The 576,716-nt window shown below is 41.2% G+C and overlaps 1 protein-coding gene across 5 annotated transcripts; it reads right to left on the bottom strand.

The window, feature by feature from the left end:
• Positions 1–96,372: 96,372 nt before the first annotated feature.
• nedd4l (NEDD4 like E3 ubiquitin protein ligase) lies at positions 96,373–560,702 on the bottom strand. Of its 5 annotated transcripts, none has more exons than XM_060852432.1 (31): positions 560,364–560,702; positions 436,491–436,564; positions 369,032–369,113; positions 359,670–359,708; positions 347,204–347,257; positions 232,081–232,131; positions 203,162–203,223; positions 199,737–199,836; positions 197,397–197,557; positions 193,327–193,450; positions 177,984–178,163; positions 173,586–173,657; positions 169,639–169,707; positions 161,950–162,081; positions 160,231–160,347; positions 158,144–158,341; positions 152,189–152,266; positions 151,497–151,551; positions 148,315–148,373; positions 140,060–140,125; positions 135,693–135,922; positions 133,784–133,905; positions 130,626–130,696; positions 129,378–129,473; positions 128,004–128,077; positions 127,266–127,326; positions 124,053–124,112; positions 119,151–119,258; positions 98,770–98,866; positions 98,333–98,405; positions 96,373–96,931 (listed from the first exon to the last, which is right to left on the bottom strand). In XM_060852432.1, exons 1-31 carry the CDS (start codon positions 560,406–560,408, stop codon positions 96,829–96,831), a joined length of 2,913 nt encoding a protein of 970 aa, XP_060708415.1. In that variant the 5' UTR covers positions 560,409–560,702; the 3' UTR covers positions 96,373–96,828. The 5 variants fall into 5 exon arrangements, with proteins under 5 accessions (XP_060708415.1, XP_060708487.1, XP_060708565.1 ...); XM_060852504.1 differs by having other exon boundaries at positions 169,639–169,704; XM_060852582.1 differs by lacking the exon at positions 436,491–436,564.
• Between the last annotated feature and the right edge of the window lie 16,014 nt (positions 560,703–576,716).

Below are 576,716 nucleotides of genomic sequence, written 5' to 3'. Positions count from 1 at the left end.
GTGTGGCCTTTTTATCAGGAGTTCTAATTTTTTTTACAGACTCAGAATTTTGAAATCAAGCGAAGAGGGTTTTTAAAGCCTTTACATCCTCCCCATCCTTAAGAGGCAAAAATTGCACAGCTTTGTCATTGCCAATATTCTTACAGCCTTTAGGTTTTTTTTTCTTGCAGCCACTGCCTTAGTCTTAAACAAACACATGATTGAAACTGGTGTTGCTCATCTGCAAGGGCTTAACTGAAAGCTCTTAGTATGAAATGGGATAATGGTGAGTATTTCAGTAGATGAGTAGATCAAAACTTAAAAGCTTTGTATGAAGCATTCAAAACAAAATTAATGAGTTAATGGTGCAAATAGAAACAAAAGGGTAAGATTTGATAGCGATTACTGAGACATGGTTGCAAGGAGTCCAGATCTGGGAATTGAATATCCAAGGGTACTTAGCATTTCAGAAAGATGGACTGAAAAGAAAAGAAGGTGGTGAGGCCTTACTGGTGAAGGAAGGGATCAGTGTTGTATTGAGAAATTACATAAGCACGGGCGATCAAGATGTGGAATAAGTCTGGGTAGAAATAGCAAAGGGAAGAAGTACTTCTTAAGAGTAACCTATAGGTCTACAAACAGTGGTTCTGCAGTGGGGCACAGTATAAACCAGAAAATATTAAAGGTTTGCAAGAAAGGTACAGCAATAATTGTGGGTGATTTTAACATGGAATTGGAAGAATCAAATTGGCAAAGGTAACCTGGAGGCAGAGTTCATTGAATGTATTAGAGATTGTTTCTTGGAGCAGTATGTTGTGGAATCAACCAGGGAGCATGCTGCTCTAGATTTGAGGAGAGATTTTGATGACATCATATTAAGGATCCTCTAGGAAGTAGTGACCATAGTATGATAGAATTCAAAATTCAGGTGGGGGGGGGGGTGAAAAAGTGGAATCCCACACTAGTGTTCTGGAATTAAACAAAGGAAATTATCTAGGCATGAGGACAAATTTGGCACAAGTAGATTGGGCAAGAAGGCAAAAAGGTTAGTCAACGGACGACGAATGGCAGTTTTTTAAGAAGCGACTCAATTCCTCACAACTAAAATATATCCCAGTGAGAAGGAAAGTTGTTTGGGGTGGGGGGGGGGGAGAGCGGGGAATGTGTAAAAACCTCCATAGCTAAAAAGGAGGTCAAGGACTATGTAAACTAAAAAATTGAGGTGTACCATATTACATAGGCCAGTGGAAAGCTGGAAGATTGGGAAGCGTTCAAACATAAACAAAGGGATACTTAAAAATTAACAAAAAGAGCTAAGGTAAATTACGAAATAAAAGTGGTATAAAATATCAAAAAGGGTAGCAAAAGCTTCTATCGATATATAAAGGAAGAGAGTCACTAAGGTAAATGTTGGTCCCTTGGAAGATGAAGCCGGAGAGTTAATAGTGGGGAACACTGAGATGGCCGAGATGCTGAATCAATACTTTGCCTCAGTTATCATGGTGGAGGACAATAGTGCCATTCCTACTGGAACAGGCAAGTCAGAGGTTATAGAAGGGTTAGAACTTAGAACTATCAACATCGATAGGGAAAAGGTACTCAGCAAACTATTATGATTGAGGGCAGACAAATGCCTCAGGCCTGATGGCCTACATCCTAGGGTATTTAAAAAAGTGGCAGCAGATTTAGTGGATCCATTGGTTACAATATTTCAAAATTCCCTCGACATGGGAAAGATCCCCATGAATTGGAAAAGGCTAATGTAATGCACTTGTACAAAAAGGGGAGGAGGAATTATGTGGGAAATTACAAACCAGTTACTTTAACATCTGTTGTTGGAAAACTGATTCAATTAGTTATCAAGAGAGCAATATCAGGAAACTGGGAAAATCAAAATGCTATCCATCAGCATGGTTTTATGAAGAGCAAATCAAGTTTAACTAACTTGCCAGAGTTCTTCAAAGATGTAACAAGCAAAGTGGATAATGGGGGTCCTGTAGATGTAATATATCTGGGACTCCGGGAGGCATTTGATAAGGTGCCACACAAAAGGTGAATTCCACAAGGTTGGATCATATGGGATTAGGGGTAATTTATTAGTTTGGATAGATGGCAGGTTGATGGACAGAAGATGGAGAGTTGTGATAACTAGTAACTAGTGGGGTGCCACAGGGTTTGATCCTTGGGCCCCAGCTATTTACAATCTAAATTAGTGACTTGGACACAGGGATAGAAGGCTTTATAGCCAAATTTGCAAATGACACAAAAATAAGTAGAATGGTAAATTGTAGTGAGAAAATAAGAACCTTAAACATGGATAAAGATGGGTTAGAAGAGTGAGCCAAAATGTGGTGGATTGATTTTAATGTTGATAAGTGTGAGGTCATATATTTTGATCAAAAGGAAAGGAAAGCGACCTATCATTTAAACAGGGAGAGACTTCAGGGTGCTGCAGGATCTGGGTGTCCTCGTTCATGAGTCACAGAAAACTAGCATGCAGGTGCAGCAGCTAATAAAGAAATCAAATGAAATATTGGTTTTTATACCAAAAGGAATACAATATAAGGGTAAGGAAGTATTGTTGCAACTATACAAGGCATTGGTGAGACTGCACCTGGAGTATGTGCATAGTTTTGGTCCCCTTATTTGAGGAACGATGTAACGGCATTGGAGGCAGTTCAAAAGAGACTGATTCGATAGATGAGGGGTTTGTCATATGAAGAGTGATTGAACAGTTTAGGCCTTTACTCTCTGGAATTTAGAAGAATGAGTGTAGATCAAATTGAGGTATTCAAGATGATAAAAGATATGGATAAGATCGATGTGGAGCAAATGTTTCCTCTTGAGGGGCATTCTAGGATGAGAGGTCATAGTCTTAGGATAAGGGGTGCAAATTTAAAACAAAGCCAAGCAGAAACTGCCTCTCCCAAAGCATTGTGAATCTGTGGAATTTGCTACCCCAAAACATGGCGGATGTTGGGACAGAGAGTAAATTTAAAGAGGAGTTAGACAGATTTTTAATTGATAATGTGTTGAAGGGTTAGAGGGAGAAGACAGATAAATAGTGGTGAGAAGCATATCAGCCATAATTGAATGATGGAACAAACAGATGGGCTGACTGGCCTAATTCTGCTCCTATATTTTCTGGAACATCTGAGCTAGTATATCTTAAATAAGCAAAGGTCAAACTGTTGGTAGTCATGATAAGTATTGTAACAGTTCATCAGTGTCCATTTTTAAATATGAAGACATTTTCAGAAGTTTCTACATGAACATGGATTATGGTATGTTTTCACTGGGCGTGACACATATGTCTCAATTTTAATCCAACACACTGGGTAGATTTGGGTGCGTTGAAGTTTTTGCAGCTTAACTCCCTCTCCCTATGCCCCACATTATGCTCTATTGACATTAAGTGTTATAAGATCCGACAGATTTAAGTCTATGTGGATGTTTATTAGCTGCAGTTAGAGGTGCAAGATTGACTTTGCCGTATAGTAACTATATTAACATTTTGGAGAAAGTACAACACAGCTGAAATCTAAGATTTAGATCAGAGTAAAGGAGAAACTTTCTCAGTCAGAGTTTTGAGGCTGTGGAATATATTTCCAAGATTATTAGTTGAGGCAGAATCAATGTCAATACGCAAAATCAGATTGGATAGGTACATGAAAGAAAAGAGGGTTAAAGTTCATGCAAGTGCAGAATAGGGTGAGTGACTATGATTAGAAGTATTTTACTCGTGGGCAGGATAAACAACAGTATGGACTAATTGAGTTGAATGACCTTTTCCTGTGTTGTAATCTATGTACAAAGTTTCATGTGGTTATGCTGTTTTATTTTCTATTGATATTTGTTTATTTGGTCACGGGGTGTAGGCACCCCTGGCTTGGGCAACATTTACTGTCCAAATCCTAATTGCCCTTCTGATAGCAGTGTTCAGCTGCCTTCTCAAACCATGACAGTCCATGGTGGGTAGGAAGAGAGTTCTAAGACTCTGACCCAGTGACATGATGGTGAGTGGCCTTGGAGGGAAATTTGGAGGTGGTAGTGTTCCCATGCAGCTGCTGCCCTTGTCTTTCTGGGTACTAGAGTTGGCACATTTGGAAGGTACCATCAAAGGATTGATTAAGTATCAGAGGTAGGAATGATTACTGTAACTAGAGCACAAGGATGATAAATATCTGTTTTTATTACAGTAGACTAAAACAACCTTATTGTTCATTTTTAGGAATGCCATGTACAGAATGCTGCTAGGCAATATGGCAACATGTTTTCTGCAGAGGGGACATTATTGGAAGGCTTTGGGGAGGCTCCTGAGTGAGTACATGTGTTTTTTTTAACTGGCTAGATTTTCACTTGACTGTGATATAAAGCTAAATATTTATTAGTGTTAATGTTAATTCTAAAAACTGAAGTGAGCATTGTAATGAGAATAATCATAATAAATCCTGTTGCTGCCAACAATATGCTGCTGTGCAAGTGCATCTTATAAGTTGCATTCCTTTGGTGGAATCTAATATAGGGACCTGAACAATTGTGGGCTATCGGCAACAAATACAGCAGGATCATGCCAATGTCTGACAAGGCCTATCTCAACAGGGGGAGTAATTCCCTGTATTTTTTAACTAAGTTCTGGATGTTGCAGTGGAATTCTTGCTAGTTAGTGGTGACTTGCCTATTAAGGAGAATTATCGCTTCTTAACCACCTTATTAATGGCACATAGAATCTTGGAATTTTACAGTACAGGAAGAGGTCATTTGACCCATCGTATCCTTACTGGCTACCCAGCTAGTCCTACTGTCCAGCCCTACCACTGCAGCCTCTAAATTTATCCCTGACAAATATATATCCATTTCTGTTTTGAAACCTCCTGTGGAATCCACCTCCTCCACTCTCCCACGTAGCACATTCCAAATCCTACAACTCTTTGAGTGAAGAAGTTTCTCCTCATCTCATTCCTAGCCCTTTTGCTGAAAATCTTGAAATTGTGACCCCTACTTACTGACATACCAACTAGTGGAAACAGAATACCCTTCCCTACCCTTTCACAATTGTGCATAATTTTGAACACCTCAACAAGGTCACCTTCAATCTTCTCTGCTCCAAGGAGAATAAGCCCAATCTCTCTAATCTTTCCTTGTATCTAAAATGTTTCATTGCTGGCATCATCCAAGTAAATCTTCCTTGAACTCTCTCCAGGGCTTTAGCATATTTCCTTAAATAAGGTGCCCATATTCTAACCTTGCCTCATTTTTTTAACTTACCATCTACAATGGGCAAATCAGCTGGCAAGAATTCATGACCCGGTAGTCAAAATGAGTATTTCAGCCCATGTCTGGCCAAGATGAGCTTCCATCTTGGGTCAGTAAGCAACAGCATCTCAACATGCCAGTCATGTACACAGACATTGGCTTTAGGCATGTTGCAGTCTCTAAGAACCCTCTGCCACTTCTCCAATCCACTTTGAGTATTTTTTTGTACTTCAGTACTGTAGCTCGGGCTGCAGCAGCAACTATCATTGTAATGCTGCAGCAAGGACACTTGGTGCTTGTGGTAAAAAATGAGGTCTGCAGATGCTGGAGATCACAGTTGAAAATGTGTTGCTGGTTAAAGCACAGCAGGTTAGGCAGCATCCAAGGAATAGGAAATTCGACGTTTCGGGCATAAGCCCTTCATCAGGAATGAAGAGAGTGTGCCAAGCAGGCTAAGATAAAAGGTAGGGAGGAGGGACTTGGGGGAGGGGCGATGGAGATGTGATAGGTGGAAGGAGGTCAAGGTGAGGGTGATAGGCCGGAGTGGGGTGGGGGCGGAGAGGTTAGGAAGAAGATTGCAGGTTAGGAGGGCGGTGCTGAGTTGAGGGAACCGACTGAGACAAGGTGGGAGGAGGGGAAATGAGGAAACTGGAGAAATCTGAGTTCAGATTTCCCCTCCCCCCACCTTGTCTCAGTCGGTTCCCTCAACTCAGCACCGCCCTCCTAACCTGCAATCTTCTTCCTAACCTCTCCGCCCCCACCCCACTCCGGCCTATCACCCTCACCTTGACCTCCTTCCACCTATCACATCTCCATCGCCCCTCACCCAAGTCCCTCCTCCCTACCTTTTATCTTAGCCTGCTTGGCACACTCTCTTCATTCCTGATGAAGGGCTTATGCCCGAAACGTCGAATTTCCTATTCCTTGGATGCTGCCTAACCTGCTGTGCTTTAACCAGCAACACATTTTCAACACTTGGTGCTTGTGGACATGCACCAGCTCATGGATTAGGTCAGGCTGTATCTCTAAGCTGTTTGTTTGGTTTGTTAGTGTTCACTCATTTTGAGCCTAGCTGGATACTCACAGCATCACTGCTTTGTCTTACCTTTTTTCACCTTGCTCCTCAGCTAGAGATACCAGGCTCACAATACTGCCATACCATTTAGCACAGACACAAAGCCAGGAAGCTTGCGATGGTTTCCAGCAGTCCTCTGTCAAGTCAAGGGTGATAACCTTCAGTCAATAGGTCCCAGCACACTCTGTCTGAGACAGCATCTGATATCAGTCCAAGGGTTCGAAAACACTTATTTAGCCCTCAGGGTCAATTAAAGTCAGGATCCTCTCTACATAAAGGTTGAGGAACTGAATTACGGACAACCTGTCACCTACGTTTACTCTTTCTGCCTTATTGTAGGCTAATTTCGTCCTGGAAAGGTAAAGAAGCTGCTTCTAATGTAAGTTGGTGGCACAGTTATTACGCTTGGTGCAGGTGGCTGAGCCAACATTTATTGCCCATCCCAAGTTGCCCTTGAGAAGTTTTTGGTGAGCTTCAGTCAACGTACTATAGGTACACCCACAATAAGGTTGAGGTGGGAAGTCTGAGGTTTTGACCCAGTGATACTGAAGGAACAGTAATATATTTCCAAGTCAGTAGGCTTGGAGGGGAACTTGCAGGTGGTGGTGTTCACATTTATGTTGTCCCTCTAGGTGGTAGTGCTTGAATGTTTGGAAGGTGCTGGCTAAGGAACCTTGGTGAATTCCTGCAGTACATCATGTAAAGAGTACACGCTGCTGCTACTGAATGTTCATAGTGGAGGGAATGGTAGTTGTGGAGGCAGTGCCAATCTAACAGGCTGCTTTGTGCTGGATGGCTTTAAGCTGTGTGAATATTGTTGGAACTGCATTCATCCAAGCATGTGGGGAGTATTCCATCACACTCCTGACTTGTACCTTCTAGATGGTGGGCAGGTTTTGGGAAGTCAGGAAGTGAGTTACTTGATGCAAGATTCTTCTATCAAAACTTGATAGATTAGATCTGGAGAATGGAACACATTCCTATTTCAGGAATACTGAGGCCAATAATACACATGCTGCCAATTTTTACAGATGTCTTCATGAAGCCTGGAACTGAACATGGGAACTTCTCACCTGCATGATTCAGTTACACATTTCTGAATAATTCATTTAATAATCATGCTGATTTCTGATCTTCTAGTTCATGTTCTTTTAACTTTTGCAATTAAATAATAATTTTTTTTTACCCAGTGACAAGAGTTACACATCCAATACAGATGTTACACAGTCATGTTTCTTTTCTAGAGTTATTCCAATTTATCTAATTCATCGTCCAGCAAACAATATCCCTTATGCAACAGTCGAAGAAGAACTGATTGGGGAGTTTGTTAAGTATTCGGTGAAGGATGGCAGAGAGCTAAACTGTGGTAGGAAAGAATCTGAGGTTGGTCTGAAATGCTGCACATTTCAACATTGGGTCTATCAATGGACAGAAGGAAACCTCCTTGTCACAGATATGCAAGGTAAATAAATATACTGTTTTGAAACCACTTATAAGAGTATTTGTGTGTGTGTATGCGTACGGACACACTTGTTCAGAGATGTGCAAGCTGGTCAGTTTAGGCGTACTGACGGTCCCAATATAAGACTACAAGGGATTGTCATGGAATCATGCAGCAGTCAGTCCATCATTCCACTTTTAAGGAAATCACCCAATTAGTGCTTCTCATAACTCTAGATTTATTTTTATCTTTCATGTATGAATCTAGTCAAAATGCAAGTATTCAAATTTGGTCTCTCAATCTGTGCTGCATTTACTATTATAGCACATTACCATCATCGCACGCTACACTGTATATTTCCTACACACAGCTACTTATTAATTCCGTATTTACTGAAATAAAATTGGACTAGCATAAGGGCACAGTCAGTACCCTTTTCATTTGCTCACTTTACAACCCTTTCACTTTAACCTTTTTTTTCTTTTCTGCTAACTTACATTGCCACCATTTTAGATGTCATGTATTCACAAATTTTCATTTTGTATCCATTTATGGAAAAGCTTTTGTCTGAATATTTACAGCATTTGTAAAAAAAAACTCTTTCCAATTGTTTTTCTGTAGGTGTCGGAATGAAATTAACTGACATTGGAATAGCAACCAGCCGAAAAGGGTAAGTGAAGAAAATGATGGGCTGTACTTTTACAATAGTCCATTCTCAGTATCTCAATTAATGATGCTGCAACAGCATTTTGACTGTTTCTAGGTGGATGCCATGTGTCTGTAGGAATATCACTGTAAATTATTTGTGAAGGCTTCAACCAGAAATAGTAACACTCTGCTATAAGTGTGGGGTTGAAATCCCATCAAGAATATTATCAATAGAATGGAAGTTTAAATTTTGATTTCCTCTCATGCTTAACTCTCACTTTTTGTGAATACTTGGGGCTAAGATTCAATATTCTTGATGTCAATGGGCATAAGATCATGTTTGAAAATACTTTTCAGTCTTTCTTTGAAGCTGCAAACTGTAAAAGAGGACTAAATAGGTGTGACATAATTGGGTTTACAAAAAGCAGTCAGAAAGGTGGCATGTGAAATTTATTTACTAACATAAGTATTCATGGAGCTGAGGATTGACAGAGAATTAGTTTCAGGAGAAAGAGCAGGGAATGGAGCATTTTTAAACTGTTCTCCTGCCTATCCCAACCTCTCTAGAATGTTACATGGGACAGGCCAGGCCAAAGATGAACCCTTAAGTTGCTAATTGTAAAGTAATTAAAAGGGCATTTCCCATCCGGCCTCAATTTCGATGCATGTGTGGAGACTTCAGGTAGTGGGTAAACCCAGAATGTCATCCTCCTTGGATTTCGGGAGGAAGAAGGGACACATCCCTCAAGTTTCCCCATTCCACATCAAATGTGCTACCCCACGCCATGCGACTCTTCCCCCACTGTCTTTTGGTCACACTTTCCCTTTTCACTGGACTCCATGACTTAGAGGTAAAAACAATGACTGCAGATGCTGGAAACCAGATTCTGGATTAGTCGTGCTGGAAGAGCACAGCAGTTCAGGCAGCATCCAAAGTGCAGCGAAATCGACGTTTCAGGCAAAAGCCCTTCATCAGGAATTCATTATTCCTGATGAAGGGCTTTTGCCCGAAATGTCGATTTCGCTGCACTTTGGATGCTGCCTGAGCTGCTGTGCTCTTCCAGCACCACTAATCCAGAATCCATGACTTAGACTCTGGTGACTGCTTGTAGTTCCAGACTTGGCCACTGCTACCACTGGCACTGCTGGGAATACAGAGCGGGTGGCCATTCTGATTGATCACCAACTCTCTGGGGCAAGACGTTTACCTGACTGAAGGGTAGTAATCCCGTCTCCAACCAATCAGTTTCCTGTGTAGCATTAATTGGCTATGCCACTGCTGTTATGGTCAAGGATGCATTCCCTGTCCACTCTTCAAGTGGTGAGGTGGGAAGTCCCACCTACTGAAATGTTATGCTCCTGAAGGGATTTAGTAGGTTGTTCCTCTAATGTGGGCATCTAGAATGAAGAGGTACTCCCTCAAGATAACATTTTGATTAGTTAGGGCTCAGACAAGAAGACATTCTTCACTCAGGGCTTTTGAATCTTTTCTTCTTCAGATACTCATGAATATTTCATCATTTGGATACTCAAGGCTGATCAAAGAATATCTTAAGGAATTAATGGACATAGAACAATACAGCACAGAAAGGCCCTTCGACCCACGATGATGTGCCGAACATTTGTCCCAGCTTAAGCACCTATCCATGTACCTATCCAATTGCCGCTTAAAGGTCACCAATGATTCTAACTCTACCACTCCCACAGGCAGCATATTCCACAGCCCCCACCACTCTCTGGGTAAAGAATCTACCCCTGACATCCCCCCTACACCTTCCACCCTTCATCTTAAATTTATGTCCCCTTGTAACACTCTGTTGTACCTGGGGAAAAAGTCTCTGACTGTCTACTCTATCTATTCCCCTGATCATCTTACAAACCTCTATCAAGTCACCCCTCATCTTTCTCCGTTCCAATGAGAAAAGGCCTAGCACTCTCAACCTATCCTCGTACGATCTATTCTCCATTCCAGGCAACATCCTGGTAAATCTCCTCTGCACCTTCTCCAAAGCTTCCACATCTTTCCTAAAATGAGGCGAACAAAACTGCGCACAGTACTCCAAATGTGGCCTTACCAAGGTTCTATACAGCTGCAATATCATCTCACGACTCTTGAATTCAATCCCTCTGCTAACGAACGCTAATACACCACCAATCTTCGTATCATCTGCAAATTTACTGACCCACCCTTCGACTCCCTCTTCCAAGTCATTAATAAAAATTACAAACAGCAGAGGACCCACGACTGATCCCTGCAGAACCCCACTTGTAACTGGGCTCCATCTAATATTTACCATCTAACACCACTCTCTGACTTCGACCGGTTAGCCAGTTCTCTATCCAACTGGCCAAACTTCCCACTATCCCATGCCTCCTGACTTTCTGCGTAAGCCTACTATGGGGAACCTTCTCAAATGCCTTACTAAAATCCATGTACACTACATCCACTGCTCTACCCTCATCCACATGCTTGGTCACCTCCTCAAAGAATTCAATAAGACTTGTAAGGCAAGACGTACTCCTCACAAATCCGTGCTGGCTGTCCCTAATCAAGCAGTGTCTTTCCAGATACTCATAAATCCTATCCCCCAGTACCCTTTCCATTACTTTGCCTACCACCGAAGTAAGACTAACTGGCCTGTAATTCCCGGGGTTATCCCTATTCCCTTTTTTGAACAGGGTCACAACATTTGCCACTCTTCAGTCCCCTGGCACCACCCCCATTGACAGTGAAGACGAAAAGGTCATTGCCAATGGTTCTGCAATTTCCTCTCTTGCTTCCCACATAATCCTAGGATATATCCCGTCAGGCCCGGGGGACTTGTCTATCCTCAAGTTTTTCAAAATGCCCAACACATCTTCATTTCTAACAAGTATCTCCTCGAGCTTACCATTCTGTTTCATACTCTCCTCTTCAACAATACGGTCCTTCTCATTTGTAAATACTGAAGAAAAGTACACATTCAAGACCTCTCCTATCTCTTCTGACTCAATACACAGTCTCCTACTACTGTCCTTGATTGGACCTACCCTCGTTCTCGTCATTCTCATGTTTCTCACATACGCATAAAAGGCCTTGAGGTAATCCTTGATCCTACCCGCCAAAGATTTTTCATGCCCTCTCTTAGCTCTCCTAATCCCTTTCTTTAGCTCCCTCCTGGCTATCCTGTATCCCTCCAACGCTCTGTATGAACCTTGTTTCCTCAACCTTATGTAAGCCTCCTTCTTCCTCCTTACAAGACATTCAACCTCCCTTGTCAACCAAGCTTCCCTCACATGACCATCTCTTTCCTGCCTGACAGGTACATACATATCAAGGACACGTCGTATCTGTTCCTTGAAAAGTTCCACATTTCAACGCCATCCTTCCGTGACAGCCTATGCTCCAAATTTATGCTCCTCAGATCCTGTTTTGCAGCATTGTATTTACCCTTCCCCTAATTGTAAAACCTGCCCTGTTGCACGCACCTATCTCTCTCCATAACCAAGGTGAAAGTCACAGAAATGTGGTCACCATCACCAGAATGCTCACCCACTAACAAGCCAATCACTTGTCCCAGTTCGTTACCAAGTACCAAATCCAATATGGCCTCCCCTCTGGTTGGACAATCTACATACTGAGTTAGAAAAACTTCCTGGACACACTGCACAAACACCGCCCCATCCAATCTACTTGATCTAAAGAGCTTCCAATCAATGTTTGGGAAGTTGAAATCGCCCATGACTACTACCCTGTGGCTTCTGCACCTTTCCAAAATCTGTTTTCCAATCTGTTTCTCCACATCTCTGCTGCTATTGGGGAGCCTATATTAAACACCCAACAAGTGACTGCTCCTTTCCTATTTCTGACTTCAGCCCACACTACCTCCAAAGGCAGATCCCCCTCGAACTGCCTTTCTGCAGCAGTTATACCATTTCTAATTCGCAACGCCACCCCACCTCCTTCTTTACCACCCCCCAATCTTACTGAAACCTCTGTAACCAGGAACCTCCAACAACCATTCCTGTCCCTCTGCTATCCACATTTCCGTGATGGCCACAACATCGTAGTTTAAATCCCCCCGTAGAGGGGGTGGCAAGGATGCATGCCCTTACCCAAATGGAGGGGATGGTGATCACTGTCACTTGAATGGCCATCAATGAGGCTGTGGCCAGGAACAGGAATGCATTATGCCCAAGGGGGTAGAGGATTGTTGCAGGGCAGAGAAGGTTGGAAGTATATCCAAGTGTCTGTGCTGGGTCTTGAGGTTTGATTTGTGGACTGTTCAAATCAGGAGGGGTGGAGTGTCAGTATCCATGGGAATCATTAGTAAATTGTGGTGTAATTCTACAGGTAACCAGCAGTTAGAGTAGATTTTATATCCTCTGACCTTTCTTGGCCTAACTAGAAAAGTAAGTCAGTCCTCTGATTCGAAGATAGAGTCAGAGATATTTTTGGAGGGATCCAGTTGCCTATCGGAAGTTTCAACTTCCAGGGCAATTCCTGCAGAGTAAGTTGTTCAGTGCATCTGCATGTTCCCAAGTGCAACTCAAGTCTATGCTGCAACTGTGACTGTCTTCCCATTGGATAGGATCGCTGCTGAGATAACAAGGATGAGATCAAAGCCTACCAATGATAGTTATGAAATTGGCTTCAATGCATCTGACACCAAAAAGATAAGGACCTGCATCCTGAATTGGGTAAAAAGGCACTGATACAGAAATATCCTCCAGAGAAGGAAATCTCCCATCTTTGCCTAACCTGATTACACATGGCTCCACTCTAGTAATACTCTCAGAAGTGACTAGCAAATTGTTCAGTTGTAAAATCAACTGTTTGCAAATAGCAATAAGCAATAGATACCCATTTCCAGTTTTGTCTGCATCCTGAGGAAACATTAAATAATATTGAGTTTATTTAAGAAATATGAATTACACAAATGAAAGATCAATGATTCTGTGCATTTTCGTTCAATTTTATACCAGAGAACAAGCCATAGAACATTTTCAGTTATATCCAAGAATCATTAAGCTGGTGCAGTTGTCAGCAACCTACAACACAGGAGAAACTCAATTCCAATGAGGACAAAGCAGCTCATTTGATCAGCACCCCATCCACTACCTTATACATTCACTCCCTCCATCACCAGTATGGAGTCCAATGGTGTGTACCATCCATAGATGCATTTGCTAAAGCACATGTGATACCTACGCCACATGAAGTGCCGAAATTTGAGAAGGTATCACCATTTCAAGGACAATTGCAAATGGATAATATATGTTATCCTTGGCAACTGCATGTAAATTCCATGAACAAATAGTTAAAGACTTTTTTTTTCATTTCTCCCTCCTATATTCTGAGGATTCTACAAACGATAACTCTGAAGTTTTAACCATGAGTTTTTTTTTAACCAAAGAGTTGTGAATATGAAGTTGACAGTGATTAACCCTTATACCTGAGCACATTAAGCTTTCAAGAAGATATTCAGTTGCACATGAAATATATGTCCCAAAACATTCAGCACATTCAGGTGATCAAACTACCTTTGGTTCATAATATCAAACACATCACTGATAACAACAGCCAAATTTATTTCAAAGAAGTGGGATGATGGCAATTCTTGTTTGGTGTAGAGTCACACATCTGCGAAATAATGGCAGGTGCTCAGTCCATACAACGGTAACCAGTATGTGATTTCTTTCCTACATCAGACAGTCACAGACAACTCAGCATCACCCAGTGCTGATAGAAAATGGCAGCTCCCATTAAAACAAATGAGGCTGCTCTGGGATGTGCGCACTTATCTTCTTTATCGTGTAATACCAAGTGATAGAGAAGAAAAACACAGAAAAACAACACAATAAGTTACCATAGCTGTAAAACAACATAAATAACAAAAATGTGTATCAGTAATTATGTATTGCCATGTCTTTCTTTTGTTAAAAAAATTAAGAGGCACATATGTTTTATTGATATTTCCTATTGTTATGATCTCTATAGAGGCCAATAACTATTAAAATGAATCAAATTCCTAGTTAGTAGCTGAAAAATGTACATCAAGATTTCACATTTAATAGCTTTAATTGTATCAAATGACTAAAAACACAACTGATTAAGCACTACTTTCTTTTTTAGCAATTAAGTTATAGATATAAAAAGTTCCTTGTTATTCATGACATATCATACACTCTATTAAATTTCATTTCTTCTAGAAACCTGTTTACAGCTATTCCCAGCTTCCAAAGGGAATAGGAGTAGGCCATGCAGCCCATTGAACCTGCCCCACCATCCTAGACCATGACTGATTAACTCTCCTCAATTTAATTTTTCGGTACTATATATTTTAATGTACTATATCCTTTAATGCCATCAGTTTCAAGAATCCAATCAAATTCTATCTCAACGATTGAGTTTCCACTGCCCTCTGGGGTAGAGAATTATAAAGCTTCACCTCTCCAAGTAAATAAATTCCTCCTCATCTCCACCTTAAATTACCTGTCCCTTATCTTAAGATTGTGCGCCCAATTCTCGAGTCAACTACTAGGGGAAATATCATATTTAAATCTAGAAGTCACATGACACCACAACTTCACCTGATGAAAGAGCAGCACTCTACAAGTTTGCGATTTCAAATAGACCTGTTGCACTATAATCTGGTTGTCATGTGACCTCTGATTTTGTCCAGATTCTAGATTAGAGTTGTGCTGAAAAAGCACAGCAGGTCAGGCAGCATCCAAGGAGCAGGAAAATTGAAATTTCGGGCAAAAGCCCTTCATCAGGAATAGATTTTGTCCACCCCACTCCAACACTGGCACCTCCACAACATAGTTAAATCCACCCTATCATGTTCTGTAGGAAATTTCTGAGTTTCAGATTGCCTCTCATTCCTAAAAACTCTCGCAAGTACAGACCCAGTTTCCTCAATTTCTCTTCACAAATTAACCTCAGGATTGATATGAAGACCAAAAGTGTACACAGTATTGCAAGTGAGATCATATCAAGGCTCTGGGAACTACTTCAAGACATTTCTACTTCTGTACTAAATCCACTTGAAATGAATGCCACCATACCATTTGCAAATTACTCAATGACAGAGTCTCCCAGATCCTTTGGGACACCAACACTTGTCGTACCATTTAAGAAATATCCATTGTATTTTTCTACCAAAGAGAATAGATTCACAGACTTTTATTTTATGTTCCATGTGCCATTTTCCAGTCCATTCACTTAGCCTGTCCAAATCTTCTTGAAGCCTCCACGTACCCTCCTCAGACTTGGTGTGGTTTGATATTAGCAGCAAATTTGGAAATATTACAACCGGTCCCCATATCCAAATTACTTGTATAGATTATGAACATCTGTTGAGCCAGTGCTGACCTTTACAGTGCCTGACCGGTTTCAGTTTGCCACTCCTGAAAATGATCCATTTTTTCCTACACTCTTGCTTTCTGTCTATTAACTGATTCCTAGCCTATGGGAGTATATTCCCCAAATCTCATGAATTCTAATTTCATTTACTAATCTGTGTGGGATCTTATCAAAGCCTTCTGAAAATCCAAAAATACTACATCTACTAGTTTTCCTTTGTCTATGCTGCAAGTGGTATCCTCAAAAAACTCAAACCTGTTTGTCAAACATGATTTCCTTCTTGTAAATCAATGTTCACAATGCTCAATTCTGGGATTCTTTTTCAATGCTCAGGTATCACATGCTTTATACTACATTCTAATATTTGTCCTGCAATGAACATCAAGCTACGGATCTGTAATTCTCTATTCTCCCTCTTCCTCCCTTCTTAAAAAGTGGGGTTACTTCTGCAACCTTCCAGTCAACAGAAACTTTGTTTCAAGAATCTATCAGTGCATCCACTATCTCCACTATTCCTTTCACCATGCTGATATGTAGCTCATTTGGTTCAAGGGATTTATCAGCATTCAATCCATCTGATTTTTCAAGTACCACCTCTTTTCCAATCCTAACATATATTAGTTTTTCAGTTACACAGCCTTTGGTCACTTTGTATTTCTCAGAGATTTTCTGTATCTTCTGCTGTGAACATGTTGTGGAGGTGCCAGTTTGGACTGGGGTGGACAAGTTAAAAACACCACGTTATAGTCTAAAAGGTTTATCTTGAAGCACTAGCTTTCAGAGCGCCACTCCTTCATCAGGTCATTGTGGAGCAGGGGTCACAAGACACAGAACTTATTACAAAAGATCACAATGTCATGCAACTGAAGTGATATATTGAACAAACCTAGATTGCTGTTAGGTTGTTCATCTTTTAGAATGGGTTGCAGGTTTTGGTTCATTATTATTTAATTCCCAGAACTTCTTTCCAGTCACATTCTCAAGATAACTTAAGGTTTTATTTAAAAACGTGACATCTCAGCTCAGACAATGCATTAAAGGTGTGAGGTTAGAGTCTGTCTGTATCCTAATCTTGAGCTAGACTGGTTCAATTTCCCAAGTAGGAATTTATAAAATGTTACATGGATTGACGGCTTGCATTGATGGCCTGCAGATTGTGTTGCTGAAAAAGCACAGCAGACCAGGCAGCATCCGAGGAGCAGGAGATTTGACATTTCAGGCATAAGACCTTCATCAGGAATGAGGCATGCAGGCTCGGGGTGGGGGGGCGGTGGGGGGGGCGGTGGGGCAGTGAGAGATAAACAGGAGGGGGATGGGGCTAGGGGGAAGGTAGCTGGGAATATGATAGGGAATGGGGGATCCACTTATCACAGTCCCAGCAATATTTCCCTACAGCCTCATCCCCCCTCCCATTTATCTCTCAGCGCCCCCCAGCCCACATGCCTCATTCCTGATGAGGGGTTTATGCCCAAAACATCGATTTTCCTGTTCCTTGGATGCTGCCTGACCTGCTGTACTTTTCCAGCACCACACTCTCGACTCTGATCTCCAGCATCTGCAGTCCTCATTTTCTCCTGTCTGCAGATTGTGTGCTTTTTGAACAAAATAGAATATATCTGCAATTACAATTCTGCAAATGCAAATTCCCCCAGTAGACTTATATATGTGTGTGCATGCATGTGAGGGAAAGACAGAGAGTGTGTTCAATATATTGTTTCAGTTGCATGACTCTGTGATCAATGGAGAAACCTATCAACCATGATGGAAGGCAGAACAGACTTGATGGTCTGAATGGCCCAATTCTGCTGCAATATCTTAAGTCTTAGTTTCTCCCCCATTTATCTGTTTTCCATTACAAGTTTTCCTGTACCCATCTGTAATGGGCCCACATTTATCCTTTCTAATCTTTTTCCTTTCATATATCAAAAGAAGTTTTTACAGATCAGCTTTATACTCCTTGCTCTCTTTCATTCATATTCTCTTTCTGTTTTCCTTATTAGTTTCTTGGTCCTCCTTTGTTGCGTCCTAAATTGCTCCCAATTCTCCACTGTTTCCTCAAACTTGTAGTGCATTCTCAAAATGGCTTCCTCGACACTCTTTCCTATGGCAATGAAACACATTAACTATGTATCTAAGTAGAAATATTAATGTTAAATTTGAACTCAACACCTTTTCATCTTAGTAATGAGATAGTTTACAACACGATTTTATATTTTAATATTTATATATCTTCCTGGGACTTTGGGAACGTCAAGGTTTATTCATTGTAGGCAGCTGTTACTGTCCCTATGAATACCCACACCTCTCTCTCAATAAAACAATCCAAACTTAACACCTTACAGATGTACTTTAACATTATACAAAATACTAGATTAGGTAATTATTTGGCCCCTTGAGCCAAATCTTCTATTCAATGAGAATGTGGCTTCTCTGAATTGTGGCTTTAATCACCTCAAAAAAATGCATGGCTACCTTGTTAATCAAAAATCTTTCTGCCCACAGTTTAAAATTCCAGTTGGCTGGATCAGATCAGGAAGCAAGTATCAAAACCTCTGTTGCTTCATTTATGTTTGTCTCCCTGCCCCCACTCCATTTGTTTTCCACAGGAGATTATTGTTAGAGTATGTAGTTCTACCACATGCCATAGATTGTAGGTTTCCTCACATAGTTTTTGAACTGCCATCATTTCCAGTATTTTGAAAACGTTATGAAATACACCACTGTAATGCAAATTACTTACATTGTCATCAAACAAATCAATTGTTATATGGAAGGAGCGGAGCATGCAATAAATTGTAAATACTTTGACCTCTGTCTCAGAAAGGATTTTTACAATTTTCATTCTTTATGCTGTTTTTAATGAGGATTTGTCAGGTTAAGGAGAAACAGAAGATGACAAACATTTCCACTGAGAGTGGGCTATTTTGTGGAACAAGGTAAAAACAATGACTGCAGATGCTGGAAACCAGATCCTGGATCAGTGGTGCTGGAAAAGCACAGCAGTTCAGGCAGCATCCAAAGTGCAGCGAAATCAACATGTTAACACATTTCCCAGAATTCCTGTTTACAGAAGCAGCCTGAAGTTGTATGCTTTCTTAGACTCAGGAACAAACGTTGTTACAATCATTATTTAAGAATAGAAATATTCAGAATTTTTTTTTAAATTAGTCCTGCTGTTCTCGATCACAAATGTTTGGAAATGATCAAAGAAATTGCAGCAATTATTTTCCTAGATAATGCAAAGTGAAGAATCCCTTAAAGATCCTGAACTTACCAGGAATGTGCAGATTTTGTTTTGTCAGGGCAGGGCAAGATGCAGTTGAAGAAAATGATTGAGTCTCTTTGTGCTGAGAAAAATATCAAATGGTACAAATAGGTTTTGCTGGGACATTTAAGGCAAGTTCATTTAAACTGACCAAACCAAAAAGTGACAAAGTGCAACAGTGCAGTTTAGTGGAATATGTGCAGTACTACATGACCAAAATCCCCAGGGATTGCTCCTTATAAAGCTACATGAAAGTAGTTTGAATGAAGTTCACTTCTGACCCATTTTGATAAAAGCAAAATCTTTGTGAAACTGTACTGTAATGGATGAAGCCGTTATCATTGATGGAGTTATGCAGCTAGCTTTTCCAAAGAAAAACAGAAGATGTAGCATTTCAGATGTTGAATTATTGAGTAAGAATTATCTACACTGATGAAGGGCTTGTGCCCGAAACGTCGAATTTCCTGTTCCTTGGATGCTGCCTGACCTGCTGCGCTTTAACCAGCAACACATTTTCAGCTCTGATCTCCAGCATCTGCAGACCTCACTTTTTACTCTAAGAATTATCTACTCCTTGAGTTCAATATAGGGTGAGTACACAGGAGCTGCTGCACTAACACATAGACCTGTTGGTGGCTGCAGAAGAAAGTGGACCATAAACAAGACAGGTCAATGGTGTATCTCACTTCTTGTTTATTCTCTTTCAGGTATAAAGGATTTAAAGGGAACTGTTCTATTTCCTTTATTGACCAGTTCAAAGCTCTCCATCAATGTAATGTATACTGTAAAATGATGGGTCTGAAATCTCTGAATCAACAGAAATTCAAGAGGATTTCCCCAATGAAGACCCAAGTATCACAACCAATTCCATGGTCAACAAAGAAAATGCTGCAGAGTCCACAGAGCACAAACAGAATCTTTGTAAAGAGTACATTTGGAGACAAAACTTCACACAGACATTTATAAATGCCAGAAGCAATCATTTCTGCTGCTGCATGAGCCATGTATCTCATTTGTGATGATTATATCGCATCACATTGCCTGTCATGAAGATTTTTGTCAAACTTATCAATGCAAGTGAAAAAAATTCAAGAGTAAAATCATCAATCCCAGACATTCAGGAGGGAATTATTTTGAAGAAAATACACTAACCTACACCAGTGTCGATACATTTATGAAGGTACTGTAATCTGAATAGAATCTTGATGATCTGCTACCTGGAGAGTATTAAGTCTCCAAACTCGTTCACTTCGTTGCTACCTATTCCGCAGAATTTTATGGCTTCTACTGTGGTTACTGCTCTGCTGAATTTTATTCTTTCATCAAGCTCCAGATCCATCAAACGACACACTTTATCCACACTCAAAATCCTCCTTGCAGTGAGGTAAACGTTTATTGTGCCATCCCATGATATTTTCCCTCAGACTGCTGTAACTTCTCCTTCCCTTAACCTTCCTGCCCTATTATGAATTTAAAAATATCAAACTTGGTTCCATCCAATTACTATTTCTTGATTTAGTTGCTCTGTTACTTTTATTCAGCTTTTCTGTGCGATGTACCGTGCAATGTTTCTGTTCACTTAGATTTCTTAAAACAAAGAGAAGCAAAGCCATCCCAATCTGTGATTTAGTTTTAAAGAATGTAACCCTATTGTAAGGCTCTCAAACTATTTAAATTGTTGCATCCTCCAGTAGTTTATGTAAGATGAAAACAGCCTTAGATTATAATAAAGATATGGCACAAATGTTGTATGTGCTAGGGCTAGTGTTTTCATTTGTTTTAGTATTAGTTTTATTTTGATGGGAGAATCTCATGTTAAAATCCCAGGCAGAGAGTCAGTCTAGAATACAGAGTGATGCTGTGCTTTAGTCATATACATGAATCAATTATCACATGGAAACCAATTATTTCCAGGTCTATTTCATTAAAATATTTCCAAACTGCTTGACATCAATCTTGAATGTGCCATTTTAACATAAGGAAGACTGAAGCCACTGTTTACAAAACCCCATCATAAACCTCACTCGCTTGGCAATTATATCTTCAGGCTAGAACAGAGTTAACACAGCCTTGGCATCCTGCTATTCCTGAACTGTCTTTAAAACTCAGATGTTTTTCCATTAGCAAGACTATTTACCTTGCATGTTTGCAATATTGTCCATCTCTTCCCTTACCTTAGCAACTCTGCCATTCAAAAACTTACACATTCCATTGTCATCCAAACTTCACATATGTAATGCTTTCCTCATTGAGCTTCCATTCTTCATCATCTATAACTGCAACATGTCCAAAACCCTACTGGCATTGGAGTTGAACAGAAATACTTTTACATTGAAAGTGACAGATAGAAATTTTATCTTTTTACTCCTGCACAGCACATAGAGAATTAGGAAAAAGTGAAGACTGCAGATGCTGAAGATCAGTGTCGAAAGGTGTGGCCCTGGAAAAGCGCAGTAGGTCAGGCAGCATCCGAGAAGCAGGAGAGTCAACGTTTTGGGCATAAACTCTCCATCAGGAATGTTGGGAGGGAAGGGGCCCAAGAGGGCTGAGAGATAAATGGGGGGGAGGGGAGGTAACAGCTGGGGTGGAAGGTAGCTAGGAAGGTAGGGGGTAGAATGGATAGGTGGGAAGAAAGATGGGCAGGTAGGACAGTTCAAGAGGTTAGTGCCGAGTTGAAGGGTTGGATCAGGGATAAGGTGGGGTAAGGGAGATGAGGAACTGGTGAAATTGACATTGATTCTGTGTGGTTGGAGGATGCCAAGATATTCTTCCTCCAGACGTCAGGTGGCTAGGCTTTGGTAGTCGATGAGGCCAAGGACTTGCATGTGTGAGGAGGATTTGAAGTAGTCAGCCACAGGGCAGTTTAGTGCATGTTCTCTGAAACCTTCTGCAAGTTGGCATTATGCCTCCCCAATGTAGAGGATACACACCAAGAGCAATGGACACAGGAGATGAGGTATTTGGACATGCAGGAAAATGTCTGCCAGATGTGGAAGGATCCTTTTGGGCCTTGGATGGAGTTGAGAGGGGAGGTGTAGGCACAGATTTTTCACCTCTTGCGGTAGCAGATTAGCCAAGTGAAAATATTATTACAAAAATCACTGAAGATAGTAATTTAGAAATTTCTCATTTACTGAGCATTTATGCTGACGATTTTCATAGCATGGATTTCTGAATATTAATAAAATGTGGACTTTCTTAACTTAGATTAACCAATAGTTATAAATTCTACTTCCATGCTATATAGTCCAATTGCTTTGTGACAACAACAGTCAGTAGTAAGAAGGTTATTTTATTTTGCATATTGGATAATTCAGTTCTAACGGGAAAATCCAAACTCAAATGATCTTTACTTTGATTAAGAGAAAAATGTGCCAAGCTTTAGTTTGTCTTGAGGACAGATGGATGAGACACCTTCTGGAACTGGTAGAGTTGGTGTGGTCAAAGTACTCCTGCATTTTTGCTTGGGGGCATTCTGGGATTTTGACCCAGCATAGCCCCCTGGTTATAGATGTTTTTGCCAGCAACATACTGTGTGAGAGAGACACTGTCGTTCCCTCTCAGGATCTCATTTCAATGAAATCACATCTCTTCTAAACTCCAGGTGTATAGCTATGCTTATTCACTCTCAGTCTATATGTCAATAGGGGACATTGATTAGCTTAGATAGCAGGCTGGTAATGCAGGGTGATTCCAATCGCATGGGTTCAATTCCCTCATGAGCTAAAGTTACTGTGAAAGATTCTCCTACTTCTATCTCTCTCTTTACCAGAGGTGTGACTGTCAGGTAAAACCACCACCAGTCACCAATGAGAGAGCAGCCCAATCGTGTCTCGTCCCAGGAATCAGTCTGTTAAATCTTTGTCCCAAATCTTCTAGGGCAAGTTCTTTCTTCAGTACCGAGAATCAAAACTGTACATATCCAGCTGGGAGCAGGTGCTCACAAAAGTCCTGTAAAACTCCAAGAGGACTCCATAACTTGAGCTAGACCTAACCACAAGGTTACAGATTGTAATCAAAAAATATTCTGCTGATGCTGATGGCTTCCAGCACCTTATGGTGGCCCTGTTTTAAGGTGTTAGAGTTTTCCTGAATTTATTCTGCTCAACACGGTGGTAGTGTCACACATATTGGAGGGTGTCCTCACTGTGAAAATAAATCTTTATGACCACAGGGATTGTGCTTAGTCACTCCTTCAAATACTGCTATACTTGGAGGCGTCTGTGATGAGTAGATCGGTGAGGATGAAGAGGAGTTTTCCTCACCCAGGTTCTCTGAGGTTCTACTGAAGCTCAAAAGAAGGGTCACTGGATCTGAAACATTAACTCTGATTTCCTCTCCCAGCTACTGCCAGACCTGCTAAGCTTTTCTAGCAATTTCTGTCCTTCAACTTAACTAATCAATGTTGGTGCTCATGCTCTACATAAATATCCTCCAGGCCCATTTCAGCTAAACTGAAACTGTATATCTTTCCATTCTGAACTCCTTCAAATAGCTTGCCCATAAATGCATTTGTGCACTTGTCCTACCTGCTCCTGGTAATGTGATTCATATTCTTACCACTCACAGGATAAAGAGATTGATTCTGGAGTTCCTATGGAATTTATTGGTTATTAAATTTTTTATATGTTTATATTTGCTTTGTACTTCCTCACAAGTCAATATTTCCTTTTGTCTATCCTGGCCCTTGTCCTACTATATCTTTAAGTAAGCTGGAGCCAACATCTGTTTGATAATGCTACTGCAAACATTATTTTGGATTTTTAAGCTATTTGAAGTGTTTTTTTTGTCATCTCGTTTGCAAATTAGCTACTTTAATAACCACATTACAAAACAGTTACATTTAAAAGCAGTTTAATAATATGACATGCTCTGCAGATTTTCTGAACTTTGATAGATCCTAAATAAATAAAAAATGAAAACATGCTGCAATAGGTTTAGTTTTATTTTGACAGACTTCTGTTAACTGTACCCAGCTAAGATACAGATCAATTGTGATAGTCTGAACAGCAGAATAGACTCAATACACTCAATGATATACTCCTGTTCATATGAGCGACAGTGTTCTCTTTTTCAAGAGGGTCCAAGTAGATGAACATCTATTAGATTTACGCCTGAATTCTTGAGGCAGCTACTGGCATGTTTGTTAGAATCAAATTGAACTCTGCAAGTCCCACCCTTTGAAAAAGAGTCATAGTTAGAATGTCATCGGACAGGTAATCCAGAACCTGAAGCCAATGCTCTGGGGAAATAGGTTTGAATCCCACTGTGGTAAATGGTGAATTTTTAATTCAATCAAAATATTGAATAAAATAACTAGCCAATAGTGAACATGTAAGCCAAATGATTTGGAGATGCCGGTGTTGGACTAGGGTGTACAAAGTTAAAAATCACAGAACACCAAGTTATAGTCCAACAGGTTTAATTGGAAGCACACTAGCTTTCGGAGCGTCGCTCCTTCATCACCTGATGAAGGAGCGACACTCCAAAAGCTACTGTGCTTCCAATTAAACCTGTTGGACTATAACCTGGTGTTGTGTGATTTTTAACCATGTAAGCCAATGTGATTGTCATAAAAACCCATCTGTTTCATTGATGTATCTAAGGGAATGAACTATGCCATCTCTACCTGATCTGGCCTACATGTGACTCCAGATCTGCAATAATGTAGTTGACTCTTAAACTGTCCTCTGGGCAATTAGGAAGTGGGTAATATATGCTGGCTCAGTCAGTGATGCCTACCTCCTGTTAAATGAATAAAGGAAACCTTTCCATTTTTAATTCATACTTTTTCTCCAATCCAAAGTTACAAATGGTGAGTTGCACCAGATGCACAGCACTAAAGTTAAATCAAAATACTGTGGATGCTGAAGATGTGAAATAAAAATCAGAAAGTGTTGAAGAAATGCAGCAGGTCTGGCAGCAACTGTGGAAAAAGAAGCTGAGGTAACATTTCAAGTCCAATATGACTTTTCTTCAGAACCTTTAGTTCAAAAGGTGGTAACTTTGCTTCATTCTCCATAGATAATGCCAGATTTGCTGAGCTTCCTCAGCACTTCCTGTTTTTATTATCGGTGGTAAACATTTGGTTACCTCACTAAGTCAGTTGAATAGAATTTATTTGAAATCATAAACAGTATAGTGATAATAATATAGAGCCCATGGGGAAGAAATGAAAAAATTGAAACCAATTGGGCATCCTGCACTTTATCTTAAATGAATCAACTGATTTTGAATATATAGCAGTACATTAATAAAATAACATTGTGAAACTCTGTTAAATGTCATACTGCACAAGTAGAAAGGTTAATGCCAATTTCAGCTATTCATAACTTATTATTGTGACAGAGTACAGGTATTAACATTGTTGTTAGTTCAATCACAGAGCAGAGAACATCACATTCATATGACAACTCAATTGCCACACTCAAATGTCAGTTATTATCTACACAATTTACAAAGTCCGGAGGTCACCACTGGAGGGAGATTATTAATAATTAGATGGCTAAAATGTATTAGCTCCCATGCTGAAATTGTGTTCTAGTTATTCAATAGTTGTAGAAATATCTGGGGTACAAGCTAGATAATTTAATGGTCCAACAACAACTTGCATTTACAACATTTCAAAGAGTAGTAATGAGACAAAATGACTGGCACCAAGTTAGTGAAGGAGATATCATGAGAGGTAAACAAAACTTGATGAGACAAGCTGGTTTTAGAGAGCACCTTGAAGGGGGAAGAGGGAGAACTGGGGTGAGGCAGAGATGTTTGAAGAGGAAGGTTTGGGTTAAGACGCATGCACATGCATCAATGTTAGTGTAAAAACAAATCAATGATGCAGAAGAAACCAGACAGAGGTGAGGTTTGGGAAGGGTGTTCTTGGGAGTGGCTAGAGGAGGAGGAAACATAGAAAATAATAACGTTAGTTGGGCATTCTATAAAACCTGTGCCATTCAGTATGGCTATGGCTGACCTGTTCCTGAATACCATATTCCTGCTCTGTCCAAATACTGCTCAATATATTTAGTGTTTAGAAATCAGTTTCTTTCTCAAATATATTCAGTGACATGGTCTCCGCAGCCATATGTGGTAGAGGTTCCACTGGCTTACCACTCTCTCAATGAAGAGTTCTCTCTCCTCATCCCACTCCTACATGGAATAGCCTGTATTCTAAGTCTGTCAGCACTTGCTCTAGAACCATCCACCCCCCCAGCCCTCCCAAAAGCAGGAAAGGCATCATTCTGGCATCCTGTTTGTTCAGCTCTCTCAACAAGTGATTTGTTTCAATGAGATCACCTGTCATTACCATGGAAGCTAGAGGGACTCAAAGTGATAAATAGAGATGTTTTGAAGAGTCCACACTATAGTAGAGGTGGAGGTGTTAAAACACATACAATCTCCGAGATCTGATCAAGTGTATCTTCGGGCATCGTGAGAACTAGGGAAGAAAATATGCTGCCTGGCCTGCTGTGCTTTGACCAGCAACACATTTGCAGCTGTGATCTCCAGCATCTGCAGACCTCATTTTTTACTCAAAGAAAATATGGGGACACTAGTAGAGATATTTCATAAATACTTGTAGTGTGGAAACAGGCCATTCAACCCAATAAGTCCAAACCAACTCCATTCAGATTCACCTCCCTACCCTATGCCTGTAACCCTGCATTTCCCATGGCTAATCCACCTAACCTACACAGCCCTGGACACTATGGGCAAGTTAGCATAGCCTATCCACCTAACCTGCACACCTTTGGACTGTGGTAGGAAAACTCAGCACCTGGAGGAAACCCACACAGACATGGGGAGAATATGCAAACTCCACATAGCCAGTTGCTCGAGGTTAGAACTAAACCTGGGTCCCTGGCAATGTGAGGCAGCAGTGCTAATCACTGAACCACCACTTTGTATCATCAATAGCCATGAGTAAGGTGCTGGAAGACCAGAGAGTGGCTAATGTGCCATTATTTAGGGAAGATTGCAAAGAAAGGTCGAGGGAGCTGTAGAGCAGTGACCCTAACATCACTGGCGGATACGTTACTCGAGTGGATTTCAGGAGAAAAGATCTATATGAATTTGAAAAGGTAAGCACTGATTAAGGAGAGACGTCATGGCCTTGTGCATGGGACATGGTGTCACACTGACTTGATTGCATTTTTTGAAGACATGACCAAGGAGATAGATGAATATCGAAAGGTAGACATTGCCTACATGGACTTTAGCAAGGCCTTTGTTGAGGTTCTGCATGGTAGACTGGTTAGTAAGATTAGATCATATCATATGGGAATCAGGGAGACCTGGCCAATTGGATATAAAATTAACTTGACAGTTGGAGACAGAGTGGGAGTAGATGGTTGTTGACTGGGGGCCTGTGATCAGTGATCTGTCACAAGGATCAGTGCTGGGCCCATTGTTCTTTGTGATTTATATAAATGATCTGGATGAGAATGAGAGGTGTGGTTTATAAGTTTGGGGATGACATCGAAATTGGTGAAATATTGGACAGTGAAGAAAGTTGTCAAAGAGTACAATGCTATCTTGATCAACTGAGCCAATGGGCCAAAGAAATAGTGCATGGAGTTTAATTCAGATAAATTGGAGGTGTTGCATTTTGGTAAGATTAAGCAGGGCAGGACTTACACAGTTAATGGTAGGGCCCTGGAGACGGTCATTGACCAGAGAAACTTAGGGGTGCAGATACACTATTCTTTGAAAAAGTGGCGGCACAGTTAGACAGGGTGGTGAAGAAGATGTTTGGCACACTTGCCTTCATTGGTCAGAACATTAAGAACAAGAGTTGGGATGTTATGTTACAGCAGTACAAGATATTGGTAAGGTCACATTTGGAGTACTACATACACTCGTTGCCCTGTTATAGGAAGGATGTTATTAAGCTGGAATGGGTGCAAAAAAAACGATTTCCAGGGATGTTCCTGAGACTGGATGATTTGAGTTATAAGGAGAGTCTGGGACATTTTTCCCCTGGAGCTTTGGAATCTGAGGTGTTGACCTTATAGGGGTATATAAAATCATGAGGAGCATTGAAAGGTGAATAGCCAAGATCTTTTCCCCAGGGTAGAGGAGTCCAAGATTAGAGGGCATAGAGTTAAGATGAGAGGGGAAAGATTTAAAAAGGGACCTGACAGGAAACATTGTTTTTTTTTACAGTGGGTGGTCTATGTCTGGAACAAGCAGCCAGAGGAAGTGATAGAGGTGGGTACAACATTTAAAAGATATCTAGATAGGTACATGGATGTGAAATGTTTAGAGGAATATGGGCCAAATGTAGGCAAATGGGACTAGTTCAGTTTAGGAAACCCGGTTGGCATGGATGTGTTGAGCTAAAGGGCCTGTTTCTGTGCTGGATGACTCTATAACTCATTCTTGAAACTCTAGTAAATATAAGCTTAGCTGACCCAATCTCTCCTCATACAAATGATCCTCCAACCCAGACATCAGTCTGCTAAGTGAATGCTACACTCTCACTATGGCAGGTCTATCCTTTCTTAGCTAAGGAAATCAAAACTGCACACAATATTTCAAGTGTGGTTTTGCCAAGACCCTGTAGAGTGACAGAAAGATATCTTGTTCCTTTACTCAAATCTTCTTAAAAAGGCCAAATTACTACTTACTGAATCTGCATTCAATGACTAGCACAAGGATATGCAAGTTCCTTTGTACATCATCATTTCCAAATATATTGCCATTTAAACAATACTCTGCCATTGTGTTTTCCTAATGAAATAGATAACTTCAATTATCCACATTATAATGCATCTGCTGTATCTTTGCCCAACTGGTTTATAATATCTTGAGGCTTGTTTATATCCTCTTTGCCAGTTGCACTCACACCTAGATTTTTGTGTTGTTAGCAAACTCAGAAATATTACACTGATTCTTCATGTTTCTTGAAGGTGTGAATAAATGTTGCCCAAGAATGATCCCTATGATACTTTGTTCGTCATTGTCTTCCATTCTGAAGACCAATTTATTCCTACTTTGTTTCTTGTCAGCTAAGCAGTTCTCAATCCATGTCAGTGTATTACCACACTCCCTTGTGTTTAATTTTGCATAATTACTTACATGAAATTTCAAAACATCCAAATACACAATATCCATTGATTTTTTTTCCTATCTGATCTACTAGTTACTTTTGCAAAAATCTTAACAGGTTTATCAAACACAATTTCCCTTTTATAAATCCATGTTGATTTTGTCCAATCCTGTTGATATTTTATAGCAGATTCTAGTTTTTTTTCTGCTACAGATGTTAAATTAGATTAGATTACTTACAGTGTGGAAACAGGCCCTTTGGCCCAACAAGTCCACACCGACCCACCGAAGCGCAACCCACCCATACCCCTACATTTACCCCTTACCTAACACTATGGGCAATTTAGCTTGGCCAATTCACCTGACCCGCACATCTTTGGACTGTGAGAGGAAACCGGAGCACCGGGAGGAAACCCACGCAGACACGGGGAGAACATGCAAACTCCACACAGTCAGTCACCTGAGTCGGGAATTGAACCCGGGTCACGGGCCCTGTGAGGCAGCAGTGCTAACCACTGTGCCACCATGGGCGTAACAGTCCAAAATTCTCCATTTGCTCCCTCACACCTTTTTAAATACATATACCACCTTCGATTTTACTGGACAGAATCTACAGTTTTTTCCAAATATGGCAACCAATAGATGCACTATTTTCATGGCCACTTCCTTTCATACCCTGGGATGTAGATTACCAAGCCCTCAAGATTTTATCAGCTTTCATCCTATTAATCACTCCAGCATGACAGTATTCATTAAAAAAAAACTAAGTTCCTTCAATTTCTCTTTTGGCTTCCTAGCATTTCTGTGATGTTTTATGCATTTCTCTGTGAAGACAGAAGTAGTTGTTTAATTGCTCTGTCATTTCCTCGTTCTCCACTGTGAATTCTCATATCTCAAACTAAGTAGCTTCCATTTGTCTTCACTAATTTTTCTTTATATATACACACACTTACAAAGGTTTGTACAGTTCACTTTTATGTCCCTCATGGTTTTACTCTCAAACATTATTTCGCCTTTTTTTAAAATTAATGTTTGCTGAATTCTAAACTGTTTCCGATGCTCATACTTGATACTCTAGAGCAATGACCTAATACATCTTAATTTATTTTGTTAGTCATCGTTAGGTCACTATTAACGTTGTGTTGTTGCATCAGAAAGGCATGTACATTTGTTATAATGTATGCACTTGACCCTAAAATATCAACCATTACCAATGTACCACCACCGCTTTGATTTAAATTACCCAGTCTGTTACAGCCAACTCACTCTTCATAGGTTCCTTTGTTTAGAATTAGGACCCTCGTTGTGGAACCTACTACTTTACTTTTCATCCCAATGAAGAATTTTACTGGGGTCACTCTTTCCGAGAGAACCCTGCACAAGAAGATTATTAACTAACCTTTTCTCATTGCGCAATACCAAATCTAGGATAGATTTGTTCTCCATTTGGTTTCTCAATATACTAACCTAAAAAATCTCTCCAGAAATTAATCCACCAAAATATTTTACTAATGTGGTTTGCCCAGTCTATAAGTAGAATCAAGTCACCCACAATTACTGTAATCACCTTAGTTACATGCTGCTCTCATTTTCTGTTTAAAATCATCCCTCATCTTACCATTGCTGTGTGGAACCCTATCGACACCTCTCACCAATGTTTCCTACCACTTGCTGCTTCTTGGCTTCACACAGATGCTGTATACCTGTATTTTCTAAGCCAAATTCCTCTCACGATTGCAATGATTTCATACTATACTGACAATGCTACCCACTGTCTTTTTCCTTTTGCCTGCTGTTCCTAAACATTGAATATGTAAAAGGTACTGTATTCAGTTCCTAGTCTTGGTCACCTTGCAACTGACTTCTCCATAAAACAGAATCATACCATACTTGTATACAAGTAATTGTGCTGTTCATTCATCTACCTTATTTTGAATGCCCCATGTCTTCAGATGTAGCCACATTTAAAATGTTAAATGTAAAAGGTCCTTTTTTTCATTAAGGCCCTATTTGCTGCTCTTGTTACCTCTGCCTTCCACTTATCATTTCTATCTTTGCTTCCCTATTTTGGAGTCTCCCTTCTCATGTTCCTATTCCCCTGCCATTCAAGTTTAAGCCCTTCTTTACCATACTAGGCAGTTGTAGAGAATAGTTGGGATGGGGGTGGAGGGAAGTCCAGTGAGACAACCCTTAAACTTTGAAATTTGAGTTCAATCCCAAGCCAGGAATAAAGTACAAATCTGGACCAATACTTCAAGAAAAGTACAGAAGATGTGTTGCATTGTCAGCTATGCATTCTATCAGATGAGGCATGAAATTAAAAACTGTCCAACTATGGACCTGAATGTAAAAGATTCCCTCCCTTACTCTAACCTCTCACCCTCACAACGCGCAGCCCTCTAATCCCTCTGCTCCAATCCCAACCTCACCATTAAGCAAGCGGATGAAGGGGGCGCAATGGTAGTCTAGCGCACTGACCTCTACGCCGCTGAAGCTAAACACCAACGAGGACACCTCTTCCTACTGCCTCCTCGACCATGACCCCACCCCCCCATCACCAAACCATCATCTCCCAGACCATTCAGAACCTCATCACCTCAGGAGATCTCCCACCCACAGCTTCCAACCTCATAGTCCGGGAACCCCGCACTGCCCAGTTCTACCTCCTTCCCAAGATCCACAAGCCTGACCACCCTGGCCGTCCCATTGTCTCAGCATGCTTCTGCCTCACTGAACTCATCTCTACCTACCTCAACACTGTGCTATCCCCCCTAGTCCAGGAACTCCCCACATACATTTGAGACACCACCCACGCCCTTCACCTCCTCCAAGACTTCCATTTCCCCAGCCCCCAATGCCTCATCTTCACCATGGATATCCAATCCCTCTACACCTCCATCCGCCATGACCAGGGCCTCCAAGCCCTCCGTTTTTTCCTCTCCAGACATCCCCAACAATACCCTTCCACTGACACTCTCATTCGTTTGGCCGAACTGGTCCTCACCCTCAATGGTTTCTCCTTTGAATCCTCTCACTTCCTCCAGACCAAAGGGGTAGCCATGGGCACATGTATGGGCCCCAGCTATGCCTGTCTCTTTGTTGGCTACGTAGAACAGTTGATCTTCCGTAATTACACCGGCACCACTCCCCACCTCTTCCTCCGCTACATTGATGACTGCATTGGCGCCACCTCATGCTCCCATGAGGAGGTTGAGCAATTCATCAACTTCAACAACACATTTCACCCTGACCTTAAATTTACCTGGACCATCTCTGAAATCTCCCTCCCCTTCCTGGACCTCTCCATCTCCATTAATGACAACCGACTTGACACTGACATTTTTTACAAACCTACCAACTCCCACAGCTACCTGGATTACACCTCTTCCCATCCTATCTCTTTCAAAAATGCCATCCCGTATTCCCAATTCCTCTCAGGAAGACCAGTTCCACCATAGAACACACCAGATGGCCTCCTTCTTTAGAGACCGCAATTTCCCTTCCCACATGGTTAAAGATGCCCTCCAACGCATCTGGTCCACATCCCGCACCTCCGCCCTCAGACCACACCCCTCCAACCGTAACAAGGACAGAACGCCCCGGTGCTCACCTTCCACCCTACCAACCTTCACATAAACCAAATCGTCCGCCGACATTTCCGCCACCTCCAAAAAGACCCCACCACCAGGGATATATTTCCCTCCCCACCCCTTTCCGCCTTCCGCAAAGACCGTTCCCTCTGTGACTACCTGGTCAGGTCCATGCCCCCCTACAACCCACCCTCCCATCCTGGCACTTTCCTCTGCCACCACAGGAACTGTAAAACCTGTGCCCACACCTCCTCCCTCACCTCTATCCAAGGCCCTAAAGGAGCCTTCCACATCCAAAGTTTTACCTGCACATCCACTAATATCATTTATTGTATCCGTTGCTCCCGATGCTGTCTCCTCTACATTGGGGAGACTGGGCACCTCCTAGCAGAGCGCTTTAGGGAACATCTCTGGGACATCGCACCAATCAACCACACCGCCCCGTGGCCCAACATTTCAACTCCCCCTCCCACTCTGCCGAGGACATGGAGGTCCTGGGCCTCCTTCACTGCCGTTCCCTCACCACCAGCTGCCTGGAAGAAGAACGCCTCATCTTCCGCCTGGGAACACTTCAACCCCAGGGCATCAATGTGGACTTCAACAGCTTCCTCATTTCCCCTTCCCCCACATCATCCTAGTTTCAAACTTCCAGTTCAGCACTATCCCCATGACTTGTCCGACCTGCCTAGCTCTTTTTCCACCTATCCACTCCACCCTCTCCTCCCTGACCTATCACCTTCATCTCCTCCCCCACTCACCCATTGTACTCTATGCTACTCTCTCCCCACCCCCACCTTCCTCTAGCTTATCTCTCCATGCTTCCAGCTCACTGCCTTTATTCATGAAGGGCTTTTGCCCGAAACGTTGATTTCGCTGCTCGTTGGATGCTGCCTGAACTGCTGTGCTCTTCCAGCACCACTGATCCAGAATACATTAATTTGAATTAGTGCAGTTGAGCTGCACTAGTGTCCTGACCAATATTTAATCCTCAACAAGCAATGGTTAAAAAGGATTACCTGATTATTAATGTGGCTGCTTGTAAAACACATTTGCTAACTGGCTACTGCATTTCCTAATTAACAACGATGAGTGTGCTTAAGTCACTTCAGTGGAATGCTCTGAAGCCAGTGAAGATGTTATTAAACTGAAAGACTCTTCCTTTCAGTGATCTTTCTATTCAGACACAAGGATACGAATTTTAAATTTAGATGATTGAGGGAAGGTGGCTGAGTTGTACTCAGTGCATTTCAGTTTGTAACAAACTGAGTTTTAGATTAGGTCAATTTTGTGGAGGGTAGAAGAGAGGGCAATCAGGAGAACATCGATTAGTTGCCTCAGCAAGTTAAAACAAAATTGGTTGAGGGTTTTAGACAGAGATAGGTGATGTTACTGAAGCAAGCAGTCTTGTTGATAGACAGGACAATGGATCAGGAAACAAATACAGAATACTGGAAAAACTCAAGCAGGTCGAACAGCAGCTGAGGAGAGAGAGAAAAAAAACATGTTTGGAATCCAGCATGGTCCTTCAAAACAAAGTTCAATCCACTGTCCAATAGGATGTCAAGTTGAGTGCAGCCTAATTCCCTAGGCAGAGTACTGGAAGCAATGGCTACAGCAAGGAGTTTTGACATGGGATGAAAACAATAGCTACAGATTGCCCAAAGTTCAATCAAGAGACATGACAGTTCTGCTTCTCCAGCATTACACATTGGACAAACAGTTGAGTGTTCCTAGTGTACATATTGAACCTGACATTTCTTTCACCTGATATCAATATGCTACTCCTTGCTAATGAGAAATAGGAGAGAATAAGGAGTAGAGTAGTGGGGAATTCCAGACATTATATATAATGGAGAGAAGCAATTACATGAGTTTTCTGGCTAGGATTGGTTAGTGTGCATGAATTGGCAAGGGAAGTTCCATTCAGCTGCTTAAGGTTTGGAGGAGAATGGTGTAGTTAACTTCAATAAATGCTTCAGGTAAGTTGAGAAAGAAAGAGGGATCGAGGCTATGGGGTGCAGGATTACACTCCATTTGTGGACTGTTTCGGATCACATCTATGCTGTAAGCAGGAGCAGAAACTGGTTGTTAGATGATCTTCAGGCATGAAGTCAAGGGAGTAATAGACACACTTTGGGAGGTAATATGTTCAAGGAGATAGGAAAGGAAATGAAGTTGGAGGATGGTTCGTGGTGTGAAAAGCAAAGGTGCCTTTGGTTGTTTCTTTTTCAGCAGAGGGATTAGGATAGAGGATTTCAAAAAGGAAAATGAGACACTGAAGAGAGGCAACCATCGACAGAAGCAGTTAACATGGCGACCAACAAAGCACATTAGAAAGTCAGCAGTTTGATAAATTGGAGCTGGAGGGGAATCTCAAACCAGATAAGCAGGTCATACCAGAGAGAAACATCAGAGCGGAGGACAAGCACAAGCAGAATCTTGGAACTCAGATTGGAGAGATATGGCACAAAGTAATTAAATTGACTTCTTAAATCTTAGACAAAGAAATCCATTGCACACTTAGGAGTTGGGCTGTCAGAGGGTGGGGGAGCCATGAGGGAGATGTGCATTTTTGACAACACTAGATTAGATCAGGAGCAATCCATTGATGATAAAATTGACATGGGACCTTTCATGGCTATCAAACTGCTAGGCCAGATACCAGAGTCTGTATACACATACAGAGATGGCCATCAGCACTTATCTTTACATTCTATCCATGGTGTCTTCCATTTTCTTCATAATGCTGACTCCCAGGCGACAGTGTCACAGTTACAGATTTCCTCCACCATATTGCTATGAGCCAAACCTCTTGGCCAGTCTATTATGGGTCATTTGTGGTCAAGCTATTCCTGTCAGCAGTGGGTATTCTTACACACACTTTTCTCATCATCCACATTCTGACCAAATGCAATCCCTACCAAGGTGGAGATAAACTAGTTTAGCATCTAGAGGCCTTCCTGGTATTCCACACAAACCTTGTTAATTGGATGGGCTTAATGCCTTTTCAAATGGCATCTTCTGCAACATTTTTTTTCCCCTCTAGAGCGTAGGATGTTGAGGGATGAGCTTAGAGGTTTATAACATCATGAGGGGCATAGATAACATGAATAGTAAAAAGGTCATTTCCTCAGTGTGGAGTTCAGAACTAAATGGCCTACGTTTAAGGCGATAAGATATTTAAAGGGATGAGGGGGCTTTTCTCCACATACAAAACCACCCTGTGTAATGTACTACCAGAGGAAGTGGTAGATGCAGTTAGAAATACAACATTAAAAAAAGACACTTGGACAGGTACATGAATAGGAAAGGTTTAGGAGGGATATGGGCCAAATGAAACTAGTTTAGTTTGGGTTGGCATGGAAGAGTTGGGTTGAGGGGTCTGTTTCCATGCTGTATGATGATATGCATATGGGTTGTTGCTGGGTAATCCAATCTTGAGTCTGCCACTTTACCCAACCTGCTGGGCATGGATATTGAAAAGATACTTTAGCCAATACGGATAGTTTTGCTTGTACTAGAGAACAAACGTCATTAGACAATGGCAAGAAATTCATTTGGCTTTACCGATTTTCTGTACTTACATGCATTTATTTCTCGCTTATATAGATTGAAGCAGAAACACTGAAGGCTAACTGTAGTCTTAGAACTACTTACAAGTAAACGTGTAATAACGGAGGGATTGACTTAAATACACAACTAAAATCATATTAGTATCCAGAGTGTAATTGCCGAGCTGAATTTCATGTCTGAAAAAAAGTTAACATTTCTGCGTTGGATGAAAGTGACCGAATAACTGGGATTCGGAAGAGTTTGTGCAGAATAGGCCTTTGTGCAGCGGATTCCCACCCGAGCTATTTAGTGTGATAATGGCGTTTGATTTCACTCTACACAAACACCATTGTCACACTCCAGAGCTAGCGGCAGAATTGAAGGTCAGGCCAACGGCACCAGGTCCACGATTTTTCCTCTTCAATCCTTTAGGAAAGTCCCTGATGAAATTAAGCAAAAAAAGTTGTCAGAGGTAAAAGTGACACCGTTTGTTTATCTTTTCTTCTGTAGAATATATGGATCATTACTTTGAAACAGCTGGAGAGTTCAACAAGCAAATCACATCAAAGAGTTTATTAAATTTTACTTTTTTTCGATTAAAAAGTAAGGAAATGGAAACAGTTGAATTGTTTGCAATGCAATTTTTCGTTGAATACCAAAATGAGGAATGTGCAGCAATTTTTAGTTGTAAATATATTCACTAGGAATCGCTCCATTTGTCAAGGGTGTGTTAGGTTTAGAAAAAGTCAAACTTTACACTTTCATCACTACATAGAGGGATAAATCGTTCATTTCCGAAACTAGTTCTCTTCATTACATATTTTCCTTGCTCCGACCAGAATTTATTATAACTTTTAGATTTCTGTATTATTCAGAAAACTCACCTGTGCAAAGGAGCACTTAACTCTGGTTGCAACCTCTCCTTAATCTTTAAAGTTGTCCTATTATGGGTATGTAGTTATTCCCATTCTGTATTAGAAAAGGCAGTTGCTCTGTGCAATCAGCACTGAGAACCTGGTATTTAAATCGGTTTGCGCCAGTTTGCAGACTCAGCTCCGTCTCCCTCTCTTCACGTGGCTGGTTGCTTTAAACGGGTTGTTTCCCTCACTGGTGCGTCACGTTGGACTATTGATCAATTTGTCATGTTTGGTACTGAGTTACTTTTAATCAAACAATCCTGAACTGGGACTGAACGCTGCTAACTTGGTGTAGAAGTTATTCTTGTTTTTGCAAAATTGTGAAACGTCTGAAATTTTTTTCCCCCCAGATCATTAGCTTAGCCTCAATTCCTCCCCATTTTCAATGTTAGCATTTCTATTGTATCTGCGAGCTGTGTTTCTGACTTTTTTTTTGCAAGAACTAACATGATTTTACAAAGCTGTAGTTTTATCCTCAAATTGAGTTGGCCCAACCGAGAAGTGGATGGGAACTTAGCGGTTACCCAATTAAAACATGTATCTTTTTATAAAATACTACAACTAAAATTGACACTTTTTATTCATTCGGCGCTCCCAGAAAATCAACCGTGTGAATACATTTCGCTGTCTTTATGAATGAATCCTTACATTAACGTTAAAGTGTTGATGGGGTGCAAACATTGCAAGGATCGATTATGTAAAGCTGTACAATGACAGCCACAACTTTCTCTAATCGCATCTGTATCAGTTAAATTACACGAAGCTATTGTTTCCCGTGTCAATCAGAACTAATTGGCGCTGTAAATGATCCCGTTTGCTTTAAATGGCCAAGGAGGACGCAAAAGTCAACTTCCAATGCTGTTCAGTTTTTGTTGCAATCTGTGCACAAGACAGTAGTTGGTGTGTGACTGAATGGCATTACACTTAATAATTAATGACACCACAGTATTTTCAGGTTCTTTGTGGAGAATGCTTCCATTATCTGCAAATATTTGTCAGACTAATTGCACACATCATGTTTATGTTGATAAAATAGAGCTTCAGAAGGATTTTGACAAATTGTTGGGGTGGGTAGGTAGGAGGCAGATGAAGTTCAATGTGGAAGAGTGTGAAGTGATACTATGTGGTTAAAAGACCTCAAACAATACAAAGTAAAGGGCACAATTCTTAAAGGTGTGCACAGAACCACAGAGATCTGAATGTATATGTGCATAAGCCATTAAAGGTGGTAGGTAAGTTATAGTGAATAGTTAATAAAGCATACAGTGTTGTAAATGTCATTATTGGACGCATAGCATATAAGAGAAAGGAGATGATGCTGAACATGTTGAAGATTCCAAACAAAAACAGAACTTACTGGAAAAGCTCAGCACGTCTGCCAGCACCTGTGAAGAAAAATCAAAGTTAATGTTTGGGTCCGGTGACCCTTCCTCAGAACTGATGGTAACTAGGAAAATGTTGGTTAATATGCAGAAGATGAGTAGGGAACAAGCAGTAAATGACAGGGAGAGTTCAAAGGGAGAACAGTTGGACAGGCAAAGAAGTTGATAAGTAGTCTGGCTGGGAGAGTGAATAGCTGCTAATGGAGACTGTTAGTGGCTAACCATAAGTAATCTGTAATGGCACACTGTGATAACAAGGCCTGGTGTATGTGGTAGGGGGCTAGGACATTGGGGAGTTCAAGCCCTAAAATCATTGAACTTAATATTGAGTCTGGAGGGATGCAGGGTCCCCAAGTGGAGAATGAGATATCGTTTTTCCAGTTTGCGCTGACCTTCACCGGAACACTGCAGTAAGCCTGAGACAAATGTTGGCCAGGGTCCAGGGTGATGTGTTAAAGTAGCAGGCGATTGGAAGCTCGGGGGTCAATTTTGCGGGCAGAATGTAGATGTACTGCAAAGTGGTCACTCAGTCTACACTTTGTTTCCCCCATGAAGAGGAGGCCACATTGTGAGCAGCGAATGCAGTAGACTAGATTGTGAGAAGTGCAGGTGAAGTGTTGCTTCACCTGAAAGGTATGTTTGGGCCCTTGGATACTGAGGAGGGAGGAGATAAATGGGCAGGTGTTACACCTTCTGCAGTTGCATGGGAAGGTGCCATGGGGCTGTGATAGGGGGGTTGGTGTTGGGGGTGATGGAAGAGTGGGTACCTTGGAGCGAAAGATCACTGCAGCAGGCAGACAAGAGAAGGGAGAGGAATATGTGTCTTGAAGTGGCAGAAATGGTGTCTGCTGATCTTCTGGATGTGAATGCTGGTGGGATAGTAGGTGAGGACAAGGAGAACCCTATCTCTGATATGGGAGGGAAGCAAGGAGATAAGGGCAGAAGTGTAGGAGATGGGTCAGACCCAGCTGAGGGCCCTGTTGACAATGGTACTGGGGAATCCTTATGAGGAAGAAGGTGGACATTTTGAAGGCTCCCTTGTCAAAGTTGGCCTCATTGGAACACATGCGACTGAGACAAAGGAACTGGGAAGATGGAATGGAGTCTTTATAGAATGCATTTCTGCCACCACCAGTAACATACTCCCTGTATTCCTGATGAAGGACTTTTGCCCGAAACATCGATTTTACTGCTCCTCGGATGCTGCCTGAACTGCTGTTCTTTTCCAGTAACACTCTAATCTAGACTCTGGTTTCCAGCATCTGCAGTCAATGTTTTTACCTAGTAACATACTCCCCTCTTGTGTCGCCTTCCGCAGGGACCGTCTCTCCAGGACACCCTGGTCTATCCTTTCACTCCCAACACATCCCCATGGCATCTTCAACTGCAACCACTGCAGACGTAACACCTGCCCATTTACCACCTCCCTCCTCAGTCTCCAAGGGCCCAAACATACCTTCCAGGTGAAGCAGTACTTTACCTGCACTTCTCACAATCTAGTCGACTGCATTTGCTGCTCACAATGTGGTGTCCTCAACACTGGGGAAAGCATAGACTGTGTGACCACTTTGCAGAACATCTACCTTCTGCCTGCAAAAAAAAAAGAGCCCAAGCTTGCCTGCCACTTTAACACACCAGCCTGGTCCCTGGCCAATATCTGCCTCCGGATTGCTGCAGTGATGCAATGAAACTCAGCACAAGCTGGAAGAACAATATCTCATTTTCCGCCTGGGGAAACTGCAGCTCTCTGGACTCAATATCAAGTTCGATGATTTTAGGGCCTGAATTCCCCCATGTCCTAGTCCCCTACCACACATACTAGGCCTTGTTATCACAGTCTGCCATTACACACTACCTATTGTTAGCCACCAATAGTCTCCATGAGCAGCGAATCATACTCCCAGTAGATTGTTGTCGATTATTTGTCTGTCCAACTGTTCTTCTCTCTCTTTGGGCCATATCCTACCTATCATTTACTCCATGCTCCCCCCCCCCCGTACCCTATCTTCCACATATAAGCCAGCATTTTCTTAGCTACCATAAGTTCTGAGGAAGCGTCATCGGACCTGAAATGTTAACTTTGATTTCTCTTCACAGATGCTTTCAGATCTGCTGAGGTTTTTCTAGCAACTTCTGTTTTTTGTTTCTGATTCAGAGCATCTGGCGTTCTTTCAGTTTTTATTGAAGATTCCAGTTATGCATCGGCTGGAGTATAGTGAGAGTTTTATGCAATACACTTTAGAAAGCATGTGATGGGTGGAGAGAATGCAAACAAGGTTTATGAAAACAGTTTTATGGGAGAGAAACTTCAAAAATGATAGATAAGAGAAATTGAGCCTTTTTTTTCCTTGAGGGAAGCTCAGAGGAAATCTGACAGAAGTTTTCAGCTTCATGTAGGGTCTGGCTGAAGTGGATAGGGTGAAACTGTTCTCACGTAAAAGAATAGAGAAGCAAAGAGTATAGTTTTAAAATGTTTTGCCAAAAAAGCAACTGCAAGGTGAGAACAAAAACTGTCACACAGTGATTTGTAGAGTCTGGAAGTGGTGAGGAGGCAGGTTCAACTGAGGCATTCAAGAGAGCATTGGATGAATATGTAAATCAATACAAGAGGAAGAGGAAGGCTTATGGGAGGATGAGGCATGAAGGCTCAGTTAAAGCTGTAAGTTAGCCAGAAAAGATCTAAAGAGAGGGCTAAGAAGAGCCAGGAGGGGACATGAGAAGTTGTTGAGTGGATGGGATCAAGGAAAACTCTAAGGCCTTCTATAGGTGTATTAGGAATAAAAGAATGACTAGAATAAGAATAGGGTCAATCAAAGATAGTAGTGGAAAGTTGTGTGTGGAACCTGAGGATGTAGGGGAAGCACTTAATGAATACTTTTTGTCAGTATTCATATTGGAAAAGGGCAATGTTAATGAGAATATGGAGATACAGGCTACAAAAATGGATGGGATTGAGGTTGACAAAGAGGAGGTTTTAGCAATTTTGGAAGATCTGAAAATAGATAAGACCCTTGGGCTGGGTGGGATTAATCCTCTGAATCCCTGGGAAGCCAGGGAAGAGATTGCCGAGCCTTTTGGCTTCGATCTTTATGTCGTCATTGTTGACAGGAGTAATGTCAGAAGACTGGCATGGGACAAGCAAATGTTGTCCCCTTGTTTAAGAAGGGGAGTCGAGGAACCCCTGGTAATTTATAAGCCAGTGAATCTTTGGTTATGTGTAAGGTGTTGGAAAAGGAGAGAGGATTTATAACCATCTGGAAAGGAATAATTTGATTAGGGATAGTCAACACCATTTTGTGGTCGTGCCTCACTAACCTTACTGAGTTTTTCAAGAAGATGACAAAACAGGTGAGTGAAGGTAAGGCAGTTGATGTGATGTATATGGACTTCAGTAAGACATTTGATAAGGTTCCACACGGTAGGCTATTGCGAAAAAAAAGGGACTTTTGGGATTGAAGGTAATTTAATAATTTGGATCAGAAATTGGCTGGCTGAAAGAAGATAGAGGATGGTGGTTGATAGGAAATGTTCATCCTGGAGCTCAGTTACCAGTGGTGTGCCGCAAGGATCTGTTTTGGGTCACTGCTGTTTGTCATTTTTATAAATGATCTGCAGGTGGGCGTAGAAGGATGGGTTAGTAGATGTCACTAAGGTAGGCAGAGTTATGGATAAAGCTGAAAGATGTTGTGGCTTACAGAGGGACACAGACATGATGCAGAGCTGGGCTGAGAAGTGGCAAATGGAGTTTAATGTGGAAAAGTGTGAGGTAGTTCTCTTCAGAAGAAGTAACAGGAATGCAGAGTACTGAGCTAATGGTAAAACTCTTGGCAGTGTAGATGAATAGAGAGATCTGTGTCCAGGTGCATAAATCCCTGAAAGTTGCAACCCAGGTTGATAGGGTTGTTAAGAAGCCTTATGGTGTGTTGGTGTTTATTGGTAGGGGGATTGAGTTTTGGAGCCACGAGTCATGTATCAGCTGTACAAGACACTGATAAGACCGCACCTGGAGTATTGTGAACAGTTCTGGTCACTGCATTATAGGAAGGATGTGGAAGCTTTGGAAAGGGATCAGAGGAGACTTGCTAGGATGTTGCCTGGTATGGAAGGAAGGCCTTACAAGGAAAGGCTGAGGGAACTGAGGAGAGAAGAACATTGAGAGGCAACTTAATTGAGACATATAAGAAAATCAGAGGGTTTAGATAGTGGACAGTGAGAGCCTATTTCCTCAGATGGTCAAGGCCAACGTGAGGGGACATAGCTTTAAATTGAGGGGTGATAGATTTAGGACAGATATCAGGCGTAGTTTCTTTACTCAGAGTAGTAGGGGTGTGGAACGGCCTGCCTACAACAGAAGTAGTCTCGCCTACGTTAAGGGTATTTAACTGGGCATTGGACAGACATACAAATAATAATGGAATAGTGTAGGTTAGATGGGCATCAGATTAATTTCACAGGTTGGCGCAACAATGAGGGCCTGTACTGCGCTATAACATTCTATGTTCTAAAACAATATGCAGTGTCTGGGGAAAAGCAGGAGATTGGCACCAAGATGTTCAGAGTGCTCGGTAACCTTTGTTCTGCACCCTAACTATCTTGCGATCCTGTGAAAGTGCTGGTTTCATGAACGTGCTGTATCAACCTAGAAGAGGGAAACTCTGTCCAAAACGCCAGCTCACACCTGCTTCAGTTCCCATTGATGTGATATAAAACTAGCCTTGGAACAACTGAACCAAACTACTATACATGTTACAAATCTGAATAGTGGGAACTCCATCCACATACCTAAGGCATGTTTATCATTGTAAGGAAATGGAGTTAACATGTAATGTTAATAGGATAACTTTGCTCATTTGGAGAGCTTCCATAGGCATGATGGGCTGGATGGCTTTGTCTTGATGAAGATAATTCATTCATTGACCTGTGCCAATGAACTGACTAGTTAAAAACATCATTTGTTAAGTGGTCTCACAGAGAATGTTCGGGACTTCCAGGATGAGGGAAACAACAGTCACTGCTTTTATTGAAGGCTGCAAAATGGTGGCTGCATGAGTCTCAGCATCCAGGTTTATTTCCACTTGAATTGGAAAACAGGAGATCACTAGTTAAAATTTTAAGGGGACAGTTTCAGTTAATTTGTAATCAGAGCGAGTTAACACTTCTGGTGCTTTGTGCAAGGCGATGTGTGTTGAAAGAAACCTTAGAGGAACCTATATAAGTTCTCATGGCAGATCAAAGAAGAATAGAAGATTCTCACCAGTATTTCTCTCGTCAACATTTATTTCTTAACTAACATAATTAAAGTAATGATCTGATAATTATATCATTTCCATTCTTGGAATACAATGTGCGAAAGTGAGCAGTTAGTCTCTGCCTCTACTCTTCCAAGCCTATTTTCTCAATGGGGAAAGGCTTCAGAAATCTGAAGTACTAAGGGACTTAAGAGACTTGGTTCAGGATTCTCTTAAAGTTTACATGCAAGGTCAGTTGGCAGTTAGGAATGTTAACATTCATTAAAGAGGGCTTAAATACAAGAGAGAGTGAGGCCAAGGTGAACATAATCTTTTCCAAGAATGAGGCTGAGAAATAATAATGTGGAACCAGGGAATGGCAGAGTTAAATCAATTAGGTTCAATATTCTATATCAGTCTCCATGATAGGGGGCATTAATAGCATTTCATAAATACTATATAATCAAAGGGCTAAAGTGGGGGAGGAAAAAAAACATCACAACAATCACATGAAAAAGTACTTGGGAAATCAATGAGGCTAAAGGCCAGTAAGTTGCCTGAACCGGAAAGGGTTACATCTTAGGATTTTAAAGGAAGTAGCTATGGAGGAGGTGGATGCACAGGTAGTAATCTTTCAAGAATTGTCAGAATCTGGAAAAATCCCAGAGGTTTCGAAAACTACCAATGTAATGTATTTATGTAAGAAAAAGAGGGCGACAAAAACACGGGTCATAGAGATGTACAGCACGGAAACAGACCCTCCAGTCCAACTTGTCCACGCCGTTCAGATATCCCAATCGACTCTAGTCCCACTTGCCAGCACTTGGCCCATATCCCTCTCAACCCTTCCTATTCATATACCCATCCAGAAGCCTTTTAAATGTTGGAAATGTACCAGCCTCCACCACTTCCTCTGGCAGCTCATTCCATACACGTACCACCCTCTGTGTGAAAAAGTTGCCTTTTAGGTCCTTTTTATATCTTCCCCTCTCACCCAAACCCTGTGCCTTCTAGTCTGGACTCATTCACCCCAGGGAAAATACTTGGTCTATTTATCTTATCCATGCCCCTCATGATTTTATAAACCTCTATAAGGTCATCACTCAGCCTCTGACACTCCAGGGAAAGTAGCCCTAGCCTATTCAACCTCTACCTATAGCTCAAATCCTCCAACCCTGGCAACATCCTTGTAATTTTTTCTGAACCCCTTCAAGTTTTATAACATGTTTCCTAGAGCAGGGAGACCAGAATTGCATGCAATATTCCAACAGTGGCCTGACCAATGTTCTGTACAGCTGCAACATGACCTCCCAACTCCTGTACTCAATACTCTGACCAATAAAGGAAAGCATACCAAACACCTTCTTCACTATCCTACCTACCTGCGACTCCACTTTCAAGGAGCTATGAGCCTGCACTCCAAGGTCTCTTTGTTTAGCAACACTCCATAGGACCTTACCATTAAGTACATATGTCCTGCTGAGCTTTACTTTCCCGAAATGCAGCACCTCGCATTTATCTAAACTAAACTCCATCTGCCACTTCTCAGCCCCTTGGCCCATCTGGTCAAGATCCTGTTGTAATCTGGGGTAACTTTCTTCACTGTACACTCCCAATTTTGGTGTCATTTGCAAACTTCCTAACTATACATCTTATGTTCACATCCAAATCATTTATAAAGTAGAGGACCCAGCACCGATTCTTGTGGCACTCCACTGGTCACGGGCTTCCAGTCTGAAAAATAACCCTCCACCACCACCCTCTTTCTTCTACTTTTGAGCCAGTTCTGTATCCAAATGGTGAGTTCTCCCTGTATTCCATGTGATCTAACCTTGCTAACCAGTCTCCCATGGGGAACCTTGTTGAACGCCTTATTGAAATACATCTATATCATGTCCACCACTCTGCCCTCATCAATCCTCTTTGTTACTTCTTTAAAAACCTCAGTCAAATTTGTGAGACATGACTATCCCCACACAAAGCCATGTTGACTATCCCTAATCAGTCCTTGCCTTTCCAAATATATATACATCCTGTCCCTCAGGATTCCCTCCACCAACTTGCCCATTACAGACATCCGGCTCACCAGCCTGTAGTTCTCTGGTTTACCTTTACCACCTTTCTTAAACAGTGGTACCATGTCAGTCAACCTCCAGTGTTTTGACACCTCATCTGTGACTGTCGATGGTACAAATATCTCAGCAAGGGGCCCAGCAATCATCTCCCTAGCATTCCACAGAGTTCTTGGGTACACCTGTTCAGGTCCTGGGGATTTATCCACTTTTATACAATTCAAGACATCCAGCACCACCTCCTGTGTAATATGGACATTTTTCAAGATGTCACATTTATTTCCCCACATTCTATACCTTCCATATCCTTTTCCATAGTAAACACTGATGCAAATACTCATTTAGTATCTCCCCCCATCTCCTGCAGCTCCACACAAAGGCCACCTTGCTGATCTTTCAAGGGCCCTATTCTTTCCCTAGTTATCCTTTTGTCCTTAATGTATTTGTAAAAACCCTTTGGATTCTCCTTAACACTATTTGCCAAAACTATCTCATGTCCCGTTTTTGCCCTCCTGATATCCCTCTTCAGTATACTGCTACTGCGTTTATACTCGAAGGATTCACTCGATCTCTCCTGTCTATACCTGACACATGCTTCCTTCTTTTTCTTAAACAAACCCTCAACTTCTCTAGTCATCCAGCATTCTCTATAGCTACCAGCCTTCCCTTTCACCCTGACAGGAATATACTGTCTCTGGAGTCTAGTTATGAAGGCTTCCCATTTTCCAGCCATCCCTTCACCTGTGAATAACTGCCTCCAATTAGCTTTTGCAAGTTCTTGCCTATTATCATCAAAATTAGCCTTCCTCCTATTTAGAAATTCAACTTTTAGATCTGGTCTATCCTTTTCCATCACTATTTTAAAACTAATAGAGTTATGATCACTGTCCTCAAATTGCTCCCCCACTGACACCTCGGTCACCTGCCCTGCCTTATTTCCCAAGAGTAGGTCAAGTTTTGCACCTTCTCTAGTAGGTACATCCTGTGTGTCAGTTAGCATGCCCCATGTCATTAGGAAATTGTTAGAATCAATTACTAAAAATGTAATAGTGAAGCATTTCAAAACACAAGAGTTTAGCAGAGTCAGCATGGCTTTGTGAGGGAGAATTTATCCATAACAAAGCTATTTGAAGAGAGAACAAACAGGATAGATAAAGGAGAACTTGTCGACATAGATCTTTGGATTTTCAAAAGGTAATTGATAAGATACCACACACTGGCATTTACCAGCACTGAGCAAGATTTCCCAGGTATTCCCTGTCCTCAAAACATCAGAACAAACCAAACTTGCCCATGACTGTCCTATCAGTCCGCTCCATCATTAGTGAAGTGATGGAAAGGGGCCATTGACAGTTTTCTCAGGAAGTAAGGAGTAACTTGCTCACTAATGCCCAGTGCCTTAAATACAACCCAAAGTCTATTGAAAAAATGATCTGTTGAAATCATGCGATCAGTAAGCTTCACACAGTCAGGAAGGAGAGATCACATCCAGAGCTTTGGTTGCTTGCAGCTCAGAGATGATGAGTTGGAGTCTAAGCTTTGAATACCCTCACATGTTAGGGAGGGGGAGAATTATCTGGATGCTGTTTTTCAGGAGAGACTCACATCTCTTAACTACTTCCAATTCAGTCAGTGGTCAGGGACAGGTTGGTATGACTATCAGAGAGGCAGACAGAGGGATACAGGAGCTAGTGCAAAAGGACCCTGAGTTTTTTAGTTTGTCTAACAAGTTTGAGGTTCTTGCTCCCAGTGTGGATGAAAGTTGGGACTGTAGAAAGAATGAGCAAACTGACCATAGTACTGTGTTACAAGGAGCCATTCAAGGGGGGAAGAAGGGAAGTAGTAAAGAGAAATGTAGTAGTAATCCAGGATAGTATAGTCAGGGATAGAGACACTGTTCTCTTTGGTCAGGTTTGAGAGTCCTGAAGGCTGTGTTGCCTGCCTGGTGCTCAGATTCAAGATACCTCATCTGGGCAACGGAGGTTATGAGAGTGGCAGGGGAAACATCCAGTTGTCGGATTTCACTAAATTAAAAAGCAAAATCAAAAAGGTGGTAATCTCTAGATTACAACCTGAGCCACAAATTGGCACAGGTCCACAAGATCAAAGAGGCAAATGAGTAAGTCAAAACTTGATGTGGGAGAAAGAGGTTTGAATTCATGAGACATGGGCACCGGCATGGAGGGGCCAGTTCTGAAGTTCCATCTAAATCATGCTGAGACCAGAGGCCTGGCAAATTGCATAAAGAAGGCTGTGGATAGGACTTTAACCTAAGTAGTTGGGTTGAGTTGCAAGGACAGTTATGGAAAAAGTTCAGTGGGGTGAGGGTGCTCAGCAGAATTTCCAAAAGCACGGAATAGGACAGCAAGTATCAAAAGGGTCAAGAATCTAACTTCAGGTACAGCAGATAAGGGGACAACTTTGAGAAGGAGGGTGGTCAATACAGGGTGTTGTACCTAATTCACGTAGCATATGAAACAAGATAAATGAGCTTGGTAAATGTGATTGAAATTGGCAGGTATGTTGTAGTGTTTATCACAAATACATGACTACAAGGGAATCAGGGCTGGGAATTAAATATTCAAGGATACTTGGCCTATTGAAATAACAGGCAGATTGGCAGAGGGAAATCGGTTGCAATGTTTGTAAGAAATAAAATGAAATTAAGAGCAGGAAGCGAAAGAGTTGGAAGGCTAGCATCTGTGGGGATAGAGTTGAGGAACCGCAAGGAAAAACAGAATCCTGATGAGAGTTGTGTACTAGCAGTTGTCAGGAATTGGGGTAGAAAATAAATCAGGAGATTGAAAAGGCACGAAAGAAAGGCATTGTTACAATAATCATGGGATCTTCAATGTGCAGGTGGACTCAGAAAATCAGGTTGGTAGTGGATCTCAGGAAAAGGAATTCAGGGAATGTCCACAAGATTTTGTTTTGGAGCAGTTTGTGGTAGAATTTACTAGGGAACAAGCAGTTCTGGATCTGGTGATGTGTAATAATACAAGTTTGAATGAGAGCAGATTTGGACCCCATATCAAAGAAATGAAATGCTGGAGTTGGAAGAGGTCCAGAGAAGGTTTACAAGAATGATCCCTAGAATGAATTGTTTGTCATCTGAGGAGCAATTGAGGACTCTGGCTCTATACTCAATGGGAGTTTCGAGAAATGAGGGGGAACCCATTAAAACTTGCAGAATACAGAGAGGCCTAGATGGGATGTGGAGGAGACGTTTTCACTAGTGGGAGAGACTAAGACCCAAGGGCTTCCTTGGAGTGATGGGCCAGCTCTTTAGAACTGAAATGAGGAGGAATTTTTTCAATCAGAGTAAGGTTTATCTGTGGAACACATTGCCGCAAAGTGCTGCAGAGGCACTTGAGTGTATTTAAGTCAGATGTGGATAGGTTCTTGGTTAGGAAGGGGATCAAGAATTATAGGAAAAAGGCAGGAGAATGGAGTTGAGAAACATATAACCATGATGGAATGGTGGAGCAGTCTCGATAGGATGAATGGCCTAATTCTGCTGCTATATCTCATGGCCTTATTGTAACTCAACTCCTGATGTCATTACAGCCTTGACCCAAACATGGATATAATAGATCAACATGAGAGGTGAGATCCTAGGATTCCTTGGTTTCTGGAAAAATCCCATAGGATTTTTTTCTTATCCTTCCAATACAAATGTTATTTTAAAAGGAAACAAGATTTTATAAAATAACCACAGGCTAGTTAGGTTAATGTCTGTTATTTGAAAAATGTTTGAGTTTATTATAAAGAATGTAATAACAAAGCATTTTGAAATGCTTGATAAGATCAATCAGAATCTGCACGGGGTCATGAAGAGAAAATCATGTCTGACAGATTTACTACAATAGGTAACAAACAGCATAGATAAATAGGAAGTTTTGTATTATATTTGGATTTTCAGAAGATGTTTGATGAGAAGCCACATATTAGGCTGCATAAAATGATAAGGGCTAGTAAGGTGTTGGAGGTAGTATTTAGCATTGATGGAGGTTTGGCTAACTAATAGAAGACAAAACTGGGATAAGGAGACACTTCCAGGAATATACCCTGTAACGAGTCAGATAGTAAAATAGGGATCAGTGCTGAGGCCACAAGTATTGAAATATGCAACAATGACTTGGATGACAGAAGTGAATATACTGCAATCAGTACGTAAGGTAAGTAGTAAGATGAAACAAAGAATTTACAGAAGGATATAGACATTCTAACTGAGTGGGAAAAAATGTCCTAATGGAGTATAATGTGGGAAATGTGAAGTCATGCTTGAATATTATTTTAATGGCAAAAGACTGCAGAGAGTTCCAGAACAGAAGGACTTCGGAGTCTTTATCCATGAATCCTAAAAAGTTGGCATGCGTGTTCAGCAGGTAATAAGGAAGCAAACGGAATGATGTCCTTTTTTTTAAAAGGGAATCGAAAATAAAAATAGGGAAGTTTTGCTAAAAGTGTACAATTGGAGATTGTTGAGTAGGTTGAATTTGTACTTGTTGCAGTTTAGAAGAATGAGAGTAGACCTTTACTAAAATATATAACATTCTCAGGTGGATCTGACAGTCTAGATGCTTGGGACACTCTCTGAACAGAATTAATGAACTCAGAAGAAAAGGTTGTCCATTTTCAACAGGGAAGAGGGTTTCTTTTTCATTTTGTGCAGTAGACTATCTGTAGAACTCTACCACAATAGGTTGTTAATTATGTACAAAGCTGAATTAAGAGTTATGGGGAAAATGCAGGAAACTGGGGTCGAGGATTATCAGGTGACCGTGACCTCATTGATTGGTAGAGAAGACTTGATGGGATGAATGGCCTACTTCTATGTCTCATGGGTCTATAGTCTCCTGCAACTGACCTGTCATCAAAATGTAACACACAAGACAGGGGGTGATGGATTAAACCCCACCTATCTGGAAATGTGCAGCTTCAACAATACTCCAGAATCTTGATGCCATTCAGGACAAAGCAGCCCACTTGATTGGCACCATATTCACAAACATCCACTCCCTCCACCATTGATCCTCAATAGTAGCAGTGTATGCGATCAATAAATGCATGACAGAAATTCACCAAACATCATTAGATAGCACCTTCCAAATCCACAACCACTTCATTCTAGAAGGACAAAGGCATCAAATACATGGGAACACCAGCACCTTCAAATTTCCTTGCAAGCCTCTCACCATCTTGATTTGGAAATACATCACCATTCCTTCACTGTCACTGGGTCAACATTCCTGAAATTCCCTCCCTAACGGCATTGGGGGATCTACCTACAGCAAATGGTCTGCAGTGGTTCAAAAAGGCAGCACTTCACCACCTTCTTAAGGACAACTTGAAATGAGCAGTAAACACTAGCCAGGCAGCAACATGCACATCCCTGGAGAGAATGGAAGTAAGTACAATACATACAAATGTACAAGTTTGGAACAGGATGAGGCTCTTCTACCCCTTGACCAAGCATCACCATTCATTAAAATTATGGCTGATCTGATTACTAGACCTACTCCACATGTCCCTTTATAAAATTTCAACCCCTTACCTATCCAGAATTTATCTACTTCTGTTTTATAGATATTCAAAGAATTTCCACAACTATCTTTTGTAAAAGAGAGTTCTGAAGACTCCCACTCCTCTGTGAGAAAAATTTCTCATATCTGCCTTATCCGGGTGTCTCGTGGTTTTCAAATTGTGACCTCCTAGTTTCAGATTCTCCCACAAATGGAAACATCCTTTCTAGATTCACCTTAACAAGACTGTTTTGTATCTTCAATGTTTCAACAAAGTTGCTTCTTACATTGCTAATTTACCATCGGTTACCTGCCTAACCACTGTCATTCATCATAAGACAACCTGCCCATTTCAGATATCAATCTAAAAAAACCTTCTTTAAATTATTTCCAATGCATTTACATCCTTCCTTCTAGAAGTACAGCAGTGCTACACACACATCTCCACCAATGGAATGGGCAAGTGACGTCTAACCTCTCAAGCTTTGTATTCAGTTCCCCTCCCAATAAATGCTAACATTTGATTAGCTTTCCTAATTGCTTACTGTTCTGGTATACGACTAGAGGACGTTGCTGTAAGTGAGGCAAGTCAGCAGACCCAGTGAACAGGAGTATCGGCTTCTGCAATTGTCTATCAGATTTGAGGTTCTCTCAGCTTGTTTGGATGAGAATGCAGGCTGTGAAATGGATGACTATAGCACCATGGTACAGGAAGCCATTCAACCAGAGAGCCAAAAGAAATGTAGTGGTAGGAGGGGACAGCGTAATCAGGAGGCTTGCACTGTTCATTGTAGCAAGGTTTAAGAGTGCAGAAAGCTGGATTGTCAGCCTGGTTCTAGGGTTTGTGCTGTTGAATTGGAGCTGGGGAAGAACTTGTAGTGGAAGGGGTAGGATCCAATTGTCATGGTCCATGTAGGCACCAATGAACTAGGCTAGAACAAGGAAAGAGGTTCAGATAACCAGTACGAGGAGCCAAATTAAGAAGCAGAACCTCAAAGCAATAATCTCTCGATTAATACTGAGCCACGTGCATTTTGGCACAGGATAATCGAGGTGGGAAAGATGAATGCATGGTGTGGGAGAAGTGGGTTCTGGTTCATGGGATATTGGCATCAACACTGAACAATATGGGAGCTCTACCATTGGACAGTCTACACCTGAACCGTACTGGGACTGCTGGTCTTGTAAACCATCTAACCAGGGAAGCAGAGTAGGTTTGAAACTAAAAGAGAAAATGTTGGAGAATCTCAGCAAGTCTGGCAGCATCTGTAAGGAGAGAAAAGAGATGACTAGCTTTGACAAAGAGTCAGTTAGACTCGAAATGTCAGCTTTTTTCTCTCCTTACAGATGCTGCCAGACTTGCTGAGATTTTCCAGCATTTTCTCTTTTGGTTTCAGATTCTAGCATCCGCAGTAATTTGCTTTTATTAGGTTTGAAACTAAATTTGGGAAGATGTAGTGATCCATAGAGTGGAGGTAATGCACTTGAGGAAAGAATCAATGTGGGAAATGACAGGGCAGGACAGAGAATACAGGTCTAAAAGCAGATCAGCAGAATATACTTTAGGTTACAAAAATAATAAAAAGGACAAAACTCAAGGCACCATGTGGCATTCAAAACTAAAAGGTGAGCAGGAGTACAAAATGAAATAAATAAGTACAATCTATGGCTATTACTAAGACATGGCTGCAGAGTGACCCAGATTGTGATCTGAATTGAAGGGTACGTGACAGTTCAGAAAGACAGGAATTTAGAAAAGGGAGAGGAGTAGTTCTGTTAGAGATAATATTTGCACAACAGAGAGGGCTGACCCAATATTCAGGAAACCAGGATATAGAAGCAGTCTGGGTAGAGTCAAGGAATAATAAAGGCAAGAAGTCACTTGTGGGAGTTGTGCAAAGGCCCCCTAACAGTAACCACATGATAGGACAGGGTCACATGGGTGTCCAGGAGATGAATCACAAAATGTTTGAATGTAGGTACAGCAAGCAATCAAAACTGTTGTAATTGATTTCAAGTGGTGAGTTGGTGGCATAATGCTTCATTTATACAGGGCTTTGGTGTAATATGCCCTGGGTAGGTTACACTTAAACACTTTTCAAAAACTAGTTTGTCATCAAAATGTAACTATAATATTTTAAATAGAGCTTTACATTTTTCCAAGCAGTCCTTCTAAAAGGCACCACATAGCAGCAAGTTAAATGACACAGTTAGGAACATTGGCTACCACTTGGTTCATCAGTCTCTGAAAAGCTGCTGAAGTATTTTTGTAGCTTGAATGGTTGCATGTGATATTGGAAAGATTATCTGATATGACAAAGGTTTGTATTGTTTCAGCAAAAGTCATGAAATAAATCTGCTATTTTCACTTTAGGAAATTTATTTTGGTAACAAATCTGACACTTTCATCCTTGAGTAAAGGGACCAAAATTGCATAGAGTATTGGAGATGTGATCTCACCAATGCTCTGCATAAATGAACCACAACATATAAACAAAGATAAACCTAGAAAATCCTTACTTTTCTGTTTATTTTTTCTCGTAATAATGGAATAGCATCCATTCTTCGTTACCTGCATACTGACCCTTTGACTCATAATAGAATGTCTATATCCCTCTGCACCTGAGAATTCTGCATTCATTCTCTGTTTATGTAACATCTCTGTTTTATCATTATTCCTGCCAAAGCTGACAGCAGGTAATATGGGAGACAAATGAAATTTTGGCATTTATTGCAAAAGGAATAAATTTTAAAAATATTGCTGCAACTGTTAAGACAATGTGAGACCATACCCAGAGTATTGTGTGTAATTTTGGACCCTTTGCTTAAAGAGGTAGATAATTGTTTTGGAGGCAGTTCAGAGGAGATTCACTAGATCGATTCCAGAGAAGAGGGGTTTACCTTGTGAAGAGAGATTGAGGAGTTTATAAGATTGAAAACAGTTCTAATTGAGGTATAAAAGGTGCAAAAGAGGATTGACAAATTAGATTTAGAGATGATGTTTCTTTGTGTGGGGCAATCTAGAATAAGAGATCATAGTTTTAGGATAGTAAGGGATAGTGGATTTAAAATTACTTCTCTCAAAGACTCATGATCTGGGGGATTCACTATCCAGCATGCCAAAGATGGTGGGATGTTGAATTACGTTGAGGAGGAGATAGACAGACAGATTTTTAATTAGTAAAGTTATGGAGAGCAGGCCAGAAAGTGGAGTTGAGGCCAAAATATATAAGCCATGACCATATCAAATGGTGGGGCAGGCTGCAGGCGCTGAATAGCCTACATTGTCTGAATTGTTCCTATATCTTGTTTGCTTATGTTTGTAGTGCATTCCAGACCAAATCTGCTCACTGTGCGCAAAATGTTTTTCCTCACCTCTCATTTAGTTCTTCTAAAAATCGCTTCAAAACTGTGCCATCTGGTTCTTGAACTTCTTAGAAATGAGACCATTTTTACCTGTCTCTTTCTGCCAAATCCCTCATGATATGGAAAACTTCTCAGTTCTCCACTTTAAAATCAGATGTCAAAGGAAAACCATCCCAACTTCTCAACCTATCTTCACAACTAAAGTTTCTCACCCTGAAGCTATTCTTGTAAGACCCTCTATACTCTCTCCAATACATTCCCCCTTTTCCTTAAGTGTGGCACCCAGAACTGCACACAGTACTCCTGTGGTGATCAAACTAATGCCACACACACATCCAGCATAACCTCTTCACTGTTGTACCCAATTACCCTATGATATGCTTTATTAACTGATCTTTCCACCATGGCCTTACACATTCAATAACTTGTGCACATACACGGTCAGGTGTCTGCTCCTGCACAGCCTTTAGAGAAGCAATGTCTTGAAATGTTGATTCTCCTGTTCCTTGGTTGCTGCCTGACTGGCTATGCTTTTCCAGCACCACACTCTTCAACTCTGATCTCAAGCATCTGCTATGCTCACTTTCTCCCTGTAAATTTTATATTGTCCCTCCACAGTCTTACAAGTATATTAACCTACACTTCATCTGCCACTTGTCAATGTCCTTTTGAAGTGCTCCACTCTCCTTTACATTGCTACCAGTTCGATATCATCTGCAGTTTTTTGAAACTGTCCTCTATATACCAAGATCTAGATCATTCCTATGTATCAGGAAAAGTATTACTATCTCCTGGAGAGCTCCACTTTAAAACTTCCTCTCACCCTTTCAAAAAAAAATAATTTTCTGCCTTATCAATCACCTATATATTTCCTCAGAAGTCTGTTGGCTAGTGTTGTATTTTTGAAACCTTTTTGAAATCCATGTACATTAGCAGAACTAAACTGATCATTGCTGTCAGAAAGAAAGGAAGAGAACATGCCTCCATCCACAGAAACAGCGGAGATGGAGAGGGTGGAGAACAATAACTGACAACCTGTCCTGCACCTCACATGTAGATATGATGTTAAGAAGGCTCAACAATGCCTCTTCTTCCTTAGGTGGCTCTGGAAGTTTGGCATATCCATACGGACCCTCACCAACTTTTAGAGATGCACCATTGAAAGCATACTGTCTGTGTGCCTAACGGCCTGGTGTGGCAACTGATCTACCGTAAAACAAAACTACAGAAGGTGGTGTGCGCAGACCAGACCATCATAGAAGCCAAACTCCCATTCATGGTCTCCAGTTACACAGCTCACTGCCAGAGAAAGGATGCCAGCATCATCAAAGACCCTGGTAATGATCTCCTACAACCTCTTCTGTCAGGTAGAAAATGCAAAAGCTTAAATTCGTGCACCAGCAGGTTCAGGAACAGCTTCTTCCTGGCCGTTATTAGATTGCTGATCGAACTCTAAATTCAAATAATGCTGAACTTGCTAATGCTGATCTTGCCTAGGGCACACCCTGTATAATGTAACCTGCATGCCTCTGTCTAAGGTTTCTTTCACCCTATGATCTGTATGTCCTTGCTTAGTTTGATCTGCCTGTACGGTTTGTAAACAAAGCTTTTGACTGTACTTAGGTACACGTGATAATAAATAAATCAAATCAACAAATTACCCAAATCAACCCTCTCTATCATCTTTTCAAGTCAGTCTAGCAGGTTGGTTAAACACAATATTTCCTTAAAGCCATACTGAGTCTCTTTGTTTAATTCCTATTTGTCAATGTGAATATTAACTTTGACCCAAATCATTGTTTCTAGCAGTTTATCCCCTGCCAAAGTTAAACTGAATGGTTTGTAATTGTTGGGCTTATCCTTGCAGCCTTTGTTGAACAAAAGACCACAATGTTTATAATGTCCCCTTAGCCCACCCTTGAGTCTAAGGAAGACTGAAAAACTATGGACACTGCATCTGTATTTCCAATTTTCACTTCCTTCTATCCTTGAAAACATCTCATCCAGTCCCAGTGATTTACCAACCATAAGTAAAGGCAGCCTATCCAATAATTCATCCTTGCCTAGGTAGTTCCTTTGTCCTCAGTAAATACATAGGCAAAGTATTTATTTAAGACCAGGTCCATGTGCCTTGATTCCATGTATAAATTCCCCTTTCGTCAGCCCTAATTGATCCTAGTCCCCCTCTTTCTTTTTGAATGCCTATAGAAGACCCTGAGCTGTAGAAGTGCCTGTCTTCTCCTGTAACTAGTAAATCTCCTGTTATTACTGTTCTTCCACTTTTTCTTCTCCACTGTACAGCTGAGTCACCTATAATGCAGCTCCTGCTGCAGCCTTTGGAGCAAGTATTGCCTGCATTAGGATCCTGAAAATGGATTAACATGCAAAATCATCTCCAGTTTATGCTACACTGTATGCCTGCTTCTTTTGAACCCATTGTGCATCTGCCAGCATGCCCCTATCTTGGTCTATGACCACTTCCCTTAACTTGTTTCAAAACTCAGAGTTCACATTTCTACAGACAGGAACCATTCTTGATATCAGATATAAAAGAGAGTTAGGGAGAAATTATTTCTTTCAAATGGCTGTGAATCTGTGGAATTCATTACCTCAGAGTGCTGGTGCATTGAAACATTTAAGGAAAAGATAGACTAATATTTAATTCGCAATGGGTGAAAGCATTATGTGGTGCAGTAGGAAAGTGAAGATGAGAACAAGATGGGATTAGCCATGATCATGTTGAATGACAGAGCAGGCTTATGGTGCTGAATTGCCTACGCCTGCTTCTCATTCTTATGCTACTGCCCATGTGCTTGTTTAGGTTATGTGCAGTATCCACAGTTTATATGTGCCAGAAGATGGTCATTCCACAGAGTGAGCTGTCCCGCCATACTTAAACTTGCTTTCGGACTATACACATTCAATAGTTATTTGGTAGTACAGCACTTGTCTATTGCTGAAAAAGGCACATTTTGTTGAGCCTTTGAGTATGACTGAATATAAATTGGAGATTCTGGAGTAAAAAGTAGAATCAGCTCTTTCTCCTGTAACTCCGAATTGGATTTGTTTATAACAGTATGATTGAATTCCTACAGAGTGAGACATTCAATAAAAAGCAAAAGAGCATCTCTTTCCCCTCCTGACCTAACTTCCTCAAGTCACCAAACTCCAAAGCACTATGCACTCAAGATATTTTCTAATCAATGTTTAACCTAAGACTGACTTCCATTCTCAAGGGCATCCCATCCAAGAGAGCTGTCAGCCAATCAGCTCTGTAGTTAACTACTCTGCATTTCCAACACCATCAGCTTGGAGTTCTGTTGACTGCTGAGACTACAGGCAGTTCTACCAAGGCTGTATGCCAAGGAGACCAGGTCAGTCTGGAGGTCTTAAAGCATGAAGGCAGAGAAATCTCTGGCAACCGATCAAGTGTATTGCAGAACTTTGTGGGAAATTATGGACAAAATCAGAGATTCTTAGCAAAGATGTTTGTATCATCTGCAGACAAAGGCAATATGCCAGAAGAGTGGAGGGTGGCTAATATTCTGCCTTTATTGAAGGACAGTTGAAAGGAGAAGTCTGGGGACTATAAACCAGTGAGTCTGATGTCAGTGGTGGGTAAGTCATTGGATAGGATTCTGACAGACTGGATTTACATGCATTTGGAGAGGCAAAGCCTGATTAGGGCTAGTCAGCATGATTTTGTGCATGGGAAATCATGTCTCACAAACTTGACTGAAAGTTTTGAGAATCTGCCCAAGAAGATAGATGAGAGCAGATTGGTAGGTGTTGTCCATTAGCAAAACCTTTGACAAGGATCCACATGGTTAGGAAATTAGATCGCATGGGATTCAGGGAGAGTGTACCAATTGGATACAAAATTGGTTTGATGGTAGGAGACAGTGGGTGGTGGAGGAGGGTTTTTTTTGGGCTGGAGGCCTGTGACCAGCAGTGTTCCGCAGGGTTTGGTGCTGGATCTACATTTTTTAATCATTTATTTAAACAATTTGTATGATAATATAGGAAGCATGGTTAGTAAGTTTGCGGATGACAACAGAACTAGTGGTATAGTAGACAGTGAGAAAGGTTGTCTAAGATTACAAAGGGATCTTGATCAATTGGGCCAATAAGCTGAGAACTGGCAGATGGCGTTTAATTTAAATAAATGTGGAGTGTTGCATTTTGGTAAGATGAACAAGAACAGGAGTTACACAGCAAATGGTAAGCGCTGGGTAGTGTTGTCAAACAGACCTAGGAGTTCAGGCGCAAAATTCCTTAAAAGTGGTGTCACAGCTAGACAGGGTGGTGAACAAAGAATTTGACACACTTGCCTTCATTGCTCAGAACATTGAGTATAAGAGTTTGGAAGTCATGTTTCGAATATTGGAAAGGCCACTTTTGAAGAGCTGGTCAACCTGCTGTAGGAAAGATATGATTAAACTGGAGAGGGTGCAGAAAAAAATGTACAAGTATATAACGGGACTGGAGGATTTGAGTTATAAGGAAAGGTTGGATAGGCTGGGACTTTTTTTTTAACTTGACTGTAGGAGGTTGAAGGGTGACATTATAGAGGGTTATAAAATCATGAGGGTCATAGATAAGGTAAATAGCAGACTTTTCCCTTAGGGCATAATTTTAAGGTGAGAGGCAACAGATTTAAAAGGGACCTGAGGGGCAACCTTTTCACATGGAGTGTGATTTGTATGTGGAATGAACTACCATGGGAGTGGTCGAGGTGGGTTTAATTACAACTTTTAAAAGGCATTTGGACAGGTACATGAGTAGGAAAGCAGGTCAGGCAGAATCCAATGGGCAGGAAAATTGAAGTTTTGGGAAAAAGCCCTTCATCAGGAATAGAAGGGCTATTCCTGATGAAAGACTTTTGCCCGAAACGTTGATTTTCCTGCTCCTCGGATGCTGCCTGACCTGTGCTTTTCCAGCACCACTCTGATCTAAACTCTGGTTTCCAGCATCTATTTTCCTTACTTTTGCCAACATAAGTAGGAAAGGTTTAGAGGGATATGGGCCAAACACAGGCAAATGGGACTAGTTTAGTTTGGGAAACTTGTTCGGATTGGATGAGTTGGACCAAAGGGTCTGTTTCCATGCTGTATGACTCTAGGTGGGAGGAAGAGGTGGCAGACTAGGTTCAAGACGTTGCTCCTCGGATGCTGCCTGAACTGCTGTGCTCTTCCAGCACCACTAATCCAGAATCTGGTTTCCAGTATCTGCAGTCATTGTTTTTATCAAGACGTTGGAGGTAGAGTTAAAGTGGGTAGATAAATTTGTGAGGTAAGTGTCTTTGGTTGGCTCTGGGAATTAGGAAACTTCCTTTGCTAAGTCTTCCCACCTCCACACTTGAACACCAGGTCATGCAGTTAAAGTTTCCCCTCATCTTGTATGGTGTGGACATGTCACAGGTGGTTGCCTGAGGTCCTTTTGTGGCCATTAATTGGCCACTTAATGGTCTTAGGCCCAAGGACTTCATGGCATTCAACACCTCGGACATATCAAAGGTGAGTTGTCAGGATGTGGAAATGATAATATTCATAACATATTTATTCAAAAAGAGGTAGTGAAAGATGCTGAGATGACAGTACTGCTTGGAGGGTGTAGCATTAGAAATGGAGAATGCCCTTGAGCGATCAGGAGAATTATACAATTCCTACATTGTAGAACGAGGCCATTTGTACCATCAAGTCTGCATCAACCCTCCAAACAGCATCCACACCACCCCTGTAATCCCATATGGGGTTTTTACAATGGCTAATTCACCTAACTTGCACACCCCTGGAAACTACAAGGCAATTTTTAGCACAGCCAATCCACCTAACCGACATATCTTTGGACTGAGAAACCCATGCAGACATGGGAGAATGTGCAACTCCACACACAGTCCCCAAGGTTGGAATTGAACCCAGATCTCTGGCACTGTGAGATGCAGTGCTAACCATGAGCCATCATGCCACCTGAAGAGAGAATTTTTTTGTTAAAAGTTGAATCAACATGTGTGAGATTGGGCTACTTGGGATATTATACAGATCTCTGATTTTGAAAGATTTTAGATGGGCTTCAGATTGGTTCCACAGGTTGGCACAACATTGAGGGCTGAAGGGCCTGTATTGAGCTGTAATGTTCTATGTTTTAACACTTTTGTCATATAAAGAAGAAAATGCTGGCCACCTCTACCTCTACTAATGTGACTGACTTTTAACTGTTCTCTGAAAAATGAACATACAAACATTCAATTTAGGAGCAGGAAGAGGCCACGTGGCCCCCCTGACCCTGTTCTGCCATTTAAAAATATCATAGTTGATCTGATTACTTCACATTCTCGCCTATCCCCAATAACCTTTCTTCCCCGTGCTGATCAAAAAATAACCTAGAAAACCAGTCAGTTGAATTAGGGATGGGCAATAACTGACGGGTCAGTAATACCCACATCCCACGAAAGATTAAAAGAAAGATTCTATGAGAACCTCGCTCTGCTATCCTGCCCAATTTTTGTTTCTCAGTAAAAATCAGAAAATAGATTGCCTTCTTAATATTTGTGGGACCTTGCTGTGCACAACATTTTAATGGCAGCTACTATTCCAAAAAGTTGGAGAGCATTCACGTGTCAATGTTATGGAGGTATATAAATGTGTAAAGTCATGCAGGGCATAAACTTAACATGCTTGTGTTAGCCTGTTTTTGCATGGTAACATTCTTTGTCAGTCTGTCAGTATTTAAATCCTTCAATAAACATCTCCAAATCCAATAAACATGCTTTAAAAATTGCTTATGTGTAGGAATATGCTTTTCATCTGAGAAAATGCCATATCAAGGAAAATAAACTGATAAATTAGAACTTGTTTACCGAATATCAAATAATATTAAAGATGTATTTTCCATATTTTTTACTCTTTTTTTGTGACAGCAGTGTGATTCAAGCTGTGCTGTCATATTTATTCTTGCATGCTGGGATAGAAAGCAATCTGTCCAAATTTGGTAATGACACCAATAGAGCTGATATTGTAAGTAATGAAGATTGAAACATAAAATTACAAAGAGATGTCAACAGATTAAGCAAATAGACAAAACTGCAACAAATAGATTTCAATGTAAACAAATTTGGAGCCATCCAATTTGGACCTATGAAAATGCATCAGGATAATTTTGAAACAAAAACCTGGAAACAGTGGAGGCTCAATGAAACTTGGGGTGATGGGTCCATTTACACTGATCATTAAATAAGTTATTCAGACCAAATATTCAAAAATTAATTCTAGCATTTATTGATAAATTCCATCTGCCATTCTGATCATTTAATCTGGACAAGTGAGAGTTGATGCATTTTGGGAGGTCAAGTGCAAGAGGAAAGTATACGGTAAATGGCAGGGCCCTCGGGAGCATTGATATTGATATTTCTCCTCATACGTCAGTCCGGCCATCCCAGGAATCAATTTGGTAAATAATCACTGCACTCCCACTATGACAAGAACATCCTTTCTCAGATAAGGAGAGCAAAACAGCACTCACTGGTGTGTCCTCACACTGGTGTGTCCTCACCAGTGCCCTGTCTAACTGTAGCAAGGCATATTTGTTCTTCTATTCAAGTCTTCTCACGATGAAGGCCAATACACAGTTTGCCTTCTGTACTGCTTGCTGCATCCGTGTGCTTACTTTCAGTGACTGCACAAGGACACTCATGTCTTGATAACTATACCTACTCTCAATTTACAGCCATTCAAATAATAATTTTCCTTCCTACTTTTGTTACCAAAGTGGATAACCTCACATTTATCCACACTATACTAGATCTACCATGCCTTTTCCTGTTCACTCAGCCTATCCAAATCACATTACAACATCTCTGATTCCACTTTATTGCTCACCCTTCCACCAACTTTGTCTCATCTTCAAATTTTAACATTTTTAAATTTTCCTTCATCGAAACCATTAACATATATTGTGAATAACTGGAGTCCTGGTACCGATCCCTGTGGTACCCCAATAGTCATCGTCTGACACTTAGAAAATGTGTTTCCTGTCTGCTAACTAATTTTCTATCCATCTCAATATACTACCCCAGCTCCATAAACTTTAATTTTACACATTAATCTTTTATGTGGGACTTTGTCAAAAGCCTTTTGACAGTTCAAATAAATGACATCCTCCAGCTCCCCCAATCAACTCTACACATTACATCCCCAAAGAACAGTACAGTGCAAGAACATGCCCTTCAGCCTATCAAGTCTGCATTGACACATGATGTCTTTCTAAACGAAAAGCCTTTTGCCTCGGTGCAGTCTGTATCCCTTTATTCTTTCCCTATTCATATATCTGTCAAAATGCCTTTTAAATGTTGCCTCTTAAAAAGTATGCACCTCCACCCACTCATCTGACAACACACTTCAGGCACTTTACCATCTCCTGTATATAAAACAAAGTACCTCTCACATCTCCTTTAAACTCACCCCCTTTTACCTTAAACCTACGTTCCCTAGTAATCGACATTTCTACCCTGTGAAAAAGGCTCCAACTATCCATTCTATCCATGCCACTCAGAAATTTACAAAATTATATCTAAAAATTCCAGTAGATTTGTCAAGTAAGGTTTACCTTTTGTAATCCAATCTGACTATGTCTGAAACTATTACTGTTTTTTAAGTGCTCTGCTATAAAATTCATGATAATGGACCTTGACATCTCCCCACTCCTGATATCAGACTCAATGATCTATAAATCCCTGCTTTCTTTCTATCTCCCTTTTTAAATAGTAGGGTTACATTCGCAACCTCCAATCTTTTGGAATCATTCCAAAATTGAAAGAATCTTGAAAAATGACCACCAATGCATCCATTATTACTTGGACCACTTTATTAAGCACTCTGCACTGTAGATTATCAGGCTCTGGGGACTTATCAGTCTTCAACCCCATTGATTTCTCCAACTCCATTTCTCTACTAATCCATTTGCTTCAGTTCCTCTGTCTCACTAAACCCTGTGTTCCCATCATTTCTGTTGCATTATTTGTGTCCTGCTTTGTGAAGCCAGAAGCAAACTATGAATTTAGTTCATCAGCCATTTCTTTGTTCCCTATTGTCACAGTCATGCTTGGGCTAATAAGTGGAAAGCAACACTTGTGCCAAACAATTGCCAATAATGACCATCTCCAACAAAAAACTCACTTGATGTTCAATGAGATTGTGATTGCTGAATATCCCACTATCATCATCCTGCAGGTTACCATTGATCAGAAAAATAACTGTGCCAAGTGTTGGCTCCAAGAACAGGTCTGTGTTTGTGAATTCTGACTTCCTGAAGCTGATCTATCATCTAAAAGGCACAAATCAGGATGTTTCTCCATTTGCCTGAGTGAATGCAACTCCACTAAGCCTCAAAAACCTCAATATTGTCAACAACAAAGATACCTCCTTGTTTAGTATCCTAACTACTTCCTTAAACATTCACCCCCTCCATCATTAGTGCACAGTGCCAGCAGAGTGCAATATGTACATTGAGATGGACTGCAGCAACTCATCAAATCCTCTTTGACAGCACCTTTCAAATACACAACCTCTATAACCTAGAAGGACAAGCACAGCAGATGTATGGGAACACCATCAAATCATTCACCAGTTTGACTTAAAACTATACTATTGCTTCTTCACTGTGGCTGGGTCAAAAATTCTGCAACTCTCTTTCTAACAGCCCTCTGGGTTGACCTTTGCAACATGAAGTTCAGTGGTTCAAGAAGGCAGCTCACCACCACGTTCTCAAGGGAAAATAAGGATGGATGATAACTAGCAATTAACCCATTCCATGAATGAATACAAAAAGCTCTCAAATGCACTTTGCAATGAGAGCATGGGCTATTAATCAGAAAAGGGAATCCTGACTAAATATTTCCTCTAGATGCACTGATGACAAAATATACCCTAGCCCATCTGGCTGTGACCACCTTTACTAATCCATCAAAGGGAGTTAGAAAGGGTATGATTTTGAGATAAAACAATGATTGCCACACGGGTTTTCCACACTCTATACTCTACATTTACACAGGTGTTTCAAAACATTTTCATTACCAACCAACAATTGTAACTTTGGTTGCATAGTGTCAGAAGTGCAACAGCTACTTTGTGGGGTAAAATGTAGATGCCATGTTTCAACTTTCTGTCACTCAATAAACATAACTTTCTCCGCTCACATTCAAGTTTCTCAATGCTGTCAAATCCTGCTGATTCTTTGTTTGTTTAATAATGAGGAAAGTTCTCTGTTTGCATTGATTCTAATCCGCCATTTCAATTGCGCATCAAGGTCATATCAGCATGGCTAACAAGAAACCTAACCATGAGGTCACAGACTCCATCACAGAACAAATGCCCTGCCACTTATCTCCCAAAGCAAACTATTTAAACAGATGCCTCCCCTTTTAGATAAAAGATAGAACATACTTTGGCGTACACACATAAGTTATCATTGCCAAAATGAACAAAGTGTATTAAACTGATAACTTACCATATTACCTCAGCACATTTAGCTCAATATATGTAGAAAATGGAAAGCAATTTGTATCCCAAAAATCTCCTCTCACATTGGTGTCATCAGAAACATACTCTTGCACTTTAAACGGCTTCGTCAATGAGCAGTTACGTAATGAGTGGGCCAATGTTATACGGATAACCACAAGGCTGTTGTCCTAGCAACCTAAAACAATATTGATAAAGTCTTGGACCAGTGGCAGGCCACTAATCTTTTTACATGCTGCAAAAGTAGCAATGATGATCAATCAATTACAGGCATCCTCTGCCTATGAACCTTTGCCTTGATGTCACAATATTACAAAATACAATGAAGAGTTGTAAAGAAAGTTATCTGGAAAAGTAAATATGAACCCCAAACCTTCCTCTGTAGCTTATTTGCTCATTCTAAATGCTGATAACTATCATGCTTGTTATCTGAATGTACTAAGTTTCTTTCACCAGGAACTACAAAGTATTTTTTTTAATGACCCTTCCCTTAATTTTGAAAACCACATTCAGATCTAAAACACCATGAGAATTTATGTCAGATTAGCAGCTCAAGCTAACCTTTAATTTGCAGTCTATAATCAAAACATACATGGAAGTGTTCAAGAATTTAAAATTACATTCATTTACTCATTTGGTCTTGATTTGATATAATTTGACAATAGGTTATATTTTTCAAAATTTAAAAAATCTGACTTGCTTTAGTACCAGTAACTGTGGCTGAAAGTTTGGACTGGCTGTAAGATCTGTTATTTTTTAACTCCAAACTAAGGTTCAAAGTCCTTTTTTTATTTGATGTATGTCCTTGTACTAGTCAACATCACATACGGGAACCAACAGAGACAAGTTTTTAGTAAGTCAGTCAGGTTTTAGGCTCTTGATGCATATAATAGCCAAATGTGTATATTTTTATATTTCCCTCTTGCTTTCTTTCTTTTCAATTTACCCATGAATTGGTCAACAGCAGCTATGACCAACACATATCCAAGTGTCTTTTGGGATATGATATTCAGGTGGTAGCACTCTCACCTCTGGTTCAGGCGAATGGCCATTTTAAAACTGGCATCAGAATCTGAGTACCTACCCTCACGGACAACCAAAGAGAAGTGAAGGAGTACGCAGTGTTATTGGTCCTTCAGATGAGAAATTGAGCAAGATTTTGCTGTCAAGAAGATAAGAAGATAAACCAAATTCTAACCCGAAAGGTCCTTATCATTATTTATGCAACAATGATACAGCAACTTAGGCAAGAGACTGACACCAAATGTTTTCCCTCTTAGTTATGCTGCTTCTGTTTGCTACATGAAAAAGACATCTCACTAACAATTAAAATGTATCAATAGGTTGCAGCGTGTGTGCAATTATTTGAACTAAACATGCCACAGAAAATTAAATCATCATTTCACATCCAACTACTCTTTAATATCATCAATGTTACTTGCTGCCAACAAACTTCCTGGAGATTAATGGTCATAAATGTGCAGTCTCATTCCTTGAAACTTTAATCATCATTTGAGGTTAAAAATAATAGTATTTTAAATTCTGTTTATGGTTTTTCTTTGTCTTGATTTGTCCCTTTTATTTTGATTTTACCTCTCCTAATTTCTGTTGCAGCTCCTGATGTAATGTGGAGTTCACCCCATCTATTTTACACTTCCTTCACAATCCTTGCACTGTTCACAATCCCACAATTTGATAAGGAGATAAACAATTAGATATCCCGCTCACTAAGTTACCATATACAGAATTAATTACTGTGAAGTCATTAGCTTGCACTTTCAGCAACTCACCAGAAAAGAAGTCTAATTTTAAAACGTGCAAATGCTAGTCTAATGGGTTATATTCACATTGTTTAAATTTCTATAATCAACATTTTGTCTGCTTCTTCCACTGGATGCACAAAGCTTAGCACTATATAAAGAAAATGTCATGATCTATTATTTTCTCTCAAGTAAAATCAAATACCCCAATTTCCGTTGTATCTGGATGTTGCTGTCTGCTTTAGTTGCCTGTTTAATCTTTTTTTCACCTGAGTATGTAGAAACCTATCACATTTAAAAGTTTTTAACCAAGTTATTAGAGAAAACCATAGTTAGATTTTCTGTTTAGCGGAGATACTTTCTCTCCCCATAGTTCACACTATTTAATTAATGTCAGAGAGCCTTGTTCAGTTTGACACTATGTTAGTGATTCTAATTGTATGCAGAAAGACTTCTGCTGTTCAGGCTCAATTGGGGCAGCTTACTATCATTCAAAACATATAAGCTCATCAAGCAAGCATCACTTCATCTGTAGGGCATTGGTTTATTAGATTACTTGAAGCTGAATGAGGAGAATCCAAGAGGATTTTCATTAATGTAGAGATCCGATTGGATAATCTTCAAAAACATCATAGAACCTGTGTACCTTTGGTACTGGATTAGTAAGTCTGGTACATAGAACATTATAGAACATAGAAAATTGCAGTGCAGTACAGTCCCTTCGGCCCTCGATGTTGCGCCGACCTGTCATACCAATCTGAAGCCCATCTAACCTACACTATTCCATGTACATCCATATGCTTGTCCAATGATGACTTAAATGCACTTAAAGTTGGCAAATCTACTACTGTTGCGGCAAAGCATTCCATACCCTTACTACTCTCTGAGTGAAGAAACTACCTCTGACATCTGTCCTATATCTATCACCCCTCAATTTAAAGCTATGCCCCCTCGTGCTCGCCGTCACCATACTTGGAAAAAGGCTCTCTCTGTCCACCCTATCTAACCCTCTGATTATCTTATATGTCTCTATTATGTCACCTCTCAACCTTCTTTTCTCTAATGAAAACAGCCTCAAGTTCCTCAGCCTTTCCTAGTAAATCCCCTCTGCACCCTTTCCAAAGCTTTTGTACACCTGCAGCATAACCTCATGGTTCTGGAACTCGATCCCCTATTAATAAAGGCTAAAATACTGTATGCCTTCTCAACAACCCTGTCAACCTGGGTGGCAACTTTCAAGGATCTGTGTACCTGGACACCGAGATCTCTCTGCTCACCTACACTACCAAGAATCTTACCATTAGTCCAGTACTTTGCATTCCGATTACTTTGAACAAAGTGAATCAACTCTCAATTGTCCGCATTAAACTCCATTTGCCATCTCTCAGCCCAGCTCTGCAGCTTATCTATGTCTCTCTATAACATACAACATCCTTTGTTACTATCCACAACTCCACCAACCTTAGTGTCGTCTGTAAATTTACTAACCAACCTTCTACACCCTAATCCAGGTCATTTATAAAAATGACAAACAGCAGTGGACCCAACACCGACCCTTGCGGTACACCGCTGGTAAATGGACTCTAACTGAGCCTTCACATCTCATCCTAAGATAAGCCTTTTTCTTCCTCTTGACTAGAGATTCCACATCCTTTGTAAACCACAGCTCCCACGCTTTAAAGCTTCCTCCCTGCCTGACAGGTACATACTTATCTAGGTTCAACAGGAGCTTTTCCTTGAATAAGCTCCACATTTCTAATGTGCCCATCCCCTGCAGTTTCCTTCCCCATCATATGCTTCCTAAATCTTGCCTAATCGCATCGTAATTGCCTTTTCCCCAGCTGTAACTCTTGCCCAGTGGTATCACTACTATCCCTTTCTATCACTAAAGTAAACATAACAGAATTGTGATTGCTATCACCAAAGTGCTCACCTACTTCCAAGTCTAACACCTGGCCAGGTTCATTACCCAGTACCAAATTGAATGGGGCTTCACCCCTTGTTGGCCTGTCTACATACTGTGTCAGGAAGCCCTCCTGCACACACTGGACAAAAACTGACCCATCTATAGTACTCGTACTATAGTATTCCCAGTCAATATTTGGAAAGTTGAAGTCCCCCATGACAACTACCCTGTCTCTCTCACTCCTATCAAGAATCATCTTTGCTATCCTTTCCTCTATATCTCTGGAACTATTTGGAAGCCCATGGAAAACTCCCAACAGGGTGACCTCTCCTTTCCTGTTTTTAACCTCAGCCCATACTACTTCAGTTGATGAGTCCCCAAACATCCTTTCTGCAACTATAATATTGTCCTTGACCAACATGCCACCCTCTACCTCCCCCCCACCCCACCCACCTTTTACCATCTTCTCTGTTCTTACTGAAACATCTAAATCCTGGAACCTGCAACAACCATTCCTGTCTCTGCTCTATCCATGTCTCCAAAATGGCCACAACATCGAAGTCCCAGGCACCAACCCATGCTGCAAGTTCACCCACCTTTTCCCAGATGCTCCTGTCGTTGAAGTAGACACACTTCAAACCAACTTCTTGGCTGCCAGTGCCATCTTGCATTCCTGAAGCCTCCCTACTTGAACTATAATTTTGGTTCCCATCCCCCTGCTGGATTAGTTTAAACCCACCCCAATAGCCTTAGCGAATTCCACCCCCCCCCAGGATATTGGTACCCCTCTGGTTCAGATGAAGACCATCCTGCTTGTAGAGGTCCCACCTACCCCAGAAAGAGCCCCAATTATTCAAGAATCTAAAACCCTCCCTCCTGCACCATCCCTGTAGCCACGTGTTCAACTCCCCTCTCTCCCTATTCCTCACCTCATTAGCGCATGGCACGGGCAACAAACCAGAGACAACAATTCTGTTTGTCTTAGCTCTAAACTTCCATCCTAATTCCCTGAATTTCTGCCTTAAATCCCCATCTCTCTTCCTACCTATGTCGTTGTTGCCTATGTGGACCATGACTTGGTACAGATGGTTATTTTGCTTTTAAACTTCAATTGGCCAGTTATGGAATTATCTTAACTGAAAATAAAATGCTTAGGTACCTCCCCCAAGAAAAGTGTTAAAAATGTGCCCAATAGTCAGGCAACACGGCGGCTCAGTGTTTAGCATTGCTACCTCACAACGCCAAGGATCTAGGTTTGATTCCACTCTTGAGCAGTTGTCTGTATGGAGTTTGCACATTTTCTCCAAGTCTGTGTCGATTTCCTCTGGGTGCTGCAGTTTCTTCCCACAGTCCAATGATGTGCAGATTAGGTGGATTAGCAATGGGAAATGCAGGTAGAGGATGGTGGGATGTTCTTTGTTGAGGGTCAGTTTGGACTCAATGGGCTGAATAGCTGCTTACACACTGGAGGGATTCTATGAATCAGTTCTGCTTTTTATGTTCTGATGCAGATTTATTGTAGGTGTGACTGGAAGTTTCAGCCACAGAAGGTATGAATTGCAATGTCCACCACCAAGAATGGCCTGGCAGCAGCACAACTGATCAAGCTGGTCTGGTTCTAAAGGGCATAGCTGCTAAACAGAGGAGACACAGAGTCATAGTGTGCTTGACTAGGTTGAAGTGGTCAAGGGACTTGAAAACAGTAATGACAATGATGATTATCATAGTGAATGCCACTAATGATTTTTGTGAGGACAGTTTTGATACTGAGGGAGGGGACAGGGATATAACTGAAAAGATTGGACAGCTAAAAAGGTGGGCATAGAATTGGAAAGTAACAATATGCCACTTGATAGCATTGTCAATGATCCCTTCAGTCAACTTGCCGATGATACTCTATCATTAAAGTGGCGGGTTAATTCTATATTAACGAAATGGACAAATGAACTGAGGGCATTGTTACTACATTTGTAGATAACACAAAGATAGGTGCAGAGACGGGTAGTGTTCAGGAAGTGGAGAGGCTGAGGAAAGACTTGGACAGGCCAAGAGAGCGGGCAAAGAAGTGGCAGATGGACTACAATGTGGGAACGTGTGAGGTTACGAACTTTGGTCAGAAGATTAGAGGCATAGCATATTTTCTAATCAGGGAAAGCCTTCAGAAATCTGAAGCACAAAGGGATTTAGGAGTCTTATTTCAGCATTCTCTTAAGGTTAACCTGCAGATTCAGTCAGCATCAAGGAAAGCAAATGCAATGTTAGCATTCATTTCAAGAGGAGCATCGGAGGCTGAGGGGTGACCTTATAGAGGTTTACGAAATTATGAGGGGATAATTACACAAAGATTTTTCCCTGGGGTTGGGGAGTCCAGAACTAAAGGGCAAAGGTTTAGAGTGAGAGGGGAAAGATATAAAAGAAACCTACGGGGCAACATTTTCATGCAGAGGGTGGTACGTGTATGGAATGAGCTGCCAGAGAATGTGGTGGAGGCTGGTACAATTGCAACATTTAAAAGGCATTTGGATGGGTATATGAATAGGAAGGGTTTGGAGGGATATGGGCCGGCTGCTGGCAGGTGGGACTAGATTGGGTTGGGATATCTGGTCGGCATGGACAGGTTGGACCGAAGGTCTGTTTCCATGCTGTACGTTTCTAAGACTCTAAGTGTTACAGTCAGGAGGAGATAATTTATTCCATTGTGTCTGCTCTGGCATAAGCCACTAGGTGTTCAGAAGGAGGACTTTATATGGTTGACATGGTGAGGTTTATGCTTGTAATTTCCAGTGTCTATATCAAATGGTCTATCCAGTTTTAGTCCTTTTCTGAGACACTGGATTGGCTTGCTACAACTAAGTGGTTTGCTTGGCTTTTTTTGACCTTTTGAGGAACATTTGAGGAACCAGATGAGTTTTTACAATAATGAACAATGATTCGTGATTACTATTAGGTTATCTTTTAAAACCAGCTTCATTAACTAATTCCAGATTTGATGGGATTTCATTCCACATCTCCAAATCATTAGCACTGCCTCTGGATTACCACAGTTTCACTGCCTCCCCTCTGTAGTTAAATTACTGAAATCTATCATCACAGATTGAGCGACTGGCCATATAGACAATACAAACTTAGAGATAAATGAAGGACAGATCATTTCTGACAACGCTACTGGTAGTATTTGTTTTCAAGCATTCACTACCATGATGGATGGTGTAGTGTCTAATGATGCCATCTCTATTGATGCGCAAAGGAATTGCACATTTTTCTGCTGAAAAGATTATGAGCAAAAACCAATGCAGACCAATTTGAAGGTAAAAACAGAAAGTGCTGGAGAAACCCTGCAGATCTGGCAACATTGGTGAAGAGAGAAAGCAGGGTTAACATCTTGAGTCCAATGACTCTTTGATTTGAAGGTAACCTTCTCATGTGGATCAGTAATTGGTTGGGAGGTAGAGATAATGTGTAGTTAAAGATTTTATTTCTTGATTTGAAGATATGGATCTCTACAGGATCAACAGAAGAATGTTAAATGATTAAACCTCTTGTGACAAAGGCAAATAATCGCAAATGGGATGAAGTGAACTAGGTTCATTGAATCCCTACAGTCAGGAAGCAGGCCATTTGGCCCATCAAATTCATACAGACCCTCTGAAGAGCATCCCACCCAAACCTGGGTCCCTGGAGCTATGAGGCAGCATAATCAACCAAGTTGATACAATCTGCTTTGTTATTTAATAGCCTTAACTCCTGGTCTCTTTCTGATGAATCTGCACTAGTCCCCTTCCATGGCTAATATGTTGTTAAGGAGGTTTGATCCCTAAGATTAAGCACAGCATTTCAAATAGAATCTGATCAAAGCTCTGTCCAACTATTACATCTTTCATTCCTTTTCAAACCCTTGAGGTAAAAGTGAATAATTACACTGTGTAATAAAACTCTCGAGATGTGGAGCTAATTCAGGTAAATAGAATTGAAGTACCATCATGACTGAAATGAATGATGAAGCAATCGAGGTACTCTGGAGCAGCAGTACAAAATCAGTAAAAACCAAGTCAAGAACAATATGGTAATAGTTAACATCACACAGCACCAGGTTATAGTCCAACAGGTTAATTTGGAAGCACTAGCTTTCAGAGCACTGCCAATTCATCAAGTAGCTGTGAAGCAGAATCATAAGACACAGAATTTATAGCAAAACATTCAACTGAAATGATATATTGAACAAACCAAGATTGCTGTTAAGTCTTTCAGCTTTTAGAGTGGGTTGCAGGAAATCCCAGAACTTGTTTTAAGTTACATTCTCGAGATAACTAAAGTTTTATTTAAAAAATTACATCTCAGCTCAGACAACGCATTAAAGGTGTGAAGTTAGAATCTGTCTGTATCCCAATCTTGAGTTAGATTGGTTCTATTTTCAAAGTGGAATTTATAAAATATTACATGGATTGACCACATGCAGATTGTGTGCTTTTTGAGCAAAATAGAATGTATCTGCAAATATAATTCTGCAAATACAAAATCACCCCGTTGCCTTATATGCGTGTGCATGCATGCAAGAGTGGAAAAGTGTGAGTGTGTGTGTGTGTGTGAGCATGCGTACTCTGGCTCCTTCATCATATGATGATATTCATCTTCCCTCATGAGGTCTGACAGATGGGACTGTTTTACTATTTTACTGAGGGCAGAGGTTGGGATAAGAAAGAAAACCAAAACTTTTTTTTTACACTCGAACATTTAACTGCCTTCTGAATTTTTACAAGACAATAATTTAAAGAGTTACTCAGAAATTACAGCGCGTCCTTTTGATCCAATCAAGTGGTGTTGTTCCTTATGCTTTACATGAGATGTAGTCCTAAATCTACATGGCAATGTTTTTGTATTTTTTTTGTTCCCTTTTTCCTCAATGACCTAAATCATTCTTAAATAAAGGAGCATGGTCTCTGCTTCCATAATGTACTCTGGTTCCACTGTCTCTCAACCCTCTGTTCAATAAAAGTGCTTCTGCTGTCTCCTGAATTATATTGCTCCAGCCATTTCTTCTAAAACTCCTCATTCACTGGAAAGTGTGATTTCCATATAAAACCTATGGAGTTGGTGCAAATTTGAAACTACAATAGCTGGGAAATATATCATGGTCCTTCACTATTACTGGGTCAAAATCCTGGAATTCCCTCCCTAACTGCAATGTGGATTTACCTGCAGCAGGTGGACTGTAGCAGTTCAAGGCAGCAACTCACCACAAACCTTCCCAAGGGCACCCCAGAATGGGCAATAAATTACAAAATCTTGTCAAAGGTCATTGCCAACCAGGTCAGGTCTGCTCTGGGATTGGTGATTCACCCGGACCAAACCTGTGCTGTACCGAGCAGGAAGATCGCTGAGAGTCTCTCACTCCTCAGGGATACAGTCACCTATGTACAGGACAGGGGGTTGGACACCTGCCTCTTCAGCCTGGTCCAGGAGAAAGTCTTTGACAAGATATCACATACGTATATGAGAGAAGTTCTCTCCAAAATGGACTTTGGGGAGGGAATCTGCAATTGGGAATCAGACTGCTCTACACCAACATTGCCAGTGCAGTCTCAATCAATGGGTGGGAATCAGATAGCTTCCCAGTCAGATCTGGAGTCAGGCAGGGCTGCCCTCTCTCTCCTGCCTTGTTTGTGTGTTGCATAGAGCCATTTGCTGAGTCCATCAGGAAGGATGCGAGCCTGAGAGGGGTGACTATTCCTGGCAATGGGGGCCTACAGGTTAAGGCCTCACTGTACATGGATAACGTCGCCGTTTTCTGCAAAGGGTATTTGAGGTAAGGAGATGGGGATTTTTTGCTTTTGAGTGCCACCTTTGACAAAATTCATTATATGCTGAAGCTTTGTGTTCAGATTCCCTCGAGTAAAAAATGAGGTCTGCAGATGCTGGAGATCACAGCTGCAAATGTGTTGCTGGTCAAAGCACAGCAGGTTAGGCAGCATCTCAGGAATAGAGAATTCGACGTTTCGAGCATAAGCCCTTCATCAGGAATGGCTTCCTGATGAAGGGCTTATGCTCGAAACGTCGAATTCTCTATTCCTGAGATGCTGCCTAACCTGCTGTGCTTTGACCAGCAACACATTTGCAGTTCAGATTCCCTCCTTCAGGTTGACTGCCCTCTTAGCTCATCTTGCAACTCACTAATGCAATGACTACATATATATAGTACCTTAAAATACCAGAAGAGATTTTTTAAAAATCTGCATTTGCAAACCACCTTTTACAACTTTGACAAAGGGTCAGTTAGACTCAAAACATCAGCTCTTTCCTCTCCTTATAGATGCTGCCAGACCTGCTGAGATTTTCCAGCATTTTCCCTTTTGGTTTCAGATTCCACCTTTTACAACTGCCTGACATCCCAAAGTAGTCAGTCAATTGAATATTTTGCAAGTGGAGTCACTACCGTAATGTAGGAAATCAGCAGTCAATTTACTCACAGTATGTTTCTACAAACATCACTGTGATCATGATTAGATAACAACCTGTCCATTGTGATGTTAACTGAGGGATAAATATTGTCCAGGAGAACAGCGATAATTCCCTTTTTGCCCTTTGAAATAGTGCCACAATCTTTCCGCTGTCATGATTTATTTATTGTCATGTGTACTGAAGTACAATGAAAAATTTTGTTTATGTTCAGTACAGGCAGATCATAGTGAGCAAGGATGGATGGATCAAAAAGACTTAGACAAAGGCATACATGTTATGTTGCTTACTGAGACTAGAAAGTCCATTCATTACTCTACTAACAGCCAGGAAGAAACTGCTCCTGAATCTGCTGGTGCATGCATTCAAACTTCTGTATTTTTTGCCTGATGGAACAGGTTATAGGAGATCATTATTGGGGTGTGATGGGTCTTTGGTAATGTTGGCAGCCTTTCTGCGGCAGTGATCCATATAAATGGAGTCCATGGATCAAAGATTGACTTCCGTGATGGTCACAACCTTCTGTAGTTTCTTACAGTCCTGGGCAAAGCAGTTGCCATACCAGGCCATTATACACCTGGACGGTATGCTCTGACTGGTGCATCTGTAGAAGTTGGTGAAGGTTCTTATGGACATGAAAAAGGGACTTGGGGGAGAGGCATTAGAAATGGTGGAAAGAGGTTAAGGCGAGGGTGATAAGCCGGAGTGGGGGTGGGGATGGGGGTGGAGAGGTCAGGAAGAAGATTGCAGGTTAGGAAGGTGGTGCTGAGTTCGTGGGTTGGGATTGAGACAAGGTGGGGGGAGGGGAAATGAGGAAACTTGAGAAATCTGAGTTCATCCCTTGTGACTGGAGGATTCCTAGGCAGAAGATGAGGCACTCTTCCTCCAGCCATCGTGTTGTGTGGGCACAAGTTTTGCATTTCTTGCAGTTGCAGGGGAAGGTGCCGGGAGTGGAGGTTGGGTTGGTGGGTTGTGTGGACCTGACGAGGGAGTCACGGAGGCAGTGGTCTTTTCGGAATGCTGACAGGGGAGGGGGGGGTAAATATATCTCTGGTGGTGGGGTCCGTTTGGAGGTGGCAGAAATGACGACGGATGATACGATGTATATGGAGGTTGGTGGGGTGGTAGGTGAGGACCAGTGGGGTTCTGCCCTGGTGGCGATTGGAGGAGCGGGAAGTGGAGGAGATGCAGTTGAGAGCATTGTCGACCATGTCTGGAGGGAAATTGTGGTCTTTGAAGAAAGAGGCCATCTGGGTTGTTCGGTATTGGGACTGGTCCTCCTGGGAGCAGATGCGGCGGAGACAAAGGAATTAGGAATATGGGATGGCAGTTTTACAGGGGGAAGGGAAGGGTGGGAGGAGGTGTAGTCTAGGTAGCTGTGGGAGTCGGTCAGTTTATAGTAAATGTCCGTGTTGATTCGGTCACATACGCCCGAAATGCAAAACTTGCGCCCACACCTCCCCCCTCACATCCCTACAAGGCCCCAAGGGATCCTTCCATATCTGCCACAAATTCACCTGCACCTCCACACACACCATTTACTGCATCCGCTGCACCCGATGTGGCCTGCTCTATATTGGGGAGACAGGCCGCCTACTTGCAGAACGAATCACAGAACACCTCTGGGACACCCGGACCAACCAACCCAACCACCCCGTGGCTCAGCACTTCAACTCACCTCCCACTCCACCAAGGACATGCAGATCCTTGGACTCCTCCATCGCCAGGCCATAGCAACATGACAGCTGGAGGAAGAGCGCCCCATCTTCCGCCGAGGAATCCTCCAACCAGAAGGGATGAACTCAAGATTTCTCCAGTTTCCTCATTTCCCTCCCCCCACCTTGTCTCAGTCCCAACCCTCGAACTGAGCACCTTCCTAACCTGTAATCTTCTTCCTGACCTCTCTGTCCCCACCCCCACTCCAGCCTATCACCCTCACCTTAACCTCTTTCCACCTATCGCATTTCCAACGCCTCTCCCCCAAGTCCCTCCTCTCTACCTTTTATCTTAGCCTGCTTGGTACACTTTCCTCATTCCTGAAGAAGGGCTTATGCCCGAAACATCAATTTTCCTGTTCCTTGGATGCTGCCTGACCTGCTGCGCTTTTCCAGCAACACATTTTCAGCAACATTTTTCAGGCAGTTGGTGGTGCGTGTATGAAATGAGCCGTCAGGGGGAAGTGGTGGAGGTTGGTACAATTGCAACATTTAAAAGGCATATGGATGAGCATATCAATAGGAAGGGTTGAGAGGAATATGGGCCAAATTCTGGCAAATTGAACTAGATTTATTTAAAATATCTATTCAGTATGGAGAAGGTGGACCAAAGGATTTGTTTCTGTGCTGTACATCTCTATGACTCTATAACATGATGTCTCAACTCCTATACTCAAAGGTCTGAGCAATGAAGACAAACGTCTGAAATGGCTTCTTCACCACCTTGTCTACACGTGACACAACCTTCAAAGAATTATGTATCTGAGCCCCTACATCTCTGTTCCATAAGGCCCTACTTTTAAGTGTATAAGGCCTGCCCTTGTTTGTTTTACTGAAATATGCCTTACCAAAATGCAGCACCTCACATTTATCCAAACATTGACCCAATTGATCAAGATCTCTTGGTAATCTTAGATGACCTTCTTCACGGTCCACTTTCCCTCTAATTTTGGTGTCATCCTGATAATTGCTGATCATCGAGATTGGATTAATGGTCATCATTGGACTCTTAATTCCAGATTTTTAACGAATTCAAATTCCACCACCTGTTAAGGCAAGATTTCAACCCACGTTCTCAGAACATTATCTCGGTCTCCAGATTATACATCTAATGATAATATCACGAGACCATTAATTATGTAGAGATTATGTAGTGGGAGGTAACGTTTACCCAAAACCCCAGTATATTCTGAGGAACAGACTTGAAGCTTATCAATGTTGATGTTTGATTAACAGTTCCCAATTTTCTCTTTCCTCTTCCTTAAAGAGCAAGTTTGTTTGCTAGCATCTAATTCTTGGGAGTTGTTCTAGAATATAAGGAATCTTGGAACAAAATTGATTTATGATCTCTGTGATTAACTCTTATTACTCTAGGATTTGTTTAATTAGTTCATGGGATTTGGGCATTATTGGGCATTTATTGCCCATCTCTAAATGCCCTTGAAAATGTAATGGTGAGCTATCTTCCTCAACCACTGTCGTCCTTGGATTGTGGGGTGATCTGCAGTGCCTTAAAAGGGAATATCACAATTTTGTCCCATGAAGCAAAAGTGATGTAGTTCCAAATCAGGAACTTGAAAAGAAGGGCTCTTCTCAGAGCCATTATGGTTACTTTTCAATTTTTGTTTAAAAAGTGGCTTGTTTAATATAACTAATCTCCCACAACATGCACACACATGCAAGCTGCTTTGGCTCCTTCCTCAAACAACTAAATCTGAATACATTTGGTCGAGGAGGTAGTAATGACTGCAGATGCTGGAAGTCAGAGTCGATAAAATGTGGAGCTGAAAAGGCTGTCTGACTTGCTGTACCTTTCCAGTGACGCACTGATTTAGTCTTAGTTATAAATGTCTTAGCCTGAAGTTTCCAATATCTCACATTATCAAACAATTGGCTGGATTGCTGTACAACCTCTAATGTTAAAGGATCACAATTGTAAGCAATGCACCTATTTTCTGATGAGCCGCCCAAAGACACTAGTGGAGCAAATCATTGCAAGTCTCCATCCATTCGATACTGTGCTGAATTTTAAACAGGATAGCCAGCAAGTCACGTCTAAACAAAATATTTTTATTACAAGTAAACTGCAGCACAGATGGAGTGCTATTTCCCTTATATTGTTGTGGTCTGGAGCCAGTCCAGGTAAGGATGACAGTTTCCTTCTGTAGAACATTAGTGAACCAGATGGGTTATTTTCCTGATAAACAGCAACACACAATTATTATTAGATTCATAATTCCAGATTTTTACTGAGTTAACAAAATACACTATCTGTCATGGCAATGTTTGACCCAGGTCCCGAGAAGGGGTCCTTGCAGAAAGGTGATGGTAAAATGAAAATTATGGTTTAGGAGACAAAATTCAAAATCTAATCAGAAGCAACTCTTGAAATGAATTCTATCTCAAACCTCCAAATATTACCAACAGTTCATGGATCTGCTTAATGTATGCTATCACGAATGGTGAAATCAGATATCTGGGTTGAGAACGTTTTTGAAAGCAGTCAAATCAGGACACCCCCTCCCTTTTGTTCAATATGATTATTGGAAGTTCTCCATCAGCAGTCTAACACAGTCATCTTTTAATAATGTGAAAAAGGAAACTATTGTCATACATGCAAATGTATTTATTTCTCTGATATAAAGTGTGTAGAATAATTACAGTAGCTGTGACACTATTGAAGAGAATGAAGGTCAGAGCACAAAGAGAATCTTCATTCAGCGCCACTGAAATCTTATGCAAATGGATTGTGAAAAGTGGAAACATTCCAAATATTCCGACATTCGAGATATTTGTGATTAATTGAATAAATTAACAGTTTTTTCCTTAAGATTAATGATGAAAATAGAGTCATTTTCATTGCTAAAGCTAGTGGCATTTCTTAAGCTAAATGCAATGAACCATATCAATTAACCAGCGTTAAAAATCAACATGCAGTAAACAAAGAAAGCTAATGGATTAATTAAAATGTACATCAGTTATAATTATACAGAAATTTATACACAGTACCAAAATATCGTAGCCAGTGAAAGAGCAGGCAAGGTCTGCAATACAGACATCACATATCTGGAGACTAGATATAGTGCAACTGTGACAATGGTGAGTAATAAATTCAAACTTTTGAGATTTGATTATGATAATAAACCTAGAGATACATTTTAAATGCTAGATGTACAGATTCAATTAGTTTCATTAGTTAAACATAAAATTATTACATAACACACAGAATATATTTAACAAATTGGAAATGTGGAGGTTGTCGATCCTAAAAAATTTAAAATTAGTCATTGAACAAGGAGACAATATGGTGACCAGCACCACTTTATTCAGGTTTCATCCATTACAGGTTAAATTCAGTTCATATTTTTCCCCCAAACAGGTGGTAAGATTCAATTAAATCCACCATTCATGGTATTCTGACTCTGTGTAACAATGTTCAGCTAAGTTGAAGAAAAGTAAATTCCCTGTGCATCTTTTGAGACAGTCTCTGGAAACTGTTTGAGATTGATCGGCAAAATGGGAAAGAGTCCTATTGGAATGACACCTGTGCTGCAACTTGAAACTGGTAAAACATCCATGTGAAAGGAAATTGGGGAATACATTGTTTCAATTAGATTCCCTTCAGGGAGAAAACATTAATGGAACCCAGTTAGGAATTTCAGAAACAATAAAATGCAACATGTTGCCATTAAACTTTTATATCCATTGAAACCCCCTTATTCCAGTACAACCCAGGTCTTTACTTCCAGAGTGGCCAAATGTTATTGTACTGCTTACATGAAATAATGACTTGTTATTTAATACATTTCATTATTCTTAAATATAAAACTGAAATTCATATGATTAAGTGCATCAATTTTACATGATTACTTTCAAAATATGTTATTAATTTAACAGTGCACATATAGAAATGAAAAAGTAAAAGGTGAAAATTATATACAATGGCCCAGATTTTTGCAATGGCTAGCAATTGAATGGCATTTGTGATATTTATAGCTCCCAGAAGTTTAGGGTGCTTTTGCATGGCAATTTACAGTGGTTGGGGGTCATCTCAGTCTAGGATCCTCTAGGTCTCAGTTTGAAGAATCCTTACAAAGCATAAAGTTTTAAATCACAAAGTATTAGCTATTCAATTCAGATTAAAAATCATACATAAAGAGAAAAAAAAATTTAAAAAGTATTTTCAATTTTCTTTTAAATATTTAAAAATGATAAAGGCTAATGAAATGAAACTTCATACTTAAGCAAATTTTCAATGCCAGAGAGTTTGTTTGGAAGTAATAAAGAGTGGATAGCTAATTTAGAAATACAATGTTATGTCCTTCATATATTTTAATGCTGAATCAACTGCCAAAGTGTGCTGATGCTTATGGAGAAGAGCATTAAGGGCTGTATTTTCCTGATCTGAGCATACAACTGTGTATCTGAAGATACAGTTAGAAGTCACACTGTACCAGGTTATACATTAATGCAGACAGTAAAGTGTTGACAGCTGAATTGCCAATGTAGGGATGACCTATGAACTGATTAATTAAGGCAGAGAGATGGTTACAAATAATCAAAAGATTGTGCTAGATGCAAACCAGTTGGCTGGAATAACATGTAGGTTTGTCTCTAACACATGTTACTTTTGATTATTTGTATATATCTCTCATAGGTCATCCCTTCAATGATTATTCAGCTGTCAACACCTCACTCACACTGTTTGTGTTAATTTGTTGACACTCTTGATTTTCTGCAAAGACTTGTTATTCAGCCTTTCTAGTCTCTACTTACACTGTTTATACATTCATAATTATCTGGAATTATCATGCCGTTATCTTCCACCGATCTATTCTGTGCTTGTGCACCTTTCTCTGCTCCACTTGACAAAGGAGCAGCGCTCCAAAAGTTTGTGATTTCAAATAAACCTGTTGGACATAACCTGGTGTCATGAGACTTTCCACCCCAGTCCAACACTGGCATCTCCACATCTGAAGTTATATGAAGTGCTTGAAAGATCGACTCAACTGTAATTATTAGTGCTGATAGCCTGTTATTGATCCTGTAAAATCAGGGTAAATGTCAACAGTGACTCAATTGCCTTTTCCCTAGCATGTTGTCATGAGCAGTCTTTTAGAATGAGAATAATTTATCTTGGTTCAAACGTGTATGGCTGGAGAAACTAAGCAGGTCGACCTAGCATTTGGAGAGAGATAAACGGACCTTCACAGAAAAGTCATATTGGAATATTATTCATTTTCTTTCGATCTCTACAAATACTGACAGATATTATTTTTTTAGCAATTTATTTTTGTTTCCAAAGACCAGCATCTGCACTATTTTGCCTTTATGATGCACTAATTGGTTATTGTATTGCAGAGCTACAAACAACATAAGCTATAGCAGAGGTTATATGGAGATAGGATCTACTATATTTGGTGTTAACACACTGGGATGTTGGATATTTAGACAATTAGTACACAACCAAGATTACAGAACGATTACAGATTAATACTAGATTTAGGGGATTGAAAGTCTATCATGCCATGATACACAGCATACAAAAACTGTACAGAGCCTTGAGTGTGACCACACCTGGAGTATTGTGAGCAATTTTTGTCTCATTATCTGAAGAGGTCTTTCTAGTTTGAGACGGAGTGCAACAAAAGGTTAACCAGACTGGTGTGTCTGACATTTGAAGAGAGACTTGAATTGGGTAGGACTATATTCACTGGAGTTAAGAAGAATGAAAGGGATTTCCTTGAAAACTATAAAGTTCTAACAGAACTAGACAGGTAAACATTGGGAGAATGTTCCTGATGACCAGGGAGTCCAGAACCAGGGCTTACAATTTAAGAATATAGGGTAGGCTGTTCAGGACAGTGATAAGGAGAAATTTCTTCTGGAAGAAGGATGTAGATATAATTCTTAAGGCTGAAGAAATCAAAGAGTATGGGCAGGAAGTAGGAACAGGTACAGAATTGGATGATGAACCATGATCATATTGAATGGCGGAGCAGGCTTGAAGGGAAAAAAAATGGTATTTTCCTGTTTCTATTGGCTATGCTTATTTCTGGGATAAAAGGGATATTTTATGTGGAAAGGTCTGTAGGTTAGACCAGCATCCATTGGCGTTTGGAAGAATAAGTGTTATTGAAGTGTACAGAAATACTGAGAAAATTGGGCAAGGAGGATTTTTCGAGTAAAAAGTGAGGTCTGCAGATGCTGGAGATCAGAGCTGAAAATGTGTTGCTGGTTAAAGCACAGCAGATTAGGCAGCATCCAAGGAACAGGAAATTTGACGTTTCGGGCCAGAGCCCTTCATTCCTGATGAAGGGCTCTGGCCCGAAACGTCGAATTTCCTGTTCCTTGGATGCTGCCTAACCTGCTGTGCTTTAACCAGCGACACATTTTCAGCAAGGAGGATTTTTCCCCTTGTAGAACTAGATTATCATTTTAAAAATAAGGGGTTGCCCATGTAAGACATAGACGTTAAGGATTTATTTTCCTGCAGACTGTTAGATTTTGGACTTCTCCCCAGAGAGAGTGAAAATATTCAAGACGAAGTAAGACAGATTTTTGAGCTAGAGGGGAGTCAAGGTATCTGGGGAGACAGAGTGGTTAAAACCATGATCAGGTCAGCAATGATCTTATTGGATGGATGGGCATGGGCAAAAGACTGAATGGCTGCTACTTGCTCCCATTTTGGATCTTATAAATTGCTTGATGTATGAAAACTAAACACAGCACCTTCTTGCAGAACTGAAGTCTACTGGTTAATTAGCAAGTCAAAAGCCATCAACTGCATGTGACAGCAGTTATAGCTTTGATTTAGATTAATATGAAGACAGGAAATGGAAAGAGAAAACTAAATTATAAAGAGAAAGACAATGAAGAATTACTAACTGGTTTAGTAGAGATAATATTAGAAAATGTCTGACCATAAAGAAATGGAGACTAGAAGAGTAGGGACACACTACTGAGGCAGTATAAAGCTCTGGGCAAGCTGAATTTGGAATGGTGGGAGCAGTTTTGGGCCCAGCATCTGAGCAAGGATGTGCTGGCTTTGCAGGGAGTCCACAGCAGATTTACAAGATTGAGCCCAGGGATGACCAGCGTATAGGAGGAGTGATTGAGGTCCCTGGTTCTGTATTCAATGGAGTTTAGAAGAATGGGGTGGGGGTGTGAGTGATCAGATTGAAACTTATAGAAGCCAGGATAGAGTGAGCAGACTATATCCCTCGGCCACAGGCTCGGAGTGAAGGGATGACCCTTTCAAACTAAGATTGAAGATATTTCTTCATTCAGAATGTGGTTAATTTGTGGAAATTATTGCCTGTGGAGACCATGTCACTCTAGGTTCTTGTTAGCAAAGTGATCAAAGGTTATGAGAAGCTAGGAGAATGGGGTTGATAAAAATATCAGCCATGATCAAATGGCTTAATTCTGCTCCTATATCTTAGTCTTCTATGGTAATACTGAAAACTAGATTTAATATTTTAACTGCTCCATACATGTGGTTCCATTTCAATAAAGAAGGAGCACTTTAAAACAGCAAAATGCTTTCAGACTACACTGTTGATTTGGCAAAAACTCCCAAAAATGACCATTGGAAAAATGCATTGCTTGGTGTTGCACTGAACAATAAAGAGCAGAAAGTGTCTAGTATGATTCACAATTAATGATTGCAACATTTAAAAAGGATCTGGTTGAGTACATTAATAGGAAGGGTTTGGAGGTAAATGGGCATAATGCTGACAAGTGGGACTAGATTACTGGCGGATATCTGGCCTGCATGAATGAGTTGGACTAAAGGGTCTGTTTCTGTGCTGTATATCTCTATGAATCAGCATGATATAATTAACCTGAATGTACTGGTGCTACGCCACATAAATAAGTCGACATCTTTACTCCTGGTCTGGCCCTGGAGACTTGGATTGAAAAATACTCTTATTCAAATGAGAACAGGAATTAATTTGATGTTCTCCATGGTAGGCAGCTTCCCAATAAACTCTTTTGTGGTAGTTTCGCTGAGGTACATTTGGTGTCTATACAACAATCGCCCAGCAGAGATGTCCTGCAGGAGAGTAGGGATATACTTGACTGTGATGAATATAATTTATTCAGGAGATCGCTGCAAGGATACAAATTAGTGATGCTACTAGAAATTTGCTGCCTATATGCTACATGGCTTTATGATGCAGCAGTCGTGAAAGGACAATATGAGCAAATTTAAAAGTGGTGTGCATTCCACCACTTTTGTTCAAAGCACTATCAGTATCACAAACCTTTAACCACATGTGTAACAAATTCCTGTGCAAAAGTGCTGTGTAATCCATTAATGATTACATCTTAACTGAATGCAATACCCTTTTCTATTTTTCTTTAACTCTTCATTTAGAAGCTGAAGCAGAACAATGTTATAATAATCAAGGAAACTAAACTGTGCTTATAAAACCACTGAAATAGCTCCCAATATCACAAACATCCACTTTGCAATACTTCCTGGAGCTATAGTGAAAAAGGAAACCAAATAGCGTCAACCGTCTAACAAAGTTTTTAACAGCGATTCATTCTCTGACACAAACTTTTTTAAAAATCCGGAGGAAAATTTTGAAAGTCCACCACATGGTACAGAACTAAGTTATTTTGAAATCAGGATATTTCCTGGTTTAGTCTGAATTAAGAAATTTTAGCCGGGATAGCTGCAGGCACAGTAACAGCCTCAGCATCAGCAACCTAAAGAGGGAAGGTAGGGTTGGGGTGGAATCTGCCAAGCTCACTTTGCAATTAACATCCGCCAAGCCACAGTCCAACTTTAAATTTCTGATATAGTTGAACTCATCCAATGATCAAGTAGTTGAACAATGAGAGAAAACCAAAAACTAAAATGTACTAAAGTGTAGGTTAAAAGCTACAAATCTAGCTGTGGGGAATTGAGGCCAATCACTTTGTAGCCCTTTGGAAACTTCCAGGCAATTTTAAAACTTTGCTTCTCAGCATGAAAACTAAAAACTTTACTTCTAAAACTGCTTAAAAAGGTAAATTATTTCTTCCATTCCTAATGATTTGAAAACTTAGATTAAAAATAATGGGCAGAACAACCAACAAGTGGTACAAAATTATAAGCAATCAGATATAAGAATAGGAAGATATAAAAATTAGAGAGTCAGAGGGCAAATGCTGGTAAATGGGACTATATTAATTTAGGATGTCTGGTCGGCATGGACGAGTTAGACCGAAAGGTCTGTATTTGTGCCGTATACCTCTTTGACTCAATAAGATGGGGTGAGGTTGGAGTGGGGATGAGTTAATGGTAACTGTCAGCATTCAACATAATTCACCCTGAAAAGGTTTCCAGCATCAGGATCACAGCATGAGCAGATCAGAATGAAACTCCTAACATTGCAGTCTGTCACCCTGGACTCGAACAGAGGCTGTAGCTCCACCTAGAGGCAGTAAACACTGAAATCAAAGAATTTATTAAAATGTTCAACACTCCCACATCACCATTTGTGAACCTTTAAAAAGTTACACTTCAGTAAATTGAGCGATTAGGTTTTAGCAATAATGCCATTAATAGAAGTTGATGAGCAGAAATTGACCTGAAAATATAACCGTTCATTTCCATGGAGCTCTCATAAATAATTATTTAAGATTTTGCAAATTTTAAAATAGTATTTTGCAGAATACTTTGGCTTCAGCTTTATCTTATGTGTGTGCCCCATTCATCAATTTGTTCTATTAAACGTATTTTAAGTGATTCAATTTTTATTGATTTTAGTTACCTCATAGGAACCTCTGAAAATGGTTCAAATCTGACTGATCAACCTAACATCACTACTGATGGTCTCGTCTCTGCAATGGATCCTTAGTTAAGAATGTAGCAGTGAGCTGCTGTATTGTTAGCAGGGCTGAAATCTTCAGATTTTAGTGGAGCAAACCTAAATTTCTGCAGTTGCTGGAAACCTGAAGTAAAAGCAGAAAATGCTGGAAATGCTCAGAACAAGAAACAGTTGTCTGCAGACAGAAACACAGTTAATGTGCAGGAGTTTTTTTTCAAATCGCAGGGCTCCAACAAACAAAAAGATGCACTTAGTTGAGTGCTAATAGTTGGAATAGAATCCTTCAATACAAAATCAAGAAATCAGAAAGAAAACAAAATGAGTGAGTGAAAGAAGAAGAAAAAATACAAAACAAAGTGATGGCCCATGTCATGATCTCAGAATTGATGAAATCAATGTTGAATCCAGTGTTGGAAGCATACTTGCTTCATTGCTGATGACAGATGAAGTGGCCAAGCATTGCACTAGAACATGAAAAATAATTTTACAAGTACAGATGAGTGGCCATAGTTATATGGCCTGTTTTACACCCACAAAGTATAAAGTTCTGGCTGGAAAGAAAAAGATGAATCAACTGGGATTTAACTGATGACTGACTCAACATTGCCCACTTTACTTCATCTTCAAAATCAAAAGCACCACCTAGTTATTTACCAATTTAACACTTTTTAGAATTGAACTAAATACAACAGCATTAAAGGAGGTGTAGTTTCTGTATATGCAATTGAACATACAACATTCCAGCATAGGAACAGGCCCTTTGACCCACAATGTCCATACTGACCATGATGCCATTCTAAACTACTCCCATCTTCCAGCTCATGGTCCACATCCTCTATTCCCTTCCTTTGTATTCCTGTCCAAATGCCTCAAACTTTAATATCTTATCTGCTTCTATTATCTCCCCTGGTAGTGCATTACAGGCACCTATCACCCTGTCTTTAAAAAACACTTTCCTCGTACATCTGGAGACTAAATTTTCCAAGATCAGAACATAATAGCGAGTTTTGAGAAGATTTGTAGCTCAGGTCGAGGTTCTGGATGTAGGTTTGCTCGCTGAGCTGGAAGGTTCATTTTCAAACATTTCATCACCATACTAGGTAACATCATCAGTGAGCTTTTGGATGAAACGCTGGTGGCATGGTCCACTGTCTTATGAGTGTTTAGGTTGCCTTGGGTTGGTGAGGTCAGTTCCTGTTCCTTTTCTCAGGGGGTGGTAAATAGGATTCAAGTCAATGTGTTTTTTGATAGAGTTCGGTTGGAATGCCATGCTTCTAGGAATTCTCCCGCATGTCTCTGTTTGGCTTGTTCTAGGATTGATGTGTTATCCCACAATAATGTTCTAATGTAGCTTTGTTTGTGGGTGTTGGAATGATTGTTTCTGTAGTTCAGTATTTGGTCAGTATGTGTTGCTTTCCTGTAGATGCTGGCTTGAAGTTTCCCATTGGCTGTTAGCTCGACTGTGACATCTAGGAATGGCAGTTTGTTATGGTTTTCCTCTTTAGTGAATTTTATGCCAGTATGGGTATTATTAATGGTCTTGAATGGTTCGTCTAATTTGTTTCGTTTAGAGATGACGAAGGTGTCATCCATGGACCGAACCCAAAGTTTGGGTTGGGATGGTTGGCAGAGCGGTTTGTTCGAGTCTCTGTATTAGAACATTATTTCAACGAGCCAACACACACTGCAGCACAGAGGAAAATCACCTATACAGTATATTCAAAAAGAATGGGTACCCAATGAACACAGTTCGAATTTTCAGCAACAAACCCCAATAAACAGACAAAACACGTCCAGAAACTCTAGCCACTCTCCCCACATCAAAGACAGCTCGGAAATGACTGCCAGACTACTCAGACCCTTTGGCATCATGGTAGCTCACATATCTACCAACACACTAAAACAACAGATAATGATCTTGAAAGACCCTATACAGGCAACAGGAAAAACTATGTCATTTACAAAATACCTTGCAAGGACTGTAACAAACACTACATTGGACAAACAGGCAGAAAAAACTTACCACCGGGATACATGAACTACCCACAAAAAGACATGTCCCACTCTCACTAGTATCCTTACGTACAGATAGTGATGAAGGACACCACTTCAACTGGGACAACACATCCATCCTAGGACAGGCCAAACAGAAACATGCACGAGAATTCCTAGAAGCATGACATTCCAACTGGAACTCCATCAACAAACAAATTGACTTGGATTCCATTTACTATCCCCTGAGAAAAAGAACAGGAAATGACGTCATCAACCCAAGGTAACCTAAACACATAAATAGAAAATGGGCCATACTACCAGCGCTTCATCTGGAGGCTCACTGATGATGTTACCTAGTATGGTGATGAAACATCTGAAAACAAACCTTCCAGCTCAGCTAGCAAACCTACATCCATCAGAACATAATCGTGTAATTATAGATTTTCTGAATTACTGAAAAGTTGTATTTTATTTACATAAAGTAGAAATGGAAGATCATATGACCAAGTTTTCATCCTGCTATAGTCAGATAAAGCTCAATTTGCATCTATAACCCTTCATTCATGGATTGCCAAATGTTATTGTAACATTAAGATTCACAAATAGGTAGCTAGTCTGCTGGGTATGTAACAACAGTATAAAGATTAATAATAAAGTTTACAAATTTCCAAAGTGCTGCCACATTTGTATTTTATATTATTTTAAGTTGTATTATAATTGGCAATGAAGCAAATAGATTGGAAGTACCCACTCAATTTCAATTATCTCATGACATTTGCTAAGATACAAAGCTTTCATTCATAGCTACACCATTACAATCAGGCAAAGCCTAAATTAGTTTCCCATCAATGCCCTGGGTGAAATGATGAGGTAATAACTTTGATCACTACTACAAGTCAACAGTTCCCAGCAATTTAACACCGGCTATATAATCTATATCATGATTAATGCACAATTGCTGTAGTCAACACCATGAACAATTTTATGGATCTTTATGTAAATTGAATGCAGAAGCATGCTGCAATCCATTCAAATATTTTAACTTTTTGGGAGTAAAAACTGAGATACCAAGGAAGCACCATAATTAATGTGTAAGATACAGGGTGAATCACTTTACAAGATTAACAATGGATTACAAAAATTAAAAATGAGAAAACACATTTGGATGAGGAGAGGAAAATGTAAAATACTGAAATAAAAGAAACCTTTTAATTTTAGCTCAATAAAATTTCAGGAAAATTCTGCGGGGCAATGTCTGGTTACAATCTACTGTATGAAATGCAGTAGTTCAGAAAAATAGAAGCTGAATTTGTGCAAAAAATTAGCAACACTAAAATAAATATTTAATTTGGTGAGCATAATCATGGGATACTTGAATAAATAGAGTAAATGCTGGATATACCCAGGTCAGATAGTATTTGAAGGGGGAAACAGTTAATATTCTAGTCAGTGACTCAAGAGAAGAATTGTTCTGAATGGTCAACAGCATAGAAATACTGACAGGCTCACGCCAATACTTAAGCTCCATGACAGTCTAGATGCATCTTTCTTTATTTAATCCCATCAATATGTGTTTATTCCTCTCACTCTCATGCTCATCTACATTAATATATGGTTATTTAAATTATATATGGTTATTTAAATATAACCACATATAATTAAGTCCAGTTATTTGTCTTGTCTATTCTCTGGGTAAAGACATTGTGCCTTTATTTGCTATTAGATTTATTAAGGCCCATCTTGTATTTCTGGCCCTTGTTCAGGTATAGTGGAAACATCCACATGTCTACCTGTCCAAATCTTTTTCATTGTTGCAAATGTCTGTACACGTTCTTTATAATTGAGTGCTGCTAATTGATCCACCCAGTATTATAAACAAGCTTGAAATAACTTCTGTCTTCAAATTATTTCCCTCTTTCAATGCAATAAATTATTTCAACACCTGTTTTATTGATGTTTGTATTGACCAATAGAACCCTCTAATCTTTTACCCTATTTAGACACAAGGGAAGACTTACTTAGCCCTCGTAGAGATAGGAGGGTGGAAAAATTGTGTACCATTCTTGCATGTTCTTACAAAATTCAATTATTTTACCCTCAAATATTGCTGAAAAGAGACATGAAGCTTTTTGGCTTAAACACATCAGGACAAATGCAATCATGTCATTTTTTAAAAATTACAACTTACACTACAGTGGAAACAGGTGCTGAATAGTTCACAAGTCAACGTTTGATTTGTTGAGCAGTCACCACAAGAAAGCAAATGTATTACTGAATGCTCCCCACACTCCTGGGAATTCAAAATGTGCAATGCTTGTACTATTACTTATCTTTATAAAGAATTGGTCCTGCATACGAAAGCATGTTGATCTTAGCAAGGTTACATCAGCCATGTTATGTGCTGGACTGATTATCTTAAAAATTGTTTGGTGGTACAGTTACTAATACTTAGAATTGTTTAGCAAGTGCTGTCCTATTACAGAATCAGAACTAACTGCAGACATTTTATTTTGGGCTTTGCAAGCATGGACTGATTGAAAATGAGCTGTACTCTGAGTATTTTGAACAATCAAAGGATTAGGCTGTTTGATGCAATCAATCAGTCAATTGTCAGGACATATGGCCTACCTGTGGACTGGACATTGTACCTATACTGAAATCGATACACAAGGTCGCTCAACTTTAGAATAGGAAAATATTCATCTGGTACTGCTAGTAGCATTCTGGTATTGGAAAGTACCACTTGTGTAGCCTTCATGGAAGCAGCACAAAATAGCTTACTTTACCACTCTTCAAGCGTTTTGAGTTATTATGTCTTTCCAGAGGAATTAGTTAGACTGGGCGTTTTACAGATTTGAAAGTGACTTTTACTTGTGAGAGTATGCTATTTACAGTGAACCATAATTTGATCAATAGATATTGTCCTGATAGATTCTATTTCTGCATCAAGCTTGCAAAGTGAGCAAATGGCTAGAGCACTATTTACATGATTACTAATGAGACTAATCTTAGAGCACATGAACTTGTAGAGTCCCAATATGTATATTGATAAAGTAACAGTAGATGTTTGGTAGACAGTAAGGAGAAATTGTAAGTAGATTTCCCAACTTCCATTTAAGAAAGGAAGTATATGAGTATCTGAGTGCAGGATGGAGTTATACATCATACATGTTCCAATGATTATTGATTAAAAGACCATGAACTCATCATCTACATTTAGGAAATATGCATGTGACAGGAGGTTAGGGTTCATTCTGTCAAAACATTGGCTGTTGTAAAACCAAAGAAAATGTAAATGAGTGCTGGACTTGGAAGGGATCCCTTGGCTATATGATCTACTTGGACAAACATGATGGCATTAAAATTCAATGAATACAGTTTTAGAAAATGATGTACGTTGTTGTGATATCGTGACTCAGCACATATCATTAGCATACCTTCAGTAGCATAGTCATTAATAAGCCTACAAATTTGAACAAGAATTTAGAATTAGAATTCCTACAGTGTGGAAACAGGCCCTTTGGCTCAATATATCCACACCATCCCTTTGAAGAGTATCGCACCCAGACCCATTACCCTACATTTCCCCTGACTAATACACCTAATCTACACAGCCTGAACACTATGGGCAATTCACCTAACCAGCACATCTTTGTACTGTGGGAAGAAACTGGAGCACCTGGAGAAAACACACATAGACACAAGGAGAATGTTCAAATTCCACACAGTCGCTTGAGGCTGCCATTGAACCCAGGTCTCTGGCACGGAGAGGCAGCAGTGCTAACCACAAAGCCACCGTGCCGCCCTGACATATAGAAAAGGGATTGCTCTCAGAATATTACAATTGCAACATTCAAAAAAGCAATGGGATGAGGATAGGATTAGGAAAGGTTTAGAGGGATGGGGCCAATTGCTGGCAAATGGGACTAGATTTATTTAGGATATTTGGTCAGGGGCATGAACGAGTTGGACCAAAGAGTCTGTTTCCATGCTGCACATCTCTATGACCATGAATACTCACTTTATTTAACCAATTGAAATTGAAAACTCAAATTAAAAAAAAAACATCGAGCGTTAGATGGAATTTTATAATTGGAAAACACTAGCAGAACAGTCCTAAGTGAGTTAATAAATGCACTAACAGCCAATTAAAGAAAAAGGCATTGAGTTCCAACCTAGAACACGGCTCATTCACGCATGCTAAAATTGGCACACTGTCATACATGAGTACTTGTCCTCTGCAAATAAAAGGAATGTATTTGAGCCTTACACCTTTTTGAATTAGTTGGGATGGATTGAGGAGTTCCTTCAGTTTCTTGTTGCTACTCCTATGGCAACACCTCAGCAAGAGTTGATTTGCCAACCCAGCAGTACCTTTTATCTCCAGTATATATCATTGTGATTGTTTGAAATTTAACATTCTTTCAAATGTCCAGATGAGTGCAAGACAAAACTTTTCAGCAATATCCAAGCCTTGTGCCTCCAAGAGACTGATTTAACTATGTTGACCTATTCCACCATTTTAAAAAATAATTCAATACCTTTGTCATAGAATAGTCTGCCTTTTAAAGTATAACTATCCGTACTAATTTATGCTTTTAAATGCTTTTCTATTCCTTTTTCAGTAACTATACAATTATGCCTCCCGCAACTGAAGTTAAGACAGTGGTATTTAATTCCTTCAGCTTATTCCAGCATTTCTTTTACAGAAAGGAATTCTATTGGCTGTCAATCTGTACGTTGACAATTTCTTGTTACTTATCTTAATACAAATATTTAGTATCTTGAAGTTTTTTGACAGTTATCAGTTCCCCTACATTAGTGAAGACATACTTTAGTGATGACAAATGAAATGACATGTGAAACAGAAATAAGTTCTTATTGTTCGAACAAAGCTGGTAGCCTTTTGTTAGCACTCTGTGCTGAGCAAGTCTTCAACATCATCTACCCAGATTATGTATTCCATTACTGCCTTTGGACTTACCAATGACAACAGATACCTCAAATTGATTGCAAATAATCAACAGGGTGCTACACATGAAAAGTATCAAAATCTAGTTACAAAAAGTAGCTTTCACAAAAAGATGTCTGCCTTTCTTGTCGTACATCGGTCTTGTGTCACACCTGTCATTGAAATGGTGGTAGATTCAAATCCCACTCAAAGACTTCAGCACATGAACTTTGCTAACAGTCCAGTGTCGTAATGAAACATTTTGAATCTGACATTAAACCGAGACCTATTTTCCCTTTCTGGTGGCTATAAACAATCCTTTGGCAGAATTCTAAGAAGAGAGAGTGTTCACCTGTGGGAGATATCTCAGCCAACATCTATTCTCAAGTAACATTATTAAAACAGGTTAATGGTCATTTATCCCATTGCTATTCACAGAACCTTCTCCATTTTATCAAAGTGCTTATACTTCAAATGCACTCATTCGAAAATACGTTTTTGGTCTATCTGAGGATGTTAAATTTGAATTATTTATTTTAAAATAGTAATTTCATTAATGGCACTTTGATTAAGTGGCTAATTCTGAAGAGTGCCTTCAGTATTACTGTTGATTTTGAAACTGAAGCACTTGGGAGTCATAAGCATCAAATCAGTTGCAGTTTAGACTTTCAAGGCTGCAGCATCATAAGGAGTCACATACTGCTGTTCATTTTCTAACCAGTACAGTACATAAATTTGCTAAAATAGTCAGTTTGCCATTTTATAAGCATTTATCAGCTAATCACAAAGTAGCTTCAACAGTGGTTATCAAATTATTAACCACTTCGAACATCCGTCTTTCTGGGTATTAAATAGATGATCGACAGAAATGTATTCTTTCCTGTGAAAATAAACTGGGAGAACAAAACTCGATTAGAGGTCAACCCATCTCTTAACATGTCTGTAAAATCAGCACGAAGACTTTTGATAAAGTCAGAGAGATGTTTTTTCAAACACACATTCTGTAATAGGAGATTTGTTGGACTTCATCATCATTCTAAATTAGATAATCATCTTCATCTCATTAATGTATATGCATAAAATTAAAATGACAAAACTTGCAACATTAATAAGGAAAGTTTATTCTTTTGGGAATTTAATAGGGAAAGAAGGATTTCAAGACATGTTTTCTACAACATATTTGAGATGAGTTTTAAATCATATGGCAGGCTTTTAAAGGGAAGAAAAAAGCACATTGGTGAAAATGGTAAAGAGGGAAATTTGTTTAGTTGAGGTCTACATTGGTTTTATTGTGCCAATAAGTGAAATTTAGGTTGGTGTCCACAACATTCATATTGCAGTGGATACTGAACTCTGTATTAAAAATGTACACATTTAAAAATAATTAACAGCCATGTATAAAGTGCCCTTAGATTTCTTGGTGTTACAACAGAACACATTTTTACAAATTAGCATAGCCCTACTGATAATGGAACAAATACATTACTTGTTCATAACTTGATTGGTAGTGGTTAGCTTTCATCATGAAGGTTTGAGATATAAATTATCGGAGTGGAAAGGAGGTTATCACAGAAGATACGCATTTATCAGAGTCCCCTTCAAACTTGTTGCATTGTTCTATGCTGTCCATCTGGTCATTGACATCATTTTCTATTTGCTTAGTTAAAATCAGCTCAAAAGAACCAATTTTAAGCTAATTGAATGGATTTAAAGAAAAAAGAAATTCTCCTGACCTTAGAATGGGTGCTGGGAGGAAGGAAGTGGAATTCACTGGGTAAATTATAAAAAGAAGAAAGGTGATCAAGAAATAAAGTCTGTACAAAAGTCTAAGATAAAAACAAAATAGGCAGATTAGGTCATTAAAGAAACAGAAGCAAAGGCTAGTGGTTATTTAAAGAGTAATCAAGTCTTTTTGTTTGGCTTGTCTATAGTGTTAATTATTTTAAGTTAGTCGGCATTACATCTTGAAATTAGTAAATAATACAATAAAATGACTCATGAAATTCATGTAGCTTAATCACTGTGTACTATTTTACCTCTTGCAATGAGTAAGATTAAAGTTCAAGATCCAGCCTGCACTCAAATCCTGGACCCACCGGCAGTCTAAGGATTTAAACAGGCATGCTAGATATGTCACAGGCATGTTACTGTAATTTGCTTTACCATATCAGATAACAGTCACCTTACTCCAAAAAGGGAGGAAAATTCAGGTAACATTTTAACAGAATATCTCAAGTTGTTTTGACAGTCTTCATAATGCAAATGTTATTTCATTGAATGCTCAATGGATAACCAGGTTTAGATTACTTAGCAAAATGGAACTGATCATTAAAAATAAAATTGACACCAGTTACTGTAATTTGCATTTGAGATCCCATTTATGCTCATTTGTAACAATTCTGTTAAAGAAAAATAACACTACCTCTGTTTTCATATTCTAGCAAGGCATTAATCTACATCATCAATAATTTAAAAAGTGCTTTTGACCATGATTGATGGGTAAAGGAGGCACAAACATTTCACAGTGAAAATATCAATACACTACAATATAAGCATATTTGAGAGAAAAATGTGAATTAAATATTTAATCGCTTAACAGATTGTGCCTTTTAACTGAGTTAATTAGAGGGATCTGTATATAACTGGTTAGTTTGCAATCCATTGAGTAAACAAAGTGATAATACTATACCTGTGAAAGTGATAGTTCCGATTCACTTTCATTACAAAGTTGGTAAAATGTTGGATTCTTTAAAGAACAATTTTAATACACAGTTAAATTCTATTGAAATGCACTTTTCATCCATACATTATCCACTTTCCTTCTTTTATTATTGTTGGCTGGAGAGTCAGTTTTGAATTTTTCAGCCTTCCAGAAACTTGAAATAGGAATTAACATAGAAGAATTTGTTCCATGTACCAATGTCACTGTGCAATTATATTGATACCACTGGTAAAGTGTTCCTATCTCTAAAAAAATTATAAGCAGCATTCTGTTGACCACAACTGCAGTCAATTAATCTACTCCTTCAAATCCTTCAGCATTTTCCACTGCCATTAGAAGTTTTTCTCGTAAATCTTCAAAAGATTCATAAGGTGGCAAATCAAGGCGGTTAAAGCTGTGAACAGGAGAATAAATGTTTGTCATTAAAAATCTATTAGGCAACAACACAAAGGTGATGGGTGTGTGTTTGTTAATCAAAAAGATTTTAAAAATGGCAAGTTTTGCTGTTGCATCACTTGCAAATAACCAGGCAACTTGAACAGGTAGTTTTCTAGTGAGCTACAAGTCAAAAGTATAATCTTAATTTTAATTTGTTTTACAAAATGAAGACTCTGACAATAACAATTTTCATTTTTTGGAATGGAAATGACTTACTACAGCAGCTTTTTCTTTCATTTCTCCTCTGATACACCTAAAGAAAAGCCCAGTTAAGTAATTTTTAAGCCATTTAGCTCAAAGGCCATGAATACTTCTCTGGGGTTAAGGCCCCTGCAAATACAAAAACCTGCTCTCTTTTCTAACTTTTATTTTATTTTAAAAGGTTGTAAAATAATAAATCCAGCAATGGGAAAGTCTGATGACCTTTGAGAATGCAAGGTCCCCTCATTAGAACTCCTTTGCACCCACCAAGTAATATTAACTTCATTGACTTTTCTTGAAGAGAAAACAAAAAGGTGGATGAGGTTAGTAGTTTATTTTTTAATTCACTCTAGAGCACAGGAATTGCTAGCGATACCAGCATTTATTGCTCATCACTAATTCCCTGAAAAGGTGGTAGCGTACCACCTTCTTGAACTGAAGCAGCCTGTGTGGTAAGGAATGCCCTAAAAGGCTATCCTTTAGAACAGCAGTTTGGCTCAAATGAGCAAGTCGTTAGGCTATTTCAGAGTTAAGAATGTGGTTGCAGGGAGTCACATGTAGGTCAGACCAGGTGAAGACAGCAGATTTCCTTCCCTCAAACGGATTAATGAGCTATATGGGCTCTTGTGGCAATGTAGTCACCACTAACCCTTTATTCCAGCTGGAATTAATGAACTGAATTTAAAACCATCAGTTGCTATAGTCAAAACATTCTAGGCCTCACAATTACTAGTGACATAGATGTCATATTATCGTATATTTGAACGTGGGACTTTAAAAAGATGTTGATAAAGTGCATGGATATGACGTGGTAACTGGAAATGAGAGATGTTATGAATGGCTATTTTTCAGGCAGGAAGGTGAAATGGCATTCAATATTTATTACTCAATCCACCAGTGATTTTTCATATGTAGTAATGGTGTGAACCTTTGGGTACAGCATTTTCAATTGACATAGAACTTGTAAGTCTACTAACATGGAGAAAGGTAGTTATAGATTTCAAGAAGATGTAAATACCTAATGAAGTGGTTAGACACAGAGCAGGTAACAGTCAAGGCAGAAAAGTGTAGAGTGATCTATTTTGGTAAGAACACAGAGAGGCAATATATATAATTTTGACACAATCAATGCATTTAATAACATTACCGATCTTACCATGTGTGAGCCCTTGGTAATTTGTCTGGCGTTCCCCACTGCTCTATTGTAAACAGCTGAGGACCATTGGAACCTATATGGAAATATCAGTTAGTATAGTACAAGTTTTTTAAGAACAAGTTTCCCTATCATCTTAGAACCATATATAAAAACAAACTGAGCGAATACCCCCCACATTCTGATGGGCAGCTAGAATGACCAAAAGAGAGCAGTCTTTGCTGCAGAATACATATCACTAAATTAATTTTCTTTAAAAAAGTACAAATTTGGCTAAATAAATCATATTTTCTTACAAAAGTACAATTACTATACTATAGTCTACAAATATAAATTTTATGGGTTGATGCATGGAATGTTCTATCCACACATACAGTAAAATTTATTAATTAAAACCTGAGGACTAAAGTTCCATATATAGCAAGAACAAAATCACATACCATACAATTCAGCAAACCCATTCATAGGCACTCTTGAAGTTCCAGTAACAAACTGTAGTAGTCGGATACGTTTCTCAGCATCCATCAGTAACACAGCCTAGAGATATTAGAGATTGGGAGAAATAAACAAACAAACAAACAAACAAACAAACAATCAAGAAAGTAGGAAGCAGAATTAATAAAAGTCAGCAGTTAATAAAAAATTCTGGCCATTATCAAATCATCAACTACTTCAACATACAGGTACTTCACCCAATAACAGCAGTGACAATTTATATTTATATATAGTCTTTAATGTAATGAGGCCTGGATGGTCTCCCACATTCTACATCCACCACGAACTGAAACCCTTTCCTGAACCTCTTAAACTTGAAGACATTGAAAATTTTGCTATGTCTGAATTTGTAGCAAGTCCTGTTTCCCTATCACGCCTATGCTTATTGACTAGTTCCATGAAAGTGGAGTTGCAGGTGGATAGGTTAGTGAAAAAGGTTTATAAACCTCTATAAGGTCAGCCCTCAGCCTCCAATGCTCCAGGGAAAACAGCCCCAGCCTATTCAAAGAGATAGGTTCTAAGGATTATTTAAAAGAAGCAAAGTGAATCATAGTGTACAGAGGTGTAGGGAGATTTTTCTAGATCTTGGAGTGAGGCAATTGAAGGCATAGTTACCAATGGTGAAATAATTCAAATTAAGGATGCACAACAGACAACATTTAGAAAAGCACACTTAATTTGGAAAAGCTGTGGGCCAGTAAGAGGTTAACAAAGAAAGGGAGGGTAAAGCCATGAAGAAATTTGAGAACAATGATAATTTTTGAATTGAGATGTTTCTTGACAGCAGTCACAGAGATGTACATTACGGAAACAGACCCTTTAGTCCAAGTCAACCATGCTGACCAGATACCCTAAACTAATCAAGTCCCATTTGCCAGCACCTGGCCTATATCCCTCTAAACCCTTCCTATTCATATACCCATTCAAATGACTTTTAAATGTTGCAATTATACCAGCCTCCACCATTTCCTTGGGCAGCTCATTCCATATATGCATCACCCGCTGCATGAAAAAGTTGCCCGTTAGGTCCCTTTTAAATCTTTCCTTGCTAACCCCAATTCTATGCCCTTTTGTTCTGGATTTCCCCACCGCAGGGAAAAGACTTGGTCTATTTTACCATATCCATGCTTCTCATTATTTTATAAAACTGTATAAGGTCAGCCCTCAGCCTCCAATGCTCCAAGGAAAACAACCCCAGCCTATTCAGGCTCTCCCTATAGCTCAAACCGTCCAACCCTGGCAACATCCTTGTAAACCTTTTCTGAACCCTTTCAAGTTTCACAACATCTTTCCTATAGCAGGGAAACCAGAATTGCACACAATATTCCAGAAATGTCCTCTAAAGCAGCAACATGACCTCCCAGCCCCGATACTCAATGCTCTGACCAATAAAGGCAAACATAACAAATGCCTGCTTCACTATCCTTATCTATCTGCAACTCCACTTTCAAGGAACTAGGGGTCAATAAGCATAGTGGTGATAGGGAAACAGGACTTGCTGCAAGTTCAGGCATAGGCAGCAACATTTTCAATGTCCTCAAGTTTACCAGCCCCGATACTCAATGCTCTGACCAATAAAGGCAAACATAACAAATGCCTGCTTCACTATCCTATCTATCTGCAACTCCACTTTCAAGGAACTAGGGGTCAATAAGCATAGTGGTGATAGGGAAACAGGACTTGCTGCAAGTTCAGGCATAGGCAGCAACATTTTCAATGTCCTCAAGTTTAAGGAGGTATGGGAAAGGGTTTCAGTTCATGGTGGATGTAGAATGTGGGAGACCATTCAGGAGTGCCGCTGTAATGATTCCTCATATGATGAAATTATTTTTATTACTGGAAAGCAATTAAGTCAGCATATTTCAACAAACATTTGATTATCATCAGGTTACCATGATTCAAATTCAAAAGCAACACTATTCAGTGACCCAAGATATCGGTCTCCTAACACTAAAAGTTCTCATTAGTGGATATTCAGAACAATTTACACGATTACAGGAACACACCAGAAAGTGCTACACACCAGCTGTCTTGCTGATGAAGAGAGATAATCATAGGTAAATTGAAACTTCTTATTTCTCTACATTTTGTTTGTGGACTGAAATGGGACAAGAACTGTTTTAAAAAACCAAGATCTGTTGAAGCATTGCTGCACTGCTTTTAAAAATTAAAAGTAACTTGACACTCTTTGGAAGGACTGCTAACGAAGCTTCTTTGTCAAGCACTGGTGGAAGTCTTGTTATTGACAAGTTGGAGACCAGGCGCTTATACAATTGAACTTTAGCTGGCAACCAGCAGCTGATTGCTAGCTAGTCGCTAGTCTACAGACCAATGACAAAGGCTTTCTGTCCACCATTATGTGATTGGCTCCCAGGTAACTGAATAACTTGAGTTTATGAATATTTTGGCAGAAGCCATCGGATCTCCGCACAGATCAGAGTAATCTCTACTCCGTGGTGAAAAGCATCTCAAACCTGAAAATAGACAGTTTCCCCTTTCCAGTTCTAGTCAACTGTTACCTTTATTTGTTCAAAAACTTTTATAAGTGGAAACCTGTCATTTCAGTGCCGCCTGCAAACCAGTCAAACTATCAGAGAAGGAAGATTGAGAAGCAGCGTTCTGATCAACACAAAATTCAACACAGCAAACCCTGTGAACACAGCCCCGTGAATTGTTTTCCCAATCTTTCCCTCTGCCCATAACATTAATGTTTCTTTCCCCCCCACCAAGTGTTTGTGTATGTAAAGAGGAAGTTAGAGTTTTAATTAGGATTGTGTGTTGACAGTGGATATCCTTACTTACGGTCTTATTTGCAATAAATAATAATTGCAAAGTACAGAAACCTGATCCATGCTTTCTGTCAACCAGGGTCTAAGAAATAAATAAATTGGGTATTTTGCATAGTTTTCAAAATAATTAACTTTTGTGGTGACTCCGGTAATGGTGGGTGAAACATAACAATCACTGCACAATGGAACAAAGTAAATGCAATGTTGTAGGCAGGAGAATATCGCTCAGTGAACAGCACAGAAATTGCAACAGCAAATATGATGTATCTTGTTTGTGAAGTAGATTGTGGCTTATCACTGCTGATGGATTTTTTGTGAACTTGACACTTGCATCTCCTCTGCCCAGAAGCTCTTCAGCCACGCTTACCTCCTTCCACCTAGCGCATTTCCAATGCCCCGCCCCCAAGTCCCTCCTCCCTACCTTTCATCTTAGCCTGCTTGGCACACTTTCCTCATTCCTGAAGAAGGGCTCATGCCCGAAACGTCGATTCTCCTGCTCCTTGGATGCTGCCTGACCTGCTGCACTTTTCCAGCAACACATTTTCAGCTCTGATCTCCATCATCTGCAGTCCTCACTTTCTCCTAGAAGACTTATGTCACTCAAAGCAATCACAATAAACTGCACTGGTCTTCACTATTCATAGCAGAGATGAAAAGTGACATTCAAAAATCAGAATCCTAAATCTGTATCCTACGCCCTCATCTCGCCAATAATATCTAATCAGAAGAAAATATTTTTTGCTAAAAACACATTATGCTTCAACAAAATTGTCTCATCTTCCACATTAAAAATCAATAAATTCAAATATATTAGTGAAAAAAATTGCAAACCTACAACAGCAAAATGTTGCCAAAGCTATTGTTTATACTAAACTCTGTTAAAGTTAAGGGAGGTGTCTTTAAATAATTACAAACAGTAGTTAGAACGAACTTTTGAATGTCAAGTTCCAATAACAATTTAATCAAAGCTCCCAATATCCCTAATGTCTTGATTAGCAGAAGTCCAGCAACTTGAGTTTTAAATTTAAATAACTAGGACCAACAGCCAGAGAATAGCATTCCAAACTTTTACTGTCCTTTGCACAAAACTGTGTTTCCCAGTTTCAAGTCTGGTTCCAATTTGTTACATACATGCCCAGGAATTCCAGACAAGCACAAATAGTTTCTCTCCATCGGACCTCTCTGTTCTCCTGAATATGTCGACTATTTCAATCAAATCACCTTTAACATTCTAATTTCTGGGAAATGTAATGATGGTTTGCATTCTGCTCTTCATAATATGAAGTCAAAGTATCATTCTATTCGAAGTGCACTGCAACCCATCCATTTAGAATACAGCCTTCCAAAGATTTACTGACTGTAACTTTTCAAAATTCTCTGTGTGGTCTGGCCACGTTTTTAAATAGCTGAAGCATGTCTTTGGCCACTTGTATTTTAATTCTCTAACGGAAAGATGAGCATTTTTTAGGCTTTTTAATTATATTCTGTACTCATTTATGACATTACCGTGTCTCACCCCCTTTCCCTGACACCCTTCCCACCTTGCCAAATCTCTCTGGACTAGGAGAAAGTGAGGACAACAGATGCTGGAGATCAGAGCTGAAAAATGTGCTGCTGGAAAAGTGCAGCAGGTCAGGCAGCATCCAAGGAGTAGGAGAATCGACGTTTCAGGCATAAGCCTGAAGAAGGGCTTATGCCCGAAATGTCGATTCTCCTGCTCCTTGGATGCTGCCTGACCTGCTGCGCTTTTCCAGCAAATCCCTCTGGAGGTCCATAAGACTAAGACATAGGTGCAGAAATTAGGCCATTCAGCCCATTGACGCTGGTAAGTTTCTCAATCCCATTCTCCCGCTTTCTCCCTGGAACCCTTGAGCCCCTGGACAATCAAGAGCCTATCTTAGTCTTAAACATTCAATGACCTGTTCTCCACAGCCTTCTGTGGCAATGAATTCCATAGATTCATCACTCTCTCTGGATAAGGAGAAGCTTCTCCTTATCTCCGTTCTAAATGGTTTTCTCTTCACACTATGGCTATGCCTTCAGGTCCTAGTCTCTCCTGTAATGGAACCACCTTCCCAATGTCTACTCTGTCCAGTCCTTTCAGTATTCTGTATGTTTCAATTAGATCCCCCTCATCCTTCTAAACTCCAAGTATAGACCCAGAGTCCTCAAACGTTCCCCATATGCTAACATCTTTATTCCTGGGACCGTTCTCGTGAACATCCTCTGAATACGCCTCCAGGGCCAGTACATTCTTCCTAAGATATGGCGCTCAAAACTGCACACAATACTCTAAATGTGGTCTGACTAGAGCCTTATGGAGCCTCAGAAGTACTTCCCTACTTTTATATTCAAGTCTTCTCAAAATAAATGCTATCACTGCATTTGCCTTCCTAACTACTGACTCAACCTGCAAGTTTACCTTGAGAGAATTCTGGACTAGAACTCGCGAGTCTCTTTGCACTTCAAATTTCTGAATTTTCTCCAAACTTAAAACAAGTTGGCTAGCTGAAAAGCTAGAAACATTCAGAAAGTACTCTTGACATAACAATTTTAGGATTCAAAATGGGTGACCTCATCTTTGTTCATATTGAAATGTGTTTGTTAGCTTTTTCCATTCACTTATCCATCAGTATTTGTGATGCTCCACTTCCATCTATATGGTTACTATATCACCTATCTTTATGTCATTAGAATATTTGTAAATGCATCTATCGTGACATCATTAATAAACAGGGAATAATCAAGATCCCATCATAGATCAGTCATATTCGGTCCATTAAGAGTAGCTGTTCATTATTCTGTTTCCTACTGTTCAGCAAATTTCATAATTAGGTCAAATATTTTGGTGCAATTCCTTGAGCTTCAACTAGCTTACCCAAGGATAGATTTAAGGTCATTTACAAAGGAACCAGTGGTGAAATGAGAAAATTGTTGGATGCACTGAGTGACTATGGCCTGAAATGCAAAGTGCGAAGGATTGTTGATGCAGATTTATGAGTTGGATAAATACATCTTTCCATCATTTAACACTCCTAATGTTCCCTAAAAAAATGGTATGCAAAACGAAACATTGTGGGCGGCACGGTGGCATAGTGGTTAGCACTGCTGCCTCACAGCGCCTGTAGACCCGGGTTCAATTCCCGACTCAGGCAACTGACTGTGTGGAGTTTGCACGTTCTCCCTGTGTCTGCGTGGGTTTCCTCCGGGTGCTCCGGTTTCCTCCCACAGTCCAAAGATGTGCGGGTCAGGTGAATTGGCCAAGCTAAATTGCCCGTAGTGTTAGGTAAGGGGTAAATGTAGGGGTATGGGTGGGTTGCGCTTCGGCGGGTCGGTGTGGACTTGTTGGGCCGAAGGGCCTGTTTCCACACTGTAAGTCTAATCTAATCTAATCAAACAAAAAGCACTATCCCACAAGAAAATACATGGTGATGCATAACAAACAAATCAGTGATCCTAAGATAAAGAAAATATGGGATGATTTAAACCAGTTGTGGTTTTTACTTATTGTCATCACCTTTGATATAACGCAATGTCATCATTTGTTTCATTGGTGTCACTGGCAATGCCAGAATGTATTGCCCATCCCTAATTGCCCAGGGTGTCATTAAAAGTCAACCACAGCCAGAACAGGTAAGGAGGACTTTAATGAACCAGATGGGTTTTTAATAACAATTCAAAATAGTTTCATGGCTATCATTAGACTTCTGATTCCAGTTTTTTACTGAATTCATACTCCACATATGCCATAGTGGAATTTGAACTCAGGTCCCCAGAACAATTACTTGGGTCTGTAAACAAATAGTCTAATGATAATATCATTTGGCCCTCACCTCCCCTATAACCTATGCTCTTAAAAAAAGCCATTAATTGTCAATTCAAAGAAATTTCACTGAACACTGAATGTACTTGGGATTTTATCACAAAATGTCAATCTGATCTTTAACTGACTTGAGGATCTGCCTAATTTCTGTGAGTCAGGTATATTTAAAGGGATAATTTGCCATTCAACTTGCACTTAGGTAGGGATGAGGAGATAGGCGAAAACAGATTTGCAGACACTGGACAAACTTAGGAGTTATCAACTAAATAGCTGGTGGTAAAGCTTCAGCTGATCCTATATTATGTTTTGGGGGTGGTGACTGAGTTTTGCTAATTCCTGATTGTGATTGGTTCAACAAGTACATTCATATCAAAAAGTAAAGAAAACGATACATTGAGAAGGAATCTTTTGTTAACTAGGGTTAGTAACTGCACCTCAAATGACTTTACAAGGGAATATCCAATTTGTTCTTTCAGTCAATAAACTCCTCTTATAAAAGGTTAGTTTCGGTCAGCCACGTCATTAATAACTGTATTAAGAAAAATTGCCCAACTTGGGTCAGTAAACTCTGAATTTAAATAAATACTGTGGTCCATTCAAATACCTATGATCCTGGTAGGATCATTTCCAAATTGCTTATGCAGGACATAATATTTTGTAACATTTGTCAAAATAAAAGTCAAACCAATAAAAATCTGGAATTAAAAGTCTAACAATGACCATGAATTCACTAGTGTCCTTTAGAGAAGAAAACTGCCAGTCTTACCTGGTCTGGTTCACATGTGACTCCAGACCCCACAGCAATATGGTTGACTCTTAATTGCCATCTGGCCAGCCAGTGATTACCTCACCAATAGGAATGAATTAAGAGAAAATTCATTTCCATTGAAATTATATAAAGTCATTTTTTAAAAGTTTTGTTTTTACAAGCCGAAAAATCAAACTCAGGTTACAGCTGTTTGCAACACAGAACTTGGCAAATGTGATCATATAGGTTTCGTGAAATACTTCCAAACCTCTCTTAGAAAACAATAGAATTCCTGTGTGGAAACAAGCCATTTGGTCCAATGAGTCCAGAATGATCCTCTGAAAAGCGTCCTACCATGACCCACCTTCCGCAAGTAACTCTGCCTTTCCCATGGCTAACGCACTAACCTACACATCCCTGAACACTATGGATAATTTAGCAAGACCAATCCACCTAACCTGCACATCTTTGGAGTAATGTGAGGAAACCGAAGCACCCAGCAGAAACTCATTCAGACACGGAGAGCATGCAAACTCCCTGTAGACTGTCACCTGAAGGTTGGAATCAAACCTGAGTTCCTGGTGCCGAGAGGCAGCAGTGCTACCCACTGAGCCATTGTGCCGCTCTGTTGTTTGACAATCAAGTGAAAACAAAATTATGGACAGAATGTAGCACTGATAAGAGGGACAGATTTGATTGATAACAATTTTGAAAACAGCAGACGCTGCAAGGGATTTATTTTGGCACAAGTCATTCAATTGCGTCTCTTTCCAAAGTTTGCATAATTAAACAAGTTAACTCACAGGAGTTTTGCAAAAATTATCAGCAAAAAGAATGATCAATTTTAAAAGAATTCTGCTGTTTTCCCCTTCCTTTAAAATCACCCTCAATTATGGTCATGGCAAAGCTCAACACATGATTTAGATGCATAACTTACATCACCTCACAGCAGCACTCACTGAAAGAGCACTTTCAGGTTGTGCTGACTGAGCCTCAGCTCGAGGTTTTCTAACAGGTTTGAGATTCTTGCTCCCTGTGTGGATGGAGGCAGAGGATATAGGGAAGATGAGCAAACTGACCATAGCACTATGGTACAGCAATCCATTCAAGAGCAGGGAGAAAAGAGAAATAGTATATCCTGTGGCCAGGATTGAGAGTCATGAAGAATGTGTTGCTTGCCTGGTATTCAGATTCAGGATACCTCATGTGGCCGCAGAAGTACTTGGAGTGGGAGGAGAAGATCCCATTGTTGTGGTCCATGTAGGTACTAACAAAATAGGTACAAACAGGAAAGAGGTTCTGCTAAGGGAATATGAGCAGTTAGGAGAAAAATTAAAAAGGTAAAAACAATGACTGCAGATGCTGGAAACCAGATTCTGGATCAGTGGTGCTGGAAGAGCACAGCAGTTCAGGCAGCATCCAAAGTGCAGCGAAATCGACGTTTTCGCTGCACTTTGGATGCAAAATTAAAAAGCAGAACCGAAAAGCTGATAATATCTGGATTACTACCAGAACCATTAGCATACAGTCAACAAGATCAAAGAGGTAAATACATGGGTCAAAAATTGGTGCTAGAGAAACAGGTTCAAATCTGTGGGATATTGGCACCAGTACTGAGGAAGGAGGAAGCTGTTCCCATGGAATTGGCTCCACTAAGATCATGCTGGGACCAGAAGCCTGTTGAGTCACATAATTAGGGCTGTGGATAGGGATTTAAATGAGAGGGTGGGTTCAACTGCATGAAATATTATGAATATAGTAAAAAAAAAGGTGTGAGAGGACTCAGCAGAGATTATTCCAGTTTCCAGAACAAGTAATGGGACAGGCAGTTTGAAAAGTCTCAGGAATCGAATTACAGGCACAGCAGATAGGGGACAACTATGAGAAGGGGGCAATCAATACAGGATGAAGGTGTGATACTTAAATGCACACAGTATACCACCAAAAAAGACAAATGAGCTTGTGGCACAGATTGAAACTGGCAGGGATAATGTTGTGGGTATCATATAGATATGGTTGTAAGAGATCAGGGCTGGGAAATAAACATCTATGGATTCACACTATTGAAATGGCAGGCAGATGGGCAGAGGAGGTGGGTTTGCCTTCTTGTTAGCAAGAAATGAAATTAAAACAAAAGCGAGAAGTGATTATAGAGTTGGAAGGTGTGGAATCTGTGTGGGTAGAGTTGAGGAACTACAAAGGAAAGAAAGACCCTGATGGTGGTTACGTATACGCTTCCTAACAGCCGTCAGGATGTGACAAAGGAAATAAATCAGGAGATAGAAAAGGTTTGAGCTATAGGGAGAGGCTGAATAGGCTGGAGCTGTTTTCAGTTGAAGGTGAATAGCCAAGGTCTTTTCCCCAAGGTCGGACAGTCCAGAACTAGAGGGCATAGGTTAAAAGGTGAGAGGGGAAAGATTTTCATGTCGAGGGTTGTGTGTGTATGAAACGAGTTGTCAGAGGTGGTGGAGGAGACTGGTACAGTTGCAACATTTAAAAGGCATCTGGATGGGTTTATGAATAGAAAGGATTGAGGGGGTTATGGGCCAAATGTTGACAAATGGGACTAGATTAAAGATATCTGTTCTGCATGGATGCTTGGACTGAAGGGTCTGTTTCCGTTCTGTACATTTCTAAAACTCTATGGCTCTAAAATGCATTAGGTAAGGACTATTACTGTAATCGTGGGGGACTTCAAGATGTAAATGGACTGGGAAAATCAGGTTGGTAGCAGATCTCAAGGAAAGATTTGTGGAATGTCTATGAGATGGTTTCGTTTGGATCAGTATGTGGTAGAGCCCCACTAGAGAGCAGGCAATTCTGGATTTGGCAGATTTGATTAGAGAGCTGAAGGTGAAAGATTCTTTAGGGGTCAGTGAGCATAATATGACAGAATTCAATCTGCAATTTGAGGGGGAAAAACTGGAACCAGATGTACAAAGAACAAAGAGAACCAAGAAAATTTACAGCCCAGGAACAGGCCCTTCAAGTCTGAGCCGATCCAAATGTACTGTCTAAACCTGTCGGTCAATTCCTAAGCATTTGTATCCCTCTGCTCCCCACTTACCCATTGATCTGTCCAGGGGCACCTTAAATTAATCAACCATGCCTACCTCTACCACCTCTGCTGGCAATGCGTTCCAAATGCCCACCACCCTCTCTGTGAAGTACTTGTCATGTGTATCCCCCTTAAACTTGCCACCTTTCACGTTGAAAGCATGACCTCTCGTTATTGAATCCTTCATCAGGGGAAAATGCTTGTCTTTATCCACTCTGTCTATACCCTTCATGATTTTGTAAACCTCAAATCAGGTCCCCCCTCAATCTCCTATTTTCTAGTGAAAATAAACCTAACCTATTCAACCTCTCTTCATAGCCAGCACCTTCCATACCAGGAAACATCCTCTTAAACCTTCTCTGCACCCTGGTAATGTGGCAACTAGAATTGTACACAATATTCTAAATGCGGCTGAATCAATGTCTTGTACAATTTTAACATGACTTGCCAGCTCTTTACTCAATACCCTGTCCAATGAAGGCAAGCATATTATATGCTTTGTTGACCACTCTATCCACCTGTGCAGCAACCTTCAGGGTACAATGAACCCGCACTCCCAGATCTCTCTGCCCATCAACTGTTCCCAAGGCTCTTCCATTCATTGTATAATTTGCTCAACTGAGTAAAGATAACTGAAAAAAAAATGAGGAAAGAGCTGATCAGGATTGATTGACGGGGAGCTTAGCAAGGAGGGCCTCCATTTTGCCAGAGCGGCGAGGAGAGAAGGAGAGGTGAAGCGAGGGCTGCCAGGAAGTGTGAGTTTTCCCACATTAAAAGGGACTTAGCTCGGGAGTCGGGCCTCCATTTTGCCAGAGCAGTGAGGGAGGAGCGAAGGACTTCTGGGAAGACATATTTGTGTGGTTGCGTTACTCAAAACACTACTTGGGTAGTGTCTCCCACCCATCCTCCTCCTCTAACCAAAAAAAAAGTACCTGTGCGTCACATTGGTAACGTAATGAGTTTTTTTTTATTCCTTATTTTTTCATCTGACTCTTTGGGAATTTAGAATAGTGGGAATGGAGGTTAGGGCAGTTGAATGTTCCTCCTGCAGAGGGAGGTAAGGGTCACACTAGTGTCCCTGCTGACTACATCTGTGGGAAATGCACCCAACTCCAGCTCCTCAAAAACGGTGCTAGGGAACTGGAGCTGGAGGAACTTCGGATCATTCGGGAGGCAGAGGGGGTTATTGAGAGGAGTTACAGGGAGGTAGCCACTCCTAAGGCACAAGAAAAAGGCAAATGGGTTACACTCAGGGGACGGAAAGGGAACCGGCAGGCAGTGCAGGAATCCCCTGTGGCCATTCCCCTCAACAATAAGTATACTGTTTTGGATACTGTTGAGGGGGATGACTTACCAGGGGAAAGCAGTGGGGTACAGGGCTCTGGCACAGAGTCTGTCCCTGCTGCTCAGGGAAAGGGGAAGAGGAGCAGAGCAGTAGTCATTAGGGACTCCATAGTTAGGGGGACAGATAGGAGGTTCTGTGGGGACGAGAGAGATTCACGGTTGGTGTGTTGCCTCCCAGGTGCCAGGGTTCTTGATGTCTCTGATCATGTTTTCAGGATCCTTAAGGGGGACGGGGAGCAGCCCCAAGTCGTGGTCCACATAGGCACCAACGACATAGGAAGGAAGAGATATGGGGATTTAAGGCAGAAATTCAGGGAGCTAGGATGGAAACAGAGCTAGGGCGAATAGAGTTTTGTCTCTGGTTTGTTGCCTGTGCCACGTGCTAGTGAGGCAAGGAATAGGGAGAGAGGGGAGTTGAACACGTGGCTACAAGGATGGTGCAGGAAGGAGGGTCTTGGATTCTTGGATAATTGGGGCTTTATCTAGGGTAGGTAGGACCTCTACAAGCAGGATGGTCTTCATCTGAACCAGAGGGGTACCAACATCCTGGCGGGGAAATTCGCTAAGGCTTATGGAGTGGGTTTAAACTAATCCAGCAGGGGGATGGGAACCAAAATTATACTTCAAGTATAGAAAAAGTTGAGAGTAGGGAGGTCCAAAATCAAGTTTCAGGGACGCAAGATGGCACCGGCAACCAAGAAGTTGGTTTGAAGTGTGCCTACTTCAATGCCAGGAGCATCCGGAATAAGGTGGGTGAACTTGCAGCATGGGTTGATACCTGGGACTTCAATAGAACATAGAAAAATACAGCGCAGTACAGGCCCTTTGGCCCTTGATGTTGCACCGATCGAAGCCCACCTAACCTACACTAGCCCACTTTCCTCCATATGCCAATGTCCATTTAAATGCCCATAAAGAGGGAGAGTCCACCACTGTTACTGGCAGGGCATTCCATGAACTCACGACTCGCTGAGTAAAGAATCTACCCCTAACATCTGTCCTATACCTACCACCCCTTAATTTAAAGCTGTGCCCCCTTGTAATATCTGACTCCATACGTGGAAAAAGGTTCTCATTGTCAACCCTATCTAAACCCCTAATCATCTTGTACACCTTTATCAAGTCACCCCTAAACCTTCTTTTCTCCAATGAAAACAGCCCCAAGTGTCTCAGCCTTTCCTCATATGATCTTCCTACCATACCAGGCAACATCCTGGTAAACCTCCTTTGCACCCGTTCCAGTGCCTCCACATCCTTCCTATAGTATGGCACACAATACTCCAGATGTGGCCACACCAGAGTCTTATACAACTGCAACATGACCTCAGGACTCCGGAACTCAATTCCTCTACCAATAAAAGCCTTCTTCACAGCACTATTTACCTGGGTGGCAACTTTTGGAGATCTGTGTACATGGACACCAAGATCCCTCTGCTCACCCACACTACCAAGTATCCGACCATTAGCCCAGTACTCCATCTTCTTGTTACTCTTACCAAAGTGAATCACTTCACACTTACCTACATTGAACTCCATTTGCCACCTTTCTGCCCAGCTCTGCAGCTTATCTAGATTAGATTAGATTACTTACAGTGTGGAAACAGGCCCTTCGGCCCAACAAGTCCACACCGACCCGCCGAAGCGCAACCCACCCATACCCCTACATTATCCCTTACCCCTTGCCACTATGGGCAATTTAGAATGGCCAATTCACCTGACCCGCACATCTTTGGACTGTGGGAGGAAACCGGAGCACCCGGAGGAAACCCACGCAGACACGGGGAGAACGTGCAAACTCCACACAGTCAGTCGCCTGAGTCGGGAAATGAACCCGGGTCTCCAGGCGCTGTGAGGCAGCAGTGCTAACCACTTTGCCACTGTGCCGCCCACATCCGCTGGAACCTGCCACATCCTTCCACAATGTTGTGGCCATTTCAGAGACATGGTTAGAGGAGGGACAGGAATGGTTGTTGCAGGTTCCAGGATTTAGATGTTTCAGTAAGAACAGAGAAGATGGTAAAAGAGGGGATAGTGTGGCATTGTTGGTCAAGGACAGTAAGAAAGAATGTTTGGGGACTCGTCAACTGAGGTAGTATGGGCTGAAGTTAGAAACAGGAAGGAGGTCACCCTGTTGGGAATTTTCTATAGGCCTCCGAATAGTTCCAGAGACGTAGAGGAAAGGATAGCAAAGATGATTCTCGATAGGAGTGAGAGAGACAGGGTAGTTGTCATGGGGGGCTTTAACTTTCCAAATATTGACTGGGAACACTATAGTATGAGTATTATAGATGGGTCAGTTTTTGTCCAGTGTGTGCAGGAGGGCTCCCTGACAGTATGTACACAGGCCAACAAGGGGCAAAGCCACATTAGATTTGGTACTGGGTAATGAGCCCGTCCAGGTGTTAGATTTGGAAGTAGGTGAGCACTTTGGTGATAGCGATCACAATTCTGTTATGTTTACTTTAGTGATAGAAAGGGATAGATGTATACCACTGGGCAAGAGTTACAGCTGGGGAAAAGGCAATTATGATGCGATTAGGCAAGATTTAGGAAGCATAGGATGGGCACATTAGAAATGTGAAGCTTATTCAAGGAAAAGCTCCTATGTGTCCTAGATAAGTATGTACCTGTCAGGCAGGGAGGAAGCTGTAGAGCGCGGGAGCCGTGGTTTACGAAGAAAGTGGAATCTCTGGTCAAGAGGAAGAGGAAGGCTTATGTTAGGATGAGATGTGATGGCTCAGTTAGGGTGCTTGGGGGTTACAAAATGGCCAGGAAAGACCTAAAGAGAGAGAGTTCAGAAGAGCCAGAAGGTGACATGAGAAGTTGCTGGCAGATAGGATCAGGGTAAACGCTAAGGCTTTCTATAGGTATTTAAGGAATAAAAGAATGACGAGAGTAAGATTAGGGCCAATCAAGGATAGTAATGGGAAGTTGTGTGTGGAGTCAGAGGAGATAGGGGAAGCACTAAATGAATACTCTTCAACAGTATTCACTCTAGAAAACGACAACGTTGTTGAGGAGATTTCTGAGATACAGGCTACTAGACTAGGTGGGATTGAGGTTCACAAGGAGGAGGTATTAGAAATCCTGCAGTGTGTAAAAATAGATAAGTCCCCTGGGCCGAATGGGATTTATCCAAGGATTCTCTGGGAAGCCAGGGAGGAGATTACCGAGCCTTTGGCATTGATCTTTAAATCGTCATTGTCTACAGGAATAGTGTCAGAAGACTGGAGGGTAGCAAATGTGGTTCCCCTGTTCAAGAAGAGGAGTAGAGACAACCCTGGTATTTATAGACCAATGAGCCTTACTTCAGTTGTTGGTAAAGTGTTGGAAAAGGTTATAAGAGATAGGATTTATAATCATCTAGAAAAGAATAATTTGATAAGGGACAGTCAGCACAGTTTTGTGAAGGGTGGTCGTGCCTCACAAACCTTATTGAGTTCTTTGAGGTGACTAAACAGGGAGATGAGAGTAAACTGGTTGATGTGGTATATATGGATTTCAGCAAGGCATGTGAAAAGGTTCACCACAGTAGGCAATTGTACAAAATGCAGAGGAATGGGATTGTGGGAGATATAGCAGTTTGGATCAGTAATTGGCTTGCTGAAAGAAGACAGAGGGTGGTGGTTGATGGAAAATGTTCATCCTGGAGTCCAGTTACCAGTGGAGTACTGCAAGGATCGGTGTTGGGACCCCTGCTGTTCATCATTTTTATAAACGACCTGGATGAGGGTGTAGAAGGGTGGGTTAGTAAATTTGCAGACGACGCTAAGGTTGGTGGAGTTGTGGATAGTGATGAAGGATGTAGTAGGTTACAGGGAGACATAGATAAGCTGCTGAGCTGGGCTGAGAGGTGGTAAATGGAGTTTAATGTGGACAAGTGTGAGGTGATTCACTTTGGTCGGAGTAACCGGAATACAAAGTATTGGGCTAATGGTAAGATTCTTAGTAGTGTAGATAAGCAGAGAGATCTCAGGTCCAGGTACACAGATCCTTGAAAGTTGACAGGGTTGTTAAGAAGGCATACAGTGTTTTAGCTTTTATTAATAGAGGGATCGAGTTCCGGAGCCATGAGGTTATGCTACAGCTGTACAAAACTAGGTGTGGCCGCACTTGGAGTACCATGTACAGTTCTGGTCACCGCATTATAAGGAGGATGTGGAAGCTTTGGAAAGGGTGCAGAGGAGATGTACTAGGATGTTGCCTGGTATGGAGGGAAGGTCTTATGAGGAAAGGCTGAGGGACTTGCGGCTGTCTTCGTTAGAGAGAAGAAGGTTGAGAGGTGACTTAATAGAGACATATAAGAAAATCAGAGGGTTAGATCAGGTAGACAGGGAGAGCCATTTTCCAAGAATGGTGACGGTGAGCACGAGGGGGCATAGCTTTAAATTGAGGGGTGATAGATATAGGACAGATGTCAGAGGTAGTTTCTTTACCCAGAAAGTAGTAAGGGTATGGAATGCTTTGCCTGCAATGGTAGTAGATACGCCAACTTTAAGTACATTTAAGTCGTCATTGGACAAGCATATTGACGTACATGGAATAGTGTATGTTAGATGGGCTTCAGATTGGTATAACAGGTCGGCGCAACATCGAGGGCTGAAGGGCCTGTACTGCGCTGTAATGTTCTATATTCTATATTCTACGATGGTACAGCAGTAAAGGCAGGAGGTTCTGGGAGTAATTCAGGAGGAACTGCAGAAATCCATCCCAAGGAAGAAGAAACATGGCCACATATGCTTGTCATATGAGGTACTATTGCCTCACAGTGCCAGAGACCCGGGTTCAATTCCCGCCTCAGGCGACTGACTGTGTGGAAATAGCACATTCTCCCCGTGTCTGCGTGGGTTTCCTCTGGGTGCTCCGGTTTCCTCCCACAGTCCAAAAATGTGCAGATTAGGTGAATTGGCCATGCTAAATTGCCCGTAGTGTTAGGGGCAGGAGTAAATGTAGGGAAATGGGTCTGGGTGGGTTGCGCTTCGGCGGGTCGTTGTGGACTTGTTGGGCCAAAGGGCCTGAATCCACATTAAGTAATCTAATCTAAAGCATATTAAGGGGAGGATGAAGCAACTATGGCTGACGAGGGAAGTCAGGGACATCATAGAAACAAAAGAAAAAACATACAATATAGTCAAGATTTGTAGGATGCCAGAGGATTGGGAAGCCTTTAAAAACCAGAAGATAACTTAAAAAAAAGGTGGAGATGAAATTTGACAGTAAGCTAGCTAGAAATGTAAAAGATGACTGTAGGAGTTTTTTTGTATATCTAAAAGGTGAGAGAGATGCAAAAGTGGACATTGGATTGCTGAAAACTGAGGCTGGAGAAGTAGTAATGAGGAACAAAGAAACGTCAGAGGAATTGAATAGGTACTTTGCGTCAGTTTTTACGAGCAGCATACTTGAATTTCAAGAGAATCAGCATCGATAGATTAGTGCAATGGCCATCAAGAAGGAACAGTTGCTGGGGAAGCTGAAAGGTTCTGAAGGTGGATAAATCACCCAGACCAGATGGACTACATCCCAGAATTCTAAAGGAGATTGCTACGGCAATTGCAAAGGCATTTCTGGTAATCTTTCAGGAATCACTGGAGTCAGGGAGGGTCCCAGAGGACTGAAAAATGGCTCATACAACACCCCTATTTAAAAAGGGAGGGAGGTACAAGACAGGAAACCACAGGCGAGTTAGCCTGACCTCAGTTGTCGGAAAGATTTTAAAGTACATCATTAAGGTTGAGAGTGTGGAGTACTTTGGAAGTACATACTAAAATAGTTAAAAATCACACAACACCAGGTTACAGTCCAACAGGTTTAATTGGAAGCACACTAGCTTTCGGAGCGTTGCTCCTTCATCAGGCGATAGTCCCCTCCACTATCACCTGATGGAGTGTCGCTCTGAAAGCTATGTGCTTCCAATTAAACCTGTTGGTCTATAACCTGGTGTTGTGTGATATTTAACTTTGTACACCCCAGTCCAACACCGGCATCTCCAAATCATGAATACTGAAATACTGCGTCAGAGTGGCTTTCATGGGGGTGTGTGTGTGTGCGCGTGTGTGTGCGCGTGTGTGTGTGCGCGTGTGCGCGTGTGTGTGTGTGTGTGTGTGTGTGTGTGTGTGTGTGTGTGTGTGTGTGTGTGTGTGTGTGTGTGTGTGTGTGTGTGTGTGTGTGTCTGTGTGTGTCTGTGTGTGTGTAGGGGGGGGGGGGGGGGGGGGGGGGGGGGGTAAGAATCATGCCTGACAAATCTGTTAGAATTCTTTGAGGAAATGATGAGTAAGTTAAAGAAAAGGAAGCCAGTGGACATAATGTATTTGGATTTCCAGTAGTACTGGCATGGATAGAGGACTGGCTGACTGGCAGAAAGCAGAGAATGGGGATAAAGGGATCTTTTTTAGGATGGCAGCCAATGACTAGAGGACTTCTACAGGGGTCAGTGTTGGGACCACAACTAGTCAGGTAATACATTAACAATCTGGCTGAAGGAAATGACGGCATTGTTGAAAAGTTTGCAAATGACACAGATCGGTGGAGGGACAGCTAGTGTTGAGGACACAGGGAGGCTGTAGAAGGATTTGGACAGGCTAGGAGAGTGGGCAAAGTAGTGGCAGATGGAATCTAATGTGGTAAAGTGTGAGGTCATGCACTTTGGTAGGAAGAATAGAAGCATATATTATTTTCTAAATGGGGAAAGGCTTTGGAAATGTGAAGCACAAAGGGACTTGGGAGTCCTCGTTCAGAATTCTCTTAAGTTAACATGCAGGTTCAGTTGGCAGTTAAGAAGGCAAATGTAATCCTAGCATTCATTTTGAGAGGGCGAGAATACAAGAGCAGGGACGTACTGCTGAGGCTGTGTAAAGCTCTGTTCAGATGGCACTTTGAATATTGAGAGTTTTTGGCCCCATATCTAAGGAACGACGTGTTACTATGGGACAGAGTCCCGAGGAGGTTTATATGAATGATACTGGAATGAAGTGCTTGTCATATGAGGTACGACTGAGGACTCTGGTCTGTACTCAATAGTATTTAGGAGGAGGAGCAATTGTGTTAAAATTCGCAGAGTACTGAGAGGCCTGGATATAGAGTGGATGTGAGAAGATGTTTGAGATGAGGAGGAATTTCTTCAGCCAGAGGTTGGTCAATGTGCTAAACTCATTGCTATGGAAGGCTGTGGGAGCCAAGTCATGGATTGTATTTGAGATAGATAGGTTCTTAATTAGTAAGGGGATCAAGGGTTGTGGGAAAAAGGCAAGAGAACGGAGTTGAGAAACATATTAGCCTTGATTACATGGCAGAGCAGAATCAATGGGCGAGAAGGCCCATTCCTTTCTGCTCCTTTCTTTTATGGTATTTTGAAGAGAAGCCATAGGAGCCAAATCTCTAGAATTTCAAATGTAAATATAGATTAATAATTTTAGAAATACCAGAACACATTTTCAAGGTTCAATTTCCACATCATCTTCAAAAATATTGCCAGATGGGCTGGCTGCCACATGTGTAAAACTGATTGGACTTGAACATTTGAAAGTTCGACTTAGTAGAAGTCACGTTAACCTGATGCTTTATTGACCCAGAAATCACTTCACTCTAACTGGATACAATGACCTACTAATAGCACTGTCCAAAATATTAACCTTTCAATGTATGGGGCTAAAAAGGAATCCAGAAAGTAAAGTAGACAAGGCCCTGAGCTGCACAATTTCAATATTTATAGCACAGGCATAACAAGATGGAAAACAGGGTGTATAAGTGTTTTAATTCCTTGGTTACTCATTCATGGTGGATTATATTTTAAAAATGTCACAACTGGCATTTACCTGCGATATATTAAGATGTTTTCTAGTAAAAATAATTGAGTTGCCTTTGCCACACTTGTGGATAGCAGCAATTTCAACTTGACAATAATGTCCAAAAGCCTTGCTATTGTTGCTATAATTTAACAAGATGTAAGGTCAATAGCCTTACAATTCTGGAATCTAAATCCATAAAAGTGTTCAGGGTCTGGAAAACTTTCAGGTCCATATGTTGGTGATAAATGGGAGGCTATACTTTCCAAAGATAAAAAAGTGACAGAAGAAAAGCAACAATTATCATCCAACTCACTGTTTTATCTGTAAAAAGAAAACGTTATACTAATACAACACTTGCAGTGTAATGTCCGAGATCTCCATCAAGATTGGGTTATCAGTTAATTAAGTGTCAGAATGCAGACATTTGCTACCTGCACTTTTTGTTAGCGTCACTCTTCATTGAGAATGATGTTTACTGCTTCATGTGAAGAACAGCTTCTCCAACTAAATTTAGTCAACAGAATTCAGGAATGCAGAACCTTCTATCCAAGATAATACTTAATATCAGCACTCCAATAAATTCATATGTGCCTACTAAGGAAACATTTGTTTTAAAAAAAAACACAAAAAATTAAAATACAGAAACTAAGGGATGCAAAACTTATTTTAAGAGTAACTTTACAGTGATGTGAATATTTATGTACAGCAGAGGAACAGTTTCAACAAAGACTGAAGACTGCTCACTGTTGTACCAGGATTAAATGTTTAATCACACGTTACCTTCCAGAACCATTGAATGACTGGGTGGTTTGTGCAGTAGTTGTTCTTATAAACAGTGTGTTGCCGCCAGTCATTGACATCCACATCTCCAAGACCACACATTAGCAACTAGAAAAAAAATCACAAATTACACAAAGATTTAGGTAATTTACTGAACAAAAGGATATGTACTTGCAAAAGCATAACTTGTAAATTATCCACTAGCTTTAAGTGACTGATTTGGAATGCAGATGAGGCTATCTGCATTTCTGATTAGTAAATGAAAATGGGAAGGGTCAATATGACAAGACACTTTCTTGCCCCCGTCCATGAATTTGATTAGTACAAATTGCAAAATTCACCACAATTTAAATATGTGAAGCTTTACCTTCCTATATAATCATATAAAGCTGAATTTTATAGACTATGCACAGATGGGAAAGCTGATGGTTGGATCTATAAATGAAGGAAGCATATCCACTGACTTCCTTGCCCACCTCAATCACTGATCCCAAGTTACTTTGAGCAGTGGGGAAGCTGTTGGGCTGGCCACCCTCCAGAAGCTCAATTAATGGCATCAAATTGGGAATTAATATTCTATTAGGAGATTCATTCCACTGCCACACTGAATTAATGGGCAGCCTGAAAAGCCAGTGCTCAACACCCAGCCTGACAAATTTAAGTCTCCGTGTCACTCACCAGTCAGAGGGTGGGAATGTGGTAGCTGTTTCTGGACCTCTGGTGCCACTCCCTCCCACTGTTCTACCTCCCTACATACTCACTCCTTCTCAACTGCCCTGCTCTATATGTCTCCCCACTCTCACATCCCTTTCGATCTCAGATTTTTGCATCAGTTGCTCAGCATAACCTCCTCGGCCTACTTGCAGCACCAGAAGAGACCACGATTCATGTTTGGTGCTGCAGGCCTCCAAGTAGATGGCACTTTTGAGATACAGGATTTCTTTCTGGAAACTGATGGAAGCCTCAGACTAATTAAAGAACAGTTACCTGAATAATTAAAGCAGGGCAGGCGTGATCTGGAGGTGGGCTCTCCTGCAACATGCATGTTATGATGCAGTGTACTCACCGACAATGTATAACCCAGCACAGTTAATCTGAAAAGTTATTACCAGACACTTCAACACTAAGATAAAGCCTTCAGCATTCCAATATTCTCAAATGCTACAGTTTTTCCACATCTGGTCACACGTGATAGTGGACAATCAAACAACTTAGTGAAGGACCACACTCTGTGAAAATCTCCATCCACAATGAGAGGGAGGTTGGGCGGAGAATAAGGACGAGTACGTGAATATGAAAGTCAAGGCTGAAACTTTTGCAAATATTTTCAGCCAGAAATGCCAAATAAATTATTCATCTTGGCCTCTTCATTGGATCCCCAACAACATAGAAACCAAACTTCATTTAATTCAATTCATCCCATGTGATATCTGCAATGATATTGCTTGTATGCATTGACATTTGCTGTTGAGCTTACAATGGTGATCTAGTTCCGACCCTGGTGATTAATTTGAAGCCACAGACTTGAGATGCTTTTTCTGTTCTTGAATATAAATTACGCTGAGTCCACAGTGCAAAACCTGACCATCAAGCACAACCGATCCAGACTTGCCTTAATATTGCACAAGAGCCTCTTATTACTTCTCTCTTTCACTTCTGATCCTGTTACTGCAAAGGCTCCGGGCATCGACAACACTGTGGCTGCAGTACTGAACTGTTGCCCCCTACAACCAATCGTGGTCCAAGCCAAGCAGTTCCAGTATGGCTGCAACTCCAGTATCTAGCTGATAAAGTGGACAATAACTAACCAATCAACTTATCAAGTATCAAATCATCAGATGAATGATAGAAATGGACTTCAATGTTTCTATCAAATGGTCCTTATTCACCAGCACCCTGCTCAGTTTGGGTTTTAAAGAGACCATTTGGCTCCAGATCTCAGTCCAATCTTCATTCAGGTACGTATACAACAGAGCTAAATTCCAGAAATGAGGCAAGATTGACTGTCTGACATTAAGGCAGAATTTGGTCAGATTTGTCATTAAAAAGAGACCTGGTAAACTGATGCTGATAGAAATTGGAGAAGGTTTAGGAGTCGGTGGGCAGACTGGTTCAGAGGGGCGGGGGGAGCACCTCCAGCTGGAGTTATAATCAGCATAGAGTCATAGAGATGTACAGCATGGAAACAGACCCTTTGGTCTAACCCCGTCCATGCCGACCAGATATCCCAACCCAATCTAGTCCCACCTGCCAGTGCCCGGCCCATATCCCTCCAAACCCTTCCTATTCATATACCCATCCAAATGCCTCTTAAATGTTGCAATTGTACCAGCCTCCACCACATCCTCTGGCAGCTCATTCTATACATGTACCACCCTCTGCATGAAAAAGTTGCCCCTTAGGTCTCTTTTATATCTTTTCCCTCTCACCCTAAACCTATGCCCTCTAGTTCTGGACTCCCCGACCCTAGAGAAAAGATTTTGTCTATTTCTCCTATCCATGCCCCTCATAATTTTGTAAACCTCTAACGTCACCCCTCAGCCTCTGATGCTCCAGAGAAAACAGCCCCAGCCTGTTCAGCCTCTCCCTGAAGCTCAGATCCTCCAACCCTGGCAACATCCTCGTAAATCTTTTCTGAACCCTTTCAAGTTTCACAACACCTTTCCGATAGGAAGGAGACCAGAATTGTGCGCAATATTCCAACAGTGGCCTAACCAATGTCCTGTACAGCCGCAACATGACCTCCCAACTCCTGTACTTAATAAGGTAAAAACAATGACTGCAGATGCTGGAAACCAGATTCTGGATTAGTGGTGCTGGAAGAGCACAGCAGTTCAGGCAGCATTCAAGGAGCAGCGAAATCGACGTTTCGGGCAAAAGCCCTTCATCAGGAATAAAGGCAGTGTGCCTGAAGTGTGGAGAGATAATCTAGAGGAGGGTGGGGGTGGGGAGAAAATAGCATTGAGTACAATGGGTGAGTGGGGGAGGGGATGAAGGTGATGGATCAGGGAGGAGAGTGTGGAGTGGATAGGGGGAAAAGGAGATAGGCAGGTAGGACAAGTCCGGACAAGTCATGGGGACAATGCGGAGCTGGGTGTTTGGAACTAGGGTGAGGTGGGGGAAGGGGAAATGAGGAAACTGTTGAAGTCCACATTGCTGTCCTGTGGTTAAAGTGTTCCGAGGCGGAAGATGAGGCGTTCTTCCTCCAGGCGGCTGGTGGTGAGGAAGCGGCGGCGAAGGAGGCCCATGTCCTCGGCAGAGCGGGAGGGGGAGTTGAAATGTTGGGCCACAGGGCGGTGTGGTTGATTGGTGCGGGTGTCCCAGAGATGTTCCCTAAAGCGCTCTGCTAGGAGGCGTCCAGTCTCCCCAATGTAGAGGAGACTGCATCGGGAGCAACGGATACAATAAGTGATATTAGTAAATGTGCAGGTAAAACATTGATGGATGTGGAAGGCTCCTTTAGGGTCTTGGATACAGGTGAGGGAGGTGGTGTGGGCGCAGGTTTTACAGTTCCTGCGGTGGCAGGGGAAAGTGCCGGGATAGGAGGGTGGGTCGTAGGGGTGGCGTGGACCTGACCAGGTAGTCACAGAGGGAACAGTCTTTGCGGAAGGCAGAAAGGGGTGGGGAGGGAAATATATCCCTGGTGGTGGGGTCTTTTTGGAGGTGGTGGAAATGTCGGCGGATGATTTGGTTTATGCGAAGGTTGGTAGGGTGGAAGGTGAGCACCAGGGGCGTTCTGTCCTTGTTATGGTTGGAGGGGTGGGATCTGAGGGCGGAGGTGCAGGATGTGGACGAAATGCGTTGAAGGGCATCTTTAACCACGTGGGAAGGGAAATTGCGGTCTCTAAAGGAGGCGGCCATCTGGTGTGTACTGTGATGGAACTGGTCCTCCTGGGAGCAGATACAGCAGAGGCGGAGTAATTGGGAATACGGGATGGCATTTTTGCAAGAGGTAGGGTGGGAAGAATACTCTGATCAATAAAGGAAAACTATCCAAACTCCTTCTTCACTATCCTATCTATCTGCGATTCCACTTTCAAGGAGCTATGAACCTGCACTCCAAGGTCTCTTTGTTCAGCAACACTCCCTAGGACCTTACCATTAAGTGTATAAGTCCTGCTAAGATTTGCTTTCCCAAAATGCAGCATCTCGCATTTATATTATCTCAGTACAAGGGACACACAAGCCTTAGGTAAAGATGCAAGTTATTTAATTCTATAGTTAGTCAACCACTTTTGATCAGCGTTAGATATAATCAATAAGAAAATAATAGCACAACTGTATTGATCTCCCAATGCTTTGGCTACATGGGTGAAATGTCTAGAAGATGCTTATACTTGTGGAAAAATGTTTTTACCCAATGATAGTAAGAATGAGAAACCCACCATCATAAGAATTAGTTGAGATAAACTGCACAAGGGAGAATGAAATGGAAGGATTTGATGACAGGATCAGAAGTGAAAGAGAGTAGTAGTAAGAGGCTCTTGTGAAATATTAAGGCAAGAAAAAGCATCTCAAGTCTGTGGTTTCAAATTAACCACCAGGGTTGGAACTAGATCACCATTGTAAGCTCAACAGCAAATGTCAATGCACACAAGCACAAAAACATATTTACTTTTTAAAAAAAACTGATACAAATATGGACTAGATCTGGCTACAATCTAGTTTAAAAGTGGATTTGATTAATTTGTACAATCTTGTTGATTCAAATTGGAAACTGTGAAAAGATAATTGCTGTGCTTCAGTTGAACCACTGGGTAATTCTGATCCTTTACAACCAGCCAACATTACCAATGGAGTTTTGTTTTAAGCTTCCCACGGGTGTTGGGCAAGTCAAAGTTGGAGAAGAAGTTAAAGATTATAACTGAAGACAGAAAAAAAAGAGACAGAACAAAAACAAACCTCAAGTTCATTTTCATCAAATATTTTAATCAAGTCGATTGGGATGAGTTCCGTGAAGCCCTGCAAATGGATTTGTGAAAGAAAAGACTGGTCACTGTTGTGTGGAAAACATGAACACTACAACAAATAATCATATTTCAAATAAATATCCATATGTTACCACTTCTTTTAGTTAAGAATTAAATTAGCCAAGTACTACTCTAATAATCTAAATTAAAAAGATACTGGATATCTGACATAAAAACAGAAAAAAATGCTGGATAAACTCAACAGGTCAGGAAGCATCTGTGGAAAAAAATATTTAATTTTTCAGGTCGTGACCATTCATCAGAACCATCTTTTCACTAGTTTAACAGTTCTGATGAATTTGAAACATAAAGAACATGAGAAATAGGAGCAGGAGTAGACCATCTGACCCATTGAGCCTGCTCTGGTGTTCAATAAGATCATGGCTGATCTTTTCGTGGACTCAGCTCCATTTACTCACCCACTCCCCTTAACTATTAATTCCTGCACTGTTCAAAAATCTATCCTTCCTCAAAAACATTCAATAAGTTAGCCTCAACTGCTTCACTGGGCAGGGAATTCCACAGGTTCACAACCCTTTGGGTGAACAAGTTCATTCTCAACTTAGTCCTCTCTCTTTACACACCCCCCGCCCCTCCCAACCCATAAGCCTCATTCCTGATGAAGGGCTTTTGCTTGAAACGTTGATTCTCCTGCTCCTCAGATTCTGCCTGACCCACTATGCTTTTCGAGCACCACATTCTCAACTCTGATCTCCAGTATGTGCAGTCCTCAATCTGCTCCTGCCAGTAGAAACAACCTCCCTGTTTCTTTCTTATCTATTCCCTTCATAATTTTATATATTTCTGTACGATCCCTCCTCATTCTTCTAAATTCCAATGTGCATCGTCCTAATCTACTCAATCTTTCCTATGAGCCAATCCTCCCATCTCCAGAATCAACCCAGTGAAGCTCTTTGCGTCCCGTCCAATACCAGTACATCCTTGCTCAAACTTAGGATGTCAGATGACACCAGGTTATAGTCCAACAGCTTTATTTGAAATCACACACTTTTGGAGTACTGCCACTTTGTCCGATGAAGTCGCATGATTTCAAATAAACCTGTTGGACTATAATCCGGTGTTGTGTGACTTCTGACATTGTCCACCCCAGTCTAACATCAGCACTACCTGATCATGTCTTCTCAAGTAAGGAGACCAAAACTGTACACAATACTGCAGGTGTAGCCTCACTGACACCCTATATAGCCGTAGCGTAACTGGTCTGTTTTTAAATTCCATCTCTCTGACAATGAAGAACAATATTCCATTTGCTTTCTTAATTACCTGTTGCACCTGTAAACCAACTTTTTGTGATCCATGCACAAGGACACCCAGGTCCTTCTGCACAGCAGCATGCTGGAATTTTTAACCATTTAAATATTAGTCCATTTTGTTGCTATTCCTACCAAAATGGATGACATCACATTTACCAACATTGTACTCTATCTGCCAGACCCTTGCCCACTCATGTAACCTAACTATAGCCCTTTGCAGACTTTCAGTGTCCACTGCACACTTTGTTCTACCATGTGTTAATGTTAACTCTGTCTTTCTTCATAGAGACTACCTGACCTGCTGTATATTTACCAGCATTTTTCAATCTTTGTACCAAGAAAAAAGAAGTTTGAAAAATCTTTGTCTTTTTCTTTGTTATCCTTACGTAGTTTAACAATCCAAGTGACTGAGGAAGCTGCCAATCTGGTATATAAAAGTTAAAAATCACACAACACCAGGTTATAGTCCAACAGCTTTAATTGGAAGCACTAGCTTTCGGAGCGACGCTCCTTCATCAGGTGGTTCACCAGGACATCAGGTGCTTCATCAGCACAACCACCTGAAGGAGCAGCGCTCCGAAAGCTAGTGTGCTTCCAATTAAACCTGTTGGACTATAACCTGGTGTTGTGTGATTTTTAAACTTTGTACACTCCAATCCAACACCGGCATCTCCAAATCAATCTGGTACATAATTAAGAATTACAACTCCACAGAAACAGTAACATTTTGCTTTAATTCCTAGTGAGAAAGGGCTTGGCTGCTGCTTAGTATCCTGCAGCAACAGGATTTGAAGCTGAACTTCTTCTCTATTGCTCCATGGCTAAATTTCATGGACTCTTCAATGAGTTACAACACTTGGCTGCATAAAAGGTTTTTTTTATAAACTGATAAATGCTATTGCCCACACATTATTGTAGTCACTGTTTAATACTATGTTGTCCAAATATATGTTTATTTACTTTATTTCACAGAGGCAAAACTGAAGATCTAACACACTGAGCGACACAAGAAATCAAAATCATTCTAAGAAAACTACTATATCTCAGTTATTCTTAAATTTACATCAATGCTACGTTGCGCTGCCTGCATGACATGAGGTAAAGTGTGCTGAGCACCACCTTGTGGTATCTCTAAAGCACTGCATGAATGTTTTGCTCCAATATTACATGAGCTGCTAGCACAAATCATTCAAACAAAACAGATGTCTGGATAAAAGATGCTACAGAAAACAAATTTCACAGGATATGCAAAATGTTTCATTTTGAGATCACAGAACTTCATCCTGCATTTACTCTTGTGGACAGCAAGGTAAAATGTTAAAGTTGCTACTGTCCTATCAAATAGGAGAAAGTGAGGACTGCAGATGCTGGAGATCATAGCTGAAAATGTGTTGTTAGAAAAGCGCAGCAGGTCAGGCAGCATCCAAGGAGCAGGAGAATCGACGTTTCGGACATTCCTGAAGAAGGGCTCATGCCTGAAACGTCGATTCTCCTGCTCCTTGGATGCTGCCTGACCTGCTGTGCTTTTCCAGCAACACATTTTCAGCACTGTCCTATCAAACCATGGGTCTGTCCTCTCATTTGAGTGAGAGGCACAAACTGGTGGTAGTTTAACCTGAGAGTTCCCACGTTTCAAGCAAGTAGGTATGTTGAAAAGGAGAGTCCTTATTTTAGATGGTGTTGGAATGTAACCCACACTGTTGGCATCACTCTGCATTTAGAATTCAAAAGATATACAAATAGAAACCCTGCTACACACACTCCTTTCTGCAATTAACATCTTACAAGTCATGATTAAATTAACATTGTTGGCATATGAAACAGACAGTTCAACATGAATGTTGAATTCTACTTTACAAACCAGTCATTACCTCCATGAAGGCATTCATCTGTTTCTGCACCCGATTTACAAATCTCCACTGGATGACTAAACTAGAGGTGGAGAAACAAAGTAAAAATCAGACTCAGAAGCCAGCCAAAAGACTCAATCTTATCTTCAGCTTTGTAAATACTGTAGCTAATTATTGGAATAGGCAGCCCAATTTTTTAAACAGGAGACAGAATTTGCAATCTATCCTACCATGATTTAAAAATTACCAAATGCATTTACAAAATTGACTTGCTTTCTCTAATTACAGCACAAAATCTGTACTAACCGACCTGCTGTATATTTCACTAGCATTTTTCAACCTTAGTACCAAGAAAAAAATGTTTAAAAAAAAAATTGTCTTTTTATTTGATATCCTTACACAGTTTAACATTTCAAGTGACTAGGGAGGCTGCCAATCTGATATATAATTGGAAATGCTCCAAGGAAACAGCAGCATTTTGCCTTAATTTGAGACTGCACTGTACGAAAAAGCACAAAGCTCATCAGATCTTCTGGTTCCGACAGGGATGTGCAGAAAATCTGGTATCAATCAAAAATACATACAGATCTTTTATTTCAATTTGTTTAGTGATCATAACATTTGAGAGAGCAATTTACAAAAGCCCAGAAGAAAATCCATTACAATACGAGAGAATATTTAACATGCATCATTGAGGGAAGAGTTCAAAGAAGATATTGAAAAGTGAAAGACAGTTAAATAAAATGAATATTCACTTACTCAATATATTCTCTTTTGTTCTCATTAGTAACCACCATGTCTGAACCATTGGGTTTCAGATCCACTTGATAGGTCTACAAAGGACATGATAATTATTGAAGGTGCACAACGGACAGGATGTGAAAAAAGATGATACTCAAACAAAAACAGATTAATCTGTGACATTGGGAAGAAGTGAGGACTGCAGATGCCGGAGATCAGAGTCAAGAGTGTGGTGCTGGAAAAGTACAGCAGGTCAGGCAGCATCCGAGGAGCAGGAGAATCGACATTTCGGTCGTAATCATCGACATTTTGGGTTTCCCCATTCGTGATGAAGGGCTTATACCCGATTTTCCTGCTCCTCAGATGCCTGACCGGCTGTTCTTTTCCAGCACCACAGTCTTGACTCTGATCTCCAGCATCTGCAGTCCTCACTTTCTCCTACCATGATTTTAAAATTACCAAATGCATTTACAAAATTGACTTGCTTTCTCTAATTACAGCACAAAATCTGTACGAACTGACCTGCTGTATATTTCACTAGCATTTTTCAATCTTAGTACCAAGTTGATTTCAACCCGACTGTGATGCCTCTTCCAAGGATGCCTACCTTGAAGAGGTTCTCCTCCTCTCTCTCTCTCTCTATACAAGGGTCTCAGTGAATGTCTCTTTCACTGCACACCCTACACCCATCCTCTGCCCTGAAGTTCTTCGCTACCACAGCCACATCTCCTTCCTCAGTGCCTGCCTAAGGAACCGACTAATCCAGATTCCTGATGAAGGGCTTATACCCAAAATGTCAATTCTCCTGCTCCTCTAACCTGTGATATTGATCCATTTGAATTATTTCTTCACTAACGCTGGGTCAATATCCTGGAATTCCCTCGCTAAGGATATTTTGGGTCAACTTAAAATGGACTGCATCAGTTCTAGAAGGCAGCCTACTAACACCTTCTCAAGGGCAACTTGGGGCTGGCAATAACTGCTGGCCAAGTTCTGGATTAGTGGTGCTGGAAGAGCACAGCAGTTCAGGCAGCATCCAAAGTGCAACGAAATCAACGTTTTGGGCAAAAGCCCTTCATCAGGAATAAAGGCAGTGAGCCTGAAGTGTGGAGAGATAAGCTGGAGGAGGGTGGGGGTGGGGACTGCTGGCCAGCCAACAATACTCATGTCCCAAGATTAATTTTAAGAAAAAAGGTAATTGTGATAATCGATTTAAAATTGAGAGGTAAAGATCTATTGAACCACAAACGATTACTTGGTTCAGCTTGGGTAAATGGCTTTTAACAGGTGTTTTTAAAGGTTCAATTTCATGCTTCATTTATAAAAATCAATGTGATTAACTTGAAATATTGCAATATTGAAATCTGTTCAGGAGGTTAGTAATCTACATACCTGCCCAAAATTTTCTTCGTCTATACAAAACCGGAGGTCGAGCTCAGTTGGGTCATTTTCAAGAATCCATTTCAAAGAATTGAAATATTCGCCATCCTGAAAAAGAGCAACCCAAGTTTCAGGAGCTTATGAAATGTTTATAGGAGAAAAACAAATTTGCAGTGACCATCTGATTCAGGAGCACTTCTTTGTGTCTTTCATCACCATTTCTTTTGTCATTTCATCTCTTTTGCTTTCCACCGGAACAGACCTCTGCATCTGCTTGTTCTTTGATACACTTTCCAGCCCACCTTAAAAAGTGTGACATCTCCAAGCACAGCCAGTACTTATCTTCAATAATAGATGCAAAACGAGAAGTAATGCATGCAATTAAAACTATTACAAGAAATAGACTATAAAAAGTATCTGAACAACCAAAAAAGTGTGAGTTGTAGTTTATTAAAAATGGTCAGTGAATATGGAATCAATGATTGAATTTGTACAAGCAAAACAGTGCATTTATTTTCAGTAGCGTACCACTCATTGTTGGTGGCATTACCACTATCACTAGATACAGTTTGTAAAATTCTTTCTTCTTCCTGTCATGCCACGTTAAGCTTTCCAACAAAATGTTCATGTTATGTTGATAGCAGTTCAGCAGAAAAAAAAACTTATGACAACACAACTGAAAAAACAGTCATTCACTCAAAACGGTAACTAAGATATACAGAATGATCACACATGGATGCGTATAAACTAATAACACTGGCTGATTTTAAAGAATGTCATTAAAACCCCTTTTAGTTTACACCATCCACTTAGCATACTTCATTACCAAGTGCCTGCTGTGATGTTTTGTACATATAGGAGCTGAGAAAATGTTCAGTTATATCTCATTCAAACCTATTCAGTTTTTTTGAAAATACTTTTATAAATATTCCTTAAGGTAACCCAAATTTCACACAAGTAGTTGCATTCATAAAAATGGCAAAAAATACAATCTTGCCCCGCACAAATTGAATATCTAAATTCAAATATATCGCAGTCTTTAGAATGTGTTGCTAGTTTAGGTAATGCAATGGGACAACACATTGCAACAATCCTGTGTAGTCCCAAGGAAGACAATGGAAAGCCAGAGGTAATGTCACTCCAATGATATTGCAACTAATTTCAGAGTCAATAAGAGAGAGAGAGATAAATGAGTGTATGACTGACTTATGATTGTCTAATGATTATTGGCAGGAACTGAAAAGTTTCTTTAGTACTCACCACTGATTCCATATCTTTCAGCGTAATGGGTTTTCCTAACATCATCTTGTAAAATGGTCTTATAAAGAAGCCTACAATCAAAGGAAAATGAATAAGCACAAAAGCTTAGCAAATTAAAATATTAGTCAAGTATTAACAGGAGTTATTTCATGGCATTATACTATAGAACAATCGCAATCAGCTAATGGTTGAGATGGTGTGCTGCCACCAATCCTCCTCTCTACTCTTTAAAACAAAACATTGATCAATTAGACACTGCAACATCATCATCAAAGTTATAGAAATGGAATGGAAACTTATCAAAATATCATTATCCACAGAGATGAAAATATTCACGCAACCTGCAATCTGTTAATAACATACCGAAGAGAGACCGTATCAATTTGGTCACATGACCACCATGTAAACTATCATTCATGGGAGAAACAGCTGTCCATTTGGCATAGGTAGACTCACCATGCTGTTGGGGCGGGAGTTCCAGGATTGTAACATTGAAAGAATTGTGATGGACTTCCAAAATCAAGATACAAAATGGCTTCAAGAGGAATTTGTACGCATGCATCTGTCCCACTTTTTAGAAACAGAAAATAGCAACATGCGTAGGCGATTTGAGCCTGCTGTGCCATTCATTATGATCTTCGCTGATTATTCAATTTAATAACTTGTTCCTGGTTTATCCCCATATCTTTTGATTGCTTTAGCCCCAAGTACTATATGCAACTCCTCCTTGAAGTTGCACAAGGTGTTAGCCTCAATTGCTTCTCAGCGGTTAAAATTTCCACAGGCTCATTACTCTGAAGAAATTTCCTGTCCTCCCAGGCCTAAATGGTTTACCCCTTATCCTCAGACTGTGACACCTGGTTCTGGACTCCCCATGATCAGCAACACTCCTCCTGCATCTATCCTGCCTGATCCTGTTAAAATTTTATAGGCCTTCTAACAAAATCAGGCCTCATTCTTCTAAACCCCAGTGAATGTAATCCTAGCCAATTCACTGTCTTCATACATCAATCCCCCCATTACCGTGCACTTGAATTTTGGAAACTAGTTCTTGTGTGGGACTTCTGTTGAAAGCCTTTTGCAAGTCCAAGTAAAAAATATCTATTTGCTCCATTTCTTCAACTCCATCGAACATCCTCCAATCCAGAATTCCAGTAGACTGGTCAAGCATGATTTCCCTTTTGTAAATCCATGTTGATTCTATTCAATCCTGCCACTGTATTCCAAAGGCACAACTCTTAATTCCATTATAACAGACACAGCATTTTCCCCACTACCACCATCAGCTGACTAGTCTTAGTTTCCTAGTTTTTGCCCTTCCTCCTTTCTTAAATAGAAGGGTTCCATTAGCTACCCTCCAATTTGTAGACAGTTCTTCTAGATTGTTGCCATTGGGGCAGGAAAGTGCTTGTTCATTTATCTATTTGCACTTGTTCTAGGCAAAACATCACTATTTATTGATAGCATTACTAGATTATTGATAGAGTCATGGAACTGTACAGCAGAGAAACAGACCCTTCAGTTCAACTCATTCATGCCAACCAGATATCCTAAATTAATCTAGTCCCGTTTGCCAGCATTTGGCCCATACCCCTCTAAACCCCTTCTATTTGTATACCCATCCAGATGCCTTTTAAATGTTGGAGTTGTACCAGCCTCTACCACTTCCTCTAGCAGCTCTTTCCATAAATGAATCACCATCTGCCTGAAAAAGTTGCCCCAAAGGTCCCTTTTAAATCTTTCCTCTCTCAGCTTAAACCTATCCCCTCTATTTTTTTTTGGAGCTCCCCACCCCAGGGAAAAGACTTTGTCTATTTATCCTATCCATGCCCCTCATGATTTTATGAAATCTCTATAAAGGTCACCCCTCAGCCTCTGACCCTCCAGGGAAAATAGCCCCAGCCTACTCAGCCTCTCCCTATATCTCAAATCCGCCAACCCTGGCAACATCCTTGTAAATCTTTTCTGAACCCTTTCAAGTTTCACAACATCCTTCCTAAATCATGCAGACCAGAATTGCACACAGTATCCAAAAGTGGTCAACCCAATGTCCTTTACAGCCACAACATGATTTCCCAACTCCTATACACAATGCACCAACTAAGAAGCAGCACTCCAAAAGCTTGTACTTCCACATAAAACTTTTGGACTGGTTTTGAGTTTTAACTATGCCCAATAAAGGAAAACATACCAAATGCCTTCTTCATTATCCTATCTATCTGCGACTCCATTTTCAAGGAGCTATGAACCTGCATGCCAAGGTTCTTTGTTCAGTTACAGTCCCCAGGACCTTATCATTTAGGTGTATAAGTCCTGCCCTGATTTGCCTTTCCAACATGTAGCACCTCACATTTATCTAAATTAAACTCTGACACTCTCCAGCCCACTGGCCCATTTCATCAAAATCCTGTTTCATTCAGATTCATCTTGTTTAAAAAATGCATTTGGTTTTGATATAAGAATGATATAATACGTAAACCATTCAAGGAGAATAACAACTTAACTGTACAGTTCTACAGTTCAATGCTTTCCTTGCTTGCAATTTTAATGTTCAGAATTAAAAATACATTAATTCTTTAAGGCTCCTTTAAGTCGGCTCAGTGATGTCTTGTAGGGACACCCCGTTAGCCTTCAGTACATTCAATGAATGAGCAGTCACAGCTCTTGGCATTGGAAAAGTTCAAAGAATAAGCAGGCCATCGAATGAACAAAATTTTTCCTTATCTTAGTACTTAAAGGCTGATTTCTCATTCTGACAGTATGTCCCTGAGTTCCGGATTCGATACAAAATGCTTTTGAAAAGCCTTTTCAATGGCAATCATGCTTCATAAACAATCGCCTGTTCCAAGCAAAGAAAATGCAGTGTGGTTGTCTATTGCATGAAAGGCTCAGTGCTTTAACTTTGAAAACAAACTGAATAATGGTGGAAGAGGAATGACTCATATCACAATCAGGAGACAAAAGGAATTTTTTCTACAACCAAATTCTAATAGATATACAGTGCTGGCCACCTGGTTTTATGATTCATTGCCCTTTTGTGATTCATACCAACATTTCCTTAAATGTCTCCGTTTGTCAAACTGCGTAATGATTTAACAATTCTGGTTAACATATGCTCACTTGTAAGCACCACTTCATAAACAAACCATTCAGCTTACCATCCAGTAGCTTTCCATGGTGCACGGCCATTCCAGCCACACGCCCAATAAACTTGAAGTAAGAAAGATGGTCTTCATTGCACAAGCCAGAATTCGGGTTGATCTGAAGTGTGTAGTTATCCCTGTTTGAGATGTATATTAAAAAGAAGCTCTAAATACTGAAGAAACTAATTAGGCACTGTTCAATATGGGTGAGTTAAGCAAATGTAAAAATCAATCTCTTGAGACATCCTGTGCTTCAGTGCATCATGATCAAGCAAGTTTCAAGTGATTTGAATTTCAAGCATCATTTCAGCCTAGGCCGAAGAATGGTTTGTGTATTGATATCTTCAACATACATATTCACATAGATATTGGAATAAATAAAAACCCAGCTGTGCACTTCCAAATCAAGAGAATCTCAAACAAAATCAATGCAGAAATGATTAAGTTAATTCACGTATTGTTGCCAGCAGTCAACAATTTTAAATGTTCAGCTAGCAAAAACAGCTGAAGGAAATCTACAGATATAAAGCCTCTGACTATTGCAAAATAGAATTCTTCGAGGGGCAGACATAATGGTGAAAGGCTCATTTTCTGGCTGGAAAATCCAGCAATTTAAGATCATAATCTCAAAACAATAGATTAAACATGTCGGAAATGAGAGTAAGAGAAATTTATTCATTCAGAAGGTTGGAGGTCTTTGGAATTCTTTGCCCAGTGACCCAGGGTACTTGGCTGTTGGCTCTATTCAAGAGGGGGATCAATAGCTTTTAGGCCCTAGGGGAAATGAAAGGAAATTGAAAGAAGTGGGAAAGTTGAATTGATATAACATAATAGCTATTATCTTACTGCACAGTAAGCAGACTAGAATAATGCTAATTGTTTTCCTATTCCCTATGTTCTTATGTCATCAGATTGACTCAGTGACTACCTTTCTATTGCAGTCAATCTTGTATTTTGTACATATCTGATACTCAACCAACACAATGTGCTCAGAAACAATAAGTGAATACACAGTATGGTTTTAGGTGACACTCAAAAAGTGAAAAATACTTGTCAGGACATCACAAGATTTCAATAATCTTTTTCAAATGGTATTCAAGAGTTTCAATGTCCATTGGAAAAGTCAGATTCTCACTTTAATTTTAAAATGTCATTTCTAATAATACAAAAAAAATCTCTTCACACTGTGTTGAGATATTATTCTAGATTATATGATTACGACTGTGTAGCATTTGAATTTTGAAACTTCTGACTGGAAGTAATGTGGAACCCAACTGACAGAAGTTGATGGAGCTCCCCAAAATCGGTATGGATGCAAGTGTGACATTGACTTAACTTTTTATTTGCTACTGTTCAACAGTTCTTCATTTCTGTTGAGATTTTCATCTTTAATATCACAAAATAGATGATCTGTTAGTTTATTACATGCAACAGATTAGGCTTCTAACTTTAATTCATTTGTATGATCAAAGTTGCATGAATTCCTCCTGAATGGATGTTTTAAGAGAGTTAACAGAATAGATAGAGAAACTATGTCCTCTAGTATGAGAGTCTAATGCAAAGAGGCAGAACCTCAAAGTTAGAGATAGCGTGTTCAGAATAGTCAGAAAGCACCTCTTCACACATGAAGCTATAGAAATCTATTGTTCTCACCCCAAAACATTGCTCAACCTAGACAATTCAACATTTCAGAACTAAGATTGATGTATACTTGTTAGTGAAGTGTAGTAAATAAGTTGGAAAAAGGCTGCACTTGAAAAAGGTACAGATTATCCTTGATTACAACAAATGGTGCAAGTGATCAAATAGACATTTTGGCCTGCCGACATGAATTTCAAGGTGTTTGCTAATTAAAGAAATTGTTGTTACAGTATTTCTATGTAGGAGGGCAAGTTATTGTAGATGAAAGGTATTACATACGTACGTGGCTGAATATTCAAAAAGCCCATAGTAAGGATTGAACATTTCTTTAGACAAAAGGAAGAACCACTCTCTTGCGACACCTCCGTAATCAAGTCCTTTCTCCGACTCAAATTCGATCCAAAGTCTGGCTTTTAGTACGTCTGGTCGTTTTAATGACATAATACGTCGGTAAGACTCCTCCAGAATGTTACCTCTATGTAGCTTCATTTCAAATCTATTGGGTATGTCAGCCTGGAACAAAAAGAAACCATAAATAGTCTGGGTGAAAGAACTGAAAGCATCGTGTCATCTGGAAAATTAGCAACAAAGATAGGTGAAGAAACAGGTAGTGTTGTGGAGACTGAGAGACTGAAGAAAGACTTATACAGGGTAGGATAGTGGGCAGTCAAAAAGTGTGGCTCTGGAAAAGCACAGGCCAGGCAGCATCCACAGAGCAGGACAAGTAAAACGTTATAGTCTGTAGTTATATGGGCACTATTCCCACCTTTTCCTTTGCTACATCGATGACTGTATCAGCGCCACCTCATGCTCCCACGAAGAGGTTGAACAGTTCATCAACTTCACGTATCTTCCACATTGACCTTAAATTCACCTGGACCATCTCAGACATCTCCCTCCCTTTCCTGGATCTCTAAGTCCCCATTTCCGGTGACTAATTCAACACGGACATCTTCGACAAACTCACTGACTCCCACAGCTACCTGGACTACACCTCCTCCCACACCCCCTCCTGTAAAAATGCTATCCCTTACTCCAAATTCCTCCGCCTCCACTGTATCTGTGCCCAGGAGGGGCAATTCCATTCCAGAACATCACAGATGGCTTCTGACTTCAAAGACCTCAATTTCCCCTCCCACAAGGACAACCATGTCCTCCAGTGCATCTCCTCCACTTTCCACACCTCCACCCTTGAACCGCATTCCTCCAACTGTAACAAGTATGATGGGTGGCATGGTGGCACCGTGGTTAGCATTGCTGCCTCACACCACCAGAGACCTGGGTTCAATTCCTGCCTCAGGCAACTGTCTGTGTGGAGTTGGCACATTCTCCCAGTGTCTGCGTGGGTTTCCTCCGGGTGCTCCGGTTTCCTCCTACAATCCGAAAATGTGCAGGTTAGGTGAATTGGCCATTCTTAATTGCCTGTAGTGTTAGATGAAGGGATAAATGTAAGGGTTGCTCTTCAGAGGGTCAGTATGGATTTGTTGGGCTGTTTCCACACTGTAAGTAATCTAATCTAAACCCTCTTGGTCCTCACCTTCCACCCCACCAATCTCCAAATACAACACATCATCCTCCACCATTTCCACTACCGACAGTCAGATCCCAGCACTAGGGATGTATTTCCAACCCCGTCAGCATTCTGCAGAGACCATTCCCTCTGCAACTCCCTCATTAGGATCATGCCCCAATCAACCCACCCTCCCTTGCCACCTGCATCCACACCTCCCCCCTCACCTCCATCCAAGGTCCCAAAGGATCCTTCCACATCTGGCAGAGATTTCCCTGCACATCCAAGTACCTCATCTACTGTGTCCATTGTTCTCAACGTGGTCACCTCTACATTGGGAATACAGGACACCAACTCGCAGAACGTTACAGAGAACATCTCCGGGACACGCACCAAACAACCCCACTGCCCTGTGGCTGACCACTTCAACTCCCCCTTCCACTCTGCCAAGGACATGAGCCACTTCCTCCGCCAAATCCGAGAAGCCTGGAGGAAGAAAGCCTCATCTTCCTCCAAAGACATGGCATCAATGTCAATTTCATCAGTTTTCTCATCTCCCCTCTTCCCACCTTATCCTCCAACTTGGCACTGCCATCTTGTAGTTCTCCCACCTGTCCATCTTCCTTCTCACCTATCCACTCCACCCTTTGCTCTGGACAATCACCATCACCACCCACCCCCCAACCCATCATCTACCAGTCGCCTTCCTAGCTACACTCCCTCCCCAGCCCACACCTCTCATATTTATCTCTCAGCCCTCCAGGCCCCCCACATTCCTGATGAAGTGTTTATGCCCGAAATGTCAATTCTCCTGCTCCTCAGATGCTGTCTGACCTGCTGTGCTTTTCCAGCACCACACTCTTCGACTCTGAACTCCAGCATCTGCATTCCTCACTTTCTCCTAGGAGAGTGGGCAATCAAGTGGCAGCTGGAATAGTTCTTGGGGAAGTGTGAAGTTATGTACTTTGGTAGGAAGAATAGATTATCTTCTAAATGGTGAAAGGCTCCAGAAATCTGAAGTACAACGGAATTTGGGAGTCCTTGTTCAGGATTCTCTTCAGGTTAACATGCAGGTTCAGCTGGCAGTAAGGAAGGCAAATGCATTGTTAGCACTCATTTCAAGACGGCAGAGAGTACAAGAGCAGAAATGTACTGCTGTGGCTGTAGAGGCCATAGTCAGATGAAATTTGGAATATTGCGAGCAATTTTGGGCCCCATATCGAAGAAATGATTTCCTTGCGTGGGATGGGTGGGTCCAGGGGATGTTTACAAGATAGGAAGGATGTTGTTAAACCTCAGATAGTGCAGACAAAATTTGCAATGATGTTGCTGGGATTGGAGATTTTTGAGCTTTAGAAAGAGGCTTAAAAGGCTGGTGATATTTTTTAGTGGAGGGTGAGGGGCTGAGGGGTGATCTTATAGAGGTTTATAAAATCATGAAGGACATGGAGGGAATGAAGAGTCAAGGTCGTTTTCATAGGGTGGGGCAGTGCAAAGCTAAGTTGAGAAGGGAAAGATTTAAGAAGGACCTGAGGGGTAACTTTTTCATGCAGAGGATGGTGTGTGTACAAAGTGAGCAGTCAGGGAAAGTGGCAGATTACAACATTTAAAAGGCATCTGGATGGGTACATGTATAGAAAGGGTTTAGAGGGACACAGGGAAAATGCTGGCAAATAGGACAAGGTCAGATTGGAATGTCTGGTCAGCACGAACAAGTTGGACCGAAGGGTCTGTTTCTGTGCAGTATGACTCTATGACTATCCAATGGAGTTTAGAAGGATGAAAAGAGCTTTCATTTAAGAATCACAGAATAGGGAAATGCGTGATGTCAGCCGACGTGGAGAAGATGTTTCCATTATTAGGAGAGACTAGGACCTGAGTGAAGGGATGACTGTTTAGATCGAGATAAGGAAGAATTTCTTCATTCAGAGGATGGTGAATCTGTGGAACTCATTACTGCAGAGGACTATGGAGGCCAAATCATTGAGTGTATTTAAGATAGAAATAGATGGATTCTTGATGAATAATGGGATCAAGGCTTACAGGGAGAAGGCAGGAGAATGGTAGTTGAGAAACAAATCAGCCATGATGGGATGACAGAGCAAACTTGATGGGCTGAATGGCCCAATTCGGCTCCTGTAACTTATGGTCTTATAACTGATTGCAGCTACTCAGTCCCTCCAAATGTCATATTTCACTACCATCAGAAATGGCATATTCATTCAGGGTAGTTAAGAAAAATTGAAAACTTGTAATCTTATTGACACAAAACTAAATTATAGAAACATGAATTGGCGATATGTGCGGTAAAGCACTCATTAAATAATAACAAAGTATAACCTGATATCTTTGATCCCAATTTTCTTTTAATTTGCAAGTTGCAGATGTCATTTTGAACCTCAAACCAAGTAGCACCAGAAAAGCAAAGACTACTTATACATCCAAATATAGTTCTGAATTAAATAATAAAGCAAAACCATCAGGAAAAAGATGAATGTTCTGCAATTTCTTTTTATGTACTTGTATTTTGATATCTGCCGCAAAAGCTAAACAAAAATACAATACAGTATCGGACGTATTCTGGATTATGGAAACGTTAACATTGAAGACAGACAATTTCAAGATATTGATATCGACTGTAACAGTGCTAAACCCAGGTATTAAATGGACTCAACTGGAGACTTATTTGAAGTACATCTGGATAGGTGTCGCTTGACAATTTCACTTTTCCAAAGCTATTTCCTGCTTTGAGCCATGTATTTCCACTACTGTTTGATCAAGAAAGTACATGAGGGCATAGTTTTAAGGTGAGAGTGGAAGGATATAAAAGAGACCTAAGGGGAAACGTTTTCACACAGAGGGTGGTACGTGTATGGAATGAGCTGCCAGAGGATGTGGTGGAGGCTGGTACAATTGCAACATTTAAGAGGCATTTGGATGGGTATATGACGAGGAAGGGTTTAGAGCGATATGGGCCGGGTGCTGGCAGGTGGGATTAGATTGGGTTGGGATATCTGGTCGGCATGGATGGGTTGGACCGAAGGGTCTGTTTCCATGCTGTACATCTCTAAGACTCTGTCTTGCACTCTGCAATATATCAGTCTGAAATCTATTCTTGAGACAACATATTGCATACTTACAGGCTTCTTTAGCTTCTTCCGGAAGTAGTCGTACTTCTGTTTGAATTCCCTGGAATATGGCACAGCCTACAAGAAAGCAGACTTATTTTGTCAAAAAAATGACTAAAATACCACCAGTCTTTATAATTTAATTACTGGAAACTCGCTGTAATTGACCGCGATTGTTCTTAATCATTCGAAATGTAATGGCATACTCCTTGGGCTGACAACAGCAGTTAATTTTCTTTTAGCTTTTTAAAAAATATATTTTTATTGAAAAATTGATTTTTTTAATATTACAAATACAAAACAATACAGTTCAAAACAATACACAGAAAGAACACCAATAAAATAAAAAAAACAAACTGCTCTCACGTACAAATGTATAAATATGTATAGAAAAATATTTAGATATAAAACTCCAACTAACTACTTAACTAAATAAATAATAATAAATAAACAAATAAATAATAATAATACAGCTCAGCCAAACAAAAAAACACACTCTCGAATATCGAGAACATTTGTTTTCACATATTCATATGATCACAGATCCCTCTGTCTGGATATGGGACTCGTAAAACACAATCGTTACAGCTATATAAAAGCCCTTATTAGTGTGGCAGATAAAATCTGTGTTCAGGTATCCAAAAGAGGGCCACCACGTCTTGTAGAAATCCTCAGTTTTGTTCTGAGAAAATCCAAGGGGGATATGCTCCATAACAATCTTCTGCCAACCTGACAGGCCCTGGGGTGGGGCGGTTTCCAATACCCAACCGAACAAGATATTCTTTCTTGCGCAGAAAGTGACGATGTTGAAATTTTGTTTTCCTATGCGCATTTACAGGAACACACTGGGCAGACCAAGAGGAGGAGAGATCGGGTCCTTCTCCACCCTTACACCCAAAATCCCCTCCAATACACCTACCACATTGCTCCAGTATGTTTGAAGCCAACCACAGGACCAGAGACAATGAGTAAGAGTGCCCAGGCCAACCGTGCACTTGGGACATGTTGAAGATAACCCTGATTTAAACTGGGAACAAACAGTCCGGAGGCTGGCTAACGTGGTGCCACTGTGGTAAAGACAAGCCAGGGAACTGTAGACTAGTGAGCCCGACGTCAGTGATGGGCAAGCTGTTGAAGGGAATCCTCAGCGACAGGATGTACATGTATTTGAAAAGGCAAGGACTGATTAGGGATAGTCAACATGGCTTTGTGCATGGGAAATCATACCTCACAAACATGATTGAGTTTTTTGAGGAAGTAACGAAGAGGAATGTTGAGGGTAGAGTGGTAGATGTGATCTATATGGACTTCAGTAAGGCGTTAGACAAGGTTCCCCATGGGAGACCGGTTAGCAAGGTTAGATCTCAGGGAATACAGGGAGAATTCACCATTTGGATAGAGAACTGGCTCAAAGGTAGAAGACAGAGAGTGATGGTGGAGAGTTGCTTTTCAGACAGGAGGCTTGTGACCAGTGGAGTGCCACAAGGATCGGTGCTGGGTCCTCTACTTTTTGTCATTTACATAAATGATTTGGATGCGAGCATAAGAGGTACAGTTAGTAAGTTTGCAGATGACACCAAAATTGGAGGTGTAGTGGACAGTGAAGGGGGTTACCTCAGATTACAACAGGGTCTTGATCAGATGGGCCAATGGGCCAAGTAGCAGATGGAATTTAATTCAGATAAATGTGAGGTGCTACATTTTGGGAAAGCAAATCTTAGCAGGACATTTACACTTAATGGTGAGGTCCTAGGGTGCGTTGCTCCTAGAAAGTGGAGTCGCAGGTAGATAGGTTAGTGAAGATGGTGGTTGGTATGCTTTCCTTTGTTGATCAGAGTATTGAGTACAGGAGTTGGAAGGTTATGTTGCGGCTGTACAGGACATTGGTTAGGCCACTGTTGGAATATTGCGTGCAATTCTGGTCTCCTTCCTATCGGAAAGATGTTGTGAAACTTGAAAGGGTTCAGAAAAGATTCACAAGGATGTTGCCAGGGTTGGAGGATTTGAGCTATAGGTACAGGCTGAACAGGCTGGGGCTGTTTTCCCTGGAGCATTGGAGGCTGAGGGGTGACCTTATGGAGGTTTAAAAAATTATGAGGGGCATGGATAGGATAAATAGACAAAGTCTTTTCCCTGGGATCGGGAACTCCAGAACTAGAGGGTATAGGTTTAGGGTGAGAGGGGAAAAATATAAAAGAGACCTCAGGGCAACTTTTTCCACAGAGAATGGTACGTATATGGAATGAGCTGCCAGAGGAGATGGTGGAGGCTGGTACAATTGCAACATTTAAAAGGCATTTAGATGGGTATATGAATGAGAAGGGTTTGGAAGGATATGGGCTGGGTGCTGGCAGGTGGGACTAAATTGGGTTAGGATATCTGGTCGGCACGGACGGGTTGGACCGAAGGGTTTGTTTCCATGCTGTACATTTCTATGACTCTAAGTAGGCCATGTGGAGAATTTTCAACTGGAAAGCCTGGGTCCAATTGCAAACTGATATCTTCCTTGCATTTTCCCAAATATCTGCCCATGCCTCTGAAGAGTCCCCAACGCTAGCGCTCTCTCCCCCATACCCTACAGAAACTATAAAACTCATCTGAGGGATTGACCCCGGAGATGATGATATAAAGTGTACTCTGAGCACCCTCCTCCCTATGTCAGATTTTGTAAGGATCAGTCAGAACAAAGAACAAAGAAAATTTACAGCACAGGAACAGGCCCTTCGGCCCTTCAAGCCTGAGCCGGTCCAAATCTACTGTCTAAATCTGTCACCCAATTCCTAGGCATCTGTATCCCTCCGCTCCCCACCTACTCATGCATCTGTCCAGCCGCATCTTAAAGAATCTACCATGCCTGCCTCTATCACCTCTGCTGGAAACGCATTCTAGGCACCTATCACCCTCTGTGCAAAGTACTTGCCATGTGTATCCCCCCTAAACCATATCGAACCATATTGAAAAAGGGCCCCCACAGGCCCAATCACTCACATAGGATAATAGAGAGTTTTGTTGATAGTTTTTAATGTCTGGGAGATTCACTCCCCCAATTTATGAGGCAATTGCAGTTTAGCTAATTTAAAAGGGGCTGCTTACAATGCCAAATAAAAGGTGAACCAGCTGTTTCATCTCCTTAACATTTGCTTATCGAAAATCAGAGGGAGCATCCATATAGGGTACAGGAAACAGGGGAGAATATTCATCTTATTAGGTGCCATCTGACCTAACTACGGGACTGGAAGCGCCTCCCATCTTTGAAGGTCTTGCGTGATTTTGTTGAATAATTGAACAAAATTGGCTTTAAACAATCGCTCAAAAACTGGCGTGATGAATATGCCAGTTGAAAACCTCCCTGTGGCCATTTAAATGGGAATCGATATTCACCCTCAAGACCTAGCACCTTCATAAGACCACCCATAGGATTGGCTTTAATTTTACAAAATTAATCTACAAATGCCCTAAATTCCCCACAGAAGTACTCCACAAACTTATTACCCTTGAGGATAAAGGGATCTATTCGCCAATGCCTCAGGCCCAATATAACATCCTTAATCTTAACCAACAGGTACACTGGAGCATGATCGGAGATGGTAACATTACCAATTGTACACGATGCCACCAAGTCCAGGGTTGCCACAGGGGTCAGAAAACAATCAATCCTAGTGTGACATCTGTGCAGATTAGAGAAAAACGTAAAATCCCTGCCTGTAGATTGGAGACGTCTCCAGACATCCACCAACCCTAACTCCGCACACAGATCCACTAACTGTTTAGTTTGTACAAAGGGTATCAGGGGGCCTTTGGGCAATCTATCTACTGTGGGATCCATGAGACAATTAAAATCTCCCCCTATAATCATATGCTGGGACTTGAGGCTGGTCAGTTTAGGGAACGCATCTACCAGAAATTTCAGGGGAAGGGCCGGAGGACAACAAACTTTTAAAACACCATATTCTTCCCTGTTTATCAGGGCTTTGAGAATTACAAACTTCCTGTGTGTACCTTTAATCCCCTCAGACGTGGTTGATGATACTCTCCACCGCATCTCCTCCACTTCCACTCCTCCACCCTTTAACCCCACCCCTCCAATCGCCACCAGGACAGAGCCCCACTGGTCCTCACCTACCGCCTCACCAACCTCCAGATACATCGTATCATCCTTCGTCATTTCCACCACCTCCAAACAGACCCCACCACCAAGGATATATTTCCCGCCCCACCCCTATCAGCATTCTGGAAAGACCACTCCCTCCGCGACTCCCTCGTCAGATCCACACCCCCCACCAACCCAACCTCCACTTCCGGCACCTTCCCCTGCAACTGCAAGAAATGCAAAACTTGCGCCCACACCTCCCCCCTCACTTCCCTCCAAGGCCCCAAGGGATCCTTCCATATCCGTCAGAAATTCACCTGCACCTCCACACACATCATTTACTGCATCCGCTGCACCCAATGTGGCCTCCTATACATTGGGGAGACAGGCCGCCTACTTGCGGAAAGTTTCAGAGAACACCCACACCAACCAACCCAACCGCCCCGTGGCTGAACATTTTAACTCCCCCTCCCACTTTGCCAAGGACATACAGGTCCTTGGCCTCCTCCATCGCCAGACCATGGCAACACGACACCTGGAGGAAGAGCGCCTCAGCTTCCATCTAGGAACCCTCCAACCACAAGGGATGAATGTAGATTTCTCCAGCTTTCTCATTTCTCCTCCGCCCACCTTTTCTCAATCCCAACCCTCAGACTCAGCACCGCCTTCTTGACCTGCAATCTTCTACCTGACCTCTCTGTCCCCACCCCCTCTCCGGCCTATCACCCTCACCTTAACCTCTTTCCACCTATCGTATTCCCAATGCCCCTCCCACAAGTCCTCCTCCCTACCTATTACCTTAGCCTGCTTGGCACAACCTCCTCATTCCTGAAGAAGGGCTTATGCCTGAAATGTCGATTCTTCTGTTCATTTGATGCTGCCTGACCTGCTGTGCTTTTCCAGCATCAAATTTTTAAGCTCTGATCTCCAGCATCTGCAGTCCTCACTTTCTCCTAAGTTTAACACACTCTAGTAACTTAAATGGGAAATTCCTCTGAAGCAATATAGTCACTCCCCTACTTCTGGTATCAAAAGGAGAAAAGTAAACCCTATCAAAGCCATTGCTGTAGTTTCTAATACTCCGTATCATCCAAATGCATCGCCTGTAACAAAGCAATATCCATCTTTTCCTTTCTAAGACTCAAAAGTATGTTCTTCCTCTTAATTGGTGAGTGAATCACCTTGATGTGCCCAGTATACTACTTAATCAAGTCATTAGCCATAACCTTCTGCAGTAACATTTAAATTCCAGAGAGGAGGAACTCGAATTACAGATCGACAAGCCTTAGTGTTGTAAGATCCATTGAACATAAAAACTACATCAATGAAAACCACTACAGTTAACAAACTTAATCAAAAAGACTATATACAACAAAAATAAAACAAACAACATATAAAGCGTCAATGGCGCTGAATAGAGGAACTCAACCCCTGCTCAAAGGGGGGGGGGGGGGGTAATTACACATCCCAAAACACAACTTCACATCCCGCTGCCAATACTGCAGCCTGGGCATTTAAATACTTGAACTGGGCATAAACTGCCCATAAGTGGGCATCTAGCTATTTTCCCTCCTCTGAGCTAGAGCCGCACTGCAAACACAAGCAGAAAAGAAAGAAAATGCACCATGAAATAACAATGTGAGTAAAGAATTTTTTAAAAAGGGTAAGTACCCCACCCATCCTTTGGTATAAGTTAACCTAGAAATTGAAAGTACACATCTCAACCACTGCCAAGCATTGTTTAGACCAGATTATTACAAAAAAAAGAAAGCTCCAACCGGACTTGCTGTTTTTTTCAGAGAGAAACAGAGACATACCAAACAACACTACTATTTGTACATCCTAAATTGTTCAGATTAAATTAATTTGTCCAGAAAGTCTCTTGCCTTCTCAAAGAGATGTACATATCAATTTAAAGTGACCGAAGTACCGCCGGATACCTCAGAGTACTGGATTCCAAGCTCCCTCAGTCTTCTCTTGACGCCCTCATAGGATGTTCTTTTCTGGATCACCGCTGCTGCAAAGTCCTGGAGGAGTATGATCTTAGAGCGCTCAAATTACGGCCTTCGGATTCTTCCCCTAGATTCTGGAAGCTTCCACGATTCTCTCCTTATTCTATAATGATTGAAACCGCACCAAGGTAGAATGAGAACTTTGGTCCAGACCTGACCTACGTGCCGTGACCCGGTGAACCCTTTTGATCTTCAAGTCTCTCATTCTAGCCTCCAAGTTAAGGAATTTTGGCAACCAGCCTTCAATAAATTCCGCCAGGCGTTCACCTTCCTTACCGTCCGGCAGACCAACGATCCAAATATTTTTTTCTCCTGCCCCTGTTCTCGAGGTCATCAACTTGGTCATGCAAATTACGGGCCCGAGTCTCCAGGGCCTGGATCCTTTCCTTGGAGGAACCGTATCAGCTTCTACCACTGCGACTCTGTGTTCTACCTCATCCTTTTCTCCAGGTCTCCCAGCTGCTGAGCATGCTTCTGCAGCATGCTAGAGATCGGGGCCAGCATCTTCTTTATCCGCTTTCTCAACATCCCATGAGGTCCTTCACCAGGGCCTGGTAGATAATCGGGTCAGAGGATCCTGTAGGCTGAGCTGTGGGCCTGGCCTCAGAAGTACATCCTCCCTTCTCCAGCATCCTTGGACAGTGAAAGCCAAGGTAAGCTCTTTTTTGTTTAAAAACAGTTTCCTGGACACCGTGACCTTTCCAGAGTCCCAGGATATCGCAGTCATCCGGGTAGGGGGGGCTAGGACTTCGTCCCACTTGTGATGCGGTGTGGAGTTCTGCAACGTGATCCTCCGAGATCACCACCATCTTGGATCCCCTCTTTCAACTAACTTTCTTCTAATACTTGTGAGCAAAGTAAATTCATGGAGTCAAATAATAAAATTAGGAGAGGGTAGATAAAAAGCTGCTGTTTGGTTCATAATGAGGGACATAACTTTTAATGTTAAGTGCAGAAGGTTTAAGGGGATTTGAGGAAAGGGAAACTGGAATGCCAGGGAGGGATTAGAAATGGGAAATCTCATAGCCTTCGAAAAGGCACATGGACGAGCACTTGAAATGCAATAACATTCAAGGCTATGGCTAAGTGCTGGGAAGTGAGATTAGTACAGATAGGCTGGAGTACCTACCCATCTGCAACAAAAGTAACAGCTGAGCCACCCACTTTCTGTGCTGTAATACCTGCCTCTCACTCCAGAAGGGAATCAGCCCACAGTAAGGCATAAAAAAATCACGGCAAGACAGGCACAAACACTGAAAACACTAGAGCAACTCAGCAGGTCATGGTAAATTTGGCCTTGTTCATCGTTAGCTAGTTAAGCATTACATCAATACTAATTTGACATCCTCATCATTGCCATATTCCCTCGAATGTTGCAGTTCCCTCTCCCCATCCTCACATGTTTACATTTCTGTTCTTTCACCTTTGGCCTGCTTTGTATTCAATGCTCTTCTAGTAAGAGCAAAACTAGGTCTTTTAATGTTCCCTGAAGCCTGAACCTACCTACCTTCTCTACCGTGGACTCTCCCTGCTTTACCTTCCCTAATTATTATTCTGCTATTGCACTGGGATTCATTTCTGTGTATTATAAAACACTTAGGAGGTACATACTACATTAAAATGCTGTTCAATGCAAGTTGTTCTTGAAGGAAGAGAATATTGAAACATATTTGGAAAGGGATTTTGAAGAGTGCTACAGGATTCGCTTTGTTCGCCTTTTTCAAATAATCCTGGACGCTATTATCTGTAGCAACTCTGCTCAAAACTAACAGCACACAGTTTACAGTAAACAGTTTATCTAATGGAACAAAAGACTTTTCAAAACAAACCACACAAGGAATTCAATGCTAAAGCTTAACACCTAAATGATTTGAACTGGCATTTAATTCTCAGGCATCTGTTATGGTGAGGGAAGCGAGAAGGGGAAGAGAAAAAAAAAGTGCTTCCTCCACCATTCAAGTGTGCACGAGCTGTGACTCATGGCATCCTGAACAGTGACCTGACTGCAAACAGAACAGGTTTTCAGCAGAAAACAAGACTGGGTGAGGATGGGGATAAAGGTTAGAAGGGAGACAACGAATGGGGTGTTATGACCTGAAAACATCAGGAGAAAATGAAAACATGAAATTTGTAAATAACTGTCAATTTTTTAAAAAATTACTTACCGGACCAGTAATGGCTGGATTCTGTAGTCTAGGATCCTCCCATTGTGTAATTTTGGTATCTACAATGAGATAGCAAATGATTTATTAATATAAAGTTATAGAAATTATAAAATCACACGCAATCAAGCACAATTGAAAACACCCTATGAATTTTGTTCTTGGTGTTCACCTTTAATAAAAGCCAGTTCATCTGGTATTAGAATATACCAGAATTGTAAAAGCATATATTCAGTCAATAACATTCACTCAGGTGGATAGCGGTTGTAAGAAGGCCTATGATGTATTAGCGTTCATTAGCAGAGGGATTGAATTCAAGAGTCGTCAGGTGATGTTGCAGCTGTATAGGACCTTGGTAAGGCCACATTTGGAGTACTGTGTGCAGTTCTGGTCGCCTCATTTTAGGAAAGATGTGGAAACTTTGGAGAGGATGCAGAAGAGATTTACCAGGATGTTGTCTGGAATGGAGAATAGGTCGTATGAGGATAGGTTGAGAGTGCTAGGCCTTTTCTCATTGGAATGGCAAAGGATGAGGATGACATGACAGAGGTTTATAAGATGATCAGGGGAATAGATAGAGTAGACAGTCAGACTTTTCCCCAGGTACAACAGAGTGTTACAAGGGGACATAAATTTAAGGTGAAGGGTGGAAGGTATAGGGGGGGATGTCAGGAGTAGATTCTTTACCCAGAGAGTGGTGGGGGCATGGAATGCGCTGCCTGTGGGACTGGCAGAGTCAGAATCATTGGTGACCTTTAAGCGGCAATTGGATAGGCACACGGATAGATGCTTAAGCTAGGACAAACGTTCGGCACAACATCGTGGGCCGAAAGGCCTGTTCTGTGTTGTATTATTCTATGTTCTAACAGCTTACTTGTCAGTAATAAAGATTAACTTGTATTGGTTTGTTAAGTGCTGAAAATGTGTTGCTGGAAAAGCACAGCAGGTCAGGCAGCATCCAAGGAGCAGGATGCTGCCTGACCTGCTGTGCTTTTCCAGTAACACATTTTCAGCTCTGATCTCCAGCTTCTGCAGTCCTCACTTTCTCCTAGTTGGTTTGTTAAGTGGCTTACTCCTGCTGTTATTCTTATGAGTTTATTAATTTATAGCCTTTTATTCTAAGAAACGTGAAACACGGCTACATACAGAAGAGCATATTCAAGTAATTGCTTTTTTTTCCAATTATGAAGTCATACAGAATTGCGGTGTCCCTCTCAATTTGTACAGCAATTTGAATGTTGTTTTTCATGACCAAAGTGTCCGAGTTTGTGAAGCCATTGGTTCCAGATTCCCACACTTCAACCTGTGAAACTGCTGAAAACAAACTACTGAAAAAACTTAGCAGGTCTGGCAGTATGTGTGCAGAGAAAGCAGAGTTAAAGTTTCAGGTCCAGCAACCCTTGCTCCAGAACTTGAAACTGAAGAAACTGCTAAAATGTGACAGGTGATCCATAAATACAGACTGGTGAAAACATTACTGCATGAAAATTTTGAGTAGAGCAGGAGAATAATGACAGAAAACTAGCCACATAGATGTGAAGCAGCCAGCAGGAATGGAGGGAGCAGAATTGCCAACTGCGAGATGAACAAATTTTGGTTTCATGTTACTAAAAATCTAAGAGTTAACAAAACAAAAAAACTTCATTACAGCTGGAATGCTATGGTTATCCTGTGTCCACTACGTGGGCAAGGCTAACTCTAGCCTCAACTTTCTTTAATGTTTTCACATGACTCAGGTGACACCAGATGTGTACTTCCATGACACTGCAGTGTCCAGTATCTGAATATTTCTGAACTGATAATCAGAATTGAACTTAGTACTGATAGCCTGGCCTAACAGAATGCTGTACAGTAGGAGAATATCTTCTTCTACTAATTCATATTCAACAGTTTTGACCAAAACCTTCAATTTTGATGACTGCTTTGCACTGGTTGAACATGTTCAGTACTACACCTAAGATTCTTCACCATCTTTCCATTTCATTCTTGGCTACTTCAACACCATTCACATATACCTTGTGCATAATTCTTGTCTTCAGTTGTTGATCGGCCAGTATATAAACTTCACCTAAATATTTTGTAATTTCAGAGTTACTTTCTCTAATGTGTTTTTCACAATGAAATTGAATTCATTATTCATAAATTTGACTGCATTGTATGGAGTTTCAGAATTCAGTTTATTTATTGTAAATAAAAATAGTAACGGTAACACAATAGTAAACTCTGGGGAACCATGTGAATACAGATGCTCCAAAGGGCACTCATTTCTGTCTATCCTACAGACAGTTCCTTATCCATTTCTAGGCTCTATCCTGAATCTCACCACTCTGAAGTTTGGCTGATGGGCTTCCACAAGTTGCCTGGTCAAAAGCCTTTTGAAAGCCTGGATACACTCCGTCTAAAAATGTCACTTTCTCATCATTTAATAGCTCAGGTATAAGGTCTTCTGAATTCACCTTGGCCATGGTTGACAAGGTTATTATATAGCTGAAAAATTTAAATCTTGATAATCTCCATTATTTCATATTGAGTGGAGCTAAACTGATGGATCTGTAGATTGTGGGTATCTATTTTTTCACCTTTTTAAAACCAGTATCACATAAAGCTGTTGTACTGTTATTTTGCCAGCGTCCAGACATTCAATTGTCCTAACTTTTCTATGCAAAAGTAATACCTTGCCCATCTTTAGACTACTTAGTCATTTACTCTTAAGACAGTCAAATTTATGAACAGCTTCAGATGATTGCAATTTTGTTTATAGTAATGGCTATGAAATGCCCTCATCAGACCATGGACCAAATTTGATGTCATTAATCCAAAGGGTGTGATTATCTCCTGAAACAGCGCTCAGGTAATTCTCTGCCTCCTCCATGCGTTGTCGTGTATATAGCTCCAACTCAATGAATCTGAGCTGAAGTTTCTTAAGCAGCCAATATTTGCACACGAGGTGACAGTGGATCACACTCGTGTCCACCAACACCCTCTTCCTATTGTGCTAAATTGCAAGACTGAATTGATACTATCAAGTCATTCTAGGTTATCTTTTTAATAGAAGTGAGGTTTTTTTCAGCTTTTGGAACAGGTTGTGTCATGACAATTGATAAAAATTCCAATTTCTTCCAGAGATTGCCATCAATAATGAAAAGCTAAAGTTTTCCATTTTTGGAATATGTCACATGACTCACTGTGATCGATGAAGAATGACCTTCCATCCAAGTGGATCCTTTCCTCCCAGCCAGGCTTTAAAATAAAGAGCAACAGAAGCATTTTTCAAAGTAACGGTATACTAGCATACTACATATATCTCACATCAAAATCTACACATTGTTAGAAAGAAATTGAGTTTAATAGTTCTTTGAAAAGGGACAAGGGTAAGGGGTACAGATAAAGTCTTTAATAGGATAAACAAATTGCACTGAAATACCATGGTAAGAACAAATCGAAAGAGAAAAAAAATCAAATATTAAACATCGACAGTGTATAGAAAAACTGAATTAGATTTCTTTATAAACCATTTCACATTAGCATTAATTTGCGATAAACTTGATGTCTTGTAGTCACACATGTGACAGCTTTGTCATATTGTTGGCATTCACATTGAATAATGATTATATTTTAACATAGTAGATGTTGGCCATGTACATTTGAATTTATACTGGGCTGTTTGCATGAACATGAAAGGAAATCATGTTGCACTGATACACAGCATGCCATTTAACTGCCTAAAAATGTCTACATATTATGGTTTTTATATTGGGATAGTGGTAAGGATGTGAGAACAATGATTTAGAATCAGAATTGTGCAGTTACTCCTCATTGGGATACTGTCAGTTGCTATCTACATGTTGGTAAAACTAAATAAATTTGTAGCACTAACCGGAAGAGGTCCAAGGTCATTTGGATCCAAAGAAGTCTTTGCTCTTAAGTGAACTGGATATTTCAGCCGTGGATCCTCCTGAAAAGGTAAACTCCTTGAGAACTACCGCATTATTGGGATCAAACAAGAAAATGAATAAATCTGGAATAAATGTATGTCTAATTGACAATGATCATGAATCTATTAGATTAGCAAGAAAACCCATCTGGTTCATGAATAAATATCTCAGGTGGATGTCTGCTTTACTTAACCAAACTAGACTGTATGTGAATCCAGACTTTGAGGCATGTAGCTTGACTCTCTCCTGCCTAATGAAATCGCTCAGCAAGCTGCTGAGTTGTTTCAAAATGAAAGTGAAAAAGGACTGTGCGTACATCTGAAGTCATTTGTGTAAAGTAAAAGTTCTTGACAGCAGGTCACCATTACCTTAATTTGTCAAACCAAATTTTCCTTCAGATCACCTATTCTGACTGTTTTCCTCATTCCTGAAGAAGGGCTTATGCCCAAAACGTCGAATCTCCTGTTCCTTGGATGCTGCCTGACCTGCTGCGCTTTTCCAGCAACACATTTTCAGCTCTATTCTGACTGTTTATCATACACCTCGCCAAATCTGAATGCAGCTGAAAATGTGTTGCATACTAACTTTATTGTGATTCATGATCTGTACGAGTTTGCCAAGAGCTGTTACTAGATTAACTGGTCTGCAACTAGACAATTTCTCTTACTCTCCTTCCTTGATGAGAGATGCATTCTTTGAAAAACATATCCTCTCCTACATGTTTCAGAGACTTTTATTCTTAATTGCTTTCATATTCATAGGATTATTGAGGTGAATTGTTTACAATAGTTTACCTAATAGGTAAGATGTCATAACATTGTTTGAATAACTGCTCTGACTCCATAAGGATGTGTCATCTACACAGAATGTTTATTCCTTTATTCCTTCATTTTTCTGCCTTTATATTCGATGCTTGATTTATTTTATTGTCTTTCAAGATGGGGCTAGAGAGTAGCAACACTACACAACACTTTACACTGTATTGTGTAAAAAGATACTTGTGACAATAAATACACTAAATCAAATCAATCCCATTCCAGGGGCCTAAGAACATAAGAGATGGGTATTTGTTTAGCTTATATCACTCTAGATACACAAGAATTAGGAGGCAGCAGCAATGTGGCCCCTCCAGCCTGCTCTGCCATTCAACACAATCTTGACTAATCGCATCTCAGCTTCAACTCCACTTTCCTGCCTGCAGTCCATAACTTTTCAACCCAGTACTCATTAAAAACCTGTCCATTTTCTCCTTACATTTACATAATATCCCAGTATCCACTGTACTCTGAAATAGTAAATTCCACAGTTTCACAACCATTTCACAGAGGTCATTTCTCCTCACCTTTGTTCTAAAACCAGGACCTCACATTTAGAATGCTCCACAAAAGAAAAAAATCCTCTCTTTGTCTATTTTGTTAACTTCCTTTCATGTTTTAGTGTACTGCAATTAAATCTCCCCATTCCTCTAAACTCTGATGAGTACACTGTTCAACCTCTCTTCATAAGACAATCTCATCGCCGGAATCAATCTAGTGAATCCCATCTGAACTATCTCCAGTGTAACTGCATCCCTTCAAGTAAGGGGACCAAAACTTTATGCAATACTCCAAGTGCAGTCTCACAAATGTACTAATAGCAGCAACACTTCCCTTTTTTTTAAACTCCATTTCTTCAGCAATAAATGTCAAAATTTCATTTGCCTTCTTTTTCATCTGCTGTACCTGCATATTAGTTTTCTGCAATTCATACAGGAGGACATCGAGATCCTTCTCCACTGAAGCATTTTGAAGTTTCTCTCCACTTAAATACCAAGTTGCATTTCTATTCTTCTAATCAAAATGGATTACCTTACATTTATTCACATTAAATTACATCTGCAAAATTTTGGCCCATTTATCATACTTGTCCATATCAATTTGTAAATTTCTTTATGCAACTTATTATCCCATCTCTCTGACTGTCATCTGTAAATGTGACAACAATACCTTCTATCCCTGCATCCAAGTCATGAATATAAATTGTAAATAGTTGGGACCAGAAGACACAATTCTGTGCACTCCACTAGTTACTCCTTGCCACCAAAAAAATACCATTTACCCTGACGGTCTGCTTTCTGTCAGTTAGCAGAATGTCTAAACAAACTAATAAATCATCATAATTCCATGGGATTTTATCTTATGCATTAACTTTTCCTGTGACAATTTAGCAAATGCCCTCTGGGAACTCCAGATATACTACAGCTACAGGATCTCCATTGTCCACTTTGCTTGTCGCACCTTTGAAGAACTCTAGCAAATTAGTCAAACATGACTTACACTTCATAAAACCATGCTGACTCTGATGGATTGTGCTTCGACTTTCCAAATGTCCTTAATAGTGGAGTTTAACAATTTCCCAAAGCCAGATATTAAACTAACTGGTCTGTAGCTTCCTACTTTCTGCTACCCTCCCTTCTTGAATTCGGGCATTATATATTTCAATCCATTGGAACCTTTCCACATCCAGGGAATTGTGCATTATAACCAATGCATTCACGATCTCTGCTGCCATTTCCTTTAAGATCCTAAATGTGGGTCTCCAATCCCAATAGAATGCTCAGTAATGTTTTTCTTAGAACAAAGATCAAAAAACATCACAGCACAGGGACAGGCCCTTTGGCCCTCCAAACCTGCGCTAATCCATATCCTCTATCTAAATCTGCCGCCCGATAGTCTAAGGATCTGTATCCCTTTGCTCCCTGCCCATTCATGTACCTGTCTAGATACATCTTAAATGACACAATCGTTCCCACCCCAACCATGTCCACTGGTAGCACATTCCAAGCCCCACCACCCTCTGCATAAAGAACTTTCCACAGACATCTCCCCTAAACTTTTCCCCTCTCACTTTGAACTCGTGACCCCAAGTAACTGTGTCCTCCATTCCGGGAAAAAGTTTCTTGCTATCCACACGGTGTACACCTCTCATGATTTTTGTGGGCCTCAATCAGGACACCCCACCCCAAGCCCCAACCTCCTCCTTTCCAATGGAAATAATTCGAATCTATTCAACCTCTCCTCATAGCTGGCATCCTCCATACCAGGCAACATCCTAATGAATGTACCCTCTCCAAAGCATCCACATTAACAAAACAATGTAGCGGTGAGAACTGTATGCAATATTCCAAATGTGGCTGAACCAAACCAAGATCTGCCAACTCTTGTACTCAATACCCCATCTGATGAAGGAAAGCATGCCGTATACCTTTTTGACTATTCTACTGACCTGTGTTGCCACCTTCAGGGACAATGGACCTGAACACCCAGATCTCTCTGTACATCAATTTTGCCAGGACTTTTCCATTGCCATAGTTCGCTCTGGAATTACATCTTCCAAAAAGTATCACCTCACATTGGTCTGGATTGAATGGCATCTGCCATTTCTCTGCCCAACTCTCCAATTGATCTATATTCTGCTGTATTCTCTGACCGTCCCCTTCTCTATCTGCTACTCTATCAATCTTAGTCATCTGCAAACTTGCTAATGAGGCAACCTACACCTTCCTCCAAATCATTTATGTATATCACAAACAACAGTGGTCCCAGCACGGATCCCTGTAGGACACCACTGGTCACAGGTTTCCATTTTGAGAAGCTCACTTCCACTACTACTCTCAGTCTCCTGTTGCCCAACCAATTGTCTAACCATTTAGCTAGAACACTCTGGACCCCATGCAACTTCACCTTCATCAGCCTACCATGAGGAACCTTACTAAAGTCCATGTATATGACATCTACATTCCTAGCCTCAATTAACTCTGTCACCTCTTGACACGACCTTCCCCTTCATGACACAATGCTTCCTATCGCTGATAAGCCCATTTTCTTCTAAATGGGTATATATCTTATCCCTTAGTATCTTCTCCAGTAGCTTCCCTACCACTGATGTCAGGCTCACAGGTTTGTAGTTACCTGGATTATCCCTGCTACCCTTCTTAAACAAGGGGACATGAGCAATTCTCCAGTCCTCTGGCACCTCTCCTGTTTTCAAGGATGCTGCAAAGGTATCTGTTAAAGCCCCAGCTATTTCCTCTCTTGCTTCCCTCAGTAAGCTGGGATAGATCCCATCCGGATCCGGGGACTAGTCCAACTTAACACCTTTTAGAATGCATAACACTTCCTCCCTCCTTAAGCTGACTTGACCTAGAGTAATGAAAGCTCTATCCCTAAACTCACATCCGTCATGTTGCTCTCCTCAGTGAATAATGCAAAGTACTCATTAAGAATCTCACCCATTTTCTCTGATTCCATGTAAATCTTTCCTCCTTTGTCCTTGAGTGGGCCAATCCTTACCCTCTTGCTCCTTCTATATGAATAAAAAGCTTTGGGGTTTTTCTTAAACCTGCTGGTTAAGGATATCTCATGACCCCTTTAAGTCCTCTTAATGCCTCGTTTCAGATTGGTCCTACATTCCCGATATTCTTTCAAAGCTTCATCGGTCTTCAGTTGCTTAGATCTTATGTATACATTCTTTTTCTTCTCAGTCTCACAATTTCACCTGTCATCCATGGCTCCCTGATTTTGCCATTTCTATCTCATTTTCACAGGAACATGTGCCTCCTGAACTCTAATCAACCTCCCTTTAAAGCTTCCCACATATTGAATGTGGATTTCCCTTTAAACAGCTGCTCCCCATCTACATTCCCCAGCACCTGCCAAATTTTGGTGTACAGAGGAACCTCGATTACCCAAATGAGATGTGCAGGCACTATTTTGTTCAGGTAATTGATTATTCGGTTCGTTGATTTCCTCTGGGACTTAGGAGTTTTCTGTGATGTCTGCTCCCTGTACAGGAGACAGCAGCACACTGCGCTGGAGTCCCAGCTCCCCAACCTCGTCCAACACCACCCCTGCCCACCCTCAACTGCCCGCACCCACCATCCAACCCCCATACGTGCCCCCCCGTCCATACCCCCCAACCCTCCCCATTTATTTCCTTTACCTTTGATAGTTTTAAGTTTGTCACTCATAATTTTCTCTTTCCTTGGTCTTGGGATGGTAGCTGTTCATCATTCAAATCTCCTCTCCACAATCTTTTCTTTCCTTATCTTATTACAAAGCCTTCAACTTTGCAACCTGAAGCTTTTCGCGTCCTAATTCTTCTGTTTTCAGCCTTATCACAAGACCTTCCCTTTCACCCCATCCTCATCACTTCTTTTTGCTTAAAACTAACACATCTATAACTTTAGTAATTAACCTGAAAGGTTAATGCTGATTCTCTCTCCACAGATACTGCTAAACCTGCTGAGCATTTCTGTATATATTTTTATACATATTTTTCTGTATATATTTTAGAGTTTACAGATATTTGGCATTTTATAAAGAAAAAGTATTCAAGGGGAAATCACACAATATTCAGTGATAATTGAATCAACTTTTACTAAATTAAGATAGCAATCAAGGCTGGCAAGACAGTGTGCAAGATCTATCCTTCAGAACAATCTGTGTATGCCCAATACTACTTATGCAAACTCAACTTAAATATATTTTAAAAACTCAGCCAGTATTACCTTCTAATAAACTTAATCATCTTGTTTTTCTCTGTAACAACCAGGAAGCTTTGACAAGATCCATTCCAAACATTAAACAGAGCAAGCCACCCCAAACATTTTTTCACATTTTAAGAGACTTTTCCTGATTACTGCTTAATGCTCAAGTCTGAGCTAAGAATGCAATTATTTTGATGTGCTAACTCCAAAGAGAGACTATCCATTAGATCAGCTACTTATTTCATCACATGACTCATGTAATAAAACCAAAACAATGTCCACATACCTGGCCCCCTTACTGAAAATAAGTTTGTTTGCTGCGATTCACTAATTCAAAAGAATAGCACTGTTAGTACAGCTTAGGACTTACCCATGTTGTTGTTCTACTATTGTGATCAATGAAGAAAGGTCGGCCATTTGGAGCTATGCGCATTTCCCAGCCAGGAGGTAGGAAACTATGCACAGCCTTATGCTGTGATTTTGGTGAATTATAAGGCGAAAGCTGTGGTGACTGAGGAGTCGATAAAGTGTCTTTTACAGCTCTGCGCAGAGGTGGATCTTTTGCGCCCTGAAAAAAATATGAAGAGGTATGTATTGAAAATACTTATATGGATTTGGGTTTGGCCATACTCATTTGAATAGTTTCCAGTACTTGTGTTGATTTTTTTTTTAACTGCTGCAACCTGTATGAAATCTTATAAAGTACTCACTTTAGATAAACCATTCAGCAACTAATTTTATCACAGTTTCAGCAAAATTAATATGCTTTATATATCTTGTATTGGTCCAGTCAATTAACTTGGATACAAGGAATACAGTAATTATAAATGTTGCAAAGTCTTTAAGCATTTTCAAACAAAATAATTACAAAATTTCAATCAATGGCGAAACTGAGAAACTACTATGGAAGTCTTTAAGTTGAAAATAAACCTTCCATCTAGTGTTTTCCTTCTTTGCAACAGTTTACTCTGAAACTAGCTTAACAATAAATCAAATATCGCCATGTTGAAAAGTACTGAGAAAACACTGCAAAACTTTCACACTTCACAATCTCATAAAACTGAAAATGCTGCATAGAGACCACCTCTGAGCCAGCATTCATTGTCCACTTTGGATTTTCCACCAGCCAGCAGCATTGGGAAGCTTTTTGCAGACCTTTCCCAATGATTGAACATTGTTGGCTGTAGGATGAGAACCTTAAGGAGGGATTAATTGCACTGCTTGGCCCAATGCCACTCCTGGTGCAGGTAAAATTGTGGTAGCCAGTAGATACTGCATTTTAAATATCCCCTGCCTTCAAATCTACTACGTGCAGTCCAGATCCTGGTTAAACAACATCTTACATTTTAAAATCCTTGTTCTTGTTTTCAGGTCTATTCATGATCTCACCACTATCCATCTCACTGACTTCATGCTTCCCCAGAGTTTACTGTGCATCCCTTAGTTTGCATTGCTACACCATTAGCAGCCAAGCCTTCAAGGTCAGAAACTCAAAATCAAGCCATCTTCCTGAACGTCTACAATATGTACTGCTGCATGCTTAAAAGGAGGAAGTTGTAGGATTTGCGAATGACAATGGAACAACAGCATTATTTACAAGTTGGAACGGCATTTGACTCGGAATGGAACTTTCAGATGGCGGAGTTCCCAATGCCTGCGCTTGCCCTTCCCTGAAGTAGAATTAAAGTTTCAAAGGTGCTAAGAAGCCTGGCAAACTGCTACAGGTAAAGGGTAAATCTACTCCACTTATATGTTGTAAAATTATTACATTTCACAATTGCATAATGATAATCAGGTTTTAGTACATTATAGTAAATTACTGAGAGAATGTTAAGTGTGATATTATACAGGAAGCATTGTGCTATTGAAAGCAGTATAATTTATCAGTCTCGAGTTCAAGTACTCTCAAGATTTCTTGCATACCACCCAGCTCCACTGACCGGCTTAGAAAATAATCATAAAAAGATGCTTTTTAAGTACATACTTAAGTAGACATTAAAGGTAAAAACAATAATTGCCAGAATCATCTGAAAACTTGCTATGTTAAAGATGACATTTGATACCCCAAATCCAAGATCTAAATTACAAATTCACATATTATTACACAGCTTTTATTTGAGCATCAAAATGGTTGTCATAGTTTTAATAAACACTGGTTGACTATTTCATTGACTGTATAAATACTATTCCAAATGAAATGTGCGTAACAGTTAATTTTGGTGAAAAAAAATCAGAAAAGCTTTCATTATGAGAGACAGTACATGCAAGAGCTGTTTTACAAAGAAAAGAAGATTATAATTATCACAGCTAAAGAATGCGAAGTAGATTAGCTGGGATACACAGCTGGATGAAAAGGCACACTAGCTGAAGAAAACAGGTAATGACGGAAGAAAGGAAAAAATGGAATGTTAGGGTGATTGAGAGTCTTGTACAGAAGCGAAGACACTCAACTCTCACCTCCAGTGGAGTTGATAAGGTTACTGTGGGTGAGCTGAGACTGCGAGGCCGCCTTATCTGAGGCTCGCTTAAAAGGCTGTTGCTGGCAGTTGGACCTGGTGCACCATCGTCTGCATGCTGGTAGTATGAAGAAGAATAAATTAGTAATTGACTCAGGAAGACTAGTTTTGTTGTTTAGGTTACAGCAGAATAAATGCTATTGAATGGTTCACAAATTCAAGCTTTAAATGCCATACAATTCACATTTGTAACACATGAAGTATTTAAAGGAGCAAAGTATTTAATCTAAATACATTTCTGGGCTCATTTGCTGTGGCTGGAAAAAGCTGAGCGTTTAGATTTTAGTCATTTCACATCATGTTGATTCCAAGTTTCCAGTGTTGAATTTATTGCTTTTTCGTCTTTTGAGAAAAATAGAAGGAGGTTGACATTGGTTGGAAGGCTGGCATTTGTTAGTGCTGCAATTTACTAAGGTAGAAATGCTTCCACAATGTTTTTAGACAAAGACTTCCAAGAATTTCAACTCAAACAAATGACATTGTATGTACTTCAGTCTAAATTCTTGTAAGGCCAAATTTAATTCCACAATTGAATATTGAGGATAATTGTATTAGAGGTAGGGAAGAAAATTACATTCTTAATGAAATAGTTATTGTAATTTCATTGTGATTTCCATGTAAAATAATTTTGGCAAGGCAGAAAACCAAATTGCCCTTGCCACTGTCACATTTAACGTTTCAACACAATTCTGCACTCTAAATTTGGGACATGTTTTTTTCTGCAAGTTTCATGGAACTTTTCATAAGAGAAAGTTATTATTTTACTTCCAGTTGCCAGGCCTAACAAATGGAAAATTAGGCGAGAGGTCAATTCAGCTACAAAATGAAAGTTGCACTCTACCTGACTTTTCAGATTCATCATTGTTTTGACTTCATCTACAATATTACATGCACAATACAACTTATGGTTTATACCAACAAAGATTAGAAACATTCCAAGTATGCAAGCTTACCTGTTTGGGACATTTTGTATGTTATTATGTTAATAATATCTTAACACCTCATACTAATCAAATTTTAATTTCCTCCCTGAAATATAGCTATATCCAAAGCATAACTTAATGGAAGGAGAGGTGATGGCCAAATTGTATTATCCCTGGACTACTAATCCAGAGACCCAAGTAATGTTCTGGGGACCTGCGTTCGAATCCCTCCGCAGAAGATGGTGGAATTTGAATGCAATAAAAATCTGTAATTAAAAATCTAACAATGACCATGAATTCAGTGTTGATTGTCAGAAAAAAACATCTGGTTTACTATTGTCCTTTAGAGAAGGAAACTGCCATCCTTACCTGGTCTGGCCTAAGTGACCCCAGACCCACAACAATGTAGTTGATTTGTAAGTGCCCTCCATGATGGGCAATAAATGTTGTTCTAGTCAGTGATGCCCTCATCCCGTGAATGAATAAAACATACACAATATTCTGCAGGGTCAATGTGCTCGCAGTTAACAACATTTAGATTACTATGCATATGGAACAATCATTTCGACACTGTCTTTGGCATCACTTGCAGTATCCTAAGTTAGAAAATCAGCTTCCACACAGAAAGCAGCACAAGTCCGACTGAACCAGCAAAGCAGCTCTGGAAAAAATAAATCAAAGTGTGCCGTTATCTCAATGTTGTCTTGCTCTTCACAGTTGTAGGACAGTCTTCGTACCTGCACAATTGGACGAGTCCAAGTAGTAGTTCTGTTGTTATGGTTTACATAATAGGAGCGTCCCTTTGTGTCTTTCCGCTCTTCCCATCCTGGTGGCAAGCCAGGTGTTGTGAGTATATAGGCTGCCGGTGACTGCTTGTGCAAGACGATTACATTTGTTAGCATCCAGACAGTATATATATTTATATGCTTAATCATTAGAGCTGAAATGAACAACAAATGGACAGCATAGCCCAACACCACAAAACAAAGCAGTTGTTCATAAATCTTATAGTCAAAGTTTTCATTTTCTACCTGAAATATAAAGACACTGATGGCTCAAATTCATGGTTTCAGAGACAATACAACATGCTTAAAGATAACAGTATTCAGATTATTACGCATGTAGAACAACTATTTTAAGTGTCTTAGGCATTACTTGCTGTAATCCGAATTGCAACAACACGTTGATGTCAATGATGATCTGAAAGAACAGTCAACAGCCTATGAAACCCTTCAGCTGCTTCATGAAAATGTAATATTTGAACTCTTCAGTGTAATATTTAAACTCAACTGCCTTGTTCTTTGTTTCTTGTAGTAATGTATGTTCCTGAATGCACCAAATTTGTTTTAGTACTTTGACATCTTTCTCTTTCCAATTATAACTTCCCAACAGGATATGAATAGATATTTGAAATAAAATAATTGAAAAGGTCTTGACAAAGTAAAGGGAGATGCAACTAAGTGGATAGCTCTCTGAGAGACCCTGTGCAGATAAGATTATCCAAAAGGCTTTATTATGTACATCCAACTGCTGGGCGTAATGAGCTTTCAAATATAATTTCACATTTCAATAAAAGTAAAATTTAAATTTACCTCAAGATGTACCTGATTAGTTAGAACAATATTGATAATCACTGTATTTCTATTATGGCTAAAGACTGTCATAATAGAAATTGAATACTGCTCAGTTCATTTAAAATAAAGTAAAATGCACGAGAGTAGGTTCTGTGGTTTTGACATGGGCAAATTACTTTTGCACAATTGTGTTGTCTCTCAAGTTCATGATTCTGAACATATCTACCAAAAAAAACTGAACAATTTATCACTTTTGCTATGACTAAAAGGAAAACTGATCACTAATATACCATAGCCAATTAATTCTTCTCTTGAATGCAATCACTGTTGTCATTTAGGCATAAAATAGCAGCCCATTTGTTGAGTCCCACAAGCAGCAAATGAAATGAATGATTAGTTAATCTATTTTGATAATGTAGCTGTTTTTGAATACTGCCTTGAGATCTTGTACATTCACCTCTACAGTCGGGTGGAGCAAGAATATAATCAGAGAAACATGCAGCTCAGTAAAAGACAAATAACCAACTGTCTGGCTGCTCCTTAAAAGAGCTAGCAAATTGCACCCCTTTCCTATTTTTTTTTCCATTTCAGATGTATATCTAATTCCTTTTGAAAGTTATTAGTAAATTTTCTTCCACAGATTTTTCCAGGAGTGAATTTCAAATCATAACTCATGGCATAAAAACTACTTAGGCTAATTTTACTAATTATCTTAATTCTGTATCATCTGGTTACTGAGCTTCCTGTCATTAGAAATAGTGTCTATTGATTATCAAAATAGCAACTCCATCAAATCTCCACTTAACATGGTTTAGAAATGAAAGTAATGCAAGAGTCACAGTCAACCTGATTTTACATCTTAATTAAAATAAAAACATTTTAGAAACAACAAGACCTCATTGTACAGGAGTCAACAAAAGGTGTGGGCAAAATGTTGAAATTAAAAAACACCCGAACTAGTGCTACTAAACTTTGCCTTTTTAGGAGTTTATCATTTCTATGGCAAAAGGCAGTAAGGAGGTAAGGAGTTCCATAGCCTTGATTACCTAGGGAACAATGAATACATGGCACAATAGGTCGTGATTTTGACAAGTGAGAAAAATGGTAGACATAAGAACGAACAAAGAAAGGTTCAGAGGATGAACGGCTGTTCCCTGCAAGAAAGGGAACATAATTCTGAGAATAAAGTTTTTTTTCTTGTCCTGTTCAGGGTTGTAAACAAGGTGTTAGAAATACTTGCAGCGCTGGTGTGCAGATGTAGCTGAAGGATAGAAAATAGTTAGCAAAGAGCTTCTAAAAAGCAGGAAATACTTGAAACGAAACATCAGTGACAAAGAGGACTACCACCTCTAACCTATTTTTCTTATCCATGATTAGGCTGGAAAGTTAAATCTGATACCATCGCTGCCAAATAAGTTGCATTTAAAACATCTCATTTATCTTTGAATAATATTATTAAAATAGAAAGTACAGCAGCAAAGGGGGACTGAGAGATATCACTATATTTAGTAACCCACATGAATATAGTTCTTCACAAAGCTTGATATATCTTAACATCAAAATTGCTTAATTTTACAAATAAAGAAATCACCAACACAAGTAAAGCTGTGTTTTAATTTCAACATATGTATAGCACCTTTTCAAAAATAAGAAAAAATATTTTTAACTTATGAGTGCAGAGCATATTTTAACAAAAAGCTTGGTTTATTAGCGCCAAGGTAATGCTTAATAATAGATTGACAGGCTGGTCACAATGCAGGAGGCAACTTGGTCTGCAGTTTGAAAGAGTCAGCCAGTACCACTTGCTGCCTTTTCCCTTCTATCCTGCAAATTTCTCTTTGGAGCGTATTCAATTCTATTGAAAGGTTTCAAATGTATCTGCCTCTATCACAGTGATAATCCAGATCCTAACCAATTCTTGTGTTAAAACTGAGTTTTTCCTCACCGTGCCATTATTTGTTTTGCCAATCACCTTACACCTGTCATTTTGAGCCAATGGAAAGTTATTCTCCTACTTGCTCAGTCCAGACCTCTCATGATTTGCATCACCTTTATTAAATAATCATTCAACTTATTCTTATCTATAAATAATAGCCTGAACTTTGCCAACCTAATCACATGCCTGAGGTCCCTCAAACCTGTAACCATCCTTATAAATCTTTTCAGCACCTTCATCATTGCCTTCATAACTGTCCTAACGTAGCGACTAGAATTAGATATATCTCAGTTGAGTTAACCCACTGTTTTATAAAGATTCAATATAACTTGCCTGTGTTTGTACTCTATGGTTCCATTTGTAATAACAAGACTCCCTCATGTTTATTGACCATTTTCTCAACCGACCTTGTTGACATCAATTTATACAAACATACACCTAAGTCTCTCTGCTCCTGCATGCATTTCAGAAATGCACCCTTCATTTGAAATTGCCTTTCATTCTTTGTACCAAGAAATGCTGCTATATGCCTCTCAACCAAAAAAAGGCACCACTCCATCTTCCATTTCTGTGATGTTGATTGAGCATAAATATTTGCAAGGACACATGATTAATTCCCCTGCCTTCCTAAGAAATTGTGTCGTGGGACCTTTTGCATCCTCCCAGTATGGCAGTCAGGATCTCTGCTTAATGTTTCACCAAAATGATGGTACCTCCAAAGTTTATCAATCCCTCACTTCTGCAACATAATTGTCAGGCTTGATTTTTGTACTCAAAATCCTGGAGTAAAGTTAAACTTGCAACCTTTAGACTCAAAAGCAAGACTGCTACCACCTAACTACAGTAGACAACTAACCAACAAATAAATAAGCTTACTGCTAACAAAAAAGAAATTTTGGGGAAATGTTTTTATCTTGCATTCATCAGGACATTTGCAAGAATAGCAATGTAAAAGGAGAATATCATTATATAATAAATGATAAGACAGTGTTGATTGGTTGAAAAGTGAACTCTAAATGATAAAATCATTGTCATGGAGAATATACCAATTAAATGATAACTGATATTCGGCTGCCAAGCTTTCCTTAAATTTAAACCACACAGGTTGACTATGATTTCAGAAAGGGCTGTTGAAATACAGGTAAATAACACAACAAAAAGCCTCTAGAATCTTAAGATTTAGAAAATCAGCATAGAGTAGAAAAATAAAAAAATAATAAAATAATACAAAATACTAACAACTACAATTTAGATAATTGAGAAAAATTTAATGTGTCTGATTATCAAAGGGGAATTCAAGTCATAGAGAACCACAAAGTTTCATTACATTGATTTTATAAATACAAAACTTTTGTTGTGCAAAGAGTCTTATGATGTGGACGTCACTTTTACTTGATTAGAGACAGGATATAATAGGTTTATAAAATTAGAAACATCTATGTTGATGAGCAAGGAACAATCTGGCTCTGATTGGAGAGTGACTATGATTCTGAATTTAACAATTTATTTTGCAGCAAGTGTATGGGGATTGAGAACAAGTCTTTGCACAGAGGTGACTGGAGGACAAAGAATAAAGAAGAACAAAGAAAATTTACAGCCCAGGAACAGGCCCTTCAGCCCTCCAAGCCTGAGCCGATCCAAATGTACTGTCTAAACCTGTCGGTCAATTCCTAAGCATCTGTATCCCTCTGCTCCCCACCTACTCATGCAGCTGTCCAGACGCATCTTAAATAGAGCATATTTCAATAGGAATTGATTAAGATAAAAACTATTGTTAAGGGAGAACTGGATAACTATTTGATGCAGAAAAATGATATCACAGTACAGGGTTAAAGCTAAGCGAAGGGAATTTTAAAAAGTTGCTCTAGCAAAGACCAGCACAGACATGATGCTTCAAATAGTATTTTTCTGTGTTGGAAATGTGCTGCTCATGATCATTCTCAGTGAAGAAATTAAATCCAGCTGATTTGTCTTCCTTATCCTCCATGATCTCCAGTAGTTGGGACCACAACAAATACTATTAAAAAGATAACAGGCAAAGATCTAGCCATGCTAATCTGAAAATACCCATTCTTGTCTGATCCTGGAAGCTAAGCAATCTCAGGCCTATTTGTACTTGGGCGAGAGACTACCTGGAAAAATGGGGTGCAGTGTCTCTACTTCTCTACGAGACAATCCAGGTTCAAGCCTCACCTGCTCCAGAAATATGTTATAACATCTGAGCAAATTGATCAGAAAATGTCTACATAGGTTGCCAATAAAAGGATTAGAAGTGAGATCTGAGTACTGATCTCCTGGAATATATATCCATCCTTAAATGTTTCTTCAAATCAAAACAGCAACTTACTAAACTCAGATTATTAATAATGGTAGACATTGCAGCAAATAATGGAACACTATAAATATCACACTTTAAACATTCAGTGAAAACATCTGACCATCAATAACTGAACTCTATACAATTTAAGTGTGAATATTTATAAAAATAAATTAAGGTGTGCATATATTTATTTTAGACCAAGGATGTTTACAATGATCAACAATATTTATAAAAGTAATGGGAACAATAAAGGCAACTTAGGATGGTATATAACATAAGTAGTCAGACTGGTAAATGTGCCAGCTCTTTATCAGTTACAATTCTGTGTGAGATGGACCTGCAAAACAGAGAAACTGTTCTGAACACATGATCATCTACAGCTGTAGGAAGACCAGAGATTACAAATTTATCTTCAGATTCTTGACCCATATCTGCCCCTTATTTCTGTCTACCCAATATTGCCAAATCCTACCAGATATCGGATAGGTTTCAAATCTTGCTTTTACAAATTAGTAGTCATAGAGGTGCACAGCACAGAAAGAGACCATTCGGCAAACAGATATCCTAAATTAATCTAGTCCCATTTACCTGCATTTAACCCATATCCCTCTAAACCCTTCCTATTCATTTACCCATTTGGTCCATCACACACAGAATTGTAACCAAGAATGAGCACCTTTACCAGCCTGACAACTTATATCATATATCTTCCTAAGTTGCCTTTATTGTTCCCATTACTTATACAAATATTGTTCACCATTATAAACATCCTCAGTCTAAAATGAAAGTATGCACACCTTCATTTTATTTTCATCAGTATTCACACTTCAATTTGTATACAGTTCAATTGTGGACAGTCAGAGGTTCTCATAGAACATAACAGCGCAGTACAGGCCCTTGACGTTGTGCCGACCTATCATACCAATCTGAAGCCCATCTAACCTACACTATTCCATGTACATCCATATGCTTGTCCAATGACGACTTAAAGGTACTTAAAGTTGACGAATCTACTACCATTGCAGGCAAAGCATTCCATACCCTTACTACTCTCTGAGTGAAGAAACTACCTCTGACATTTGCCCTATATCTATCACCCCTCAATTTAAAGCTATGCTCCCTCATACTCGCTGTCACCATACTTAGAAAATCTCACTGGATGTTTAAAGTGTGATATTTATAGGAAAGGGGTTCTGTTTCCAGGATGACTAATTTCACCTTAGAAATTCCCAGAAGGCCTCTTTTTTTTTCAAAGACTGCAATTTCTCCACCCATTTGGTCGACAATGCCCTCCAGCTCATCTGCTCCACTTCCTGCACCTCCACCTTTGACCCCTACTCCTCCCATTCCACCAAGGACATGAGGTCCTAGGCTTCCTCCATCGCCAAACCCTAACGACCCGATGCCAGGAGGAAGAACACCTCATATTCCGCTTTGGGACCTGCAACCACATGGGATCAATGTGGATTTCACCATTTTCCTCATTTCCCCTCCCCCCATCTTATCCCAGTCCCAAGCCACCAACTCACCACCGCTCTCTTGACCTGTCCATGGTCTTTCCCATCTATCCGCTCCACCACCACCTCCCTCACCTTCATCTACCTAACAAATTCCCAGCTACCTCCCCCTCAGCCTCACTCCCATCCCATTTACCTCTCAGCCCCCTGACCCTGCAGCCTCATTCCTGATGAACAGCATATGCCAGAAACGTCAATTCTCCTGCTCCTCGGATGCTGCCAGACCTGCTGTGCTTTTCCAGCAACACACTCTCGATTCTGATCTCCAGCATCTGCAGTCCTTATTTTCCCCTTGCCTTTTAAATGTTGTAGTTGTACCAGCCTCCTCCACTCTCTCTGGCAACTCATTCCACATCCGCACCACCATCTGCATGAAAAAGTTGCCCCTTAAGTCCCTTTTATATCTTTACCCTCTCACCCCAAACCTATGCCCTCTAGTTCTGAACTCCCCCACCCCAGGCAATACACCTTGTCTCTCTACCCTATCCATGTCCCTCATGATTTTATAAACCTCTACAAGGTCACTATCAAAGAAACTATGCTGGAATCATACATGATACCACTCTCCACTAGTACCTCTCATACTTACTAATTAAACATCAGCTTTCTTTTCCCATTCACACCCTAAATAACTTAATACATACAATCTCAAAGCGTTATGACCCTTATTGTACTTCCTTAAACTTAAGATCTATCATATTATGATCAAATCCTTTTATTTTCAATGCTTGTTTTTATCAATGTTTGATATAGTTAGCAAGCTCGTGTAGGACAGGTTTGACAACAACAGTATTAGCTTGGAGAGGCCAGTGAGTCGTGCAGTTTCAAGGTACCGATTTCATTGTGTTTACACTAATTTAGTTCAGCTCAGTTAGTATTCTGCTTCAAGTCAATATTGTTTTCGTTAGTGAAAATAGTGGAAAGGCTGAATACTAAAATCAAAAAGAATGATCATAATTCTTTGCAACTAATTGATTTGTGAAAGTGATCCATCAGACAGTGAAATTCTCCAGAAAACTATTGCTTAACAAATACATTTGTGTTTAAAAAAATGCTATTTTTGGTACTGAATAAATTACCGTCAGTTCATTTGGTTGTTCACTGCCAGTAACAGTTGAAGAACGAGGTCGTCGCGTTTGGGCAGCCTGCTGATAAATCATAATTTTTTTATACTTTACCAAATAAAACTTCTGAAGCATAATAAATAGGATGAATTCAGGGCTAAGAATTAAGCATTGATTTTTGAATGGGGAACATTTAAAAACATTAAAAGTAATAGAAATTATCTTTTAAAAAAAGTCTGACAGAAGGAACTTGAACACAATTTCTGTACTTAAGTTTTCATGTCAGTGAACCAGTATCTATTCTAGAATTAAACTTGTAGGAAACTAATTTTCCTACATCGCATTTTTTAAACAGTGGTTCTGTGTCAACTGAGTGTGATGCCACGACAAAAGCTTTATTGACATCTGTGTAATGACATCTGAGTAATGGCATCTAGTCTGAAGTAAATAATGTCGAGCCCAAAGCCACAGTTTAGTATATGCAGATAAAAAAATGAGGATCCTATTTTTATTTTTAAGTGAGATGAACACAAAAATAATACTTGTCAAGCAACTTGCACAATCTCATGGAATATTACACATTTAGGTTTCCTTAAACAGTTGGAAAAATTCCAAATTGTCAGATTATAAATTCAGAAGAGGATCATTAACAATGTGAATCCTGTTAGCCCATAAGTCAACACATGTATAGAATAGGTTATTACATTACTGTATCACTGAATATATGGAGAGTATCTTGCAACAGACAATACCAGGTGATCCCACAACCAACAGATCAGATCTAAGCTCTGCACACAACCAACTGTAAATGATGTTGGATGAATTAACAATTAACATGAGGAGGTGACTTCACAAATATTCCCATCCTCAACAATGGGGTAGCCCATAACACAAGTTCAATAGATAAGGCTGAAGCAATTGCAACAATCTGCAGTCAGAAGCCCAGATGATATATTTCAGCCTCCTCCATAGGTCCACAGAATCATAAATGCCAGTCTTCAAGCAACTCAATTAAAATAACATCAAGAACTGATGAAGAGACTGGACACTGCTAGGCTATGACCCCTGACAACATTATTGAAGACTATGACTCTATGACCCAAAACAAACTGCTTGTTACATCAGCAACCATGGCATCTATCGGATTATATGGAAAATCATGCACATACGTCTTGTTCACAAAAATCCAACCTGGCGAACAACTATCTTATTAATAGAATTTTGATTTTCAGCAATGTGACTGAAGGTGTTGCTATTAAACAGCATTTGCAAATGGATAAACTGCTCACTAAAGATCAGTCTGCAGTCTGCTCGTGCCATTTAGCTCCGGACCACATTATAGCCTCGACCAAAACAGATGAAACGGCTGAACTTCACCAACGAAATGATAGTGACTGCTTTTCATTTTAAGGCAGCATTTACTCAGTGTTGTTACAATCTGGAATCCATGGCTTGGGAGAATGGTGAAGACAGATTCCACAGGACATCTCAAAAGGCAATTTGAAACAAAATACATAAAATTATGAGGGGCATGGATAGGGTGGCAAGTCGGAGTCTTTTTCACAGGGTGGAAATGTCAAATACTGTGGGGAATAGTTTTAAGCTGAAGTTTAAAGATGTGTGAGGCAAGTTTTCTCTTGTTTACACAGAGAGTGGGAGGTGCCTGGAACATATTGTCAAGGCAGGTGGTAGATGCAGGTATGATAACAACATTAACGAAGCATTTAGATAAAAAAAAAATGAACTGACAGGGAATAGAGGGTTACGGAACATGTGCAGGCAAATATGATTAATTTATAATGGGCATCATGGTCGACAGCAGCATCACTTCTTTTCCTGTTTGTTGTATGACCCTGAGTAGACCATTCAGCCCTTCGAGCCTGTTCTGCCTTTCAATATAATCATGGCTGATCATCCAACCCAGTTTACCTTATTTGCACCTTCTCCCATGCTCTTTGATCCCTTTGGCCTAAAGAACGATGCCTACCTTCTTCTTGAAAACATTCAATGTTTTGGTTTCTAATGCTTTCTGTGGTGAAGAATTACACTACTCTTTGGGTGAAGACTTTTCTCACCTCAGTCCGAAATGGACTACTGCATATACCAAACACATGAACCCGGAGTCTGGGTTCCTCAGTCAATATGAACACCCTTATGTTTACCGTCTCTTCTTGTCAAGAATTTTATGGGTTTCTATGAGATTCCTCTTCATTCTTCTAAGGTCCACGAAATCTGTCTGGTATACCATTCTTGCACTCCTGCCAAATCTAGAACATCCTTCCTCAAACATGGAGACAAAAGTTGCACACAGGTGCAGTCTCACCAATTGCACAAATCCTGTATACTTGAATCCTCTCACTACCATGTGCCGTCTTCACCGTCTGCTGCACCTACGTGCTTACTTTCATTGACTGGTGTACAGGGACACCCAGGCCTCAATGCAGCTCCCCCTTTCCCAATCTATTGTCACTCAGTTAATAATCTGCCTCACATTTTCATGGTTTCAATGCTTGAAAGCAAATGTCTCTCTCAGTCAGCTTTGATGGGGAATAGAAACAGAAATAAGCAAGTGTGAAATTTTCTGCCGCTTACTTGCTCTTGTAGTCACAGCATTTATACGGCTAGTCTGGCTCAGTTTTTGGTCAAGACAGTGGAACTAGTGCAATGAGTTGGATGATCACCCACCATTTCTGTGGAGACCAGCTCAGCCTATCAGCCAGCCTTTGGCCACAGAACCTCAGAAATGATATCATGACTTTAGAGAGAGGGCATAACTGCAGGGCTGGAACAAAGCAGGTACCTGGACGTGGCTGCCTATGACAGAAAGTGCAGGCAACTTGCAAGGATCACCCTCTTATAAACACACCCAAAGCAGGTGTCTTGAGCTGCCTTGTCCATGGAGAATTCTTCAATGGTATAGTACCTTGGCAGTTTTTAAATTTGAAATAAGTGTTAAAGCTGTAATAGTAAGTCCCTTATAGTGAAGATGCTCTCTCTTTCCCTCCCCTGTAATAGTAGGCTGCAGCTCCTTCAGGGCTGGAGGGCCTCCAGTTGGTTGTCTAACTTTAAGAGTCCACCTCAAATTATTTTGGTCTTCGCACCACTAAATGGCAACTTCAACAAAATCAATGTCAAGTTACCGCGCTCAAACTGAACAGGACTGAGAGCAAGCTTGATTTCGGGTCCCAACAGAGCCCTGCCCGATATTTCAGATGTAGAAAACACAGAACAATTCAGACTCTCAGTTAACAGCTCCACCACGAAATCTGATGATGACAGATTGACTATTTCAGTGAGTTAGTCTCAATTTAGGGACATTTACATTTATCTTTTGGTTACTGTCTGGCCTCTGCTCATGGAACACCTTTTCTGCTTACAAAATTGAACATGCTATGATTTACAGATTTTATGTTCCAATGCAGAATGTCTCTTGAAAATACATCTGAACATGTTCCTGATCACCTTCTCCAAATTTCCTGATACCTTGGTTTTTCTGTGCTTCATGTTGTTCTGCAGCGTTTAATTTGGCTACAATGCTGTCCCAACTTTCTCTTTTCAATTTCTCACCAACCTCTGAAGCCCCAAAGTCTCCATGGAACAAATCAGTTGCCTCTACTAGCTAAGAATAATTTTCACTCCAGTTTCTATTCATTGTGGAGTCATATGCCATCATGTTCAATCTTTGTTCCAGAACTTCATTTATTTCTGGAGAGCTAACAGTTCAGAGTTTCACAGAAGAAAATTGACTCCAGTGTAACGATTGCCTTTTAAAAATAAATCAATTTTTACAGACAGGAACTTTTACAGCTGTAGTGAGCAGAGATGTCTAGTGGGAGTCCAGCTTCATTAAAGAAAGAATAAGGTATTGCGTAGTCTCCAAAGATAGGCCTTGCAAGAAAATCTCAAAATGAAAACCATTTAGATAGATAGGAGAAAAACTAGAAATTGCAAAACTTATTTACCATTGATGCTTGAGCATGTTCTCCAACACCATCTGTTACACTACAGGAACGTAGCCTCGCAAGAGATTCACCCTGAGAAGTATAACAAAATGTTAAATTTTATGAAGACCAGTTGTTTTTTTCATGAACAACATTGCTGCAGTGGTAACTAATCTACACCTTTTCTTATGCTGTAGTATTGTATTTGATTGCATTAAATACTGCAAATACTGCAGCCACAGGAAGGGTCAGAGAAAATGTTTTTTTGATCTATACATATCTAAATTCCCATCCAGCAATGAACAAAAACTGCAAGCTTTCACTTCTTTTTACTCTACTTCTGTTCAGTATGCAAGCACTATTGAAAATCCATCAAAAATCTTTCTCTAATGACTGAAATTAGATTTGAACGATTTATTAATGTCACCTTTAGTTGAACACTGATGGCACAAAACTAACTCTAGTTACTGATGCAGACTTTTGAGAGTGGTAACACCATACAATCCAATTAATCCGCTTAGAATTAAAAAAAACAATTAACTGATGTGTGGCAACATAAACAACTTTACCTTTCAAAAGCTAAATCAAAATCTAAAGTTCAACAACATTTTTTTAAAAAAATTGTTTTATGAGATTTTCTTTAATAGGTGCTTTGAGCATTCCAAGATGCCAGCTTCATCTGAAGAACACATGCCTGTAAAAGGTACCAAATATTTTCCAAAGCTTCCAAGAAATCCTCAAAGTGAAAACAATGATGATTAGAACACAAACTAAAAATCATTAGAATTCTCATGATGCTTGAGCATTCTCTGCAATTGGTACAGGCATTGGGTATTCTAAAGTGATTCACAATTTTCAAAATCTCAATTTTTCATTAGGTAGTATATGCTACTTGATAGGTGTATTCGTTGAGAAGGTGCATCCTTTCACCAGTCAGTGCAGAAATGCTGACAGCTACGACTCTGTTTGAAGAACTACTATTTGGCCATAGCACTTGAGGATGGCTGAGATTCTGTCCCAACTCAAGGAAAATAAATAATTTGATGGGAAAAAGAGTAGCAGCAGAATGCAAAGAATAGCAATTTTCATTGAACTGGTCTTTGATGAGTGTTAAAAGCCTGAGTAGATGCCCGAGTTGGATAGAACAGGAAAGTTTTACATGGGTTGAGCTGTCCCATTTCAGCTGAGCAGGATAATGGCACAACTGCAGGCAGAAAAACTTGGAGTATGATCATGCAGACTTTAATGGGGCTTCCACACCTGATTTACTTCAGCATTCACAGACTGCCAATGAATGGATGTTAGCATCAAGAAGAACAAAATCTAGTTTGTCTGCTGACATTACAATTATGTTTTACACATGTACGTTTTGGTGAAATGTTGAAGAATGTCTAAAAGTCATGGCATTGTACTCAGCAGGAAGGACTCAGTTATTTTTCAATAATTTAAACTTGATCAAGTCATTTGAAGAACCATTTTCTGCTTTATTGGGATTAATTGTAAAACACTTCTTTCCATACAGAATATGCAAACTACCCAGCTCAAAATTCACTGCTTTATGGTGGTTTGTTGATTCAAATTTAAATAAACTTGGCTGAACAGATGGGAAACTGCTTTAAAGGTAAAATACTTTTTTCCAAAAGACACCCAGTCATGTGTCAAAAAGCTTACTTTTGTAACTTGTGTCGACCATAAGATATAGATGCAGAATTAGGCCATTCGGCCCACTGAGTAATCTCTGCCATTTGATCATGGCTGATTCAATCAGGATGGCACGGTGGTTAGCACTTTGCCTCTCAGTGCCAGGGACATGGGCTTAATTCCAGCTTTGGGTGGCTGTGTGGAGTTTGCATGTTCTCCCCACGTTTGTGTGGGTTCCCACTGGTTGCTTCGATTTCCTCCCACAGTATAAAGATTTGCAGGTTAGGTAGACCAGCCATGCTAACTTGCCCCACAGTGTCCAGGGATATGCAGGCTAGGTGGATTGGCCTTCACTAATGCAGAGTTATGGCAATAGGATAGAATGGTCTTTGGGGGATGGGCTAAATGGTCTCTAACTGCACTGTAGAGATTCTGTGATATATTTCTCAATCCTATTATTCTGCTTTCTCCCCATTACCCTTGATTCCCTTACGAATCACACACCTAGCTATCTCGGTCTTAATGACTTGTCCTCCAATGGACTCCAATGATTAAACATCCTCTGAAAAAATTCCTTCTCCTCATCAGTATAGACTTGGGATCATTATTTTCAGTATGTTGTTTCAGATATTGGAGAGTCCCACATAGTTGTTTTAGCTGAAGGATATTGACAAGTTTTGGAAATGTACAAATTTATCAGGTGGGATATTTGGGATGGTCTTAAATCACTTGGAGGTGACACGACATACTGCAAGTAGATGCTCAAATTGCTCTATTTGTACCATATTATCTTGGTAAGTAAAGAGGGACAATCTGTTATAAAAGGGGTATGATTATGACATTTTAAAGCACAAAACAGAAGATGATACATAGTGATATCAGTAAGATGACCATCACTTTTGAAGAAGTCAATTAGGAACTGAGCATAAAAACATGGACTATTTGTCATTTGGTACACAGAACACCAAAGACAAAAAAAGAGAACTTCAGTCAATAAAACACAACAAAAATAAGGTGCGCAGTCAATCAGAAATGGAAGTTGGTGTCCAAGAGTAGAATGACTTAAAACCACTGGATTTATTGATCATTTTTTTTTGTACCTACGGTAAATATAATAAATTCTGGAATATCTGTCAAAACATACTTGTACCTGAATGGTCACTGTAACTATTCAGGCCCAGCATGGCTTGCTCAACTCTGTCTATGATTGTAATTGACTTCTATCTTACAATTCAAGTTAAACCTCACAAATCAGCAGAAAATTGAAGGAGAAGAAAGTTGGCAAAAAAAAAGCAATGTACCAGGTTTTTATTCGCAGAACTTCAGAGAGTAGCTACAGTGACGTTTTGCTCCACCCTTTAGCTGAAAGCAATTTTGTATACAAAATTGTTAAATGTGAGCTGGTAACAGCAACATAAGAGAGACAGAGCATCGGAGATCCAAGTGAATCAGGCAAACAACAAGGAATTTAATTAGTTCAGAACTTAAGTATCACAAATTAAATGATGGGATCGACTTACAAGGGGGTGAATTCAAAGTCAAAAAGGTACAGAAATTAAGAATGTGAACTTGAGTTTGGATTAAGAGCAGAGAGAGAGAGAGAGAGAGAGAGAGAGAGACAGACAGACAGACAGTAAGGTAGGAAAAGTAAGGAAAACCATCTTTAAATTGGACACTGCTAAAACCTCCCTGAAAAAATTTAAAAATATGAAGGACTGAGAATCGACTCACTAACATTGTCATTTTGTTAGAATGGTACTTACATATAAAATTAGTTGAGAAAAATGCCTGCAATGAACTTAAAAGCAACTTCACAGTAATCATAGGGTAATGTTATTTATGCAAAACTAATGGTGGAGTTGGACAACTAGGACAATAACATTTGTATGAACAAATGTAATCGTTCATCTGCTTCTTGATTGAAGTCGTTGCATGGCAATGTGAAGACAAGCACCCTCAGCCACGTGGTTATTTTAGAAGAAAATTCAAGTCCAATACAGTATTTGGCATATCATACCTCAGCCTCTACTCACCTCCCATATACATATTCTATCAAAAACAGCATGCGGAAATCAATGTTCTAACTTATTTTATTAAGTCCAATGAAGGGGAGTTTTCACACCCCGATTGCTGTTTGTATTAAGATCACAAATGACCAACAACAAATTTGGGGTATGTTTGAGCCATCTACATACATCATTAGATTCAATATGCTAATTTTAAAATTATCACAATAAATAAAAATCATGGTGGTATACTGAAATCTTTTGCTCTGCTTCAAACGACTCTCGGTGTAACACTGACCTACAACCCATCCTACTTCGTATCTTAGGGAACATTTTTTTCTCTCTAGAAAATGGTGATATTAATAGGAGACAGAAATGTCAACAAGAAAAAGTTGAGACATAACAGTTGTATGCCTGTATGTTGAGGTAAATAATGTATTGGCAGTGTGTTCAAGAATGCAAGACTCTTGCGGCTCACAAAACATTTGTGAACAACAAATGTTCCACCTGCAATGCATTGCTACGGCTGACATGATTCCAAACCAACATCACTTAGTCCACTTTTAAGTTAGATGGAAATAATTGCATGAGGCAGCGGTCCTTGTGTGGAGCATGGCATAGAAAATCATGAGACAGAAAGCCCAATTATCTGTTCGTTAAAAGACTGTGGGATGTTATAATAAAAATGATGTGATCCAACAAAAGCAAAATCACAACAAAATAAAATTTAAACAATAATCTTCAATATTATTGTTGAAGCAGTCATACTCACAGTAGGTGGACCAATTTGTTCCCCATTTGACTCCGCAGCAACTTGCAATCTTCTATTGAGCTCATCGGAAAGATCTGGAGGACTGCTGTCGGTTGCACTTGGTGGAGTGGTAGAAGGTGGCAAAGATTGGAAGATTTGATCATTATCAAGAATCAATTCTTCAGAGATGGGTTCCCATGGCTGCACATTAAAACAAATCAGTAACATTTTCTAACAAGAAAGAGTTTAGATTTTCCAAACAGCTTCCTTTGATAACCTAATTTATCCGAACTCAGAGATTTCAAACAATACCCCACTGCATTGATACAAGGTATATATCTGTACACTGGTAGCATTACTCATCAAACAATGGCATCTGTACTCAGTCATTAATGTGACTGAGTGCCATTCTGATTTGAGTATCTATGTTTTCAAAGGTGGGATGAGAATGTCTGAGGGAGCTTTGATTCCCAAATCCATTCAGCCCGAGTTGATCAAAGTGCAACTTTTGGCAGCTCATCAGCAATAGGATAAGGGCATCTTTCTTGCAATGTCTCAAACGTTGTGCCAATTAGTCATCATTACTTAGACCAGACACCATTTTTAATGTGCAATATATATTTACAAAAAAAAAACATTAGCTCCTGAGACATGAGCATTACTGGTAAGGTCAGCATCTGTTGCCCACCCCTCACTGCCTTAGACATGGTGAAGCTGAGCCACCGTCACCTTCTTGACTGCTGCATTACTGTTGGCAGAGACACATCTACAACAGTGTTAGGAAGAGAGTTTCAAGACCTTTAAAACTGTCATGAGATCAGGAGCTGAGTGGCCCTGGCAGAACCCTAACTGAGCTTTAGTGAGCAGGTTAATGCTAAAGCAACCTCTCTATCACTTTACTAATGATCAAGAGGAGTCTAAGGGACTGCAATTGGACTTTTTGTGGACCAGACAGCTGATAGACACAGCAATTTTCCACATTGTCCGTTTTGCATAGATATCAGCTTTATTGTTTGAAACAACCTGATTAGGGGTGCAGCTAGTCTGGGAAAATGTCATCAATTTTATTGCTGCAAGGTTGTTAGGGACTTTGCAGTATCCATGGCTGTGTGACAATGAATCATGATTTTAATAGGATAAGCTGACTAATTTTCACTTAAGCATTTTGCAAACAGTTTGATTACTGTTTAGACTGACTTGCATTTTATCATGTCAGAAGGAAAAAGGAAGCATATGTAAGGTCTAGGAGGATGGGAACTGATGAAACCCTTAAAGTATATAAGGAAAGTAGGGAAGAACTTAAATAAGGAATTAGAAGGACTAAAGAGGGTCATGAAAAGTCATTAGTAAACAGGACTAAGGAGAATCATAAAAAAGGCAAGAGTGTAGCCAGGGAAAGGAAAGGACAATGGAGGAAAGTTATGTGTGATGTCAGACGAGGTAGGTGAGATCCTAAATGAATACTTTGTGTCAGTGTTCACCAAAGAGAAGGAATTGATGGAGAATGATCTCAGAGAAGAGAGTGTCAGGTTTCTAAGCCAAGTTGCTATTAAAAAGGAAGAGGTGCTATCCATCTTAAGAACGTACTAAAGTAGATAAATCCCAGGGACTGATGGAATTTATCCCAGAAGAGTGAGCGAGGCAAGAGAACAAATTGCTGGAGCACTGACAGACATCTCAGTATGCTCTTTAGCCACAGGTGAAGTCTCAGAGGACTGGAGAATAACCAATGTTGTCCCATTGTTTAGAAAGGGTAGCAGGGATAATCCTGGAAATTACAGTCCTCTGAGTCTCATGTTGGTGGAAGGGAAATCATTGAAAAAGATTCTCAGGGACAGGATCTACAGGGAATTTAGAAGCAAATGAACTTATTTGTGATAGATAGCATGGTTCTGTGCAGGGGAAATCATGCCTCACTAAATTGATCAAGTTTTTTGGAGGAGGTGATGTGGGAGAAAATCCGCTTCCCTGTCCACCCACAGCATGGTCACAAAGAGCACAAGGAACCATGTCTGCCTCAGCCACTACAGAAACTACCCAGAGTGCATCAGCCTTGACCAAATAGGCTAAGACACAAGGCAGCAAACAAGAGATGACTCAGGCCACTTCCAGACGGGGGAATACACTTCCTGAGATGGCCCGACAGTAGACTTCCTAGCTGCAGAAGCCCCAGGGACAGCCTCACTCCTCACACATACTGAAACTTCACAAAGGATGCTCAGACTGAAAGGCTGAAAATGTGTTGCTGGTTAAAGCACAGCAGGTCAGGCAGCATCCAAGGAACAGGAAATTCGACGTTTCGGGCCGGAGCCCTTCATCAGGAATGATTCCTGATGAAGGGCTCCGGCCCAAAACGTCGAATTTCCTGTTCCTTGGATGCTGCCTGACCTGCTGTGCTTTAACCAGCAACACATTTTCAGCTCTGATCTCCAGCATCTGCAGACCTCATTTTTTACTCAGACTGAAAGGTACCAAGGTACCTTATTTGCAGATTAACCACAATGGGAACGCATTGATGCCAGGATGAGAAACATTAGCACCTACTCTCCCAGAGAATCGGAATCTCTGAACTCAATCACGGACTGATTGCTGCTACCGGATGGCTGATTGTCCTCCCATTGATTGTATTTTTTCACTCTTGATTGTACTGTAATTCACACAGATTGCTGTACCCTTGTAAAACCACCTTTGCCCACTGCTCGAGAAAGAGAACCCTTGATCCACCTGTACTGACTGTCAGTTCTGTGTCAGCCTCGTCAATTTCTCTTCCAGTGATATCGTTCGTAATAAACAGCTTGTCAATTTCACACGATCTGCGAGTGTGTGGTCTTTGTCTAATTGGGCTCAATTCTCCAACAGCTTGGTGTCAGTCAACAGGCCCTTTTTGCCCAACTGGGTAAGCGAACCTGACTTTTTAAATTGTGCCCAAATTGGAACTGATGACTAGCTTTGCCCAGTGGGCCACACCTACAAAGGGCTGGATGTCTGGGGCAAGTAGCCACATTTCTAATCTAAGGCAGCAGCATTTCAGTACCGAGCTGGTTTACTCGAGAAGCAGGCTGGTGAGCTCCCAAATTGTACCCATCTTGGTAGACGCATCATCCAACTTGAGCTGGAGAGCAGCCGTGTGTCTGATCCAGCCAGGGGAAAAGACGGACCGGCTTGTGTTCCCAGCGAGACAGGAGGAGAGATATTAAGTTCTCGCTTACTAAATCCACAGATTGTGGGAATTGGACAGGGGCCCTGCTGTTTTGTTTATCTGTAATGTTCTTGTCCTGCATTTGCCTCCTCTGTTTGTCCTGTTTGTTTCTGTGCTTGTCAGTGCTGCGGTCTGTTCTCTATTCCCAGCTCGAACCAGAGGTCAATGAGGTTGCAGGACCCCAAACCCTCGAGAGAAGGACTGCCCCAGGGACCATGTCTAACTTGTCCTGATGAGACAGCGATCCGCAGACACAGACTCTCTCAGCAAAGTCATCAGCACCATGGTAACCACTCATGCTGGGAAGGTAAGGTAGGGAATACCCTGTTAATACAAGTCACCAGCCAATATTGTTCAGGAGCATGGCCTGAGTTTAGAGAAATTTAGGGAAGTGGTCAGCTCCCCCCCCACCCCCAAATTAAAATCACAGAGTCCTGAAAACTCTGAAAAGAAAAGAACTCCCCTCCCAGCCTCCCTTCCCTCAGTATCCCACACTTAACTTGGTGCTGAGGAACTTGATCCTGGCAGGGGGTGGGATGAGGTGGCTGTGTTACAGGGCAGAGAGAGTGAGAGAGAGAGTGAGAGAGTGAGAGAGTGAGAGAGTGAGAGAGAGAGAGAGTGTGAGAGAGTGAGAGTGAGAGTGAGAGTGAGAGTGAGACAGAGAGAGAGAGAGAGAGATGGTCCGGCAGCCTGTCACAATTGCTGCTGGTACTCAACCTGGTCCGAGTGCACACATGCAGTTATCCACTGAATCTTGGAGAAATGTTGACTCTGTGTGTTTGAGCTTGCAGGCACACTTGCTTGCTGGTGACTGAGTGTCTGTTTCAATCCCTGTAGCCCAAGATCCAGAGATGACTTGATTTAATTTGCATTTGGTGATCTAGGATGGTTTTTCTTTTAAGGAACAATCGGTGCTTATGAAATGAAAGTTCTGCATAAGTTTTATTAATAAGGTTTTAACGTTCCTGCTCTTCTTACACACAGAATTAACTAAAGTAGATTAAAGCAATCGTACTATAACTAAATTGGCATCAAACTGTTCACCACTTCTCTATCAGAGTTTATGGAAGCATGTTTATTTTAAGTATAATACAATAAAATTCAATGATATGGTATTAACCAGTGTAACTAACATTTCAGCATCCCGGACTGAGGTGCAGAATGATTCTGCACGGGAATAAACGAAACCTTTATATGGCTTAATTAAAACCGGACGAAGGGCTTTTGCCTGAAATGTCGTTTTTCCTGCCCCTCGGATGCTGCCTGACCCGCTGTGCTTTTCCAGCCCCACTCTGATCTAGACTCTGGTTTCCAGCATCTGCAGTCCTCACTTTTGCTTACTATCTGACTTGGTCAACTTCAACATAGGACCCGTCAGTGTCCCCGATACTGCAGTAATTTCTGCTTCATGCCCAGTGGCCCTCCAGGGTCGGCAGACATTGTGCAAGTTGAATACCAGCACCACTACTCCCCTTAGGGTCTCACACTGGAAATCTCAGACACACTACTCCATGCCGTTTCCTGCAGCCCTGGAACCCCCGAGCCTGCCATCTCTAGCTGTGTCTGGTCGAGCTCGCACGCGCTTAAGAGTCCCCACAGTTAAACCGGGGTTAGAATCCCACAGTTAAAATCTAGGTTACAGTCCTAGGGGTGAATTGGGGTTAGAGTCCCCACAGTTAAACTGGGCTTAAAGTCCAACAGTTAAAATCTGGGTCCGAGTCCCAGAGTTAAAAAGGGGTTAGAGTCCTCTAGTGGCGAGATTTGAGGCTCCGGAGTAAAAGAAAAGTTAGAATTTGGTATTTCTTAAAACTGCTGCCTTTTTTCCCCATGCCTTCCCTTAGAAGTACTTTCAGACAACATGGCGTCACTGGGAAAAGGGGGAAAAAGTAGAGCCAGTCTGCTCAGGTCCCGACATTAAAGTGCATTGACTGCTGGGGTAAACTTTGCCCGGGTTTTGTGCTGTGAACTTGACTCTGCGAGTCCTTATTCTGGGGAAGAGGTTTGCTGCGAGGGCTCTCTCTTTTTGTAAGTGTAACCCCTCCACTTTGCACCCCTTGGTCAGGCTGCCATCCCCTTAGTTGAGATTTCCCGATTCAGCCAGGATGAGTTCTGCGTACGCTGCGTTCCCACATCAGTTCAGGCCACTTTCACCACACATAGCCCAGCCACTGCCCCCTCTTATGAGCCAGCCCTCCAGCCTCACTGTGGGCACTGCACTCCAATCATGCAGGCCAAGTGCTGTCTGCCCCACCACACAGTGACGCTCAGGCAGGGAACTGTCCTGCCATCTATACGGCAGTACCCACTGTTGCCAGCAGCAACAGAAAGGATCAAGCCAGTTATTGACTCCCTCCTACAACAAGGCATCCTGGTTCCCACAGCCAGCCCATGCAGTTCCCCCATCCTACCCATCCTAAAACCCAGGAGGCCAGGAAACTGGTGATTTGTCCAAGATCTAAGGGCTTTCAATGCCATTGTTGCTCCCTGCTCCCCATCCTCACTGGGATAAGAGGTTCTTTTTTGGAATGGCAGCCGATGACAAGCGGTGTCCCACAGGGTTCAGAGTTGGGGCTGCAGCTGTTCACGTTATATATTAATGATCTGGATGAAGGGACTGGGGACATTCTAGTGAAGCTTGCCAATGATACAAAGTTAGGTGGACAGGCAGGTAGTACTGAGGAAGTGGGGAGGCTGCAGAAGGATCTAGACAGTTTGGGAGAGTGGTCCAGAAATAGCCGATGAAGTTCAATGTGAGCAAATGCGAGGTCTTGCACTTTGGAAAAAAGAATACAAGCATAGACTACTTTCTAAACGGTGGGAAAATTCATAAAGCCAAAGTACAAAGGAGTGCTAGTCGAGGATTCTCTAAAGGTAAACATGCAGGTTGAATCGGTGATTAAGAAAGTGAATGCAATGTTGTCATTTATCTCAAGAGCGTTGGAATATAAAAGCAGCGATGTGCTACTGAGACTTTATAAAGCTCGGGTTAGGCCCCATTTGGAGTACTGTGTCCAGTTTTGGCCCTCAGGAAGGACATACTGGCACTGGAACGTGTCCAGCGGAGATTCACACGGATGATCCCTGGAATGGTAGGTCTAACATATGAGGAACAGCTGAGGATCCTGGGATTGCACTCACTGGAGTTTAGAAGATTAAGGGGAGACTTAATAGAAACTTACAAGATAATACATGGTTTGGAAAGGGTGGACGCTAGGAAATTGTTTCCGTTAGGCGAGGAGACTAGGACCCCTGGCCACAGCCTTAGAATTAGAGGGGGTCAATTCAGAACAGAAATGTGGAGACATTTCTTCAGCCAGAGAACGGTGGGCCTGTGGAATTCATTGTCGCAGAGTGCAGTGGAGGCCGGGACACTAAATGTCTTCAAGCCAGAGATTGATAAATTTTTGATGTCACAAGGAATTAAGGGCTACGGGGAGAATGCGGGTAAGTGGAGTTGAAATGCCCATCAGCCATGATTGAATGGCAGAGTGGACTCGATGGGCCGAATGGCCTTACTTCCACTCCTACGTCTTATGGTCTTATGCTTCTCTGTAATTGACCTCTGTTCAGCACTTTTCTCCATCAAATTTTCCCGAGAGCCAGTTCTTGTTCGCTTTTATGTACTGCAGCCGCCAATACACGTGGACCTGGCTTCCCCAGGGTACACAGAGAGCCCCACAGTATATGCCGCTACAGTATACTGCACATTTTCCACCCTTCACCTACCATGCCACAGCACCATCCTCCAACACGCTTTGTTACTGGCTTCTACCTCCATTCATTTGTGTATGCAGGACACTGTTGCCTTGCTCTGCTGTCTGGCAGAAGATGGACACAGGGTCTTGGTTGGAAAAATGCAGCTCTGCCAGCACAAAGTTCAGTACTTGGGGTACGACCTCTTGCATGGCCTCAGAGCATTTTCTAAGTAGTGGGTGGCAGCCATTACCCAGTTCCCTCTGCCTGCCACCAGGACTCAGCTGCAAGCTTTCCTGGGAATGATTAACTATTGCAGGCGCTGGATTCCTGACCACCAAGCCAGCGATGCGCCCCTACATGAGACACCCTCACCTAAGCAGCAGCAAAGGAATTTTGGACACCTGAGGTGGAACACGCCTTCATTGACTTAAAACAATGTCGAGTCTCCTCACCTGCTCTGAGGGTCCGGAACTACATGCAGCCATTTTATCCCTATGTGACTGAGACAGAAGGGTTTACATCCAGCACTTTGACTCAGCCTCATGAGGACTGATTGCTTTTTACTCTGTCCAGTTGTCACCATTTGTAACGGGAACACCGGCACGTTTGAGGGATCTGGCAACCACCACATTAACCGTGGAAATCGCCACCCCCATTGTGCTGGATTATCCTGCACTGTTCTGGTCCCCCATTCGGTCTCCCTGCTGCTCAATTCAGCAGCAATGCAACATTTTACCGCCGCCCAGAGAATTGGTTATGAGGTCACATTACTATCCAAGGCCAACCGTTCCCTATGGTGCGTCCCTGCTTTGAATCCCACTACCTTCCTTCCCCTCACCCAGAACACCTCTGCAAATGACAATGCAGACCTCAGACAGCAGGTTATTACCCCCATGCGCTGACCTCTCTGAGAGGCCACTCGATAACCCTGACCTTATTGTTTGTTTACAGATGGGTCCTCCTTTGGACCCATGGACCAATGTACATTGGCAGGCTATGCTATCTGCACCCCTATCAGCCGCGCCTAGTGGAAGGGACATTTGCACAAGCTGTGGAGCTATTCGCCCTCACATGAGCTTGCGTCATTGCAACAGGGCAGCACAGCCAACATTTATCCAGACTCCAGATATGCTTTTGGAATGATCTGGAGAGAGAGAGGGCTCATCATTTCAGTAGGGAAGCCACTGCAATACACCATGCTGATTGCCTCCAGGAGGTTGGCAATCCCACATGCTATCGCTGTAACTGCGCTGCCCATACTGTGGCCAGTGACCCTGTCACCCACAGAAATACATCTGCTGACACAGCAGCTGGAGAAGTTGTGTTGCACTCCGCCACGTACATCCTGCAGACTACCGAAATGGCAAAAGCCCCAGAATCCACCACCTCCATGGTAGCAGTGCGAGCTGTTCACGATGCTGCTCCATGAGAGGAGAAGGAAAGCTGAGCCTGTCTTGGAGCTAAACAGTCACCTTCCTTACAGCTGCTTGTCCACCCCAAAGGCCACAGTATCTGTCCACGAGCCTACCTGCAAGCATTGGTCCTAGCAGCCCATGCCATCGGCCACACAGGCAAGAGAAGGATGATACACGCGGTCAAGCAATCTTGGTATGCACCGGGATTCACTGCCGGTGCCCAAGCCATGCTAACATGGTGCTTTATTTGTCTGCAAACAATGCAGGGAAGCCTGTGGCTAGGCATGACCAGTGACCTGTCCCTGAGGGATCCTTCACCCACTTACAGATTGACTTTGCCCAAAACCAGGGTTCAAATACATCCTCGTCATTATTGACATGTTTTCAAAATGGGTGGAAGCATTCTTTACAAGAAGGATGCTGCATGAACAGTGGTCTAAAGTCTCCTACGAGATGTCATTCCCAGATTTGGGGTCCTGGGGAACATCGAGATGGACAGGGGGATCCACTTTATGGCAAAACTGACTACCGGCATTGGTGAAGCGCTGGGAATGCCGTAGAGGCACCAGATTCCCCACCAGCCCCAGTTATCCAGAATGGTGGAAGGGATGAATGGCACACTCAAAACCACCCCCACCAAAATCACCCAAGACACGGGACTGACCTGGCCAGATGCCTTGCCACTGGTTCTCTGCACTATACGTGGTCAGGTGAACCACACCACCGGGCTCACCCCTTTTGAGGGGCTTATGGGCGACACATGTCCACAACTACCAGGCCCCCAAAACTGTCAATCATTGACACAGCACTGCTCCTGACACGGGGGGCTCTGCTGGATTTGGTCCAGGTCCTCAGCAAAATAATTTAAATCAGGATTTGGTAAAAGTGGCATTGCCCACACCCCATTGAGAGCCAATTCATCCTTTCCAACCTGGGCACCATGTTATGACAAAATCACTGGAAAGGCCCATTCCTGGTTCTCTTGACAACCCGGACAGCTGTCAAGCTGGAAGGAAGACCAGTGGGGACACATGCAACCCGCTGCAAGAGAGCTCTGCCCCCACAGGATGACAATCCAGAAGGGCAACAAATAACATCTTCAACAGTGAGGAAGGATCCAGCTACTCGCCACAGTCATCGTCATCATCTCCCTTACACTGACCATTACACCAGGGATCACTGGGGAAAGGGCACATGTGGCGAGGCACCTACCTGGTTGGGAGTTGCGGATTAACACATGGACTATGTCTGTGCCCACTGAGTCAAACAGACCCGCCTGCTGAGTCTGCCCTTGTGTCCCCGCCCACGGAGGCATTCCCCTGAGATCTGTTCCCTTTAACACCTCAGACATGGCTGAATGGTGGCTGGAACGGGACAGGTCCCGAGGTCATCACACCAGCATACCGCTGTAAATGACCAGCTACAAGGGTAATGCCCCAGCCTGCTGGATGTCTGTGGGGGACCAGTTAGATAAATTTAAACGTTGGTTCTACCCGACATAAACCTCCCCCATGAACCCCTGGCCCTGCTCCTTACTGACACTACTGGACAGGGGCCACCCATGGGGTCTATCTCCGTCTGGATGGGAGGCTGGCTGGAGCCAGTGCACCAACTATCCCTCCGATTCCAAACCCCCACCAACTAAGCCCCCTGGCTCCGGCTGCAATGCTCCCTTTTCATCACTCCCTTAAAACAAAAAAAAAGGGAATTATGGGAGAAAATCCACTTCCCTGTCCACCCACAGTATGGCTACAAAGAGCACAAAGATCCATGTCTGCCTAAGCCACAAGAAAAATAACCAGAGTGCCTCAGCCTTGACCAAACAGGCTAACTAAGACACAAGGCAGCCAACAGGAGATGACTCAAGCAACTTCCAGACCGGGGAATACACTTCCTGAGACAGCCTGACAATAGACGTCCTAACACTCAGTAAGCAAAATTGCTCCCGAAGCCCCGAGGACAGCCTCACCCCTCGTGGAGGGCTATAATTAGTGGTACTCCACAGGGATCAGTGCTGGAACCTCTGATCTACACAAATTATTTGGAGGAAAGTGTAGTTGGCTTAATTACTAAGTTTGCAGATGACACAAAGACTAGTGGAGTTGCAGATAGGTGAGGAGGATTGTCAGTGGCAAAACAGAATATAGACCAGTTGGGCAGAAAAATGGCAGATTGAGTTTAATCCAGATAAATGTGAGGTGATGCATTTTGGAAGGTCAAATACAAGTGGAAATTATACAGGGAATGGCACAACCTTTAGGAGTATTGATATGCAGAGGGATCTGGGAGTACAGGACCACAGAGCACTGAAGGTGGTAGCGCAGGTAGATAAGGTAGTAAAAAAGGCTTAAGGCATGCTTACCTTTATTGGAAGGGGCATTATACATAAGGATAGACAAGTTTTGCTACAGCTTTATAGAACTTTAGTTAGGCCACACTTGGAATGGTGCATATAGTTCTGATTAGCACACTATCAGAAGGATGTGGATGCTTTGGAGAGGATAGAGAAAAGGTTTACCAGAATGTTGCCTGTTATGGGGGATTTTAGCTATGAAGAAAGGTTGGATAGGCTGGGTTGTTTTCACTGCAATGCAGGAGGTTGAGGGGTGCCCTGTTAGAAGATAAGATTGTGAATGGCAACGGAGAGAGTGGAAAGAATGAGGTTTTTTCTCCACGGTGGAGGGGAATTACTAGGGGACACAGATGCAAGGTGGGGTGGGGAGGGGTGTTGTTTAAATCAGATGTGAGAGGCAAGTTTTTTGCAAAGGGTGGTGAGTGCCTGGAACATGCAGTCAGAGATGGCGGTAAACACAGACACAATAGCAGCATTCAAGTAGCACCTGGACGAATACATGAATAGGAAGGGAATAGAGGGATACAGATCCTGTAAGTGAAGGCTGTTTTAGGATGGAAGGGCAATATGTGGCAACACAGTCTTGGAGGGCCGAAGGGCCTGTTCCTTTGCTGTATTGTTCTTCTTTGTACTATCAGAAACCCAAGTGGTCTTTAGGTCCTGACTTACAACTACTCAGTTAGTTAGAATTTAATTTGACCTCTGGCAAGAATTTATGTTATAAATAATTTATTATGGGACAATTTATAAATAATCATCCTCTATTTTGCATTTCAATCTATCAGATTTGTAAACCTCTTCCACATAATGTACTCTTTATTCCCAATTCCTTATCCCATTTATTCACGTCACGTTTTCTGCATTTACACCAACGTCTCATGTCTGAATAGATTACTTGCATATGCCTTCAGTACTATTAAACTTCAAGGCACCATGTGTATGCTCTCTCTTCCATTGTGACTACCGTTATGCACGCTCAGATATGTGGTAATAATCTGTATTGGAAAATATACTTGATTTTAAACATGCATTGATCCTTTCCAAAATTGTGCCAAATACACACTTTATTTTCCTTTCACTACTCCTCACCTAAGCAAAGATCAGAGAAAGTGCAACAAATTTGACAGCTGTTTTACAGTGCTGACACAGATACGTTGGATCACAAGTACCCCTTACAGACTTTGAAAATAAATCCCAAAACATTGGTGCAAAGGCCTGGGTTGCTTCACACTGATGTCACGCTGTTCATTAGTTTTAATGACATGAACATACAAGAGTAGGATCCATTCTGATCTTTTGTGGACTCTTGCCATTCTGCATTCCTTAGTGAAGATTAACTGTGGACAGCATCACATTATCTGCTTAGGGGCCCTGCTGCCTTCCAGATTCAACATAAAGTTCAAATAACTTTCAGGCCTGAGCACTTTCTCCAAATCCCTAGGCCTTATCATCACATGGCTGCTTCCCACTGTCAGCTACGAACGGTCCCCATTAACAGCTACTGATCTCCCAGTCCAGGCTGACCTTCATCTATTTTTTTTTAGTCTGCCTAACTGTTGTTCTCTCTCTGGTTTAAATCTCCAGCTACCATTTACTCCACCCTGCTCCCCCCACTCTACTTTCAGTATACATACACGCCAATCTTTTCCGAGCTACCATCAGTTGTGAAGGAGAATCACCGGACCCAAACCTGCAGCCAGGTGGGCAGGAGGAATAATGGCTATCAGACAGGTTAAAAACTATAATCAAACGTGCTGGGAACTTTGGTCAAACTTGTTTAAAGTCTGACCTTGGCTAAAACTGCAGTGAGGACATGTTGTGACCTGAAAGCTAAGACTTGAACTTTGCTTTGTTGATCAAATAGGCAAGGTTTCATAGTGGTCTGCCGGATAGTGTGGCACTTTATTATCTTATATGGAACATGACTTATGACTAATCATGACTTGGTATTAAGATGTGGGAACTGCTTGTCAATAAGCTCCATCGATTGGGATCAAACATTGTGGCCATGTTTGGTCAGTTCATTGGCTGAGTGCCAGAGAAGTTTCTGGAAAACGAACATACTTTGAGATACAAGCTCCAAGCACAAAGGATTTGGTAGGTGTAAGCCCTTGAGACCAATTTGAGAAGCATGTGCCTTGAACCTATCTTCGAAGAAACAAAAGGATCATGAGGTAAGATCTACACAAAAACGAAAGTTAGCTGCTTCACTCAAATTTGGCTGGCATTTGTTTCAAGCTAAAATTACAAAGTTAGAGTTAAATGTAAATAAGTTAAAGAAAAGAATGAAATCAACCGAAGTGAGTTAGAGTTGAAGTTAAATTAGATGAAGTAAAAAGTAAATGTTGTACTAAATGCTTTACATTGATTACTGGTAACTAAAGACTTAAATAAAGAAGAAGGGTTTATTTGACTAAAGTCTGAGTCAACTCCAAGTCCTTTGCCAGTCACAGGGAAAAACGTTTGAGTATTCCTTTCAGGTAACAAAGCTCTGCTTTCTCTCCACAGATACTGCCAGACCTGCTGAGATTTTACAGCTATTTGTTTTCATTTCTGACTTCCAGAATCTGCAGTTCTTTGCTTTTTTTTTTGAAAAGACTGTGGACTTTGTAGCTTTTTCAAAACATGCGAAGGGTTTTGAAAAATGTCAATAAGGAGAAATTGTTTTCAGTAGCCTGTGTCTAACAAGACAAAACATATTAAACGCTGAAGAACCCAAGGCAAAATGAGGAGGAATGCTGCAAGATGCTATGATTTAAAAGGTACTGCCTGAAAGGTGATGAGAAGAGTCAAAGGTAACTTTCAAAAGGAAATTGGGTGAATCCTTGAATAGGAGAAGTTTTCCACAAAATGGACAAAGAGCATAGGTAGGACAAATGGAATAGTTTCTTCAAATAATTTGTACAGACACTAAATGGAATAGCCACCATATGTTCTATAGAATCATGCAGAACAGATGGTGGCTACTCCATTTAGTATCTGCACTATTAGTTATAGAATGATGCAGACAATAGACAATAGGCGCAGGACTCGGCCGTTCAGCCCTTTGATCCAGCACCACCATTCATTGCGATCATGGTTGACCATGGTTGATCATCCATAATCAATATCCTGTTCCTACCTTATTCCCATAACCCTTGATTCTACAATCCTTTAGAGCTCTATCCAACTCTTTCTTTAAAGTATCCAGAGACTTGGCCTCCACTATCCTCTGGGGCACAGCATTCCATTTATCCACCACTCTCTGGGTGAAAAAGTTTCTCCTCAACTCTGTTCTAAATGGCCTACCCCTTATTTTTAAACGGTGTCCTCTGTATTTCAGCCACATGGAATTTCTTTTATTCTTAGCTAGGAATTCTAGCTGAGCAAGAATCCTGCTTATTCAGGTAAAACTCTCTTCTTGAGTGTCTTCTCTTCCCTAACATCTCACTTTCTTTTGCTTAGAAACTGTAATTTGGTTTCTGTTGTATGACCTGTCATTGTCTAGAATTTCTCATTTTAGTTTTATCCCAGATTCTCACTGTCCTTAATGTTTTCATCTCCTTGCTGGTACATTCAATCAAATGCTATCTTGATTTTGAGAAAGGCCTGACCTGCAAACCCATGGCCCACCGATGACCTATAGCAGCCATGTGGCCTAAAAACAGGTTGTTGATTAGGCACACCATCCTTTCAAAGTCCACGTCTTCCCGAGATGGAACCATTTTGCTGTTTCTTCATCGATGCTGGGTTAAAGTCCCGGAGTCCCCTTTTGAATGTTACAATGGATCTTCCAAGGATAAGCGTGTGAAGGTATTAAAAATAAAACCTAATATTTAGAGTTGAATAAAAAGTTTTTCTAACCTTTTTTGGACATACTAGGTTTCATCATGATCTTAAAGACTCAGAGAGAACAAAGAGGAGCCATCCTGCTATGATTCACACGGTATTGTGATGCATGCTTAATACAATCACATTGCAAAGGATTCCCTTTCCTCAGATTGGTTTCCCTTCATTTCAAAATTGGTATTCCACCAAATTGCCATCCCATCTCCAAAGTTTTCAAATTCCAGTTTCACACCCATTACCTTACCTCACTAAAATCGATTTGTCTCTGTTGGGAATCATTCTCTCATGAGTATGATTTTGCACACAGAAAATTCCGAGTCCTCTTCTACTTAACATCAAAGATTCAGTGCCCGAACATGTAGATTAGATTAGATTCCCTACAGTCTGGAAACAGGTCCTTCAGCCCAACAAGTCCACACCGACCCTCTGACACATTTCCCTCTGACTAATGCAGTTAACACTATGGCAATTTAGCATGGCCAATTCACCTGACCAGCACATCTCTGGACTGTGGGAGGAAACCGGAGCACCCAGAGGAAACTCACACAGGCACAGGGAGAAAGTGCAAACTCCACACAGATAGTTACCCGAGGCAGGAATCGAACCTGGGTCCCTTGTGCTGTGAAGCAACAGTGCTAACCACTGAGCCACCGTGCCGCCCCATAGCAATAATACCACTAGGCCATTGCCTCTCCCAATCCAATCTTCCTTTCATTTCCACACAATGCATGGATTAGGAGTTCTAGTTGGGCAGTACCTGCCCTGATGTCTCTTTGGTTAGTACCACAAATCAAGTCCTTTGAATGTGCATTTAATATTAGGTTACATTGATTGCACATGCACAAAGTTAGAAAATGCTTTTTGATTACTTACATCACCACTATCCCGATTTTCTGTAGTTTCCAAATCTTCACTAATATGTCGACGAGATCGAAACACTCGGTGAGCTTCTTGGTGGATCTGCCGAATGTTGGTATCGGACTCATTTTCCACATCTCTGCAAAGCACAGGAAATAATTTATTCTTACCTAATCAAGTGCATGGGACAAAATACTAGCTTTGTCAGTGAGGTGCACATTCCATGAGTGAATTTAAATTACAAAAAAAACTTGAACCATATTGCGCAAGAGCTCAAGAAAGAGCAGGTTAACTCTCGAGTAGGTGATAATGATGAGGCTATCATCATTTATTCTGACAACAAATTAAATCAGCTTGTAACAAAACCAGAAGATGCTGGCAAAACTCAGCAGGTCTGGCAGCATCTGTGGGGAGAAAAACAGGGTTAATGTCAACTCCGCGTTCTCCCCACTGAAGCTGCAAGGCCCATTGAGTTGCACCAGCAATTTCGATTTTGTTTCAGTTCTCCAACAATAGCAATTCCTCATTTTAAGTCAGCTTGTAATTACAGTACTGGGGTTGGGACATGTGCAGTTAAAATCTAGAAGCTGCTGTCAGAGATATCCTGGAACTCCACAGCTTGCACTGGAATAGGCCTCATCAATAAACTGCGTACTGTAATCAATGCAAAAAATACTAAATTGTGGTATTGTCAATTTGTTCCACATTGAACATTGCGAAAAAAAAAGTTAGACACGCTCAAGAGAAAGTGAATTTTTATTGACTTGAAAAACTAGTGCTGACTCATCCAGAAAACTTGATTTTACATTTAGAGTTTCTTTCTGTTGGATGTCAATTTTATTTTTATTCACTCACAAGGTGTGTCCCTGCTAAGGCAAGAATTTGCTGTTGATCTCCAATAGTCCTTGAGAAGGTAGTGGAGAAGCACTTTTTTTGTCAAACTACTACAGTCATAGAATCATGTAGTACAGCAGAAGTCCTTTAGCCTATCAAATCTGTATACCAAAAACATTCAACTTCCCTACACTACCACAGTCCTTTCGGTTGAGGTACTTTGACTCTGATGTTTACAGCTCAGAAGGAAGTCATTTGGCCCATCATGTCCACACTAGTCAAAAATGATCTGCCTGCATTAATTCCATTTTTGAGTTTTGGAACCATGGCAATAGCTGATTATTTAAATACTTGAATGTAATGAGAGTTTTTGATTCAACTACTTTCCAGACAGTGAGTTTGTACTTTTGTTTTTAAGTCCCCTACCCTGCACTTTTTATGCTCGAATATGGGCTCTCCCATATAGACCAATGATATCTTCCATCAGCTCTTTTTTTTAAAATTTAACCCTAACCTTTATGTTATCCTGGGTTCTTGGGCTAACTTCCAAATATTAGGACCATCATTGTCCCCTTCCTTGTTTGCCTTTCTATGGACTAGTTAAACAAGTTCTCCTGTATGCAGCTGAGCAACTCTGCTCTTGCCCTAGCTTGCACATTAAAACTTTCCCAGTTAATATACAGGTAATTAAAGTCCTCTACTATTAATGCTTAATTATTCTTAGACATCTCTAAAATGTAACGTCATATTTGATCCTGTGGTCTTGATTGTTTGGGGGGCCAACACAACACTCAAAAGCATATTTGCCCTTTTGTGTTTTTTTATTTCTATCAATAGGGCCTCATATGGTGATTCTTTCAAAATATCCCTCCTTGCTGCTATAATCGATTGCTTGATCAATATTGTAAATCCCACCCTCTTCTACCCCACTTCCTAACTCTTCTGAATACCCTATAACCAGCAAAGTTGAGCTGCCATACCTGTCCATGTTTCAGTGAAGTCTTGGCCATAGCTATGATACCATGCTCCCAAGTGTCTATCTGTGGCCCCAACTCATTGATATTATTCCCTGGGATCCTTGCATTATGTTTCCTCTGCCTTCTAGACTCATTCATTTTAATATCAAATTCCACCTCCTTTTCTCTCCACTCTGAACTAAATTGTCAGGAACCCAGGCCCCTGCCAATTTTGTTTAACTCCATCACTGACAGCATCAGCCAAAGCTTCCCGCAAGGATATTGGTACCACTCCTGTTCAGATGTAACTGTCCAAATTGTACAGATCCCTTTCTTCACAGAAACGGTCCCAATGCCTCTGGAAACTAGCCCTCTAACCTGCACCATCTCTCCAGCCATGTTATCAAATGCTCTACACTCACTAATTTGTAGCATCAGGAATAATATGGAAATCGTTATTTTGAAGTCCTGGTTTACAATTTCCTATTCAGTTCCCTAAAGTTTGCTTGCAGAATCTGTAAAAGCTCCTGTTTATTCTACTCACTAATGTATGCCCCTCCAGACTTCGTTATCCCTGATCAGCTGGACCATTCACCAGGCCAAGGTTTGCATTCAGGGTATTCCTTCATGACCTAGCTGGCCCTCTTCTTCTGGGGGTCATCAAGCCCCTCGTTGCCTTAACTTCTTGAAGCTGTGTGGTGAACATCTTTTCACAGAAACACTACAGTGTGGAAACAGGCTATTCAGCCCAACAGGTTCACACTGCCCCTCTGATGAATAACCCACCCACAGACCCATTTCCCTACCCTATGATCCTATATTTACCTCTGACTAATGCATCTAACTTACAAATCCTTGAACACTGTGGGCAATTTTAATCTTGCCCTAACCTGCACATCTTTGGACTGAGAGAAGAAACTGGACCACCCAGAGGAAACCCACGCAGACACTGGGAGAATGTGCAAACTCCAAGTTGCCTGAGGCTGGAATTGAACTGAGTCCCTGTGCTGTGAAGCAGCAGTGCTAACCACTGAGCCACCGTACCACACAGCAAGGTAAAATGTCCCTTCTATGAACTCCTTCGCCTCATGAATGCACTATAGTGCCCTCCCACCCCCACCGACTGCACTGAGACAAAGGGGAATCCAGGATTTTGACCTAGCATTGATGAAGTAACACCAACATTGTGTCAAGTTAAGAACAGGAACAGGAGTAGACCATTCAGTTCTTTGAGCCTACCCCACCACTGAATAAGATCATGGCTGATCTGATTGTAAATTCACACACCCATGATAACTTTTCAACCCCATGCTTAACAAGAATCGATCTACCTTTGTTTTTAAAATCAAGAACTCTGCTCTGATTATTTTCTTAGAAAGTTCAATTGGTGGAGGGATTGAATGTTCAAAGAGTTGGATGGAATGACAAATACCTGGTTGCTTTGTTCTGAATGGTATCCAGTTTCCAGAGGATGTTGAAGATGCACAGATCCAGCTAATTGGAATTATTCTATTATGCAGGTGTTATCAGCAAAGGCAACTCACTGAAACTTAAAATGAGGTGATTTCATTAAACATACAAAAGGTTCTTATGGGCTTGACAGGGTAAATGCTGAGAGAGCATTGCCCCTCATGGGAGAGTCTAGGACCAGAGGGCATCATCTCAGAATAAAGGGACAGCAGTTTAAGACTGAGATGAGGAGGAATTTCCTCTGAGGGTTGACAGCCTTTGGAACTCCTTGCCACAGAGAGCGATGGGGTCCTTGTATATATTTAAGGCTGAGATGACCAAGTTCTCAATCAGTAGGGGAAATCGAGGGTTAATGGGAAAGGTCAACAAAGTGGACGCGAGGCATGTTGTTAGATCACCATGACACCAATGAATGGTAGAGTAGGCTTGAGGGACCAAATGGCCTACTCCTGTTCCTATTTGTTATGATCTTATGTTCTTGATCTGCACCACGCAGATGGTGTCAAGGCTTTGGGTAGTCTCAGAGTGTGTTTCCCTTTATAGTTAGCAATTCAACCAACTCAGTTTAAATTCTGCAATCTGATTAGTAAGAATTCTCACTGTCGAACCTCTGACACAACACCAAAGATCCTCTGTAAAGGATGCTGTGTTACACCCGGCACCAAATTACTGCTAGTCTCCATGTAGAATCCCACAATGTTGCATTTGTCAGTAAGCTTTACTTTCTCTGCTGAGTACAATCGCCAAGCCATTGTCACTTAAATGGATTGAGTCATCAAATACTTTTAGAACAAAGTAAGCTCAAACAGACGATAGACAACTTACACTAAACTTGGTCGCTGCCACTGTGTAGTTCTGTTATTGTGATTCACATAGTATGTCCGACCCAAGTTGTCAGTCTTCTCTTCCCAGCCAGGCGGCAGTGGTGGTAGCGGTTGCTCGCGTTGTGTACCTGAATCATTGGGGTCAACCATATCCCAGGCACGCTTAACAGCATTGAAAAGAAAATGGAAAGTATTAATGAACCAATACAAGAGTAATATTGCAGCATTTCTGTGGTGGGAATAAGAGAGTTCCTACTGAATTCTCTCTTTTGATGGACTTAAGAAGTTGGAGAAGTACAAGACAGAGAAAAGAATCTGTGATTGACTGGGACGTTGTCAAGGCTGGAGAGTTTCATTTATGAAGAGAGATTGGACAGCTTGGGGTAATTTTCCTCAGAGTAGACAAGATTGAGAAGAGACATGATTGAGATATATAAGATTATGTGGAGCACAGATAAGGTATGCAGGAAGAAACCTGCCCTGTTGAATGAGGGATCAATGACAAGATGTATGGCAATTGATGAAGGTTTAGTGAGGAGAGAAAAAAAAACTTTTTTATTCAGAGGATGAGAATTTGGAACTCCCTGAATGTGGAAGGTGGCACAGACAGAAACATTGAAGTAGTATTTGGTTTCCCCAAAGTAGTAGTATGGCACGGTGGCTCAGTGGTTAGTACTACTGCCTCACAGCACCAGGGACCACAGTTCGATTCCAGCCTTGGGCGATTGTCCGTGTGTAGTTTGCACATTCTTCCTGTGTCTGCATGGGTTTCCTTTAAAGTCCAAAGATGTGCAGGCCAGGTGAATTGGGCATGGTGTTAGGTTAGGTGCATTAGTCAGGGCAAATACAGCACAATAGGGTAGGGGAATGGGTCAATGTGGGCCAAGTGGCCTGTTTCTACACCGTAGGGGCTCTATGATTTAGGTATGTAGTTGCGTGCCATTAAGGGACAAAGTGTTGGTAAGTGGGATTATAATAGTTCCATTAGAATGATTTGTTCTTGGTCATAAAACTGTAACGGGTTATAATCTCCTTTAGAAAACCCTCAATACTCATTTATTTGAAATCAAGACTAATTGCATGATTGTCCACCTGCAGGACATTGTGAACGCATGCATAGGAATAGTTCTACCACTCCATTTGATCGTGGCATATCCGTATAGCAATTCCATTTATCTTGCTCCATTTCCGAAGAAACTTTAACCTCATGTACTATCAGTCACCACCTTCGATAGTAATATCAATTTAAATTTTGAGAGCCAGGCTCCAGATTTCAATTTCCTTTTAATGTGTAGAAGTACCACCTGACATAATTTCCCAATCACCAAGCTGTAATATCAAGAGTTTTCATTCTGCACAGTCTCCCACTGGTTAATCAGTATTTTTTTCTCAGACCTTCAAAACAATGGAAAGCTTACCTTGTTTAGTTTTTTTTTCTCTACATACTTTGGGTTATTGAAATGCAAGTGTATTATAATTTAAGACTATAAATCATGAATGGCTTTGCATTTTTAAAAAATAGTATGTTACAATACATGGTTCATCACCTTATTTTCACCACAAAGTATCGAGAAAAACCACTGCTCTCCGAGTGTACAGAGGTAACCAGTCATCCCTATATACAATGAGCTAGCCCACCTGGAATTTTAAGCTGTGACGAATGAACAGTCATTTCTATGACTCAGATCGAGTGTAAGAAGAAAAGCATACTTCCGAGTAATTTGGCTCTGTTAAATAGCTATCTATTTCTGATAATGAGCATTGCATATTTACATTAATAGTGTATAGCTGAGATAGAAACTGAATCAGAGTTCAAAAGAAACCATGAGTAAGATCACAAAGCTTTGTGGCTTACATCTGAAATACCAATCACATAAATACAGCTACGTGCACTGCATATCCATTAAGCAACAAACTCCACACAGTTTACACAAAATCTTGCTGATTTCTTTAATTCCCTATGAAAAGAAAGTTCTCTGACCTCAATAGGCAATTACACAATTTTCCAAAATATTTAGCTAAAACATACAACTTCCACTATATCTGATGCTTTCTGCAACCCCAGTCATGAGAGAAAACACAATGACTCAGAAGGCAGTCAACAGACCTTCTATTATTCTCTCACCTATCAATTCCCTTACCAAAACCAAAATTATTCTGAAGTTTTCTTTTAACAGAAATAATTAAGGCAGTGAGACTTACCTGGTGGAAAAAAAAATGAAATCAATCATAATTCTTCTTCAGCAAGTTGAGTGCTTTTAATTGTACTATATAATTCACATGTGCAAAAACCTACTGTCAACAAGTAATTGAATAAATTTCACAATTCCCAGATTTATACCTCAGATTCTTCTCTCTGTTCGGGTGTCTCTTCTGGTCCACCATTCCTTGGCAAGTAGGCCATCTTCAATCGCAGAAATCCTTTAACTCGGGATTTATGACTGGAAATGTAAAATTAAAATAAGTTTAATGCAAAATGAAATTGCTCTCATGACCTTTTGAAATGGTTTCAGCCTATATAATGATGACACTGAAAATTCTGTGCCAAAAACTACATCCCTTTTCTTTTCAAATTCAAACAAGATGAATAGAAAAGGTGAATTATTCTGAATGAACGAATATACAATGTACATTAGTAATTTATGATGTGAATGAAAAATTCTTATCAGTATTAACTTCCAACATTTAAACTAACAGTGGGATGATGTAATTTTAAGTCCAAAACATGAGAAGAAAAAGTAGATCAAATACAAATTTGCATTGTCTTAATCTGAAATATTTTATCAGTATGCTTAAACTGGAACATTCATGTAATTAATTAGCACATTCTTGCATATTTGAAACAATTTCCTAATACCAGAGGCCACTCTGGTCACATTTTATTTCCAAAATTACATGCTAACGAAGTCAGTTATGATAGAATTGTGTCATTCTACATGCTTCGTTATGTTTATCCAGTCTATAAGTGATCCATATAGACATTAACATAGAACATAGAAATGTACAGCACAGAACAGGCCCTTGGGCCCATGATGTTGTGCTAAGATTTAATCCTAATGTAAAATATAGTAACAACTTACGCATCCCTCAACTTACTGCTAGCCATGTGCATGACCAGCAGTCGCTTAAATGTCCCCAGTGACTCTGCTTCTACCACCACAGCTGGTAACGCATTCTATGCATTCACAACTTTGTGTAAAAAACCTAATCTCTGACGTCTCCCTTAAACCTTCATCCTAATATCTTCAAACTATGACTTCACGTACCAGTCAACCCTGCACTGGGAAAAAGTCTCTGGCTAAGATTCTAGGTTTCCAGCTTCTTCTGTACTCAGTTCTTGATCTCAGATATCAACTTAAGAAAAACTCAGAACCAGTGAAATGTGTACATTTCTAGCACTAAAGGCAATTTTTCAATCCCTTCGTGATTCTTCTGGCTCTTAGCCAAAACAGTATTAAACTCATCTTTCTGCCCTGCATTTTGCCAGATATCTTGATTTCCAATACTTTGAAAAAAAAGGCAATTTCTATCTCAACAACTCCCTCCGGCAAAGCATACAATGTTGCAACAGCTGTGAAGATATTTCAACATTCATCTCTGGTCATCTTTGGTCAATGTTAAGTTTAAAATCTCTCATAACTGACTCCTCAGAGGAGAAAAAAAATCTCTTAAACCTACCAAACTTCTGAACAATTATTAAAACCTCCACAAAATCCCCCAAGCCTTATCCTCTCCACTGCAATTTGCCTCATAATTAAGTATAGCTACTCATCCTTCGTGCGAGTGTGCACTGTATGACTTTAATGTCCTTTTAATAAAGCATCAGTTAGCACTAATCTCATCAGGTATTATCAATAATGTTTACCATGAAATGAGTCAATATCAATACAAACAGAAAATTGTGAGAAGATCTGATATTATTTGACTTTAAATTAAAGCCAGATAAGTAATTAGAATTCACCTTGTTCCTGGTTTAAACTTTCAGACTCAGTGATATTTCAAAGTTGTTTTGCAATTTCTAAGGATAGAACGTTCCAATTAAGCACTCCAAGGTATATGCAGTGAAATCTCTCTCGTGAAATGCCAGAGATGAAAATTCATATTCACCAAATACAATCTAAAACCATTCATTACGTTTTTTAGACAATTAAATAGCAAGATGCATGAATGGTGAAAAACGTTAGGGAGAAGTAATAAAAAGGTTGCAAAGGAAATCAAGCTTTCCAAGCTACAAGATAAATCACCAATATTGGATAGGGTGAAATAAATTTTGAACTTCCATGGACAATGAAAATGATGAATCCTAGAAAAAGTAGTAAGCCATTCAGTTCATCATGCCTGACTACTTCGTCTGGGACAAGACATCTATCCAAGGACAAGCCAAACAGAGACACGCACAAAAATTCCTAGAAGCATGACATTCCAACTGGAATTCTATCAACAAACACATTGACTTGGACCCCATTTACCATCCCTTGAGAAAAAGAACAGAAAATGACATCACCACAGAAATGACATCACTAACCCAAAGAAACCCAAAATGTATAAATAGAAAGCAGGAATCATCAGCAGTGCTTCGTCCAGAGGCTCACTGAAAATGTTACCTAGAATGGTGACAAAAAGTCTGAAAATGAACCTTCCAGCTTGGCAAGCAAACTAACATCAAGAACCTCAACTTGAGCTACAAATCTTCTCAAAACTCACTAACATCTTTGAAATGCCTGCTAGACTACTCAGACCTCTTGGCATCATGGTAGCCCACAAACCCACCAAACACACTAAAACAACAAATATTGAACTTGAAAGACCCTGTAGACAATAGGCAAAACTAATGTCATTTATAAAATACCTTGCAAGAACTGTAGCAAACAATACATTGGACAAACAGGCGGAATACTAGCCACCAGGATACACGAACATCAACTTGCCACAAAAAGACATGATCCACTCTCACTTGTATCTTTACATACAGATGAGGAAGGACAGCAATTTGACTGGGACAACACATCCATCCTCGGACAAACCAAACAGAGACACGCACAAGTATTCCTGGAAGCATGACATTCCAACCAGCACTCTATCAACAAACACATTGACTTGGATCCCATTTACCACCCCCCGAGAAAAAGAACAGGAAACAGAAATATAAATAGAAAGTGGGCCATACCACCAGTGCTACATCCAGAAGCTTACTGATGTTACCTTGGATGGTGATGAACTGTCTGAAAACAAACCTACCAGGTCAGCGAGTAAACCTACATCCAGAACTTCAACCTGTGCTACAATCTTCAGAAAACTAGCTATTCAGGTATTCTACCTGAATTTTGTGTGCTTAGCAGTGTGGGAAGAATCATGGGTTAATGTTGATCCTTTTAGTCACAAACTAGGGCCATGTTATGATATTTAAGTGGGGATATTTGGGATAGTTTTCACTATGCAGATTACTGGCATTCTGACATCACAGAAGCAAAACTGGAAAGCAAGGGTCTACTGTAAATGAAGACAAATGTATAGCTTGATAGGCAAAGAAAAATAACAACACATGCAAAAGTTAATTTTATACTTATTTAAAATGAGAAATGAGATAGACATCAGACTGCATCAAAATACAACAGAACAAATAACAAAACTCATCCTAAAGAACTATTGCAGAAAAAATTTGCAAATGCATAGAAGGGAACTGGAATGGTTATTTGTTGAATTCAATTCAAGTATTTCACTCACAAATACAAAAACAACACTATGCAATCTCAAATAATAACTCACCTCCTTGGCCTGAGCAGAAAGTCCTTAAAAGTATATGGCCTCTCCAAGGCAGGATCTTCTGCCTGTTTGAAAAATAATACAATTAAGGCATTAATCCTGTTTCTTATTTCATAAGGAGTTTTGAAATAAGGAGACTTTTGAACACATTTTTCTCAGTCTCACCTTTTTGGAAATGTACAAAGCTCTCAAGTAATTTTGCGTGAATACAAATGACTTAAGTATAAAGAAAACATGAATCTATGCATTGAACCTTATGATATTTACAAGGTTTAGATATTACGAGTCCATTTCCCGTGGTGTTGCTGTGCCAAGATCAAATGTCATCTGCAGGTGAAATGGGTAAGATGACAGGTTTAACATAGATAAAGTAGTTTTAAGGTGCATGGGTAGTTACAACATATTGCGTAACACATTCCACAGACCATTGGGAAGCAGGGGTGTTCGGAGAAGCAGAGAATAAGGTTGGAGCATTTAGGTTTTTCAGAAACATGGGCCGAGAAGTCGAGAGACTTAAAATTGAGGAGCTCTGCAAGAGCCACTGGTGGGAGACTGTAAATTATCGCTATATAAACCTGCCATGCGATGAGTTTGCATTTTACAGGCAGGTGTAGGGATTTATAATAAAAAAGGTTGATAAATCAGACAAGAAATACACACAGATATCAGACACTTTAATGATGCATCTTTTGGTCAGCATGCTCAACGGTAAAATCAGAAATTACTTGCTTTCAGGAATTTTGCAAAATAAAAGCAGCAATTATTTTTTCATTAATTTAAATATTACATAGCAGCACATAAAGTCATAATAAACAAAGCTAAAACCTAGGTATTATTTACAAGAGATGTACTGATACAGTCTTTTTAAAAATATTAAAATGGCTCCAATACAAATACTGGGGAAAATGAATTTTTCTGAAACAATTCTTTTTTTTAATTCATTTGAGAGACTTGGGTGTCGTTGGCTGACCAGCATCGATAGCCCATCCCTAGTTGCCCTCGAGAAGGTGATGTTGAGCTGCCTTCTAGAATTGTTGCAGTTCACTTGCTGCGGATTGGGCCATAATGCAGGTAGGAAAGGAGTTCCAGAATTTTGACTCAATGACTGTGAAGGAATGGCAGTACATTTCCAAGTCAGGGTGGTGATTGGCTTGGAGAGGAACTTGTAGGTGGTGTTCTTAAGTACCTTGTGCCCTTGTCCTTCTAGTTGCAAGCGATCATGCGTTTGGAAGGTGCTGTCTAAAGATCTTTGGCCAATTTATGAAATGCATCGTATTGATCGTACACACTAGTGCTGCTGAGCGCTGGTGGTGGATGGTACGAATGTTTGTAGATATGGTGCTAATGACGCAAGTTGTTGCATCCTGAATAGTTCAAGCTTCTTGAGCGATGTTGAAGATGCACCAATCCAGGCAAGTGGGAAGTTTTCCATAACACTCCTGACTTGAGGTTTGTAGATGACTTTGGGGTATCAGAAAGGGAGTTACTCACCGCAGTATCAGCCACTGTGTTTATGTGGCGAGTCCAGTTGAGTTTCTGGTCAATGGTAATCCCAAGGATGTTGACAGTGGGCGAATTCAGTGATGCTAATACAGTTGAATGTCAAGGTGCAATGGTTCGAATATCTCTTATTTGTGATGATCATTGTCTGGCATTTGTCTTGCACAAATGTTACTTGCCACTTGTCAGTCCAAGCCTGGATATTGTCCAGATCTTGCTGCATTTAAGCATGGACTGCTTCAGTACTTGAGGAGTAGCAAAAGGTGCTGAAAACTGTGCAAACATCGACAAACATCCCCACTTCTGACCTTATGGCAGAGGGATGGTCATTGATGAAGATTGTTGGGCATAAGACACTGCCTCGAGGAACTCCTGCAGAGATGTCCTGGAACTGAGATGACGGACCCTCCACCTCAGCCATCTTCCTTTGTACCAGGTATGACTCTAAACAGTGGAGTGTTTACCCCCAATACCCATTGATTCCAGTTTTGCCAGGGCTCCTTGATGCCATACTCGGTCAAATGTGGCCTTGATGTCAAGGGCTGTCACTCTCCCCTCATCTCTGGAATTCAGCTCTTTTGTCCATGTTTGAACCAAGGCTGTAATGAGATCAGGAGCTGAGTGACCCTGGCAAAACCTAAACTGGGCTTCAGACAGCAGGTTATTGCTGAGTGGGTGCTGCTTGATAGCATTGTTGATGACACCTACCATCACTTTACTGATGATGGAGAGTAGACTGATTGGACGGTAAGTGACTGGGTTGGGTTTATCTTGCTTTTTGTGTACAGGACATACCTGAGCAATTTTCCACATTGTCGGGTAGATGCCACTGGAAAAGCTTGCCTGGGGGAGCAGCAAGTTCTGCAGAATGTCTTCTGTACTATTTCTGGAATGTTATCAGGGCCCATTGTTTTTGCAGTATCCAGTGCCTCCAGCCATTTCTTGATATCATGTGGAGTGAATTGAATTGGCTGGAGACTGGTACTTGTGATCCTGGGGATCACTGGAGGAGCCTGAGATGGATCATCCACTCAGCACTTCTGACTGAAGATTCTTGCCAATGCATCAGCCTAATCTTTTGTACTGATGTGCTGGGTTCTTCCACCATTGAGGATGGGGATATTTGTGGAGCCTCCTCCTGCAGTGACTTGTTTAATTGTCCACCACAATTCGCGACTGGATGTGGAAGGACTGCAGAGCTTAGATCTGATCCATTGGTTGTGGGATCACTTAGCTCTGTCTATCACTTGCTGTTTATGCTGTTTGACACGCATGTAGTCTGGTTGGTTGCTTCAACAGGTTGACATCTCATTTTTAGGTATGCCTGATGCTGGCTCTGGCATGCCCTCCTGCACTTTCCATTGAACCAGGGTTGATGGTAATGGTTGAGAGGGACATATGCCACGAGGTTGCAGATTGTGCTGGAGTACAGTTCTGCTGCTTTTGATGGCCCACAGTGCCTCATAGATGCACAGTATTGAGCTACTAGGTTGGTTCAAATTCGGTCCCATTTAGCACGGTGATAGAACATAGAACTACACAGCGCAGAACAACCTCTTTGGCCCTTGACGTTGCGCCGACCTGTGAACTAATCTCAGCTCTTCCCTCTACACTATCCATTATCATCCATGTGCTTATCCAAGGATTGTTTAAATCTCCCGAATGCAGTTGAGTTGGCCAAATTAGCGGGTAGGGCATCCCTTACCACTCTCTGCGAAAAGAATCTGCTTCTGGCATCTGTCTTAAATCTATCATCCCTCAATTTGTAGTTATGCCTCCTCGTACAAACTTGTCATCATCCTAGGAAAAGACTTTCACTGTCTACCCTATCTAATCCTCTGATCATCTTGTATGTCTTGATCAAATCCCCCCTTCGCCTTCTTCTTTCCAATGAGAACAGACCCAAGTCTCTCAGCCTTTCCTCATAAGACCTTCCCTCCAGACCAGGCAACATCCTGGTAAATCTCTTCTGCACCATTTCCAATGCTTCCACATCCTTTCCAAAATATGGCGACTAGAACTGTACACAATATTCCAAGTGTGACCACACTATCATTTTGTATAGTTGCAGCATGATATTACAGCTCCAGAACTCAATCCCTTTATGAATGAAACCTAACACACCGTATGAGTTCTTAACAGCACTATCAACCTGGGTGGCAACTTTCAGAGATCTATGTACATGGACTCCAAGATCCCTCTGCACATCTACACTACCAAGAATCTTTCCATTGACACAGTAGTCTGCCTTCCTGTTATTCTTTCCAAAGTGCATCACCTTACATGTAGCTGCACTGAACTCCATTTGCCACCTCAGCCCAATTCTGCAGTTTATCCAAGTCCCCCTGCAACATGTAGCATTCTTCCAAACTGTCCACTACTCCACCAACTTTAGTGTCATCTGCAAATTTACTAATCCATCCACCTATGCCTGTATCTAAGTTATTTATAAAAATAACAAACAGCAGTGCTCCCAAAACAGATCCTTGTGGTACACCACTAGTAACCAGACTCCAGGCTGAATTTTTCCATCAACCGCCATTCGTTGGCTTCTTTCAGAAATCAGTTTCTAATCCAAACTGCTAAATCACCCTCAGTTCCATCCCTCTGCATTTTCTCCAACAGCCTGCCATGTGGAACCTTATCAAAGGCTTTATTGAAGTCCACGTATACCACGTCAACTGTCCTACTCTCATCTACATGCTTGGTCACCTTCTCAAAAAACTCAATGGGGTTTGTGAGACATGACCTGCCCTTAAAGAAACCATGTTGACTATGTGAAATCAAATTGTTGCTTGCTCGATGATTATAAATCTTATCTCCTATTATCCTTTCCAAAATCTTTCCTACAACAGAAGTAAGGCTCACTGGTCTATAATTACCTGGGTCATCTCTACTGCCCTTCTTGAACAAAGGCACAACACTTGCAATCCTCCAGTCCTCTGGTACTAAGCCTGTAGACAATAATGACTCAAATATCAAAGCCAAAGGCTCTGCTATCTCCTCCCTAGCGTCCCAGAGAATCCTCATAACTCCCATCTGGCCCAGGGGACTGGTCTATTTTCACTCCTTTTAGAATTGATAACATCTGTTCGTAACTAATTTCGAACCTTTCTAGTCTAATATCTCGTACCTCAACATGGTAATGCCACACAACATGATGGAGGTTATTCTCAATGTGAAGGCGGGACTTAGTCTCCACAAGGACAGTGTGGTGGTCACTTTTACCTGTACTGTCATGGAGAGATGCAGCTGCAGCTGCAGCTGGCAGGGTAGAAAGGATGAGGTCAAATATGTTTTTTCCCTTGTTGGTTCCTTCACCAACTGCCGCAGACCCAGAAGAGCAGTTATATCCTTTAGGACCCGATCAGCCCGATCAGTAATGCTGCTGCCGAGCCACTCTTGGTGGTAGACATTGAAATCTCTAGCCCAGTGTATATTTGAGCAGTTGCCACCCTCTGTGCTTCCTCCAAGTGTTGTTCAATATGGAAGAGTGTTGATTCATCAGCCAAAGGAGATTGGTATGTGGTAACTAGTAAAAGTTTTCCTTGCCCATGTTTAACCTGAAGTCATGAGACTTCATGGGGTCTGGAGTCGATGTCAAGGATTCCCAGGGCAACTACCTCCCTACTGTACACCACTGTGTTGCCACCTCTGCTGGGTCTGTCCAGCTCATGAGACAGGACATATCCAGGAATGATAATGGTGGTGTCTGGATGTTATCGGTAAGGTATGATTCTCCGAATGACTATGTCAGGCTGTTGCTAGACTAGTCTGTGAGACAGCTCTCCCAATTTCAGCACTAGCCCCCAGATGTTGGTAAGGAGGACTTTGACAGGGCTGTTTGTGTTTTTGCCATTGTCTTTTCCGGTACCAAGGTCAATGCCAGGTGGTCCATCCAGTTTTACTCCTTTATTGCGATTTTCTAGCGATTGATACAATTGAGTTTCTTGTTAGGCCATTTCAGAGGGCAGTTGAGAGTCAACCACATTGCTGTGGCTCTGGAGTCACATGTAAGCTAGACCAGGTAAGGATGGCAGGTTTCCTTCTCTAATGGACATTAGCAAACCAGATGGGTTTTTCCGACAATTGATAATGGTTTCACAGTCGACTCTTAATTCCAGATTTTTGTCATTGAATTCAAATTCCATCATCAGTCATGGTGGGATTCGAAACCTGGTCCCCAGAACATTATTCTGGGTTTCTGGTTTAATAGTCGCGCGATAATACCACTAGGCTATCGCCACAGGTTCTGGCCACAGTAATCTTAAGGTCTGTATCCACACCACCACCATGAATGGAAGGCAGTGGCAAATCACCTTGGGGGGAAAGAAATGCTGTCACAGAGCTGTACATCACAAAAACAGAACCTTCGGTCCAACCCCGTCCATGCCAACCAGATAGCCTAAATTAATAGATTAGATTAGACTAGATTAGATTAGATTTACAGTGTGGAAACAGGCCCTTCGGCCCAACAAGTCCACACTGACCCGCCGAAGCGCAACCCACCCATACCCCTACATTTACCCCTTACCTAACACTACTGGCAATTTAGCTTGGCCAATTCACCTGACCCGCACATCTTTGTGACTGTGGGAGGAAACCGGAGCACCCGGAGGAAACCCACGCAGACACGGGGAGAATGTGCAAACTCCACACAGTCAGTCAGTCGCCTGAGTCGGGAATTGAACCCAGGTCTACAGGTGCTGTGAGGCAGCAGTGCTAACCACTGTGCCACCATGCCGCCCACAAATCTAGTCCCATTTGGCAGCATTTGGTCCATATCCCTCTAATCCTTCCTATTCATGTATGCATTCAAAGGCCGTTTAAAAATTATAAATGTACCAGCTTCCACTACTTCCTCTGGCAGCTCATTCCATACATGCACAACTCTCTATTTGAAAAAGTTACCCTTTAAGTGCTTTTTAAATCTTGTCCTCTCACCTTAAATCTATGCCCTCCAATTTTGCACTCTGCTACCCTGTGGTCAAGACCTTGACTATTCACCTATGCATGCCCCTTACGATTTTATAAACTTCTGTAAGGTCACCCTTCAGAATCTGACGTTTCAGGGTAAATAGCCCCAGCTTATTCAGCCCCTCCTTATAGTTCGATCCTTGCAAATCTTTTGTGAACCCTTTCAAGTTTCACAACATCTTTCTGATACCAGGGAGATCGCAGAATTGAATGCAGTATTCCAAAAGTGGCCTCACCACAATGTGCTGTACAGCTGCACCACAATTTCCCACTCAATGCACTGACCAATAAAGGCAAGCAAATGAAGCATTTTCATCATTATCCTGTGTATCTGCAAGTCTACTTGTGTCAAAGTGGTGCAGAATGAAACAAACCTCCTTTCAGACAAAAGCATTCAGGACATCATGCATCTGCTGAACCAGCATGTTGCTTCCAACAAGTTCAACATCAACCTATTGTGGTTTCAAAATCTCAAATGTTTTTTGCAACAGGTCATTTTGCATGGTAGCTTAGGCTTGCAGGATTTTAATACGTAAGTTATTACATGATGTCTATTTTAGCTGCAGCTCATTGCACTAACTAACTAGATTCCTCTTCAGAATATTTCTTTTTTCCCCTGAGGTTCCACCTTGATTAATCTGTTAATTATTTTCAATGATTCCTTTGCCAGAAATGCAAGAGTTCATTCCGTGTTTTATATCGAACACAATGGCTGACGCAAACTTTAAACTAAAGGCAACAAGAAAAGGAATGTTGCCTGAGTAAGAAGGTGAAGGGCAGGCTAAAACCGATAAGCAGAAACTAATCAAGTTTATGCTGTCTCATGAAAGTTATCTGAACAATGCATTTCAAATAGCTGAATTTATGCGTCCCACGATTATATTTTCTATTTAAAGAAAAAGTATCATAGCCTCCAAACAGTAGTTGAAGCTCAAGCTCTGAAAAGACCAGATTGAATAACAAGCATAGAAAATTTGAAACTGGATGCATGGTACGGCCACAGAATGAACTGAAGCATGCACCTTATAGAGGACATTGCCCACACAGTAAAATATTATTAACATGCCTGACCAGAGGCACCTCAACCGTGCAGCACACAAAAGTTTTCAATAACCAGCACTCTAAGATAGCGTTAAAAAGAGACAATACTTAAATTTTGAATATTAGATATGCCAACTTCGTTTTTATAAAGTTATTTGAGAGATATGGGCATGCTGGCTCAGTCTGCATTTACCATTATTGCTCTAGAGATGATGATGATGATAAGCTATCTTCTTGGACTGCTGAAATTCTTGGATTGTGTTCTCATTATGGTGTTAGGGAGGCAGCTCCTGGAGTTTGATCCAGTGACGGTGAAGGAGCAGTGATACAGGTTCCAAGTCAGGATGGTGAGAGATTTGAGGCAATCTTGCAGGCGATGGTGTTCTGCTGCATCTGTTGCCCTTGTCTTTCTAGGTATTAGTGGTTGCAGGTTTGAAAGGTGTTATTGATGATACAATCTTATAGATAGTACACACAGCTACCTGTGTAGTAGGATGGTGAAGGGAATGAATACTAAAGGTGGTGGATAGGTGCTAATTTAGTAGGCTTATTTGACCTTGATGTTATCAAGCTTCTTGTGTCGTTGTGCATATATGAACAGAAATCTTCTTTTCGACAGCCTTACTAATGGCCAAAGTGAGCCCTACATCCTGTGGGTCCAGCTAAAAGTATATGGAAGACTCTATGCTTTTGGTTAAGATTGATTACCTGTACATTGGACAGGTTCTATGATCTACAGCTCTTTGGGCTAAAGCTTCAAAATCAGAAACAGAGTAATAAACTAATGATCAACCATGGCTCAAATAGCTCCTATTTTTTCTGTTATTTTTCTATGTGCCAGGCAGAAGATCTTCAGGGAATAGGTTTTGTGTTTGTTTCAAATAAGAGAGGAAAGCAACAAAAAAAAACTTAATGCTTCCCTTTTCCCTCAAAGTATGGTTAGCACAAATGGTTTCATCAAGACATCATCCTAAATGGGTTCAGTACCATTTGTATCCCAATATGGTATGTGTTACGATTATCTTGGAACAGAAGAACAAAAAGCCTAATGTGAAGAAAGCACAGAACTAACCTTAAAGACTGGCTTACCCAAAACTCCAAGAATGAGGCCATCTGTGTAACTTCGCACAGTATATAAACAAAGGCAAATTGCCAAATTGTTATTGACTAAGAATTAAAATGGAAAATATATGAACATTTGTATAACAGAAATCAAATGATGATAGAATTTCAAAACAAAGCAAGCAAAATTGTAGAGAAGAGAACAAACAGCCAAGTTTCATCTGACTGAGGTGGAATCAGCTGAAAATGAAGCTGAAAATATAAAAGACATGCAATGTAGCTAAACTATAATTAGAGAAATGATACAACACAGGAGGCCATTGGCATGACTTTGCAGGTTTTCTGAAGGAAGTATTTAATTAGTTTCATTATCGTGTACTTTGTCCATTATTCTGCAAATTCCTACTTTTAAAGCATTCATCCTTGACCATTGAATCATCCTCTCCCACTCACTTTCAGGCAGTACCTTTCAAATCACCGTACCTTTATAGCATTTCTCCTCATCTCACCTTGGGTTCTTCAACCCATACCCTTCAGTATGTTTCTTATTGTCACTGATACTGCAAAGTTTCTCCTTATTGGCTTTATCAAAGTCCTGCACATGAATTGGGACAATAATTAAATCCACAGTTAATCTTCACTAGGTGATGAAAGCAATGAACTCCATTACAAGCAAGTTAAAAGAATAACACTGAACAACTTGCAGTACAAGGAAGCAGCATTCTGCAGCATGCAGAGTCAGTTCCAAACTGCTTAATGCAAATGTGTAAAGCTATGTTAAACTCTAGATTTAAATGCACCACTTTCAACATTCGCTCCCTTCATCACTGATACATACTGGGTGTGCAGGTGATGTTCTTATGGTAATTATCTTTGACAATTGATCCAAGACCCAGGTAATGTACTGGAGACCTAGGTCCAAATCCCACCATGGAATTTAACAAACCTGGAATTCAGAGTCCAATGATGACTGTATCCATGACCAATTGTTGAGGGAAAAAGAAACTATTTAGCTCAGTAATGTCCTTTAGGGAAGGCAAGTATCATTCTTACTTGGTCTGACCTACACATGACTCCAGACCCACAGTAACATAGTTGCCTCTTAACTGGGATAGGCAATTAAAATTGGCCGAGCTAGCGACACGCATGCCCTATGAATGAGTTAAAAATGCAGTGTACACCTACACATTAAGGTTCCTTTGGCAACACCGACCAAACCCATGTTCTCGACCTCGTGGAAAAACAAGGTATACTATGGTTGCCTTCCAAGCCACACATCATCCTGATATAGAATCAAATCATGTTCATCACTGTAGCTAGGTCAAAATTGAAGGACTCACTTCCTATGAGCACTAACACACCTACAAGAGTATAAACTATCCCACCACTGGCTTTCCAAGTCAATTAGTGATGAACAATAAATGCTTCAGGCTCTCTGCCTTTATTCCTGATGAAGGGCTTTTGCCTGAAACAGCGATTTTACTGCTCCTCGGATGCTGCCTAACCTGCTGTGCTTTGACCAGCAACACATTTGCAGCTGTGATCTGCAGCATCTGCAGACCTCATTTTTTGCTATGCTCTTCCAGCACCACTAATCCAGAATCTGGTTTCCAGCATCTGCAGTCATTGTTTTTGCCTAACAATAAATGCAGGCCTAGCTAGCGACATCTATAACCCATGAATCAAAATAAAAATGATCTTATTTCAGCCTACTTTGAAAGTATTTATCATAAATCTGATTATAAAAATGAAGATATAAAAGCTTTAAGAAACGATAGAGGGGCATGGTCTTTTCAGGCCCAATGTTTCAAGTCTGAACTTCCATCTATATTTAAATGACTAGAATTGGGCAGGGAATTCACAGGAAGCACAAACACAATGTGCTGAACAGACTCTGTGCAGTGTCTTTTGCTACGTTGGAATGCAGAGAAATTTAGCTTCAGATCCTCAGGAATACCAATGTAAAACTATAATTTGAATAGACCACTAGGTGGCTCCTCATACCCAAAAGAAGAACTAAGAACAGTCCAGCACAAGAACCGGCTCTTCGGCCCACCAACACTGCGTCGACACATGCCTTTCAAAACTAAAGACCTCTGTGTGGTCCATATTGCTACTACATCTACCACCTCTGGCAGTGCATTAGAGGCACTTACCACCCTCTATGTAAAAATACTTTTCTCTCACATCTCTTTTCAACTTACTCCAAGAAAATCAAAATACGTAAATTAGATGAAATATACTTTCACAATTCATTTCCACCGCTCTTTGTTGTTCATTCACGTATTGAATCTACTCTTGAATTTTGTTATTGGCACCAATGTGGACCATGGTCTCTGGCTGTTTATCTCCATCCTCAGAGTACTCCCCAGCCAATGGCATGCTTAACCCTGACACCATAAGGCAACATACGGTCCTGGAATCACTTTGGTACAGCTGCACAATTTCCTGTTTTCTGTTTTCCTATTGAATCTCAGATCATGATTGTCTTTCTGGCCCTTTTCCTCCCTGCTCTACGTCACAAAATTACCCTATGCTCTGTGGAAGATGCTGAGCTTGGGACTCTCCTGATGAACGACTACTCTCACCAGTGTTCAGAATGGAAAACCATGAAGAGAACAAGATGCATTTAGGGGACTCTTACACTAGATATCCTTGTTCGCTATTCATCAATTCCTTCTCTGCCAACCCTCCTACATGAGGCAAACTCCTCGAGAAACATGCTCGGTCAAACCAATCTCTCCTCATGGGGCAGCATTGTCATCCCTGGAATCAGCCAAGTGAGCATCCAATGCAATCCCTTTATTGGAACTATATCCTTTCTTAAGTAGGGAGAATAAAACTGCATACAATACTCCAGGCATGGTCTCACCAAGGCTCTGTATAATTTCATTAAGACAGCCCTACGTCTGAGCTCAAATCCTGTTACAATGAAGCCAGAAGCATTATTGAACACTCAGCGAATTCCAAAACAAACAGTGACATTGTTATATGGTGGATCGAGATCACTTCATTCCAGATGTCATCATATCCTTAGCGCATGCACAAACAAACGAGATGAAGTCAAGATGTGAGGTGAGAGTAACTCCTCTCAATATGAAGACAGCATTTCACATAATGCAAAATTAATGCGCTCCTGTAAAATTGAAGATAATGGCGGCGGGAGGATGGAGTGGGTAGCTCTCCGCTGTCTGGAGGCAGAAGATTGCTGTGGTAGTTAAAAACCAATCACTGCAGCTGAACATTTCAGCAAGACTTTCCCAGGAATATGTCCTAGACTTGATCATGTTAGTAAAAAGACAAAGCTGTCTAATCAATGACTGTTCAACAATGACTGTTCAACAATAATATCAGAAGTGAGGATAACACAGATGATTGCAATTCCTCTGATAATTAAACAAGGCTTGCACCATGCATTAAGACCTGGAGAATATTTGTGATTTCGAGGTGCCGGTGTGGGACTGGGGTGTACCAAGTTAAAAAGATCACACCACACCAGGTTGTGGTCCAACAGGTTTATTTGGAAGCACTGGCCTTTGGGGCGTTGCTCCTTCATCAGGTGGTCATAGAGTATAAGATTGTAGACACAGAATTTATAGCAAAAGTTTACAGTGTAATGTAACTGAAATTATATACTGAAAAAGACCTGGATTGTTTGTTAAGTCTCTCATTTTTTAGAACTTTCATAATCCCAGAACAGTTAAAAGTTACATTCTCAAGTGAACTTTAACAAAAGGTGCTATGTTGGTCCAGATAATGCATTGAAGGTGTGAGGCTATTTGTGCCACAATGTTCAGACAGATTCTAATCTAAAAAAACTGAATTTCAGAATCTTACATAGATTCTCATCTTTAAAAAAAAATCAAAAACATAAATCAGTTTTTAAGATTAGTATCAGTCTGAACATTGTGGCACAGACAGTCTCACACAGGGCACCTCACACTTTAAATGCTTTATCTGGGCTGACATGACACCAATTGTTGAAGTTAACTTGAGAATGTAACTTTTAAAAAAGTTCTGTGATTTACATAAGAACAAAGTGAAACCAACATGCCCATTCTAAAAGATGAGCGACTTAACAAACAATCCAGGTCTTTTACAATATATAATTTTAGTTACAACACCTTGTAAACCTTTGCTATAAATTGTGTCTGAAGATCTTATACTCCACAACCACCTGAAAGAGCAGCGCACCGAAAGCTAGTGCTTCCAGATAAAGCTGTTGGACTATAACCTGGTGTTGTGAGATTTTTAACTTTGGACAATATTTAGTTTTGTTCTGATAATTGCCGAATAACATTTATAGCACAGAGATGTTAGGAAATGACCATCTCCACCAAGATACAACAAGAATCACCTCATGCCATTGCTGCATTGAATCACCCATCAGCTGCAACCTGAGGGTTCACTATGGCCCAAACTTGGATAAGTTTCAACAATTTTTTTTATTATGCAGGTCCACAATATATTACCACTCATTGAGCAATATACATCAGAGACACATGAATGATTGACTCAAAAAAGAAGTGGAAATATCTATTCAGGTGCAAAGATGCTCGTCTGACATTGAGGGACAAGAATGCAGCCTCCCTTGAAAATATTATCCATGATGTGTCCTCACTGGGAGTTGTTGCTAGTCACTGTATCCCAAAAGGGAGACAAAGTTCCAATGACATGAAATTGCGTAGTTTACAATGAGGAGCGAGAAAAAGTTTTTAATGTAGGGCAAGGTCATTGTTATTTCTTACACTTAGCAATCTCTCATGTTTTCTTTTACATGTCATGAGTCTTTTTTCATTTTATTTTATTACAGTGTTTAAACTATCATCACATCCAGCAATCCAAAAATTGTTTGTAGTTATCACTTGGTTTCTCTACTGAAACCAGTCATAAAGACAGTAGATTATTTATGACTGTCAGTAAGTATATGCATGTACTTACCCAAAGATACCCCTTCCTTGTCTCCAATTTGTTACATTGTTTGTCCCACATCCAGCTCTGAATGAGGATAAATTTTCTTCATTGATATAATAGAAAGACCAAAGTCTAGCTGTGACAGGCCCAGCTCAACACAGTACTTGCAAGTCAATGGGTTTGATTCTGATAATCTCAGACTCACTACAGTGCAGAAAGAGGCCTTTCTGCTCATCAAGTGTGCATCGACTGTCCAAAGAACACCCCACCCAAACCCAGCCTCCTACTCTATCCCCATAACCTGGCATTTACGATGGCTAATCCACCTAACATGCATATCCCTGGATACTATGGGCAATTCACCTGAACTACACATTTTTGACCTGTGGGAGCAAACTGGAGCACCTGGAGTAAATTCACACAGACAGAGGGAGAACATGCAAACTGCACACAGACAGACAGGCTGGAAGTGAACCTGGGTCCCTGGCGTTGAAGTGCTAACCACTGAGCAACCACGCCACCCGCAAGTTGGTAAGAGTGAATTTTATGAATCGTTCGCTTTTTAAATTAATGAATAAACTTGACAGAATAGTCAGGGAGAAAATTTGTAATGATCAAGATGAGAGGACACATTTAATGTGATGTGCAAAAGAAGCATATACGGTGTGAGGAGAAACCTTTTCACACGGCTTCTGGAATGTCTGGATGTGCGGTGGAGGTGAATTCAATTGAGGCGTTCAAGAGAGCATTAGATCATCATTTGAATCAAATCAATGAATAGGATTAGGAGTATAGGGCAGGAGAATGGCACTAAGTCATGTTGATCACATGGAGAGACAGCGAACACATGAAGGGCCAAATGGACTACTCCTATGCTGTAACAATTGTGCTAAACCGGTTCTGTGCTAAAGGCAATTTAATCCTGGAATTTCAGCTAGTAGAAATACAGACGATTTTGCAGATGCATGAATTAATTTACATGAAGGGCCAGAACCACTGATTAGATTACTTACAGTGTGGAAACAGGCCCTTCGGCCCAACAAGTCCACACCGACCCGCCGAAGCGCAACCCACCCATACCCCTACATATACCCCTTACCTAACACTACGGGCAATTTAGCATGGCCAATTCTTACTGAAGATAGAATGGTTGACTCTTGCAATTTCTCAGTGAGGAATCGATAGTGGGAGAAAGAATGCTATTCTGGCCTTTTATAAAACATGGTTTGATTGGAGAGTGGGAATCAACAACAGCAACAGCCTGATAGTATTAATTAGGTGAGACAATTGCAGATCAGTTGATGAGTTCTAAGAGTTTTCTTTCCCCTATTTAAACCAGGGCAGTACTTCAAACTGGCACTGCATACGCACATCTTTAAAATGATTGTATTTAAGCTGTAACTTAGTCAAGCTCCTTAATACAATTACAAAGAGAGGAACCTCAATTATCCGAAGGAAACAGGTAGGCAGTATTTCGTTTGGTTAATTGAATTCTGGATAATCAAATTCCAGATGACATAGTTTAGCTGAGCATTGGGACCTTGCGATCTTGCCGGATAATCCAACATTCGGATAATTGAATGCCGGATAATCAAGGTTCCTCTGTGAGTGATATTTCTAAATGTTAAACTTAACTTAATAAATAAAACACAATGAAGATGGCAAGACATGTGCGTGTTACAGCTGTCTTTTGTGGAGTAGCCTGAAATTATCTAAGGCAATCACATCTGCAGTAAGAGGTTGCAGCTCAAGGACTTCCTGCTCAGATTTAATGGACTCCAAACTTTGTGCACTGGCTTATCAGGGAGGGCAAAAGTTACTGTATGCTTTGTTACAACATGCAGTCACACCCTTTGGGCTAGATATATTAAATTTGTTCTACAGTATAGGGCCAACCATGTGACCACAACTGAGACAGTTATCAGGACCCAGAAGTTATCAAAGAAGGATCCTCAGGCTTTGCAATTATCCAACAAATCTGATAATATTTTAGGTTGAATAAGAGCTGGACTGCAGGGAAGATCAATCAATTGACTGTAGCACTGTGTGCAGGGAGCAATTCTAGAATGGGAATTAAAAAGAAATGTAGTGAACATTATAGCTTAGGAGATAAATAATCTCCTCTGCCACGTGTGTAAATCCTGAAGGCAGTGTTGCCTATCCAGTTCCAATTTTAAGTGCATTATCTTGGGAATGGAAACAAGTTTAGAACTGAGAGGGGAAGAATCCAGTTGTTATGGTCCACATCGTTAAAATAATAAAAGCTGGACAAACAAAGAGGATGATTTTAATTTTCATTTAGATTGCAAACTAGCAAAGGTAGCCTCAAGGATAAGCTAACTGAGTGTAGTTTGGACAGTTTCTGTGAACAATGGATTCTGGAACCATAAAAATCTGGTAATATGTAAATAACAGGATTCATGATTTCATAGTAAGGTATCCTCATTAAGAATAATCACTGCATCCTTCACGTTCAGTCGGAGAGCAAGAAATTTGGTTCAACACGAGTGTCTTGAAATTCAATAAAGACAATGAGAAGAATGGGAAGATAGATTTGGATTGAAGTGACCTTAAAACCACTGAGCCACCATGCCACTCGCAAGTGAATTTTATGGATTGCTCTCTTTTTAAAATAATGAATAAACTGGACAGAATAGAATGTTAGAGAAGTAGTTTAATCAATGGAGAAAAATGATATATGGCAGTATCACCGTGGCTAACTAAGTTAGGGATGGTATCAAATCAAAAGGAAAGACATATAATACTTTGAACAACAGGGACAGTGGGAACATTGAGAGATGAGCAAAGGATAGGTTAAAAAAATTAAGCATTACAATTTGTCAAAGGTTTTCATTTTGCCTTCATCAGGACAATTCATAACAATACCAATTTCGAGGGGAAGAAAAACATATATGCTGCATTAAGTTAGCATCTTAATTGATGAGCAAGTGGACATCGAATTAAAGAGGCATTGCCATGGAGATTGAACAAGCTCCCCCTCCTTTCATTAATCCATAACTGTTTCTTACATCCCTACTCTCACTAAATTCTCTCACTCAACTTTCTGTCATTGACTTAAGTGGAACCACAAACAAAAAAAATAGGCCAGTTAGTCCCTGGAGCCTAATCTTTCCAGTCAATATGATCATGACTTATGCTTTATCTCAATGCCATATTCCCACTTTCTCTCCTTACCCCACTTGTATTTATTATAAAAGAATGCTTTCCCTCTCTTTCATGAATGTGTACAATGGGTTGGCTTTCTGTAGAGAAATATTTCTTCATCTCCATCTTAAATGGTCTACCTCAACTGTGACCTCTGGTTCTGGACTCCCCAAATAGGGAAATAACCTCTCTACATCTAGACTGCCCAGCCCCATTAGAATTTTATAGTTTCAATCAGATATCCTCTCATCCTTCTAAACTCTAGTGAATACAGGCTCAATCACTCTTCACAGTCTTGGCAATCCCTGTATTAGCCTCGTGACCCTGCACTCTACTTCTGCTATGGCAAGTATATCCTTTCTTGAGAAACCAAAACTGCATGCAATATTCCAGATGTGGCCTCACCAATGTTTTGTGTAACTGCATTAAGACATCCCTACTTCTGAACTCAAATCCACTTGCAGCAAAAATCCGATCCAGCATTTGCCTTTTTAATTTCTTGCTGCACCTGTCTATTGTTTTCATTGACTCGTGTACAAGGATGTACATTTGTACATCCACACACTTCCCAATAGTTTACCATTTGAATAACGTTTTCCTGCTTTTCACTGTGAAGTGTATAACTTTAAATTTAACAAGGTTGTGCTGCATTGTCATGTGTTTTCTCACTCACTCAACTTGTCTAAATTACCTTGAAGCATCCTCCTTAGCACATCACTAAGGTTGTGCTATCAAACTTGAATATGTTGCATTTGGTTTTCCCACACCATCATTTATATGTATCGTGGGCTGGGGGCCAATGACTTCTAGTCCAGTAATGTTCATTTTTATGACTCTCAAAGTATTTTCAAATTTCATCATAATCTTACTGCCCCCTACATTCTCTGTAACCTCTTCAGGTCTACAAATCTCAAATATCTATACCCTCTCTATTTTGGACAATTGTACATCCCCAATTTTATTCCCTCCCTAAATAGTAGCTGGCATAGGCCCTGAATTCTGGAACTTCTTCCTTAAGTTTTTCCATCTCTCTAGATTTCTTTTCTCCTTTAAGCCAAGCCCGATCTGTTCCAAGACATCATGCAATTCACTGTCAAATTTTGATTTGTAATGCTCCTATGAAACAACTTCAGACATTTTCAATATTAGTGGTGCTATATTAGTGCAAATCTTTGTTGTCAAATACAATTTGTATTCGTGAGCAACTCAAAAATCACCCTTCCCGAAATCCATAATCACTATATCAGACAAGGGTAATCATTAAAATAGTGCTGTGCTTACTCATTAATTTGAATTTGGCAGAGGAATTTGCTAGAACTGCAAGAGGATCAGTTTGGCAGCCAAAGCATTTGTAATGATCTCATCGTGACTTACTTGTTTATAACTTGCACAGAGAACATGCTGCAACCCAAAGACTTGTAAAAACAAAGACGACAAGCTAAACTAAATCCCCTTTACTATCCTTTTGATTTCATCACACAAGTTAGCAGCATGTACTACTACCCTCTATGACCAGCTCCACGTTAAATCTCAAAACATTCTGAAATGGTATGAATTGTTTGAATAATTACATTAGGTCATTTTCTGTCACAGATCAAGCCATCATTGGAGACATGACTGGGTCTGATCAAAGTGTTTAAGATTACTACAGAAAAGGTCAACATGAAGGTCAATAGTGTGGTGAAGTTCGCAGGCTGGCTAGAATTTGGAGTCAGATTATTTGGTGGGGCAGGGCAGCAGGCGAGGGGAAGGAGGAGGGATGGGTGGGTGAAATATATAAACTTCAACATCTGGAAGTTATAGATAGGAATTAGCAGCAACTTAAATATAATGCAGGAAAATGCAAAGTTGGTCATTCTGGAAGGGAGAACAAAAGAACAAAATGTAACTTAAAAAGAGAAAAATTGCAACACGAAGGGACTTGGGGGTATTTATGAATGAAACACAATGCTAGCAGACAGATGTAGCAGGTGATTAGAAATGCTCATGGAAATTGGCCCTTATTTCACAGGAGAAGCTATTATTGAACCTTTTGTTTGGATTAGTGGTGCTGGAAGAGTACAGCAGTTCAGGCAGCATCCGAGGACCTATTATTGAACCTGTACAAGGTGCTGGTGAGTCCACACCTGGAATACTGTGAGCAGTTTTGGTCCCTTATTTAAGGGGATATATTATTTGGAGGACGTTCAGAGAAAGCTCACTAGGGTAATCCCTGGTAAGGATGGATTGTCTTACGAGTAAAGGTTAAACAGGTTGGGACTCTAACTCTGGGGCTTAGAAGAATGAGGATGATCTCATTGAAACACACAGGATTCTTAAGAGGTTCATAAGTGGGACTAGGACTACAGAGCACAGATTCAAGAATGAAGGAGCATTAATTTAAAAACTGAGATAAGAAGGAAATCAGTCTGTCAAAGGGTTGAAAGTCTTTCGAACTCCTTGCTGCAAAGAGCAGCTGGTGCAAAGTCCTTGTATACATTTAAAGCTGTGATAGATAGATTCCTGTTCAGTAAGGGAATCAAGGGTTACAGGCAAATGGCAAGAAGGCGGATGTGAAAAGCATTAGATTAGTCATGCTCCTACTGAATGGCAGAACAGGCGCCAGGGGCTAAGTGGCTTACACCTGTCCCTATTTCTTAAAAATGCTACAGTTTTGTCTCCAGCATTAGTTCAATCTCAGCATTTGTTTTCAGTTCTCTGCACAAATACAGTTCCGTAGCTATGAACATCTCTCTTCCTGGCAACATCACAAAAACATGGATCCAACAGCAAGTGAGCAGAGGCAAGGAGAGAGTTGAAAATAGAACCTAGAACATTATTCTAGTTGGGTGAGCTTACGGATGTAAGTGGTTTTATTGATAACACAGATGTGTGAACGGCAGCTCACTTCAGGGTAAAATAGGATACAGAGGTTGTAAACAAACCTAATGAAGGGCTTATGCCTAAAATGTCAATTATCCTGCTCCTCAGATGCTGCCTGACTGGTTGCGCTTTTCCAGCACCACACTTTTCAACAATGAAGTTCAGTCTCAGACAGTTATTGCAACTAGACTCGACATCCACAACCCATTCTGAGCTGGCTTCCACATTCTACGCTTTGTAAACTTTAGTTTACCCAAAATTCGCTTGCCAATGTCGTAACTTAATCAATCAGCCATCATGCATATGTTCGCTGACCTAAGTTAGGCCGATATGAAGCAATCCTTTAAAACCGATTTTCAAATTCTCGTCCTGTGCCCTCACCTCTTGATGTCTGTAATCTCAGTCAGCATGACCACGCTCCAAGATGTGCTCTTTTCACTTATGTTAAGGGATTCCTTATTTAAATTGGATCCAGAGTGGTAATTGAAGCTTCAACTGTCAAAGTCCTAGGCTATGCAATGCACTTTGTATAACCACCCCACCTCTATATCTCTTGTCCCTCCTTTAAGATACTTGTGAAAACCCAGCTCTTTCTCCAAGCCTTTGACCATCATGTTGGATGTTGAAAGCATCAAGTCTGGTTCCAACAATAATTTGATGCTTAATATCATTCATTATTACATTTGTATCATGATTAAAAAGGGAAAGAGTAAGTAAAGTGAATGTCAAAAGTTTTACACAGATATTCCTGTAATGGCAAATGAAATGGAAAAATATTTGCTTGGGACGTCAATATAGAAAACCATTAAGAAACAGCAATGGGGGAGGTCACCTGGTCCCTCAAGTCTGCTCTGCCATTTAACAGGATCAGGGCTGGTCCTACCTTTTGCCTATAACCTGTGATTCCCCTTCTGATCATGTATTCAATTGCGATGATGCTGTTCGTTTAATGAGGTTATGTTGTCCCTGTTTTTTCTCAAAAGAGGTTGTAAAGGCAGAGGTTCCAATATGTCTGGAAATACTTACTTGTAAAAGCTTTTAAGCGTTTTTTTAAAAACTTGTTCAATGAAAGGGGGTGACCAGTTCTCCCAGTTTAGGGTGTGGTTTGGTTTTTGCAGCTGCTGGTGAAGTCTTAGCTGGGAACCCAGAGAAGCTGCCGGGGCCCCAGAGAAGCAGTTCCATGCTGATCCTCTCTCCTTGACTTGCCACTTCTAAGAACTGTGTTTAATTTTACCAGTTTTTGCCAAGGGAGCGTTTAAAAAGAAGTTGCTCGTGTTTAAAACAGCATCATTAAACGTAGAGTCAATTGGATTTTTAGATTCAGTTCTCTTTTGTTCATGTTTCATTCATTAGTTTGTGAATAATTTCTGCTTTGTTTAAAACGGAGTGGTTTGGCCAACTGCATCACTCCTGGTATAATATCCATTCTACACGCTACACTCCTTTAATTGTAATTCAAACAGTTTCATTTATTTTTCTCTTTCTCTTTTACCTCTTACTCATCTGCTGAAAGCAATTAAAAGCAAATACAATAGAAAAAGGACAAATGGCCCCAGCAGAACAAAAAGAAAACGGACTGAATCGCTTTAGCAGAACAAAAACTAAAAGAGGGAGGAAGAGAGAAAACAGAAAAAGGGGGGGGGGGGGGGGGGGGGGGGGGGGGGGGGAAGGTAGGGGGGCGGAGTTTGAACTTTAGAAATCAGCACTTAGACAGAAAAGTCAACATAAAAGGATGGAGGTGAAGCTGAAGGTAATTTGTATGAGGAAGAAAGTGAGATGAGCAAACCCACGGTAGCCAAAAGGCCTAATGGGGATCTGTTTAAATTTATTCAAGCATCACCTAAATTTGATGAGAAGCCTTTTTCATCTCATTTGAAAAAGGTGGCTAAACAATTGCGATGGCTAGTGACCATGTGGGTTTTGTTGATCCAAACAAAATTTGTAGGTAGAGCTAGTGAGGTATTTGAATCACCATCAGGGGAAGTATGTGGGGCATATAAAGTCAGTGAAGAAAGCCATCTTCAGTGCATATGAACTTGTGCCAGAAGCCAGAGACAACATTTCAGGAACCTAAAGAGGGGGGCCTTGGTCAAACCTACATTGAGTTTGAAAAGATCGAAGTTATTTTGATACATGAATGAGGGCATTAAAAATAGAGCAAACCTATGACAATCTTAGATGATTATTTTGAAGGAGTTCAAAAATTCACTTCTTGAGGTGATGTGAACTCGCGGAAGAGCAGAGAGTTAAAACAGCAAGGTTAGCAGCTGAAATGGCTAATAATTATGAGTTGGTTCATAAATCAAAGTTTTACTTCCAACATCAAGTTCAATCCATGAGGGATAAAAATTGGAGAAGAGAGAAATTCTGACGTGGAAAGAGAAAGGTAGATCTCGGTGAAGATCATAAGGATAACTTACCACAGAATAAAAAGGAGATCTTTTAAGGGGAAAGAGAAATTAAAAAGCTCTGCAATAAAAGTAGGCCATGTGAAATCACAGTGTTGGTGATTATATTTAATTGAACAACAAGGAAGTTATCAAAAATTGGGATAAACTACTGAGTTACCTTCCAGAGGACCTGAAAGAATTATTGCTATCGCTTGGGGAGATACGTGGAAATAAGTTGGGAAGTACTAACTTAATTATGAATGATGTAGATATTGGAAATGTTTTTCTAATTAAGAAACATCCTTACAGGCATAACCTTCTAAAGTTGGCACAGGTTCAAAAAGGAGATTGACCGCATGCTCCAAGATGACATAATTGAAGTGAGTTTCAGTGACTGGAGCTGACCCATACTAATATTGCCAAAACCATATGGTATCCAAATGTTATTTGGACTACCACAAAGTCAATGCAGTTACAAAGATTGATGCATATCCGATTCCATGTATGGAAGATTGTATTGAAAAGGACATAAGCAACTTATATTTCAATGTTGGATTTGCTCAGATGATACCTTTGTCCAAAAAGGTGAAAATAATTCTGGCTTTCATAACACTGAATAAACTATCAATTTAAAGTCATGCTATTTGGCATGAAAAATGCACCAGACACATTTTAAAGACTAACCATTAAGATAATTTCTGGATTACCCAATTGTGTGGTATATAGAACATAGAACATAGAAAGATACAGCGCAGTACAGGCCCTTCGGCCCTCGATGTTGCGCCGACCGAATCCTACCTAACCTACACTAGCCCAATAACCTCCATATGCCTATCCAATGCCCGCTTAAATGACCATAAAGAAGGAGAGTTCACCACTGCTACTGGCAGGGCATTCCATGAACTCACAACCCGCTGTGTAAAGAATCTACCCCTAACATCTGTCCTATACCTACCACCCCTTAATTTAAAGCTGTGTCCCCTAGTAACACCTGACTCCATTAGCGGTAAAAGGTTCTCAGTGTCGACCCTATCTAAACCCCTAATCATCTTATACACCTCTATCAAATCTCCCCTAAACCTTCTTTTCTCCAATAAGAACAGCCCCAAGTGTCTCAGCCTTTCCTCATAAGATTTTCCTACCATTCCAGGCAACATCCTGGTAAACCTCCTCTGCACTCGTTCCAATGCCTCCACATCCTTCCTATAGTATGGCGACCAAAACTGCACACAATACTCCAGATGAGGCCGCACCAGAGTCTTATACAGTTGCAACATGACCTCAGGACTCCGGAACTCAATTCCTCTACCAATAAAGCCCAGTACACCATATGCCTTCCTCACAGCACTATTTACCTGGGTGGCAACTTTCAGAGATCTGTGTACATGGACACCAAGATCCCTCTGCTCATCCACACTACCAAGTAGCCTACCATTAGCCCAGTAATCCATTTTCTTGTTACTCCTACCAAAGTGAATGACTTCACACTTAGCTACATTGAATTCCATTTGCCACCTTTCTGCCCAGCTCTGCAACTTATCTATATCCCGCTGTAACCTACCACTTCCTTCCTCACTATCCACAACTCCACCGTTGGTGACTAAGTGATTCTTAGTCACATGCGGAAGGACCATTTGCAACATTTAACAGAATTGTTCAATCGAGTTTGGGAAGCAGGCCTGGTGATAAACTTGGAGAACGTGAGGACTGCAGATGCTGGAGGTCAGACTCGAGTGTGTGGTGCTGGAAAAGCACAGCTGATCAGGCAATATCCGAGGAACAGGAGAATCAACATTTCAGATATCATTCCTGATGAAGCGCATATGCCCAAAACGTTGATTCTCCTGCTCCTCGGATGCTGCCTGACCTGCTGTGTTTTTCCAGCACCACCCTCTCAACATTGGTGTGAAAGCTGGCTAAAAGTGAGTTTGCCAAAGCACAAGTCACCTTCCTCGGCTATGTTGTTGGAGATGGAAAAATGTCCCCACAGAATGCAAAAACAAAGGTCAATGGGGAGTTGCCCATACCATTGGCAAAAAGAGCAGTACTACAATTCCTAATATGAGTAGGTTTTTTTTTGGAAATTTGTACCGAACTTTAGCAGTATGGCTGCTCCACTCACAAATACTAAAGAAGGCAAGAAGCTTCAGTGGATAGCGGACAGTCAGAAGGAATTTGACAGCCTGAAAACTGTTAAAAATCACAACACCTGATGAAGGAGCAGCGTTCCGAAAGCTAGTGCTTCCAAATAAACCTGTTGAACTATAGCCCTGGTGTTGTATAATTTTTAACTTTGTACACCCCAGTCCAACATGGGCACCTCCAACCACCACCCCAGTGTTAGCCACATCTGATTATGGAAAGCCACTCAAGGTGGCTATCAATGCAAGTGATGTGGGAATCAGTGCTGTGCTCTGACAGGAAGACGATGGGAAGTTAGAAAGAGCTATCAGATATATCTCCAGGAAATTAAACATTCAACAGTTGAGAAGGAGACGTTCAGCTTGGTGTTAAGTGTTACTGGTAACATAACTGCTGAAATGTTGTAATGTACTGGAGACAAATCATATACACTAATCATAACTGATTAAAGTTTGTGGGGAAATTTAAGGACAAAAGCTACAGACTGTTTAGGCGGAGCTTGATGTTACAGCCATTCTAATTTGAAAATTGTATCTGGCAGGACGAGAAAACATGATTACCAACCCATTGTCAAGACTTGGATGAGAAATGGAGAAATGAAACAGAATGTAGTACTGCATGCTTGCATGTTTATAGAGGGAGAGAGGGATCGAGATCGCGCAGAGAGCGAGAGAGAGAGGGATCGAGATCGCGGAGAGAGAGAGAGAGAGAGAGAGAGAGAGAGAGATCGAGATCGCGCGAGAGAGCGAGAGAGGGAGCGAGATCGCGCAGAGAGCGAGAGAGAGATCGAGATCGCGCAGAGAGTGAGAGAGAGAGAGGGATCGAGATCGCGCAGAGAGCGAGAGAGAGAGGGATCGAGATCGCGCAGAGAACGAGAGAGCGAGAGCGCGCGCGATGGCGCGGAGCGAGAGAGAGAGAGGGAGGGCGATCGCGGGTGGAGAGGGAGACGCGCGGAGGGGGAGAGAGGGAGTGAGAGTGGGAGAGCGCAAGAGAGAGTGCGAGAGAGAGCGCGAGCACAGCAGAGCGGGAGAGCGAGACTACATGCGAGAGCAAGAGAGAGTGCGCGCGCGAGAGAGAGAGAGAGAGAGAGAGAGTGCGTGAGCGCAAGAGAGCGAGAAGAGAGAGAGAGCGAGCGAAAGAGAGATAATGAAAAAAAGAAAGGACAGGGAACGAGCGCGCGCGCGCGAGAGAGAGAGAGTGCAAGAGAGAAAGAAAGAGAGAGAGCGAGAGAGAAAGAGAGAGCGAGAGAGAGAGAAAGCGCGAATGCACACACGAGCGAGAAAGAAAGAGAGGGAGAGAAAGAGCGAGTAAGGGAGGGCGGGCGCAAGTAAGGGAGGGCGGGCGCAAGAAAGGGAGGGCGCACAGGCGAGACGGAGAGGGCGCACAGGCGAGACGGAGGGGGCGCACAGGCGAGACGGAGGGGGCGCACAGGCGAGACGGAGGGGGCGCACAGGCGAGACGGAGGGGGCGCACAGGCGAGACGGAGGGGGCGCACAGGCGAGACGGAGGGGGCGCACAGGCGAGACGGAGAGGGCGCACAGGCGAGACGGAGAGGGCGCACAGGCGAGACGGAGAGGGCGGGCAGAGGGTGGGAGGACAGAGAGAGAAAAAAGAGCAAGTGCGAGAGCGCGAGCAAATGAGGGAAAGAAAGACAAAGAGAAATACAAAGAGAGAAAGACAGAAAGAGAGAAGGAGAGAAAGAGAAAGAGAGAGAGCGAAAGAGAGAGAGAGGGAGTGAGCGAAAGTGTGAGAGCGTGAGCGAATGAGAGAACGAAAGAGAGAGAGAGATAGAAAGTAAGTAAAAGAGCAAAAAATTGTGTGCATGATGTGGGGTGTGCACACGGGGTGTTGTGGCATGCATGTGTGTGGCCTGCGTGTGGCGCGCGCTGCTGGTACGTGATGTGCGCAGTGTGCGCACATGCATGTGTTAATGGGGGGAGAGAAGAGCTGTTGGAAAGGGGCAGGAAAGAGAATATCAGAGATGTGGGGACTCATAAGTAAAGGTCAGAGAGATCTTCAGCATACCTTAGCCACCTGTAAGCTACAGAAGGACACTTCAATGAAGTTAAAATAGGACAGAGCAAGCAACTGAGAATTTGGGCCAAAGTGAGAAAGAGTTCCATTAATTAAGTTTTATTCCAAGAAATATGTCTCCAGAGTTAGGACTGAATGGTAGAGGAAATAAGTGGTGAAATGAGAGACCTACTTTTACTGAAGCTAACGGTGGCACGACATCACAACTGGGAGGGAAAACAACTAATTACGAAGTACGTTTGATCAGTATTTTGAACCTTTAAAGTGCAAAATGGATATTAATTTGTGTTCCAAGTCTCCAGAATTTTTTTTCCCCTCTTTTAATGTGAAATACCGAATTAAGGTTTCATAGTAAATTCATACTTGTTTTAAAAGTAACAAATATTTTTAGATTTGGGTTTCAGAAGATGGGCAATAGCTGAACCCACTGAGTGTATTCAGGAGGCAGAAGGCTATGACAATAGTACATAGAGGGAAGTGGGAACACAGCAGATTAGAAGCAAATGGACAAAAGGGAGTAAGTGATGACCGCCTCATCTCAGACAACCAGGAAAGTAGTGCAAGGGTCTCCTGATTCTATTGTGCTTGCTAATTGGCGTTCCATTCTGTAAACTCATGAGGATGACAATTCCTCAGGGGGAACAGCCACAGTCTGTATCATCATGGAAAGAAGGATGCAGAGTGGAAGAGCACAAGCTATGGGGGATTCCAGTCAGGTGATCAGGTAGCTGTTTCTATGACAGTAAATATCATTACAAAACGTGCAGAGATACAATTGGAGAAAATATACCAGCATGGATTAATAATTGGCTAATGGGCAGAAAACGGTAGGAACAAATGGGTCATTCTCTATTAGCAGGCTGTGACTAGTTAAGTACTTCAAGGAACAGTACTTGGGCTCGAGCTGTTAATAATTTATGTCAATTAGTTGGAGATGGGGATCAAATGAAATGCTGACAAAATCATCCCAGAATTTGAAAGTAAGGTGTGAAGTGGTTTCAGATGGTTTTGGACAAGCATAGTCAATGGCAAAAACACAGCAGCTAGAAAATAAGGTGGAAATAAGGGAGGTTATCATTTTGGTTGGATAAACAGACTATTAGAGTATTTTGCAACTAGGAAGAGTGTTGCAAATGTCAATGTACAAAGTGACTTAGTTGTTCTTGGAAAACTGTCACTGAAGGCTAACATTCAGGTGCAGCAAACTATCAGGACAATAATGGAATGTTCGCCTTTATCACAAGTGGAACTGAGTACAGGATTCTGAAGTCTTGCTCCAGTTGTATGGGAGCATGATGAGACCATACTGAAATACCGCAGCTGTTCTATATTCCTTATAACATTGCCATGGAGGGCACGCAAAGGTTCTCCAGACTTGTTCCCAAGGCGGCAGGACGGTTCTATGGAGAGAGAATCTGGGCCGGTATTCTTTAGCATTTTTAAGAATCAGGGGTGATCAAATTCAAACGTACAAAATTATAAAAAGGGACAGACAGGAAAGATGGAGGTAAGATGTCTTCTCTGTTTAGAAAGTCTTGGCCCAGGAGACACAATGTAAAAAATAATGGGTATGCCAACTTAGGACTAAAATGTCGAGAAACCATTTTACTCAGAGGTTGAGAACCTTTGGAATTCTCCAGCCCTGACTTGAATGCAAGCTCAGTCATTGAGTATTTTTAAGGTGTGGATTAATAGACTTCGTATAATCAATGGCATTAAGAGTTATCGGAACGGTGATCTGATTTGATATGTCGTCAAACGTACTGAAATACAGTGACAAATGTTGTTTTGTATGCTCTACAGGCAGATTGTATCATACAAAGTATATCAGGGTAACAGAACAAAGTCTGAACACAGTGTTCCAGCCATAGGGAAGGTGCAGAGAAAAAGATCAACATTTATATTTGAGAAGTCCATTCAAAAGTCTATATAAGCAGGGCAGAATCTGCTCCTTGAATCTGTTTGTATGTGTATTCCAACTTTTATATTTTCTGCTCGAGAGAAGAGAGTGGGATATAGTACAACAGGGCGAATAAATGCTGTTAAAGATTTCAATCAGCCATAATCATTCTGAACGGCAGGGCATTCTCAATGGGCTGAAGGACCGGCTCCTATTCCTATGCTCTATATCCCACCCCAAATCGACCTTCTCATTCCCAAGGTCAGGTCCTTCAATCAGGCACTTGAGTGCCTGAGAACATCGCTCCATGGCTGGCCTCCAAGAGGCAGGGAGACTGGTGCAGGGGCTGTGAAATTCATCAGCCGCGATTGGTTGCTGGTGGGTTCAGAGACAATTTACATCAAGTGGTTCATTAAAGAGTTTGATGAAGATCCTCCTGCAAGGTGGGGGAGATCCTGCAAAATAAGTTGGAACAATTTTCCCAATGGCAGGAATGTGATCTGGGTTCTCCTGCCTGGTTCCCCACGGACCTACAGCCCATCCTGCCATCCTGATTCAACTGATTTCCACCCATCATGTCCCACTGCATGGAATCTGGTTTTCTTTCATGTCTTCACTTTTCATTTCTTGCAATTAGAACTTTTTAAATCTCAAACTGCATATTATGTAATTACTATTTGTCAACTTCCCTCATGTTATCTTTTACTCGTTTCAATCATGGCGGATTCCTGTACAATTAGTCCTGGTTGGTCACTTGGCTCTCTCAATGTAATACTTTAATAGGGCCGACAGATGATACGATGGCAATGTTGGAATTTGATATGAGGTTAAACAAGGTAATCCAGTAAATACCACTAGCAGCTTAATGTGTTCATCAGACTTCACGCTCATCCTTTTCTTAAATTTACCATGTTTTTACCCAGTCAGCAACTCACCGGTAAGTGGTTAAGAGGTACATCAACTTGCCCCAGGAAATCATCTCTTGTCTGTGAAAACAAAATCATAACATTTTCCTAAGTATTATTATAGAACTCTAAAACGCCATTAAAAACCATAAATTTAACCCAAGACAATTTATTTTTATTCAAAAATTCAAAGAGCAAAAAATTTGGAGGAGCAACAAAAAATTGGAGATGAGATAAACTTATAATTATGTCACAGTGAACATCTTCTCCACAGTGTAAATATGCACTTGAGAACGTGGTGCTGGCAAAGCACAGCAGGTCAGGCAGCAATCGAGGAGCAGGAGAATTGAGGTTTTGGGCATAAGCTCTCCATCATTCCTGATGAAAGGCTAATGCCCGAAACGTCGATTCTCCTGCTCCTCAGATGCTGCCTGACCGGCTGTGCTTTTCCAGCACCACACACAACTCTGATCTCCAGCATCTGTAGTCCTCACTTTATCCCAGTAAATACGATTTGGAGATGCCGGTGTTGGACTGGGGTGTAACAGTTAAAAGTCACACAACACCAGGTTATAGTCCAAACGGGTTTAATTGGAAGCACTAGCTTTCGGAGCATCACTTCTTCATCAGGTGGTTGTGGAGGGTATAATTGTAAGGCACAGAATTTATAGCAAAAGTTTAGAGTGATGTAACGGAAATTATACATTGAAAAATACCTTGATTGTTTGTTAAGTCTCTCTCATCTGTTCGAATGACCATGTTAGTTTCACTTCTTTCATATGTAAATCACAAAACTATTTTACATCCTCAGGCTAACTGGGTTGGATTAGGGGAGTTGTTAATGTCAATAGATGACTAATCCAGAACCGTAAAATAATGTTCTGGGGACATGGCATCAAAACTGGCATTACTATGACTGAATCTCCCAGCATTAACATTCTGGGGGTTACCACTGACCAGAAACTGGGTTGGATTAGGGGAGTCGTTAATGTCAATGGATGGCTAATCCAGAACCGTAAAAATGTTCTGGGGGTGTCAGCCCAAATAATGTATTGAAGGTGTTAGCACCCCACCCCCCATCGTGTGCTGCTGCCTGTGCCACAGTGTTTCCCTTGCCACAGCAAGGAACCGTAATGACCTCCTCAGGAGAGAGACGTGCTGTAACTGACAGGGTACCCTTTGCTGTCCAGTTCTTCCCAGGAGCTGAAAAACTACACCATGCTCTTCGCGGCTTACAACACATGATCAATGAGGATGAGCACCCCACCAAGACCTTCCCCACACTTCCACTGCTCACCTTTAAACAACCGCCAAATCTCAAACAGATCATTATTCCATAGCAAACTGCCTGGCTTTCAGGCCAACTCCATGCAGCACCTATCATGATAGGGTTGTAAGACGTGTCAGAGTGTGGATATGGATACCACCATTATGCCTGGGGACACCACCCACCATGTACGTTGCAGGTACTCATGTGACTCAGCCAGCATTATCTATCTTATACGCTGCAGGCAAGAATGCCCTGAGGCATGGTATATTGGTGAAACCGAGCAAAGGCTATGGCAATAAATGAATGGGCACCGCATAACAAATCAATAGACAGGAGAGTTCCCTCCCAGATGGGGAACATTTCAGCGGTCCAGGACATTCGACCTCGGACCTTCGGGTGACCATCCTCCAAGGCAGACTTCAGGACAGGCTGCAGCGAAAAGTGGCCAAACAGGCTGATAGCTAAGTTTGGTACCCATAGGGAGGGCCTCAACCAGGACCTTGGGTTCATGTCACATTACAGGGGACCACTAGACAGACTCAGACCCCTTTACACTCTTTTTCTCTCACACACACACATACATATATATACATTCTTGCTCACAGGCACTCACAACCTCCCACCCTGCGAGCGCAAACACACACTCCCCCTGCATACACATTTGTGGGGTGAATTTGTACTTTGTTCAAAAACTGCACGAGTCCATGTAAGACTCTTAATTCATTTTTTAAGTTTAGAATCAGTCTAAACATTATGGCACACAAGGGGCTAATACCTTCAATACATTATCTGGCTGACACCAATTGTTAAGGTTAACCTGAGAATGTAACTTTTTAAACTAGATTTGTGATTTACATATGAAAGAAGTGAAACTAACATGGTTATTTTAACAGATGAGAGACTTAACAAATAATCAAGGTATTTTTTCACGTATAATTTCAGTTATATCACACTGTAAACTTTTGCTATAAATTCTGTGTCTTACAATTGTGTCCTCCACAACCACTTGAAGAAGGAGTGGCGCTCCGAAAGCTAGGGTGCTTCCAGTTAAACCTGTTGGATTATAACCTGGTGTTGTGTGATTTTTTTTAACTTTGTATATCCCAGTAAATATGCATTGTGATGAACTCAATTCCTAATGGCTGGCATTATGCTGGATTGAAGCTTGTTTTCCAGTTCTACCTTTCTATGGTAGTACTTATAAAACTCCAAATGAAAGACCAAGTATTGGAAGGACAGATTAGATTTTCACTTTCACTTCCTCTTGGTTAGGTATGACAGTTCACACGTGATATGAACAATGGTGATTTTCAATGGCTCAAACTTATTCTATTCTTACAACTTTGCTTACAGCGCTTGTGATGCTTTAAGGTGTGAAAATCCAAATAATGTCTAATTAAACTACATTTAATCACAAATGCTTCTCTGGTGTTTCAGACGACTGCACTTCAATGTGCTACACTATGAAGCTCTCAGTAGAAACATTATGGATTTAAGCCAGTTCAGCAGCAATTAGACCCTGGCCCAAAAGGGGAACAGTCAAACCTGTTTTGTAATATTTTTTATAAGCAAGCTTGTGGAGTCAGGAACTGCTGGTCCTCAAAGTTGGGAATCAAATACTTATGGTGGTAAAGGTAAATCTCAATCTAAAATAACAGATGATATATCGATTCTGGATGAAGACAGCTTGCTGGATCTGAAATCTATGTTCATCAGTCCACAGGATTGGGTTAGAATGGGACAATATCTGCGTACAGATTATATTAACCAAAGGACCTAAGCTTCAATGATTTATAATCTGAACCGTAAAACATTAATTACAGGTAGTTCTCCAACAGCACCATAGTTACGTTCCAGCGAAAACTTGCTTAATTGAAAATTGTTTACAAAAAAAGTAAGAGGCCTATGGGAAAAATAGGGTTGGGACAGACAAGCAAACAAAAACTCACAAATCGCAACAAATCTTACCAAAGCTGAACACAAAACACAGCCTGAATAAGTTATAAATCACATTTATCAATGAAACAAAAACAAAAACTTAACAGTTCAAAGTTTGTGAGAAGATTTGTAGCTCGGGTGCTCGCTGTTGTGGTTCTGTTCGCCGAGCTGGGAATTTGTGTTGCAGACGTTTCGTCCCCTGTCTAGGTGACATCCTCAGTGCTTGGGAGCCTCCTGTGAAGCGCTTCTGTGATCTTTCCTCCGGCATTTAGTGGTTTGAATCTGCCGCTTCCAGTTGTCAGTTCCAGCTGTTCATTGCAGTGGCCGGTATATTGGGTCCAGGTCGATGTGCTTATTGATTGAATCTGTGGATGAGTGCCATGCCTCTAGGAATACCCTGGCTGTTCTCTGTTTGGCTTGTCCTATAATAGTAGTGTTGTCCCAGTCGAATTCATGTTGCTTGTCATCTGCGTGTGTGGCTACTAAGGATAGCTGGTCGTGTCGTTTTGTGGCCAGTTGGTGTTCATGGATGCGGATCGTTAGCTGTCTTCCTGTTTGTCCTATGCAGTGTTTTGTGCAGTCCTTGCATGGGATTTTGTACACTACATTGGTTTTGCTCATGCTGGGTATTGGGTCCTTCATTCTGGTGAGTTGTTGTTTGAGAGTGGCTGTTGATTTGGGTGCTGTTACAAGTCCTAGTGGTCGTAGTAGTCTGGCTGTCAGTTCGGAAATGCTCTTGATGTATGGTAACATGACTAGTCCTTTGTGTTGTGGCATGTCCTCATTCCGTTGTCTTTCCCTTAGGCATCTGTTGATGAAATTGCGCGGGTATCCGTTTTTGGAGAATACATTCTAGCGGTGTTCTTCTTCCTCTTTTTGCAGTTCTGGTGTACTGCAGTGTGTTGTGGCCCTTTTGAATAGTGTCTTGATGCAACTTCTTTTGTATGTGTTGGGGTTGTTGCTTTTGTAGTTCAGGACTTGGTCTGTGTGTGTGTGGCTTTCCTGTATACCTTTGTGCTGAATTCTCCGTTCTGTGTTCTCTGTACCATCACGTCTAGGAATGGGAGTTGGTTGTCCTTTTTTCCCTCTCTCGTGGATCGGATTCCTTGATGATCCGGTGTGTGTTCTCTATTTCTGTGTTTTTAATGATTACAAAGGTTTAATGATTACAAACAGGAAGACAGCTAACGATCCGCATCCACGAACACCAACTGACCACGAAACGATACGACCAGCTATCCTTAGTAGCCACACACGCAGATGACAAGCAACATGACTGGGACAACCCTACTATTATAGGGCAAGCCAAACAGAGAACAGCCAGGGAATTCCTAGAGGCATGGGACTCATCCACAGATTCAATCAATAAGCACATCGACTTGGACCCAATATACCGACCACTGCAACGGAAGGCTGGAACTGACAACCGGAAGTGGCAGATTCAAACCACTACAAATGGTGGAAGAAAGATCACAGAAGCACTTCACAGGAGGCTCCCAAGCACTGAGGATGACACCTAGACAGGGGACGAAACGTCTGCAACACAAATTCCTAGTTCGGTTAACACAGTTCATTCAAAAATTATTATTAATGCAGGGACAGAGGTTCACCATGATATGTCAGGTAGACTCCCTGATTCCTTTAAGTGAGCTGTATCATATATTCTCTCCTTACACTCAGAACACTTTATAATATTGAGCTTTATAATATCTAGCTTTTCTTCCAGTGTTATAGCCTGTCTTTTGCGTTCACCGCCTGCAATTTCATCACCAGGATGCTTCTTGCTAAGGTTCTTGTCACTCCATTTTTACAAAGAAAAAGGATAATCTAGGAGAAGTTACAGAGTCAGAGAGATGTACAGCAGGAAACAGACACTTCAGTCCATGCCAACCAGACATCCTGACCTTTCAGAGGAAGCAGCTCAATGTATCTCTCTCAGAAAGCTGCTCTCTGTACAGTACCGCTCACCGAAAGCTGTTCTGTTGGCACCTGACATCAGTACATGCGTGGAGACTTTGTTTCATGCGTTTCATTCTGCGCAAGTGCCAATCACTGCTGAAATTGTCCTACTGCAAACAGAGGTAAGCATTCTCAAAAACACCGTTCCTTAATTCCACAGTGATGCTATAAGGAAACTGTGCTGCTGGGTTGCACATTCAGAGAACTACCTGTATCTGAGATACAAAAATAAATGTTTGAACATAGAACAATACAGCACAGAACAGGCCCTTCTGCCCTCTATGTTGCACCGACCTGTGAACTATTCTCAGCTTGTCCCACTACACTATTCCATCATTGTCCACGTGCTTATCCAAGGATTGTTTAAATGTCCCTAATGTGGCTGAGTTGACTACATTAGCAGCTAGGGCATTCCACACCCTTACCACACTCTGCGTAAAGAACATGCCTCTGATGTCTGTCTTAAATCTATCACCCCTCAATTCGTAGCTATGCTCCCTCGTACAAGCTGAAGTCATCATCCTCGGAAAAAGACTTTCACTGTCTACCCTATCTAATCCTCTGACAAAAGAGAGAGGAAGGTAGTTGAGGACCTGGAAACAATCATTATTACAGAAGAGGTATTGTTGGTAAGCTGATGGAGCGGAGCTAAGGATAGACAAGTGTCCTGGTCCTGATGGAATGCATCCCAGGGTACTAAAAGAGATGGTGGGAGAAATAGCAAGTGCGCTTATGGTAATTTTACAAAATTTCCTGGACTCTAGGGTAGTTCCAGCAGATTGGAAAACAGCAAATGTGACACCACTGTCTAAAAATAGAGATAGATAAAAGGTGGGGAATTATAGACCGGTTAGCTTAACTTCTGTCGTAGGGAAAATGCTTGAGTCTGTTATCAACAAAGAAATAGCAAGGCTTTGAGATAGAAAACGTTGCATCACAATCTAACTCTCAAAAGAGGATAATAGCAGTTGAACACAACAAAACAAAACGATAAATGCACTTGAACAAGACTATTTTCCATCTCCAGCCAAATAGATCGAATAGAAAAGGTCATTCTCCAAGCAGGTGTTCATCGCATGCCATGATCTCACTGAAGAGTACAGCAGCTTCAGGAGACCGAATGGCCTCCTCCTGCTCCAAGTTCTCAAGAACAAAAATGAACATGCTGCATTGCAATCTAATTCACAAAAGAGGATAATAGCAGTTTTGAAAGGCAAAAGCTGGTCACCACATTTAATTTTTTAATTTCCAAAACAAAGCAATATCTTGTTAAAATACCAACTAATGCTCACTAATTATATTCCCACTTTCTCTTATTCCCAGATTTCTTCTTTTTAAGCTGAAAAGACTATGCTTTAACCATTTAAGATTATAAGCCAGACTTTGGATGGATATTGTTTTATGAATATTGTCTACACTGATCACAATGGATCCATTATTTTCATGGAGCTAGAACCAGACAGACACAGTGCTCTACCCGGGTATAGCTCATATTGAGTAAAAAGTGAGGTCTGCAGGTGCTGGAGATCAGAGCTGAAAATGTGTTGCTGGTTAAAGCACAGCAGGTCAGGCAGCATCCAAGGAACAGGAAATTCGACGTTTCGGGCCAGAGCCCTTCATCAATAGCTCATATGGAGTTCTTTTCAATTATACTGTTTCAGTTACGCAACATTCTACTGAATTTATTGATAGTTCATTTGATCACTATACAGCACAAACTGTCTAAACTTTTTACCAGTTTCAACTTTTCCTATTTCCACAACATTCATAGAGTGCATTTTCATTTTTTTTTGTTCCTTTCTGCAGCACTTCACATTTTCTCATGTTGACAGCCGATGACAAGCGGTGTTAGACCATAAGACATAGGAGTGGAAGTAAGGCCATTCGGCCCATCAAGTCCACTCTGCCATTCAATCATGCTGATGGGCATTTCAACTCCACTTACCAGCGTTCTCCCTGTAGCCCCTAATTCCTCGAGGCAACAAGAATCTATCAGTCTCTGCCTTGAAGACATTTAGCGTCCCAGCCTCCACTGCACCCTGTGGCAATGAATTCCACAGGCCCACCACTCTCTGTGTTCCACAAGGGTGAGAGTGTTGAGACTACAACTTTCTAGTTGTAGTCTAGAAACTAGATGATCTGGATGAAGGAAGTAAGGATATTCTGTCTGTTTACAGACGACACAAAGATAGCGAGAAGGACAGGTAGTATTGAGGAGGCAGGGAAGCTAGCAGAAGGATTTGAAATGTGGAGAGGTGTGAGGTTATGCACTTTTGTAAGTGGAAGCATGGACTATTTTCAAAATGGGGAAAAAATTCAGAAGTCTAAAGTGCAAAGAGATTGGGAGTTCTAGTCCAGGATTCTCTCAAGGTAAACTTGCAGATTCTCTACAATGTGGAAACAGGCCCTTCGACCCAACAAGTCCACACCAACCCTCCAAAGAGCAACCCACCCAAACCTATTCCCCCCCTGACTAATGCACCTAACATGATGGGCAATTTAGTATGGCCAATTCACCTGACCTGCATATTTTTGGACTGTGGGAGGAAACCGGAGCATCCGAAGGAAACCCACGCAGGCACAGGGAGAATGTGCAAACTCCACACAGACAGTTGCACGAGGCAGGAATTGAACTCGGGTCTCTGGCGCTGTGAGGCAGCAGTGCTAACCACTGAGCCAACATAAGTCAGTAATTAGGAAGGCAAATACAATGTTGGCATTTAGTTTGAGGGGACTTGAATATAAAAGCAGGGAAGGACTTCTGAGGCTCTTATAAGGCTCTGGTCAGGGCGCATTTGGAGTATTGCATGCAGTTTTGGGGCTCTTATTTCAGGAAGGATGTACTGGCCCTGGACAGGTTCAGAGGAGGTTCACAAGAATGGTCCCAGGAATGAAAAGGTTAAAATATGAAGAACATTGGAGGATTCTGGGTCTATACTGGATGGAGTTTAGAGGATGAGGGAAGAGCAGATTGAAACCTACAAAGTACTGAATGGCCTGGACAGAGTGGATGTTAGGAAGATGATTCCATTAGTAGGAGAGACTGGGGCTCAAGGACACAGCCTTAGAAAAAGAAAGACTTTTTAGAACAGAGATAAAAAGAAACTTCTTCAGTCAGAGAGTGGTGAATCCATGGAATTCACTGCCATAGAGAGGACTGTGGAAGCCACATCATTGAGTACAGTTAAAATGGAGATAGATAGGTTCTTGATTGCCAAGGGGATCAAGGGTTACAGGGAGAAAGTGGGAGAATGGGGTTGAGAAACTTGTCAGCCATGAATAGCGGAGCAGGCTCTATGGGCTGCGTGGCTTAATTTCTGCTCCTGTGCCTTACAGTCTTCCGGCCTTACAACTTCTCTTCACTAAAGCTTATCTTCCAATTTTACTGCCAACACATGTTGTCCAACTTATTCTCTAATTTTTTTAAGCATTGCTTCTCTTTGCTACTACCTGCAAACTTTATCAAACTGTAAATTAGATCTCTAAATCAAGGTTAATTGTAAAAACCAGAAACAGTACTAATTCCACAAACAAATTATGTTCTTTCCTCCTATCCAAAATCAAAATAAGCCAATGATTTCCACACACCAATGATTGTCGGTCCATATTCAGCATTTATTCTATTGTTCACATGTTAGAGTGGGTCAGTTATGATTTATTACCATTATATTTGCCTAAAATTTCACTATTTATTATAGCGTGTCACACTAAGAAACCTAAAGCCTGTGGACAGAAACAGCATGAGATTATCTACGAAAACTGCAGCCAAGTTTGCAATCCAATTTACAGATTACAGCAATAACAGCTGTAGCAGGTTATTTCAATATCATTATACCTAATCCTTTCAAATGCTAAATGCAAAAATCAGTTGAATGAAACAAAACAGTGAAGATAAATGCAATCAAACAGGATTTTATTTTCTGTCCCAAACCAAGGTGTCTATTGCATGTCATTATGCCATGATCTCACTGAACGTCAGAGCAGCTTCAGTGGCCTCCTCCTGCTCAAATGTCTCATGATGTTATATCGTAAAAGTATTATTTAAAGACTAGTTGATAATCGGTGAAAGGAAACTCAAAAGTTAGCTCATGACTCCACTCAATTGGGAACATCAAAGTCCAAACTGACATAAAGATGATATTTCAGAGTTTTGAGATTGTTCACAAAGTAGTATCAAAATGCTTGCAAAAGCATAAGTATCTTCTAACACATATCGCTCATCACAACTTACATGGCTACTGAGTAAAATTGCATTAGATGTCAGGTAGGGTTATTGTTTAACAGTTAACCAAAGTTAAATCAGACTTAAATCCTACAACTTGGCTTCGATAATGGTGAAGCTCAAGTGAGTTGGAAGTCAGTTTGCAAATGTCTTCACACATTGCAAGTTTCAACTTTGCGGGCAATTCCTATGTAGTCAGCTGCATCAGGACTGCAGTGTGCTCCCAACTGTGCAATAAACATAGTCTTTTTTTAAAATGTACTCATTAAAACTGTGGACAGAAATGAGAATAAATTGTTTTATACGTCAGGGATATATAAGGATGGCTACACGTTTTGAAAGCAATGACTTTGTTACCTATTGTAAACCTTGGATGCATAGGTGCAAATTCCAGCAAAGTGCAGATGAACAGGAGATGAAGGGTTGTTTACAAGTTATGATCATTGCTTTGTACCTGGGACCAGTTATCAATGACAAAGATCCTATGCCTGGCAATAACTGTGATTGGATGCCAATTAAATGAACAACTTGGGCTGTGATTAAGCCAAGTCAGAAACCAGATCTTCAGCAGCCAAAAACTCACCTCTTCCAGTCCTTTGCATTGAGCCACTTTCCACCAAAAGAAACCAACTAATCTTTCCTTCAGTAGTTAACATGAGCTGTATTTGTGAATTTGTTAAGTCAGAGATCTTGGCGGCACGGTGGCACAGTGGTTAGCACTGCTGCCTCACAGCGCCAGAGACCCGGGTTCGTTTCCCGCCTCAGGTGACTGTCTGTGTGGAGTTTGCACATTCTCCCCGTGTCTGCGTGGGTTTCCTCCGGGTGCTCCGGTTTCCTCACACAGTCCAAAGATGTGCGGGTCAGGTGAATTGGCCATGCTAAATTGCCCGTAGTGTAAGGTAAGGGGTAAATGTAGGGGTATGGGTGGGTTGCGCTTCGGCGGGTCGGTGTGGACTTATTGGGCCGAAGGGCCTGTTTCCACACTGTAAGTAATCTAATCTTTCATGCATGAATGAGCCATGCCATGCCACCTACAAACCAGTGCAGGCATTTGGAAAGAGAAAGGTCAAGTAGAAACTGCTGGATCAGAAAAAAAACAACCTAACAGATTTTGTCAACAAAGGCTATATAGTTGTTTTTCCAGTTTTCCCTGCCCACATATAATTTTGTTCCTGTTAATGTCTATCTGTGTATGAGTGTATTAATAAAGGGGTTTAAGAATTTTCATTTTTAGAGGTAATTAAGTTAGCTTAATTGTTTACCTGTTGAGAGAAAAAAAAACTGCAGCTGCTGGAATCCAAAGTAGACAAGCAGGAGGTGGAGAGGGTGGACACTTCAGGTATTACCCTTCTTTAGGGCTTGAAAGGGTTATACCCAAAACATAGACTTCTCCACATCCTGATGCTGCCCACCTTGCTGTCTTCTTCCAGCTTCCTGCCTGTCTACTCTAATGCTGAAAATGTGTTCCTGGTTAAAGCACAGCAGGTTAGGCAGCATCCAAGGAACAGGAAATTCGACGTTTCGGGCCAGAGCCCTTCACCAGGCCCGAAACGTCAAATTTCCTGTTCCTTGAATGCTGCCTAACCTGCTGTGATTTAACCAGGAACACATTTTCAGCTCTGATCTCCAGCATCTGCAGACCTCACTTTTTACTGTCTACTCTAATGGTTTACCTGTAGCTCGAATCTCATGACCTGTAATAAATCCTGATTGCTGCAAAGTACAGAAACCCAGCTCATGTTTAACCTGGGTCAGATGATCAGGTAGTTGTGTCTATTTGTTCTAAAACAAATAGAGTTTGAAATGGCTCTGGGCATAACAGGGCTTAATTTCTAAAGTGCCAAATCAGAGAGTTGGAACATGATGTCCAACTCTTGTCAATGCTGCTAGTTGATCTGGGCCATCATAAATCATGTTAGTTGAGTCAGCCCACCGTAGGAGGCAACTCCATTTCTCTGATCCCAGCAATAATTTTTTTTGCATTAAACCCAAACTGTAAGTCAATCTCGAGAGTTTTTTTTCAGTCTAAAAACTCTGCTGGAACACATGGATTTTTCTTTGTTTTTATTTTATCCTTCCATCAGTTTTGGTTTAGAGCTGTGAAGTGGAAACTGAGAGCTAAAGATAAATTTTGGATAAATGAAAATGAGGCCAGGCCTGGAAAATAGGCTGGTTTCTGATTTAGAGGTTCAGTAGATGCTTCACCACCCAGGAAGAGCATTATATTTAAACAGAGAGTAGAATTTGGGTATTAAGGAGGTCAGTACCTGGAAATTAGTTCCAACAAGTCTGAAAAAGACCTCAGGCTCAAACAGGGGGCAAGGGTCAAATATAAATTGGATTTTACTGAGATGGTCAGTCATTCAGGGGGTGCTCGGTGTTTGAATTGGGTTTTGGTTATATATTTTCTATGGAAAAGTAATCTGCTCCAACATGTAAATTTGAAAAGGTCCTTCACCTGACCTCCCACAAGCAGCTCTTGAAAATTCAGAGAATAGATAACAATATCATAATTATCACTGCCTTTATCTAAGTGACCATAAAAAGGTGACCCTGATCAATATTTTTTAAAAATTGACAAGAAACAATCCATGCTGGTGAAACAATACATTGTGAAAACCTCTTAAATAATCTGGGCAGTTTTGTTACTTTCTTTTATTTATCACTTAATTCTGTTTGTTTGTCTGTCTGCTTTTCATATGATTGGAACTAGAAACAAAGCCTTTTAAGTTTATGACATAGATTAATTATATTTAATTTGTTATTTAATTTTGTGCTGCCAAAAGATTATTGCATTGTTAATAAATTGTGATGTTTCTTGTTTAAGATACAAACTGGTGTTCAGAATCGATTATTCACAAAATTTGGAATTAATTGCAGGAGGCATTGGGGTAAATTTTGAGGGTGTTTGAAGGTTTTAATTTTATTCTGTTGTGAAAACAGAAGTGGAAAGGCTGATTTGGCTCAGCTGTTTCCGGATCATAACAACTCGCACACCAACTCTCCGGCAACTCAGTGCTAGCCAAATTAGCATGCCAATAACAGAAAGTGGCAATTCTATCTCATTAGAAAAAATGTTAAACACATCCAAAATCATGATCATTTTCTGGCATTTCAAATTTTCAAGAGCTTCACTAAAATTTAGAAGCTAACTTTTAGTTGCAGTAGAAATAGTACTTTACTTTTCTACAACATCCAAGCCAAATCATCTAAAAGCAAACTTAAAACTTAATAATGTGGTGGCATAGTACATGATACATCTTAGGTTGTACTTCTATAGCTCAACAGTTGAATTCCTTCGCAACCTTGTGCTGTAGAAAATTATTTTATGAAAAACTGCTATAAAAAGTTACACTGTACAAGATTGCTATATCCGTTCAGTACAAAGTTCACATTATCCAAACTGCGGTTATAGCCATTGACAAAACGTGCATTATACCAGAACAACTTGTACACAAAATCACATGCTGCCAGAACACTTTTTCCAGCCTCAAATTTACTAAAAGTTTTTGAAGTTTTAACAGAGGATAGATAAAGGGGAAATTGTGAATGTAATATATTTGGATGTCCAAAAGATATTTGAAACGGTACAACACAAACCTTAAGGCTACGTTAGGCTAATAGCAGTGGTGTTGTACATCATATAGGAGCAAGGGTAGAGAACTGGCTAAATAATAGGCGACCGAGAGTTAGGTTAAGGGAGGAGACTTTTCATGATGGCGAAGTGTAATGAGTGCAGTGTCACAGGGATCAGTCCTGGGGCCACAGTTATTTATAAAATATATTAGTGACTTGGTTGAAGCAAGCGAATATGCTAAAGCCAAGTTTACAAGAAACACAAAAATAGATTGGAAGGCAAATATTGAGGATGACACAAGGAGACTGCAGAGAATTACAGATCGGTTAAGCGAGGGGCAAAAACTTGGCAGATGGAATATAATGTGCGAAAAGGTAAGGTTTTGGCAAGAAGAATAGAGGGCCTGAATATTATTTAAATTAAGAAACATTGCAGAAGGCTACGAAGAGACATTTGCGAGTCCTTGTGATGGAACAACAAAAAGCTAGCAGCCAAGTAATATAGAAGCCCATGATAAATACACCCTTCCTCTCTGCCAGATCCTATGTTACCTTAGTCAGTAAGGTGATTGCAGTATGAAGTAATTAAGGCATTGATGAATCCATGTTGTATTCATGCTTGAATACACAACATAGTTCTGTTAGGAACTATATAAAATATTCCAAACTACTACCAGTGCACAATCCTTTATCTGAAAGGCTTGGGGCCAGTTGGTTTTCAGAAATCAAATTTTTTCGAATTTCAGAGTAAGTGGCAGTTTGATGGTGAAATTTTAAATCTTTCCTAAGAACAGACTTACTGAGAGTAAAACAGGTCCTGAAACAAAATCGAGGCCTGCTAGTGCTGGGCCACGCCCCCATGTCATACCTCAGTGACATGCATCGAATGGGAGTCGACTTGGGTTAACTGTTTGCACACCGAACAACCTTGTTAATAAGAATAAAAAACTTCACAAAAAACCTTCAGACTTTAGAGCTTTTCAGATTTCAGACAAAGAATTGTCTATCTGTAAAAATGGAGTCCATTTTTAGACAGTCAGAATTAATCAATCATCCATTAAATGATGCATACACTAATTTCCTTGTCTTTCTGACATGCCCTATATTTCCTGGTACATCTTGCACCCTAGTCCTGACCACTGCTAGGAAGTCTGTACATAACTCCAATTATGGTGTTTTTGCCTTTGTGGTTCCTCAACTCCACCCACACAGACTCCACATCATCTGACCTTGTGTCATTCAGTATCATAGATTTAATTTCATTCTTAACTAATAAGGCAATGCTACCCCCTCTGCCCACCTCCCTATCTTTTCAATAAGTTGTAAATCCTTGGATGTTTAACTGCCAGTCCTGTAACCATGTCTATATGATGCCTTCCACATCATAAATCATTCGTGATGATTTGTGTTGTTAATTCATTTACTTTGTTACGAATGCTACGAGCATTCGGGAAATGCTAACTTTCTTCTCCTCATGATTTCCAACATCTCTCGTAATATGTCAGAAGTTATTCTTCCTTTTTGCTTTATTCCTAGTCTGCCTTGAACTTAAACCATGCACATATGCTAACCTGCTGCTTATCTTTCTACTTGACCCCATACTCCGTCATTTTTCCTTTCCATCCCCCCCCCGACTCAAGTTTAATGTCCTAGTGACCATCCTATTTATCCTTTTCGCTAGAACACTGGTTCCAGATCGGTTCAGGTGGAGACCGTCCCATCAGTACAGATTCCGTAGGAAATGGAATCCCTCTTTCCCATACCAATCTCTGAGCCATGTGTTTACTTCCCTAATTTTTCTTATCCCTATGCCAATTAGCACAGGGCTCAGGCAGTAATCCAGAGATTACAACCTGCCCTTCAATTTCCTTCCTAGTGCTTGATACTACACAAACAGGTCTTCCTTCCTAACCTTGCCTATGTTGTTAGAGCCAACGTGGATCACAACAACTGGATCCTTCCCCTTCCACTCCAATATCCTGTGCCTTGGCACCGGGCAGGCAACACACCGTGCGGGACTACTGATCCAGCTCACAAAAGGATATTATCTGTCCCCCTAATTATAGAATCCTCCATAACCTTTTGCTCCCCACTCTGGAATAGCCTTCTGCACCATGGTGTCGTAGTCAGCTGGCTCATCCTGTCCACAGCCATTTCCCTCATCTGTACAGAAGTGGGGGACTTCAATATGCAGATAGACTGGGGGAATAATGTTGCCGATGGACCCAAAGAAAGGGAATTCATGGAATGCTTACAGGATGGCTTTTTGGAGCAGCTTGTGATGGAGCCCACAAGGGAGCAGGCTATTCTGGACTTAGTACTATGTAATGAGCCAGACTTTATAAAAGATCTTAAAATAATTGAACACTTAGGAGGCAGCGATCATAATATGGTAGAGTTCAGTCTGCAGTTTGACAGAGAGAAGGCAAAACCAGATGTAATGGTGTTACAGTTAAGTAAAGGTAATTACAGGGAAAGCTTTAAAGAGGAACTAACAAAAATTGACTGGAAACAGAGCCTAGTGGGGAAGACAGTAAAGCAACAATGGCAGGAGTTTCTAGGTGTAATTGAGGACAGAGGCTCATCCCAAAGAAAAGAAAGATTATCCGGGAGGTGGTGTGGAATTAGACAGCCATGGCTGACAAAGGAAGTCAGAAAATATATCAGAAAAAGAGAGAGCCGAGTAAGTGGCAAAGAGCACTGGGAAATCAGAAGGTTGGGAAGACCACAAAAAGAGACAGAGGATAACAAAGACAGAAATAAGGAAGAAGATCAAATATGAAGTTAAGCTAGCCAGTATTATTAGAAATAATAGTAAAAGCTTCTTTTAATACATAAGAAACAAGCGAGATAAAAAGGTAGACATTAGGCCAACCCAATTTGATAGAGGAAGGCTAGCATTGGGAGATAAGGAAAGAGCAGAAGAACAATTAAAAAGAGCCGGGAGTTTTGGGGGTGGAGTTGAGTATGGTAGCTATTACAAAAGAGAAAGTGCTAGAAAAGCTAAAAAAGATCGAAATATTGATAAATCCCCTGGCCTTGACGGGCTACAGCCTCCAGTTCAGAGGGAGGTGGCTAAAGAAATAGCGGAGGCATTGGTTGCGATCTCTTGAAAGCCACTAGAGTCAAGGAAAGTCCCAGATGATTGGAAAAAGAGAGAGAGAAAAAAAAAATCGCTGTTGTAACCCTCTTGTTCAAGAAAGGATCAAGACAAAAATGGAAAATTATAGGCTGGTTTGCCTAACCTTGGTTGCTGGCAAAATTCTAGAATCCATCATTAAGGATGAGATTTCTAAATTCTTGGAAATGCAGGGTCAGATTAGAACAAGTCAACATGGATTTAGTAAGAGGAGGCCGGGCCTGACAAACCTGTTAGAATTCTTTGAAGAGGTAACAAAGTAGGTTAGAGCAGGGAAACCCAGTGGAAGTTATCTATCTAGACTTACGAAAGGCTTTTGATAAGGTGTCTCATGGGAGTCAGCCGAGTAAAGTGAGGGCTCATGCTGTTCGAGGTGAGCTACTGGCACGGATTGAGGATTGACTGTCTAACAGAAGGCAGAGGTGGGATAAAAGGTTCTTTGTCAGAATGGTAGCTGGTGACAAGTGGGGTCCGCAGGGTTCAGTGTTGGGGCTGCAGCTGTTCACTTTATCTACTAATGATCTGCATGAAGGGACTGGGGGCATTCTGGTCAAGTTTGCCGATGACATGAAGTTAGGTGGACAGGCAGGTAGTACTGAGGAAGTGGGGAGGCTGCAGAAAGATTTAGACAGTTTTAGGAGAGTGGATCAGAAAATGGCTGATGAAATACAACTTGAGCAAATGCAAGGTCTTGCACTTTGGAAAAAAGAATACAGGCATGGACTATTTTCTAAACAGTGAGAAAATTCATAAAGCCAAAGTACAAAGGGATCCGGGAGTGCTAGTCTAGGATTCTCTAAAGGTAAACATGCAGGTTAAGTCCATGATTAAGATTAATGTTGTCATTTATCTCAAGAGGGTTGGAATGTAAAAGCAGCAACGTCCTTCTGAGACTTTATAAAGCTCTAGTTGTTAGGCCACATTTAGAATACTGTGTCCAATTTTGGGCCCCACATTTCAGGAAGGACAGAGTTGTGGGCCTGTGGAACTCATTGCCACAGAGTGCAGTGGAGGCCGGGACGTTAAATGTCTTCAAGGCAGAGATTAATAAATTCCTGATCTCACAAAGAATTAAGGGCTACGGGGAGTGGGTAAGTGGAGTTGAAATGCCCATCACCCATGATTAAATGGCAGAGAGGACTCGATGGGCTGAATGGCCTTCCTTCCACTCCTATGTCTTAAGGTCTATCTTGGGGTTCAAGCGCACAATTCTCTGAAAGTGGAGTCACAGGCAAACAAGGCAGTAAAAGGAGACTTTTGGCACACTAGCCTTGATCACTCAGGGCACTGAGTATAGAAGTTGTCAAGTTATGTTGCAGTTGTACAGGATGTTGGTGAGGCTGCACTTTGAGTATCGTGTACACTTTTGGTCATCTTGCTATCGGAAGAATGTTATTAAACTGGAAAGAGTGTAGAAGAAATTTACAAGGTAGAGTGTAAGAAACTGAGGAAGGGCCTTACAGAAGTGTATAAGATCATGAGAGGAATGGATAGAATGAATGCACTCAGTCTTTTTCCCCAGGGTTGGGAAAGGGGGTTAGAGTTGATGGACATTTTGGTCAGCATGGACCAGTTTGGGCTAAAGGGCCTGTATCTGTGCTGTAGGACTCTATGACTCTAACAACATGGAAGAAGGTTTTTTAAAAACTTTATTCATTTTGTGGAATGTGGATGTCACTGGCTGGCCAGCATTTAATGTCCATCCCTGATTGATCTTGAGAAGTTGGTGATGAGCTGTCTTCTTGAACTGCTGCAGTCCACCTGTTGTGGATTGACTCACAATGCCATTAGGGAGAGAATTCTAAGATTTTGACCCAGTAACAGCGAAGGAAGGGAGATATATTTCCAAGTTAGGATTCTGAGTGACGTTATGGGAACATCACCACCTTCAAAGTTCCCCGACATCTGCTGCTCTTGTCCTTCTAGATGGAAGCAGTCATAGATTTGGAAGGTGCTGTCTGAGGATCTTTGGTGAATTTCTGGAGTGCATCTTGTACATCGTGGCAGCAGTGTGTACTGAGGGTCAGTGGTGGAGGGAGTGGATGTGGTACCAATCAAGGGGGCTGCTGTGTCCAGGATGGTGTCAAGCTTCGAGTATTGTTGAGACTACACTCATCCAGGCAAGTAGGAGTATTCTATCACACACCTGGCTTGCACGTTGTAAATGGTGAATAGGGTTTGGGTAGTCAGGTGTGTTACTTGCCTAGCTCTTGTAGCCACTGTGTTTATGTGGCGAGTCCAGTTGAGTTTCTGGTCAATGATAATTTCCAGGATGTTAATAGTGGGGGATTCAGTGATGGTAATACCATTGAATGTCAAGAGGCAGTGGTTTGATGGTCTCTTATTGGTGCTGGTCATAGCTTAGCACTTGTGTGGCACAAACATTACTTGCCACTTGCCAGCCCAAACCTGGATCCTATCCAGAGCGTTTTGCATTTGATATGGACTGCTTCAGTAACTGAGGAGTCACAAATAGCGCTGAACATTGTGCAATCATCAGTGAACCTATAATGGAGGGGAGGTCATTGGTGAAGCAGCTGAAGATGGCTGGGCTGAGGACACTATCCTGAGGAACTCCTACAAAGATGCCCTGGAACTGAGATGACCGACCTTCAACAATCATGAACATGTTCATATGTCAGGTATGACGCGAACCACCGGAGAATTCTCCCTGATTCCAGGGCTCCTTGATGTCACACTCTGTCACATGTAGCCTTGATTGAATCTTTGTACGTGCATTTGAACTTTTATACCTTCTGCCCAATGGAAGGTGGAAGAGAGCACACTGAGGTGGGGAGGGGTCTTTGATTATGCATGTTGTTTTTCCGAAGCAGTATGAAGTATAGATGAAGTCAATGAATGGGAGGCTGGATTGGGATGTGTTAACAATTCCCTGTAGTTTTTTGCAGTCCTGTGATCCAGGTGGGATGCTTTCTAAGCATTGTGTCAGAAAGAAGTTAGTTGATAATGAACAATCCTTAATACATCCAAAGCACATCTGCTCAGGAGGACAGGATATGTTCCCCTGGAAATAACAAGCAGGCTGCTGGGCTAAGTCCATTTCAAATCTGCTTGTTCCAAACTATACAAGTCATGTGATAAACTCAAAAAAACAATCACTACACCCCCAACCTTTCCCTATCAAAGCAGTTCTCCAAGCATGCATCATTTAATAAAAAGGCACACTGTTTATGGGAATCAACATCTAGGTGACAATGGACTTCACCTTCAACATCAACTATTCCCAGAGGTTCATCTTAGCCACATATTCAAACTCCGGTGATAACAAGCTGAATAGTTCTCACAGGTGACTTGATATCTTGGCAAAATTGTTGCGATGTTGCAATTATTTTAATGCAGCCTATTCCTCAATACAGCAGCAGCAGCAGATTACAGCTGGTTAAATCATTCACACTGACATTAACAAATAACTCCATTTACCTGATAAACTGCTCATGATTCTTTGGCTGTTTTCAGATATAGGAGAAAGTGAGGACTGCAGATGCTGGAGTAACAGAGTTGAAAAATGTGGTGCTGGAAAAACACAGCAGGCAAAGCAGCATCCGAGGAGCAGGAGAATTGACGTTTCGGGCATAAGAAGAAGGGCTTATGCCCAAAACGCCGATTATCCTGCTCCTCGGATGCTGCCTGGCCTGCTGTGTTTTTCCAGCACCACATTTTTCAACTGTTTTCAGATATACAATATCAATGGTGAAGTCATCACTAAACTAATAAGATTTTATTTGGGATCCACACTCATTAACATTTCAGAAGTGTTAACACATTCTGGATTTGTGTGAATTAGCTACAAAACTGATTGTGCAATCAACACAGAGTTGAAAGACTGCAACTGATGTGGCAGTGTGCATCTTAAATGTCTCTAAGTCAGTGAGAAAGTAAGGACTGCAGATACCTGATGAATGGCTCATGCCCGAAACGTAGACTCTCCTGCTCCTCGGACACTGCCTGACCTGCTCAGCTTTTGCACCACACTTTTCGGCCCGAGGATTGTGCTGAGTGACTTCCTGATACAAACATTAGACTGTTCCTAGCTTGAGAGAAGGAGAATATGGAAGAATCTATCTCCTAAAGCTAATGAACAGCTAGCTAAAGAGCAATGGCAGAAGCCTATAGCTAATAATTGTCAATGGAGTGCAATGGAGTGCAGCATGCTTTGAGAAGGTGAATAAAATTAATATTGGATTGAACTTTACTGTCCTCTTGCCAACTGCTTTGCAGTTTGGGGAGACAAAAATTACCCAGGTAGCCTTCCTGTCGCCAACCTTTCTACAATGTGACATGGAGTTGGGCGAGGCCTGGGCTCAGGTCCCAGTTGAGAGTCTTCAGTGTCATGCAATCCCAGCCCTGTCCATAATTGACATCGGTGTCACTGGGATCACAGGTCTATTGGCCAATCTCAGAGGCTGGACTTCTGCTGAGTGAGCAGACCTGAGGGATAGAATTCCCATCTCCAGCCAAGTAACACTCCTTTATGTTCGCTGCCAACTCCAGTTGGCAGGATCAGAAACTTGAACATCAAAAAATCCTGCTCATTCTATTAATTAAGAAATCTGAAGCGTATTAAGCAACAGTTACTCATCTGAACCCCTTGACTGCTTTACCGCGCAAGATAATGAACATTTGGGAGCGATCCCAATACAAGATTGCTATTTAACTTACGCATAATAATAAGCTGTGTCGCCGCTACAGCTGAGATCATGAAAATCATGCGATGCTTAAATGTTTCAGAATGTACACCTACAAATCCATTCTTGAATATTTGGTGAGTTAGTCATTTGTGATATCCAATGTTTTTGACAGCTTTAAAACTTAAAAACAAGTTACTAAATGATGTTATGTCATAGCTCAAGTTTTTCTTTGAATTGCTCCAATTGCTCTGAAATCAAGGCTTCTATCCTTCGTTCACCAATCCTAAGGTTGCATACAATCCTTCCTTTGTTCCTCATATTATAATACAATTCATTTAGCCATCTCAACATTTTGTTGATGATTACACTCAATGGTTGGCAGATAGCTTTCTGAAGTGTGGGGTAATCGGATACCCTGCCTGCTGGGGGAATGGAGGAGGGAAAGCCGATTAGTGATTAGAATGTCAGCTGATCAATTCTCAACAAGGAAAAGTTCCTGACCCAATAGAAGGTTCACTTTGTAACTTCTCATTTTTGCTGAGAAAGAGATGATGGGAAAGTGGTGGCCAAAGCAATGGGCTTAAAATCTTACTCTGTGGGGGTGGGTGCTAAATAATCATTTCTGTTCTCCTTGGGATGAGGAGGGAAATGCTTTTCTTAAGTAGTAAAGGGACAGTTGCAACATGCAGACAGTGTAATGGCCATTTGGAATTAATGGCGGTGTTTGATTATATGGTTAAAAATCGCACAGCACCAGGTTATAGTCCAACAGTTTTAATTGGAAGCACACTAGCTTTCGGAGCGACACTCCTTCATCAGGATTCATAAAGGAGTGTTGCTCCGAAAGCTAGTGTGCTTCCAATTAAACCTGTTGGACTATAACCTGGTGTTGTGCAATTTTTAACTTTGTACACCCCAGTCCAACACCGGCATCTCCAAATTTTGATTATATGGTTCACTTTGAAAAGTTAGGTCAGTTTTTAAACGATTGCACACTGGCAGTCAGAATATTGCCTGATGTTCACTTTGAGATTTAGCTCAAGGGGTTTCAAATCTCCATTTCTGGCCTCCTGTGATGTTAGGATGCACAGAAACCAAAATGTTCAGATTCCAGATCTGTATGGGAACTGTAGTACTGGAAGTGATTAGAGAGAGAAGGAATGAGAAGAGATCTGAAACGTAAATGGGAATTTTATAATTGTTTCATTGCTTATGAGTGTCGGAAAGATGTTATGTCTATTTGGTCAATTCCCGGAGCTGAAAATTAATCAGACAGTACATGTTTCAATGAGCATGATGAATGAATTGTAACTGACACAAGTTAGGACAAGGACAGAAACGTTTGGAGGAAATGGAAGAGAAGGAAATGCCTGAAAAGTATGCCTGGGTAGATGACCATCTGCAACCCCCCTTCAAATCATTCACTATCCTGACCTGTAAATATATCACCTATCCAAAGGTCAAAATCCTGGAAAAGCCTATTGAACAGAATTGAAGATTAACCTATACCCAAAGGATTGCAGCAGATCAAGAAAGCAGCTTCTCAAGGAGAATTCAGAATTGGTAGATGGACAAAAAATTCTCGTCCAGCCAGCAACACTGATAAACCACGTATCAATAGGGAAAAAGAATGAGATAAATTAGTATCAAATAACAAGAACCCAGGAAGAGCAACTGGGTGATTTAGTAGGAATAAGGTCCAGAGCATAAGACGTGAGTTTCACCAACAGGAAAAAGCTCAGAGGAGAGATGAAGGGAAAGGTGAAAATCCAGTGTTATAGCAGGAGGGAACCTTTAAATAATACAAGCTGACCAGTTAAGACTTGGAAGAAAAGCAGCAATACCATTTTGCAACAGGGAAAAACAAAATTAATTCTTCATACTTATTCTTGGAGGTAAAGACGGTAGAGGCATGGGAGGTGTGCATAACTCAGGCATTCCCGAATGATCTTTGAATTGCGGTCAGTTTTAGTGATGGAGAGTCAGATGTGATAATGCTTTATGTGATCCAGTCAGATCTGGTAACAAGCAGTGATTAGCAGAAACGCACAAATCGTAAACACGAGAGACCAGTTGAGGGACACAATGGGGTAAAAAAAGTGCAAAGGCTTTAGTGGAGACCAAATGCCAAAGATAGTGGAGAGGGGGTGATTTAGAAAAGCAGTGAATGGAGAAATGCCATGAAGAATTTTATTCCAAAGGCCAGATAGATGGGAATTTGAAAGTACAGAAGTAAGAAACTTGGAAATGCACAATTTAAGTTAAATAGGACATTTTAATGTTCAGAGTTCTGTAGGTCAGAAGGTCATAAAAGCACAAGAATCCATTTCAGCCTTCTGTATAGTAATTCAGTGAGTGTTAGAGCTCGCGCTCTTCCTACAGTGCTTTAAATAAATGTAAAATACTGCAGATGCTGGAAATTAGAAATGCGAGAGAAACTCAGTCAGATTAGACTCAAAACATTAAATCCTTCTCTCTCTCGCTCTCCACAGATGCTACCAAACCAGCTGAGTTTCTCCAGTATTCTGTTTTAGCTCCTTCAAGTGTTCATTCTTTTTTTAAAATCGTGAACCATTCCACTGCCACCACCTGCATGGGTTATGCATTCCAGGTCATTACCTTTCAATCATTAAATAAGCGTTTTTCCCACATTCTCACCCCACATCTCTTGTGAATATTATCTTGAATTGTTGATATTTTGACAGAGGAAAGTTATTTGCTTCCTGTATACTTTGGTGGCGTTTTTGTTAGCTGTTGCACAAAAGGAATGTGTAGCCTTAAAAGTAGCTGCGTATCAATTTTATGACTCACTATTACTTGGGAAAAAAAAGTCCAGAGTATTACATTCTCCCAGACAATGGGATGTTGTTGAAAGCTTTGCATTCCCCAGAATGTCTTGCTTTACTTTGCACGCGTAGAATGAAAACTCACTAGTTCCTTTCCCAATGGTGATGCCAGCAACAATTTTGCTTTGAGATACAAAACTTCAGTATTTGCTTGGCAGCATTCTACATCTAGGCAAAAACAATGACTGCAGATGCTGGAGACCAGATTATCTCTCCACCCTTCAGGCACTCTGCCTGGATTCCTGATGAAGGGCTTTTGCCCGAAACATCGATTTTTCTGCTCCTCAGATTCTGCCTGAACTGCTGTGCTTTTCCAGCACCACTCTACTCCAGCATTCTACATCTCAATGGTTAAACACATGTACCAGCTCAGTAGTTAGTGTTTACTGTTAGCAAGATCTCTGCAAGCTGGATGGAATTCAACAACAAAACTGCATCTCCAGCCCAAGATAGGTTGTCATAAGATCCCTACAGCACCGAAGCAGGCCATTCAGCCCATCAAGTCCACACAGAGTTTCTGAACAGCATCCCACCCAGACCTTTCCTAACTGCACATATACCATGGCTAATCCTCCTAGACTGCACAACCCTGGTCACATTGCACTATTTAGCATGGCCAACCCATCTAACCTGCATATCTTTAGACTGTGGAAGGAAACCAGACAACCTGGATGAAACTCACGCAGACACAGGGAGAACATACAATCTCCACATAGTCACCCGAAGCTGGAATCGAACCTGGGTCTCTGGCATTTTAAGGCAGCAGAGCTAACCACTGAGCCACTATGCTGTTCCACTTTATACAACCAAAAGTTACAAGCTACCATCCAGTTTCTTTTTCAATTTACATTTAGGTTGATGCAATTGCCTGAGGAAAGGAAATTAAAAAAAAAGAGCACAACGCTATGGTACAAAACGGAGATATGGAATTAGGTCGCAGATCAGCCATGATCTTACTGAGTGGTAGAACAGGCTCCAGGGACAAAATGGCCTAGTTCTTCTATATTTGTAAATTCAGTAAGGTTGAGTATGATGTACACCAAAGCACAAGTTTACAAATTCTGTATTTTATTGCATATTTACTATTTCGCCCTCACAATAAGCAAGGGCTTTTAAAGAAAATAGATAATTGAAGGGTGTACTGTATCATTAATTTTCATTCCAAGGAATTGACTAAAAAGACTTAATATCTTTCCTGGCACTCATATGAAATGATTAGAAGCTGCTCACATTTCCACAATGTTGTGGGTTGCCATGACCAAATTGCCAATTTACTGTGAAAATCATCATCTTAAAATGTTTACTGCACAGCTGGCTTGCATGCAACCATCTAGATACAATGAGTATTTCCATATTGACCTTATTTTTATTATTGGTTTGTTTCATTTACTCCAATATCGGCAAGAACTAAAGCAAGTGAGAATTTTCATGGACAAACAAATATAAGACAGAAAAAGAAAAATATCAGAAAGGTTATGTTTCTGCCACAACATAGCACTGAAGATGCCCTAATCGAAATCATACATGATGCTTCATACCCGTAACTAACAGGCATTACTCTTTAGCTGCCCCCTCCTTGACCTCTGACACTGCCATTTACCCCAGGTATTTTTAATCAACCTGTTCAGAGATGTTAGGACACATATCTGGTGGAGGTGGGACTTGAACCCAGTTCGTCTGATCCAAAGGTAGGATCATTACCACTGCGCCACTCAGTCATAACATGACCATCCTCCAACTCACTTCTTTCGGCTGCACTTATGATAGAACCTCTTTGCTTCCCATAGCCCTGCCCATGAAGACCTCCAGGTTCGATGACCATTACCGTTCATCCACATATGGCCTCTTAGGGATGTCATAAAAGAGTTCTGGAGACAAACCAGCGGTCTCTTTCCACCACCATTTCTTGATGCTGTCAGCTTGCTTATCAAATGAATGGTCTGGGACAGATTACAATTTCCTCCAGCAAAACCCTGCAGTTTTGCCACCAATTCATCTCCCTCTAGTACCTTAATCCAAGTTGGAACCAACTGTTTACAATTTTGGCATTCTGCACAACCCAGCATTCCCCCATTACAGCGACAGTCCGTGCCATTTTGTATATGAGTCTGATAGGATTAAAACAGAGCTATAAGCACCAGTTACAGTAATAGTTATCAAAGGGTTGTGGGCAGAACAGCTTGAGGTCTTGGAGCACTGAGTATAAATTCTTCTCAAAGTCAGTAACAATGTCTGTCACAACACTGTAATCTGTAACTAGTTGAAAACATGCAATATCTATCTTTGCCTTAACTCACTCACTGCTGAAACCTTCATTTATGCCCACGCTGACTTCTGACTTGGCCAACACAGATCCAAAATTCTTCTGTCGATATCCTAGCTCACACGAAGTCCTGCTCGCTTTTCATCCATTTGCTCATTGACTTAGAATTGGAGAAGCTTGAAGCTAGTCTATTTTGTTTAATTTTAATTTTCCATTATCCTCATTTTCAAATAACTTTGTGGTTTAGATTAGATTAGATTAGATTACCTACAGTGTGGAAACAGGCCCTTCGGCCCAACAAGTCCACACCGACCCGCCAAAGCACAACATCCATATCCCTACATTTACCCCTTACCTAACACTACAGGCAATTTAGCATGGCCAATTCACCTGACTCGCACATCTTTGGACTGTGGGAGGAAACCCAGGCAGACACAGGGAGAACGTGCAAACTCCACACAGTCAGTCGCCTGAGGTGGGAATTGAACGCGGGTCTCTGGCGCTGTGAGGCAGCAGTGCTAACCACTGTGCCACCGTGCCGCCCATGGTCTTCCTAATTGTGTTACCTTTTTCAATCTTAGAATGCTCCACAAACATCTCAATGCTAGCTTCGTCATGTCGTATTCCCAATGCTACATTATCGTCATGACCTGAGAGACCAGTCTCACCCCAATGCTACCAGAAACAAGGATGCTTTTCTTTATACAGTCATTCTTAACCACAGTTCTTAGGCCGTGAACATTGTATCCTCTTTCTTGCTCAAAATTATTTCCCACGTTTACTTTTCCATTTCATGTTGTATGTAAAAATCAATGTGGTCACATCTCAGTTATTGTTTTGCCAACTTTTAAACCTAAAATTATCAATATTTCCCTCATGATTCAGTTTGAGGGGCTTTCGTTTTATGATCTCCTATACAGTTGAATTTCCTATAAGTAACACTGATGCTAAACAAGTGCCAGGTAATTTGTTCTGCCAAAGAAGAGAGAATCTAACCATTGCCAATTGATATTCACTGCCATTACTATGACTGAATCTCCCAGCATTAACATTCTGGGGGGTTACCACTGACCAGAAACTGGGTTGGATTAATGGAGTCGATAATGTCAATGGATGGCTAATCCAGAACCGTAAAATAATGTTCTGGGGACATGGCATCAAATTCTACCATGGCAGATTGCGGTATTTAAATTCAGTAAAACTCTGGAATAAAAAGCTAGCCTTGTAGGAATTGTATAACCATTGACCATTATCAGAAAACCCATCTGCTTCACTCATGCCCTTTAGGGAAGGAAATCTATTGCACAGATCTGGTCTTCATGTGACTGCAGACCCAGAAGCAAGTAGTCGACTCTCAGCTGGCCTCTGAGCAACTGGGACTTCATCAGTGATGCCCACATCCTATGAAAGAATACAAGAAACGAACAACATACATACAGTAGCTACAGGAACAGATCAGAGATGAGGAATTCTGTGGGGAGTAACTCACATCCTATCACCCAATGCTAATCCACCATCTACATGGTACAAGTCAGGAGTGTGATGGAATTTATCCAATTTGTTTGGATGAGTGCAGTGCCAACACCACTCAAGAAGCTGGACACTATCCACGACAAAAGTAGCCTGCGCATTTGGTACCTCATCAAGCACCTTCAACGTTCACTTTCTTCTATACCAATACAGAGAAACCTCGATTATCTGAGTGACACGGGCAGGGAGTATTTTGTTCGGATAATCGGATAACACAGTTTAGCCAAGCTTTGGGACCTTGCGATCTTGCCAGATAATTGAATGCCGGATAATCGAGGTTCTTCTGTAGACTGTGGCATCTGTATACCATCTGTAGGGTGCACTGCAATAATTCAGCAAGTCCCCTTCAATAGGACTTTCAAAGCCCATGACCACTTCCATAGAGAAGGTCCAGGGCAACAGATACACAGGAAGACCTACAAGTTCCCCTCGAAGTCTCAAACCATTCTTGCTTGGAAATATATTGCTGCTCCTTAAAAAGTCAGCGTAACAAAATCCTGGAACTTCCTCCCAAATGGGATAGTGAGTCTACCTACACCCCGAGGAACTCGGTGGTTTAAGGCAGCAGTTCACTACTATCTTATGCAGGGCATGGCTTATGGATGAGAGATAACTAGAAATGGCAAGTAAATGCTGGCTAGTAATAAATGCAATGTTGCCCAAATCCCGTGAACAAATTAAAAAAAAAACAAGCCGAGTATCCTATCAGAAATAAAATTTAAGACATAATGGGGAAAAAAAATCAAGAAATTGACTGAACTTGGCTATAAAATCACAATATATACATCTAAAAAACTGGTCATGTACATTTTCTTCCAACAATGCATGCCTCAATGAAAAATTCAAACCTGGATTTAATTTTAAAGCTCCTGCAATGCCAATATAGTCAGTTAGAAAAGTGCGCTTATGCATGCATTTCTCATACATCTGGGTAATGAAAAATATATTTATTTTCCAGGAAACAATGGAAAGAAATATACTTGGCCAGATGATAATGACTTTAATAACAGAATTCTACCCAGATCTTCCATCGAGAATATTGCTTCAGAACAGTGTTCCCTAACTCACCATGAACAGTACCAAAAAGAAATGTTAGTATTTACAAAGTAACTGCAATTATTTTTGTTAAAATGAATGAACATTCATGAATCCCATGAAGGACAGCCAGTATAGGCTTAAAAAAAAAAGCAAAAAATTTACAATCTGCGATCACTGTTTTTTTGAATACGTTACTTGAATTGGTATTGCCACATAACAGAATTCACACAAGGATTTTCAGAAAGCTTTGGAACAAGTGCACTGCACAAGGCTTGTTAGAAATTGCCACACCAATGCCCCACCCACCCCTTCCTACGTCCACCTTCTGGCCCAAGTGTAACAGAGCCTGCAGAAGTCGCATCGGTAAGTCCAGCCACCTATGGACTTACGCCAAGAGTGGAAGAGAGTCATCCTTGTCTGCGAGGGAACACTAATGAGAAATTTTGTGGCATGTCAGAGATAAAATGCTGTACGTAGGTGAAAAATTGTTTGACTGACAGAAAGCAAAATTATACACATGTATAAATATGCAAGATTTGGATACAGGGGATGTAATCCTAACTTGTGAAAATTACTAAACTAGAAGGCTTGGCAAATATCAAGAACTATTTCTGAAGAATTTAGCAAGATAAATGATTCAGAAATGACAGTTTAGTAGAATGACTAGCAGGGTTGTACATATACCATATAACACAATTGATACAATTACGTATGAGCGGATACCTTTTGACTAGGATTGTATTTCTAACAGAAAGCCATACAATTGTAAGATGTGTAGACTATTCAGCACATAGAGTCTGCTCCACCATTCAGTGAGACCATGGGTGATTCGGAACTCTCAACTCCACTTTCTTATTTTTTGTCTATTACAACTAGTTCCCTTACAGATTAAAAATCTGTAAAAATCTCAGTCTTGAATATATTTAATATCTAATCGCAACAGCCCCTTTGCAGTAAAGAATTCCGCAAATGCACGACCTCCAGAGAGGGGAAATTCCTCATCATCTCGATCTTAAATGGATGACCTCTTACTTAGATTATGGAGAGTCGAGAACCAGAGTGCATAAAGGGAAAATTACCTTGCCATGTATATCCTGTCAAGGCTCCTGACGACCTTTTATGTTTTAATAAGAGCACCTCTCATTCTTTGAAATTTCATTGAGTACAGGTACAATCTTCTCAACCCTTCTTCATAAGACAGTCCCTCCTCATATCAGGTAAAAACAATGACTGCAGATGCTGGAAACCAGATTCTGGATCAGTGGTGCTGGACGAGCACAGCAGTTCAGGCAGCATCCAAGGAGCAGCAAAATTGACGTTTCGGGCAAAAGCCCTTCACCAGGAATAAAGGTAGAGAGCCTGAAGGGTGGAGAGATAAGCTAGAGGAGGGTGGGGGTGGTGAGAAAGTTGCATAGAGTACAATGGGTGAGTGGGGGAGGGGAAGAAGGTGATAGGTCAGGGAGGAGGGTGGAGTGGATAGGTAGACAAGAAGGTTTATTTACCAGGATGTTTCCTGGTATGGTAGGAAGATCGTATGAGGAAAGGCTGAGGCACTTGGGGCTGTTTTCATTGGAGAAAAGAAGGTTTAGGGGTGACTGGATAAAGGTGTACAAGATGATTAGGGGTTTAGATAGGGTTGACCATGAGAACATTTTTCCACGTATGGAGTCAGATGTTACGAGGGGGCATAGCTTTAAATTAAGGGGTGGTAGGTATAGGACTGATGTTAGGGGTAGATTCTTTACTCAGCGAGTCGAGTGTTCATGGAATGCCCTGCCAGTAACAGTGGTGGACTCTCCCTCTTTATGGGCATTTAAACGGACATTGGATAGGCATATGGAGGAAAGTGGGCTAGGGTAGGTTAGGTGGGCTTGGATCGGCGCAACATCGAGGGCCAAAGGGCCTGTACTGCACTGCATTTTTCTATGTTCTATGTTCTAAGATAGGCAGGTAGGACAAGTCATGGGGACAGTGCTGAGCTGGAAGTTTGGAACTAGGGTGAAGTCGGGGAAGGGGAAATGAGGAAACTGTTGAAGTCCACATTGATGCCCTGGGGTTGAAGTGTTCCGAGGCGGAAGATGAGGCGTTCTTCTTCCAGGCATCTGGTGGTGAGGGAGCTGCGGTGAAGGAGACCCAGGACCTCCATGTCCTCGGTAGAGTGGGAGGGGGAGATGAAATGTTGGGCCACGGAGCGGTGTGGTTGATTGGTGCAGGTGTCCTGGAGATGTTTCCTAAAGCACTCTGCTAGGAGGCGCCCTGTCTCCCCAATGTAGAGGAGACCGCACCGGGAGTGATGGATGCAATAAATGATATTAGTGGATGTGCAGGTAAAACTTTGATGGATGTGGAAGGCTCCTTTACAGCCTTGGAAGGAGGTGAGGGAGGAGGTGTGGGCACAGGTTTTACAGTTCCTGCAGTGGCAGGGGAAGGTGCCAAGATGAGAGGGTGGGTCGTAGGGGGGCGTGGACCTGACTAGGTAGTCACAGAGGGAACGGTCTTTGCAGAAGGCAGAAAGGGGTGGGGAGGGAAATATATCCCTGGTGGTGGGGTCTTATAGGAGGTGGCGGAAATGTTGGCGGATGATTTGGTTTATGCGAAGGTTGGTAGGGTGGAAGGTGAGCATCAGAGGCATTCTGTCCTTGTTACGGTTGGAGGGGTGGGGTCTGAGGGCAGAGGTGTGGGATGGGGACAAGATGCTTTGGAGGGCATCTTTAACCACGTGGAAAGGGAAATTGCGGTCTCTAAAGAAGGAGGCCATCTGGTGTGTTCTGTGATGGAACTGGCCCTCCTGGGAGCAGATACAGCGGAGGCAGAGGAATTGGGAATACGCGATGGCATTTTTGCAAGAGGTAGGGAGGGAAGAGGTGTAATCCAGGTAGCTATGGGAGTCGATGGATTTGTAAAAAATGTCAGTGTCAAGTCGGCCATCATTAATGGGGATGGAGAGGTCCAGGAAGGGGATGGAGGTGTCAGAGATGGTCCAGGTAAATTTAAGATCAGGGTGGAATGTGTTGGTGAAGTTGATGAATTGCTCAACCTCCTCGCGGGAGCACGAGGTGGCGCCAATGCAGTCATCAATGTAGCGGAGGAAGAGGTGGGGAGTGGTGCCGGTGTAATTACGGAAGATCAACTGTTCTACGTAGCCAAAGAGACAGGCATAGTTGGGGGCCATACATATGCCTGTGGCTACCCCTTTGGTCTGGAAGAAGTGGGAGGATTCGAAGGAGAAACTGTTAAGGGTGAGGACCAGTTCGGCCAAACGAATGAGAGTGTCGGTGGAAGGGTACTGATGGGGACGTCGGGAGAAGAAAAAACGGAGGGCTTGGAGGCCCTGGTCATGGCAGATGGAGGTGTAGAGGGATTGGACATCAATGGTGTCAAAAGAACAGTCTCCAGACTGCCTCCAAACCAATAGATCTTTCATTAGATAAGGGGCCCAAATCCACTCAGTATTCCATCTGCGGTCTGACTTGCACCTTGTAGCATTTCGCAAAATCTCCCTACTTTTATTTCAAAGCAGTTGGAGTATAAAGGGCAAACTTGAATGCTGGTTGTGTGAGATTGATGGACAAGGATGCCCAAATCTCTCTAAGCTATAGCCTTCTGCAATCTTTCACCATTTAAATAATATTCAGCTCCACTATTCTTCATGTAAAACTGCATAGTTACTCATTTTCCAACATTATATTCTATCTCCCATGGTTTTAATCCACTTGCTAACCTATCTATATTCCTTTGCAGACACTCAGTGCTGTCCCCACCACTTGCCTTCCAACATATTTTTATGTTACCTCGTAAACCTCATTATAATAGAATCACTTCCCTCATTCAAGTCATTAATGCATATTGTAAATAGTTGTGGACCCAGCAATGATCCATATGGTACTCCCAGAGGGGAGGGTGCCATTCTGGAAATGTTCCCCTTATGCCAACCCTGTCATCTGTTACTTAGTCAGTCCTCTATCTATGCTAATATACTATGTGTAACAGCATGGGCTCTTATCTTATTAAGCTCTCTAAATGTACAGCGTCTTATCATATGCCTTGTGAAAATCCAAATATATTGTATCCAGTATTTCCGCTTCATCCATCTTGTCCCTCACCTCCTCAATGATTTCTAATAAATTTGTCATACATGATATTCCCTTTAGGAAGCCATGCTAACAATCCTTGAACATACTATTTATTTCTAAATAGTCTGCTATTGCATCCTTAAGAATAGGTTCTAAAATTTTCCCAATACTAGACATTAAGCCAAACAGTCTATAGTTATCTTTTTTTTATCCCTTTTTAAAATAAAGATATACTGGCAGTTTTCCAATCATCTGGGATTTTTCCAAAATCTGAGGATTCTTGGAGATCATGCATCCATCATCTTGATAGCTATTCCTTCAATATCCCAAAGATAATCAGATCCAGGGGAATTATTAGCCTTTAGCCTCAATAACCTCCCATAGACTTTTTCTCAGGTATTTATTTCCCCGCTTTATACTCCGATTGTGTCAATATTTGAAGAATAGGAACAATAAGAAGAAATGACTAAACAAAGTATTTATCCATTTCCTGTATCCCCATTATTTCCACATCCTTTTTCTCGGAGGGACGGATATTCACATTGAGACAGGCGAAAAGAGCTTCTTAAGTATACAAAAAGGAAGAGAGAAGCCAAAGTTAATTTTCTCCTTGATTCTTTTTTTTTGGTTCTCTTACATAGTTTTAAAAGCCAATCTTCTGGCTTAGCACTAATCCTTGCCACGTGTCTTGAGATTTAATTTTGCCTTAACTTCCCTGATTATAGGAAGGGGAAATGTCCACCATGGTTAATCAATGTTATGGAAGGTCAGAGACCTAATCTTAAAATGCATAGATCCCCATAGCTTAAGACCAAGGCAATAAATCAACAAAAGAATATCAAAGAGGCATATATCTGAATTCCCTTTTAGCATTAGTACATTGAAACCATTGGGAACACAATATGTATTCACAGGAGGATGCCTGAGATGATAAGCTGTAGTTAAGAACAAAGTAGCAAGATATTGGGTCAATTCTGTGTAATTTCTTAGTCAGTAATAGCTCAAGCCTGACTTCATAGAACTGAATGCATAACCCACGCTGCTGACATAAATATTCGTACAAAAGATCCTCAAGGCACTATTCAAAGTACAGTAGTGTAATTATTTATCTTTTTGCCTTTGAGAACATGGCTATGAGTAAATTGACTGCCATATTTGGTTACATTATAACAGTAACACTTCAAAAGGGACTTAATTGACCATGAAGTACTTTGGGATTTTGTGAGGGCATGAAATGGATTACGCAACGCAACTTCTTTCTTTATTTCCATTGGACCACTAAAGGTCAAAATGAGATTTTAGAGGATTTAACATTACAAACAGTCTTAATACAGCAAATAGGGTAAGGAAATAGGCTTTATATATTTGCTCTGGTAAGGAAGTCTGTAAGTCATAAAGTAAGGTTGGAAAAACTTCATGCTGAGGGTTATTGGAGCATGCAATGTTCTGCCAAGAGCACAGGTTGAGGCAGTCATTTAGAACTTCAAAGCAAGAACGCGAGAAATATTCAAAGCAGATGAAAGGAGGTCGAGGCAGGTTCAATTGAGGCATTCAGGACAGTATTGGATAATTTAAATAGAAACAATGCAGAGTTATGGACAAAGGTAGGAGAGTGGCGTTGAGCGAAAATGATCAAATAGCCAAGTGAGACAGAATGGGTCAAATGGGTTCCTTCTGTACCATAACAACGCTGAGATTAAAATTGTGGCAAAATATGAAGCAGATTAGGTGTGGATTGCTCTAACTCTAACCACATTGAAGTTGATGAGTGGAATGGGCCACTTATTTGCTGCTAATATTTGATGGAACTAATGGAAGACACTTCAACATATACCATCAGGTCAACACCACAGAGACCGTTAACAAAAGTATCAAAAGAAAAAGCAATATACAGAAGGAAGGATGCACTCAAAACAAGAACTAAAATATCTGTGCGAGATAAAACACCTAATAAATATTCAAGGGAATCTTCAGAGTTATGGCCGCACTGTCTCAAGACCTGGGTGTTACGGCAAGCCGACTATAAGACATAGAACCAAAATGAGGCCATTTGGCCCATCAAATCTGCTCTGCCATTTGATCCTAACTGATACCTTTTTCTCAACCCCATTCTCCTCTCTTCTTCCTGTAACCCTTGATCCCTTACCAATAAAGAACCTATCTATCCTGGTCTTAAATATCTGCAATGGCTTGGCCTCCGCAGCCCCCTGTGGCAATGAATCCCACAGATTAACCAGCCTCTGCTGAAGAAATTCCTCACCTTAGTTCAAGGTCTTTTCCTTGGGGTGGGAGAGTCCAGAACTAGAGGGCATAAATTTTGGGTAAGAGGGGAAAGATATAAAAGAGACCTAAAGGGCAACCTTTTCACACAGAGGGTGGTACATGTATGGAATGATCTGCCAGAGGAAGTGGTGGAGACTTGTACAATTGTAACATTTAAAAGACATCAGGATGGGTATATGAATAAGAAGGATTTGGAGGGATAAAGGCCAGATACTGGCATGTGGGACTAGATTGGGTTGGGATATCTAGTCGGCATGGGCGAGTTGGACCAAAGAGTCTGTTTCCGTGCTATACATCTCTATGACTCTAAAGGGTTGCCTCTTCACTCAGACTGTGCACTTAGGTCCCAGTCTCTCAGACTAATGGAGATAGCTTCTTCACATCTCTTCTATCCAAACCTGTCCAAATTCTCTAAGTATCAAATGAGATTCTAAGTGCCACTAAAGCACAGACCCAAGGTCTTCAACCACTCCTCAAACGGCAAGTGGACCCACTCCAATGCCAGCATATCTTTCCTTACTACCAGGCCAAAGATTGCTCAATATTCCAAATGCAGTCTGACCAGAACCTAATACACTTTCAGCAGTACATCTCTGCTCGCTTGTTCTATGATGTGGAGGTGCCACTGTTGGACTAGGGTGAACAAGGTCAGAAGTCAGATGACACCTGGTTTTAGTCCAACAGATTTATTCGAAATCACAAGCTTTCAGAATGTTTCAAAAGGGACAAATGTCTGAAAGCTTGTGATTCCGAAAAAACCGGTTGGACTATAACCTGGTATCATCTGACTTCTGACCTCATACTCCAGGTCTCTTGGAATGAAGGAGAAAGTGAGGACTGCAGATGCTGGAGATCAGAGCTGAAAATGTGTTGCTGGAAAAGCACAGCAGGTCACGCAGCATCCAAGGAGCAGGAGAACTGATGTTTCGGGCATGAGCCCTTCTTCAGGAATCTCCGTCACCATGCCTAGCCCCGCCCCCACGTCTAACCCCGCCCCCACTCCCAGCTCCAGCCCCACACCAGGTCCTAGCTCCCAGCCCTGCCGTATTTTCATCATCCCTCTAGAACTACCCCTCTCTGAGGATGAAAGATCAGTCCTCGGCAGAGGCCTCACCTTCATTCCCCCACGCTCTCTTGGAATGAATGCTAACATTGCATTTGCTTTAACTACCAACTGAACCTGCATGTTGATTTTAAGAGAATCCTGAACTCCATAGGACTCCAAAGTCCCTTTCTGGTTTAGATAATCATCTATACCTCTATTCGTCTGACCAAAGAACATAACCTCACACGTTCCGACACATTCCATTTGGATAGGGATTAAAGGTTTTGTCATAGAACTTTCACTGGTTATGTTCAACATTGAATATTTATCCCCCTTGAAATCAAACATTGAATGCCTGATTGAAAATTAATGAAATAAAATAAACCTTCCTGCGTCATTATACGGGCAGCACGGTGGCACAGTCTTTAGGATTGCTGTCTCACAATACCAGGGACCTGGGTTTAATTTCAGCTTTCGGTGTCTGTGTGGAGTTTGCATGTTCTCCCTATATCACATGGGTTCCCATTGGGCAGTCTGGTTTCCATTCACAATCCAAAGATATTCAGGTTTGGTAAATTGGCTATACTGAAGAAGGGCTCATTCCCAAAACGTTGACTCTCCTGCTCCTTGGATACTGCCTGACCTGCTGCGCTTTTCCAGCAACACAGTTTCAGCTCTGATCTCCAGCATCTGAGGTCCTCACTTTCTCCTATGCTAAATTGCCCAGGAGAAAGTGAAGGCTGCAGATGCTGGATACCAGCGTCAAAAAGTGCTGGAAACGCACAGCTGGTCAGGATGCAACCAAAGTGCAGTTCAGTTTACATTTTGAGCATAAGCTCTTGTCTAAGTATGTGCAGGCTAGGTAGATTAGCCAGAGTTAATGCAGAGTTAAGGCGATAGGGTGGGATGTTCTTTCAAGGGTTGGTGTGGACTTGATGGGCTGAATAGCCTCTATCAGCATTGCGGGGATTCAATACTTTTCAGGTGTTCTTCACCTAACAGATACTTTGTGGCATAGAAGATGCACATCAAGCACAAAAGAGGGAGGATTTGAGAAGATATGAGGAACATGAAATATATAAGGGCAGGTAATGGGTCTGAAGACCTTAACTATCATTACCACAGTGGGATCAACGCTCGAATGAACAAAACAGCCCGTCTAAACCTCCAATTGCACATCTTCCCACCTCTGGGAGCGCTAGACCTCTCTCTGTCCCCACCCCAGGCACTCTTGAACATAAAAATAAGGTGAGAGTGTGCTCCTCCAGGACAGAAAGGTGATTGCAAACCCAAGAAATTTCTCACTTCTTTATCTGTCTCTTTGTTTAGAATGCAGCGTTTGGAACCAAAGCCAGCATGAGATTGTGTTTTCAGGAACAGGAGAACCTCCATCAATTCCAATGCATTACACAGCATTTATGGCACAGAATCAGCTGACTCAGCTCTACAAGAATAAGTTCACGTTTGCTCACTCTTCGTTATCTCTTCCCATCAATGTACCCTGTTGTTACTATACTCCGATAAATGCATCTACTCTATTCACATGTCCTTTCTAGAAAACAGTCACAGTTTATTCAAAATTTTTGATAAGCATAATCTCTTGGGCCTAGTAACATAATAATTTTTCTAACAATCTATAGGGCTTTTTTTTTTAAGTAGGGTAAAGACCATAATTATTCTTAGTATAAATTCCCTGTTTTACCATTTTTACCACTGGAAATAAAAATCATTGTTTGAATGAAACAAAAAAACTCCAGATGCTGGAAATCTGAAAATAAAACAGTGAATTGCTGGAGAAACTCAACAGGTCCGGCAGCATCTGTTGAGAGAAAAGTGTTAGTGTTTCGAGACTAGTAACCCTTCTTCAGAACTGCTGAGTATTTCCAGCAATTTTGGCTTTGGCTTAAAATCATTGCTTGGCTTGTTTTACTGAAGAAGATTTAAAAAAACAAATAACTTATACCAACCATGGCAAAGTATGAAACATCTACGGCACCTTCATTTGAAGGACCATTAAATGCTGTTAACCTGATCCAACCTTACATGAGTATTTCTGAAATAAGACATTTTGTTGTTGAAGTGTTTCTTCTTGCATCCATCATGAAATTTCCTTTATATCACATGAGACAACAATGCTAATTGGCTGGTAAGTGGACTTAAACTGGGAGAGGTGTTGCCATTGGGTTTGGACCCATTAATGCTGATTAACAGCTCACTGCCAGATGTTGTTTAAATTTTAAATCAAACAGTTGATTGGGCAGGACATTGTCCTGAGAAATGAGCCATTGAATAGCTGCCAACTATTTTGTTGGGTTTAAATAAGGACAGTATGTGCAGCAGTTCCTCCTGTCTGCAAAGGACAGGGTTCTATGTATTAATTTGTGTAGCTTCCAGAATATGCAAATGCACCACACTGAGACATCTGACAACCATAAATTGGTTGGGAGTGTAATTCCTCTCACATTCAGGATTATCCAGCAAATGTTGTCCAATGGTAGAATCACATCTAATTTGAGAGTTTTCCAGATGTGGGCTGGTTGGGTACAGTCAGTAGGTTACATAGTAGTCAGCTGAAGGGGCATGCTGTTTGTGAAGATCCAAAATAATTTGGAATATTAGACTTTGTGCCTAGCATCACAATGGCAGTGAAACTCATACACTAAATTATTAGTTTGCGAGATAGTCAGGACATACCCAAGTCATGACAACAACATTCTGTGAGCAGGCAACGCACTGGTAATGCTGCTGCCTCAAAAGCAGCATGGGACAGCTAGCTTCAACTGCTGCTCAAATATTTGTGATACCTTCCCCGAGCAGGGTAATCTGAGGTAGACTGACTGTTTTAGATACTCCACAAGTTTGCTCAATATATAACATGAACTGATCTGTTCAGAGTCACCATTATAACACAGAATGGCTTGTGTTCACCCTATTTCAGTATCAGGTTTACAAGGTTAACAAATGGCTCGGGCAATTTTTCTGAGGTTGTCAAACTTAAGAGTGCATGGCACTGTAGGAACCCTAATGTATATACTAACCGGTTGGATTGCGGTTGCAAGTGCTAGCTGATTGTCCTAGTTGAAATGTTGACTATCGAGATAACTTGACTGTTCCTTTTCAAATATGAATTGGAGCACAGCTTGAAGCTGATCAAGACAAGTAAATTCTTACACATAGCTGTGGAATCAAATGTAGCAAACATATCAACATAACAGAAATATGCAAGAAGGGGTTAGTTCAAATCTATGTTTCACTCTTCTACTGTGGAGTAACAATGTGAGTTGTGTTCACTACAAACAGGATGCTGCCATCAAGTCAAAAAGACATTCTCCCTATCATAATAAGTACTGTAATATCTGCATTTCAATGCAATGTGATGCCACCACATATTATATCATTATTCATATCAAATAGCATGTCCCTTTGTTTGTTACAAGCAAATGCAAATAATTGTACATATTTATTTAACTATTTTACAGTTAAAACAAATACAATTTGCATCTCTGGGATGTTTAATTCAGCATTCTCAGAAATGCTGTAAGGCATGCATCCTGTGTAAATTTATTTTTTAATTCACTTGTAACACGTGGGCACCGTTGGCAAGGCAAGCATTTATTGCCCATCCCTAGTTGCCTTTGAGAAGGTGGTGCTGAGCTGCCTTCTTAATCCACTGCAATCCAGCTGCTGTATAGTGACCCACAATGCTGTTCAGGAGGGAATTCCAGGATTCTCACCCAGCGACAGTGAAAGAACAACAATGTATTTCCAAGTTAAAATGGTGAGTTGCTTAAATGGGAACTTGAAGGTGGTGGTATTCCGATATATCTGCTGCCCTTGACCTTCCAGATGGAAGTGATCATGGGTCTAGAAGATGCAGTCTGAGGATCTTTGATAGATTTCTGCATTGCGTCTTGTAGACAGTACACACTGCTACTACGGAGTATCAGGGGTCGATGAAGTGGATTTCTGTGGATGTGGTTCCAGTCAAGTAAGATTACTTTGTCCCAGATGTCATCAAGCTTGAGTGCTGTTGGAGCTGAACCCAACCTGGCAAGTGCAAAGTATTCCATCAGACCCCTGACTTGGACAGGCTTTGGGGAGTCAGGAGGTGAGCTACTCACTGCAGTATTCCTAGCCTCTGACCTTCAAGGATGGTAGCACCATTGAATATCACTGTGGCAATTAGATGGTCTCTTACTGGAGATGGCTATAGCCTAGCATTTGTGGTGCAATAGTTACTTGCCACTTTTCAGCCTAAGCTAGGATATTGTCCAGACCTTAGTGTATTTGAACATGGGCTGCTTCATTATCTGAGTCATATATGGTGCTGAACATTGCACAACCAGCAAACATCCCCACTCTTACCCCATGATGGAGGGAAGGTCATTGTGCAAGCAGCTGAAGATGGTTGGGCCTCGCATACTACCCTGAGGAACTGTTGCAGATGTGTTCTGGAGCTGAAATGTCTGACCTCCAATAACCACAACCATTTTCCTCTGCAGCAGGTATGGCTAAAATCAGCAGAGTTTGTCTCCTGATACCCATTGATTCCAGTTTGGATAGTCTCCCAAGACACCATACTCAGTCAAATGTAGCCTTGATGTCAAAGGCAGTCAAGTCAGTCACCTTCATCTCACCTCTGGAATTCAGGACTTTTTTCCATGCTTGAACGAAGGCTGTAATGGGGTCAGGAGGCAAGTGCTCTGGTGGGATCCAAACTGGGCATCACTGAGCAGCTGTTGCTTTATAGTACTTTTGATGACACCTTCCAAGACTTTGCTGTGGATTGAGTGTAGACTGATGTGGTGCATACCTGGGTAAATTTCCAGATCATCAGGTAGATGCCAGTGTTGTTACTGTAGTGAACAGTTTGGCTAAGGATGCAACTAGGCCTGGAGAACAAGTCTTTTAAGATTCTAACAATCTAAATTAATTCATGCTATGATTAAACAATATTTTAGAACATAATGATTTGGAGATGCCAGTGTCCACGGAGATGGACAAAGTTAAAAATCACACAACACCAGGTTATAGTGCAACAGGTTTATTTGGAAGTACTAGCTTTCGGAGTGCTGCACCTTCATTGGGTGGTTTTAAAAAGGATTAGTTTAAGTTACATATTAATTCAGATTCCAGCTCTATAGGAATGTATGCATTCAATGTAGATTGGCAATTGATAGACATTCGTGAAGACCCAGAGCTGTGAGGAACAGTTCACAAAAGGGGCATTTTGTTTGGAACACAAAAGAACTTAGAGGACCTTAATCAATGATCCTCAAAAGTTTGAAACAGTTGTGATGCCATTAATGATAAGTACTTCTAGTTAGGGAGCTTGAGAGGAGATGGATAAATTTAAATAGCCTCAGAGGTTAAGGAAAATATCTACACAGTTATTACAGCACAAAATGCTTTAACTAATCTTGGTATTGTCAGCAAACCTGGCTACATAGCGTCATATAGAGACAATGATTGTTGAATCAAACTGTTTGGATATAGATAATGTATTGATGTGCATTTATCATTGGAGCGAAACCTGATTCATTGTTAATACAAAGAAGCATTTGAACACAAGTTAAAAATTAGTCACACAGATCATTAGAAAGCACTTCAGAACAGCAGAACTACCTTTTAAATAACTAAAACATTGCATAATCTTAGAAAAAAAATGAACAAAAGATATTAATATAATGGCAACAGATTGCTTATGACAGAAGAGGGAATGGTTCTGGATGATCATCTGATTGAAGAATTTATCAGTGAAACTAATTAAAAACAATTTAATTGCACAGCTATAGATATTCATCATTTAAAATTACTTTTTTTTCTCTCTTTTCCTATTGAGATTCACTGATATTAGCTTTTTTTTAGATTAGATTATTTATAGTGTGGAAACAGGCCCTTCGGCCCAACAACTCCACACCGACCCTCCAAAGAGCAACCCACCCAGATGCATACCCCTTCACCTCACACTACGGGCAATTTAGCATGGCCAATTCACCTAACCTGCACATTTTTGGACTGTGGGAGGAAACCGGAGCACCCGGAGGAAACCCACGCAGACACAGGCAGAATGTGCAAACTCCACACAGACAGTTGCCTGAGGTGGGAATTGAACCCGGGTCTCCGGTGCTGTGAGGTAGCAGTGCTAACCACTGTGCCACCATGCCACTCTTCTATTAAATTTCCTGTCCCTGCAGAGAATGGTTCACTGATGATAAACACAAACAGTTCTTCATGTTGCTAAACTTAATGATTAAAAACTAGACGATGTGCATTAATTCAAACCAAATATTCACCAAACATTAGTTTATGACTTTCGAAGGATAGGATAAATGTATTTCCTTCCACCTGCTGCTCCTGTAAATGTTAAGTTGTTCGTTCAAGCACAAAGCATTTTTGAGGTGAATGTATCATGCAAGCTAATTTTATTTAAAAATGTTCCAGTTAAAAATGGAAGACAATAACATTCCCGTTGAACACGTTAAATATGTTTTGCAGGTTTTTGAGTGTAAACTTAATTTGTGTAGGAATTGAAGCCAACATTTCTTAAATCAAACAAATAATTAGAGTTGTTGCATTCTATGCTAAGCTTCAGCATTTTTCCTGAGACATTAGCTATTTGCTTTTATGAATGATGCCCAAGTTCTCTGGGCTCAGTTTGTTAATGCAGCACACATTGGTCCCGAATTTAATTGGTTGATTTCAGCTAGGTCAACTGCGTGACATCACAATTGTCTTCAACACTACTCGGGCGCTTGGGGACCTGTACCCTCTGAAACAGAGACCTGGGTTCAAGTCCCACCTACTCCAGAATTTTGTAATAACATATCCGGATGGTTTGAACAACAAATATTTCAACTTCAGTACATCAATTTTAATTCCCCTTTTTTTAAAAAAGGGGTGGGGGCACAGGAAATTAGCAACATTGAAAAGAAAAATATAACAGATTTGGAAACTGTAATGTAAACTGTACACCAGTAACTACATTTCAAATGTAACAGTTCTCAATCCTGTTACTAACTGTCAGGCATTTTACACTATCATGCCATGTGAATGCAATTTTTAAAACAAACAGAGAATACCCCTTTTTCTTGCAAATAAACTGCAAAGTTACTGGTCTCAGGTGCTCTTAGGCTTACACACATTTAACTAGATAACTGAGAAAAAGAGACAACCTTTCAGGGTGCGCCATATTTTCGTGCACTGTAGAACGTGTCCTAGTCCAGACCTGGTCAAGTGCTCTCCTCAGCTTCCACCCACTCTCCCCGCTTAATGCTGATAACTGTATTCTCTGTTATGTCCTGATCTTATTTAGACTTATATTTCATCAGATTTGTTTAAATTTCCATAATTTCTTCACCTCAGCCATCTCACATTATTCAGTTCCATGAATTCCTGTCTCCAATCCTCACTGCAAGCCCACCAACTCCACGATTACACTGATGCACGCAGACTGCACTCCTAGTCATGACTCCACTTCATACCTGTTTCCCTGCCTCACTGTAGTTATTCCTTTCATTCTAACATTTCTGACATTGCTTCCTTTTGTGCTTAACTGAGGATTTCCTTTACTATGACTAGCAGGAACCTAATATGTATCCTTTCTGTTTCTTGCTCTTCTGTGCTCACTCTGGGTCAGAATCATGATTAGGTTTGCTCACCTCCACTGCACTGGAAGATTCTGGAACTCGCTTTAATTTAATCTAACTTTAAGTCAATTGGAATTAAAGACTAAGTTTGAGAAAGCCGATTTGAAAGTTGACAGCTCCTGATTTGTTGTTACAAGACTCATTCCGGGTACATGTCCATTTTCACAAGTTTCACAAAATTTGTTAAGTTTATCAAGAGAAAGTGCAAAAGAAATAATGCTCAACAAAAGCAATGGCATTCAGTCAATCCACTTCAGTGGACACCAGCTCACAACACTAGTTGATTGTACACATGGCCTTGTTCTTTTCTGTTGGCTGAAGTTATTCTTTTGTCTTATTTGTATACAAGTCACTAAAACTACTGCTTATTTCTAGCCATGACTCTGACTGGTTTGCCAAATGTATTCAGAACAGATTCAAATCAGCTGTGTGCGCCTAATTCTGAAATAGTTTCAACAAATGCAATGATCATCTTTGTGACATCACTTCTGGTTGCATCCAGATTCATTCTTGACAAGTGAGTAACAACATAAGAACATAAATAGGAGTAGGAGGCAACCATTTGGTCCATTGAGCCTGGTCTGTAATTCAATGAGGTCATGGCTGATCATTTTGTAGACTCCGCTCCACCTACCCGCCTACTCACCATAACCCTTAATTCCTTTACTGTTCGCCTTAAAAACATTCAACAAAATAGCCTCAACTGCTTCACTGGGCAGGGAATTCCACAGACTCACAACCCTTTGGGTGAAGAGGCTCCTCCTAACTCAGTTGCAAGACTTGTAACATCAGTTTCTCAACTTATTTCTTACTAATAATGTAACACTAATGAAATCATGCATGTGACTGCTTATGAGTATATAGTGCCACCCCCTAGTGAGTAAGTTATTCCATATGTCCCAATTGATAAAAACAAATATTCTCCAAAATCTCTTTATATCCTTTAGCTAAAAAAAAACATTATTCCACGATAACTGTCGATGCCTAAACAAAAAAAGCTCAAAGTAACAAAACAAATAAATAAAAATCAATTATTTTAAAACATAGTTGTACCCTTGAGTAAAATAATTTTTATATTTGTTAACAGAAATTTGCATTAGGACCACAGACCTTAATTAGACTTTGGCCATGTTTACTCTTCCTTACAGGAAGCATTTTACTACTAACCACAATTAAACAGTATATAAAATGCAATTTCTCGTCAAAAGTATTGAAAAAAAACTCAATCCTACACAAGCACATTCCAAATTCATCTGCATTCAGTGTCATACCACTAACACATCCTCCCCTTCCTTCCCTTTCCAATATTCTGAGAAAAAGCTGTTTTTTGTCAAAGAGATGCATCCTGTGACAAGATCATCTGGGAAGTTCATCTTAGTATCGCCAGAAGGTGGCAGAGTTGGCGGAGTAGGCTTATTGCTTGTACTTGTTTTGGGACCTCTCAATTCTGAGTAGTATATTTTAATGGTGACTCAAATGTGACAACTTGGCAAAACAGAAAAGCTAGAAGTGATCTTGTATCGATTCCTCGTCTTATCTAAGAACACTGATCCAAAATGTTCCCTCTGATTTCTTCTCACACATTGCTTAACCTGCTGAAAAGTTCTATCATTTTCGTTATTCATTCTGGATTTCCATCATTTCACTTTTGCTACGACTATCTTTGTGGAAAAATTTGCAAAGGAAAATACCTCTGACCACAAATCCATCAGAAAGTGGTCAACAAGCAGAGTCTTCCAGACCCAACAAGAAAAGGAGAGGGTTAATCCTGTCAGGTGGCGGATCAGTGGTGCTGGAAGAGCACAGCAGTTCAGGCAGCATCCAACGAGCAGCGAAATCAACGTTTCGGGCAAAAGCCCTTCATCAGGAATAAAGGCAGTTGATCCCGAGTGGAAATGTCACTTGGCAGAACACCTCATTACTGGAACTTTCCAACAATCACCAAGACATACCTTAGCTGGAGGTGCAAAAGACACTTCCCATCAGGTCTTTCACACATGTTCGGTCTCTGTATGTCACTGCACACTGCCCTTGAAGTGGCTGTGCTGGTGAAGACAGTGTCACACATCTCCTGCTGGAATGTGCCTTTTCAACGGAGGTCTGGAGTTACATGCAATTCTGAGCAGATCAATGACGCACAACTTTGTGCTCTACAGTCTGTTCCCTGGGATGCACACCAAGCCAAAAACATCAACTGCACTTAGACCATAAGACATAAGAGTGGAAGTAAGGTCATTCGGCCCATGAGTCCACTCCGCCATTCAATCATGGCTGATGGGCATTTCAACTCCACTTACCAGCGTTCTCCCCGTAGCCCTTAATTCCTCGAGACAACAAGAATCTATCAATCTCTGCCTTGAAGACATTTAGCGTCCCGGCCTCCACCGCACCCTGTGGCAATGAATTCCACAGGCCCACCACTCTCTGGCTGAAGAAATGTCTCTTAGAAGACCATAAATTCAGTAAAAGATGCTCCTTAGTCTGCCAGAGATTTGTTGGCCTTTCAATGTAAAGAGTTGACATCAACCAGGTATTGCAGACTGGCACCTTCCAAGGTCCAGGACCAAGTGCTGAGGAACGTGCTAAAGCTTAGGGCAGCTACTGCCAAGGCACAGTGGGGAAAGCTCACCATCTAAGGTTTTTCTGCCAAAGTATAACGAGGGCCAGTTGTCGGATGCTCTCATTACCGCAGAATGAATGCAAATAGTTTCCTGCCTGACTAGAAAATGCCTTTGCTTTGCAACCGCAGAGAAGCTCGGAGAAACTACAAATTACAACGTGTTGTTTGTTTTTTTTCCCCTCCTGGAAAGACTGTGCAAAATTGTTTTTGGATCCTTTGAACACACATTGAAAATTTTTATGAATGAAGTTTATTTTTGAACTTAAAGACAAGTGAGCTTACAATCAATAATTTATTGATTTATTTCCAACAATCAACTTAGTTTCTTGAGCAACAAGTGATTATTCGAATTCAAAATAACAACAGGTGTGCGGTTGTTTTAGCTTCACTATTTTTTTTAAAAAGAAGTCTCTAAAGAATCAAGACTTACTCGGGAGAAGAGGAAGCAGCAGAGGCTCATACAAGGCAGTTGAAGTTTCACAATAGAACAATCAATCCCACAAACTTTACAAACATAAATACATGATAAATGGTTTGTCCAACAACAGCATTTGGCTTCACCATATCAACATTTGTTTTACTCACCTTCATTTTGGGGAACTTGACCATTCTGTTTTCCTTTGTTCGATAAGACAGCCACTGAAGTCAGTATGAAACTTAAGTCACGACAACAATGAATCATTTTTCCTGAATTTCAATCATGACATGTCTGAACTTGGTTAGAACACTGAATACTAACTCAGTCGTATGATGCAGTCAAATAGGTGTTCCCAAGTTACCGCAACCCAGCAGTATAAAGCTAGAACGTGGTGTTAAAAAAGTCAGAAATACTTCACAAGCTTATTTTGCATTGTAGCATTCACGATTACGTGCTATTTTCCTTTCAGTCGGCACAAATGAAATGGACTGTTCAATCATATGACCAATATATCTCTCACACACAAAATCACTCACTAGTTAACACATTGCCCAATGTAAATCTGCCTTCAACGATGAGCCAGTCTCAGTTTTACAAAAATAAATCTTCTCCAACTTTTGTAATAAAACATTGTGTGAATATACATAAGAGATAATTGTTGTTTCCAAATAATGCATTTAAATTAGCTTTGTCACATGTTCTCAAGTGAGTACAGAGAAAAGTTGACAAGTCACCACTTATGGCAACTCTGAAATACAAAAGTACCTAGATGCTGATTATTCAGCACAATCTTCGATGGAAAAAATATTAACAAAATAAATAAAAAATGCAGAATTACAGATTGTAGGAATAAATTAAGAAAAAAGAGAAATAGAAAGTTGAGAACAACTTCTCTACCAAAGCATGCCGGGCCTGGACTCCAGAAACACCAGACTTTGCCTTAAGGCTGTCAAGGTCAGTCGACTGCTTTGGGATCACCTCAAGACTGGAAGCCCACACTGAAGCCATGCCAGGTCAAAAGACCGCCATGTGCTACAGAAAAATTACCACACCGGGCTGAGACGCTCCCATGTGCCACCAAAAGACAGCCATGTGGGTCTGTACTCAGTCGTGAGTCTCAGTCGTGCTGAGGCCAGGAGTTCAGGCACCGAGAAGAGTTAAAAAAAAACCACAAGAAGAGAAAACAAAAAAAAGAACAAAAAAGATAAATGGATGGAGCAGACGAGCTCCAGCTGAAACCTCCTATTCCACCGCCATCTTGGATGAAATGGAAACCTGACAAGAAACCAGTCACCCAACATAACAACTTAGTTGCAAGGACCGAATGGCATACTCCAATTCCTTTTTTTTTAAAATGTATCTAGCAAATGGTAGCAAGTCACGAGTTGCATGGTTTTTCAGCAGCTGTTAGGGACTGTGCTTTAATTTAGTGATTTCATACATTTAACATACATATCTAAGAATAGCAAAGACAAATGAAGAATTTATAGGCTCAAGAGGGGAAAATGATTGGAGTGTAAGGCTATAGATTTTCTGCTCTTTACTAACCTTCAGTTTTTAGTTCGTTCAAGGTTAAACTCAGTTAAAGTAGCAGTAAGTAAAGCAACATTAAAAAGTATAACATAAGGTATGTCTGAACAGAAAGACCAAGTGGATTTTCAACCCTAGGGCATTGGGATTCGTGGACACTTCTCATGACCCAAGTGTCCACATGCAGCAAGTATCCCCACCTGCAGAAGGTTGAGCTGTGTTTCAGAGCTTGAGAAATGGCTAGAGCCACTAAGGTGTGTTTTTGAAACAGATAACTCCATGGAAAGCACATTCAGAAAAGCAATCAAAAAAGAGTGGAAATGGATGTCCACAAGGCAGTGCAAGAGAAACCAATCAGGTATTGCAAGATTCCCTGGAGGTTCAGCTCACAAACTGGCTTTCCATTCTGGATATCAGAGGGCAATGGATCCTTAAAGGAGTGCAATAAGAGCCAAACCCATGGCACCATGTGTGCCCCAGCTGTATGGAAAAGAGGCAATGCACCAGGTCAGAGTCAGATTCATTCCAAAACAGCTGCAGCAATCTGTTCTGAGGGACGACTAAAACCATGAGGTTGTGGTCGATGTTAGGAACATAGGAACAAGAATGGACCATTCAGCCCCTTGAGCCTATTCGATTATTCAATGATCCGACCTCCTTTGACCTATATGCCTTAATCCCTTTGCTTAACAAAAATGTATCAGATTTAAAATTAGCAATTGATCCAACATTATCAGCCATTGTGGAAGAGTGTTCCAAACATCTACCACCCTGTGTTGTCAGAATTAGTTCCTAATATCTCTTGTGAATTGTCAGGCCCTATTATCTACCAATTATAGAATCTCCAACCAGTGGAAAATAGTTTACCTTTACTTACTCTGTCTTTTCCTGTTAATACCTTGAAGATTTCAATCAGATAACCCATTAACCTTCTGAATTGGATGAAAACGGACAATTTGTATACTACGTCCTAACCCCCGAAGTTCAGGTATCAGTATTGTAAGCCTATGTTATAAGTTCGTAAGTTCATATAGGAGCAGACTTCAGCCAATCGGCCCGAGTCAGCTCAGTCATTCAACCATGGTTATTATACTCTCTCCAATGCCAATATGTCCTTCCTAAGGTGTGCTGCTTGTATCTACATACAGTATTCCAAGTGAGGCCTAACCAGAATTTTGTATGACTGTAGCATAACTCCTGCTTCAATCCGCAAATTCTAAAGGCATCATTTCATTACAGCCCTTGATTCTTTTCTGCAGCTGCTGATGATGACATTTTCAAGATCTACCTGAACCCAAATTCTCTTTGGACATCCAATGTATTTAACTTCATACCATGTAGAAATTACCCAGATCAATTCTTATTTGGTCTAAAATGGATAACCATGCACTGGCTTCCAATGAACTCCATCTACCACAATTTTGCTGATTCACAATGTATCAATTTCTCTTTGCAATTTTATGTTATCATCTACACTCTGTACAATGGTTTCGAACTTTGTGTCATCAGCCAATTTGGACGTACAGCTTCCTATGCAAATTATTGATAAATAATGTGAATAATTGAGATCTAACAGATTTGTGGGGGACACCACTCATCAAATCCTGCCAACGTGAGTATCTGTCCTATTTTTTGTCACCTGCCATTCAACCAATTTCCCAACAAGGCAGCAATGGGTCTTTAAATCCACGAGCTTCCACCCGAGTTAACAGCCTCTAACATGGTACTTTATTAAATGCCTTGTAGAAGTCCACATAAACATAATCTACAGACAATCCCCTATCTAATACCTTAGTCACCTCTTCATAAAATTCAAAGAGGTTTGTCAGGCATAACCTGCCTGTCATATGACCATACTGACTCTCCCAGATTAATTCAAAAATTTCAAAGTGTTCATTTGCTCTATCATTTATTATAGAATCAAACAATTTCCCACATGCAAGTGAGCAAAAACACGAGAGATGATGTATGAGGGAGAACTTTAAATTCTTGGGACACAGAGACTGGCTCTGAAGAAGGTGACATCTGCACATTGCAGATGGATTGCATTTTAAGATAAACATACCATTTGAGTATTTGAGCAAAGCTGGGACTAAGATCCTTTATGGGGTATTCTGCAATACTCTTGGGGAGAGTTTAAAACTAAATCAGCAAGGGCGTGGAAACCAAAAGAAAACAGTAGAAACTAATACCAAAGTGCATGAAATGCTGGGAGAGCCAGATAGCGCTAAAATAGAAATAATAAGTTAACAGGCGAAGTCAGACAAAATAATGAAGTCTAAATCAGAGTTACACATCATGTATGAGAATGTATGGAATATAGTTGCTAAGATTGGGGAGTTACAGGAGACATAGCTTAAGGAAGGGCAGATCTGGATGTTAAACCCTGCTGGTTACAAAGTAGTCAGAAAAGACAGGAAAGAGGAAAAGGAGAAGCAGTGGCTTTTTCCAAGGACAGGGAGAGGCTTCAAGGACAGTGTCGATTTGGCTAGATCTAAGGAATAAGAGGGGTACAATTATATTGTCCACTGTAATGCATGATCGCCAGGCAAGGGAAGGATATAGAGGACAAAATCTGGAAGGAAATTACAGAGGTATAAACATCATTGAATAGTTACAAAGAAGGGCTTTGATTACCTGAATATCGACTGAGATAGTGATATTGCAAATGTAATGAGGGACATTTGGAGAACTTCTTAGAGTAATTCGCATTCAATCCAACAAGAGAGGAAGCACTGCTAGTCCTGGTCTTTGGGAGTTAACTGTTGAATAAATCAAGTGACAGTGGGCAACATTTAGGAGTCAGTGATTGTTGTAATCATAAAGTTTAGGGTAACAGTACAGATAGATTGAAAGTGCAGGTTAGCAGTAAAAATAATAGCTGAAGCTACTTTCAAAGAGTTGGTTTTGGCACAGTTAAGGTATATTCCTCAGAAGGGAAAAGGAAGGAGGAACAAAGGTCCAGAGTTCCCTGTATGACAAAGTAGACATACACTAATTTAAAAAGGACAACATTTGCTTATAACAGGTGTCAGGCCATAAAGACAGTTGAGAACCAAGAAGAACACAGAACTTGCAGAAGGGCGAGGTGATAAAGCAAATATAAGCAGCAAAGAGGGATTATCAAAATAGACTGGCAGCTAACATAAAAGGATATCCCAAAGTCTTCTATAAATATATCAATAGTAAAAAGGTGATGAAAGACAGAGTAGAGTTGATTAGGGACTAAAAGGGATTTACACTTAAGACAAGAGGCATGGTTGAGGTGCTAAGTGAATGTGTTTACTTACAAGGCAGATGCTGCCCAAGCCATGGTGACAGTTGAGGAAATAGAATGATGAGATGGGTTTAAAATTAATAAGGAATTTTTTTTTAGATAAGCCAATGGTTCTTAAAGTTGACAAGACATTGGTAGTGGATGAGAGGCATCAAGTATATTGAAGGAACAGAGAGTGTGGACATGGCAGAGGCACTGATTATAATCTTTTAATCTGCCCTGGATTTGGAGGTGATGCTTGAGGACTGGAGAATTGCAAATGTACCTTTGTTCAAAACAATAAGGTGCAGAGTAACACTGCAATGCAAATCAGTCAGTTTAACTACGGGGAAACATCTAGAAATAATTATCCTGGATAGAATTAATTGTGCCATGGAAAATATAAATTGATTATGAAAAGTCAGAATGGATTTGTTAAGGGAAAATGATGTCTCACTGACCTGGAGTCTTTTGAAGATTTAAATGAGGTAACGACTGTTAATGTGGTACATATGGACTTTCTGAAGGCATTTGATACAGTACCACACAGCAGACAGAGGGGGAAGCGATTTAAAAAAGGGACAGAAACAATACAGATATAAAATCGGTTGAGGAATAAGAAAACAGAGTATGGCTCATGACTTTTTTGTCAGGCTTTAAGGCAGTTTGTAGAGCAGTTCCTCAAGGGTCAGTATTGGGACACTTGCTTTTCCTGATATTTATTAATGATCTAGATCTTGGTACACATATAATTTCAAAGTTTAGAGACAATGCCAAACTTGATAATTGTAAGCTATGAGGACGACAGTGCAGAATTTCAAAATAACATTGTCATATCATTAGAGCGAGTGAATAGTGGCAGATGGTGTTCAATGGCGAGTACTGTGCACTTTAATACAAAGAACATGGAGGAACAGTACAAAATGAAATACAAAACAGTACAAAATACAGCATACAGTATTCTAGGGTTCATAAAGAAAGGCATATAATACACCGGCAGGGAGGTTATGCTGAACCTGAACAACACACTGGTTAGACCACAGCTGGACTAGTGTGTACAGTTCTGGGTGCCACAATATAAGCAGAATGTGAATGCACTGGTGACAGGTTTACGAGAATGGCTCCGGGATGAGACACTTCCTTGATGAACAAAGCTTGGGGTAGTGGTTCTTGTTTGAGATGGAAAAGACTAACAGGTGACTTGTTAGAAGTTTTCAAAATCATGAGAGGTCTGGACACAATAGGCAGGGAGAAACCATTCCCACTGAAATGCATTGAGAATCAGAGGGATCAATTCTAATTTTTTGCTACTGCTGTTGGGGAGGTTTTAAAATAATGTGGCAGGGGACTGGGAACCAGAAGAGAAAACGAGTAGGCAGCGAGGTGGAGACTGGAGACTGTAAGAATTATGAAGATAGCATTAATAAAGGGAAGAGCAGGCAGAGAGCAGATGAGCGCAAAAGAACTGGTGGCCTGAAATGCATCTACTTTAATGCAAGGAGTATAGTGTGTAAGGCAGATGAACTTAGGGCTTGGATTGGTGCCTGGGGAGTATGATGTTATTGCAATCAGATTTGGTTGAAGGAAGGGCATTCTGGATTAGTGGTGCTGGAAGAGCACAGCAGTTCAGGCAGCATCCAAGGTGCAGCGAAATCGACGTTTCAGGCACAAGCCCTTCATCAGGAAGGGCATGATGATTGGCAACTAAATGTTCCAGGATATAGATGCTTCAGACAGGACAGGGAGGGAAGTAAAAGTTGGGGTGGAGTTACATTGCTGGTCAGGGACGATATCATAGCTGTACTAAAGGAGAACACTATGGCGGTCATGGGCAGTGAGGCATTATGGGGGGAGCTGAGAAATAAGAAGGGTGCAATTAGAGTGTTAGGGCTGTATTACAGGCCTCTCAACAGTGAGCATGTGGTAGAAGAACAAATAAGTAAACAGATTATGGAAAAATGTAGAGGCATTGGGTAGTGGTAATGGGAGATTTTAATTTTCCCAACAATTGACTGGGATACACTTAGTGTCAGAGGTCTGGATGGTATAGAATTTGTAAGAAGCATCTAGTAGAGTTTTTTTTAAGAGCAGTATGTCAATAGTCCGACAAGGGAAAGGGCCATATTGGACCTGGTACTGGGGAACAAGCCAGGACAGGGAGTAGAAGTTGTAGTGGGGGATTTCTTTGGGAACAGTGACCACAATTCTGTAACTTATAGAATACTCGTAGATAAAGAAGAGAGTGATCCTAAGGGAAGGGTACTAAACTGGGCCAAGGACAAATGTATCAAAATTAGGCAGGAACTCAAAAATGTGGATTGGACACAGCTATTTGAAGGGAAGTCCACATTTGAGATGTGGGAGGCTTTCAAAGATAGGTTAAACATAGTGCAGAATATGCATGTCCTGTCGAAGGCAAAAGGATAGGAAGGGCAAGATTCATGAACCGTGGATGACAGGAGAAATTGTATGACTAGCCCAGAGGAAAAGGGAAGCATACATAAGGTCTAGGCAGCTAAGAACAGAACAGACCCTGGAGGAATATCGGAAGAGTAGGACGTCTTAAGCGAGGAATCGAGCGGGTTAAAAAGGGGTCATGAATTAGCTTTAGTGAGCAGAATTAAAAGGAGAATTCCAAAGCATTTTATTCTTAATAAAAAAAGCAAGTGGGTAACTAGAGAAAGGATTGGTCCACTAAAGGAACCTGAGAGAATGGGTGAGATGCTGAATGGTTACTTTGCATCAGTGTTCACTGAAGAGAGGAACATGAATCTTGAGATTAGAGATAGAAGTTTGATTAGTCTGGATCACGTTGACGTAAGTAGGGAAGATGTGTTGGGTAGGCTAGAGGTTATTAAGGTAGACAAATCCCCAGGACCGGATGGAATCTATCCGAGGTTGCTGAGGGAGGCGAGAGAGGAAATAGCTGGGGCCATGATAGATATCTTTGTGGCATCCTTAAATACAAGTGAGGTGCCGGAGGACTGGAAGGTTGCTCATGTTGTCCCCCTGTTCAAGAAGGGTAGTAGGGGTATTCTGGGCAACTACAGATCAGTGAGCCTGATGTCAGTGGTGGGAAAATTGCAGGAGGGGGTACTGACGGATAGGATCTATTTATATTTATAAAAGAATGGGTTTGTCAGTGAAAGGCAACATGGTTTTGTGCGGGGAAGATCATGCCTTGCCAACTTAATAGAGTTCTTCAAGGAAGCGACCAAATTATAGATGAAGGAAGGGCTGTTGATGCCATATACATGGACTTTAGTGAGCCGTCTGACAAGGTTCCCCATTGTAGACTAATAGAGAAAGTGAAGTCACATGGTGTGCAGGGTGTTCTAGCTAGGTGGATAAAAAACTGGTTGAGCAACAGGAGACAGACAGTAGTATTTGAAGGGAGTTTCTCGAAATAAAGAAAGATGACCAGTGGAGTTCCACAGGGGTCAGTGCTGAGGCCATTGTTGTTTGCAATATACATAAATGATCTGGAAGAGGGCACTGTTGGTATGACCAGCAAGTTGGCAGATGACACAAAGATTGGTGGAGTAGCAGAAAGCATAAGGGACTGTCAGAGAATACAGGAGGATATCGACAGACTGGAGAGTTGGGCGGAAAAATGGCAAATGGGTTTCAATCCAGACAAATGTGAGGTGATGCATTTAGGCAAGACTAATTCTAGAGCAAAATTATACAATGAACAGAAGAGCCTTGGGAAAAGTTGATGGGCAAGGTTGCTGCACAGGTCGATAGAGTGGTCAAGAAGGTATCTAGTATGCTTGCCTTCATTGGACAGAGTGTTGAGTATAAGAGTTGGTAAGTCACAAGTTCAAATTGTACAGGATGTTGGTTCGGCCGCATTTGGGATATTGTGTATAGTTCTGGTCGCCACATTACCAAAAGGATGTGAACGATTTGGAGAGGGTGCAGAGAAGGTTTATGAGGATGTTGCCTGGTATGGAAGGTGCTCGCTATGAAGAGAGGTTGAGTAGGTTAGGTTTATTTTCATGAGAAAAAAAAAGGAAATTGAGGGGGATCTGTTTGAGGTTTACAAAATCATGAAGGGTATAGACACGATGGATAGAGACAAGCTTTTTCCCCAGGGTAAAGGATTCCATAACAAGGGGTCATGCTTTCAAGGTGAGGGGTGGAAAGTTTAAGGGGGATACACACAGCAAGTACTTCACAGAGAGGGTGGTGGGCATCTGGAACGCATTGCCAGCAGAAGTGGTAGAGGCAGACATGGTCGATTCATTTAAGATGCCTGAGTAGGTGGGGAGCAGAGGGATACAGATACTTAGGAATTGATCGGCAGGTTTAGACAGTACATTTGGATCGGCTCAGGTTTGGAGGGCCAAAGGGCCTGTTTCTGGGTGGTAAATTTTGTTCTTTGGTCTAAAGTGAATTGCAGAAGAAACAGACGTTAGGTGAGAAAAAAGCAAATAGTTAGGGTAAGAATGTAGCACCTGGAAGTGTGCTGGATACAGATTCAATTGAGGCATTCAAAAGGGTATCAAATAGTAGTTTAAAACAGAAATAATGGGTAAGATCACAGGGTGGGTGGCCGGAGTTGAAAGACAGCAGCAGATGGGTCCTGTTAAAATGGTCAGAAAGCCAATGAGCGCAGCATAGGCCAAATGACATCCTGCTGCTGTAGCCATTCTGTGGAAAATGTAGTCAAAAAAAATCTTAACTTTATAAACCTCATAATTGCAACTTCAGTTACTGTTCTAACCTAATCTCAGTGATTCTATCCTTTTAGTATGTCTTCCTTATTATTATCCTGTCCATAATTTTGTTTTTTCTTTTTAAAGTAACCCTCATATCATTCATTTCCTTTATAAGGACATATACAAAGTACTCATTTAATACTTCAGTCGTGTCAACTTCAAAATAAAGATTTTTCTTTCTAGTCTTAATTGTTCCAACATTTTTCTGAAAATTTCTGTTTGCACTTAATGAATACTTTGCAAATGTTTGAAAAAAAATTTCAATGCAAAATCTATTTCCTATAATTGATGTGCTTGCCTTGTGGCTGTAAACTATTTGATTCCCACTTCTCTTGATTTTAGAAACAGTCTGGTGAGTTATATACCAACAGTAGTATCAGGACCATTACAAAACAGCCATCAGTTGAAAAAAAATGGCAAATCTGCAGTTTTCCAGAGAACATACTAGAAATCTTTTTGATCATTAGTGGTTAAAGATGGAAGAAAGCTAAGGTCCAGAGTACAAAGTTAAAAATCACACAACACCAGGTTATAGTCCAACAGGTTTAATTGGAAGCACGTTAGCTTTCGGAGCGCTGCTCCTTCATCATCAGGTGATTGTGGACCTCCTGCACCTGATGAAGGAGCAGCATTCCAAAAGCTAGTGTGCTTCCAATTAAAGTTATTGGACTATAACCTGGTGTTGTGCGATTTTTAACTTTGTACACCCCAGTCCAACACCGGCATCTCCAAATCAAGGTCTAGAGTGTTCAATTTAACTTCAAATTGTCAGATTTCAATTAAAATTATAGATGAAGTTTAAGAAAATCAATCTGGTAAAATAATTAATTCAAAACTTCAAGTGTATTGAAATAAACACAAAATAACCATATTTAGTAATACAGTGCAACCGATCCATATTGTGACACCAACTCACGACTTCTGGCTGACTAAACACACATCTCTTACATCAATACAAATGAGGAGCAGGCCATTTAATCTCAAAAATCACCAGCTTTGAAGGGAGTTCCAAAACAAAACCATGACCCACTGAGAAACAAGAGTTGCCTCATCGGTGTTCAAATTGAGCAACCCTAATTTTTAAACTTTAACCCCTAGTTCTGCCCCATAAGCTGAACATTTATTAGCTATCCTCAGTATTTGCTGTACCCACATACTAGTCTTTTACAACTCGTGCATTCTTACACCCATATCCCCCTCACTTTCGGAGCTCTGCAAATACTTCCTGAGGAAGTGGTGAATGTGGGTAAATTACAACATTTAAAGGACATTTGGATTGATACATGAATAGGAAAGGTTTGGAGGGATATGGACCAGGAGCAGGCAGGTGGGACAAATTTAGTCTGGGTTTACATGGACTGGTTGGACCAAAGGATCTGTTTCTCTGTGTTATATGACTCTATTTAGATAATGTGACTTGTCATTCTTTATACCAAAATGGACTTTTCAAAATTTCAGACGCATCTTTGCCCACTCACTGAATCTATCCTTTTGTAAGATATGCCACTCTTTACAACTCACTTTCCTACCTACATTTGTGCCATCAGTAAAGTTATCAACAATCCATTCTATCCCTTCATCGAAATCATATATATAAATTAAATCATGTATATAAATTATAAATGGTTGAGATCCCAGATGTAATAGCTTGTTAACATGGAAAAGTCCATGTATGATTTTTCAGTTTTCGGTTAGCCAGCCAATCTTCTATCATGTGAGTACATATCCCCTACATCACTTTTATTTTCCACAATAAGTTTTGATGTGATACCTTATCAAATACTTTCTACAAATCAAAATATAGGACACCCCTGGGAGCATATTTATCCACAGCATGTGCTACCTCAAAGAACTTGAAGTCATGGTCAAACATCATTTTCCATTCACAAAATTATGTGGACTCTGCCTGATTACCTTGTACTTATCCAGGCTTGCTCTAATGTCTTCAATAGTAGCTTCTAGCATTTTCCCTGATAGATGTTCAGTTAATTGGCTTATTGTTTCCTAGAGTCTGTCTCCTTCCCCTTTTGAAGAAAAGGAGTTCAATTTGTTATCTACTATTTAAATTAAAATTAAAACCATGCATCAAGTTTTTCATTAACTACTTTTCTTTTGTAAGTGAAGGAGTCATCTGTCAGCATGTAGAGCCAGCAATTTACTCAGTTTTACTTCTCTGGGGATGAATTTCACTGTCCTTTTAATTTCTAGATTTGTCACAAGAATGCTATTCAAATCCTCTAGAGGGGACTGTTGCAAAATATTTTTAATTGGTCTGCCATTTCTTTATTTTCTATTATTAATATCTCAGTCTTGTTTTTATAGGACCATCATTCATTTCCTTAACTCCTCTTTAAATATTTATTGAAACTTTTATCATCTGTTTTACAATTCTAGCTAGCTTTCTCTTGCATTTCAATTTTACCCTTTATTAAATTCTTGACTTTTTCTTATTCTATCCAATTTTAGGACTTACTATGGTAGTTCTGTGATAACATGCATTTCAGCAGCATGATTTGGCTATAACATTGCTGTAGAATTAGGAAATGGTATTTTCAAGAATGCTTACTTCCATTGGCAATAGCAAAATCCGATAAATTTCCAGCACGCACCGATATCTGCGCTGAAATCTGTCATTCTGTGCCCAAGCCCATTTTTGTGCCACTCTGCGCAGGTGCTGCTGTGCGAAGTCTCTGCGTCATTCTGCGCATATGCAATATCAGTGCCATTCTGCGCATGCGATGTCAGCTGTCAGCCACTGAGAAAGGTTCGCGACAGCAGACAGAAGCTTTCTTACATTTTTTAAATGTATTGTGTTAAATTTACTTTAGTTTCATTCGTAATGATGATTTCAACATTCAGGATGTGCTGTACTGTGCATCAGACTTTTAGTGATTTTTGAGTGATCATGAGTGATTTTTTTTGCTGGTCTGCCCCTGAACTGCACTTTTCCCATTATTATTTCCCATTATTTCAATTAAGTGATTTTCAGTTAAGCGAGGGTTTGTTTTAACGCAACTATAGAATTATAGGAGAATATAAATGCAATAAGGGAATTTTGTGGTGCAGTGTAGTGTCCCACTGCTAGACCAAGAGGCCCAGTTTCAAGTCCCACCTGCTCCAAACAATGTATTACCAAACAAAGCTAATTTGGAAAATATCTACAAAAACAACAAATGCTAGAGACCCCCTCTCATTCGCTTGACAAATTTAAAACATGCCAGGAACTTGGGACCACATCTCCTGGCAGCTTATCCAGCATTTCAGATCCCCACTAAAATAACAAAGCACCAAAGTACTTTATGTCTGATTAAGGGATATGTGGAATCAATTCCTTACAACTGATACCATCCCAAATGTCTAATTGATACATCTAAAAGCTCTAGAGCATTCTAGATCCTATTATCATCTTTTTAATTAAAATCGATCCTTTGTGAATGTGCAACAATAATTGCAGAGGCCTGTAACTTACTAAAAAGTCACTTTATGTTTGAAAAGGGAGTGTCACATTGTGGCTTTGAAATGGTTTCACTTCAACAGGCTTTTGCAAAACATTTTGCCCTGCCATTAAAGTGCATATCTCAGCATCTGTTTATTTTGACCTGAGGCAGTGTGGTACTTTATATGAACATAATCATGGAGGGTATAGTCAACAACCACATGCTGTTTCACTATCTTACTGATCACGATTGAACCAAATATAATTTAATACCAGACTTGTTTGATCATCGCACATAACTAATCTTAAACTAATTGGTTAGTAAATAAAGTAAATAATCTGATACAAAGATTACCCTGGTTTAAGAACTACATCAGGTCCTACAGTCTCTTTCTTTATCGTATGAGGTCAATTTGTCAAACTGTACCTTCAGCACAGGACTACATTTCCAGCTCAGTTATATCGCATAAAATCCTTACAGTGCAGAAGGAGGTTGTTCACCCCATTGAGTCTGCAGCAGCCTCTGAAGAGCATTACCTCTGCCCCAAACCTCACCCCTTTCCCCATAACCCCACATTTACCATGACCAATCCACCTAACCTGCATATCTGTTGATTGTCAGAGCACCCAACAGAAATCCACTCAGACAGAGGGAGGACATGCAGTCACCCAAGGCTGGAATCAAACCTAGAAGGCTGGAATCAAACCTAGATCGCATGGCGCTGAGAGGCAGTAGTGGTAACCACTGAGCCACCGTGCTGCCCTTTCTTCTCTCTCTTCCTTGGGATATGTTATTTACCATGATCAATTATAAACTCACCAACTCCCACTGCTACTTTGATTCCATTTCATTGCACCTGCTCCTTGTAATACTCCATTCACCATTACATATATCTAGAAAACGTCACCTCTCAAATTTCCAAAATGTCCACATTTTCCTTAATCGTTGTGGTTCACTGGATCCTCAGCAACTTATGTTCTATTTCCCTCACTTTTGCTCTCACACTATTCTTCCTTCCTAGAACCGTGATGCTCCTTATTCTCCCCGTGTATTCTGCCAACCTCCTGGTAAAAGATTACTTTCTGTCATTTGTGCCACTTCCTGCATGATGCCACCAACATATCTTTCTTGGCTATAGTGTCAGGAGAGATTTGACTTTTATTTGAACAACATGGAAATATGAAATATGAAATCTCAGTTCTGTGCTAGAAGAATCGAGACAGAACACTCCATGGCTTAAAATATGAATACTTACATCATAACAGCTAGACAAAACAAACTGACTTAGATGAAGACCTATATTCTAACATCCAAAATCAACACAAGCCAAACATAAATTAAACAGGCTGGTTATGTGGTTGATTATAAACTATAAGCTACATATTAAATGTTAACAACTGAGACAGATCCAATGATTTGGCTCAGCAGTCACCAAGTCCTTCATGCCAGCTACTCATCCAAGGATGTAGACTAAATGCTCGGCCGACAGCAAATACAGCCAAGCCAAGATCACAGGCACAATCTTCATCAAAAATGGCACCCACTGACAAAAAGAAATATTCACTTGACTGACATTATTCTGAGACTATAGAAACAATTATCTAGCATATGCCTTCTTCAATTTGCACTGTGCCAACATGAACTGCGACAACTGAACTCCGGCAACTCACTGTCAAAGGGGCAGGCGGTTTAAAGGCAATGAGAGGAAAAACAAGAAAATTAGAACTAACCTCTAAGGATGAAAATTGCAGTAAAAATTTAAAAACTTATTTGACTCACTAATGTCCTTTAGGAAGGAAATTTGTCACCCTTACACATGTAGTCTAGCCTGCACGTGATCCCAAACTCTCAGCAAAGTGATTCAAATCCAAATTGGCCTAGCAAGGCATTCCCTTTGATCAATCTACAAAAATATCTCAAGACCATGTGGCACTGGACTAATGTTCTGAAGAAAGGTCCCTGGACCTGAAATGTTAAGTGTGCTTCTCTCGACAGATGCTGCCAGAACTGTTGAGCTTTTCCAACAATTTATGTTTTTCTTTTTTTTGTAACACTATTTCCATTTATATTTCATTGACATCCATCTTTTGATTCATTTGTCCCATGACCATCATGTTTTGCATTACACTAGCATTCCTTTTGTCAATTCTTCTCTGTGCAAATTGCAATGCTTTCCTTTTCCTTGTTTAAAAAAAAATTGTCTAGAGGCCACATTGGTCGATGGTCTTGGTGGTGGTGGGAGGGGAGGAGGAGGAGCACTTTGTCCCAGTGTCTTAGCCCATATTAATGTCCCAATGAATATTGCAAACACAGATGATTTGTCTTTATCAGACTGCTGTTATGAAGACAAAAGTCTACAATGTTTCCTACATTGCAACTGTGACTCCACTTCACAAAACGTCATCATTAAAATATACCAAAAAGTGTTTTATAGCTAATAGTCATGCAAAGTGCTATTTAAATGCCGATTTTTCTTTTTCCTTTGAACTATGTTTCTAAGAATAAAGAAAGAACAAAGTTACATCCCAGGAACAGGCCCTTTGGCCCTCCAAATCCACTGTCAAATCATTTTGCCCAATTCGTAGGGATCGTATCCCTCTGCTCCCCACATACTCTTGCATCTGTACAGATGCACCTTAAACAAAGATGCAATCTTACTTCTTTATTTATTCACATCATTCTAAAAATTGAAGCAGTGCTTTGCCAATGATATAAGTTTGTATCTCAGATTCACAGTCCTGATTGCCAGTTTCTCCTCCCCAGTGCTTGTACTCTGATTAACTCCCAAAATCTATATTATTCTAAATCTAGTGCTCCTTAGAGGACCTATTGGCATTTTATTTCATTAGTCACAGGAGCATCTAGCACTCATATCAACACTGCGACCAAAACATACACATTTGGAAATTTATTTTCAGTACTGTTCTCCATTTATTTTACCCATTAATGAGTTAACATCAGTTAAAATCTGAGAGTAAGTTATTTTCTTCCCACTGAGCAGCTTGGTCTGTCAACAATCTTGTATTTTCCTTCAATAGGTGAGATTTCTCCCAATTCCAATATTCAACAGTCCTTACTTTTAAACTGTTGTTATATTAAAACATACAAACATATGAAACTCAAAAGAAATAAAATAACATTTGGTCCACTGAGACCATCCCATAGAATTGTGTTGCTATTAAGCATCATGACCTAATGCCTCTCAGCCCACCAGCTGTGTAATATCCACAAAATGACAAGACAGATACAATGGTCATCAGTCAGCTTCACAGAAAATAAACAATTGCAGGATATTATATCTGACCCTTGAAAACAATCAAAATGAGTTCTAGTATGTCAGTGTAACCAACAGCCCATGTGTATTCTGGCCAATGTTATCCAAAGTCAGGAATTCTTCTATATCCTTTGAACACAAGCAATGGATCTGTACTCACTGCACAAACATGGAACAAGTTCACAAAGCTCAACCACCATGTGTGAAAAGAATAATATAGTACCTGACCTCAATATTCCTATGTTTTGTAACGCATTTGGCAGTCTCTTAATTCTACAAGATTTTTTTTTTTAAAACTACCACAATCAAACCTCAGTAAAATTAAAGGTGGCATCCATGATGCTTTGTACACTCAGTGTCATCTTTGTGACTTGAAACCAATTTCACCCTCAACATTCATCTCAATCACAATCAATCAGCTACCAATAATGCAGATCTGTGCCCAGTTATCTGACAATCATGTTGTTATCCTCCAGTTACACATGCTCAGTAGCAGCAGTGTGCACCAGTGACAAGATGCACTGCAGAAATTCAAAGAGGCTTAGATAGCTCCTTCCAAACCCAAGTACCACCTAGAAGGTCAAGGGCAGCAGATACATGGGAACACCACCACCTGATATTCCTCCTCTAAGTCATTCACCATCCTGACTTGGAAATATACCTCTGTGCCCTCATTGTTGTTGGGTCAAAATCCTCGGATTCATTTTCTTGTGGCATTGTGGGTCTAACTAAAGCATATGAATTGCAATTTTCGAGAAGAAAGCTCACAAAGGACAACTTGGAACAGGCAATAAATGCTTGTCCCATGAGTGCATTAAACATTAAATTCCCTACTCATCCTCAGTACCACCCTTAATCCAACAAGGTCAGAAGACAATTGAGTGTACTCACTACTCAGACACCCAAACAGAACTCCAGACGTGATCCAAAAGAGCCATTCTGCCACCAACAATGTAACTTAGCACATATGTAACATATTTAAGCAATACTTTCACTATCTGCACTGCCCAGGTTAAGCACTGAGGTTTGGATATGACAAGTCCAGCTTGGCAAATACCTGCTGCATACTTTGCCACTGAGAGTGAGCAGCCTTGACTGCTGTTGGGTCAACAACAGAAGGAGCAATTGGATGTTTAGGCCATTGTCTCTCTTTGCCTGTTATTTGTTCTTTCAGTGCAACAGCATTTTGTTGAACAAAATATAAAAAGCAGAACAAACAGGCTATTCGACACAACATGCCTACTTCACCATTGAAAACTACAAAGGTTGCTTCTTCTTTAAACATGTATAGGATGTGGACATCACTGGCTGGATTCATATTTATCCGCCATCGCTTCAAACTATTATTGAGAAGGTGGCAGTGAGCTGTTTTCTTAAACCCTGCATGGAGGGAGTTCCTAGGTTTTGATTCAGCAATTGTAGTTCCAACTACGGTAGCCAAGGGATTGGAGGGGAACTTTCATGGTGCTCTCATGCACCTAAAGCTCTTGTTCTTTTAGACAGTGGAAGTCACAAGTTTGGAAGAGGCTGTCTAAGAATCCTTAATAAATTGTTGCAGTGGAAATATCCACACTGTGCATGGGTGGTAGAGTGTGTGAATGCTGAAGATGGTGCAAGGGCTGCCTAGATAATATTGAGCTTGGATTTTGTTGGAGCTGCCATCATCCAGGTAAGCAGAGAGAATTTTAGTCAGACTCATGACTCATCCAGTGAATTTTTTTTTGGTGCTATTAAATCATATTTGATGCGATATCATCGCTTTCAATTTGCCCCATTTCCAAATTAACATATTTTTGATCTCAGATGCTGAACGTGGAATTAGGCTGCCAATTCTCTGAAGCTAGTTTCTAAACTTAGCCAAGATGTCCAGTGTGTGTCTGAGTGAGTGAGTCTGTGTAGGTCTGTGTGAGAGAGGGAGTGTCTGTTTGTGTGTCTGTGTGAGGGTGGCTGCGTCGAGCTGTGACAGACAGTTGGATGTACTCGAGGATGCCCTCCGAAGAACGGGTATGATGCTCCACTCATCGACCGCCAATTCCGATGTGCGACAGCGAGAAACCGTAACCATCTCAAGAGACAGACACGAGCTACAACTGACAGGATACCCTTTGTTGTCTAGTATTTCTCATGGAGCCAAAAAACTATGCCATGTTCTTCCCAGCCTGCAACAGGCTAGATGGGGGTGTGGACTGCGTGTGTGAGTATAAAGTGGTTTAAGTCTGTGAGAGGGTGCGTGTGCGTGTGTGTGTGATGGTGATCACCTGTAATGTGACATGAACCCAAAGTCCCAGTTGAGGCCATCCCCATGGGTACTAAACTTGGGCTATCAGCCTCTGCTCAGCCACTTTGCATTGTTGCCTGTCCCAAAATCTACCTTGGAGGATAAATCACCTGAAGGTCTGAGGTTGAATCTGCCAGACCACTGAAGTGTTCTTCGACTGGGAGGGAACATTGTCTATTGATTGTTGTGCGGTGTCCATTCATCCGTTGCAGTAGCCTCTGCTCAGTCTCACCAATGTACCATGGTTAGGGCGTCCTTGCCTGGAGCGTATGAGATCGACAATGTTGGTAGAGTCACATGAGTATCTGAGCGAGTGGTATTCCTATTTGTAATGGTGGCATCTGTCTCAACACTGACATGTCTTGAAGTGTCTGCTATGGAAAGGTTGTATGATGGTGTCCTGAAAGCCAGGCAGCTTGCGGTGAACAATGACCTGTTGAGGTTGGTGGTTGTTTAAAGAAGAGAAGTAGAGGTATGGGAAAGGTCTTGGCAAGGTACTCATCCTCATTGATAACGTGTTGCAGGCTGGGAAGAACATGGCTTTTTTTTCGGCTTCTGGGAAATACTAGACTACAAAGGGTACACTCTCAGTTGCAGCTCATTTCTGTCTCTTGGGGAGGTCATTACAGTTTCTCGCTGTGACACGTCGGAAGTGGCGGTCGATGAGTTGAGCATCATACCCATTCTTTGGAGGGCATCCTCTAATATGTGCAAGTGCCTATCACAGCCCGACACATACTCACTCACCCACACATTTGTACTTGCAGAATTATATTTTATTTTGCTCAAAAACTGCGTGGAAGATTCTGCAAATCCCTTTCTTAGAGTAGAGTTGGTCTAAACATTGGGGCACAGAGTCTCACACAGGGCAGCTCACTCCTTAGCTGCATTATCTGGACCAACATAGCACCTATTATTATATTTCACTTCAGAATTTACATATGAAATAACTGAAACTAACATGGTCATTCTAAAAGATGAGAGACTTAAACAATCCAAGTCTTTTTCAATATATAATTTCAGTTACATCACATTGTAAACTTTTGTTACAAATTCTGTGTCCTACGATGTTATACTCCACAACCACCTGAAGGAGCAGCGCTCTTAAAGCTAGTGCTTCCAAATAAACCTGTTGGACAATGATTTGGTGTTGTGTGATTTTTTAAACTTCATCCAGGCAAGTTCAGGACATTGTATCACATGACTGACTTTATGGCTTATAGTTGATTGACAGGTAGGAATTGAACTAGAGTTACTCAGCAGGAATTGCCCGTCTCTGACCTCAATGTATAGCCATAGATTTAGATGGCTGGTCAATCGTAATTGCAAGATGTTGAGAGCGGAAGATTCAGTGATGGTAATGTCCTTGAATATCATTAGGATATGCTGAGGTTCTGTTGGATGAACTGAACAAAAAGGACAGAGGAGCCTTTTAAAATGTGATTAAATTAATTAGTTAGTTGAAATGTGATTTTCAAAGTGGGCTTTTGGCCAGACACAACTACTAGACAACTTCACGTGAGGAAAAAATCCAAAGGCCAAGCTGCAGCTTGTTTATTGAGAAGTAATAGCACTTATACAACTTGAAAGGAATAATGCCCAACTATCTGACACTTTAATATGCATCAGATACATAAAAGCGTACTATCGTCTTTCACTAGAAGCACTGGAGAGTAATATGTTAGCTCTCGCAAAGATTGTGAAGCATTCTTAAGTATGAAACTGAACTATAAAAGTTCAAGAAAGCAAGGAAACAAACCCCAGTCTGTGCAGAGAGAACTGATCTTGGTCAGAACTGTGTTTGATGCATGACAATAACCCCAGTACTAATGAATAATTGAAGAAAAAAAACCTACAAATTCTGCTCAGAATACCTGTGGTAATATGGAGAATCACTCAACTACTGGAGATTATATCAGGCTCGTGACCAAAACAGTTGAATCTATCAACCAATGATTGTTGAGGGTCATTCGGCTTGCACAGACAGACAGTCTGGATTGAATTTCAGGAGACAAATCAAAATTGGAATGTATGATTATTTTATGAAGTTACCAAATATAAAGTAGAACCATGACAGCTTTTAATCCCCTTCTAATCCCAAATGATCATTTATTGACAACTCTAAATTGTCAGTACCTCACTTTGAAACCCATCCGTACATCACAACAGTAAATAAAACTGCTTTCCAGGCTTCTCTTTCACCTAAGAAATTCCAAAACTACAGCTTCTTCTAAATCTGAAACTTACTTTCATTGCTTTTTATTTATATTTTAACTCTCACTTGTTCTCAGTTAAACAGGAGTCACTGATGTGGCTAAATGACTACACTCGGACACAAGCGCCACTGTTCCCAAAAATTGTCATCCAAGTTTAATATTTTAAAGTACACAAAATGCCCTAATATTCCTGATTTTCAGATCCAGACTCAAAACGTGGCCAAATTTCTTTACCTAACAGATTATTATTTGTTAGATGTATTTAGAATCCAGTTCTAGGTAAACAGTTATAAACCATCAGCTTATACACTATAAATTAAAACTTTAATCCCTTTATAAATGTCCCCTTGCACAGACAGACAGGGAAAAATAAGTTCTGGGTAGTGGAAAACTTGGAGACAGTTCAGTAGTTGCTGTAAACAAAGCAAAACACTACAGCTACTGGAAACCGGAAGTAAATGTAGGGAATACTCTGAAACCTCACCACATCTGAAAGTGTGAAAGTCAGAAAGTTCTGAAAGTCAGAAACAAAGTTAATGTTTTGAGTCCAGTGTGTCTTTCTTCAGAACTGTTGGTTCCTATCTGTAGGGTTGCTAAGATGACCCTTTTGCTGGTCAGAACTTTCCTTCTTAATTCTTCAGATGTTTTCCAAGATACACAAGGTCTCTGACTTATCAGTTAGAAGTCTCAGCTTGCAACAACTATTGAAAGAAAGATTAATTGGCTTTCTTCTGGTTTAAAAATAGGTTTTGACTACAGAGAACAAAAAGACAGTGTTTATGCTGTTGGAGATCAAAACACTTCTCTCTCGAGTTCCGACTCCAAGTTGTTCAGTTAACTGAACACCCATCGCATGGTTGTCGTCAGGCAAAAGCTTCTGATTCTAATAACTGGTCACTAGTGCGCACATTTCTTTTTTGCTACCTAGACACATCTATGCCCAAACCCTCAACTTTAATTTTCAACCACTTCAATTACTGCTTGTTCAACCATTGTAATTACACAACGCTTGCCATAAGTATTAGAGTCATACAGCATGGAAACAAACCCCACAGTCCAACTAGTCCATGCCAACCATGTTGTCAAACTAAACGAGTCCCACTTGATTGCATTTGGCCCGTATTCCTCCAAACCTTTCTATTTATGTGCTTATCCAAAAGCAAATTTAAATATTGTAAATGTACCTGCATCCACCATTTTCTTTGAGGTTCACTCGACACACTAACTAATCCCACTAAACAAAAAGTTGCCCCGCCATGTTTTTTTAAAATCTTTCTCCTCTCTCCTTAAAAATATGCCCCCTAGTTTTAAACTCTCTCACCTTAGGGAAATAGCTTTGCTAATTGCTTTATCCTCATGATGTTATAAACCTTGATAAAAGTTACCCTTCAACCTCCTACACTCCAGTGAAAAACATTCCAACTTATTTTTATAACTCAGGTTACTTCTTTAAAAGATGGTTGCATATTTTGAAATAGTAGTTTTAACAATTCTGTTTCCTTTCAGCCCATAATTTAAACAAAAAAGCTCAAAAATAGAAAATGCATACTATTTACAAAATGTTAACTTCTCCATTCCCACTACGGATGCAATTTGATCCTTTGAGTGTTTTTAGGACTTATTTTGCTTTTGATATTAGTCACTGCATGGAAAGAGTTTTGGCGGAAACTTTACAGAATGAATTGAGAGAGATACAAATCTTCCAACAAACAGTAAGCAAAAGAAAATTTGCATACTTCCTTCATGTAACTGATAAAACACATGTAAAAATCAATACTTCCTTGAGGAAATTCAATTTATACAGAGATATTGATATTAATCAGTTTTCACGGTAGCATGCTCTGCTTCAGCACTGCTACTCACATAAGAACATTTCCGTATGAAAACAAACACTTGGTTATGCTGAACTATCACTCCTGACACTGCATTTCTCATTCTTTTTCGAGTATCCTGCACAACAAACTTCACAAATAACATGATACCTTGTTGGAACATGTAATTTAATGCGTGACTGAAACTATTTGCTGTTCCAAAAAAATGTTTCCCAAATTAGTTGATAGCATTGCTCGCTCAGTTGCATACAAGGTTAATTAACAAATCTAATGTATTTGCAGTCAATATTCAGTACTGCAAAGTGTATAATTCTGTTCATAGTAGTTTTTTTTTTGAAACCAAAAGAGAAAATGCTTGAAAATCTCAGCAGGTCTGGCAGCATCTGTAAGGAGAGAAAAGAGCTGACGTTTCAAGTCTAACTGACCCTTTGTCAAAGCTTTTTTTTGAAAGCAGCTTTCCCAAAACAAAAAAAAAAGTTACACCAATGCAAGATCAGGTATCAACTTGAAACTTTACCTACAGCCAAAGTTTCCAGACAGCAGCATTTATATGAACATACATATCATGAGCAGGAGTAGGCTCTTCAGTCTCTTCATCCTGCACCACCATTAAGATAGATAATGGCTGATCTGATTCTATTTCAAATCAACACTTCTGCCTAATTCTGATAATTTTTCAAGATTGATCAGAGATGCAAAGCTTCATAAATACCTGAAAAAGATGGTTATTTTAAAGTTTAATGTGTGCGCAAAATGACAAACATTTTAACAGATCAAATATAAACCCTTTTACAACTCAATAAAAAGACAACATTTTGCACATAAAGTAATCTATAAAAGCTAACTAATTGGCAAATACCCCTTCGAAATATTTTTTAACTCCTTTCCAAGAATTTCACTTACTGGTTTAGATTCGATAATATTTATCTACCAGTATTTACAGTTTAAAATATGTCCCCTTTTCTCTACAACAGAATGAAATTTATTAACTGGTATCACCTCCAAAGGACTGGTAGATAATATTGCTACTCAGACGAGAAAGGAACATGAACACGTCTCAAAGCTCGGAAAATTAACGTTACTTTGTCATCGATTTGCTGATGGTTGCTCTCAAAATTATTTTCTTCTGACAGTCATTCCCTTTTCTGATTAACTTGCATCTTTTCCAATTCCTGAATAAACCCCGTTTATAGAATCTAACACAAGAAACCAGCAAGTTATGATGTGGGAGTGTATTATCGTCAGCTAAAAAGTATAATTCAATTTAATTGGCAGAAGACAATTTTAAAAATGTGAGTCCTGAAAGAGAAAATATTCCAATATTTTAGGGCAAGTTATTTTTGCTTTCCTCTGAAAACTCACATCTATGATAACTAGAGGTTATCGAAACAAATAAAAACCTAATGCAATTTTTCTTCAGACTTAAGGGTTTTCCAGCCAACAGATTTTATTCCGCAGCTTGCTGTGTATAGTCTAATGAACAAACAATGTATAATGTTTTACAATTTGCTCCAAGCAAATTGCTGCAGAAAATAACCTTGCGACACCTCCATCTTAAATGATAAGATGTTCAAAACAACTTTCCAAATTGCAATGCTTGTGTCGCATACTTTAAACTGGTGAACTTCTGTAATCAGGCATTCTTCACTTCAGGGTTTTCTCCCGTTCCTCATTTGAAGATGTCAGATTCAACTAAGATCAATTTCAAGAAAAACTGAACTGAATTATTTCTAATACATCAAAACACATAAATCAAAGTTAAACTGAATAGGCCTCAGCTTGCTGAGCATCCAGCTGACACCAAAGTGCAAAACCAAGGGTGTGAGGCAGAACTTCTTCTTCCCCACAATACTGCAAACAAAAACAATTAAAATCTACTTCAAACCCCTGAAAATAACTATTAATTTGTAATTACAGTGCTTCCTTTCACTCTCGCTTTCAAACCATATTTTTGAAAGGAATGCAAACCCAGGTGAGAGTTCAAAAAAATCACAAACTTGACTACACTTCTGTACACCTGAATTTATCCCCATCTTGGCAAATAATTCATTTTTAAGATTTTTTTCATCAGCTACCCCTGGCTGAAATCACATAATACTGTACTAACATGTACTTATTTAGTAAAATACATGTGACTCAAGCCAGGAAGTAAACAATTCCCTATCTTATTTCACAATACTTACTCACCTGTGTTGATTCTCCTCTTTTAGGAACAGTACCTTGATTCACTGGATCTGCTTTCACAGAAACATTGCTGCCTTTCATTTTCAACAACAATGCATCTAACTCACGAAGCTCAGTCTGTCACCAAATTTGTACTTACACCCACTTTCTAAGTTGTAATGAAATGATCTATAACTTCAGTAGTCTTGCTATCAATGATCAACTGAAGGTTACAGACTGAACCAGTAAAGCTGGTTTATATCAGATGGGAATGCAGACCTTGAATAAACTATGCAAATGAATACAAGTTTGAAATTTAACCCTTCAAGAAATACTTTAGCACCAGTATCAACTGGAAAGATCTTTAGTCAAGGACACTCCTTTGTTCTTTACGTTACACATAATAAACTTTTCAAAAGTCAGGGTTTGTCACCTGCAGAAATTACCTCTAGCAAGATGACATCTTTTAAAGTCAGGTTCTTGCATCTAATATTAAGAATACTTTCGTGAGAAATGCTTAAAATAGAGCTACGTGCTGGGGCACCAATCCTCCTGTTCTGTGATTTCAACAAAGTTTTTATCTCCAATTCTCCACAAATTCCCAATCTCAGCCACAACATTCAATTGGTTCAATCAGTGCAGGTGGGTTTAGGTCATACCTGCTGATTTATTAACTTGTTAAAGGCAATCATCAAACTACCACAAATCAGTTCATGTGATACAAAAGCAAACTACTGGGGATGGGTTCAGAATTCTTTATAGTTGAAACACATCCTCGAATTAAAACGTCAGATCTGCTCAGTTTCTCTAGCATTTTCTGCAATTGTTTCAATTTTTGATGTGGTGTCTACAGTATAAAAGAGCTAGTCACTTCCACTATTATTCAAATTTGAATGTAAAAGAAATTAGACTGTCCAGGATGATTGGATGCTTTAACAGATTGCTGCACAAATTGTACTGTTTATTCATTTTTCCTTAATCTGTTGACTAAATTACATTCTTGAAAAAGGGTCACTGGACCTGAAATGCTGACTCTGCTTTCTCTCAACAGATGCAATGAATCATAAAACAGAACAGCATGGCACAGGAACAGGCCCTTAGGCCCACAATGTTGTGCCGAACATGAGGCCAAATTAAACTAATCCCTTCCACCTGTCCTTGATCAATTTCCCTCCATTCCTTGTACATTCATGTGCTTACCTAGAAGTTCCTTAAACATCGCTATCATATCTGCTTCCACCACCACTAAATCCATGGAAGCATGTTCCAGACTCCTAACACACAAATGTAAAAATATTTTCCCCTCCTTTGACCTTTTCCCCTCTCACCTTAAATGCATACTGCCTGGTATTAGACATTTCAACCATGGGAAAAAGATTCTGACTGTCACCCCTATCTATGCATCTCATGATTTTATAGACTTCTATCAAGTCTCCCCTCAGCCTCTGCCACTCCAGAGAAAACAACCTAAGTTTTTCTGGCCCTTTCTTATAATTCAGATCATCTAATCCAGGCAGCATCATGCTAAACCTCTTTTGCATGTTCTCGAAAGTCTCCATACCCTAGCTGTAATGCAGTGACCAGAACTGAATGCAATTCTCCAACTGTGGCCTAACCAAAGTCTTAGAAAGCTGCAAAATGACATGCTGACTCTTGAACTCAATTCCCCTAACCAGTAAAGGCAAGCATGCCATACATTTTTCTACTTTTTCCAGCAATTTCTGTTTTTGTTACTAAATCATATTGTTATATCTTATATTGATATAAGTTCACAACTTCGAACTTTCACATTCACTTTTTGACACTGAGGAAACAGAGCCCTGCATTTCACCCACAGCAAAAACTCAATAAATTGCATCTCTAGTTAAAACTATATTTTGGGCAATATGTATTTTAACTACACGTGCAACTTAAGGTACTTTAATGGTTTCAAAATTAAGTCACTTGACAGGTCACTTACAATATGTGAAAATGTGTAAGAATATGTTCAATACTCAATTGTGAACTAGGTTTTAGTCAATAATGCTAAATAAAAAGATCACTTGAATTTTTCAGAAAATTAATATTTCAGACAGTACTTGATAACATTGTTGAATACGCTCATAAAAATTTAAGAATTTTAGCTGTCATCTTTCTTTTCTTCAAATTTTTATCCTCTTATCCAGCAAAATGAAAAAAACATTAGCCCGAGAATCTAAGCTTATAAATCTGTTGGCAGTGAATATGGGCTATTCACTTTTCGCTTGGCAAATGTTAAGTGAACTTAATTGAACTTAAAAAAAGGACTGAAACTGTTTTCAATTGCAGTCTTTTAATATAGTAGTCTTGTGGTGCAGTGGTAGTGTCAGTATATCTGGGCTGGAAAATTCAAATTTAAGTCCCACTTCTTTCAGAGGTATCTGATAACACCACCTGAACAGAATAAATTTACAAATAAGTTAAAAGAGGTACAAAATGCAGGTACAAGCCAATGCCCCACGTTCATATGTAGACTAATGTGCATAACACTTTGACTATTATTAAATTCTGAATGCCACAAAATGTTGCAGTTCGAGAACTCTTCAAGTCAGGTGAGGTCTCTTGCCTCAATAAACATGTTTTAAAGTAGAGAATTTCATTGTGAGAACTATCAATAATACATCTCCTTCTTCCCGGATATTGTAAAGGAATGGTTAATTACAAAACGACATTATAGAAGAAGGGCTCATGCCCGAAACGTCGATTCTCCTGCTCCTTGGATGCTGCCTGACCTGCTGCGCTTTTCCAGCAACACACTTTCAAAACGACATTACAGCCAAGTATTTGTAATCAAAACATTCAAGTTATGTCAGTGTTGAAAACATTATTGACTTTTCAAATGCAAAGAAGTAAAACAATACAGCACTCAATGGGAATGTGAAATTAAAAGAGAAAAAGATGGATGCAGCAGCTCAGCAACATAAGACCGGAAGACACAGGAGTAGAAGTAGGTCATACAGCCCACTGAGTCGAACTCACCATTCAATGATATTATTGCTAATGCGATAATACTCAGCAAAGAGGATGAACATCTCAAGCAAGAGAAAAAGAGTTAATGATTGAAATCAACAAACAAAAAGGCACATAGGTTTCAAATGGTTGCAGATGTAAGTTTGCAAGTACATCACCTTGTTTTACATTTTAGCAGACCACGAGCATCAGGCACACAATTTGATGAAAAGGTTGAGAAAATTAAACATTTGCATCAGTATTTACACCTCAAATAGAATTCAATATAAACAGCAAGTAAACTTTTGCAAGTCATTAAAACAAGGCACGGACGAGTTGGACCAAAGGGTCTGTTTCCGTGTTGTACATCTCTATATCTCTACGAACAGTTGAGGTAAGAGTTATATCAAGATAGCATTTGAAAGTATGTCATCAGACAGCCCTTGCATAACTGGACTTCGCAGGAAACAGGAGAAAATTCTGGGCTGGCTCTCATCATGCCTAGCACAAAGGAATGCAGTTATTCTTGGTGGGAGCCAAGCATATCACTGCAAGAGTTCTTCATTTTTCGGGAGGCACAATGGCTCAGTGTATAGCACCTGGGACCCAGGTTCAATTCTACCCTGGGACGACTGTGTGGAGTTTGCACATCCTCCCTCTGTCGTTGTGGGTTTCCTCCCACGGTCCATAGAATTGCAGGCTAGGTGGATTAGCCAAGGGAAATGCAAGACTACAGGGATAGATAGGGGTGTGGAGCTGAGTGGGATACTCTTTGGAAGGTCGGTTTGGACTCGATTGGTTGAATGGCCTTTTTCCACACTGTTGGAATTCTATGATAAACCTCAAGCTGCTTTCATCAATGACCTTCTCTGCATCAGATGATAAATAATGGGAGTGTTTCCTGGTTGTTACATTTTACATACAGTCTAAGAGAGAGAGACGAATAAGTCTAAAGCAATATTTTACATGGAGTGAGAGCAATTATGAAGGTAGGAAAGTAGAACAAGTGAAAATTAAAGTACATAATTGCACAAAGATGGATGCAGGTCAGAAGACTGGAGAGAATACTTCCCAAAAACCAAATAACAAAAACATGAATAAGGAGGGAAAAATCAGATGAGAAAAAGCCTTTAATAATAGTAACATTTTTACTGAACAGACAGACCTCCAGTTTCCAGCTTTCTATCTCTCTGCATCTTTGAATAAAATAATTGTGTTACATTCAAATCTAATGGATCATCCCCTAATTTAGGGAATTTTGCAATTAAAAACAAAATCTAAACTGTCTCACTAGCCATATGCTTTGCTCCTTGATCAATGACCTTCCCTTTATCATAAGGTCAGAGGTGGGGGATGCTTGATGATTGCATAATGTTTAGCACCACTCACAACTCATCAGATACTGAAGCAGACTATGTCCAAATCTAGCAAGACCTGGATGATATCCAGGTTTAGCCTGACAAGTGACAAGTAATATTTGCACTATACGAGTGTCAGGCTATGATTATCTTAATCAAGACAGAACCTATCTATCAGCACTTGACGATCAATAGCATTATATATGTTGAATTCTCCATGATCATCCTCCTCGGGTTGATCACTGACCAGAAACTGAACTGGACTGCCACCCAGCCAAATGAATATTTTGTGTCAGCATTCACCAATGAGAAGGAATTGGTGAAGAATGATCTCAGGGAAGGGAGTGTAAAATTTCAAAGCCAAGTTGTTTTAAAAAGGAAGAGGTGCTGTGTGTCTTAAAGTCAAGACAGGTAAGTCCCTGGGTCATACAGTCATGGAGTCATAGAGATGTACTAATATGAAGATGTGGCGTGTACAGTACCTTTAAAAAAGAGTTAAAAGCAATAGAACTACCTGACAGAACCATGTGTTCTGAAACAAAAAGATACAATGTAACATGTGCGCCAGCTACTGGGGTAGCTCAGGTAGCTGGTTGCCTGGAAATGACAAAATAGATTTGAATTAGGCCAATCAGTTTAAATTATACCCCAAGCCAGTTTGAATTCAGTATATTGACAATCTTAAAAGCCAATGACACAATCTGATGCTTTGGGGGTGTAAGACCAGGGAACATTGAACAGTCAAGAGGAGAACAAGCCAACAACATCTGCACACTGCCCAGAAAAATAGCTCTCTTAAAAGGTACCTTTATCAACCAGTAAACTGTGAAGCAGTATCCCTAAGGAGAAGGGAAGAAGACCTAAAAACAGAAGAACAAAAGTTGGCTGATCTTGAGATGAGAAATTTTGTTTGTTGCAAATCTTAATCCAGTGGGAGTGGGGAGGTTATCAGACTAGTACCGTATAGGGGAAAGTCAAAGATAAGTTAGAGGAAGGAATTGTAAATAGTCATTAGTTAATTATTCTCTGTTATAAGTTAAGAAATAAATTTGTTAATTTTTACTTTAAATAGTCCTTGGCCTCTCGAACTTCCACAGATTATTGTACAGGATACATCTTTTCTGTGTTGCAGATTTACATTAAGCGGGAGAGTTTACCCCGTGTCGTAACAAGCATGGAAAGAGACCCTTTGGTCCAACTCATCCATGCCGACCAAATCCTATCCTAATTTAATCCCATTTGCCAGCACTTGGCCCATATCCCTCCAAACTCTTACTATTAATAAACTCATCCAGATGCCTTTTAAAGGCTGCAAATGAACTAGCCTCCACCATTTCCTCTGGCAGCTCGATCCATACATACAGCAGCCACAGCATCAAAATGTTGCCCCTTAGATCATTTTTAAATCTTTCCCCTTTCACCCTAAACCTATGCCCTCTAGTTCTGGACTCCCCCACCCCAGGGAAAAGACCATGTCTATTATCCTATCCATGCCCCTCATGGTTTTTTTTCAAACTCTATAAGGTTATCCCTCAGCCTCCAACATTCCAGGGAAAACAGCCCCAGCCTATTTAGCTTCTCCGTAAAGCTCAAATCCTCCAATCCTGGCAACATTCTTGTCAATAATTTCTGAACCTTTCAAGATTCACTACATCCTTCAGAGAGCAGGGAGACCAGAACTGCATGCAATTTTGCAAAAGTGACCTAAACAATGTTGTATACAGCCACATGACCTCCCAACTCCTAATTTCAATGCTCTGACCAATAAAGGAAAGCATGTCAAACACCTTCTTCACTATCCTATCTATCTGCAAATCTACTTTCAAGGAACTATGAACCTGCACTCCAAGGTCTCTTCATTCAGCAACACTCTCCAGGACCTTACCATTAAGTATATAAGTCCTACTCTAATTTCTTTTCCAAATTTATTGCATTTATTTAAATTAAACTCCATCATCCACTCCTCAGTCCATTGGTCCATCTGATCAAGGTGACCTTCTTCACTGTCCATGACACCTCCAATTTTGGAGGCATCTGCAAACTTACTAACTATACCTCCTATGTTCAGAATCCAAATCATTTATATAAATAATGAAAAGCAGTGGACCCAGCACCGATCATTGTGGCACACCACTGGTCACAAGCCTCCAGTCTGAAAAACAACCCTCCACCACCATCCTCTGTCTTCTACCTTCGAGCCAGTTCTGTGTCCAAATGGATAGTTCTGCCTGTATTCCATGAGATCTAACCTTGCTAACATGTCTCCCATGGGGAACCTTGTCTAATGCTTTAGTGAAGTCCATACAGATCATGTCCACCACTCTGCCCACACAAAATCCTCATTAATTCTTCAAAGCACTCAATCAAGTTTGTGAGACATGATTTCCCATGCACAAAGCCATGCTGACTATCCCTAATCAGTCCTTGCGTTTTCAAATACATGTAAAACCTGTCCCTCAGAATTCCCTCCAACCACTTGCCCACCACCTACGTCAGGCTCACTGGTCTATAGTTCCCTGGCTTGTCCTTACAACCCTTCTTAAACAGTGGCACCATGTTAGCCAACCTCCAGTCTTCTGGCACCTCACCTGTGGCTATCAATGATATAAATATCTCAGCAAGGGGCCAGCAATCACTTCCCTAGCTTCCCACGAGTTCTAGGGTACACCTGATCAGGTCCTGGGAACTTATCCACTTTTATGCATTTCAAGACTTCCTCCTCTGTAATATGAACATTTTTCAAGCTATTACCATCTATTTCCCCACATTTTATATCTTCCATGTCCTTCTCCACAGTAAATACTGATACAAAATACTCATTTATATCTCCCCCATCTCCTGCGGCTCCACACATAGCCTGCCTTGCTGATCTTTGAGGGGCAATATTCGATCCCTAGTTACTCTGTTGTCCTTAATGTTTTTTTTATTAAAACCCTTTGGATTCTCCTTAGTCCTATTTGCCAAAACTATGTCCCCTTCTTTCACTCCTGATTTCCCTCTTAATTATACTCCTACTGCCTTTATACTTTTCTTAGGATTCACTCGATCACTCCTGTCTATATCTGACATATGATTGCTTCTTTTTTGTCACCAAACCCTCAATTTTGAGTCATCCAGCATTCCCTACACCTAAAGCCTTTCCTTTAACCCTAATAGGAATATACTGTCTCTAGGCTCTCATTACCACATTTTTGAAGGCTTCCCAAATTCTAGCCATCCCTTTACTTATGAACATCTGCCTCCAATCAGTATTGAAAGTTCTTACCTAAGACCACCAAAATTGACATTTCTCCAATTTAGAACTTCAACTTTTAGATTTGGTCTATCCTTTTCCATCACTATTTTAAAACAAATAGAATTATAGTTGCTGGCCTCAAAGTCCTCCTCCACCGACACCTCAGTCACTTGCCCTGCCTTATTTCCTAAGAGTAGGTTTTGCACCTTCTCTAGTAGGTAAACCCACCTACTGAATTGGAAAATTTTCTTGTCCACACTTAACAAATTCCTCTCCATCTAAACCCTTAGCACCATGGCAGTCCCAGTTTATATTTGGAAAGTTAAAAATACCCTACCATAACCACCCTGGAATTATTCCAGAACAATGACAGAGCAAGCGAGCAAATTGCTGGAGTAATGACAGGCATCTTTGTACGTTCTTTGGCTACAGGTGAGGTCCCAGTGGACTGGAGAATAGCAGTCAATTGAATGATGCAACTTTCCAAGTTGTACCGGAGAATGTTGTCCTATTGTTTAAAAAGGGTAGCAGGGATAATCCAGAAAATTACAGACCTGTGAGTCGGACGTCAGTGGTAAGGAAATTATTGGAACAAGAGCTATACACATGGACTTTTCAGTGATAGACAGCATGGTTTTGTGTAGAGGAAGTCATGCCTCACTGACTTGATTGAGATTTTTGAGATGGTGACTAATATGATTGATGAGAGAAAAGCGGTTGATTGTTACACCTGGGAAGGTGACAGTGATGTCAGTAGTTGGCATCAAAATGGGAAGAGAAGAAAAAGAAGTGTTACAGGTGACAGAGCAATGGACCAAGGTATCACAACGGTTGGGCCCCTATTCAATGCTGACAAGGGGAAGGGAAGATGTTTTAGATTAGATTAGATTAGATTACTTACAGTGTGGAAACAGGCCCTTCGGCCCAACAAGTCCACACCGACCCGCCGAAGCGCAACCCACCCATACCCCTACATTTACCCCATACCTAACACTACGGGCAATTTAGCATGGCCAATTCACCTGACCCGCACATCTTTGGACTGTGGGAGGAAACCGGAGCACCCAAAGGAAACCCACGCAGACACGGGGAAAATGTGCAATCTCCACACAGTCAGTCGCCTGAGGCGGGAATTGAACCCGGGTCTCTGGCGCTGTGAGGCAGCAGTGCTAACCACTGTGCCACCGTGCCGCCCATTGTCTCCACATGGATGCCCCCATGTATTTGGCATCCATGTGGAGACAATGCAAGACATATGATCAGAGCTTCAAGTTCAGCTCTAGATAAAATTCAGAAAGAACACAAACCTTGAAACTGATGACAACTGAGCTGTTCGTTCTCATGGGTCACTCGATTGAATGATGCAACTTTCTAAGTTGTGCAGTTATTGAAGACTGTGTTAGGAATGCTTTTATTTTGCAAAATCAATCATTTTGTTCAACACTATTGGACTGAATTCTAAGATCTTTGTCCTAAACTCCAATTATTTGATTGAAACAATTTTTGCAGGAGGTGGAGGAAATGGCAGAGGATGATCCTTTGAATATATGGCTGGCAGAATGGAAACTGAGATCAAGGGAGATACCCTTTAGTTGTTCTGGGATGGGAAGACAAAGATAGAAGTGTGGAAAACAGGAATATATGAGCAGAAGTCGGTCATTCAACGACTCAAGCCTGTTCCGTCAGTCAATGAGATCATGGCCAATCTGTGGCCTAATTTGGCCCAAATCCCTTTGTATCTTTGCTTAACAAAAATTTCTCTCTCTCAGATTTGAAATGAACTGATCTAGCATCAACTGCCATCCGTGGAAGAGTGTTCTCAACATCAACCATCCTTTATTAACACCTCTTCTGAATGGTCTGGCCCTACTTCTCAGACTATGTCCCTCAGTTCGAGAATTCCCAACCTGTGGAAATCATTTATCTTTAGATCTGTTAGTATTTTGAAGACTTGAATCAGACCATGCTTTCTGAATTCTAGTTTGGTCTGATCTCTCCACAGAACTTAACCACTGAAGTTCAGGTCATTTGTGTAAGCTTATGTTACTCGTATTCCCTCCAAAACCAATATATCCTTCCGAGGATGTGCTGGTCAGAGTACTCCCAGTGGAGTTAAGCAAAGGCTTTAATGGTTGTAGCGTAATTTCTGCATCCTTGGCCTTCAGTCCTCTCGATATTAAGGCCAGCATTCCATTAGCTTTCTTGATCATTTCTACACCTATATGTGTCTACGCACCTGAGCCCTCTGTAGAAGTAGGTTGCAAATGACTGAGGAACATGTTAATTATGGAATTCTCAACTGAGGAAAGGAAAGATACGTTGGATGTAATTCATCCAAACTTCAATGCATTGATGGTAACTCGCATCAAGTCCAGTCCATCCAACACCAGTGTGATAATTTATCTGCAACAGCTCTTAGGTTGGCTAGGCTTTCATTTTAATATTCTTACCCTGGTTTTATCATCTCTTTTTGGGCATCATCCTTTCTTTAGCTCAGGCATTCTGCAGTACCACAACTACTTCATTATCGCTTGTTCGTAATCTTGGATTGATGAAAATCAGATATAGGAGATAATAAGGACTGCAGATGCCGGACAGTCAGAGTCGATAAAATATGGCACTCGAGAAAGCACAGCAGCTCAAGCAGCATCCGAAGAGCAAGAGAGTCGATGTTTTGAGCATAATCCTTCATCAATCCAAGATGAACAGCCATGTCTAAATTACATCATACATTCCTGAAACATTATCTCTTCTCAGCTGACCAAAAACATGGAAACTTTTACCATGCACAAAAATATCTCCATGAGGTTCAGTGTCAAGCTGTCAGTTCCGCCTTCATTTTCACGCTTGCATTAACTAACATTTTTTTTCCTAATATTTGGGAAATTCAAATGAATAATAAATATACCATGTGAATAACATTTTAAGTGGTTTACAAGCTGAACAAAGAAGCATAATACTTTTGTACAAAGAATGCGTGTCCTTGAGATAAGCTTCTAAAGGAAAGGATTTGGCCGCGATTATTAAACACACACTATTCAGCCAACATTTACTAAGGACGCAAAACAAGTTGAATGCATCACAAGGACATTTGATAGCACTCAAAATATTTCACTTCTATACTGAACTAACCGGTAAGACCACACATAGAATGCTACATTTAAACCACTACATTATACTTTTAGAAAGTCATTTGCTTTGAAGTAAACTCAGCGTAGGCCAAGTTAATTAAGCAAAATTATGCTGTTCATAAACTCAGCACCACAGGTATGATCTTATGGGACAAGTATACGTGTGCTAGGCAGTTAGCTCAGTTGGCTAGGTGGTTCACTTGTGATGCAGAGTGATCCGTACGCTCAATTCCCATCCTGGCTGAGGTCGCCATGAATGCCCTGTCTTCTCAAAGCTGCCCTTCGCCTAGGCCATGGTGACCTGTTTGTAATTTATTCATGGAATGAGGACGTCAATGGGCAGCATTGCCCACCCTAATAGCCTGGAAGGCAGTGAAAATCAACCACACCGAGATAGATCTGGAGTCACATGTAGGCCAGGCAAGGATGGCAGTTTCTTTCCCTAAAGGATGTTCGTGAATGGGATAACTTGTAAGCTTACCCTCAGTGCGCTCTCTCTTTTTCTCTTTCTCTCCCACGACTAAGTGTATTACCCTAAAGTATTCTGGGACTATAACTATTTTAAACAAGTTTTATTTTACAACTACTGTTGCGCCATACATTCTTTGAAAGACTCTGTTTAAGGTCAAAAATGCAAACACAAGATGATAGTATACTTGCTTTGCTGCGTACAGACATCATCTTCTGAAAGCACATGGGATCTTTGCATTTATTACAGGAACTGGACAAATGCAAATTTATACTACACCTTGACAGAAACACTGGTTAGCTCTCAGCTGGTGCACAAGGAAGGTGTTTAGGTATAAGAACAGGTGTCAAACTGACTTACTAGAATACTTGAGAGAATAAGGAGTTTAAATCTTGTAGACACTGGAAAAACTAGGAAGGGTTCTCCTTTGACACATAAAAATCAAAGAGAGATTTCATCAAAATGCTCAAAATGACTAACACTTTTGCTAGAGGAAATAACAAACTATTTTCAAAGACAAAATGATTAGCAACAAGTCATCTTGCCAAGAGACAACTCCAGACTCCATAGTTCAGAGCTTTTGTTTAAATTCACCCATGGGATGACAGCATCCCTGGCTGGGCCACTACTTCGTGCCCATCCCAGGTTAGCCATGAGAAAGTGTAGACAGAGCCACAATAGATAGATTGGTCCATTAGGGAAGGAATTTCAAGATGTTGACCCAGCAATTCTGAAGGAATGGCAATATATCCCCAAGTCAGGATGACAAATAGTCTTGGGTTTGCAATGTGCTGACTACTCAGAAGTGTTGGTAAATTTCTTCAGTGCAGAAACGGGTACACACTTCTGCTACTGCACGTTGGCGGCAGTGGGAGTTAATATTTGTCAATGTGGTACCAATCAGGCATGCTGCTTTATCCTCCATGGTGTCAAACTTCATGAGTTATTATTGAAGTTGCATTTGTGCAGACAAGTGAAGAACATTCAAAGATCCTGATAACTGGCAGAGAATGGTGTCAATCCCTCTGACAATACTGTTTTTTACTACAATTGCTTTCCTCTCTGTTACATTACTTGCACCTCCACAGTGAGCTAGATCATCCACTCTACAGCCCTCAATTTCATCCAAACCAAGTTGAAAGATCAAACTTGTTGGCATTTTTAAAAATTCATTCACAGGATTTGGGAGTCACTGGCTAGGTCAGCATTTCTTGACCATTCCTAATTACCCAGAGGGCAGTTAAGGGTCAGGTAAATTGCTGTAGGTCTGAAGTCACATGTAGGCCAGACAAAGTAAAGATGACAGTTTCCTTCCCTAAAAGAGATCAGTGAACCAGATGGGCTTTTCCAACAATTGACCACAGTTTCACGATCATCACTGGACTCTTAATTTCAGACTTTTCTTGAAATTCCACCAACAGCTGTGACAGGATTAAAATCCAGGTTCCCAGAACATTAATTGGGTCTCTGGATTTACAGTCTAGTGATTACTGTTGCCTCCTTGTTCTTGGAAAAGGATGACACTTGTGTACTTCTGCACTCTGGGTATTTGAAACTGCCTCACTTGCAGTCATACTCTCCTGTTCCGGGACCCTGAACAAATCCAAAAACCCTGTCCTAGGAGATGGTCTGGCAGTATCTGTGAAGAAGAATCAGGCGGCACGGTGGCACAGTGGTTAGCACTGCTGCCTCACAGCACCAGAGACCAGTGTTCAATTCCCGACTCAGGTGACTTACTGTGTGGAGTTTGCACATTCTCCCGGTGTCTGTGTGGGTTTCCTCCGGGTACTCCGGTTTCCTCCCACAGTCCAAAGATGTGCAGGTCAGGTGAATTGGCCATGCTAAATTGTCCGTAGTGTTAGATAAGGGGTAAATGTATGGGTGGGTAGCGGGTCGGTGTGGACTTGTTGGGCCGAAGGGCCTGTTTCCACACTGTAAGTAATCTAATCTAATGTTTTGGATCCAGTGACCCTTTCTCTGGTTTTTCTTCACAGATTCTGCCGGACCTGCTGGGCTCTTCCAGCAGCTTCTGTTTTGTTCCATGATATTCCAGTCATTGGGTTTGTTTCCCAACACCACCTTGTTTTTAATTATTTGTAATTATCTCCCTTAATCAGATTACAGGTCATCCCTTTAGTTTTTAATTCAGATATTGACACTTGACTCACACTGTCTAACACTCTTGGTCACCTGCAGAGATTTGTTATTCGACACTCCGCTCATCCAATTTGTGATCTCTCTGCTCATAAATTCTGTGCTCTGTGCTTCTCTCTCACTTCATCTGACGAAGGGGCTACGCTCCCCAAGCTTGTGATTTCAAATAAACCTGTTGGACTGCAACCTGGTGTCGTGTGATTTCTTACTTGAAGTGTAAGTGCTTTAGTCATTTGGGACTTTGATGTTGTGGCCATTTCGGAGACATGGATAGAGCAGGGACAGGAATAGCTGTTGCAGGTTCCAGGATTTAGATGTTTCAGTAAGAACAGAGAAAATGGTAAAAGATGGGTGGGGTGAGGTGTGGCATTGTTGGTGAAGGACAGTATTACAGTTGCAGAAATGATGTCTGGAGACTCATCAACTGAGGTAGTATGGGCTGAGGTTGGAAACAGAAAAGGAGAGGTCACCCTGTTGGGGGTTTTCTATAGTCCTCCAAATAGTTCCAGAGATGTAGAGGAAAGGATAGCAAAGATGATTCTCGATAGGAGTGAGAGAGACAGGGTAGTTGTCATGGGGGACTTCAACTTTCCAAATATTGACTGGGAACACTATAGTATGAGTACTATAGATGGGTCAGCTTTTGTCCAGTGTGTGCAGGAGGGCTTCCTGACACAGTATGTAGACAGGCCAACAAGGGGCAAAGCCACTTTAGATTTGGTACTGGGTAATGAACCAGCCAGGTGTTCGACTAGGAAGTAGGTGAGCACTTTGGCGATAGCAATCACAATTCTGTCATGTTTACTTCAGTGACAGAAAGGGATAGGTGGATACCATTGGACAAGAGTTACAGCTGGGGAAAGTCAATTACGATGCGATTAGGCAAGATTTAGGAAGCATAGGATAGAGAAGGAAACTGCAGGGGATGGGCACATTAGAAATGTGTAGCTTATTCAAGGAAAAGCTCCTGTGTGACCTAGATAAGTATGTACCTGTCAGGTAGGGAGGAAGCTGTAGGGCGCGGGACCCATGGTTTACGAAAGAAGTGGAATTTCTGGTCAAGAGGAAGAAGATGACTTATGTTAGGATGAGATGCGAAGGCTCAGTTAGGGCGCTTGAGGGTTAAAAGGTAGCCAAAAAAGACCTAAAGAGAGAGCTCAGAAGAGACATGAGAAGTTGCTGGCAGATAGGATAAGGGTAAACCCTAATGCTTTCTATAGGTATTTAAGGAATAAAAGAATGACGAGAGTAAGATTAGGGCCAATCAAGGATAGTAATGGGAAGTTGTGTGTGGAGTCAGAGGAGATAGGGGAAGCACTTAATGAATTTTTTTGATAGTATTCACTCTAGAAAACGACAATGTTGTCGAGGAGAATACTGTGGTACAGGCTACTAGACTAGGTGTGATTGAGGTTCACAAGGAAGAGGTATTAGAAACCCTGCAGAGTGTGAAAACAGATAAGCCCCCTGGGCCGGATGAGATTTATCCTAGGTTCCTCTGGAAAGCCAGGGAGGAGATTGCCGAATCTTTGGCATTGATCTTTAAATTGTCATTGTCTACAGGAATAATGCCAAAAGACTGGAGGATAGCAAATGTGGTTACCCTGTTCAAGAAGGGGAGTCGAGACACCCCTGAGACACCCCAGGTAATTAGAGACCAGTGAGCCTTACTTCAGTTGTTGGTAAAGTGTTGGTTATAAGAGATAGGATATATAATCATCTAGAAAAGAATAATTTGATTAGGGATAGTCAGCACAGTTTTGTGAAGGGTAGGCCGTGCCTCACAAACCTTATTGAGTTCTTTCAGAAGGTGACCAAACAGGTAGATGAGAGTAAGCCAGTTGATGTGGTGTATATGGATTTTAGCAAGGCGTTCAATAAGGTTCCCCACAGTAGGCTATTGTACAAAATGCAGAGGAATGGGATTGTGGGAGATATAGCAGTTTGGATCAGTCACTGGCTTGCTGAAAGAAGACTGAGAGTGGTGGTTGATGGGAAATGTTCATCCTGTAGTCCAGTTACTAATGGTGTACCGCAAGGGTCGGCGTTGGGTCCACTGCTGTTCGTCATTTTTATAAACGACCTGGATAAGGGCGTAGAAGGGTGGGTTAGTAAATTTGCAGACGACACTAAGGTCGGTGGAGTTGTGGATAGTGGCAAAGGATGTTGTAGGTTATAGAGAGACATAGATAAGCTGCAGAGCTGGGCTGAGAGGTGGCAAATGGAGTTTAACGCGGACAAGTGTGAGGTGATTCACTTTGGTCGAAGTAACCGGAATGCAAAGTACTGGACTAATTGTAAGATTCTTGGTAGTGTAGGTGAGCAGAGAGATCTCGGTGTCCAGGTACACAGATCCTTGATAGGGTTGTTGAGAAGGCATACAGTGTTTTAGCTTTTATTAATAGAGGGAACGAGTTCCGGAACCGTGAGGTTACTCTCCAGCTGTACAAAACTCTGGTGCAGCCGCACTTGGAGTACTGTGTACAGTTCTGGTCACCGCATTATAAGGAGGATGTGGAAGCTTTGGAAAGGATGCAGAGGAGATTTATTAGGATGTTGCCTGGTATGGAGTGAAGGTCTTACGAGGAAAGGCTGAGGAACTTGAGGCTGTTTTCGTTAGAGAGAAGAAGGTTGAGAGGTGGCTTAATAGAGACATAAGATAATCAGAGGGTTAGATAGGGTGGACAGGGAGAGCCTTTTTCCAAGTATAGTGACGGCGAGCACACGATGGTATAGCTTTAAATTGAGGGGTGATAGATCTGGACAGATGTCAGAGGTAGTTTCTTTACTCAGAAAATAGTAAGGGTATGGAATGCTTTGCCTGCAACGGAAGTAGATTCGCCAACTTTACGTACATTTAAGGCGTCATTGGACAAGCATATGGACATACATGGAATAGTGTAGGTTAGATGGGCTTCAGATTGGTATGACAGGTCGGCACAACATCGAGGGCCGAAGGGCCTGTACTGTGCTGTAATGTTCTATGTTCTACATCTCTTAACATGCCCAAGGTTCAAAACCAATGAAAACACTTTTTTCCTTTTTTTGGTATTTCTAGCTATTCAGTTGTTGTAAAAGCTCACTAATCACTTGAGAGTGTAACTTTTAAAAAGTTCTGCAATTTACATGTGAAAGAACTGAAACCAACATGTTCATTCTAAGAAATGCGATTTAAACAATCCAGGTCTTTTTCAATGTTTTCTTTCAGTTGCATTACACTGTAAACCTTTGCTATAAATTATGTGTCTTATGATCTTATACTTCACAACCACCTGATGAAGGAGCAGTACTCCGAAAGCTAGTGCTTCCAAATAAACCTGTTGGACTATAACCTGGTGTGGTGTGATTTTTAACTTAGTTCATCAATGCTCTTTCGGAAAGATAATCCACCATCTTTTTCTGGTCAAGCGCAAAGTGACCCTAGACCTACAGCAATGTGGTTAACGTTAATCTTCTCTCTTGGCAATTAGGAACAGGAAAAAAATGCTGGGCAAGCCAATGATGCCCACATCAGCCAATGAATTAAAAAAAGGACAATGACCTGAATTCACCTACACACCAAGATGTGTATCAATGTTTGCTATCGTGTTCCTAAACCATTACCACTGAAAGAGAATACATGGGCTCATGCTAGGGGACTGTTCCATCAGTTGTTTCGTTACCTGACTGTTAATGCTTTCCTTCACAGATCTCAGTATTATGGATGTCTCAACGTTTTCTAACCAACCTGTTATGATATACCTCTGGAGCAGGTGGGTCTTGAATCCTAGCCTCCTGGCTCAGAGATATAAACACTTTCACTTTGCCACAATGCCGATGCCTCATCTTGTTACCTTCCCAGAGATTTCCAGTTAATTCCGACACCTTATGTGCCACAAGGCGCTGAGGACCAGTATGTATTTCATCCACTGCAAACCATCACAAATCTCTTGGTTGCTTTTCTCTCACAAAGTCCAAATCAACTTTTATGGCTTTGTCAGCGGACACAGGTAAATTAAACAAAATAATCCCCGTAGTCCATCTCTATGACAAAGTTGAAACCTTTGTAATGTCTTCCATAAGAAATGCAAATTACTTACTTTACCTTCAGATTATTTTATTCTATGGCACAATGATAAATTGTATTTGTTATGAATCTAATTGCCCAGTCTCCAGATTCTCTGGCTCAATGATAGGTAAAGAGAAATTTCGATATTGTTTAGACAAACACATGAAGTTTTTGAGTTATATGTGCTTCTTGTCAGATGAGGGAGTTCAAAGAGAGTTTAAGGGTTACTGCAAATTATACCTGCAATAAATGCTGTTGGTTATAAATCTTATCAGATCGAATGGACAGACTGTTAGAAATACTGAGGAATTTGCAACAGCAACAGTATGTTGTGGATTCCAGAGTTAGGAAGTGGGGGGGGGGGGGGGGGGGGGAAAGAGTCTCCGATGCAATCACATTGATGGGTTAACTCCAGGAAAGTTAAAAGAGGTCGGCAGCTAGTGCAGGAGTCTTCTGTGGCTATCCCCATTTCAAACAAGTATGCTGTCTTGGAAAATTCCTGATGAAGGGCTTATGCCCGAAATGTCAAATTTCCTGTTCCTTGGATGCTGCCTGACCTGCTGCGCTTTTCCAGCAACACATTTTCAGCAGTGTCTTGGAAAATGTACAGGGTGATGGATTCTCAAGGGAATGTAGCACCAACAGTTAAGATTTCTGGTATTCAGACTGGCTCTAAAGCAACGAGGGGTATGTCGGCTTCCAAGAGATCAGTTGTGTTAGGGGGTTCTCCAGTCCGAGGTACAGACAGACGTTTCTGTGGTCAGCAGTGAAAAATCAGAATGATGTGTTGCTTCCCTGGTGCCAGAATCAAGGATGTCTCGGAGAGGGTGCAGAATGTTCAAGGTCGAGAGGGACCAGCAAGAGGTCATTGTCCACATTTGAAACAACAACATAGGAAGGGAAAAGACTGAGATTCTGAAGGGAGATTACAGAGAGTTAGGCAGGAATTTAAAAAGGAGGTCCTCGAGAGTAGTAATATCTGGATTACTCCTAGTGCTACAAGCTGGTGAGGGCAGGAATAGGACGATAAAGCAGATGAATGCATGGCTGAGGAGCAGGTGTATGGCAGAAGGATTCACATTTTTGGATCATTGGAATCTCTTTTGGGGTAGAAATGACCTGCACAAGAAGGACGGATTGCACCTAAATTGGAAGGGGACTAGTATACTGGCAGGGAGATTTGCTAGAGTTGCTCAGGAGGATTTAAAGTTTAGGGGTGGGGGTGGGAGTGGCGGGGGTTGGCACGCAGGGAGATAGTGAGGAATGAGATCAATCAATGGTACAGTTGAGAACAGAAGCGAGTCAAACAGTCAGGGCAGGCAGGGACAAGGTAGAACTAATAAATTAAACCGCATTTATTTCAACGCAAGAGGACTAACAGGGAAGGTAGATGAACTCAGGGCCTGGTTAGGAACATGGGACTGGGATATCATAGCAATTACAGAAACATGACTCAGGGATGGGCTGGACTGGCAGCTTAATGTTCCAGGATACAAATGCTCCAGGAAGGATAGAAAGGGAGGCAACAGTGGACGTGGAGTGGCGTTTCTGATAAGGGATAGCATTACAGCTGTGCTGTGGGAGGATATTCCTGGAAATACATCCAGGGAAGTTACTTGGGTGGAACTGAGAAATAAGAAAGAGATGATCACCTTACTAAGATTTGTATTATAGACCCCCAAATAGTCAGAGGGAAATTGAGAAACAAACTTGTAAGGAGATCTCAGCTATCTGTAATAATAACAGGGTGGTTATGGTAGGGGATTTTACATTTCTGAACATTGACTGGGACTGCCATAGTGTTAAGGGGTTAGATGGAAAGAAATTTGTTAATGTGTACAAGACAATTTTCTGATTCAGTATGTAGATGTAGCGACTAGAGAAGATGCAAACCTTGACCTAATCTTGGGAACTAAGGCAGGGCAGGTGACTGAGGTGTCAGTGGGGGACACTTTGGGGCCAGTGACCATAATTCTATTTGTTTTAAAATAGTGATGGAAAGGGATAGACCAGATCTAAAAGTTGAAGTTCTAAATTGGAGAAAGGCCAATTTTGATGGTATTAGGCAAGAACTTTCAAAAGCTGATTGGGGGCAGATGTTCACAGGTAAAAGGACAGCTGGAAAATGGGAAACCTTCAGAAATGAAATAATGAGAATCCAGAGAAAGTATATTCCTGTCAGGGTGAAAAGAAAGGCTGGTAGGTATAGGGAATGCTGGATGTCTAAAGAAATTGAGGGTTTGGTTAAGAAAAAGAAGGAAGCATATGTAAGGTATAGACAGGATAGATCGAGTGAATCCTTAGGAGAATGTAAATGCAGTAGGAGAATACTTAAAAGGGAAATCAGGAGGGCAAAAAGGGGACATGAGATAGCTTTGGCAAATAGAATTAAGGAGAATCCAATGGGATTTTACAAATACATAAAGGACAAAAGGGTAAATGGGGAGAGAATAGGGCCCCTCAAAGATCAGCAAGGCGGCCTTTGTGTGGAGCCGTTGAAAATGGGGGAGATACTAAAGGAGTATTTTGCATTAGTATTTACTGTGGAAAAGGATATAGAATGAAAGGAAATAGATGGTGACATCTTGCAAAATGTCCATTTTGCAGAGTAGGAAGTGCTGGATGTCTTGAAATGCATAAAGTTGGATAAAGCCCCAGGACGTGATCAGGTGTACCCTAGAATTCTGTGAGAAGCTCGAGAAGTGATTTCTGGCCTCTTGCAGAGATATCTGTATCATCTATAGTCACAGGTGAGGTGCCGGAAGACTGGAGGTTGGCTAACGTGGTGCCACTGTTTAAGAAGGGTGGTAAGGACAAGCCAGGGTGAGCCTGACGTTGGTGGTGGGTAAGGTGTTGGAGGGAATCCTGAGGGACAAGATGTACATGTATTTGAAAAGGCAAGGACTGTTTAGGGATAGTCAACATGGCTTTCTACATGGGAAATCATGTCTCACAAACTTGATTGAGTTTTCTGAAGAGGTAACAAAGAGGATTGATGTGGACAGTGTGATAGATGTGACCTACATGGACTTCAGCAAGGCATTCAATAAGGTTCCCCATGGGAGACTGGTTATCAAGGTTAGATCTCACGGAATACAGGGAGGACTAGCCATTTGGATACAGAACTGGCTCACAGGTAGAAGACAGAGGGTGGTGGTGGAGGGGTGTTTTTCAGACTGGAGGCCTGTGAACAGTGGAGTGCCACAATGATCGGTGCTGGGTCCTCTCCTTTCTGTCATTTACATAAATGATTTGGATGAGAGTATAAGAAGTACAGTTAGTAAGTTTGCAGATGACACCAAAATTGGAGGTGTAGTGGACAGCAAAGAAGGTTACCTCAGATTACAACAGGATCTTAACCAAATGGGCCAATGGGCTGAGAAGTGGCAGATGGAGTTAAATTCAGATAAATGCGAGGTGCTGCATTTTGGGAAAGCAAATCTTAATAGGACTTATACACTTAATGCTAAGGTCCTAGCGAGTGTTACTGAACAAAGAGACCTTGGAGCATAGGTTTATAGTGTTGCAGGTGAATAGGATAGTGAAGGCGGCGTTTGGTATGCTTTCCTTTATCAGTCAGAGTATTGAGTATGGGAGTTGGGATGGGAGGTCATGTTGCAGCTATACAGGACATTAGTTAGGCCACTGTTGGAATATTGTATGCAATTCTGGTCTCCTTCCTATCGGAAAGGTGTTGTGAAACCTGAAGGGGTTCAGAAAAGATTTACAAGGATGTTGCCAGGATTGGAGAATTTGAGCTACAGGAAGAGGCTGAATAGGCTGGGGCTGTTTTCCCTGGAGCGCCGGAGGCTGAGGGGTGACCTTATAGAGGGTTACAAAATCATGAGGGGCATGGATAGGATAAATAGACAGAGCCTTTTCCTTGGGGTTAGAGAGTCCAGAACTAGAGGGCATAGGTTTAGGGCGAGAGGTGAAAGATATAAAAGAGACCTAAGGGGCAACTTTTTCACACAGAGGGTGGTACGTGTATGGAATGAGCTGCCAGAGGTTATGGTGGAGGCTGGTACAATTGCAACATTTAAGAGGCATTTGGATGGGTATATGAATAGGAAGGGTTTGGAGGGATACGGGCTGGGTCCTGGCAGGTGGGACTAGATTGGGTTGGGATATCTGGTCGGCATGGACGGGTTGGACCAAAGGGCCTGTTTCCATGCTGTACATATTTATGACTATAATTATTTACAAAGGTGGATTCAATTGTCTGTAAGCAGTTTGTCACTAATCCAGTCTTTCTCCAATTAAAGCTTGATTCCTCGAAGTAAAAGTGCATTCGAAAACAAATTAGGCCTTGATATTCATAACACCACCATCACCTTCGTAAACATGATTAGAGATGGGCTATAAGTGCAGCCTTAGCCAACACTAACTGCATTTTGTGAAATAATGGAAAAAGGAATTTTAATTATTATTTTTATTTAATTTTTATTTTTGAGAACCAGAGTATTGAGTAATTAATGTAAAAACAACAAATTATGGAAATCTAGAATGGGTGATGGAAATAGTGGCAGTCAACAACGAACCAAATGAATATCGAATGGAAAGCAGTTTACAGAACAATGAACAAATTGCATTGGGAGTGATTGGTTCACTCTCCTAGAGAGGCATCATAAGCTGAATAAAGGCAGCCTTCTGTGCTTCGCTATTCTGATTACTGACAGATGTTAATTTCATTGTGCAATGTTTTTCTGCATAAATGAAACTATTTTACAACCTTAGACGGGCATTAATAATGGAGGTAGAAACACTAATGATAGGGGGCTCTCAGATAAGAGGAGCTGACGTGATCTTTCGTAGTCGAAACCATTAATCCCGGATGTTTTGTTGCCTCCCTGGTTGCAGGGGAAGCAATAATTCTGCAAGGGTAGATCGAGCATCAAGATTTTATGGTAAATGCATGTGGGTACCAATAATGTGGGTAAGTATGTGTCAGAAATCCTGCACTGTATTTAGACTAGGAAGCAAATTTCAAGGCAAGACTTCAGTTGTGTTTAAAATGTGATTAAAACAAAAGCTTAAATGCATATATTGGATTGTGCAAAATGTGGGAAAATTAGTCAATTCATTTCCTACCAATATATTCAAATGAAATAGGAGAACATAAATGAACATATCTTACAGAAAGATCTAAAAGTCATACCATAATAGAAACTTGGCTACTGACTGAACAAGAATGGAAAATAAACATATCAGGATATAAATATATTCAGGATGGCTAAGAGACCTATCGGTATCACAATACTGGTACAAGGGGGAGTATACGTTGTAATGAGGATTGATGTCAGCTGGATAAGGGTGCTGTTTCAACAATGGCTAAAGCTCAAAAATATAAAGGATATTTTAAGCCAGTGAGAAACATAGGAACATGAGTAGGCCATTCAACCCTCCTGGTCCAATTCACCACTTAATATATTAAGCATGTCACTGCCTTAAACCCTCACTGTCCCCGTAAGAACAAGGTGCAAGAGTAGGCAATTCAGCCCTCAAGCATGCTCCACCATTTGATAAGATCATGACTAATCTCACCTTGGCCTCAACTCTACTTTACAGCTCATTGTCTATAACCCTTCAACTCATTACCATTTAAAAATCAGTTTATCTCCTCCTCTCATTTACTCAATTTCCTGGCATCGACCACACTGAGGAGTAATGAATTCCAGAGGTTCACTATCCTTTAAGAGAAGTAGCTTGTTTTAAATCTGTTATCACTTATCACAAAACCATGAGCTCTCATTCTAGATTTCCTAACAAGGAAACATCCTTTCTACGTCAATGGATCGATACCACTGATAATTAAAAACATATTGACCTCTACTTTAAGTGAGCTTCCACCTCCCAGAATTCCAATGATTCACTGCCCTCTTTGTAACATCTCAATCCAAAATAACTTCCCATTTATTTTTGAAATTGTATCCCCTGGTTCCAGACTCCCCCCGCCAAGGTAAATATCTTATTTGTATCTACCTGGTCTATCCCTTTCAGTATTTTATAGGTTTCAATGATATCATCTCTCATTCTTTCAGAATACAGGCAAAGTTTGCCCATCTCTCTTCAGAAAACAGCTCTGGCATTTCAAGATGAAGTTTGCTAAACCTTCACTATACCCTCTCAATGCCAACAATACCATTTCTGTGATAAGGAAATTAAAATTGCATTGTGTACTCTAAATGTGGTCTAACTATGCACCTATACAACTTCTGTACTCCAACTCTCTTGCAATTAGGGCCAACTTACCATTAGCATTCCTAACAACTCACTGCATCCGCACGTTTGCCTTTAGTCACTTACTGACAAGGACATTCAAGTCTGTTTCCTTCTCCAAGGATCATAACATTATGGGAAGAAAAATTATAAAGAAAATCTGTCATATTCCTACAAATTTATAAAAGGCATTGGGATAAGGTGTCGCAAGAAAGGCTACTTAAAATAACCCATAGTATTTGGTGTGGGGTGCTAGCATGGATAGATGAATGGCTGACAAAGACAAAACAAAGTTTGGATAAGCGGTCCATTTTCATGATGGAGACTAGTGGAGTGCTATAGCAATCAATGCAGGGACCAGAATAATTTCTGATATATTTTAATTACTTAGATAAGGGAAGAGAATGTGCTATCACCAAATTTGCAGATAATACAAAAATGGCAGGAAAACAAGTGGTAAAATTGGCACAAAAGGTCTACAGAGAGAAACAGACAGATTATGAGCGTGAGCAAAAACTTAAATGGAATGTAATGTGGGAAAATCTGAAGTTATGCATTTTGGCAGGAAGGCTACAGGAGCAGGATATTACTTAAATTGTAAATGATTGCATCACACAAGTACAGCAGGTAACTGAAAAAAAAGCTATCCAGTTTTGGTTCACTTATCTAAAGCAAGATATACTCGCACTGGATACAATCCAGTAAAGATTCCATAGGTTGATCCCAGGCATGGAGGGATTTTCTTAATGAATAGGAGTTTAGATGTTGAGATGTTGTTTCCATTTGTGGGAGAGTCTAAGACCAAAAAGCCTAATTTCAGAGTAAGGGGTTGCCCATTTAAGAACATAAGCAGCAGGATCAGGCAATTCAGCCCCTCAAGCCTGCTCCACCATTCAATATGTTCATTCACGGCTAATCTCATCTCAGTCTCAACTCCACTGTCTTCCATGCTCTCGAAAACCCTTGGTCCATTCCTGTTTAATTTCTCTATCTCCTCAAATTTATTCACTCGCATCAAATACTCTGGATTGATGAATTCCACTCTTGTTTTTTGAATCTGCTCGCGCTTAGCCTAAAATCGTTTCAGATTACCCCAGAAGAGGCAGGCACAGTGGCACAGTGGTTAGCACTGCTGCCTTACAGCGCCAGAGACCTCGGTTCAATTCCCGTCTCAGGCAACTGTCTGTGTGGAGTTTGCACATTCTCCCTGTGTCTGCGTGGGTTTCCTCTGGGTGCTCCGGTTTCCTCCCACACTCCAAAAAATGTGCAGGTTAGGTGAATTGGCCATGCTAAATTGCCAGTAGTGTTAGGTGAAGGGGTAAATGTAGGGGAATGGGTCTGGGTGGTTTGCTCTTCGGAGGGTCGGTGTGGACTTGTTGGGCCAAAGGGCCTGTTTCCACACTGTAAGTAATCTAATCCAATCCATTCTATGTCTAATTTGTCAATCTCTCAATATACCTCAATTTGATCTCCTCTCATTCTTCTGAGTTCCACAGTATAGGCCTAAACTGCTCAACCAACAGTGGACCCAGTGGCACACTACTGATCACAGGCCTCCAGTTCAAATAAGAACTCTCAACAACATCCTCTATCACCTAACATCAAGCCAATTTTGTATCCAATTGACAAGCTCTCCCTAAATCCCATGTGATCTACACTTACTAACCACTCTCCCATGCAGAACCTTGTCAAAGGCCTTACCGAAGTCCAACATCTACCACTCTGCATTCACCAATCTTCTTGGTCACATCTTCAAAAAAATCAAATTTGTGAGGCACAACTGTCTACAGACAAAGCCTTGCTGGCTACTCCTAATCAGTCTTTACCATTCCAAACGCATACAGATCCTGTGTCTCAGAAAGCCCTCCAAGAACCTACCCACCATTGACATCACTGATCTCTAGTTCCTTGGCTTTTTGTTACAACCTTCCTTAAATAATAGCACAACCTTGGCCACTCTCCAGTCTTGCGGCACCTCACCTGTGGCTGCTGATGATGCAAGTATCTCAGCAAGGGGCCCAACAATCACTTCCCTAGTTTCCTACAATGTCTTGGGATACATATAATCAGGCCTCGGGAATTTATTTATATTTGTGTTTTAAGACCTCCAACACCATAGCTTCTACAATGTGGACTCTTTTCACAACATCATTAGCTAATTCCCAAAGTTCGGGCAGTTGAGGCTAGGTCATCAAGTATATTCAATGCTGAGATAGAGATTTCTAATCAGCATGGAAAGGTGAGGAAATGGAGTTTGGATTATCAGAACAGCCATGCTCTCAATGAAAGACAGAGCATCACTCCTGGTTTTTCACAAGTCATTTCCACAACCACATCACATTCCTCAGTTACTGTCTCCAGCTCAAATTCTCCCTATGTGGATTCCCAATGAAATTTCAACCTTCATGATGATTTGATTTCACCCAGGATCACAGATATCCCCCAAAGTGTCACTGGACCTGAAACATTAACTCTGCTTTCTCTCCACTGATGTGGCCAGACCTGCAGAGTTTCAACAGCAATTTCTGTTTTAAGTTTCTGATTTCTACCAACAGCAGTTATTTGGCTTTTTTGGCTAAGCAGATGAAGTGCATAATTCGGCTTTTAAAATATTCTTTTAATTGTACTTGTTCACAAGTTTCTGAATGCAAATTCAATACTTGCTTCCATTCACAAATTTGGCAAGTTAAGAAAAACTGTTCTGTAGCATTTTGAAGCTGGAAAGTTTTGGGATGGGGCGGGGGTGCAGTTGGAGAGTACATTCTGCATGCAATACTCTCCAATTTACTCTTAAACAAATACACAATACAATGCTTCTTCTTTTAAGCCTTGAAACTGTGTCCAGCCCTGGTTTGTTGTGGATCAGCTGCAGTTCTGCTGTATATGGAGAGGCAGTCATGTTTCTCACATAACTTCACTGTTCCAATAGGAGCTGAAAGTTTTTATTAGCTTGTGTACAAAGCTGGAGACACCAGGATCTGGAAGGCATGTTGTTGATTGGCTGTGCATAAGTGTTTCCTCTGGCAATGTTTCCTCTGCTGGATTTAGGTGGCTCCTAACAGAATCTCAGGCTGATCCAACACATCAGCTTCCAGTTAAGACAGCAGGGTTACACAACAGCACAAATGGACTGTGCCTGCAATACATGTGACTACAGAGAAGCAGAAGTACAAACTATTATTTTTCATTCAACATTCACAGAATTAATATAATGTACTGAATATTAATTCAATTCAATGGATTTAGGACTATGAAGGTCCTTGGGACATAAAGTCTCTCTCTCGTCTTGGTTTTTGCTTCAGTTTATATTGTTTCCAATTTCTCTTAGTATTTGCCATTGAGCACCATGGAGGTCACTCTAACTGAATCCACCAAGTGTGAATTGGGGGATTGAGTTGCATGCTTGTTATACCCCCTGTTCAATTTTGTTTTCCATTAACTTGCAAAGTGAAAAACATCCTTCAAATAATATACCTGTCCCTTTTAAAAGAAAAATGAAACAGAAGATGATCTGCAGCCCCAAACTGTCTGTGGGCCAGAGCCAATAGACACCATAATTAATGCCTTTACTTGAGATGAATAAGGGAATAACACCTGCTAAGACAGACCACAAATCATGTCTTACGTCAATCAGACACAGTAAACACAAACTCAGGGGAAAAAAGTATATGCTTGGTGCTTTAAATTCAGCCAACTTGTAGCTGCAAACATGTTTAAACAGTTCATGAAAAAAAATACACCTTGCAGTTTCTTCTACCAAACTGAAAACCATGAAGAAACAAATTCATTGTGTGATATAGATTTGTACTTCAGTTAGGAACCTTCTTTTTCTGCCAAACTTTGCGATAGAAAGAGCACACAAAGGCACTGAATACCAATTTTAAGCCTGTTTTCTAAACTGATGACACAGCTTACTTGACTATACGTATCTTGTTCAGAAAGCTATCAAGACAGCTCCTGCAGACACAGTCCTCAGACAGACAAACCACATTTTAAGAAAATAAACTAAAAACCATTAATCTTTAAGTATAGCCCCGTCAGGACTTCATTTTAAATGTTGCACCTCTGAAACCAACTGTATTTGGGTCCCACACCAAACCCCACCCCATCCACCTTCGGCCTCAAAATAGCATCCCCATACACACCATCTAAGTAACAGATATGCTTTTGAACTGCTTACATACCATGGAGTCCTCTCTGGTGACTGAATTCATTCTTGTCTGAGTACAACAAGCATTATCCCTTATTGAGCCTTCACTCTGCTGTTCGGATCCTCGGGTTAAAAGAATTCGAAAGTGTGGTTGTCTCTGACTTCGCTCCTGTCTGATCTTAAACTTACAGGACTGTGTTTGTGGCATCGCTTCCAATGAAGCGCCACAAGGCATGTCTGAATTGTTTTCCCCAGTTACTGTTCCTGCAACTTGTTCCCTTCTCTCAGCAACACCAAAATATTCAGCATTTCCTTTAACTGGAAAGGTGGCTGAGGCACTTCGCCCCAGTCGTATATGTGGATGTCTAACTGCATGCTCATCCTTTGTGCACGCTCTTCCACTTTTAAAACCCAGCCATGAGTCCTGGACACCTTTACACTGTTGCTGGAGCTGGAAGACAAAGCAAGATTTCCCCATGTTCCCCGACATGTACGGTTGATGTTGTAAAGACCAGCGCCTAGTCACGGAGGCATGAGTTTTCGGACGTCCATTACGAGTGAAAGATGAAAACCGCATCTGATCTACTTCTGTCGGCGAGCGGTGTTGAATTGTTACATCTCCAACCTTTACATCAGAGGCAGACCCATTTGTTAATCCCTCTTGACCAACAGTACATGCTTTTTGTCCCATAGGAGAAAGCGAACTTATTCTACAATTAGATGGGGAATTTCCATTAACCTGTTTTGATGCAGCCATATTATAGGATGGAGGATCATCTGTGCTTAGAGGAACACTTGGAAGAGAATGGCTCCTAGAAAATAAACCATCACTGCTGCCAATTTCCATTCCTATGTCTGGTAATGCCTGTTCTAGAGAATCCGAGACACTGGCATCACCACATCCATTCAGCGGGTTGCGCTGCAACGATATCTGCATTGAGGAGCTCCTGGTGGGTCGTGAATCCAAACTGTGCAACTGAGGAATGAACATGGAAGAGCTGCGATTCAAGGAGGTTTGATCTTGCAAAGGCAGCACAGCATCAGACACAGGCCTAGTCATATTCTGAAAAGGATGAGGGGCATTCCTCCTTGGCAAAGTATGGAATGTCATGTAGATGTCATTTTCTCTCTCTTCATCTAACATCTCCGATTCGGGATCAGTGTGACTCCTATTTGATCCAAAGTAAAGGCGCAGTCGATGGGCCATAGTTTAACACCAAGAGCCCAGTCTAAAATACGAGAAGAGGAAATCACACTGCCAAAAGCATATTTAAAAAAAGCAAAGATGTAAGCTCGAGAAAAAACTGTCCCATCTGCCAAACTGTTAGCACTGAAGCTTGATAGCGACAGATAGCAGAAATAGCCCAAGTGACAGGCGGCATTCCAGGCATGATTGGATAAAGGCAATCAGTACTACTACACAGTGTGACATGGGGTAGGGTGGTAGCAGTCACGTGATGCAACTCCCCTTCCAATGCACAGCAGCAATTTTTTCCCGAAGGCAGCAAGTGTCTGAAACAGTGCCTTCACAGCTGCTCCTTTTCCATCAAAGAGAGCTGCCCCAGCGGGAAAGCACTTGCAGCTGACCAAGGCAGCCTCCATCTACCACAATAAATCTCCTCACACGATAGCAGAATATTTTGCAAGAGGGAAAGAAAAGGCAATTATAAAAGCTCTGGAGAGCTTAGAGAATCTGTAAAATATTGACGTAACTCGTCTAAATGCTTGAGAGCTGGTTTTCTAAATCTCTATTTCCATAAGCTAAAACCAAAACAAATTTAATGATTACACTAAATCCAGTTTTATAGCTGCTCTGAGAGCAAAACTTTAAACACAGTTACCAAAGATGCATTTTCAGTCAGAGGAAAGCTGAAGAAATATGGTTTTATTTAAACTTCACGATAATAGCCAATTAAGAGCAGTACACGGTCAACTATTTATAACTCATACCTCTTGGAAAATTGGCATAAAGTAATACACTACTGCAGTATTAATAAAATAATTTTTAAAATTGCTGTAAAGAGTCCCAAAAACTGCTTGTCTCACGCATTATCAATTTTCTGCAAAGATATATTTTCTCACTGACCAACAACTGGTAGAAGGGTCTAAAATATCCAAAAGGGGAAAAGCTGTTGCCAGTTGTTTTAAAGTTTGGAAAGAAGCGGACGGAAAGCCAGGTTTGGAATGGGTTAGATTTCTTTTCAAGGCAGGCAGAAAACAATAACAGTGCAGAAATAACATGAAGGAATGAGTATGAGAGGAATAAGCCGAGGAAATGGATAGCCCTACCAAAGGGAGATTGAGGAAAACAGCTACATTAGAGGCTGGAATAGGGACACTGCAATGTGCAGGAGAACTTGTACACCTGTAAGAGGTTATACAGGTAAGAGATACACAAAGAAATGGAGGGGAACTGGAAACAAGGACAAAGTTACAAACCAAATGCATCAGGACAGGAGATAGTGAATAACATAGACGACAAGACAATAGGAGATCGGGGCTCTATACAGATATCAATGTAGATTAATGCACTTTGGACAATAGGAAATTTGTAATTAATACATGATAGCTGGTCAGGCAAATGTTGGAATAATGTTGCACAGAGGTGGCAAATATTTTGAGGCCTTTGGTGCACAGCAGCCGAGGGAGAGGCAACACTGTGGATGTGGACAATAAGCCTGAAGTTGTAGATTTATTTTTCAATTTGCAAGTTATGGCCAGCAAGAAAGAAGAAGAAATCAAGGACAAGTGAGCAAAGCTTACTTCAAATGCCAAAAACAACGGCATGGGCATTTCTATTACTCAGGTCACAGAAACAGGGACTCATACAAGATCTAAACAAGTCATAGAGTCATAGAGATGTACAGCATGGAAACAGACCCTTCGGTCCAACTCATCCATGCCAGCCAGATATCCCAACCCAACTAGTCGCACCTGCCGACACCTGGTCATATCCCTCCAGACCCTGTTCATATACCCATCCAGATGCCTTTTAAATGTTGCAATTGTACAAGTCTCCCCCACTTCCTCTGACACCAACACCCTCTGCATGAAAAAGTTAGCCCTTCAGTCTGTTTTATATCTTTCCCCTCTCACCATAAACCTATGCCTTCTAGTTCTGGACTCCCTCACCCAAGAGATAAGACATTGCCTATTTTCCCTATCCATGCCCCTCATGATTTTATAAACCTCTATAGGGTCACCCCTCAGCCTCCGATGCTCCAGGGAAAACAGACCCAGCCTATTCAAGTCATTGTGGTATTCAAAGTTTGTGAAAAGATTTGTAGCTTGGGTGCTCGTTGTTGTGGTTCTGTTCGCCGAGCTGAGAATTTGTGTTGCAGATGTTTCGTCCCCTGTCTAGGTAACATCCTCAGTGCTTGGGAGCCTCCTGTGAAGCGCTTCTGTGATCTTTCCTCCGGCAGTTGTAGTGGTTTGAATCTGCCGCTTCCTGTTGTCAGTTCCAGTTTTGTGGCTAGTTGGTGTTCATGGATGCGGATCGTTAGCTGTCTTCCTGATGGTCCTATGTAGTGTTTTGTGCAGTCCTTGCATGGGATTTTGTACACTACATTGGTTTTGCTCATGCTGGGTATTGGGTCCTTCGTCCTGTTGAGTTGTTGTCTGAGAGTGGCTGTTGGTTTGTGTGCTGTTACGAGTCCTAGTGGTCGCAGTAGTCTGGCTGTCAGTTCGGAAATGCTCTTGATGTATGGTAGTGTGGCTAGTCCTTTGGGTTGTGGCATGTCCTCGTTCCGTTGTCACGAAACGACATGACCAGCTATCCTTTGTAGCTACACACGCAGATGACAAGCAACATGAATTCTACTGGGACAACACGACTATGATAGGACAAGCCAAACAGAGAACAGCCAGGGAATTCCTAGAGGCATGGCACTCATTCACAGATTCAATCAATAAGCACATCGACCTGGACCCAATATACCGGCCACTGCAACGGACAGCTGGAATTGACGACCGGAAGCGGCAGAGACAAGCCACTACAAATGCTGGAGGAAAGATCACAGAAGCACTTCACAGGAGGCTCCCAAGCACTGAGGAGGTCACCTAGACAGGGGACAAAATGTCTGCAACACAAATTCCCAGCTCGGCGAACAGAATCATTGTGGTATGAACAGAATTGTTAGATATGGAGTCAACTGTCCAGTTTAGATATTGATAACATGGCTGAAAATGCTATTGTGGGGAAAAGGAAACAAGAACGTGCATTTACATGTCATTTGAGGACCACCAGATGTTCTAAAGCACTTTACAGTTAATCAACTATTCTTCTGAATTGCAGTTATATAGAAATGTGAGTTAATATGCACACAGCAAGACACTGTAAACAGGAATGGGATAATGAACAGATCACCCGTTTTTAATTATGTCAACTGAGGAATAAATATTGGTGAGGATACAGAGGATAACCAACCAATGCCCTTCTTCCAAGTAGTGCCACATGTCTTATCAGCTGAGGTAACAGACAGCATATTCAAATGTGTAGGCATCCCTCAGAGAAGCAACAGGGGGACAGTCCATTTATTTGTGCTCAAGTCATGGAGTGTGACTTGGTGAATCCAGACCTTCATAAAATGGACACCAGTGCCACAAATGACACACAGATAAGCAACTTTTTAAGCTTACAAAGAGAAGTGGTCCAAGGATTGGGGTTCAGAAAATTCCAGCGGAAACATGCTGCTTTGTCCAAATAGTAAGAGTTGAACTTCAACGTAATATGTTCGCAATGCTAACAGCACACAGATTTGGATATTTAGTGGAGATATTGGAAAAGCATTGTATAGCAAATGTCAAATGAAACAGATATGATATAAAATGTTGGTACTACAAAACCACAATCATGGAAGATGTAATTCATGATTAGACAAGGGTTGTAACAGACACAAAGCAGACCGAAGTTGCAGAGGAGCTGACAGGTGAATGTATATTTAATAATTTTAAAGGGAAAGGGAGAGCTGTGATACAATTACAGTTGGAGAGGACAAAGGCAAGGATGGATTGAATTGGTAACCTGATAATTCAATGCTGTTGGATGCCTGTTGGAAGTTGCCCGAGCATAGGAAGTATACAGGGGCACAGGTATCCCTGCTGTCCTGTCAACTACTATGTTATTCTTGCTTTGTGATCATGGTCTGTAAATACTCTCAGTTGGCCGCAGGTTGAGCTGGCACATTGGAGACGATAATAAATTTCATCATCCATGTCTACTTTTGTCAAGAGGACGGCTTCCACAATATAGCAAGTGTCCCAAGCTTTCCAGGATCTCATCACTGGTGGAGATAGCAGTGGGAGCTACTTTGAAGACAACCTCAGCTATTCACGAAATGCTTCAGAAGGGAATCAGCAATGATCTGGAGCTCAGTTTCTAAGTCAGCCCACACACAGTCATTACTTGCACACTGCGATTCCATGATGGAGAGCAGAGTGATTTTTGATTTGAATGGAAGGTGTCCTGTCTGTTATGCTAATTATCCTCTTGCCCAGGGGGTGATTTGCTGGTGCTGAGGTGAAGTATTGCAGCAAGGAAAAGGAAAAGTTGGTTCGTATGGGGACATAGTTCTGTTTAACTGCAGTTTTCATTGGTGGCACATTCATGGAATAGATTCCGGAGTTGACAAAATCAAAAGCTTCTATTATCCAACAAAAAAGCCTTACAGATCATTGGTATTATTCATTCCACTTTATAAAGATTGTGTCTGTGGTGCCTTTCAAATGGGCACAAACTATGACTCTCAGCAGCTCTTTGGCAAATACAAGGAGTCAACTTAGCAGGATCATTGCCAGAACCATCCCTGTGACAGATAGCAGGGAGATCCTGCTATAGATGTCATCATTGTCTTCCCTCCTGAATACAGTCATGGTCGCAGCATCCTTAAGATCTATTAAAATGTTCACGCAGAGGAATATGCAGTCACAGTGTGCAAGAACAATACCTCCATTGTGTTCGAGAACTTCGGCATGGAATCCACCCACTCCAGAAGCTTCATTGTTGTTAAGCTGCAAAATGGATCCTTCAACTGAATTCAGGTGATGATGAGACTGGGCTGCGAGTGTATTAATGAATTGAGTAATGGGCATCAAGTCAAAGACTGTTCCAGTTCAGGAGTTACCTATACTCAAAACACCCTCTCCAGTGAGCATTGACTGCCTCACTGTACTTGACGAACTCTGCTTCATTCTTGACTGAGTGAAGTATCACCTTAAATACTGGGCCACAGATTGTCTTAACATCACTGAAGGAACCATACATGCCCTTAATGTCAGAGATATGGATCTCTTTTTACCCAAAAGAGATTTCTTTTTACCCAACATTTGTTCTTTACATTACAGATTTTATGCTGTCGAGTTGTCTTTGGATGCCTATAGTATTGATGCTTTTCTTAATGCGCAGTGAATCTTCTCGTCTGTAAAAACCAGTCTGCTCAAATTCAATAAGGTCATGTATTACTTGGTTATTTTTGTCACATTAGTCACAATGCTTCCAGGTGGAACAGACCCTACTTCACGAGTGCTTGTTATAGTGACGTTTATGATCCACCAGGCACACACGTTCAGAGGTCAGCAGTAAGGTGCTGATTGCAACAGCTGCCTTTGTGGAAAATTTGATGCCCATGTTATTAATTTTCTGACAGCAGTGCACTGTTGCCTCCAGCCTATGGTGGTCAGGCTGATAGAGATGGCAAATCCAATAAGATGGGTCATTAACACAGAACTTGTCTGTGTCTGTAATGCAAGCACAAATGCTTTAGATATCTCTGTTTATGGAGCTTACTCTGCAATAAGTGAATACAGCTTTTATTGCAATTACAAGAGTAGCTATACTGCAAGTGTGTTCAATTGGCTGTAAAACACGTTAATACATCCCTGTGGTTATGAAAGTCATTAAACAAATTACAAGCTATTTCTTTTACATGCAAGTACAGATAGTGAGAATTAGTAAGATATGCTACAGGATCATTTGAAGGGCAAGACAAATTATATTGATCTACACTTAACTTCCCATAAAACAAATTCTGTAAAATATATTGTCATGGGTTTCAGAGCCAGTGATGCACTATTACTCAAAAGCCACTTAAAATTATTAACATTGATACAATAGCTTTGGTTTTGCATAGGTAACCAATTTAATTTTTCAGTCAATTCCTGAAACGTTTGAAGAAAGCTGCAGCAGTAATACTTGGTGAACACAAATTAAAATGGGAGTTGCAGTTATTTCACTAGTATCACTGCTAAAAGTTTTCAAACAAAACTGAAAAAACTATGGCTCTATAACTTAGATAATTAAAGCACTCACACAGAAACCTTTTGCATTCTCATTTAAATGAAGACATCATAATATAATTAAAACTAACTGAACTCTGCCCTAATAAAGCAGAATATTATTATAATAACATGTTAAATGCAATGACTGTAAAGATACATGTGACAATAAAGTGCTATTATAAAAGAAAACTCTCCACACAAGACAAAAGAAAATTCAGCAGCAAGGTCTGACAAAAGATTACTGACCTGAGACTGTGTTGCTCTCTCCATAGGTGCTGCCAGACCAACTAAGTATTTCCAATATTTTCTATTTTTACATCAAAGAAAAGGTAAGCCTAAAACTAGCTGTCAAAAGCTCAAACTGATACTATAACACAAGAGGACTGTGGGCGAGAGAGTCAAGAATTTGTATGGGCCAGTTAAGGTTCTCTCTGTATTTTAACCCCAGAAAGACAAGTCATTATACAGTACATTCAGATTTATAATTTGCACATTGTAACTTCTCCCGGTTGGTACAAAATCAAATTGAATCTTTCACTTTTTATGGGAACATAACAATCTAATGGTATTTATCACTGGACTGTTAATCCAGAGAGCCAGGAAATATTCTGGGAACCTGGATTTGATTCTCACCATGGCAGATGGTGGGATGCGTATTCAATAAAAATCGGGAATTAAGAGTCTGATGATGACCATTAAACCATTGGAAAAAAACATCTGGTTCATTAATGTCCTTCAGGGAAGAAAAGTTTCTATTCTTGCCTGCTCTGGACTAAATGTAACTCAAAACCACAGCAAGGCATTTGACTCTTAACTGCCCCCTGGGTTGGGCAAAAAATGCTGGCCCAGCCAGCAATGCCTTCACCCCATGAATGAATTAAAAAAAACTTAGATTCTGAAGATACACTGCCTTGCATAAAAGCTCTTTTTTTTAATTCATTCATGGGAACATCGGAAGGACGCACTGAAACATGAAAATAGAAATTGCTCATTCAGCTCATCAAGCCTGCTCCAACATTCAATAACACTTTCCTGACTGACTTACATATCTCTTGATGTCACTGGGTGAAATAGATCACTTCACATTTCTAAACATGAAATTTCATCTACAACTTGCCTTACGTCATTGTTACACTCTGTTGATGTCTATCACTATCTTCCTCATAGTTCCCAGTATTTCAAAACTGTGTGCGACTTGCAAATTTTGAAAGTGTACCCTTTACACTCAAACTGAGTTTATCAACACATATCCTGGTCCCGATCTTTAGGAACTCCGCCACAGATACTCCTCCACTTTAAAAACACTGTTTCAATCACACTGCAAGTTTCACATGTTCGCTCATGACATCCAGTTTTACCTTTCCATCACCTCTCACAGCTCATTCACTGTTGCTCAAATCTCAGACCATTTGTCTGAATATAAGTATGGGTTGAGCAATAATTTCTTCCATTAAAATGTTGGGAAGACTAAGGACATCATTTTCAGTTCTCACTTCGAACTCTTACTTATCTACCAACTACTTAACTAATTCTCCTCCAGCTTCCGGACAGATTAAACCAGTCAACTCTCTCATTTTGTTGTGTTACATTTGACCCTGAGATGAGTTATCAATCTCTTTCACACTATCAATAAAATCACCACATTCCACCTCACAAATGTTCCTCAGGGTAGGAAATCTGCCATTCTCATCTGGTCTGGCCTACAAGTGATTCCAGAGCCACAGCAACGTGACTGATTTTCATCTACTTCTGAAATAGCCTAGCATGCCACTCAGTTGTAGCAATTGTTACAAAATCTGAACAAAGAAATGAAACTGGATGGAACACTCAGCATCAACACAGTCACAAGACAACAGCAGAAACAGCCACTTGACCCATAGCCTTGGGTGTTCTGACGTACCAAGTACTTATCCAGGTACTTTTCAAAAAGATGTGAGCCAACTTGTCTCCACACTCTCCCAGATAGCGCATTCCAGACCATCACCACCCCCCAGCTAAAAACGTTTTCCCTCACATTTCCCCCTTAAACATCCTTGCCCTTACCCTGAATTCATGTCCCCTTGTGACTCCCTTCAACTAAAGGGAACAGCTGCTCCTTATCCACTCTGTCCATTTTTTTCAAACTTACACACCTCAATCAGATTGGAGCAGAGAAGACTGAGGCGCAATGAAAACAACTCAAGCCTGTCAACCTTCCCTCCGAATTTAAACTTTCCATCCCAAGCAGCATCCTGATGAATCTCCTCTGCATACTACTTTGAAGGGGAATCACATCTTTCCAATAACGTGATGTCAGGACTACACACAGTACTCTAGCTGTGGTTTCACCCAAGCATGATCCCATCATGACTTCCCTAGTTTTGTAATCGATGTCTTGATTGATAAAGGTAAGTGTCTCACATGCCTTTTGCACACTAACTACTAGCATGTCCTTCCTCTTTCACAGATCTGTAGACAAACGTGCTACGATCCCTTTGTTTGACAGAACTTCCTCGTGTCATGATATTCGTTGCATTCTCTCTTGTCAAATGACTCCTTCCAAAGTGTATCTACCCCAACACTTTTTAGGATTGAATTCAATCTGCCACTTAGCTACGCATTTGACTACCTCATTTATATCTTCCTGTAGCCCAGGACACTCAACCCCACTGTTAACAATCTCACAATCTTTGTGTCATCTGCAAACTTACTAATCCAACCCTCTGCACAGTCATCTATGTAATTAATATAAATGACAAATAGTAGGGGACCCAGCGCATACTCCTGCGGTACGTCACTGGACACAGCCTTCCAGTCACTTAAGCAGCCTTCTGACATCGGCCTCTATCTCCTACAACTGAGCCAATTTTGAATCCACTTTATCAAACTATCTTGTATCCCATGCGTCTTGATAAGATTCCACATGGGACTCTATCAAAGGTTTTGTTGAAATCCCTCTGCTGCTTTATCCCTTTCTAACACTGAAATCTTTCAGCTCCATAATTATCAGAAACACCAAATCTCTAGTTCTGTCCTCTTATGCAACCCCAGTTTTAATCATTTCACAACTGGAAGCCACATCTTAAGCTACCTGGACCCAAAGTTATGGAATATGTTCCCTCCATCTCTCCACTTCTCTATTTGTTTTGCTATGTTCAATGATCTCCTTAATAATAGATTCCAGAATTTTTCTAGCTACTGCTATGAGGCTATAGGGCCTGTAAATCACAGCAAATGAAAACATTATTGACCCAGAACATGAACTAACTTTCTCCCGCCTTATCAGGCCCACCCAAATTGCTCCAAGTAACCTGAATAATTTTGTTCTTATTTCAGATTTCCAGCAGGCAAACTATTTCACTTTTGATATGTAATGTAATGTATGATTACCCCTGTAATTCACACAACACATACAACCACACCACATCACTTGAGCACATTATTATTTCCTGTGGCTGATTATTGATCAATTAATTGCTCTTTGCCCCACTGATGTCTCCAGTAAGGTTTGTACTGTAAACAACCCATGTGCTTTTGATTGACTTAAGAGTATAGGCTGCCCGTTTATTTTGACTGCACATAAATCAGCAATATGCCATTGCTAACCACATAATAAAGTCCCAATCCCTTTTGCTCTCTGCCTTTGCACCTTGCTAACTCAATGTCATCTTCGAGAGATAGCCTGATTAGTTGACCTACCACTTTTGTTTCCACTCCAATGTCTTATAGTTAGAATATCCCATATATTGGCATTGCCAATTTTTAATGTTTTCAATTAAAAGACAATTTGAAAGAGAAAGGTATTGATCCTAGGAAAAGCAAACTGTAGTTTAAAAAAGCTCGTGTTTCTGATTCCATCATCCTATTGAATATCTTCATGGCAATGTAACGCACATTCGTAACTTGGCTGACAGGTTGATTATTGCCCAGTATACCTTCCAACATGTCTCTAGAAGAATCGGAGAGTCTCCTGGTGAGCCATGCTATGCACACAAGGCACATCCCTCTAACTGTACAGCATCTGGCAACCTGTCTGGGACTAGCTTTGGAAACAGATACGAGCATTTGCTTTGTCTGCCTCATTAATCACTAAATGCAGAAAAGTTTACATTGGTCAATATCATTATATTTGCATATTTATCACTGCTGCACCATACAACCTTCCCGATACTTAATTCAGTACATCTGCTAACTTGGAGAAACAACTCTACTCCTTCATCCAAATCATTAATACTTTTGCTAAAAATCTCAGGTCTCATCACAAATTACTTAAGGCATCAGTTGTCATATCACACCAATCAGAAAATATTGCTTTATCATCTTTTATTCAGCTTTTCTTCTATCCTGGCCTGCTAGCCATTACTTTGTGGTTTCACTACCCCTTTCATCTCTCTCTCTCTCCCTCCCTCTCTCTCTCTCTCTCTCCGAGTTCGGTCTCTAGCTAACTGCTCACCTTTCAGCTCCCACGTCCCCCACTTCAGTTTCAGCATCAATTTTTTCCCCAAGCTGCTAACATTTCTGATGATGAGTCATTGGACTTGAAGCAATGATTCTGCTTGTTTCCCACAGATGGTGCCCAACTTCCTGAGTTTTGCCAGTAATTTCTGTCTTTGTAGCAGATAAGACAGCAGTTGCAATAGCCATTAAGGAGCAATCCAGAGTAAGAACTATTAACTAGGAAAAGCCAAATTTAACAAAGTAAGGATAGATCTGGTCCAGAAAAACAAAAATGAACCTCAGATTAGCAGGCAAAAGTGTACCTCAATAATAGTCTGGTTTTAAAAAAAGGATACTTCAAGTACAGTGAAGGTTTATTTTCACGAAGGGAAAAGTAGGGTAAGCAGACGCAGAGGTCCCTAGATGATAAAAGTGACGGAAATTAAGATTGGGTGGGAGGGGGCGAAGGACACTTACGAAAGGTATTCAGTGGATAACATAAATGAAAACTAAACATAAATAGTTCAGAGGAATTGAAAATTAAATAACAGAAACAAACAAACAGTTTTATACTCAGGCTACCAGTCTCAGATTCTCACAACACATTTCACATCCATCATTACACAAAGATAGGTCAAAAACTAAGATGTGCCAAGGATATCAGATAGCTACAACAGAATATAAACAGTTTAAATGAACAGGTAAATAATGGGAAATGGAGCATAATATGGGAAAGTACAAATTTGTCCATTTTTGCAGGAAGAATAAGAGAAGTAATTACTGAATGTGTTAAGTCTGCAGAACCCAGATGCAGAAGGTCTATTGCATGAATGGCAAAATGTCTGCATGCAGGTGTAGGGAAGTCAGTGTCTATTAAAGTCGTAGTTTAATTTGTTAGTTACTGTGTGTTGTTTAAGCAAGTGATAACTTAGCATCTGTTTAGTTGTAGTAAATTTAGGGTACATACACACCACACGACTGGCCGAGCTTGTAATCATACCTTTTTGAGAATGTGTTCAGCTTCTACTACACTTCGCTTCATGTCACAGAATCAGACCTTGTAGTCTTTCCAGGTTGAATGAGCAAGCCCACATGATTTTTTTGCCTGGTCTTTTCACACTAGTTGTCACAATACATTAATATTTTATACATACACTGTGATTTTAAGTATGAATGACTTCACAATTTTCTGCATTCGTTTTAAATTGTTTAGTTTTAGGGTCATGTGCAACTTTACTACTGAAACACTTATTCAGTAAAAAATAGGCAACTTCCAAGGACAAACATCCACTAGTAAAAACAAACTGCCTTCTAAAAATGAAGTTATCAATAAGGTGTTTGACCTAAAGAGAAATTCTGATTAATTGAGAAAATTAAGCAATAAGCGCAGAGTATCAATCATAAAACATGACAACATTTTCCTATTTTGAACTAATATGTAAAGAAGATATTAGTGTGAAGTTATAAAAGTTATAGAAACATTAAAGAGCACAGTTTCATGAATAACTATCATCTTAGGAAAGTAATCGGGAGACAGTAGGAAGTGAATGAGATTGTGAGTGAGGTTCTTGTGGCTTCGTGTTTCATGTCCCTACCACAGAGTTCAAATCTCACCTGCTCTCAAGGCAGGTAATATCTTCTCTCATCAGGTTAATTGAAAAAAATAACTAAAAAGCATGATTGGGGATTGTTTGGTACAATCATAGCGTTTCTATTTCTGGGTTAGAAGGTTTGTGTTATAAAGACCATCTTTTAAACAGAAGCTCCTAAGGTGGAGAGGTGTTGGAGTAGGATATTGTGGCACAATCGCAGAGTCCTTGTCTTTCAGCCAGAAAGCTTGGGTTCAAATTCTGTCTGCTCCAGAAGGTATGTAATAATATCTCTGAACAGGTAGATTAGAAAGTATTAATTAAAAATGTTAAAAAATCTATTTTTTTTCTTTCAATAAAAATACCTATTAAAAAAATAAAAAAAGTATTAATAACTGGTAAGGCCTGGTTCTCAGTCGTTTGCTTCATAAAAAGGAAGATGGACGACAGAAGAACTTCAATCAACAGAACTGACCAACAGCACTGTGTTCACTTAACACCTGTCACAAACTCGTATCCCAATTCGGATAATCTGCAATCTACCACTTTAAGTATCAATTCTTTTGTATACATTTTGATAAATTTAAATTCTGCAAAACTTGTGAAAACATACTTACACCGGAGGTGAGTTTTATAATTAATCAGGACTAGTAAACAATTGGATTGACTCTCGTAACTAAGTTGATCCACGCTGTACATTTCTATGACTCTACGATTCTAATTATAGTAAACAGTAAAGACTTGCACTGGTACAACAAGTAATTGAGAAAGCTAACAAACTTACTGTTGGGAAATATGTTAAACAATTTTATCAGTTGCTACAAGAGGAATTGAACACCACAGGAGAGAGGTTATGCTTCAATTATACAGGGATTTAGTGGAGACTGAATCTACAGAACTATGATCAATAACAGTCACTATTTAAGGATGCATTTACATTGTAGGCAGTGCAGTGAAGGTTTCCTGGATTAATAGCTGTAATGAGTAGAATATTTTATAAGGAAAGGTTAGACAAGCTAATCCTGCAATCTGTTGGAGTTTAGAAGAGTAAGAGGCAATTTGATTGAAACATAAATTCTTCAGAGGTCTTGACAGGTGGACGTGAAAAGGATGTATCCTACTGAAAATCTAGAACTAGGAGTCATCATTTATAAATAAGCAGTTGTTCATTTATGATAAGATTTGGTGTTTTATTTTCTCTCGGACTCTTGAGTTTTTGAATCTCTCACAACATGCAATGAAAGCAAAACTTTGAATACGTTTTAGCCAGACATAGAAAGATTCCTACTTAGCAAAGGAGTAAAAAAAATGACTGATAATTGTTAGGAATGTGGAGGATTCAGATCAGTCACACTCTTATTGAGTGTTGGGGCAGGCTCAGGGTTTTGTTTTGTAGTGGGGGAGCAAACGGCCCACTCACGCTCCTAAATGACACGTTCTAATGTTCGCATGGTACCCATATGATTCAAAGGCTGTAAGTCACATACTAATAGTTCTAAGGGAGCTTCACATATACACATTTACTGATACTGGCAGAATTCTGCCAGTAAGGTTATAACATTTGAGTATTAAAGAACCCTTTCCCAAAATATGACTCAGGTCAGTGTCATACATAACAGTTAGAGTGACACTTTATTCTGGGTACAACACATGCTGCATGACATAAAATACCAGTCGCTTTGAAACAATGTGAAACCACTGTTATTCTTTATTAAAGAATATTCCTCACTTATCTGTGCTTAAAGTAGCCAAATGGTTAGAGGTTGTGATTTATTTCTTTTAATTTTCCCAAAAGAAAAATCACAGTATTTCAACATCAGCATCCAATGTTACTTAAATCCCTTAAGAGCCAGTCTTGTCAGACATTTCTTAAAGTATAGAACTAGCTATTAATTAAACAATTAGCATTGGCGGTGGGTTTGATTAATTTGAGCAATGTTAATGCTGGACAAATTAATGATACTGGATAGTTGTTTAAATTACATTTTATGTACGTCACATTAATAAGAAACAAAGTTGATTTTCAATTTGAAATAAAGGAAGAGAGATTTTGTTGATTCTATTTTTATTCTTCGCTGCTGGGACAGAGTTGACAGGACAACAGTAGTGTTGCACTTGTGATAAAGAAAAACACTTGGCTCTAAGATCTCAGCTACAGCACAGCTTTCAAACTGCCCTGGGATGAAGGGTTCACATATCTAGGATAGCAATTCTTGTCCAGCATAAACCAAAACCAAAGCTAAGTAATTTTAACTCCAAGACTAAAGGTCATCCTGATCTACTTAACATTTTAGTTCGAGAGATTATGTACAAGTCTATTCCCATGATAATGTTTTGCAACTGAACCAAATATCAATATAAAATTGGCAAAACAAACTACAGTTTAATTCCAAATGACCCAAAAGACTTTCTTTCATTTAAAAAAAGCATTGATTGAGCCACCCTTAATGTGTTTCTATATAGTCAGTGACACAGACTAAGTGGCGATATGCACACAAAACAGAACTGGCATGACACTTGTGTTTCAAAAGTGTACAGAACTTCCAACACAAACTTACCTGGCACACTAGTGCAATTTAATTAATGGATTCTGTGGCAAATAACTTATTAGAAAACAGTGCTCCTTTAAAGTCACACCAAATCACTCTTTTGACAATCTAACTACCAGTGTGCTGCAGTTCATTTTCCAACAGCTTAATTTTTCATCATAGATCGATGTATAGGCATCATTATTATTAGATGTTATTCTCATATAAACAGTGCAATATTTATGACCAAACAAAGAACAGAGTAAAGCACAAACCTGTCGGGGAATTGGCAATGAAAACAAGTGGCAAGGTATTTTCAGATAAATTAATTATTCTTTCCAAATCAATTAACAATAGAAGCAGTAAATTTATTCACTTGTACTCACCAGTCGGTTTTCATCAAACACTTCAAACAGCAGCCTATGATTCTGGGGATTGACCTGCAATTTAAGTGATTTATATTAGTGCTGGATTCAATTAAACACTTAGCAACCACTCCATCCTGCTGTTTGGGGAACAGACAAATTCAAACATTGACACTTCTAGAAGAGTAGTTTGCACTGATATGTATTGGTGAATGTTTGTTTTCAAAATTCATGACTAAGAATACTTACCCTTTTTGGCTCCTCATGAGAACATTCTTCAATATAGTACCATTGAGTTAGCTTTCTCCCCATCATAAGTACATTGATAACGATACCAGTCACAGTGACCAGGATTTTGCAGTGGGTGGCAAAATTGTGCTAATTCATGCCCTCAAAGGAGGCTGTCCATATACAATCCCTTGAGATCTAGCCAACTCTGTGGCACAAACTTCAACTTTTCCAACGTCCATTTTGTTTTGGTGGCAACCATGAGGATCACTGGTGTGGAACAACAGTAAAGTCACTGAATAGACTAAATAACCAATCACGTTGAAGAATTTCCACAGGCAGAAAACCAAGAAGTAACTAATGGGTTTATGGTTCACCTTTTAAAATTTTACAGAAGGTCAAGTTAAGATTCTGATATGCAAAAGGAATCAAAAGCTAATCATCATTAGCAAACTTGAAGAAAATGATATTTTAAAAATTAGGGCAAAGGAAGTTGGGTTTACTGGTAATTATAACTTTATATCCTAATAAAAGATATTTGAAAAGTGGGATACAACTTTATACAGCATGAGAACGGGGGCACTGATGGATTGGACCATTGTTGGCATGGAGGTGCTGCAAAATGGTTAGCCGTCAACCTTATTTCTCAGAGCAGGGAAGGAGACCCAATTTGATCAGGATGTTGCAATGGGGGAATGCAAAAGGGATTGCAAATCTTCATAACGCCTTCTCTTTCCATGAAAGAGGTACAACACACAGACACACACATTCTTTTTGCCTAAGCATTTATATATGTAGCTTTTAACACGCTCAGTCTGTATTCTGGTTTCCAAGCTGCTGAATGCTAGATGAAAATGTTGGATTACTTGTTTCTTTTTAACAATTTTGAGGTTCTGTATTAACCAGCAATTATTTATTAAAATTCCCAGTAACATACAATTCAATATGGAAAAAAGTTGCAAATAAACTTTACAGCAAGAGTTTAAAAAAAGTGAACGGTCTCATCACATCACTCAATTCTAATTTATTTTCATCTGAAAGAACATAAGCAGCTCACCGTGTAGAGCAGTCAGGAAGAAGTGACAGTGAGCTCTGAATTTCCGCATTTAACGGTACATATTCTGATGCCAGAAGATACTGCCAGTAACACATAATAATGATAGCAAATGACAACAGTATCACCATCACTGTGCAGATGCAAAATACAGGCTAATCTATTGATTCAGTAGTTAACAGTAAGAACATTAGCTCATACGCGCTCTCATTCTTCATGCTCTGAGAAACAATCTCCTCCCAAAATAATCTGCCTTCCTCAGATGTTGTTGGACCCAAGGGAAAGTTGAGGAATTAAGAAAATTGTAATAAAGGAACCTGTGGATGAAGTCTTAATGAAATCACGTTTTCAGGGTTTTCCATTTGATTTTCACCACAGCCAAATGGCTGGGATCAGAATCTATGTTCAGTTGCCAAAGAGTCAGAAATCCTCTTTCCCCTCAGCTTGTGTAAGCTTTACTAGTGAGGGAAACCTGAGAGGATCATCACCACTACAGCATGGTTGCTAGGCACATTTCATCGATATTATTACAAACCACTGAGTCCATCCACAGAGGGCGAAGTGTATTTTGCATCTTGATTCTCCTTCAAGAATCTGCAGGTGTGCTCATTTTCACCAGTATTTTTGGCCCGCACTTCAAGACAGTCTGCTTCTTCTTACTCAATTCCCTGATATTCTCATCTCATCTCAACTGAGCTTCAAACCAGGGCAAGACTCGCACAGTCGATAGAAGGACCCTGGGGAGTGTTATAGAACAAAGAGTGCAGGTACACAGTTCTTTGAAAGTGAAGTCACAGGTAGAAAGGATGCTGAAGAAGGCTATCAGTATGCTTACTTTCAGTGAGAACACAGAGTGTAGGTGTTGGGGCGTCTTGTTACAGCTGTGCAAGATGTTGGTGAGGCCACATTTGAAGTACTGCATGCAGTTCTGAATATTCCCTCTATAGTAGGATAGCATTAGGCTAGAAAGAGTGCAGAAAATATTTACTAGGATGCTACCTGGACTGGAAGGTTTGAGTTGTGTTGTGATGCTGATTTACAGATAAAAATCAGCCAGAACACAAGGCTGCTTGTTAAAATGGTACCACGGACTCTTTCTACTTCATCTGTAAAGGTGAAGATAGATCAGACAGAGAATGGAGCCAGTCTAGAGAGGAACCTGGATCCATGAATGAGAATTTGATAATACCATATTTTTCTGAATACTCTATAAAAGTGTAACGAAACATCTAAGGCACTTCACAGCAACATTATATAGCCAAGTACAACACTGATCCTGGGGAAAGTTTCACTGGCCATAACAAGGGGGCTAATAAAATTCGAGGGAGCTAGGTCAGATCAGCTCCTCAGTCAAATCCTGGCATTGGGGCATTCAACCCATGGCAGGACCATCTTTAAACAGGCATCCTATCACAAGGAGGACAGGACAAATTTCAATATTTAAATGGCTCACTAATGGCCATTTTAAAGAAGATTGATATATTGACAACTGGAAATAAAACAGGCTAAATACAGATGCCTTCACAGCTCTAGCTGTGGTGAAGAGGGGGCAGTGCAAGTTGGGAGAGAATCAAAACAGGGAGCCATTGGGCAGGGATGGCAGACCCCTTGGTCCTAGCAATTATGTCAAAGGATATTCCCCTTCTTCGCTCCCCTTTCTAAAAAGGTTTAATCAGCCCACCTCATCCAAGGGCCCTGCATGCCTTAGTGGTGATCACGTCTCCTTAGTGGTGATGCTGCTGAGGCGCTACAGGTAAAATGGACTTGGAAGTCCTGTCACATTCTCCAATGCTTTTGAAAACCAGATTTAAGCCTTACACTGGGTGCTCAAATTCCAAGGTAAAGCTCTACCCACTAGGTCAGGTAACCAAAAGCATGGGCAAACAACTTAGGTTTGAAGGCATTAATTCAGGAGAGCAGGCAAAAAAGGGACAAGAGATGTCAGGAGCACATTCCAGAGCTTAGAACCCCAGAAAACTGAAGTCACAGCCCGGTGCTGCAGCAACTAAAACTGGAGATGCACAAGCAGCAGAATCGGATAAGCACAGATATCTCATACATGAAGAAGATTACAGAAACAAGAAGACATGAAAATACAGATGGAAAATAAGAACAAGAATGTTAAAATCACTAAAAAGTTGTGGGAGCCAGATTGACAAGGTAAGGTAACTAGTTTATTTCCTAATCCTTTTTTAATAGTAGTCACTTTGCGAGTTAGAATAGTGGGAACGGAGTTTAGGGCAGTGGAATGTTCCTCCTGCAGAATGTGGGAGGTAAGGGTCACCACTAGTGTCCCTGCTGACTCAGCGGGTTGTGAGTTCATGGAATGCCCTACCAGTAGCAGTGGTGAATTCTCCCTCTTTATGGTCATTTAAGCGGGCATTGGATAAGCATATGGAGGTTATTGGGCTAGTGTAGGTTAGGTAGACTTTGGTCGGCGCAACATCGAGGGCCGAAGGGCCTGTACTGCGCTGTATTTTTCTATGTTCTATGTTTTCTATGTTCTATGTTCTATGTTCTGACTACATCTGTGGGAAGTGCACCTCCTCGAAAACCGCATTTGGGAACTGGAGGTGGAGTTGGATGAACTTGGGATCATTCGGGAGGCAAAGCGGGTTATTGACAGGTCTTAGAGAGGTAGTCGCTCCCCAGATAAAAGAAAAAGACAGATGGGTGACAGTTAGGGGACAGAAAGGGAACCGGCAGACAGTGCAGGGATCCCCTGTGGCCATTACCCTCAACAATAAGGATACCATTTTGGATGCTGTTGGAGGGGATGACTTACCAGGGGAAAGCAGTGGGCCACCTGCTGCTCAGAAGGGATGGGGGAAAGAGGAGCAGAGTAGTAGTCATTGGGGACTCGATACTTAGGGGGACAAATAGGAGGTTCTGTGGGGATGAAAGAGACTCACGGTTGGTATGTTGCCTCCCGGATGCCAGGGTCCATGATGTCTCTGATCGTGTTTTTGGGATCCTTCGGGGGGAGGGAGAGCAGCTCCCAGTCGTGGTTCACACTAGCAAAACAACATAGGTCAGAGGAGAGATGGGGACTTGGGGCAGAAATTCAGGGAGCTAGGATGGAAGCTTAGAGCTACGACAATCAGAGTTGTTTTCTCTGGTTTGCTGCCCGTGCCCCGTGCTAGTGAGGTGAGGAATAGGGAGAGAAAGGAGTTGAACACGTGGCTACAGGGATGGTGCAGGAGGGAGGGTTTCAGGTTTTTGGATAATTGGAGCTCTTTCTGGGGTAGGTGGGACCTCTACAAGCAGGATGGTCTTCATCTAAACCAGAGGGGTACCAATATCCTGAGTGGGAAATTCGCTAAGGCTATTAAGGTGGATTTAAACTAATGCAGCAGGGGGATGGGAACCAAAATTGTAGGATAGGTACAGAAGAGGATGAGAGTAGGGAGTTCCAAAATCACGTATCTGACACTGGCAAGTGAGAACCTGGATTGAAGTGTGTGCACTTCAACATGAGGAGCATCCGAAATAAAGTGGGCGAACTGGCAGCATGGATTGGTACCTGGGACTTCGAGGTTGTGGCCAATACGGAGACATGGTTAGAGCAGGGACAGGAATGGCTGTTGCAGGTTCCAGGATTCAGATGTTTCAGTAAGAACAGAGAAGATGGTAAAAGAGGGGGAGGTGTGGCATTGCTGATCAGGGACAACATTACAGTTGTAGAAAGAATGTCTGGGGACTCATTAACTGAGGTAGGATGGGCTGAGGTTAGAAACAGGAAAGGAGAAGTCACCATGCTGGGAGTTTTCTATAGGCCTCCAAATAGTCCCAGAGATGTAGAGGAAAGGATAGCAAAGATGATTCTCAATAGGAGTGAGAGAGGCAGGGTAGTTGTCATGGGGAACTTCAACTTTCCAAATATTGACTGGGATCACTACAATGAGTACTATAGATGGATCAGTTTTGCATCTAGACTAGAAGAGATTGAGGTTTACAAGGAAGAGGGATTAGAAATACTGCAGAGTATGAAAATAGACAAGTCCCCTGGGCCGGATGGGATCTATCCTAGGATCCTCTGGGAGCAAGAGAAAAGATTGCCGAGCCTTTGGCATTGATCTTCAAATCAACATTGTCTACAGGAATAGTGCCTGAGGACTGGAGGATAGCAAATGTGGTTCCCTTGTTCAAAAGGGTAGGAGAGATAACCCTGGTAATTACAAACCAGTGAGTCTCACTTCAGTTGTTGGTAAAGTGTTGGAAAAGGTTATAAGAGATAGGATTTATAATCATCTAGAAAAGAATAATCTGATCAGGGACAGTCAGCACGGTTTTGTGAAGAGTAGGTCATGCCTAACAAATCTTGTTGACTTTTTTGACAAAGTGACCAAACAGGTCAATGAGAGTAAACCAGTTGATGTGGTGTACATGGATTTCAGAAAGGCATTCGATAAGGTCCCCCACAGTAGGCTATTATACAAAATGCGGAGGAATGGCATTGTGGGAGACATAGCAGTTTGGATCAGTAATTGGCTTGCTGAAAGAAAACAGAGGATTGTAGTTGATGGGACATGTTCATCTTGGTGTCCAGTTACTAGCAGCATATTGCAAGGGTCGGTGTTAGGTCCACTGCTGTTCGTCATTTTTATAAATGACCTGGATGAGGGCATGAGGGCTCAGAAGGGGGTGTTAGTAAATTTGCGGACGACACTAAGGTTGGTGGAATTGTGGATAGTGACAAAGGATGTAGTAGGTTGCAGAGAGACATAGATAGGATGTAGAGCTGGGCTGAGGAGTGGCAAATGGAGTTTAATGTGGACAAGTGTGAGGCAATACACATTGGATGGAGTAATCGGAATGCAAAGTACTGGGCTAATGGTAAGAATCTTGTGAGTGCAGATGAGCAGAGAGATCTTGGTGTCCATGTCCACAGATCCCTGAAAGTTGCCACCCAGATTGACAGGGTTGTTAAGAAGGCATACAGTGTTTTGGCCTTTATTAATAGAGGGACTGAGTTCCGGAACCAGGAGGTTATGCTGCAGCTGTACAAAGCTCTGGTATGACCACACTTGGAGTATTGTGTATAGTCCTGGTCACCGCATTATAAGGATGTGAAAGTTTTGGAAAGGGTGCAGAGGAGATTTATTAGGGTGTTGCCTGGTATGGAAGGAATGTCTTATGAGGAAAGGCTGAGGGCCTTGAGGCTGTTCTCATTAGAGAGAAGAAGGTTGAAAGGTGACTTAGAGACATACAAGATAAATAGAGGGTTAGATAAGGTGGACAGGGAGAGCCTTTTTCCAAGTATGGGAACGGCAAACACGAGGGGACACAACTTTAAAGTGAGGGGAGATAGATATAAGACAATGTCAGAGGTAGTTTCTTTACTTAGAGAGTTGTAAGGGTATGGAATGCTTTGCCTGCAACGGTAGTAGATTCGCCAAGTTTAAGTGCATTTAAGTCATCATTGGACAGGCATATGGACATACACGGAATAGTGTAGGTGGGATGGGCTTCAGATTAGTATGACAGGGCGGCACAACGTTGAGGGCCGAAGGTCCTGTACTGCGCTGTTATGTTCTATGTTCTAAAGGTGCTGGATCAGGAGATAAAGTAAGTCAGCGAGGAAATGGTGAGAGGATAGGCGAATAGAGCTTGCTAACCAAACTGGAAATAATTTTTAAGTTGAGGCACTGCCTAAAGAAAAGCCACATAATGTCAATGATAACGAGATGGAGAGTCTGAGAAAGAAGGAAGCATGCATCAGATGCAGCATATTAAAAACAGGGAAGTTCTTCAAAAGTATACAGATTGTAAGTCATTGCTGAAACAATAAGTTAAAAGGAGAAAATGGGGCCACAAAATATATTCGCTAGACAGGATTAAGGAAAACCCTAAGGCAGTTCAAAAGAATATCAAGAGTAAGAGGATTACCAGGGGAAGAGTGGAGTCTAATAGAAGCAAAGAGGCAACCTCTGCATAAAACCAGAGGATATGGATGAGGTCTTAACTGAATATTTCTCACTTGTGTTTAAGGATTTCAGTTGGGATGGTGAGGTTCCAAAGCGTTAAGATTAATGAGGTGGGGGCATTAACAGGTATAAATCCCCCAACTCTGATGGGATGTATCCCAAGCTGCTATGGGAGGCAAGAAAGGCGATTACTGCGGCCCTGGCAGAGATATTTAATACTTTGCTGGTGACAGGTGAAGTACCAGATGACTTGAGATAGCTAATGAGGTTCTTTTGTTCAATAAGAGCAGCATTTAATTGATGGACCAGTTAATTACAGGCTAGTTAGTCTGATGTCAGAGGTAGAGAAACTATTGGGAAAAATTCTGAAGGACTAGGGTGTAGGTTTGCTCGCTGAGCTGTCGGTTTGATATCCAGACGTTTCGTTACCTGGCTAGGTAACATCATCAGTGGCGACCCCCAAGTGAAGCGAAGCTGTTGTCCCCTGCTTTCTATTTATATCTTTCTCCTGGATGGGGTTCCTGGGGTTTGTGGTGATGTCATTTCCTGTTCGTTTTCTGAGGGGTTGATAGATGGCATCTAGATCTATACGTTTGTTTATGGCGATGTGGTTAGAGTACCAGGCGTCTGGGAATTCTCTGGCATGTCTTTGCTTAGCCTGTCCCAGGATAGATGTGTTGTCCCAATCGAAATGGTGTTTTTTTTTCATCCGTGTGTAGGGTTACAAGGGAGAGAGGGTCATGTCTTTTTGTGGCTAGCTGGTGTTCGTGTATCCTGGTGGCTAACTTTCTTCCTGTTTGCCCTACGTAGTGTTTGTGGCAGTCCTTGCATGGAATTTTGTAGATGATGTTGGTTTTGTCCATGGGATGTACTGGGCCTTTTAAGTTTGTTAGTTTTTGTTTGAGAGTGTTGGTGGGCTTGTGTGCTACTAGGATTCCGAGGGGTCTTCGTAGTCTGGCTGTCATTTCTGAAACTTCTTTGATGTATGGTAAGGTGGTTAAGGTTTCTGGCTGTGTTTGGTCTGCTTGTCGTGGTTTGTTCTTGAGGAATCTGCACACTATTATTTGAGTATCCGTTCTTCTTGAATACGTTGTATGGGTGGTTTTCCTCTGTTTTGCGTATTTTGTCTGTGCTGCAGTGTGTAGTGGCTCGTTGGAATAGTGTTCTGATACAGCTTTGTTTGTGTGTGTTGGGATGGTTGCTGGTGTAGTTAAGTATTTGGTCAGTGTTTGTCGGTTTTCTGTATATGCAGGTTTGTAGTTCTCCGTTGTCCTTTCTTTCGACTGTGACATCCAGGATTTTTGGTAATCCGTAGAATCGTGGGGTGTTGGTCCCATCGGGTTTCATTTTCTGGAATTCCATCTTGTTTAATTGTCCAGAATTGTGTAATTAAACAAGATGGAATTCCAGAAAATGAAACCCGACACGATTCTATGGACTACTAAAAATCCATAAACCAGGAGCCCCCCCTCAGACCCATAGTCTCACTACCTGGAACACCAACTTACAGACTGGCCAAAGAACTACACGCAAAACTGAAATACCTAGTTGAAGAGTCAGAGCACTCCAGCCACTCCACCCAGGAATTCCTAAAAATCATCAAAAACACTAAAATAGAGGAAGACAAAGCAATGATCTCATTCGACGTAACAGTACTTCAAGAAGGGCTCATGCCCGAAACGTCGATTCTCCTGCTCTTTGGATGCTGCCTGACCTGCTGCACTTTTCCAGCAACACATTTTCAGCTCTAAACACTAAACAGCCCATGGGATGCAAGGGAAGTTAGCACATTGGGTCCAAACTTGGCTTGCACACAGGAAGAAAAGGATGGTGGTCAAGGCATGTTACTGTGATTGGAAGCCTGTGACCAGATGTGTAGGACAGGGATTGGTGCTGAGAATTTAATCCTGAAAGTGTGAGGTGATGCATTTTGGGAGGTCAAATAAGGAAGGATATATACAATGAATAGTAGTTCTCTAATGAGAACTGAAGAACAAAGGAACCTTACTGTAAAATGTATGAATGTTGAAACATAGGTCGACAGGGTGGTAAAGAAAGTATACAAGATGCTTGCTTTCATTAGCTAGGGCATAGAATGTAGGCGAAAGAAAATCTTGTTACAACTTAATAGAACTTTGGTTAAGTCACAGGTGGAATACTGTGTACAGTTCTGGTCTCCACACTAAAATGAGGACATGCTTGAACTGGCGAAGGTACAGAAGAAATTCACCAGGATGCTGCCTGAGATGAATGGCTCAGTTATGAGAAGAGACTGGATAGACTGGATTTTCTTTCCTTGGAACAGAGAAGGTTGGAGGGAAATCTGATTGAGACATAGAAAATCATAAGAGGCATAACAAAGTGGAATGTGAGAACCTTTTCCCAATGGCAGATGTATCTAAGACCAAAGGGCACAGGTTTAAGGGTGAAGAGTGAATGGTTTTCAGGGGATCGGAGAAAGAACATTTTCACACAAGAGGGTGGTAAAAATATGGAAAGTACTTCTTGAGATGATAACAGAGGCAGGTATTTTCACAACAATTGAGAACGATTTGTATAAGCACTTTAAATGTCAGGGCATAGTGGACTATTTATTAAGAGCCGGTAAAGTGAATTAGTGCAGTCTGGTCTTTGTTGATTGGCACAGACAAGATGTTCTGACAAGTCTGTTTCTATGCTGTATGACGCTGTGGCAAATCGTGACAGATTTGAGAGTGTTTGGCAAGAGTTAGTACACAAACAGCAGCGTTTTGGATATCTCAAGTTGACAGAAGGCAGAATATGAGAGAACAGCCAGGAATGCATTGCAATATTCAAGTCTGTGTCATCTGTGAACATCTTGATCATACCGCCTATATTTAAATACAATTCATTCATTTATACTACATACAGCAAGGGCCCCAGAACCTAGCTGTATGGAAACAGACCATTAATCACAGAGACCATCAAGCATTACCTTCTGCTTCCTGCCTCATTGCCAATTTTGGAACCTCATCAACACTCCCGGTCACCTCACAAAACATTTCATCGAATCTGTCAAACATGACTATCCTTTTCCAAATCCAACCTAACCATTATACGTTATTCCATGTCCTTCCAAGTGCAGATTTGTTTTGTCCTTTGGAAAATTTTCTCATAAACATCTCCATCACCAAGGTTAGACTGACTGACCTGTAATTTCCTAGTCAATTTGTGTCCTCCCCCTTTTAGTAATGGGACAGCAGTAGCAGATGTCTGGAGCCTCACCTGTGGGCAGACAGAGCTTGAAAATTACAGCTTCACTTGCCTCCTTCAACAGCCTGAATTACATCTCATCCAGATCTTCAGATTTTGTCCACGTTGATGAACAAGAAATCCGCTGGTACTTCCTATCTATGTTCATCTCTTTGAATATTTTACAATCCTCCTCCCTGTGTCACACTTGTCCAGTGTGAAAAATGACAGAAAATGTTCATTGAGAGCTGCGCCCATATCTTCTGAGGTCCGCACATGGATTACCTCTATGATCCCTAATGGGCCTCAGTCTTTCCCCAGTTATTGCCCTGCTCTTTATATATTTAAAAAGCCTGTCAAGACTTTTTTTATGCACTGTCTTTGTATTTGTAATTTCCTTTTTAAAGATTCACTGCACATTTTATATTTTTCTTGGGTCTTTGCTACATTGAGCCCTCAATATCTGCCATAAGATTCTCTTTTTTGCCTTAAATCTGACCATTATGTCCCTTGATATGTGGTGTTTTCTATTGGACCCACCATTTGTCTGTCCATGAACATATTTGTCCTATTTACGCTGCTTCCTCCTTGAATACCTCCCAGTTCACTGATAAAGTTTTATCTGCCAGTAGTTGTTCTTAGTCTACTTGGGCCAAATTGTGTCTTCCCTCAATAAAATTTAGAACTTTTATGCCTGACCGATCCATGTTCTTTTCCATATCTACCTTAAATCCAACTGAGCTCTGGTTACTATCTCCAAAACGTTTCCCAAAATTCTGACACATCTTCAATAATGCCTAGGGTCATTATTAGTTCTGAAACTGACTCCTGCCTTGTTGGGCTTTCCAAGTACTGACTGAAAAAGGTTTCTTCAATGCAATTTTAGAATTTTGTTCCCTCACTTCTCGCACATTAAAGTGGGCTTGTCATGGACTTGTTTGCAACACTATCTGGTCATCTGCCTTATACCTTTCTCAATTTTCTTTTCCATGCTTCCTTGTGCCCTCAAGGAGCTCATTTAACAAAGAAACCCACTCCACCTCCTTTGACCGGTTCCTCTCAAGACTGGAGGGTGGTCAGAGATTCGATGGTAATTTACAGGAATAGAGGAGTGCAAGTTTGTTATTCTGAAGAGTGGTACCCAAGATTAGAGAACCATTAACAAGATAAATTAATCATGGAGACAGGAACTCAAGTTAGATGGTCACTATCTCAGTTAATATTGGAGTCATTAAAATCCCCTACCATTACTGCCTTATTTCATAAATTTGTTCCCGTATCTCGCGATGCCACCAAGGTGGCCAACAGTCTGACTCACCTTCATACTGTTATGAGAGACTAATGTAATGGGTGGCTACAGATTCAATGTGATCATACTGAAGAAAACAGCTTTCATCTTCCTAACATTTGGATGGGAAAAACTTTTCATCAGTATTTAAAATTATTGGAAAAGAGGTTGCTGCAAGTTTGAGCTGTTTTTGTCAGCAAACATGCGGGATCAAGTGCTGGAGGAGGATGGTGTGAACAAAGACCACAGAATGGCAGTTTACCTTTGCCAAATCACAAAGGAACACAAAGAAGCATTTCAGTAGGGTGTCGCGGGCTGAGGTTCGATTGGAGAGATTCACCTAGAGTTCCATGAAAGATGAACTCCAATTCAGAAAGCAAGAGCAAGGACTCTGAAATGGAAAGGTTGATAAGAGATTGGTGGCAATTTACAGGAATGGAACAGTGCAAGGTTTGAAGAGTGGAGAACAAAAATAAATTGAGGGGAGAGTGACACCATAATCCATGATTAGAGAACCATGAACAAAATAGGCTAACCATGGAGAATGAAACTCAGGTTGGATGAGCATCAATCTTAAGGGGAACAGGTCAAGGGAGGTGGAGGTGAGCAACTAGTTGGCAAAAGGAAACATGGAAAAGGAAATACATAAAGATAAAAAGTAGATGATCAGATAGTTCGAATTGTTTTTGCAAACAAGTCCATGAGCTCATCACATTTGCTCTTGAAGGGGAGAATGGAAGGAAGTGGAGAGAGGTTTAAAAATTTGTCAGTACTTACCCGAAAAAGAAATTCTTCATTCCATTTTGGATTTAAAGTCTGTAAAAGATAATTGTACCATCAGTTTTATTTCTGGATTTGTATAAAGATAACAAACCTCAAAACTTTGGACAATTCTGTACCAACTTTGGCAATTGGGCCTTCTTTTTAGAATAACTACAATAAGACAGAAACCTGTTTGGACAGTGATTTTCCTGGCTTTTTTAAAGTTTGTAAAATGAAGTCACTTGATTTGAAAAACCATAATGTTTGAAAATTGCACAGGTAAAATATGGTCTTCAGCATAACAAAGTTAGACAAAGAATACACTGAAAGGCATGAATCAATGCAGTTGTCCCTCCATTGGCAGTCTCCAAAAGGCCTATCAAGATACTTGTGTTGGATTTTATGAGCAGCAATTCCAATAATAATTCATAGTGGCTAGATTCTGTCTTGATGGAGACGGTCATCAACATTTTTGTGGCTCATGTTCTACTTGTTACGTGTTGTCCAATCCTGGATGTTGTTGAGATTTTATTGCACATGGACTGCTTCAGTATCTGAGAAGTTGTAAACAGTATTAAACATTGAGCAATTATCAATAAGCATTTCAGCTTCTGACCTTACAATGGAAGGAAAGATATAATGAAGCAGCTGAAGAGAGGTTGAGCTGAGATTATAATGCCAAGGAACTCCTGCAGCAATGTCCTGGAAATAATCTGACTGACTTCCAGCAACCACACCATCTTCCTTTACATTAGGTATGACAATAACTAAGTGGTGAGCTGTTTCTGATTCACACTTCAGCTTTGCTCTAGTTCCTTGATGCCACACTTGGTCATATGGGGCCATGACGTCTCGAGCAGTCATTCTCACTTCACTTCAAGTGCAGCTCTTAGAATCGAGTCATACAATACAACTCATTCATGCCAACCAGGTTTCCTGAACTGAACCAGCCTCATTTGCCTGCGTTTGGTCCATGTCTCTCTAAACCTTTCCTATCCATGTATCCTGAAGAAGGGCTTATGCCTGAAACGTCGAATCTCCTGCTCCTTGGATGCTGCCTGACCTGCTGCGCTTTTCCAACAACACATTTTCAGTATCCGTGTATCCATCCAAATGTCTTTTAAATGTTGTAATTGTACTTGCCTCTACCATTTCCTCTCTCAGCTCATCCCACGCACTACCCTCTCTGTGGAAAAGTGGTCTCTCAGGCCCTTTTAAGATCTTTCCCCTCTTACCTTAGATTTATACCCTCAAGTTTTTGACTCCCCTATCCTGGGAAAATACCTTAATTATTCACCTTATGTTTGTCTCTCAATTTTATAATGGTCACCCTTCAGCTTTCAACACTCTAGGGAAAGAAGTGCCTGTCTATTAAGCATCTCCAATCTTGATAACATCCTTGAAAATCTTTTCTGCACCCTTTCCTATAGCAGGGTGATAAGAGTTAGACACATTACTCTAAAAGTGGCCTCACTAATATCTTGTACAGTCGTTACATGACGTCCTAACTCCTGTACTCAATGCTTTGACCAATGAAGGCAAGCATGCATGTTTGGATTAACAACAGAATGAGCCAACAAGCCTTGGTGTAACCTAAAATTGAGCAATGATGAGTATTTATTCCTTCCTAGGTGCACTGACATTGATACTTTCCATCACTTTGCTGTTGATTGAGCATAGACTGAAGAAGGCTTCAGAACAGAGGGATTTAGGAGTATTGTCCATGAATCACCAAAAGCTCGCATCTAAGTTCAGCAGGAAAGCAATTTTGACCTTTATTTCAGAGACAATGTATCATAAAAGTAGGGAGGTTTTGTCAAAACTGTACAAGGTACTAGTGAAACAACAGTTGGAATACAGGTAAAGAGTTTTGGGCTTCTTATCAGAGAAACAATATACTGGCATTGAAGGCATTCCAAGAATGGTTCGCTTAGCAGATAGCAGGTATGGAAGAACTATCTTACACACAGAGGTTGAGTAGATTTGGTCCATATTCATTGGAATAGAAAGGAGTGAGAATCAACCTTAATGGAACATATAAGATTCTTATATATAATTATCATATTTATAATTATAATAATTATAATAATTCTTATATATAATTATATATAATTATGCCCGAAACATCAACACTCCTGTGCCTTGGATGCTGCCTGACCTGCTGTGCTTTTCCAGCACCACACTTTTTGACTCAGGAAACAGGATTGGTTAACTAACAGGAACCAAAGAGTGGAAATAAAGGAGTGCTTTTCTGATTGGCAATCGGTGACTAGTGGGATGCCTCAGGGATTAATGTTGGGACTACAATTATTCACAATTTACATAGATGATTTGGAGTTGGGGACATTTGGTGTGTCTAAGTTTGCACATGACTCAAGATAAGTGGCACAGCAAAGTGTGCAGAGGACTGTGAAACTATACAGAGGGACATAGATAGTTTAAGTGACTGGGCAAAGGTCTGGCAGATGGAGCACAATATTAGTAAATGTGAAGTCATCTATTTTGGTCGGAATAAAGTAAAAAGGTAGAAAGAATTGCAGCATGCTGCTGTGTAGAGGGACCTGGGTGTCCTTATGCATTGATCACAGAAGGCAGGTCTGCAGGTGCAACATGTAATTAAAAAGGCAAATGGAATTTTGTCTTTCATTGCTAAATAGATGGAGTTTAAAAGCAGGGAGGTTATATTGCAGCTGTATAGGGTACTGGTGAGGCCACACCTGGAGTACAGAGTATAATTTTGGCCTCTTTACTTGAGAAAGGATATACTGGCACTAGAGAGGGTGCAAAGGAGGTTCATTAGGTTGATTTCTGAGTTAAGAGGTTTGACTTATGACGACAGACCGAGCAGACTGGGATTATATTCATTGGAATATAGAAAAATGAGGGGGGGAATCCTATAGAAACATATAAAATTATGAAGGAAATTGATAAGACAGAAGTAGAGAGGATGTTTCCAGTAGCAGGTGAAATTAGGAAAGAGGACATAGTTTCAAAATTAGGAGGAGCAGATTTAGGACTGAATTGAGAAGGAACTTCTTCACCCAGAGAGTTGGAATTCACTGCCCAGTGAAGGGATTGAGACTTCCTCATTCACTGTTTTTAAAGCTAAGATAAATACGCTTTGAATAGTAAAGGAATTAAGGGTTCTGGTGAGAGGCCGGGTAAGTGGAGTTGGGGCCATAAAAAGATCAGCCATGAGCATACTGAATGATAGAGCTGGCTCGAAAAGCCAGGTGGCCTTCTCCTACCCCGAGCTCTTGTGTTCTTATGTATGTTTAACATCATCTTTCCTGTAGTAGGGAGACCAGAATTGAACACAGTATTTCAAAACTGGCCTTATCCATGTCCTATACAGCTGCAGCATGACCTCCCAACTCATATTTAATGCACTGACCAATAAAGGCAAGCGCACCGATTGCCTCCTTCACTATCAGGTCTACCTGCGACTCCACTTTGAAGGAACTGTGAATTTGCACTCCAAAGTCTCTTTGTTCAGCAACACTCCCTCGGACCTTACCATTAACTGTATAAGTCCTGCCCTGATTTGCCCAACCAAAATGCAGCACTTCACATTTATCTAAATTAAACTTCATCTGCCATTCCTTGGCACATTTACTCATCTGATCAAGATCCTTTTGTACTTGGAGGTAACATTCTTCGCTGGCTTGACAGACTGAATAGCCTACTTTTGCTCCAATGTCTTGTGGCTACTAATTGACTAGGTAGGATTTATAACAGTCTTATCAATACTGTCAGCCACAGATGCATTAGCATATCAACTGAAGAGGATAAGGTTAAGGAATTTTTCCAACTTGTTGATTCTCTCGTCACCTGCCTCAAACCTTGTCAAGCAGCTTTGTCCTTTAGCACTGAGCTAGCTCAGTCAGTTATGATGTTATTGAGCCATTCTTCAACATTGAAATCAATGCTCTTGATACCTTCACTGCATTATCCAATTATTGTCCAACAAAAAGAAATACTCTTAAGCTGAGGGAATGGGAAAGGATTTGAACCTGACAATGTTTGATCCGATGCAATGAGACCTAACAGGGTCTGAAGTGGAGGTCAAGGATTCCAAGGACAACTCTTTGCTGACCATAGACATCTATGTTTTGGAGATTCCGGTGTTGGACTGGGGCGTACAAAGTTAAAAATCACACCACACCAGGTTATAGTTCAACAGGTTTAATTGGAAGCACACTAGCTTTCAGAGTGACGCTCCTTCATCAGATGGCACCTGACGAAGGAGCGTCACTCCGAAAGCTAGTGTGCTTCCAATGAAACCCGTTGGACTATAACCTGGTGTGGTGTGATTTTTAACCATAGACATCTATGCCACGATCTCTAGTTTATTTGTTCTACTAGTGAGACAGAACATACCTAGAAACAGTAATTGTAGTGTCTGGGATGTTCATATTAACCAAATCCGATCTTACAGATCATACTGCTTGCTTCTTGGTGTCTAGTCTTAGTAACTACCTCCTTAATTTTGGCCGAAGCCTGCAAACATTTGGAGGTCAACAGAATCAGTGACAGGGTAGTGCATGTTGTTGTTGTTTCTAGTTTTGAGGTTAATGTTAGATGGTTCACCCAGTTTTGTTTGTTGCAATGGTTTACTTAGTCATTTCAAAAGGCAATGAAGAGTCAACCACTGAAAAAGCTGGAAAAAGCCCAGAATTCTCGATGTTTGTTTCAGATTTTCCAGCATTCACAGTATTTTGCTTTTATTAGAAGAGTCAATCACACTGCTATTTTCTGGAATCATATATCAGCCAGATCAGATAAATATGACAGAATCCTGTTCATAGAGGACATTACAGAGTTTTTAAAACTGCATTTTAATTTTAATTTTGTAAACTGAATGCAAACTTCATGGCTATCATGGAGTGTGTATCTGTGACTGTGAGACTGGCAGTTTCATGTAAAGGATGTACAGGGAGGTGGCCTCCACAGGCAACAAATGAATAAGTGACCAGAGAAACTGGATGAGGGAGGTCATGCAGGAATGTCCTATGGCCATTCCTCCATAAAATAAATATACTGCTTTAGATACTGTTTGGGGAATGGTATCTCGGAGGAATGTATCATCAGCCAAACGCCACAGTTGGCTCTGCTGCACGGAAGTTGACAAAGAGGTGTGGAAATGCTATAGTAATAAGAGATCAAATACTAAGAGGAAAAGGTGGATGATTATGTGGGTGTAAATGAGACTCTGGGATGGCATGTTACCTCCCAAGTATTGGGCTCATGTTGTCTCAGAGCAGCTATAGGATATTCTGAATTGGAAGGTTGAACAGTCAGTGGTTGTAATGCACTATGATATAGGTAAGATACAGGATGATATTCTCAAGCATATCGGGAGTTAGAAAGCAAATTTTAAAAATGGGATCTCAAATAACAGTGATCTCTGGTGCCACATGCTGGTCACAGTAGAAACAGGATACATCAGATGAATGCACAGAGAGATGGTGTTAAAACGAGAGGTTTTCAGACTCCTCAGGCATTGCGATCAGCTCAGAGAGATGCCACCAGTACAAGCAGCTTCAGTTGTACCTGGTTAAGACCAGAACCGACATCTCAGGGGATACTTTTGAGTGTGCACTCAGGGAAGGTTTAGACTATAATAACAGGGGAAAGTGAACTGTATAGGGAGAGTGGTAATACAGAAATAAGGACAAAAACAAAAGACAGAATGGAAAGTAAGAAAGGTGAAAGGCAGAGAATTCAAGGACCAGAATCAAGCAGGGCCACAGTGAACAAGACTAAGAGCATCACAAAGACAAGCCTTAACATCTTCTAACTTCATGTGCAGAGAATTCACAATAAAATGGATAAATTAGTTCCACAAATACTTCTAAATGAGAATGATATAGTGGAAATACCAGAGATGTGGTTGCAAGGTGACCAGGAATGGAGACTGAATATTCAGGGATTTTCAGTTTTCAGAAAAGACAAACAAAAGAGGTGGTGGAGTAGCACTGCGATGAAAAAAAGGTAATTGACATGACTGTAAGGAAGGATATTACCTCTGGTGAAGTAGAATCTATATGGGTTGGTCTTAGAAACACCAAGGGACAGTAAACAATAGTAGGGGTTATATATGGACGCACAAATTGTAGTAACAGTACTGGGGAAGGCATTAAAATGGAAATGAGTGATACAATAAAGGTACAGCAATAATTATGGGCAACCTTTAATCTGCATGTAGATAGGGAAATCAAATCAGTAGCAATACCTTAGAGGAGAAATTCTTGAAGTGTATACACAATAGTTTTAGGAATCAATATGTTGAGGGACCAATTAGAGAAAAGGCATCCTTGACTGGGTATTGTGCAACAAGGAGGGAATAACTAATAGAGTTGTGTGTAGGTCCCTAGGGAAGAGTGACTATAGTAGGATAGAATTTTTCATTAAGATGTCGAGTGACAGGTTTTTTCTGAGACTAGGGTCCTGAACTTAAATAAAGGAAATTACGATGGTATGAGGCATGACTAGTTACAATAAACTGGGGATCATTATTAAAGGGATGATAGCAGATAGGTAATATCAAACATTTAAAGAATGCATAGAAGTTAATCATCCCAGTTTTGATAAAAAGTTAATGGGAAAGATGGTCAGACCATGACTAACAAGTGAAATTAAGGATGGTATTAAATCAAAGAATGATACGGAAAAAAAGTGGCCAAAATAAAAGCAACAGATCTAATCATTGGAACAGTTCAATTCCAGCAAAGAGAGACAAGGAGACTGATTAAGAGGGAAAAATTGAAATATTAGAGCAAGCTTGCAGGGAAAATCTCTTATAAGCTTTTATTATTTATTTTGCGAAATGAAAAATGGTTAGTGAAAACAAGTAGAGATCCTCAGGGAATATTTAGTAGTGAATAAAAAGATGGCAAACAATTAAATACATGCCTCAGTTCCATCTTCACAAAGGAAGATACAAATAACATCAAAATTAATGGGAGAACACATGGCACATTGAGATGAAGGAACAGAAAGAAATTAATATCAGAAGGAAAATGCTGTTGGGAAAAGGCAGGTAAATCCCCACAGCCTGATAAGCTTAATCTAATTCTTCAGGAAATGGCCCCAGAAATAGTAGATATACTAGGGGTGGTCTTCCAAAATTCTACTGGCTCTAGAACAGTTCCTATGGATTGGAAAGTAGTTAACCTAACCCCACTATTTAAGAAGGGAAGCAGAGAGAAAACACCAAATCAGAGACTGCTTGGCTTGACATGGGTAGTGGAAAAAATGCTGGAATATTTTGAGGATGAAACTATTAGAGTTGAATGGAAAGGACATGTGGTTTACTGGATTTTTCAAAAGGCTTTCAATGCAAAATTAAAACACATAGGATTGAAGGTCGCGTACTGAAATGCATAGAGAACTGATCAGCAGATAGCAAACAAAATGCAGGATCAGACAGGTGTTTTTCTGAGTAGCAGACAGGGACTAGTGGAGTACTTCAGGGATCACTGAGTGGACCCCAGCTAGTCACAAGATAGATAGTTTAGATTAGCAAAGTACAGGTCATATCTCCAAGTTTGCAGATGACAAAGAGCTGGATGGAAGCATTCACTGTGAGGATGCAGAGAAGCTGCAGTGCAATTTGTACAAATTAGGTAAGCGAGCAAACACATAGCAAACGCAGTACAAAATGGATAAATGTAAGTTTATCCCTTGTGTTAGCACAAACAGGCAGGCAGCTTATTATTGACACATGGGGACAACAATGTCCTCATCCGGCAATCACTGAAGGCAAGGATGTCGGTGCAGCAGGCAGTGAAGGCAGCAAATGGTACAGTGGTCTTCATTATGAAAGAATTCAAGTACAGGAATTGTTCTCTTGCTTCAACTGTACAGGGCATTAGTAAGACCACAACTACAATAAACAACAGGCAAAATATGAGAATTGGCTTAACTGTACCAAAATGCTTAACCAAATAATATACATGTTATCTACTATTAATCAACTGTTCCAATACAGTAACATCCCATAAACATATACTTGACAAAGGAAAATTCAGTAAATTGATAGTCTCACACGCTTTTCGCTGCAATAGCGAGGGCAATAAAAGCTTCCACACCCAGCTTCAGGACCCCAGCAACTGCAGAAAGCCAAAACCAGAAATCCTAGTTCTGTGGCAGCTCGACCCCACCTGTACAGGCTGCTTCGATTAAGTTCCAACTTTTTAAAAAAAAACCAAGACCTCACAAGCCGTTTACTTTATTGGATTGGAACAGTCTGCTCAACACCTCTGTCTCAACCTTTGTTCATAAATAAAGGACAAAATACACCTCGTGGAATGAGCTGGTAATCTGCTCCATTAAGAGGATAGTTAGGTCATGAGGTGACTGATTGTAATGGGATGGGATGGAAGAAGAAAACAAGGGCTCAAGAAGGGTAAGCAAGGCAATTAAATGCTGTGGAATTTCAAAAATAATGTGTGGGTTTCAGTTTGAGAGACCTTATATGTAAATTGTGTAAAGCTGAAATCAAACAGCATACATTTTAAAAAGGACAAAAATGAGAGCAAGTGTCTCACTAAACATGATTAGATTTAGGAAGAAGATATCTTCAACGGAAATTTTCCAAAACATTATGGTGCATGCAAACAAAACCTCGAATAGTCATGCATATGCACATTTTGATTATGAGAATGTTTGAACACAAGTAGAGAAGATAGGGAAAAAAAAACTCCTGCCTATTTTTGACAGATTTAAATGAATGTCAAAAGTGCCTTCCATCTTTGGATTCTGCTAATTTTCACAGCATTAGGATCTATATGAGGCCACTGTCAACAACTATTAGGTTGCAGATTTCCTTAAAATAATCTACCTTAAGCAGAGAAAAATTTAGGTTTGTTGGTAACAGCATGAAACGCACATGGCAAGCTGTCCCTTACACTGAAGAGGCCACATCTGTGAGCATTTGTACTGGCAGTTTTGCCAGCTCGGTTAGAGGGAAGAATCTCCAGTTCATTCTCCACCGATCAAGTTAGTTTTCGAGTCAGGAGTTTCCTGGTGGGAAAGGTGAAGGCAAAAAGCAAGCCTTGGGAGCTAAGAATTACTTTAGATTGATCCCTTGATAACAAAGTGCCCAGTGAAGATTACAGTCATAATGTTAGATTTTTGGACACCATGATAAGTTAATTGGAGTAAAGTTTTGTCTATTCTTTCAAAATTAATTTGTTGGTTACTGTAAACATCTTACAACTTGAAATCTTGTCACATGGCCCACTCTGTCAGATGCTGGAAACTTTATTTTCCAAATTTTCTACTTTTATCGATCTCTGCAGAGAGTGCACAGGGAGTCTACAGGAACAAGTCTTAGTACTCCGAGCACAAGTTAAAACAAAACAGAAGCTTACCTTTTTGATAGTTTTAGTCTGAATCAAAGCAAGTTCTCGGTTCTCATCAGCTACATACAAGGACAATTTCACGTAAGGGTCACTGAAAAAGTGAAAAATACCACATTAACTGTAATGTATTAGCTTCACTTCTCTTTGTATGCCTTTATTTTCAGTTACTCCTTGATATAAGCACTACCTGACTAGTAGAGAAACCAGGTTACCTGCTTACTGGCTCTTCAGTGAAATCTATTCTCAAAGCAGAAGTGTACTGGTTCAGTTTTCCCTGCTCTACATTCAATCGTATGGCCAAATTTGGGAAACCTCATATCCACCCTATATGTGAACACAACAGGCATAACACTGAAAGAGAGAAAATAATGGCTGTTCACTAGAGAGATATTAAGTATCCTGTCTGAAACAAAATGAGTTCCGCTAATTTAAAACATATCAAATTTGCTTCTTGCATGTATTACAATAGGGAAAAATAAAAAGTACAAAGTGAATGTTATGTTGGAATAACTTAATGTGTGGTTGCAACGTACTTCAGTTTCCAATGAATATTAAATATTCATATAAATACACCCAAAATGTGCTACTAATTAGGCACCTCACCACCTCTATGCAGTTTAGATTCATTCATGATTAATTAATGAATAAAACAATCCCATAGGGAGCCATACAAATTAGACATGATACACATTCTATCCTGCAATGAGACAAATAAGCTGCCCAGAACTAGGAAAGCAGGTGATATTACAAATTCTTCATCCAAATTAAATTGATCTCGGCCATAACAGCCTCAGACAAAACAGCAAGAGTAGAACATTCAGCACGTTACGTATGCTACCCCCATTCAATGAGACCTACATATCTGAGAAGGGGGTAGTTGTAGAAGGGGTAGTGGCAGGATGTAGTGAATCTATCAGAAGGTGAAACAAAGGGATCAGTTAAAGCTTGTCTGCTTTAACACAAGGAATGTCAGAAATAAGAGTGATGAACTTACAGCATGGATCAGTATGTGGGACTATGATGTTGTGGCTATAATGAGACGTGGGTTTCACAGGGGGAGAAATGGTTGCTACATGTTCCAGGGTTTAGAACATTCAAAAAGAACAAGGAGGGTGGAAAAGAGATGGTGGTGCAGCATTGCTAATCAGAGAGTGCATCACAGCTACAGAAACTGAAGTTGTTGAGGAAGGTTTGTCTACTGAGTAGTATGGGTCGAAGTAAGGAACAGCAAGGGAGCAGCCACCTCATTCAGGTTTTCTACAGACCCTCTAATAGCAGTGGAGAAATTGAAGAACTGATAGGCTGGCAGACTTTGGAAAAATGTAGATGTAGCAGGGTTGTTGTTAAGGGTGACTTCAACTTTCCCAATATCGACTGGAACCTTCTTAGGGCAGATGGTTTGGATGGAGCCATTTTTGTCAGGTGTCAGGAGAATATTGTAGAAGAGAAAAATGAGGTACGAGATATTAGACTAATAAGGATTGAGGCTAGTTACAAAGGAGTGAAAGTAGACAAGTCCCCTGGGCCAGATGGGAGGTATCTGAGGATTCTCTGGGAAGCTAGGGAGGAGATAGCAGAGCCTTTGACTTTGATATTTGAGTCATCATTGTCTACAAGTTAAGTATCTGAGGACTGGAAGATTGCAAATGTTGTACCCTTGTTCAAGAAGGGTAGTAGAGATGACCCAGGTAATTATAGACCAGTGACGTTTACTTCTGTTGTAGGAATGGTTTGGGAAGGGATTATAAAAGATGAGGTTTATAATCATCTAGCAAGCAACAATTTGATTTCAGAGAGTCAACATGGTTTCATCAAGGGCAGGTCATGTCTCACAAATCTCTGAGTTTTTTGAGGAGGTGACAAGCATGTAGATGAAGGTAGGGCTGTTGACATGGTATACATGGAATTCAGTAAAGACTTTGATAAGGTTCAACATGGTAGGCTGTTGGAGAAAATGCAGAAACATGGGATTGAGGGTAATCTAGCAGTTTGGATTAGAAACTGGCATTCTGAAAGAAAGCAGCGAGTGGTGGTTGATAGAAAATATTCAGCCTGGTGTCCGGTTACTAGTGGCGTGGCACAAGGATTTGTTTTGGGACCCCTGCTGTTTGTCATTTTTATAAATGACTTAGACGCAGGCATATATTGGTGGATTAGTAAATCTGCACATGGACACTAATGTCGGTGGAGTAGTGTACAGTGTAGAAGAATGTTGCAGATGGCAGGGGTACTTGGATAAACTGCAGAATTGGGCTGAGAGGTGGCAAATGGAGCTCAATGCAGCTAAATGTGAGGTGATGCGCTTTGGGAAGAATAACAGGAAGGCAGAGTACTGGGTCAACGGAAAGATTCTTGATAGTGTGTATATGCAAAGGGATCTTGGAGTCCATGTACATAGATCCCTGAAAATTGCCACCCAGGCTGTTAAGAAGGCATAAAGTGTGGTCGGTTTCATTTGTAGAGGGATTGAGATCCGGAGCCGCAATATTATGCTGCAACTATACACAACGCTAGTGCGGCCACATTAGGAATATTGTGTACAGTTCTGGTCACTATATTTCGGGAAGGATGTGGAAGCATTGGAAAAGGTGCAGAGGAGATTTACAACGATGTTGCCTGGCTTGGAGGGAAAGTCTTATGACGAAAGGCTGAGAGACGTGGGTATATTCTTATTGGAAAGAAGAAGGCTAAAAGGGGATTTGATAGAGACATGAAAGATGATCAGAGGATTAGATAGGGTAGACAGTGAAAGTCTTTTTCCTAGGATGATGACGTCAGCTTGTACGAGGGGCATAGCTACAAATTGAGGGGTGACAGATTTAAGACAAATGTCAGAGGCAGGTTCTTTACTCAGAGAGTGGTAAGGGCGTGGAATGTCCTGCCTGCCAATGTAGTTAACTCAGCCACATTAGGGAGATTTAAACAATCCTTGCATGAGCACATGGATGCTCTATGATGGGATCGTGGAGGGGACCAAGCTGAGAATAGTTTACAGGTCAACGCAACAGAGAGGCCAAAGGGCCTGTTCTGTGCTGTATTATTCTATGTTAGGGGTGTTCAGGAGGGTTTCCTTACTCAGGCCGACAAGGGGAGAGGTCATTTTGGATTTGGTGCTCAGCCATGAGCCAGGACAGGTGTCAGATCTCGCGGTGAGAGAACGCTTTGGTGACAGTGACCACAACTGCCTCACATTTATCATAGCCATGGAGAGGGAAAGAAACAGTTACCAAGGGAAGATATTTAATTGGGGAAAAGGAAGCTATGATGCTATCAGACAGGAGTTGGGAAATACAGACTAGGAATAATTATTCCACAGGAAGGGCACAGCAGGCATGTGGAAACTGTTTAAGGAGCATTTGTTGCAAGTGATGCACAAATTTGTCCCTCTGAGACAGGTAAGAAGGGGTAAGATTAAGGAGTCTTGGATGAGAAGAACAGAGGAGTTTCTCGTCAAAAGGAAGAAAGCAGCATAAGTAAGGTGGAGGTAGCAAGGATCTAGCACAGCTTCAGAGGATTACAGGCTTGCTAGAAAGGAGCTCAGACATGGACTGAGGAGAGCCAAGGGGGGGCTCGAGAAAGGCTTGGCAGGAAGGATTAGGGAGAACCCAAAGGCATTTTACTCATTCATGAGAAACATGAGGAATACGAGCATGGTCAAGGTGAAGTTAGGGTCAATCAGGGATAGCATAGGGAACTTGTGTGTGGAGTCTGAGCAGATAGGGGAAGACCTAAATGAGTTTTTTGCTTTAGTTTTCAGAAAGGAAAAGAACCTTGTTGTGAATGAAAACTTTGAGGAACTGAGATGCAAGCTTGACCAGATCTAGTGGGCGGCACGGTGGCACAGTGGTTAGCACTGCTGCCTCACAGCGCCTGTAGACCCGGGTTCAATTCCCGACTCAGGCGACTGACTGTGTGGAGTTTGCACGTTCTCCCCGTGTCTGCGTGGGTTTCCTCCGGGTGCTCCGGTTTCCTCCCACAGTCACAAAGATGTGCGGGTCAGGTGAATTGGCCAAGCTAAATTGCCCGTAGTGTTAGGTAAGGGGTAAATGTAGGGGTATGGGTGGGTTGCGCTTCGGCGGGTCGGTGTGGACTTGTTGGGCCGAAGGGCCTGTTTCCACACTGTAAGTCTAATCTAATCAAAAAGATTGATGAAGTTGATGTATTGGAAATTTGGGAAAACATTAAGATTGATAGGTCCCCAGGGCCAGACCCAATTTAACCCAGGCTGCTCCAGGAAGCAAGGAAGGAAGTGCTAAGCTGCTGGCGAGGATATTTGCCTCCTCACTCTCCACGGGAGTCTTACCGGAGAATTGGAAGGAGGCGAATGTTGTTCCTCTGTTCAAGAAAGGTAAAATGGAAATCCCTGGCAATTACAAACCAGTCAGTGGTCAGCAAGGTTTTGGAAAGAATTCTGAGGGATAGGATTTATGACTATTTGGAAAAGCATAGGGTGATTAAAGGCAGTCAGCATGGCTTTGTGAGGGGCAGGTCATGCCTAACTAACCTTATTGTGTTATTTGAGGAGGTGACAAGACAGGTCGACTAAGGTTGAGCAGTGGATGTGGTGTATATGGACTTCAGCAAGGCATTTGATAAGGCTCCCCATTGGAGGCTCATTCAGAAAATCAGGAGGTAGGGGATACAGGAAGATTTGGCTGTCTGGATTCAGAATCGGTTGGCTGACAGAAGGCAGAGAGTGGTTGTAGATGGAAAATATTCTGCCTGGAGGTCAGTGTTGAGTGGGGTCCCGCATGGTTCTTTTCTTGGGCCTCTGCTCTTTGTAGTTTTTATAAATGATTTGGATGAGGAGGTTGAGGGGTGGGTTCGTAAATTTGCTGATGACACAAAGGTTGGAGGTGCCGTTGATAGTATCAAGGGCTATTGCAGGCTTCAGTACGACAGACAGGATGCAGAGCTGGGCTGAGAAATGACAGATGGCGTTCAACCTAGATAAATGCAAAGTAATGCATTTTGGAAGGTCGAACTTGAATGCTGAATATTGGGTCAAAGACAGGATTTTTGGCAGTGTGGAGGTAAGTGCATAGATCTTGGTGTGTAAGTGCATAGATCCCTCAAATAGGGATAGGGTTGTTAAGAAAGCATATGGTGTTTTGGCTTTTATTAACAGGGGGATCGAGTTTAAGAGCTGCGAGGTTTTGCTACAGCTCTACAAGTTCTTGGTGAGATCACAGTTGGAATATTGTGTCCAATTCTGGTCACCCTATTATAGGAAAGATACAGAGACTTTGGAGAGGGTGCAAAGAAGGTTTACTAGGATGCTTCCTGGACTGGAGGGATTGCCTTATGAAGAAAGGTTGACCAGGCTCAGACTTTCCTTTCTGGAGAGAAGGAAGAAGAGAGGTGACCTGATCGAGGTATATAAGGTAATAAGAGGCATGGAGAGAGTCAATAGCCAGAGACTTTTCCCCAGGGCAGGATTGACTGGCACAAGGGGTCATAGGTTTAAAAGATATTAGGAGAAAGGGGAATAGGGGACATCAGAGGTAGGTTCTTTACGCAGAGAGTTGTGAATGCATGGAATGTGTTTCCAGCGGTGGTGGTGGAAGCAGTCAATAGGGACATTTAAGCGACTGCTGGACATGCACATGGACAGCAGTGAGTTGAGGGGTGCGTAGGTTAAGTTACTTTATTTTAAATTAGGATTAATCCTTGGCACAACATTGTGGGCTGAAGGGCCTATTCTGAGCTGTACTTTTCTCTGTTCGATGAGACCATGGATAACCAGATCATCCGAAAATCAAATTTCCTATCTTTAGTCTATAACGCTCAATTTCCTTCCTGTTTTAAAATATGTCTATCTCAGGCTTGAATATACTTAACGGCTCAGCCTACAAGTGCCTCTTGGTAAAGAATTCCATGGATTCATGAAATTCGTCCTCATCTGAGTTTTATGGATGACCCATCATTCTGAGATATGCTCTCTATGATCATAGATGCTCCTATAAGATGAAAATAACCTCTCTGCATCAAACCATTCCGGCCCTCTCGACTTGTATACTTCAATGCAGTTGTCTCTCATTCTTTTAAACTCCAATGAATATCAGCTTCACCTACTTGGCCTCTCTCCCAGTACCTCCATTAATGAGGTCAGCCTGGTGAATCTTCTCTGCATTGCTACCAATGCCAGTATATCTTTCCTGAGAGAGGTGGGTTTGGTATCCAGGTGTGATCTAACTCGTGCCTTGTACAATGTCACGAGACTTCCTATTTTTATACTCCATTCCCTTTTAAATAAAGTCTAACATTCCTATTGCCGTCCTATTACCTGAACTTGTATGGTAGCTTTTCGTAATTTATGAATGAAAACTTTTAAATCCCTCGATACTGGAGCATTCTGCAGTGTTTTCTTACTTAAATAAGATTCAGCTGCTCTACTTTTCCTGCCTAAGTGCATAATCTCATATTTTCGCAGATAATATTCCATCTGCCATGTTTTGGGCACACTCACTTAACTGGTCTGTAATTCCTCTATATGCTTTGCATCAACTTCACTACTTGCCTTCCCACCTATTGTGTTATTTGCAAATTTTGTTATGGTATATTCACTTTCCTCATCCAAGTCATGAATACATATTGCTAATAATTATAGTCTCAGCACTGATCCTAGTGATTTTCCACTAGTTACAAAGTTGCCATCTTGAAAATATCCCCCTTCCACAACTCTCAGTCTATTAGGTGGCCAAGTTTCTAACCTCATTAATATACTACCTTCAACACCATGGGCTCTTGTTTATTAAGAAGCTTAACATGTGGTATTTTATCATAGGTCTTCCAGAAATTCAAATCAATTACATTCACAGCTTCCTCTTTATTTATCTTGCTTGCTACCTTCTAAAACAATTCCAATAAATTTGTCAAGTATGATATCCCCTTCATGAACTGTGCTAAGTCTGCTTTATTAAGCATTTCTCTTTGCTGCGCTGTTATAAATTTACAATAGACTCTTAACATTTTCCCAATAACCAATGTTAAATTAATTTGTCTTTTTTTTGTCACCTTCCCTTCTTGGAACACTGGCACTTTTCCAATTCTCCACTATTTTTCCAGAATCAAAGGCCCTTGTAGTATTACCATCCGTGCATCCACTATTTCTGAGGCTTTATTCTTCACCTATCTGATCCAGGGGACTTATGGGTCTCCTCCCTGGTACGTTTTCTCTAGAGATGGCTATTCTATTTATTTCCTCTCTCCTCTCCCTTGATTATGTAATATTTCTGGGATGTCATTAATGTCTTCCACTATGGAAATTGATGAAAAGCACTTATTCAACTCCTCTGCTATTTCATTGTTCTACATTATTTCCCCAGCTCTGTTCACTGTGGGGTTATGTTACCTTTGGCCTCTCTCTTCCTTTAAATTTAAAGAAGTTCTTGCCATCCATCTTGATATTATTTGCAAGTTTACTCTTAAATTTCATTTTCTGCATTTTTTTGTTGGCATCCTGTTTTGTTGGTTTTTAAATGTCTCCAGTCCTCTGGAGTACACTAATATTTGCTTAATTATATGTGTTTATTTCAATGTAATGCTTCCATTAACTTCCTTGGTTAACCATGATTGGCTTCTCCACTTTCTGGGACCCTTCTTCCTCACAAGGATAGCTCTTTGCTGTCAGCCATGAACTATTTTCTCAAAAGGTCTACAATTGTTGTTCAACTATCTTTCCTGCCAAATTCCTTTCCCAATTCAATCCATTCTTTTATAACTACATTTAAGATTAGCATAGCTATGCCAATATGTTGGAATGAAGAGAAAATCATCATCATCATCATCTCAGGGACCGTGGACATTGAAGACCATGGAGAAGAAAATATCAATTACAGCACATTTTAATCCACTGACCACTACAATGAAACATAACCCAACTCTGTTGCTCATTTGTATCAACGTGATCAGAACTGACCATCACTGAATATCTTACTATTCCCCAATTCACTCATTTCAAAACATTTGACCTCAGGGGGTCCTTGTCCACTCGCATCCAGTACTCATGTTAGTCTTCAACCAACTCAAGCCATCACTGTATCAACCTCTAAGAATCCCTCTGGCTCAAAATCTCCAGTAATCCTCTCTTTTTTTAATGTAACTCTGGTTCTAATCACCTCTTACAAGTTTACCTTAAGCTTGTATGTTGGTTTACATTGGTGATGTGTCCATGAAGTGCCTTGGAATTTTATGTTAAATAACTTCAATAGAATGTATGCCTCCATAGCCACTGAGAGCAAACCAGACTAACACCAGTGCACTGGCTCAAACTGCCTCCATCCATAAACTGCACAAGTCAAACCCTTCAGAGTGTGTGTGTGTGTGTGTGTGTGTGTGTGTGTGTGTGTGTGTGCGCCCGCGTGTGTGCGCCCGCGTGTGTGCGCCCGCACGAGAGGGGGGGTGGGAATCATACTGCTGCAATCATACATTTAGAACAGTGCACCCTGACTTTTGTTGCTTGTGTTTGTGCATAGCTATGGTCAAATACGAACCTCATTTTGCATAAGAGAAAAAAAAGGCTATCAGATATAACACCGAACAGAATCATACAGAAAAAAAAATTAGAAACAATCAATAGAGAAATAGAAAATATTCATGAAACATCCAGGATATGTATCAGAAACTTTCACTCTCTAAATTCTGTGCCCAGAAGACTCACCTTCTAATCTTGCAATCCTTTTCTCATAAACTGCTGTCCATGTAATTTCCCTTCCTGATCCCTATTATTCCTTATTATTTCGTTGGTGCCTCCATCCAAATTAAATCCATTGTTATGACATTTCTAGTCAAAATCTTCACCATTTAATACTTCTGCCTGCAAACTACCCTCCCCTTCTCCAACCTCACTTTCTTCTCCAAAATACAGCTTATTCAGAGATCCAGAGCCATCTTTTTTGCAACTTTGGCTGCTATGTTTCCTGTATGTCAGTAAGCATTTCATCGAAATTAAGAACACTGTGACACTTTGCTTAAGTACATGTTATTCTCTCATGTTCATCAGAATGTAGTTCATCATTGATTGAGTTGATCATATTTACAGGTGAGTGGTGATGGAGAGTTTAGAGAATGGCAATAGCTGAGTAAAACCTAGGTTTGTTCCTAGTTTTGGCATTGCTGGCAATAATAGTGTAGCTGAGAATATTGAAGTAAAATGTAATAAAACAAATTAAAATTCAATTTCCTGATATTTCATTTATAACAATAATAGCTTATATTTATAAAGCACCATTAACATAATGAAACCTTTCGACTTGTGTCACAGGGGTGCAATAGTATTAAAGTGCAACATCAGCAACTAGGGAGTTTTAGGACAAGGCAAGGTCAAAAAAGTAGGTTACAATGAGGTTCTTAAAGGAGGTGAGTGACGTAAAGAGACAGCGACACGTTGGCTGGGAATCCCAGAGTTTAGGGCCAAGTCAACTCTGCAGGTAGATCGTTTAAATAACATTTGGATTAGTACATGAATAAGAAATGTTTGGAGGGATATGGGCCAAGAGCAGACAGGTGGGACGAGTTTAGTTTGGGGTTGTGGTCGGCATGGACTGATTAGATTAGATTACTTAGTGTGGAAACAGGCGCTTCAGCCCAACAAGTCCACACTAACCCGCCGAAGCGCACCCACCTAGACCTATTCCCCTACATTTACCCCTGCACTTAACACTACGAGCAATTTAGAATGACCAATTCACCTAAACTGCACTTTTTTTTTGGACTGTGGGAGGAAACCCACGCAGACACTAGGAGAATGTGCAAACTCCACACAGTCAGTCACTTGAGGCGGGAATTGAAACCGGGTCTCTGGCGCTGTGAGACAGCAGTGCTAACCACTGTGCCACCGTGCCACCCACTGGTTGGACCAAAGGGTCTGTTTCTGTGCGGTATGGCTCTATAACTAACTCCCTATAACTGAAACCTAAGCCTTTCAAACTGGATTTTATTTCTGTCATAGCAAATTTGGCATTTAACAGTTAGAAATTACACATTACATCACTTCCCATACTTCTCTACCTGCTTGCAGCCTGAAACATCCTATCCTAATAGCCCTTCTTTTAACCAGCTGAACATGACTGCTCTTATCTAGTCATAGACAGGGTAACAAAACACTTCTGCTTACACTCCTGCAATATCAAGTATCTATCTTTGACTCCCTCTCAATTTTCATCCATATGCTGTCCTTCAACAATATCATTGGAAAAAGTGCCATAATCCTCATGAACACCGACACTCAGATCAGTCTCATAACCATTCCTCTCAAATGGTCTACAGCCTATGATTCATTATGCAACACTTTCAACATCCAGCACTGAGAGGATAAAGTCACAGCGTCGTTGACCCCAGCCACAAATTCTATTCCTTATTCACTAATTTCATACCTCTCCCTGACCATTGTCAAAAGATGAGTCAAAGTTAAAAACCTGTGTCCTCAATAATCTATGCTGAGCTTCAGACCTGATATCTTCATTATGCTGATGAAGGGCTTTTGCCCAAAACATCAATTTTCCTGCTCCTCAGATGCTGCATGACCTGCTGTGCTTTTCCAGCACACTCTAATCTAATCCCCACAGGGTTCCAGTTCAGCAATATCTTCAAGTAAGAGGTCATTTTAGTTTGCAAATTCCTGCACCATGCACATATTCCCAGATATTGTACACTCATCCGACCAACATGTCTGTGTTTCATCCATTTTCATTATGAGCATCATTCACTTGGTCCTAATCATGTAAATTTTCCCCTAAGCCTCCTTGACTTTATTTCTCTTCCCCCTCTTCCTGGACTTACTATGGCAATTCATTCACTGCTGCCTCCTCAGCTTGCCCCACACTTGCCTCTCAAACAATGTACAACAAATTCCATCTTGAATGTAGACAGATGCCTACTGTCCATTGAGAGCTTATGGCTAAATAGTTGTGAAGTCTCCTGGTGACATTTAACTACATTAAATATATTATACAAAAGTCAAAGCAATTACTGAAGAATGCAATCAGAAATTGCACAAGCTAATCCCCAATGTTTCACCTACCTAGTTAATTGCAAAGTTTTAAGTTTCAAATCACAAGTAGCTGAAGGCAATTAATTCTGAACAGATGACATTATATTTTACAGTCTGAGCAGAAATTTTCATAGCTGTATTCATTGAAATATTACTTCCTTGCCAATTAAATTATGTTGTGTTGATAGTTGTAGCTACACATCACAAACTTGACGAGAAGTACTACAAACCCCTAATTGGTCTTTTTTTTAAATAAAAATACTTGTTCAGGTTAAGATTATTTGCATCATTATAAAGGCTAAATGTATAATAAATTCAGTTCTGGAGAACATTTTACTTTCATGTTTAGTTAACTATTTCTGAGAACAATTTATCATCTTCAATGAATGAGTTTTTAATAGAAATTAAATCTCAAAAGTGGTGAAGAAATAGTTCAGTTTTATTCATGAACTGGTTAACCAGTTACATTGTTAAGTTTTAATGACCATTTGCTCATAGCAGTTTTGAGTTTCAAAACTAAGGGAGACAGGTTTCCCAGTACAAAATAAATAGTTAATTTTTTATAAAACCATACCTTTACTAACTATCACTGGTTATTTCCTTATCATACTGTTTAGCTTTCGCACATACATTTCAAGGCAAATTACATATGCAAATGTTAACATATTTAATGGTCTCAAATCTCAGATGCACGTCATGTGGTTGGGCAATGTGACAGGTTGCACATTTATTCCATTATCTAAATGGGTTAGTCTGCAATTTCTGGCTGGGTTTTAATACAATAGGATCCTCAGTCATGCGGTATCATGTAGGAGACGCACAAGTCAGAGGACTTCCTTGTGTCTGTTTCTGAGGTTGGCAAAGATAGCCATCTCTTTCATCAGTTAGTACGTGTCTGAATGGCCTTGGAGAAAGAACACATAGCACTCTTGGATCTTCGATGCAAGATGTGGTGCCGCATTTTTCCTGATAATATTAGAAAATTCAAGATTTCCACAACCCATTGTTTAATACAATAAAGCACGAATCGCCTAGCCAACAGCAGGGGGAGTTCTGCATCAGACACAAAACAGATAAGCCTGCCTTTGCATGTGTTACGTGCTCCTGTGGGAAAACTCAATGACACACGAAAGCAGCACACAAGCAATACTGCCCTCAAAAGATAGAACCATCCTTCCCGAGCCCCACAGAAGATGCATTTCTCCATAGCTGTAGGGAAAGGATTTCTAAAACAAAAGACAGCATTAAAGAATGAGTAAGACAAAAGATTTTCACAAAGATTTGTGAGACTTGGTCCATCATGAAGCTTAAATATGCAGATCTGCTCCTTGCGAATCCAAATGTTTTGCAATCTATAATCCTTTCTGCCAAGCAATTGGCTTCCTCAGATATATGCAGGTCCTTGGACTCCTCCATCGGCAGAACATAACAACACGACGGCTGGAGAAGGAGCGCCTCATCTTCCGCCTGGGAACCCTCCAACCACAAGGGATGAACTCAGATTTCTCCAGTTTCCTCATTTCCCCTCCCCCCACCATGTCTCAGAAGTGTGAAGGAATACTCCCCACTTGCTACATGGGGGCAGCTCCATCAACACTCAAGAAGCTTGACACCATCCTGGACATAGCAGCCTGCTTGATTGGCACCACATCCACAAGCATTCACTCCCTCCATCACTGACCCTCAGTAGCAGCAGTGTGTACTATCTACAAGATGCACTCCAGAAATTCACGAAAGATTCTTAGATAGCACCTACCAAACCCATGACCACTTCCATCTAGAAGGACAAAGGCAGAAGGTACTTAGGAACACCACCACCTGCAAGTTCCCTTCCAAGCCACTCAACACCCTGACTTAGAAACATACCATCAATTCCTTCACAGTCATTGGGTCAAAGTCCTGGAATTCCCTCCCGACCGGTATTGTGAGTCAACCCACAGCAAGTAGACTGCAGCGATTCAAGGAGGCAGCTCACCACCATCTTCTCAATGGCAAATAGGGATGGGCCATCAGTGCTGGCTAACCAGTGATGCCCAGTCCCACACATGAAAAAAAAATCCTCTGGCTGGGATGATCAGACTCCCGCAATCACAGATTTTTTTTTAATTTCAGGTATGGGTCTAACCACCAGAAAGAGCTTTCACTGATCCACTTTCACTACAGTTTTGGGTTTTATTACTATTGCTGTCAATCAAATGCTTTTTAATGTCAAGCTCACTCCACCTTCAGAATTCAAATTGTCCTCTTTCTTTTCCCAGCCAAGGCCACAAGGCCATCACCAAGATTTGATTTGATTTGATGTGATGTGATGAGGAAGCAATAGCCTCATGGTATTATCAGCTGGTCTGATAATCCAGAGACCGAGGTAATGCTCTGGGGACATGGATTCAAATCCTGCCATGGCAGATGGTGTAATTTGATAAATTACAATAAAAATCTGGAAGTAAGAGTCTACTGATCTCCATGAATTGCCGATTGTTGGAAAAAATCCATCTAGCTCACTAATGTCCTTTAGGGAAGGAAACTGCCTTCCTTGCCTGGTCTGGCCAACATGTGACACTAGACCAACAGCAATGTGGGTGACTCTTAACTGCCCGCTGGACAATCAGAAATGGGAAATAAATGCAACAATGCCCTCATTCCATGAATGAATCGAGAAAAAAAAAATCTGTCACGTGTACCAAGGTACAGTGAAACATTTTGTCTGCAGGCAGGTCAGGCTAACCAAGTTCATACAGGTCATAAGGTGTGTAAAAAAAAACTTGGTCAGAGTGAGGCACGTGACATTGCATAGGAAATGTGCGAGGCAAGAACATTAACAAGTTCGACATTATTTGAAGTTAGTCTCCATTCATCAGTCTAATAACACCAGGGAAGAAGCTGTTCCTGTACCTGCTAGTGCATTAGTTCAAGCCTTCTGCCTGATGGAAGTGGTTGTAGGAGAGCATTAATGGAGAAGGATGATGTTGGTCTGATGATGACGATGTTGGCAGCCTTTCCACGGCAACGAGAGGTGTACATGAAGTCCATGGATGGGATGTCGGCACCCGGACAGTATGGTCTCAATGGTGCATCTGTAGAAGTTGGTGAGGGTCCTTATGGACATGCCGAATTTCCTGAGCTGACTGAGAAAGAAGAGGCCCTGATGTGCCTACTTGACTGTTGTATCTATATGGGAAGTCCAGGACAGGTCGTTGGTTATCATCAGTCCTAGGAACATAACATTCTCAACCTTGGTAGATGGGGGCGTGTTCTCCTCCTTTCCTTATGAAGTCAATGATCGGTTCTTTCATTTTCCTGATATTGAGAGATTGTTCTCATTGCACCACATCAAGCCCACTACCTCCTTTCTGTATTCTGACTCATCATTGTTTGATATTGTTTTACCATGGTGGTGTCAACATCAAATTTATAGATTAAATTAGACTAGATTCCCCACAGTGTGGAAACAGGCCCTTCGGCCCAACAAGTTCACACTGTCTCTCTGAAGAGTAACGCACCCAGACCCATTTCCCTCCGACTAATACACCGAACACGATGGGCAATTTTAGCATGGCCAATTCACCTGACCTGCACATCTTTGAATTGTGGGAGGAAACCAGAGCACCCGGAGGAAACGCAGACACGGGGAGAATGTGCAAACTCCACACAGACAGTCGCCCGAGGCTGGAATCGAATCTGAGACCCTGGTGCCGTGAAGCAGCAGTGCTAACCACTGGGCCACTGTGCCACCCATGGCTTTTGTTCAGAATCTAGCTACATAGTAGTGTGTGTACAGGAAATCCAGTAGCGGGCTAAGTACGCACCCCTTGGGGGTTCCAGTGATGAGTGTCATTGTGCAGTTGACCATCTTCACTGATTGCAGTCTGTTGGTCAGGAAGCTGAAGATCTAGCTGCAGAGGGCGGAGACGAGAGCTAGGTCTCAGAGCTTAGTGATCAGCCTGAAGGGGCTAATGGTGTTGAAGGTGGAGCTGAGTCAATCAGCAGGAGTCTGACAAAGGTATTTTTTCTGCCCACCAGTGTAGAACACCTAATAGTGCAGCTGTCTCCACCTTGTTTGCAAATTGTTTACTGTGTGTTGTCTACTTTGCAACAGTGACTCCAGTTGAAAAAATACTTCATTGTCTGTAAAGATATGTGTGAAAACCTGAGATCGTTATCACAATCAAAGTTACCTTGATTTGAACTGTCCTTACACTTATACTTCAGTTGTATCAAAAAGACAGGAAGTATCAAAGTAGTGAGTGACATAAGGCAATTGTATGTAACAAAAGAAACTGAAGTTCTGCATATTCAAAATTTAAAAATCAAGTTAAGAAATGTGGGTCGAGAGGGCAATTCATCCTCTGAAGAATGACGAGATAATGACATGAAAGTAACATCTATCTATTAACTCTCTAGCTACAAGTTTATTCCAACATCATACCACAATAATGCAGTCATCGAGTCAAAAGATATACAGCACAGAAACAGACCCTTCGGTCCAACTTGTTCATGCAGACCAGATAACCTAACCTAATCTAATCCCATTTATCAGAACTTAGCCGATATCCCTCCAAACCCTTCCTATTCATATACCCATCCATATGTCTTTTAAATGCTGTAACTGTACCAGCCTCCATCACTTCCTCTGGCAGCACATTCCACACACACTCTGTGTGAAAAAGTTGCCCCTTATCTTTCCCCTCTCATCCTAAACTTACAGCTCTAGCTCTGGACTCCCCCACCACAGGGAAAAGATCTTGTCTATTTATCCTATCCATGTTCCTCATGATTTACAAACCTCTATAACGTCACCCCTCAGCCTCCAACACTCCAGGGATAACAATCCTAGCCTATTCAACCTCTCACTGTAGCCCAAATCCTCCAACCCTGGCAAAATCCTTTGACATTTTTTCTGGACCCTTTCAAGTTTCACCACATCCTTCTGATAGGAAGGAGACTAGAATTGCACACAATGTTCCAACAGTGGCCTAACCAATGTCCTGTACAGCTGCAATATGACCTCCCAACTCCTGTAATCAATACACTGAGCAATAAAAAGCATACCAAACACCTCCTTCACTATCCTATCTACCTGCGACTTTCTACTTTCAAGGAGCTAAGAACCTGCACTCCAAGGTCTCTTTGTTCAGCAAAAAATGAGGTCTGCAGATGCTGGAGATCACAGCTGAAAATGTGTTGCTGCTTAAAGCACAGCAGGTCAGGCAGCATCCAAGCAATAGGAAATTCGACGTTTCGGGCATAAGCCCTGATGAAGGGCTTATGCCCGAAATGTCGAATTTCCTATTGCTTGGATGCTGCCTGACCTGCTGTGCTTTAAGCAGCAACACATTTTCAGCTCTTTGTTCAGCAACTCTCCCTATAATTAAGGTGCATAAGTTCTGCTCTGATTAGTTTTCTCAAAATGGAGAATCTCGCATTTATCTAAATTAAACTCCATCTGCCACTCCTCAGCCCATTGGCCCATCTGATCAAGATCCCATCGTAATCTGAGGTAACCTTCTTCGCTGTCCATTAAACTTACAATTTTAGTGTCATCTGCAAACTTACTAGTTATACCTCTTATACTCACATCCAAATTATTTATTTAAAAGACAAAAGATAGTGGACCCAGCACCGATCCTTATGGCACTCCACTGGTCACAGGCCTTCAGCCTGAAACACAACCCTCCCCCACCACCCTCTGTCTTATACCATCGAACCAGTTCTGTATCCAAATGGATAGTTCTCCCTGTATTCCATGAGATCTAACCTTGCTAACCTGTCTCTCATGGGGAACCTTGTCAAATGCCTTACTGGAGTCCAGATAGATCACGTCCACCACTCTGCCCTCATCAATCCTCTTTGTTGCTTGTTCAAAAAACTCAATCCAAGTTCATAAGACATGATTTTCCACGCACAAAACCATGTTGACAATCCCTAATCAGACCTTGCCTTTCCAAATACATGTAAATCCTGTCCTTCAGGATTTCATCCAACAACTTGCCCACGACCGATGTCAGGCTCACCGGTCTATAGTTCCCTGGCTTTTCCTTATCACCTTTCTTAAATAGTGCCACCACATTAGCCAGTCTTCTGGCACCTCACCGCAACTATTGATGATACAAATATCTCAGCAAGGGACTCTGCAATCACTTCCGAGCATCCCACAGAGTTCCAGGGTACACCTGATCAAGTCCTAAAGATTTGTCTACATTTATGAATTTCAAGACATCCAGCACCACCTTCTCTGTAATATGGACATTTTTCAAGATGTCACCCATCTACTCCCCCACCTTCCATATCTTCCATGTCCTTCTCCACAGTAAACGCTGATACAAAATACTTGTCTAGTATCTCCCCCATTTCCTGCAGCTCCACATAAAGGCTGCCTTGCTGATCTTTGAGGGGCCCGATTCTCTCCCTCGTTATCCTTTTGTCCTTAATATATTTGTAAAAACACTTTGGATTCTCCTTAATTCTATTTGCCAAAGCTATCTCATGTTCCCTTTCTGTCCTCCTGATTTCCCTCTTAAGTATATTCCTACTGTCTTTATACTCTTCTATGGATTCATTCTGGTAAAAAATGAGGTCTGCAGATGCTGGAGATCAGAGCTGAAAATGTGTTGCTGGTTAAAGCACAGCAGGGTAGGCGGAGATCAGAGCTATGGATTCATTCTATCTATCCTGTCTATTCCTGACATATACTTCCTTCTTTTTCTCAACCAAACCCTCAATTTCTCGAGTCAGCCAGCATTCTCTACACCTACCAACCTTTTCTTTCAGCCTAACAGGAATGTACTGTCTCTGGACTCTTTTTATTTTATCTTTGAAGGCTTCCCATTTTCCAGCCGTCCCTTTACCTGCGAACATCTACTCCCAATCAGCTTGTCAAAGATCTTAGATTAGAATGGTGCTAGAAAAGCACAGCAGTTCAGGCAGCATCCGAGGAGCTGGAAAAATCGATGCTTCGGGCAAAAGCCCTTCATCAGGAATAGGGGCAGGGTGCCTGCAGGGTGGAGAGATAAATGAGAGGAGGGTGGGGGTGGGGAGAAAGTAGCATAGAGTACAATAGGTGCAGGGCAGAGGAAATGACTTGGGAGTTGCAGTGGGAGAGGGACTCCCTGAGATGATAGCCCAATACCATCAAAATTAGCTTGCCTCCAGTTTAGAACTTCAACTTTTAGATGCAGTCTATCCTTTTCCATCACTATTTTGAAACTAATAGAATTATGGTCACTGGCCCCAAAGTGCTTCCCCCACTGACACTTTAATCACTTGCTCTGTCTTATTTCCCAAGAGTAGGTCAAGTTTTGCACCTTCTCCTAGTTGGTACATCCACATACTGACTCAGAAAACTTTCCTGTACACACTTAACAAGTTCCTCTCCGTCTAAACCTTTAATACTATGGCAGTCAGAGTCTATTTCTGGAAACTTAAAATCCTCTACTACAACACCCTATTATTCTTACAGATAACGGAGATCTCCTTACAAATTTGTTTCTCAATTTCCTGCTGACTATTAGTGGCTCTATAATACAATCCTAATTAGGTGGTTCTCTGTTCCACCCAAATAAATAACTTCCCTGGATGTATTCCCAGGAATATCCTCCCTCAGTACAGCTGTAACGCTGTCCCTTTTCAAAAACACCACTCCCCCTCCTCTCTTGCCTCCCTTTCTATCCTTCCTGTAGCATTTGTATCCTGGAATATTAAGCTGTCAATCCTGTCCATCCTTGAGCCATGTTTCTGCAATTGCTATGATATCCCAGTCCCATATTCCTAACCATGCCCTGAGTTCATTTGTCTTCCCTGTTAGACATCTTGCAGTGAAGTAAATGCGATTTAATTTATCAGTCCTACCTTGTTCTCTGCTTTGTTCCTGTCTGTCCTGACTGTTTGACATGCTCCCTTTCCCAACTGTACCAGTCTCAGATTGATCTCTTTTCTCAGTATTTCCAGGGAACCTCCCCCCACAACCATCGTGGACGTCCTTTTTAAAATCCTGCCTAACTTTCTATATTCTCCTTTCAGAATCTCATCCTTTTCCCTTCCTCTGCCGTTGACACTAATGTGTACAATGACCTCTTGCTGGTCCCTCTCCCCTTTGAGAACATTCTCCGAAAACATCTCGGAGATATCTCAGATACTGGCACCAGGGAGGCAAAACACTATTCTGATTTTTGGCTGCTGGCTACAGAAACGTCTGTCTGTGGAGACGGTAGCCAAAATCTTTTTAAAGTCTGAATAGATCAGTGAAGCTGTCAAGGACATCAGGTCCAAGATCAGAATAGACAGCATTTAGATTTGTTTTTAAGGAGATGGTACATTTGACATTCTCCAAAAGAACTTTACTTTTATTCAGCAGTTTTGAAAAAAGTAACAGTTTTGTCCAGAGAAAACAGATACTAGCCAGGAAGTGGAAAGTCAGGGATTAAAATATTGGTTGGAACATGAAGAGGTGGATAAAACAGAAAGGGTAATGATAAATCCAGAGATCAACATGCAGGAGCAAATACATCAACAGACAAAATGAGGTGTGACCGCAAAAATGTCAGAAACAAAGGAACTCAGTTGGCAACAAATCAGGAGGTATTTGCAGAAAAAGGATTTACAGTAAATTGCATAAACAGTGAGAATTCAGTGTACAGTAATGTAGGATGGTAAATCAACACCTACCAGTAATGACAGATTTGCTGGGCAAGTGGGATGTGATGCAGTACACATGCAACAGATTCACTGGTTAAACTGTAACTGAAGCTTGTTCCTGTTAAATATTTCTACCCACAGATAAAATGGTACAATTTCCTCCACACCGTGCAGGCAATATGTCAAGCCAAATGATTCAGCTGTTTTGAAATTTACAACTCACAAGTGGGCCAATGTAACTAAAATGTTGAATTCTTACAAGACTATGATAGAGAAGCATGAAGTGATGCGCTTTCAAACTGAACAGAGAAAATATAAAGCAAGCGATCAAATTTGAAGAATAGTTGAGAGAGAAAAAAAGAGACCAAGCACATTCACATATAAAAACTTAGGGTGGCAAATCAAAGAGATAAATGTATTTTTAAAAATAGGATCTTTAGCTTTATTAATGGAGTACAAAATGATGACAGATGTGCTAAACGTTATAAATCTTTATAAATAAAATCTTAGGTTCCAGCTACAGTATTGCAAAAAATTCTGGACAGCACATTTGAAGAAGTATAGATCAAAGCAGCCAAACCAGGATTAAATGAATGACACAACCAAATCCAAGGGCAGATTGGCCTATTCCTGCTGCTATTTTCTATGTTTCTGTGCCAGGGAAGAGGGTCTGCAATTATGCTCAGACTGAAGAAATTGAGGCTGTTTTCCTTTAATCATAAAAAGGTGGTTGGGGAAATGAATAGAACTTTGAAAAGTGATGAAGGCCAAATCCAAACTAAAGAAGAAATGGTTTCAGCTTGCAGGAGGGTCAATGATGACATGTTTAACATAATTGACCAAGAAAAAACAGTGGGGAGATAGAAACTTTTATTTCCTGGACAGTGCGCTGTGTTACAATAATTTGAGAATGCATTGCTTGAGAAGTTGACAAAATTATTATCGTTTAAACTATATTCAAATATATTTTAGATATATTCTTGAAAAATACTTGCACAGCCCTCAGGTAAGTAGGGCAAAACAGATGGCACATTTTTTTAAAAAATGATATTCACATGCAAAAATGACAATAATTAAACAAGTTCCAACTAACAGTTAAGTCTAAAATTGATATGAACTAAACTAAGTTTCTGAAGTATTTACACATTGCAACAACAGTTCAAATCATACTTTAGTGTGACAATGACAGGAATATATGTTAGCGTGCTTGCTTCATATCCTGGATATCTAGATATCTGAAGATCATTTCCACAGGCAAGATCAGAGTGGAGGCCTTTGGCACCAACACTGCATTTGACCAAGTGTGGTATCAAGGAGCCCAAGCAAAACAAGAGTCACACCTGGCACATAGGAAGATTGTCATGGTTGTTGCAGGTCAGTCATCCTCAGCTCCAGGCCAAGTCTGCAGAAGCTCCTCAGGGTAATGTCCTTGGTCCAATTATTTTCAGCTGCTCCATCAATGACCTTCCCTCCATCATAAGGTCAGAAGTGGGACATTTGCCAATGACTGCACATTGTTAAGCACCATTCATGACTCCTCAGATACTGAAGTAGCCCATATCCAAATGCAGCAAAGACCTGGTCAATATCCAAGTTTGAATTGAAAAGCATAACATTCATGCCACGTGAATGCCAGGCAACAACCACCTCCAGCAACTGACAGTCTAACCACTGTAACTTGACATTACCATCAAGGAAAGCCCCATTATCAACACTAAAAGGTTACCAGTGACCAGAACCTCGACTGAATTCATCATATCAATTCAGCAGCTATAACTATTACCCAAAAGTTAGCAATATTACTACGTATTAATCACCTCCTGACTCCCCAATGCCTGCCCATCACACCAAATCAGGAGTGCGATGGAATACTCCCACTTGCCTGCATGGGTGCAGCTCCAACAACACTCAAGAAGCTTGACACCACCAAGACAAAGCAGCCAACTTGACTGGCACGACGTCCACCAACTAGGCTCAGTAGCAGCAGTGTACAATTTGCCAGAGGCATTGGATAAATTCTCCTAAGGTCCAATGACAGGAACTTCGAAACCTAAGACCATTTCAGCTAGAAGAAGGGGAGCAGATATATGGGAACATTACGACCCACAAGTTCTTCTCCAAGCCACTCCCCATCCTGACTTGGAAAAATACTGCCTTCACTGTCACTAGGTCAAGATTCTGGAATTCCCTTCCTAACGGTATTGTGGGTTCAGCCACATCACATGGGCTGTGGTAATCGAACAATGCAGCTCACCACCACTTTCTCAAACACAAGGGTGAAAGTGAGGCCTGCAGATGCTGGAGATCAGAGTGGTGCTGAAAAAGCACAGCAGGTCAGGTAGCATCCGAGGAGCAGGAAAATGACGTTTCGGGCAAAAGCCTTTCATCATTCCTGACGAAAGGCTTTTGCCCGAAACGTCGATTTTCCTGTTCCCCGGATGCTTCCTGGCCTGCTGTGCTTTTCCAGCACCACTCTGATCTTGACCAGTTTCTCAAAGGGACAGGCAATAAAAATGCTGGCCAGCAGGCCACACCCATATTCCAAGAATGAATTTTTAAAAATAAATATGCATAGGATGTTTCCTCATGGAAGAATCTAAAAAAGAAGGCCACTAGTTTAAAATAAAGGTTACCATTTAAGAAACAAATAAGGAGAATTCTTTCTCCCCCCTCACAGAGGATAAGTCTTTGGAACTCACTTCCTCAAAAGCCAGTGAAAGCAGCATCCTTGAATACTTTTAATGCAGAAGTAGATAGATTCTTGAGGGATAAGCAATAGACTGATAGCTTGTGTTGTGCAGGTGGGAATGCACTGTGAGCAGATCAACCATGATCATATCGAATGGTGGTACAAGCTTGAGAGGAAAGGAGCCTATTCCTGCTTCTAATTCTTGTGTTAGTGACAATGTGTTCCATCTTCAATGCACCACATGGAGCAACGAAATATTGCTGTCTACCACGAAGTTAAACTGAATGTCCACCAGTACATCTAAAATACTGAGAAAGCAAATTACCACAGATTGCTCTTAGTTCAGGTCCTTTGAAGTAATTTCCAATGGCTATTTAAATAACACAGATATATGCATACACACAGTTTATGTGTACAATTATTAATCATACAATCTTATTAACAGGAAAATAAATGTGCATTTGTGAAGGTTGACTCAATTTGCGAATTGATAGACAAGAGTTGTGTTGGAAAAAGTTCTTTAGGTAAAGAGGAAAGACAATGGATCTGTTTGGATGATAGATATCTTTCTTAAATAATGAAGCCTATTTTAACTAAGTGATCTTGACTGACAAAGAACACCACATGCTTCTTCAACTACACTTGCAACAAGCAACAAAACTTGATGACCGACTTTAAAAGAAGTTGTCAAACAATCAATATTGAAATTGAAAAGCCATGCTGAAATATTCAACATTTCTTTCTTTCCTTGTAAAACAAACACATGCCACGATATGTTTAGTCAGCTGTATTTTTGCAGTTTTACATGAAACCAGCTGAGGTCAGGAACTGTTGGAGCATGGACAGACACAACATAACGGCATTGAATTACAAGCAACAACCTTCACTTTCCAATCCATTATTATTTGGAAGAATCAGAGCGTCCAATTTCGTTTAGGTTAATGAGGGCTCTTGCTCATTTACTTCAGTTCAATGCCTTTTTCAGTTGTGGTTATCCAGGTTCCGCATTAACTGCTTTGGTAGAAAAATTGTGAAATGAAAGCATACTATGCAAGCTTGCAATGTATTTATTTATACAAAACCAAGATCAGGAATGAAAATGCAAACATTTAGCAGCATGATTAGCAACAGTTCAATTTTCTCACTCCTATACTTCAAAATACCCATTTCTTTCAATTCTGGAAAATTACTTGTTTACCATAGAAACAATTTCTACACTAATTCAGTCCATAGATGTTTCATTCAAAATGTTTGTTCACACAATCTTTTTAGCTTTATTTGAAAACTCAACATATCGTTTCTCACACTCCCTACCATCCTGTGGATTACATCATTAAGGAAGTACTAACGCTACATTTGGAACATCAGAAAGCAACCCATCAGAGTAAGTAAATAAATGATAAATCATATCTAACTAATTTGATGGAGTTCTTCAAAGATATAACAAATGGACAACAGATGTCCTATAGATGTGATATATCTGAACTTGCTGAAAGCATTTGGTAAAGTGGAGTACAAAAAGTTAACACAGAAGATTAGACATAATTGGGAGTAATATATTAGTTTGGATAGTAGACTGACTAAACAACAGAAAGCAGATGAGGACTAAAGGATTTTTCTTGTTGGTAGGCTGTAACTAGTGGGGTGCCACAGGTTTTGGTGTTCAGACCCTCAACTATTAACTATCTTAATGACTTGCATGGAGGTACAGAATGCATAATAGCCAAATTTGCACATGACATTTACAACAAAGAAATCAGAAATTTGCCAATGGTTACGAATAGATCAGATGAATGAGCCAAGATATGGCAGATGGAGTTTAACATGGTTTAGTGTGAGGTCATCCATTTTGGTCAGAAGAATAAATGGAGACCAACTTCAGGTGCTTCAATCCAGAGGGATTTAGATATTCCTGTGCATTAGTTGCTGAGAGCTAGCTTTCGATTACAGCAGATAATAAGAAGAACAAATGTAATTTTGACATTTACAGCAAAAGGAATGGAGTCAAAAAGTGGGGAAATGTTGCAGTTGTACAAGGCATTGATAAGGCTGTGTCTGGAGTACTGTATACAGGTTTGCTCCTCTTACATGAGGATGTAAGTAATTGCATTGGAGACAGTTCAAAGAAGATTCACTAGATTAATTTGAGAGATGGAAGGCTTGAGTTAGGAGGACAGTTGAGATGTTTAGGTCTGTACTCACTAGGGGTTTAGAAGAACGAGAGGAAATCTAACTGAGGTATCCAAGATGCTAGAGGGGATTGACAAAATAGATGAATAGCAGATGTTTCCACTTGTGAGGCAATCTAGAATGAGAGATCATAGTTTCAGACTAAAGGTTGGCAGATTTCTTCTCTCAAAGCATCGTGAATTTGTGGAAATCATTATCCCAGATTATGATGGATATCAAGACATTGAATAATTTTAAGCAAGAGACAGCCAGATCTTTAATTAGTAATGGATTGAAAGGTTATAGAGGGCAGGCAAGAAAATGGACTTCAGGCCAACATAAGATCAGTCATGATCTTACGAAAAGCAGAGCAGATTAGAAGGGCTGAATTGTGTACTCCTGCACCTAGTTCTCAGAAGTTTAAGTATAAAGAGTCCGAAAAGTTAACTTCTAGTCCAGTTCCAATCACCTCATTGAACCCTTTACCACCCATTGCCCTAAAGAGTTATCTTCAGGATACCTTCTGCTCAACCTAAACATTATGACGGGGGCTATAAAAGAAAGGTGCCCAGAGTAGTGTAACCCATTTGCATTCAGCTGGGAATCTACACCCTGAAGGAATACCATCGCCGTGGTAAAAACAAATAATTTTTGATATAATAAATTCCTCACATTCATAATGGGAGACCTATTTTGAAACTGTGTGCCTGTAATTCCAGGTTCCCAACATGGAGCAACATCCTTTCATCCTGCCTTGTCAAGCCACATCAAAATCTTATACGTTTCAATAAGATCACAAAAATACCTGATTTGGAGGAGCTGGAGTTGGACTGGGGTGGACAAATTTTAGAATCACACAACACCAGGTTGTGGTCCAACAGCTGTATTTGGAAACACTAGCTTTTGAGGTGCTGCCTCTCCATCAGGTGGTTGTGGAACATGACCATACAACATAGAATTTATAGCATAAGGGTTACAGCGTAATGGAGTTGTAATATACGAAACAGCTATAGTTAAAAATCACAACACCAGGTTATAGTTCATAAACAAATTTAGATTAAATCTTTCATCTTTTAGAATGGGATATGGTGGTTTAGGTTCTTTAATACATAAATCCCAGAATTACATTCTTAAGGTTGCATCAGCTTATGATGGGGCTATCGGTGTCATCTCAGCTTAGACAATGCATTAAATGTGTGAAGGTAAAGTCTGTACCAATTTTGTGTCAATTCTGTTTCTAAAGTGGGGCTTACAGAATCTTACATGGATTTATACAATTTTTGAGCAAAATAAAACGTAATTTTGCAAATACAAATTCACCTCATAAATTTATGTGTGTGCACATGCAGGAGAGACAGAGTGGGTATATGTGAGTATGTGCGTGTGGGTGTGAGTGCATGTGAAAGAGTGTGTGTATGCGCGTGTGTAAGCTTGATCAAATATGTTTGTGTGTGAGAGATGGAGTATAAGCCTGTAAGAGGGTGCATGCATGGAGGTGAGTTCAGGGGGTGCATGTATCTGCATATGAGAAAGAATCTGTGTGAGTGAGCCAGTGAGTGAGAGAAAAAGTACATGGTGCAGTGGGGTCAACTGTAGTATGACAAAAACTCAAGGTCCCAGTTGAGGCCATCTCCATGGGAATCCAACTTGGCTATCAGCCTCTGCTCAGCCACTTTGCGTTGTAGCTTGTCCTGAAATCACCTTGAAGGATGCTCACCTGGAGGTCCAAGGCTGAATGTCCCGGACCGCGGAAGTGTTCCCCGAGTGGGAGGGAACAGTCCTGTCTGGTGATCGCTGTGTGGTGTCCATTCATCCGTTGTCATAGCATCTGTTCAATCTCACCTCAGTACCTAGCCTCAGGGCATCCCTGCCTGCAGCATGTGAGATCGGCAACTTTGGCCGAGTCACATGAGTACCTGCCCCATATAGGGTGGGAGGTGACCCCACATGTAATGGCGGTACCCGTGTTAACACTCTGTGTTGCACATCTTGCAATGGCTGCCGTGACAGGGTTGTATGGGGACGTGGTCTCGGTTGTCCTGACATTCTTCTAAACTCCAATGAGTATAATCCCAACCTGATCAACCTTTCCTCATAGGATAATCCATTTAAGCCAGAAATCATCCTAATGAATCTTCTCACCCTAAATGAGGAGACAAAATTTGAACGTAATACCCAAGGTGTCGATTCTTCAATGCCCTGTAAGGTTGCAGCAACTTGACCTACTCTTACACTCCATCTCCCTTACAAAGTGTCTGGAGGTAAAGCTACACAAATCGCTTAAACCACAAGAGGCAATTTAATAAGAACATAAGAACATTCGAACAAAGAGCAGAGGAATACAGTTCAGCTCCTTTATCCTGCTCCACCATTTATTACAATGATGGCTAATTGAACCTTGGTCTCACAACTCCACTGCCTGTTTCATAACCCCTCAAACCATTACTAATTATAAATCTGTCCATTTCAAGTTTACTCAATGTCCCAGCATCCACTGTACTCTGGGATAAGAAATTCCATAGATTCACGTGAGATAAGTAATTTCTCCTAATCGGTTTTAAATGTGTGATCCCTTATCCTAAAACTATGACCTCTCCATTTAGATATTCCCATATAGTATATGTATTCTTATAAATAATTTGAATAATAAAGTAGGCCATAAATAAAACAAAGTCCTGGGTTTACTTTAAGAAAAACTGAATAGTAAAGATTAGAAAAGTTATGTTAACACTGCATAAGGCCTTGGTTACAGCACAACTAGAGAACTAAGAACTCTTTTGCTCTCCATTTTATGTTGAGGAATTGGAGAATTTATTTAAATGGTACCAGAACTGAGAGCTGATTGCAAACCCAAGAGGTTAAATGGATCAGAAACAAGCTGGGGTGATTTTCCAATTGAGAGAGAGAGACATGATAAATTTCTTTGTACAAATCAAAGATTTTGATTGGGTAAAAATACAAAAATCGTCCTTTTTCAGGAAAGTTTCAATGCTGTACATCTCTATTTGGCATTATGACTCTATGGTCAAAAATAAGGGATATAGATACGCTAAAAAATAAATTCAAGAGAAATAATTTTATACAAAGTAATTAATCAAGTGCTACAAGCTAGTGAGGGCAGGAAGAGGAGGATAGAGCAGATGAATGCATAGCTGAGGAGCTGGTGTATGGGAAAAGGATTTACATTTTTGGATCATTGGAATCTCTTTTGGGGTAGAAATGACCTGTACAAGAAGGATGGATTGCACCTAAATTGGACGGGGACTAATATACTGGCAGGGAAATTTGCTAGAACTGCTTGGGAGAATTTAAACTAGTAAGGTGGGGGGGAAACCCAGGGAGATAGTGAGGAAAGAGATCGATCTGAGATGGGTACAGCTGAGAACAGAAGTGAATCAAACAGTCAGGGCAGGCAGGGACAAGGTAGGACTAATAAATTAAACTGCATTTATTTCAATGCATGGGGCCTAACAGGGCAGGCAGATGAACTCAGGGCATGGTTAGGAACATGCGACTGGAATATCATAGCAATTACGGAAACATGGCTCAGGAATGGGCAGGACTAGCAGCTTAATGTTCCAGGATACAAATGCTACAAGAAGGATAGAAAAGGAGGCGAGAGGAGGGGGTGTGGCATTTTTGAGAAGGGATAGCATTACAGCTGTGCTGAAGGAGGATATTCTCAGAAATACATCCAGGAAAGGTATTTGGGTGGAACTGAGAAATAAGAAAGGGATGATCACCTTATTGCAATTGTATTATAGACCTCCCAATAGTCAGAGAGAAACTGAGAAACAAACTTGTAAGGAGATCTCAGCTATCTGTAAGAATAATAGGGTATTATGGGACAGGCTTTTAACTTTCCAAACATTGACTGGGATGTTTGAATGGAGAGGAGAGGAATTTCTTAAGTGTGTACAAGACAATTTTCTGATTCAGTATGTGGATGTACCTACTAGAGAAGGTGCAAAATCTGACCTACTCTTGGGAAATAAGGCAGGGCAGGTGACTGAGGTTTCAGTGGGGGAGCACCTTGGGGCCAGCAACCATAATTCTATTCATTTTAAAATAGTGATGGAAAAGGATAGACCAGATCTAAAAGTTGAAGTTCTAAATTGGAGAAAGGCCAATTTTGACAGTATTAGGCAAGAACTTTCGAAAGCTGATTGGAGGCAGATGTTCGCAGGTAAAGAGACAGCTGGAAAATGGGAAGCCTTCAGAAATGAGATAACAAGAATCCAGAGAAAGTATATTCCTGTCAGAGTGAAAGGGAAGGCTGGTAGATATAGGGAATGCTGGATGACTAAAGAAATTGAGGGCTTGGTTAAGAAAAAGAAGGAAGCATGTGTCAGGTATAGGCAGGATAGATCGAGCGAATCATTAGAAGAGTATAAAGAAAGTAGGCATATACTTAAGAGGGAAATCAAGAGGGCAAAACAGGGACAAGAGATAGCTTTGGCAAATAGAATTAAGAAGAATCCAAAGGGTTTTTACAAATATATTAAGGACAAAAGGGTAACTAGGGAAAGAATAGGACCCCTCAAAGATCAGCAAGGCGGCCTTTGTGTGGAGCCACAGAAAAGGGGGGGGGAAGATACTAAATGAACATTTTGCATCAGCATTTACTGTGGAAAAGAATATAGAAGATATAGACTGTAGGGATAGATGGTGACATCTTGCAAAATGTCCACATTACAGAGGAGGAAGTGCTGGATGTCTTGAAATGGTTAAAAATGGATAAATCCTCAGGACCTGATCAGGTGTACCCGAGAACTCTGTGGGAAGCTAGAGAAGTGATTGCTGGGCCTCTTGCTGAGATATTTGTATCATCGATAGTCACAGGTGAGGTGCCGGAAGACTGGAGGTTGGCAAATGTGTTGTCACCGTTTAAGAGGGGCGGTGAAGACAAGCAAGGGAACTACAGACCGATGAGCCTGACCTCGGTGGTGGGCAAGTTGTTGGAGGGAATCCTGAGGGACAGGATATACATGTATTTGGAAAGGCAAGGACTGATTTGGGATAGTCAACATGGCTTTGTGCATGGGAAATCATGTCTCACAAACTTGATTGAGATTTTTGAAAAAAATAACAAAGAAGATTGATGAGGGCAGCAGTAGATGTGATCTATATGGGCTTCAGTAAGGCATTCGACAACGTTCCCCATGGGAGACTGATTAGCAAGGTTAGATCTCATGGAATACAGGGAGAACCAGCCATTTGGATACAGAACTGGCTCAAAAGGTAGAAGACAGAGGGTGGTGGTGGAGTGTTGTTTTTCAGACTGGAGGCCTGTGACCTGTGGAGTGCCACCAGGATCGGTGCTGGGCCATCTACTTTTTGTCACTTACATAAATAATTTGGATGCGAGCATAAGAGGTACAGTTAGTAAGTTTGCAGATGACACCAAAATTGGAGGTGTAGTGGACATCGAAGAGGGTTACCTCAGATTACAACAGGATCTGGACCAGAAGGGCCAATGGGCTGAGAAGTGGCAGATGGAGTTTAATTCAGAAAAATGCGAGGTGCTGCATTTTGGGAAAGCAAATCTTAGCAGGACTTATACACTTAATGATAAGATCCTAGGGAGTGTTGCTGAACAAAGAGACCTTGGAGTGCAGGAGCATAGCTCCTTGAAAGTGGAGTCGCATGTAGATAGGATAGTGAAGAAGGTGTTTGGTATGCTTTCCTTTATTGGTCAGAGTATTGAGTACAGGAGTTGGGAAGTCATGTTGCAGCTGTACAAGACATTGGTTAGGCCACTGTTGGAATATTGCATGCAATTCTGATCTCCTTCCTATCGGAAAGATGTTGTGAAACTTGAAAGGGTTCAGAAAAGATTTACAAGGATGTTGCCAGGGTAGGAGGATCTGAGCTATATGGAGAAGCTGAACAGGCTGGGGCTGTTTTCCTTGGAGCATCAGAGGCTGAGGGGTGACGTTATAGAGGTTTACAAAATTATGAGAGGCATGGATAGGGTAAATAGACAAAGTCTTTTCCTTAGGGTCGGGGAGTCCAGAACTAGAGGGCATAGGTTTAAGGTGAGAGGGAAAAGATATAAAAGGGACCTAAGGTGCAACGTTTTCACGCAAAAGGTGGTATGTGTATGGAATGAGCTGCTAGAGGATGTGGTGGAGGCTGGTACAATTGCAACATTTAAAAGGCATTTGGATGGGTCTATGAATAGGAGGGTTTGGAGGGATATGGGCCGGGTGCTGGCAGGTGGGACTAGATTGGGTTGGGATATCTGGTCGGCATGGACAGGTTGGACCAAAGGGTCTGTTTCCCTGCTGTACATCTCTATGACTGGGTTGAATGCCTCCGTCCTGTTCTATAAATACTGCTTAACTATTGAACCATTCATACATTCTCCCTTTCAGGCTTTCAGCCAATTAACAAAGGAATGTTTGGTATGTATTCCTTGCACACAGCATCAGTCATGTTCCTGAAAATGCCACTTTCAAGCACAACCAACTTCAACTTCTCCTTAGGATTAATGTTTAAACTGGAGTTAAGTCCTTCAGAAATTTCTCAGAAAAAAACAGCATTGCAAACTGACATATTGAACAATACTGCTAAACTCAACACGTAAAACAAATCTTAAACCATTTACTAATGAATGAAGTAAATGTGAGAATAGAGTCAAAAACAATTTTATGAATCTGTCATAGACTTTTAAAGAGCAGTACAAATTTCCTGATAAAGCTACACCACAAAAGTACACATTTTCAAGCACAAGCAAACTTAATTGTAAAAGAAAGTAAACAAATCAAACAACAAATCCAAAAATACTCTAGACCTTCAGACGTAGGAACAGACGGAGGCTATTATTCAAGCTGACTGCAATCTGCCATCAGCAGATCAGAGGACCACTGGAGAAATCTTCCTCTTATTACAACCCAGTCAAATCTCCTGCTTCTTTCTGGACACCACCCAGCTCCTGCACAAAACAACCTCAAGTACCATATTGTGAATTATAAGCTTAGAATTTTCTGTGCATAACTGCAGGCTTGCTTGACTCACAATCACCTCCTGTGGGCTTTCTAAGTCTAGTGACTTGTGGCCTACACCAAACCTCTGCCTCTGTTGCTAATCTGAAATGCTTGCTTCAGCCAACAGACATATCCATGCAGTATGGTGTGGCACAATCAAACAGAAGTGCAAACAACAATTTTACTTGCAACATAATTCTTTAATTCTGTGAACCACAATGAATCATTTAGATCTCTAACGGAGTCTTGCAACATCCTTTTGCAGTATTGTGGGATTTTAGCTGGTCCCCACCCCTTTCCGCCTTCCGCAAAGACCGTTCCTTCCGTGACCACCTGGTCAGGTCCACGCCCCCCTACGACCCACCCTCCCATCCTGGCAATTTCCCCTGCCACCACAGGAACTGTAAAACCTGTGCCCACACCTCCTCCCTCACCTCTATCCAAGGCCCTAATGAAGCCTTCCACATCTATCAAAGTTTTACCTGCACATCCACTAATATCATTTATTGTATGCGTTGCTCCCGATGCGGTCTCCTCTACATTGGGGAGACTGGGCGCCTCCTAGCAGAGCGCTTTAGGGAACATCTCCAAGACCCCCGTACCAATCAACCACACCGTCCCGTGGCCCAACATTTCAACTCCCCCTCCCACTCTGCCGAGGACATGGAGGTCCTGGACCTCCTTCACCGCCGCTCCCTCACCACCAGACGCCTGGAGGAAGAACGCCTCATCTTCTGCCTCGGAACACTTCAACCCCAGGGCATCAATGTGGACTTCAACAGCTTCCTCATTTCCCCTTCCCCCACCTCATCCTAGTTCCAAACTTCCAATTCAGCACTGACCCCATGACTTGTCCGACCTGCCTAGCTCCTTTTCCACCTATCCACTCCACCGTCTCCTCCCTGACCTATCACCTTCATCTCCTCCCCCACTCACCCATTGTACTGTATGCTACTCTCTCCCCACCCCCACCCACCTTCCTCTACGTTATCTCTCCATGCTTCCAACTCACTGCCTTTATTCCTGATGAAGGGCTTTTGCCCAAAATGTCGATTTCGCTGCTCGTTGGATGCTGCCTGAACTGCTGTGCTCTTCCAGCACCACTGATCCAGAATCTGGTTTCCAGCATCTGCAGTCATTACTTTTACCCCCTTTATAAAGATAATGCTTTACACTCTGGTTCTGCTTGGGAGTCACTTTTTCACTGTTTACACTTCGAACACTAACCTTGAAGATAAACATAGATTAACTTACTTTGTAATGAACTTGAAACATTTCAGGCCTGTTTCCTCACCAGTTGTTTCCATTTATGCATTTAACCCTTCAGTTCCTAGAACTCAAACCTCCATTCTAAAGCTTTTGTTATGAACTACGAAAAAAGCAAATGCTGTTGATGCTGGAGATCTGAAATAAAACGCAGTACTCAAGAAACTCAGAAGATCTGGTAGCATCTGTGGAGAGAGGAAGAGAGTTAAAGTTTTGAGGCCAGCAGGACTCTTTGTCAAAACTGAAAGAGATGGGCTTTATGCTTTTGAAAAGCAATGAGAAGTGGAATAGATGTCATCATATGGCATAAAATCCATCACTTTTCCAGCCAAAGGAATGTTATGTTAGACTCAAAACATTACCTCTATTCTGGCCCCACGGATTTTGCCAGATCAGCTGAGCTTCTCCAACACTTGCTTTCATTATGAACTGTATTTTTTGTAAGAATGGACCTGGCGAACAGAATGTAGGGCAGGATGTCCAGATAAATTTCGATGGGAATTAAATCATTGAGAAAAATATCTCACAGTGAGGATTCTAGACACAGGAAGAGAATGGAGAGAGACCAATGGAGAGGTGACAGAGATGGATGGAACGAGTAATCAGAACAAGAGAAAGAGAAACTGCAGCATAACTAATTCAAACTCGAGCGTCCAAAACAGTTAGTGGGAGAATCTAAGACTGAATTGTCACTAAGCTGTTAGCGGTTTGGGTGAGTTTTTTGGACATGCTGCCTTTGAACAAAGTTCTTTCTTACTTAGGAATTAAATAAACAAGTGACAAGAATTATTCACTCATGGAAATTTATTCTTTAAATATTTTAAAATCTCTGACTGATGAATAAAAAGAGTGAGGTGGATTTCATCAATATTGTAAAATGTTCCTTGCTATGACCTGCTAATAAATGACATAGTAGTACGCACTGCAATGTTGAAGTGGCATGTGTTTCAGATAGCATATGAACTAAGTGAGAGATCTCTACACACCTACAGCTAAAATTAAAGAAAAAGATCCAATAACTACGTATACATTCATACAATAGACTTTAAATAATGGCTGGTCTCCTTCTCCAGCCAGCCTTTGCTTGGGCTGTGTCAGCAACTTTGAAGCTACTTGGTAGCAGTTAATTGTTTTCCAGTTGGACACAACTGGCAACATACACAAAATCTACAATCAGTGTCAAATAATAGAAGCAAAACATCGACAATACATTTCAATTATGTTTTAACACTGGTTCAGTAGACAATGTATGAAGCCTTAGTGCAAACATATTAAACAAATTGTGAAAGAGAACAAGCAACTATCTTATGAACATGTGTCAGAAAATGTTCAAGCCTTGCAACCTTTCTGATGCTGTCTCCCAGCGTTCAATGGGCCACTGCTTTTCACATTGTAAGTAATCCAAAGACATTGTGCAATGCTAAATTTGCAACTCAATGCAAGACGCTTATGATCAACAATGGAAAGTAATTTACTCATATGCTTGAGCCAATACTTGGCATGCATACAAAACTGCAATAATGTTCCGCACTGCACAAGTTCACACGTCCAATCTCACTTTCATGGAAAGGAGAAGAATATGCTAATGCAAAAAACGGGAAACGCATTGCAGAGATGGCACTGGGTTCAGGAAACCAGGCTGCATGATGAGACGATAGTCTAATCTATTTAGATGCATGCATCTGAAACCTTTGAACAGACTTTGTCAGATGGCTGAAATCATATAATGATAATTCGAGAACATGACTTGAAAAAAGTTCTGGGATTTACATAGTAATGAATAAAACCTGTAACCCATTCTAAAAGATGAAAGACTTAACAGCAATCTAGGTTTGTTCAAATGACCGCATCAGTTGTATGATACTATGATCTTTCACTATAAATTCTGTGTCCTATGATCCTACCTCACTTGCTACCTGACAAAGGAGCAGCACTACAAAAGCTTGTACTTCCAAGTAAACCCTTTGGACTATAACCTGGCGTTGTGTGATTTTTAAGTTTATCCACTCCAGTCCAACATCGGCTCGTCCACATCATAAATTAAGATTCAGGAGAACGTTACTGCAGATGCTGGAATCTGTACTGAAAACAAAAAATGCTGGAGATCAGAGCAAGTCTAGCAGCTTCCGTGGAGAGAAAGCAAGCTCATGTTTTCAGTCTAGATGGTTTTTCATCAGAGCTAAAGTGAACTGCGGAAGGGACAGCATTTATGCAATATTGGAGGGGGCTGTGTTGGGGGTGGGAGTGCTGGGGGAGAAATGATGTTGATAGTTCAGATTAAGAGATTGGAATGTGAGAATGGTGGAACACGGTGCATCCAACTGAGGGACTGGAAAGAGAAGACAGTCCCAATGGAGTGGGGGGAAAGGAGAGAGGACATCATGACAGAAAATGCAACAAGCAAAACTAAACGAAAAGGAAGGAACAGATTCACAACTTGAAGGTGTTGAACTCAATGTTCAGCCGAGAAGGTTGTGAAGTGCCCATGTTTGAAAATGAGATGTCGCTCCTCCAGTTTTCACTGTGCTTCACTGGAACACTGCAGCATGTCAAGGACAGACAAGTGGGCATGCGAGCAGGATGCTCAGCATCATCCCACCAGCCTCCACATAAAAAGGATCATTCTCTGCCATTTGAGACAACTCTGGCAGAATGCCACCACAAACACACCTTCCCCTCACACCCACTTCTGCATTTCGCAGGGATCGTTCCCTCCGGGATACCCTCACCCATTCTTCAACCACAAACACCAACCCCGCCTTCCCATGACACTTTGCATGTAGCCACAGAAGGTGTAACACCTACCTCTTCACCACCTCCCTGCTGACCATCCAAGGGCCAAACAATCTTGCCAGATAAAGCAGCTTTTCATCCGTACCTCCTCCAATCTGATGCACTGTATTCACTGCACCTAATGTGGCCTACTCTACATTGGAGAAACCAAAGCAGAACGCCTCCGGTCTGTGCACAAACAGGACCCTGACCCTCCCATAGTTAATCATTTTAACACCGCACCCTGCTCGCATGCCCACGTCTACCCTTAGCACACTGCAGTGCTCAGCGAACCACAGCAAAAACTGGAGAAATCAACATCTCATCTTCAGACTTGCACTTTACAACCTTCTGCGCTCAATATTGAGTTCAAGACCTTCAGATTGTGAAGCCATTCCTCCTCTTTGTTTTAGCTTTGCTTGTTGCATTCTCTGTCACCATGTCCTCTGTCCCATCCCCTCCCAGTGAGATTCTATTCTTTCCAGTCTGACAGTTAGATAGGCCACTGCGTCTCCGCCACATCTGCTCCCAGGAGGATCAGCTCCAATACCGTACAACCCAGATTGTCTCCTTCGTCAAAGACCACAATTTCCCCCCAAATGTGATCGACGATGCTCTCCACCGCATCTCTTCCACTTCCCGCTCCTCCGCCCTTGAGCCCCGCCCCTCCAATCGCCACCAGAGCAAAACCCTACTGGTCCTCACCTACCATCCCACCAATCTCCATATACATCACATCATCCGTCGTCATTTCTGCCACCTCCAAACGGACCCCACCACCAGGGATATATTTCCCTCCCCTCCCCTATCAGCGTTCCGAAAAGATCACTCCCTCCGTGAATCCCTCATCAGGTCCACGACCCCACCAACCCAACCTCCACTCCCTGCACCTTCCCCTGCAACCGCAAGAAGTGCAAACTTTGCGCCCACACCTCCCCCCTTACTTCTCTCCAAGGCCACAAGGGATCCTTCCATATCCGCCACAAATTCACCTGCACCTCCACACACATCATTTACTGCATCCGCTGCACCCGCTGTGGCCTCCTCTATATTGGGGAGACAGGCAGCCTACTTGCGGAACGTTTCAGAGAACATCTCTGGGACACCCAGACCAACCAACCCAACCACCCCGTGGCTCAACACTTCAACTCCCCCTCCCACTCCACCAAGGACATGCAGGTCCGTGGATTCCTTGCAGAACATAACAACACGATGGCTAGAGGGAGAGCACCTCATCTTCCGCCTAGGAACCCTCCAACCACAAGGGATGAACTCAGATTTCTCCAGTTTCCTCATTTCCCCCCCCCCCACCTTGTCTCAGTCCCAACCCTCGAACTCAGCACCACCCTCCTAACCTGCAATCTTCTTCCTGACCTCTCCGCCCCCACCCCCACTCCAGCCTATCACCCTCACCTTGACCTCCTTCCACCCATCGCATTTCCAACGTCCCTCCCCCAAGTCCCTCCTCCCTACCTTTTATCTTACCCTGCTTGGCATACCTTCCTGATTCCTGAAGAAGGGCTCATGCCCGAAACGTCGATTCTCCTGCTCCTTGGATGCTGCCTGACCTGCTGCGCTTTTCCAGCAACACATTTTCAGCACTGATCTGCCATTCTCACATTCTGATCACTTAATCTGAAGTATCAACATCCTTTCTCCCCAAGCATTCCAACCCCCTTCCCAGCCCCCCTCCAATATTGCCTAGGTGCTGCCTCTTCCACACTTGACCTCAGCTCTGAAGAAGAGTCATCTAGTTTTGAAATTTAACTTGCTCTTTCTCTCCATGGATGCCGCCTGGCCTGCTGTGATCTCCAGCATTTTTTGTTTTCACTAAATTTAAGATTTACATTTTCAATGTAATGAGAAAGGAGAGGCCGGCCTTTCAGAAAATCAGACAAGAATTTTATACTGGTCATACTACTGTGATGTACTATCAAAATACATAGTGCGGTTCTAATGGGAAAAAAAGTCAACTATCTTGAGAAAGGTCAAGAGATTTCTGGTAAAGATGGCAAATTTCTTGCCTTATTCAACACCCTCAGACAGATTTCCCCCAACATTCAGCCACATGTTAACCTGAATTAGGAAATATTGGAAATGCTAAGTTAAAAAGAGAGTGTGGGCAGTAAGATGACCTAAACGTTCCCAATCTGACAAAATTATGCCCCAGGCTTAGAAATTTGAATTGGCACAGGAGCTGGACAGTAAGTTTAAAAATACACTGAGCTCAAAATCATTAGTGTGGTATAAGTAATGCGTAGCAGCATGCCATCTCCACTGTAAATGTTAATTATAGTCTTTTACTTTACCAAGTCATGTCCACCACTCCTGGGACCAGTTCCTCTGGATACTCAATACGGCTACTAAAGCAATTTAAAAAGTAGTAAAGTGCTCATTAATAATTCATTTCCACTTAAATCAGCAAGTTGTAATATTTTTTGACATGCTGAATCCTTAGTGCTAATATTGTTGAACTGTTGTTCCTGAGACACAGAGAGATGCTTTGGAGGAATAGTTCTAATCCCAATACTATCTAGTGGAATTCACATTTAAATAATAAATCTGGAACAAGCCAATATTATCATGAAGCTACTGAACTAATGTAAAAAAATGACTCTCTCATTTACTAAAGTCCTTCAGAGAGCAATGTCCTAACTCAGGTGAATGTGAGGACCGCAGGTGCTGGAGATTAGATTAGAGTGTGTGGTGCTGGAAAGCCTGAAGGGCTTTTGCCCGAAACATTGATTCTCCTGTTCCTCGGATGCTGCCTGACCTGCTGTGCTTTTCCAGCAATGCACTCTCGACTCTAATGCCCTAACTCATTCTAATTTCCATTTGTCTCTAGACCCATCGCGATATGGTCAACTCTTAACTGCCTTGGAAATGGTCTAGCAAACCATTGAACAGTATGCTGGGGTGGACAAAATTAAAAAACACACAAAAGTGGGTCATAGTCCAACAGGTTTATTTGGAAGCACTAGCTTTTGGAGCGTTGCCCATGAAGATGTGTAACAAAATTTTTATGTTCAGTTGCAGATTTAAACTTAGTGATTATGTCATCTATGTTTCAAAAATATGCAAAGGGTAAGTGGTTAGGATCAATCCGTTGAAGATGATTCTCTTGTGGAAACCAACAAAAATGTTATCAGGCCTGGAAGGGAACCATAGACAACACCTTCAAACTGGCATACACAGCATTGTTAAAGCTGAATTTAACTAAGCAAATTGCCAAGTTCATTGTATACAGATTCAGACAACGGTGGTGCATCTACATCACCATTACCAAGTAATTTGTTGCAAAGACCTTGAGTGGCACAATAATGATTACACTCACTTGACATTGTGAGTGTAAGAACACAGTATTGATATTGATAAACAAGTCTTTTGCAATCTTCATGAAATTGAAGGAATCCTTCATTAATCTCACATTGTAAATTGTTGCTCTCTGTGAAATTTGAGATTCTTACAAATCGGGCTCTGGGAGTGCAAAATTAAAAGCTTCTTGAGCATGACTCCCCCCCTCCTCCTCAGCAATATGTCACATCTGGCTTCACTAAAGAGATGCTGGAAAATGTCACAGTGGATTAGTAAGAGAAACAAAATAGGCTAATGAGAGATAAAGGATAAAGGTAAGGTTGCCATAGTCTTACTAGACATTGGAGATGCTCTCTCATTAATGACAGACACAACTGATAGTTGTCAAACTTGATGGCCACCACACTTCAGTTGAGAGGTTGAGAAGGAAGGTCCTTCATGCTAACCTCAGTCACTGCAGGAACTGAACCCACATCATTGACATTACTAAATGGCAAAAGGAGAATCTCGCTATTGAATGGTGAGAGATCTACTTACGTGTATTAACACTTCAATATTGTTAAACTTGCCTTATTTTTGACAGTTAGTGCAGACACAAAGCCAACCAGCGTGCCATGATTCTCAACAGCTTGGTATTTGTGGGATTATGTGAAATGGAAGTAATGGAGACAACTGTTAGGTCTGTACTGGTGGGTTAGGGTATGAAACATGAAATGAGTGAGCAGCACAGAGGACATGCAGGGTCTATGGCAAGGGGAAATTGGACAAGAGTAGATGCTGCATGCAAACATGAGCCTTGGAGGAAGGTAAAAGTTAAACTGAGCGTGAAGTAACACAGGGAAGATGGTAACACGTACCCTTGTGGAATGAAGAAAGTCATGGACCTTCATCCTGCGTTGTAGGTATTCTTCCTACCAGTAGCAATAACACTGACTCTGGTGGCAATTTCACGCCAGGTTAACAGGGTTTGGTGGTAGGTCTCCTCTACTGAGCCAAAGGGACTAGGGTACCTCCCCACACCCTAACTCCACCTCATCCACCGGTACACACTCAGCAATGCAGGGTTTCACTCCGCCCGGCATGCCTGGGGCAATTCACACCAATCATGCAGAGCAGCTGTGGACTTGTTAAGTGCCAGTATATGGCTGGGCTTTAAAGTGTTACCAGTGCCAGGGATCCAAGGGGACCATGGCAGTGGCGAGTACTTCCACTTGTTGCAAGAGGAAGGAATGGACTAGCAAGGACATAGTGCTTATACAAAGGGACTTTAGGAAGACAGCATGAGAAAACTTGCTAGGCCTAAAGAAGAGAAATTGCTCATGGACCTTGCCAAAATTGACGCAGCCTTTTTCTAGTAAAGTTCAGCGCTTTCAGACAATAATCTGGAGCTAAACTAAAGGATGCTTGCAAACATGCATTGACAAACGAAAGGCGGTATTGATTTGCTGGGGCCAAGTTATTTGACTAATTTGATACAAGTTAAAGGGCAGTACATTTTCTTAAGTAGAATTTCAAAAGAAGTCTGCTGAAATACCATAGTCAATGTTACCAAAGTTAAAGTCTGTGAGATGAAAGAAGCAAAGACTGCGTGGATAAAAAAAAACTCCACAGAGCCAGAGACAGAATGAAGAGCAATATTTCCTCCCTCCCCACACTAACCTAGAGAAAAGTGTACACGCACATCTCTCAAGGAGTTGAGATTGGAACCCACACACAAACACACACACACATAGATTAGGTAGATAAAACACCAAAAAGAGAGTTTGAAAATGACACAAATCTTTGAAATGTAAGAAAGGGTAATGTGAGGCAATTAAATGAAGGACCTCTCTTGAAAACAGTAAGGACGTGGATACGAATGAAATTGAAACAGAAGTGGACCACTCAGCCCCTTGAGCCTGCCTCACCATTCCATAAGGTCTGGGAGCACATACATGAGTTTAGGTTGCAGGTGACTTTGACAAAGCTGTTAAAACAGCAAATGGAGTACAATGGTTTAAGGAGGCAGCTCACCCCCACCTCTGAAGAGCAACTTGGGATGGGCAAGAGATGCTGGCCCAGTCAGCAATGCCAACATAATAAGCTTCCTTGTTAAAAAAAAACATTTTTTGGCACTTGTGTAGCACAAATGTAACTTGTCAGGCTAACCATGGATACTGGATCAGTGGTGCTGGAAGAGCACAGCAGTTCAAGCAGCATCCAAAGTGCAGCGAAATTGATGTTTCGGGCAAAAGCCCTTCATCTGGAAACCTTTTTATGGATACTGTCCAGATCTTGTTGGATTTGGACATGAACTACTTCAGTATCTAAGGAGTTGCAAATGGTGCTGAATATTATGTAATCATCAGCAAACATCCCACTTTTAACTTAACGATGGAAGGAAGATTATTGAAGCAGCAGCTAAATATGGCTGGCGTGAACATACCCGAAGAAACTCCAGCACTAAAATAATTGGTTTGCAACACACAAACATCTTCCTCTGTGCTTGATATGACTATGGAGAGCTTGAAGAAACTAGGCTCTTCTCATTACAGCAGAAAGTTTAGTTGCAGAATTAAGAGGCTTTCAAAATGAAGGAGGACTTTGATAAAATAAATGTGATGAAACTAATTCCAAAGAAACAACAGTCAATAACCAGATAACACAGACTTTAAGCTGAAGAGCTAGCAATAATGCAAGGTGAGGAAATGTTTATGCACCAAGTTGTATTGCATGCAGTGTGGTCCATAATCAAATCTGCATGGACATAATTTTACTCGCAAATCAAATGGAACTGGTAATGCAAAATGTTACCAGTTTCCCCTACTTGACTGTAAATAAAGCATTTGAAGTTTTCAATGGAGTACATGTAGGCCTGGGTTGTGACCATTTTGCATTTTGCACTGTGTCCGCAAGTCAATTTGTACCATGTTAGAACACAGTGCAAGTCAACACAAAGCAGCCATTCCAAAATACAGGAAATGTTCCTCTGTTGGGTCAATATAATTACACCATCATATGGAATCACATTCATAAGAACAAGCATTTTTGAGTCAGACGCTCATAAATTGTGTACTACCAAATGCTTAACGTAACATGAGATTTTTCAAAATGCTGGTTAACTCAAAATAGTGAAGCACCCTCACAATTTTCTGATGTCCCTTCCCCAGAGGTATGGTTGGGCCAATTTCATTCAATAGGAGACCAAACAGTTAACATAACAAGTAATCACCAATAAGTTTAATTCTCTAATCAATTTAGTCCAGATTTACAAACAATCATTACAAGTTGCAATCCTAGCTTGCTTCTCATTTTGAATCCAATAAAACTAAGGCCAGTTACTGAATTCAATCTGCCATTTCAGATCATAACAGTCCTACATCCAAAACAACAGCCTTGTCATCAATATCCTAACTAGCTGAAATGAAGAAAATGCTACTTGTTTAACATTGCCTTAGAAGTTTTAATAAATTGATATTCAGTCATATTTTGCAGAGTTTTACTGAATCAAATTTTCATCCCACTGACCTACAGATGCTCATAATCTCCAAAGCTTCATATAATGTTATGCAAAACTAAAAGCTGAATAAAATTAGCTCACTTTTGACTGGCTATTTCATATTCTTCTCAAATACACGGAGATAGATGATTTCCATGAAACTATGTGGAAACACAACCAAATATTGACAATGCATTTTTAACACAATCAAATTCAGTTTAAGCTGCGCAAATCAAAAAAACTCAAAAGGATGTCACACCATGTCATCAGCAATGCTCTGCAGAACAAACCTTAAGATGCCACTGAAAATGTCACCAGTCCAAATTACAGAACACTTTCTCTAAAGCCATTTCCAACAATTCACATAGTCGAACTCCTATAAGTATCTATAATCTAGTAGAGGAACTCACTCTTTGCATGGACAAAAAATGTGTTGCACATTTATAGTGAACAAATTAGTCCCACAAGGACACCTGTACACAACTTTACTCAAGTTATTTTAGGCACCTTAAGTGCAGTGGAAATGTACTTTACCACAGAAATTTTATAATGTTCAAATCATGTTGTTGCAATGCACCTAATGTATTGGATGTGCACGTTAATTTAAAATAACTTTTAAAACAACACAAAGCATTTTTCTATTTGAATTGACATTTAAGAATTTATAAAGTTTTTTTTACTCATTCAAGTAATGTGGGCAGTGCTGATTGGGCCATTATTTATTGCTCATTCAGCACACTGGTGTGGGTCTGGAGTCACGTGTAACCAGACCAGGTAAGGATGGCAATTTCCTTCCCTAGCAGACATTACTGAATCAATGGATTTTGCTGACAGCACTAATGGTTTCACGATCATTAGACTCTTAATTCCATATTTTCATTGAATTCAGATTTCATTATGTGCAAAGGCAGGATCTGAACCCACTTCTCCACATCATCAGCCTAGTGTGACATTACCACCACACCACTGCCTTTCCAGTAGGAAAGGAGGAGGACTGAACATTTTGATTACTTGAAGCCAGCATGGCTTAAAGCCAATCACCAATAGCTAGTCAATCAGCTATACGGAGGCACATAAAATTATTTTCTTCTCACAATAAGCAAAAGGAGGGAAAACTTGGCTTTAAATGCAGTGAATGGTTTGTATCTAGAATGCACAACCTAAGCATGTGGTGGAAGCAGCTATCAATAGGGAATTACACAATTATCAGAAGATAAATATTTTGAAAGGCTGTAACAGAAAAAGCAAGGTAAGTGAAAGCTGCCAAGTCACTCTTGGGGAGAGTCAGCACAGACACAGTGGGTCAAAGAGCCTCCTTCTGTTCAATAGATGGGAAAGACAGAAAGGAAGGTTATGAACTTAAAAGATGTGAAAACGTACACAGCAAGAGATTAAATGGCAAAAAGGATGATTATCTAATGTAAAAGGAGATTGTAATGGGGTGAGTAGATGAACAGCTCTAATAAAGGTAAAAAAGGACCTTACAGATAAACAGTATCCTGTATACACTCATGTTGTGGTTTTCTCTATACTGAGGGACACTATACGTGGATTGGGTGATTCCTTTAATTTCAGATCCAGCAATGTGACCCGGATTTATCATCACCAATCAGTTATCACTTTGACTGCTGTCCTTAGTCTTCAAATTTGTTCCAGTGAAGCTCAACAGAAGCTCAAGAAAGAACACCACATCTTTCAATATGGCATTTGACTACATTCCAAACCCATTTCCCCAGATCATTAGTCAGATCAACACTGAGCTCAACCTTTTTATGTCATAACTAATGTCTCAATTTCTTTGGACAGTTGCCACAAAAAGTCATTGACTGGAAACAACAGGCAGCTTCTCATTCCATAGGTGCTTCGTTTTCCGATTCTGTTATTCAAAGGTTTCAGGAATTTTATAGCCGACTAAATTGTAATTAAGTAATCACCACAGATTATCCCTGGACAAGGCCTACGCATACACAGGGTCTGTTCAGATGAGGAGGAACATGATGAGCACTTGGAAGTACTCAAGGATGCCCTCATAAGATGCTCCACTCATCAACCACCAGTTCCGACATGCCACAGCGAGAAACCATAACAACCTCCTCGGGAGACAGACACGAGCTACAACCGACAGTGTATATTGTCCGGTACTTCTCAGGAGCCGATAAACTACACCACGTTCTTCACAGCCTGCAACACATTATCAGTGAAGATGAGCACTTTCCCCACACCTTCACTTCTCACTTTTAAACAACCACCAAACCTCAACAGATCATTGTTTGTAATAAACTGCCTGGCTTTCATGACAACACCATTCAACCTTGTCATGGTAGATGCTGCAAGATGTGTCAGAGTGTCGAAACGGGTACCAACACTACACACATGCACAGGGCAGATACTCATGCGAGCTGAAAATGTGTTGCTGGAAAAGCGAAGCAGGTCAGGCAGCATCCAAGGAGCAGGAGAATGGACGTTTCAGGCATGAGCCCTTCTTCGGGAACGAGGAGAGTGTAGGGAGGAGGGACTTGGGGGAGGGGCATTGGAAATGCGATAGGTGGAAGGAGGTTAAGGTGAGGGTGATAGGCCAGAGTGGGGGTGGGGACAGAGAGGTCAGGAAGAAGATTGCAGGTTAGGAAGGTGGTGCTGAGTTTGAGGGTTGGGACTGAGACAAGGTGGGAGGAGGGGAAATGAGGAAACTGGAGAAATCTGAGTTCATCCCTTGTGGTTGGAGGGTTCCTAGGCATTCCTAGAGTTCACAAGGGATGAACTCAGGTTTCTCCAGTTTCCTCATTTCCCCTCCCACCACCTTGTCTCAGTCCCAAGCCTCGAACTCAGCACCACCTTCCATACCTGTAATCTTCTTCCTGACCTCTCCCACCCCACCCCCACTCCGGCCTAACACCCTCACCTTAACCTCCTTCCACCTATCACATTTCCAACGCCCCTCCCCCAAGTCCCTCCTCCCTACCTTTTATCTTAGCCTACTTGGCACACTCTCCTCATTCCTGAAGATGGGCTCATGCCCGAAACGTCGATTCTACTGCTTCTTGGATGCTGCCTGACCTGCTGCGTTTTTCCAGCAACACATTCTCAGCTCTGATCTCCAGCATCTGCAGTCCTCACTTTCTCCTAGAAGATACTCATGTGACTCAGCCAACGTTATCTATCTCATACACTGCAGGCAAGGATACCCTGAGGAATGGTACATTGACGAGGCCAAGCAGAGGACACCACACAAACATCAACTGACAGGAGTGTTCCCTCCCAGTCACAGAACACTTCAGCAGTCCAGGACATTCAACCTCGGACCTTCAGGTGACCGTCCTCCAAGGCGGACTTTGGGGCAGGCAACAACAAAAGGCGGCCAAGCAGAGACTGATAGCCAAGTTCGGTACCCACGGGGATGGCCTCAACTAGGACTTTGGGTTCATGCCACACTACAGGTGACCCCATTGTACTATACACACTCACACACACCTACAGACCCAAGCACTCACGCAGGCCCTCTCTCATACACTCTCATGTTCACACACGCACCCTCTCACAGACTTGTACCCCTTCACACATATACACACAACCTCAATCCTCCTCACATGCAAAATACACATATAAAAGTTTGTGGGGTGAATTTGTACTTGCAGAATTACATCTTACTTTGCTCAAAAACTGCATGAATCCATGTAAGATTCTGTAACTCCATCTTTTAAGATTAGAATCAATCTGGCCATTGTGGCACAGACAGTCTCACATTGGGTACCTTAAATGTATTATCTGGGCCGACATGACGCTAACTGTTAAAGTTCACTTGAGAATGTAAAAGATGAAAGACTTAAAAACGATCCAGGTCTTTTTCAATATATAATTTCAGTTACATCACACTAACTTTTGCTGTAAATTCTGTGTCTTACGATTTTATACTCCACAACCACTTGATGAGGGAGCAGTGCTCTGAAAGCTAGTACTTCCAAATAAACCTGTTGGACTATAACCTGGTGTTGTGTGATTCTTAATTTTGTACACCCCAGTCCAACACCGGCATCTCCAAATCATCTCCACAAGTATTTCAACCATTTTCTCAAATAGAAATTCATGTTAAAAGTTTTAATTTCATTGTCTCTCCTGATTCAAGGACAATTATCACACTGCATTAGAGGCATTGGAAGTTCATATCTGACAAATTACTGAATGTGCTTTCTTTTGCTTTGCTGGTCTAACTTTCTTCTAGGCGTGCTACTACATTGTTTTATTTGCATCAAGATTAAATAGTGGCCTTCAAAGATGGTAACATGCATGTTTCTCATCCACCAGAGAATGATTTCCATCAATTAAACTGTCCTGCATTGTGACACATTGTTTCTTCACACCTCTAATCTGGTAAGTGTCTTCTCCAGAGTTAAAAAATCACAACACCAGGTTATAGTCCAACAGGTTTAATTGGAAGCACACTAGCTTTCGGAGCAACGCTCCTTCATCAGGTGATAGTGGAGGGCTCGATCGTAACACAGAATTATAGCAAAAATTTACAGTGCGATGTAACTGAAATTATACATTGAAAAATTGATTGTCTGTTACGCCTTTCATCTGTTAGAATACAGTGATAGGTTCACTTCTTTCATGTGTAAATCACAAAACCTTGTTTAGCTGTTAACAATGGTGATAGCTAGACACTATGTTGAAGGTGTTGGCCCCCTGTGTCCTCTGTCTATGCCATGATGCTTAGATTGATTCTAATCTAAAAAGTGAGATAACCAAGTTTTACATAAATTCAGCAAAACCCTCTCATCCTAAATTTATGCCCTCTAGTTTCGCACTCTCCCACCCCAGGGAAAAGACCTTGTCCATTTAACCTATCCATGCCAGTCATGATTTTATAAACCTCTATAAGGTCACCCGTCAGCCTCCGATGCTCCAGGGAAAACAGCCCCAGTCTATTCAGCCTCGCCGATAGCTCAAATCCTCCAACCCTGGCAACATCCTTGTAAATCTTTACTGAATCCTTTTAAGTTTCACAACATCCTTCCCATGCGAAGGAATAAAAAATATTGTGACACGAAGGAGCTGGTCACAAACTCATAGTTTCCATGTCATGTACTTTGTGTGCACAAAAATAAATCCATTTTATTCCACTCCCCCATCCCACAACCCTCATTATAATTGTCAAACAGTATGATTTGCACTGATGGCCATTTGAATTTTACGACAAGGGTAGCAACCAGATGATGAAACCTCAAACATAAAGCTCTAACAAAAATTTAGTACATTTAACTCAATAAAAGGCAAAGACATCTGCTTTCCTGGTATTGCGCACATCAGGTTTATGCGATAAAATAAAATGCATTGCTTTAATACAAAGTTTTGGAAGGTTATGATAGCTAGTTGTGTGCTTGGTAAGACTGAATATTTTTCCAAGAATTTTAGCAGTTACTTTCTGCAAATGTCTTTAAAATGTAAATTTTCTTCAAATTTTCTCCTCCAACCATTACCCTGCACCCACCCTTCCCCCACAGTGAATGAGAATGTTCATGGAGCTTCTGCAGTTAATGAATTGCCATTCTCCAATTGTGATGAGATGTGTGGGTACATCTCCAGTAAGTCCTCATGTAAAGTCATCATCGTGTTCCTGAAAATCATGAAATCAAATCAAACAATTTAAAGTGAAATATGGCTTCCCTTAAAAAATCAATGTTCAAGCCCAAATTAGTTTCCTGCAGATATTCTTTGCTGAGAAAGACAATATATATGTTAAATCAATGCTGTGCCATATGTTTACTCTAAGTTGAAATAATTTTCCAGGAAAATAAATCACAAAATATAAAATAGTGTACAGTCTGGTATGTCAGGATCTTTCTAAGCAGAAAGCGTTAATTGAATACATTCCTCAATGTCCATATTCAAATAAAATAACTTTCAAAACAAAACATTTAATATAAAAATACAAAATATAGAGGAACCTCGATTATCCGAGCAACAGGCGGAAAGAATTTTGTTTGAATAATTGTATGTTCGAATAATCAAATGCTGGAGAACGTAGTTTAGCCAAGCATCATGAACCCTGTGATCTTGCCCGGATAATCCAAAATTGGGATAATCGAATGCCGGATAATCAAGGTTCCTTTGTATAGGAGACAATACACAAGGACAAGTTTAATATATTAAATTTAAACATCTGCCTGATTATGTTTTAATTGACCAGGCTCCATCCATTGACAGGTCTATTGTGCTCAAGTATACATTATTGACCACACTGTTGGATGTGTGGTGAAATTGTGTCAGTTATAATTCTCAATCTCTCAGAAGCTCCATTACAGGTCTGTCTACAAGAAACCTTCTAATATAAGACTGAGTGACTTTGGCATCCACAATCTTATCAATTAACCATTTAGTTGTTTTCATGACATTTTTGTAATCTGAATTTAAGTCCAGATCTTTTCCAGCCATAACTTTGCTTTAATTTGCCACAGCATTTTGTTCCAATCAAATGTCTTTACAAATAACCAACTAGCCACTTTGGCTTTGCTTTACCAATGTGACATCATTGTACCTGGGCACGGAAAACAGAATGTGCCCCATTTGTAGGTATCACTGGCTGGCTAACACTTATTGCCCATCCCAAGTTGTTTAAGGTAGTAGTGATGAGCTGCTTTCTTGAACCATTGCAATCTGCGTGCATTTGGTAGACCCACAATGCAATATATTTCCAAGTCAGGATAGTGAGTGGCTTGGAGGGGGAGTTGTAGGCTCCCAGACATCATCTGCACTTGTCCTTGAGATGAAAACAGTTGTGGGTTTGCAAAGAGTGGACTATGGATCTTTGGCAAAATTCTGCTGTCCATCTTGTAGATAGCACACACTGTTATGAGTGACAGTTTTTGGTGGAGGGAGTAGATGCTTGTGGATGTAGTACCAATTAAGTGGCTTTGCCTGGAATGGTGTCAAGCCTGAGTGCTGTTGGAGCTGCACTCATCCAGGCAAGTGGGGAGTATTCCAGCACACTCCTGACTTGGTTAGACACCACACAATACCAGGTAATTGTCCAAAAGGTTGATTTGGAAGCACTAGCTTTCAAACCACTACTCCTTCATTAGGTGGTTGTCTAAGTTTCCTGACATGTACTTCGTGCACGATAGACAGGCTTTAGAGAGTCAGGAAATGAGTTACATGTCTCTGTATTCCTAGTCTCTGACCTGCCCTTGTAGCCACCGTTTATGTAATGAGTACAGTTAAGTTTCTGGTGAAAGGTAATCCCCAGGATATTGATTGCGGGGGTTTTCAGTAATGGCAACAACTAAATTTCAAGGTACAGCGTTTTTGTGAGATGGTCGTTGACGGATAGTTTGTGGTGCAAATGTTACCTGCCACTTTTCAGTCTAAGTCTGGATATTGTCCAGGTCTTGTTGTATTGACTACTTCAGTATTTGAAAGTCTGCTGAACGTTTTGCACTCATTAGCAAACAGCTCCACTTCTGATATTACAATAGAGGAAGATCATTGACGAAGCAACTGAAGATGGTTGGGCCTAGGACACCACCCTGAGGAGCTCCTGCATAGATATCCTGGAGCTGAAGTAACTGACTTGCAACAATCACAGCCATCTTCCTATGTGCCAAGTGCGACTCCAACTAGTGGATGGTATTGACCCTGATTTCCATTTATTCCAGTTTTATGAGGGCTCCTTGATGCTAAATTTGAATGCAGCCTTAATGTCAAGGGCTGTCACTTTCACCTGACCTGTGGAATTCAGCTCTTTTGTCGAGGTTTGAACCAAGGCTGAAATGAAGTCATGAGCTAACTGGCCTGGCAGATTCCAAACTGGGCATCACTGAGCAGGTGCTGCTGGATAGCATTGTTTATTACACTTCCATCAGGGTTTAGGTTTGCTCGCTGAACTGTAGGTTTAATATCCAGACATTTCATTACCTGGCTAGGTAACATCATCAGTGGCGACCTCCAAGTGAAGCGAAGCTGTTGTCTCCTGCTTTCTATTTATATCTTTCTCCTGGATGGGATTCCTGGGGTTTGTGGTGATGTCATTTCCTGTTCAAACAGGAAATAACATCACCACAAACCCCAGGAACCCCATCCAGGACAAACATAAATAGAAAGCAGGAGACAACAGCTTCGCTTCACTTGGAGGTCGCCACTGATGATGTTACCTAGTCAGGTAATGAAATGTCTGGATATTAAACCTACAGTTCAGTGAGCAAAGCTACACCCTAAACCTCAACCTGAGCTACCAACCTTGCAAAAACACTTCCATCACTTTACTGATGATCGAGAGTAAACTAATGGGACGGTAATTGGCCAGGTTGGATTTGTCCTGCTTTTTATGTACAGATGATGGCTGGGCTATTTTCCACATTGTCAGTAGATACCAGTATTGTAATTGTACTGGAATAGCTTAGTTTGGGGTGTGACACACCCTAGAGCACAAATCTTCAGTATTATTACCAAAGTGGCAGTATCCAGTGGTCCCCAGCATGACAGATGCTAGTCTTCAGCCAATTCAATTCACTCCACGTAATATCACTAAACCAGTGGAAGCACTGGATACTGCAGAGGCTGTGGTCCCTGATGATCTTCCAGCATTGAGCATCTTGGGCATGTTTCACCATTTAACTACATAATTGCTGTGCTGTAACTGAACTGTACCTACCAGCGTTAACATTTCAAGTCCAAAAATTGGTCTTTGATCTAAAAAAAGTTAACTGTGTTTTTCTCTCTCCAAAGATGCTGCAGATCTGCTGAATTTCTCCAGTAATTTCTGTTTTTGCTTTAATTTTCTGGCATCTGCAGTATTTTGCTTTTGTCCATCTATGAGCATTGGTTATACAACACTCATCATATTTACCTAATAAACATGTATCTGATGAGGAGCCAACTCAAAGGGTAAAGTGATGATACTTTTGAGTAAATTTTCTTCAGAGTAATAATGCCAACGTATCTGATTGCACTTTCTAATGAAAATTTCAATTAGAGCACCACTTAATCTTGCATATTACAAGGAATATAAGCCAAGTCTATGCCACTCTCATCCTTTAACAAACATTTTAGCTGTGATCCTTCACAGGGTATGCATTGCTTAAGTATTGCCCCTATCTCTAAACCAGACGGTCCAGACTCAAGATAAATCTATCTTAGAGGTGTACCTGAACAGGTTCATTTAAAGATATCTGCAAGTCCAATCCACTCCATTATCATTGCTGCTTTATGAAATGTTAAATTCTTAGGAGCTGGTATTGCAGTGTTAACGTCCATACCTTTGGGCCAGAAGGTCAGGGTACAAATCCCACCTACTCCAAAGGTGTATCAAAACACGTCAGAACAGGTTGCTTAAATAACTATAAACTCCATCCCCACAATTTAATCCTATTAGAATGGAAATCACTCTGGCACTCCTGCACCACAACTTCCAAGGCTCTTTATCCTTCCGCAGTGCCTGGGAGTAAATGCAATGCTCCAGGTAAGTCTATCCAGAATTCTGTAATAAGCTTTAATATGAATTACATCTCCTTGTGCTCCAGACATGTGACAGAGAAAAGTTTTCAATTTGCCTTGGAAATTACTGTTTTGTACCACCTCTTCTTAACTGTGCTCATCTTGTACTATATGCGTGCATGTGAGCAGTGGGGGGAGCAGGTGAGCAGTCTATCCTCCAGCAACGAAACAAAAGAAATTGTTCTCAGTAGGTTATCAGACAGCACTCATTCAACCATAGCCTGCTCACCTACATTCAAATCAATGCAAAACGCTGCAAATCTGAAATAAAAACAAAATGCAGAAACTCAGCAGGTCGGGCAGTATCCATGGACAGAGAAACAGTTCTTAATGTTATGCCTCACTGTCGTGGTGCAAACAAAATAAAACCTCGGCATTCCCAGAGTTATCACAAAGCTTAAAATTTTATCTAAGTATGCAAAATCCCCAGTTTACCCCTCTGATAGACTCAGAATAGAAAAATTGGACCAGGTTTCATTGCTTAATAATAACCATTAATTATGATGAAATAGATTCTAAGCACAGGTCAACAAGCATGAACTGTCAATACAGAGCTTTAATGATTAAAATTCTAAGCTCCTTCTCTCCGCGCCTCCCCACCCCCACCCCCATCCCCTCACACATCCTCTCCCGACCCCAACAGTAGAGAAAGAAAAGCTTCACAGGCAGTTCAATGACACTGGTCATCAAATTCAGTTGCGAGGTTTCTTCAACTTCCCAACTCCTTCAGTTCTTTCACATCTTCACAGAAGGCATAGACTGACCGGTTCACAAACTATAAATTCTGTGACTAGATAAGACTAACAGCTTACAGGGAGTGAGGGTAATAATTAAGGAGTCAGAGAACTGTCAGGATGACCTTATGCATAGCTCCGTTAACCAGTGAACTGCAGTGAACTCACTTCGTACACAGACCCTCTTCTTCTATTTCATCCCATTACACGAAAAGCAACTGCATAAACACAACTTACATCAAGTTTCAGTAACTTTCTTTTAAAAATGTAAAGCAATTGTTCTCACAGTTCGCTCTTATTAAACAGTCTTTATCCCAATTCAGTTTACAATTTTAAAAAAGTCAAATAAAATAATAAGGCCTTTACTTGAAGAGTCATGTTAGATTTGAAACATTAACTCCATTTCACGGTCTCTCAGTTTCTGCAAGGCCTGATCAGTTTAGCCAGCAATTTGTTTCAATAATCACAATGTTCAGTTTTGCTTCTGCCAGGGCTGAACAGTTCAAAACCTCATCACAGTCTTGGTTCAAACATAGAGTGAAGTGCTGAATTCATTTGAGTGATTGCCCATGAAACCACTGCTTTATGTGACCAAACGTGACAGTAATTAGCCAAAATAAAACTGAAGTTCATGGGAACTGGGAGTTACGTTGAGCACAGGAAGCTTGTTATGGCTGTCAACCAGTCATTTCAACCACAAGGCATCTCTGCAGGGGTACCTCAGGGTTGTGTCCTCTGATACAACCATGTTCAGCTGCTTCATCAATGACTATGCTTCCATCATAAGGTCAGAAATGGGATATTTACTGATGACTGCACATGGTTCAGCACTGTTCACAACTCCTCAAATACCGCCGTAGCTTAGACTCTTTACATACTACGAACCATGATAATCATCCAATTCAATAGCTTCTTCTTCCACCTTCCCCATATCCTATACCCCAATGTGCTATATCCAACTCCTTCGATAAATTATCCAATAGTTTTGACTCCGACTGCTTTATGGAGGTAGCTGATTCCATCCAGAGTGTGGTGAGCCTTTAAAAAAAATTTCTCCTTATTTCAGCCTAATCCTTAGGATATCCTTAGAATCAAAGAACTCTATATCAGATAGAGGCCATTTAGGCCATCAACTCAAAACTGACCTTCTGAAGGGCATCCCACCCGGACTCCATAACCCGACATTTTCCGTGGCTAGTCCTCCTAGCCTGCACATCCCTGCATACTACGGAACAATTTAGCATGGCCGATCAACCTCACCTGCACATCTTTGGACTGTGGGAGGAAACATAAGCAGACATAGGGAGAACATGCAGACTCCACACAGACAGTCACCCAAGGCGGGAATCAACCCAGGATCCCTGGTGCTATGAAGCATCAGTGCTAACCACTGTTCCATTGTGCCATACAGAAAGCAATTGAGAGAGAAAAGAATCTAGTTGTTACTGTGGACATATCACTCAAGGTTCACAGCAATCTAGGGAACTTGGTCAAAGCACAGGGTATTCGGTTACATTCATAGATTTATTGTGCAAGTCATTGATGAAGCTGCAAATAGAGTACAGCACTCAGGTTTAGTAGCATCACATTATGGTATCATAGCAACAAGTTTCAGAGCAGAGCTAATAAAATCCCTGTTTTGTTTTTCAGGCAGGCTTAAATGACTAGTTTAATTGGCTCTACATCAGCACATATTTATAACATGAAATAAACTATGCACATGTAGGAGAAGGCTAGATCCTAGACATTTCTTTTCTTCCTGGACAATAATTAGCTTCTAGCCCAGTGCTTCCCAACTTTATTTCTACTGTGATCTCATTTTGAGGCTTGAAAATTGTGTTAATGCCTCATTGAGAAAGGAGCTGGGACAGGAGAGGAAAGCTACAGGAATGGGGTGGTATCTGTCCATCACCACAAGAGCATAGCTCCACAGTGGCATTGCTGCCTTGGAACTGAAGTCACTTGGGGTCCCAACCTCCCATTTTGGGAAGCTCTGCTTTTGACTGCATTGCCAGCTCACACGAGTTGACCACACAATTTTTAAAGAGTGGCCGCACTGGATTCTTGGCTGCAGTGGTCACACATAACAAAGGCAAAGGTTAGCTTCACTCATGGTCAAAATGATTTACGAGACTGGTTTTGATCATCCAAGAGAATCAGAGAAGAACTTCTAAAGTAACTAAAACAGAAATTGCTGGAAAAACTTAAGATTTCTGGCAGCATCTGGGGAGAGAAATCAGCGACCCTTCATCGGACCTTGACCCAAAACGTTAATTGAATTCTCTCCATACATGCTGCCAGACCTGCTGAGGTTTTCCAGCAATTTCTGTTTTTGTTTCTGATTTACAGCACCAACAGTTCTTGCAGTTTTTCAGAACGTCTAAGTATTTCCTTGAGCATTGCTTTGGCGTTTTTAAGAATTAATTCAATGGAGTGGTCATCACTAACAAGGTTAATATTTACTGCCTATCAATAATAATCTTTAACAAGGATTTATTTTGGCTTTTGCAGAGGGCAGTTGAGAGCTATTACAGCCTGTCAGAAATCAGAGAGACAAAACCAGACTTCCTTCCCTTCAAGATATTCGTACTTCAGTTGGGTTGTGACAAAAATCCAGCACTTACATTATCATCAATGCTGAAATTAGCTTTACTTCATTCCAAGTGTTTTGCAGCTACTGCAATGGGATTTGAACATTTCCCCGAATTGTTTACCTCTATCTTTGGCTCACTTGTCAAAACAACATAGCTGCAAAACTACCATTCCCACAGTACAGCAGACCAAAGTAACAACGAATCAGGCATTTTCTCATTCATTAGATGAATGCAATGAAGCCTAAGATCAAATAATCAAGGAATAAAAAGGCAAAGATACAGAACACAAATAGTTGAGAGATAATGCAAATTAATTTTGACTGATTTGGTTCTCCTCATGTTACACAGCACCATGGGAATAACATTCCAAGAAATGTGAAAGGCCACATCAGCTATTCCACACCTCTCTAAATCCATCTAATTACTGGGACAGGGTGATATCAATATTACATAAGCTAGTGATGCATTATGTTTGTATCACTACACTCAATCGATCTGCCATCTAATTCATATAAAGCTCATGCACCATTGCTGTATAAATGCATCAGCCATTAAAGTATTTCTCAGACAAATTAAAAGCACAATGGATACTACTCTTCCATTTCATTATAATATAATTGTCTTTGTAGCAAAATCATAATTATTCAATTAAGAGTCTAACATTACTAACCATTGATAAGGTTAATAGTCAATAACCAATTAATAATCTCAAAGGCACAATACTTCATTAATGTTATATTGCCAAATCAAATAATATAATAGTTCATATAATCAACAATCTTGCTTCAAGTGAAATACCTAACAAAAAGTCAACAAATGAGAGGATAACTAAAATGCAATGAAGATAAAATCACAGAAGAATGAGAATATTTAATCCTCTATGACCCTCAATTTTGTTTTCAAAACTCCACCAAGGAGGTGAGAGAGAAGATTCACGAGGATATTATCACGAAGGGAAAACTGTAGCTTTTTCAAGGATTGTATGGGTTAGCATGTTTTAATCGCAGAATATATTAAGTCCAACAAAAAAAAAGAGGCACTGCTAGACTGGTTTCTTGTTAATAAGATGGACCAAGTCGATCAAATGATAGCAAGAGAACATTTGGGATAGTGGTAATTGTATCACAGGGTCTAAGATGAGAGTGGAAAATGACAGAGGCCAACCCAGAGTGACAGCAATCAACTAGTGAAGAACAGATATAAACAGGAAAGATAACAGTTAGACTCAATTCAAAGACTGGTGTGGGGAAAAGGTAATGGTTCAACGAGTCAACTTCAAATAGGAAATGGTTTGAACACAATCAAAGGTACGAGATCTCAAAAAGTGAAATGTAGGAAAACAAATCCAGAGGTGCCTTGGTGTTATTGGAGATAGAAATGAAGTTGGAGAAGAAAATGTGTGCCATTGATAGATGTCAGGAAGTACTGCTATAAAGCAGTGGTTGACCTCCCACCGCCCAGTGAAAACCAAAACACCCAGAGAGGACCGCCTCACCCTATAATCTGTTAAAATAAGTGAGTAGGGGTGTAACCCATTTTTCTGCAACTTCTAGTGGTTCAATAAAGGAAATCTCTGATACTTACTTTACAATCAACAATTAGCAAATTTATTTATCCAACTCTAACAGTGAACAAATTAACAAAACTATGAACAAACCAAATAAATCCCTTCCAACTACTATTTGCAAGTAATGCAATATTCCAATCGTATGCTATTCCAATAAATACAAGTCCCACCCATAACAAAACAAAAGAATTTAGTCTCTCATAAGTACAGCCAGGCTGCATGTCTTCCAGAATGTCTGTGCCTCCTCCATTGTACTTCTGTCATTAGATGCTTTCTTCATTGCTCTTATGTCAAGAATGTCTTCCCAGTCATTGGTACCATTATTATTTCGATAATGCTTTCTCTAATACATAGATAATTGTGAGAGTCAATTTCCCGCTTTTGAGAGTGGAGGACTCTTAGCTCTGGGATCATGGTCCAACTGCCCCTTCTTTTATACCCTCAGAGACACAATATTTCTTACATAGGATTGTTCCTAAGCTGTCAAAGCCATCCGATTTAAATTTAATAGGGACCTGTGACCAGTCAGTTTAACTGAAGTGGTGGGGAAACAGTTCTAAGATGGCGACAGTGGTGGAGTAGGCAGTGTCTGGGCTCCTGTGCCTCAAGCTCACCCAGTCCACCTACTTCTCTTTCTTTTCCCTTTTTTCCCTCTTCTTTCTTTTATCCTATTTTTGGAGCAAGGTGTTACAGAGGAGTGTTGGTCATGGTCCGGAGTGTGATGGGGCTGGTGAACCCAGAGTGGGACCTGGTGAATCTGGAGTATGATCCTAAAATTGGCATTGAGGTGGTGGCTGGCAGAGAGGTGAACACAGGGACCTGGTATTGGCTCCACACTGATGGAGGCTGACGATAGCCCCTGGCTTTCAGCCTGGCATCAAGTGGACAGCGATCCCTTTCACAGCCTTTTGTAATGTATTCCTTCTCAAAATCGGCAACAAGATGGGTTCTTAGAACAGCTTCTATAGGGTCTTGCGGCCCAGTACTCCAGTGGCCTGGCATGGATGGCTGGATTTGGTGGCAACTTCTGGCCTTGCATGCCAGCAGCAGTACTGTCTTTTCCTGAACTCTAGAGCCAGGAATTGAACCAAGATGGACTTTGTCTTAATTTTTAAAAACATTTTGTCATAGCTATGCTTTTGGTTAATAAATATAGGCACTGTGGTGTGGTGACTTACACACTTTTTTATTAAGAAGTACAAGTGACAATAAGTTACTATTTTTCTACTCTAAACTTCTGGAAACAATTAGTCAGACTGAAATTCATTGCCACGTGTTAAAACGGGCATTATTTTATAACAGTCAGCATGAATTTGTTAAGAGAAAATAATTTCAAACAAATTTGGCGGGATTCTTCAATAGACAACAGAAGTAATGACAGCAATGGTGCACATGAACTTCAAAAGGCATTCAAATCAGGGTCACACAACAGACTTGTGGCGATAGTGAGAAGACTTTGAATAACAGGGGCTAGAGTAACAAGTATACAAAAATGGCTAAGTGGTAAGAAATACAGAGCAATAGTTAATAGGTATTTTTCAGGCTGGTGGATTTCTATAGCTGAGTTTCCCAGGGGTCGCGAATGGGACCATTGCTTATCTCAATACACGATGATCTAGATCATCAATGTGCAAGGGACAATTTCTAAGATTGCAAATAATACAAATGTGAGAGCTTTGTAAACTGTGAAGCGGTCACAGTAAAACTCCAAAAGGATAATGATGCATTGGTGATGTGAGGAGATAGGTGGCAGATGAAGTTCTATGTGAATAAGTGAGGTCATACACTTTGGTACAAAGAGCATGGTGAGACAGTGCCAAGTAAAGGACACTATTCTAATGGGTATGCAGGAGCGGAGAGACCTTGATGCCTTTGTACACAAGCCATTAAAAATGGCAGAACAAGGAGATAGAGCCAGTGGGCTTCACCAACAGGGACAAAGAATAGGGAAGCTTAACCTATTTGGACACTGGTTTGACCTCAGCAGATAGAACTAAGTTGAGTTCTGGGTGCCACACTTTAAGAAGGATACAAATGAATTGCAAAGAGTAAAGGCGTTTACAAAGATGGTCCCAGGGTGCGAAATGTTAATTCAGAGAACAGACTGGAGAAGTTGGGACCATTTTCTTTGGAGCTGAAGCATCAGGCAAGATTTGATGCAAGCTGTCAAAATCACAAGGTGTTTGGTCAGAATAGGTCAGGAGAAACTGCTCCTATTCACAAAAAAAAAGTTCAAGAACAAAACAGTTTTCAAGTCATCTGCTAAAGGAGAACAAAAAAATAGTCACGCAGTGATATTATGGTGGAGGGAAGATCAATGATGAAGTAGCTGAAGACGAGTGGGCTGAAGACATTACCATGAGAAACTCATGCAGAGGTCTCTTGGACTGATATGTGGCACAGTGGTTAGCACTGCTGTCTCACAGCGCCTGAGACCCGGGTTTAATTCCCGACTCAGGCGACTGACTGTGTGGAGTTTGCACGTTCTCCCAGTGTCTGCGTGGGTTTCCTCCGGCTGCTCCGGTTTCCTCCCACAATCCAAAGATGTGCGGGTCAGGTGAATTGGCCATGCTAAATTGTCCGTAGTGTTAGGTAAGGGGTAAATGTAGGGGTATGGGTGGGTTGCGCTTCGGCGGGTCGGTGTGGACTTGTTGGGCCGAAGGGCCTGTTTCCACACTAAGTAATCTAATCTAATGACTTACCAATGACCACAACCATCTTCCTATGTGCCAGGTATGACTAGGTATGACTCAAGCTAGTACAGAATTCTCCCCGATTTCCATGCATTTTAGTGCAGCTTCTTCAATCACAGATGCTATCTTTTTCGCTATTCACTTGTGGGACATGGGCATTGCTGACTGGCCAGCATTTACTGCCCATTCCAAGGTGCTCTTGAGAATGTGGTGGTGAGCTGCATCTTAAACCACTACAATCCATGTGCTCCAGTCGATCCACAATGTCATGAGGGAGGGAACTTGCAGGATTTTGACCCAGTGACAGTGGAGGTACTGCAATACACTTCCAAGTCTGGTTGGGTGAGTGGCTTGGAGGGGAACCTGCAGGTGATGGTGTTCCTATGTATCTGCTGCTCTTGTCCTTCTAAATGGAAATGTAAGTGGTCATGGGTTTGGAAGGTGCTACCCATGCTTCACAATTTTGTAAAGCACTACCAGGTTGCCAGTCAGCCTCTAACATTCAAGTCAAATCAAACCAAACCAATCTCTCCAATCTCCTGTCATTGTTAAAACTATCCAAACCAGTCAACATCATTGTAAATCTTTTCGAAACCTTTTCCAATGCCTCCGCATCCTTCTGGTACTGTGGTGACCAGAACAGCACACAATAGTCCAAATGTGGCCCAACTGAGGTTCTGTACGGCTACATGACTTTTGCCAATTGTTATACTCTATGCCCTGACCAATGTAGGTAAGCATACAATATGCCTTCTTGACCACCTTATCTACTTGTGTTGTTACTTTCGTGGAACTATGAAGCTGTATGCCCAGATCCCTCTTTATGTTGATACTACTAAGAGTTCTGCCATTTATTGTATACCTCCCTCCTGCATTAGACCTTCCAAAATGCATCACTGTACATTTGTCCAGATTAAACTCCATCTACCATTTCCCACCCTCTATGCAGAGCACCAGTGGTCACAGATTTCTAGTCAGAAAAACATCTCTACACTGCAAGAGTCTTCAAAGCTCCATATGGCAGATCCCATGTGATTTCATCTTCAATGTCAGCTACTCAAGCAACTTGTCAAAGGCCTTGCTAAAGTCCATGTAGAAAACATCTACCACCTTGCCCTCAATCATCTTTGGCACTGCCTCAAAAAACAAACTAGTTTGAGAGACACAATCTTCCCCACACAAAGCCAATGTTGCTAATTGCAAATAAGTCTATATATTTCCAAATGCAAGTGAATCATGTTACTAAGAATTTTCACAAATAATTTCCCTGCAACTGATGTATGGCTCACCAGCCTGTTGTTTCCCTGATTATCTCTGTTGCCCTGTTTATATAATGTGAAAACATTGGCTACTTTCCAGTCCTCTGGAACCTCTCCTATGACTAAAGAGAATACAAAGATTTAGTACCAGGCTCCAGCAATTTTCTCACCTCTCTTCATCAGCATTCTGGGATAAATCCCGTCAGGTCCTGGGAAATTGCTTGGATTAATTATTTTCAAAACACCCAACACCTTCTCCTTTATTTTATATTGACATGCCCTAGAATATCAACATACCCCTCCTGAGACTCTTCATCCATAATGTCCTTCTTCTTTGTGAATACTAATGCAAAATATTTGTTAAGGACCTCACCCACTTCCTCTGGCTCCATGCTATTCCCTCCTTGGTCCTTGACCTAATCTTGGACTTTGGTCCTTGGCCCTAACCTTTTCCTAGCTATGTTCTTGCTCCCTATACATGTCTAAGATGCCTTAGAATTTTCCTTATTCCTGTTTTCCAAAGACATTTCATGTCCCCTTTTAGCCTTCCTAATTCCTTGTTTGAAGTTTTCCCTGCTATCTTTGTATTCTTCAAGGGTTCTATCTGTCTTTGATTTCCTAAACCTATGTCTCCTTTTCCTTTTTCATAGAATTAAAGAACCCCTTAAGTATGGAAGCAAGTCATTTGGCCTACAATGTCGACACCAACCTTCCAAAGACCATCCTGTAGCCTTGCATTTCCCAACATTAATCCAACAGCCTACACACTCCTGGACACTATGGACAATTTCCCATGGTCAATCCACCCAGTCTGCATATCTTTGGACCATGAGAGAAAACCCAAGCACGCAAATGAAACCCACGGGGAGAATGTGCAAACTCCACACAGAGAGTTGACAGAGGGAGAAGTCAAACCCGGGTTCCTGGCACCGTGAAACAGCAGTGCTAACCACTGAGCCACTGTGCCACTCCCTTGACTCAGCTCACATCTAATCTCCAAACTTCCCAACCCTTGCCATCTTTATCCTTTATTTTCACAGGAACATGCTGGTCCTGAACTCTCATGAACTGGCCTTTAAAAGATTCCTACATGCCAGATATGGATTTATCCTTACGCAGCCTCCCAAAATCTACATTCCTCAGTTCTTACCTAATATTGTATAATTTAGTACTTTGAACCAAGGACTACTCTTATCCTTATCTCAAAGTAACTTAAAAACTTACAGAATTATGGTCACTGATCCCGAAATGCTGTCTGACTGAAATGTCAATCACCTGACCGGGCTCATTCCCCAACATCAGGTCAAGGATGGTCCCTTCCTTAGTTCAACTATTTACATATTGTTTCGAAGAAACCACCCTGGACACACCAAACAAATTCTTCCTCATCCAAGCCCCTGGCGAGTCCCACTCAATATAGGGGAAGTAAAAATCACCCACAACAACAATCCTGTTGCTTTTACATTTTTCCATATATTTGTTCTTCTATCACCTGCTGGTTGTGGAGAGTTCTGTCATACAAACCCAAAGTGGCTGCACCTTTTCTATTCCAGAGCTCTACTAATATAACCTTGTTGGATGAACCCTCCAAGGTGTCCTCCCTCAGTACATTGATAATATTCTCCTTTAATCAGGAACACAACTCTCCCTTTTTTTTAATATCCCTCTCTATCTCATCTGAACCCATCTAAATCCTGTCCTTCTCTCTCTCAACCTCAAAGCATAGACCTGTACTAGCCTATAAGCCTGGAATGTTCCACTCAATATCTGGATCTCTCAAATGCCAGAGTGCCCAAAATCCAAATTCATTGGAGAGATGACCAAGATTTGGAATACTTAAAGTGAAGGCACAGATTATACAAAACATATACCTAAACCGGTTAGAACACAAAAGGCCAAAACAAGGACTCAGAACCTCCAAACTACAAAGCTAAAACCAATAAATCCTAAAAACTGGATATGGGCCACACTAAAACATTCCAACAGCTTCCAAATCCAGTTTCCAAAGGCTAGACAACCATCACAACTGACTTCAAGTAGCTTCTGTATTAATAAGATCGATCTAGTTATGGATAGAATCACGAAATCTACTCCTTCTACTCCTACTATGGTCTTGTATCCATATCCCCAAAATCTAGACATTCACAAATCAAAGCCCACCAAATGCCAGACACTGATATGGACACAGTGAAACCAGCTACTCTCCCCAATCCCACAATATCCCGTAACTCAAAACCTGGACCTGAATGTTTAAAATTCAGTCCCTGGATCACAGCCCCACAACAAAGACCCACATGTCATGCTGGGGTAAAGTCATCACGATATTTTAGAGGGCCAGCATTTGTCTGTTTCTATATTTCTGTATAAACCTTCAATTGTCATTGCAAAAACGTATGGCACTGAGGGCTTATGGCCAGTGAGTTAACACCTCTATAGAAGTGCTGGGTGCTTTTAATGTAGCTGGGCTGTTCATAGTAAGGAGTTCAAATCCATACTTCACTTAAGCACAGCTAATCATGCATTGAAGGTAGATTAGCTGAGGAAAAAATATGACTGAAATGTCAAGTAAGTGAATTAAATTATTCTTTATCTGATGATTAGCTGTGTACTGCAGAATTAGTGTGCATAATCTCCTCGTTGCACAGCTGGACATTTGAAAGTGATTATTCTAACTCATTGGCCAGCATTCACTTGGAACAGAATTACCGAGGGAAAAGAAAAATGAAATTGGTTGAACGTAACCAAGGAACACTGGACAGCGTTATCTGCTTCCATTAGTGCTACATTAGGTAAAGATGGAAATACTCAAAATACAACTGCAGACTATTATGTTATTATACAAGTGCAATACCCAATAAAGAAATTAGTGAAAATAATAAAGGAGTCTCTGAAATCCAAAAAGTAGCCCCCTGAAAATCTCAGGATGAGCGCTCAGGGGAAACAAGTACTTTGATGGTTGAAAACTCTGATGCCACCAGCTTGTGGAGTGAAGCTAGGAAATAGAATTTTAGATTACACAAGCAAATAACAGATCAGAAACCCAAAGTAGCTGAGGTTATACAGTGTTGAAACCGCTCCCACTGATCTAGATTCCCTCAAGGGAAACATCCTCCCAGCTGTCAAACTTCCTCAGATTCTTAATTGTAACATTAGATCACCTCTCATTCTTCTAAACTGTAATTAATTAGACCTATCCTGATCACCTTTGCTCAAAAGAATCCACCTCATAACAAGAATCAGTTGAGTGAACTTTCACTTAAATATATCCTAAGTAAGGAGACAAAAAAAAACTCTTTACAGTACCACAGCTTTGATCTCAACAAGACCCTCCTCTACGGTGGTATTTCCCTTTTCCTACATTCTATTCCCTTTCGCTGCTGAAAATGTGTTGCTGGTTAAAGCACAGCAGGTTAGACAGCATCCAAGGAACAGGAAATTCGACGTTTCGGGCATAAGCCCTTCATCCTGTTCCTTGGATGCTGCCTAACCTGCTGTGCTTTAACCAGCAACACATTTTCAGCTGTGATCTCCAGCATCTGCAGACCTCATTTTTTACCCATTCTATTCCCTTTGCCAGGTTAACATCCTATTTGCCTTCTCAATCACTTGCTGTGCTTGCATAGTACCGTTTTGTGATTCATGAACCAGATATTCTTTCTCTTTTTAAGTAAACATTATACACACCCCAAAGTGGACAAGCTCATATTTTTCACATGATACTCAACTCATTTACTTAACCTACTTTATAATCCTTTTGCAGACCTCTGTGCTACAAGGTTGCAAAAAGATAAATTTGGCTCCTCAAAACTGCCCAACCCCATTAACGGCTGATCTTCAGAACAATTAAAGCACAGAAGAGGCCATTCAGCCTATCATGCTTGTATTGGTGTTATTCCCTTGGGTCAATCTTCTGCCTATCTCTGCAGCTTCAGCCCTCACCCCTACACATGGATCTTCTACCTCAGTGCCATTTTCACGCACAAGCCCCACATCCTTAAGAAATTGATAAGTCAGCACTGAATGCACTTGATGTCCAAACCCCTTCCACCCACTTACAACTTCCTTTCCTGCCTATCTTTGTGCCATTAGTAAACTTCATTACCTTTTCCTCAGTCCCTTCATCCAAGTTGTAGATGTAAATTGTAAATACTGGAAGCTCATCACGACTCCTTGTGATATTCCACCCAGTTATCAACCCAAAAACAACCCATTTACCCCATCTCTCAAATCCCTATCAGCTGATTTTTTTTTTAAACGATTTGCTTTTGACTAAGAAAAGTTTCAGTGAGCTTTATCTCAATCTGATTAGTCCCTCCATTTTCTTTTTGACTCACTCATCCTTAAAATTTTTACCATCTTCTTCCCAGCCACTAATCCTCAAGCAATTGTAGAGGATGTCTTTTATAATTAGCCATCCTTCTCAGTACATTTCAGAATCATCGAATTGATATGGTGCAAAAGGAGAACATTTCACCAGCATCAGCTTTACAAAACATGTGTCATTACCTAGTGCTGATTTCTTGCCTTTTCTCCATACCCTTGCACACTATTTCTATCCAAATATTCATTCAATGCCTTCTTGAACATCACCACCACACATCAAGGCAGCAACTTAATGCAAAGTTCTGCAATGTTTATGATCACTGTTACAAACTGGCTCCTTTACCATTAAGTAATCATGTCTCATTACACAATTCCCCATGTCTAAAACTGCTTTCTGTTTGGTTCAGAAATGTAATTTTCTAAGAAAATATCCTGAATAATCTTCCAGGTTATTTTTACTCATTTGATTCATCCAAACTATAAATGATTAAAAGTGTCCAAAATTATCATATGATTTCTCTTTCAAACCCCTATTTCGTATTTACCAAGATACTGTTCCACAGGTGTTGATTCAGTCACGAAGGCCTATAAACAGCAGGCAGTCCTAATTTATCACTGCCTGCTTAACATAATAGTGTTTTTTTTTATTTGGGTCCTGTTTCTTATTGTGCCTTTCTAATTTAATGTCATTAACATGCTGCAATGCTGCACTGTGTGCATCACAGCCATGCTCAAACTTTTGTTGTGGCCATTGGCAATGCCCTCTGGACTCCATCTTGGTCCTGCTTCCTAATTTATGCCCCCAGCCTCAGTCCCCCTTGCTTCCCACATTTGTCCTTTCTACAGGATTTCTTTCTTATCTACTTCTCCCATTACAATCTCAAACCTCAGGCCTCATTCTCTCCACCCTGACTCCTACCTCTAGGCTACACATCCCGATCCTCCATTGTCTGCTGGCTCCGCTCCATTATCCTTGCCTCCTGCCTAATTCAAACCGAGTTACTGGGCTCCATGTAGTGGCAGAGGTTAGTCAGTGAATTGATTAAGGACACCAACTAGCATCTACAACTAGATGGAGCCTGGCCAATCTAACGGTACTAGACATTTTTCTTTTATGTTTTTAAATATATTTTAAGTTACCAATTATTTTGTTTAACCAATCTCGGATTTTAACAATTTTCTGTACTACACTGCACCTTAAGAGGGCACAGACAACTTTTTTCCCCCTCTGTTAATGGAAGGTCTACGGAACCAACATCCACTGATAACATAAGTTTTTCATTGAATGTCATAATTGTCAGGAACGTAACCCCAACTTGAAGTGAGGACATCATGTACTCTCAAAAATGGTGTTTTAAAAAAAAACTGCGTGCATCGCCATCCAAACAAATTGTATATCTTCACTTCTGAACCAAGGTAATCTCGCACCCCACTGTACTCATCCTATCTTCTCATAATAGAGCACACCCACCCTCCCCACTCCAACCACCACCTTTTTTTTTCCCTCCTATTAATTCATAAAGTACTCTTGTCATGTAGATTTGGTCACCCTGCTGCCATGACTTTATCTTGACAATCAGAGTATATTTACTTCATTGCATTTTCAATTAATCTGTTTCGTTCCAAATCCAGCATGCATTCTTATCCTTTGATTCCACACCAAGTCCTTATTTGCTGGCACAGTGGGCGGCACGGTGGCACAGTGATTAGCACTGCTGCCTCACAGCGCCAGAGACCCGGGTTCAGTTCCCGCCTCAGGCGACTGACTGTGTGGAGTTTGTACATTCTCCCCGTGTCTGCATGGGTTTCCTCCGGGTACTCCGGTTTCCTCCCACAGTCCAAAGATGTGCGGGTCAGGTGAATTGGCCATGCTAAATTGCCCGTAGTGTTAGGTAAGAGGTAACTGTAGGGGTATGGGTGGGTTACGCTTCGGCGGGCCGGTGTGGACTTGTTGGGCTGAAGGGCCTGTTTCCACACTGTAAGTAATCTAATCTAATCTAATCTAATCAATTTAACTGAAGTTTCTGTACTTCCTTTCTGGTTATCGCAACTTTATTGCTATTGTACTCGATTGCCTATGCTTTTTAACCTATTAAATATGCCCTCACAATTCCCTTCTCTCCTCACTTTTTCTCTCTCTCTCTCTCTCATTTAAAATGAGATGAGTTGACAATCTCATCTGCAATCAGAGGGTGATAATGCAATTCAGCTGCAACTGTCCCAGCAGGATAGCTCCATCTTTCTCCCATACTGATAGCAGTGACCCAGAAGGTGAAACTCATATCACTTACATCAATCTTTGATCAACACATTCAACACCCTGATCTTATGCATTTCTCATGATAGAAATGTTAATTTCTCATGATAGGATAGTTCCTAAACAGTGATATTTCAGCTTCCTTAGGGACTTTGAAGCATCACTATTCAATGCATTCACTTTTTTATACTCAACCTTTGATAAATCTCATAAAAACAAAGAATCCTGTGAAATCAATGTGTGATCTACATACCTGGCTCCAAAGATGTCTTTTTTAGCCAGATCAATGCCTGAAATAACCTTGACTCTGAGAACACGGGATTCTTCCTGAAAGCAAAGGACAAAGGAAGAATTTTTAAGAAAACTTCTTTCATTAATGAGCAGCAAAGGTCCCGAGTCAGTTCATAGATGACAGCCTCCTGAACATTCAGTAGTTTAAGTATCCATTGTTGGCATTACTGAACTATAAACGTCAATAATGCGGAAGTAGATAAATTGTTCATTAACTAGTCAAACGTTATCAGAGGTTACTAAGATAGTAGCACTGAAGCTATGATCAGTCAACCATGATCTTGTTGAATGTTAAAGCAGACTGGCATCCTCCTACTCATAATTCATGGATGTACTTTTGTTTGTGCTGGGTTTGTAGCTAGACTTATTACCTGAATAATGAAGACCGAAAATGTAGAAACATAGAAAACAAGAACAGCAAGAGGCCATTCAGCACTTTAAGCACCCTCCACTAATTAATTAGATCATGTCTGATCTTCCTACTCAGTAACCTGCACCCACTTTCTCCCCCCCCATACCATTTGATTCCTGTAGTTCCAAGAAGCATATCTAACGCCTTGAAAACATTAATCTTTTAGCCTCAACCACTTTCTGTAATGAAAAGTTCCACACTCTGGGTGAAGAAATTTCTCATCTGTCTTAAATGGTCTACCCCATATCCTTAAGACTGTGACCCACACCACCACCATAAAAGTATCAAGTTACACAATATACAAATCCAACAACAGTTCGGTCTACAATTCATATTAATGACAAATGTGTTAAAAGTCTGTGGAGGGACAACAAAGGGCTATCAAACTTAAAATTATCAATATCTAAAACTTGTATTTCGATGAATAAGAGGTTTCAGATGTAGATAGTTAGTCAAGTGTATCTTAGAATAGTGTAGCCTGTAATTGTTAAAAAACTGTTGGTCAGTGATTTCCCAGGAGTTAGACCTCTCAGTTGGTGCAACTTCTCCATATATTGCCAAAGGTAGTATGCAAGTACAGAAGAGGAAGGAGTCAAGGATATATTCCCGGAGAATGCCAAATTGAACTGTTTGACAACAGAAAGCAAAAACAAAGCTGGACCTTCTCATTCTCCAACTGACCACTCCTCTGAGCTGGAAAATGGAGAAATGGGTTGTGTGTGTAGGATGATGTGGTCAAACTTACAGCAGAAAAAGGATATTATCTGTTACTTTGGGTATATCTGTTGAGATAGAGACCTGATTTAAGAGATTCAACATAGCTTTCTTCTTAATTAGTTTATGAAATATGATCACTTCTGGCTAGTCCCTCCATAGTTATCCTATGGAGAAGGCAGTGGTGACCATTAGGCAGTACGATACAATGAAGCTAACAAACATCAAGCTTATAAATGCATCTGATGACATCTAAGCTGGCCTCAGCAGATTTCATAGAAGTATGGGAGAGAAGTAATCAAGGCTTTCCTCATCTCCCAACTCAGTACATGGCTAGTATTTTGGGGAAGGAAGAGAACTCACTCCTTGTCTTATAGTTCTCACTCATACTCAGTCCCCCACTCACCCACTTTATACAGAGACACACACACACATATCTCATATTACTTGCTCACAATGTAGGGAAATTCATGATTAGTTTAGTTCACAGTATAGGAATCAATTAGCCTAATATTTTGTTTAATTAGAACCAATGCAGGACTTGACTTACACTAAGCAGTCGTATTACTTAACAGAGGAGTGCACCATAGGGTTTTAAGCAGAGTAAATGACAAACTCGGTTATAGTTGAATGAGCAAACCACATCGTTTCACATATGCCAAGTCATTATCAGCAAAGGAAAGAAAGGCAACCGCTGTGTTCTAGGCTTTAATTTGTAGTGTTTTATTTAGAAAAGCACATTTTTGCTACATGTATTTACAGTTAATCAGCTTGGATCGAGTCCCCGACTGTGCACTCAAATCCTGTGTGGACCAGCTGACGGAAGTATTTAACCTCTCCTTACTATGATATGAAGTCCTGTTTCAAGAAGATCACCATCGTCCCGGTGCCAAAGGAAAATCATGCAGAGTACCTCAACGACTTGCCCAATGGCTCTGACCTCCATAATTATGAAGTGCTTCGAGAGATTAATCATGGCTCACGCCAACCTCTACCTAGCCTATTGTCTTGATCCTTCTCAATTCACCCACTGGTGCAAAAGGTCCACAGCAGATGCCATCTCCCTGACCCTACAATCATTCCTGGAACATCAGGATAACAAAGATCCCTATGTCAGGCTCCTGCTTACTGACTCAGATTCCACCTTCAATACCATAATTCCAATCAAGCTCCGCTCTAAACTCAGAACTAGGTCTCACCTCGTCCCACCGCAACTGGATCTTCGATTTTCTGACCCATTGACTGCAATCAGTAAATGTGGGTGACAACACATTTTCCACCATAATTCTCAACACCAATGCCCCACAAGGCTGCATACTCAGTCCCCATATATACTAGTGACTGTGCGGCCAAATTTCATCCCAACTCTATTTACCAGTTTGGTGATAAAATCACTGTTGTAGGGTGGAACTCAAACAATGATAAAACAGAATGCAGGAAAGAGACTGAGTGCTTAATGCTATGGTGTAAAGACAGCAATCTCTCCAGGAACGAGAGCAAAATAAAAGGAGCTGATCATTGACTTCAGGAGGTGTAGTGGAAGGCATGCTTCTGACTGCTTCAATGGTGCTGAAGTGGAAATGGCCGAGTTCCTGTGAGTGATGATCATCAACAATCTGTCCTGGTCCACCCACATCAATGCAACAGTCAAGAAAGCACAACAACGGCTCTACTTTCTCAGGAGGCGAAAGAAACTAGGCATGTACACAAAGAATTTTAATTTTTATAGATGCACTATAGCAAGCATTCTGCCTGAACGCCCACAGTGTGGTTTGGTAGCTGCTCTTCCCAAGATCACAAGCTACGACAGAAAGTAGTGAACAAAGTCCATTCCATCACGCAAACCAGCCTTCCTTTCCCCATTGACTTCATCTATATTTCCAACTGCCTCAGAAAAGCAACCAATATATTTTGACCTTTCCCACCCAGGTTATACTCTTCCAATCTGTTCCATCAGGTAGGAGATACAAAAGTTTGAATAGATTTCTGAACAGATTCAAGAACAGCTTTTTCCTTGCATTATCATAATGCACTTTGTGTGGTACGTACTGCACTCAAAACAACTCTTGTCACTGTATGTAGGTACATGTGACAATAATAAATCATATCAGTTGATTTTAACCAAAATGCATCACTAATTTTGTAAATAGCGCAATTCTTCTAGACTTGTCACTCAAATTATATATTCATGTTTAAAAATGTGCTGTTCACTTATCTTTTTACATTGTTAGTTTTGCACTTGCAATTGGTACTCACTTTGTATAACTGTTAAATAATGCCTACTTTATGATTTTGCATGTCACAAATTTTTAAGCAACTTTTTCCACCCTTCTTATTTTCAAGAAACTGATTTGAAGCACACAGCTAACATATCCAGCAGATTGCATCGGAAACAGTCATTAATGGGGGCTTAATGCGACAAAATGTTTCTATCAGTTCAGCAAGATTTAAAATAACAAACTCAAGGTTTAATTCACAAGTACATGGCAGCCTACAGCCCCCTAGTCTAAACAACAGGACAAATAAGATGTTAAAATATTCTCTTATTTTCTTAGCATGCCATAAAATTCAATCAAATGATAGATAAAGTTATCATGTGCAGGGATAACCCTACATGCGAATGGTCTTTCAAGATTTGAATCAGTAGATAATGGGAGGTCATGTCAGTAGACAACCATTAATTTCTAAAGAAATCGGGCATGTATGAGTGATCCAATTCAAAATGTGACCATGAATATGTACATATCAAGAATGTGACCGTGCTTCGCATACTCCAATCAGGGTTCAGAGATGACTGATAAAGCAACAGTTTGGGTTTGGAAAGGGTTAATAAGACCAACTTTTCACTAGTCGCATTTGCAGAAAGGATCAAGAAAATACAGCACCCTAACCAACTGAGGGTCAGTATTCCATTGTTAAGTAGCTGAAACCATTGGCTAAGTGTAATGTCTGTTTTGATAACTTCCAAAATTTGTGAATCTAGCCAAAACAAACTTGTACCTGGAGTGGTCTGATTTTGAATTCGACCCTAGGTCTAACAGTCATAGTTAAATTAAATTTCTAAAAGTATTTCCACTTGTATTTATGTTGAATACGGTCTCCAGAGTCAGATGGAGATATTTAGCAAACCACATGTGGGCAACTCATGAATATTGATGCCACCAGTGTTGAGGATTATGGTGGAGGAGGTGCTGACACCTATTTTTACTGATTGAGGTCTATGCATCATAAAGCCAAGGATCCAGTTACAGAGGAGGGAAGCCGTAACCTAGACATCAACCTTTCAATGAAAAGACGATCAATGTGCAATAGGGCAGTGGATGGATCAGTTATGTAACAGCATCAATCAAGTATGAACATGAGGGAGGAAAGTAGTGGGGGAGAACCAGGGGGAAAAAAGTGTAGAATTTGTTTTTATAAATAAAAACAAAATATGGCAATAAGAGAGTGGCTCAAGATGATCAAAAGCTTTAGAAGTTTTCACAGTTAACAAAAAATCCGAAGGTAGACTATTGGCATCTTAAAAGTCGAACCGTAGTCGATGTGCTAGATTTCTTGTTCCATTGGAAGGCAGACGGGAGTGATGTCAGAAAAATGCAGTGCTGAGGAATACAAAACAAGAGCAATTGGTGAAAAGAAGTAAACTCTTAAATTCAGGGGTCAGCTGCTGACTTCTATGATTGAAAGTATGGAAGTGAAACCCATATGAGACACAATACTAAGAAGGTAACCAGAAACATCTACAGAAGAATTCACATGGAAGGAGGTATCCAGAAAGGATAGAAGCAAAACCAGAGCAGGAAGGGCAAATTAGTTACAGAAGACAACCCACCTTTACCCACCAAGACCATGATGGTCAAAAACTAGGGATTTAGGAGTAACAAAGGAGTAAGGAACAGGCATTTTAAAGGTTCGACAGTATGTGTTCCAAACAGAAAAGGATACAAGAACTGGAGTGAAAAGGCGGTGAAGGGCCTAGTACAGGAATGTGGAATTGGTGTAGATACTAGTATATTTTTGGCAGACTAATGGGCTGAAGTGCCTCTTCTGTCCTTTATGATTTTATGTTCACAGAACCATCTAGTTTTAAAAACCCATACCAACACAGCAACTTTGAAGGAGCTGACAGCATAAAGCTTCAATATGCCTTCAAGATTTGCAAGTGAAGTTCATTCAGGGCCAAGATTTCAATGAAATTGTCCGGAGACTTACAGCTGGTTTTGACTTTGAACACAAGCCAACAAAAAGAGCACTCAACCCATTAACAGAATCTAAGAAGGCAGTGTAGGGAAAAAGTCCACTGGACAGACCGATTGCCCAGATGGAGCATTTGATTCATCAGTTAGTCAGGCAACAAATTCAAATACCTCATAGAAAGTTTCAGAGAATACAAAGCGAGGTGAGAACTCCTACTGCACGACAATATTCAGAATAAAATTAAAGCAGTTTGAGGAGATAGAGATCTGCTTTGTATTTATCTTTACACTGATAAAACAGTCTAAAAAATAGACAAACAGATAGCCATCTGTATTCTATTTGGGGAAAAACACGTCATGAATATTGGTTGGATCATTATTGTTAAAATTACAATGAATGTTTCACTTTGGATGATGATACCAGAACGAAAAGAAGCGAAATCAGGGAACATAGAGAATAGAGGGATGCAGACCATATACAGGGAGGTGGAGTCAGTTTTGAATGGAAACATGGTCAACATAGATATGGTGAGCTGAAAGGGCCTATTCAGGTGCTGTACTGTTCTAAGTTTGATGTTCCAGACTAAAACAAAATCCTATACATTGAAAATACACTCAAGGTTTCTGATATACAAACGTTAAGCTGTTGACAGGTTTAGGTGATGTTCAGCAATTGGACAACGAAGTTGAAAACTCTGATAAAGTAGTTCAACTTTCGTCAGCAATAAACTTGAAAGAAGGTTGAATGTACTTGTGGCAGAAAGGTAAATCCATTTGGAAGAAACCTTTTAATTCTTCATTAAATCTATACTAAATTCAGCTGAAACTACATCAGGTTGCTATTTTGCAATTGTGGTATGGGGTTTGTTAATGGCCACTTAAAGTGCATTACTGATTTACAACGCAGACTGAAGTGAGGAATTACGTGACCAAAGTAATCTTCTTGTTATAAATGGATTGGAAATTACAGGTCAAGCAATCTGCTGACTAACAATGATGAGAATTGTACATATCCAACCTACTAACCTCCATCCTACTGTCAAGTGTAACTTTTAAATATGAATTATGAATCAACTGCAGCAATTGGTATGGAATTAAAATAAAAATCAAACAAATAATTCCAAATTTCTATCAGTAAGCTTCACATGATCGGGAAGGAAATATCACATGCAGAGTGAGACACAGCCCAGCTGAGTATACTGTTCAAGACATTTGAGGCAACATGGGAATTTGATGCATTGTGGAAAGCGGAACTTTTTTTTTTGTTTTTTTTTCAGGTTTGTAATGTTTTTTAATACAATAAATTGAAGCACAGGATCAGGGACGTAGCACAAAAGTTCACTGGTTAATGATAGCGCTAATGTGGCTTTTAGAGATTACTTTCAGATTGAAGTTAAATAGGGAAATATTTACAGGCTACAAACCACAAGGTTGGCATGAAAGTTTTAAACTCAAATTAACAACAAGGTAATTAAAATAGAGGTGCCGGTACAGGCAATGTGTTGTAACTGCATGATGTGCAAACAGGTGGAGCCCATTGTGGTTCACAGTGACCACATCTGTAGCAAGTGCTGGTTGCTTGAGGAACTCTGGCTCAAGAGTTGATGAGCTGGAGTCTGAACTTTGAACATGTCAGGGAGGAGGACAGTCAACCCGACGCTGTGTTTCAGGAGGCAGTCACTCCCCTCAGATGAACGACCTAAAATTCAGTCAGTAGTCAGGGACAAATGGATGCAACTGCCAGTGAGGCAGATGGAGGGATCCAGGAGATACTGCTGAAGATGCCTTAACTCTTTAGATCGATCAAGTTGGTGTTCAAGTTGATCGTTCAAGTCCGCTTCTGTGCAGATGAGTGGGGGCTGTAGGAAGAATGTGCAAACTGACCATAGCAATGTCGTACAGGGAGCCATTCAAGGGCGGGGAGAAAAGAGAAAGATAGGTGTTATCTACGATAGTACAGTCAGGGGAGTAGACACTGTTCTCCGTGGCCAGGATGGAGTCTTCAAGACGGTGTTGCCTGCCTGGTGCCCAGGTTCAGGATACGTCACCTCGGCTGCAAAGGAACTTGGAGTCGGAGGGGAAAGATCCAGTGTCATGGTCCACGTAGGTACCAACCATGGGTAGAAAGATAAAAGAGGTTCTGCTGAGGGAATGAGCAGCTAGGGGCTAAATTTAAAAGAATTGGCACAGGTTCAACAAGATTAAAGAGATAAACACGAGGCTCAAAGATTATTGGGACAGAAACAGGTTCAAATTCGTCAGACATTGGCTTCAGTACAGATGAAAATGGAAGTGACTCTAATGGGATGGGCTCCACTTTAAATCAGGCTGGCACCAGAGTCTTGGCAAATCACATAACTAGGGTTGTTGAAAACACTTTAAACTGAGGTTAACATGCAAATTCAATTGGCATTTAGCAAATGCAATGTTAATATTCATTTCAATAAGGCTGGAATAGAAGAGTAAAGACACTCTGCTGAGGCCGTATAATGCTCTGGTCAGTCTGTATTTAGAATACTGTGAGAAGTTAATTAGAGTGAAGAGCAGGTCCTTTAAGTTGTTCTCTTTTATACAGGCTTTATTCAGAACAAGGTAGCTGCAGGGAACATCTCTTTCAAGCAGAATTATTCATGGGCGGCACGGTGGCACAGTGGTTAGCACTGCTGCCTCACAGCGCCTGTAGACCCGGGTTCAATTCCCGACTCAGGCGACTGACTGTGTGGAGTTTGCACGTTCTCCCCGTGTCTGCGTGGGTTTCCTCCGGGTGCTCCGGTTTCCTCCCACAGTCCAAAGATGTGCGGGTCAGGTGAATTGGCCAAGCTAAAATTGCCCGTAGAGTTAGGTAAGGGGTAATATGTAGGGGTATGGGTGGGTTGCGCTTCGGCGGGTCGGTGTGGACTTGTTGGGCCGAAGGGCCTGTTTCCACACTGTAGGTCTAATCTAAAAAAAAAATTAGCAGTACACATGACTGAAAAGGACTTGAATCTTGAAAAGTGAAGGATTCTACTATAAGTGAGACAGAATTCGACGATAGCCAAGCTGAGCAGAGAGGGAGAGATACTGTTTTGGACCAGACCAAACCACCTCAATATATATTAAGAAAATAGTCTAAATGCTAATGTTTTCTTATTTTAAAGGTAAGCATAAAGCATCACGTTCAATTGGTCAAGTTTTAACTACTTGATGTTAATCAAAGTTTAAAATCACACAACACCAGATGAAAGTCCAACAGGTTTATTTGAAAGCACTAGTTTTCGAAGCACCGCTCCTTCACAAGGTGGCTGTGGAGGTTCAGATCATGCTCACAGAATTTATAGCCAGTGTCATGGAGATGCGATACAGTAAACAATATTAAATTAAAACTTTCATCTTTTATCATGGAATATGCTGGTTCCTGTTCTTTGATATGTAAATCCCAGAACCTCTTTTAAATGACATTCCCCCAAGTTGGCTCAGCTTTTTAAACAACAGGTGTGAGGTCTGTCTGTGTCCCAAGGTTATGTCAGACTGGTAAATTCTCTGTATTGTTTTATAGAGTTTTATGCTGTATTTGAGCAAAATAAAATTTACTTCTGCAAAAACAAATTCACCCCATAAGCTTGTGTGCACGCTTGTAGATGCAATAGATTGAGTGCACATGTGGATGTGAGTGCACTTGATAGAGAGTGAGTGTGTGTGTGTGTGTGTGTGTGTGTGTGTGTGTGTGTATGTGAGAGAGAGAGAGAGAGAGAGAGAGAGAGAGAGAGAGAGTCACATGAACCTAAGGCCCCAATTGAGGCCATCCCCATGGGTACTGAAATTCGCTATTAGCTTCTGCTCAGCCGCTCTGCGTTGTTGCCTGTCCCAAAGTCCACCTTGGAGCATGGTCACCCAAGGTCCAAGGCCAAATGTCCTGGACCACTGAGGTGTTCCCCAACTAGGAGGGAACATTCCTGCCTGGTGATTGTTGTGCGGTGACTATTTATCCATTGTCATAACGTCTGTTCAGTCTTGCCAATGTACCATGCCTCAGGACAACCTTGCCTGCAGCATATGAGATAGGCCATGTTGATCGAGTCACATGAGTGCTTGCCACGTACATGGGAGATGTCCCCACATGTAATGGTGCTATTCATGTCGATATTCTCACAGGTCTTGCAGCGGTTGCTGTGGCAGGGTTGTACAGTTTTGTTGTCCTGGAGGCTAGGCAGTTTGATACGAAACATGATCTGTTTAAGGTTTGTTGGTAGTTTAAAGGCAAGAAGAGGAGGCTCAGGGAAGGTCTTGGCAATGTGCTCATCATCATTGATAATATGTTGCAGGCTGCGAAGAACATGGTGTAGTTGTTCTGCTCCCAGGAAGTAGTGGACAACAAAGGGTACCTTGCCTGTTGTAGACTGTGTCTATCTCCTGAACTGTGGCACATCGGAAGTGGTGGTCGATGAGTTCAGCATTGTACCCTATTCGTATGAGGGCATCCTTTCAAGTGTCCCATCACGTTCCTCCTCATCTGAACGTACCTTGTGTATGCAGAGGACTTATCCATGGTGGGGTGGCTGTTTTCATACGTTTCGGGTGGAAGCTAAAGATGTGTAGCATCGTGAGGTTATCTGTGAGTTTGCAGTACAGTGAGGTGCTCATCCTTGATGGAGATTAATGTGTCCAAGAATAAGACAGACAATAAAGAGTAGCACGAAAGAGAGACAGATACTAAAGATACTATTTTTTGACCCCACTGCACAATATACTTTCACACATACATACACACAAAAACACTCCCACATACTCACGCCCACACAGATCGTCCCTCATAAACAAGCTCTCTCTCATATGCACACATACACCCCCCGCACACACCAACCCCATCACACTCACACACACATAAACAAGCTTACACACAAACACACAGATATACACACACACACAATCACACGCATTCACATCCACACACTCACATGTACACTCAACCTATCGCTCCTACATGCACACACAAGTTTCTGGGATGAATTTGTTTGTGCAGAATTACACTTTATTTTGCTCAAAAACTGCATGAATCCGTGTAAAACTCTATTATAATATACACAGGGTTTTTCAGTCTAACAGACATCACATCTATTGTTTAAAAACTTCAGCTACTTTGGGAATGGAATTTAAAAGAAGTTCTGGGACTTACATATTGTTACGACACAGGGTAAACTCTCCTGCTTAATTTAAAACCAGCAACATAAAAAAGATTTATCCCGTGCAGCAATCTGTGAAAATTCGATAGGCCAAGAACTAGTTTAAGAAATTAAGTTGTTAATTTTTACTTTAAGCATAACAGAGAATAATTAACTAACAACGATTTACAATTCCTTCCTCTAACCTATTTTCCCTTCTTTAATTCTAGTCCGATAAAATTCCCAATTACGATTTACAAAACAAAATTTCTTATCTCAAAACCAGGCAGCTTTCGTTTTCTGAATTCCGGTCTTCTTTTCTTCTTCATAGGGATTTCTGCTTCACGGGTTACTGATCGATAAAGGTACTTTTAAGAGAGCTATTTTTCAGACAGTCTTTTCTTTACATGCTGGTAGCTTGCCAGTTCTGATTAAATTAGATTCCCTACAGTGTGGAAACAGGCCCTTCGGCCAAACAAGTCCACACCGACCCTCCGAAGACCCATTTCCCTCTGACTAATGCACCAGCACTATGGGCAATTTAGCATGGCCAATCCACCTGACCTGCACATCTTTGTGACGGTGGAAAGAAACTGGAATTGAACCTGGGACCCTGGTGCTGTGAGGCAGCAGTGCTAACCACTGAGCCACTGTGCCGTCTCCTTCCAACTGTTCAATTTTCCCCAGTTTCATACTCTCAAAGCATCTGATTGTATCAATGGCTTTTAAGATTGTCAATATACTAAATTCAAACTGGATTGCAGATTGGTATTTTTTCAGGGTATAATTTAAACTGGAAACAACAAAGCAGATTCAAATTTGATCAAACAACTGGATTAGCTGATTGGTCTAATGTTACATTATGTTTCCTTTCAAAACACTATCAAGTAGTTTTGCTGCTTTTAACCCTCAAAAGGTACAGTATACCCAGGTCTTCTTAATAATATCAAACAGAAACCAGCATATCCCATTATAAAAGATAAAAGCTTTAATCTAATATCGTTTACTGTATCACATCTCCACGACACTGGAATCATTTGGCTATAAATTCTGTGAGCATGATCTTAACCTCCACAACCACTGATGAATGAGTAGCGCTCCAAAAGCTTGTGCTTCCAAATAAACCTGTTGGACTATAACCTGGAGTTCTGTGATTTTTAATCTTTGTCCACCCCAGTCGACCACCGGCACCTCCAAGTCATGACGTTAAGCAAAATCCGCTTTATTTTTATACTACAGCTAAAATACAGACAAAATTACAATCAAAGAACTGACTTAACTGTAATTCTATCGAAATGCTAAACAAAATAATCTACATGTTAACTACTACTATTTAATAGTTCGTTTCCATGCTGTATGAGTCTATGAGTCCCAATATAACAAACTCTGGGGAAAATTGAACACCCATTGCTAAGACAAATTCAGTGAAATAGACTGTCTCACATGCAATTCTAGCAGCAGGAAGTGAAACCCAGCTTTTAGCTGTTAGAGAGAGAGAGAGAGAGAGAGAGAGAGAGAGAGAGAGAGAGAGAGAGAGAGAACAATAAGACCTTCCACATCCAGCTTCAACACATCAACAACCACAGAAAGCTAAAACTAAAAATCCTGGTTATCTCAGAGCTTGATTCCACCCATTCAAGGTTCTTCTATTCTTCCAATTTAAAAAAAACAAGACCTGACAAGCTGTTTACTCTACTGGCTTTAAGCAGACTACTCATCATCTCTTTATCAACCTTTCTTCATAACAAAAAAAATCAGGACAAAATACACATCTTAAAGCCATAGTATCATCACAATACGATATGTAAGAATCCATCATCACAGAACATTACGAGGAGTTCAGATGAGAAATGTTATGTTTACAATCCTGGCAAGGTTCATATTGTACGGAGACTCTGCACCCATGTGAAGTTTAAGGGACAATCTTATAAGAATTAAACGATGAACCAAATAAATTAAAACCTTGGACTAATCTCTCAAACATTGCTTTGATCAAATATTAATCTTAGAGAAAGTGAGGAGTGATGAAGGGCTTATGCCCAAAACATCAATTCTCTTGATCCTCAGATGCTGTCTGACCTGCTGTGCTTTTCCAACACAACAATTCAACAAGTATTTATCTTACAAAATCAGAAATAGCTGGAAGGAAATCAGACTTAACATTTTATATCCAGTGATCTTTCTTATAAACCAGTTCAGAGACTGGACCCAAAACTTTAATTCCGATTTTTCTCCACAGATGCTGCCAGACCTGCTGAGATTTTCCAGCAAATTCTGTTTTTGTTTCCGATTTCCAGCATCTGCAGTTCTTTCGGTTTTTAGTTAATCTTACAATTCCTGACAAGTATCTGACTTGAGCTGGAGTTGAGAACGAAATTTGAGTTGATAAGTTTGGTTAGAGCATGAGTAAATGTGTTCATTGTACTTTTAATAACTGAGTATTGAGAAGTATAGTTATTACTATTCATTTTCTTCAATTTTTGTGCATTAAAACTACTTTGTTTTAAACTGAGAACTGGTTCTTTTAGTAAACAACCTGGATTTTCAGTTTCCAAAAAAAAGCATAAAACTTAACTGGTTTCTAAAGAGTTCAAAACATAACTATAATAAAAATATTCAAGCAAATTAATTTTGGTGCCTCATTCAGTCAGATCATGCTATTTACTAATCTCCACACACACACACACACACAGTCTTGAATTCTGTCATTGCTATCTTTTTGTTTCTTTGATTGCTCTTGCTATATTGTCTCAAAACACTTTCTCTTTTGCTTTTCTCACTAAGTCTTTACACAATTTATTCCATCTTGGACTTGGCATTGTCTTTGTACTTTTTTTGCAGTCCACCTCTCCTTGTTGGCTTCAATCATTCCAGAATTGCATTTTCATTTGCTTTCCCTATTATTGGCATTGCTTGTCAACCTCTTTCACTGTTATTCACTACCTAGCACCCAAAGCTGAGAGATAAAGGATTCTTTCACAAGCACCAATTTGTTAACATTATTTTCCAAACAAGTTCTCATATGTTTTGCGTCGTATTCAAACAAGTCATCCAAACTTTGCTCTCAAGGGAATTTTGCTCCGATTGATGTTCCCACCAACTTTGGTTGCTCTTCAACCAGCTTCATAGAAATGCTGAGAATGTTTGCAAGAATGGTTCCATGGGTGACAAACTTCAATTATGATGACAGATTCATCAAGCTAGACGGTTTTAATGAAATATGATTTTTTTTCTTTGCGATCAAAAGAAAACAGAGCATTGGGTAAGGAAATAAAATGGAAAATTATTAACTATGATAAAATAAAAGGATGGAGCAGATTTATTGCATGTTTTAATACAATGACATCCATTTTGGAATCACAATACGATGAAGTATCTACAAACTGGTATTGCAATAATGCACAAATAATTGCTCCAATTTGGCCAAGTTCCATTTCCCCATCAAATTAATGATTGGTAGGCAACTAGCATCTTCATATAATTAGCAATGGCATGCTTGGAATCAAAGGTATATTTCACACAATGGGACAGCAATGTTTCACATGCTTCTATTTTAAGTCACAAACCAAATAGGACCCTCCTGTTCATAATTCTAAAACTCATTAGCTCAAACAAATAATCATATGTATGTATTATACAAGTCAAACAGAAACAATAAATTCCTAAAGAATGCAAATAAGTGAGTCAGCATATTTCAGAAAAATGATAGAAGTGGTCACTTAACCAAATTGCATGGAACATAAATGAAATGTCACAGGGCTTCCTTTATTGTTCCAGATGCAGATTGACCAGCTGTAAAGTTTCAGCATATTAGTTTACAGTGTATTTTAATCCCAAAGCTGTCTGTAATAATTTGAGTGTGATGAATATGCTTTAAGAGAGTCACTATGTACAAAACAAGTGGCTGTAAGCTTAGAGTCACAGACTACAACAGTAAGCTGATCAAACAAGGTTATACACTATATTTATTTACTGATAAACCTAAAGTGCTAAGCTTGCTTAAGTACATACTGCTCACACGTGTCTTTCAGCTGTTGCTACTTCATTTTGTAACATAGAGTCATAGAGATGTATAGCATTGAAACAGAGCCTTCGGTCCAACCCGTCCATGCCGACTAAATATCCAACCCAACCTAGTCCCACCTGCCAGCACCCAGCCCATATCCCTCCAAACCCTTCCTATTCATATACCCATCCAAATGCCTCTTAAATGTTGCAATTGTACCAACCACCACCACTTCCTCAGGCAGCTCATTCCATACACGTACCACCCTCTGTGTGAAAAAGTTGCCCCTTAGGTCTCTTTTATATCTTTCCCCTCTCACCCTAAACCTATGCCCTCTAGTTCTGGACATCCCCACCCCAGGGAAAAGACTTTGCCTATTTACCCTATCCATGCCCCTCAATTTTATAAACCTCTAAGGTCAGCCCTCAGCCTTCAACGCTCCAGTAAAACCAGCCCCAGCCTGTTCAGCCTCTCCCTATAGCTCAAATCCTCCAATCCTGGCAACATCCTTGTAAATCTTTTCTGAACCCTTTCAAGTTTCACAACATCTTTCTGGTAGGAAGGAGACCAGAACTGCACGCAATATTCCAACAGTCGCCTAACCAATATCCTGTACAGCCGCAATATGACCTCCCAACTCCTGTACTCAATACTCTGACCAATAAAGGAAAGCATACCAAACGCCTTCTTCACTATCCTATCTACCTGCGATTCTACTTTCAAGGAGCTATGAACCTGCACTCCAAGGTCTCTTTGTTCAGCAACACTCTCTAGGACCTTATCATTAAGTGTACAAGTCCTGTTAAGATTTGCTTTCCCAAAATGCAGCACCTCGCATTTATCTGAATTAAACTCCATCTGCCACTTCTCAGCCCACTGGCCCGTCTGGTCAAGATCCTGTTGTAATCGGAGGTAACCTTCTTCATGTCCACTACATCTCCAATTTTGGTGTCATCTGCAAGCTTACTAACTATACTTCTTATGCCCGCATCCAAATCATTTATGTAAATGACAAAAAGTAGAGGACCCAGTACCAATCCAACATCTTCAAATGATTTCTTCTATAACACTATTTGTGATTGCAATCACAAAAATGGAGTAAATATGGCTCTCTCTAAAGGCCAATGCCATTACAACCATCACTTTCTAAACAGAATTTTACAGGAAGATGGTCAATACTATCACTCTTGTAGAAGTCAATTTGTGAAAGAGCTATGTGACAGCACTGCACCCAAATTCACATTGTATCACTCAGCACCACTTAAAAAGAAATACAGTTTAATAGAGATGTGTGAGACAGGTTTTTCCACACAAAAAGTGGTGAGAGTCTGGAACATGTTGCCAGAAGTGGTAAAAGCAGACACAATAGGAGCATTCAAGAAGCACCTGGATGAATACATGAATAGAAAGGGAACAGAAGGATACGGATACTTTAAAGTGAAGACAGTTTTAAAATGGGCAGCGCAGGGTTGGAGGGCCGAAAGGCTTGTTCCTGTGCTGTATTTTCTTTGTTCTTGGAGATAAGCAGCTAAGTAGCCACAGCATTACCCAAACTCAGCATCAGCAAGCAGGTTATTGCCAAGCAAGTGTTGCCTGTTAGCACTGATGACATCTTAGAGGGTACCACTGAGAAGAAGCTGAGCTGGATGAGCCGTGTAAACACCGGGGTTACAATAGCAAGTCAGATTCTAGGAATCCTGTGATGAGTAACTTACGCTTGATGTGGGTAAAGCTGGCTGGGCCAGTTGCCATTCAGAAGATGGTAGTGAGCTGTCTTTTTAAACTGCAATAGGTCATTGCATGTAGATATGCTAATAATGTGTCCAGGGAGGGAGTTCCAGAATTTTGATCCAGCTACATTCAAAGAATGGCAATATATTTCCAAGTCAGGCTGGGGATTGACTTGGAGGAAAATCTGCAGATAGCAGTTTTCCCATGTATCTTCTGCCCTTTCTCCTTCAAGAAGGAAGCGGTCATAGTTCGGAAGGTATTATTTAAGAAGCCTTGGAAAAATCTCTGCATACTGAGCATCAGTAATAGAGAGAGTACATATTTGTGTGTATGGTACAACTAAGAAGGACTGCTTTGTCCTGGATTGTGTTCAGCTTCTTGTGTGTTGTTGGAGCTGCAGTCATCTAGCCAAGTGGAGAGCATTCCATCACACTTCTAACCTATGCCTTGTTGATGGTGAATAGTCTCTGGGTCGTCAAGAGTAAGTTACTCATCACAGGATTCCTAGAATCTGACTTGCTATTGTAACCCCAGTGTTTACATGGCTCATCCAGTTCAGTTTCTGCTCAATGGTACCCTCTGGGATGTCTAAAGTAGGGGATTCAGTAATGGCAATACCATTGAATGTCAGGGGGAGCAATGGTTAGATTTTCTCTTTTTGGAGGATGATCACTGCCTAACATTTATGTGGCATAATGTTATTTGTGGTACAGCTAGAAGGTGCATGGGAGGGGTGGAGTTTAATAGAGATGTGTGAGACAGGTTTTTCCACACAAAAAGAGTGGTGAGTGTCTGGAACATGCTGCCAGAAGTGGTAAAGTTAAAAATCACACAACACCAGGTTATAGTCCAACAGGTTTAATTGGAAGCACACTAGATTTCGGAGCGACAGTCCTTCATCAGAAGTGGTAAAAGCAGACACAATAGCAGCATTCAAGAAGCACCTGGATGAATACATGAATAGAAAGGGAACAGAAGGATATGGATACTTTAAAGTGAAGACAGTTTTAAAATGGGTAGCACAGGCTTGGAGGGCCGAAAGGCCTGTTCCTGTGCTGTATTGTTCTTCGTTCTTGGAGATAAGCAGCTGAGTGGCCACAGCATTACCCAAACTCAGCATCAGCAAGCAGGTTATTACCAAGCAAGTGCTGCCTGTTAGCACTGATGACAGCACCTTCCCTCAAGTTCCTAATGATCCAGACTGATGGAAGGCAATTTACTGGATTAGATCTGTATTGCTTTTTATGTACAAGACTCAGCTGGACAATGTTTCCGCCTTGTTGGGTAGTTGCCAGTGTTGTACTTTGTATGGGAACAACTTGGTTAGGACTTGGTTTCAAATTACTGTGAGAATTCTAGTTTAAATACTGTACAAATCCACCAAAATCCAACTCCAAACCAGAATCATACTGCACAAAGCTGCAAGTGGCCAGTCTGTCGATTTCACATCAAGGTTATTTCAGGCCTAGTACGTGAAGCTGTTTCACATTTATGTCAAAATAACTTGGTACTGTTCCCACAATGATTAAAGATAGATGAGCAATGAACACTATCTCAATCACATCTTCACCTTCCTGGGGTAATAACACACAATGTCCGAATATGACGACAATTTAGGAAGGCAAAAAAGCCCAATAGCTACAGTCCACTGAGTTCCAAAACTGACAAGACTGCAAAATTTGTGTTCTAATTTGGCTCACGATCAATACTTTTTATATGTTTAAAGTAGAGCTTGAGCTCCTTGGTACTTGTTGAAAAAAAACCCCACAAGATTCCATGGTTTTGAGCTAACAAAATGAATTTGGCAAAGTCAAACAGTCATTAAAGTATGCGCACCATAGAGAGTCTAAAATCCAGAATAAACATGAGGTAAAGATGGGTAACAAACAATGTTTAGTTGCCACAAACACTTCACATAGTAAATGCAGTCAAGGATCCTACACATTGCTGCACCATCCCAGATCTTGGTGACATGAATTAAAGTATGCTACTACACAACCGCTTTTCAATTATTTGATTTTTAAAAAAACACACAAGTGTGTAATTTATTCAGCTAATCAGTAGTCAACTATCTCAAGTCTAAAACCATCCCTGGAAAACAATGAAGTTATGCACTGAATTTGCAATATGGAGCAGCACCCTGCAAGTACAAAAAAACCGCTTCAAATATCCAAAAAATTAGAATATCCATTTTAGTACTGGCCTTCAAGAGGGACAAAGGGTACAAGTGGTCTCAAGATTCAGTGCCCAAAGTGTTAAGTTCCCTTTAAACCAGTTGTCATGCATGCACTTGCTGCCCTACCACAACTTTCCCTATTTCACGTGACCCAGACTGTCACAGAAGCAAAGTTCTGAACTCAAAGCATGGAAATGTTTCTGATAATGACTCCATTTGTGGCTTCAAGTTTATTTCTTGGACAGGATGCTCACCCTCTGACCAAGTAGCAAAATAGTTTTGCACAATCACCATAATCTTCTCAAGAGGAACCAGGAAGGGTCAATAAATGTTGGCCAAGTAGCAATGCTCATGCCCCACAAGAGAATTTTCTCAAAAATTCTGAGTTCAACCTTGCATATGCATGAAAATCACAGCTTTCCAGTACCTCAGTTGCATTGTTAGAGATGTTGTCTTTTCGATAAGAAGTTAAACAGAGGTCTCATCTGCCAGTTGGTGTAGATGTCCAAGACCCCATGCCACTACTTCAAAAGAACTCGGGATTTTATGCTGCTCAATTGCTCCTTCAGCATATCAGGACTACAGGCCAGGATTACATTATTGGACTGAGTGTGCTATGTGCATACTGGCTGTCTCACTTCCTAAAGCAATGACATAAACGTACTCAAATGTCAAATGCTTGAAACATCCGATTCACTGTTTTCCTTTCAAAAAGGGAATATCTTTTCATTCGTGAAAGGAGGTGTCACTGGCTGGGTCAGCATTTATTGCCTATTAAGAGTCAATGATATTGCTGCAGGTCTGGAGTCATGTGTAGGCCAGACCAGGTAAGAATAGCAGTTTCCTTCCCGAAAGACTATTAGTGAATCAGACGAGTCTTCCCTGACAGCTGACAATGGTTTCATGATCATCATTTGACTCTTAATTCCAAATTTTTATTGAATTCAAATTCCACCATCTGTCATGGTGGGATTTGAAATCAGGTCCCCAGAACATTTCTTGGGTTTCTGGATTAACATTCCAGTGATAATACCACTAGGCCCATCATCTTCCCTGTAAATTGGTAACTTCATCTAGTCTGGCCTACATATAATAACAACACGCGGCGAGATATTGAACAATTCTTCCGCCGCCTTCGCCTCCGTGCCTACGTTCACAACCAAGACTCCCGCCCACCCTCTGACGACCCCTTCTCCCGCCTCCAACACACCCCATCCACCTGGACACCCCGTGCTGGCCTCCTACCCGCCCTCGACCTCTTTATAGCCAACTGCCGCCGTGACATCAACCGACTCAACCTGTCCACCCCTCTCACCCACTCCAACCTCTCACCCTCAGAACGTGCAGCCCTCCACTCCCTCCGCTCCAATCCCAACCTCACCATCAAACCCGCAGACAAGGGAGGCGCGGTGGTAGTTTGGCGCACTGACCTGTACACCGCTGAAGCCAAACGCCAGCTCGCGGACGCCTCCTCTTATCGCCCCCTTGACCACGACCCCACCTCCCACCACCAAACCATCATCTCCCAGACCATCCAGGACCTCATCACCTCAGGGGATCTCCCATCCACCGCCTCCAACCTCAAAGTCCCACAACCCCGCACCGCCCGTTTCTACCTCCTGCCCAAAATCCACAAACCTGCCTGCCCCGGCCGACCCATTGTCTCAGCCTGCTCCTGCCCCACCGAACTCATCTCCCAATACCTCGACACGGTCCTGTCCCCTTTAGTCCAAGAACTCCCCACCTACGTTCGGGACACCACCCACGCCCTCCACCTCCTCCAGGATTTTCGCTTCCCCGGTCCCCAACGCCTTATTTTCACTATGGACATCCAGTCCCTGTACACCTCCATCCCCCATCACGAAGGACTCAAAGCCCTCCGCTTCTTCCTTTCCCGCCGCACCAACCAGTACCCTTCCACTGACACCCTCCTTCGACTGACTGAACTGGTCCTCACCCTGAATAACTTCTCTTTTCAATCCTCCCACTTCCTCCAAACTAAAGGAGTTGCCATGGGCACCCGCATGGGCCCCAGCTATGCCTGCCTCTTCGTAGGATATGTGGAACAGTCCATCTTCCGCAACTACACTGGCACCACCCCCCACCTTTTCCTCCGCTACATCGATGACTGTATCGGCGCTGCCTCGTGCTCCCACGAGGAGGTTGAACAGTTCATCAACTTTACTAACACCTTCCATCCCGACCTGAAATTCACCTGGACTGTCTCAGACTCCTCCCTCCCCTTCCTAGACCTTTCCATTTCTATCTCGGGCGACCGACTCAACACAGACATCTATTATAAACCGACTGACTCCCACAGCTACCTGGACTACACCTCCTCCCACCCTGCCCCCTGTAAAAACGCCATCCCATATTCCCAATTCCTTCGTCTCCACCGCATCTGCTCCCAGGAGGACCAATTCCAACACCGCACAGCCCAGATGGCCTCCTTCTTCAAGGACCGCAGATTCCCCCCAGACGTGATCGACGATGCCCTCCACCGCATCTCCTCCACTTCCCGCTCCTCCGCCCTTGAGCCCCGATCCTCCAACCGCCACCAAGACAGAACCCCACCGGTTCTCACCTACCACCCCACCAACCTGCGCATACAACGTATCATCCGCCGCCATTTCCGCCACCTCCAAACGGACCCCACCACCAAGGATATATTTCCCTCCCCTCCCCTATCAGCGTTCCGCAAGGACCACTCCCTTCGTGACTCCCTTGTCAGATCCAGACCCCCCACCAACCCAACCTCCACCCCCGGCACCTTCCCCTGCAACCGCAGGAAATGTAAAACTTGCGCCCACACCTCCACACTCACTTCCCTCCAAGGCCCCAAGGGATCCTTCCATATCCGCCACAAGTTCACCTGTACCTCCACACACATCATCTATTGCATCCGCTGCACCCGATGTGGCCTCCTCTATATTGGTGAGACAGGCCGCTTACTTGCGGAACGCTTCAGAGAACACCTCCGGGCCGCCCGAACCAACCAACCCAATCACCCCATGGCTCAACACTTTAACTCCCCCTCCCACTCCACCGAGGACATGCAGGTCCTTGGACTCCTCCACCGGCAGAACACAACTACACGACGGCTGGAGGAGGAGCGCCTCATCTTCCGCCTGGGAACCCTCCAACCACAAGGTATGAATTCAGATTTCTCCAGCTTCCTCATTTCCCCTCCCCCCACCTTGTCTCAGTCGGTTCCCTCAACTCAGCACCGCCCTCCTAACCTGCAATCCTCTTCCTGACCTCTCCGCCCCCACCCCACTCCGGCCTATCACCCTCACCTTGACCTCCTTCCACCTATCCCACCTCCATCGCCCCTCCCCCTAGTCCCTCCTCCCTACCTTTTATCTTAGCCTGCTTGGCTCTCTCTCTTTTATTCCTGATGAAGGGCTTATGCTCGAAACGTCGAATTCTCTATTCCTGAGATGCTGCCTGACCTGCTGTGCTTTGACCAGCAACACATTTGCAGCTACATATAATTCCATACCCACTCTTAACTGATCTGTGAAATGGCCTAGTCACCTGCACAGTTGTACCATAACTGCTCAAAGGTAAAGAAAGTAATAAAACCAGACCAACTACCCAGCATCAAGGTAGGCACTGGAAATGAAAACAGCAGGCCAGCTCTGTTAACACTACAGAGTCCTTCTTACTAATATTTGGGGGCCTTCTATCAAAATTGACAGACCCGTCCTACAGCTTAATCATGCAATAGCCTGACAATGTCAGATTCAGAGAACCACACCTTTCCATGTCCCAGATTCCACTATCATTACCCACTGTGCTTCAGGCTTGTGTTTAGCACTGGTATGCTGGACGATTCCTTCTATGTACATCAGAATACTTGTAGACCCTTCAACTTCAGTTATTTGTTTAATTACCCAACACCACATGAGACAAGCAGTGCTCAGCACTGATTTCTTAGATTTGGAATCACTTAACACTGTCCATTGTGTGCTGCTTTGTAAGTAGACCTGTGTCATAGCTTCATAAAGTTGAAATTTCTTGCAAGCACAAAAGGCTTCTAATTTTTAAGTCAATTCCATGCTTTCATGCAAACACATTATCAAGATACCATTTTGGATAATGATCAATCGAGAATAAAGAGCTGACTTTTCAATTGGGAGGTTAATGCTGAATCAGTTCCATAACATGGATTGGATGACACAGATGGGAAACTGATTGATGATAAGAAGCTAATATTAAGAACTCAGTGCATTTTAAGTATGGAAGTATTCAATGCACATGAAATAGAGAAAAAAAATAAATGCTGACACCATAGGATTGAGTACTACAAAATGCTTATCATCAAGCAACTATAAGACCATAAGACATAGGAGTGGAAGTAAGGCCATTCGGCCCATCGAGTCCACTCCGCCATTCAATCATGGCTGATGGGCATTTCAACTCCACTTACCCGCATTCTCCCCGTAGCCCTTAATTCCTCGAGACAACAAGAATCTATCAATCTCGGCCTTGAAGACATTTAGCGTCCCGACCTCCACTGCACTCTGTGGCAATGAATTCCACAGGCCCACCACTCTCTGGCTGAAGAAATGTCTCCGCATTTCTGTTCTGAATTGACCCCCTCTAATTCTAAGGCTGTGTCCACGGGTCCTAGTCTCCTCGCCTAACGGAAACAATTTCCTAGCGTCCACCCTTTCCAAGCCATCTTGTACGTCTCTATTAAGTCTCCCCTCAATCTTCTAAACTCCAACGAATACAATCCCAGGATCCTCAGCCGTTCCTCATATGTTAGACCTGCCATTCCAGGGATCATCTGTGAGAATCTCCGCTGGACACGTTCCAGTGCCAGTACGTCCTTCCTGAGGTGCGGGGACCAAAACTGGACACAGTACTCCAAACGGGGCCTAACCAGAGCTTTATAAAGTCTCAATAGCACATCTCTGTTTTTATATTCCAACCCTCTTGAGATAAGAGACAACATTGCATTCGCTTTCTTAATCACGGACTCAACCTGCATGTTTACCTTTAGAGAATCCTCGACTAGCACTTCCAGATCCCTTTGTACTTTGGCTTTACTAATTTTCTCACCATTTAGAAAGTAGTCTATGCTTTTATTCTTTTTGCCAAAGTGCAAGACCTCGCACTTGCTCACGTTAAATTCCATCAGCCATTTCCTGGACCACTCTCCCAAACTGTCTAGATCCTTCTGTAGCCTCCCCACTTCCTCAGTACTACCTGCCTGTCCAGCTAACTTCGTATCATCGGCAAACTTCGCTAGAATGCCCCCAGTCCCCTCATCCAAATCATTTATATATAAATGTGAATAGCTGTGGCCCCAACACTGAACCCTGCGGGACACCGCTCGTCACCAGCTGCCATTCTGAAAAAGAACCTTTTATCCCTACTCTCTGCCTTCTGTTAAACAGCCAATCCTCAATCCATCCCAGCAGCTCACCTCGAACACCATGGGCCCTCACCTTGCTCAGCAGCCTCCCGTGTGGCACCTTATCAAAGGCCTTTTGAAAGTCTAGATTGACCACATCCACTGGGTTTCCCTGGTCTAACCTACTTGTTACCTCTTCAAAAAATTCCAACAGGTTTGTCAGGCATGACCTCCCCTTACTAAAACCATGTTGACTTGTTCTAAATCAGACTATGCTCTTCCAAGAATTTAGAAACCTCATCCTTAATGATCGATTCTAGAATTTTACCAACAACCGAGGTTAAGCTGATTGGCCTATAATTTTCCATCTTTTGTCTTGATTCTGGCAATTATAACAAAGCAATTCATTAATTGTTTTTATAAAAAAAATCTAACTTTTGTTTCAATTTAGCATTTAGCTGCAATCTACATTTTAACGCTAACATTCCCAGCCTTAAGCAGGATGTTACAAGGCCTCCTCTGGAACAGCTATCGACTTTCTCAAAAAGCAGCTGAAACCAATTATTCTTCAACTGTGCTGGTCTATTTCTTCAGAAGCATATAAAGTCAGGCATGTAGGGGCCCTCTTATGGCACAACAGTGGTGTCCCTGCCCTTGGACACCAGGCACCTGGGTTCACAATCCCACCTGCTTCACAAGAGTGTAATGATATCTCTGAACACATTGATTAGGAAAAATGGGATACAGAAAATAAAGCCAGACAATCTGGTGTGACTTAGCGTTGAATGCAATTTTAGACACAGTGCTGGGAGGTTGGTGGTTAAGGGAAATAGAAGGAGACATACCATCACTTGTACATTTTCAGAACTCTTATACCTTCTAGGAGTTGGTTCTTCCTCCAATATGGGAACAATCTAGCTGTTGAACAAGTATCTGCTAAGTAGTAACACTCCGAGGATAGCAGGACAGTTTAATGATTGCAGCACGTGGGAGCTCCTGCATACCAGTGTGATTCAGGATAAACACACCTGCATTAAATATTCGCAGTGAAAAGAGCTTGGACTCTGAGTTATGAATCAGAAGCAGCCACTGCAACATGCTGTTTAAAGTGAGACTCAGAAGTAATGTTGGAAACATGCGTTTAAACAGAATAGCTCGAACAGAAGCACAAATGTAACACAAGGCTAACGTAAATAATGGAAGCACTAGAAGTGGTATTTTAAGCAATCTGGTTTCACAAAAATCAGACATATCACATTTTCAGCATGCCAAAATAACTACACAGTCGAAAGAAAAACAGAACGTCATGTCAACTGCAAGTTGACATAAGAAATAAATATAAATAAATGGAAGTGCGACATATCTGAGCTTTTTATCATTCATGGGATATGGCTGTCATTATCAGGATGGTGATTGGCTGTCTTCTTACACCATTGCAGTCCTTTAGGTGATGAGAATAAAGAACGACAAGAGGCCATTTTGTCACTCAAGCCTGCAGTGTCTGCAGACTGCGCATTAGTAGTTTCTTAGATGGTCTGTTAGTCCAAACTGGAATTTAAACAAGTCACCATCGATGGTGAGGGACTGTCCAACAATTAATTATTAATAAATTATTAAGGAAAGCACTTATTGTACTGTTAGACTAAGATAGGAGAGATGTACTACATTTACTTAATTCCCACAATATCACAGGTCAAAACATACACTGAATCATTTTAACCTGTTTCTGATATGACAAGTCATTATGCTTTAAAACAAAACCTAATGTTGTAACTTAGCAAGTCTGGCAGCATCTGAGAGAAAGCAAGAGTTAATGTTTCAAGTCCACTGACACTTCTTCAGAACAGTCATTCTTTTTCGTCCGCCTTAGACTTACAATAACAACATCTATCAGACTGTTTTTAAATACCCAGAAAATGATTCATTATAAAACAAAACCTACTCCACAATAATGCATAATTGATTAATACAGATGAGTTTGTAACAGGAGAACATAAATGTTTATCTGCAAAATAACCCCAACAACACAGAAGTACTCTTTCACATCAGCAGAGCAAAAAAATGAATTTCTCTCCTGTATGCCAATGTGATCCAGGGCAAACACACCAGCATTAAGTATTTGCAGTGAGACAAGCTTAAATTCAGAAGTTCTGAAGCAGAAACAGAGCTGCAGACACTTTTACATTTCAATTTGGGGAAAAGCTAATTGGATTTGTTTGGCCCATAAGACGCGACTCCTAAAGACTACATGCAATGATCGAACATCTATCAGTCCAGCATTTGTAGATGGGTGTCTAACCCATAGGCAGGTGGCCCTTTGGTCTTGGAAGATGCAGCTTGTTCAGGAAACAACAGTATTGAGAAGATCATCAATAATTTTCAAAGAGGACAATCAGGTTTTACACTGGGCTCAACACAAATATGCTCACAAACAGAACACACGTGCTGTGCAGGTCCTGTGTTTCACCAAATGATTCTAACTGAAAATCCAAATCCAATTCCAAGCCTACAAAATACTGGTCAAACAGAGCAACCAAAAAATCCAATCATAGGAAGTCAGGTATTTTCTCTGAAGTGGAAGATACTTCAAACATCCCATTGAGACTAAAAAGAATACAGGTGTGCAATTAAGTACCACTACCATCACTGGGGAAGTAGTAATCGACTAATAATGGGACTAAGAGCAGATGAGTCTTCTGGCCCTGATGGCTTCCATCGCAGACCCTAAGAAGAAGGAGCTACTGGGACATTGGACGCATTAGATGTAATTTTCCAAAAATTTTTGATGCTGGAGAAATGCCCACGTATGTTCCCATTCAAAAGCTGAAGGAAGCAAACATCAGGTCAATCATATGCTAGTTAGCCTAACATCTGATAGAGTGTGGTTGGAATGCCATGCTTCCAGGAATCCTCTTTGCGTGACGAGTTAGACTCCATCTACCAACCGCTGAGAAAAAGAACAGGAAATGACATCACCACCAGAAATGATGTCACCACAGGAAATAACGTCACCAACCCAAAGAAACCCAAACATATAAATAGAAAGCAGGAATTATCAACAGTGCTTCACCCAGAGGCCCACTGAAGATGTTACCTAGGAGTGGTAACAAAACGTCTGGAAATGAACCTTCTAGCTCAGTAAGCAAAAGTACATCCAGAACCTCAACCTACAAATCTTCTCAAAACACGCTAAGACTGATGACGGCAAAGCAGTAGATGTTGTTACATGGATTTCAGTAAAGCCTCAGACAAAGGTTCCACATGATAGATTAATGCGTAAAGTTAGATCACATGGAATTTATGGTGAGCTTGCCAATTGGATACAAAATTGGTGTAAAGATAGGAGACAGAGGGTGGTGAAGGGGGTGTGTTGTTTTTCAAACTAGAGGCCTGCAATCAATAGTTTTCCATAGGGAGCGGGACTTTTGCTTGTCATTTATATCACCGATCTCGATGAGAATATAGGAAGGCATGGTTAGTAAGTTTATGGATGACACCAAATTGGGTGGTACAGTGGATAGAGGTAGTGGTTATCTACACTTACAAAGAGATCTTGATCAATTGAGTAAATGGGCTGAGTGACAGATGGAGTTTAATTCGGATAAATTTGAGGTATTGTTTATTTTACCAAAAAGGGCAGGACATGTACAATTAATGGTAATGCCCTGGTTGAACAGAGAAGTCTAGTGGATGAGGTCCATAATACTTTGAAATTTGTTTCACAGGTATATAGGATGGTGAAGAAGGTATTTAGCACAGTTGTTTTCATTGCTCAGACCACTGAGTATAGGAAGGAGAACATCATGTTGAGGTTGTACAGGATGTTGGTGAGATCTCTTCTGGAGTACTGTGTGCAGTTCTGTTGCTCTTCAATAAGCAGAATGTTATTAAATTGTTGGGGGTTCAGAAAAGATTTACCAAAATGTATCTGGGAATGGAGGGTTTGAGTTATAAAAACAGGCTGGATAAGCTAGAACATAGAACATAGAACATAGAACATAGAAGGATACAGCGCAGTACAGGCCCTTCGGCCCTCGATGTTGCGCCGACCGAATCCTACCTAACCTATACTAGCCCAATAACTTCCAAATGCCTATCCAATGCCCGCTTAAATGACCATAAAGAAGGAGAGTTCACCACTGATACGGGCAGGGCATTCCATGAACTCACAACCCGCTGTGTGAAGAATCTACCCCTAACATCTGTCCTATACCTACCACCCCTTAATTTAAAGCTATGTCCCCTAGTAACACCTGACTCCATTAGCGGTAAAAGGTTCTTAGTATCTACCCTATCTAAACCCCTAATTATCTTATACACTTCTATCAGATCTCCCCTAAACCTTCTCTTCTCCAATGAGAACAGCCCCAAGTGCCTCAGCCTTTCCTCATAAGATTTTCCTACCATTCCAGGCAACATCCTGGTAAACCTCCTCTGCACTCGTTCTAAAGCTTCCACATCCTTCCTATAGTATGGCGACCAAAACTGCACACAATACTCCAGATGAGGCCTCACCAGAGTCTTATACAACTGCAACATGACCTCAGGACTCCGGAACTCAATTCCTCTGCCAATAAAGCCCAGTACACCATATGCCTTCCTCACAGCACTATTTACCTGGGTGGCAACTTTCAGAGATCTGTGTACATGGACACCAAGATCCCTCTGCTCATCCACACTACCAAGTAGCCTACCATTAGCCCAGTAATCCATCATCTTGTTATTCCTACCAAAGTGAACGACTTCGCACTTAGCTACATTGAATTCCATTTGCCACATTTCCGCCCAGCTCTGCAACTTATCTATATCCCGCTGTAACCTACCACTTCCTTCCTCACTATCCACAACTCAAGCTGGAACTTTTTCCACAAGAGTGTAGGAGGTTGAGAGGTGACCTTATAAAGATTTATAAAATAATGAGGGCACAGATAAGATGAAAATAGCAAGGGTCCTTTCCTTAGGGTGAGGGGAGTTCAAAAGTAGAGGGCATATTTTTGAGGTGAGAGGAGAAAGTTTTAGAAAGGACATGAGCGACAATGTTTTTACACAAAGTAGTTCGTGGGGGGAATGAACCACCAGAGAAAGTGATGGATTCAGGTACAGTTACACCATTTAAAAATTATTTAGATTTAGATTACTTACAGTGTGGAAACAGGCCCTTCGGCCCAACAAGTCCACACCAACCCGCCAAAGCGCAACCCACCCATACCCCTACATTTACCCCTTACCTAACACTACGGGCAATTTAGCATGGCCAATTCACCTGACCCGCACATTTTTGGACTGTGGGAGGAAACCGGAGCACCCGGAGGAAACCCACGCAGACACGGGGAGAACGTGCAAACTCCACACAGTCAGTCAGTCACCTGAGTCCGTAAGACCATAAGACATAGGAGTGGAAGTAAGGCCATTCGGCCCATCGAGTCCACTCCGCCATTCAATCATGGCTGATGGGCATTTCAACTCCACTTACCAGCGTTCTCCCCGTAGCCCTTAATTCCTCGAGACAACAAGAATCTATCAATCTCGGCCTTGAAGACATTTAGCGTCCCAGCCTCCACTGCACTCTGTGGCAATGAATTCCACAGGCCCACCACCCTCTGGCTGAAGAAATGTCTCCGCATTTCTGTTGTGAATTGACCCCCTCTAACTCTAAGGCTGTGTCCACGGGTCCTAGTCTCCTCGCCTAATGGAAACAATTTCCTAGCGTCCACCCTTTCCAAGCCATGTATTATCTTGTACGTCTCTATTAAGTCTCCCCTTAAATCTTCTAAACTCCAATGAATACAATCCCAGGATCCTCAGCCGTTCCTCATATGTTAGACCTACCATTCCAGGGATCATCCGTGTGAATCTCCGCTGGACACGTTCCAGTGCCAGTATGTCCAGTCGGGAATTGAACCCGGGTCTCAGGCGCTGTGAGGCAACAGTGCTAACCACTGTGCCACCGTGCCGCCCACTTGGATAAGTACATGAAAAGGAAGGGTTGGAGGATGTGTGCCAAATGCACGTAAGTGGGACTAATTTAGTTTCGGGAACATAGTCGGTGTGGACAAGTTGAACCAAAGCATCTGTTTCCATGCCGTATGGCTCTATAACGGTAAGGCAGCTTACCAGCACCTTCTCAAGAGTAATGAGAGATGGGTAATAAATGTTGGCCAGCCAGCAACACCAACATCCTAAGAATGAATACAATAAACAAAGATCAATTTTGTAAACACATTACATTCCTAACTTTGTATAGCAAAGTTCCTCTTGCTTGTTTCAAAACTGGAATCCTATGGCTTTATTCCTTTCTTAAGTACCCAAAATTTTAAGTGTTGTCTACATGAAACAATACAAAAAACATACCTGATCATAAACCAGATCATAAAATAAATTTGATAACCTGTTCATAACACTCCTCTCATTGCCTTGGTCACATTTTGTCATGACCAATTGCAACAGCTTTGTGGCCATAAAACTATTCCTCACTGAACTTTTTAAAAGGCAATGATACATATAAATCCTTTAATGACTAAACAAATTACAGATACAGCTAAGTCTACTTAATGGTCTGTGTACAGAATTGGAACATGGAAGGAACAATAGAGCGCTGCAAACCCCAAATTTGTGCTCAATTATACAAACACACACAATTACCAATATGAATGCAAGAATGTTAGGAACAAGTCCTCCAGCTGATTTGTCTTTCACACTCTCCTCAAGCTGGCAGGAGAAATTATACAGCAAGCTGCCTTTGTGAGGTAACTCAACACAAACTAGGAACTGAATCTGGTAAGTTGCCCCTGCCTGCTACATGCACCCATCAAGTAGTATACTTATTATCTGATTCACTGATGTTATTCATTAAAATGGATCGGATGAGAGGGAAATGGTTTCTTTGTCGGCAGTGTGGTAGATCTTGGCCAGCTTCTGTTGCAAGTTCATGTGCCCCACATAAGTAGCTAAGTGATTAACTCCACAAAGCTTAGCATAACCTTAATGCAACAGACAAAAAGAAAAACAGGAAACTTGACATTTCAGACAGGAAGGCAATCTTTCTCCCTGATACTGTGATCCAACTTCTGGAGTTAGAATAATTGTGTGAGCAATAGCAAAAACCACTTCTTTAACACACAGTGTACAGGTACACGGTCAGACTTGTACCCTTACAACGTCATCGGTCAATGACCCGACCTTGATCTCCAGCATTTACAGTCCTCACTTTCTCCTGTATAAAATTCTTAGACTGTAAAAGCATTTCAGAAGCTGGATAAAATTCACTGACATTTATATTGTCTGACTATTTAAGCCACAAAAACTGATTTTTTTTCCCCCAAGGAGACTGATAGCTCAGCATCAATACAGATTTCAATGTGTGTGGTATCAAACAGCTCCAATGAAATTCAAGTCAATGGAACGGAAATTGGAATTCAATAAAGAATCTGGAATTAAGAATCCACTGATGACCATGAAACCATTGTCAATTGTCAGAAGAACCCATCTAGTTCACTAATGAGCAGAAACTTCTTCACCCAGAGAGTAGTGGCTGTGTGGAATGCTCTGCCCCAGAGGGCAGTGCAGGCCCAGTCGCTGGATTCATTTAAGAAAGAGTTGGATAGAGCTCTCAAGGATAGTGGAATCAAGGGTTATGGAGATAAGGCAGGAACAGGATACTGATTAAGGATGATCAGCCATGATCATATTGAATGGTGGTGCAGGCTCGAAGGGCAGAATGGCCTACTCCTGCATCTATTGTCTATTGTCCTATATCCTTTAGGGAAGGAAATCTGCCATTCTTACCTGATATGGGCTGCATGTAACTCCAGACCCATAGCAACGTCGTTGACTCTTAACTGCCCTCTGGGCAATTAGGGATGGGCAATAAATGCCAGTGATGCCCTCATCCCATGAATGAATTAAAAAAATGAGGAAAGATTCCATTGATTGCAGACATATTTTGTACAAAGCAAGATGGATGAAAGTGTTGAAGGCCAATTATTTCACAATTGGTGGTTGGGCTCCTCAGTTCACTCTATCATGAGGTCAGGCTAACAATTCGGCAGCATGCACAGACATTCATGACACCGGAGGTAACAAAAGCCAGTTATGTCCACAAGCAACAAATCATTGGCAACCAAGCTTGGGATGACAAATGGCATTTAACATTTGTGCCAAACAAATGCCAGAAATAAATCACATCCAAAAGGAAGAAGCTGATCATTTCCCTTTGATGTTTATTGGCATTTACATGACTGACCCCTTACCATGAACATCCTCAGAGTTACTGTAGACCAGATACTGGGTTTGGAATAACCATATAAAATTCTGTCTAGATTAGAGTGGTGCTGGAAAAGCACAGCAGGTCAGGCAGCATCTGAGGAGCAGGAAAATCAACATTTTGGGCGCAAGCCCTTCATAAGGATTCATTCCTGATGAAGGGCTTGTGCCCGAAGCATCGATTCTCCTGCTCCTCCGATGTTGCCTGACCTGCTGTGCTTTTCCAGCACCACACTCCTGACCTTAATCTCCAGCATTTGCAGTCCTCACTTTCTCCTGTATAAAATTCTGAAACTGTAAAAGCATTTCAGAAGCTGAAAATTTAGCAGAGCATAACTCACCTCCTGACTTCTCAAATTCGGTTCATCCATATACATTTCAACTGTGAGATGGAATAGTCATCACTTTTCAGGATGAATGTAACTCCTACAACAGTCAAGAAGCTTGCATCATGCAGGACAAAGCAACCCATTTGATTGGCAGTCTACCCAAACACTGTATCTCTCCATGACTGACAGACATTGGAATAACATCAGTAAGAGACACAAGAACAACTTGCAAAAGTTTATTTAACAGGATATTCCAAATGGACAAATTCACCATCTGGAAAGAGGACCACAGACACATGAGAATACCATTACTTGCAAGTCACATATCATCCCAACCCAGAATGTAGTATTTTAAAGGTTGCTCAGTCAAAACCCTGATACTTCTGCCCCAGCAGTGCATGGGTCTACTTGCACCACAAGTTGCAAGTAGACCCTGTTGCACCTGTTCAAGAATGCAGCCCACCATCTTCTGAAAGGCTATTACATGTTGGGAAACAAATGCAAGTGTTTCCCATTCCACAAGCATGAAAAAAAATCTGCTGAAATCGCCAGCTATTAAAGTGGATTGCCTGCAAACCCCAATTCCTTCCCCTGAAGGCACAAGCAACGAAAACTTTTAAACGAGAAGGAAGTGACTAACTGTGCTGGTTTATTATGACACTATTTTGTCATTGCTCAGCTTCCTTTTCACTCAATTGTAATTTGCTCCTGTTTCCTAAATATAATATTTAACCCAAACAAGCACAGATTTCACAGGGTTGTCCAACAGGAAATATAAGATGTGAATGATCTGTAAATATTGGCTAATAACAAGGAAACATTACACAATGTACAAAATTTAAGTTGCACCATAATACCTACATATTTTAATACCAACCATATATTATGTAATGTGATATTTATAATATAGTTACTTTCTCATGCTTAATATTTCATGCAAGCTAATAGTACTGTAACTTAAAATGCTGACGCTGCACGTACTGATGTGGCAGGACACAAAATCAGACTTATTGCACCACCGGACTGTTAGTGCCAACAAACCACACAGGAAGAGGAAACAAGACAAGAGCACCATTGCCAGGCAGCTTGGAATCTAAGATGAATAACATTAATTTATTCTTTTATTGTAATACTGTTAAATTTTATAAGGCACTTCAATTTTAAATACAAGCAAACCCTTTTTTTAGGACACCAGTTGTACATTCAGACGTTAAGAACGAAGGCTTAACAAGGCAAAACACAGCCCAACTACCAGAAAAAGCTCAGTATATTCTTGGACTCTTGCTGCATCATTAGTGTGTTATTGTTCACATCCTATCCATTTATATCTGAAGTATTAGCTCTACTACCTGTAAGCATATCTTGCACCATATCCCATTCATATATCACCTCTAATCTAACCAACTTATATTGCCTCTTTGCAGCATTGCAAATTTATCATTTTTATCCAGGTATTACAATCCCATCATAGCCTCTCGTCAGCAGGAGGATATTATAGGTAACAAACCAGCTCAGATTCTACAGAATCCATCCTCAAACATTATTCTCCTCCTTTATGCCCATCTCTTACAGCTCAGCTACTCTAACATTTTCCTGAGGTCACATGGAAGGTTAATTTCCCCTGTCCAACCCCTGTTCCCTCCCCAGCCAGTACATTAGTACGTATACTGATATTGATTATTGTTAACACCTCTTTCAATCAACTTGCCTGACAATTTTCATCTTATCTTTTCCACTTTGTCAATTTTTGTTTCTATTTCTGGAGTTGACTTTATTGTCATGTGTTTTACAATGACTACAACAGGAAAATACCTGGAAAATCTTTTCCAATGTTGCTACGATCTAACGCCATTTTGAATAATTTTGAGAATACGAAAAAAAGCAGAAAGATATAGCTTCAAGAGAGTCCATCAGTCCTGAGCCAGTTCATCATCAGCATATCATTTGGTTGATGGTTCCTGCAGAAGAGTGGCCTGCAGCCCCTCCATAATATTCTTTACCTTGGCATGAGTGACGCAACATATGATCCTCAAGTTACGTAGAGGACTGCAGAAACACCAGTAATCCCCTGCCTGAGGAATCACTGGTCAGTAATGCATTTTGATCCTCTGCCCCTTCCTCCCCGCCGCTTAAAGTTGGTGCAGCATTAAAGTAGGAGAAAGTGAGGACTGCAGATGCTGGAGATCAGAGCTGAAAAATGTGTTGCTGGAAAAGCGCAGCAGGTCAGGCAGCATCGCATTCCCAACACCCCTCCCCCAAGTCCCTCCTCCCTACCTTTTATCTTAGCCTGCTTGGCACACCCTCCTCATTCCTGAAGAAGGGCTTATGCTCGAAACGTCGATTCTCCTGTTCCTTGGATGCTGCCTGACCTGCTGCGCTTTTCCAGCAACACATTTTTCAGCATTAAACTATCAAACAATATCCAGTCAGCCCAGTAATACTGCACTTCCTCAGGCCTCACCTTTTACTGCTGTTCCAAAGCATCTTCCAGCCCATCACTGACCTTCCCACTGTTTTTTACTCACTTCCCCTTGTTGAGACTGTCCTTAGTTCCAAATCAAAAATGAGAGTTTCAGTTGAGCCCTGAACTTTGAACAGTGGCTGGTTTTAAAAAATAAAGGCGAGAATAACACACTGAAGTTTGCTGAAGGGAACTGGCCTGGAAAAATAATGCAGGTTAAGCACTGCTCCAAGAGCACTCTCGACTAACCAGCACCAAGGTGTCATTATGCTTAGGGAGTGGCAGTTGAGTGGATGCTGAAGTAGTTAATTAAGGAAGGTCCAGTGCTGGCCAACCAATCCCTGATTGCGGACAAAGAATGAGAAACCAAAGAATGATCTGGGTTTTTGGGCAAGAGACAATGTTGCTTTGGAAGCTGCAGGGCTGGGCTTTTCTATTCTCCAGTGACTGACTTGTCACAAGTCCAAAGAAATGGCTCTGGGCGGAAGGAAAAGTTCTTTGCACTGACTGAAGACTTTGGAATTCAAGCAAGATACAATACTGCATTCCTGTAACACAATCCATCAGATTTCAGGAAATCGTGGTATTCATTGTTCAATGGTTATCAAACTGGCATCTGAAGATTTTTAATTTTATTTACCTTAACTGTCTATGTCTGTCAATGACAAACTAGACTGAGCTGAGATGCTAGCTTTTTTTTGTTTAGGTGATAAATTTGGTGTCTAAGATCAGTTGTTTGTAAGGTCTAGTTAGGAACAAAAAATAATTTTGAGGATCTTCAAATATTCTAATCTCAGTGTTGTGAATCTAGTGTAAGGGAGTCTGATTTGGTCCGGCCTGTTATCTCTGAAGTAACTGGAAGATTTTGGGGTTCATTTTAATTGCAAGACCCAAATGACTTACAATTACAGACTGAGTTCAGATCGAAAGGCTTCGCAGTCCTGTTCATGTACAATTATGTTTTCACAGGTTTCACTTCAATATAACAAGTGCAGAAAAAATTATGTTTAAAAAAAAACGTGGTTTTCAGTTGGTCCACTTGGCAACAACAGTTTGCAAAACTGGTTGACCAAACACACCACTTCTGTTGATTGAAGTTCTCATACAGTTGAGATATTGCATTTTAAGTTATTAACTCACTCACCAGCTCACTATATTCATGAACACCCAGTTCCTGTTCATTCATTCATAACCCTTTACTAACCCGTTGTTTACGACAACACTGTTTCTTACATATTATATTTTATTTTTATAAGATAGACCAAATTTAAAACAGCCCTTTTATCAAAACAATCTTTGCAAACCCATAACTGCTTCTCACACCTCATCAGCCCTTGCTACAATCAAGTCTCCACAAAATATTCTCATATTAATCAGCCCCTTACCAACCATTTCCCAGACTTGAATAGATTATAGAACACCAAACATTTTCCTCAATTATATGTATTTGTTAAAATGCCTTTTAACTGGGCTGTTAACCCAATAAGGAACTAGCTGTTAAAACAGCATTTAAGTGAAATTGCATGAATGAATAAAACTCATACCAGCAAGTACTAAATAAAGCAGTAATCAGTTTAATCAGTTTAATATCCTTTATTCTTTTGTTAAAGTCCATGTATAATTTCTAATCTATTTAGAGCATATCAGCCTAATATATTTACTAATTTATAAAACAAAAGGAATAACCTTTCTTAATTATTCAAGCAAACTGGACAGACACCCTTCATTCCATCAGAAGTAATAGCCAGCACTTAGCACATGTCTTAACCCATCTCCTGTCTCCCAGGACAGGAGTCCCTTAAACCTTTGTATCCTATAGATTAAAATTCCATTACTATGGTGTTACATTTTTTTACGTATGTAAAACTGTATATAAAGGGGCACTTGTAAGAACTGTTTTTTGGGGATTGTATTGCCGCCACGCACTTGCGCTATAATTGCTGAACAAAATAGGCTATTTTCACCACTCCCCGATTTCAGGACAGGATCGCTGGAGATACCATCTAAACTGACCGGTCACTGACAGTTCTTAGAGGGCAAGAAGCTTCTTTCTTAGAGTCATGATCTAGTCCCGGAACACAATCCCGAATATTTCATGAGTTGGCTATTTTATTTCAAATCCCTCGTATCTCAACCTCAGATCAGCTAACACAGTCTACAGCAGGGAATTACTCACTCAGGAACTTGCCCATGGCGTGTGAATTAGGGTGATCATGAGTGACCCCAGGAAACGGCCTACAATATCCAGAGGTGGGCTAGTCTCTCCTGATATAACGGAGGAAGAAATGCTGCAGCGGTTACAGGACTGCTTGAGGTGCAGTTCTCGTTGGGGAAGATCTAACCAAAATCGGACTGAAATATCATATGCCCCATGGTCAGTGGGCCCTAGATAACAAGAGACAAGTCATAGAGTCATAGAGATGTACAGCACGTGAAACAGACCCCTCGGTCCAACTAATCCACGCTGACCAGATATCCCAACCCAATCTAGTCCCACCTGCCAGCACCTGGCCCATATCTCTCCAAACCCTTCCTATTCATACACCCATCCAGATGACTTTTAAATGTTGCAATTGTAGTCGTCTCTACCACTTCCTCTGGCAGCTCATTCCATACACGTATCACCCTCTGCATGAAAAAGTTGCCCCTTAAGTCTCTTTTATATCTTTTCCCTCTCACCCTAAACCTATGCCCTCTAGTTCTGGACTCCCCCACCCCAGGGAAAATGCTTTGTCTATTTATCCTATCCAGGCCTCTCATGATTTTATAAACCTCTATAAGGTCACCCCTCAGCCTCCAAAGCTCCAGGAAAAACAGCCCCAGCCTGTTCAACCTCTACCTATAGCTCAGATCCTCCAACCCTGGCAACATCCTTGTAAATCTTGGGTCAGGGGAAAGATCAATGCCCAATGGAAAAATGAGACAGAATTAAATGGTCCCTTGCATTAATGGGTCAAATTCACCAAAGACATGATGTGATGCCCCAATGAGCCCATGATCGTGAAGTAACCCAACTTCAAGAGCAATTACAAACAATGCATGAACAACTGCAGAAAGAAACAGGAACAAGCTCACCTTAAAAATCATAAGCTTGAAAAAAAAGAAGAAACTGAAGGATGAAATAAAAGTTCTGTCAGTTTCTTCCCTGGTTCCCAAGCCCACACAGAATTTGTAGCTGACCATCCGGAATATTCAGGAAGTGATTCAGAAAAACCAAACTATTACCCTTGGGAAACAGAGGGTCTCTAGCTGTGAAAGTGATGAGGACTGTATATCGAGGAACTGTAAAACTAGGGAAGTAAAGAATGAAAAACTGGTCAGGCAGAGATTACAGGATGGCACTGAGGCGGATGTTCCAGTACTACAGACTGGAATGCATGGACCTGCAACTCCTGAGAATACAGACAGGTGTCTAAAGAAATGCCTCACTCAAAGAAGGGGCCAATGAAGACATGGGAAATCAGAGGATGGTTAAGGGAAATTATGTAGGGTCCATCCCTGCGACAATATACAAACTCTGAATGTTATTGTAAACAAAAGAGAAGGACACCGCCTCCATGAGGCAGTCAAAGGAGTGTATGAGCAGTAACTGCAAGCTGGCTGGACAGCAAAAAAACAGTGGTTACAGGGGTATAGTCTGCATAAGACTGATTGGAGAAACGGCACAGCTTGCTGTCAAAAACCCACAGAAGTCACAGAATATGAGGAAAAGTTTCGGACAATCTGGAAAGAATATGCAGGATTCCCAAATGCGCAGGATGACAGGGATTTTGGAAGATTGCAATTATGCCCTGCTAAAGTCTGCTTTTGTGGCTGGAGTTAAACCTGAACTCACTAAAATGTTAAAGCTCACCAAACCGGACTGGGACTAGAGGGGGTCTAATTACTACGACTTGGTGGATCGAGCCCACCAGTTCAACCAAGATATGGTGCCGAACCGTGAGCCCTTCAGACAGGACAAATTAATCAGACCCCCAGTAACCCCAGGAAGACCCAAGACAAAGGCCCAGGGAAGTGTCACTTCTGTGGGAAGAAGGGCCTCAAGGCCAGGGGTACTGACAAAAGGGAAAAGGGAGAAATCACTTAATAAGTAATGAGGAGGAGGAGACCCCGGAATCTGGGAGCAACACAATCTCCTAGAACAGGTCAAAACACTAACCATCCAGCACAGCAGGTGCTGCTACAGTTGACAAGAAACTGAAAGCGCCCTCTATCCTCGAGCAGAGGGGAGATGGACGGTATATGAACATGAGGGCGGGTGACCTGTACATTGAGTGCCTTTTAGACGCAGGAGCAGAACTGAACTGTCTGTCCCAGAAGTGAGTGTCAAAACTCTCTCTAGACAGGAGTAGGAGCTGACAGGATTGAAATTAAACTGACCAAACCCATACACATTGTATTCAGTCCCCATGAGTTAATAACCTTTACAGTATATGGGCACAACCTGCATCCCAGCTGCTCCTAGGAATGGATATCCTCACCCAGTTGAATTCCACTTTCCATCTCTGTGATGGATAGGTAACATGGTCCACCCGAACCCTACAAAGGGAAGAATGAAAAGACCAGCCCATCTGGACTAAAAAGAAGGATGTCTGCAGGGTACTGAAAATGGAACCTATGACTTTTATAAGAACATCTCCACCTTGTACCAAAAAGAAAAAAGGGACTTTAATAAAAACCCAATAAATCTCTAACAGCCCGGAGTGGCCCATGCGAAAGGCAAGTGGGGAATAGATATTCAGTACAGATCACAGGAAAACCAGATAGACTACCATGATATTGGGAAGTCTACCTTCTGGCCAGCAGAATAATAGGCTCTGACTGAAGCCTGCAGGATAGCACAGGATCAGTCTGCCAACGTTTACACACACTCCCATTGTGCTGCAGAATGTAATCTTATTATCTTACTGTCAGGTACTAAGCAATGCTGTAAGTTCTGCTTCCTCACAGATATCAGGTGCCTGGAAAGACCTGCCAAAGGGAGTTCACGACACCATACCAGACCAGTGGGTTCTTGTGAAGACAACCCACAAGGAATTCTTAGGCACGAAGCAGGAAGGATCATACCAGGTGCTGATAACCCGGTTGACTGTCAAGGTCTGAGGAAAGGAGGCCTGGAATCATACCTCCCAACAGGCATCCCACAATACAACGGGACCAGAGACTGACTGACCACCATGATGCTCGTTATTGTTATTTCAATTGTGCATGTTTTCTTTTTGTAAAGCAAAGTTGCCAAAATATTAAAAGTACGTAAGGTTAGATAAGAATTGTGTGGTTCTCTTCAAAAGGTCACAGTCAAATCAAAAGGAGGGGACTGTGAGATATTGTGTTTTAGGTTATCTTCAGTAACTCACTCACCAGCTCACTATATTCATTAATACTAGGTTCCCATTCATTCATTCATAATCCTTTGCTAACCCGTTATTTACTATAATACTGTTTGTTTCATAATATTTTACTATCATAAGAAAGACCAAATTTAAAACAGTGCTTTCTCATCAAACGACCTTCGCAAACCCATTACAGAGGAACCTCGAATATCTGAATTTCGGATTATTCGAAGATGATCTCAAGGTTACATTAAAGAGGCAAGTGTATTTGATTTACCTGTACTGAAGAACATGTAAAAATGTTGGCAAAAACAAAGAAACACAAGCACCTCAAGCATCAGCAATTGGATTTTGTTTTAGTTAAGAGTTAGCTACACAGCTATATGCAAAAGTAAGCGTTTTACAGGGTAGTGCCATCATTTTACGGTACCGTTCATGAAAAAAAAGGCTGAGAAAATAAACGCATACGTGAGGTGGTGCTTCTGTCTTCCTCTCGTGACACTGGATTCACAGAAACTGACAAATGCCTTTGTGATCGTAGAAGCTGTTTGGGACCTTGTTTAATTCTGGGATTTCATATACAGTATTTATGTGATGGCTAGGGTTTAGCCCTTCTCAGTTTAATCTGTAATTTGCAGGTACAGGTTAAACAAATTCTCCGGTACAGCACAGCATTACATCAGTAAGGCTTCCCTCGTTTAAGGTAAAATCAATTATCTGAACGAAATAGTGCCCACCCATCTCGTTCAGATAATCAAGGTTCCTCTGTACTGCTTTATCACACCTTCTCTGCCCTTGCTACAAGCAGTATTTGCCTCTGAATAAGTGTAGCATACAGAACAATACCACCCCCATCATATCTCTACAAAACATGATAATATTAATCAGCTCTTTAGCAACCATTTCCCAGACCTGAATAGATTATAGAACACCAAACATTTTCCTCAATTAGTACGTACTTGGTAAATGCCTTTTAACTGGGCTGTTTCCCTTTAAGATACTAAATGTCAAAACAGCATTCAAGTGAAATTGCATGAATACTACCAGCAAGTAGTGAATAAATCTCACAACCCAGCTGCAGTAGTTAATTTAATCTTCTTTCATTGAAGTACATGTATAATTTCTAATCTATTTAGAGCATATCAGCCCAGTATATTTACTAACATTTTCTAATTTATACAACAAAAGGAATAACCTTTCTTAATTATTCAAGCAAACTGGACAGACACCCTTCATCTCATCAGAAGTAACAGCCAGCACTTAGCACATGCCTTAACCCATCTCCTGTCTCCCACGACAGGAGCCCCTTAAACCTTTGTGTCCTATAGATAAAAAATGTAACACCATAGCAATGGAATTTTCATGTATGGTAAAAAATGTCATAAAGAGGATCTTAAAGAAGTGTATTTCAGGATTCCATTGCCACCTCGAACTTGTGATGTGATTGCTGAATAAAATAGGCTATTTTCGACACTCACTAAACACAATCCCACACAGTCTTTGGTCTCCACGTTTTTGTGCATCAAACCAGTTAGAATCACTATAAGAAACACTCTGATCTCTAACGAGATGAGATTCCTCACAGTATGGAAACAACCCCTTCGGCCCAACAAGTCCACGCCGACCCTCCAAAGTGTAACCCACCCAGACGCATTTCTCTCTGCCCACAGTGTTAGGTGTGTTAGGCAATCTAGTATGGCCAATTCACCTGACCGGAAGATCTTTGGATTGTGGGAAGAAACCGAAACATCCAGAGGAAACCCACGCAGACACGGGGAGAACGTACAAACTCCACACAGACAGACAGTCACCCTGGGTCCCTGGTACTGTGAGGCAGCAGTACTAACCACTGAGCCACCAAGCCACTCCCAGCTTGTTAATGTGCAAACCATGTGTGATCAGTCTCAGATTAGCTAAATAACGTAGTCTCAGATATTCTGCCCAATTCTTAACTGGTTTCTTTAAAAATAATGATTGCCTTAGTTATTTAACTTCCTATTGTCTCTTGCTTCATCCTTTGAGATGCTGGTCACTTTGAAACATTACTTCTTTGTAATCAATCTGCCAACTTTTTATATCTTTACTGATCACATAGCACCAATAAAGCCATTTATTTTTCAGGAATAGGAAATTCGACGTTTCGGACACAAGCCCTTCATCAGGAACAGTGTGGAAGCAAGCAGTTTGTACCACCAAGACCACCCTGGATCCTCCTGAAGAGCATCTCACCTCGACCCATTTGCAACCGCTCATCCCCCCAACCCCGCCCCCCCCGCCCCATTCTCCCCTCCCTCATCCCTGTCACCCTGCAATTCCCAGGGCTAATCCACTATGCCTGCACATCTCTACACATTATGGGCAATTTAGCATGGCTAATCCATTTAACTTATACACCTTTGGACTGTGGGAAGAAACGAGTGCACCCAGAGGAAACCCTACACCCACGAGGACAAGAGAAAACGTGCAAACTCCACACAGACAGTGCCTCGAGGGTGGAATCGAAACCTGATCCCTGGTGCAGTGAGGCAACAGTGCTACCCATTGAGCCACCATGCTGCCCCAATATAAAGCTGCAGGGAGGAGGGGGCAAAGGATTGAACTGCATTACTGACAGGTGATTTCACTGCTCGTTGGATGCTCCCTGAACTGCTGTGCTCTTCCAGCACCACTGATCCAGAATCTGGTTTCCAACATCTGCAGTCATTGTTTTTACCTAGGTGATTCCTCAGTCAGGGGTTTACAAGTGTTTCTACAGCCCTCAACATAACTTCACGATCAGATGTTGCCTCACTCATGCCAAAGTAAAGGATGTTATGGTGAGGCTGCAGGTCATTCTTCTGCAGGAGTCATCAGCCAAATGGTATGCTGGATGATGAGCTAGCTCAGGACTAATGGACTTGAAATTTTTTTCTTCTTAAAACTGTTCAAAACGGCTCTGGATCGTAGCAACATTGGAAAAGATTTTCCAAGTATTTTACTGTTTATGGCACTGTAAACACACATAACAAAGTCATTCAATCATTCAAACAATCTTTGTTGGTACTGGAGGATAAGGTAGGAACAGGATTAAGATCCCGAAAGCAGAACTAGGGAGATAGTTAGAAGATTGACAGCCAGGTACTCGAAAGCAGTAACCTCAGAATTACCCCCACATGCTGGTAAGCAGAGAAATAAAATTAATTGATTAAACACAGGAATAGAAAGAGGCCAATGGAATACAATATGGGAAGGTCAGTGGTTACGCAGTTTTGTAGAAAGAATAGAGATATAGACTACTTTCAGAATGTCTTTGGAAAACTTTGATGGTTCGGAAGGCAAATGAAATGTTAGCATTGATTTCAAGAGAGATAGAATACAAGAGCCGAAATGCACTGCTTAAGTAGTACAGGCCTCCGGTCAGACATGCATTTGGAGTATTACATGCAGTTGTGGGTGCTACATCCAAGGAAGATGTGCTGGCATTAGAGGGAGACCAGATGGAGGTTCACAAGAAGATAGAAGGGCTTGTCATATGAGGTTTACTGGAGGATTCTGGGTCTGTACTTGGAGTTTTGAAAAATGAGGAGAACCTGATCGAAACTCTCAGAATATTGAGATGCCTGGAGAAAATGGAGAAGATGACTCCATTAGGAGAAGTGAATAGGAACCAAATGTACAGTCTCAGAGGGAAGGGACGACTCTTTAGAACTGCAATATGGAGGAATTTCTTTAGCCAGAGGACAGTTAATCTGTGGAACTCATTGCGACAGAAGATTATGGATGCCTAGTCATTGAATGTTTTTAAGTTAGAGACAGATAGGTTTTTGATTACTATGGGGATCAAGGGTGATTGTGTGAAGGCAGGAAAATGAGGTTTAGCAATATACCAGCCACGATCGAATGGGGAGGCGATCTGATGGGCTTAATAGCTTCATTCTGCTCTTGTATCTTATGGCTTAGTGGAGGAATTGGGGCAGCAGACAGCTGGGGCACCAGATCTATAAGATCACCCCTCAGCCTCCGACACTCCAGGGAAAACAGCCCCAGCTTGTTCAGCCTGTCCCTATAGCTCAAATCCTCCAACCCTAGCAACATCCTTGTAAATCTTTTCTGAACCCTGTCACATTTCACAACATCTTTCCAATAGGAAGGAGACCAGAATTGCACGCAATCTTCCAACAATGGCCTAACCAATGTCCTGTACAAACACAACATGACCTCCCAACTCCTGTATTCAATACTCTGACCAATAAAAGGCAAGCATATCAAATACCTTCTTCACTATCCTATCTACCTGCGACTCCACTTTCAAGGAGCTATGAACCTGCACTCCAAGGTCTCTTTGTTCAGCAACACTCCCTAGGACCTTACCATTAAGTGTATAAGTCCTGCTAAGATTTGCTTTCCCAAAATGCAGCACCTCGCATTTATCTGAATTAAACTCCATCTGCCACTTCTCAGCCCATTGGCCCATCTGGTCAAGATCCCATTGTAATCTGAGGTAACCCGCTTCGCTGTACACTACATCTCCAATTTCGTTGTCATCTGCAAACTTACTAACTGTACCTCTTATGCTCACATCCAAATCGTTTACGACAAAAAGTAGAGGACACAGCACTGATCCTCGTGGCACCCCACTGGTCACAGGCCTCCAGTCTGAAAAAGCAACCCTCCTCCACCACCCTCTGTCTTCTACTTTTGAGCCAGTTCTGTATCCAAATGGCTAGTTCTCCCTGTAATCCATGAGATCTAACCTTGCTAACCAGTCTCCCATGGGGAACCTTGTTGAACGCCTTACTGAAGTCCATATAGATCACATCTATTGCTCTGCCCTCCTCAATCCTCTTCATTAATTCTTCAAAACACTCAATCAAGTTTATGAGACATGATTTCCCACGCACAAAGCCATGTTGGCTATCCCGAATCAGTATTTGCCTTTCCAAATACATGTACATCCTGTCCCTCAGGATTCCTTCTAACAACTTGCCTACCACCGAGGTCAGGCTCACCGGTCTATAGTTCCCTGGCTTGTCTTTACCGCCCTTCTTAAACAGTGGCACCACGTTTGCCAACCTCCAGTCTTCCAGCACCTCACCTGTGACTATTGATGATACAAATATCTCAGCAAGAGGCCCAGCAATCATTTCTCTCGCTTCCCACAAAGTTCTAGGGTACACCGGATCAGGTCCTGAGGATTTATCTACCTTTACCCATTTCAAGACACCAGCACTTCCTCCTCTGTAATGTGGACATTTTGCAAGATGTCACCATCTATTGCCCTACATTCTATATCCTCCATATCCCTTTCCACAGTAAATACTGATGCGAAATATTCATTTAGCATCTCTCCCATTTTCTGCAGCTCCACACAAAGGCCACCTTGCTGATCTTAGAGAAGCCCTATTCTCTCCCTAGTTACTCTTTTGTCCTAAATGTATTTGTAAAAACTCTTTGGATTCTCCTTCATTCTATTTGCCAAAGCTATCTCATGTCACATTTTTGCCTTCCTGATTTCCCTCTTGAGTATACTCCTACTTCCTTTATACTCTAAGGATTCACTCTATCTATCTTGTCTATACCTTTCATATGTTCCTTCTTTTTCTTAACCAAACGCTCAATTTCTTTAGTCACCCAGCAATCCCTACACCTACTAGCCTTTCCTTTCACCTGAACAAGAATATACTTTCTCTGGATTCTCATTATCTCATTTCTGAAGGCTTCCCATTTTCCAGCCGTCCCTTTACCTGTGAACATCTGTCCCCATTCAGCTTTCAAAAGTTCTTGCCTAATACGGTCAAAATTGGCCTTTCTCCAATTTAGAACTTCAACTTTTAGATCTGGTCCATCCCCTTCCATCATTATTTTAAATCTAATAGAATTATGGTCGCTGGCCCCAAAGTGCTCCCCCACTGACACCTCAGTCACCTGCCCTGCCTTACTTCCCAAAAGTAGGTCAGGTTTTGCACCTTCGAGTCGCTATATCCACATACTGAATCAGAAAATTGTCTTGTACACACTTAACAAATTTCTCTCCATCTAAAACTTTAACACTATGGCAGTCCCAGTCTATGTTTAGAAAGTTAAAATCCCCTACCAAAACCACCCTATTTTTCTTACAGGTAGCCGAGATCTCCTTACAAGTTTGTTTCTCAATTTCCCTCTGACTATTAGGGGTTCTATAATACAATCCCAATAAGGTGATCATCCCTTTCTTGTTTCTCAGTTCCACCCGAATAACTTCCCCGGATGTATTTTCGGGAATATCCTCCCTCAGCACAGCTGTAATGCTATCCCTTATCAAAAATGCCACTCCCCCTCCTCTCTCGCCTCCCTTTCTATCCTTCCTGCAGCATTTGTATCCTGGAATTAAGCTGCCAGTCCTGCCCATCTCTGAGCCATGTTTCTGTAATTGCTATGAAATCCCAGTCCCATGTTCCTAACCATGCCCTGAGTTCATCTGCCTTCCCTGTTAGGCCCCTTGCATTGAAATAAATGCAGTTTAATTTATTAGTCCTACCCTGTCCCTGCCTGCCCTGACTGTTTGACTCGCTTCTGATCTCAACTGTACCAGAGTCAGATTGATCTCTTTCCTCACTATCTCCTTGGGTCTCACCCCCCTCCACCTTACTAATCTAAATCCTCCTGAGCAGCTCTAGCAAATTTTCCTGCCGTGTACCGAGGCACAGTGAAAAGCTTTGTCTTGCGAGCAATACAGGCACATCACATAGTTAAGTAGCATAGATAACTAAATAATAGGTAAACGGTGGCAAAAATAAAAAAACACAGGGACAGGCGAATGTTAAGAGTTTGCCTGTCTTAACTGAATTAGTATTCAGTATTCTAACAACAGTAGGGTAGAAACTGTTTTGAAACCAGCTGATGTGAGAGTTCAGGCTTCGGTACCTACACCCAGATGGTAAGTTTGTAGAAAATCATTGCCAGCATGGGATGGATCTTTAAGAATGCTGGCGGCCTTTCCCTGACAGCGGGCCTAGTAGGTGGATTTTATAGATGGGAGGTTGGCTCTTGGTGATTCTCTGGGCCGAGTTTACCACTCTCTAACTGTCTCCGATCTTGAATGGTACGGTTGTCATACCAGGTCGCAATACATCTAGACAGAATGCTGTCAGTGGCATACCTATAAAAGTTGGCAAGGATATTCGCCGTCATGCCAAATCTCCTCAGCTGCCTGAGGAAGAGGAGACGTTGTTGGGCCTTTGTAATAACAGATGCTACAAAGGTTATTTTTTGATCCTCACTAGATGAGGTACCAGAGATTAGAAACATTCTACCATTATTCAAAAAGGCTAAGAGGGATAAGTCAATTAATAATTGTTGGCCTAATCTTAGTTCAGTGGTGGAAAAACAGCTAAGGTTAACTGTTATTTGGAGAGTCATGAATTAATCAGAGAGATAGTCAGCTTGTTTTTGTTAAAGAAACGCTGTTTCTTAATTTAATTGAATTTTTTGATGAAGTAACAAGGAAATTGGTGCGAATCATGCAGTGAATGCTACCTACATGGATCGACTGAATGGTCTGTTTCTGTGATGCCGACACCATCATTCTAATGGTGTCGGGAGGTTCAACCAAAGGAACTGGTTATTCAGAGAGAAATGTTGTGCTGGAATATAGGTAAAAAGCACCTGCACTAGGGAAGAGAATTCCTTTATCAAGTGCAATGGACAGTTGACTTAGTTATAACCCATCCAGAAATCTGAGCCTTTTCCCATGTCTCTCAATGGCTTTCAAAACCCTTACCATTTTTCAGTGGTCCAAGTCTTCATCCTACTGCCATGCACCAACTTCTCACTTTACATTTTATAGAAGTTTAAGTGTACTCAGATGTGATGTAAAGACAATGTGTAGTGCACACCAGTTAGGAATAAATTCCTGGCTGAGGCATGCATTATTTATTCTTCTGACTTCAACCTATTGCGCATTTCTTGCGAACACCCATCAGTGACAAAATCTTTGAATTGTCAATGTATCTCTTTAGGAATCACCCATCTAGAAAAAACACTCAAACGATTACTTAAATGAAAAATAGGGATTGCAAAGTCTGGCAACGAGAAACAGCATTTCCTGGTTATAAACCCATCACAAGTATTAATCAAGCCCTTCTGATGTGAACAAGAGATAAACAATGTCCATGAAGGATGACATAATCCTTGAAGTTAAAGCACCACGTAATCTGAACTGCCTTGCAGCTGTGAAGAGGCACCCAGATACCAAAATGGGATTAGGATAAGAAATTGTAGTTATCTGGAGGGACTAGAGAAACTAGTCTTAGAACAGCATCACTGATGATGTCGCCTAGCCAGGGGACGAAACGTTTGCAACAAAAACTTCCAGCTCGGCGAACAGAACCACAACGAGCACCCGAGCTACAAATCTTCGCACTAGTCTTATGGCAGAGAAAATTGAGGAAAGATGAAGATGTTCAATATGAACAGGTTTTGATGGAGGAGTAATTGCTTCAGCTGGCATAATGTTCGGTCCAAAGCATAGGCTGAAGATCACTGAAATTAAACAAAACTAAAGGGGAAAATGAGAGAATTTATGTCTTACATGACAAATGATTTGGATAAAGTAAGGACTGCAGATGTTTGTGATCAGAGTTGAAAAGCGTGATGCTGGAAAAGCACAGCCAGTCATGCAGCATCTGAGGAGCAGGAGAGCAAACATTTCAAGCATAAGCTCTTCATCAGGAATGAAGAAGAGCTTCCTGATGAAGAGCATATGCTCGAAACGTTGACTCTCCTGATCCTCGATGCTGCCGGACAAGTTATGATTTGAAATCTAGTACCCTATTAGTGGAGTTATGGAGATGTACAACACGGAAACAGACCCTTCGGTCCAACTTGTCCATGTTGACCAGATATCCTAACCTAATATACTCCCATTTGCCAGCACTTGGCCCATATCCCTCTCAACCCTGCCTATTCATATACCCATCCAAATGCCTTTTAAATGTTGTAATTGTACCAGCCTCCCCCACTTCCTCTGGCAGCTCATTCCATACAAACACCACCCTGTGTGTGAAAAAGTTGCCCCTCGGGTCCCTTTTATATCATTCCCCTCTAAGCCTAAACCTATGCCCTCTAGTTCTGGACTCCTCCACCTCAGGAAAAAGACATTATCTATTTATTCTATCCATGCCCCACATTATTCTATAAACCTGTATAAAGTCACCCCTCAATCTCGGACGATCCAGGGAAAACAGCCCCAGCCTATTCAGCCTCTCTCTATAACTGAAATCCTCCAACTCTGGCATTATTCTTGTTAACCTTTTCTGACCCCTTTCAAGTTTCATAACATCCTTCTGACAGGACGAGACCAGAACTGCACACAATATTCCAGAAATGGCCTGTACAGCCGCAACATGACATTCCAACTCCTATACTCAGTGCTATAATCAATAAAGGAAAGCATACCAAATGCCTTCTTCACGATCCGATCTCCCTGCGACTCCACTTTCAAGGAGCTATGAACCTGCATTCCAAGGTCTCTTTGTTCAGCAACACTCCTCAGGACCTTACCATTAAGTGTATGAGTCCTGCTAAGATTTGTTTTTCAAAAATGGAGGACCTTGCATTTATCTAAATTAAACTCCATCTGCCAATTCTCAGGATTTTGATCAAATGAGCCAATGGCACGTTGTACTCTGAGGTAACCCTCTTCGCTGTCCACCAATTTTGGTGTCATCTGCAAACTTACTCACTGTACCTCTTATGCTCGCATCCAAATCATTTATATAAAGTGACAAAATGTATTGGACCCAGCCTCGATCCTTGTGGCACAACACTGGTCACAGACCTCCCGTCTGAAAAGCAACCCTCCACTACCACCCTCTGTCTTCGACCTTTGAGCCAGTTCTGTATCCAAATGGCTACTTCTCCCTGTATTCCGAGAGATCTAACCTAGCTAACCAATCTGCCATGAGGAACCTTGTCAAATGCCTTATTGAAGTCAGTACTTGGAAAGGAGAAATTCATAGGGTTAACGGAGGAACAGCAGAGGAGTGAGACTGATGGTAAGCTTTTCCAAAGAGCTGACAAACACATGTGGCCAATCATTCTGCTTTTACACTTCAACAATGCAGTACCCAATGAACCAACCCATATTTTTGCTCAACTGATCTTTCAAAACAAAAAGCAAAAGAAAACAGACCCCAAGAGGGCACTGTGGTGCAATAGTAGTGTCCATGGACTAAGGGTTCCTGGAATCAAGTCCCACCAGTTTCAGAGGGGTGTAATAACATTTCTGAACAGGTTGATAAGGAAAAATAGGTTCAATAAAAAAAAGCGAAGTTTAAGAAAAAGCAAACCCAAGAAGCTTCCTGTAGTAGAGTGGTAGTATTCCTACCTCTGAGCCAGAGGCACTGGTTAAAGTCTCACCTGCTCCAGAGGTGTATAACAGCATCTCTGAACAGGCTGCTTAGAAGAATAAGTTTTTAAAAAAGTACCTCTGTGGCACAGTGACAGTGTCTCTACCTCTGAACCAGGAAGCTCAGTCTCAATTCCCACCTGTTCTCTAAACAGGTTGATGAGGGGGGATAAAAAAAGCAGACCCAATTTGAAAATACACTCAGCATACAGGTGATTAACTAATAGTGGTTCCCAATTTTAAAAAAAGGACAGTGATTTGGTAGTGGAAAAACTGTTTGGTTGTGTGTGATAGCACTTCCAGATGTAGAAAACAAAGCAGACCCAGGGATGAGTCTGCAGAACCATCTATCCTGGGCTAGGACTCGCCTACGTGCACCAGGAACAGTGGCTCTGTTTTGGTATTCAACAATAAACAATGTTCCTTTCCAGTCGGGCTTTGAGTTATTACAAATACATTAACCAAATATTCAAACCCTCTACATATATCTTCACTGGATAGCCATGTGTGCACAGTTCCAGCAGGGACCACTGGACAGCCATCAAAATTTACGCATTACTTGATGTGCCTCTTCCTAACTCTTATGATAGGGAAGCTATTTGGTCCCACTTAGGAGAAGAACAAAAATAAACTTTGTATTTTTAATACTTCTCGACATGCAAAGTCAACACAAACACATTTAAAGCTAATTGTGCTAAAATCCTCTCAGAAGACATCTGGTCAAGTCTAAAAGAGCATGCAAAACCTTAGCCCTCAACTCGTCTCAGGACGATGCAGTACTAGCAAACTATGTTGGCATAATATAGTGCAATATTTACTATAAGCTAAACTACAATACTGACATGGAGACACACCACACTCGATTTCAACCAATGGTGCTGAGGATTTCCCATTTATTAACAACAATATTTTCCATTTGATGCATATTTTGAGTCAATGAAATGATTACAAAACGTGCACGGAATCTGTCAGTTTTTTAGAACTGGAATTTTGTCACCAAATCTCAATAAAGCGGAACAGCCAATATGAATTATGAAGAGAAAGTTATGGAGATCAACTGACAATGAAGAATGTTCAAATTCTTCGATTCTCTTGATGACCCCGAAAAATATTTGTCTATCAAGTCTTGAATATACACAATGCTCTCAGATTGATAGTACACAAAATAGGAGCAAGGGTGGACCTTAAGACCCTTAAATAGCTTTCTATTTAAACAGCATTCACTAAGGTCACTGCTGATCTTTTATCTCCACCAGATTTTCCCACCTGGCCCCATCTCTCTTTATCCATCTGTAATCCACAAGATCAATTGACCTCAGCACTGAATATACTAAATAGCTGAAAATCTTCTGCTCTGTGGTAGATAATTCTCAAAATTCACAATCCTGGAGGTAAATTCCTTATTTCAGTCGAGTTGGTTGATCTCATCTTGAGACTATGACTCAGAGTTCCATATTCGAGGGAAAACAAGCTTCTTGGCATTTATCCATAAGACCATAAGATTTCTGGGCATAATTAGACCATTCAGCCCACTGAATCAGCCATGGTCGAATGGCAGAGCAGATAGGTTTCTCCTGCCTGTAAACACTGATCTCCTTCCTAACCAGGAGCTTACCTGTCTGTCTTGGGTTCCACAGCATTCTGCAGCCACAAATTCCACAGACTCACCACCCTCTGAGTGAATAATTTCTTCCTCATCGCAGTTCTGAAGGGTCATCCCTTCACTCGGAGGCTGTGCCTTCGGCTCCTAGTCTCTCCTAATAGTGTAAACATCTTCTCCGCATCTACTCTTATCCAGGCCTCTCAATATTTGATAAATTTCAATCAGATCTCAGAGTCCCACCCCCACCAACCCACCCATCCTTCCAAACTGAGAGCAGACCCAGAGTCCTCAACTGCTTCGAATGACAAGCCCTTCATCTCCTGATTATTCTTATAAGCCTCACCTGGACTCCCCTCAAAGGCCAGTACATTCTTTCTTAGATACAGGCCCCAAATGTTAGTGTTTTACAAGAGCTTGACCACCCAGAATACAGGCCCAGTGGGCTCAATCCTGCCCCTTAATTCCCTCACCCCTCGAATCAAATCAAGTAAACCTCTTTGCACATCCTCCACAAACATCACAACAAGAAAAAAGTAACAAGAGTAGGCCACTCAGCCCTTTGAGCTTGCTCCACCTTTCATTAAGATCATGGTTGATTTTTAACCTCAACTTTATATTGCCCTCAATAATCTTCCATACTCATTGTAGTCAAGAATCTAGGCTTTATTCCTGATGAAGGGCTTTTGCCCTAAACATCGATTTTACTGCTCCTCGGATGCTGCCCGAACTGCTGTGCTCTTCCAGCACCACTAATCCAGAATCCAGTAGTTAAGAATCTTCCTACCTCTACCTTAAAAATATTTTAAAATTCCGCATCCATTTCCCTTCCAGGAATGGAAGCCTCAACACTCAAAAAAAAAACTGCTTCCTTGTCTCTGGCTTAAATGAGCAACCTCTTATTTTTAAACTATGAACCCCTAGTTTTGGATTTGCCTAGAAATGGATATATCCTTTCGACATCCCCTCAGGATATCAGATGCCTCAAACAAGGCATCTCCAACTCTACTAACCTCCAGATGTCGGGGTAGCACAAGGGCTCAGTGGTTAGCACTGCTGCCTCACAGCATCAGGGACCCAGATTCGATTTCAGTCTCGGGTGATTGTCTGTGTGGAGTCTGCACATTCTCCTCGTGTCTGCATGGGGTCCTCTGGTTTCCTCCCACATTCTAAAGGATGTTCAGGGATGCTTAGATTAGGTGCATTAGTCAGGGGTAGTATAAAGTAATAGTGCGGGGGAATGGGTCTGAGTGGGTTGCTCTTTGGAGGGTCGCTGTGGATTTGTTGGGCCAAAGGGCCTGTTTCTACACTGTCGGGGTTTTATGATTCTATGATACAGGTCTAGTCGGTTGAGCCTTTCATCTTTAAGTAATATGATCATTCCAGGTATTAGTCTAGTAAATCTTCTGTGAACTGCTTCCTTCCATAAGTTTAAATGGGAGGCGATTGACTCAGTATTGTCACTCCTCACAGCAGCAGAGACCCGGGTTCAATTCCCGCCTCAGGCGACTGTCTGTGTGGAGTTTGCACGTTCTCCCCATGTCTGCGTGGGTTTCCTCCGGGTTCTCCGGTTTCCTCCAAAGATGTGCGGGTCAGGTGAATTGGCCATGCTAAAATTGCCCATAGTGTTAGGTAAGGGATAAATGTAGGGGTATGGGTGGGTTGCGCTTCGGCGGGTCAGTGTGGACTTGTTGGGCCGAAGGGCCTGTTTCCACACTGTAAGTAATCTAATCTAAATATTAATCCAGAGACCCAGGTAATGTTCCAGGGACCAGGGTTTAAATCCTAAATGGCAGATGGTGGAACATGAATTGAAATAAAGAAAAAAGATGGAATTAAAAGACTAGTGATGACCAGGAAAATATTGTCAATTGTCTGAAAAATCCATCTAGTTTATTAAATGTCCATGAGGGAAGGAAAATACCATCCCTACCTGGTTTGGCCAATAGGTGACTCCAGGCACCCAGCAATGTTGATGCTTAACTGACCTCTGGGCAATTAGACATGTGCAATAAATGCTGGCCTAGCCAGCAGTGCCTTAACCATGCAAATAAAGGTTACAAAGGTCAGGTGACCAGTACTATACACAGCACGCCAGGTGCCGTTTCACCAATGTTCTGTAACAATGAAGCACAATCACTTGCACTCAATTCTCCTTGCATTAAACTATTACATTCTATTAGTTTTCTGGTTTACTTTCTCTAAGGCAAGCTTCCTTTGACAAAGAAATGAAAACTGGACACAACACTTCAGATGCACTGTGTCACCAAAGCTCAGAGAGAAAGTTCCAGAGTCCACCAAACTCAAGTGTGGGAAACTTAAAAATGATTGAACTAGTCATCGTGGAGAAATGGAAATTGAAATCTCACAAGTTCCCTTGACCCAAAGGTCTACATCATACAGTTCTGAAAGAAGTGGCTGCAACAGTCATGGGATACTGGGAGCCATCTTACAAAATTGATTCTCTTCTGGAATGGTCCCAACAGATTAGAAGCTAGCAAATGTACCTTTCCTGTTCATGAAAGGAAAGAAAGAGGAGGAGGGAACAGAGAAGTCGTGGTCAATAAACCTGACACCAGTCATTGCGACAAATGCTGGAATCCATGAACTAAGTCGCGACAAAGGACAGGGTCCTTTCACTTCTTTGTGTCTGGACAAAGTCAATATTGTATTATGAAGTGGTAATAGATTTGCAAAAGACAATTTCAAGTTTTTCTTATATATATCACTGACTAGAGAGAAAAAAAGGATAAATTGGGAAACATGGTACACTCACTTCTTGTTATCCTCAGATTTGCTACCCACAAATCCGCATACTGGAGAGATCAGACCCAGACACCATCTTCTTTTACATCAACTCATCTGGTCTGATTGCACAATCCTTCGTGGTAGATAAGACAGTATAGGAGCGGTATCCACGCTACTTTGTCATCCACAGGAACTCCTTCGATGATGTAAATAATGAGGATTTGGTATATATTGAAGTTTTCAAATCAGGATAACATAGTTAAGAAAGCATATGAGATACTGACCTTCATTAACTGAGGCATTGTTTTAAGAGTAGGGACGTCATGTTGGAACTGTATAAAATGTTGAATAGGGGTTTTGCTAAACAAAGAGACATTGGAGTGCAGGTTCATAGCTCCTTGAAAGTGGAGTCACAGGTAGATAGGATAGTGAAGAAGGCATTTGGTATGCTTTCCTTTATTGGTCAGAGTATTGAGTACAGGAGTTTGGAGGTCATGTTGCGGCTGTACAGGGCATTGGCCAGGCCGCTGTTGGAATATTGCGTGCAATTCTGGTCTCCTTCCAATCGGAAAGATGTTGTGAAACTTGAAAGGGTTCAGAAAAGATTTACAAGGATGTTTCCAGGATTGGAGGATTTGAATTATAGGGAGGGCTAAACAGGCTGGGGCTGTTTTCCCTGCAGCATCAGAGGCTGAAGGGTAACCTTATAGAGGTTTACAAAATTATGAGGGGCATGAATGGGTTAAATAGACAAAGTCTTTTCCCTGGGGTGGGGGAATCCAGAACTAGAGGGCATAGGCTTAGGGTGAGAGGGGAAAGATATAAAAGAGACTTAATGGGCAACTTTTTCACAGAGGGTGGTACGTGTAAGGAATGAGCTTCCAGAGGATGTGGTGGAGGCTGGTACAATTTCAACATTTAAGAGGCATTTGGATGGGTATATGAATTGGAAGGCTTTGGAGGGATATGGCCGGGTGCTGGAGATGGGACTAGATTAGATTACTTACAGTGTGGAAACAGGCCCTTCGGCCCAACAAGTCCACACCAACCCGCCGAAGCGCAACCCATCCATACCCCTACATTTTACCCCTAACCTAACACTACGGGCAATTTAGCATGGCCAATTCACCTGACACCGCACATCTTTGGACTGTGGGAGGAAACCAGAGCACCCGGAGGAAACCCACGCAGACACGGGGAGAACGTGCAAACTCCACACAGTCAGTCGCCTGAGTCGGGAATTGAACCCGGGTCTCAGGCGCTGTGAGGCAGCAGTGCTAACCACTGTGCCACCGTGCCGCCCACCACGGGGTGGGATTGGGTTGGGATATTTAGTCGGCATGGACGGGTTGGACTGAAGGGCCTGTTTCCATGCTGTACATCTCTATGACTCTATGACACAGCTGGAGTATTGTATGCAGCTCTGGAATTCACTATATAGGAAGGACAGAGTCCAGACGGTGTGCAGAGATTTCCAGAATATTGCCTGGGCTGGAAAGGTTTAGTTGCTGAGAGAGAATGAATAGACTAGAATTATTTTCTGCAAAGCAGCTTAAACAGAGTGCACACATTTGAGACGTATAAAGTCATGAGACACATAACACGGTAGACAGGAGGAAACCCTTTGCCTTGGTGAAGAGATTAATGCCCAGGTGAGATAGATTTAAGGGAAGGGGTAGGAGTTTTAGAGGGGATGTGGGGAAAGATTTTTTCACCCCAAGGGTACTGACTACATGGAAACCACTGTCTCTAATGGTGGTTAAAGTAGGAAGCGTCCTAACACTTTAGTATTTGGATGCACATTTGTGATGCCAAGGGATACAAGGTGTTGGCCAAGTGATAAAAAATGACATTAGAATAGTTATATCATTTTTTTTGACTGGCACAGATTCGTTGGACTGAAGGGTCTCATTCTGTGCGTAGACCTTTACGACTCTTAAGCAAAATTGGCCAAGATGGGTACAGCATTACGGGAAAAAGGTGAGACAAATACTCTGAAGTTATGAGTTCAAATCCTACGTTGCTTAAATGTTACGAATAACAATTTGGAACGAAGAAACTAATCTCAGTGATAATGAAGAAACTACCAGAACTGTCATAAAATACCATCTGTCTGAATCACTGATATTTTTCAAAGATTAAAAAGTCTTCCACCTATAAGGGATAAGAGGGATGTGGACCAAATGCTGGAAAATGGGACTAGATTAACTAGAGATATCTGGTTGGCATTGACAAGTTGGACTGAGGGGTATGCTTCTATGCTGCACATCTCTCGGACTGTAACTGATCTAATCTACACGTGACTCCAGACCCACATGAATATGGTTGCCTTTGAAATAGACTGTACTCTTTGCTACCTTCTCCCCAGCCACGTGCACCACCCCCCACCCCCCTTTATCTCTCCACCCTGGAGGATCCCTGCCTCCATTCCTGACGAAGGGCTTTCGCCTGAAATGTCAATTTTCCTGCTCCTCAGATGCTGCCTGACCTGCTGTGCTTTTCCAGCACCACTTTAATCTAAATTCTGGTTTCCAGCATCTGCAATCCTCACTTTTGCCTTTGAAAAAGGCTACTAAAGCATTCAATTGTATTAAGGCACTTGAAACAAGAAATGGACAAGCCATTTAGCATTGAACTGGGCACTAGAAAGACAAAGGCAGAACTTGCCTAACTGGTCCCGCAAAGTTCCCCTCACTAATATGCAAGGACTTGTAGCAACATTTGGGAAGGTAACCCACAGACTAGTCAAGCAACAGCCTCACAAACAAGTCGAATCTTACTGGCATACAACCCAGACACTTCCCTCACCATTTGCGGACATGCCCTGTTCTACTGACAGGAAGGAGATGTGAACAACATTATATCTAAGGGAAGGAGTGAGCCTTGAAATTGTTGATATTGACTCCAGATCCATGAAGTGTTACATCAAATGTCAGCATGAAACCAGTTGCTGACCATAAGCTCAGGAATCATGTTGAATGCTCCTTGGAAGAATCACCGAGAATAGCAAAGGCACAGAATGTACTTCCATTGGGGACTTTGATGTCCAGCACCAAGAGGGGCTCAGTAAATCCATGGCTGAGCAACTGAAAGACATAACTGCCAGATTGGACAGAACACCCCTGGTGCTCACCTTCCACCCTTCACATAAACCAAATCATCCGCCGACATTTCTGCCACCTCCAAACGAATCCCACCACCAGGGATATATTTCCCTCCCCACCCCTTTCCGCCTTCCGCAAAGACCATTCCCTCCATGACTACCTGGTCAGGTCCACGCCCCACCCCCCCCAACCCACCCTCCCCTGTCACCGCAGGAATTGCAAAACCTGCGCCCACACCTCCTCCCTCACCTCCATCCAAAGCCCCAAAAGGAGCCTTCCACATCCAAAGTTTTACCTGCACATCCACCAATATCATTTATTGTATCCGTTGCTCCCAATACGTCTCCTCTACATTGGGGAGACAGGGCGCCTCCTAGCAGAGCGCTTTAGGGAACATCTCTGGGACACCAACACCAATCAAGCACACCGCCCGGTGGCCCAACATTTCAACTCCCCCTCCCACTCTGCCGAGGACATGGAGGTCCTGGGCCTCCTTCACCGCCGCTCCCTCACCGCCAGGTGCCTGGAGGAAGAACGCCTCATCTTCTGCCTTGGAACACTTCAACCCCAGGGCATCAATGTGGACTTCAACAGTTTCCTCATTTCCCCTTCCCCCACCTCACCCCAGTTCCAAAACTTCCAGCTCAGCACTGTCCCCATGACTTGTCCTACCTGCCTATCTTCTTTTCCACCTATCCACTCCACCCTCTTCCCTGACCTATCATCTTCATCCCCTCCCCCACTCACCTATTGTACTCTATGCTCCTTTCTCCCCACCCACCTCTCATTTATCTCTCCACCCTTCAGGCTCTCTACCTGTATTCCTGATGAAGGGCTTTTGCCCGAAACGTTGATTTTACTGCTCCTCGGATGCTACCTGAACTGCTGTGCTTTTCCAGCACCACTCTAACCTCAACTGTCAGATTGGGCCTAAACCAGGAAGTGAAAACATCAACAAAAAGACTTGATTCTCTAAGAGAGATCTGCTCGGCAAGAATGAGCAACCACATAGCTCTTGTAAAAGCAAAGTCGCATCATCAATTGAGGGTACTCTCCACTCTTCATTCAGGAGTGCCATTCCTAAAAAGATGAGACGTTAACTTGGTGAAGCTACAACACTGCATTTGATGCATGCTTAGCTGTCAATGGCATGATGCACCTACCGACAAGTATTCCCACAGCCAATCAGAATAATATGCTGCAGTTCTGCTAGGTTCACTCGTGAATGGTAATAGACAATTTCACAAATAAACAGAAAGCACGGCTCAACAAACATCACCATCTCTAATTGTCCTTGCCAAGTCGTCTTGACTTGTTGAGCATGCATGATTTCTTGTCTCATTCCACACTTTTATTTTGGAATGTAGACTAGCTTCATTCAATTTAGCATCTTAAGGCAATGAGCCTTGAGCTTTTCTGGCCTCCAAAGTAGTTACACAGTAGTTTTAAGTAAGCATGCAAAGTTACATACAGACACATTATTACAGATTGCTCCAATACACAATATACGTCACCAACCTTATGAAAAGCATACTTTTTCTCAACTAACTTGATCACTACAACAAGAATTTGCAAACTTCACTAATGTTTGATCATAATGTTGTGGGGAAAAACCTAACATTAAAACAGTTGAGAGAATAAAGTGGCAAAGAACAAATGAAACTAAGTTAAAAGAAAAATGATTAAGTATTAAGGAAAATTAAAATTTCATGTGCTCAAGATGATTCAAAATATTTAGTTGTCATGTAGGGAAGTACATCTGTTAATATGGAATCTTGTATATAAATTATCACAATGAGAAATAATGTTTCAGTGATATTAGTGGAGGGATCAATCTCATGCGACTTGAATAGCACCATGGCTCTTCATTACCTGCTGAGCTAAAACAAGACAACTGTAGAAGCTGGAGATCTTACAACAGATAAAATGAAATCTGCTGGAGAAACTCAGTATGTCTGCCAACATCTGTAGAGAAAAAAAAAGTGTTACTGTTTCAGTCCAGTAACCCTTGTTCAGAACAACTGAATATTTCTCATCACAGAGATTCTTCGAGTAAAATGTTGTCCTGGTTGGGTCGATTGGCAGACGTGCATTTGTCTAGCAATTACCATTCTGAAGGTGAACAATGTCTGCAGTTCATGCTTCACGCAACAGAAAATCACCAGTAGTGCAGATTCTTCAGGCAGACTCTGTGCTTAAGTTTCTCAAGTGGACTTGATCAGAGAAGTAGCAGCAAGGCATTCTATATTAGACAGTGGCAAGCCATTGATTAGTACCAGCATTTTGTGCATTTAAATGTAAAAGAAACATGAGTTTGTTCAATAGTCTACAAGAGCAAATACCACAGATAAGAATCAAAACAAATCTGTTTTCCAACTTGAACGAGTAGCAAAATTTTGTACCCAGCCTCTCTCAGATTACCATGAAACCTCCTGTATTTCTTTCTCCTTGTACATCATTTAAAATTGTAAAGTTAACATCTCAGCATAAATTGTAGATACTGAACTTAAATTTGTGAACGGCAATTGTCAAAAAAGTTACATTTTATGCAATCATCAGAAGACATTATCCAAACTCCTACCTAAGTTCAAGAGCAGATGCCAACATAAGATGACAAATTAGAAATTGTATTGTTGCTTTTACAGTCACAACCAATAATTTCTAAAGCACAAGATCAAAAATACAGCACCGATAAATGTTCAGCCATTGATAAAGTTAAAAATCACAACACCAGGTTCTAGCCCAACAGGTCTATTTGGAAGTATGAGCTTTCAAAGCGCTACTTCTTCATTAGGTAACTAGTGGGGAAGGATCATAAGACAGAATTTGTAGCAAAAGATCATAGAGTCATGCAATTCAAATGATATATTGAACAAATCTAGATTGCTGTTCAGTTTTTCATCTTTTAAAATGGGTTGTAGGTTTCAGTTCATTAATATGTAAATCCCAGAACTTCTTTTCAGTCACATTCTCTAGACAACTTAAGGTTCTATAAAGAAAGGTGACATCTCAGCTCAGACAATTGTATTCAAGGTGTGAGGTTAGAATCTGTCTGTATCCCAAACATGCATCAAACAGGTACTAATTCTGAGACAGAAACACAGGGAGACAGAAACACGGAGACACGGAGACAGGGAGAGCAAACGAGAGAGAGAGCGCGAAATAGCACAGTGTGACCACCTATAGTGCGACTAAACCTGAGGTCCCGGTGGATTCCATCCTCATGGGTACTGGAATTGGCTATAAGCCTCTGCTCGGCCACTCTGTGTTGCTGCATATCCTAAAGTCCTCCTTTGAGGATGGTCGCTCAAAGACCCGAGGCCAAACGGCCCTGGCCGCTGCAGTGTTCCCCGACAATTGTTGTGCAGTGTTCCCCTACAATTGTCGTGCAGTGTTCCCCTACAATTGTTGTGCAGTGTCCATTCATCCATTGCCATAGTTTCTGCTTGGTCTCACCAATGTACTATGTCTGCAGGCATCCCTTCCTGCAGCATATTAGATGGACAATGTTGGCCAAGTCACATGAGTATCTGTCATGTATTCTGAAAGCTAGTACTTCCAAATAAACCTGTTAGCCTATAACCAGGTGGAGCTTTGTGCCCTTGGCAGAACCTAAACAGAGCATCAGTGGACAGGCTATTGTGAAGAAGGTGCTGCTTGATAACATTGTGAACAATTTTTTCTGTTAGTTTACTGGGAGGGGAGTAAGGAGCACAAGGACATGGAAAAAAGTTCAGGGAATATGACACCAGAATACATTGAGAGATGAAGCAAGACACAAAGTACTTGCAAAGGCAGAGGCAAACAATTGTCAAGTTAAGAGTAGTAATCAATACCTTCAAGAGAGCTGTATCATTATTTGACAAGCAATCTGTAGGGGTTTCAAGGGAAAGCTCGTGGGGAGAATGGGGGAATGGTACTTGCTGAGGTGCTCTTGGAGACAGTCAACACAAATACAATAGGTTTCCTTCCGTGTTACAACCATTCTTTGGTCCAGCAATATAAGGATCAGAAAAAGTACTCATCAAAAGCTTCTAAGCATGAGTTTTGTTATAATTCCCAAGGGTAAACTGTCAACAAAAATAACCAAATTTACTAATGACCTTCTATTAAATCAAATACTTATAAGATTCCATCTTTTATACTTCCTGCTTAAACAAAAACCAACCAAAAAATTAACATCCATTAACATGCAAATCATACTTCAAATAAAAGCTAAACATCATTTTCAACAATCACTTTCAACAAAGTTACTCCCTCTCTATCATTGTGGGTACACCCACACATGGACTGTAATCGTTCAAGAGGAGCAAAAAAAAACTCTGGTTTGCCATCACACTCACATCCCATAATGAATAAATACACATTTGCACATCCATATAGACATGCACATATGTGGGTTTATGTGGCTACACAATTACACAACATGTTTTCTATTCAAACAGAGAAGGTTAAAAAGTCCTAATTGACAACAGCTTTCATCTTTGTGATTCACGGTTATGATTTTTACCAGAAAAGCCTTCTCTATGCCCTTAAAATGCAGTTTTGGAACTGGAATGCCAGAACCCTCAAGGACAAACCTAGCTGTGACAGACCTCAATAAGATATCAGCAATGGTGATCTCTGGCACTATAACATCATTGCCCCAAGGGAGACAGGACTGGCAGGACAAAGCGCATTCAAAAGTGCAAGGTGACTGTTACACCTTACTGCGTAAGGGTAAATTGGAGGAAGAACATTCACTCTGTAGTCCTGCTTTCACCAACAAAACATATCAGTTGACCTTCTCAGCAAACCCCACTGTGGGATAAGCAAACACATCATCCCTTCAGTTCATTCTAATTGAGAAACAGCACATACATCCAAGGTTAGAAATAATGGATGGGAACAAACAGGAATTCTACTCCAGCCTATTCCCCTTTAATCACAGAGGAACAAGCTGATTCTCCTTGATAACTTCAATGCTAGCATAGATCATGACCTGGTCGTAACAAACAGTGCACGTAAGAGAAGCAAACAAGACCTTGCTCTGGGCATTGGCATCTGCTTGAATACATCACCTGACATGAGCAAATGACTGCTGGACTGCTGCCTAATCCACTCTACTATTTCAAATCAACCTGACCGTGTCAATAGATTTTAAGAACACAGACCTTATTCAGCGAGTGCCTCAGTCAACCTGATGACACTCAATGAATAAATGCCCACAGGGCCTAGTCTGTTCCTACAGCCACCATAAGCAGCACTTGAGAAGAGTTTAGGTTTTTCGGTCAGGAAACATCAAAACTGGTTTGACAGGAGACTCACAAGCCACTAGATCACAATGCAAGGTGGAAACCTCATCAATACGCAAAGGAAAGAATGATTTGGAGATGCCGGTGTTGGATTGGGGTGTACAAAGTTAAAAATCACAACACCAGGTTATAGTCCAACAGGTTTAATTGGAAGCACACTAGCTTTCAGACCGACAATCACCTGATGAAGGAGCGTCGCCCTGAAAGCTAGTGTGCTTCCAATTAAACCTGTTGGACTATAACCTGGTGTTGTGTGATTTTTAGCAAAGGAAAGAAAGCAGGTTTACAAAAAAATTAAAGGTAAGATCCAACAAATAAAGCATGACATGAATAACTGATGGTGCATGGAAAGAGTTGGTAAACATCCAACAGGCATGACAGTTGTACATTTATTTCCAGAGTTCGACCATCTACACAGAGACTAAGCCCACTGAGAGCTAAGAATGGATTGGTGCAGTGCTTATCAAGAACAGAAACGCAGTGAATGCATATTGGAAGGAGCACCTCAGGGATTTCTCAAACTGAGACTCAATCCTCATTGTGAGTACACTCAACCATGTCCCATATCATGTTACCAGTCATCACCTCGACACAACTCCACCTAACAGTTGTTGAAAAGGCCATTAGACAGTTCAGAACCAACAAAGTCACTGGCACACATAGAATCCTCAAGTATGGGGGTCGAGCATACTTGGTTCATACATCTTCATCTGTAAGGAAGAGAGTACATCAGTGGATCTCAGACTCCAAAACTGTGACCAGCTACAAGAAAATAAAAACGACTGCAGTAACTACAGAGGGTTCGCCCTGCTGTCCACCGCACAGAATGAGAATTGCAAAAACCTTTCAGTCATTCGCTGCCACACTTTGTATTATGACTAGTCATATGAACTGCCATTCATCTTCGCATAGTTTCATGTTTTTATTTGACATTTTATGCTTTCTTCATCTTCTTCCATATACCACAGATGGTGTGCCCTGCTTTTAGAACTTTTCTTTAGAGTAGGAAAATACTTATATCATGATTCACTGGGTAGTACACTGGGAATTGAGCTCTGCTCTTCCAGGAGTCATTCCAAGTTTAAAAGTTTTATCAAAGGAAGAAATGTGCCCATTTTCTTAGACCCAGACAAACATAAGATGTGGTCCAGGTTCCTGTACTGAAGAACAACAACTATTTATTACAAATGAATAGATTCTAGCTCAGATATACAACTCTAAATCTACAAGTTAAAACCTGCTTATCAAACTGCCCTGACAGCCACATACATATAAAGAAAACATTACAGATGAAGGGAAAGACTTGGAAGGTAGTTCAATGGCCTTTGTCATTAGATTTGTCAAAATCATCTTCTGGCTTGACTACACTTGCTGTTCATTGAAGTCTCTTCTCCAGGTACTTTCATTTCTTTGCAGGAGGCACCGTGTAACTGGTTCTCAACTTACAAATTCTTGAATTTGCTGATTAAACACCAGAGCACACAGTAATTGATGTAGGAAATCTAAGTGGCTTCCTTCCTTCAGGCATTTTTTTTGACTTCTGCTGCAAAGACACTATCTTCCCTTCACAAGTTTGAAGGCCTCTGGCCATACTGTTCACACCCAAAAGATGTTCACCTACCAAGGAGCCAATTGCATTAGTTGTTGGCTGGCAGCAGGCCTTTGCCATCACCTATCTGCCACAATTTCACACACCAAATAGCTGTTTGTTAACAGCCAAATCTCACTTTGTACCGAAACCCCAGCTGCAAGCCCACCTACAGTAACCTTACCCCACTTCTGAAACAAATAGCTGTGTAAATAGGACTTAAAATAAGCACCAGTAATGTGCTTTGAAAAAGCATAGCAATCTCTTGCACAATTCTCAGCTTTCACAGCAGTCCTTCCCCATTTCAGTCTTCAAACGAAAAAAAAAGTCTTCACATGAATGCTCTGAAATATCCCCTTAATTGTCTACAGCAATTCCAAGGATCATCTTGTGAAGACAGAGGGTATAGCTCAAATGCAAAATAACATTCTGCATTTATCTTCAACAAAAACAAGGATGGTGGAAATGTGGTGGAGGCAGATTCAACAGAGGCATTTTAGAGGGTTACGGATGATAATTTAAATAGAAACAACGTGTAGAGATAAGGCGAAAAAGGCAGGAGGTTTGAAAGCAAGTTAAAATGTTCAGAGTGTCACTACACACACAAAAAGCCAAATGATCTCCTCCTCCACTGAAGGAATTCTGTGATTCTATAATACTGGCACGACACTTCAGGACACATATGCAATCTTTAGAGAGGGTGCACAAGCACCTTACTAGAATGGTACAAAAGATCGAAGACTTCAGCTATACAAGTTGCTGCAGGAACTGCAATTGCTCTCAAGTGCACAAGCCTAACAGAGGTTTTCAAAGCTTCATTCAAAATCAAAATAAGTTTTATCAAACAAATAAGGAAAAGTGGTAACAATGGGATGAATGGTCTCCCCTGCACCATACCATACAATGAGCTACATTTACAGCTGTCTACTCTTGCACAATTCTTGCACGGTGGCTTAGTCGTTAGCACTGCTGCCTCAAAGTGCCAGGGATTTGGGTTCAATTCTAGACTTGGGCATTCTCCCCATGTCTGTATGGGTTTCCTCCCAGTGTTCCAGCTTCCTCCCACAATCCAAAGATATGCAGGTTAGGTGATGTGGACATGCTAAATTGCCCATAGTGTTAGATGCATTAGGCGGGGGTAAAATGTTGGAAAATAGGATTGGGTGGGTTACTGTTCGGAGGGTCAACGTGGACTTGTTAGGCCAAATGGGAACCTAATCTAAAATTGTCCTCAAGTAAAAACTCTGAAAATAACATTGGGCAAAGATTTAACTAACAATAACGGTGAGGTAAACAGCATCATGATATGTAAAACAGACAGCAACGTCTGCCAAGGGCGCACGCACGTTTAAATATGAAAATTAATGCTGCATTGTTCTGTAATGGAAAATGGCACCTCATAATCTAGGTTCCATTCAATATATTCAGTGTGAAATTCTTGTGCTTGTATAATTGGAATAGGCTGAACTCAACACGAAGCTTGGGTTTGACCGTTTCAACCCAGGTATAGTTTATTACAGCATGTTAAGTATTAACCGCTGTCATGCAACCTTGCTTGCACTGAACTTCTACAAATGAAACCTCTAATTCTAATTTTTAACTCTTGTATTTTTGAAAGTTAAATTACTAACATGAACAAAACAGCAGAAGGTTAAGTGCAGTCACTACTAACAAAGTAACATAATATTGCACAACAGCTGCACAATGTACCACGATGTTCATTTTTAACAAATTCATAGAATCCCTACAGCGTGGAAGCAGGTCATTCAGCCCATCGAATCCACAACATCCTTCCAAAGAGCATCCCACTCAAATCCACCCCTTCCCCCACCATATCCCTGTAACCCCACACTTGCCAAGGTGAACTCTAGCCTGCATATCACTGGACACTATGTACAATCTTCTATGGCCAACTCACCTAAACTGCACATCTTTGGACTGCTGAAGGAAACCAGAGCACCTGGAGGAAACCCACTCAGACACAGGGAGAATGTGCAAACTCCACACAGTCATCCAAGGCTGGAATCGAACCTGGGTCCTTGGTGTTGTGAGGCAGCCATGCTAACCACTGAGCTACCATGCCACCCAAATTCATCTTTGGTTGGGAAAGTTGAAGGTCCTGAAGGTAATTTTCAAATCCTTTCTTATGAAGCAACACAACAAAGTTACAGTATTGATATCAATCTGTTTCACAAACACCAGCAAAACTAATAATATACTGCTATTTATTTCATTTAGGAACCTGACAGTACAAATGGCTACCATTTGATATCCAAACAAAAATGTACCTGATGAAGCAAGAGCAAGGAACTTAAGTACTTTTGCATGAAAGCATTTTTGAGTGGGGGTTATTTCAGCGAAAATAGATAGCATTATCCTCTAAATCCATAATGCATACTATATTGATCAGTTGGAGGGGAGCTCCAAAAACCAGCATAATTAGACAGTGTTTACACATGTATCTCAACGTGTTTGAGAGACCCTGCTGTGCAGAAATTCACATGAAAAACAATGACAGTATTCAAAAGGTAAATCAGAGCAGTTGCACAGCCCAAAGACACAAAACTAAGGTATAGAAAGGAGTTGAACATTCTTCCTTTTTATTTGTAAACAAAAATTGCACGTTAATAGATGGGTGCTTTGAAGATAACAATCAATAAACAGTGGGTTGAAGAAAGCCAAAAAGTTTTAGATTTAATACACTAAACGTTAGCTGTTCCACTCATGTACCTTGAAATGACTTCCAGGAAACAATGTACTTCATAATAAAGCTAGGACAAACAAACTAATGGTGTACTTTGTATGACTTTTTTTTTGTGTGGGGAATCATTCACCGAAGAGTGTATTATTGTAGTTATTTGCACAAACACCAGGAAAATCTCCACAGGGTCTAGCATTTGGGGACAGGAATCAGGGGAATGCTTCCAATCTTCTCCTGTTTGCTATCGCCCCGAACGACAATTGGGCAGAATCAGTGAGGAACTGCTTCTCCAATCACAATCTGTTTCTCTCCTGCATTTATTAATGATAGACTCATCAGCAGCAAACATGAGGGAGAACTAACCTGTGATTGTAAAGATAACCAACTGTTGAGAAGTCTTTTGCGTGAATTGTGTGGACACCAACCATAGGAAGCACCAAAGAAACCGCCAGGGCAATGGGGAGGTGGAGGTAATATAAGCTTATATATTTTCCAGGAGCTCCTACTGGAGGAGAAAAGCAGTGCTTGCTATTGCAATAAAGACTACCAATTTAAATCTCAGATTTGAAGTAAGAAAAGGGATTGCAGAGTTCTGTACAGTAGCACAGAGAAGTAAATGAATCACTGTGGTTTGACTCGATCCAGCAAACAAACCAGATATTTCTTACCGGCACAAGATAATATTTACATACATTTGAGGCACTGAAAGAGCCCAATAACTAAACATCCCCAGTTAACTTCCAACAGAAAGACCTTGGACAGTGATCTTTCCCCATTGTGCCTTGACAGCAGCTGCCCCAGGCTTTCATGCATCCCTCAGTACATCGTTCTCATCCTTGAGATGTGCCAGTAAACCATCCCCAGCTGAGGTCAACTCCTTGTATTGGAAGTATTCCAGCTTTGTTAGTGGGGCAAAAGAAAATGTGGTTGGGACCTCAATAGTCTGAATTTATGTTTAGGATGATTGATTTTTGTTGTTGTATCTGTAGGTCTTAGTTACTTTAAAAAAAAAGTCTGTCGATAGCTTCTGTCTGTTGTCTTATGCAAATTTAAAAACCGTGATATCTAAGAAATTAATGTTTTCCCTATGTGTTGTGACAGAGTTAAACGAAATCCAGTTAATTGAACAATTTGGATTCTGCTTGCATTTGTATTATAGCTCATACAACAAGATAAATAAAACAGGAAGGTACTGTTACATCACAATGAATTTTTTTCTGTGACAATGGAGATTTTCTGAAAATCAGAAAGGATCCTCTCAAGAAACAGTGTGCAACAAAAAAAAACACAAAAGAATTATGACCTAGACTCTTGACATTACTGAAGGAAAGCTCTTCAGTCTCACTTACCTCATATCAAAAACAAAGCCCTCATCTGCAAGGGTCTATAGTGGTGGTGCTGCACAAGCATGGACATTCCAAAATACCTTCATTGTCAAATAGAGGGATTTCCTTCTGCCGATACAGAGTCTGGTGTGACTACGTCATGTCCAGGATATTGTAATATAATTATCAATCAGAATTGGCAATATAATGCTGGAGGTTGTTGACAGCTTCACAAACCTTGGCTTCAGAATCTCCAGCAAACTGTCACTTGATTCTCAAATCAATACATGCATTGCAAATGGTTCAGCTGTCACCTCCAAGCTGAATGAGTCAGTGTGGAATAACAGCAACCTAATGGAAAACACACAACTACAAGTCTACCAAGCCTGTATCTGCAACGCACTCTTCCCCAGTGGCGAGATCTGGACAACATCTGCTAGAAGAAGGAAAAAGTTGACCAGTTTGTGTTTTCATTGTCTCAAACAAATTTTCAGCATCTCCTGCAGGATAAGGTCACCAACTCAAAAGTTCTGTCTTGCCTTAGTTCCATTAGCATACACTCACTAGTCAAGGAATCCCACATTAGCCACATTAATCATTGCTTAACACTGTTGCTCACTAAAGTACCAACAATACATAACAGATGGAAGGCTGCTGCTGAAATTATATAAATAAGGAAGCATATCATCTCCATTCTCAGCTAACATCATAACCCAGGTTACCATCCTAGGCCTCATTATCTTCGTTCCATCAGAAGGTCTAATGTGGGGATACTTGCTGATCATTAGACTTTGCTCAGCATCACTCGTACTCGTCAGTTAATGACACTGTTCATGCCCATTCATTACAGGACCTGGGCATTTACACGAGGCGATGTACATTCACATACCACGGGTGACAAGGGAGAATCGACGTTTTGGGCATGAGTCCTTCTTCAGGGATTCCTGAAGAAGGGCTCATGCCCAAAACATCGATTCTCCTGCTCCTCGGATGCTGCCTGACCAGCTGCGCCTTTCCAGCAACACATTTTCAGTTAAGTTAGAAACATGTCAGAATACCATTTGCCTGGGTGACTGCAGCTCCAACAACACTGGAGGAGCTCAAAATCATTCAGGATAAAGCAGCTGACTCAATAGGTACCCCAGCTATCACTCTGAACATTCACTCACTCCAAGCTGATACACAGTGGCAGCATTGTGGACCATCCACAAGAAGCATGACAGCAACTCACCAAGTGCTCCTCAACAGCACCTTCAAAATTTTCAACCTCCACCATGTAGAAGGACAAGGGCAGCAAATGTAATGGGAACACCATCACCTGCAAGCTCCCATCCAAGCTACACACCATCCTGACGTGGAACCATTTCACTGTTGCTTCACCATGGCTGACTCAAAGTCCTGACTGAACAGCATTATGGGTTGCGCCTATAACACATGGACTGCAGCAGTTCAAGGCAGCTCACCATTGTCTTCTCAAGGGCGATTAAATATGGACGAGAAAAAGTGACACCACATCCCATCAATGAATATTTAAAAAACCTTTTAACTCACCTCTATTAGAGGAGTCTATCCATGAGCAAGCCAGATTTTACATCTCAGTTGATATGTATCATAGAGTTGGTCAGAAAGCTAACATTTTCACAGCTAAACTAATTATTATCCAACTGTTCATGCCAAGTATACAGCCTAACTAAAGTTATAAATCACTTTCTGAAAAGTTAGAGCTATCACCTCCAAGAAACAAAAAGAGGACTAAAAACTGAAAATGTTCAAGTATCATTTGTGAAAAACAGAATTGAAATTTCACGACACTGGCCTTTCACCAGAGATGGCAAAATCTAGAGATGGTTTATGTTTTAAACAGGGGCTGAAATGGTCGAGGAAAAAGAGCAAATAGATACAGAAATGATAGTGTGGAAGGTTGGACAAATTAAGTGACAAATGGAATAATGGTGCTGGACAAACGATCAGTTATAGCTCAATATAGCCAAGCCAAGAAGAAGAAAACATTACTTTTCGATGTTTAGTTGATTTTATTTACAGAGATGCACATTGCATACATACTTCAAATCAACAATTCTTCTTTCATTCAAGCAAATACAGATGAACCCCCAGTTAACGTACACTTTGTGAATATAATGAACTCCAATGTTGCTTTTCATTTCACAGGCCGTGTGAACATCACTGGACTCGGCCTGACTGTATTGCTTCCCCCCAATTCCCCTTGATCTTTAAGTGAGAGCTGGTCAGGGGTCAGAGAAACGCAAGACTGGTCAACAGGAGGTTTCAAGGGCCATGACAAAATTGCTCTCAACAACTCCTGCCCTTGATCAAAAGGGGATCAAAATTGCAAACTCCAAGCTGAAAAGCTGTGAAGTATCTGGATGACTGTATGGTTAGTAAGTTTGCAGACAGCACTAAAATAGTGGACAGTGAAGAAGATCGTCTCAGAGTACAATAAGACCTTAATCAGATAAGCCAATGGACCAAGGAGTGGCAGATGGAGTTTCATTTAGATAAACGTGAGGTGAAACATTTTGGTTAGGCAAGCAAGGTCAGGCCTTATACATTTAATAGTAGAGTTCTGGGATGTGTTGCGAAACAAAGAAACTTGGAGGTGCAGGTTCATCATTCCTTGAAAGTGAAGTCACAAGTAAACAGGGTAATTAAGGTTGCATTTGGTACCCTGCCTTTATTGGTCAGAGAATTGAGTACTACAGTTGGAAGGTCATGTTGCGGGGGTACAGGACATTGGTTTGGCCACTAGTGGTTTGCTGTTCACTCTTCGAAAGGAAGGATGTTGTGAAGGGTTCAGAAAATATTTACAAGGATGTTGCCTGGTCTGGAGGGCTTGGGTTATAGGGAGAACCTGAACAGGCTGCGGTTTTTCCTTGAAGCATTGGAGGCTGAGGGGTGGCTTTAGAGGTTTATAAAAACACAAGGGGCATAATTAGGTTGAATAGCCAAGGTTATTTTCGATGGTGGGTGAGTCCAACACTGGAAGGCACATGTTTAAGGTGAGAGGAGAAAGATTTTAAAGGGACCTATGGGGAGATGTTTTCACAGAGGATGGTGCAAGTATGGAATGAGCTGTAAAAGGAAGTAATGGAGGCTGGTACAATTACAGTTAAAAGGCTTCTGGATGGGTACACGAATAGGAAAGATTTAGAGGGATATGGGCCAAATGCTGGCAAATGAGACCAAATCAGATTGGGATGTCATGTCTGCATGGGCGAGTTGGACCAAAGGGTCTGTTTCCCTGCTGTAAGACTCTATGAAAGGGAAGTGCTAATCATTGAGCTTAACTGCTTCCTGTACAGTTAAGGTCAAGCTCAGAGGACAGAGAACAGAGCGCACAGATTGCACAAATAGTTCAAATTCCACCACAGCAATTGGTAGTATATTACTTCAATTAACTAGTCTGGAATATAAAGCAAGCATCAATAACAGTGACCATGAAACAACTAGTTATGAAAATTTGTCTGGCTCACACTCGCTCATTTAAATCTGCCATTCTTATCCAGGTCGGTCTTCATATAACACCAGATCATAATGTGACTGTGGTTGACTCTTAGCCTGGCCTCTTAAATGGCCCAGCAACTATTCAGTTCAAGGGCAATTGGGGTGGGGGGAGGAGGAATAATCCTGGCCAATCCAAAGGAACAATAAGGAAGTTTGCAAAACAGTCTCACAACCTGCATTTGGTCACCACAACAGAGAAGGGAACATAACTTGAACAATCAGAGTATAGTGTATCAAAATAAGCACCAATAAGTTACAGTTTCGCTGAAGGGTTTTAGACTAATTGTTTGAAAAAGGCAAACAAAGGACAGGCATGACATCTTATAAATACCTTATATAGCTTGAACACCTGGATGTCATGGGAAGGCTATGGATATTCTGGACAATTGAGAAATGGATCAGAGTATCAAAAACAGAAAGAAGATTTGGAACAATGAAAAGGAAGGGAAAGCGAACTTGTTTGGTGAAGCAGAGATGTTATGGAACAACAGATGCAGATAGGTTGGAAGGACAAATGGAATGAAGCAACTGGAAAGAGAACAGTGGTGTAGGAAGTGGACAGGTCGACTTAAGAACCCTGTCAAGTGCAGAGAATAGGGAGTTTCTGTTTGCTGAAGATAGAAAATGCATGACTCTTTGGGGTCCTCAATCACAAAATACATCGCAGCCAAAATCTCACGGACAAACCTTGTTCCAAAGAACATGATTACTATTTGTACCAAAAATACCAGCGTGCTATGTTTTCAAGCAACTACATCAAAATATTTTACTACATTCAGAAGTTTTATGCAGATGCACTTGATGAGTATTGAAAAGAAACTGTGACAAGGTCTGTATTTTGATTCAAGATAAGCCATTGTAATACTTATAACTATTGTCACCCTTAATCTTAATTTTGCTGTTTCACTATTGCCAAAAAGGATGAAACATCTCAAATGTATTCGACTTAGAAAACAAAATTAATGATGCAGGCCAATAATTTATTCCCAAAAAACTAACAAGAGGGAAAAATATACTTGATCTCATCCTTACCAATCTGCCAGCTGCAGATACATGCAAGTAACAGCATCAGTAACAGTGACCACCGCAGAGTCCTTGTGGGGATTAAGTCCCACCTTTATATTGAGAATAACCTCCATGGTGTTGTGAGGCACTATCATCATGCTAAGTAGGACAGATTTTAAACAGATCTATGAACTCAAGACTGGACATCCATGAAGCATTGTGGGGCAAGAACAGAAGAATTATACTCCAGCAAAATCTGCAACCTCATACCCCCCACTCGACCAATGCCATCAAGCCAGGGGATCAACAGTGGTTCAATGGAGACCACAGTACGGCATGCCAGAAGCAGCACAAAGCAAATATCAACCTGGTGAAGCTATCAAACAGGGCTGCTTGCAGCATGCGGGCAGCATGGTGGCACAGTGGTTAGCACTGCTGCCTCACAGCGCCAGAGACCTGGGTTCAATTCCACCCTCAGGCGACTGACTGTGTGGAGTTTGCACGTTCTCCCCGTGTCTGCGTGGGTTTCCTCCAGGTGCTCTGGTTTCCTCCCACAGTCCAAAGACCTGCAGGTCAGGTGAATTGGCCATGCTAAATTGCCCGTAGTGTTAGGTAAGGGTAAATGTAAAGGTATGGGTGAGTTGCGCTTCGGCGGGTCGGTGTGGACTTGTTGGGCTGAAGGGCCTGTTTCCACACTGTAAGTAATCTAATCTAATAAGCACCAAGTGAGAGGAAAGCAATCCCATAATCAACAGATCAAATCTAAACTCTGCTACATCAAGTGGTCATTTGTGGTGGTCAGTTAAACAACTTACTGGAGGAGGAGGCTCCACAAATATCCCCATCCTTAGGATGGAAGAGCTTAGCACATCACTGCAAAAGATAAGGCTGAAGCTTTTGCAGCAATCTTCAGTCAGGTACCCGTCTTCAGCTAATTTGATTCACTCCATATGATATGAAGAAATGATTGGAGTCACCGGATAGCACATAAGTTGTGGGTCAACATTTTGCAATAGTCATGAAGACCTGCTTCCCTAGCCAAGTGCTTCCAGTACAGTTACAAAACTGGCATCTACTGGACAATGGGGAAAATTGCCCAGATAGGTCCTACACACAAATGGCAAGCCAAATCCAACCCAGCCAATGCCCACCCCATCAGCCTACTCCCAATCATCAGTAAAGAGATGAAAGGTATCATCAATAATGCTATCAAGCAGCACCTACTCAGGAATAACCTGCTCAGTGGTGCCCAGCATGGGTTCTGCCAAAATCACTCAGCTCCTGACCTCATTCCAGCCTTGGTTCAAATATGGATAAAAGAGCTGAATTCCAGAGTGAGGGGAGAGTGATAGCCTTTAACATCAAGGCCACATTCATCAAGTATGGCTTTAAAGAGTTGGCTAAGTCATAGTTGACACATAGGAAGACGGTCGTGGTTGTTGAAGGTCAGTTATCTCAACTCCAGGACATCCCTGTAGGAGTTCTGCAAGGTTGTATCCTAGGCTCAACCATCTTCAGCTTCAATGACCTTTCTTCCATAAAGTTAGAAGTGGGGATGTTCAGCACTGTTCACTTTTCCTCAGATCCTGAAGCAGTCAGTGTTCAAATGAAACAAGAACTGGATAATATCCAGGCTTGGGATGACAAGCGGCAAGTAACATTCATGGTTCACATATCCCATGGAATGACCATCCCCAATAAGCAATAATCTAATCATCACCCCTTGACATTTAATGGCATTATGATCACTGAATCCCCCACTATCAACATCTTTGGGGTTACCATTGACCAGAGGCTAGGAATATTGTGGTGAGTAGACATTTCCTCACTTTCAAATGCCCACCATCCACCAAGGCACAAGTCAGGGGTCTGATGGAATATTCCACACTTGCCTGGGTGGGTGCAGCTCCAACACTCGAGAAGCTTGACACCATCCAGATCAAAGCACATCCACAAGCATCCATTCCTGTCACCATCATTGCTCAGTAGCAGCAAAGCCTGCTATCAAAACAATGCATTACAGAAATTCACCAAAATTCCTAAGACAACACCTTCCGAACATACACCCATTCCCATCTAGAAGGACAATGGCAGCAGATATTTAATACCACCACCTGCCAGTACATCTCCAAACCAACCACCATCCTGACTTGGAAATATATCATCGTTCCTCCACTGTTGCTGTGTCACAATCCTGGAAGTTCCTCCCTAATGGCATTGTGGTCAATGCATAGCAGATGGACTGCAGCAGTTTAACAAGGCAGCTCACCACCACCTTCTCAAGGGCAACTGGGGATGAACAATAAATAGTGGGCCAGCCAGCAATGCCCAATCCCACAGGTGAGTAAAACAAACTGTAATCTCAGGATCACCAATTAAAATAAAAATCTAACCTTCTTCATCAAACATGGTTATTATTCTACATATACACATTTTTATTTGGTGCCAGTACCATGTTTCCTGGAAATAAACCTCAGCCAGTAGCTTTCCCGTCAGCATATTATTTACCAGACGTCTTCAATACCTCACCAAGAATCCCATAAATTGTCAATTAGCAACTGATTACATGACCAGCGTGTAGTTAAAACTGAATGCATTCCCAAAAATGAAAAATGCATTTTCAGTATATAACAATTGCCTATTGTTTGTAAATCCTTGCTCTAGACAAGACTCGGAGTAAATATTTGAAAAAAATTATGAAAAGTAACGCCAGTTTCAACCCATTAACTTAATTCAGAGCCAAGCATAACTGACACCAGCAACACTCCAGCTTTGCTGTTAATACAAATTGTCCATGATGAATTCAAACATTCCAGACATCTGTACTTATAATTGAACAATGAATTCAGTCTGTGGTGACACACATTTACACATCACATCGCTGATGCTTTCCCTATGCATTCAAGTTATGAATAACTAAAATAAATCTAAGTGAGAAAAAATGCAAACTAGGGTGATAAAAAATGTAATAACTCCTGCTCAAGTTATTATTCAAATGTATCATTCAGTTGCTTTTAAGACACCTCAGTAATTTTAAAATATCTGTACCAAATTCTGAAAGCCTGAAAATTACATGGGGAAAATGCTTGGAAATTTGTTATAGTTTGAGAGGCACGCATTTCACTAAATACCGTTAGTCATGTGAAGTGACTGTCCAATGTTATGTTCAAGTTGTCACAATGTGCAAAGGCAGGTTGACAGGCAGGTTAAAATGATAGCACTATCTAGTTTCCAGGTTCTCTCAAAGCACTCAAAAATGTTTTTTCACCTCGGCCTTCAATAAGCAAAATTTCCAAAATCCATACAGGGTAATAAGCAGAAAAGCTAAATCATCTATTTCACAAGTATGTTTCAAATTTAATCACTGATTTTTGTCTTTAAGTTTTTGCTTGTAGACTTCAACTTCTTGAATTCAAGTAAAAGGAAATTCTTAGTGGAAGAATATTTTTTGCAAAGTCTATAATAAGCATTACTGAACTGACTTGAATTTATTGTTACATGTACCGAGGCACAGTGAAAAATATGCAAATTAATTTCTCTACTCACGGCACAAAATGCTGCCCTTTGGTGAGGCAACATGCAACTGGTACAAGTGGCAAAGTCACAATATATCCTACCAATCGTCACCACTCTCCCAATGATAGCCCAATGCAGATCATGAATGAGATCACATGCACACGCAGTCGACAAAAAACAAACCAACTCACCAGCCACAGCAATGAGTAGGGACAGACAATAAAAATAGGTTTTCAATTTTTATTTTTAAAAGACATACGAAGTAAAAACATGAACGTCCTCACTGGAGTTCTAAATAGGTTCCCTTTATGTCTCTAGCAGACAATAATCAAACAATAGAGGTTTATTGCGCATGAATAATTTTACAAAAGTCAAAGGAAGAAATAGCTTCAAACTTCAAACAGCATGAAACTTCCACACATTTGCAACCAAATGTTGGTTTAATCATTTTTTTCTATCATGTGATATTAGAATATGAAAAGTGTTCCCAGTGGTGCTTATGAAATTTTAGGAAGAAAGCTTGCTTTATTATTGAGCCTTTCGAGATCTCAGAATATTTCAAAGCATGTCATAGGTAATAAATAAGTCTTCATGTACAGTAATTTTTGAAACGAGAAACATGACAACTAATTTGTACATGGCAAGTTCTCAGAAATGGTAATGTGGCCAGGTAGTCTGTTCTGTTCTTTCTGATGTTGAGCAAGGAGCATCACTGGCCAGGACACCAAGTGTAAGTTGCCAACCTCTTTTAGAGAATGCCATGGGATTGGATTATGCCACCTGACAAGGCATGTAGTTTATAAAGTTTATACGTTTATAACTCCAATTTATAAAGACTGTACTACCAATAGTCCTCATAAATACAGTGAAGTATCTGACTTTAAATTTTTTACTTCAGTGGTTGACTGGGACTTAGCATCAGTCGTGACCACTTTGCCAAAATCTATTTTTGATTTGATGCCTTTGCTATTTACTAATGAGATTTTCAAGCATTACAACGTAGAAATCAATTTCATTTTCAGAGTTGCATGAGAACAGAAAAATATTCCAAATCTCAGCTCATCACCTGCAAAATCCTTCTTCTCTGCTTTGGTTTCCTCTGGACTTTATGACTCCAATGCCCTCTCAGACAGCTGCCCATGATCCACCCTCCATAAACTTAAAGTCCCCCAGTACTGCAGTGCTACATCTGAACTCACCCATCACCATTGTGCTCTTTGGTCTCTCTGACTCCCAGTAAATTGACACCTAGATTTTAAAATTTAAGCTTTTTATCTGTCCACAGCCACATCCATCACAATTTCTTCTCATCTTCCGCTTAGGAACCCTCCAACCACAAGGGATAAACTCCGATTTCTCCAGTTTCCTCATTTCCCCTCCCACCACCTTGTCTCAGTGCCAACCCTCGAACTCAGCACCACCTTCCTAATCTGCAATCTTCTTTCTGACCTCCCCGCGCCCACCCCCACTCCAGCCTATCACCCTCACCTGAACCTCTTCCGCCTATCACATTTCCAACACCCCTCCCCCAAGTCCCTCCTCTCTACCTTTTATCTTAGCCTGCTGGACACACTTTCCTCATTCCTGAAGAAGCGCTCATGCCCGAAACGTCGATTCTCCTGCTCCTTGGATGCTGCCTGACCTGCTGCGCTTTTCCAGCAACATATTTTCAAAAGAAGATCTTAAAGGCCACAACCACCTGATGAAAGAGCAGCACTCCGAAAGCTCGTGCTTCCAAATTAACCTGTTGGACTATAACCTGGCGTTATGTGATTTTGAACACTAACTGATTAGCTTGTTCTAAAAATCTATTTCACTTATATCTTACAGGACAAACCTTTTGCAGCCTAGAAGTAGGGCAGTTTATGTGTAACTCCAAGCCCACAGCAACATGGTTGAAAATTAACAGCTCTCTGTAGTGATCTATCAAGCTACACAGGCAGCTCTTCAACATCATGTCATTGGCTGTCCAGGATGGGCACTGAACACTGGTTTTGCCATCATCATGCACATCCCACAAGTGATTAAAAACACTGGAAGGAGTGCCTCAGACTGCCAATTCTGTAAACTCTACAATTCTCTTCCTAAACCTCTCCACCACTGTATCCTCCTTTACGATGTTTCTTAAAGGCCTCACATTTGTTTTCAATATGCTCTAATATCTACTTATGGAGCTCAGTTTTTAAAAAATTCCCAACGAGTGTTTAGAACGTTTTTAACATGTATTTATGTTGTGTCCCTAACAAGTCATTGTATCAAAACAAAACCTCAGAATCACTGACACAGCAGGCAAGCACAAGATTAAATCACAGGATCATCCACAACCACAAATTCCCAGTAAACCTCACATATCACTGTGGCATTGTGTACCCTATGACTGGGACTTGATGAAATTAAACAAAAGTTTCAATTTTTCTCAAAAAAACTTCTCATACATTTTAAACAGACACTTTCTTTATCTGTACCACTGGCAATCAATATTAGTTCACTTAGATTTGTTTGTCCAACTATTTTAAAAATCAGATATTTCTCAGCATTACTCCATTGTGAGCATTTTATTCATTGGACTGTGTACTATTCAAAGATGTGTATCAAGAGTGCCACAAGCACAAAAAAAATGCTTTACTACATTGAACCCTGTGGCTGATCTGCCAGGATTGGAGCCAAGCTGATCATGGGTCAAAAGAAGCAAGCAGAACACAAAAAAAAACACTTCTATTGATGCCAATTCTGCCAGAGGGAAAGTTTCACCTCCATTATACTTCAGTTTCCCGTATTACATGTACATCAGCACAGCAATTAAATGTCAGAATCAACAGCATTGTGCATTCAGGCGAGACCTCTTCTAGTTATGCATTGATTTAATGATGTGGCATTTGTAGTTGATCACAGATAGCTGACAAAGTCTGCAGAAAAATAAACCCTAATGTTAATCCTGCTGGCATATTTAAGAAAATCATCATTTACTGCAAGATAGAAGCAGCAGGATCTCTGTTGCAGGGATATTAAAAATGAACAACTTTTAGACTGTTAGCATGTCATAGAATCATAAAATCCCTACAGTGGGGAAGCAGGCCATTCAGCCCATCTAGTCCACACTAACCATCTGAACAGCATCCCACTCAAACACCCTCATCCCTGTAACTCTGTATTTCCCATTGCTAATTCATCTATCCTGCAAATCCCTGGACAGGATGACAATTTAGCATAGCCAAACCACTAAACCATTACATGCTTGGATTGTGGAAGGAAACCAGAATCCAGAGGGAATCCTTGCAGACACAAGGAGAATGTGCAAGATCCACACAGACAGTTGCCCAAGGATACAATCGAACCCAGGTCCCTGACACTATGAGGCAGCAGTGCTAATCACATCCCAACATGTCTGAAGGGATTTCATAAAGGAAAGGTGAAGATATTGAAACAGAGTGAAATATTATAGATAAGCATTACAGAGGTGTTTCTGATCAAAGAGAGAGAGATAGATCTAATCAAACAATTCACAGAAAGAAAAACAGAGCACTTCAAGTCCAATACAAGTCTTCTTTGTACTTCAACTCGTCACTAACGCTACCAAAGCCAGAGTGTGGCAAGCATTTTCTCTTTGTCAGCTTTCCAGCATCCATTGTTGTTTGCTCTGACTCCCATTGAGTTCAGTCATTGCTCTTCACGGAAGAGAAGGTGGTCTTCGTCCTCTGTTATTTGTCATTTTTCTCTCACTGAGTTTTAGCAGCTCTTTCCTTTTCACAAGTAATACCTGATTTGCTGAATGTCACAAATATTTTCTGTCTTTATTCATGCAAACAATTTTATCAGGAAAATGCAAGGTATTGCATTTTGGTACAACAAACAGTGCCAGAACTTATACAATTAATGGCAGGGCCTTGGGTAGTAATGTAGAACAGAGGGACCCAGGGCCTCAGGTACATAATTTTCTGAAGTTTGCATCACATATCGACAGGATGATCAAAGGTGGCATTTAGAACACTTGCCTTCGTTGCTCAGGCTTTTGAGTAAAAATGTCAGGATGTCATGCTGAGGTTGTACAGGGCATTGGTGAAACTTCTATTAGAGTACTATGTTCCAATTCTGGTCACCAATTTTAAGGATAAAAATTAAGCTAGTGAGGGCTCAGAGATTTACCAGGATGTTGCCAGGTATGGAAGGTGTGTGAGTTACAAAGAACAGCTGGATAGGTAGGACTTTGACTGGAGCACGGAGTTGAACGGTGACCTTACAGGGGTTTATCAAATCATGAGGAGCCTAGATCCGGTGAACAATAGGTGTCTTTTCCCAAGGATGGGGAATTTCAAGACTAGGGGGCACAACTTGAGAGAGGAGAGAGATTTTAAAAAGACAGGAGCAATTTTATTTTTACACACAGAAGGCGGCTTGTGTGTGGAATGAACTTCCTGAGGAAGCAGTGGATGTGGGTACATCCACGAAGATTAAATGACATTTGGATACGTACATGAATAGGAAAGATTTGGAGGGATATGGGCCAGGAGCAGGCATGTGGGATTAATTCAGTTCGGGTTATGTTCAGCATGGACTGATTGGACTCAACAGTCTGTTTTGATGCTGTATGACAGTCATAATACAATTTCTGAAGAAGAGTCACTGGACTCAAAATTTCAATTCTATTTTCTCTCCACTGAAATGGCTAGGCATGCTGTGTTTTTCCAGCAATTTCTGTTTATGAATCAAATTGTTTTTATGTTGGCTCCAAAAACAAAAGCAAAATTAACAAGGCACTGGAAGATAGCCAGTTCTCCCAGCGAACTTGTCAATCTAACAATAGAGCCAGGAAGCCAGGCATACTCAAAGTACCCAAACCACTGTTTATGTTTACAAGAGAGTCATCAGGGCCAACTGTCAACAAATGCAAAACATAGGAGTAGAAGTAGGCAATGAGCCTGCTCTGACGATCAATGAAGTCATGACTTAGTTGACAATCAACTCCATTTTCCTGCCTATTCCCCATATTCCTCGATTTCCTATAAATTCAAACTCTTTCTCTCACCCGTGAATAGCCTTAATGACCCAGGTCCTACAGCCTATTACTGTGAAGAATTCCAAAGAACTACTCTCCAAGAAAAATAATTCCTCTTATACACTTTTCTATTTCAAAGAAAGCTGTGAAATAAAGGCCAACATTCATAGAGTCATTGAGATGCACAGTATGGAAACAGACCCTTTGGTCCAACTCATCCATGCCAATGAGATATCCAGACCTAATCTAGTCCCATTTGCCCACACTTGGCCCATATCAGTCTAAACCCTTCCTATTTATATACCCATCCAGATGACTTTTAAATGTTGTGATTTACCAGCCTCCACCACTTCCTCTGGGAGCTCATTCCATACATTCGCCACCCTCTGCATGAAAAGGTTGCCCCTTAGGTTCCTACTATGTCTTTCCCCTCTCACCATAAACATATACCCTCTAGTTCTGGACTCTTCTACCCCAGGGAAAAGACCTTGTCCACCAATCGTATCCATGCCTCTTATGATTTTATAAACTTCTACATAAGGTCACCTCTCAGCCTGATGTTCCAGGAAAAACAGCCAGCCTATTCAGTCTCTCACTATAGCTCAAATCCTCCTACCCTAGAAAGGAGCCCAGAATTGCACACAAAAGTGGCCTAACCAACGTCCTGTACAGCTGCAACATTTTTTTTTAGATTACTTAGTGTGGAAACAGGCCCTTCGGCCCAACAAGTCCACACCGACCCGCCGAAGCGCAATCCACCCATACCCCTACATTTACCCCTTACCTAACACTATGGGCAATTTAGCATGGCCAATATACCTGACCCACACATCTTTGGACTGTGGGAGGAAACCGGAGCACCCGGAGGAAACCCACGCAGACACGGGGAGAACGTGCAAACTCCACACAGTCAGTCGCCTGAGTCGGGAATGGAACCCAGGTCCCTGGCGCTGTGAGGCAGCAGTGCTAACCACTGTGCCACTGTGCCGCCCTAAACATGTCCACCCAACTCCTATATTCAATGCTCTGACCACTAAAGTAACACATACCAAATGTCTTCTTCACTATCCTATCTACCTGCGATTCCACTTTTAAGGAACTATGAACCTGCACTCTTTGGTCTCTTTGTTCAGCAACACTCCCCAGGACCTTACCATTAAGTATCCAGCTAAGATTGGCTTTCCCAAAATGTAGCTCCTCACATTTATCTAAATTAAATGGGCCATCTGCCCCTCCTCAGCCAATTGGCCCATCTGATCAAGATCATGTTGTACTCTGAAGTAACCTTCTTCACTGTCCACTACACCTTCAAGTTTGGTGCCATCTGCAAACATTGGTCAGGCCACTGTTGGAATATTGCATGCAATTCTGGTCTCCTTCCTATCAAAAAGATGTTGTGAAACTTGAAAGGGTTCAGAAAAAATTTACAAAGATGTTGCTAGGGTTGGAGGATCTGAGCTACAGGGAGAGGCTGAAAAGGCTGGGGCTGTTTTCCCTGGAGCGTCAGAGGCTGAGGGTTGACCTTATAGAGCTTTGTTAAAATTATGAGGGGCATGGATAGGATCAATTGACAAAGTCTTTTCCCTGGGATCAGGGGGTCCAGAACTAGACAGCATAGGTTTAGGGTGAGAGGGGAAAGATATAAAAGAGACCTAAGGGGCAACTTTTTTACGTGTATGGAATGAGCTGCCAGAAGATGTGGTGGAGGCTGGTACAACTGCAACATTTAAGAGGCATTTGAATGGGTATATGAATAGGAAGGGTTTGGAGGAATATGGGCCAGGTGCTAGTAGGTGGGACTAGTTTGGGTTGGGATATCTGGTCAGCACAGACGGGTTGGACCAAAGAGTCTGTTTCCATGCTGTACATCTCTATGACGTTTTAGCTCCTATGTTCACATTCAAATCATTTCTATAAATGACAAAAAGCAGCAGTGGACCCACCACCGATCCTTGTGGCACACGACTGGTCACAGGCCTCCAGTCTGAAAAGCAACCCTCCACCACCACCCTCTGTCTTCTACCTTCGAGCCAGTTCTGTATCCAAATGGCTAGTTTTCCCTGTATTCCATGAGATCTAACCTTGCTAACCAGTCTCCCATGAGGAACCTTGTCAAATTCCTTACTGATGTCCATATAGATTACATCTACTGTTCTGCCCTCATCAATCCTCTTCATTCGTCATCCTTTTCAGATGTCAGAGGTAGTTTCTTTACTCAGATTAGGGGCGTGGACCTCACTGCCTGTAACAATAGTAAACTCACTAACTTTCAGGGCATTTAAACAGTCATTGGATAGTTATATGAACGAAAATGGAATTGTGTAGGTTAGATGGGCTTCATCTTGGTTTCACAGGTCAGCGTAACATCAAGGGCCAAAGGGCCCAAAGGCCTGTACTGCACTGCAATTTTTGAAAGTTCTCATGTTACTTCTTCAAAAAACTCAATCGAGTTTGTGAGATATGATTTCCCATACACAAAGGCATGCTGACTATCCCTGATCAGTCCTTGCCTTTCCAAATACATGTACATCCTGTCCCTCAGGATTCCCTCCAACAACTTGCCCACCACAGACGACAGGCTCACCAGTCTATAATTCCCTGGCTTGTCCTTACCACCTTTGTTAAACAGTGGCCCAAAATTAGCCAATCTCCAAGTCTTCCAGCACCTCACCTATAACTATCAATTATACAAATATCTCAGCAAGAGGTCCAACTTCCCACAGAGTTCTCTGGTATACCTGATCAGCTCCTGGGGATTTATTCACTTTTATGCATTTCAAAACATCCAGCACCACCTTGTCTGTAATATGGACATTTTTCAAGATGTCACCATCTATTTCCACACATTCTGCATCTTCCATGACCTTCGCCACAGTAAACAATGATGCAAAATACTCATTTAGTATCTCTCCCATCTCCTGTGGCTCAACACACAGGCTGCCTTGCTGATCTTTGAGGGGCCCTATTCTTTCGCTAGTTACACCTTTGTCCTTAGTGTATTTATAAAATCCCTTTAACTTTGTTTGCCAAAGTGATCTCATGTCTCCTTTTTGCCCTTCTGATTTCCATCTTAAGTATACTTCAACTGCGCTTATACTCTAAGGATTCACTCGATCTCTCTTGTCTATAGCTGGCATATGCTTCCTTCTTTTTCTTAACCAAACCCTCAATTTCTTTAGTCATCCAGCATTCCCTATACCTACCAGCCTTTCCTTTCACCCTTACTGGAATATACTGTCTCTGGATTCTCGTTATCTCATTTCTGAAGGCTTCCCATTTTCCAGCCGTCCCTTTATCTGCGAACATCTGCCCTCAATCTGCTTTTGAAAGTTCTTGCTGAATACCATTAAAATCAGCCTTCTTCCAATTTAGAAATTCAACTTTTAGATTAGATTAGACTTACAGTGTGGAAACAGGCCCTTCGGCCCAACAAGTCCACACCGACCCGCCGAAGCGCAACCCACCCATACCCCTACATTTACACCTTACCTAACACTACGGGCAATTTAGCATGGCCAATTCACCTGACCCGCACATCTTTGTGACTGTGGGAGGAAACCGGAGCACCCGGAGGAAACCCACGCAGACACGGGGAGAACGTGCAAACTCCACACAGTCAGTCGCCTGAGTCGGGAATTGAACCCGGGTCTACAGGCGCTGTGAGGCAGCAGTGCTAACCACTGTGCCACCGTGCCGCCCACAAATAGATCTGGTCTATCCTTTTCCATCACTATTTTAAAACTAAAGAATTATGGTCGCTGGCCCCAAAGTGCTCCCCCACTGACACCTCAGTCACCTGCCCTGCCTTATTTCCCAAGAGTAGGTCAAGTTTTGCACATTGTGTAGTAGGTATATCCACATACTGAATCAGAAAATGTTCCTGTCCACACTTAAATTCCTCTCCATCTAAACCCTTACCACTATGGCAGTCCCAGTCTATGTTGGAAAGTTAAAATCCACGATCAGAACCATTCTATTATTCTTACAGCTAACTGAGATCTTATAAAATTTGTTTCTCAATTTCCCACTGACTATTAGAAGGTCTATAATACAACCCTAATCGGGTGATTATCCTTTTTTATTTCTCAGTTCCACCCAAATAACTTCCCTGGATGTATTCCCGGGAATATCCTCTCTAAATACAGCAGTAAAGCTATCCCTTATCAAAAACACTGTTCCCCTCCTTTCTGGCACCCACCTTTCTACTCTTGCTGTAGCATTTATCTCCTGAAACATTCAGCTGCCAGTCCTGTCCATCCCTGAGCCACGTTTCTGAAATTACTATGATATCCCAGCCCTATTTTCCAAACCATGCCCTGAGTTCATCTGCTTTCCCTGTTAGGGCTCTTGCATTGAAGTAAATGAAGTTTAATTTATCAGTCCTACCTAGTTCTCTGCTTTGTTCCCACCTGCAGTGTTTGACTTGCTCCTTTCCCCATCTGTACCAGGCTCAGATTGATCTCTTTTCTCATAACCGCCCTGGGTCCCACGCCCCAACCCTACGAGTTGACATCCTCCCGAGCAGCTCGAGTAAATCTCCCTGCCAGTATATTAGTCCCCTTCCAATTCAGGTGCAATCTGTCCTTCTTATACAAGTCACTTCCACCCCAGTAAAGATTCCAATGATCCAATAATGTGAACCCTTTTCCCTGCACCAGCTCTTCAACCACCCATTCATCTGCTTGGTCCTCCTATTGCTTCCCTTTACCGCTCGTAGCACAGGGAATAATTCAGATATTACTACACACGAAGACCTCCTTTTTAAAATTCCTGCCTAATTTTCTGTATTCGTCCTTCAGAATCTCATCCTTTTCACTTCCTGTGTCATTAGTTCCAATGTGTACAATGACCTCCTGCTGATCCCTCATTCCTTTGAGAACATCCTGCACCCTCTCAGAGACATCCTTGATCCCGGCAGTAAAGAGGCATCATGCTATTCTCGCCTTCCTTATTACTTATTGCACGAAAGCTTTTTGTCACTCATACTTGAGGACTCCCAAATCCCAATGCTGCAGCTTTCTGTCATCTTTCATCATTTAAAAAGATTCAGCTCAATTGTTCCTGCCAAAGGATATATCCTCATATTTTCTGACATTATGTCCCTTCTGCCAAGTTCATCCCACTTATTTAACTTGTCTATGTGAAAACTTTTATTGTCACTTTTATCACTTGGCCTTCCACCTATTTTTGTATCATCTGCAAACTTGAGAACAGTATATTCATTTCTGTCACCCAAGTCATTAACATACATTTTAATGGCCCCAGTTTTGATCCCAGAGGGACTTCATGGGTTTGCCATCCTGCAAATGCCCCCCTTATCCCAATTCTCCATCCTGCATTAGATAGCCACTTCTCTATCTATGCTAATAAGCGAATCCAAAAACTTAGATTCTCACTGTGAGGGAGCATTGTGTGTGCTACCTCATTGAGCACCTTTTGTAAAGCCAATATATATTAGACCAACTTGTTCTCCTCAAAACTAATATGCTTGTTACCTCCAAGAATTTGTCAGGCACAACTTCCTTTATGAAGCTGACTTTACTTGATGAAGTTATATATTTCTAAATGGTCTGCGATTACATCCTTTGTAAAAGGCACTAACATATTCCCAATGAACTGGTCTATGAGTACCTGTTACTTTTGTCTCCATCCCTCTTTGAATTTGAGAAGTGCAAAACTGCTCATAAAATACCATAAGATTTTTCCAGGCTTTTGGGAAATTCCTACCAGGGTAATCACCATCTCTGCAGCAACGTCTTTGAATATCCTAGACTGCAACCTACCAGCTCCAGAGAGGCTTATCAGCTTTTCATCCTATTAGTTTCCCAGGTACTTTTGCTCTTAGTGACTATGCATTTATTTCCTCCCCCAATTTATCGACTTCATTATTTAGTATTTTTATAATGTTATTTTTGCATTCTACCATCAAGAATTTTGCAAAGTTTTTATTAAAGCAGCTTGCACTGTCCATTTTAATATTACTTGTTAGTTTACCTTCAGTTCATTTTTTCTGTCTAATATTGTCTGATCATTTGTTATTTTTAACCAGAAAAACCATTCCCAATCCTCAGTCTTGCCATCAATGTTTTGCCGCTTTATCAGTTTTCTCTTTCATTTTGATTCTATCTTTAACATCTTTGTTTATCTCCTTCCTCGAATCCTTCTTTGTTAGGTTTTACCTTTAATTCAGAGGGGAAAAAATATGTTCATAAACATTGGCCATTGCTCAACCATATTTTGCTTAAAACAGATGTCCCAGTCCATTCCAGCCAACTCTGCCTTTATTCCTTTATAATCACTTTATTTACGTTTTGCACGGTTGTTTCCAACCTAAGTTTCTGACGCTCAAACAAAATAGTAAATTCTGCACGTTGTGGTCACTTTTCCTGGGGGATCTCTAACTCCAATCATTTTTCCCACTCCGCCACAAGCAAAGGTTGACGAAGCTCTGGATGTGCTGTACTTCACTACTAACACCCTGGAGACAGAACACCCAGAGGCCCTTTCTATTGTGACTGGCAACTTCAATCAAGCCAATCTAAGGAAGATGTTGTCCAAGTACCACCAGAACATTACCAGGGGCCCAAACATTTTAGACCACTGCTACACCACGGTGAAGGATGCCTACTGCACCATCCTCCACCCTCATTTCAGGAACTCTGACCACAATGCTGCGCTTCTTCTCCCGGATTACAGGCAAAAGCTCAAGCAGGAGAGCCCTCGCGGATATAGGTCCAGCGCTGGTCGGAGGAGGCAGAGTGTCAACTCTGGTGCTGTCTAGAACTGGCTGATTGGGCCATGTTCAAACAGTTGGCAGGTATCTTGGACAAGTTTGCCACCACTGTCACAGACTTTATCAGCAAGTGTGTGAAGGACTGTATACTGAGGAAGTCAATCCGGGCATTCCCCAACAGGAAACCCTGGATACATCAGGACGTACTGAACCTGCTAAAAACCAGGTATGAGGCCTTCAGATCAGGAGACCCACTCAAATAAGGAATCCAAGTATGACCTTCGCAGAGCCATTAAGACAGCCAAGGACCAATACCAATCCAAACTGGACAGATAACTGGCGACTATGGCAAGGACTGAAATGACATCACAGGATCTAAAAAGAGACAGTGCAAGATAGCAGACGATGACATATTTCCCCCCAGATCGTCTCAACGCCTTCTATACTCGCTTTTGAGCAGAATTTCTGCAGACAGGCAACACCTGTTCCAACAAGTCCTGACAAACCTATCCCACTGCATCAGAGATCATATCAGGTTTCCTTCGTGTGAATCCAAGGAAAGCGATGGAACCAAATGTAGTACCAGACCGTGCACTCAGGGCATTCACAGATCAATTGGCAGAGGTCTTCTCTGACATTTTCAACCTCTCCCTACAGCAGGCCACTGACCCTGGCTGTTTCAGGACGGCCAACATCATCTGTGTGCCTAAGGCGGCTCATGCAGCATATCTCAATGACAACCGCCCAGTGGCCTTAACTTCAGTGATCATGAAGTGCTCCCCACTACTCTTGTCCCACTCTAATTTGCCAATCAGACCGACAGATCCATGTCAGATGCCATATCGATTGCCCTTCACTCCTCTCTAGAGCAACACCAAGAACAGCTACATAAGGATCCTACTCATTGACTAAGTTCGGCCTTCAACATTATTACCCCCTCGAGACTGATTACTAAAAACTTAGTGATCTTGCACTAAGCCTCACTCTATGCAACTGGATCCTCAGATTCCTGGCCCACAAATCAGTGAAGATTGGGGACAATATTTGGTCCTCATTAACACTCAACACTTGAACCCCCGCCCCCCCCAGGGGTGTATGCTCAACCCCCTACTATACTCACTGGATACCCATGACTGTTTTGCCAGACACCAGACTAATGCCATTTACAAGTTCATTAATGACACCACCACAGTCAGTTGAATCGCAGATGGTGGAAGACCTGGAAAAATGGTGCACTGAGAATGACCAAGCTCTCAATGCCAGCAAAACCAAGGAATTCATTATTGACTTTCAGTGGGATGTTACTCATGCCCCCCTACCCATTAACAGCATAGAGGTGGAACGAGTGCAGAGTGTCATGCTCCCGAGAGTGGTCACCCACAACAAGCTTTCTTGGACTCTTCATGTGGACGCACTGGTTACAAAGGCCCAACAATGTCTCTTCTTCCTCAGGCAACTGAGGAAATTTGGCATGACGGCCTATACTTTTATCGAGAGCATTCTGTTTGGATGTATTACTACCTGGGTATGGCAACTATACCATTCAAGATCAGAAATGGTTAGAGAGAGTGGTGAACTCGGCCCAGACAATCACAAAGGCCAACCTCCCATCTATGGGATCCATCTACCAGGCCCACTGGCAATGTTTTTCTAAAACCTCTACCATTAGGGAGAAGGTACAGAAGCCTGAACACATGTACCTGCTGGTTTCATAACAGTTTCTACCTTACTGTTGTTAGAATATTGAATGGATTCAGACTCTTAACTTTTGCCTGTTACTTGTGTTTTTGTTTTTGCCACTGTTTACTATTATTTACTATCTATGCTGCTTAACAGTGTGATCTGCCTGTATTGCTCGCAAGACAAAGCGGTACACGTGACAATAAATTCAATTCAATTCAATTTTAAACATGCCTCATCACACATTACCATATCCAAAACAACCAGATCCCTGATGGGATTTATAACAGACTATACTGGGGACAGTATCCAATATCAATTCGTCTTCATGGCAACCTCTGCTAATTTATTAACTACATGAAAATTAAAGTCACTCATGGTTAATGTCCTTATTTTTAAAAAGTTTGCTAAGGAACATAGGAACAGGAGTAGACCATTCAGTCCCTTGAGCACACTTCTCCATTCAATAAGATCATGACTGATCTGTGGCTTAACTCCATATTCCTGCAGTGGGCTCATATCTCTTGATACCCTTACGTGAAAAAACTGTCTCAAATTAAACTTTAACAACTGCATAGCATCGAATGCCATTTGAAAGAGTGTCCAAACCTCCGCTACTCTTTATATTTCAAAGTGCTTTCTTACATCTCTCCTAAATCGCCTGGCCCTAATTCTTAGATTAGGTCCCTGGTTTAAAATCTTCAACCAATGGAAATAGTTTATGTTTGTTTATCTACCATGTCTGTTCCTGTTTCTATCCTGAAGACCTCAATTAGGTCACCCCCTTAACCTTCTGAATTCTAGAGAATAAAGGCACAATTTATCTAATCATAACTTAGCTGAAGTCTAGGTATCATGCTTGTAAATCTGTATTTAACTCCCTCCAAGGCCAAAACATCCTTCCTCAGGTTCAACTGCAACATTTAAGAGGCATTTGGATGGATATATGAATAAAGAGGATTTGGAGAGATATGGGTCTGGTACTGGCAGGTGGGACTAGATTGGGTTGGGATATCTGGTCAACATGGACGGGTTGGACCGAAGGGTCTGTTTCCATGCTGTACAACTCTATGACTCTATGGTGTCCCTATCTGTTCACAATACTCTGAATGGGCTCTAATCAAAGTTTTGGATAACAGCAGAACATCTGCATTCTTCTACTCCAGTCCTTTAGATATGAATTAGGTATGAAGGCCAGCATTTCATTAGCCTTCCTTACTATTATCTGTATCTTATCTTAAAGAGATATGCACCTACATTCTCAAATCCCATTGGATATCCACTGTATTTAATGTTCTGCCTTCTCAAAACTATACTCAAATCCATTTACGATAGCTTTGCCATTCACTTAATCTATCAATTTCCTGGTCTAATTTTATGCTGCCATTAATACTGTCTTAAATGCTGCCCAGTTTTGTGTCATCAGAAAACTTGGATATCTGAATTTTTATACCACTGTCCAAGTCATAAAGAAATATTGTGAATAGCTTAGGCCTCAATACAAATCCCTCCAGGGAGTCACCAGTCATGTCCTGTCAATTTTGAGTATTTGCCCATTATTCCAAGTTTCCTGCATCTCAGTTTCTTATCCATGTCAGTGCTTTGCCCTCAATTCCATGAGTTTCCACCTGAGCTAATAGTTTCTTGTGCGAGACCTCATCAGAAGCCTTCTCAAAGTCCATATAAATAAGATGCATTGACTTAACTCTGTCTAGCACCTTTGTCACCTCTTCAAATAACTATGAGTTTTGTTAGGCACGACCTACTCTTCTTGAATCCATGCTGACTCTCCCTGATTAACTGATAAGTTTTCAAGGCGGTCAGTTACCCTATCCTTGATCATAGGCTCAGACATGTTCCTCACCACAGACATCAGGCCAACTGATCCGTAACTCCCTGGTTTCCCTCTGTCACCCTTCTTAAACAGCAGAGTGACATTTGCAACTTTCCAATCCAGAGGTGCAACTCTTAAATTAAAGAACTTGGAAAGATTATGGTTAGGGCTTGACAATGTGCTCCCATACCTTCTTCAACACCTGCAGCAGGAAGTCAAGTCCTGGGGATTTATCCCTTTTCAGTTCCATTAGCTTCCCTACTATTGAGGATTTACTTTAGCTAATTGTCTTTCAACCCTGCTCACTTTCCTCTGTTAATTTCTTTGCAACTTCCAGCAAGCTATTCTACTTTGTCTGCAAATACTGAAGGAAACTAATCGTTCAACATTTTACCATCATCACTGACAATATCACCACTATCAGCTTTCAGTTGACCAACAGTAATCACATCAGCTGCTTTCCCTTTTGATGACTATAAAAACTCTCTTCTTCCATATTCCTTGCAAGTTTCCTTCTTTGTTTTTGCATTTTTTCTTTGTCCTTTGCATTTTGTGAGCCCTTGTTTTTAGTTTTATGCAGGCCATGACTTTGTTTGAGGTTTGTTTTCCATCTCATGAGTACAAACTGCTTCTGAATAGTATTAAATATTTCTTTGAATGCCCTCCACTGTTCCTAGGTTGTTTTATATATTAGCATAGCTTTCCCTCATGATCTCCTGATTTATTGCCTGTCTGACAATTTAGCTACTGTTATAGGCCCTATACTTTATTCCCACCAGTGACTCCTTCCCCTTGTTACCTCCACTTACATGGATTCTATGTGGATTCAACCAATCCAGAATTATTCCAGTATTTATTCCATCCGATACTAATGAATTTACCCACCATTCTTCTAAATCTGCTTCCCTTTCAAAAAACTTGCATAGCGCTGAATATTTCATTTCCAACTTTGAGCTCCTTGTAACTATATCTCCATAATGACAATAACAGCATACTTCAATTTGTGCTGTTCCTTTATTTAGTTCTGAGTACTACTGCATTCTATAGAAGTGCCACTGGTTTTGCTTTTTAACCACTACTGTCCCTCATGACCTTTCGTGCTTCTTTTATTTATGCTGGTGCACTCTGTCCCTTGCTGTCCCACTGTGGATACCACTATCTAAAACTCTGCCCTGTAACGTTGCCATATCCTTTTGACTTCTAAGCCTTGATATCCCTTCTTTAGAGAGGGAAAGAATTCTGAAGTTGGACTCTTGTATTCAGAAAAGTAATGCCATTGCACTGAATGCTTATCAAATAGCGTGGTCATACTTGAACACGCAACCAAAAGGTTTTCAGGCATTGCATTCAAACACTTAGAGAGCATAGGTTTAGGGTGAGAGGGGAAAGATATAAAAAAGACCTAAGGGGCAACTTTTTCACGTAGAGGGTGGTACGTGTATGGAATGAGCTACCAGAGGATGTGGTGGAGGCTGGTACAATTGCAACATTTAAGAGGCATTTGGATGGGTATATGAATAGGAAGGGTTTGGAGGGATACAGGCCAGGTGAGACTAGATTGGGTTGGGATATCTGGCCAGCATGGACGGGTTAGACCAAAGGGTCTGTTTCCATGCTGTACATCTCTATGACTATGATTCTATAATTACATTAATAACGCCTAGCACTACCCCCATGTAAATTACTTTGCTAAATGCAAGAGTCCAATTTCAGAACTTTTCCCTCTCTAAAGAAGGGATATCAAGGATTAAAAGGCAAAAGAATAAGGCAGCATTACAGGGTAGATGTTTAGGTAGTGGTATCCACAGTGAGACAGCAAGGGACAGTGCACAAGTCATGGTCATTCCAGTGTACGACTAATTCATGTCCTCAAAAATAGATCGGCTTTGATCTGTATCTTCAGCATTGCAAGAACTTTAAAAGATATAATCAAAAATGCCTGGAGAAACAATATGTTCAAATGTGCAAATGGACATGGAATTTGAGCAACAACAGCAAAGAGAGAACCCTGACTGTGCAGTGGATATAACTGACTCAACATCAAAAAAAAAATCACATGCAAGTTGACAAAAGAAAAATCGACCAGCTTAACTAAAGTGAAAGAAACGTTAGTTAGATTTCCACCTTAATATTGGTCCCTGCCTCGAGTTGAAATCAACTGGTTTTATTTTACTTGATATTGGAGTTGATAGAATATGGAGGTGTCTTTGCTGTTACAAGAATCATTTATGAAACTCTTAGCTTTTTATACCAAGCAAGCAACCCATCCTCTTGATTTGAAGTTGCCTTGATTTGAAACACATTTGTAAACCAAGCCCAACTAAACAGCAATTAAAGGCATGTATAATCATCATGACTTTAAATGATTAGTTCCATTCCAAGCATTTGCACAAAGTCAGATTTCAAGCATCCACAGTATTTTACACTTACATTCTCAAAGTCTAAAATAAACAAGTCTTGCAGTATTGGTTCCCCACCTCTTAAGATTGTTGTTGGTTGGGCATGAGAGGGGTGTTGCAGTAAAATGCTTCACAAAGCAATGAAACAAAATAAAATGCCAATCTACCTAAGGAGATGCAAAGGCAGATGACTGCTTAAAGCTTACACCGCTGATCAAGATTGTAATGTCTTAAAGGAAGAGAACAAATAGGGCAGCAGAGAGACAATTCAAAAGCTCAGGGCCTTGGCAACTTCAGGCCCAATCACAAATGATGGAGCAATTAAGATTGGAGATGCTGTGGCCAGAATTCGAAGAGTATAGAAGGTTGCCAGGCGAGAGAAGGTTACAGGGATGGCAAGAGGCTAGGTTATGGAGAGATTTTATTACAAGGATGAGAATTTGAAAACTACGACATAGCTTAACGAGTACCCAAGCTTAATCAGGAAGCACGGAATCCATTGAGAGAGAAATTAGCTAGTACATTACATTAAGCAGCAAATTTACATCCGGTCAATGTAAAATCAACTGTACAACTACATGCAGCTTCAAGTACGGAACTGGATAAGAACTGGCAAATATAATTAAACACAAGTAACAGTCCAATTATGTGTACAGAAGTAATGGATATCAGCCAAGCACAGGAATTGGAGAAGTGCCAAGAAGCTTTTATCATTCAATTTTAAGGACAGTGAAAATGGGAACTTGGCACTCAATGAAGCATTACCCTATATTGAAAACTCAATTCTTCAGTTCTCTTCAAACATGCATACATACAAACAAAAATGGCCTGTTACTTTATTTTGTAAAAGTTGAGCTCATTAAGATCTTGGAATGTCTCCTCCTTTACAGATTAGTGATCATAAGATGAAATGCTCAGATCTGAACATTTGAGGTATCAGAGATATTCAATAAATGTCAAATACCTCTGATAGCTCAACAGCTGAAATGTTAAGTCTCAGCATTGAGACTTCAACAGTCTGAAGGATAACAGAATTATACATTATAGGACCTATACCATTCAGTCCAATTTTATGGACCCCAATGAAATCCCAGTGTGTTCAAAGTTTGCATTGAAGATGCCATTAGCGAAGCGATTCTAGTGCAGATACAACACTGCTGTCTAAATTATTCTCAATCACTTGCTGAGTGACATTGCTGCCATTTCCTGATCAGTACTCAGTATTCAGCTCCATTCATAACTCCTCACATAATGAAGCACGTCTTGCTAATGATCAGTAAAACCTGGATAATCTCCCTGTATTGTTATTGTGAAATCCCTCCCATCCAATTAAGTGGTTTGATTGCTTAAGCAGGTCAGCAGCTCTATCCTGTGGCCAATTAATCTATCGCCAACCATGCATAAAAGGTCTCTCTACCATCTCCGAGGCACAAGTCATCACAGTACTGGGATACCCCTGCTGGATAGATGAAGCTGGAACAATACAAGTTGCTTTTGCAATTCAGGCAAAATAAATTTCTGCCATGTCTGAATCCAGATCAGAAGGGTGCATGCGCAAATCACGTCTGGCTCAGGAAACTTTACCTCACCTTATGAAGGCCCTCTTGTGGTGCAGGAGTCATGCCCCTACCCTGAACCAGGGAGGTCTGGGTTCAAATCCCACCTGTTCCAGAGGTGTGTAATAACATCTGTGAACAAGTTGATTAAAACAGAATAATTTTAAAAAAACTGGATTAGGCCATTCTGTAGACCCGGGTTCAATTCCCGACTCAGGCGACTGACTGTGTGGAGTTTGCACATTCTCCCCGTGTCTGCGTGGGTTTCCTCCGGGTGCTCCGGTTTCCTCCCACAGTCCAAAGATGTGCGGGTCAGGTGAATTGGCCAAGCTAAATTGCCCGTAGTGTTAGGTAAGGGGTAAATGTAGGGGGTATGGGTAGGTTGCGCTTCGGCGGGTCGGTGTGGACTTGTTGGCCTGTTTCCACACTGTAAGTCTAATCTAATCTAGTCTAATCTACCCCTCAAGTCTGCTGCTCCATTCAACACGATCATGACTGATCGGACATTCCTCATATCTTCTGCTGTTTCCCCATAACCTTGATTCCCCCACTGATCAAGAACCCATCTCAGCCTTAAATATACATAAGATGTCTACCTACAGCTCTCTATAAAGAGCAGTTCCAGAGACTCTCAACCCTCAGAAGAAATTCCTCCTTCTCTCAGTCTTAAGATGGTGACCCTTTGTTCTGAGATTACAAGCTCTGTTCCTGAACCCTCCCAGGAGGGGAATCAACCTCTCAGCATGTAGACCATCAAGTCCCTTAAGAATCCTGTATGTTTCAATTTGTTTACTTCTCATGCTTCGAAGTTCCAATGAATGGCGTGGCAACCTGTTTAATCTTGGCTCATGAGACAATCATTCCTTATCAAGGTTCAACCCAGTGAACTTTCTCTGAACTGCCTCCAATGAAATATCTTTCCTTCAATAATTTAACCAAAACTGCTCACATTACTCCAGAGGTAATTTTGCCAGTACCTTGTACAGTTGCATGAAAACTTCTCTACTCTTGGACTCCAACCTCCTTTAGATATTATATGCCATTAATAATATTCCATTAGCTGTCCGGATTACTTGCTGCACCAGTGCACTAACTTTGTGTTTCATGCACAAGTATCCCGAAAGCCAGTGTGAAAGACTTTAGAAAGTTGAAACATTAATCAGCACCACAAAGCGAAATACTTCCACTTCCAACATACTTTTGGCTCATTTATCTACAGGTTTCACTTACATCAACTCACCAAGGCTTTACCAAAATCATTCAAACTCGAGGGAAATAAGTCTGTCCTTATCTGCTCTGGCCTATAGATGACTTCAGAGCTATAAAAGGCAAGTAGAACAAGAAAGCTCTACCATCTAGGAGGACAAGGACAGCAAATGCATGGGAAAACAATGGATGACTTCAAGTGACACATCACCCTAGCTTTGACGGGGATCATGTATTTCCCCTTATGCAACTGAACCAAAGTCTTGGAACTTGCTATTTCTTTCTCAGGTTGGCCAATATTTCTTGTTCTAATTGCCTTTCATAGCTCTGAAGTTATCCTTAGGCCAGAGCAGGTAAGGACAGATTTATTTCCCTAAGGAGATCGGTGAACCAGACTTTCTTTTAAACAAATCAATGACAATGTCAAGGTAATCATTATTTAGGCTAGCTTTATATTGTATTCCAGATTTATCAACAAATTCAAATTCCACCAACTGGCATTGTTGGTATTGAATCTATGTCCCCAGAAGGGAAATGCTGTAGGTCTGGATTATTGGTCAAATGACAAATTATGTCTAGTTAGTGGAGAGTCCTTCGCAAGGGTTGCAGTGGTTTGGAAAAATATTATCTTAACAGCAAATAGAAATGGGCATGAATCACAAACTTATTAATTTCATCCACTGACCAAGAATAATTTACAAGGTATAAAAAACAGCTCATAATAGTATAGCTTTTCCAAAGAGACTATTGAAATTTACCTCTCACAAATATACTGCAAACTCCAATCTCCAGACTGATTTTGCTTTTTATATTTATCCCCTGGTGGATATAACACCCAATCAGATACACTGCAACAGAACCCTCATCCAAAAGTTGCAAAGTAATTTCCTGAACTACTTGATACTGTTACCATCAGAACCCACACTGGATCAGTCAACTCAAAACAAAAAAAAAAGCACTGCTGGTTTGAAGAAATTGCAATTATTAATTGCAAAGAACTACATGAATTTGCAAAATCCATTGGACTGAAAGAGTGGTTCAATTCATATAGGAGTGTAAATACCCAATTTAAAAATCTAACATTACAAGTGTGTCATCCCGTTTCCATATCAGTCGAAGCAAACACTCAGAGACACAGTATGGCTCTTAAGGAATTATATAGTCACTTACAGGGAGCAGCATCCAAATAAGGCAACATCTATATTGATTGGGTGACCGTTACAATCAGCAAGCATCAACAGTAAAGATAAAGCCATCTGGCATGACACAATGGATGTTTTTTTACCTCGTTAGCTGGCATTACACAATGGATGTTCTTCAGCTCATTTAACCACTGCCATGCCTCCAGCACCTCATTATTTACTGCAAGTTCTTATCTGGTCAAAGTCATGCTAGCTGAGCCTTTGTCAAGCAACCTTAAACTTAACTCTTTCCCTATCTGCTCATACCTTATACACTTTCTCAGGTATACCAACAACAAATGGTCTGCAGTAATACAAGGAGGCAGGGCATCAATGCCTTCTCAAGGGCAACCAGTGATGGACAATAAATTCAGCCCCATCCAGTGACGGCAGCACGGTGGCACAGTGGTTAGCACTGCTGCCTCACAGCGCCTGTAGACCCGGGTTCAATTCCGACTCAGGCGACTGACTGTGTGGAGTTTGCACGTTCTCCCCGTGTCTGCGTGGGTTTCCTCCGGGTGCTCCGGTTTGCTCCCACAGTCCAAAGATGTGCGGGTCAGGTGAATTGGCCAAGCTAAATTGTCCATAGTGTTAGGTAAGGGGTAAATGTAGGGGTATGGGTGGGTTGCGCTTCGGCGGGTCGGTGTGGACTTGTTGGGCCGAAGGGCCTGTTTCCACACTAAGTCTAATCTAAAAAAAAACCTTTGATCCCATTTGCCCCAAGTGTTTTATCTAACTGCCTCTAGAATATATACAATGTTTTGGCCTCAACTACTTCCTGTGGCAATGAATTCCACAGGCTCACCACTCATTGGGTGAAGAAATTTCTCCTCATCTCAATCCTAAATGGTCTACCCCAAATCTTCAGACTGTGACCACTGGTTCAGGACACATCCATTATCCTCCCTGCATTTACCCAGTTACCCAGTCCTGTCAGAATTTTGTAAGCCTTTATGAGATCCCCCTCATTCATCTGAACTCCAACGAAAACAATCCTGACTGAGTCAGTCAATCTCTCCTCAGACATCGGTCCAGCCACCCGTGGAATCAGCCTGGTAATCTTTCACTGCACTCCCTCGAGAGCAAGAGCATCCTTCCTCAAAAAGAGACCAAAACTAGGTGTGGCCTCATCAAAGCCTGTTTAACTGTAACAACATATCCCTGCTCCTGTACTTGAAACCTCTTGCAATGAAGGCCAACATATCATTTGCCATCTTTACTGCTTGCTGCACCTACAGGCTACCTCCATCGACTGGTGCACAAGGACTCCAAGGTCTGGCTGCACTCTCCTATTCATGTAGTAATTAGTCTTTTTATTTTTACTTCCAAAGTGAATAATTTCACATTTATCCAAATTATACTGCATTGGCCACTGAGTTGTCCACTCACCCAATCTGTCCAGATGATGAATGAAAATCCTAATACTAAACTCAGATTAGTCGGTTGAATGTTGAATTTCGGTTGTATTACTTGGAACAAGACTCACGAAAAAGCATAGCCTTTATTCCTGATGAAGGGCTTTTGCCCGAAACGTCGATTTCGCTGCTCATTGGATGCTGCCTGAACTGCTGTGCTCTTCCAGCACCATTGATCCAGAATATATTGTTCATTGCCGATCCCTCAAAAATAGTCATAAAACTACTGCAAAGCTTTGCAGTATCTTTAAAACTTCAAGTTAACTAAGTTCCTAAATTATACAGATACATTACATTATTCTAAGTTAGATGAGCATAAATAATTTGCTGCACTAGCAATGCTGGAAGCAAAGCCCATTCATTAAAACTTGGATTTTCCAGTTTTTTTTTAAATCCTTGACATGACATGAAGAGCTGAATGGCATGGGCAGAATCTAAACGGAGCACTGGTGAGCAAGTTATTGCTCCCTAACTATTACTTGACAGCAATATCGGTGACTCCTTTCATAACTAAATGATGGAAAATGTATCGATGAGACAGTAACTGACTGGATTTCTTTCAAATTCATTCACTGACATCACTGGCTGGGCCACCCTTACTGCTCACCTCTAGTTGCCCTCGAGAAGGTAATGATCAGCTGCCTTAGAATCAGGTATACAGCATGGAAACAGACCCTTTGCTCGAACTCATCCATGCTGATCAGATATCCTAAATTATTATAATCTCATTTGACAGCATTTGGCCCATATCCTTCGAAACCCTTCTTGGTTATGTACCCATCCAAATGCCTTTACCACAGCCCTCATGATTTTATAAACTTCTATAAAAAGTCACCTCTCAGCCTCCGACGTTTCAGGGAAAAGTGGCCCTAGCCTATTCAGTCTCTCCCTATAGCTCAAACCCTGGCAACATCTTTGTAATTCTTTTCTGAACCCTTTCCAGTTTTATAACATCCTTTCTATAGCAGGGAGAGCATAATGGAACACAGAATTCCAACAGTGGCCTAACCAATGTCCTATACATCTGCAACATGATACCCCACTCCTATACTCAATGCACTAACCAATAAAGAAAAGCAGAACAGATGCCTTCTTCACTATCCTATCTACACTTTCAAGAAGCAGCGAACCTGCACCCCAAGGTCTCTTTGCTTGGCAATGTTCCCCAGGGCCCTATCATTTAGTGTAAAAGTCCTGCCTTAATTTGTCTTACCAAAATGCAGCACTTCACATGAGTCCAAATTAAATTTCATCTATCACTCCTCAGCCCTCTGATCAAGGTCCTGCTGTACTCTGGGGTATCCCTCTTCGTTATCTATATTCCACCAGTTTTGGTATCATCTGCAAACATATAAACTCTTTATATAAATGATTTTGATGTGAACATAGCCAACCAAAAGTAGGGGGCCAAGCACCAATCCTTGCAGCATACTACTGGTTACAGGCCTACAGCCAAACAGCATGCCCTCTCAAAACAACTTGACATAGGTGAAGCATCACCTGGACTCAAACAAAGAAATTGCTCTCTTCTCCATGGATGCTTTCTGACTAATTGTGATTCCAGAATTTGTCTTCAACACAGTTCCAGTGTAGATACACATATAGTATCACGAGACAGGGAGTTCCTGGTTTACAATCCATCAACCCACTGAAGGAACGGCTATGTATTTCCAAGCCAGGATGGCGAGTGATTTGGCGTTCCTATTTATCTGCTGCCCTCTATCTTCTCGGTCGAGGTGGTCATGGGTTTGAAAGGTGTGCACACGGAGCCTTGGTGAATGCCTTGTAGATGATACACAATGCTCAGCATTAGTGGTAATGGTAGTGAATGTTTGCCAATCCAGTGGGCTGCTTTGTCCTCTGTAATCAAAACTGGAGCGTTGTCATGCCTTGTGTACAAAAACCTTACTTCTGAACCAGAAGTCTTCAGTATTACTACTAGAAAGTTGTCAGGGTCCATGGGCTTTGTACTATCCAATCCATTCAGCCATTTCTGGATATCACATGGAGTGAATTAAATTAGCTGCAGACTGACTGACGTCTACGATGCTGGGAACCTCCAAGTTGGAACATTCACTCAGCAGTTTTGTCTGAAGTCCCTTGTAAATGCTTTAGCTTTATCTTCTGCACTGATGCATTCCCAAAGAAATAGAAGTAGTACTCATAAAATTGTTTAATCAAATAAATTGGATTGGTTACTCCTAAGTGCTACAATTCCCAGAGACCAATAATAACCTTCATAAAGATTTATGAAGACGTACTTGAATTTCCAGAGCTTGACAAAGGGACCACACAACAAAAAATTTCAAGTTTTAAGATTTACTGCAACAAACAAGCTAAAATCACCGGGATCTAAATATTTAGAAGTGGGCACCTAATACAATAAATGACTAAAATAAAAAGTGTTTTCCCACCACCAATGACCCTATAACATATGAAATACAGCACACTCACCACAGGATTGCAATCTTGATAGAGAAAAGTCCACAATCACTTCCCGTTTTCAATGGGTCTCCTTGTTTCACCAAGATGCAAGGTTGCATGCTTGAATCTGAACAAACTGACAGGAGTAAGATCTGCTCCAGAGATTCCTCCTTCTAACTTTATCAGTACAAATTTTCCAGAGCATTCAGAACACACTGGGCAACATCTCTTCAACCAGACACTGTCCTCTCCCTTATATACACTCACAGGGAATTTGCAGCCTTCTCCCCCCACCCCCCCCCTCCCCCATCCCCCCAGTGACCAGAACAAATGCAGCTTTTAGCTCTGAGTGATCCCTCTGTTTCCTTGTTCTGTCCAAAACCCAAAAGATCACATTTCTGTCCACAGTTCAACTCCGTGGCCCTTGCCTGTTTCCAGGTGTGAACAATACCTGTGGCTATTACCTTTCTCCAAGAGAAAATATACCCATCACCAGCGAAAATTCAATGGCTTACCATGTCTCAATTGCATAACCCCTGCCAATACCTGTTCTTGAGGCATTCAAACACTGGATAAACACAGAAATACATTCAGCATTGTACGAGATTGGTTATTCAACAACAAAGCAAGAACTTGAGGGGAGATCTCAGATTTACTCGAGTACATCCAGAATCTTATTTAAATCAAGAAAGCAGGACAATAGAACAAACATTCAAACTCGAGTTTTTAATATCAAGAACAGAACACAAACTACATGTGGATCAACCTACAGCAACAATAATGGGAGGTAAAAAAAATCCTGCAAGCAGCTAAGAAACATATAGATATAGAAAGTGCAAGGATTACAAGATGTTTTAATGATCTAACACAGGCTAAATGATCTACAATATCCATAATTACTTTATGATCTTGCAATATTGCACTGTTCAACTGCCAGACCAATAGAGTCATAGAGACATACAGCATGGAAACACATCTTTCAGTCCAACTCATCCATGCCGACCAGATATCCCAACCCAATCTAGTCCCACCTGTCAGCACCTGGCCCATATCCTCCAAACCCTTCCTATTCATATCTCATCCAAATGCCTCTTAAATGTTGCAATTGTACCAGCCTCCACCACATCTCTGGCAGCTCATTCCATACACATACCACCCTCTGCGTGAAAATGTTGCCCTTTTGGGTCTCTTTTATATATCTTTCCCCTCTCACCCTAAACCTATGCCCTCTAGTTCTGGACTCCCCGACCCCAGGGAAAAGACTTTGCCAATTTACCCGATCCATGCCCCTCATAACTTTGTAACTCTCTATAAGGTCACCCCTCAGCCTCCGACGCTCCAGGGAAAACAGCCCCAGATGGTTCAGCTTCTCCCTGTAGCTCAGATCCTCCAACCCTGGCAACATCCTTGTAAATCTTTTCTGAACCTTTTCAAGTTTCACAACATCTTCCCGATAGGAAGAAGGAGACCAGAATTGCACGCAATATTCCAACAGTGGTCTAACCAATGTCCTGTACAGCTGCAACGTGACCTCCCACCTCTGACTCAATATTCTGACCAATAAAAGGAAAGCATACCAAACGCCTGCTTCACTATCATATCTACCTGCGACTCCTTTTTCAAGGAGCTATGAACCTGCACTCCAAGGTCTCTTTGGTCAGCAACACTCCCTAGGGCCTTACCATTAAGGTGTAGAAGTCCTGCTAAGATTTGCTTTCCCCAAAATGCAGCACCTTGCATTTATCTGAATTAAACTCCATCTGCCACTTCTCAGCCCGTTGGTCCATCTAGTCCAGATCCTGTTGTAATCTGAGGTAACCCTCTTCGCTGTCCACTACACCTCCAATTTTGGTGTCATCTGCAACTTATTAACTGTATCTCTTATGCTCTGTTATTTCATGACTGAGTTACAACTTTATGCAAGTTAACATTGTTAAGGCCAATTCTGCTCAGTTAGCTATTGGTTCCATCTGTCTTCTCTGCTGATTCATGCTCAATTTGGTCAATGTATTCTTTTGCAACTCCTACTCAAATTTTCACTCCCAACCTGCCCTTGCATTGCCTTGACACAGTTTTGAAAAGGGAAAAAAAATTAGTCATGTTTAAATCTTTGCTTCATAAACATGCAAAATAAAACATACAAAATTTATTGCATACAAATCTGCTACGCCCAAATCACTCCAGAGTGGCATCTAATGATCTAAATCACAGCACAGGACCCAATTTGGTTCTCTACATCTGTGGTGGCTTTCCTAATGAACACCCACTTAGTGCCACTCGCTTTCTCAATATAAACATTGTTCCTTTTCAATTAACCATCTAATTCTTTCTTGAATGGTTACCAGGGTGATGAGACTAATTCCATTTTCTATTGTAATGTTATCAGTATACAATGGCAAAAAGCTCTGTTCTTTGCAGGCAGCTACTTGCGCTCAATATATGCACTTTAGTACATATTCAGGAGTTGCTCTACCACATTAATGCTACATTTATAGGAACATAAACAAATGTTTCATTGTTAGAAACATTCACAGAAAAAGTTGCAGTAAAATCATATTTATTTTAAAAATGCATTTAATTAACACTCCTGAAGAAGGGCTTATGCCCGAAACGTCGAATCTCCTGTTTCTTGGATGCTGCCTGACCTGCTGCGCTTTTCCAGCAACACATTTTCAGCTCTGATCTCCAGCATCTGCAGACCTCACTTTCTCCTTGGGTGTGAAAGTGCCTCACATCTGAATACTTATACCATTATAATGCAGGAAACACCACAACCAAATTTCACATAAGGTTCCACAAATAGCAATGCCATAGGGACTGGATAATCATCTTTTCATAGAATACATACTGTGTGGAAACAGGCTATTTGGCCCAACAAGTCCACACCGACCCTCCAAACAGTAACTCCACTATCCTATTACTCCATATTTACCACTAACTAATGCAACTAACCTACACATCCCTGAACACAATGGGCATGGCGAATTCTCATAACTGGCACATCTTTGAATTGTGGGAGGAAACCAAAGCACCCAGGGGAAAACCCTCCCAGACACTGGGAGAATGTGCAAACTCCACATAAGACAGTCACCCGAGGATGGAATCGAACTGGGTCCCTGGCGCTGTGAAGCAGCAGTGCTAACCACTGAGCCACTGTGCCGCCTTTTTGAGAAGTTAATTGAAGAGTATGCATTGACCAGGTCATTCCAACCCCCCTGCTCTTCCCTGAAGTACTGGTGGGATCTATTCCATTGACTCAAGAGGATAAAACAGGGCCCTGATTAAAAAATCATTCCAAAGACAGCCTATATTTTTGTCTTCAAATCTTTAAGTGGAACTCAGCATGAGAAGTGACACGAACATCAATCGAGGTCGACACGGTGGCTCAGCAGTTAGCACTATTGCCTCACAGTACCAGGGAATCGGGTTCAATTCCTGCCTCGGGCAATTGCCTGTGTGGAGCTTGCACATTCTCCCCGTGTCTGCGTGGGTTTGCTCTGGGTGCTCCGGTTTTCTCCCACAGTCCAAAGAGGGGCAGGTCAGGTCAATTGCCCATAGCGTTAGGTGCATTAGTATGGGGAAAATGTAGGGGAATGGGTCTGGGTGGGTTGCTCTTTGAAGGGTCGGTTTGCACTTGTTGGGTCAAAGGGCCTGCTTCCACACTGTAGGGGATCTAATCTAAAGGACATGGAGACGTACAGCACGGAAACAGACCCTTCGTCCAACCCGTCCATGCCGACCAGATATCCCAACCCAATCTAGTCCCACCTGCTAGCACTTGGCCCATATCCCTCCAAATCCTTCCTATTCATATACCCATCCAAATGCCTTTTGAATGTTGCAATTGTACCAGCCTCCACCACTTCCTCTGGCAGTCCATTCCGCACTATCCTCTGCATGAAAACATTGTCCCTTAGGTCTCTCTCATATCTTTTCCCTCTCACCCTAAACCTGTGCCCTCTACTTCTGGACTCCCCGACCCCAGGGAAAAGACTTGGTCTATTTATCCTATCCATGCCCCTCAATTTTGTAAACCTCTATAAGGTCACCCCTCAGTCTCCGACACTCCAAGGAAAATAGCCCCAGCCTGTTCAGCCCCTCCCTGTAGCTCAGATCCTCCAACCCTGGCAACATCCTAGTAAATCTTTTCTGAACCCTTTCAAGTTTCACAACATCTTTCCGATAGAAAGGAGACCAGAATTGCATGCAATATTCCAACAGTGGCCAAATCAATGTCCTATACAGCTGCAACATGACCTCCCAACTCCTGTACTCAATACTCTGACCAATAAAGGAAAGCATACCAAACACCTTCCTCACTATTCTATCTACCTGCAACTCCACTTCCAAGGAGCTATGAACCTGCACTCCAAGGTCTCTTTGTTCAGCAACACTCCCTAGGACCTTACCATTAAGTGTATAAGTCCTGCTAAGATTTGCTTTCCCAAAATGCAGCACCTCGCATTTATCTGAATTAAACTCCATCTGCCACTTCTCAGCCCACTGGCCCATCTAGTCCAGATAATAAATGCTACACTAATGTCTTATATTAAAATGAACATTGCATAAGTAATCTTTGAATTGAATTGAATGTCACGAGTACTAAGGCACAGGGAAAAGCTTTGTTTTGCGAGCAATACACAGTCATATCACACAGTTAAAGAGCTTAGATAAGTAAATGGCAGGTAACAGCAGCAAAAACAAAAACACAGAATGTTAAGAGTTTGTAAATCCATTCAGTATTCTAACAGTAGGGTTCAAACTATTTCGAAACTGGCTGGTGCTTATGTCAGGCTTCTGTACCTTCTCCCCGATGGCAGAGGTTGTAGAAAAACATTGCCAGGGTGGGATGGATCTGTGAGAATGCTGGCGGCCTTTCCTTCTTAGCAAGCCTGGTAGATAAATTCTATAGATGGGAGCTTGGCCTTTGTGATTTTCCAGGCCTACTTCAGCACTCTCCCTAACTGTCTCTGAATGGTACAGTTGCCATACAAGGTAGTGACACATCCAGACAGAATGCTCTCGACAGCACATCTATAAAAGGTTGGCAAGAGTATTCACCGCCATGCCAAATTTCCTCAGCTGCCTGAGGAAGAGGAGACATTGTTGGGCCTTTGAAACCAGTGCATCCACATGAAGAGTCCAAGAAAGCTTGTTGTGCATGACCACTCAGGAGCATGACATTCTCCACTCGTTCCACCTCTGTGTTGTTAATGTGTAGGGGGTCATGAGTAACATTCCGCCGAAAGTCAATAATGAGTTCCTTGGTTTTCCCAGCATTGAGAGCTAGATTATTCTCATTGCACCATTTTTCCAGGACTTCCACCTTCCATCTGTAGTCTGTTTCATTGTCTATTGAATCTCAAATGGCAATGTGTTTAGACAATAGGTGCAGGAGTAGGTCATTCTGCCCTTCGAGCCTGCACCACCATTCAATATGATCATGGCTGATCATCCTTAAATCAGTATCCTGTTCCTGCTTCATCTCCATAACCCTTGATTCCACTATCCTTGAGAGCTCTATCCAACTCTTTCTTAAATGAATCCAGAGACTGGGCCTCCACTGCCCGCTGGCGCAGAGCATTCCATACAGCCACCACTCTCTGGGTGAAGACGTTTCTCCTCATCTCTGTCCTGAATGGTCTACCCCGTATTTTTAAGCTGTGTCCTCTGGTTCGGCACTCACCCATCAGCGGAAACATGTTTCCTGCTGCCAGAGTGTCCAGTCCTTTCATAATCTTATATGTCTCAATCATATCCTCTCTCAGTCTTCTAAACTCAAGGGTATACAAGCCCAGTCGCTCCAGTCTTTCAGTGTAAGGTAATCCCGCAATTCCAGGAATTCATCTCTGTGAACCTACACTGCACTCCCTCAATAGCCAGAATGCTTTTAATGAAGAAGAATAATTGTCTTTATCTAGATCGCTCCCTGAGCCACGATATGAAAAGTTGTTTCATTATTGTTAGATTAGATTCCCTACAGTGTGTAAACAGGCCCTTCGGCCCAACAAGTCCACACCAACTTTCCAAAGAGTAACCCACCCCCCTTCTGGCTAATGCACCTAACAACAATGGACAATTTAGCATGGCCAATTCACCTAACCTGCATATCTTTGGACTGTGGGAGGGAAACCGGAGCACCTGGGAGGAAACCCACAAAGACATAGGGAGAATGTGCAAACTCCACACAGACAGACAGTCGCCAGAGGCTGGAATCGAACCTGGGACTCCGGCGCTGCGAGGCAGCAGTGCTAACGGCTGAGCCACCGTGCCACCCCTTAAATAACCTGCTTGTGGGTGGGTGGGGGGGTTTGGGCAGGCCAGCCTCCTTTCCCCATTGGTTCCCCTCCCTGTCAATCACTCCGATCTGGCCCACCTCCAGCGATGCTCTCAACCAAGGGGACGCGCCCGCATTAAGTAGATCGGGAGCGAGCAGCGCAGCTAGTGTGTGACAGGCCGTGTCCGCCGAGCGTCTCCCGGACCCTCCGCCGCCACCGTTGCCCGCTCCAAATATGATAAGATTCCCTCCAGTTTGGACACAGGCCCTTCAGCCCAACTAGTCACACTGACCTTCCGAAAAGTAACCCACCCAGACCCATTTCCCTCTGACTGATACACCTAACACTATGGGCAATTTAGCATGGCCAATTCACCTGGCCTGCACATCTTTGAACTGTGGGAGGAAACCGAAGAAGCCGGAGGAAACCCACGCAGACACAGGGAGAATGTGCACACGAGGCTGGTATCGAACCGGAGATGTGCTGTGAGGCTGCAGTGCTAACCACTGAGCCACTATGCCACAAATTCGACCAATTATGGTGGTGTCATCAGCAAACTTGGGGGGGTGGTCTCCAGTGTTGAGTATTACTGAGGATGCAATAATGTCCCCAGTCTTCACTGTTTGTGGCCTGTGGGTCAGAAATCTGAGGATCCAGTTGCTGAGAACAGGACTTTAGCTAAGATCACTAAGTTTAGTAAATCAGTCTCGAGGGGATAATAATGTTGAAGGCCGAACTGTAGTCAGTCAATGAGTAGGATCCTTATGTAGCTGTTCTTGGTGTTGCTCTAGAGAGGAGTGAAGGGCAAGTGATATGGCATCTGATGTGGATCTGTTGGTCTGATCGGCAAATTAGAGTGGGACAAGAGTAGTAGGGAGGCTGGAGTTGATTAATGCCAGACCGGCCTTTCAAAACACTTCATGACCAAAGTTAGGGCCACTGGGCAGTAGTCATTAAGACATGCTGCATGAACCTTCTTAGGCAGAGGGATGATGTTTGCCCTCTTGAAACAGGCAGACAATGGTATGCTGAAAATGTGTTGCTGGTTAAAGCGCAGCAGGTCAGGCAGCATCCAAGGAACAGGAAATTCGACGTTTCGGGCATAAGCCCTTCATCAGGAATCCTTATGCCCGAAACGTCGAATTTCCTGTTCCTTGGATGCTGCCTGACCTGCTGCGCTTTAACCAGCAATACATTTTCAGCTCTGATCTCCAGCATCTGCAGACCTCACTTTTTACTAGACAATGGTATGCTACAGGGAAAGGTTGAAGATGTCTGAGAAGATCTCTGCTAGTTGATCTGTGCATGCTCTGAGCACACAGCCTGGTATTCCACCTGGTCACATCTCTTTCCTTGGATTCGCATAAAGGAAAACTGATCTAACTTCTGATGCACTGACTGTTGGGATAGGTTTGTTAGGACTTGTCAGAAAAGGTGTTACCTCTCCACTGAAATTCTGCTCAAAGCAAGCCTATAAGGCATTGAGACGATCTGGGGGGGAAATAGGTCATCGTCTGCTATCTTGCTCTGTCTCTTTTTAGACCCTGTGATGTCATTTCAGTCCTTGCCATAGTCGCCAGGTGTCTGTCTGGATCGAGATTTGTCCTTGGCTGCCTTAATGGCTCTGCTTGGATTGCTTATATTTGAGTGGGTCTCCTGAGCTGAAGGCCTCACATCTGGTTTTCATATGTCATATACAGTAGTACAAGTGGCTTGGGGTTATTGTTGAGTACTGCCAGAAATTTCCCTTTCACCCACTTCAAACAATCAAATGAATAAAATTAACGTAGACAGCCCCTAGTGAGCACTGTTAACAAAAACGAATGTTTCTTGCTGAGTCAATAGGTCGACCAACTTAGCAATGGGATGAGAACAGGCATTTGTCTTACACAAGATGTACTTTACTGCATGATGGCTATATGTATAAGTTACAATGACAAATTCAGGCCCAACTACAAAAGACTAATCAAGAGACAGGCATGACATATATTTGTTTTATATTTGATGTATTTGCATGACTTCATGTTAGATTGCTTCTTCTCCACCCAAAGACATGAGATTGGGTGAAGCTTAATAAAACTTCAACATTAATTCTTGCAAAACCATTACCTTCTACAAGATGAATGTGACCAAGCTTTTGGCCATCTGACATAATATCTCGTTATGTGGTTTGGCACTATATGTAGTTTCATACGTTCCTCTGAAGCAGCTTGGGACATTTCATCAAATTGAAAACACAATGTAAACTCCTGATGTTGAACTCAATACGATAATTAACATTCAATCATTATGGTTTAATGACATCTATTTCAATCATAAGTAGCCCTTTTTCAATCAAGACGCAAGTCAAAACACCACAGTAGGCAGCAGCTTAAATTTATAGACTCTGTCCACATCTACATTTCCATAATACAAGCACAGCTTCAAAAAGTATTTGAATGTTAGATTATCCAACCCAAGCATCTTCTTTATTACTCTTGAACCCTTATATAGCGACATACATTGTGGTCCAATTAGATTTGCGTCAGTACATACACAATCTGCAGTCTGGCAAGAGCAAAGAATCAATGTGCAGCAATATCATTAGAGACACATACATTATCAAACTGTCCATGTTGACTGGAGTCAACACAAAAGATATTGAAATAGAAAATTAATACATTGCTTTCTTCACTGTCTTCATCCAAATAAAGTGGACATCAACTTAGGTTGCTTGAATCAGAAAACCGCAATTCAATCAGAATGGAATTTCAGCAGAAAAGTCTCTTATAAAGTCTATCATCCCCTTTTCCCAAGAAAAGAATATTAATTGACAATGATCATATTCATGTTCAATACTGCTAAAAAGAGACATAGAACTGAAGTTTCAGTTTGGGACACATCAGGACAGGAACACAAGAAACAAAATTCGGCAAGGGAATTAGGGCAGCACAGTAGCTCAGTGATTAGCACTGCTGCTTCATATTGCTAGGGACCTGGGCTCGAAGACAGTCAACCAAGACTGGCAATGTGGAGTTTGCACATTGTCTCCTTGTCTGCGTAGGTTTCCACCAGGTATTCCAGGTTCCTCCCACAATCCGAACGCGTGCAAATTTGGTGGATTGGCTGTGGTAAATTGTCCGTAGTGACTAGCAATGTGCACAATGGATGGAACAGCCATGGTAAATGCTGGGTTATGGGATGAGCTAAGGAGGCTGGATCTGGGTGGGATGCTCTGACTAAATTCAGCCAAGCATGTAGACTTTGATTGATCAGGATGTTGCCATGGGAATGCAGGAAGAATTGGCAGTCTTCATAACTCTATCCTCAAACTAAAAAGGATAAGCACCTTTTGACGACAAAGAACAGGGTCCCATGTGATGACATATGCATCTTCCAGCATACGTAAAGCAATTACATTGATCAATTTAAATTGGTTTCCAGTGTTATTCAAAGCACAGTCAGTATTATTTTGGTGTGCACTGTCCAAAAGCAGAATCAAACCAGATATTATGTTCCTGATGAAGGGTTTATGCCCAAAACTTTGATTCTCTTGGTCCTCAGATGCTGCCTGACCTGCTGTGCATTTCTAGCACCACACTCTCAACTCTGATCCCCAGTCCTCGCTTTCCCTTAGATTTTATGTGCTCAGATTTGAAAACACAAGCAGGTTGACCACAGTCAGCATGCTGCACACTGCGTGTTTTTGGAATGTACTGCCTATGTACCCAGCTAATGCACCTGTGCTACAACTCAGCAAACACATTTCTGTGGTAGACAGAATGCCTTCTTGGCTTAACAGCAGAATCTGGTTTGTGGAAAATAATGGAACGTTTATTGCAAAGTAGCAACTTAAGATAGCTAGCCTCAGCAGTTGCTCCAACATTTGAGACATCATACCCTAGGTTGGAATAAGAAAGACTTGTAGAACTGGTAGGTATTGGGGCAAGGTACTGGCATAAATAGAAGACCGGCCAAATGGCAGAAGGTAGAGATAAAGTGGTCTTTTTCATACTGACAGCCAGGGGCTCTTGGAGTTCTGGCAGAATCAGTGTTGGGACCACACACAGTGTATCGGTTCATATTATAATTAACAATCTGCGCAAAGGAACAGAGGGCACATTTTGCTAAGTTTGCAGAGGACATTAAGATAGATCGAGGGAAAGATATTGTTGAGGTAGCAGGGAGGTTCGAGGCTATTTAAGACGGGTTCTTCCTTGATAAGGAGCTCAGGGATTACAGAGACAAGGCAGGAGAATGGGGCTAAGAAACATGTGACGTCAATGATCAAATGGTGGAGCAGACTAGATGGGCTGAATGGCCAAATTCCGCTCCTATGTTTTATGGCCATGGGCATAAACATGGACATTTTGTTCATGCTGTCAATATTCTTCAATTTGGCCACAGGCACATCCAAGAGTTGACATATTATACAGCAAATGATAATTTGATCAAGAAAACTATTATTTTTCAAAGCCAGTTTGATACATTCACAATATCAATCACATACCATGAGTAAGTAGGTAGAACTGTATTCATGAAATTATGGTGAGGAGATGCTGGTGTTGGACTGGGGTGGACAAAGTTAAAAATCACACAACACCAGGTTATAGTCTAACAGGTTTGTTTCAAAGTACGAGCTTTCGGAGCACTGTTCCTTCGTCAAGTAGCTACCTGACAAAGGAGTACCACTCCGAAAGCTAGTACTTCCAAATAAATCAGTTAAATTATAACCTAGTGTCATGTGAGTTTTAATTTCATGAAATTATATACAATCCATAAAATTAGGAGTACACTTTGGCCGCTCGGCTCATCGAGTCTGCTCCACCACTCAATCATAGCTGATATGTTTCTCATCCCCATTCTCCAGTCTTCTCCCCAATAACATCTGATCCCCACCTAATCAAGAGCCTACCTAAGACAGTCTTGAATACAGTTAATACTTGGCCACCATAGCCCTCTGCGGCAACAAGTTCCACACATTAACCACTTTTGGCTGAAGAAATACCTCATCTCAATTCTGAAGGGTCAACTCTTCAATCGGAGACTGTGCCCTTGAGTCCTATTCTCTCCTATTAGTGGAGACATTTTCTCCATGTCGACTCTATCCAGGCCTTTCAGTATTCTGTAAGTTTCAATGAGATTCCTCCTTCATCTTCTCAACTCTAGTATAGACCCAAAGTCCTCAACTTCTCCTTATATTACAAGCCCTTCATCCCCAGGATCATTCTTGTAAACCTCCTCTGGACCCCCTCTAATGCCAGCACATCTTCCTTGGATATGTGGCCCAAAAACTGCTCACAACATTCCAAATGTGGGTCTGACCAAAGCCTTACAGAGCTTCAGCAGTTCATCCCTGCTCTTGTAGCCTAGCCCTCTAAAAAATGCTAACATTGCATTTGCTTTCTGAACTGCCAACTGAACCAATTATGCTTAACAGACTCCTGAACTTGGACTCCTTTGTGCTCCAGAATTCTGAAGCCTTTCCCTATTTAGATAATAGTCTATGGGTCTATCCTTCCTACCAAAGTGCATAAGCTCACACTTTCTCACCTGTTCTGTGCTGTACTTTTCTATGTTCTAATCTTCAGTTACCTGCTTCATAACTAGAGTGTAGGTAGTCTATCCAATCTGGGTGATTTATCCACCTTCAGACTTTTCAGTTTCTCCTTAGTGATAGCCACTACACTCTCGAAGTTCTGCTATCATGAAGACTGATGCAAAGTACCAATTCATTTCCTCCACCACTTCCTTGTTCCCCATGACAACTTCTCCAGCCTCATTTTCCAGTGGTCCAATGCCTATTCTTGCTTCTCTTTAACTTGTTATATCTTTTTTAAAAAAACTCTTGCAATCTTCTTTTCTATTACCAGCTAATTTACCCTAATTTTATCTTCAATTGATTTGATTTGATTTATTGTCACATGTACCAAAGTACAGTGAAAAGCTTTGTTTATGAGCAGTACATCATAGTAAGCAAGGAAGTACAGATCAAAAGACTTAGACAGAAGCATACAGGTTACACTGCACAGGGCCTGCACTAGGCAACATCAACATGAGCCAGATCAGCATTATTTGAGGCTAGAGATTTCCCAGTCTAATCACAGGCAGGGGAAAGCTGTTCCTGAACTTGCTGGTGAGTGTGTTCAGGCTTCTGCCATCTTCTGCCTGACGGAGATCATTACCAGGGTCTTTGATGATGTTGGCAGCCTTTTTGTGGTAACGAGCCATGTAAATGGAGTCCATGGATGAAAGGTTGGCTTCCATAATGATCTAGGCTGCACACACAACTTTCTTTAGTTTCTTATGGTCCTGGGCACACCTGTTGATGTACCAGGCCGTTATACTCCTGGACCATATTCTTTCAATGGTGCACGTGGAGAAGTTGGTGAGGTGCTTGCCAAATTTCCTGAGCCACCTGAGGAAGAAGAGGTGTTGTTGTGCATTCTTGACTGTTGCATTTATGTAGGGAAGTTCAGTACAGGTTGTCGGTTATCGTCCAATTGTCTCCATCCTCTCACCCTCCATTCTGTTGATATAAATGGAGGCTTATTCTTCACCTTTTTTTCTGAAGTGAATGATCAGTTCTTTAGTTTTGCCAATGTTGAGAGAGAGGTTGCTTTCATTGCGCCACATCACCAAGCCCTCTATCTTGCTTCTCTATTTTGACTTATCATTGTTTAGTATCTAATGTACTATGATGGTGTCGTCAGCGAACTTGTAGATGGTGTTCATTTAGAATTTGGCAACTCAGTCGTGGGTGTACAGGGAGTACAGTAGGGGTCTGAGGGTGCATCCTTGTGGGGGGTTCCAGTGAGGTGTTATTGTGGAGGAGGTACAGTTATTTATCTTCACTGATTGTAGTCTGTGGGTCAGAAAGCTGAGGATCCAGTTGCAGTCAGAGGAGCTGAGACCTACGTCTCCCATCTTTTCCCTCTTTTCTCGTTGTCTTCCATTGGATTTTAAAGGCTTCCCACTAATCTGTTTGCTTTTTCTTTTGCTCTTCTGATGCCCCTGACTTCCCTTGTCATTCATGGTTGCCATGTCTTCCCCTTAATATGGTTCTCCTTCCTTGGGTTGAATTTCTGCTGTGCCTCCTGAATTACCCCAGGAACTCCGACCATTGCTGCTCCACCATCTTCCCTGCTAGGCTCCCTTTCTAATCTACTCTGGCCAGCTCCTCCCTAATGTCTTTTGCAGTTATTTTATCTCAATTGTAATAGCTTTAATACTAAATGGTAATCCAAGATGGAGGACGGGAAAAATTTCTGGCTGTAAGAGCTGATCCTTTTTTTGAGGTATTTTAGGTGTTGGAGGTGATTTCCTCGAATTCCAGGAGCAGCAATTACTGTTTTATATGCTGTTGTATTGTTTTGGAACTTTGGGGAAAAGAAGTCAAAACAACAGCAGTCTAAAAGGGAGAAGAGCAGATAAAGGAAGCACATGGTGAGGACAGTGCAGGAGAGAGAGAGAGAGAGAACCTGCACAGTTACCGCCTTTGCTGTTTGAATTCGTGTATTGCTGGACATCGGAGTGCATCTGGGAAAATTAACAAACAGTGAAATTCACAACTAATCTTGGAGGAACTGTTGGGCGAAGTTCACAGCACAGAATCAGATAAGTTAATCGTTGTGTTAAGTCTGTCCAAGAAAAAGGCTGCAGTAGTGAGTATAGTGGATTCTTTCTTGATTATATGTTATTGGAAATAAGTCTCTTGATTAAACTTAAATTATAAGCCATAGCTATTAATTTAACCTGGGCAGTGTTTGGAGAGGAATAAGACGGTGTTATTTTCTGGGTCTGTAGATTGTGAAGGAGCAAAAATGGCCTTTACAGTGATACGTACTTCTTGTCAGGTGTGGGAGTTTAAAGAAAGTTTAAGGGTTACTGTGGATTATATCAGCCATAAATGCTGTTGGATGTGAATCTTATCAGATCGAGTGGACTGGTTCGAAAGACAGATAGAAGCGATGAGGAATTTGCAACAGCAACTGTGTGTGTGTGTGTGTGTCCAATACAGTCACATAGATGGGTTAACTCCAGGAAGGGTGAGAGAGGTCGGCACCTAGGGCAGGATTCTTGTGGATATACCCATTTCAAACAGGTATGCTGCTTTGGAAAAGGTAGGGGATGATGGATTCTCGGGGAAACATGGCACAAACATCCAAGTTTCTGGTATTGAGACTAGTTCTAATGCAACGAGTATGTTGGCTTCCAAGAAATCAATTATGTTAGGGGATTCTATAATCAGAGGTACAGACAGACGTTTCTGTGGCCAGCAGAGAAAAAGCAGAATAGTGTGTTGTTTCCAGGATACCAGGATCAAGGATGTCTCAGAGAGGGTGCAGAATGTTCTCATGGGAGAGAGGGGCCAGCGGGAGGTCATTGGTTCCAATGTGAACAACGATATAGGAAGGGAAAAGGTCGAGACTCTGAAAGGAGATTACAGAGAATTAGGCAGAAATTTAAAAAGGAGGTCCTCAAGGGTAGTAATATCTGGATTACTCCCAGTGCTACGAGCTAGTGAGGGCTAGAATAAGAGGTTAGAGCAGATGAATGCATGGCTGAGGAGCTGGTGTATGGGAGAAGGATTCACTTTTTTGGATCATTGGAATCTTCTTTGAGGTAGAAGTGACCTGTACAAGAAGGACAGGTTGCACCTAAATTGGAAGGGGACTAATACACTGGCAGGGAAATTTGCTAGGACTGCTTGGGAGGATTTAAACTTGTAAGGTGTGGGAGGGTGGGGGATCCAGGGAGATAGTGAGCAAAGAGATCGATCTGAGACAGGTACAACTGACAACAGAAGTGAGTCAAACAGTTAGGGCAGATAAGGACAAGGAAGGACTAATAAATTAAACTGCATGTATTTCAATGCAAGGGGCCTAGCAATTATGGAAACATGGCTCAGGGATGGGTAGGACTGGCAGCTTAATGTTCCAGGATACAAATGTTACAGGAAGGATAGATAGGGAGGCAAGAGAGGAGGGGGACTTGCACTTTTGATAAAGGTGCTGAGGGAGGATATTTCTGGAAATACATCCAGGGAAGTTATTTGGGTGGAACTGAGTAATAAGAAAGAGATGATCACCTTATTGGGATTGTATTATACACCCCCCAGTAATCAGAGGGAAACAAACTTGGAAGGAGACCTCAGCTATTTGTAAGAATAATAGGGTAGTTATGGTACGGGATTTTAACTTTCCAAACATCAACTGGGATTGCCATAGTGTTAAGGGGTTAGATGGAAAGAAATTTGTTAACTGTGTACAAGACAATTTTCTGATTCAGTATGTGGATATACCTACTAGAGAAGGTGCAAAACTTGACCTACTCTTGGGAAAGAAGGTAGGGCAGGTTACTGAGGTGTCAGTGGGGTAGCACTTTAGGGCCAGCGACCATAATTCTATTCATTTTAAAATAGAGGTGGAAAAGGATAGACCAGATCTAAAAGTTGAAGTTCTAAATTGGAGATTTTGATGGTATTAGGCAAGAAGGTTGACTGGGGGCAGATGTTCGCAGGTAAAGGGATGGCTGGAAAGTGGGAAACCTTCAGAAATGAGATAACAAGAATCCAGAAAAAATATATTCCTGTCAGGGTTAAAGGGAAGGCTGGTAGATATAGGGAATGCTGGATGACTAAAGAAATTGAGGTTAAGAAAAAGAAGGAAGCATATGTCACGTGTAGACAGGACAGATCGAGTGAATCCTTAGAGTATAAAGAAAGTAGGAGTATATTTAAGAGGGAAATTAGGAGGGCAAAACGGGGACATGAGATAGCTTTGGCAAATAGAATTAAGGAGAATCCAAAGGGTTTTTACAAATATATTAAGGACAAAAGGGTAACTAGGGAGAGAATAGGGCCCCTCAAAGATCAGCAAGGCGGCCTTTGTGTGGAGTCACAGAAAATGGGGGAGATACTAAATGGAATATTTTGTATCAGTATTTACTGTGGAAAAGGATATGGGAGATATAGACTGTAGGGAAATAGATGGTGACAACTCGCAAAATGTCCAGATTACAGAGGAGGAAGTGCTGGATGTCTTGAAATGGTTAAAGGTGGATAAATCCCCAGGACCTGATCAGGTGTACCCGAGAACTCTGTGGGAAGCTAGAGAAGTGATTGCTGGGCCTCTTGCAGAGCTGTTTGTATCATCGATAGTCACAGGTGAGGTGCCGGAAGACTGGAGGTTGGCAAACGTGGTGCCACTGTTTAAGAAGGGCGGTAAAGACAGGCCAGGGAACTGTAGACCGATGAGCCTGACCTCAGTGGTGGGCAAGTTGTTGGAGGGAATCCTGAGGGGCAGGCTGTACATGCATTTGGAAAGGCAAGGACTGATTCAGGATAGTCAACATGGCTTTGTGCGTGGGAAATCATGTCTCACAAACTTGATTGAGATTTTTGAAGAAGTAACAAAGAAGATTAATGAGGGCAGAGCAGGAGATGTGATCTATATGGACTTCAGTAAGGTGTTCGACAAGGTTCCCCATGGGAGACTGATTAGCAAGGTTAGATCTCATGGAATACAGGGAGAACTAGCCATTTGGACACAGAACTGGCTCAAAGGTAGAAGACAGAGAGTGGTGGTGGAGTATTGTTTTTCAGACTGGAGGCCTGTGACCAGTGGAGTGCCACAAGGATTGGTGCTGGGTCCTCTACTTTTTGTCATTTGCGTAAATGATTTGGATGCGAGCATAAGAGGTACAGTTAGTAAGTTTGCAGATGACACCAAAATTGGAGGTGCGAAGAGGGTTACCTCAGATTACAACAGGATCTGGACCACATGGGCCAATGGGCTGAGAGGTGGCAGATGGAGTTTAATTCAGATAAATGCATTTTGGGAAAACAAATTTTAGCAGGACTAGGACACCTTCAAATTAAGGTCCTAGGGAGTGTTACTGAACAAAGAGACCTTGGACTGCAGGTTCACAGCTCCTTGAAAGTGGACTCGCACGTAGATAGGAGAGTGAAGAAGGCGTTTGGTATGCTTTCCTTTATTGGTCAGAGTATTGAGCACAGGAGTTGGGAGGTCATGTTGCGGCTGTACAACACATTGGTTAGGCCACTGTTGGAATATCGAAAGATGTTGTGAAACTTGAAAGGGTTCAGAAAAGATTTACAAGGATGTTGCCAGGGTTGGAGGATCTGAGCTACAAGGAGAGGCTGAACAGGCTGGGGCTGTTTTCCCTGGAGCGTCGGAGGCTGAGGGGTGACCTTATAGAGAGTTACAAAGTTATGAGGGGCATGGATCGGGTAAATTGGCAATGTCTTTTCCCTGGGGTCGGGGAGTCCAGAACTAGATGGCATAGGTTTAGGGTGAGAGGGGAAAGATATAAAAAAAAGAGACCCAAGGGGCAACTTTTTCACGCAGAGGGTGGTATGTGTATGGAATGAGCTGCCAGAGGAAGTGGTGGTGGCTGGTACAATTGTAACATTTAAGAGGCATTTGGATGGGTATATGAATAGGAAGGGTTTGGAGGGATATGTGCTGGGTGCTGACAGGTGGGACTAGATTGGGTTGGGATATCTGGTCAGCATGGACAGGTTGGACCGAAGGGTCTGTTTCCATGCTGTATACCTCTATGACGCTCTGATTTCAACTATTCCTTCTCAACTGCAGGGTGAATTCTAGCATATTCTGGACATACTTCACAACTTCATATTCTTGGGATTCGCCACCAACCAAATTTTTCAGGTCCTCTGCATATTGAGGTCCTCGGGATTATTCTCATCGTACCTTTCTAACATGGCTTTTTTACTTCCCGATTTAGATTCTTCACCACATCCTTACAACTGCTATGGAGTTAGTAAATTACTATCATCAGGGTAACTTTCTCTTAGTGGTTCCTCAACTCTATCTGCACAGAGTCCATGCCATCTGACCCTATAATCATGTCTTGCTGTTGATTTAATTTCATTTCTGCCTACAAATCAACATCACTCTTGATTTCTCTCCACTGATGCTGCCAGACTTGCTGCGCCCTTCCAGCAGTTTTTGTTATGTTATTCCATGCTTTCCAAACCAGCTTCCATCCTTTCCATTAAATTATGTTCTTTCAAAAGTTGTTTTTTCATTTTCTGACATGCAAAGGCTGAATCACATTGCAACCTTAGGTGACTTATAATGCCTCAAACTGAAATGAGTCAGTCTTATGACCAAATTCTTCCATGGTCTACATCTAAATACCTCCAGTGTGACAACCTACCTTAAAAATTATTTTCAAAATCTGGCTTTGCACATCTCCAACTTCCCATGTCTGACTGGACTTAGGAAGCAGGAGTAGGCCACCTGGCCCTTTGGGCATCAATGGAGAGAAATCAAGAGTTCATGTTTTGGGTCTCACTTAAGGCTCCATCTGAACGGATCTGGGACCAGGACCCTAATGGAAAGGCTAAATAGACCAGTCACAAGGACTGTAAACTCGTTGAAGTTGGGGAGGGTTCAGCAGAGTTATTCAAGTTTCCCAAACAAGTAACAGGATGGAGTGTATGGGAAAGATCAGGAATCTAACTTCAAGCACAGCAGATAAGAGAGAAACTATGAGAAGCGGACAATCAGTGCAGGACTGAGGGAATTGTAATTGAATGCACACAGTATACAAAACAGGTAAATTAGCTTGTAGTGCAGATTTGATATTGGATACAACGTTGTAGGTATCAGAGATATGGCTACAAGGAGCTTGGGGCTGGGAATGCAGTATTCAAGGAGTCCTATGGAAAGGATGAGCAAGGGGTGATGTTGACTTGCAGAAAGAAATGAAATTACATCAACAGCAAGACATGATAATAAGATTACAACTGAAACAGCTGTAGTCTCATCTCTGCTTTCCTGTTTGCACTCCATAATAAATCGATCTAACTCCACCTCAAATAAAGTAAAAAAAAATCTTCATCATTTTCTGGGGAAGACAATTAAACACTCGATCGACACATGAGAAAACATTTTTTCTCATCCATTTTAAATGAAGGACCTCTTCCACTTAAACTTAGTCTTCCGGTTTGAATCATCGTCTGGGTCGCCTATTCAGTCCTCTCAAGATCTTATGTTTCAATATGATTGCTTCTCATTCTCTAAACTCCAGTGGGTACTGACGTAAATTAGGAGAAAGTGAGGACTGCAGATGCTGGACATCAAAGCTGAGAGTGTGGTGCCAGAAAAGCAGTGCAGATCAGGTAGCATCCAAGAAGCAGGAGAATCAACATTTCGAGCATAAGCCCTTCATCAAGAATCATTCCTAATGAAGGGTTTAATGCATGAAATATTGATTCTACTCCTTAGATGCTGCCTGACCTGTTGTGCTTTTCCAGCACCACACACAACACCAGACATAAATTACTCAACCTTTCTTCATTCCAAGACTGAGTTCAGTGAATCTTCTCTTTACCAATTATAAACAATGCTAAATAAGGAGATCAAAACTTAATACATACTCCAGATGCATCTCACCAACCTGTACAGCTGCAATAAAACTTCCCTTTTTTTATTTTCCATCCCATTCCAATAAATGGTACCATTCAATTTATCTTCCTCAACAATCATTCTAACGCTGTACTAACTTGAGATCATGCACCAGGATTCCCAGAAAACTGTGTACCACGAAGGTATGCAATCTCACTCCACTTGAAAAGCAGTATTTTTCTTTTCTTCCTGCCAAAGTGGACAAGTTCACATTTACCCTCATTATACTCTGTTGGCCAAATGTTTGGCAACTCGCTTCATCTATCAATATCCATTTGCAAATTCTACTTCCTCATGACAAGTTACTTGCCTCCTTATGTTTGGACAATCAAAAATTAGGTATCATGCATTCAGTCTCATCTTAGTTATTTCTGTAGAACGCCAATAGTTGAATGACCTAGCACCAACCTTTGCAGCATTCAATAGTGATTGCTTGCCAATTCAAGACCAGTTTCCATATTCTCTACATTCTGTTAGCTCAGCAGTCCTTGATCCATGCTAATGCTACCTCCTGTATCACTGATTGATGGACCTTCAACTGTTAGGCCAGAAGTTTCAGAACTCCCTCCTTAAAATTTCCCCACCTCTCTCTCTATCTACCTTTAAGATGGATTTTAAAACCAGCTCACCATGCTAAAGTCTTTATTAGCTTTGCTTTAATTTGTGCTTGATTATATTCTTGTAAAGAAGCTTAAAATGTTTAGGTACATTGAAGTGTTACATAAATGCAACTTAATATTGATGAGCACAAATTCTGACTCAGCTCTGATAGTACCTCATGATTACAATCTTATTGTGGCCATACACCTGGTCTGGTAAGAAATGGCCTCTTGAACAAAGTACCTAAGATATGTCAGTTCCCTTAAATCAGGAACACCAAGAGTGAATATCAACATTAACAGCATTTTAAGAGATACATAATATAACTGTTCTATCAAATAGATAATGTATTGCCTGTACACACTTACAACTAATCTACAATACTACACACTCTTTTGTACCCATATCACACATGTTGGACCAACAGTCTTTTCAGAACATAACCAAATAAATGAAGACCCAGTTTTTTTCCAAGAGTATATTTATATTTTTCCATGAAAGGAAAAGTCCAGGATTTCTATAAACCTCCCTCAAATTACAAGCAGTTTCAAATTTGGTGCGGACTTCGAAAATATGAAAAAAAACCAGGGTGCCCTTGCTAAGATCCCCCGGTTGAGGTAACAACCCCTATCAGTTTTTCCTTGGTATAAAACAGAAGTAGAAAACTAGAGTCTTTGAGCCCATAACCCCAATTCCTTCTTCACGCCAACACTACGTATCCTACTCACTGCAGTGACTACACCATTCCCACTTCCGAAAAGCTGTGTAACCAAACAACTCTCAAACCACTATTTTGTTCAAGCTCCAAAGCTATAACAAGGCAGAGTTACGCGGCGTCATTGATGGGGCAAAAAGTGGCTTTTCGTTTAATTCATAAATTGCACCCTTTTCCAGATACAGCAAAGGAAATGAAATCTTCAAAAGAAAAAACAAAAAAAAGTTCCTCATCTACCCCACATACAAACAATAACCGTCAGTTTTGTAGATCCTGTACAAAAGTAGACATTTAAATGCCAGAGAATTGCTAACATTTTGTGTTTACAAAGTAGGATAAACAAATAGAAGAAACGCTCGTGTCCTAATGACTGACAGTATAACAGCAGACACTGGCTTTTCTATACTTGATGTCACTACAGTACAGGTTACGGAAACTGTACTCGCTTGAAATCAGAAATAATGTGCATCGTAAAATAAATTGTACTCACTTCATCTTCTGAAAGCCCATAAATAGTATCGATCTGCGTCGCCATAGAACCAAAACGGAAAAAGGGACAAAGAGAGGGTGGAGGGAGAAAGTAGCACACAAATACACACTGGACAAGCTTCCCCCAAAAAAATACCTGCTTATATGAAACAAAAAAGCCCACTCCCAGCAGGAATATCCTTCACAAACTGCCCTGCAAAGGCAACAACAAAGTGATCGCGTGGGGAACACGCCAAGACATGCACCAAGAATATCCCTGAACAATCAATCGCTCCTTTTCAAAAGCAAACAAAAATTCGTTGCCTCCAAATCCCCCTTGCAGGGAAACTCGAGACATGCGCGTTCGCTACATTGTTACATCCACGCCCATGGCGCAACCAAGCTTGATATCCTTGATTGACGTCCCCTCTAGTCCAATCGCCGGCGGGCACCGGCCGGCTCCCAGCCAAACGAATGCCGAGATTCCGTCCCGAGGCGGAAGGATGGGCGGGGCTGGGGAGCAGCAGGTTTGGTCGAGTGGGAGTTCCACAGTTCATGAGAGATTGTTACAGGAGGTGGGGTTCTATTCTTTCAGCTTCTCTTCGTGGTGTGAGGAATACACCTTCCAATGGTTCCTTTTTCTGTTCAGTGTCCCTGCATGAGCGTATAAGAGGTTTCCCCATTCGTAAATGGGGATGTTGATTCAAGTTCTGTTGAACTGTTAGTTCATTTAACAAAATATCTTTGTTTTGTCGTTTTATTGTGACAGGGTTGATTTAAAAAGGCCGAGTCACTTTGGTGTTGTTGAAGGTGAGCATCTATTTTATGGCGCTTCCAGTTTAGCATCTCCTGCGTTCACTGCAGTCGATTGCTGCTATCACCTTATCTCGACTGGACTCCTGGAACATTGCGCAAATGGCATAAAAATTAAGGGAAAAGAAAACGCTTTTCCACCAACTTCTGTTTTTGTGTCGATAGAAAATAAACGCCCTCGAGCTCAGTTAAATCGAGTTTAATTCCGCATCCCAAATCACACTGCTATTCGAAGAAATCTGTGGGAACACATTATGCCAGGATCATTACGATGAATTACTTATTATATGATACTTATGTGATAACATAGTGGTTAATATTTCCTCAATCCAGTTAGAGGCAGTCAATGGGAAGGAACGGTACAACTAAAAGGCATTGTGTAACATCTCACAAAAAATACTACAATGTAAAACATATTTTCAAAACAATCGAATTCAAGAGTATAGAGTTATTACGTGCAAATATAATGATTTGAAACACACTCCTTCAGAGAAGTATCCTATTTAAATGAAAATCAACTGTAGGATGTAAAGTAAGTCACACAATTACAAAGATGTGAAACGGTGTGTAACTAAAATAGGAACAGAAAATGCTGGAAATATTCAGCAGGTACGGCAGCATCAGTGGAGAGAGAAACGGTTAACATTTTAGGTCAATGACTTACCATTGCTGCCAGAATTATCATCACTATTTCGTGAATATTTCCCGATTTTTATTTCAGATTTCCAGGATACATCGTATTTTGCGATTGTTTCTGCTGAGAGCTATTACGTCCACACAGAGCACCTCCCTTCCCAGTCATGTGAGCTCCCAAGTGAGTCTAGGGGTGAAATCCCTGCGTGCAAGTTCTGGCATGAGGTTTTGTATTTTCTGTCCTCTTCTGTTGTCCAAATGCCCATTTTTCATTTCTAATGCCAAATATAAGCAGGTTAACTAACAACAGGCTTTTGAATTGAATTTGTCACATGTACCAAGGCACAGTGAAAAGCTTTGTCTTGCAAGCAATGCATACAGATGATAGATTCTGGATTAGAGTGGTGCTGGAAAGGGCACTGACCTCTACACCGCTGAAGCCAAACGCCAACTCAAGGACACCTTTTCCTACTGCTCCCTCGACCATGAGCCTACCCCCCCATCACCAAACCATCATCTCCTAGACCATACAGAACCTCATCACCTTAGGAGATCTCCCACCTACAACTTCCAAATTCATAGTCCGGGAACCCCGCACTGCCCGGTTCTAACTCCTTCCCAAGATCCACAAGCCTGACCACCCTGGCCGACCCATTGTCTCAGCATGCTCCTGCCTCACTGAACTAATCTCTACCTACCAGGGATATATTGGTTAAAGCGCAGCAGGTCAGGCAGCATCCAAGGAACAGGAAATTGACCTGCTGCGCTTTAACCAGCAACACATTTTCAGCTCTGATCTCCAGCATCTGCAGACCTCACTTTCTCCTCTACCTACCTTGACACTGTCCTATCCCCCCTAGTCCAGGAACTCCCCACATACGCTCGAGACACCACCCACGCCCTCCACTTCCTCCAAGACTTCCGTTTCCCCAGCTCCCAACGCCTCATCTTCACCATGGATATCCAATCCCTCTACACCTCCATCCGCCATGACCAGGGCCTCCAAGCCGTACGTTTTTTCCTCTCTAGACATCCCCAACAGTACCCTTCCACCGACACACTCATTTGTTTGGCCGAACTGGTCCTCACCCTTAACAATTTCTTCTTTGAATCCTCCCACTTCCTCCAGACTGTCTCTTTGTTGGCTACGTAGAACAGTTGATCTTCCGTAATTTCACCAGCACTACTCCCCACCTCTTCCTCGCTACATTAATGACTGCATTGGCGCCACCTCGTGCTCCCACGAGGAGGTTGAGCAATTCATCAACTTCACCAACACATTCCACCCTAACCTTAAATTTACCTGGACCATCTCTGACACCTCCCTCCCCTTCCTGGACCTCTCCATATCCATTAATGACGACCGACTTGACACTGACATTTTTTACAAACCTACCGACTCCCACAGCTATCTGGATTACACCTCTTCCCACCCTATCTCTTGCAAAAATGCCATCCCATATTCCCAATTCCTCCGCCTCTGCAGTATCTGCTCCCAGGAGGACCAGTTCCACCATAGAACACACCAGATGGCCTTCTTCTTTAGAGACCGCAATTTCCCTTCCCACGTGGTTAAAGATGCCCTCCAACGCATCTCGTCCACATCCTGCACCTCCGCCCTCAGACCCCACCCCCTCCAACCGTAACAAGGTCAGAACACCCCTGGTGCTCACCTTCCACCCTACAACCTTCACATAAACCAAATCATCCGCCTACATTTCCGCCACCTCCAAAAAGACCCCACCACCAGGGATATATTTCCCTCCCCACCCCTTTCTGCCTTCTGCAAAGACCGTTCCCTCTGTGACTACCTGGTCAGGTCCATGCCCCCCTACAACCCACCCTCCCATCCTGGCACTTTCCCTTGCCACCGCAGGAGCTGTAAAACCTGTGCCCACACCTCCTCCCTCACCTAAAGGAGCCTTCCACATCCATCAAAGTTTTACCTGCACATCCACTAATATTATTTATTGTATCCGTTGCTCCTGATGCGGTCTCCTCCACATTGAAGAGACTGGGCGCCTCCTAGCAGAGTACTTTAGGGAATATCTCTGGGACACCCGCACCAATCAACCACACCGCCCCGTGGCCCAACATTTCAACTCTCCCTCTCCCACTCTGCCGAGGACATGGAGGTCCTGGGCCTTCTTCACCACCGCTCCCTCACCACCAGACGCCTGGAGGAAGAACGCCTCATCTTACGCCTCAGAACACTTCAACCCCAGGGCATAAATGTGGACTTCAATAGTTTCCTCATTTCCCCTTCCTCCACCTCACCCTAGTTCCAAACTTCCAGCTCAGCACTGTCCCCATGACTTGTCCTACCTGCCTATCTCCTTTTCCACCTATCCACTCCACCCTCTCCTCCCTGACCTATCACCTTCATCCCCTCCCCCACTCACCCATTGTACTCTATGCTACTTTCTCCCCAACCCCACCCTCCTCTGGCTTATTTCTCCATGCTTCAGGCTCTCTGCCTTTATTCCTGATGAAGGGCTTTTGCCCGAAACGTCGATTTCGCTGCTCGTTGGATGCTGCGTGAGCTGCTGTGCTCTTCCAGGAACACTAATCCTAATTCTGGTTTCCAGCATCTGCAGTCATTGTTTTTACCTGGAAAAGCACAGCAGTTCAGGGAGCAGGATTACCTGGCAGATGACAGAGTTAAGTAGCATAGGTAAGTAAATAATAGGTAAACAGCGGCAAAAAAACAAAACCTAGGTACAGGCGAATGCGAATGTTCAGCTGATATGAGATCCTTTGATATCTGATTGAAATCCATTTAACATTAGGAGTAAAGTGGCTTTTACAGCGTTGTACACTATTTTTCAATTGTGGTGTTTTTGATATAAATTCATCATTATGTTTTGCCTTATAATCTAGTATTCCATTAACATTTGATCATTGTTTGGTGGTGCTTGAGATATTGTCTTAAAAGCATCTTAAGGTGAAATACTTAATGTGTTTGTGGTGCAAAATATGGAAGTAAACATCACTTAAGCTTTGGGGGTCAGCTTCTCCACACAACCTCAAAGTGAGCTCATTACATAGGCAGTCACGAGTCACTTGGCAAATTATGTGATGGGACAGAGAGCCTTCTGGTACCATATTTAAACAGCATCCATACAGCTGTTCATTCCTAAACTAGGAGCATCACAGGTTCTGAGTGAATGCCTGCCTTTCATGGCCAGATAGCCATCAACCCATGATCTTGATCCATGATCCGTGTCCTTGATCCAGCCTTGATTCATGTCCTTACTTATCCATTATTTTAGACAGTATGGTTTTGTGTGTGGGAAATTGTGTATTACTAACTTGATTGAGTTTTTTTGAAAGGGCAACAAAGATTTTTGATGGGAGCAGAGCAGTGGACATGATGTATGTAGACTTCAGTAAGGTATTTCACATGGCTCCTCATGACTGATTAGCAAGGTTAGATCACATGGAATGCAGGGAGAAGTAGCTATTTGGATACAGAACTGGCTTGAAGGTAGAAAACAGAGGATGGTGGTGGAAGGTTGTTTTTCAGACTGGTGGCCTGTGACCAGTGGTATGCCACAAGGATTGGTGCTGGGTCCACTGCTTTTTGCTATTTACATAAATGATTTAGATGTGAACATAGGAGATATGATTAATAAGTTTGCAGATGGTGTTAAAATTGGAGGCATAGCGGACAGTGAAAAAGGTTACTTCAGTACAACAGGATCTTGATCAGATGGGCCAAGGGACCAAGGAGTGGCAGATGAAGTTTAATTTAGATAAGTGTGAAGTGTTGTATTTTTGAAAGGCAAATTACAGCAGGATTTATACACAATGGTAACGTCCTGGGCGGTGTTGCTGAACAAACAGACCTTGGATTGCTGGTCCATAGTTTTCTTGAAATTGGAATGGCAGGTAGATAGGATAGTGAAGAAGGCATTTGGTATGCTTTCCTTTATTGGTCAGTGCCTTGAGTATAGGAGTTGGGAGATCAAGTTGTGGCTGTCCAGACATTCGTTCAGCCAGTTTAGAGTATTGCATGCAGTTCTGGTCTCCCTCCTATCGGAAGGATGTTGTGAAACTTGAAAGGGTTCAGAAAAGAGTTACAAGGATGTTGCCATGGTTGGAGGGTTTGAACTATAGGGAGAGGCAGAATAAGCTGGGCCTGGTTTCCCTGGAGATTCGGAGGCTGAAGGGTGACCTTTATAGAGTTTTATAAAATCATAAGGGGTGTGGATAGGATAAACAGGCAAGGTCTTTTCCTTAGGGTGGGGGAAATCCCAAACTAGAAGGTATAGGCTAAAGGTGAGAGGGGAACGATATCGAAGAAACCTAAAGAGCAACGCTTACACGCAGAGCATGGTGCATGTACGGTAGGAGCTGCCAGAGGAAGTGGTGGAGGCTGGTACATTTGCAGCATTTAAAAGGCATCTGGATGGGTATATAAATAGAAAGAGTTTATAGGGATATGGGTCTAGATTAGAGTGGTGCTGGAAAAGCACAGCAGGTCAGGCAGCATCCGAGGAGCAGAAAACCGACGTTTTGGACAAAAGCCCTTCATCAGGCTGCTGTGCTTTTCCAGCACCATTCTAATCTAGACTCTGACTTCCAGCATCTGCAGTCCTCACTTTTGCCTTCCAGGAATATGGGCCAAATGCTGGCAAGTGGGACTAGATTTATTTTGGATATGTGGTCGGCATGGAACAGTTGGACCAAAGAATGTTTCCATGCTTAATATCTCTATGACTCCATGACTGTGTATGCCCTGTGCAAGTTTGACTGCCACTTAATCTCAGTTATGGCATGGCATTAATGAACACTCCCCAAAGAGAACAAAATAGCTGCTACTCATTCCAATACATTGCCTTGCTCGCTGCTGGTCTTGTATACATAATTGGAAATCAAAAGGTACATATTGCTCACTTCCAGAGAACTTTATTGCAAATGGAATCTTCATTCTGGTGAGCTGGCCTTTTAATTAACATTGAGATGCAAATGTGTTGCAAAAGGGCTTTCTGGCGCTGGCCATCAGGGAGTTCGACCAACCTTCAAGATTGCAAGAACTTAACTGCAAATGTCCTGCTGTCAGGATTCTGAATCTTGGCCTCCCTGCAAATTACATTTGCTCTGCAACGGCTCCTCTCGCTCCAGATTACCCCCATGAAAATATACCTTGAAATTTCTCTTTTTGACATGTCATTCGGCTTTACTCTTTCAAAGTGTTAGCTCTTTCAAAATTATTGCCATTAGTTTTTTCCAGAAAGTGTGTCACCTTACATTTACAAACATTGAATTTTAATTGCCTTTTTTCTACATGTATCAGCATTTCATCAACTTACCTTTGCAGTATCCTTTGGTCCACAAAATTATTTGCTATGGCTTCTCATTTTAAAGAACAGCAACACCTACATATAAAGTTCCTTTAATGTATTAAAGCATTCCAATGTGGAATTCCACAGAAGAGTTAAAAAACAAAACTTGATACATAGAGATCTGTGGATAGATGACCAAATATTTGGTCAGCAAGATACGTTTTCAGAGCCATTTTAAAGGAGAAAGGAGAGGTCAAAAAAACTTTGAGTTTGGAGCCCCAGTATCTGACATGGTTGACATGGCTGACAATAATGATCTTATTCAAAATCACGCATATTCAAGAGGCCGAACTCAGGCAAGTGCACCTTTTGTGGAGGATTGTCCAGCTGAAGATGATTATAGACAAAGAGAGGCCATGAAGGGAATTGTAAATAAGGATGAAAATCTTTAAACATAAACATTGATTAACCAGGAACCGATACGTATTATTGATCATGCTGGTGATGGATGAGTGGGATTTGAACAACAGAACTTAGGATGAGTTCAAGACTATAGAATAGAACCTGGAGGCCTTGAAATTATGAATACTCAGATTAAAAAAAGTATTTACTCAAAAAAAACTTCTACATTGTAGGTTTTGCTGGCTGGACCAATATTTATTGTTCATGATAAAACAGTGAGGAGGTGCCTTCCTGAACTGCTGCTATCCATTTGGTGTAGGTACATTCACAATGCTGTTAGAAAGTAAGTTCCAGAATTTTGATCCAGCAATTTTCAAGGAAAGTTGACATATTTCCAACTTAGGATGATGAGTAGCTTGGAGGGGAACCTGCAGGTCGTGTGATAATGCTGTGGCTTTAAGAGGTTATTTGATATTTGTTCTTAAAAGATAGGTTGTAAGACAGGAATAAGGGATGCTGCCTAACCTGCTGTGCTTTAACCAGCAACACATTTTCAACTGTAAGACAGGAATGCAGAGCTATCTATTTGGAAAGCCAATGAGGTAAACAACTTTTTTTAAAAGCTGGAACAGGATTTACATGTACTTGTAAAAGCAAGGACTGATTAGAGATAGTCAATATGGCTTCATGCGGAGGAAACCATGTCTCATTAATTTGATTGAGTTTTTTGAAGAAGTGATGAAAAGATTGACGAAGGCAAAGCTATGGATGTTGTCTACATGGGCTTCAGTAAGGCATTCAACAGATTCAAAATAGTATACTGGTTAATAAAATTGAAAAGTGTGGAGCTGGAAAAGTACTGCAGGTCAGGCAGCATCCAAGGAGCAGAAGAATCGACGTTTTGGACATAAGACCCTTCATCGGGAATGGGGTGGGGAGGGGAACAGAGGTGCTGAGAGATAAATAGGAAGGGGGGGGTTTGCGGAGGTAGGTAGTTGGGAAGGCAATAGGCAGGTGGGGTGTTGGTGGTGATAGATTGGAGCGAAGGGTGGAGCTGATAGGTGGGAAGGAAGATGGACAGGTGGGATAGTTCATGGGGGCAGGGCTGAGTTGGAGGGCTGGATCTGGGATGAAATGGGGGAGAGGAGATGAGGAAACTGGCAAAAACAACATTGATGGTTTGGGAGATAATGGTTTGGTGATGTGAAGTGAGGTCATAGTCAAGGGGGTTGTCGGAGGAGCTGTCCATGAGTTGGTGCATGGCTTCAACGGTGTAGAGGTTTGTGTACCAAACTACCACTGCACCACATTTGCCACTGGTTTGATGGTGAGGTCGGGGCTAGAGCGGAAGACTCCTCTACATTGGGCAGGACGCCAACTCTTGGAACATTATAGGGAGCATCTCTGGGACATGCACCAAACAACCCCACTGCCCTGTGGTCAACCAATTCAACTCCCCTTCCCACTCCACCAAGGACATGCAAGTTTTAGGCATCCTCCACAGCTAAATCCTATCCTCTCGATGCCTGAAGGAAGAACATCTCATCTTCCGCCTTGGGACCCTCTAACCACATGGCATCAACATCAATTTCATGGTTTCCTCATCTCCCCTCTCCCCACTTCATCCCAGATCCAACCCTTCAACTTGGCACCACCCTCTTGAACTGTCCTACTTGTCGAATTTCCTTCCCACCTATCTGTTCCACCCTCCACTCCAACCTATCACCATCATCCCCACTTATATCTACCTATCGCCTTCCCAGCTACCTACCCCCACCACAGCCTCAGACCCCCTCCCCGACTTAGTTCTCAGCCTCCCTCCCCCCATATTTGTGATGAAGAGCTTATGACCAAAACATTGATTCTCCTGCTGCTCTGATGCTGCCTGAACTGCTGTGCTTTTTCAGCGCCACATTTTTCGACTCTCATCTCCAGCATCTGCAGTCCTCACTTTCTTTTGGTTAACAAAGTTGAATAACATGGAATATGGAGAGAACTAGCCATTTGGATTCAAAATTGGCTAGAAGGTAAGAGACAGAGGTTGATGGTGGAGGGTTGGTTTTTGAACTGGAGGCCTGTATGCCGCAGGGATCGGAGCTGGGTTCAGTGCATTTTCTCACTTATATAAATGAATTGGATGTGAATATAGGAGGTTATAGTCAGTACATTTGCAGATAACACCAAAATTGGTTGTGTAGTGGATAGCAAAGTAGGGACTTTGATTAGGTGGGTCAATAGGCCAAGGAGTGGCAGATGGAATTTCATTTAGATAAATATGAGATGCTACATTTTGATAGGGCAAATCAGGGCAGGACTTAATGGTAAGGTCATGGGGACCGTTGCTAAACAAAGAGACCTTGGAGTGCAGTTTCATAATATCTTGAGAGGGGAGACCCAGATTAAGAAGGTAGTGAAGAAGGCGTTTGGTATGCTTGTCATGATTGGTCAGTGTGTTGAGTATAAGAGTTGAGAGGTCATATTGCTGCTGTACAGGACATTGGTTAGACCACTTTGGGAATACTGTATTCAATTCTGCTATCCTTGCTATAGGGCAGATATTCTGAAACATGAAATGGTTCAGAAAATATTTCCGAGCATTTTGCCAGGGTTGGATGGTTTGAGCTATAGAGAGAGGCTGAATAGGCTGAGGCTATTTTCCCTGGAGATTTGGAGGCTGAAGGGTAATCTTAGGTTTATAAAATCATGAGGGGCAAGGATAGGTTGAATAGTCAAGATCTTTTCCCCAGGTAGGGCAGTCCAAAACTAAAGGGCATAAGTCTAAGCTGAGAGGAGAAAGATTTAAAAGGGACCTAAGGGGCAACTTTTTCATGCAGAGTGTAAGGAATAAGCTGCCAGAGGAAGTGGTGGAGGCTGTTATAATTATCGCATTTAAAAAGCGTCTGGATGTGCTAAGAGAAGGGTTTAGAGGGTTATGGGCCAACTGTTGGCGTCAGGATGAAGGGCTTATGTCTGAAATGTCGATTCTCCTGCTCCTTGGATGCTGCCTGACCTGCTGTGTTTTTTCGGCACCACACTCTCAACTCTGATCTCCAGCATCTGTATTCCTCACTTTCTCCCTGTGTTCACCTATCCCTGCCTCAACACCACCCCCTCCCCACCCCTTTATTTGCAGCTCCCCGTCCACCCATGCCCAGTCCTGAAGAAGGGTTATGCTCGAAACATTGACTTCTCCACCTCCTGATGCTGCCTGACCTGCTGTGTTCTTCCAGCTTCCTGCTTGTCTATATTAAATGGCAGAACAGAGTCAACAGATTGAATAGCTTACTGCAGATTCTGTAAGGGCAATTATGAGGCCATGATGATAAAGTTATCCAACATGAACTGGAAAGTTAGGGGACAGGTAAGTTGATAGCAAGTTGACAGACATTTAAGGACTTATTTCGAATACTCAGAAAACATACAATCTACTGAGAAAGAAAAACACAAAGGGAAGGATATAACATCCCTGCTAATGATGGAAATGCAATACCTAAAGCAAATAATTTCACAACGATGAGTACCAAATCAGAAGATTGAACAGAATATAAAGCACAGCAAAGAATGATTAAGATTAATCTGGAGGGAGAAAATAAGGTTATGAAAGAAAAGCAGCTAATAATAGAAAAATATAGTAAGCTTGTCTACAGCTATTCAAAGAGGAAAAAAAGGTAAGTGAAGTGAGTAATGTTGATCTAGGGCTTGAATTTAGGGAATTAATATTGAAACATACAGAAATGGCAGATTAACAAGAGATGTTTTGCATCTGACATTTTAGAGGACACGAACAGTAACTCATAAATAATTGTGAATGAGGTGGTGAAAGAAAGGGAGAAATTTAAAATAATTCTGTTCACCCAGGAAAAGAATCTGAGAATATCATTAGATCTAAAAGATGACATGTCCTAGGTCTAAAAAGAAATGCATTGGTTTAAATTTTGTAAAATTCACTGGATTTTGGGAACATTCACAGATTACCCCTCTAATCAAAAGAGTTTGGAGGTAGTTCATTGTAAAGCAGGCAATGATGGACAAGTTAATAAAAGGACAATAACAAAACTGCTGAACTCTTTTATTAAGGAAGATGTAACAGCATATTTAGATTGTCTCAATGCAATCTAGTTTTATGAAAAGGAAATAATTTTTGACTAATTTTAGAGAGTTATTTGAGGAAGTATAAATCAATATTGATAAAGGTGAACCTGTAGATGCACTAACCTGAATTTTCTGAAGTTTTTTGTCAAGCTGCCATTTTGCTGCAAAATATGTGAGGTATTGGTGTACCGGGTAACATAGTAGCATGGAAAGAAGATTTTATGTAAATGATTTGGTTACGAATATCAGAAGTATAGTTAGTAAGTTTGCAGATGACACCAAAATTGGAAGTGTAGTGGGCAGCAAAGAAGGTTACCTCAGAGTACAATGGGATCTTGATCAGATAGGCTAATGGGCTGAAGAGTGGAGTTTAATTTAGATAAATGCGAGGTGCTGCATTTGAGAAAAGCAAATCAGAGTAGGACTTATACACTTAATAGTAAGGTCCTAGGGAGTATTGCTGAACAAAGAGACCTTGGAGTGCAGGTTCATTGTTCCTTGAAAGTAGAGTCACAGGCAGATAGGATAGTGAAGAAGGCGTTTGGTATGCTTTCCTTTATTGGTCAGTGCATTGAGTACAGGAGTTGGGAGGTCACGTTGCAGCTGTACAAGACATTGGTTAGGCCACTTTTGGAAGATTGCGTGCAATTCTGGTCTCCTTCCTATCGGAAAGATGTTGAGAAACTTGAAAGGGTTCAGAAAAGGTTCACAAGGATGTTGCCAGGGTTGGAAGACCGGAGCTGCAGGGCAAGGCTGGAGAGGCTGAATACGCTGGGGCTATTTTCTGTGGAATGTTGGAGGCTGAGGGGTGACCTTATAGAGGTTTATAAAATCATGAGGGGCATGGATAGGATAAATAGACAAGGCCTTTTCCCTAGGACAGTGGAGTCCAGAACTAGAGGGTATAGGCTTAGGGTGAGATGGGAAAGATATAAAAGGGACCTTAGGGGCCATGTTTTCACACAGAGGGTGATGCATATATTGAATGAGCTGTCAGAAGAAGTGGTGGAGGCTGGTACAATTACAGCGTTTAAAAGGCATCTGGATGGTTGTATGAATAGGAAGGATTTAGAGGGATATGGGCCAAGTGCTGGCAAATGGGACTAGATTAGGTTAGGATAACTGGTTGACATGGACAAGTTGGACCGAAGGGTTTTGTTTCCATACTGCACATCTTTATGACTCTATGACTCTAGCTAGCTAACTCGAAAACAGATTAAACATTTTTAGAACTGTGATGAGAAGTAATCAAGTCCCACTATTGCAGCAGTTGCAGCTTCACTATAAATGTGTTGATTCCCTCATCAAAATGGCAATCAATCCCTTTCTGCATATACTACCTTCCAGAATAAAAGAGACTTTCATAATGCTTCATTAATGAACTCAAAGTAATCTGTTCATTATAACACAAGACTATTCTTAAAATAAGTAACAAGCTCTCATTAATATCTAAGAAGTAATCTGGAATTAGAAATATATCTCATCAATCCCAAACACAGACATGCTCGTGCAACACCAAAGATGATGACAGATTCTTAAGAAACCATGTTTTTTAAGGCTGCAGCTGGAATATCATGAACAGTTTTAGACACCCTACCCAAAAGAAGATATACTGGCATTGGAGGTAATCGAAAGAGGGTCATGAGGTTGATGCCGGGTTTGGAAGAGCTCTTTTATGAGGAAAGACTCAGTAGGTCAGGTCTGTATTCAATGGAATTTAGAAGAATGAACAGTGACTCTCTTAACCATACAAGATTTTTAAGGTAGATGCAGAAAGGTTGTTTTCCTTCTGGGAGAGTCTAGGACCAAACAGCATAATCTCAAGGTCACAAACTTAAGACACAGATGCGGAGGAACTTACTCTGTTAGAAGTAAAGGACTTCAAGATTAGGTCATTAAATGTATTCAAGGCTGAGATGGACAGATTTTTAATCAGTAAGGGAGTCAAGGGTTATGGGGTAAATGTAGGAAAGTGGAATTGAGTGTTATCACATCAACCATGATCTCAGTGAAGAGCAGAGCATCTTGATGGGCTGAATGGCCTATTTCTGCTCCTCCATCTTATGATTTTATAAAAGAAAAAGGGCAAAAATACCCCACTATGTTGACCGAGGATCTCAAAATAAAGAATGGAATTCAATGATTTCCTATGGTCCACCAAATGTCTTTGAGTCAGTGCTTTACAGCACAGAAAGAGGCCCTTTGGCCCATCATGTCCATGCCAGTTATCAAGTATCCATCTATCCGATCTCACTTAGCTCATAGCCTTCTTTGCTCTGGTGTTTCAAGTGTTCACCTAAATATTTCTTAAATGTCTTGAGGGTTCTGGCCTCTACTATCTTTTTAGCCAATGAGTTCCAGATACCCACAATCCTCTCAGTGAAAAGGTTTTATTCAAATCTCCTCTCACCTTCCTTTTATTTACCTTAACACCGTATCTCCTGGTTATTAATCCCTAAAGTAAGGGGACAAGAATTTTCCTATCGACTCTGTCCATTGCCCTCAGAACTTTATATACCTCAGTCAGAGGCCCCTTCAGCCTGCTCTGCTTTAAAGAAAATAACCAGGTCTGTCAGGCCTTTCTTCGTAGCTCTACCCCAGGCAACATCCTGGTAAATCTCCTCTACATTCTCTCCAGTGCAATCACATCCTTCCAATAGTGTCGTGACCAGAACTGCACATCCAAGTAACATTATGTCCAGCTACATTATAATCTCCTTGCCCTTGTATTCAGTGCCTTGAATAACAAAAGCAAGTATCCCATATGCCTTCTGAACGAACTTATCTACCTGTCCTACAGCCTTCAAGCATTTATGGACATAGACACAAAGGTCCCTTTGATCTCCACTCTGATTGAGAAAAAGCTTACACTACATGATAGCTCCCCACTGTTATTGAAAGCATTTATGCTCTCCTCCCACCCCCAACCTCCTTTAACCATTATAGTTTCTCAAATCTGTCGTCCCCACCCTCACCTCCCCAAATCAGGCAGGCCCTGCTAATAGTTTGGACATGCCTTCAGTCCAAAATTCCATAACCTAATTTCTTCATGAATTGCCTGTCGGGCCAGCTGTAGCCAATACTTCACATTGCCAATTCTGTAGTCCCCAAAAAACATGATCAGATTGGCTGGCAGCTCCCAAGGCTGGACTACTTACCCAATTAACATCCTGCCAAGACAAAATTGGCTGCAGATAGCCTGCTTCATTGTGGTCAGGCTGCCAAACAATGTGATTGCTCATGGGTTGGGGAATGTAGCACTGTATAAATCTATATTCATAAGTTCCATATGCTTTTGCTGAGATCAGTCATAAGCTGATTCTTGTGTCTCCAAGATATTTTCTTCAATTTTGTGCAATGTAATTGTTTTGATTTACATTTAATACTTGCAGGAAATGAGATGCAAAAGATACTTATATAAAAACAAGATGATAAACATAACGCACACCAAACATAGTATTGGGATATAAAATGATAATTGTATCATGTTGCTGACAGTCAGATTAACATTTTATACAAATGAATGATTCATCTTTATGATGCTATACAATATTTCTGGAATATCAATGCTTTCCCCTTGGCACAACCATGGAACCTGGCAGTAATGACAAAGATGGCCTAGAGCCTGACAGTTTAAGGATGAGGACTCACTCAACCATCTGTAGGCTGAATGAAGCTCCCTCTCCACAGACAGGATGTGGAGTGTGAGGTTTCTGCAACATTGTGGAAAACTCTGGAATCTGAAATCACTGTGAGGGGGCCTTGGGAATCTAGGGTAGAAAAGAAGAAAATGTGCAGAATTAGTTTAAAAGGATAATAACAAATTTTAGTTAATTGAAAACTTCTGAAAATTATTTCATCAACAGAGTTGCTTCTCTCCACAGAAATCATTGTTGTGTCAATGGGTGTCTTGCTATTCTTCGATCAAATTGTTAAAAGTCACCTCAAGCTTTTGGCATCATGACACCTTTCATCATTTACTTCTTCCCGCTCTCCAACCTCCTACAGTCCTGCGCTTTCCCCCATCTCCAAACTTTACTTTTGCTTCTTCAAAAAGGATTACATTCCCACCTTTCCTTTATTCTGTTGGAAGGCCATCAAACTGAAAGATAAACTGTGTTTTAGTCTTCATGATTTCTCTCTGACCTACTGCACATTTCCTGCATTTGCCATTTATTGGCATCATAGCTTTAGCATTACATCAACATTATTTCTGGAATGCTGGTCTCTTGGCTTACAAAAGAGGGGTTGAGAAGTTATCCTGTAGCTACACAAATCCCTGGTTAGTTCATACCTAGAGTATAGTGCTCAGTTCTGAACCTGATACCTTATTTAATGGTTATGATGGGGCGAAATGATCTAATATACCAGACTAATACTTGACTCCAAAAGCTATGTTGCAAGGCTAGGATACACAAACAAACCCGAGGCAGCATCTGTGGCCAAGAAAGAGTTAATGGCAGGCCACATGGATATCTGAATTCCACCATCAGATTCAAAAGACTTAAAAACTTATTCTGTACACGCATGTGATTGTCCCCAGTTTGGTTAATTATAGTCAGGGGAATGATGATGGGTGGAGGGCCAATGGCAGCAGAGGGATACTATGTCAGATAATGAGAATGTAGGCATTTTCTGACCAATGTTTTGAAATGTAAGATAGAAAATGGTCTTTATGCAAACGTCAAGAGAAACCTGAAACATGAACTCTGTCTTTAGGTGCAGCCAGCTATAAGTATTCAAATGTCTATCATACCTTGCTTTTGTGATGCAAATAAGGGTTGTATTCTATGGAATTTGGATAGTTAAGGCAGTATTTTATGTTTTTTTTTCAGATATTAAGGGTCCTCATAGGGTCATTAGAACTATGTCCGCTGATGGCAAGTCTACAATGAAGTGACCATAAGTCATAGGAGGAAAAGTAGGCTATTTGGCCCTTGAGTCTGCTCCACTATTCACTATGATCAAGGTGGATCTGATGTCCTGCCTTTTATTCATAACCCATAACACTTGATTCCCTTATTGATTAAGTCAAGCTTGAATATATTTATTGACCCAACCTTGACAGCCCTGTAAATCAAGAATTCCACAGATTCACTAAGCTATTTTTAAGTTTATCCAATTTACTTTCGACTCAAGTTTCTCAC

The sequence above is a fragment of the Hemiscyllium ocellatum genome, chromosome 1 (assembly GCF_020745735.1).
Source record: "Hemiscyllium ocellatum isolate sHemOce1 chromosome 1, sHemOce1.pat.X.cur, whole genome shotgun sequence".
In the NCBI taxonomy this organism is placed as follows: Eukaryota; Metazoa; Chordata; class Chondrichthyes; order Orectolobiformes; family Hemiscylliidae; genus Hemiscyllium; species Hemiscyllium ocellatum.
The sequence above is the reverse complement of the archived record's forward strand: the minus strand, read 5'-3'. Positions and strand labels throughout refer to the sequence as shown.

Excerpts from the sequence above, each read along its gene's own strand:
- nedd4l (XM_060852432.1), bottom strand. The coding sequence starts at position 560,408 with ATGGCGACGCAGATCGATACTATTTATGGGCTTTCAGAAGATGAA. Across the intron at positions 436,565-560,363 it reads ATGGGCTTTCAGAAGATGAA|GAAGAATCCCGTGTTCTCAG; the intron begins GTGAGTACAATT and ends CTTTGCTTTCAG. Across the intron at positions 148,374-151,496 it reads GTCATTCTTCATCGATCACA|ATACCAAAATTACACAATGG; the intron begins GTGAGTCATGTG and ends ATCTCATTGTAG.